Raw genomic sequence first — 576,716 nt, forward strand, 5'->3', positions numbered from 1 at the left:
CATGAAGCATATAAAACCATTGCTATGCAAAGGTGACATAATCAAAGACTGTGCAGAATCTCCAGCACCCTTCATCACAACCTTTATTAATATTAATGCCTCATTCACCACCGGCTCGGTACCCGCCTCCCTCAAGGAAGCCTGGGTCCGGACTCTGTTAAAAAATCCTACACTTGACCCAGACCTACCAAACATCTACAGACCCATCACCACGGTGCCTTTCCTACTGAAAATTCTTGATAAGGCAGCATACTTACAAATCCAGCCCTATCTAGAATTGCACAACACCCTGGGGAAAAGACAATCAGGTTTTCACCCCCGGCATGGTACTGAGTCAGCACTGCTAGACTTAAAAAAACAGCTACTAAAGAACATGGACTAGGGCAAGCCAGCACTTCTCCTGTTCCTCGACCTGTCAGCAGCCTTCGACTTGCTCGATCACATGATATTAGAGAAGCACCTCATAAACACTGCCCACTTCTCCCACAAAGCCACCACGTGGATAACTGTCATGCGGCGCATTCCTACCTGGCGTCTGTGGCCCCGATTCCGATTACACACTTCCTAATTCCTGTCACGTTTTCCGTGCTATGTCCACTTAGCGGTCCAGTCTTTTTCCACTCAAGTGAACGTAGCGTTACTTATCCACGCCCTATCCTCTGTTCTGTGCGTTGCAACCCTTCACGTTCAGCTGTGTTTTCCTTTGCTGCCGCGGTTTGCTATACGCTGTTATTCTGCTCCGCTGAGCTTTTCCTCTCTCTTTCTTCTTCCCCTCCTCGTTCCTCTCGGGTCCCATTTCCCGGGATCCCCCTTCTCTCTCTCTCTCTACTACTTTTCTTTTTCTTTTGTTTTACCGTCCTGTTTGCCTGCAGTTATCTGCTTACCTGGAGTAGGAGCTATTGTGTTTTCCTACTCTTCCTGTTTTTCTGTTATACCTTCTCCGCATCCCATTGCTGATATCTGCTAGTCCAACCTCCATCAGGATACCCACCTGCCTTTGTGATTCACTGTTGTTTTTTTGCCTATACTTGGCTTTTTTCCTCTTTCCGGTCCCTCCTGGGAGGGGGTCACGGTCAGGGTGTTTCTATCGCTCTCACTGTGGCTTCTTCTTGTGGGAGACATGCACAACAAAGAAAAAAAGAAAAGGACTACAGAGCACATCGAACTCTCAGCCCTATCGAAGAAGACTCTGATTCAACAGGTGAGGAGGTGGAGGAGGGAAGCGTGGATATTGATGCCCTATCAGTGGAGTTTGCTGACAATAACCTCTTTCCTGGAAGGCCGTGCCACGAGGGTATTCTCAGATCAGGCAGCAGCCAATCCATCACCCATTGGCTGCGGGGTTCCACAGGGCTCATGCACATCTCCCACCCTCTATAACATCTTCACGCTACCTCTATTTAATGACCTAGTGGAACTCAGCATAAAGTTCACAAATTATGCCGATGACACACAGATCTTGCTCCCTCTATCAGGGGATTATGAACAAGATCTGAAAACACTCTGAAAAACCTATGCAATCATCCAGGCTTGGATGGCAGCAAACTACCTATGTCTCAATGGGGACAAAACCGAAATCCTACTAATAGGCCCCAAGGAGACCTTGAATAAACTAGACAGCAGATACAGTAATTTCAACATAGAAAACACTGTGATCAAAGTCTCTGTAGTGCTAAAAACACTGGGAGTATACCTCGACTCTGCTCTGTCCATGGACAGACAAGTTAACTATATCTCAACATCAGCAGCACTCACAATGAAAATCATTAACGCTGTCAAACCTCACCTCTCCTTCAATAACTGCCTCAACATTGCGAGAGCTACTATACGCGCAAAACTGGACTACTGCAATGTCCTTCTCCTAGGTATGTCCTCTAAGAACATCAACAAACTACAAGTCACACAAAAGAATGCGCTTACAGCCACCCTCAGAATCCCCAGGAGAGAGAGCACATCTCCCAAGCCAGGAAGGACATACACTGGCTCCCAATCAGAGAAAGGATACTCTTCAAAACACTCACAATCACCCATAGATGTCTGTCCCAATCTGCTCCCACATACCTAGCAGAAAGTATACACCAAGTCCAATCCCACAGACCTGTTCGTGAAATATACTCACACCAATTCACAGTCCCTGCATTCAAGAGAGTCAAAGCTGGGGGGTCCAGTTTCAAAGTTCTAGCACCCACAGCATGAAACTCACTACCTCTCAGCCTAAGAAAAGAACCCTCCCGCATGGCCTTCAGAAAAGCATTGAAAACTAATCTGTTCAAGTAAACTGTGCGCCTGTTGTGGATACTTTGTAACAGACAAATACTTAAGCTGCAATCTTGTAATACTGTACCTAAGAATGTATACTGTGCCTAAGTGAATATTCTGTAACTGTGCCACGATGCACCAGGGCCGCTGTGCGTGTTATAAATGCAAATAAATAAATAATGATTTTGCTTATTAACAGGTGTCCCTCTTGCCAAAAATGAATTTGGTGGATCAATTTCTCTCAAAACCATTTTACGGACTCGCACACAGTGAAAAACTGGAGGTGAAAAGACCAGGGCCTGATCGGCCAGATTTAAAAATTGAACAGTCCGCAAAAGATAGAGCAAAGGCTTACACACACACATTTTCCATGGTTTGGTATGAAAAGAAGACATGGCTCACTGGTAGCATTGCTAAGCAATCTTTGTTCTGCTTCGCCTGCCTGCTGTTTGAAGGTGAAACAGCCTGGACAAAAACAGGAGTCACTAACTTAAAGCATTTGTCAGAAAAAAGCAAGAGACATGAATCGTGAAAATCTCATATTGAGAATATATTACAGCTGCGCATTTCGTGAAGTGTAAACATTGCAACACAGTTGGATAATGCCTATCGCCGGAGCGTGATGAAGCATAATGAGGATGTGGATAAAAACTGATACATCTTGTCAAAGTTAATCGACTGTGTGCGTTTTTGTGGTGCGTTTGAATTGACTTCACATGGCCATGATGAAACTGAAGATTCTTTGAATCCTGGTGTATTTAGAGTCCTGGTGGATTTTGTATCCAGCATAGACAGTGCAATGGAACTGCATTTAAAGAATACAACAGTATTCAAGGGCACTTCAAAAACAATTCAGAATGAGCTGCTGGACTGCATGCTCACGGTCACCAGGGAGATCACTGTAGAGCAGTTAAAACGCACAGATTATGTGGCTATTCAGGAAGACAATACAACTGATGTTTCCACTAAGACTCAGTCTGTGCTAGTCTATTGCTGAACGATACAGAATTGTTGAAAAGTTTTGGGGATTTACTCATCTGAAAGACTCTAGTCTGCAGACCATTGCTACTGCCATAATGAAAACATTGTACAAAGTATTCCCTGAAAATTGCCACAAAAAAAGGTAATTGCGCAAACATATGATGGTGCAAGTGTAATGAGGGGGGTGTCTGGTGGAGTCCAAAAGAAAGTAACTGAAGTGCATCCAAATGCCCATTATATACATTGTTATGCACACCAGCTTAAACTCATCATTGATCAAGCAGTTTCCAAAATCTCAGACGCTCGAATTTTCTTTACTGTTATCTCTGGCCTCTGTACATTTTTTTCTTGATCTCCAAAAAGAACCGAAGTTCTAGATGAGGTATCAGATAAAAGACTTCCAAGATCATCTCACACTCGCTGGAGCTACCATATCCGGGTAGTAGAAGCTATATATCAGCATAGGGAAGCACTCCATAGGTGCTTTGAGAATATTGAAAAACTGGAGGATTTTGAGGGGGTTACTGTGCATGGGGCCCGGGGATACATTCCAACTCTGAAAGAGAAGGAGTTCCTTTTCTTCCTTTTTGTGTTCAATGACATAATGCCCCATGTTGACATTCTATATAACCAGCTTCAGAAGCGAGACATTGACTCTGTGTATGTGCAGAAAGCTACTGCTACTTTTATCAAGTGCATTGGCAGAGTATGTGAAAGCACTCGCAATTTGGAAGCTAAACTTCCATCAGAGGCAACTTTTGCAAGTCGCTATATAAATATGACCACTTTGAATCGTTTGGCAAAAGAAGTATGTGATATCATAGTTATACAAGCCCAAGAACGCTTTGCATTTACTAAACACTTGGAGGGGTACAAATTGTTGCGGAGTAACTTATTTCCAATGCATGAACAGTCTTTTCCCAATGATGCACTGACTGCAACTGTCCAAGCATACCCCATGTTAAACAAGGAAAGACTGCGCACTGAGCTTTCAATTGTTTATGAGAGAGCGGAATTCTCTAGTGCGAGTGGGGCAATTTCTTTATTAAAATTGTTTGTTGACAACAATCTCGAAGAAGCTTTTTGTGAGACAATGCAGTTATTAAAGATTCTGATTACTACACCCATGACAACAGCGGAGTCTGACCGCTGTTTCTCCACCCTGAAGCGAGTGAAAACAATCTTGAGAGAAACACAATGACTGAGGATCGTCTGAAGGCTTTGGCCATGCTCTCGATGGAAAAATAACTCATTCAAGAGATACCTGAATTCAATACACAGACTATTGATAAATTTGCCTCTCTGAAAAAAGGACGTGCCCAATTTGTGTACAAACTTTCAAAATGATTAACCTTGTGTGACTGTTCTGTAACAAGCTATTTGCAGTTATTTTGTGGGTTAGCTTGAATTCTTTGTTTCAATGGCCTAATATGTTAGAATTTTGTGTAAGGTTGCAGTGATATTTTTGACAGAACAGTGACAAATGTGAAGTTTCTTTAATTGTTGATCAGATTATGATGTTATGGTTGTTGGTTGATAATAAAGCACTGAAAATGCTAAACTATTTCTGTCGCATTTTTCTCCATTAAATATGTATGTGCTATTTGTGTGACTTGTGCATTCCACGTGTTTCAACTTTGAGCAACTGAAGCAATGGCAACTCAGCGAGGCAGACATCCATTAGAGGTTAAAAATGAAAAAGTAATATTTTAGGTTAGTTTCTCCCCTTTCAGAAAATTCCCAAAATCCCACCTTGGTAAGAGGATGAAGACCTATGAATGCCAGTAACATTATGACAAACATATATGTTTCCATCATTACTGACTATATAATGAATTTCTTTATGCATACACCATAGTACTAGCTATTCTCAATACAAGCTGCTGTAAAATACACCGGCACAACTAACAATAATGTACCACCATTTGTATGTAAAACCTAATGCTTTTTGTCATATTTCGGTGGGTTTTTTGGACAGTAAATTGCACATTTTGGAGGCCATTTTTCAAAAAATAAATTGCAGCGGAAGAACCCCCCCACCTTTGGTGGTGTGGGCTTGCGTGCTGCGCGCGCTTGCTCAAACATTGCCCCGGGGAAATCTACGCCCCCCACAGGTTTCGAACTCACCAGCCGCAAATGCTCATAACTGCAACATTGGGAGCCGGTTGATGGAGGTGCTGGAGGTCATACTGATTTTCATACGCGTAATGCATGTGGCCCATGCATTTTAATTTCGTGGTGCTTCTGCGATTTCCGATATGCATCGTCCACATCATCCCAGTGGACTCACACCAGATGATTTATCATCACTGAAGTTCCCATGCTTTGTGATGGAACATTTGACGGTCCACATCTTAGTGTCTTCTTGCACAATGTGCATTGTACATCCTCATCTCATTTGTTAGAATAGTTTTCCTTCACCTTGAGATATCGCCAGCTGTCTGAAGTGGTCTTCATTCCAGTTGCTTTTTTCCCGAGGTGGCGATGGATTGGGGACCCAGATGACATCTTCATTTCTGCTTGTATCACTGTTAGACATGTTTAATGTTTACATGTTAAATGTCTAACTGGGGAGGAAAATATAAAACAACAAAATGACAAGACTAAAAGGGCCATGCCACAAAAAATGAAAATGTTTTTTAAAAAAAAGAAAAAAGTAAAACAAAAAAGAGACCAACTGAAAAACTCACAAGAGAAAAGAGGATTGGGTTAAAAGTGGGTAAAATGATGGAGAATTAAGGGTTAAGTTGCTAAAAGTTCTTGCAGTTACTTGGATAACTGTTTACCAACACGCACTGATAGCAATTATGAATATAAATTTTATTGTTGTGAGTGTGGTGACTATTCACAGCTTCGAAATGCTGTTCACCCTGATTGGTTACTTTCGCATGCACGTATCCCATCATACGGCATGGGCGTAGCCGCGTAAATAAATCAGTCCGTGTTATTGGGCCATTTGTTGATGCAGTTAGGAGTCATGTGTAGATGCATAACCACAGTAAATGATCCCATTGGCTGGTGCAACAGGCACAAAGATGCTTAGCCGCGTCAATGAAGCACGATTTCCGATTGGGTCATTTTGCATGCACAGATTTAATCATGCGGGATGGGCGTAACTCTGTTAATACATCACATTGTGCAATTGGTCAGTTTGTTGACATGGTTAGGAGTCATGTGTAGGCCCGTAACTGCAGCGGGTTGTCTGACTGGCTGGCACAACAGGCACAAAGATACATAGCCATGTCAATGAAGCATGATGTCCAATAGGGTCATTTTGTGTGCGCGGATTTCATCATACAGCGTGGGCAGAATCGTGTTAATACAATGAATTTTGTGATTGGTCCATTCGTTGATGCAGTTAGGAGCCATGAGTAGGGAGGTAACCGCAGTGCATGATCCGATTGGCTGGCGCAAGAGGTGTGAAGAAGTTTAGCCGTGTCAATGAAGCACAATGTCCATCTGGGTCAATTTGCATGCACAAATGTCATCATGAGGCATGGGCATAGCCATGTTAATACACTGCATCGTGCAATTGGTCCATTTATTGATGCAGTTAGGGGTAATGTGTAGGCCCATAACTGCAGGACCTGATCTGATTGGCTGGAGCAACAAGCGCAAAGAAGCATAGCCGCGTCAATGAAACTCCCAATGTTAGTGGGCCTTTTCTTGACATGGCTACAACCATGTGCAGGCGAGTCATCTCATTGAGCTGTACGATTGGTCAATAATTTAGGCGCAAACACGTCATTGCGCTTGGGTGCACCCGCGTGTATGGGAAACACATCCCAGTTGGTTATATCCCACAACCGCAGGTATAACCCAAGTATCTCTTTCTGGCTTTCTGTCATTGCTTTTTGTCTCTTGGTGGGTGAACTTGATTCTAAGCCTTCAGGAACTTTTAAAAAGCAGTATCTTTACTTATCCATTCATGTTTTACCTTTCTCATTCCTATACCCTTGTCCTTTGTCTTGTGCTTTGTAGTTTGCCATTTATTTTACTTTAGCTTGTTATTTATTTATGTATTGAAGTCCTTTGATATTAAGTGGCAGAGTCCTTTTTGTGTTGTGTTTTTTTTACACTTTTCATTATTCTTCCACTGTCTTACATTTTAAAATGTTTTGATCAGCAGTGAGGATGAGGTGGTGTGGGTGGCTTTAGCTTTAGCTCCACGGAAAAAGCAATGTATGCAGAAAACAATTGCTGAAAGTTGGCAATATTTTTGGATGAAGGACCAAAACAGCAAGAAGTAGATTGAGGAGGTGATGTGCAACTGCGGTGGAAAGGTTTTGCAGAGGGGATCTTCAAACAAGCCATCACAAAGTTTGGGAACCTCAACATTGATTCAACATCTTGTCCACATAAATTGGAATTAAGTCGATGAATCTTACAAGAAGGCTCATGTGCAACATGAATTCAAAGCACATGGTGCAAAATCAACACATCAGAATCTGTCATCTGCACCACAGTGTTCCAATACCATCACTACTTATTTTCCATCAACCAACACCCAACATGATTCCATCCTGCCTGCACCTGATCTGTCAAACTGTTCTGTAATGTGCAAAACCTATCACAACTGGATTGAGGTGGGAGATGCCACCCTAGGTGGTTTGGGAAAGGCTGTTTCAGAACACCAGGCCAATTGCCAATGCTAGGAATATTTTTAAGTGGCAATTTTTATTTATCCCATTCTTTAGAAGATGAAAAACACAAATACATTTACAAAATATAACCCTTTGTTATATGTATGAATCCTAATATTTTTCCCTTCCTAGTTCCTCTTTTTTCGCCATTCCCCAAAAACAGTCTTTTTCAAAAACACACACTTTATCAATTGATCAAAGACTAAAGGTCATTGACATTTGTGATGTCATCTTTGATGTCCTTGGTGTCAGTCTTAACAAAGCAGTACATAGTGGTGGTACAAGTTATAGATTCTTAGCTTACCATAACTGGTGAATTTCTAGGGGTTTGCGGTTATACTTGTAACCATAACATCCCTTTAACAAAGGTTTTTTACTGAATTTCATAGGTTTTTACCAGACCCCTCTTAATTTACTACAAGTTCATTCTATCATACCCCAACTAAAGTAGCAGCCGTAGAGTCCACGGACAGTACGACCATCAGCAGACAGCAGGTAGCATCAACAAAACCCAAAAGCACATGGGACAACAGAAAATGTTGTACCCTTCAACCAACAAAACATATAAACAAAACAACATTACTTATATTTACTACACTGAAATATACCTTTCTGTACAATTCATAATTTCCAAATGTAAAAATAATGTTTTCATTTAGCACACAATATAACAGAATGTACCAAGCACAAACCATAACAGTACACCTCTTATTATCAATTCAGTACAACTCTTCATACAGACTCAGATACAACAGGAGCTCATTACAAAACAAACTCTTACCAAATAGTAAGGACAATGTATTTATTTCTCTATTATTAACATTAATTATATAAACGGTTCTTGTAAGCAAATATCACAAAAAATGCATTTGAACAGAAATGGCACACACACTTGAGTGGTTAGAACAATTTTTTCCCAAAGAAGAAATGAGTGATGATGACATCTCAAATGGTAAACAATACATCCTTCATTATAAACAAATAATGTAATTTACACAGAGCACAATGAAATAATAATTTCTTCTTTTCTTAATGTACATAGTTTACATGAAGAAACTACACCACAAATTAATTATGGAGAATCCCAACAATCAGAAAGACAATCCCTATCCCCAACTGTACACAATGAAAACAGGATCTTCTCTTTAAAATTGGATGAACTTAGTAATGACTTTAAGGAACTTTTAAATTATGTTAAAAATCAAGTTATTGGCAATGTTAACTATCACTCTCCTTCTTGTTTCCCATTTGCCCCTAGCAATCACGCCCATCAAATTCAGAAAATTCAAATCAAAGACGGTTCAATGAATCTTCTCTCCCTCCCCGAATGATGATTTTATAGAAATTCCAAATCCTCCCATTTATGTTTCCCATTCTGATATTCCATGCCTTTCATAAATGCATTCATTATTTAAAAAACTTTTTTCGGGGTGCCCGTTTACACAAAGGGCTGTCTGCGGACATCGTGACATGTCTGGACATATCTGGACTCACATAACGCACTTTTAATTAGTTCACAAACAGCGCATCTAATTACGAACATTGATGCGCATGAGCCCTGCATCTCCCACTTGATGGGTGTCCACCGCCACCGTCGACGCCCCTTGATATCATCATGTGACTGCACCCATATGGCATAACCGCTTGTCCAAAGATAGTGTCCATCACTGCGTACAGTATTAAACTGCATTTTTAGCCAATCTATAATGTTTAAAAATGAATGTTTATCCTTGCAGAACTCCTAGAGCCATTCTTAGTTCATCTGTTAACTTTTTACAACTTTCTAAGGTCTATTTAAGACTCAAGACTCAGCAATCCACAGACAGTTGCTCGGTCCACGGATGGTTCCTCAGAAGGGACCCGCCCATTACTTTTAGTCATTCTCAATCTGGCTGTCCAGAAGAGGGCAACAAGAGAGCACTTGCTTTGCAGAACATTGATAACTTAATCCAATGGCCATCCCTCCTTCCCAGGGGCCACCACCAGCACAACCACCAATGCAAGGTCCCGGATAGGAGGACAGGTGCAGTGATGCAGAGGAGGATGACGAGGAACTGGAAAAGGAGCCCAGAGAGAGTCATGGGGTGGCAGTTCTTACCACTATTGGGGGTGTACCAAAAGCTTTTGGCTGCCAAGGTGAAATGCATTGAGTGCAGGATGATACTCTGTTGCAGGAAATCTGGGCAGTACTATTTTGGCACCACCTCCATGTACCGCCATACTAGATCCAACCATACAGGTGCTCTGAGAAAGGCTGTTTATTTATCAGGGACAGGCAGGTTAACATCCTCTACCTCATCTTCCTCAACCGCTCCTGCCACAACACAGGGTACTCCTCTGGGACAGAGGATCCCACCAGCTGAATAGCAGGCCATACAGGATGCTGTATATCCTTATTTTTCGAGGGTCACAGTTTCCTGTATGTACTGTGATACACCACTCTGCAGGGGTGAGCAGTTTTGGAGTGCTTTTGAGGATGCGGTCAAGGAGCACAAGAAACACTGCCCGCTGCCTTATATTAACAGCCCACCCAACATCTTCCCCTGTCCAACTGCCCCTCTGTTTCTGTGGTTGGTGCCCCTTCCCTCCCCCACCTTACATGGGGTAACAAAAAACATCCCAAAAAATAAAAAAAAGATAAAAAGACAAAGAAAAAGAAAAGGTTTTCCTTTAGGAGCCACCTTTCACAGTTAAAAAATAGAACTAAAATAAAATTCACAGGTCATTTTGCAGTCTGCATAGTCCACGGACAGCACTAAAGTCCACGGACACCTGGAAAATTCCAGGCCTGGGGTGGGGTAATTAAAATCAATTAACGTTAAAAAATGGTGGCTCTTAAAAGGACCTTATAAAAAAATGTTTTGGTTGTAGAGGTGTAGCTAAGTACCCATACACAAAGCTCCTCACCCATGTTGCCTATATGTTGGGAGCCGGAGTGTGAGACACGTGCAGTTCGAGTGAAACTACCTATACCGCAAAGGATCATGGAAGTAAGGTTCCCATTGAGAAAGCCATAGATGCACTCTCGAATATATGATGGCCATTTGAATGAAATTCCAAAGGAATTGGGAAAAACAAGCAAGTGAGCAGACTGGTGACGTCATATGGAAGCAAAGCTGATGCCCCCATACAAAGATTGAAGAACATAAGCATTCAATAGAATTAAAGGAGGAGGTGTTAAAGATGAGCAACATTTCAGGGTTGAGATGAAGATGCTCATGCTACAGAGAAAAGGAAGAAGATATTAAGTCACTTTACAATTGTACAGTTGCAGTACCGCAAGCAGACAAAGTATTTGTGAGGCTGGCTACGTAGTGAATTAGATTTCGGCGATGCGCCAATATATATGCATAGGAATGTATGGACTTCAGATATTCCATGACAGACTTTTATCAAAGTTGGGCTCAAAAGAACAGAAAGGTGTTTTCAATGTTGTACAGTTATGAAAATAAGCTAATAATGAAGGTGAATCGAAGAAAGGCTTGGTTGGCCCAGCACCAGAAACTCAAGGCCACCCCGAGCCTGGATGTTCTTACAGAACCTACAAACCGTGTGAAGGGAGAACACTCCTGACTGGGGTGAGATGCAAGAAAATTGAAGATGTCAGAGGTTCTTCATTTAATAGATTTAATACAGCAAAATGCTATGAAACATGGTCTCAAGTCAAGTGGCATGATGGAAATAGACACTGGGGTGAGCTACATCGAAACCAAAGGACAGAGTATGCCTACACTCCCTTTTCTTCTCAGGCTCAGAGAACATTTACAAGGCCAATCTTCAAAAGGCTGGCTGGTAGGTGGCAAGAGTGATGATAAATGGGAGGCTAATGAGGTAAGAAGCTATGGTTATGACCAGCCCACCAGCACCTGGGTGCCAGACTGCGTGCTGCTGGCGTAGATGGAATATTAGAGAGGGGTACGAGGGTGCCAACCAATTATTGTGGGCCACATAATAAAGAGCCCTATAGTTTGTATAACCAATGGGACATTGTGTATCTGATGATGTTCGTAGTGACCTGCACTAGAGGAGGGTTAAGTTTCCCACCAGATGTTAGAAGTCCACTCACTCTCCCTGACCAGTATAGAACGCATACCTTGATTTTCCCTGTAATCCTATTACACTCCCGAATAGGTTTTTGTAGTTTGCCACATAGGTTGAAGTCAATGATGATGAGATTTTAGTATGTAAGCTACATTTTTTATGAAATGAGTAAGAGGATCTGGCGTGTTCGTTGATGTTCATAGTACTCCCTGTTTTAGGTAATTGAGATTAAAACAGTTTACTTTGCCAACGTCCTGAGTCAGTCTGATTTTTGATGTTTGAGTATATTCTACATCCCCAACTATCACAAAGTATTGCTACCTCATCTTAAAGGGCTTGTGTTGGGTACAGTATTGCTACCTCATCTTAAAGGGCTTGTGTTGGGTACACAAGTTCACGTGGTAGCAGAGTGATGATGGTTCAGATACATCGACCTAGTAAGCTTTAGAGTCCCGGAAATATCGGACGTCCTCCGCCATTTAGCTGGAAGAACATAAAGCTCCCTTTGGATAGCGGCCGTTAGTGTAAAAATCTTCCAAGTACAGGTGGGACAGGTCCCTCGTTTTGAAGCAGAATTCCCTCCTGACTTCTACAGGAAGCTGTGCGAACCAAAGTCTGAAGTGGCTGGTTGAGGAGGAGATGATCCCAAGAGTCGAGAGCTGAAAACATGAATGGTGAGTAGATTGAGTGAGATGGCAAACGATGAATGAGCATTGAGTGGGGAGAGTGATAACAGGAAAAGTGTAACGGAGGGTTGGTTGTGGTATTTTATTTTTTAAAGTATATGAAGGAGGCACGATCCAAAAGATCAGCCCGTAAACTTCGCTGATAGGCGTCAAGAAGAAATAGTTTTAGAGTCCAAGTGGATGACTAGGATACAAATGATCAATGACCGTTAAGGAAAAAATGTAAACTCCATTCAGAGTCATTTAGGGGCAGAGAGAGTAGCAACAAGGAACGTAGGCTGCGATTTACGTTGAGGCTAGCCAAGTTTGTCCAAGTCTGTTTAAGTTTGTCTATTTGTATGTTATATGTTGTATGTTGTGAAGAAACTATGACATTTTGAAGAAACGAGAACCAATTGATTGTGATGAAATGCTAAAGAATTGATTATTTATTTATTTAATTGACTGATGTGTTCATTGAATAATTAGATTGAAGTAAAGTGAAATATAAAGGTTTGGAGCTGCGATGATTGGAGCACGCTCATATTGTATAATTTTTTTTAGAAGCATTTTATAAAAGCGCGAGAAAGAAATTAACAAATCAATTGTGACTAGTCATGATGGAGGATATTATTCTGCTTACACACTTGTGCAGACAGTTGCACAAACACGCACCCAAGCTTAAGAAATACAGTACGGAATGGGTTAAGGGTGCAGCAGACAAACTGTTAATGCCAATGCCACAAGGAACATTACTCTGTAAAGCAGTTCTGCAACACATGACGACATATTTGCAGACAGCATACACAGGAAAAAAGTTGGAAAAGAGGTTAGCGAGCTTATAGCTCGGGAAAATGTACCAGGAGGAAAGTGAAGACCCGCTTCCTGAAGACTGGATGCTTAACCAGTGTAAAGAGGTAAGTGTTGACCCTTTTGCTCCCCCTACCGCGCCTGAAGTCAATGGGAATAGTCCAAAAGATGAAGAAGTGTATCCATTAAGAGAGCTTAATGCAGCGACAGGGAAAAGCAATCCGATACATAATTTGCCTACATTTAGCTGTGATGAGAGTCCAGAAAAGAGTGCAGGAAGGGATGTCCTCCCCAAAATCCCAAGGGACAAAGAAAGGAACAACAAACCAGGTATGTCTGTGGACATAGAAAGAGAAATAAAGAGATGGAAAGGAGAAAAGGATAAAGCTGATGAGGTAGTGCTCATACAGAATGAATGGATGGGCGGTCAGATATTGCTCAAACTTGATGGAAAGAGCATCAAGGAAGTAAGGCAAAAAGAAGATCAGGACGAGCAAAATAAGAAAGACAGAGAACAAGAAAAACGATTGAAGGAATACAAAGCCAAAAGAAAGAATAGAAAAAAGCAAGAGCAACTGTATTAAGATGAACAGTTAAAACAAGCAAGAAAGAGCAGAAGAGCAAAGAAAATATGACAACAGGCAGAGAACAATCCAAGAGCGAGATAGGCTAGAAAAGAGAAACAAGAAAGAGGAAGAACAGCAATTAAGAGATAAAAGAATGCAAGGACAGAGGGACGAAGAAGTGCATAGGGCAAATGAAAGAAGAGAGTTTAAAAGACAGGAAGAGGAAAGGGTTAGAGAAGAGGCTAAGAATCGAACAGAATTCGATGAGGAAATGGAATGAAAGAGACAACGGAGGGAACGCGATCTTGATCGCATAGAGAAAGAATTAATGGAACCTAATCCAGTAGTGGCGTGGGAAGACAAAGAAGAATTCTTCCTGATACAAGAACCAATGCCAGGACCATCTAGGGTAGACCTGAAAGATCATTTTGATTTAGGAGCTATAGGAGACAGAATCGAGAAAACTTATCATGAGATGAGGACAAAATAATGAATCAAGAAATAAAGGAAAAAGATGATTGATTTCAAGGAACCCTGTCGCGAGGCAAGGCATGGGGTTCATTCAATTTAGAGCACAGAGCCTTGTTTTTGGACAGGCTAACGTTAAATAGAGACGCGAAGGATGGGAGCCACACTAGTTGGGGACAATAAATGTCAGACGAAGAAAGAGAACATTTCTGTGGGGAAGAGGGTAAAAGTGCATGGGGTATTCTCCAACAGATAAGTAAGTGAGATGGTCAGATCTAGACCTACCTAAACTGAGGACGCCAGAACCCCTGGCACGGCTAGATCGACCTAAAGGGCAATCCCAGAGTGTGAGGGGGGAATCGCCACTTTATGTATGCAGATTACGATCCCTTAAAGGAAGAAGGCAGTGTGGAACAATTGTCCCTGTTATGGACAGGCAGACGATGGGGGATGAGTGTAATTTTGGGACCTCACAGTTCCCATTATTAGAAAAGGGAGGGGCCAGACCACAGTATATCCTGTGGCCCCAAATGGATAAGGATCATTTAAGGTGTAAACTCCAGAGTCTGACATCGGGTGCTGGAAAATGGATCTATGAATAACAAAACACTAGCTATAGGAGACATTAAGGGTCTTCTAGCAGCTATACCTAAGGAGAGAGCTGATGACATTTGGTCAAGAGCAGGATATACAGGTGTCACTGCACAGAACACAGCAAATGATGGAGCACTGTTTAATTGTAGAGTTGCAGTTTCCAAAGCGCTTAGAGTACAGTATCCTGACACATCAAATATGGGAGCTACAATGGCACGAAAGATGCAGGAAGTGGAGGATCCACTTATTTACATTCAAAATTTCCAAGAGCAATGGAGCTTGGAAACACGGGAGCCATGGGGAAAATCTATTCTATTCTATCATATATTATGTCGGGGGTTATCAGACAATGTACAGAGGCAGCTCAAGAAGGCAGTGGGTATGGAAGCAAAACCCTGGCCATAAATAAAGCTGACCATCGCGCATCATTGCTGATTACTACAAGAGAAGAATCAAAAGAGAGACGATGCTAGGAAAATCAAGGAAGCTAAGTTAGTACAGAAGAAACTATCAAAGTATGCTATAGAAGGGGCAATGCTAACTAGTGGGGAAGGGTCAGGAACACAGCAAACAGCGAACATGCCACAGATGAATAACCAATGGCAGTTTGATCAACGAGGGAACAAATTTACACAGCAAGGTACGGGAAACTTCAGCGGAAAGGGAGGCTTCCAGAATAATCAGGTGGACTTCCAGAATAACCAAGGTGGGTTTCAGACTATGCAGAATGATAATCAAGGCATGCTGGTAGGGCAAATTAGAAGATTTCCTCCTGTATGTTGGACATGTGGAATGACAGGGCACATAAAACGAACATGTGTGAGCCAAGGGTATGTACAGAATGGACAGTTCTCAAGAGGAGGGACCGCCTTTCCTCCTGCATATGGCACACAAAGTAGGGAGGGGATTTCCCAAGATCAAACAGTATATCAGACACAAGTACCACGAATGCAACAGGCAACCACAGCAAGCACCATTGAATCCACCAAATGGGCACTCACAACATGCACCCATGCAGATACAGCAGAGTGCAAACACGGGACAGCTGTTGACTCCTAGAGTAGGGGGTGTGACCATGGAGGGTGGGAATCCTTTTACGGGCACAGGTATAAGCATGTACTCACAATAGGACAGCTCACTGGGTGACTTGATGTATTCAGTACTGTCTGTGAAGCATATCCTCTAGAGGAACCGAGGATTGACGTTACAATAGGAGGCAAATCATTTTTGCTCCAGTATACGAGAGGGAACATTTTTTATGTCAGGAAATTCCATGAATGCTCAGGGTTTCACAGGAGCTACAAGTAGAATTCCTTTCATTGAGAAATTGCCAGTCTCTATAGGAGAATTTGATATGTATGTTCCATTATTGTATTCAAAACAGACACCAGTTAATATACTAGGCCGAGATTTTATGATGAAGTTAAAGATGACGATTTTGTTCACTGATGAAGGCACATTGTGTTCTACACCAGGAATACATTATTTAAATGTAAATGAATTTATTAGGGCATTTACAGGGCAAATAGCCATACAAGGAGTACCGTTTGAACCAGAAGTGTTTCATTATGGAGTAGGCATTTTTTTAACATGGTTGCCTCGTTTAGTGGTTTATGAGGATACCCGATGAATTTCTCTTTAGACCAGAGATTCCCATGGACGAGGAGAGGGGACACATGTTTCCCTTAGAGTTGCAAGCAGCTGTAGTACGAGGGGAATTGGCCATGTTTATTGGATTTTACGATAATGGCAGATCATGGAACACAGTGATTGCTATTGGAGAATGTTATCGATTGACTGACGTCCGCGATGAAGACATATTTAGAGATGACCCATCAGATTACGAGGTAGTGTTTGAAATGAGCATTACATATTGGGTTAGAGCACAAAAAACATGAGGTTCCACTGAGGATAATGATAATGTGACATCGTTGTGATGCTGGAAATGCATCGGAGGGACAGGGCCTCCGTATCCTTGTCCTTTACTGCTTTTTATTGTGTGTTCTGTCCTATTTTCCACGCAGGAGTTCATGTGGGATTCCTGGCGGTGCAGCTCTCTCTTTTGGTTTGGTGAACAGACCCATGGGATACCCTTATGGAACCCATGGGTAGGGGTGCAACCCTGTGCCCCTAATGTATGTTTTTGGGCACCTGTGTGTGACCCACAGAGCAGGGTATGGGCTGGTGGCAGCTCCGTGCTGAAGTCACTGGTTCCCTGAGAGTCCTTCATTTTGGGATTCCCAGGCCCTGTCATTGGAATCGGTAGATTCCTGATGGAGACAAAATGGCCCCCATGGCCTCTTGCTTTCCATCGCCTGAAACCTTGATCTTCCCGAAGTCCCGGGAAGCCCTGCCTCTGTCCCTTCCCCCTGACTGGCTGTTGGGTGGAAGTTCCAAATATGGTAGTGTGGAGAAGTGCTGACCAGACTGGCTGGAGCCTTCTCAACAACCATATGTTGTGGGTACACCTGTGGGTGAGACCTGGGTGAATGGAGTGTGTGACAAATACGCCTTCTGTGTTGTGGGTGTCTAGTATCTAGTGGTTGACACATTTGACTGAGACAGCCCTGCCCGAAAACGGTATGAATGCAGTGTGGAGTATTGAATGGCTTAGTACTTGTCCCAATACACATAACTTGTTGTGAGTGTCTGGAGAGAAGTGAATGGCCTGAATGCATGGTGTGCCTGATTGGCTGCCTGCCTGCCTGAATGCCCTTAGTCGTGATTGGATGCTTGAGTGTGACCCAGCAGAATGAATGGGAGATCAACAGTATATCTGGGGACCTCTCACTGCTAGGAATCGTGTTCAGAAGCTGATTTCCACTACGACGAGTAACTGGAGTAACTGAAGCTTGACCTTGAAGCCCTGTTGGACGAGAAGAATTGCTGTTGCTCTGCTTCAAAATCTGAAAGCTGCTGTGCTTCCAAGGACTGACCCATAGAGGACCTGGTAAGGCGCCCTCTTCCCGAGCTATGAGGGACCATCGTGCACCAGCAGATCTTTGCCAAAGCTCCCTGGTAGACAGTCGACAGGCTGCCGACCCGAGATGGGGAACGCTGCGGAATCACAAAGAGAAGCGCCCAGGCTGTTGACCGCCACTGTCGACGAGCACCATCGCTGACTGGAGCCGCTATGCTCCCGTTTGCCTAATAACTTTCTAATCCATGGATGCTCGCATCCGCATCGTCGCTGCTGTATCCTGCTGGAGAAGGCCTGACTGTCGACACGCCGGGGAGCATCCGCCGGTGGGTTTCCGCCACCCAAGGACCACAGAGAAGCTGACGACTCGACGCCCTTGCTGGGCCACAGTTCTTCAAACGCTTTGCGGTCCAGAACTATCGACACTGAGGTGCCCCGCATGCCTCTTCCTTGCAGGACGTTTACGCTTCCCCGTCAACGAGCACCGCTAGGAACGAAGCTGCCACTTCACCGTCGTAGCTCGACCTGTTCTCCATCGGACGTTCGACAACCTGTGACTCCTGCGTTAAAGGGAGGGCACTCAAGAAGGGCCGTCGATTCCCCGACGAGGAAAGCTACAACGCCAGGTACTTTGGGGTTGCAGAACTATTGGAAATTCTAGTGTCAACAATATATGGACGGGGCTTGTGATACATCTTTGCTTTACAGGTTGCTCAGGTGGGGGGATCTCCACACAGAGCTGTGTTTAACGGTAGTGACCAGCATTCTGCCAATTGTTCAACCATCTTGCTTTCCTTCCTCTCTCTACTGCTGGTTTCCTCTTTATTGATCTGTGTGACATTTTGACCGTATTGTTGATGCACTTTAAAGATATCTAATAATAGTTGTGGTACCAGAATTTGAAAAATTGATAAGTTCAAGACTACCCTCTCACTTTTCAGGACAGGCTGCAGAATTAATGGTGTTGATTCTTGTGCTCGAGAACCGCACAAACCAGAAAGTAACAGTGTACAGTGACTTTGCCTATGTGACTTCAACAGTACATGCAGGACTAGCATGCCGGAAAAGGAGGGGTTACCTCCGAGCGGACGGCACTCCAGTGAAACATGGCGCCTTATTGGGAAGACTTATTAAAGCACTACAGCTCCCAGTAGCTATTGTGATAGTTAAGTGCGCAGCACAAACTAAGAGAGCAGACTTTATCTCATGGGGAAATCAGGCAGCAGACGAGGAAGCCAAAAGGGTTGCATATTCAAGTGATGTAAAGAGCTTTGAGACACCTGATGTGAATGAACGGATGGTGGTGATGATGATCATAAATGAAAGCTTTAATAATTTATCAAAGACACAATTGATGGAAATTCAAGGTGAAGCCCCACAGGATGTGAAAGATCTGTGGGCACAGAGGGGGTGTTCTTTATCCCCCACCGAAGCACTGTAGTGACAAGACAGCACTGGTAAAGCTACACTATCATGTGCATGTCACTAAAGAGAGTCTCGCTGCAACAACTGCAGAAGACTGGTTTGTATCGAATGTATTAGAACACATTGCTTTTTATGTAGTAAATTGCATTGTACGTCAAATGTTTACTACTGGGCACATGCTGTGAACAGTCAGAGGTGTTATCTCTCGACCTAATGGTCCATTTCAGCATTTACATATTGACTATTTTGATATGCTGCAGGTCTGTAATGGTTACAGATATATGATAGTGGTAGTGTGCCCCTTTTCTAGGTAGATCGAAGCTGGTTCATGCACACCTCCAGATGACACTTGTGCTGCAAAGATCCTAGTTCGAGATGTATTGCCTAGATGGGCAATATGTGAGGTATTGAGATCAGATGATGGCCCCATTTTGTAAATGAGGTATTCGAGCAAATCAGCTTATAGCTCAGTATAAAGCATACGTTTTCCTCTGCTTATCACCCACAAGCTAACGGGTAATCGGAGAGGCTCAACGATCTGGTCAAAGAGAGACTAGCCAAATTAAAGCTCACATTGAAAAAAGGATGGCTGTATTGCCTGCCTCTTGCATCATACGGATTGAGGATTCAACCAGCCTCTGACCATCACCTTACGCCCCATGAACTAGTAAAGGGGAGGCACATTAGAATGCCTCTCAATCCTCCATTGAGGACTAGAAGTAATGCCCAGACAACAGCAGAATTGTTAGGAGATGAGTTACGTGCCTAATTAACATGCATGACCGCAAGTATCTCTGTCATTTCAGACCGAGTCAACCGGATGGGGTGTCAGGCTCAGAACACAGATGAAGACCATACAGCAACCGGACTTGAAGAATTACGTCTTCCAAGAATGTTTCCAGGTGACAAGGTCCTAATGAAAAACTTCACATGAAAGTGGCACCAGCCTAGATTTAATGGGCATTTCATCGTAGAAGATGTCACTCCATCAACAGTAAATGTCATAGAGAGACGTGCTTGACTGCATCAAGGAGATTTGAAAGTCTACGCTGGAGAGACCCCTACACCCCCATCCCAGTCGGAAGCAAGCATCGGAGAAGAAGTTCAGCATGTGCAGACTAGATCGATGACGAGGAAGAAGGATGCAGAGACTGTCAAGTAGACAGATAGAGAAAACAAGCAAGTAGTGGGAAAAGCTATTGTTCTTGATCCACAGGAATTCAGCGACAGTAGACTGTGATTTATTGAGAAAGCGCTCTTTGTAACTGCTACAACAAAGAGTGAGAATGTTACTGTCCTAGAATCATAGAAGAGTGTTGATCATAGACTTTTACAATGAAACGAAGAATGCCAAAAGTGGATTTCCTTATCAACAAATGGAAAAGGGAGCAAAACTGGTTCCTTTTATACTTAGTCTCTCTTTGGAAGCACTCACGGTGGTGTCTGATGGCAACACTCAACGGCTTATTTTTGCTGTTTTCCTCTATATTATTCGTTCATATCCTGCACTGGTTGGGAGAACTAGCAACATTCACATGTTTATGCAAGATACTAAGAATGGTCCAATCATGGGGAAACTGCTCTAAGCCATCATTGAGCAAATCCTCCAGCTACCTAAGTACTGCATGGAAGGTACAGATGCCCCTGTCTGATGATGACACTCATAGATTAGTTGGAATGGTCTTTTATTTCTGGATTGAAGAGTGCCCACATCTTGTTGGAAGACAAACTGATGTTCGTTCACTCCTAAGAGATCCAAAGAATCAAGCTGCAATTAATCAATTACTATGTGATATAATTGAACAGGTTTGTCTAATATCTGCGACAACACATTGGGTATCTTGATGGTATTATCGCTTGGTAACATTCACAATTTATTGGTTTTGACTTTTTACTATTTGCTTGAAAACTAGCCTAATTTAGTCTGGCACAAAGATAATACATTTGTCTTCATCCGGAATCCTGTCAATCATCCTGCATTCAGCCAGCAGATTGTGGAGCTTGTGAAGCAAATCCAGCAGTTGCCAGTCGTATGCAGAGCCTGGGTCATAATTGGTCACCTCAAACCAACAGTTGACCAAGTAGAGAATGGATGCAAACCTTTATGGCCTAAATTTGCAAAACTGCTGACATAGGTCAGCGACTAAGGAGGTCTTCTGCAGATAGACAATGCAAAGTTGTGTTTTAGAAATAATAGTACAAGAAAACTTGGAGAAAATCAAAATTGTGGTTGAATATTTTGATATACCAGGAATGAGCATTGGGACAGCAGTGATACTAGATCACTGCTGGGCTTGTGGATCCAGAGTTTATGAAGCTGCCCAAAAATTGGGGAGGACTGTGTTCTATAGTGAACACCCATGTCCCGGCATTGGTAATTCCAAAGAGGGACATGAACATTGGTGAATTTCCAAAAGCAGATGCACATAAGAGGAAGAAGAGATCTGCTGATTTACTGTATCAAGTGAAGAGAGAGAAGTAGTTCTCAACAAAATCAATAGAAGCTTTTGATTAAATATCATATGAGCATAGGTTGTTCAGCCAGACATCATCGATATTCACGACAATCTTCATGCCCAGGATCCAGACTGCAGTCAACACCAAATGGTTACAGATAACAAGATGGGAGCTTCTCCAGACGATTAAACCTACCATAAAGGGAATCAATGCTATCAAGGAAGAGCTGAGAGCCATACAACTGATGACTCTCCATAACAGACACGTCCTTGACATGATCACAGCTATGGATGGAGGTGTTTGTGCCAAAATCGGAGAATCATGTTGCACATTTATACCTTCTCATGATGACGAGAGTGGTACCTTGACAGAGGCTATAACAATGCTGATGCAGCAACACGTTCAAATGATAGACAAAGTATAAGACATTGCTGATGACAGCTGGTTTGGATCAATGTTTTCATGGATCCCACAATGGATGGTAGACATTTGCGAATTCCTTGGAGCCCTGATAGTGATGGTTCTGCTTGTATGATTTTGTGTGATAAATAATAGTCTCACAATGCAAGAAGACTGCAAAGAAAGCTGTAGGAATGAAGATTATGATTGATGTTGAATCAGGATGGAAAACCAAGGAGTTGACAGATGAAGAAATCAGAGACTACCTGAAGGCCAGCATACATGCACCTGAAGGAACGAAGTTCCTGTATCCAAAGCACCACAATAAGTATGTGGGGAAATGGATCTACTGCAGGCAGAGCAGACAGCAGAGTGGACAATGTATGCTTATGACCTAGAATAAAGATGAGCATGTGACGTCAGCAGGATGCTAAAAAAGAATCATAAATATATGGGTCCCAAAGAAGCATTTCTTCACACAAGGATGTCTAGAAGTGAAGGTTGATGAGAGAGTGGTCGATGAATCGCCCAGATGGGAAGTGTAGAGGTGGAGCCAAGTACTCCCAGCCAAAGCTCCTCCCCCATGTTGCCTATATGTTGGGAGCCGGAGTGTGAGACACATGCAGTATGAGTGAAACTACTTATAGCGCAAAGGATCATGAAAGTAAGGTTCCCATTGAGGAAGCCATACATGCACTCTCAAAAGTATGAAGGCCATTTGAATGAAATCCCGAAGGAAGTGAGAAAACATGTGAGGGAGCAGACTGGTGATATCATATGAAAGCAAAGCTGATGCACCTGTACAAAGATTGAAGAACATAAGCATTCTATAGAATCAAAGGAGGAGGTGTTAAAGATGAGCAACATTTTGGGCTTTAGATGAAGATGCTCATGCTACAGAGATAAAGAAGAAGGTGTTAAGTCATGTTACAATTGTACAGTTGCAGTACCACAAGCAGACAAAGTTTTCTTGAGGCTGGCTACGTAGTGAATTAGATTGTGGTGATGCGCCAATGTATATGCACAGGAATGTATGGACTACAGATATTCCATGAGGCACTTTTAGCAGAGTTAGCCCCAGAAGAACAGAAAGGCATTTTCAGTGTGGCACAGTTTTGAAAATAAGCTAATAATGAAGGTGAATCAAAGAAAGGCTTGGTTGGCCCAGCACCAGAAACTCATGGCCACCCCGAGCCTGGATGTTCTTGCAGAAGCTACAAACCCTGTGAAGGGAGCGAACTCCTGACTGAGGTGAGATGCAAGAACATTGAAGTTATTCAGCATGGTCTCCAGTCACGGGGCATTATGGAAATAGACACTGGGATGAGCTACATCGAAACCAAAGTACAGAGTATGCCTATGCTCCTTTTTCTTCTCAGGCTCAGAGAACATTTACAAGGCCAATCTTCAAAGGGCTAATTGACTTGCAGACGGCAACAGTGATGATAGATGGGAGGCTATGGTCATTTCCAGACCAACAGCACCTGGGTGCCACCCTGCATGCTGCTGGCATAGGTGGAAAATTACAGAGGGGTACGAGGGTGCCAACTAATTATATAGAGACACATAATAGAGAACCCTATAGTTTGTATAACCAATGAGAAGTCATGTATTTGATGACGTTCGTAGTGACCTTCACTAGAGGAGGGCTTAGTTGCCCACCTGATATTAGAAGTCCAGTCACTCTCCCTGACCAGTATGGAACATATACCTAGATGTACATACTGCACATGGCAAAAAATAAGTGGTTTGTTTGAATGTAATGCCACTTCGGTTCTCCAAAATGTAGGTTACTAGCAAATCTAACACATACCTACTTAATGTTCCTTCAACCCAAGTTTATTCACTGAAGTATATATTAAAATAAACAGAATTCACCAACAGGTATCTAACTACATCCATAATACTTCAATAGTACTTGTAAAACCCAAAACAGTTAGAATACGCCAACGGGTATCTAACTACTTTAAAAATACCCTTTATAGTAATACACTTCAAATATGCCATCACAGTTCTCACCTTAATGTCCCTGCAGCTAAAGATTTTTCCTTGAATTTGAAAGGTTTTATTACAATGTATTGCTCACCTTAACGTCCCTGCAACTAAAGTTTTTTCCTTGAATTTCGAGGTTTTTGTTATTCCATAGATTCTATGGCCATGCCCACTGTGATTTTAGAAAACTACCAGACCACTCTATATTTCAAAACACGTGCAACCCATCGCCCAGAGACGTTCATCAATAACAAACTGATTTGACCTGTTTTGACAGTGGTAATGGCCCAAAATATCACCCTGATAATTGCGAGGGCCGAAATGCCCGACCTGTTTATTTTAACTCCCCCTTTACACCACATATATATGTGGGGGGTATGAGATATTATAGTAATATGGAGGGGTTGCGGGTGTTCTCTCCCCGCATATCTATGTGGTGTAAAGGGGGTTTAATTTTAAAAAAAAGTCACCATTTTCAGCTGTCGCAATTATGGGTGTTTGCAGTGATAAGATAGATCCATTTGGGAACTCACAATGTTTTTAGGCAATGCGCAGTGAGATTATATTATTTGCCAGGGATCAAAGACTTTGATAAAGCAGCATGCTACAAGCCCCTTTAATTATTTCCGGTCTCTTGGTGACTGTTGTGATACATTGAACGACCCCAAATAAACGCATTTAAGCAGCACGGAAAACCGAAAAAAATCACTTGCTGCAAGAATGACATATGGCCATGGAACTTGGAACATGGAACGGCATATATCTTAAAGGGAAATATACAAATGTAGTTCTGTTGACCTTCCCCTTAGAAAAAAGCACAAATGACAAAATAGCACTGGACTTTCAAAAAAAGTAATCAACATCGGAAAAATAACCTGAGAGAGGAAATATTCCATAAATATGCTGGCAACCGATAAAAGTTGCTCACCTTTTAAACCCAGCAATCTGCCATGAAATATTCCCTGGAAAACAAAATCCCAATACCAAACACGTGCTTGTGGTCTTGCGAGCAAGCGTCTGCATTGAGAACATGACAACCTGAGTAAACTCCTGGTAGCCAAATACTTGAGAAAGCTTGCCAACCTCAAACAAAACCAAGGGGTTGCATCCGCCCTCCTACAAAAAAAGTTACGCTGTTCACCCACATGTATCCTTTACTTGTGCCCTGGAAAGCAGCCAAAATCAGGGGCAAACAACTGCACCAGTGTCCAGGATTGCAATCTATCTTGCCACGTGGCAAATCCTTGCCCTCTCCTCATTTCCCCTCGTCATCCTCATTTCCGTCTTTCAACAATACTCTGCTTTATAAATATAACTTGAAAAGTACACATACCATAGTGTCACTCAAATATATAAATCCTTATAGAACTACGTTAGGCAAAAAGTGTACAATTGTTGCATTATTTTTCCTGTCTTGACTGGGAGGCTACAAATACCAGAATGCAAGTCAGCAAAAGGCAAAATAATGATCTCTGAGTGCAATACTGCCAAGGACTGAAAGTAGCACGGTTTCAAAGAAATAATGTGGGTGCTGTTTGTTTTATTAGTATCTTATGAGATATTTAAAACTAAAAAAACAGACAGTATCTGGTACTGTGGACTGTCTCCCATCCATGCAGTAACTGGGACCAACCTAGCTTAGCCTCAAAGTGAGGAAGGGACCGGCGCTCTCAGGCCATGTTGCTCTAAGTGGTATTGTAAGTCTAATTTATTAGACAACATGGCATGAGGGGGCTGGCCCCTTCCTCGCTTTGAAGCTAAGCAGCATCAGTTGAAATGACTGCATGGATGGGAGACCCAGATGCCCCGTGAATTTTTGCGCCCTGCAATCACTGTAACTGAAGAAATATCTGGTGTTTTGTGTACATTTCTTTTTCTATAGCTCTGGGTACAGAACTACAGATATCCTCGACTATCTATAGTCATATTATAGCTGTGAATATTGGAAAAACAGACCCAAAAATGCTTTTGTGCCCCCAGTCCCTCGCCAACTGTTCCCCTCCTCTATGCCTGCTCCTCACACTCCCATGATGGCCTCCTCGCCTCCCCAGCCCTCTCCCATTCCCCAAACAACACCTGCGGTTTCTGTGATGCAGTTTGCTTTCAAATGTCCGCTGTTAGCGGCTATTCTGTCCATAGCGGAGAATACAGAAACCTTTGTGTTGCAAACTCAGGCTCTAGACCCCATCCAACTCCCAAATTTCACTTGGTGACCTCTTGCCACCCCCACCTCTAGACTGATGATATTTGCATGTTTTTTACTTGAAACTGGCTTCTATCCTGCGTTTCATTTTCTGATAGCCTCGGCGATAGCCTCGCCTATAGCTGCAGCTATTTCTCGCATTAAGCAAAAACAAAGATGATGGCTGGTTAATTTCTAAAAACACCTGGTTTTGGCACTTTACCAAAGATATAGCTCTATTTTGGAGAAGGGGGCACTCCCATCTGTATCAAATATTTTAAAAATGACTTAACGGAATAACCCCAAACAGGTGTAGGTAGAAACCTGGTCCTTCTCCTTGATTGGACACGGGTATAATTTCACCATCTCCTAAATCCTTTGATCCAGACAAGCTGCTTTCACAGCATACCTAGGAGATGGAGTTTCAAAAAGCCAGGTTGGGCTGGCGGGCGGATCAGTGGATGGAAGATGTCCATATTGTAGCACTTCTGAATCATTTTTTAAGACCCTTTGGTCTGATATTGAATGTGCCCATTTATAGAAAAATGTCTTCATTTAAAATCCTAACTCACTTTCCAGGCTTGGGCCTAGTTAGGAATGCTGCGAGAGAGGGTCTTCGTTAACCAATCTGCTCACCAAAGCCCCTGCCCATTCCTGTGACTCTTGCAGGTTCCCTAGAGGATTGGAAGGTACTTGTATGTGAGGCTTCCATGTAGCATGTAGCTGGGGAGAATCTTGGTGGTGCAGGCAGGAATCAACAGCTTCCTATCATCTGCAGCTTATTTCCTGGAGTATGCCAATTGGGATACAAAGAGCTTCTGCTCTCTGAACGGCAACCTCAAGAAAGATGCTTTCTAGGAGGTGTCCTCCTTCAGATTTCATAGCCAATATTATTTTCTTGCTCCAAATGTGGAAGATGATGAGTAGGTTGTTGCATTTAGGGAGTGACATAAAATGTCTGAGAGGAACTGAACTTGCTTATACAATATTAGATGGTGGTCTATGCTTATGAGGCTGTCAATAGAACCCTGAAGTCCTCCAATAAAGACTGGATAATATATGCACTATAGGTTACTACATGTACCGTAAAATTGGCAGAAACATAGGCTCTCCTAAGTCAATTACAAATCAATTTCAGACTTCATTTCGGACTTGACCACATAGAAGCAATACAATATCAGTAATCATTATATTAGTGCAAAATACCTACACTGTGTGAAAAACACAGTTCATATAATCATATCATCATGGAAGACCATATGAAGTATCCAATCTCAATTGGAACAAATCTGAGTAAATTCATATATATATATATTTTTTTATTGACATTAGTTTTGTAAAAAAAAAAAAAAACTTTTTTGTCATACTTTCCAATGTTTACATAATGTAATCCTTATAAATGAAGTGACAGATTCAAAGTAAGATGAAGGTTCAAAGTAAGATGATAGGAACGAGCGGAGGGGTGTAAGCAGACAGACACACGACAAAATACTGATTTTAGCTCTTAATGGCTTATAACACGTCAAGGTTAGGAATAATTGAATCCATAAAGTTGATGGTGGCACAGGTTAGTTGGGTGTTTGTCCCTGAAATTAAATAACTCCACCATTCCTGCATATTTCCGTTTTTTGGTGCAAAACGTTCCAAATGCAAGGAGCGTTGAACAGCGATTGCTGGGCACCCCGTTATCAAATGTATGCTCGTTTCCACATCTTTCATACAAAACCGGCAGATATTACTCGGTGTAGACGGATCTTTTCTTTGCATCAGCACCTCACGAGTTTTATAGAGATTTAAACGTAATCTTAGAAATTGATTTCTATGGTATCTGGAGGGGAATTTCTCAAGATATCTTGGCAGATCTCCGAGCTTCTTTGATGAGACTCCCAGATCTAGTGATGAAGTAAGAGCATTTCGTTTATTCATGTTTGTTATCCAATTCCATTGATGAAATTTTTTTTTCGCTATCTGCGGAGTCGACAACAACAATTCTATGTTGATGTTAGCGTCGAGTAGGATTGACTTCAGTTTTGCTTCCCATTTGTTAAGTAGGGCTGCTGATGGATCGTTTGACTGTTCAGATAGGATCTCATATGCTTTTTCTGGTGCTGATAGACGCATTTTCCGCAGTGCTGAGAGCGACTTCCAGACCACTGAATTATATAGCGAATCGAGGCCCAATTCATATCTGATTGCAACCATTGAGAGACATCGGGGTAATTTCAAAACTTTTCCCCAAAAGAACCCCTCGATTTGAGTCCAAAATTCCGCTTTTATGTTCCATCCTGCCTCGCTTCCAAATGTTACTGCCGGAGATACCTTTTGCATGTAGAAGATTATTAATGGATGCAGAGTAAATTTTCCATACTTAGCATGCAGTTTTGATCCTTGTTGAGCGAGAATCTTAATTCGGGATAGAACATCAAGGGTCCAACTCTGTTCGCTAATAGAGGTGTTGAACAGCACTCCAAGGTAACAAATTGCAGCGTTTTTTTCTAGCGCTTCATTATTAACTTTCCAGGTGAAGACTGGCTTCTTGGCCTGCATATTTTGGCCGAAGACAATAATTTTTGATTTCATAACATTTATTGCCAGATGATTTTGATTTACATAGACTTGTAAGGATGTCAAAAGTCTTTGTAGGCCAATTTCGGTGGAATCAAGTAAGACTATGTCGTCGGCATAGAATAACCAGCTAAGCTGTTTGCCATTCGCCTTCGGTGGAAACGACCTTGTTTCGGACAAAGCAGCTGGAAGATCTGAGATGAACAATTTGAATAGTAATGCGGCTAACGGGCAGCCCTGTTTCACACCATTTGTTGTTACAATTTCGTCCGTTAAGACTCCCTCTGCATTTGTGCGCACACGGATGGTAGTGTTCGAATGAAGTGCCAATAAGGGCGACAGTAGTTGTGGTGGGCAGCCCCAGGCCTTGAGTTTTGACCATAACAGTTGTCGATTAATGGTGTCGAAGGCCTGTTTGAGGTCAACAAATGCAAGAAACAACCTTTTCTTGCGGTTCAGGGCGTCCAACTTGACCAGATTGAGAAGCAGTAGGTTTAATTCCACTCCCACTCCTTTTGTGAAGCCAGTTTGCCTTTCATCGATCAGATTTGCTTCGTCAGCCCATCTAGCGAGTTTTTTTTTGTAAGAATGTGGCAAATATTTTGCCCATAGTGTCAAGCAACGCGATAGGACGGTAGTTTGCTGGATCTTCGCGGTTGCCCATTGTTTGCTATTAGCTTTTAGCATTAGGTTTGATATGCCGTCTGGGCCCGATGCCCTTGAATTCTTGAGCTTTCTAATAGCGATTTCGATATCTTCTTCAGATTCAGTTGTATGCCAAGTGCGGCTTTCCGACAGCAATGGTCCAATTTCCACAGCGTCCAAAGATGTAAATACAGACGTGTAGTGTTTTACCCAACAGGATGCAGACACACCATTGGATAATGCAAACGTCTGTCTTAAATGGCCGTTGTTAATTAGTTCCCATATATTTTTGCTATCTTTTTGTGTTATTACACGCAGCATTTGTTCTGCTTGGTCTTGGTCACGAATGCAGTTAAATGATTTTAGCCAGTTTCAATAACGTGATCGTCTCTTCGCAATTTGTTCTTGTGCATTTCCATCTGCTAGTTTCTTCAACCGCCGAATGCCCTTTTTTAGCGACTTCTTGGCTTCAGATAGTTCTTCGCTGAAAGAATGTTTATTTTTTGTCACTTTGATGTTGTGCCTATTTGAACATGAAGAAAATTGCAACAGCAATGGCACGTAGTTATTCGCGTTGCCCTGCTTATTATCGTGACAAAAGTCAGCGGTCAGGATGTCAATCTGACGGCTGTTTATCTTTAGTCGGTTTTGCGCAGTATTTGTAGTTAGGGATGTTTTGTATCTTGGCTGGGTAGTTTTGTTATTCAGCTCCCAAAATACCCTCAAGACATCATGATCGCTCTTGTCCGATTTTATTATGGTCACATGGAAATATGTTGGTGTAGACTATCAGACACCAAGATGTAATCTAAGGTTTTTCTTAGTTGACCCCTATGCAAGGTGTCGGCTGCTGGAATGTCGCCTGTGGTACAGCCGTTCAGCATTGTGCAATGTCGCAAACTTAATTCATGTTCCCATTTATGACCGCGATCGGCAGGGTCAGATAGATTCTTGGACTGATTCCGAGAGATGTGTGTTTTGTCTTGGTTGAACCAAGAATAGTTAAGGTCTCCGCAGATCAGGACGAAAGGGTCGTCGAACTGCACAAAACTGGCATCAGTTTGCGCCATGATTGATGATAAGTACTCAAGTTCTGATATCATTGCGGGGTTCCAGTAAGTGTTTATTATCAGAAGATGTTTTTTCTTTATAAAGTGGGCTTCACATGTTGATTCTAGGGTTATGGCTTGCACGAACAAGTTTGGGTTTGAACTGTTGATCACAGCCCACTCAAATGTGTTTTTTAATAGCGTGAGTAGTCCTGAAAAAGGTCTGCCAAATTGATTTTTCCCCGCAGCATTTAGGGCCACGGAATATCCATCACAGACAGGCGAATCACGGAGCCAAGTTTCTTGCAGGCAAATTATTGGGCTTCTTAAATCTGCCGCTAGTCCGGGTTGAAACAAATGTGTGAATCCTCTTGTATTCCACGAGGTTAACAATGGGGTCATACAATTTGACCCGACGTTATCCTAGTCGTGCTTGTTCCGGTTGTATGTATTGGATGAGAGCGAAGGTTGTTCTCTGAGCTGTTTCCACAGATCGTCTCTTTTTGACCTGTTGTGGCCGGTGGATTTGGAAGAATTTGAGTTGACAGTGTTGGATGAAGGCTGCTCATTACATATCTTTAGATCGAATCCATAAGATAGTAGGTCATCTTTGGCATCGAGCAGTGGTTTTGCTACGTGTCTGGATTACATGTGAAGAATGACCCAGTCAGTTCTACGTTCTGATTTGTATTCTACGGTCGCTATGTCGTCAGATGATATAATACGTAGAGCTGGGATATAGTGCAGCAGCTTTATTATATTGGCACGATTCAGGTTTACATTGTTTTTTTCTTCAAGGATGTTTTCTAGTTCCAATTCCCACCATCGTGAATTAGATTGTCCAGTTACTCGATTATTTGAGTTGGTCTCGGGTTGACCGATTTTCGTCAAGTGAGCTGCAGTTTGCTTCGGATTAAGCTTTGAAGCAGGGGACTCAACTGCTTTTGATGTTGATTTTATTGAAGATTTCAGGTGCTGGGCCATCTTAGACGATGACGACGGTCTTTCTTTTTGTTTATCCTTAGGATTTGTGGATTCCTGAGGTTTGAACGACTGTTTAGATAAATTCTGCGCCGCTTGGATGCCATGAAAATCGCGACGTGGCCGCGGACATTCAACAGCCGAGCTGACGACAGTTGCTGAACAATCTTTGTCGTCAATTGAATAAGTAGAAAGGTCGCATAGATCGATTGAAGTGTTTGAAAACATTTCCTCTGAGAGGATAGACTCTTCACGTCTACGCTTAACGGATGGAATTGGTAAGCGATTTAAATCATTGGTGGATATACACTTATCTTGCGGTTTATCCAATCTGGATTTCAGGGCACTTGTTTTGGAAGCAACAGGGCGTGGAGGGGTTGTCAGATTTCTTATAAATTTCTTTGCGCCGTTAGAACGTGACCTTTTCAGGAGAGGTTTATTTCTGATAATATTCGTCTTTTTGCTAACATTTTGTGTTCCTTTTTGAGTAGAGTTCTTTGCTTCCTTGACTTGTATTGATTTGGCAGGACCAGAGAAGATTCCAAACGAGACATTTTGAATTGCAACTACTCCTTTTGCAGTTTGAGGTCTTAGAGGTATTGGATTATCCGCCTGATCAGCAATTGGTTTTAGAAGGTTATCGGTGATCTTTCCGTTCAAGGGTGATGGTTCAATAACTTCTTTTGTGGATTGTAATGACACCACTACTGAAATGTCGGCCACTACTGGAAGCTTGGTTGACGAATGCGATTTTATGTTCTTTAAGTTATTCAAATCCGTAGGGTGCAATAACGAATCCTTGTTCAAGGTGGCGACCTCTGGTGACACGTTGGTAGTTGTCAAGTGAGGCCCAGGACAGCACCATGGGGCACCAGAGTTTGAAACTTTACCATTGTCTGATGTGTGCCTCATCCATTTTACTGCGTCCAGTAGCCCGTCCATTAAAGAGTCATTTTGACAATGGTGACGTGCGGCGAGATCACTCAGCCGCTCTTGCCATCTTAACGTTTGTTTGGCCTCGTGAGTCAGTTGCGTCTGTAGGGATTCGTTGACTGCTTCAAATTTATCCATCTTGGTTTTTATATTTATAATGAGCTCAGTCTGATCTTTAAAGGACTCGTGAAGGGATTCGTACATTTTTAAAAAGGGAAGAAGGGCTGTTGAGGAAGCTGCTAAAACATTGTTGTAAATCTGCATGGCAGCGGCAGAGGAGAGACTAGGTTTAGATTTGACTCTTGAATTTTCTTCAACGGAAGAGCGTGTGTTATTTAATGTCTCTGATTGCAAGTCGCTACTTGAAGATGAGTTTTCTGGTGCAGCACAGATGTTCTCGTTTGATAAAGGTACTGGGTTCGTGCGAGCCGGTGGGGCTTTTGGTGTGCTGGCTTGTTTCTTTCCGGTGTGAGATACGTATGGCTTCGAACTCGGTGTTTGCAGCGTTGATACTGTAAGGTCGCACCCTGTTCTTTCAACGTAGAGCGTTGAGCGCGAGTTTGGTCTGTTTTTTGACAAAATGGAGAGGGTGTCATCTAGTTGCATCATGTTTCGTTGCATGTCATTTTTATTTATGATATTCTGCTGTTTTTTAAGTGTTTGCAACGAGGCTGATGGCTCTAGGTGACAGGTTGATATGCTCTGTGACCGGTGAACATTTGCAATTGGATGGTGCAAAGTACTTCTTTTCTCGTAATTTTTTGGAGGCTGGGTAGCGTTTGGATCTGTATACGTCGGAGTAGGAGTGGGTATGCACACCTGCCGCTTATCAAAAATAGCATCCAATTCTTTTTCAGTTTCAACTCCGATATTCGAAGAATTGTTTTGTGGCTCAGTGACCTCGTCACATTGGGAAGCTTCCATTAATTCGGCGTCAGTGAAGTCAAATGGAGAAAAAAATCCATCAACAGCCTCGGCGGTTAGTGATGACTGCTCTGTAAGTGTTTTTGTCAGAGGAGGAGATACAGTCGATGGTAAGCGGGAAATCGGAGGTAAGTCTTTTAAAGAAAGTAAACGCATTTGAGGTTGGAATTTTGTGCTGTGAGTGACTTCTAAGTGGACTGAAAGTTTAGAGACTTCCGCTGGCTCTTCTTGATGGCCAATCAGGTCATTGTCTATTGTAGATATCGCAACAGCGTCTAGTATTTCTCCTGACATTACAGGTAACTCAGCGGGAATGTCAGATGGAATAACTTGTGTGCAAAGCAGCGAAAGATTCATGTCCGCCAATCCGGACATGGCCGTCGTCACGGCTATTTGCTCGCGTACAGTTGGGGATAGTAGGATTAACTCGGTGCCAGAGATTGTAACTTCAGGAGTGTGGAGCAGTGCAAGATTGTTCATAGCAGCTAGTGGGGCTACTTGCGGATCGTTAAAGGCAGTAGGTGAAAGTAAGCAACTTGGTTCGCTTACCTTTGTTTTCTTGAGTGTAGAGGGCGAGCCGTCAGGCTTGAGGGCAGTCCAAGGATTTTGCATCCGGCGCTGCTGAATGGTCTTACGCCTTAGGACGGGTCCACCATGACTTGATTGAGCAGTCATTTCCTAATTGGTGTAAAGCAAGTTAGCAGTGTTCCTGCGGGCCCCACAGCGCCAAACAGCCGCACGACAGCCGACGCCCTTTACCCCGTCGGGCTTAACGCTGCAAGGGTGGGTTGTGCTCCTCTTTGAGCCGGCAGAAGAGACACGTGACCTGTCACATGAGCGCAAGGGCGCCCCGCGTCCTCCAGGAAGCGAGCGCGAGGTCTGGCGTGTAGAGGCTGGTATTACAACCAGCAGCGATGATCCAGTAAGCAGACAGCAGAGAGCAATATCTGTGGAGGAGAAATGCGCCACTCGGCTGGGTTGTGCTCCTCTTTGAGCCGGCAGAAGAGACACGTGACCTGTCACATGAGCGCAAGGGCGCTCTGCCTCCTCCAGGAAGCGAGCGCGAGGTCTGGCATGTAGAGGCTGGTATTACAACCAGCAGCGATGATCCAGTAGGCAGACAGCAGAGAGCAATATCTTATCGGAATCTTGCTGGGACATCATCTTTTTGGAGTTTTTTTAAGAATCCAGGTTAAAGCACAGAAACCTGGCCACAAGTAGGATGCACAGTGAGTGTTTGATTAGCTTTCACCTCCTTTCCGGATATCCACTGCCACTGCGCATGCACAAGACTCGTATATTAAATAAAAGAATTGCCAGTTTTTCATCCATTATAAATAACATGTTAAAATGTTGACTTCCAAGTTTAACAACATTTAAGATTATTTCAAAACAAGTTTACAAGACAGATGCTTCGCCCACTTTGCCCATACTAGATGTATGTATTTTAAAATGGCAAAGACAACAAAGGTACAGTAAGTGGATTGGCAAAGAAAAATCGCGTTCTTTAAATGGCAAATGGATAGCTTGTTTAATACTAGTTTTAGATTAAGTGCTTTCAGAGTATTGTAAAAAGGACAAAGGAAAAGATCATGTAAAATATCCTCGTTAGCGACTAAGCGTACGGAGCACATATCTGAATCCACCATGTGCCAGGCATGCGGAAGGACGGTAAGGGGTAAAGTGCCCAGGTGAAATCTCACATAAAGTGACGGTGTGTAAGGTGGAATCATCAACTCTATATCATTTTCATATCCGCTGGTATGTTTGCAGATCCAATATACAGCAATATATAGTGAATGAGCTGCAAAACATGCAGATCCTGTCATGGAGGGCGTTAGCATAGACCTGGTGTAAAAGTGCCTTAGAATTATTGTTGATTGCTTGAAGGTTGTGCCATAGGTGCACCATGGTACACTCAATCAACCACTTTGCGTTAACAAGTCCACCAACGCCTCCTATATTTTCCCAAAGGTGGCAAAGCCCCGTGGCGTACCCGGTAACGAAAAGGGGAAAATGATGTTACATCTGAGATATGTTTTTGATTGGTCTCAAGGTGCAAGGTCACATTCGGGGTGCTTTGAGAGGGCAGTTCAATGCCCTTTTCAAAAACTTATTTTCAACTACTTTCAGCCTCGCTGTTTTTACATGTCCCCACATTTCTGCGCCATAGACTGCTGGTACCCTTGCTTGCATGTTGTATATTAGCAAAGCCGGCGATAGACACCATTTCCATGTTTGTGAGCAAACTTCAACACTGCACTGCAGGTCCTTTACAATGTGAGTAAACATTTCTGTAGCTGGCCTAGGCAACTGCCTCTACTCATGAACCTTGAAACCAGGTAGTCAAAGCTGCCAACTTGTTCTATTGAGTGGCCTTCAATTTTTAGATGTAAGCTGTCACTAATATACTTAGGCCAATCGGGGCATCGTCTGCAAACAAAAGAATTTTAGATCTTGTCATGCCCCAGTTTAGGGGTGTCAGCTTGTAGCACCACTAATTTGGCAAGTAGCCGGTTTATAAAAATGCAAAATACGGAAGGCACAAGCACACAGCCCTGCTGTTCCCCCAATACTACAGTGAAGGAGGTTTTAGTGTCACCACCTAGGATCCAGGGGACTATGGCTGTATTGTTACAATAGAGGCTCTTCATGGATTGGAGCAATTGAGAAGGAATTTCTTTTTCTTGAATGACAGCCCAAAGTGTATTCCTCAGGACCCTGTCAAAAGCACATTATTAGGTCAATATAGATTCCTCCTTCTTAGAGAAACGTGTGTGTGTAGTAATAAGAACAACCTTAAAAGATTGAACATAGTGCTTAGGCCAGGCTGAAATCATGCCCGTAGATGACTGATGTTCCTGTTATCGTGTAACCAGTTCCCCAAATGGAAGAGCAGACGTTGTACATTGATCGATAGGTAGGTTCTCCCAAACAATGCTTTGACCGTTGTGTCCACGGAGTCAGAGAGGGATGCATCCCCTGATGCCACCAAAGTCTTCTTGGAAAATGAAGCTAATAAATATTACAACTTCAAGACTACTTGGGAGTCCTGCTGGAAAACCTGACGGGGATACAATCTAGCAAGGAACCTTGGACTCCCAGTCTTATCAGGGTCATTCAACTCTATCATTAAGATGTCACAGATATCTTGATTTACCAGAAACGCCACCATTACTGGGGTTTGGACTTGGAGCTGACCCACCCATAGTTGCCCTGAATTATATGCTGTCAGTGTCTGAAAAACCTAGATTGGAACACATGTATATCAATACTTTTACTAGGATTTCCATTTATATTCCACAATATGTGTCCTTGTATCTTTCATCTAACACTGGATCCTGGCAGAAGCCAGGGAGTACAGAATGTTTTCTCCAGAATGGATTCAATTGACTTCTTCAATAACTTCTCGAATTGCTTGCATGGCTAATCCTGCCTCAGGCACTGAAAGCAAGTAAGAAGGCTGTACTGGTAAAGGCAGGTCTGGGGTTGTTGGTAAGGCAGGCTGTTGGTACTGATGGAGGACAAAAAGCATGCCTCTGGGAGTGCTTCTACTTACGTTTGAAGCATGGAAAGTCCTAATCACACTCACCGCAACTAACTTGAGTCTTTTTTCATGTTCCAGAAGGCAACCAGGAGCCGTACTGCATCTTGTGTCCACAATCACAAGGATGGATAATGCCTCCCAAGTTTCAATACACACTTGCAAATGAGTGCCTGTCGTTTCAGGCAGCACGGCTTAGCATTCGTGTTCCTTGAAGCTGAATCTATAAAGTTGCACAGCCGGGATCCCCGATATACACTGAAGGCCTAATGGCAGACAAAGAAAAATGGAAGTGGTGCGACTATGGGCGGCTGCCATAGGGCCTGCCACAAAGGGAGGTGCTCAGAAGGAGCAAAATAAAATAGGGGAAAGCTTGTTTACGTGGGAGTCTGGCACAGGAGCGGTCTGCTTTCTTCTGGCTGATAGATTTTATCCATCAGCTGTGATTTTTGGATACCAAGGCTTGAGCCTCATTACACCATCTTCTTGAGTTGAATATGTATTCGTGGGTTAGGATTCTTCTTGGTCTGTGTGGACTTGTCACAGTAGGGCTGGTTTCACAGGGTCTTTGCTGTGGTGGGCGCAGGTAGTCTGACTCCTCACTCTTGTAGGACTGTTACAAGGAAGAGCGACACACAGGAAATGCAGTGCTGATTGAATGCTTGAGACTAACAAGCAGCCATCTTTTTAGAAAAAAATCCTCTGTGCAGCACAACATGAGTGTCACGAGTACACACACAAACACACGCTCTCACACACACACACAAACACACAGTAGTGATGTAAAAAACAGGACCACATACATTCATGGCAACCTGTGGCTCTCCAGATGTTTTGGACTACGACTCACTTGATCCCACACCATCGACTATGCTGCCAAGGGCTGATGGAAGATGTGGTCCAAAACATCTGGAGAGACAAAAGTTGCAGACCCTTGGTCTAGGCTCTCTTGCACGGCAAGAGGGGGAAGGAGGGAAATTAAAGTAGTAGAAAATGTACTGAAAAAAACTGCAGACTTCCACAGGGGGAGATTCTTAAAACATATTTTTAAGAAATGCTCCATGATATGACACATTCATGAATGGCCACAATTAGCTTGTGTTCATGTTGGTTGCTTGAATTATCTTGTTGCTCAGAGGAGCCTATACAACATGTAACTTTTGATGCACGCATTGCTGCTGTTCGCTGAAAAGTATATTAGGAGTGCCAGGTCTTGCAATAAAATCCATGTTTGTATCCAGGTGCTCGTTTGCTTAACACCTTTTTTTAAAGTCAATTCGAACATTGCTTTCTTCCTGTCACAGGGCAAAGATGCAAAGCAAAGCGTGCCTGGGAAGTGGGGAAGTTGGGATATGTCACAAAAAAAAGCAACGCTGGCATTTAAAGAGCAATTTATGCAACAGTAAATCGACACCTGGTTCACTAAGGAATCGGCCTCACGGAACCAGATTGTGTTTAGGAACATTGGAGTAATTTGCCCTTCTGTTTCCTTTTGTGAAGTGGGTGAATTTTACTCACGTGTAAATAAGACACCTGACGTGGTTGTAAGCATGGTGTTCCGACCGTGAATTTGCCTCTCAAAGCGAGCACAAACATAATTGGCCAGGATGCATTGCTTGGAATCCAGCATGAACAAATAAAATCAATGACGTGGCGAGGCAGCGTTTGCATTCTGCCTCGCGGGCACTGCCTCCGCTTCCATGGCAATCTTCCTTGCGTGCCAGCTGCGCGTTGCGCGCGCTAACCCTGTTCTGCTGGTGTCAGCAGAATATCCTTTGACTTTGGCTTGCGCAGCTGGACCACGGACGGGCTCTGCTCACGGCCTCCACGGCCGGCCGTTATCGGCCAAACCTTTGCTGCTGTGCTTCCTTTCATTGTATCGCCGCCGCTGACCGCTTCCTGGCCGTGTCCTTTCGCAGAGAGCCAGTGGAGAGAGCCAGGGTCAGCTGGTAACGCTGCAGCGTACTCACTCATGCCCTGGGAAGATAACCATTTTTGTTTTGAAATGCTTACAAAACACTGAGCAGTGGAAGACGTTTTTTTCCTACTCTCTATGAACTGAATATCGAATGATTTGACAGATATTTCCGAAACGAGGCACAGTAGCCTTCAGGATATGGGCTTTCAAGGTCCTTCAAAACGTGTGACCACTTGGCAAACCATAGTGTAAACAATGGTCGAGTTTACTTTACAATTTTGTGTATAAACACATGGTTGGCCTCAGCATTCACTTAACATCAGTGCTTAATTTGTAAAAAAATAAGTGCCAGTCCCCAAAAAATATTGGCCCCATAACACCAGCACGCCGCCCGCGCCAGTTCAGTGCTAGACCTAGATCGGCCCACCACCAGCCCATCACACTGCTGCTGCTCCATGTCACATGTTTGGCGCTGCACGAGCAACTGCTGGCACGGGCTAGTAGTGGGATGGATGGGGAAGGGCACACATGGGTTGAGAAAGTATAATGCTTTAAAGTTGGAAAACACTTGTTATGGTAGGGGGAAAAAGAGACCCCCCCAACTGACAATCAATGCTTACGCCCCCATCCCAGGCTGTGGCCTATGAGGCGCAGGGTGCCCATATTTAGGCCAGAGGTTGGGTGTCGGCAACATTTTACCCACTTTGTTCTCCTTCTCCTCCAATCGGACTAGTGAAGACCTGGGACAAACAGGTTTATATAGCCTGCAGATTGCTGTGCTACCCCCGGGTGTGCCAGCTTGCAGGGAACTGAATCCTGGAATGTTCCTGGTAGCAGAGATGAGCACCTGTAGGTCTTTATTCATTATAGATTGTTGGCTCCCAGCAAAGACCTATTCTACCCCACAGAGTTTTACAGTCTTATAGAATTGGGGAGGACAGAGGTTATTAGGTCCGACCGTCCTATATGTAGAGGGCACTTGCAGAATTCATACCAACTTTTAAATCCTCTGGGAATGGCAATATTTTATGAAATCAAACAAGGGTCAGGATATTAGTATATTACAAAGTGTGGGCTAAACAACTGATACATTTACAAACAGAAGTTAAAGGCATGGTCTAGTAAAACATTTTATTTAAAAAATAGATAGGCAACATAAAAAAAAATACTAGCATTCTCTTTTTTAAAACTTCCTATGTAAAATTTTGAGCTATTGAAGCTCAAAGTTTGCAAAAGCAAGCACATGGGCGCATCCATTTTGTGAAATGGATGCCCTCCTGTGCTGGCTTTTGCTTTTACGGCACTAATGAAGGAAAAGCCAGCCAGCTGTAGTAAACAAAAGCTACCGCTGGGTGGCTTTCCCTTCATTAGTGCTGTACGCGGAGGACGGGGACCGGAGACCAGAGCAGGAAAGCTGCAGCTGAATCTCGGTAAGTGCTATTTATTTTTTTTTAAAAATAAGCACTAGCTGCATTTTTTTTTCTAAGTTTTCCGGGCTGGAGGAGCCCGGAAAACTTAGAAATAAAACCGCAGCTTTAAAAACGTTGTATTTATGTTTGCGGTCGCTTTTGAAGCGACCGCAAACATAAATACAACGTTATTGTGTTGGAAAACGCTGCGGTTTTTCTTTCCTAGTTTCTCAGGCTCCTCCGGCTCGGAGGAGCCTGAGAAACTCGGAAAGAAAAACCGCAGCGTTTTCCAACACAACCGCGTTGTTTCTGCCTGAATCTGCTTTCCCATATGGGGCTCTCGGGCTCCGTGGGAGCCCGAGAGCCCCAAATGGGAAAGCAGATTCAGGCAGAAACAACGCGGCATTGCGGAAAACAACCGCATTGTTTCTGCCAAATCCTGCCCTACGGAGGGGGGCCGTGGGACGGGCACCTGGCACAGCCATTCCCACACACACAGGAGAAGCAGCATGACACGGCCAGCCGCATACATTCAAAGTTGAGGGGGGGCATGGGCGGCGCACTGCAGAGGGGAGCTTGAGTCAGCGGGACGGGTACACGGCCACCGGCCACCGTACTTCATTATTATGGCGCTGCCCACCGCCGTGGATAATTCTATACTATTCATTTCACGGCGGCGGCGGGCAGACGCAATAATAATTAATGTTATAAATATAATTATCCGGACGAGTACTTATCGCGTTCGAGTTGTTGAACGCCAGCGCCTGCCTGCCCAGAGGAACTTAAGCTGCCTGCAGGCTGCAGCAGCAAAACTAGGCCGCACACACCGAAGTTAGAACTACACGTGCAGTGCAGCAGGCTTTCACGAGTCACTCGCCACGCCTCAACAAGTCAAGTGTGCTCGTGAACTGCCTGCTGCCTCTGCAACAACACGTGACTCACTCCCCCTGCCCCCACACACGTCATCATGGAGTTGAACAGCCAATAAAAACTATACATTCTGTGTTACTATACAGACTGTATCAAAAGTGCATAGTAACAACAGAATGTTGGTTTTCATTGGCTGTTGTTGTTTTGCCGTGGGCCCAGCCAGCCAGCCCTGGCCTGCAACTGCAAGAAGAGAGCAGCAGAATGACTCATAATGATTTATGATCATGGAAGTTCAACAAACAAAGAAATTACACGTGTGCCCGATGTTCCGGTCCCCAAAAAAGACTGCCGGTGTTGGCCACCTGCAAATACCCCCACAAATTAAGCGCTAACATAGAGTTAGAGAACAATAGGCCTCTCGAGTCTGTAGAGCAGTGTTATTCAAAATTGTATGCTTGTCGCCCATTGGGTAAACATATTGTTGTCCAGTCCCCCCATGAGTAAAAGGTTTTGCTGGGCTCCCTCAAATGCTACATCTGTTTATATGTTCTATTGAAAGCAGTCACTGTACTCCCTCTTTGAAGAGCCTCACCCCCCCACCCCTGGCCCTTCCTTTGGACCCCCTAAGGGGGACAGCCCCACAGTTTGAAGACCATTGCTCTAGAGGCTATTTTCATGTCTGCTTAGAGCCCAAAGACCAACAGCTGTTAAGGAACTAGTTACTACACTAATATACCACAGACTCTCTTGGTATGGCATGGTAATGTTTATTTTTAAAGCACCTATACACAAGGCAAGTATTTCAAAGCGCTAAAGGAGGGAGGGAACAAGGGGAGAAAAAAACAACAGTCATTCAGAGCCCTTGAGTTTCTGAATGACACCAGTCTGCCCAGGCGGAGTAAGTGCATATAAAACAATTAACAGTGTAGATAACAGCAAATGGGTCTGGAGATGATTTTGCAGTTTTTCCACAAGCATAGAGGCGCCACCACGCAGGAGGGGAGACAGGGAGGAAAAGATAGACGATCTTCAGGCATGGTACGTTCAGATCATGCAAGTGCTAAGACAGTACAGGAGAGAGGGAAGGACAGGTGCAGGGGGGAATCCAGGTGTGCCCAGGAACTCGGTAAGTGCTGAGAGATCCCATTCTCAGTGGGACATTGACCAAGTACAGTAGCAATGAGGCAAGTGCAGGTCCTGAGGCAAGTGCTGGTGAACTGGCGAGGGTGCCGGGGATCTGTGAGCCTCTGAGGTATGCCCGGCATGCTGTGTGAAAAAGGAGGGAGAGAGGGATAGGGCGAAGAGAGAGGTTAACAGGGTAGAGGGAGAGAGAAGGAAGGGAAGAGGAAAGTCTTAAGGAGTTTCCAGAATTTAAGGAGATCAGGCTCAAGATGGAGGGCGGCAGGGAGGCTGTTCCAGAGGGAGGCCCCTGCTGAGGATAAAGATCTCCCTATGAATCTCTACTTAGAGAACCGGCACACTCGCAGAAGGTTGAAGGTAGAAAAGCACAGGGCTTAGTAGGAACAGTAGGAAGGCATTGGTGAAGATAGGTGGGTCCCAAGCCCCAGAAAGCCTTGTGGACAATGCAAAGGGTCTTGAACTTGATCCTTGCCAAAACGGGAAGCAATTGGAGGGATTTCAGGGCCCTGAGAGATGTGGTCCCTGGGCTTGAGGCCAAGGATAAGTCTTGCAGTACTGTTCTGGATGAGTTGCAGAGGGCGCAAAGCAGAGGCAGGGTGGTTGAGAAAGAGGCTGTTCCAGTAGTCCAGCCTTGAGAAAATCAGGGCGCTGGAGACAGTGAACCTCTGGAGAAGGTGAGAAAAAGAAGAGTACCTCTGAGGAGGTGCAGCTGGTACTTGGACCATTTAGAGATGTCCGAAATGTGAGTGGAGAAGGAGAGAGTTGAGTCAAAGATGACCCCAAGGTTTTTTGCCTCGCATGTGGGTGCGGGTGAAGGGCCAAGGGAGGCCGACCAGAATGAGAGTCCGAATGCGAACAATCTCAGTCTTATTTGCATTGAGGCAGAGGACGTTTGCAGCACAATATGACTGAATTGCAGACAGACAGTCAGATATGAGCGAGGTACAGGAGGTGGCCGAGAGTAGCCTGAAGGAGAGTTACGTGTCATTCGCATAACATTGGAAGTTAGAGGTGAAACTGGCAATCAGCCGTGCCAGGGCGGGCCTGTAGACATTGAAGAACCAAGTGGATAGGTTAGAATCATGGGGGATGCCACAGGTTGAAAGATTGATAGTAGCGTGAAAGGACACAAGTTCCACCTGGGATGGGCGGTTGGAAAGGAAGGAGGTTAATCATGCCAGAGCCTGACCTGTGATTCCCAGGGTGTCACAGAGACATGCAATCAGGTTGTTGTGGTTTACCCTGTCAAAGGCAGAGGATAGGTCAAGAAGAATGAGGACAGAGAGAGTGTTAGTGTCAAGATTTGAGAGAAGGTCTTTATGGGTGTTCAGAAGAGCAGTTTCTGTGCCTCTGAATGCTCTAGAGCCAGACTGATGGTCGTGGAGGCAACCAGCAGACTCAGTGTGGAGGGTGAGCTGAGAGATAGCCAGCTTCTCCAGGAGTTTGCCCAGGAAAGGGGTGATAGAGATGGGGTGGTAGTTTGCTGGAAGGGAGGGTTTGGCAGAGGGTTTCTCAAGTAGAGGGTGCACAAGGGAGTGATTAAGGGAAGTTGGGAAAACTCCAGTGGCAAAAGAGAGATTGCAGAGATCAGTCAAGGCTGGAGTGAGAGAGATAATGTTGTCCTTAATGTTTTTGGAGGGGCAGGGGTCCACTTGTTTGGAAGAGGCCTTCATTGACTGGACTTGTCTGGCAACCTCGTCAGGTGTGATGGGAGTGAGAGAAGAGAGGAGAAGTGGTGGAGGGGCAAAAGGAGGCTCCAGGGGTGTTGGTGTGTAATGTGGTGTGGAAGTGAGAGAGGAAAGGATGTCATGGGTGTTTGCAGTGAAGTCAGAAACCAGGAGTGAGCAAAGATCCTGGATGGCTGTGACAGAAGAGGAGGCTGCTGCAGGATTGGCCAGTTCCTTAAAGACTTTGAAAAGGTTGTCCATGTTGTTTGATGCCACAGAGATGCAGGCTTGAATAAATACTCTTTTCTTAGTGTGGATGCAGAGTCGATATTGCCTTTGAAGGAGGGGGCAGGCTAGTTTGTCAGAGAGTCCGCCTGATGCATTCCCTTTCTGCTCAGCTGCCCTACACTTGCGTTTAAGGGCAGCCAGATCAGAATCGTACCAAGAGCTGCACATTTTCGAAGGCTTCAGTCGGACCCTCATGACAGGGGCAAGAGTGTCAAGGGTTTTGGAAATAGAGAGATTGAAGTTAGCAAGGGCTGTGTCAGGGAGGGAGTCAGTCACAGGAGTAGGAGGCAGAGAGTAGGTGGAGGCAAAGGCAGCCGCTGTCACTGTTTTCATTGGTCTGGTGACTTTGAATCCGAGAGGCCATGCCGGATGTGCCGATGCAAGAGGAGAGGAGAGCTTCAAGTGTGAAGAGAGAAAAGAGTGGTCCATCCAAGAGAGAGAGGTAGTGAGAGGGATAGAGAGAGGGATGTCGGTAGGGATGGGAGGTTCCAAATGCGTGGCCCGCTGTGTGAATGGAGACAAAGGTAGGATAGAGAGGGAGAGGGAATCGCATAAGTTGCGGAAAGGTCCTGAGGAGTCAGGAGAGTAGAGATGATGTTTGTTACGCTCACCTGGTCTCTGCAGGTCCCTCGACTTGGCTCCCTTGGATAGACTCTCTCCCCGAGCTGTGCTGAGCCTGCTGTTCTGGACGCTGGTATTGCCCCTGAGAGAAGATGAGAGGCAATGAGAATGGCATGGTGGTGTTGTGAATTCCCTCGACCCTCTTGTGACAAAATGAATTGCGCAAGGGCTTTACCATGCAAGCTCACCTGTGGTTTTGTAATGCTGAGCTCTCCATCCTGCTTCTTTTACCAGGGGCAAGTAGAGTGGACCTAGTTGCTTCACTAGTCCGTGGAAGTGGTGATCCAGACCAGCTGCGACCAATCCCCTTAGAAGGTAAGTCTTTTGGTTATGATTAATGTTTGTTTTCTTATAATGTCTTTTGCCTTGATTATTAATAGTAATTCTTGCAATGTCTTATCTCTTTCCCAATGGGTGTGAAGATGGCCAATCGGAATCGTGGAGCGAGTCCGGGGATTCCCTTGAGGATGATGGAGCTCCCAAATAAGCTCGTAAATTGGCCTTTATAATGGAACTCTAGACTCAGGTACGGCGTGTCAAGCGTTCATTATTTATATGGTTTCTAACCTGTTGTGTTCTTTTTCTCTTGCAGGAGATAACTGGTGGCGTAGAGGATGAAGGTACCACAAAGGTGAAGAAAGGAGGTGGAGCTCTGTGTTGCTGGATGCCCGGATCAGATGAGGAAAGGCTCTGACTTCGATGGCGATGGGATGTAGGTAACCCAGCGATGGAGCAGCTGGAATCAGATGAGGAGCGCCTTCAGCGATGGAGTAGCTGGATTCAGGTAAGAGGCGCCTTCAGCAATGGAGTAGCTGGAATCAGGTAAGAGGCGCCTTCAGCGATGGGGTAGCTGGAATCAAGTAATATATGCCTTCAGCGATGGGGTAGCTGGAATCAGGTAATATATGCCTTCAGTGATGGGGTAGCTGGAATCAGGTAATATACGCCTTCAGCGATGGAGTAGCTGGATTCAGGTAAGAGGTGCCTTCAGCAATGGAGTAGCTGGAATCAGGTAAGATGGTCTTCAGCGATGGAGCAGCTGGAATCAAGTGGATGCACGATGAGATGGAGAACAGGTAAGGACAGTGGTAAGTGTTACGCTGCTGAAAGCAGAATAACGCAAAGTAGAGGCATGTTCATGGGTTGGCCTTAAATAGGCTGGCCCTGGCCCCCCCCTTTGGCCCCGCCTTGTGGCTCCACCTTGCCCCTCCCAGGGACTCTTGCACGTGCCTTCCAATGATAGTCTATGGCCACGCCCGGCCCTGATGCACATGCCCTAGGCACCGAGCATGCAAAGCACACTTTTCCATGAGCCTGGTGCCAGAGGATGAGAAAGGCTTGAACCCTTGTCCAATGGCCATGACAATGTTGAGGTCAACGAACAGAAAGAGTTGAGAGGATGAGGAGAGTAGAGATGAGGCCAGGTCAGCCCATTCTGAGAGGAAGAGAGTGGATAGTCCTGGTGGCCGATAAAAGGAGGCCATAAGGAGAGAAGATTTAGGAGGGAGTGTGAACCTGCAGACTAGGCATTCGAAAGAGGAGTAGCAATACTAGATTTAGCAATACTAGAACATGAGAAATAGGGATTAAACCAGTGTATAGAGAGACTGCCCCAAAGCAAAGAATTAGAGATGCATTTCTCAAGCGGGCCTATGTACCAGGTGAATTGGGCCTCCAGCCTAAACCTCTCATTGTCACTTTCTTCTACATCTTTTCAAATCATGAATATAATGTTATCTTCTACTAAAAAAAAAAGTAATGATCTACTGGTCCCAAATGAATTTGAGTGTTGAAAAATGTGTAATTAAATATGGGTGATTATGAAAGCAATTTAAAGACTATGTAAACACATTGAGCCCGATTTACAAAAGCACTTTTCAATGAGAAAGTCCCATTGAAAAACACTTTGTAAATCAGGCCCATTGTGTGCAAGGGATGAAAGAAAAACGTGCCCTAAACTCTCTCACTACTTTCCTTGTCCACTAAAACTAGGGGCACACTTTTGGAAGTCAAATAATTATATTTTTATTCGTATTGCTTCCAAATGTGTGACTTATGAAATTATTAAAAAACATGTGGGTCTGAGTAAGAAGCCGAACGGACACTCAGTGATACTACCGAACAAGATAACTAAGTACCCTTACGAAGTATAACTTACCCGTCGTAATTGCGATATTGACCCAACAGCAAGAACCTAACCATGGGAGTTATGGGGAACAAGAGAATTTTTCCTAAGGATCTCTGATGACACAGAGAATATATCATCCATACATATACAAGAGACTGATAGAGGGATTGAAAAAGAGAATTGAGACGTCCCACAATTCAACTAAGATGCCCTCCCCTAACAAGATAGATGGAGTGTGAGACAACAAATTAGAAGATTGTCTTTTTTAACTGTCTACTGTGACTACATCTGCCACAGCCCAAGTCCTGAATAAAAAGAGAAATTGATCCATTCCGCTGAGACCGGTTGACTAGTAGAGGGTTGGGCTGATTACCTGACTCCCTTGACTCAGTAAAATTGAAATTACGCTTGGCTGAATCATATTCAGATTTTAATGAGTAACGAAAAGTGAACACCAATAGATATATGGAGCGATCTAACTAGTCCATAAGTTGTACCTTCTGAGTGTTTATTTAAAGTTTTTTTAATAATTTGATAAGTCACATATTTGGAAGCAATATGAATAAAAATAGAAGGATTTGACTTCCAAAAGTGTGCCCCTATTTTTAGTGGACAAGGAAAGTAGTGAGAGAGGTTTTTCTTTCATCCTTTAACCTTGATAGGCGAAACATCAGTGCACTACCAAGGTTAGTTACACACACCTATGGATAGAAAGTGTTTTTTGTAGGGACATTTAGTAATCTACAGGGAACAAAGTTTGAAGAATAATGTGGTAAACAAATGATTCTGTCTGTGATGTGTTAAAACTGTAATGGGTTAAGACAGAATGTGATAACCCTCCGACTTCAATTGTGATTATTGATCCATTGTGCGCAAGCACGGAATGAACCAACCAAACATAAAAGAGAAAAACATGAAGGACAAAATACAAAATAGGTGAATGATCCCCATTCCATGTCCAGAATAAAAGTAATGAAGCACATACAGTATGAAGCCAGTAATATAGCTCGACCTCTTACATCAGTATCAGTGTTTAACGTACACTCAGAGGTTTGAAAACCAGCATGGCTGATTTCGCTTTAAATCGCTCTGAGATAGATAACTTGACTACCATTAAAGTTGATAATAATGGCAGCATTGTTTCTAGTGCTTAGCAGTGGAAGGGATCCAGAGCCCAACTTTCCATAACATTTTTATATTTGTGCCGCCCAGTGACAAAGCTATCCACACTGACAAAGTGCACATTCAGACAACTCCCGAAGTGGTTTCCTCACATTTTTCCATGTCAAGAATGCTCCAATTTTACACAGGGGCAAGCAACAAAAGCAGAGGAAAACCATGAGCACATAAAAAAAAAATAGCCACACCAGCAAACTTTGCCACAGTTCAAAGGAAAACGTGATTTAGGATGTTGAGAGAGGCAAAATCCAGCCAGATGAAGTACAAAGGGGAGCAAAGGTCTGTATGTGGTATGTCCCAGACTTGTACCACAACTTGCCCCCGTTCATATTTCAGTCATACAGGTTCAACAGACCTGTAGGCAGCAGGCTTTTCTCTCTACTTTTGGGGATTATCAAGAGAAGCTTCTACACAACCATAATTCCGTGTGTACCTAAATAAAGTAATGCACAGGCAAATTACTGTTAACATACACATTGTTCTTAAAACACAACAAATAAATAAACTCAAAACCCACACGTATAATAGGATATAGGTTAGATCCCTATATAAGCACAGTTGAGCGAGGGCAGACACTTGATTGTTTGATTTTTCTTTGCTGCGCTTTGTCTGCCAGTGTGCTCATTGAAACTATTGAAGTTTCATTGAAATTACTGTGTGCCAGTCAGCCTTAGGCTGATTCCTTTTTATTGTTGCTAATATTCTTAGGAACTTCCTCTCCCAGTGTGCTTTACACTGTATACCTTACCTAATCAGGCGTGTGAGTCCGTGCACAGGCATTCACAGGCGTCTGGTGTAGAGGGCTGGCTGCCGTGTGGTTTCACATAGCGGGGAGATCCCCACTGGCCACCCCCACCTCCTGTGGCCAGTGTGTTACAATAACATCATGAAATAACACCAAACAACTTTGTAAGGTTATTTGGAAGAAACAAGGTCACAGTATTATTTTTTGGAACAAATATAAAAGTGGGACGGTCCCAGCCACATTCTATACATTACATAAAAAGGGTGAACCATGTCATCCCTGTTTGCCAAAGGCACAAGCGGACTCCGCTTCAGGTTACTAACAGTCAGACACTTTCGGGCACTGACAAGAGGTTTTGTTAGCCTAAAGCCCTGGAAGGTGAGTCAGTGCCTGTCACTGGTTTTGGCTCGGACCCAGCCAATCCTGAGGGCCAACTGTCGATTGTGAGGCCTTCTTCTCAGCCCATGTTATGAATGAATGGCCGATCATCCATACTGCATCATCTGTTGGAATAAAAAGAGTGTCATAAATCAGCTTTACTACCCCCTCCTGCACCTTTTCTTTTGCAAACATGGCACTTTGATGGGTGCACCCACCTGCGGGCGTACATAAAGCTGGTAGTGGCCAGATTCCCATCAGCCCACCTTAATTATCGACCGGGGGGACATGCCTTGCTGGCAGGCTGTGGTAGCCGCTCCTATCCTGAAGCTGTGGGTGGACCACCCATCCCCATGTATACCCAGAACCCCAAGGGACGTGGACAACACCTTCCTGAATTGAAAAACTGAGAGGGGTGAAGTGTCAGCATGAATTAGCAGGGGGCCGGCCGCCAGGGCCCTGGTCGCCAGAAAGAGATTGAGGAGGTGAACAGGGCAGCTGTCTTTGAGATGAGACCGATGCAACTCTATACTAAAGCCCTTCCATTGCTGGTCAGTTTTGCTTTTTCTCAGCCTGATCCTGACCCCCTTACCCGTGCCCTCACTGAACAGAAAAACATCACCCAAGGCAATGGCCCTGCCCTATGTATCATTCTTGGATGCTGTGACCAACTCACTGATCCTGAATGCTCTGAAAAAAGCCCATGCAAATGCAAGCCTGGATAAGAATAATTCATATTTATCAAAACGTATGCCTGCCAAAGTGGACAGTTACCTTACCAATAAAACAAAGTCAATGGGCTTACACCCATCTTTTCTGCTGGGCTCCGACCGGGCCCAGCCTTTCAGGGCGGTGCGCACAAGGAATCCTTTCGTGGGATCTGTTTTACCTTCCAATTTGAAATGAAAAGCCACCGCTGCCAGGTGAGATGCAACCCAGCTTTTAGATTTACATTCCCTGCGCGCCCATGCACGTACCTATTCATTTGCAGTGCGCTCGATGCAGTTTAATGCCACATTCACACTCCTAAACTTACCATAGCTTTGCTGGTATCTAAACCTGACGCCTGGTGTGAGCGAACGCTCACCTAACTCACAGAGCGCCCTGTCCATGCTACCAGCTGCCACCAATTCTTCTGGAACTGCGCTCCATCGAGCCTGGCCACCGGGTGGGCCTTCCGAAACTTGGTCCACTGAAATCGAGAAAGAGTGTCAGCAACAATATTTACAGTGCCCGGCACGTGCCAGGCCCTAAATTCAGTTTTACTGTAAAGGCAAACCTCCACCAATTTCCTGTGCAAGCTTAGTACCACCAGACATGATGCCGACAGTAAATTAATTGCTTGCACAACTGGCTTGTTGTCAGACCAAAAACGCACTCTCTTGTTGCCCAATGCCTTGGGCCACAACATCAGTGCCACCACAATGGGAAACATTTCCAGAACCAAGATGTTTTTTGTCCTGCCCTTCTTGTGCCACTGTTCTGGCCATCGTTGGCACACCACTCTGGCCCCACGATCACACCAAATCCCTCACTCCCTGCAGCATCTGAATATAACTGTAGCTCAACACTTGTCTCTCATGGCGTCCTTCAAATCTGCACCCCATTGAAAGTTTCCAAGAACTTGAGCCACATCCTTAAATCTGCCTTTATGGCTGCACTGAGTCTGATGTGGTGTTGCTTTTGGACAACCCCAGCAGTCGCCCTGGCCAGCCTGCATGCAAAGACCCCGCCTGCCGGTATCACTTTGGCAGTGAAATTAAGTTTGCCCAGGTGTTGTTGCATTTTTTCCAGAGTGGTCCTTTCCTTCGGCAGATTGCTACAGATCTCTGCCACCAACTCTCTGACCTTATCCTTTGGCAACCAGCAAGTCCCTTCCACAGTGTCAATCTCAATGCACAGGAAAGTTAAAAACCTACATGGACCCTCTTTCTTCTCAGGAGCCAAAGGTACGCCCAACTCCTTCAACAACACCTGGAAGGAAGACAGAGCAAGGGCGCAGTCTGCAGAGCCATCCCTGCCTGAAAACAAAGTCATCAAGGTAATGGACGATGGCACCCCTTTGTTCCAATCTGCGTGCTGCCCACTACAAAAAGTTGCTAAATGTCTCAAACAATGCACATGACACCGAGCAACCCATGAGCATACATTTATCCACATAAAAACTACCCTCCCACTGGAATCCCAGTAGATGGAAGCTGTCTGGGTGCACTGGCAATAAGCGGAATGCAGATTCAATGTCAACCTTCGCCAGCAATGCCCCCCTGCCCATGCCTGCCACTAGCACCATGGCCTGATCAAAAGAAGCATAGTGCACGGAACACTGTTCCGGATTCAACAAGTCATTAACAGACTCGCCCGTGGGGTAGGATGAATGGTGTATAAATCGGGACTTGCCCAGAACTTTCTTGGGGACTATGCCCAGCGGTGATACGATGACGTTTTGGAGGGGGCATTGAAAAGGACCAGAAATTCACCGTAACTCCAGTTCCTTAACTATCTTTCTCTTAACTTCCCATGGCTGATCCATAGCCAAGGATTAATATTTTGCTAGCCGGATGGTCAATGGGCCCTTGTAAGGAATGTGGTCCTTTCTCCATTGATGCATTTGACCAGCGAGTGACCCCCACCACATTTCGCACATTCATGGGGGTACTTGTATTTGGGGCCCCATGTGCAGTTGCCCTTGTTAAAGAAACGGCATGTATTACAGCCTGGTTTCCGCCCCTCTTGTGCTCTATTTGTGTTTGAACTGCCAGCTCCCTGCTCGTGCTCCCCCCTTCCCTGGGAGGCATTGTGAAAGGGGCGGCCATTCTCTCTCTGGTCTTTCTTACCATACAAAGACCTCTTACCTCCTTTGTAAAAATCAGTCCAAACCACACTGACCCTTTGCTTGCCTCCCATAAAAGAGACCACCCGTCTATGTCTTTTTGGTCCCAGGTCATCTCAGGGACCTGGGCCATCATGTTCCTAAATCCTCTATCATACTTAATCCATCCCATTGTCCCATATTGCTTAGCCTCACCAACAATTGTCTCCCTATACGTAACCAATCCGGGCCCATGCTCAGGGAACTTTTCCATCCATATAACGGATAACAAAGCAAACGGTTTCTCCCCATTAGCAATATTCTCCTCAGTCTGATATTGTTTCTGCCTCTATTTGTCTTCTTCAGGGCTAGAAGCTAAATTAGGGCTGGCGTCATGTCAAAATGGTATCACGTAATAATATTGCCACATACATGGTCGCCGTAAATAACATCTCCGGGAAAATGTTGTGGCAATATTATTTGGGTGACCATATATATGGCGACAGGGGCAAAACATTTAAAAAAAAAAAGAAATGTGGGGGTTGCGGGGGTGTCCCCCGCATGTTCCATGCAATAATGTCGCCACAAAAAACGACCATTTTTCGGCGATATTTTTGTATGGCGATATTTTTGTGGCGACATTTTTACATGGAACCGTCAAAATACTCCCTTGAACATATAGGCTCTTTCATCTGCAGCGGGATGTGCCAAACTAATGAGGACCTGCCAGAAAGCAAGGGGGAGATGGTAACTGCAGCCTGAGCCGAACTTATGCATGTCGGGGGCAAATTAGGTGTGACCACCAATGCACTGCTGCTCTGGTTCAGCATGGTGACAATGGTGCTGAGTGCAGAAGCAGGTGACCGATCGATTGCTAAGCTTGGTAGGGGTCCAACTGGGCCCTCCCAGATGCTCCTTGCCACCTGAAAAGTGGCCGCCTTTGCAGGCATGCACCCAATTCCCTTGATCATCAACAACATTTCCTCCAAAGCCAAGCTAAACCTCTCAGTGGCCAGCATATTACCACCTGGAGGGACCTGGGCTGTGCCAGCAAGCGGAACTTGCACCAGTGTGGGTGCTGGAGCCATGGGTAGCACACCTCTACCTTGTAGCATGCCCGTCTCTGTGGCGGGCTGCACTGGTATTTCAACCATTACAGGTTGTGAGGGCTCGATCCCCACCAGTGGTGCCATCGGCACCTGACCATTCTCAAGTGCTTTCTTACCCTTAGTCTGGCGCTTCCTTTTGGCGGGTAAAGGCTTTGGGGGGATTTTGTTTGAAGGTGGGGTGTCCACCAAAGGGGGAGGACAAATCTGCGCCTGGACAACCAAGGTCTGGGTGGGCGGGAGCTGCTCGCCCCGCAATAGTTTCTTTGCCCAGCCCTTCCTTTCATTGTGCATTTTCTCTTGAAACAGGGCCCAAAGTGCTCCTTCGTCCTCATGCTCGCTTGAAACAGGGGTGTTGGGGACCTCCTCAATAGTGTGGAACAAGTCCTGTGATCCCTCCACAGACATATTGGCCTAAAAAGATGAGGGCACAAAACTGAATATTAGTATACCATGCGGGACCCTAGTGGGTGATATTGAGGCTGTTGGCCCTACAAGCCTTGCCCTGCATTACATGACCAGAGGACCTATTCGGGGAACAAAATTCTAGCCTGCACCTCTTAACACTTTCTTCTGTTCCGCAGGAAAGTCTAGACAATCTGTGTGTACCGCTTTGCTAACTATGATGACCTGTATTGTAATACAAAAAAACTCATTAGGAAATTGCAATCCTCTCACCACGTTGCACAATCCTGAAAAAACATGTAAATCCATGCACCTTTCCTTTAACCTGCTTGTAACTTCACAACTTGCAACAGAAGGCCCACTGGGACCCCTTGAAACTCCCTGAAATAGCTACCTAGTCCCTCCACAGTACCTGCTAAATTAATGGGTCCCCTGCTGGGGATCTGAGCCTATGCTCCGTGTTGCCAATCGTGAGTTAAATTAAATTTTGGTAAATCCCAGTGAAAGGTACACAGATGATGCAATAGCCATGAAACTCGTAACAATCCTGGTAAAACTGGGCAGGGGTTTCATTGACACAGTTGTGTATAAACGCGTTATAAATGACAATCCTTACATGTAAAAGCATAAAATTCCTAGTAAGTATCCGGGGAGATTAGGTTTACAATGCCTGCACCAGGGTCAATGTAAAAACGGTGGGGTGGTTGTGAGGCACGGCACGTCAAATAAATAGGCACTGTCGGTAGAGACACATGTTGCTTACAAATGTTAATTGCCGGTCAGTCTCAACGATCAATTCATACCGTGTTGATCAACTTCTAACTGCAAGCTAAACTTTCTACTGCACCACGTACCACGGCAACCCCACTGTTTGTGTCATGCTTTAAACTATTGTGAAACAAAGGAGTGCAAGCATTGAACAATGTATTCCCCACGCTGCTCATGGCGGCTGAATATTATGTAAAACTATATTTACGCACAACTCGTGTCTATCCAAGGAGCTTATGCACAAACCAACCTTAAAAAATTCTGACCCACTTCTGCACTGGACTTCAAAAAGAGTGTCCCCGAACAATTGCACCTCAAACTACTTTGGCTTGAAAATGGGGGCGGGCGGTCATCCGGGCGGTGTGTAATGGTGCGGCCATGCAGACCGCTTGGACCTGGTGGCCAACGACCAAAACGCGCCCACAACAGGCTGCTGCATGGGCCAAAAAGGCAGAATTTGAACGGCAACATCTCTGTCACACATACTTTATATGAAGTTTTAACAATCTGGTAACACACGGCTCAGAGGCCAGATCTGGGCTTATGGCACGGCGGCCAAGCAAAAGCACACCCTCTCTAACCTTTCATGGGATTTTGTGAATAATACATGCAGTGGCTGAGGCTGCATACAGGGCAACCCTCCTGCTCCAGGGCAAGGTGTTGCACACAAGCTCACTGGTCATTAGCCTAAAATAATCCCATCCGGCGCGGTGGCCAGCAAATCGAAAATTAACAAAATTAATGCAATACGTCGAACGAAAAAGCAACACAAGCAAGGCAGTTACAATTTCGACAAGACATTTTTATTTTTTATTTTATTTGTCCTTGATTCAAAAGTTGAATCTTTACAAACTATATTATAACACAATCAATTCACTTATTCTTAATCATTAAACATCAAAAAATATTAAAAATCAAGAACTCTTAAAACAAAAAAATCTTAAAACAAGAAAACCAATAGTTACAGATAGTTGCAAATAAATAAGACCTCATTGCCTACCATAGTGCATTAGATCATTTTCTATATGTTCGGAAAATCTAACTAGGGCATACATCAGAGGCCTATGATTCTCATACATCATTCTTGCCCACAGAGACTCAAGACAATCTTCATATTCTAAATTTACAAATTTCATCAGAATCTTGATTTTAAAATATGGGCAATATAAAATTAAATGTTTAAACAAGTCTACTGGCTCAAGACATAAATGAAAGCAACATTTTTCATCCATTATAACATCTTTTTGTTGGTTTCAATGTTTGGTCCTTTCACAAGTATGAAGTAAGTTGAATTTGAACCACATGAAGCTCTTTCTCACACGGTTACAAGGAAAGGACTCAATGTAATTATATCTTGGAATACGTTTTTTGGTGTAATTGAAGTATGCAGAATACATTTTATGTTTTTGGATATCAATGAGGGTTTTGCACCAATAATATGCATAGAGATTTTTCTTTGCATAGCCCAGTCTCATGCACAAATCCTCTATTGTAACATTTAGGTCAACCAAAGTGGCCTGCATTTCATGATGGAATTTGGTAATTGATGGAGTATTATTAACAGAAGATTTGTTTTTAAATCATTGGGCCTCATTACATGGTAGGCGGTGGACCAAGGTGCTATTAGCACCTTGGTCCATGCCGGTAAAATACTGGCACAGCCTTGGAGGAAAGGGGAATTACCGCCCTATTCCAAGGTTGGCGGGGCGGTAATTCCCCCTTCCCCCATTGCCCTTCCCCATTCCCATTTTTACCCCATAGGGCATAATGGGAATGGGGAAGGTTGCTAATTACGGTACCGCAAATTGCGGTACCGTAATTAGCAAACTGGTCCCTTTGCGGGTTGGCGTTAAAGTACCAACCCGCAAAGGGACCTCGTAGTAAGGCGGTAAGGGTTAACGGTCAACGGTACCATTACCGGTGACCGTTAACCCTTACCGCCTTCTGTGTAATGAGGCCCATTGTATAAAGAATTAGATGAAGGAGTAGACATTCTTGCATAATTAGTCAGTTGTCTCCATTTCCTTCGAGACGATAGTGAGATTAGACCCAATTCATGTCTTATAGCACAATTTGGCAAGGACAGTGAGAAATGCATTGCTGCTTTCAACATGGTACCTTGCAATCTATCCAAATAAATGTTCAAGTCCAAAAGACAGATGTCCAAAGAATGCAAGAGGGTACTTTCAATCTTAAGAGTAAAGAAATCTAGAAACGGCACCAAAGAGAATTTGCAATATTTTGCATAAATTATTTTTAGCTGGGAGAGCAATGGTCGACTTTTTAAATTTAACATTGAGACCCAAAATTTGATCGAGTTAGTCTCAGTGATCTGATAGCCCAAATAAATTGTATTTGTAATCAGCGGAATCGATGTATTCGCCAAATACCATTGGTAACGTTTGGTCTTATTTTTTTTATTTCCAAATCTCATTATGGCAGTTTTAGATGGGTTCGGAGACAAATTGTGACCTCTTGCAAATTCTTCAAATAGATGTAATTTGTTTTGCAGTCCAGCGAGAGTAGGATCAAAAATAGTAATATCATCTGCAAAGGCGAGCCATTGCAGACATAATGTGACAAGTTTAACCAAAAACAGATTTTTTTCACTCCAGACATGATCCAAATCTGACATATACAAATTGAAAAATGAGGCAGCAAGATTGCATCCTTGCTTAAGTCCCAAAGAAGTCCTAATGGGCTCAGTGGTTCTCCCGTCTGGAGAAATCATGATCCCATAAGAGGTGTCAGTATGCAATTTGACAAACCAATAAATTAGTTTGAGTGGAATTCCCATTTTTATCATTTTAGCCCAGAGAATACTACGCACAACACTATCAAAGGCTGCGGACATGTCAATTAGGGCGATATAAATAGGATATGAATTCTTAGCTTTCGCCCCAGTTAGCACATGTGCCATAATGGTGGCATTTAGGGAGGTGCTCATTGCTTTACGGAATCCTTTTCGGAATTTGGAATTTGGAATATAGGCCTAGTCTCTCAATACATTTTTCCAGCTCAAACAAAAGCGGGACTGCGAAAATGTTAGCCTTTGTGTTGATAAGCGAGATCGGCAGATAGTTTTCAGGTCGAGCAGGGTCACCTTTTTTGCAGATGGGGATTATGTTCGAGGTCACCCAAGAATGGGGAATAACCCCAGAGGATATAATATTATGAAATTTTGATTTAAAGATTGTGGACCACAGGTTTGGGTCAGTCTTATATACACATGAAGCAGCCTTCGAAAAGGATAATTTATTTATAGCCCATTTTATGTCATCATTCGACCATTGGTATTGGCCCATCTCATTGTAACACAATGACAGATTCGGGTCATTCTTGAATTCGTGCGGCATTTGGTATTTTGATGAAATATATTTACACCAAACCTTCTCGGAAATACAATTCGGCATAAGTAGTACTGTGCGATTATCAACCTTTTTTATGGTTTGCCATATAGTTCTAGTGTCATGTCTGCAAATCGCTTTAATCAAAGAGCAGTTAACATAGTTAGTGTCTCAGCTTATTTTTATATATCATCAATATACGTTTGCGCAAAATGTGATAGTTAGGAGAATGGAGTTCACCATTTCTAAGTCTCCTCAGGTCTTTGTTTTTTTCCCTTTTTAAGGTCTTACAAATTGGTCAAATTGGTGAAAGTAAGATTTGGTTTTGTACTTAGAGCACATAACCTCCATATCAAAAATGTATCCAATTTGGAGGAAGTTAATCTGTGATATTTGCATGGAGACAAATTCAACAAATTGTTTGCACAAGCCCTTATTCCATCGAACCGATAAAGGGGAGCGATGGACTTCCGGGAATACTATAGAGGGATCTAAGTCTAACATGGGGCAGTCAAACCTTAAGGAAATAGACAGCTGCGCATGGTCACCATATGGTATCCGACTAATTATTAGAGGAGTAGCAATCAGGGAAATATTGTGCGAAAGGAATATGGAATCTAGGGTCGAAAATTTTAGACCACGTTTCCATGTAAATTGGGAGCCTAACCATATTTTTTCAGCAACATCCATGTCCCAGTCTTGGAAGTCAGAATTCCATATTGCACCTCTCATTTGTGAAGAGCCTTTATAGTTGGTATCTGGCAAATTTGGCATTAACCGACAGTCAGAGTTGAAATCCCCTCCAATAATGATTTCACACTCTCCATTCTCAGTGACTGATGTTTCAAGACAATTGTCCAATTCATTTAACATATTGTCAATGAGGATATTTAAGGGGTTCCAATATATAGTTATTATTAATATCGATTTAAGTTTCTTATTCTTGAAAGTCAACAGGACACAGAGTAGGTTTTATGACTCCCATACAAGTTTTGTCTGAGTTCTCATTTTATTATTTACTGCAATTGCGAGTCCACCTGAAGGGCGTCCCAGAGATGTTCTCCTGGCTGGCAAGCAATATGTAGTATATCCATTGAGGATAAGAGTATTGAGTTTCACAGTTTCCTGAAGCAGTATAATAAATGGATGATTAAGGATAGTCAAGGTGCCAAACCATTTCATTAAATTTTGAAACCCACACGAATTCCATGACAGAATCTTTAGTTCGCCACTTGACATTGGCTATGTCCAACATGTGTCAGTTTTAGGATTAAAAATTGATTTTAGCATAGGTTCTAACCAAGGAATGTCCTTGTTTTTGCCTACAAGATTCAATAATTCTGCAATAGCCGTTTCTTATCCGTAGATCCGTTAATAGATTGTTGGATAGTTTCATCGTTATTAGCAGTAGAGTCAGCAAGACATTATAGCTCGGCGCAGCGGCTGACACACGACAAGGAACACAAAAAAGTACAAGTTCAAAGACATTATGGCTCAGCGCGGCGGCCGCAAACGACAAGGCATATGAAAAAGTACAGTTTGAATTGCTCAACAACAGCAGCCGGTGAAGTGGAAAGACCCATAATCTCAGGGACATGAACCCCCTCTCCCTGGCGATCCATGCCAGCAGTGCCCAAGGGGGGCCCCAATACTTACCAATCCTTGCTGGTGCATGATCTGGAACTATAGCACTCGAACAACACATGGCGTGGGCAGCTGCACAAGAGACTGACTCACAGAATCCCCTGCCTTATATGCGCCCCCAGGCACCCGCCACCGGAAATCAGGCCCTGGGGGACACCTCTTCCGCCTCCACTGGGGAGGAAGACTAGAGGCTGAAGATGGCGGCAAGAGGGGACAGCTCGCTATGTAGGCTGTCACTCTAGTTCCCCCTACAGGGGCTCGTCCACCTCAGAAACTCTTAGGTAATTTCTTGTTTCTTGCTTAGCTGATTATGGGCCTCATTACGACCCGGGCGGTAAGGGATTACCGGTACCGGTAAGGGCACCGGTACCAGTAATCCCTTACTGCACAATTCCGAGGTCCCTTTGCGGGTCCTCCCTTAATGGGACCCACAAAGGGACTTTGGAGGTAATTACGGCCTTCCCCATTCCCATTGAGCCCTATGGGGGCTCAAATGGGAATGGGGAAGGGTCATGGTGAATGGGGAATTACAGCCCCCCGCAAACCTTGGAATGGGGCGGTAATTCCACCATTCACCATGGCAGAATCAGTAGTTTACCAGTGGCAACCATGGCGCAATAACGCCATGGTTACCGCCCGGGTCGTAATGAGGCCCTATGTCTTTTTTTGCTAAAGACGACCCCATTGCCCTCATTAATCGCATACTAACAACACTGGAGTCTAAATCTGCGACACATTCTTCGAGACACCATGCCTTTAAATGCACTGTCAGTATCGGCAACCATTATTTATCTCTGTCATAATGCCAGAACTGTTGCGGTTAGTTGTTCAAATTCTTCACTTCAGTCGTGTCTAGATTCTGTTTCGGACATGGAGGTCATGACGATTGATGCCGGCTGTGCAACGGATAGCGTTGCTGTATCTAATGCTGATATTACTGGCCATCTTGCTTCTACCTACTGTATAAATAGTAGTGAAATTCTTGCTGCAGGTGTTGCTATATTTACAGTGAGTACTGATCTCCCTATGACTATTGAACATGTTCTGTCTTCCACTCCTGATTGTATTTAATTTATTTACAACCTCCTGTGCTCCTCTTCAGACCTACAGAATTGTCCTCTACTGTTGTTGATGGGGGAGTAGAGATGTCTGCTATTGCAGATGTAGCGGTAGTCTGTCCAGTTGTTTCTGGTCTTAGTGGTATTCCACACAAACAATATAAAAATGGACTCAATTTGATCGTTCTGTCTGCTTACTCACTTTGCTGTGCCTGACTAAATACTCGGCCATTGGTGACATATCCAACGGACGTAGCTGACTATGTTACCTTTGTAAATCATCTTGATCTTCTTGCCATCACTGAATCCTGTCTACACTCGGCTGCCTCTCATGCTGCTGCATTGGCTAGACCTCGAGGGTAAAAAATAAAGCCTTCCCCGAGTCCCCGGTGTGGGGCGAAGGCAGCCTCTCAGCCGCAGGGAGGCTCAGAGCGGGGATGGCCCCGCTTCCAGCCTCCTCATTGGTTAAGGGGCTGCCACGCCCCTCGCCGAGGACAAGGCGACCGGGAAAGGACCCGGCGAGAACCAATCAGAATGTGTGTTGCATTCTGCTTGACTCTCGCCGGGTACTCATATTTATTGCAACCATCTTGATATTCATATAACTCAGTCACTCTCTTTGGATTCTTGGGAGACTCTACACATTAAACTTCTGATTAATGCCAACTCAATACCCTGAATATCAATTTGCTGTACCGTCTACTACAACTTATGTCTTGTTTTGTAACACAGCTTTCTGCACCATTGGCTTCCTGTATGAGAGGAGACTCTAATTATTGGGCCAATATTAATGCTGATAAGGATGCTACTGCTTTGACTCTAGACTTGCTGACTTAACATTCAACATGTTAATTCACCCACAAATAAAGAGGGGAACACTCTTGACTGGATTGTTTCTAATACTATCTCTATCAGCCAAGTCACTACTTTTTCCCATGTTCTGATCATTTCTTTGTTCACTTTTCTTTGGATTTACCTAGCAGCTTGGTGAAAGTAAAAATTGAATCTCGGAAGCTTAGGGGAGTGTATCCTACCTTCTTTAGGGCAACTATATTGCCTAAAATCCAATTGTTAGAGGATATTTCTAAAGTTGGGGAACTCACAATACTCCATCAAACTGGGATTTACGGACAGAATGGCACGCAAATCCCTGTTTTACATGCAAATAATTCCATGAATCAGAGCCTATAACTCTTCCGTTATGGCTGCCATTGATACCCTTGCTCCAATAAAAACTACATTGATTAAAATTGGGGTTGAGAAGGGCATCAGGTTTACTGATGCTATGATCCGGCTCAGCAATCAAATGAGGCTATTGGAGAGAAGGTGGCGTAATTGCCAATCTGATGAAAATAACACTCCTTATACTGATACTGACTCTAAATATAAAAAAGCCATTATAGCCAGTGCTTAATTTGTAAAAAAAATAACTGCCAGTGCCCAAGAAATCTTGGCCCCATAATGCCGACCCCAGAGACAGCGGGCGACACCTGCAGCGTGCGCGGCCCGGATCATTTCAGTGGGATAGAAATTTGCCAGATACTGCCATAATGGTGGTACCTGGCCATAAAATGACAATTGCTGGGTAATGGTGTGAGTACCTGTGTTGGTACTCATTTATCGACCTCAGAAGGATGAAAGGCTGAGATGGCCTTGCTGGGGATTCGAAACTGCAACCTGCAGATCACACACACATAGCAGAAGCGAGCGCTCAACGACTGAGCTATCATATAGGCTATAGTAAAATGAGTAATTATTCTGTAGTGGATACCATTAAACTACTAACTGAGATTTAACAGCAGACCAGTTAAGTACATCTAGGTCTGCTGCAAAGTTGGCGCATGCCAAGCCTGCATGACTACTTTCAGGCTTCAGAGGTTGGCAAAATAGGGAAAGCATCACACTCACAGGACATCCCATACTCTGAGCACTACCTCATACATGCAAACAAACATCCTGCTCCAATCCACTAACCATGCTTGCCACGGCTAGTCCGTGTACCTGGTCTTCTTGATGTGATCAGGGATGAGCAGGTGCTGCAGGTCTCTTTTCTGGATCCTGGGCACCTCGGGCAGCCCCAGCTTGTGCAGCAGGGTGTCCCTGACCTCCTCTGGGGTGAAGGTACTGGCCAAGCAGAGGGCGCAGAGCAGGACCAGCATGCACGCTGCGGCTGCCATGGTGCTGCTGTCAGGCGTGGGGTGTGAGCATGGGGGCCGGAACAGCTCTGTCTTCCTCTGTCACCGGGGCGTCAAGCTGTCTGCACTGCCCCCGGCTTATAAAATGGCCGCCCCTCACTGGCAGGAGCCGGAGGGGAGGCCAGGGCACATCAGAGAGTGCTGCCTGAAAGGTGACAGCCCAGGGACATGAAAGGCAGGCCGCCTCACACCTCCCGCCCCTTGAGCCCCAGATGTGCCGGCGCTCAACGGCTCTCTTGGACTTACACATTGAAGTCCAGTCCTTTGCACACACCTCACTTTCTTCCGCACACTGGGCCGCTTCCTGTGTCTGAAGCACCATGTGCTGCCGTTCCTCCATCCCGAGTCATCCCGGACATTGGCCCTCATTACAACCCAGACGTTAAGGGTTTACCGGCGCCGTCGGCGCCGTTAACCCTTAACGCCTGATTCCCATTTTAGCGCCTGCTTTTAGCAGGCGTTAAAATGCAAGGCGCTAAGCCGCTTTGGTGCTAATTACGGCACCGTAATTTACGGTGCCGTAATTAGCGCCTTCCCCACTCCCATTATGCCCTGTGGGGCAAAAATGGGAATGGGGAAGGGGCCATGGTGAATGGGGATTTACCGCCCGCCAAGCTTGGAATAGGGCGGTAAATCCGCCTTCCACTATGGCTTTAATGTAAATTACGCCTTGATGGTAAAGTTGAAAAATTACCGCCAAGGTTGTAATGAGGGCCATTTTTTATGGAGGGAGCGGAGTGCGACTGCTTCTCTTAGGTACATGGTGCAGCAGGCAAGACCTTGGGGGGGGGCGGTGGGGTGCGCTGGAGGTTGAAGGTGCGAGTTACAGCGCCTCGACAGCAAATTAAAGTGTTTCAAGCCGCTAGCGTTAAGTGGCAGTTCTCTAGCACATGCCAACTGGGATGTGCTCTGCACTTATTAACATCTCGACTGAACAAAATGCTTCTGCTTAAATCGCTTAGCATTCTAAGCAACTCACAAAGCACTGTAAAGCTGTTTATTAATATTAGTGGCAGTGCAAGAAAATGCGCGCGTGAAGACCCAAAGGGCTTGACTACCTACAGACAGAGAGTGAGTTTTAAGTTCCCTGCTAACTAAGACCGGTACACTCAGATGAACTGTGCTGCCCCGCCCCTCGTCCAAGCCCACTCCTCAACCCCTGCATACTGATAGCTCTTTGTGTTATGTCTGGCCCACGGACAGCCCCCTACCCTGGTCTCGCCCTCACCAAGTTGTTTTCGGAAGAGAAAAGACTCATGACCCCCTCTCTCCGTCCATGAGTTGTTAAGGCATTTGTTAACCCCTTCCTAATGTAATCAGTGGGTTGTTATTACAGATACCCCGCACCCACGGACCACACACAAGCGCAACCCGGGCTGAGGGCACCGACCCAGACTCATGCATTCAGTCCGGGTGCACTGATAGTAAATTCTAGCTCCTGGAAGCAATAACACCTAAGCAGTCTGCCTCCCAGTACCAAGTCACGGCACAGGTGTTAAACTGTGCGTACATAGCCACTGTCATCCGAGAACAAAACAGCCTAATTCTTTCAAGTTAAAAAAAAAAAAAGTGGGCCCCTTGCTTGATTTATCCTCGCGTCCCCGCTCCCCATCCCCAAACCTCCTAGCCTGGAGACTCCTACAAAGACAGCCCGATTGAGTTCAACATTTACCAGCCCCGCCGCATGTTATTGTAAAAAGGTTTGGAACCGTAACGAAGTGAAGCCTCAGGTGCATCTTTCAGCTTAACTATAAAGCAACTCATCTTTTCTTCCGAGACCTACAAGTAGAAAGGAGATGGGACTGGATGAGTTTGGGGGGGTGGTGGGGTATTGGAGGCTTGTTGGTCAAATCATTTTCCTTTTGAGGGGAGGGGAGATGAGAGTGGGTGCATTGTGTCTTTGGAGTCCCATCCCAAGATTGTGGAACACACGTATACAAGTGTGACTGAAATTGTATTTACAAATGTGCCCATTTGCTCTAGGTGCTGTCATAGATTTTTTGGAACCTACTGACCTGCTTTGGAGAATGCTTCCGTTTATAATGTTTGCTCCTTGGAACTCGTTGCTTGTGGAGCTCACGCAGCTTCTGCTGTGAGACAGACACAAATCACTGGGAGGGAGCAGGCCAGGCTGAGGCAGCCCCGCCCAGCCCTGTCACTCCCTCCCAGTGTTTTGTAACACAGACTGTAGGCGCCATGGTGTCGCGGCCTGCCACATTCATCAAAGAAAGGTAACACTGAGATGCAACGTAGGTGTCGTGCATCAAGTGAGGCCCTGGGGGCCAGTTCCTGAAGCCCACGCCTGGGCTTCAGGAACCAGCCCACAGGGCCTCATCATGATTTCGGCCCGGCCACTAGTGTTTCGGTGCCCAAAAAAGAGTGCCGGGGATCACAAACACTGGCACAAATTAAGCACTGATTATAGCTGCTAAAAAGCTGATTTCGATGCTCGTATTAACAACTCTAAATCTTACACTAGGAAACTGTTTTGCATTCTGAAAAGAAGTTGAGGGAAAATTTCTATACATACAGAGGTTGAGAACAATGATATCTGGTGTCAATCCATTCTAGATGCCACAATGGCTAAATGTTGCTTCATCGTCAGTACATTGACATTAACAAACAACAAGCAATAGCAATTCCTCTCTCTAATCAAAATTTTAGGGACAATTAAAGGGGTCCTTTAATTTTTCTTCAATCATGTGTCTGAGGATTTTGTCCTCAAGGTTTTAAAGTCTATTAAACACACCTTTTGTATTGGTGATGTTTGACCTGCTGCCATGATTAAGTATTGTGCTGATTCTGTTGTGCCTATTATTATGAAAATTGCTAATGCCGCCTTTGATGCCTCTTTTGTTCCTGGCAACCTTATGGAAGCTTGGTTTACACCCTTACTTAAGAAGGAGTCTACTGACCCCAGCATTGCTGGGAATTATCGTCCCATTACATTTCCTATCTTGGATTGGATTGCTTATCTTTAGGTACAACATAATCTTGAAAAATATGGGCTGCTCAGCGGAAGGCAGTCGGGTTTCCATGCACAGCATGGCACTAAGACTGCCCTGCTTGATCTTACATCTAACATCTTTAGATATCTGTAATGGTAGTCATAATGCCCTGCTAATGCTCTTGGATCTCTCATGCAGCATTTGACCTGGTTGACCACTCTATCTTGGTCGACCCTCTCATGTAGGTGGCCAATTTTGGTCGACCCTCTCATGTAGGTGGCCAATTTTTCTTCTCAGTCCTCCTCATGGGTCAACTGTTTTCTTACTGACAGATCAGTCAGTGTTTTTGCAGGGATTTATTCTGCTTTTCCAACCACTCTGACCTGTGGTGTGCCTCAGGGCTCCTGTTTGACCCCCACCTTGTACCATATTTATACTAGCCCTCTTTTAGATCTATTGGATAATCTTGGTGTCAAATATACAAACTATGATGATGACACTCTTATACACTCGGATACTTCTCCATCTGACAGGTGTTTATGAAGAAGACTGTAGGGCCATTAATTTCATCTATTCGGTAATACAGGTGTGGATGGCACAGAATACCTTGGTGCTTAATAATACTATGACTGAGTTATTGATCCTGGGTACTGAGATTCCTCTCAGGAAGTTGGCTGATGACTATACATCTTTTACCATATCAGATTGTGGGCCTCATTAGGACCCAGGCGGTAAGGGGTTTACGGCGGCGTAAACAGCGCCGACCCTTACTGCCTGATTCCGAGGTCCCTTAGCGCCATGGAGGATTTAACACCTGCTTTTAGCAGGTGTTAAAATCCATGGCGCTAAGGGACCTTGTTGTTAATTACGCCACCGTAATTTACGGTGGCGTAATTAACGCCTTCCCCACTCCCATTATGCCCTATGGGGCAAAAATGGGAATGGGGAAGGGTAAATGGGGATTGGGGACTTACCGCCCCGCCAACCTCGGAATGGGGCGGTAAGTCCGTCAACCACCATGGCGTAAACGTAGTTTACGCCATGGTGGTAAAGGTACGACCCAGGCGGTAACTTACCGCCTGGGTCGTAATGAGGCCCTGTGTCATTTCTTTGGCATCTAAGGTTAAAACTCTGGGAGTCCTTTTGGATGCAGAATTGATGACGAATCAGCACGTTGGCTATCTCAGATCATCTTGTGCTTACTTTCTTAAAATCACTAGGAAGATTCAGCCTTATTTATTGGACCATAACTGTGCTATTCTAGTCCGTGCTATCATTGGGTCCAAGATCGATTACTGTAATGGCCTACTTGCTGGTAATTCACAGTCCAATCTGTCAAAGCTTCAGGGTATTCATAATGATGCTGTGTGAGCTGTTGTTGGTCTCTCGCCTGTGGTCACATTACACAGGCTAGACACCTGCTGCATTGTTTGCCTGTTAAGGCATGCATCTACATGACCTTGGCCCCTGCTATCTTTCTCGCTGCATTACATGTGGGACTCGTCACCGTACTCTGCATTGTAATGATGATGATCGCTTTGAGTTTTGCCGCTTCAAACGACAGCAGATCTGTAAAACCGGGTGAGTTGCACTCTATGAGAAATGAATCAATAATGATCTCCTCCAAACTCTTAACAACTATCGTCCCGACTTTGCTCCTTCCTTTGTGTATTTTTCTTTGCATGTGGTAGTAAAGGAGGCTTAAAGATAGGTTTCAGTAATTTTTAGGGGACTCTTGAAACCACTGGCTCCAGTGCTTTCTCCTTAACATTGGAGTAAGACAGGTCAAAATCTCAGCTGGACCACTTCCATTGAAATAGACATTGCAGAGATAAATTGGATGATACAATTGCTATTTGTGGTCTTGTATCCACACATGTTACTGTGTTTCTGATGGGTTTCATTTAATTGACTATGACAACCTAATTAATTTTCAACCACAAATAGTCTGTTTTATTGTAGTGAATCCTTTTATTTTGTTCTCAGTATATCATATGCCCAACAGTGTATTATTTATTATTTGTTTGGCGCCTTGTGCTTTTGGACATACCAGCATGCAATGTATGTTCTTTGAAACCATATCTTGATTTTTTTTAATAGTAGATGGTGTTTGGGTTTAGAGTGGTGGTATTTGTGTTTGGTTGTTTCTGTAGATAATTCTGTAAGCACCCCAGTAAATCCCTTACTTCCCTTTTTCCCACCATCATGCACATGCAACCCTTTTTTGGTGTGCTGCAAATATTTATGCATTAAGCAACATCAACTTCATTTTATTTTTTTCAATGTTGGGTGTGGTGTTTGAGGGTGCTTTCAGTGTTGGCTGGTATAAAGTTAATCCTCTTTGCCCTTCTTGGTTTTATGATCATGTGTACCATTGTGTGTGTGCACAGATTTTTCTTTGTGTTTGCAGTATGAACTTTGTTCTGTTTTCCCCCACACATACTGTGCCCATTTAAAAGTATCAATCAATGTTTTAGTTGAGTTTGGCTGACACAATTATCGAAGTATTTGTGGCATGCACCACATCAGTGAACGACCAGTGTTTGTGCCAAAAATCAAATTGGATAATTTTGAGATATTGGGGGTCATTAAGACCCTGGCGGTAGGGGGTTAACTGCACCGGTAAGGATGCCGGTGCCGTTAACCTCCTACCGCAACATTCCGAGGTCCCTTAGAGGGTCCCACCAGGAACGGCTGGTCTTACCAGCCGCCCTTAGCGGGACCCGTTAAGGGACCATGGAGCTAATAACGGGCCCCCTATTTGCGGGACCCTTATTAGCTCCTTCCCCATTCCCATTGAGCCCTAATGGGGCTCAATGGGAATGGGGATTGGTTTACGAAATGGGGACTTACCGGGTCTGCATAGGTTGGAATGTCCCGGTAAGTCCCAATTCCGTCTACCCGGACCCGGGTTTTGAGACAGCCATGGTGCTAATAGCACCATGGCTACTTCCAAACTCGGAATGATCCCTATTGTTGGCTAAATAGTGCATTTTGCATTCTTTTTGTAAAGAAACATGCAAAAAACAGTTTTTTTAAAGCAATCTTTTTTGGCATGCAATCATAGATGAAACTTTTCCAAATATGACATCGGTGTTTGCATCTGGCCACGACAGTGACCTGCCAAATTTGATGAACCTTCATGGATGGGAGCAAAGGTTACAGAGGAAAGAATATAGTAGCATGGCAGCATAATCTATGTATACATTTGGCAAAGATCGAGACCGGGGGCTGAAGTAGCGCAGGCCACAAAAATGGCCAAAGTCGCAAAAGTCACACTCCGTATGTATTCACTTTTTAAGTCCGAAAAAGTATTGATATTGTAAAATATGCAGTAGGCCTGTAGGAAAAAATGGAATGAAAAAAAAGAACAACTACAATAAGATCTTCATCCGACAACCCACAGTCACACATACTCAATTCATTGAGGGTTAGGAGACCTGGAACAAATATATCATGTAAAATAACAAATATTCTTCATAACGCACATGTCAATCTACAACACCTGATGCGGACCAGAGCCACCATACATAAATAGTAGAGTTGGAGAGACCAAACAAAATGAATCCTTTTCAGAGTAATGAAAAATATTCAGCAAAACACACACAAATATCTACAGTCCACAATACACACACCACCCAAAGACATACCACACACAACAAAGTGAAAAATATATAGAAAAATGCACAAGATGAGCCTCCACACCCAAAACACAGTAACACCACTGTACATGCGCAGTAGTGGTATGACAAGTGGTACAAGACAGAAAAACCCATACTTTGAATTTGAATTGGGAAAAATTCCATGAAATGCACAAGGTGATCTTCCACATGTGAGGCACAGTATGGATGCAGTACACGTGTAGTAAGGTTGGAGTGATACACTGAATGGAAAAAATTCCTTGAAATGAAAGATTTTCAACAAACACACACACACCTTATTCAGTTATGTGCACTAGGGTTGAAGGGTTAAAACAAAATTAAACACCATGAAATTAAAATCTTCCACGAAATACACAAGATGATCTGACACCCACACATCATGAAATAAGGTTTCTATACATGTGCACTGGGGTGAGACAAACAACCCAAAATTAAAAATATTCAGTGATGAAGAATATTAAGAATATTCAGCAAAATACCGAACATGACTGACCACACTGAAAACGTAGTAGATTGGATGGGAAAAAATGTAAACCATGCAAAATGAAAGGTTTTCTGCAAAATGTCCAAGATGATCTGCTGCACTGCTACACCAAACATGCAGTAGGGCTACTGTACATGTGCAGGTTGGCTGGAGGGACAAAACGAAATGAAAAACATCCAACTATTTGAAAAATATTCTGGGAAATGCACCAGCTGATCGGCAGCACTCAGCGCAAAACAAGGTTGCCATATATGCTCAGTATGGGTGATGGGAATAAACAAAAAGAAAAACACATTCTGTGGAATGGAAAATATTCCACAAAACAAAAACAAAAAAACACAGCCCCTAGCACGCACGCGCGTACACAAACACACATGTCAGAGGGACAAAATTAAATGAAAAATATCAGCAACAGGCACCTGATGATCTAATGCCCCCAATACAGAGTAGGGCTCCTCTGCATGCACTGCACCGTCTGGGGGACAAAACCAACGGTAATCCCCCCCGTTTCGAGCAGCCTCACAGATGGAGGCCACCATCTTACCCCACTGGGGAATGAGGTAAGTGGTGTCCCATTTCCCCTCTTCCCTCCCTCCTCCCCCATCCACAGAATTCCCTCCCTGCCCACCATCCCCACGTATCTTCGTTGAAGTCCATTTTGGGAGTGGAAGCACTGGGAACAATTCTGTCCCCAGCACGTTCGCACCCGATCGGCGACAGGCCGCCATGGAAAGGATGTAGTCCCTTCCCTCCTTTCCATCGCGGCCATTTTTTCAAAAAACTTTTTTAATGGGTGCCATGAAAAGAGAGAAGGGACTACATGTAGTCCCTTCTCCTGTTTCCATGACAGCCATGTTTTTTGTTTTTCTTTTTTCCTATTTTCCTATTTTTTTTTTCAATGGCTGGCATGGTAACGTGAAAACAGACTTTGTTTTCCCTTCCATGGCGACCATTTTGTTAACATTTATTTTTCTGTTCCGAAACGCAAGAGTACCCCGGTCTTATGGGCTAGGGTACTAATAGCAATGGGCACCTCATAGGGGGGGCATTACCACTTCAGGTTATGCCCCCGGGTGTTCAATAACAATGGGCCTCGGGTCATTACCTGAAGTTACCACTTCAGGTCATGCCCCACCTGCTCAGGGCCTATGGCTTATTTAGAATTATGCTAAAACTGAGCACTTTCATAATTGTTTTACTATTAACAATCTGAAAATAAGGCTGCATGGATTTGTGAGTGCATGTTTTCTGTAAATGTAGGTTTGTGTGTGAGAGAATTTATTTTAAAAGTTTGTCATTGTGGGAGTGGGTGACAGTGTGTGTGTGTTTCATGGTTCAAGGCAGGCCCTGTGTCGTTTGTGTTCCAGAAGTGTATTCTGTGTGCACGTTCTGAATACTCACAGGGCATAGTAGGCTCGTCCTGTTTCCTTTTTCCTCCCACTGCTCTTGAATATTGTGTTTTGTAATGTGTTTAATTCCCTTGTACCTTCCTTCACCCAGTATTTTACTTGCTGTATAAGCACCTAACCAGCAAACATTAAATAAATAAATAAATAAGAGGGCCCTGTCTTTCACCATGGAAAGTTGTTTTTTCAGTGTAATACGGCTTTATTGGGCAAAGGTAAGACATGTATGTCCTTACAGTGACTAGCTCTGAAATGCTATCAGTACTGGCTTTGTATTCAATGGGCAAAGCCATCATGGGTGTATTCTTACAATCATAGTGCTGACATTGTTTGTCAGAGCCAAATAAAGTATGTCCTTGCATTGGCTAGCACCAAAGGCTGGCACCCTTGTGTTGCTTGGGCAAAGCCATCATAGGTGTGTTCTTACAAATACTCTTCTGGCACTATTTGGGCAAAGCCTAGACAAGTATGCCCTTACAGTGGCTGGAACTGCAAGGATAGCAATACTTGCCTTGGCCTCAAAGTGCAATGCATCATGGGCTATAAAGTCACAGTACTGGCATTAGCAAAACCAAGTCAAATATATGCATACACGATCTGGCTCTACTGCATTGTTAGGAAAAAGCCAATATGGGTGTGCACTTACATTAACAGTACAGGCTTTGCTAAGTAAAGCCAAGACAAGTTTGTTCTTGCAATGGCTGGTACTGCCAGGCTGTCAGTAAAGGCCATTGCATTATTGGTCACAATAGCCATGGGTGTGTTCTTACAGTGCTGGCATTAGTAGGCACAGCAAAGACAAGTGTGTTCTTACAGTGGCTGGTACTATCAGGCTGGCAGTGCAGCCCTTTAAGGTATTGGGCAAAACAGTCATGAGTGAGTTCTTATAGTTGCAGTGAAGATATTATTGAGAACACCAAAAAAATGTGTTCTTACAGTGGTTGTTAGTACTTAATTGCTGGACATGGCCATAATGACTTTGTTCATATAGTTACAGTGCTGCATTTTTAGGCCAAACCAAGACAGGCGTCATCTTACAGTGTCTAACAATACTGCCTTTCTGGGCAAAGTCATTATGGGTGTGTTCTTCTTACAGTGGAAACGCTGGCCTATTTTGTGTGCACTGGCATCCTGTAAGTATGTTTGAAAATGCTCCTATGTACTGTTCATCTGGCATCTGTTGGGTTATTTTTCACCTTGCATAAGTGTAGCAATTGTGTGACATAATCAAATATTTCCTGTTCAAGTGACCTGGAAATGCTCCATTGCAACCATTGATTTAAAATAAAATTGTTGTGGGTGAAACCCAAGAGTGGTTTGCACTCCCTCATTTCGCTTGGTCACTGGCTCTCATTATTGGGACATTTTTACGCGCCCCCATTTTAAAAATCCACCTGCGGTTACTGATTGGTTCATGCCTGAAAATGTCTGGTGTTGAGGTTCAGACATTCCAGGAGACATGGATGGTGTTCTCTTAGAACTTTGGTGGTGCCTTGATGTGATGTCTCTTAGTCCTTATGGTTTCCTGAGCGCCCTTCATTTTGTTACGGGCAGTAGCCAATACAGCATTCCCTTAAGTTGTGTCCGCGCGTAAAAGTCAAGAGAATTGAAAGTATGAGGGAGATGATGTAAAGTGCTCTATGTGTGAAGGAGAGGTAGGATATAATCTGCTGGATAGAGCAGAGATGGTAGATGCACTTTCTGACTATTGCATTGACTTCGCATTGCCGCGTAAGTAGGTTTTCCATTAGCTTGGTTCGGTTCTTGATAACTTTAGATGGTGTAGCGCATTTACCAATTTCTAAAGGGTATGGTAGTGGTGTTTCAGGTGTGGCATGACGTGAGACTATTATTATTTCCATTGTGTCTGGAGTGAGGTTTAGATAGTGTTGGAGTGCTGGAGGTTTGGTTATCAATTATTGTGTGTATAAGTTTTGTTTTATCCACATAGTTATAACAGGTGAGGCCATAAGATGTTATGATCTTCATGAAAACTGTCCTTTAGATGTTGAAGAGGAGTGGCAAGAGACCTCACTGGAGAGCTCTACAAGTAATGGGTTGTGGGTTTGAACTGATGGGGGTATCCAGGTGATTTCGATTTTGTCCATGGCATGAGTGATTTAATAGATGGCTTTAAAGAGATGGAGGTATCTATGTCTTTTGCCAATGAATTAGTCCTTCCGCTTAGTCTCTTTTTATTTGTAAGGGATGGAGAAAGATAAGGGTAATAAAGAATGAGACTGTATGCAGTGTCTTCCATTGATGTAGGCAGCTACTGCCTTTGTCTTTCTCTTCTGGGCATGAAGGGTGGGGCAGGGCTGTGCATTAATATATGGTAGGATTGCTGCTGTTGTGCCTTTGATAATCATAAGAGAGATACTGGGGAGGGCCTTGATTTTGGCCTAAGTGGGGAAAGTGACATACAGTTGAGAAGGGTGGGAAGCGCTATCTTTGGGCTAGGAAGCTTGGGGCATGTTCACAGATACTGGGTTGTGAACGGTGGCGTCCCCAGCAGTTATTGTTATTAAGGTGGAGGGGTAACAGATTGGAGGTAAGCAACATGGTGGTTGTGGCAAAGGCTGAGAAGTGTAATTTCATTTCAGAGTTTTGGGGATGGCTCGGGTTGGGGGTCAAGGGATTAGGAAGCGGTCAAAGATATTCTTGGTCTGGAAAAAGGAATTGTGAGTTGCATGGCAGTGAGAGTCATACCAGGGTTTGGACGAGCGAAAGTGTGCCAAGGGTATCCATGGTTGATGGTGTTATGATGGAGAGGGACATGAGGAGGACGCTTGCACGTCTCGGCAGCATCGACTCTTGCTGTTGCTCTTTTCTTTTCTGCCAAGTGCATATTTCGGTATTTTAGTCATTGATCCTTTTGAAGGTTCACTATTTGTATGCATAGGATTAAGTCCAACTGGCAAGAGTTTAAATAAGGCTGCGTCAGAAAAGAAACACAATCTGGTAGTTATGACATGCACGGGAGGCCAATAATGTCGTCAGGAACGACTATCAGGATCAGAAATTCCAGCGATGACCGGGTTGTCTTGGACGCCATTTTTGAAAGACTTCAAGGAGATTTTAGTGATGACATGAGTCCCTTAGCATCAAATGAAAATGCCCTTTTGCTGAAATATCTTGTATCAAAACTGGGTTCTGTGGAAAACAATTGAGAGTCACTGCCAGTCGAGAGAGGACATACTATCCAACTACAGGGTCAGAACGTGAACAAATTAAAAACCTTCAACCAACTGGCTAAGGAGGCTTTTCTTGGACAGGTAAATTAAGAGGAGCCACATATATAATGTGCTAAAAGTGCCTGGCGCAGCCAATGTGTTCAGGTTCACTCCTAATTCACAAATGTTAAGGTCAAATATCTAGAGAAAGTTTAGTATTTTAGAGAGTGTATTATGTGGTATTCTAGACCATACTAGTATATTCAATATACCCGATCATTCATTGGTATATGTACACATAATGAATCGTGATGAACAAACACATGGTTCTATTGTAAGATTTATGAAATGAGGCCTACAAAATACCTTAAATGCAAGGGGATATATAACAAAAATGGGCACTGGCATATATACAAGATTATTTTAAAATCTCGCGCGGGACTAAAAAGGAGCTACAATCTTTAAACATTTGCTACAGCTGTGCGCTCCTTATGAAAAGCAAAAAAAACAAGGAAAGTGGATGCTAAATAATTTGTGCCATTTTTTGCTGCTCAGATTTTCTCTTTAAGAAACACAAAAAAGTGGAGGTGTCTAAAGTTCTCAAGCAGCATTTATCGGATGAAGAGGCCTACAGGTTCACACAGCTCGATAGTGGGTTATATTTCTAATTTAGGAATTACAAGTTCTGTGAGGTCATTGTCATCCATGCAACACTCTCATTGTACCTTTAAATAAGACAATGATGTATCTTAGATATAACTCCATAGCAAACTGGAGATTTGGAGATTTAGAGAACTGCAGCCCAGTGTATGTTTATGGTCTGCAATTGGATTCTGTCATAATTAGACCGTCCGATTGCGATTCAACCAGGAAGGTCCCAGCCTTAATCCAGGGCCCCCGGTAATGCACAGCAAAAGATATACCCTTGGGGTCTTCTTTCCTGTGCCCTAGAATGAGATTTCCTGAAAACCGCCATGTGCCAGGCATGAACAAGGTTTACACGCCCGTATCTGAGATCAGGCACAAGGACTTGGAAATTAGTTATGAGTTGCTTTATGTGGTCTGATTTGCTGGAAATCCCTCTCATGGTGTAATAATTTACCTCCCCTGGCTTTGCTGGGGATTGCCACGGTCTATTCTGAATACAAGGTCATCTTTACCCAAAAACCCATTACAAAGAGTAGCTTTCAAGGGTTCCGGTTGTCAGAAGCAGGCTACTATGTACCTATGTACTTGGTGTGACACAAACTGGCTTGGCATCGGATACCTGAAGGAGGTCTGGCCAGTGCTGAAGGTCGATGGAACCTTAACAATTGGTGGTTTGTAAGAGTCAGTTCTGTTAACAAACAACAGAGGATTTTGCGTGGCAGAAGGGACACCGTCATTGCTGGAGCCAGGAAAAATTGAGGGGTTCTCAGCATCTGTGATGCAATAGCACTTCCTTGTACCCTTGCTGGTGCTGACAGAAGGGCAATTAAACATTGGTTGATGACTTCTAGTGAACAACGGGGTCCTAGTGAATGGGTGAAGGAAAGGGGAGGGCAAGATGTGTAGTTGAATTAAGATGGAACCAATGGGAGATATGTGAAGGTCTCAGGCAGTAAACCTGTTGGTTCAGGACAGGAAGGTAGAGTGATGAGCATAGTTCTGCTCATCATAAATACAAAGTAAATGTTGTGAACTTAGACAGCAGCAGAGTTTCCAAGCAGGTTAAGTGGATGTCAATGCTTGGGAGGGAAACACGGTCCTGTTGGACTGAAGAAGTAAGGAGGAGTGTGAATCGAAAAAGGTGTAGAGGGCTAAAAGAAGAGGTATGCTGGGTGATCGAAGAGCAACTCGGAGGTAGGCGTCTATCATGGATCATAGGGGGAAGATAAATAAGTTAATTTGATTAGATGTGGTAATCGCTCTCATCATAAGTTCATAAAGGAACTTTCTCTTTCAAGGTTTAAGGGTGGAGGTGCCCAAGACTACAAACCATGCAAACATAGCTGAGATGGGTATGGGGGGATGGTGGGGGTGAAACGTTCTGGTGGAAAATGAGAGGCAGAAGATAAAATCAGATTATGTGTATGTGGAAGCCCAATGATGAGGGTCATTACAAGGGGGAAGGTGGAGGGAAGGCGAGGTGATGTAGAGCAGCACTATGGATAGAAGAGCAGGTCGCTCTGGAATCTAGCAAGGAGACTGGAAAGGGAGATTAAAAAAGATAATGGAGAGTTTGGTACATTCTGCAGTGGGTGCCAGAAATGTTTTTGTGAAGTAGCGGTGCAAGGTAATAAAATGGCTAGTGTTTCGGGTGCCAACCTAATTGGGGATCAAAAAGGTATGCCGCTAGCAAAACAAGTAAAAGGCTTAAAGGGTAGAGACTAAAATGAGTTGCCAAGTTGGACCCGCATAGCTAGTTAGATACTAATCAGGTGGAATGAAAGCCAAGAGTAGTGATCGAAGTGAGCAGGAACAGTCGGCAGCGGTGTTCCATTAATTTTATTTGTTTCTGTTTACCATTCCTCTACTTTTTCCAACCATATTCACCATTCTATACACAGATTGTGTCCATTCATGGCTGTGTGTAAGTGTACAGTTTTAATAGGAGCCTTGGTTACTACTCACTTAGACTATTACAATGCCCGGACGCAACACCTTGTCAGATGTTGCACCTACCCTCTCCCCTGCCGAGACCACCGTTCCACTACTTTTTTCAGTACACTTTTACCACTGGCTAAGAATCAATTTTAGCAGTGCAAACGTAAACAACTCATGCAGGGGTGCCGACCCTCTCTGAACACAATAACCCTGCAAAGCCCCCAACCTTCCACAGGCACAGCCAGTACGCAGTACCTACAGTGAAAAATGACAAGGGAACAGCAAATAAGAGGAGGCCAAATTTGAAAGGTATAGGAACGTTACTGACAGATTTCCAAGCAAAGAAAATGTGTGATGATGTTAAGTCAAGGTACACGACATCTTAACACAAGGAACAATAAGGGAGTAAGGTCTTACACTGGCACTTCCACACTACGAGATTCCAGGTGAGCCGACACTTCCTGTGACCCCTTTTCTTACTTTCAGTTTGAAAAGGCCGAAATAGGCTGAAAAAAACAGTTGAACTCATTTTCTTAAACTTACACGAAGTCTGTTCAAAAGACAAATCGAGCGAAGGAATGAAAAGTTCTTTGTAAAAATCAAATCTTTTTTTTATTCATACAAATAAATAAAAATAAAAAATAAGGGAAGAAAAGAAAGACATTGTAACCCAAGAAAGAACGAAGTGAGCAAAGTAAACTTTGCACACACAGGGAAACATCAGAAATCATTCTACATGGTGGTTCTGTGCTCTCAAGTTTTAACCAAATGGCTCACACGAAAAGGGGTCTGGGCACAACCTCTAGGGCACAATGTCTGTGCTGATTCGTGGGCACGTTTGTGCTGGCTCATCAAGAGACAATTCAATTTATTTGTGAACTAGGGCAGTGGCGGTGTCGGGGTGGGGGTCAGGGAGGGCGGCCACCCCTCCACCCCGCACCTCGCTCCCTCCTGAAGCAGAGTGGGCCCCCCAGCCTCCCGCTTGCACCTTATTATCCGCCCCCGCCCCCACTTTGGCACCAAAAGTTGCCTCCGCTACTGAATCAGGCCAAGCAATTGGAACAGCTGTGATTAGTAATTTGGGATTTGCTATATCTGTGGTAACACTTTCATAGATGCTTGAATAGCCTTAATAGTGAGGAATACGTTTGAGAGCCAAAGGCGTCGATATAGGAGTATCACTGATAGAATCGTGAATCATCATTATCTTTGCTATTCGACATATTCTGTGCATGTGTTATCTGTGAAGTGAGTGGTAATTGTGGTAGAGCATTAGAGCGCATGGACATAGCCCAAGCACACTTCATAAAAGGAGCGACACAGATGGAAGTTATCCCCTCGGGATGAGAAAACCGAGGCTTGGCTCCGTGCTGACTTGTTCCCAGTTGCAATAAATCTGCGGGAGGACCTTGGCGTCAGCCTTTAGGATTAAGTGAAGCCTGGAATATGTGCACAATTAGCCTTTCAAACGGTGATATTCACAGCTCTATTTACTCTCACCTCGTTAATTCCAGCAACTGCTTTCAGAGGGCAATTGAAAACACATTTCAGAAAATCCATTCAGGAAAAATGATTTTCTTTTTGGTGCAAAATAAAAGGGCTGTGCAGGGGAAACACCGCGGCAACTGGCAATGGAGCAATTGTCACCATAACTGAAAAAAGATAACAATCAGAATGATCCTAATTTCCTTTTGTGTTACTAACCATAAACATCAATTCAAAGTATAGTGTCGCGTGCCAGATAGGTGTGCCTTGATTTGGTATCATTAATAATAGTGATAATAACAATAATGAAGGCGGAGGAGGGGGAGGTGTGCGCGTGCGTGCGTGTGCGTGTGCGTGTTTTCTCTAGGATCAATATATACGATGCCGTGACAAAGCTTTCTCTAGCTGTGCCTACTCATTATTATATCAATTTTACATCAAACCTTGCTTGTTTTGAAGCCTGTTTACCCAAAATAAAAGTTCAAGGTTTGTGTAAAACAAAGTGCTAGTCCTAACCTGCAGACCTGTGACCCATACCTTCCTGTGTGCGATCATGCACATTAAACATAGACAAATATATATTTTCATGGGATGTTGACTTTCTAAAAATCCATGTCATCATTTCATTATCAGAATGATCAGTCCTTTTATTAGGAAAATGCCGGATGCGCAGCAAGTGACTGAGTACTTTGCAAACCTCTAATCATCACACTAAGAACCATCCTGGCAGGATTTGGTCGGCTCACGTTTCATAGTTTATATTGTCAGTCTCTCCTTTGTGTTTCTTCTGGACACTCTCAACATCAGAAATGTTAAATGAATGCAAAATAAATATGCAAAAGAACTGCAAACAGGCAAGAAACTGCGAATACCTGCCCCCATCCATTAATCATTAAGCGTGGGCAACTGGGATCGCCTAAAATAATTGTTTATATATTGCTTAGATGTGAACAAACAACTGTGGACACCATCTCTCGAAAATGTTTAACACATAAATTACATGTCCTACCAGGAATATATTATCTCGGTGCATACTAGGTTTGTAATTCTGAGCCAAGTGTAACAAGTAGTGGCTTCTAGGTCTGGTGAGAAAGAGATTTGGCTCTCAGTCAGAGCTCTTGGAGGATGTTTTAAGGGATCCAAATGCCAGTAAAATGCTCCCAAGGAGCATTTCAGATTTTGTCTTTGTGATCCCAGCTCACCCCCCTTCCAGGTCACTGTGGGTATTGTTTGACCATGTATTTGTGTCCTGATATGACACGTTTGAGTGTCAGGCATGTAGCTGATGTGTAAGGCAGTGACATGGAACTGGCTCTTGTATAGTGTGACTTCTGCCATGATAGCATCCATTTGTGGCTAGTTTATGTAAGAGAGAGACAAGTAATTGGGTAGAGAAGAAAAGACAAACCTGATGTCGTTGATGAAATCAGACTGGATACAATTGTTCTCTGTGTGCTAGTAAGAGTCTGGGTGAGTTAAGGCACTTAGGGTCGTTGTTGGCACAGGGGAGACCAACTTGTTTTTAAGCTGATTGATTGCTTGCTAAGGGGTCCTTCACTGGGAGCATCAGTGTTTGTGTGGAGGACTGCATCATGAAGGGCTGGTCGGTCTGCTAGAGACAGAAATTGCTGTGTGTGAGTTTTGGATGAGGTAGGGCCGGGATTAGCTTTGGTGCACTATTTTCAATAATATTTGTCTCTGCTGTTATTTGCTGTCCCTTCCCTTCCCTTTATGAAATACTTTAGGTTCTCATTTGCCCTTATTTTGCCATTTAGATGTTTAGATTCTACTTCTTAGTCCCCCCTCCTTGTGCTATTTTTAAGTAAACTGAGAAATTGCCCGAATGGGGGTTTTTCATAAAGAGATTTTGGGTTGTATGCGTCATCTAAGTAAAGAATTGTACTAAGTGGGTTTTCTAAATAGGTTCACATACAGTATTTACATACAGTATTCCTTTGTTGTGAGTTATAGTTATATGCACACACTTAAAAGATCTTTGTTTACTACCATGCATGAAAATGTGTTGTTTTGGCCATTGAAAGTGTATCTCTCTGCAAGGGTAATATGCTAGATTCAGGTAAGGGGTGCACAAGGTCATTCAAATGCATTAGAAAAATAACACCTTGATAGGGTACTTCATTAAGAATACATCTGAGACGTAAGTCTAACTTTTATAACAGAGTAACTGTATTTTCTGCTGTTTTGAGATTTGCAATACAGCGAAAAGTGATAATATAATTTCTAAAACAAGCCTAAAAGAGATTACTTTGAATTAATAAAAGAGGTTTGTCATGGCTGAGATCCCTTCCTCAAATCTCATCCAGACATGCGGAAAAATATAGTCTCCTTCATTATATGTGTAAGGATAAATACCACTGCCACCACAGCCACCACCACGCACGCCCTTGGATTGTATCTCTGTTTATCGACTCTTTCCCATAAGGAGAACAACAAAGTACCTCCACCACCACTACTACCAACAGCACCTCACGTGGTTATGCAACAAACTGTTTAAAAGATTCTTTTTTAGCCCTTTCTCAGACACATATCATGCCCCTTGCATCCCTCTCCCCTGAGCTAAGAATGAGCCAAGAACCAGGCCATTGTGTGGAAAATATGTTGGTATTCATTTAAATAAAAAGTAATAGAAATTAGCATGAAAATGTAAAAAACCACTTTATCCGTGGCACAACACAATCAACTTCTCTCCGTATAAATAAATCACAAAGGTGAGTTAAAAAGAACACCATCACAATTCTTCACTTTCTGCAAATTTCACTTCACAAAATATTTACACTGATCAGTCACAAAGGCAGTTATCATGTGATGTTGTGTGATTTTGATTTTCCTTCCAGCTTAAAAGGCTTGCAATAGGATTTCAAGATTGGTTCAAAAACATATGGTAAGTATGATTTCACCCACACTTTTGTTTTAAAGTAAACCCAGGGTTATTTAGTGGTTTATTTTCAGACCCCCCTTGCTTTGGTCTATGTTGGGAATCCAGACAGAAAAATGTGAATGATTTGGGGAATTTTGGATTTCAAACGCCCCATACTGAAAGACCTGTGTTGGGGAAGCTGGATAAAAAGGTTGGACTGATTTAAGAACAAAGACACTCTTCTTCTATAAAGAAGTCTGGATCAGCTGGACAACAAGGGTTACCCAATTAAATGATAGGCTACAGTTTTCAGCACACACTGAGAAGTGAGCTTTGTTAATTTCAGATTTTAACAAAATTTACCCCGTAGTGTTCTGCCAAATGGGAATTAATTAAAACAATATTTTTGGTTAACTAGGCTAAGGATCTACACAATGTTGCCCTCAAACCCACTATAAAGGGAAAGGATTCAAGCCAAGCAGACTTCCCCACCTTTTGGTTTCCCAGGGCTCATAGCAAGCCTCTATTAAGGTTCAGGAAAGCCAGCTAAATCTCAAGACACTCTGAAAAGATAGGTCAGGGGTCTGGTCACACCACTGTCAGAGATAGCCTCCCCCGCCCCTCCCCCGCTCCACCATAGGACCCAGTCAGCTTTGAGACCTTCCTAGAAATAGACAGCTCCACCAGATGCACTCCCAGCAATCTCCTCTGGTGTCTCCTTACAGCTGTCAGATGGTAAGTTTCAGCAGCCTTCCTGATGATCGGTGTCTTCTCTCTCTGTTCCCGTCTTTCTCCTTTTTCTGTCCTCTCATTTTTTGTGTGTGCCCCCTGTCATAGTGCAGTCCCCCTTATGTAGCAGCTATGACACCACCAATTTTACAATCTCAGCTCCAAGTCAGGAAATCTCAGCTCCAAGTCAGGATTGGTTTAGGGGTCTGGAGCAACATATGGCAATTCCCATTTGTAATCACCATGTTGTTCTCCTTTCAACTTTTTGGCAAATACTAGTTATGTATCATAACTTCATAATTTTACTAGCAACTGCCATACTAAACATATTTTCTGCTAATCATGGGGAATTAGATAAGCCGACGACCAAATACATATCATGTAGTGCATTCATGTGGCACCCTTCCACCATTTCCATAAAAAGAACAACAGTTGTGAATATTTCAGTTATTCAGCATATCCCTAATTTCATTTTCCACCCGCTCACCAACTCTCATATTTGGAACATGTTCAGATCAGCCATAAACACATCTTAGATAGCCATTACAGTTGCATGAGTCGCACATGGATGAATTTTATATCCCGAAAATTGCCTGGAAATTACATAAACAATGGTACATAGATGGAATCCAGCTGCCTTATGATGGCTGGGAAAAAGTCCTAAATGATAATATTCCTTTTAAATTAATTATGAATCTTCATGTGGGACAAATGGCCCTGACTCCTGCCTTCCGGGCATTTGTTATCACCGTGTCAGCCTGTGCCTACAGTTTTTTTAATCAATCTCCTTTGTGTTGAAAGCTTTCTCTTTGAAGTGAGTGCCCCCATTTTCACACATATTAGTCGTGCTCCAGCCAAGGGTGACTTTTTCTTGAAGTCAATGCTTTCAGAGCCAGCAGGTTTTGAGAACACTGAATTTCGACACCTTTAGCAGGACATTTTATTGTGGTTGGCCATTAGATGGGAGATGTGACATTAGGGCTGAGAGTGGGAGTTTTCCTTGTGAAGTTTGGCCAACAGCCAGCAAAAGGGTCTGCCTTGGGCTGACATTTTCCATGAAGGCAAAGTGGCTCTCCAAATGTCATTGGAGTTTGGTAGGTGAAACTTAATATACATTGCTTTTGGTAAACCCAAACATCATGTTTTGTTTCCGGATATTTTTCTGTGAATAGTGATATTTTTTTTCCCTTTTACTTTTTAGAACCATTTTTATTTGCACACACATGTGCAGGCTGTTTTTGTTTTCAATGTTTAAAAATACTGTTTTCCATGTGACAGGGATTTTTGATTCCTGCTTCTTTTGTAAATTACAATTCTGCTAATCCATTGATAATGACAGCTAGGTCCCTTTCCACATGGCTCTTTAATTTTACTGAAAATAAAAACAAAGTCCAGGCTGTTTTTTGTTTCAGTGTTTGAAATTCTGCCATTCATGTGAAATGGACTTCTGTTTGGGTCCTTTAAATGCACCCCACATAAAGCATAATGGTGGTGCCAGGAATGCGTAAAGCAAAAACATTTAAAAGGAGAGTTGGGGAGAGACAGGGAATGAACATGAATGTGCATTAGGAGCCGGGTAAGGGACCTGGAAGGGGGGTGAGCTGGGATCACAAAGGCGGTGTGTGGGGTCATATTCTGTGGAAGTGTTTCACGGAAACAATACCCCAATCCTCAACACACCTTGCACACTGTTGGGTGAATGCAACTTCTGACATGACCCCTCATGGTAGTATCACCTTCAAATCCACATACTTGAAACAAGTACCATTATAAGTCACCAGTGCAGCTGGGTCAATTACAGCATTCCTGCCAGCAATGCCCTTGTGGGCTCAGTTAGTCCATATATGCAGATTTAGTCATAGCACACTGCAGTTGGCATGATGATGTTTCCATCGAGCCACCCCACTTTAAGCAATGATTCACCACCAGTTATGCTGGTGCACAGTGAGGATCCAGTTAAGCAAAAAATCTTGCCCAGCAAAATGAATGGCCACAGAGCAGCAGTCTGACACAAAGGGTTTCTAGAGACAGCCAAATGCCCTTACCTTTAGCAGGCCACTGGTGCGTGAGTCACACAGCAGAAGGTGCATGATGTCTTTGAGGCAAAGAAATGTACGAAGTCACTAATATACAACTTCTACAACATTTAAATAAGGCATGTACAATTTGAGTGAAATTCAGCAAAACTATGTCAAAATCCAATCTAGACGATAAATCAGATAGATAATGGAAAATCATCAAAGAACTGTACAACAAAATGATGAAGGTAGCATGAATAAAATACCATGAAAACCAGATGAAGGTAGGCAAAAGAATGGGGAAATGATAAACAGTGTCTAGAAAGGCTGTGTTCAGAGTGTATCAAAGATACATTGGAGCCAAAATAGTGTTGAATGCCCTGTGACCTGCACAGTTGCTGAGCTGGAATTGTTGTAATGGTCCCTCGGGGCACCATTCGAGAACAATGAGAGCACAAAGCCCAATTTAACCAAAACTGACTGCGACCCACACGAAGCGGCAGCAAGAGCACTGCTGCACAGTGCATGCTAGGGGAAAGGTGGCCAGCAGGACAGGCACAGAAGTAGTGGGGACACAGCAGATGCTGGCTCCCCCTTGCCCCCATGAAGGTGCTGCAAAAGGGATAAAGGGGTAAAGAGGGATAAAGCACAGGCACGGCCAGGATTCTGGGAGAGCAAACACAATTGACCAGCTCCTTATAATACGATCCCAGCTACGAGGAGCACAACAGTAGCACTGGAAACTGGGCAGTGTCCAGTCGAAGTCCCTACGCAGTATGGGGGAGTCGGTGATGCACCCACCCCAGAATTGAGGGTGAGACGAAAGCAGCGTAGCAAACCAAACAGAAGAGAGGGTGGCCAACACACAAGCTATTAAAGAAGTGGGGGTGCACTGTGTGCGCAAACCTCCTCCTCCCAGGTACCAGAGGGGGAGCTAAGGAAGAACTGGATGAGGGCGGAATCTGAGGGATGGTGACAAAACTAAAACAATTTAGTGGGGGACCACAATCATAGGCTGCCAACCCACCCCACAGCAAAGAGATATGAGACCCGAGGAACAGTTGATGGGGTGTCCTGAGGACAGAGAACCACGGACTGGTTCTGCACCCATGCCGCCACCCCAAAAAACACCCAGGATCAACCTAGACAGCTGTATCTGGTTATCTGGGGCGACAAACTGGAATAAAGGTGTTAAGTAGAAAACAGCAGTGTGCCAGATAAGCAACATGGGGAAAGGGTAAACAGACCAGCATGGAGTCCTATGACCGCAGGAATGAAAACAGTCTGCACTCCTCTGGCATGAAGAGATTGGATCAGCTGGCAGGGTGCCATAAAATGGACCCATTCTAGAGGCGATAGCTGCAATGAAGACAGCACTCGAGCAAAAGATGGACGCAGTAATTGTAGACGTGGGCCTGCTACGTCAGGACGTTATGGCCTTGGTGGATTGAATCGGCACAGCAGAACAGCAATTGCAGGAAAACACAAATGGCATCACAAACACCCAATTCCAAATCACAAGCATGCTAGGAAGGATACAAACCCTGGAGCACAGAGTTGAGGACATGGAAAGAAGGGCCCGAAGAAACAATATCCGCACTGTTGACCTACCTGAGGGAGAGGAGGGTAAAGACCCTACGAACTATATAGAAAATCTATTGCTGCAAGAGGTGGGTGCGGGTCATGCTATCGAAGGTCTTGACAGTAGAAAGAGCCCACAGATCCCTAGTCAAGAAGCCCCCCCCACCCCCTGGGAGTCGCACTGAGGCCCATGATAGCCAACATCATGAGCTCCAAGGACCGAGAAAAGATCCTTACTATTTCGAGAGAAGGTGGTGCGATTACTAAGGAACTCCTCAAAGCTCGCAATCTACCCGGAATACACTGTGCTGGTACAAAAGCAGAGGGCACAGTTTGTGCCAACAAAAGAGAGACTCAGAAGAGCAAACCTATGATACATGTTGCTATGCCCTGCCAAACTAAAAGTGCTACATAGTGGACAATCCTATTTCTTTGGGAGCACAGATGAGGCCTAGGCCTGGATGGATCAGCAAGGCATACCCCAATTAGAAGCCAGGAACCGCAACAACAATGACAACGTACCAGTTAGATAGCTCAGCGGGTTAAGCGGTCACTGCTGAGATCTGAGCATGATCTGCAGGTCGCAGGTTCGAATCCTGGCAAGGCCAACTCAGCCTTTCATCCTTCCGAGGTCGATGAATGAGTACCAATTTCGGTTGGGTGATATTGTATGTAAGTAAGTGCTCTGTAAAGCACTTTGGATTAAGGCGCTATATAAATAACACATCATTATCATTATCATTATTACCACATAATAAAACAGGTATAAAGGGACGTGAGAGGAAACAAAAGCTAGCATATTTAAGGACACTGAGAAAATGAAACCAAGACCAGAATGATGAGGAAGCGGGAGACTGAGAATGGGTAACCCTGAGGCTGCCCCGACAGTTGCCACAACGAGCAATCCCAAGACGCTGAAAAGGTTTACGATGTCAGATAAAAGACATTGAGCTGCGGAGTGCCACTCCCAGGAAACTGGGACTGGGCTAGAGAAGCAGTGGAGCCTCACCAGGGGGAAGGAGGCTGGGCTTTTATTTGAAGTTCAAGTTTTGTGGTTTAAAAGTTGAAAGGAAGGCGGGAGAACACACCACTATCAAGGAGCGATCCAAAAGAGCATAGAACAAACAAGCACACACATCACGGAGAGTCAAATCACATGAGAAGTCTGTGGATCAACAGAAATCACATAGGACCTACACACTGAGAAGCCGATGAGGCCATGGAAGAGAAGCCTGGAGCAATGGACACAAATGTGAGGACCAGAGCACGGACAGGCATGATTGAGCACACCTGAAACAGATGGGCTCATGGGAAATGACAGGCCACATGAAGAACTTCCATGGCAAGCCTTGTAGAGATTAGCATAGCCACATGGAATGTACAGGTACTAAATAACTATGTCAAAAGGCTAAAAGTGCACGAATGGCTACACAGATCGAAAGTGAAAGTGTCAATGCTACAAGAAACACACCTGACAGATGGAAATCTGTCCAAGATAGCAAGTAAGTGGGGAGGAAAGAATTCGGATCAAACTACTCCACCTACGCTAGAGGCTTAGTGACCTGGATAGCGGTGTGCGGTTAAAGGTTAGAATAAAAAAGGTTCAAATGCAATATGGTTGAGTCAATAGGATGGAAAAAAATAAAAAAAATAAAATGTGAACCTTTTGTTTTCGGTCCTTTTGATTCGACCCTATTGTATTTCGAACCTTTTGATTCAAACCTTTGACCTATAACCCTGGATAGCCCCCAATGTCCCCTTTCAGCTTATAACTGTTGACAAAGATAAGGAAGGCAGGCTTGTAATAGTACACAGGCTACTAGAAAATAAAGAAGTGTGCTTCATAAACACATATGCACCAAACTACAACGCAACATGGTTCTTTAGAACACTAGCTCCCCAGCTCTCCCCATACAGAGGAGCAGCATACATCTGGGGTGGAGACTTCAACTGCACACTTAATCCATTGATAGCCAGGCCAGACACCAAATTTAGGAAACCAGCGCCGCCAGCGAAAGCCCTGCTGACACTCCTAAGCCAACTGAGGTTGGTGGACATCTGGAGAGAGGCACACAATGGAACCCGCGGATACTCTCACTACAGTGCCCCACACGGCATGCACATACGGATAGACTACGTTTTCACTGGAACGGAAACCCTGGGAGAATTCACAAACACAGAATTTAAGGCACAGCCCCTTTCAGACCATGCTCCATTGGTGATGACATAGAGGTGCACAAGCACGAGGGCCCCCACACCAACATGGCGGTTGAGAGCTGAAGCATTATCGGACAGTGAATTCCAAGAATACATGCAGGAGGCCATTGAAGAATACTTGAAGCACAACACTGGCAGTGTAGATAAGTTTGGAACTCTCTGGGACGCTTTTAAGGTGGTGGTCAGAGGAGCGGCGATTGTCAGAAATTGTCAGGTTTGTAAATTGTCAGAACTCAAGAGGACATTATTCAGGTGTTCTCACATTTCCATGAGGAATTGCACTCCTTGAATCAGGGAGTAGAGACCTGGGAAATACAGGAGGCCCTGACCCAAATTGAATTACCAAAAATCATAGAAGAACAGGCAGTGGTCCTAGATGCCCCACTAACAATATAAGAACTCAAAACAGTAATTGAGGGCCTCCCAACGGCTAAGAACCCCAGGCCGGATGGACTACTGGGGGAGTTCTATAAGAAATACAAAGGAATTTTAGCACCTAAACTGCTAGAGGCATATGGAGAGGTGTACGCACAGGGCCAGTTACCAGATAGCATGCTAGAGTTGCTAATAATATCCATCCTGAAACCAGAGAAATCGCTACTATACTGTGGATCATATAGACCACTCCCTATAATTAACCAGTATTGCAAGATCCTTACTGTAATCCTAGCAAATAGGCTGAAAAAGGTCATACATACGTTGGTGCATCCAGATCAGACGGGATACGTCCCAGGATGTAATACCACATGGAACCTGAGAAGATTGTATCACATCATAGACCAGACCAATCATAGATAGGAAGAAAGTGTGGTTGCCTCCCTAGACGCGGTCAAAGCTTTTGACTCAGTGAATTGGGACTGGCTCCTGCATGTACTCGAATGCTTTGGGAAGGGTACGAGCTTCCTGCGGTAGAACAGGTTGATATAAACGGAAAAACACAGAGCTATGTTCAAAACAGGCAGGCATGTCTCAGCAGCATGGAGGATACATAGAGCTACAAAACAGGGCTGCCCGCTGTCACCAATGCTCTACATATCTTGAACCACTGGCATAGTTCCTTAGGAAAGAATATGACAATGCGGGTATAAGAATATGTAACACCACCACCTAATCTCGTTATATGCCGATGAAATGCTTCTATACGTTAACAAGCCGGAAGATAACTTGCCACACTTACTAGATGTAGTAACAGCATTCGCCAAGCTATCGGGCATATGTATTAACAAACATAAATCCTCTTTGTTCCCATTAGCAACACTTAGGCAAAAAAAAGGTAGACCAGCTGCCTAGCCTGGGCCTGCAATGGGCCCCTACCTCCTTCCTTAGGGATAGAAATACATCATGACCCAGGGGCGTCACACCAAGCTAACACATTAACATCATTCCGTCCATGGCATTTTGGAAGATGCTGCCTCTGGGGATGCCGGGCAGGGCAGCCCTGTTAAAGATGGTTGTGCTTCCCCGCCTCTTGTACCATTTCACTAACGTACCTTACAATATATCGGGAAAATTCTTTAAGCAACTGAACACAGTCATAAGAGAATTTCTGTAGGGAGTGGGCAGAAAAAGATTGGCATTAAGTACACTAGAGAGAGACCATGGCTCAGGCGGGTTTAAAATATCGAAATTATGAACTATACTACCTGGCAGGACAGCTGCAGTTTGTAGTGCACTGGCTGGGAGACGAGACCTCCATAGACACACTTCTCCTACAACCTGCTTTATAACACGGTTTATGACGTTTTTCCCGCATCTAAAGGTTTGCATGAACCAAAAGTTCTAAAAATGCTACCACCAAAGGTTCAAACACCAAAAGTTCGAACCTTTGGTGGTAGCATTGAAAAAAAACAGGGGCTGCGGGGGTGTCCACCGCATCGCCCCGCTCACTATACTTTAAAGTATAGTGAGCGGGGGCTCGGGGGACTCCCCCGCAGCCTTCCATTAAAAAAATTAAATAATGGGGGCTGCGGGGGTGTCCCCCGCATCGCCGCGCTCACTATACTTTATGGTATAGTGAGCAGGGGCTGTGGGGGGCACCCCCACAGCCTTCCGTTACAAAAAAAATAGAAAAGAAAAGGACCCTGCAGTGCCAGTTCCCGATCACAGAAGTGAAAGGGAACTGGCGATGCAGGAACCAGCGTGAAGATGAAGGTAAGTGGGGTTTGTTTATGCTGGGGGTGTGGGTGTACTGAGGGTGTGGGTGGGGGTGTGTAATGGGTGTGTTATGGGTGTGTTGTGTGTATGTGGGTGTAAGAATGTATGTGTGTTCGCATGAGAAAGGTGCAAACATTTGGTAGTTTGCACCTTTCGCATGCGAATGATTTGCCCACGGTACTTTCAGCCACGGGCAAATCACTTGGATTCTTGCAACACTGTTACCTGAAAGAGATCATATGGATGAAACAGCAAAAGCACCAGGGACTCCCCTTGCTAATTAAGCTGGGCCTCTCCCTGTGGCGGAGAGTATGGAATATCTTGAAAAGCCTGGATCCCTGTTCAGCACATGTCCCTCTAGCGGGATTGGTGAACACCCAACCAGCTGCGCTCAAAGCATATCGATGACACTGGGAGGCCAAAGGAATAGCCCAAATAGGAGAACTATGGCAAGAGGGGCAGTGGGTGGAGTTCCAAACCCTAATGGAAGAAAACAACACACAGAGAGGCCAATTTATGTTTCATAAAAGTATGGTGATGGCAATGAACAGAAGGTGGCCAGGCCTAAGCGCCAGAGAAGGGATGGATGAAGCGCTAAACGCATGGTACGCCGTGGCAGAAGGAGGGCACACTGTGTCCAGACTATACAAATTACTCTGGCACAATCAAAACACCACTGAACTGCCAGCACGTGGGAAATGGGAATCAAAACTGCAGAGAACTCTTACAGACGAAGAATGGGCAAGGGCCCTCAAGTATATAAAGAAAGTCTCTAGAAACCCGAGATTCCAACAAACACAATTATACGTCACGCAGAGAGCATACCTCACGCCCAGCAGAATATCCAGAATGGGATGCAAAACAAAACAGGCCTGCCCCAGGTGCTAAACGAAAGATGCAGATATGCTGCACATGTTCTGGACCTGCCCAATAATAGCGAAATTCTGGGACCAAATAAAGCCAAAGGCTGCCACACGGGGAATACAAATGCATGCCTGGACACCAGAATCCTACTTTCTGGGACTTTTTCCGAGAGGAGGCAGGCAGTGAGCGCATCTGGCAAAAATGAAAGACTTAATTAGTATTTTGGCAAAACGCTGGATAGCAATAGCCTGGAAGTCCAGTACAGGCCTGGCAGTCTAAGCATTGTGGGCAGACCTGAAGCTGTGGTCACTGGAAGAGTTATCAGTATGGACCATGGTACTACAGAGGGGAGCACACGAAAGCAGTGAAAAAATAATGGCATGGAACACAATAGTGCAGGAACTATTTGCACCCAATGCTGAGAATAATACTGAAAGTTCAGGAAAATAAGTAAAATACAATCAGACACCTGAACCCAGAGGGAGGGCACAACACCAACTGGGGCAAGCTGTAAGCCTGAAGAGGGCAAGCCGTAACAAATAAAGCCCTCCCAGGGAGGTAAACCGAATATCCACAAGAGTCAATGGGATACCAAGACACAGCAATACCTGTGCACCAAAAATAGACAGTTTGATGCTCCCGCCGACGCGTGTTGTATTGTGTAAACATTTTTTGTTGTTTGTTGGTTAGAATGTTGTAGGCAGAAAACCAATAAAAAGGTTAAAACAATCCTCTCACCTCCCTGCCTCCAGCCCACTTACTGCACTGCTCTGCCCCTCACTGGCAGCAGGAACCAATATCTGCGGTACAGCCGTCATTGCTTATCAACTTAATTGGGGCTTTGACTAAATGACTTCTCTCCTGCAGGAGTAGAAGGATGAGTATTCGGTAAACCGCCTACCCAGTCCTCACACTTGTACAACACAACAGTGATACCAATCATAAAGGCAAAAAAGGCAAAGCTAAGAGAAACACCTCCTTTGCATTTTATGGTAACATGGGACGAGAGAAGGGAGTGAATATGAACAAATAGCCTTCCAAACACTAAAGTATATCAGTCCAAAATTAAGGAATGTCCAATTAAGAGTCTATACAAATTAATATACTTTAATTAAACACACCACGTTCAATAATAACTAAATAGAAAAACACTACAAAACCCCAACCCCATGGAAAGAACACAGAACATGCATGAGTAATGAAAAAAGGGTAAAAGACAAACAAAAATGACAATGCTCAAAAAAGGATGTGTTCATGTTCGAAAAAGGGATTAACGCTGACCTATGGCCAAAAGATGAACCAAAGGGGCAGTTAGCAGTCAATAATATCTTTCCACTGTTTTTGGTGCTTTGACATCATCAAACCAGGTTTCTTGGCGCTGTGGAAGTTGTTCTGATCTGTTTTGGATGCAACAAGTCGTAGTGATCAAGATGGGGTGCAAGTGTTGAGTTGGGTTTAAAGTGAGGCTTTTGGCAGTTTGATTGGTGTTCTAATGAAGTGGGTCCACCAGGGTCAGTGTTATATTTAATCATGGGTTGTAGGCAAAGATCGTTGGGGCTTGAGGCACTTGGTTGAGACACAATAGTTCAAATTCTTCTGCAATGACCAGTTTATTGGTTCGAGCTGAGGCAAAACATGCTCAGACGGCACGGTGCAGCTGCAAATTGGTTTGAGGACACAGCAAATGTGATCTTAACAGTTTGAAGAAGTGCCAAAGGCAGCACCAAAGGATTGTTTGTTATGAATGAATTTGAAGGTAGTCAAAATGCAGGAGGCCAGCTGCTTGGCTTCTTCATTTTCTGTGAGACCCAGTCCAGGTGGTCAGGGACAAGATACGTCCTTGTTCTCATTCTCACAAACAAGGGGGAGTCTAGCATACGCCTGTAGGGGTTCTTGACCTCCAGTGAGGTCCTGAGTACCGGTGTAGCAGGCATAAAGGCAGGCCTTACTCCAGCAGCAAGTCACTTCCAATGTGACCTGGGGAGGGTTAGGGTGCAGAGCCTGCCTTCATCTCACTGGACGCATTTTCGAAAGGACTGCTCTCCAAAGAGGGTGCAGCAAATTTGTCTTCAACGGTTGAAGTCCAAAGATATGGCATTTGTAACACGCTTATACACAAGTGTTCCAAGGCGCGATGAGGCAAGGGAGGGGGAACAGAGGGAAGATGGACAGTGATCCTACTAGGCCAAGTGTCATTCAGACCGTGCAAGTGCATCAGAGGGGAAAGTGGGGAAGTGCGGGGGAGGGTACATGAAGTCCTTGGGATAAATAAATAACAATAAGTAAATAAGTACTGCCAGCAGGTGACAGGTGCAAGTAGAAGTGCAGACAACGGGTGTCGAGTGCTGGTAGCAGGACTAGTAGGGATAGAGAAACAGTCCCAAAGTGTGGGGGTTGCCAGGAAGGCAGTGCAGGTGTGCAACTGGCTGGAGAGGGGACCTGGGCCATACATCAGAAGGTGGCCAGGTAACCAGTGCAGTCTCAGATTCAGTCAGGAAGTTAGCAGGGGAGGGAATGAGAAAAGGCAGAAGCAAAGAGAAAGGTTTTGAGGTGTCTCCGGAACCGAACACCTTATAGGCAAACTCCCACAGGTAAATAGACAAAAGCAAGCCCACCTTAAGGGGTCCAATCCCTGTCCTTAAAACCTGTTCTTTGCCTTCTGACTTAATATCCAAAGTGGTTTGTGCTACAGGAAATCGATGGGGCAGAAAGGAAACAGAGGTACAGAGAGAAACAAGATGGTGGAACGCTCCTACAGCAACGCTGAGCTCCCTCTGTCTACTCCAACCCTGCCCCTTCTTAGACCCACAGCATCAAATGCCCTTTGGCATGCAACACCCTGGTGTGAGGCTCGTCCATTTGTGAAGGTTGCACCCATTGATTCTAGGGGGCTGTCTCCCTGTGGAGAGGTGTTACCCGACCTCATTAAGGATCGAAGGACAGGCCCAGCCAATCAGTCTCTTGCCCTACTAGTGGCAGGACCAAGCTGTCTGAACAGAATACACGCAATCATTCCACAGATGGCCAGGCTCACAGTGCTAGTACATATATGAGATTAATCCGATGTGGCTTCTTAAAGTTTTGTGAATTACTGTCCATTATACTCTAAACTCAGGTATGTCTTTATGTTTAAAGATTAAACTGCCACCAAAATTTTAATTACTCATAACTATGTAGTTTTGGAACAGAGTTGCAGATTACAAATGCATCCTTTGCACTGCAGTGTCTTTGCTGTTAAAGCAGCTAATGAAAGGACACCTGTGACCTTTGAACCGGACGTGTTCCACTGGAGAGCCAGCACTGCAGATCAGGGTACATGGCACTATTTTTTTTGGATGGAGCTAATGAGAGGGGCATCTGGTTAGCAAAGCACCCTCTCCCAGAATTACCAGCACCATTTTATTAATTAATACAAAGGGCTTCTTCACCCTTGCCAGATGGCAATTCCTCACAGACGCCTATTGGCAATTTGAACTTGGTAGACAGAAATCATCCAAATAAAATGGTGCAAACATTATGCACGTGGCACAAGGTGGTATCCGGCTCTGCAGGGGGTTGACATAATCAGTAGGAATGTAACTAGGCATTTGTGTACATTTCAATAAACAGTTACAATAGAATATTAAGCATTGTCATGTTAGAAGCAAGTCATGATGGACTAGCTGTGACCTCAACCCAAAATTCAAAGGAAAGAAATGTAAAAAGGTGACCCAAAACATGAGTGCCCTTTAAATATAATTCTGCAAGAAAATTAAAAAGTGGCACTGTTCACAGAGATGGAATTAGAAAAAGTGTTGGATATCTTGGGGTTCCAAACCTGTGCTTGTTAATTTGCGCACAGATTATTTCAAATGATCAAGCATCATTGCACAGGCTGCTGCCTTTTATCTCGGCCACCAAGTCATCAGGCTTATTGTTGCCCCATGTGTACATATTTGTTAATGCTATATTGACAACAACATTATGAATTCAGGCAGTTCAACTGATAGTGCTCCTGGACCCATGCCTTTCAGGGCTGCTAATCATCTGCTTTTTTGGTTCTAGATCTTGCTATCATGGCAATGATTCTGGCATTTTTCTCGTCATTCCATTACAGATAATGCACTGGAATTGCTTCCTTGACAGCGACAGGTTTTGACCCTCCATCTAAACTCTACGATAGACAGTTTGCTTCAGCTGAGGCCATTAAATCCCCTGACTAACTTGGGAGTATGAATCTGGTCCTTATGCACCCAGTGTCATCAGCCAGCAGTGATACTCGCAGCTCACTGGGTCTTTGCTCCTGTTTATGAACACATGATCCAAAAACATTGCAGTGTTAGCAGGAACCTGAGCCTGCATGGGAGACCGAGTACATTTCCCACATTTCGATGTTAGGGTGCATTCGGCCAACAGCCCCTACCCTAGTGGCATTTCATCATCTAGGTTGCCCACACTGAATATTTCCTCTTCCTCCATGAGGGTAGAACTAACTACAACCTGCTTAGGTCTGCCCTTGCAAGCTGGATATCCTCCCCTATGTGTTGTGTGGCCACATATAAAGCAGCGATGGGGAGCTGTAGAGGTGGGTGCCCCAGTGGGGTGCTCTCACTCCTTCTTTCTGCGGGTGCTGATGAAACATGTGTCGGGGATGTCCCTTTATGCTTTTGGTGTCCCATTCTTGGCAGGGGGGTGTTGGCCTGTGTTCTTTGCCTCACAATATTTTCTTTGTTAATTGACTTGTCATTTGGTTTAGATGTAGTTGCCTGAGCCTTCTTCTGGACGCGAGTGTTCACATACATGTCAGCAGCCTTTTCAAGCTCCCTTGGGTTTGCGATTTTCTTGTCAACTAGATGCTGGTGTTCACACATGCAATCAGATTGAACATGCCCTCACATGTGTGAACTGTGTTACCTGTAACCTATCCATTCGGATATTTCAAAGATTGATGAGCAAACGCCTCCAAGGTTTGTCCGTCTTTCTTGATGAACTCTCTAAAGATCCTGAGGTACTGTTCGGGGGTCTTGTTGAACTTCTTGAGGATGGCGACCTTATTTTCTTCTTTAAGCAGGCCTCTCCTCTCGAGCCAATTGAATGATAACATCAGTATTAGCCATCGGTAGACCACTCATTAGTACTGCACCCCACAACACTATCTTGCATGTAGAAGGTGAGCCCCAGTTACTCAGACCAATTATGTACTTCCCCCATCTCATAAGGAGGGGCTAAGTCCTTGGGGATGTGTCGCTGAGTCTTCCCTTGAGTGCCACCACTAGAGGTACTCCCTTCCCACTGGAAGATCTATTTTGGTTCTGTAGTTCCATTATGTGAAATAGCTCAAAATCTCTTTGTTTCTTTCTCTCATACCCCTGTATCTGTTCCTCTAAGGCGACTACCTACTTTCTAGGAGGTGCCTCTTTTCTTCTAGGTAGGATCGAAGGTGGTTCCCCTAGGACCTAGCAGAAGTGTGTGACCTTACAGAATAATGGGGCATGACTGAGACCTGGGATCTTTGGGACCTCTGAGAGATTACACTAGCTTCCCTCTGGGCAGAATGGTGGAAAGCAATACTGCTGTCTCTCTCCCCATCTACTACTAAGCCCCCCAGGGAAATGGGATCTTGAGCTGAAGAAAAGCCTAGAGGTTTTTCAACAGTTCAGCTTTCTTGTCCTTACTGTTGTAGGGGAGTGCCCCTGCTTGACAGTGCTGTGGCAGTTCACAGACTGAGAAAGCGGCTGTAGAGATCATGTAAAGGTCCATCATCACTTAAACATATGCCTTGGCAGTGAAACTAAAGTTAAATGTGCACTCTTACTTTGGCTGATTAGGCTGTAGTCACAGTCCGTTCCAAATCCCAACTGCTGCCCACCAATGTGAAGAATTGACATCTGCCCGGCAGGAGCACAAGGGTGTGAGAGGCTGAAATACCAAGTCAGCCCTCACACTTCTACAAACCAAGAACCAACAAAATGATAACGGTACAACAGGCACAGATAAGAGTTAAACCTCATTTGCCCTTTGTGAAATGTGGGCTGAGGGAAGGCTATACTCTTAAAGGTGAGTGAATGTGCTTTGGTAGCAACCAAAACAGAAAAGTATAACAGTCCAAAATAAAGTAATGTCTAATCAAGGTTCTATAAAAAAAATACATACTTCTAATCAAACACACCATGTACAATAATAACTAAATAGAATACACTGTAAACCCCCATCCCTGTAGAAACAACACAGAATATGCAAAGGTAGAATAGATGCAGCACTGTGGGTAATGAGACAAGTGGAGTAAAGGCAATGAGAGACCACAATGTTCAAAGCATATGTTCTTGAGGTTGCAAAGGGATTACATTGACCTAGCCAGCCTCTAGGACCCAAAGATGCACCACGGGTGCAGGTGTTAATCAATAATGCCTTTGCAAAGGTTTTGGTGGAGCGACAATTTGGGCCAGGCTTCTCAGTGTCGATCATGGGTTCTTTACAGTTCAAAGACGGGGCACACACCATGGTCCAGCAGCAAGCTGGCATTGAGTCGGGGCCGTACGGAAGGTGGCTGTAGTGTCGAGTCCTACTCATGCTGTGCAGATCAGGCAGCCACCTTGTTCAGTTGGCATTCATGGTTCAAATGCAGTGAGTTGGTACCAGGATGAGCAGGTGAGTTGATTCTATGCAGAGGCTTGAAGGTCACTGTTCAGGAGACACAAGGTTGGGTTGATTGACTTACAGACAGAGCAGTAATGAGGCTGGAGCTTCGGACGGAGAATCAAGCAATGTATGGCAGTGGTGCTTCGTTGGTTCCAGCTGAGGCAGCAACACGCTTCAGCTGGGGTGGTGCAACTGCAAATGGAGTAAAATAGGCAAATGGTGGTTTGAAGAACAACGAACACCAAAGGCAGCGTTAATAGGTCCTGATAGTTCACTCGGTATCGAACATGCTGGAGTCACAGCTCACAGTAGGTTAACGTTCAAAACAGACATCTCAGCTGTTCTTGCTTCCATGTGGTGTGACCCCAACTCCAGAATCTCAAGAGGCAAGGTTAGTCCTCTGTCAAGTTCCCAAACACAGGGGAGGCTGGCACACCTTCAGGGTTCCTGCAACACAGTCAGGTTCCAAGCAACAGAGTGGCTGGCAGAGATGCTGTTTTAGTCCAGTAGCAGAGGTCACCCCAAATGGTCCCTGAGGATGGTTAGGGGAAAGGGTTCTCCTTTGTCTTGGATCACCTGCCTTCACCTCACCACTGGAGAACTCTGGAAAGACCTGCTCTCCCAGCAGGGTCCAACAAAACCTTCTTTCAGGATTGGAGCCTAACAGATGATTCAAATAAGTGGTGTGAAACCCCTTCTTTTAAAGGCAAAAGTCCACAAGTGATTGCACTGAAGCTAGCCTGCTTTAGGGGTCCTATCACTGCTCTGAAATTAGTGGACATTACCCAACTGACATCACTCCCAAAGTGCCTTATGCTACAGGAAGTGGAGGGGACATGAAAGAGAAAGAGATGCAGAGGGAATCAAAATGTCAGAACCCCCCCGAAACTGTACGGCTCACTTTCTGGTACACTAACCCCGCCCCCTTCCCTTCTTAATGGAATCAAAGGCCATTAGATATGCATCATCCTGCTGTGAGGCCTAGCACTTGGTAAATGGGTGTGCCCTTTGATGCCTGTTCTCAGGCCAGCCTCCTGTGTAGTAGCTCTGGGGAAAAGGTGTTACCTGACTTCACAATGGAACATAAAGAGGCAACCCCCCAAAGCTATAGTCCTGGCAGTGGGCAAGGTGGAGCCTTGTCTGTAATGAATTCACATAACCACATAACCAAAGCTGAACTGGGCCCGCAGGACTGACACATGTGTGAAATCAATTTAATGTAGCAGGGTAACTATGGGAGATGCTGGCAACCATACCCTAACTCGGGTATGCCTTATATTTACAGTTTACTGTGCCACCATGCCAGGAAACCCAGAGTTATGCTGTTTTTGGAACAGGGTGCAAATCGTAAATGCAGTCCCTGCACAGCATAGACTTGGCTGTCACTGCCGCTGTTAAGAGGGCACCGGTGACCGCTGGACCTGCTCTGTGCCACTGGTAGAGCAGGTGCTGCATATCAGGATCCTGATGCAGAAGGGTACAAGTACACACTATTCTTTTGGCATGGAACTTATGAAAGGAGAATCTGGAAATTACTCAAGAATCACACTTTATTTCCCTTTATAATGTCGTTTCTGTTGCTTAAAGGAAAAAAGAAAAAAAGAAAACAATATTAGGTTGATCTCACTTCCTCAGAGTCATTTGACATCACACAGGGTTTGGGCCTGCGGCCTGGTCCTCGGTGATTTCACTGAACTGCTCAGCAGCTGTATATGAGCTCTTATTTTACATTGGCAGGCAATCTTTATTTAGGAACTTCTTATATAACAACACTCACATGAATTATGGAAGTGCATATAATGATCACTCAATTCGCAAATTTTACAGGCCATTATCAAGGGTCATTTTAAATGAAAAGGTAATTGCATTCATGGGACCACCAACATTTGAACTAACACGCTGTTGCAATTTTAAACATTTGCAAGGCGCAGTGGAGAATGAACGAGTAAAAGAAATGCAAACTTGCTGCTATTCTTTCATTTTCCACTCCATCTTGCAAAAGTGTAAACACCACCTGCAAATACGCTTTGCAGCCAGTGATTACTAATGGATTCCTCTGGAATCTGCCTGGACTTGCCCAGGTTCAAAACCAAGCGGAATTCCGTAGGAATCCATTAAAATCATGCCTTCATAAAAAGTCCCATACGCATGGAATGATATCCACTGACAAGATGGAGGAGGAATTTAGGGCGAACATCTTATCTCCGCTCTGTGCCTCTCCACCGCCTTGTCACTGAATCAAAATGGGGCAGAGAGTTAAATTCAGTGGTCGAAGTGAGCGGGAGCAGTTGGGAGCGGTGCTCCTCTAAGTTGTACTGTTCTTATACTTTTATTTCGTTTTAAAATACAATTGTAGGAAGAAGTGGAAACCTGTACTTTCAGTCCATTGCACTGAACGTTCCCTTAAACAGCAGGTGCCTGTGTTTGGGGGTTTGTATTGGTCATGTGAGGGTACATGGTGATGGGGTTTATAGGGAGCAGGGGCTGGCAAGTAGGGAACATAGTTAATTACTTCTTTTAGTACACTTCCACCACTGGGCAACTCAAGGTGTAAAAGCAATACACCTTGCTTTTAGGTGCTGATTTGCCACTCCACCTCATTTAAAATGAGGCTTATATATATATATATATATATATATATATATATATATATATATATATATATATATATATATATATATATATATATATATGTTTTTTTTTTTTTTTTTTTTGCATTTCATGTGATTTGGACAGGGCTGCTTTGTTTTGCCACTATTCTCGAGTTAGGGATTGCTAAATGATGCAGTTAAAAATCTGATGTCTTTGTGTGCTTCTAGTACATTACGGGTCTATAGTACACTGTACTTTCTTCATGGCAAAGTGTCACACAGATGGGGAGGTGTGGAATGTTGTGCGTATGGGGTGGGTAGTGGGTGAGTAGCTACCAGGGAAGGGGCTTTCCTAGGGTTGGGGCCAGGGACATCAAACATCTGATGCATAGGAGGAGGAATCAGTGCCACAGCAGGAGATCGAGGTAAGTAGGGGTGACCATTGGAATATGGGGTGGAACCCCCCTTTGTTGGTACTTGATACGGGGTCAGGGTGAAACTGGGGGACCCCCTTCTAGGAATAGAGTCTGGGCAGAACATTGTATTTTCTGCACAGGAAAGACTCAGTCAATACATTTGAAGTGAAGGCATGGATCCGTTATGTCCTCGCTAGAGCTGACCATAAAGCCTGTCAGACATTATACTAGGATTTGCATAGGAGAGAGCACAGGCGAATGAGGAACTGCATGACGTGATTGTTCTTGTTGTTACAGCAATGGAGGCACAAATGTTTTCCCTGTCAGTATTGGCACTACCTACAGAGCGCTCTCTGGCATTGCTTTGTTCCGCTTCTTATTTAGTTACAGTTTGATATGATACAACCTTGTTACATAGACAGCTTCTACATTTGCTTTATGTTTGTAATTGTGGTTCTTACTAAAGGTTCCACATTTAGGTCACAGTCTACAAGTGTCTAGCGAGCAGCTTTAGGCAGAGCAGTAGCATATTACTTTTTGAAGCCATGATGTTGTAGTAAAGTAGACATGGCCATCTCTTCTGGACTACCAGACACTGAGGGTTTCAAAGAGAGCTAAAAGTGAAGCAATTATTAGAAAGGCAAATAGTGGTAGCAAAATAATAAAGTGAGAGCAGAACAATGAGATATTAAGAACTAGTACCGGGCGAGGGTCAATCAGTTTGGAGCATTCAATCTGATTGGCCCTCGCCGGGGCTGTACCCGACCAGGAACCCCTCTCCTGATGTTCCTTTCCTTTGTCTTTGGCGGGTGGGGGGTGGCAACCCTTTAGCCAATGAGGATGCTCAGAATGGGGTAATCCCGCATTCGAGCCACCACACGGCTGGATGCTGCCATCTTCCCTCACCGGGGATTCAGGTAAGTGTTTTCCCTCCCCTGCATCCTCCAATCCAAACAATCACCTCCCCACCCTCCCAACCCCATTCCGGGAGTGGACACACTGGGAAAACTTCTGTCCCCAGCGCGTCCGCTCCCGATACGCGACATGCCATCATGGAAAGGAAGAAGGGACTACACGTAGTCCCTTCTTCCGTTCCAAGGCAGCCATTTTTTGTGTGCATTTTTCCTATTTTTTGAATGGCCGCATTGGAAAGGGAGAAGGGACTACTTGTAGTCCCTTCTCCCTTTCCATGGCGGCCATTTTATTTGTTTACCTTTTTTGATTCATTTTGAATGGCCGCCATGGAAAAGGAAAATGGACTCTGTTTTCTCTTCCCCGGTGGGCATTTCTTTAAATTTTTTCTGTTCTGAAACACCCGAGCGTTCTGGAACAGAAAAACAATGTTCTCAGTACCCCAGTCTTGCAGGTCAGGGTACTAATAGCAATCAGCCCCTCAATGAGGGGGCATGACCGAGTCAGGTAAAGTGTCGGGGCCTTCATTAAGGCCCTTGCTTCGCTCGGTAATGTCCCCGCATCTCGGGGCTTATTACTTAAACATGACACATGGATTTAATGAAGGAATGTGCAAGTAAAATATTGGGGCCATTGAAAACCCAGCAGAGGAGCAAAATATGGATACAGGGTTCTTCAGACAATACAAAATATAGGGATCCCTTATGCAATAAGCTGAAAGTTTAGGACATCTTCTCAAGTCAGTCTATTGAGTCAGATGAAGATTTGTGTGAAAGGGTCAATGGAAAGCATCATGCATAACTGCCATCAAATATCAAGCTATTTTACATCAGCAATGAGGCGTTACCTTAAATGCTCCAGTTTTGTAAGGAGTTGCTCCTCTGCCTAAGGATAAAGGGCCTCATCACGAGTTTGGCGGTAACTCTTAAATCCGGCGGTAGCGCTGTTACCGCCGGATTTAAGGGTCTGCCAAATAAGGGCTTCGGCTGATTTCCCCCCAGCTTTAGCTGGGGGGAAATCTGCCGTAATTCCGAGCTCATACCGTTGGCGGGAAATACGACGGTGGTAAGAGCGCAAAATTTCCCCATTGAGCCCAATGGGGAATGGGGCATTCCCGAATGGGCTCAATGGGGAATGGGGATTTCCAATTCCGCCAAACCTGTGATCCGGCGATAATATCGCCGGTGGGTTTGGCGGTAGGGCAGATAACGCCAGCGCTATTAGCGCCGGCGTTACCGCCCAACTCGTGATGAGGCCCAAAGTATATTTAATGATAGCGTAGGGGTTTGAAGTCTCCAACAAAAGCCCTATGATGGAGATGCAGTCAGTAACATCTCTGTGAGGTTAAAGGAAGAAGGGCAACATGATGAAGAAATAAAAACAGTACTGTTGTCAATCCAGCTCCAAAGTCGTAGATTATTTCAAAGAATCATGATATACAACTGTCGAGTGCTTGCAAAGATACAGTGGCAGGCAAACAGCCTCATTCTGATTCAGGTGGATGCAAGGAATCACTTGTAAAAGTGTTTCTGCTGGTTTCCCTCCTGCTTGGAGAAGGAACTCCCTGCCCCCATTAAGTCTCTGACCTAGAGTTTCTCAGTGTGTTTTTCCATTGCACATGGGAAATCTGAAGCCCATCGGAGAGATCAGTTTTCTGATCCCTGTGGATAGCCTTCTTTCATAAGGACTGCACTGGCAGTTTTGCCACCTCAGATCAAGTGCAGTCCATAGTGAGAAGTAGCAATGACTCATGGTATCAGTTATTACAGATCCCTGCAAGCGAACATGCATGTGCTCAGGAAGTGGAACCATTCCGACTTCCTGAGTGGGGTGCAAGCAGGCATGGACCTCTGGAGTATACAAGTATACATACACACCCGTGCCTGACACTGCTTCATGCAGCTGATCCAGGGCCATGTGGCGGCTGAAAGGCCCTGGACATGTAAGGTCAATGGGTTCTCCTCCTGAAAGAGAAACATCTCCCGAGTAGACTCCTTTTTGTAAAATTGGACAAGCAAATGGGTGAATTTCATATAAATGTGCAGTGATTAACTACAATCATATACTTTCCAGGTATCACTTTTAAAATGTTCTGGAAAAAATGCCATTTGGGACTTTTCTGTTTTAGAAAACTAGAGCTGCATGTTGGCAATTTAAAATCGTTTAAGAATCATGTACCATTTTTTGGGTCACCCCTCGTGAGAGAATAAATGTTTAAGTCTGTGAATCAATGGTTATCTTGAACTAGCTTTTAGCTTTGTTTATGCCACTAGAGGTTGCTATTCTTTATCTGTCAACATTGTCTTTTTCAGTATCACCGCCCTACGGTGCATTTGCGTCCCATGACGATGTTTACATATTGCCTGCCAAGGTTTTCCAATGGGTCAACTCTCTGTGGAAAATACAGTTACTCCGTGCATGAATTTACTGTGGGAATAGAACGTATACATGTCCTTGGCACCAAGGCATGGTTGCAGCACATTGCAGGCTTGCTGTTGGACCGCACATACATGATTATCAGGAGATGTGCGGCAGTCAGAACACAGGTCTGTGTCCATGTATTGGGAGGGGACTGAACACATGGGTGCACATCATCAGACACGAGGGAGGGGGGTAAGGAATAGTGGGCCATTAGACACTTGAGTTGAAGGGGTTGAGGGAAGTGAGGGGGTATAGCTGGTAAAGCAGTGATTTTGTAAAGTGTGATTGTTCAGACCACCCAGATAATAGAGATGTTGCATATCAAACAAAAAACATAAACTAAGCATTTTCAAATGTTCTCAAAATGGTTGAAATGCCACTAAAAAGGTAGTAATTAGTCTGAAAGAAAAATCAATGTTGATTTCTGACGCCTTATTCCCACAGCGCCACTGTTACCAAGACTTGTATAGCATTTAAATTAGGACACTCTCTCTGTAAAAGCATTTTTTTTAAAAAAAATTGCAATTGCAGGGAAGGGAGGGGCGGAATAAGGATGTCAGCAATGGAATTGGTCCATGCCTTTACTGGAAAACTATTATTGTGTGCATTTACAATAAATATCGTAGCATCTAAAAATGTTGTGCTGCAACCAACCTTTTTGTTGCAAGATGAATATTTATTAAAGCCAATGTCCAACCTGGGAAGTCTGATTGTTTTTGTCGGGGACAGTGCAGACAGGCGACCATCAAAACGACCGCAAAAGAAGACTCTCAAAAGGAATGTTGATTTCATTGACAAACATTTTCATTACAATTATTCCTATATCACCAGCAAATCACACAAAGTACAGAGCTGAAAGCATCAAAACAAGAATTCAAACAATTAAAGCAAGAGTATGTACGTGCCCCCGCTTCCTTTGTCTTGAAGGGGCATGCATTTCAGGAAGAGACTCGCTTGGAATGTAATGGACATGTATTTGTTTGGGCTTCACCTCTGCCATTTGGACTCCACTATCTTGGTACACGCTTCTGGTTCCCAGAATGGTGCCAACATGAAGTGCTAATCCAAAATCATGGTTCAGAAGCAGTGCCCCAGGGCCAGAAATATATATTTCCAATGGGTATTCAAATTCCACCTGGCCTGAGGCCAAAGGTGTCTAGGCTAGGATTAAACCAATGATCTCACAGGGTGCCACATGCTGAGCTCTTGACATGCCAAATCTGAGGTGTTTGTTTTAAACATGACTGTGTCACCGAAGGTCATCAATTTCTCTGCTGGAACAGCAAATGAATGTGTACTTATACATCCAAATGCAGGCAGTTTTCTTTAATTTAGATTCCCTATTTATTTTACTTCAAACTGTCACACTGGATTTGTGGTGCACCTTACAGCATGTTTTATTTGAGTTTGGTGAATTATTTTAGTCGATGCGCTCTCTCCCCTTGTTTGTTTTCATCATTTGTTTCGGTTTCTGATTAGTCCAAGCTATGTGGAAGTCAATGGATGCATGGCTACATAGAGACAAGTATTCAGCGACCGGTCTATAGGTTTATTTAGTTGAAGGTTAAAATTCTATGGTTAAAACACACGCATGTGCCTCCTAGCAGAGTTATGTTGGCACCACTCAAGGCAAAACCTATGACCTCGGCTGAAAACTGTTATAAAATCTGTGAATACATACACTGAAACAAATGAATTAAACCGATAAGTTTTATTCACTAATAAGTGTCCATTGAAAATTATTGGAGAAAGAAATTTGAGAAAACTGTTTATATTAAAGCACACAGGCTAACATAGAATTTTAACCTTCACCTTACAGCAAGACTGATGTGTACGTGAGGGGATGGAGTACGGGAAGGGCATACAGATCAGAAAGGTGCTTAAACCAGAGCAACAGTTCACTATGTCATGACAGATACTGTATGCCACTGAGAGCTAATGGTGTGTTAAAAAATAACTGTGCTACCTGAGTCAGCATGCAACTGTTTCTATTATTTCTGATTTCGAATCTCGTGCAATACATTATGTCATGGCAACAAGAAGACAATTTTCAGTTAACAAAATAAAATCTTAATTCGTGGAATGTTTAGCACGGAGCAAAATCACTTTGCACTGCCAACAAACACGTTCCACCGGGCCTAATTCACAGAGCAGTACAAAGTTTATTTCACTTACACCCATTTAGCTCAGTGCAAAGACTACTTTTGCAGTGCAAAGTGACTTTGCTCCGCAGAAATAGCCTTTGCACTGCTCTGTGAATTAGGCCCGGTGCTACATGGTTGTTGGCAGTGCAAAGTCACTTTGCGCCACGCTAGACGTTCCATGAATTAGGGCCTTAGTATTACACCAGCCATTATGGGACTAATCACGAGTTGAGTGGTAGTCATTAAATGCGGCGGTAACGCTATTACGGCTGCATTCAAGGGCAGGCCCTATTATGAGTTGGGCAGAAATGCAGTTTCCGCCAGTTTTCTGACGTTTTCGGTGCTATTACAGCCGGCGCTAACTGCGTTGGTGCTAATAGCGACATGAAACCTCATCGGGTCCAACTGACCCAATGGGGAATGGGAAATAACCGTTAGCCCGCTACTCGTGATCCAACGCTAATGTCCCCGGACCAAGTAGCAGTAACGCTATTTGGTTCTGGCGATATCCTGGCGGTACTACCACCGGGATACCGCCAGACTCGTGATGAGGCCCTATGTATGAATAGCTGTATTTAGATGGAGAAATTGGGTACTTGCCACTCCTTTGCATCCTTGCATGCTTCACTTTATGAGTATGGATTTTCCTACGCCAAAGGGCAGCTATACATCCATGGCTGTATTGTAGTGGCGGTTCGGTTTCTTTTTTGTTTAAAAAGTAGTGGAATCACAACGACCGACTCCGCACCCTCTGAATCCCACCCACCAAATCCCTCTCCCGCTTTCCTGCGCCTCGAATACCCTAGCCTCGAATCCCCTGTCCTCCTCACCCGTTGGCCTTGCTAATGGGGGGTGCACTCCCTCACCTCCTCCAACTCCTCCCCCCGTTTGTGTACTAAATGGATGGCTGATACCCCATGCCCCTTGCCCTGAGACCCCATGACTGCACTTCCCCACACCAACCACAAGGCCCACAAACTCAGCACAATGCCCCGCAAACCCCCCTCTCTCATATCTGCTTCTTGTCACAGCTGCAATCTGCTCCCATTCCTGGATCTGCACGGTGAGCACTGGCTATAGAAAGTGGACTGCGCTTTCATGCATCCAGTGTTTTCGTATTGTAGCCCAGTCGGTGGCACGTGGATGTGATTACAGATATTTAGGAGGTGGGTAGATCTATGTATTCTTTTTGCCCCACCCATCAGCACATCCTTACCTCTCCATCTTACACGAAAAATAAAAACGTAATTGCAAGAAATAAATCGTTGGACGATCTTGCATCGTTAGGAATAAACTATGATTATGATCCTATCAAAAATGGTCTGCTTATCATACAGTTTTCATTATGTAATGACAAAATACATTGCTGTATAAAGAACGGAAGGCACATGTAACAGACGACACACGTAGGATGATGGTCAGTGCCTTAAATATGGGCAGCTAGAACATAATAGAAGTCACTGGGCATCTGAAACCACAACCTGGTGAAATATCTGGACAAAAGGAGCTGAAGAACAGATCAGTCCTTTCTGCATAACCTAGCAGAATATCAGTAAAGTAAAGTGTATGGGGAACAATACTATGAAATAAATCTATGACTCACATTTATTTTTTATTTTTATTTATTTATTCGCATTTGTTGAGCGCGCAGCAGCCCAGGGGCATCGTGGCGCTAGTTACAGACATTTTTTTATTAGTTACAGAGATTGTTCATGGTTAAACAGTTACGATAGTTCTTATCACTGGTTACAGACTATTTTTCATAATTATAGATAATACTACTTGGTTACAGTTACATTGACTCTTGCATGTGCTAGTGTGGAATTAAATGAAGAGGGTCGTTTTTAGTTTTTTTCTGAAGGCGAGGCAGGAGTTTTCAGCTCTGATGTTGGCAGGAAGAGAGTTCCAGGACTTGGCAGCTATGTAGGGGAAGCTTAACCCTCCAGCTCATGTGGGGGGCTGTCACTTTGGTTGGTGTAGCTACTCCTGACTGGTCATGTGGAGGAGGATTTGGTTATGGTGTCCGATAGATATGAGGGTGCAGATCAGGTGAGGCATTTGTGTTGCACGACGTCAAGGTTCTAGGGCTGTTACCCTGAGGAAGGTGAAAGTTACGGGTAAGCTGGATGACATGGGGTTGCTACAATAAAGCTCCTTCCTCATCATATGTGTGCCTTGATATCTTTACATTAGCCACGAGTGGGAGATGACAGTGTTTAAGAGCTTCCAGAGGCGTCAGGAGGTCTCTGTCAATGCAGGTCCAACAGCGGGCACCCAATGGTCGGTGGAGGACAGAAAACGGCAAGTGCCTGTGGAGAGCAGGCAAACCAGAAAAGCTCCAAGTAGGCCGGCAAAGAGGAGTGTCCGGGAAGGGTGGCCCAAAACCCTGGGCGATCGCCCGATCCATTTGGGAGCACGAGCATGCTATCCCAGCATTGTAGTGCTTGGGAGACCAGTGCAGGCCTAGTGTGTGAGTTACTGCAAGGGCAGTGATGCATACACTCTGAGTCCAGGCAAAAGCACGCAACCGACGAGGGACAAGGACTAAGTCAGGCAGGCACACCACGTGCTGACATGGAAAAAATATTGAAATCATAAGATGCAACGTCTACACGCTGAGTGCACGCAATGGCACGAGCATAGGCGTGGGACAAGGCTAAGCTAGGCAGGAAAAGGCAGCCAGGCAGCGCTACTTGCTGACATGACAAAAAAAAGGGAAAAGTCCTAGTCCAAACACCAAACTTAGATCTCAACCTAAGGAAACATGAATAGGAATAACAGTGCTAAACTTCCACCGTGTTTTCTGGCTACCCTGGGTGACACACCCATAGCATGGGAATTACAGACAGACCGCTTCAAGGTGTACCTTTGCACTGCATAGGGGGCAACATTTACAGATGACCAGAAGAGGGCAGCACTGCTCAATTGCATAGACACCAAAGGACTGTACGTATTTCAGCAGCTGCTTGGAGAGAACATAATGGTGCCACCTGGAGAGGGTGGTGGGGAGGCAATACTGAGTCAATACGACACAGCTTTATCTAAAATTGAGGGCTGCTTCAGAAAAAGCCCAATGTGGTACTAGAACAATACCATTTCTACTCTCGTGCACAAAGACTTGGGCACACAATTGACTCAGCTAAACTGCTGAGGACTTAAATTGCCACATGGAAATGTATAGGTCTTCAGGACGATTTTATTGAGACTAGGAGATGATGAAGACATCTGATGTAATGGTAAGGGAGTGCCTATTGATTGACAGGGACCCCACATTGGAAAAGTCTTTGGAGAATGCCAGAGCTATTGAGGAAACGGCCAAGAGTGTTCAAGAAGTAGCCAGTGAGGAAGCACATGCAACAGTCAATGAGGTACAAGTCATACAAGCCAGCAAACGGCTGGAGAACAGTCGATTGCGAGCTAAAGGTGATGTGAACTTGGCATCTCGCTACAAGCAGAGGGATGTACAAACAAGAACCCCAAAGGAACAAATATGCTTTGTAATAAGTGCAGTTGGTATAGCCACAATACAGCTGAGAAGGACTGACCTGCATCGAATGCGGATTGCAGGCATTGTGGTCAAAGAGGACATTCTCAAGGCAATGCAGACCCTGGTGAGACCCACCAGACTTAAGGAGAACTGCTCTTTGAGCCATTCCACGCTGTGCTGCAACCTTGCGGGGCTGCAATACCGCAGTACCATGGGACCTTAAGCAATTGGGCGGTGCACAGTTTTCTGAATTCCAAATCTCACTATCATGAGAATTTCAGGTAGCCTCTGTGGTTTCTGCAGTCATTTCTTTTTTGACATGAGTGATTTGCATCCCGCGATGGCTTGTGACTTTATGGTGTCTCCATTTGAGTATAAATGAAAATTACAGTGCTTCACTCATGTTCGCAGGCGGCTGACAGAAGTGTCCATTGTTTCTCCTTTTGTCTGAGTGGTGGAGTGGAACAAGTGCCTTTCATAATCTACATTCTTGCATATGGGAAAATGTTCACTTGTTAGGTAAGGCTTTCATATTAATGATAAATCTTCCTGACCTGTGTCAACCGAAGAACATTTTGATTTTACTGGTTATACCTCTGTGAGTGTGAACCTTTTCCCACACTCACAAAATATTTTACTCTTTTTTAAAGGTGCCATTTTCTATACTCTCCATAGTGTCTTTTAAAAGTTATCCTCTTTGACAACTTTTTGGCAATAAGTGCCTATTGGTGCTGGGTCACTCTAGGGGCTCCCCTTTTTACTTTCTCTGGCTAAACTTGAGAGCACTAAATTTCCCACGGGTAGAAGGGATCTTTGGATCCCTTTTACATGTTATTTGGTGAAACCAGCACAACCCACCTTATGTGGAGTGCTGGGAAGATACATCGTATCCCCTTTCACACTAACACTGTAACTATTATGTTACAGGGACAAACTTTCCTTCAATGGCTGGTGGCAGTGATACCTTTTATTAATTTGGCTGCCCCTCTACTGCAGGCTGTTTGCACAGCCCACATTTTACCAAACTGGCCCCAGTCTTGTTGTTTTGCCATTTTAGTGTTCCTTTTCCTTTCTTGTTACTTCCCCTGACATCCAGGGTGGGAAATTTCTTTCTGTGATTGTATCTTCGGCAGGAGTCTTGTGGACTCCCCGCACAGGCTCAAGAGTGTCTGTGAAGGCAGGAAGTGAGGGAGGAGTCCACAACTCTGCAGCCCTTTGTCTTCCAGCCTGAGTGAGATATTTCAGTTCAAACTGGAAGGCTGGCTATCCTGGAAGGATTGCCTACCCCCAAGTTTGAATGTTGCAAGGATGTTTGATTGGCTGGGTCCCTGCATTAAAGTCAGAACCTGGAAGCTGAAGAGGTAGTCGACTACTGGAACCAAAACCGAAGAGGAATATGAAGAATTTACAGCTGAAACAAAATCCAGCAACTGGAGAGCCTGCTGTTTAGCCAGAGCCTGCTGTAACCGTTCCAACCAATCAACCTGGGGACTCTGAAAATGATGGCTCCAACCCAGAGCCTGCTGAAATCCACTAGACTCAAGGAGCCCTGCTCTTTGAGCCATCCCACGCTGTGCTGCAACCTTGCGGGGCTGCAATACCCCAATACCATGGGACTGTTAGGCAGAATTGCAGGCAGTACCCTCTGGGACCACTACACACAATTGGGACCACAGGTGTTAGCCAAACCAACCTTTGGTATAAGTCTGTACCACACAGTCAGTTTTTGGTAGCGAGCTGAGCAGCCAGGCTTATCTCAAGAGTGAATGTGAGCAGTACAAGTAGTTACACAAAGGACTTTCAATCACAGTGGTTCAAGTAAACACTTATACTCAAGGTTTCTTGATAAAACACTTATTAATTTATTACACACTCATTTAGAAAACATTTCACTAGGAGAAGGTAACTTAATATTATAAACCAATACAAAATTCTACGGTTTTGAGACAGTTTGAGCTCCCCTGAAATAGGAGCCAAATAGCAGTTCAGTACTTAGAAAGGAGCAAAAGGCACAAGGTAAGTAAAATAGATCATATATACTTTTAAGACAGTGCAAATAGTTTCAGTTCACCAGAAGAGTTCAATTCAAGTCAATAGGCCAGGCCAAAGTCAAGTCTCAGTCGTGGGGACAAGAGGAAGGACGTGGGGGGACTCCTGTACTGCACCGGATCGTTGAAGAAAGCAAACAAAATGGAGTCACTTCTTTTTTTTTTGGTAGTAAAAATTAATTTACACCTTTACAAAAAATTTAAATACAACTTCTAAATACATATAACATCACAGAATATCAACAAATATATACATTTAGTTCAGGTTTTTTTTTAAAATAAGGGAATTATAAGGAAAAAGGTAAAACGCCGAAAGTTACATAATCGAGCATTAAATCTCCATCATCATGTTTCTTCGCCAAGATCCTTAATGTACCATATAAAACAAATAATAATCAAAGCAAAGTTGTAATCAAAGCAGAGTTGTACCTTCTTTTTACAATTCTAGTCACATTATACATCATAACGTTATTTCATGGGATGCAACCCTGAAAGGGTCTTGGATCCAAGTAGACCTTTAAACACATCAGCCTTTTGGACAGAACATAACATAAATCAACTTCATAGTTGTGGTAGAGATGGTAAAAGCCACAATAGAGAGGGTTGCGAGAGATATTAAACAGGCACGTCACAAGAGGGCCCTTTTGGTGGATACATAATACCATTTAAGCATACAAGATCGTCGTCAATAATATTTACCAGTCGTACTGTTACCAACATAATTGCGTTAGACTGGCCCCACATACAACGCAGCCAAATAAAATTCCGTTCAAGCTGAGAGTTAGACTCCAAGAATTTACCTAAACAGAGGAGCCTTTTTTGCTCAAAATTGAGTCACTTCAGTTCCAGTAGCTGTAGATTCAAGAATCCTAACCAGCCTTGGGAATGGTATCCAGGTCCTATGAGTTGATTGGTCCCACCAATTCAAAGGAAGAAGATGTCCTTGAAGGAACTTCTCTGTCGAATGGAGTTTGGCAATTGGGATTTGCAGCAGGGCTTCACCAGGCAAACCAACAGTCCAGGAGTTGCAGCAGCCGTCCTCTTTCAGCTTGTCTTCGGTTCTTTAGTTCCAGTGGTTGACTCTGCCTTCCAGTCCTAGAGACTCACCTTTTAAACAGTTTTCTCCCATTCATTCCAGCCTAGCTGTCACTCACCCAGCAGCGTGGCTGTCCTTGCCGGACAGTCAGCTAGCCAATCATGCCAGAGTGCATTCGGGTCTCCTAGGAGACTAAGCACAGGTTGTTTCGGGCACCTCCCTCACTTCCTGCCTACCCCAGACACTCAGACGCCAGAGGCGGTCTTGGGTCCTGAAGCCCGCCAAAGGCACATGAACAAAGGGACCAAACCTGGTTTGGCGCGCAGAGACATACTCTTGAAGGACCTTTCCAAAAAGAAACTGCAAAAAAAGAAGACCGGGACCTGTTTAAACGAAGGGGCTGCTACCAGCCTTTTCAATAGGAAAGATGGTGTGTGCTGGGTCTAAGAATTTGGAAAGACTAGTAAAGTCAATTTCACTTTACATTCTCTGGGAAACAGTAGTTTATCCCAGAGAAGGTATTTAAACATTTGAGAAGCCTAAAAAGAAATCCCTGTGCAACTGCACTGAGGGTGCTGTGTAACACACATGAAAATATTCCTATATAGTTATCTTAAAACTCCAAAGTCAAAGAACAGAAATGTAAAACACACATCAAAATACATGAAAGGGTGGGGAAAAAGGCTCACACTCTTTCCAGGTAAGAAAATCAAGTCCTCAAAATCCAGCAAATTTGCTGGGGGTCTCGAAGGTGAAGGGAATTAGCACATTTATGAGAATTCTCCCTAACAGGGACCTTGAGCCATTGTGTAGTGCACAATTTTTCCGAATTCCGAATCTCGCTGAAACTTCATGGACATCCTGCTGGATCTCAAGAGGCACGATTCCAGTCTGAAAGGAGTCCTCACCAGAGTGCTGGATCTTTCAAACAATAAGAATCTAACCTGCAATATTCTGTCTTCTTCTGTACTCCTGAAAAAGGCCCCAAATCCACAGTACTACATCCAGCCATGAGGAAAACCTTGCTTAGAGCCTTCCCCATGATCCTTGCTGCAAAAGTCCTTCCATTGCCATGCTTTCTGTCTTCTTAATGTAGGAATTCAACAAACAGGTTGTTTGTCCTCCTGCTGCAAAATCTTCTTCTGTGCTGCAGTGCTCTGCTTTGTTGTGTAGTCTCTTGTGATTCCTGTGTAGTTCTCTTTTTCTCTCTGTGATTGGGAGGCATCATGCCCAGTTCACCCAGGCCCACTGCTGGAATCCTCCTAGGGTGTCTTCTGTGAAACCCCTGAACCCGCAACTAACTCTAAAGTAAAGTACTTACATGTTTGAACAGTCTTCCTTAGGGACTCTGACTTTTGCTACTTAAGAACCTATCCTGACACTGCCTGTTGGACACTAGACCCTAGTGACCCCCCTTCTGCCACTGAGAACACTCATGCTCCAAGAATAAGGGAAAGACTTTTAAAGGATTGGGCCTTTTGCCTAGAAAAGAGAAGTGTTTAAAAGCTACTTCCTTGCAAAAGAAGTTGGTTGGTAACTGTAACTCTGAGAGTGAACACTTACAAAAGTTATTATTTACCTTAGAAATGTTCTGCCATACTGTAAAGTATATATAAGGTTGGTTTACCTACCTTAGAAATGTTCTGCCAATCTGAAAGGTAGATATAAGGTTATTCTACTCACCTGTGATTTGATTGTGCCTCTTCACCAACAGTAATGCTGTTGGCTTCACTTAACTGTTTCTTTCCGAAGATGAGTGTTTACATTTCCCAACTGGGTCTTGCATCCCCTGACTTGCTGTTACCCTGTCCAGAATAAGTCTGCATTAGGTTTTACCTACTTAGAATAACTTTGAGTCATTCATACAGTGTAACCCTGGGTTTTGCTTTCCCTGGTTTGTTGTAGACAGACACAAACAGAGTATTAGTTTAGGTTTATACCTGCATTTAAGTTGCTGGTAGCTCCATTAAAAAATATATAGGATTTACTTCCCTTGAATATAACTGTGTAATCCTAAAATAAGTTAGCGTTATTGCTTCCCTTAGTCTGTGAACTGAAGAGCAACTGTAATTGAATATTACATCCCAAGGTCCAGCTCCCCTAGAATAACTGTGTTATCCTGAATCAGAGTTATAGTTTTATACTGTTCCTAGAATCTGTGTTTCACTAGATCAGAAAAGTACATTGTCCAGTTGCTATTACTATGCTATAGGCTCACCTGTTCTCAAAAGAGCACCACTGATGTTGCAGTACAAGTAGAGATGATAAAAGATAGCCCGTTGAGTGATCCTTAAACATTCTCCTCCACTTCTAATCGACACTCTAGAGAAAAGGGCTATAGAAAGCATACCCATTCAAAACTGCAAAAAAGAAGAATTTCCCAAGCAGTGATGTATGGAACTTAAACTTGTCCTATAGCTACTAACGGATGTGTTGTACACCTAGATTCTAGTGTGTCGACAGATAGTGCAGAGGCGAGACCTGCAGGAGTGTCAACCACCTAAGTAATGCACAGTAAAACTAAAGAGAGCAATGAGGTACCGTTTCTGCAACTTGCAGCCATGTAGTTGTGGTAAATCAACCGATGATTGCACCCGACAGCCTAGGAAGAAAAAGTAAGAATGGTGTCAATGACATTCGGAAATATTTGCGTGATCCGAGTGCTGACACCGAGAAAGTAAGTGAAGCCCCAAAACACCTTACCAAAGCTCAAAAAAGAGGGAAAGCAAAGAAAGCGAAAGCAAAGAAAAATGTTGGCATTTGCGATAATGTTCTAGAAGCAGTGAAATGTATTTTTGTGGATGACTGTGAAAACAAAGTGTCGAGTGGCCTCTTAGTCAATTCGATGCAGGCTCCTCAAGGTAACAGAGTCAGTATCAAATCGCCTGAAAAAAGTCACACATGTCCACTAAATGAAGTGAAACTGAAATCTGCAATAGAAATATCTGATAGCACAGATTCAATTCGAGCACTTCAGATGAAAAATGTATTTGGGATAGAGCATCACCCCCCCAACCAAGCAGCAGTGTTACAGATTCTACAATGTCACGTCGTATGTATGGTGCCGAACAAAGGCTATCTGAGATTATATTCTATGCTTTGAGAATAAACTCTTTAAACTCGGATATTGTTATTCAGAGGTGTTGATGCAAATTGTTAAATATTGTGCTAAACCTTCTAACACTGAGTTATGGCATAAGGAGTGGACCTCTGTGACCCAGAGAGGGAGCACCATAGCACTAATGATTACACCAAAAGAAACAGTGGCAGACAGGACGAGGGTAAGCGACTACACAGTCAGTCATGAATGTGTGGTCTATGAGAACAAAGGGTACTGGCAATGGTTACCGAAAGCATTTAAGGCCCATTTTGCCAACACCTCTCGATGACACCAGTGTTATTTGCTCATGGAACACCCGAGGTTTTAATCACAATGCTGCTGAAGGAGGTATTCTAGCTTATATTGATTTGTGCTGTATTGTGGCTCTTCATGAGTCCTGGATGGTTGACCAGTTTGACATTGATGGTCATAGCACATTGCAAGTTAAAGCACTGTTACCATCAGAGCTTAACAAGAGGATGTTTTGGTGGAGGTTACCATCAGAGAGTGTAAAGCCATCCAAATTTAATGACAGAGAAACAGCTGGATAATTTGATAGAGAGATCAAAGGAGAGTTCAGGAAAAGAGAAGAAGATTTAGGTGTTGCCCGTGAAGAGTTGGTACAGGAACCCAAAGGAGGAGTACCCGAAGAGCAGAGGTGTAGAGTGCAAAAAGGAGAGGACCGAAAACAGAGCCTTGTGGTACACCAACAGTTGGAGGAGTGAGTTTGGAGATGTTGTTCCAGGACACAGAGAATTTGTGAGGTTCCAGGTAGTACATAGGTATATTTGCGGCCTTTGTGCTAAAAAAACAGTGACATAATTTGAAGGCATGGAATTCTGAAAGCTTCTTCCTGTGTATTTTCCATGTTTAAGTCTGAAAGAAGTGGTGTAAATGGCTACCCCATTCAAGCTGTCCCAACAGATCTGTAGCTACTGTCAGGAAAAACAATATCCATGCAACAAATGTGCACAGTCAACAAGAGACAGGGTTGGTTTATTACATTGCAGTGAAATATAGTAAGCTGCAGCCAGGTTTGGACCATCCATAATGGGCGGAGTGGCACTGATCCACCACCCATTATGGAGGAACAACCAAAAAATGGGAAACATGGTTTTCCTTCACTTGTATGAGTGTGCATGTGAATGTGCATGTAGTATTTATGTTCTGGGTGTGGGTGTGAATGATTGTGAGAGAAGCTGTATGTCAATATCTGTGTATTGTCAATATCTATGAGTGTGCGTGTACATGTGGAGCTGGAGGCATTGGTGCAGGCAGCATGGACACTTTCTGAGAGTGGCATGGCATGCTTTACTAATATATTTGGGCAGAACCAACTTGATGAGTGCTATCACGCATAGCAGATATTAATGGGCAAGAGGATACTACATTGAGGCAGGCAGGCTTTCTTACATTGGAATGGCATTCTTTACTTGCATTAAGGGCCAAGTCAGCATGATGAATATTCTCACATGATGGGTGTGTGGTGCGGAGGAATTTGTGCAGCCAACAAGGACATGTTTTTTTTTTACTGTGTGCAGGTGTTAAAGGCAAATTCAACGTTACTGTTGTGTTACCATTTTTACTGGTGTTAATGGCAAAGCATAGATGATGGGTGGTCCTACACAGGGGTATATTTCTACATCCAGAAAGGCCATGTTTTCCTACTTTTCCGTGGCATCTTTTTCTGGCATTATGGGCAAAGCTAGCATGATGAGTGTTGTTGCATGAGGGCGGGCATTTGTGCAGCCAGCAAGGACATGTTTTATTTTTACTGTGGCATAGCATTTTGTAATGACATTAAGGGCAACAGTAGAATCTTCCTACATGTGTACACTGGCATAAACTAGTGGTGTCAACCTGGGGCTTGCATTATGGGAACAGAAAATGCGAGTATGGTCTTACGTGGAAATACTGCATATTTTGGTGCAGCCAGCATGGACATATATGTGCATAGTCAGTATTAAAATGACTTGAATTACTGGTTTATTGTGGGTTGAGGCTTCATGAAAATGTGATGGAAAATCAAACACATTTTTTCATGTCTTACCCTACAACAACCGATTGCATGCTGCGTACCTTTTCACCCAATTTTCACTGACACTTTGCTGTAAAATGTTCCATTTTAATCCATTATTTAAAAAAGTGTCTCAGACCATAAATCCCTTACCCCCCTGAATCCTCCTTTGTTGGTTTGTGCTCCCTTGCTACATTGGGTCTCTTTTTAATTTTGCAGGAAATGTTTATGCTCCTCCTGTTAACAAAATCACCAGCCACCACTGGCCACAGCCTGACCCTGTCTCACTTAAAAGTGAACCAGAGTCCTTCTTAGGATGTTTGCTGGTGCTAATAGTGTTTTATAAAATAGCTCTTTGGCCTTGCAAATGGGATACAGTCCTGTGAAAATTCATTTTTGTGCCTCATGGAATGCATACCACTTGTCTGTTATCAATGTCGATTGCAACTGGTGCTTGTCTCTGGTTCAAATCCACAGTCATGCTGCATACCCCTCAGGCCAAGCCAACTCCAGCACTGCCATCCACCTTCTCGGTCATCTGACCCATGAAGTGTGTGTCAGTTGAGGCTTTCGCCACCACTTTCTCACCCCCCTCTCCCTTTGGATGACTCACACCGTGCCACGGCCCTTTGCATGCTTCACTCTGCTATATCTGATGTTCTTGCCCCTGTCATGAGGATCCACTTGAAGCCCAAAGCCAAATACAATTCCCGGTACGACTCCGACCATGTCACCCTCAAAGGCAAGTGCAGGTGGCTGAGAGGAAATGGTGTGCTTCTGGTACATCCTCTGACAAACTGGCCTGCCGCCTGCTCTGCCTGCTCCAAAGGCATTACCGGCTCTCTGTCCTCACCAATAAGAGAGCTCACATCCAAGCCTGTGTCTCTGCGGCATCTAACAACTTGGCTGAACTCTTTAAAATCTGAAAGGAACTGGCGAATCCTGCTGCAGTCTCTACCTCTCCTATCCCTTCCCAGGCCCTCTGCTTGTCACTGGCATCACATTTCATCTCTAAAACTCAGGACATCCTGTCCTCTCTCTCCTCCCCTACGCTTCCTCCCTCTCCTCCCTGCTCTTCCTCTGGCCCTTCTTCAGCCACCTCTCCTCCCTCTTCTCTGCCTTTCCCCTGTTCTCCCCAGATGACGTTTTAGACAAGTCCAATCTATGAAAGTCTTGTCAAAACAGGTTCATCCCTGTTCCTACAAAACCATCAAGTACCACATTGACTCCCTGGCTCCTGCTCTGGCTGACTTCTGAAACCACTCCTTCGCAACTCTGGTGTCTTCCCATCCTCTCTGAAGCACTCCCTTGTGCACCCTCTTCTTAAGAAACCCTCGGCCGACCCGTCCTGCCCGGCTAATTATCACCCAATATCCATCACTCCTTTCCTGGGCAAACTCCTGGAAAGACTGGCCATCTCCCAGTTCAATCTTCACACAGAATCTGTTGGTTGTCTCCATGATCATCAGTCTGGCTTCAGAGCTGCCAGAAGCACAGAAACTGCTCTCCTAAACATTCATGAGGACCTGATCTCATAACCTTGATTCCACCGCCCCCTGTGTCCTCATCTTACTTGATCTCTCTTTTGCCTTTGACACAGTGAACCATGACATCCTGTTAAACCATCTCTGTGATAACCTGGGCATCACCAGTCAGGCCCTGACGTGGCTGACCTCTTTCCTCTCTGATCGAGCCTCCCAGGTTCAACTTGGGTGCTTCCTCTCCTCTATGTCTATCTCTACCTGTGGTGTTCTCCAGGGGTCTAACCTCTCTCGCTGGCTGTTCAACCAATACCTGGCACTCCTTGCCCACGGCATTGCCGCGCTCTGCCCCAACTTCCAGTGCTATGTGGATGACACTCAGCTCATTTTCAGGCTACCTTCAGCCACCTCTTCTCCCTCTCTCATCCCTGACTTTCTGTCCGCCATCCAGGCGTGGTGTGCTGCCAATGATCTCTGCCTTAATGCCAGTAAGACTGAGATTCTCCTCACACCCGCTCCCTCCTTTCCTGTCACTCTCTGGCCGGCCTCTCTTGGCCCTCTTCCTGCTTCCACCTGTGAGGCTAAAATCCTCGGGGTCATCTTCAACTCTACGCTCTCCTTCTCTCCTCAAATCCCTGACGTATCTAAGAAGTCACACTACCAGATGCACCTCTTCAGAGGTATTCTACCGTTCCTCTCCTTACCCCAGAAGCTCACTGTCTCCACAGCACTGGTTCTCTCTAGGCTGGACAATTGCAACAGCCTCTTTCTAAATCTGCCTGCTTCTACTCTCCGCCCTCTGCAACTCATCCAGAACAGGACTGCAAGACTTGTCCTTGGCCTCAAGCCCAGGGATCATATCTCTCCAGGACTGAAATTCCTGCACTGGCTACCAGTGGCTGCTATGATTAAGTTCAAAACCCTCTGCATTGTCCACAAGGCTTTCTGGGGCCTCAATACCTTCAACTCTCTGTTCCTAAATATCTTCCTTGTCGAGCTCTCTGCTCCACTGCCTTCAACTCCCTCAGGGTCAGTCATTTCTCCAAGCAACGAGTTGGCAGTAGATCTCTTTCTTTGGTTGGGGCGACCCTCTGGAACAGCCTCCCTGCCTCCCTAAAACTTGAGGAGAATCATCTCCAGTTCCGGAAGCACCTCTAAACTTTTCTCTTTGCTTCTGCTTTCTCTCCTCCTCTCCTCTGCTGATTTTCCTGCTGTAACTGAAACTGTACTGGTTACCTGGCCACTCCCTGATCTCAGGTCCAGGTCCCCTCCCCCGCCAGTCGCACACCCATACTACCTTCCCGGCAACCTTGGGGACTGTTTTCTGTATCCCTACAGTCCAACTACCATCACCTGACTCCTGATGTCTGCACACACCCTTGCATTTGCCACAAGCTGGCCGTAATTTTACTTATCGTTTATTTATCCTATGTATCCCATGTACTGCACTGTCCCCTGCCCCTTTCCCCCCTGCACTTTACCCTCTCCCCCTTCTCATGCACTTGCACAATCTGAATGACACCTAGCATAGTAGGATCATTATCTCGTCTTCCCTCTGTTCCCCCTCCCATGCCTCGTCACGCCTTGAAACACTTGTGTATAGGCTAGTTATAAGTGCCATATCATATCATATCATATCATATCATATCATTATCCCATCTCTGAGACAACCTTGAAGAGCTAACTGAAGCTTTTTCAGTCATAAAGCATGTTGGGTTGTACCATTTACAAATGCAAATCCCACATCTGTCCAGCCTATTATTGCCAGTGTCCACCCTGCACTGTTTACTGATGCCAGGGTTCATCTAGTACTGCTTACTGATGGAAGCACCCACTTCATAGTACCAGCAACCAGGGCAGCTGTGGACTCATTGTGATATGTTGTGGTAATGGAATTTTCTATTTCTACTATTCATTGTTCATTCAAGAGTGCTATAATGAAAAAGAAAATATGTCATGTCCCCTCTAAAACTTTTAAAGAGGTTTGTATTACTTCTCAGAAGCTCCAGACACGAATGCACAAAATGTTGTCCAAAAACGTGATGTATCTTCAATATCTCAAATTAATTTTAAATGGTGTCTCTTATTTGAAATGTGCCTGTGGGATACACCCTTCAGTCACAAGATGACTTAACAGCGTGCTGTGGCAGGGTGTCCCGCCACAAAGAAACACGCTGACGCAAATAGCGAATTTTAGGGTGTTTATTCAAATACAAAGGGTCAAGATGGCTTCCATTTTCATGGTTCTTCAAGCCCTGCCAGGTTCACTTGGGAGATTTGGCACTAGGGCCATCCCTCTCTGTCTCAACTTTCCTGGCCTTATCCCCACCTCCCTATACCCAGGTGTCCCTAATGGGGGTGTTAGTAGCTGTTGATCTGTGCCACCTATGATCTTCTCTGACTGGGAATTCAGAAGTTTTCCCTAAAACTATGGCTAGCTGTCTCACTAGGAATCTTCTAGGCCTTGTGTACCTGACCCTTCCGCCTTTCCACCTCCACTCTTCAATCTTCTCTTTTTACTCCAGTTTATACTATTGCTCGCCCTTCCAACTATTATTCTACCCGTTATCATTTTTTCCCTCCTTCCTCTTACTCCACTTCCCCGCTTCCTAGTGTTCTTCTAGTTTCTGCTTCACTCTATGCCAATAGCTACTCCTCCTCTCCCACTCATTGTAGCTCTCCCATTCCCATTCTCCCTCTAATACTGTTCCTATCCTGCTACTACCACCATCCCATTACTACATTTACTTCTCCAAAGCACTCAAGACACTCAGCGAGATATGCCCTGCTCATCCCTCTACTACCAACTAACACTCTACCACTTATTTCCTTCACTCGCTACTCCCGCCACCTACTATATTTACTCCCAACTACTACTAGCTCCACCACTACTACTATCCCAATCCACTACTACTATTCCTACTCTACCTCTACTACTCACACTCTCCCCTCTCTCACACAAACACTCCACAGATCCCCTCCTTATAATAGCCTCCACACTCCTTTCGTTCTCGCCTCCACTGGCCTCCACTGGTCTCTAGGATGTCCTCCACTGCTTTCTGGCCTCACCCAACTAATCCACATTTGTACACTCAGACACACTTCCTTAAATACCCCACACACTCCCAGGATTGGATACTTAACCTGTCCAATCACTTACCTGACTCAAGGGAGTGTGACAGGGAGTGCCAGAGGGATAAAAATGGCTGGTAAACCCCACCCCTTTTCCAACTTGGAACCTGCTGGGCTCCAGGCACTCTGGATTACTCAAGGCCTGCAGGGCCTTTTAAAATAATAATTACATCCCTGGTGGCATAGCAGAGGAAAATACCTTCTGGGTCCTTTATGTATTAAAAATAATCCCTGGTGGTTTAGGGGGAGTCCCTGTGGATGCAGGCTCCAGCAGACACAGTCTGTTGGAGCCTGCCAGTGTTGTGATTACCCAGGTACCCCTTGGTGCCGTGCCTATCCTTGCCACGTCCTGCGGCTGGTTTTGTGGTGATTTCATGTTGCCCTGTGACTGGGATGCCACGGCAGTCTCCAGCTTCTCTCTGGATGCGGCGGGGCTCTCGCTGGCCCCGCCAGCGGCATCCTCTTAATCATGGGGTGACTGCCCCACTCCAGCCTTCCTCTCTACAATTAAGGATGGGTGGTGAGGGGACCTGTCTGCAATCAGGCACTGGTGTTGGGCTGGAGCTGGCCCTGTCACAGTGTATAAGTATAAGCAACCTTTCCTTTTCACAAGTACATCAAAAGTGTACCACCTTAGGCTTTACTTTATGGAAATCAGTGGCTCAAGCCAATCCAAACTCGAGCAGCAGACACAGTGAGAGCAGTTTACGTGACCTCGCTCTTACTGTCTTCTCACTGCCATCCGCTGATTACCAAGCCCAACTCGGGGTTCATTTTAGGGAGATAAGCAGAAAAAGCTGAACCCGGCTTCTGCAGCAGACGTGGCGAGGTAAGGTCATGTGACTTTGCTCTTCCAGCCTTCTGCCGCCTTCCACTTATGCCGATGACCAACACAGGCATCATTTATGCAGTCTCCCATAGGTGTCCTCATTTCCTGATTCCTCAAAATTCACAAAGATCAGGATACTGCCTGTTTGTACATTTAAAGGCATGGCAGTGGAAAGGGCCATACCCTCTGCACCTCGCCAGTAGAAAGACTTAACAATGTGTTTCTCACAACCTCAGCTAACCCCAACACTCTCTTTGGACCACTTAGGCAAATGCACTCATCCACACTGCACATTTAACCCCATCAACATTTTCCAGATCACCCTTGTTACTGCTACCTCTTGCCCCCACATTGTTACATGCTCTTTAATGTTGTTTAATGCACCCTCAGCCGCCAGGCATGCAGCAGACATTTCAAGCTTGATCAATGCCAGTCAACTCAATGCTATCTTCATTGTCGAACTTGGCTCACACCAACCTCCTCAATTGTTTTTGATATCTTTGTCCCACCTAAATACACAATCCAGCATGTTGACCGTTTGGGGAAACACAGAGGGAGAGGTGGCATTCATCCACAAAATTGACTGGCTTTGTACAGTACACAATCAATGATTATTTAATTAAATGGAAACTTGCCAGTTCCCTCCATCAAACAATGACTCAACCACTTTTCACCTCATGTACAGACCACCTCAAAGCTGTGCTCCCTTCCCTGATCAGATTACATATTTACTTTTGACAGCTACAGTCTCTCACATGACCAACATCTTCTTTGGATACTTCAACCTCCCCACATCCCGAGTAACTGAGAACACCAGAGATGCTTTTTGTCCCTGGCAGAATCACTGGCCATTACTGAACATATACTGAGCCACAGACACTTTGGGAAAATACCCTAGACCTTATCTCTACTGTTCACCCTCCTAAGATGTACAGACCCTACTGCGCCGACTGGACAGACCATGTAGGCATTCCATTATTGTCATCATACTGCCTGACAACCCACAAGTGTCAGGATGAATGCCCCATGGTGACACGACACACCATAAAAAGCTTTCCAGTGGAAGCACTGGATAAAGGTTTCTCCAACTTCCCCACCTCTGCTAATGTCACATCACTGTTAGAAATCTTCATTCATAAAAGTTGGTCTTCACCAGAACCAATCCGTGTGCCTGTGGTATAATCAAGAGCTCTCTATCAACAATGTGTAGAAGAGCAACTGTTACATCTGCAGGTGATACCACCCCTTACCTCCTCTGTATTGGAGACATCAGACCGTGCCTTTCCTGACACCAGCTATCGTACCAATACTGCAGCGAGTATTCAGAAGAAGATACCCATTGAGACAACCCTATCGAATATACCCCTGAATTGATGACAATCTGCAGGAGAAACTTCCTGAAGGAGTATGAGGAAGAGCTAAGTAAATGAACTGATGACATCATCAGAAGGTGTGCAGGACGTCCCGAGTTACTAAATGAAGACAATGTATGGATCCTAAAGGACAAATGACGAAACAAAAGATTGAGTAAGCTAATCAATGTGGATCGGTAGAAGATTACACGTTAACAAAATGCTGCAAAAAACAGAAGTTCAATATATATACAGACTCTGAAACGCAAGGTAGATCAAGATATCATAGAGGCTAGCTAAGAGTAGTAAATAGAATGCAGGCAAAGCCACAATTGTACAGAAACTGGACATTGGTATAATGAAATAAATAAGCCAGAAGCCATGAAAGGAGAATGGAAAGCTGTGTCGTAGCCGAATAGCAGGCGAGTGGAGCTAGCTAAGAGAAGTAAATAGAATGCAAGCAAAGCCACAATTGTACAGCAACTGGACATTGGTATCATGAAATAAATAAGCCAGAAGCCATGAAAGGAGAATGGAAAGCTGTGTCGTAGCCGAATAGCAGGCGAGTGGAGCTAGCTAAGAGAAGTAAATAGAATGCAAGCAAAGCCACAATTGTACAGCAACTGGACATTGGTATCATGAAATAAATAAGCCAGAAGCCATGAAAGGAGAATGGAAAGCTGTGTCGCAGCCGAATAGCAGGCGAGTGGAGCTGCGTGGCGAGGCTGTCTTGCTTGAAGTCAAGATCCTAGAAATCGAGGTCAGCTATCCACTCTGAAGAGAACGAGTGTGCAGAGGATGAATCTTCTCAAGTTAAGGTGCAAGAAACAACACAAAGGATGGAAGGCTTTAATTCATTTAGAGCATTTAAAGCCTGCAAAATGGACCAGATCCTGGTCTCCTGTCACGTGAGCCAAGGATGGAAATAGTGCTTGAACTTGGAGTTCCAGACACGATAGCAAGTGCCCTCACTCCCGTGCATTCCCAAAGATGAGAATACTCTACAAGGCCAAGTACAAGGACAATTTCATGGCAGAAGGCATGGGTGATGAGAGATGCTAGGCTAATTAGGTGGTGAGGTAGCTTCACATCCTATCTCCCTGCACCTGGGTCTGGGCTTACGTGCTGCTAAATGAACTGAAAGTTCCAGACATGGCACAGGCATGCCAACCAATTTTATTAGTCCATATAACGAAGGACATTATAGCTTGAAAGACCAATGAAGAACTGTGTATCTAATGTTTCTGAAATAACATGTTTTAAGAGGTACGCACAAGTGGTTCTCCTGATAAAGGACGCCAATAACAATCCTAGCTCCTATACAAGTGTATATCTTTATGTTTCCCTTAACCAATCCTGGCCCTTGATAGGTTTTTCACTATAGCCACATAGTATTACATGCCTCTGATGCATAATTGACTTTAAGAATTGTATTTTTTGTGGAGATCATTGTGAGCGTCCGTCAGTTGATGTTCATTGTAACCTCCGTTTTAGATCATTGTTAATAAAACAGTACTTGCCATCTTTGAGGTTGTACTGTTATTTGGACTCAGAATTATTCTGGTGTAATTCCATCCATTACATATTCACGCTCCTAAGGGCCATAAGCTCAAATTGATCCGTTAGAGGTCTTGAAAAAGAAAATGCTGGCACAAAGCCTACCAACATGAGGACTTTCTATCCCTCAAATCCTTACATTCCAAATGGTGGGCACTGATGTCCAAAGCCAACCTATTATACTATCACCATTACTGATGCTTCTTAAAGGACTAAAGACCTTTTCACAGCAGTCAAACACTGTATAAACCTCACACCAGACCCGAAGTACCAGAATCATGGGAGACGTGTGAGGTTGTCAATAAGTAATTTATCAACAAGATTGATACCATGAGGCTCCATATCGGGAATCCAAATCTCCTCCTCCCCTACATCCACCCATAGGCCATTCAACCATGGACTGACTTCTCTCGCCTTTTTGCCTGAGGACCTCTTGTGCATGCTTGCATCCTTAAAACCTACCTCTTACACTGATGACACCATACCAGCAACCATTCTTAAAAACCTGGATGGTCCTGCCCTTGCTACCCTACTTGGTATAGTCAGTGCCCCCCTCAGTGAGGGTACATTCCCTGAAATACTAAACAAAACACTCTTATATGCCGTCTCATGTCTCATGAAAAAATCCACCCTCTACCTAGAAGACCCTGCAAACTACCAGCCGATCACGAGCCTTCCGCTTATTGGCAAAGTCATGAAGAAGGTAGTTCCACTCCAAATGAAGCAATGAAACAGCCACCATCCAAGTGGTTGGCAACAGCGTTCAGAGGATCTACAAGGTGTTGTATACCTTCTAGTCCTGCTGGGCCTATAAGCTGCAGTTGACACGGTTCACCATCACATTCTACTCCCCCTCCTTCACACAGGATGGACTTCTCTGTCTCTGTTCTGAAATGTTTCACATCCTACATATCTGGTAAATACCCGGCTGACTACATTGGCTCTCGCCAGTCCAAGCAACATCCTGTCAGCTGTGGATTCCCTCAGGGTACCATTTAACCTCTATATAAAACCAATGGACTCATATTTAGACAACCCTCAACAACAATGTACACTAGTGTGCAGTTAATAGTGTGCAGATAATGCACAGTTGTACCTAATGGTCAAGAGCCCAGAAGATATTGCTCACTTTCACTGATGCCGTTAAACCTTTGAAAAGTGCATGACAAGGGAGTACTTAATGTTTAACCCCCACCAAGATCCAATTTGGACTCTTCACACACCCCTCCAAGCAGAAATGCATTCAAGGGAGGCTGGACAAAATGCACTTGGAGGTTTTGAACCTTCACCTCACATATTCAGCAAAATCCCATGGCTTCATTCTGGATAGCAATCTAACCTTTCAGCAACATATTGTGAACAATGTGTAAATGGTTTGATATCAAATCTCTCGACTCAGCAAGGTCAAGCCCTTCCTTCTGCCCCAGGACTTTCAAATGGTGGTGTAGACCCTAGTAATCTTGTATATTGACAGGGTCAAATGGCTCAACTGTCCTCTTCAAAGCTGCCCATCACGCTGCAGCTCACCTCATCACAGGCTCTAGGAAATGTGCCCACATCACCCCCATCTTGAAAGAATGGCACTGGCTCACCACCCCTGCTAGGATCTGGTTAATAAATGGGTGCCTCACCTACAAGGCAACCACTGCCGATACTCTGTTTTACCTGTTACCAAACTAAATACATCAGGAGGCATGTGATGGTCAATCACCAGACTGGAAACTGTGCTGGGTCACAAGGAGAAAACTAGGACACACTCCTTCTCATGCTGTGCTCTGGTCCTTAGGAACTCAATCCTGGTGGAAATCTGTACTGCTCCAAGTCTACTTCAGTTTAGGAAAGACCTAAAGATGACCCGTTTCCAACAGCACCTTGGTGTAACCTAGATTCCAGTTATCTTTTGAACACCGCCCTCTGTATATAGAACTGTGATAATTAATACTAACGTTTACTTTAGGACTTGTTAAATTCTTGTTACCAATATTTTGTTCTATGAGCTGTTCTATGGGGAGATTGATTCGAAATCTGAGCACCATAATCCGTTAAAATGTTTCCACCAGCAACATTTGGTTTGTATATAGGGACTGAGAGGATATGTGCTGCGGTGGCGATAGCGCCCTGAAAATAAGGTTTGGCCAATGATGTCAGAGGCCCTGACACGAGCGCTAAGGAGTTAGGTAAGCAATTGATGAATACCAATGAACTCAGATCAATCATCTTCTGTACAGATTAGGAATATCAGTATGGATAGGCTTGCCACCTTGAACATGTTCAGCATGTGTGGGCACACCGTGAACAGCAGAACATTCGAGATACTTCTAGATATGGTGGAAACCCACAGCTGATGATACCACTGTCTATAGTTGCTAGTGAAATGATAGTGGCTGTGTTCTGAATGCAATAATGTCCTGGGGAAGCGGGCACCACCTAAGATTCAAAGCATTAACAATCCAGTCCAGTCATTCCATTAAAGTATTAGGAACACGACAGCCCACCACATCCACAGTTTGTGGACAAAAGAGAATTATGCAAACACATGACCAGGGAAATCTTCCCCTAGTGATGTGTATCCCTTGGTGACCATCTTGCTGCTCTGTTAGTTAACTATATAGTAAAGTATTGTTCACTAAGATAGAATTTCCATAACAAAAAACACAGGTGTATTACGTGTGGACATATTAAAATACATTTTAATGTGGCGACAAATCAAACGAAAAAGTTCAATGCATTTCGGGCTATGAGAAGTCCTTCAGTGACATGATCTGCAACAAAACATAAAAAAACATAAGAAAATCAAAATACAAACCAATAACCAATAATCTAACCTAAGAACATACATTATATGTAGTCATTTCGAATAAATTATGTAGATTCTACTTTGCCCGTCTCTATTTTATCATGCATACGAAATTCAACTCAGTTCAGAATAAATCACTGTTAAAAAAACACAAACACCTACGAATTTAAAAGCCCTGACCTTACAAAATCCAACAGAATTTCATGAACAAACATATACTGGATCATTCTGACAGAGAACACAGCTGTTAAAAAAAAAAAAAAACTTCCTTATTCTGTAGCCAATTCGCATAAATATCTTACCGTGTTCTGAATGCAGCCCTTGGCTTCTGGGAACTACCTATTCGTAGCAGGCAAGGCATTTTCTATCAATATTGCACCCAGGGTGAAATACCAGAAGGCACCCCCATACTGCAAACCCTGCATTGCGACCCCTGCCTCAACTTAATAAAATCATTGCACTACAAAGGAAAGCTGACTTTATTAACTTGTAATTAAAGAGTGGAAGTTTAATAAGTAGAGACCGCAAAATACACAATATTACAAAAAAGTATCCACTTTAATTGTTTCATGTATACTGTTATTGTGTAATGCATACTGCTATATTTTGGTATTAAAAAAACGTTTTTGTTTTTTGCTGCTGCATAATTATTTTTTTTCAATCAGTTTCCTCTTAGATGAATTGGGCTTAAAGTCATACTTCGAGACAATTGACCCTCTTCACCCATTAAAGAATATTTATGTTTTTTATAATTTTTATTTAATCGATCCAGAGATAGACCCACACTTTTTGAAACAACAAACATTTCTTGTTATGATGAATATATTGTAACAAAGGAATACTTTTCGTTATCCATAAGCCATAATTGTTGGCTTGGTTAATGCTACACTGCAGACCAGTAAAACACAAATGGGACTTTTTTAAAAATGTTATATAATGCAAACAGAGTTACTTCTTCTGACTCCCAATGTTGGCTGTTAATGCACATTGAGAATACATGAGTTGCCCATAATTGCACACTTTGGTGAAGCTGGGATTTGAGCCCATTTCCCAATGTAGGCACTTATCCCCATATCTACCCAAAGATTCCCTCCTGCTCACTGCCATTCAGCATGGTTTGTTGGTACAGCTATGTATCAATGTTTGGTTTCCAGAGCAAAAATAATATTTTGCTTTTTAAAGATGATTAAAAAGAAAACACTTAACAAACTCATCTGACAATATATAAATCAATCAATTTCATTTTATATTGGATTTCATATAATTCATAAAACATCATAATGAAAATTGCAATACATATGATTTGACATAGTGAGTCCATGCAGAAAAACCATCAAATACATGAAAATGAATAAAATTACAATTCATACAACAAAGACATGAAAAGCAATACAAACGGTATCACCAGCAAGTTACATTGCACATATCAGGACTCTAAAGTACCCTTGACAATAATTTTGGTCTTCGTTGCCAAGCTATTTTCAAATGACAGGTGATGCAAAGCCAACCCTGGCATGAGAGAGAGCCAACAACAACATTGTGTCTCCTGTGTCATAAGCCATTTCCCCTTAGAAAACACAGTCTGTATTGATTCCGAACATCGCTATTCATTTGGCAGACTTGCACAAGGTGGGGCAAAGTTTCTCTCTCACCACCCACATAACAAGCATCACCTGGATTCCGATAACCAGACGATTTGTAGGTTATGGCTTTTAAAGGGAAAACAATTAGGCGGGTATTAGTCAGAAGAGTCTGATGATATATACTAGTAACCAGGGTGAGATACCTGAGCACCCATGCCAGCAGAAAAGGGAATGTAAAGCCTGAAACAGGATTGCTGAAGATTTAGAGTCTCTCCGTTGTTTTCCCAAGGGGTCAATAACTTCTGTTTGAAGGACTGTATTGGAACTCTGGCAAAGGTTTTGGGGTTATCAAAACATGATCCCAGATCCACTTTATTAGTACCTGGCAGGAGTTATGTGTCGGTGTCCCAGCCAATCAAGAGGCTCAGAACAGAGGGCTTTACCTTATACTAAAGCACCCCTTATGAACTTCTTGGGAGCAGGAGGCCACCATCTTCCACCGTCGGGACCGAGGTAAGTCCTCCCCCACGCTCCCCTGCACCCCCTCCCCTCCACACCCCAACACCCACCTCCCTTTTCCACATATCCAATCTTCCTCCACCAAGCCTCACTTACCCGGTGCTCCCTTGTCCTTCACCGGCTCTAGGAACACTAGTGTTTCCGGCGCTTCCTCGTCACAGCAATAGCAGCCATGGAAAGGGAAAAGTCACTACGTGGTTCCCTTCTCCCTCTTCCGTGGTGGCCAGCTTGGATTGTAGCATTATCAAAGTTGATTAAAAGCAAGCACGCTGTTTCTCAACTTGCAAAAAAAACCAATTAATATTCCGGTACAACATGCCGGGTTAGTAATAGCAATGCACCCCTCGCTGTGTGGGGTGCATTACTGGTCAGGTAATGTCCTGGGGCTAACTTACACCCAAAGGCTTAACATGACTGGTACTGCCCCCTACTTGCGATGTATTGCTTAAATAAACACCAACCTACCTATTTTGTGGTCGATTTCCCAAGGAGAGCAAATTATTTACTGACATTTTGGTTTTGGTTAATTTCCCATCTTCACGTAACCGCACATATAGCACAATACAATCAGCCACAGTGAAAATAGATGTGTGAGATAAGCAAACCCAATGTCCAAATAAGTAACAAAAATAGAGGTGGAGGAAAAGCTACCAAAGAGGCATGAGAGAAAAGGATTCACCACTCTGTAGAGTAGCTAAGATCCCAACATCCCACAGTTCACTCCCATAAGACCCTGTTGCTATGCGCTCACCTCTGTAGATTGTCAAACTGTGTCAATAGACGCTTTTGTAAGCTAATAGCAAATCTTAAGAGGCTACCTGTAGCTTGGTTCATCTTTATTCTCTGTTCATTTATCATTTCCTTTCATTTGAGCCATTGGTTAAATGTTATTCCTAGATAGTCAACGTTTTCACAAGTTGTGAGCCTGTGGCCACTCAGGGATATGCAAAGAGAGGTATTTTATTTATAAACCTTTTCATTTATCTTACAGTAAGCATAATAGATATAAAAAGCATTTAGGTTTTTCAGTGAGACTGAAGTTCAAGGATGTTTTGAAGAAACAGGGCAATTTTTAGATGTATTTGTCATTTCGCCCATTCAATAAAGTGGTCCATCTTTCATCAGGGTCCATTTGTCGGGATGAAAGATCGAAAAAAGGTACCAAATCATTCTCTTTGGTTTGAGAGTAGAGTGCATTCCATGACGAGATGCTATAAAGTTTCCGATTTATCTTTGTCTTTGCAGAATCGACAGTACTGTTCGGTTGAAGGTATCAATCTCGCAGTGGCGAGATTATCTCTTGTTGGAATTGTGTTTAGTCGTATATTTAAGAAGATTGTTCTGATGTTGATATCAGGAAAGGTTCTCAAATAAATGGGTAGTTCATGAATTGCTTGGATATCTGTGATGCAATCAGGATTCTGTCGATAGTTTTTTTTAGTTTGATCGTCTTTAGCCAATCGTTGCGCATTAGTTTGATTTTGGCGTGCTGCGGGTGCAGAGTTAAGAGTTCCTCAGAGATGTCTTGTTTGACCATTTATTGTAGAAGTTTGAGTTTCCAGTCTTGCAAAACAGCATTGTTAAATGTGTCTGTATGGGCCCTCAGGTTTTGTATGACCAGAGTTCTATTATCTGTTACGATTTTACGAAATATGTCCAATCGCTTCCACAGTACAATTGACTCCAGTGATTGTGTAGCCATCTCATGGCTTATTCTCGGCATAGGGCATGATGGGGCAGATATAGAATTTTGCGCTAAAATATCACCTTGTACTTTGTCCAGTTTACGGTTGCTACATTGATCATTGCCTCTATTCCATAGGTAATGATGGGTATGAATTTGTGTCTGTATTAGTCTATGATAGGTTTGAAAGAGAATTTTCCATATTTTTGATGGAGTACACAGCCTTATTTGTCAACCATTAGAACCCAGGGTGGGATACAACAACTAATCAGGGTACTTGGATCGCGGCTGAATCCCACGATCTCAGCCCACATTACGAGCAGCCTAATGGCTGCTTCCCCTACTCTGCCATCTTGCCCCCACTCTCCCCTCCCCTCTGGTTTTCTAATCCCTTCCCACCCCCCTCCACCTACTTACCCGATTCCTTTGGAGGCAGTGCCCAACCACCACAGCTGCTCCATGTCCTCAACGGCCGCCCAGCTCCACGGTGGCCATCTTAGGTAAGTATTTTGTTTGAATGAATGGTATGTCGTGAGGCGTCCTATACATTCAAACAACATACAATGCTGTTAGCACCCCAGGTTTTTTTATTGAAAACCTGGGGTGCTAATAGCAATAAGCACTCGTTCTGGGGACTTCACCAGCTGGTAATGGTGCTGGGGCCCAGCGTTAAGGCCCTTGTGTTACCACCCATCAAATCCCTCAGAACGGGTGCTTATTGCTATAATAATTGTGAGGATGTGGGGTTCTAGCAAGAAATACAGCATCATATGCGTAACTTAAGATCAGACGCCTTTTTCCACGTCAATGGGGTACATCGACACTTGAAACCCTAGCTAGGATGAAAGGGAGTAAACATAGAAGTTAAACAGGAGGGATGCGAGCATGCACCCCTGCCTGACACCTTTCCCCATTTCAATGTTATTACGTAACTCTCCCCCTTTATCAAATCAAACACAAAACTGTGAGTTAGCATGAAGGGCCTCTAGCATCTGAATCAGACGTTTCGAGACTTTCAGCTCCTCAAGGGCCCTCCAAAGGAGCCTCTATGTGATCAAAGGCAGAAATTAGGTGCATAAAAGCCACATTACATGGAAGGCGGTAAGGGTTAACGGTCACCGGTAATGGTACCGGTGACCGTTAACCCTTACCGCCTTACTACGAGGTCCCTTTGCGGGTAGGTACTTTAACACCTGCTGTTTAGCAGGCATTAAAAACCAACCTGCAAAGGGACCAGTGTGCTAATTACTCTACCGCAATTTGCGGCACCGTAATTAGCGCCTTCCCCATTCCCATAGAGCCCTATGGGGCAAAAATGGGAATGGGGAAGGGCAATGGGGGAAGGGGGAATTACCGCCCCGCCAACCTTGGAATAGGGTGGTAATTCCCCTTTCCACCAAGGCGGTGCCGGTATTTTACCGGCATGGATCAAGGTGCTAATAGCACCTTGGTCCTCCGCCTACCGTGTAATGAGGCCCATAGACAGAGGAGCCCCGAAGGAAGGCGTATTTCGCCAAAATCAAGCATAGGTTTAAGCACTGATTTACAGTGCCCATAACTACCTTGAAGGCCGACTGAGTATGTGACATGATATCTTGTTCTGTCACCCATTCCTCCAATGTCTTCATGAAAATACATGAGAACATTGCTCTCTATACCTATGATATGCTTGATAATGTATTGCTTTAAGCGAAAAACGATTCTCCCGTATTGTCAACATACCAGTAATAAATAAAGTTAAAATCAAAAAAATACATGAGAACATCTCTGAAGTACTGTCCAGCAAGGTCATTTTGCAATAAGATGATGCAAGGGATGTATGAAATAATACCGGTTTTCCAGCTGTCTGGAATTTGACCAGTGTGGATATTCACATTAAACACCTAGGTTAAAAAAGGAGTCCATAGCTCAATGTGGGCACAGAATAAGTTGTTTGGCACCCCAGCAGTACCAGGGGTTTTAAGTGATGCCTGCATCCTTATCACAAACTCCAGATCCTTCACGTTAGAGGGAGATCACTTCCCATCATCCACAGATCACACCAGTATTGGCACTAGAGCTACACAAGGTGCAAATGTGCTTGATTCAATCTTTCTCTGGCATGTGGTCTTCTGGCGCTTGTGAGAAACCCAGATCAAGGCCATTAGAAGTCCTTGCTATGATCTTCCAAAACGGTTTTGCATCGGAGGAGTTAGCAGTCATGCATGCACTGAGCATCCGAATGCTCCCTAGCAATCTCGGCCCTTCCCTTAACCATCTAAGTTCGCTTATCCTGCTGCCTTTGCATAACATCAGGGATATTGCGAGATGCTGCTATGAGGGCTACAGGAAGAGCTCTCTTTTCACTTCGCAGCTAGCTTATTGGCCCAGATTTATGCCCAGCATTACGATTATTCAAGTCATCAAAATGTCAGTATTTGTAACGACCACGTTATTTAACATCCTAAACTCCCTGTCAGCTCTCCACGGCAGCACTCTTCTATCTGCTCCCGTTAGCAAAGGTTGTGAAGACGTTCAGCCAGTATCAATCACCCCTCTGCCTCCCCAGGCCCATACAAGTGCGAGTGGATTGTGGTCACTCTCAGGGATCTCGAAGTCGTGACTACAGCAATTTACTATTTAAATCTGCGATATTCCACACCAGGAGTTTTAGGCCGTCTTGGAGATATTATTACCACTCTCCTTGTGGCCCACTATAGGGTTTCCCCATTCAACGTCCCAGCCCTCACTTTTCCATTTGTTTCTTGATTTTACACATTTGAAGGCACCAGCGCAAAAAATGTCCTGCCTTGAACCTTTTGTCAATCAATCTCCGCCAGGCCGCCCAAGCAGTCAAACTCTTGAAAATTACAAGATCTGTTACATAATTCACTGGCCCCAAAGCACTGAACTGTGAGCTTCCCATCCTTAATGGAGCTTGTTTAGAGGCAACGGATGGTGAAAAAGACCCTGCTTATTTCTCTCTTCCCTTACACCCTCGTCTATAAAAGAAAGGGAAGAAAACAGGTATCAGACATAGCTTGACAGCTATCTGTTCCCTGCCACAGGAAGTCAAGTAGCTTTATCGGATGATTTAGTTTTATAGGTACACAATCTCCATGGGTACTCCTTTCCCCACGTCCTTCCCCTGCAGAACTCATTTTGCTCCTAAACTATTCTGACGGGGAGCTGTTATGTTAGCACTGCAATATAAACGGCTTCCTGTCGCCAAATTTTGGGAATTTGCATGGCAGAGTGTGCCGCCTTTTGCCAGGCACTTTTGCACTCAGCCATGCAAAATTGGTAAATGCTGCACGGCATGCTCGCATAGGAAGCCTTTACTTTAATTGTCAGTGTCACTTGCCATACGATCATGTCGGGCAGGGTTTGATTTCGATTGTGAACACTGCTTCGCATGCGCGCATGGTAAGCAGCATTTACAATTACAATTAAACCCTGTCTGACATGCAAGGGTTTTATTGTGATTGTACACACTGCCTGCCATGCGAGCATGGCAGCCAGCATGTGCAATGGATCCCTGTGGGGTCTGCCTGATTTATGCTTGTGCATAAAGCAAGCGCACCCCATAGGGATTGTCACCATTTGCGCCGGCATGAAAATCCAGTGCCAGTGCAAATTAATGAAAATGGGGGGGTAACTTTATTGGAAGGTGCAAAAGCAACGTTACACCCCCATACAAAATTAGCTCCACAGAGTCTTCTTCAAAAGAGGGATTTACAATTGGGACATTTGGCAATACAACCAGCAGAGGGGAATCCTGGGGGATAGATCCGAGCTAAAATTATTTATTTCTCCCATAGAGGCCCTATTAGGCCTAAGGTCTTTCTCCCAGGAGCTGTGCCATGTTCCTACCTTTTTCATGGACTCAGCTCTACTCTGCCACTATATTGGTAAGATCCATCTCTGGAATTGCAGTGAATTGAACATAGTGTGAAGAATGGAGGGGGGTTATCTGTACTCCTGCTCTCTATATGGCAGAGTCGAAGCACAGAGCACCTCAGTCAAGATTCTCTATTGTTGGTAGCAATGGAATAGCAATCAAGGCTTAGCTCTCAGGAGGTGATGCAGGCTGGTTCTTAAGTACATTGTAGTCCCCAAACACCCACAAAGGAATGTCCACACACTATGTTAGTGAATACACAGTCGTTATATAAATAGGCTCAAGTCATGTACATAATCACAATAACACACTTTGTGCTCAAGTTAATCTAAAATGGTAAATATATACAGTTTCTATGTGGTACCACAATTACTCTTTGATTACATTAAAATGCATCAACTGTACTCAGTTCAAATCTCATACAAATCAGTTAATAAGGTGAACCAACAATTGACATAGGAGGAAAGCAGGTTAGTTAAAACAATAGGCAGAATGCTGGCCCCGTTACCTAGGCACAGTTCTGTGTGAGGATCTCCCCACTTGGGCAACCTGTAAATAAAGATATAATACAAGCCCAGTCCATATGTTGTTCATATGAGTCTTATTTCCCCCTAGAAAGGTTCTACCACCCCAATGTACCTGGAATAGCAGAGATCGACGTTGGGTCCTCGACAGATCCTTCTTGAGCGGCTGCCTTTAAGGCAGGAGCCACGGATCATCCAGATCCCACGAGGAAATGGTGAACAAAGGCGATGAGGCAGCAGCTTCGGTCCTGGCGGTGCTCGTCGATGATCAGTCGTGGACGTCCTGCGAAGATGTGGCATGCGGTGCACCTCAACGACGATAGTTGCCGCATCGAGTTACTGAAGAACTTTGGCCCAGCAAAGGTGTTGAGTTGTCAGCATCTCTGTGGTCTACGGGTGGCGGGAAACCCACTGGCAGATTCTCCTCAGTCACCAACAACCTTGACTTTCTCCAGCAGGGCGAAAGCGGTCGACAGTGATGAGCAAAGGAGTCCTTGTTTCAAAGTGTTTTCAGGCAAAGGAGCACTGCGGCTCTGTTCGGCGATGGCGGTCATCGACAGTGATGTACTTCAATATCCGGCCGTTTCGCTTCTTGATTCGGCGGCGGTCCCCGTCTCCGGTCAGCAGCCTTTCGCAGACTGACTTCCAGGGCGCTTCGGTGAAGGTCAGCTGGTGCACGATGTTCCCTCGTAGCTCGGGGAGAGGTCTCCTAGCCAGGTCCTCACTTGGATCAGTTCCTTGAAGGCACAGCAGCTATCAGATTGGCAAAGGACAGCAGCAGCAATTCTTATTCTTCCAGTGGGCTTCAAGGTTAAGCATCATGTATCAAGGGCATTCATGCAGGTAGGTAGTCAATCAGGCTCACAGTGCATTCAGGCCATTGTCCTCCATTCAGACAATCACAACAAGGAATGTGTATTGGGACAAGTACCCAGCCATTCAGCACTCCACACTGCATTCATGCCAGTTTCGGGCAGGGGTGTCTAAGTCTTTGAGTCACAAACCAGAAACCAGACACCCATAACATGAAGTGCATATTGGTCACACACTCCATTCACCCAGGTCCCACCCCAAGGGCGTATCCACAACATACAATCACTGGGAAGGCTCCAGCCAGTCTGGCCTGGACTTCCCCACAATACCATATATGGAACTTCCACCCAACAGCCAATCAGAGGGAAGGGAGGGAGTCAGGGCTTCCCTGGACTTTGGGAAAACAAGGAAACAGGCAATCGAAAGCAAGAGGCCACGGGCCATCTTGTCTCCTATCAGGAATCAATGGCAGGCCCTGGGTATACCAAAATGGAGGATACTCAGAGCACCTGTCAAATTCAGTATGGAGCTGCCACCAGCCGATACCCTGCTCTGTGGACCACACACAGGTGCCCAAAAACATACACTAAGGGTACAGGGTTGTACCCCCACCCATGGGTGCCATAAGGGTAGCTAAAGGGTCTGTACACCAAAGCAAAAAGCTGAAGAGCTGCACTGCCAGGAGTCCTGGGCAGAAAACAATACAGAACATACATGAAAAGGGACTACAGAACAAGGACAGGGAGGCCCTGTACCTCCAATGCATTTCCAACTTCACACATAGAATGCTCCTGAGAGGTCTTTTACCCAAATGGCCTGTGAGATGCCTTGTCATTTCTTAATGGCCCTAGTGCCCTGATGCACAGACCTGTATCAGCTGTGTTAACATTCTTGGCATCTTCACATCTTTTTTTAACAACATCAAGGGGTTCTTTGACTTTGGCAGTATCAACAATTGCCAGCCTGGGTGCCCCCTCAATATGGAGAGTCTAGACAGTGCATCCTAGGGACCTTTGTTCAGCTTATTTAACTTTTTAGGGTTTTCTCCAATTAGTTTCCCTGTTATAGTTATATCCCTGTGGCCATATCCAGTTTGTTTTCCAATCTTAATAGAACCTTGTGGATATTCAGGATCCAGTTTTGTATAATTGTCAACAACCTTTCCAAAGGTAGATTCAGGGTAGATCCCTTTCTGGTTTGATAATTCAGAACAATGTGTATTAGAGCTACTGTCCGCTTGTAGATTTGTCATAATGTGATCACCTAAAGCAGCTATGTCCTTAATATTCCTACTGCATGTTTTCTGGAATTACTGAGGTGTTACTCATTTTGTTTTCTTCCTGGCAGAGTATGTCTTTCAAATAGAAAGGAATTCATTCAAAACTATCCTTGCTGCTCATAGCTCTTAGCTAGTATACATATTTCATTTAATACCCATACAGCCTTCTTTAAAAATAGTTCCAGAGTACCTGACCCATTTGCTAATTTCTTGCTATTTTTCTTTGCCACATTTACACCCCAGCTTGAGCCACCATTTGATGCCCATTAAAATGTTTGGTCATTTTAGGTCCCTTTTTAGCTGGTAGTCCTGATTCAGTAACAGTGAAGGAAAAGACTAAGTATGGCCAACTTAGTCACACAGCCGCTCTCCGTTATACCCAAAACAATGGGTTATGAAGTTAAAAAGACTTTCTTCAAAATATTCCTGTATATAGGTGAACGTGCTTGTATCCAATTTCAAAAATGATAGTCAAAAACAATCCAAGTCAGAAATAAATTCAATAATAATTTATCAAAAGATCATTGATAAGAGCACAACACTAATGGAATCTTAGTGAGGCTGCAGCTACACATCACATGTTAGGTATGGACTTAATATGCCAATGCATTTCGGAGTATACAAACTCCTTCATCAGGGCAAGTCTGTATTGAAATAATGTGAACACACAACATAAAAACACATGCATAAATCAATAAAGAAAATTTAAACACATACCAGAATGTAGAATGTTCATATGAGCATTGGAATATATGTTTGGAAATAAACAACAAAATAAATGCAGTAAGGAACAAGTAAATCAACAACATAATAAGGCTAAAGGAGTGAAAAACAAATAACAAATGGTACCTCTATACTGGTGTGTAGCCAGTGTAGCTTTTTTTTAGGAGTGTCAGGCTGTCAGTAACACCCGTGGTCCAATAAAGGACAGCGGTCACAACGGCTTTCTAAAAGCATGAAAGTTAGAGTAATCAGAGGGCTACATGTGTTTAAGTGAAGCAGTTTATCTATTACAATCTAAAATGCAAAGATACCTGTAAACGCAGCACGGCCGTGAGACAAGCCGTCTGAACGCTGCAGTGCATCGCCGTATTGTGGTGTTGCTAGGAAACGGGTTATTTACATAACCACGTGACCGCATCGCGTCTATAAGACGGCCCGATGCGTGTGACTTTCAAATAGCTATGCTATCTCGATTTGTAAGTCCCCAAGGTGTAAACTAAGTAATTATATAGTCTAATGGTGGTCAAGTACTAATTCTAGGGTGCATAATGTCTAAAATAAAATTATAGAATCAGCATAGAAATGAAATAAATACTCAGTGAAAACAGCTATGTTGTTTACATACAAAATGGCAAATATAAACAGAATCAACAAAAATAAATAAAATCTGCCGCTAATGATGGCATTGAAAACAATGCCACCTTGGGTCCCAGACTGGACATCCGGGAGGCACGGCAGCAAAGTGTATACATCTATGTAAATATAAATCAACCAATTTAGCAGATTTAGAGCGACATGAAAATTTCTCAATCAGGGAAACAAACATAAATATTATATGTCACCTGGAAGCCCAGGCATCAAATACAGAAAAAAACAACTTCTAAAGCAGATGAAATAGCACAAGACAGTGGAATACTGTCATACGTAAAGCATGATGTCCAGGTACAACAAATCTGAGGTTCAAGGGAAAGTCTATAGAGTATACTGAACCTTCAATATTGGTTGCCACTGAATCACTATGTCATAGTTAAATGTAGCAATGATAGTTAATCTCTTCATTGAGTCCATGAGGAGATAAACTACCAAGTTTATCTATCCAAAAGGTTTCTCTCCTATTAAGCCGCAGTCCAAGGTCCTCATGTGGATTTTTCTTGCTCAATACCTCTAAGATCAAAAACTTAATTTGGGTTAGGTTATGTCTATTTTCGATCCAGTGGCGGGCCACCGCTGAATTCGAATTGCAGTTCCGGATACAAGAACGATGTTCATTCCAACGTACTTTCGCTGCTCTTGTGGACTGACCTACATAGTACTTCCCGCAGTGACACTTGATACCATATATATTGTTCGTGCTATCGCAAGTTCCAAATGTTCTCAACAGGATTTTTTGACCTGTACGGGGATGGTGTATTGCGTTCCCTTTCAATATTAAATTACAGTTGGCACAATGAAGACAAGGATATGTCCCCGTGCGTTGGGTAACAGGTTCTTTCAATTTCAGGCGTGTATGTACCAGTTCATCTCGCAAATTTCTGCTCCTTTGCTATGCAAAAACCGGAAGTTGGTCAAACAGATTCTGTACTCTTGTGTCATTTCTGAGGATGTTCCAATGTTTCTTAATTGCATTTTTAATTTTATTGCTCTGTACAGAAAATTTTGAGACGTATACTGGTGATTTCAATTCCCTTGGCAATTTAACAGTGTCTGATAACAAAGTGCTGCGATCACATGCATTCACTCTCTGGTTCAGTACCCAGCTGGTCACTGGCTTTACATTTAGCCATCCCCAGATAAGGAATATTGGCAAAACAGCCAGGCTCTGAGCTTCATCAAATATGCAAGTGTGATAGGCGCCAATAGCTAGGATCTGTTACATAGAAAAAGTGCACGGCGCAAAAGACCTAGTCTGCTAACTACTAACTAAAGAATTCTTTATATAGCGCACACATGCCCAAAGGCCTCAGGGTCAGATGTATAGCAATGCTGAAGCGCCAGGTGCAATGAGATTAAAAATACGCAAAAATACTAGATACTGATATACATAATTAGCATTACCTTTTCACAAAAGGAAGGAAATAAATATAGAGTGGGAGAGGTTAAAAATCTAAACAGTCTAAATCCTTAAAAAGAGTAGTGCAGGAAGGGGCAGGCCCAACTGGCTTGAAAGTCTTGTCTTACTTCTGCATCCTCCTCTCCTTTCTGTGACCAAGTCTGTGAAAGGAACCACCAAAAAAAAAAGAACAGCCGGGTAGTGGAATCAGTAAAGGACTCCAAATCTACTCCCCCTCTTAGAAAACGTTTCCAGGCCTTCCACAATTCCACAGTTACTGAAAGAAAGGCAGAAAAATGGTCACTGTTCTTTCAGTTTGTTAATTCAGAAAAAGTGATACACGCCTGACTGGCTTCAGAGGATTAGCTTGAGTCTGTCTCCCCCCTTTCCGTGACCAAGTCTGTTGAAGGAACCACAAAGAAAATCAGGAGAAATCAGCAAAGGGTTCCATCTCTACTCCCCCTCCTAGAAAACATGTCCAGGCATTCCCTGCTCTTCCACAATTCAACAGTTCCACAGTTTCTGAAAGAAAGGTGGATAAACCATCACCTTTGCTTCAGTTTGTTAAATCAGAAAAAGTAATACCCACCCGACTGGCTACAGAGGCTTAGCTCGAGACTGTCTCCTCCCTTTCTGTAGGCACTTCTATGATGAAAACCAAAGACAACCAGCTGGGTAGGGGAGTTCGCAGTAAAGACCTGCCTCTAACTCCACTCCTCCTCTTAAACGTATCAAAACCAGGCTTCCTTTCAAAGGTTCCCTCACAGCTCCATAAATCCTAGGCAGGGCACAAAAACCTGTCCCCCTCCATCCACCACTGAAGGAAACAGACTACTCCAGTAGAGGGTTAGGAGGCTAAAGGGCTAGGAGGCTAAATAAACAAATAGTCTATCAAGTACCTCCAAACAGCCTCAAACAGCAGTGTCCTTGGCTGCGGCAGGCTTCACTGTAAGGGCGGCCTGTCCCAGTTCTTATAGGGTCCTCCTCGGTGAGGTGGGGGGGAAGGCAGCGCCAAACAGAACTCTGGCATAAGAAAACAAAACAACGGCACCTTGACCACAGCATGCTTATAGAAGAATTTTGAGCAAATGTTGTAAATGTATTTTCCCAGTTGCAAATAGTCCTAAAGAGTCATAGCAAATGAAAATACATGAAAAGATCACCTGCTTATGGTCATTGGAACTTATTACTCATCTCTTCCATTTCCAATTACACATTATTCTCATTCTTAAGGGATATACTGCTAACAATAGTGACTCCCAGTTTCACACTCCACGCTTTTCATGCACCTCTATAATGGGAAACACCGTTTTTGAAAGCTGTGCAAAGCAAAAAGACACAGATGAATAGGAACACCATCATCACAGTTCTTTCTGGGAAGAGTTTATCCTCCACACTCAAATCACCTGCTTCTCAGCCAGCTGCCCATGTGGCTTGCCTTAAGAAACAATCCAAGTAGCAGAACATTGTATAGGGGTGCCAAACCACTCCCCTCTCAATTGATTACAGATAACATGATAGGCAGATTAATGGTTCCATTATTACAGAAATCAGGATTATATTGCCTTTATTTTAAGGTAAAAAGTGCACATGGTGCAGCGCATATTTGGTTTAAAATGACCTAGGAATTGAAGGGTGTTTTAAATAGCACACACATATCATGAGTATATAAAAATATAATGAATAAGAGATACAAAGTGAGAAATGCTTAAATAAATATTAAATGGCTCCCGGAAGGATTAAATACAGTAGGTAGACTGAGAGATATTTCAAAATGGATCCCTCAAGCACAAAATAGTGGCTATTGTTAAGGACAGGTTTGGAAATCCTGATTCATGATGATAAGCAACAGAGACTGACACATGAAATGGTCTTTGACAGAAAAGAGATACATATATATATTAGATTAGGAGAATACAATATGGTTGAGGACATTGTTGATTCTTTAGGCGTGTCTTTTATGACACCTCCCATGTCGAGAGAGAGCATTACATTGAGGGGGTGATTGAGTTAGGGATGCATAGGTACACTGTTTATGGGGGATAATGGACACTGGGTGTAGTGGTCGAGTATTAAACAGTGGTCGAATACCGACCAGAGGGGTGTGTATATAGGGGTTTATTTTAAGGTACAAAGTGTACATTGCCCGGTGCATATTTGGCTTAAAATGACCCAGGAAGTCTAGAGTGCTTTAAATATCACACACATATCATGAGTATATAAAAATATATACGGATACAAAGTGAGAAATGCTTAAATAAATAATGAATGGCTCCCTGAGGGAATAAATACAGTAGGCAGACTGAGAGATATTTCAAAATGGATACCTCAAGCACAAAATGGTGGCTAGTGTTAAGGACAGGTGTGGAAATCCTGACTCATGGTAATAAGCAACGGACACCGACACATGAAATGGTCTTTGGCAGCATCTTGCATTGAGATAATTGAGTCTGGGAGGTTACATTTGGAACTTGGCAGGAAAAGCAGACAAGATTGATGATGAAGTTAGACAAAGGCAATGGAAACTACCAATTTGAACAGCTGCATTACTTGGCATCATATAATTGAGCTTATTTATTTCTCCACGGTATAAAGGCTAACTAAACTTGGCAAGGCCTCGAGAAGCAGAAAAAGGATTGACACTGATTTGATAAAACAATTTTTGGCAGGAATTGAATAATGTCATAAATGTGTCTAGCTGGGTCTAAAATAGGTTTATCAGTTTCATGTGTCAAAGGAAAAATAGTGAATGCCAACTATGCTAATGTGGCTTGGTGTGCATCAGTTAAATCATCCAATCATAGGGAAGGGAGGGTTTTTCTCTGCCTAAAATGACCTATTAGATACATGCTCAACAAAGTAGTCATTTGCATGAGGGTGTTGCATCATCCAAAATAGCCTACATAAGCAGGTTGAAGGCAAAATGTTGCTGTGTGCTTTTCCAGAAGTGTATTGTAAACTCATCTAAAAAAGACTGCTGTGAAAACCACCCGGGTGCATGTTCTTTTGCTCCTGTCTTTGCCTCAAGATGTATTCACAGATGTCAGAAAGCTTGATGTTAAGAAGACCCCATGTTCAACATGATAAATGTTGAACATTTATCAGAACATTTATCAGAACTTAAATACATTTACACTTTTGACTTAAGATTGGAAGGTATTAAGATTCCATCTGCTGTTAGTAAAGCATGGTCAAACCATCAGGCCGATCTTTGAAACCTACAACAAAATGGTGCTAATCTTCGCCTCCCTCTGCACAGTAAGTACTTCCTGTTTAGCACTGATTTGCACTATATAAAGGGTAATCACTAGTTAATCACCAGTCATATCACTCCTCATCAACAGTTAACGTTTTCCCTTTCTCTGGTTCAACAGTCTCCTGTACCTTCTGCCACAGTCGTTGACCTCTTCTGCATAAATATGGACCACCTCTACCACTGTGTCACACAATTAAATAAAGTTTTTGGGTTTTCCCGCTTGAGTCGCTAACAGTGCTCTCATGGGTGCAAATCTATTCCACTGCAGTGTTTCCCTAATTTATGAATGCCTTTTTTTTACACATGTTGATCTTGTAAATAGTATGGCAAATATGTGATTTGCTGAATGTAGTTGCCTTTTTTCCGCTTTTCACGGTCTGTCAGTGCAAGCTGTGTCTTTGTTATAGGGATTTATTGTCCAGTTATAGTACTGCCAACATCATGAGATGTGACATGATAATGTGTAGTTTTCTGGCACAGAGTGTATACTAGTGTGACTGGTCCTCTAGGTACCTTCGATGAGGATCTCCACAATCTACTCACCAACAACCTCAAGCCATGTTCTCAATTACTTCTATTAGGGGACCTCAACATAGGTTTTCAAGACCCCACGGATAATAATGCCTCAGTGGTAGCTAATTTGATCAATGCGCTAGGCCTCACCCAAAAAGTTAACAAACCTACTCACTTGAAGGGGAGAACGCTAGACTGGATAGCAGACTACAACTGCTCAGCCATTATCTCCTCCATAACGCCCTTACCTTGGACAGACCATTCACTGGTGTCCTTCAACCTAGCCACCTCTAGACCTACTCCCACGGCCCCTTTACTAGCGCCACCATACTTAACTAGAAATAAAAAGTGCATTACTGTAGAGAAAGTTATCCCAGCTATCCTACCCACCCTCAACGTACTGCCAGAAAATCTAGATCCTAGTACTCTAGTGCACGAATTCAATAATATCATGCTCTCTACTCTAGACAAACTGGCACCTTTTAAACTTAGATCGAGCAAACCCAAAGCTCATCTAAACAAATGGTTTACACCACAGCTAAGAGACCTACGTATCCTGAAACGAAAAAGTGAAACCACTTGGAGGCTCTGCCCTTCAAACGATAATAAGGCTAAATTAACCTCTCTCTCCTCGCTTTACAAAAGAGAAGTTTGCCAGGCGAAACGCAACTCATATGACGATTGCATAGCGAAATCTAATTCCAGTATGAAAGAGCTCTTCCCCATTCTTAAAGAACTTGAGTCACCAATAGCCATACCGGACACCTGTACCAAGGTCAAGTCTTGGTGCACAGATATCCAATATGCTCTAGCTAACAAAATTAATACACTCCAAAACAAAATTCTGCTAAAAAAAGAAACTCTGAAAATTCAGGATCTGCTTAAAACCCCTCTGACCAACAATCCTCCTCTGGCGCACAGAAACACTTTTCACTTCACCAAAATGTCGACCTTGGAAGTAGAAAAAATTATCCTTTCGCTTAAACCCTCCAACTGTAAAGGTGACATCTGTCCTGCACAACTAATAAAAGATGCTGCCAGAAAACTGTCTCCCTGTATCACTAAATTGATTAATGCCTCCTTTGCCTCAGGCACCATCCCTGCCAACCTTAAACAGTCATGGGTGCTCCCTCTCCTCAAGAAGCAGACTTTAGATCCTCTCATCCCCACCAATTACCGTCCCATCACTACGGTACCTTTTCTACTCAAGATACTGGACAAAGCTGCGTACAACCAGATTCAAAAACATCTCGAACTACACAAACTCCTAGGTGAGAGACAATCTGGCTTCCGCTCTTTACATGGAACAGAAACTGCCATAATTGATTTGAAATCCCAAATTGACAAGCTGAGGGATAAAGGGAGGACAGTACTTCTGCTACTTCTTGATCTCTCAGCGGCCTTTGATTTAGTCGATCACAAAGTCCTTTGCAGACGTTTGGACTCTGCCGCTCACTTCTCCCCTGAGGCCATCAGATGGATTGAGTCATTCCTGAGCGAAAGAACTATGAGAGTCTTCTCTCCATCAGCAGCTGCAGATCCCACCCCTATCTCGTGTGGTGTCCCCCAAGGCTCCTGTGTCTCCCCAACTCTATATAACATCTTCACCAAGCCCTTGTTCGATGATCTGGACCATCTAGGTATCACCTACACTAATTATGCAGATGATACACAGATCCTCCTCCCGCTTTCTGGGGATCATAGCAAGGACACGGAATTGGTGAACAAGGTATATCTTATCATTCAGGCATGGATGGCCACTCATGGCCTCTGCCTGAACGATGACAAGACTGAGTTGATAATTCTGGGCACTCACACTAACATCAAAAAACTAGGCCAGGAATGCTCTTCTTTTAACATAGATGGGAATATCATCCAAGTTTTCAAGGAAGTAAAAACCCTTGGATTCTACCTTGATTCCACCTTATCACTTGACAAACAGGTAAAATCCTTGGCCTCTACCATGGCTTACACTTGCAAGCTGATAAGAGCCAGTAAGCCATTCCTCTCCAATTACAGTTGTTTAATCCTGGCCAGAGCTTTAGTGCTCTCAAGAATAGACTACTGTAATGCACTATACTCTGGAGCCAATAAAACAACCATTCAGAGACTACAAACACTACAAAATAATGCTTTGAGAGCAGCACTTGGCATAAATAAAAGAACCCATATCTCCTCCATCAGATGCCAAAACAAATGGCTATCTACCAATAGCAAAATACAGTTAAGGATGCTCTCTCTGACCCATAAAGCTCTCAATAACTCCGTCCCTAGTTACCTGATAGACAAACTTCACAGGAGAATCTCCCTCAGACCCACCAGAGTTGGAAAGTCTAACTGCCTGATAATAGCTAGTTACAGACTCACTACGATCGGTGGAAATAGCTTCCCAGTTAAGGCCGCTAAAATCTGGAACCTACTGCCACAAGACTTGAGAGCAGACCTACCCTACCTACACTTCAGGAAAAATGTAATTCAACACCTCACTTCCACTGACCCTAGTTGACCACTGGCTGTAACTACTTAGCACCATATCTCGTAAATCATACCTTGTATATTGTATAGTCTGTAACTATGCATGATGTAACTACTGAGCGCTATATCTGGTAAGTTACACCTTTGTATATTGTATATTCTGTAACTATGTGGGATGTAACTACTTAGCATTATATCTGGTAAATTATACCTTGTAGATTGTATATTTTGTAATTATGAGTGACTTTTAGATGTCTCTTGTATATTGCATATCATCCTATGTTGTAACTATGTAAGCCTTGTATCCTCTTGTTGCTGCGCCCTGCTACCCACGGGTCTGGTGCGCATAAAAAAAGAATAAAACAAACAAACAAACAAACAGTATTTGCTTTACTCTGCCAGTATGGAAACTGACATGAAAATTAGGCATCATTACAAAGTTGCTGGTAGTTTGGTGACGAATCCCTGAATTACCGTCAAACGCGATTATCGTTAGCAACACTTGGCTCACAGACTTACAGCAGTATTATAAGTGGTGTTAGGGCGGTGTTCATTCCCATTTTCGCAGTCCGTAGTACTCCATGAGGATTTTCGGCGTAATTACTGCCATTGGTAATTCCGCTGGTTTTGCTATTTTCTGGCAGTAAGAGCTGGAGGAAAATCCTCCACCAAACTTGTACTACAGTGGTGAGGTAATGCAGCAGTAATCATGCAGTAACGGAATAACTGTTGTCACATTTAGATTCAAATTTACATGCTACTTTTACCTACATTGACGTACTTGTAATGAGGCCCATGTCTGTTAGGGAAAGGGGTGCACTTTCTGTGCATTCATAGTATGCACCAGAGGTAGGACTCTTGAGTAGACGCACAGTGCAGTAACTCCTGTGGCTTACTCAGCAGTAAATCTGACACATCGATTACTGCTGCGATATATGTGCATGCCTGGTAGGATGATATAATGAGCATCATTTCATTAGAAGTCATGTTACAGTCATGGGTATTATATAGTGCTCTGCTGTCACTTTCTTGCTTATCTCTATAACATGTAGGCACATTGGTTGAGCTTGATTAGCAGGAACAGAGGGATCTGTGCCAAATTGCTTTGCTCTTGTATTGTTGTGCTAAACAGAAAGAATCCTGCTCACATGCAGGGTTAGCTTCTATGTGTTTTTTTTAAGCTTAGTCCATTTGGATGTGGCTTGAGTGTATCCTGGGCTGGATATGCACGCTTTACACCATTCCATAGTCTGTTATGGTACATGCAAGCACTCTGTTGTGTGGGCTGTTCGCTGGGTTTGTGTCTTTGCTTTAGCCTAATGAAATCTAAGAGGGGGCCACTGTGATAACTACAAATTTGATGTGACTGTTCAGTCTGATTTAGAGACTACAAGCAAGAACACATTATCATGAATCTTGCCTCAGTAAAAGCAACAACCTTAAACAAACCGTTAATTAATGGCAGCTAAAAGACAATGTGATATAATTGCCAGGAAATTGGGTATTATTTACATTTTCTACCCTTCATGAAAAGTGAAAAGTCTTTAAAACAGCTGTAAACTTTGAAAAATTAAACCAAGCTTCACTTAACATAACATGGGGTTGGAAAAATGCGTTAGGAATGTTACAGAATTTTCATAAGGAATGCCGTTCGTTACATGACAGACGTTGCCCTGGGAGGCAAAGTCCCAATGGGAACCCCCTGAGCAAGCCACAGTGAGGTGTGAAACCGCCAACCAACATCAAAGGAAGGTGGAATAAGCGTCTTTGGTTTCCATTTCTCAGGATGCTCTTTTTCTGAAGCAAACACGTACGCTTAGCGCTTTTGCTAAGGTTAATGAGTGTATTCCTTAGTCTGCCAATTCCCTGATCCTTGATGTGAATGTGTACAATGCATCAATCTGTGAGACTGAACATGATAGAGTGAAAGAGAGCCACTGAAAGAGAGAGTGAGAGAAAGAGCGAGAGAGAGAGGATTTGACAGTAGCAAAGTGAAATAGGATTTTTTAGGGGAGTAATTGCAAGTATCTCAGCATTGCAAGAATGGAGGGGCACGTCACGAAGAAACTCCTGCTACCCCCAAATGCACCTTGCTAAATGAATGCTAAACTGACACACAACCGTTCCTGCCCACCATATGATGACTTGACTCGGTACCCTCTCCCTACAACATTCGGACAAGAGTTGGAAATGAAGCAGTGTGCTCCTGCTCTGCATCTGGCGTGGAGTGGAACAAAGAGCGTGTTCCTGCTATGCCCCCCATTGTGCAGAGCAGGAGCATACGGGCACACTGATGTCCATGTTCTGCTACAGACCATTGTTCTATAGGCAGCCAGGCCGAGCAGGAGCACACAGTAACACTGCTGAAAAAAGAAATCATGCAACAGTAAGAAAGGGCCAGACTGGCTACCCCAAAATGCCAGCGCAGCCAAATAATAACACATACCATACTAGATTGATTGTGGAAGCCCAGAATAAATGTCATGCCACAGTAAGAAAGGACTAAACTGGGTTCCCCAAAATGCCAGTCTAGCCAAGTAATAACACATACCATACTAGATTGATTGTGGAAGCCCAGAATAAATGTCACGCCAAAGTACGAAAGGACTAAACTGGGTGCCCCAAAATGCCAGTCTAGCCAAGTAATAATGCATACCATACTTGGCTTTATACCAAGTATAAAAAGCCTTATTACTTGGCTAGAGTGGCATTTGGGGGAGCCTTTCTTATCGTGGTATGATGTCTTTTTCTGGGCATCTTTTTTGTGTGATATTGGTTGCTCATACTTTACCTTACACAAAGCAAAACAATTGCAACATGTATATCATTCATTTAAAGAGAAAAAAAAAGAAAATACAAAAACATTTAAAAATCCTTGAACTTAGCAAAAAAAACACATTTTATCAACGTAATATAAAAAGAATAAAAAAGAAACACTGGCTATAATCCAGATTACCACTTAATACGCACCAAACCTGCGTGATGAAAGATTTTTACCACAGAAATGGTCAGAGCAGTTTCTTCATGACATGATGTGATATGATAGGTTATTTACAACGTGCTTAATACCCAGAGGTTTCTAAGCGCAGACTCGGGGAGAACAAGTTGCCCCTGAGCTATCCTCCTGAGACAACTCAAAACACGTCTAAAATAAATGCCACAAATCTAAATAGGCTGGATTATGTAGAAACTGACCCAGCCACATCGTTTGATGAACTTGTAAAAAAGGGCAATCCACCAGGATGTGCTCTCTGGTCTGCATCACATCCTTATTCTTACAGAGAGCACAGCCTTTACGGTGTCTATCAGGAGATGATATAATGAAAACTCATTCCTCCAGTGGGAATCAAATCCAATCTTTTTCTTAAAAATGGAAGGCTCCAATGCCCATTCGGACATTTTTTCAGGTATTTAAGAACAGCCCACATAGGCCTATCATACTAGGAAAAAACCTCATGCCACATTCAGACAGGAATAGATTGGCTCAACCCAAATGCCAGTCTAGTCAAGTGATAACACAAATCATACTTGGTTTTCAAATACTGTGATATATCTTACTTATCTGATCTGGGGGATCTGCGGCAGGACAGCACTTAATTGGGTCTTCAAATCTTGGCAAAATTAATAGGGCTGAAGTCCTAAAAAAAAAGTGGGAGTGTGGAGAGCTCCATAATATATGCATTGACGGTGAATACATGGGGGCAGAGAGTGTAGTTTCACCAATTCTCCTTGCCATGCTCATCTAAATCACTGGTTGTGGTTGGGTTTATACTCTCCTCTTTTGCTCGGTTCATGCTTGGTGACATGATGACATGATAGCAATCATCTTGCAAAATTAGTGCTCACTTTGAAATGGGAAGGGAGCCTGATTAATGCACCACCTGACCTTTTATTGCAGGGTATGGGCAAGTCAAATCTGCTTTGTGGGTGCGGGAGTAGCAGGGATCCATTAGCAGAATGCTGCATAGACAACTCAGCAGGTTAGTTGACTGTTGCTGAGATGTTATTAGACATCCTGTAAATCAAATGGCGTGTTTCCTATTCCTGCTGCAAAACCTACTGTAAAATGTGTTGTTCGAACCTGGGGATGGGTACAGCTCCATCCTGTCACTCAGTCTGGAAATCTCTGACCTTGTAGCAAAAATCAAAAGTGGCCACCCATTAATATATGATCAGTAAGTGAACATATATTTAAGTGAAATATACAAATTTAGGTAAAGTGTTCTTTCAGTTTAGAAGAACGTTTACAAGACAAATGATTATTTTCCTTTAAAAAAAAATCATCAAGTAGGAAAAACAATTTTCCAATTTCTATGCTGTCTGGGGTACATTTGAGGCCCTTGCAGATCTCCCCTACAACCAAGAACTACATTTAAACAAAGCCACAACGACAGCTGTGCTTTTGTCCTTGGCACATGTGTGGCAAGCATTGAGTACTGCTACCCAAAGAATAGTTCTGAAAATGTTTTCCCTGCAATTTGAATCGTGAAGAAAATGCCTTTGAATCATGAAGAAAATGCCATTTGAATCATGAAGGAAATGACCCAGAGTCAGAAAGTATTTACCTTGACTGTTCTGGCATCTGAAAACCAAAGTTGCACACTGCAGGCAAGACGGCCTGAAATTTGTTTTTCCTTTCATCTAAAACACTACAAAGTATGCACTGCCCTGAAAAATAGCCTTCTGTTCCTTATCCCATCTGAAATACCAAAGAAAGTCAGGCACTCCATCATAAAAACAGCCCAGGCTGACTGCTCATTCAATTAAGGAGCAAGAATCTTACAGTGTTACTGACACGGATTGTGTTTTCTTTTTCTATAAACCATCAGGCACAAATTGCTGTAAATGAAAAAAATAACACAGTGTTTCTTTTTCTCATGTCAATTTCAAAGAAGTGCTTGGCTGTATATCTCTCTGTGTCCAGAAACTGACCATATCTGTAAAAGCACTCCAGAAGGTTAATTAATAAGGAACTGTGTGCTACATAAACTGCATTGGCAACTCAAAATGAGCTGAAATAAACACACGTGTGAATTTGCTCTTCTGAAAAGCAGGAAAAATGCTGTTTAAAAGTAACATGACAAATGACAGTTTTGCTTGCATAGAAACAGTATTTTATATGTGGGTGGAGGGGCTGCAAAACTATGTATATTATGCCCTTTCCCCTCCAAAAAAAACACTTAAATCTGGCTGAGGTCCAGGAATTCCTGTCAAACCAGTTTGGCAGAAAGGCTAATTTCACACTTACCAGTGAACTGATGCTGCAAGGACATGTGCTGGAAATAACAGTGTGATAATTACTGGTTCTGCCAGATTGCCAGGAAGAACTTCTCCAATGGACAAAGGGAGTGAAGCCCTGTGTTTTGACCCAGAGGTGTGATTTCCTCTACATTCATTACCAGCACCCACTGGATGACTTCAAAGGGGAGTCATGGAAACCCTTTGTTCAGGCTGACAATTTGGTTGGGGGGAGTGGAAGGACCGCCCATACAAATGAGTAATCGGGCTCATTGATTTTAAAAACTCTTGTACATTAAGACATTTTGCCCAGCACCCTAAATAAGCAAGAATTCAATATTATGCTTGTATTTTGTGGGATTTTTGGACTACCACAATGAGAACATGTGCATCTTTCTGGCATGTGGTGAACTGGAATGGCAGGAAAATGCATTTCTGGGTGAAGTATAAATGGCACAGACATCAAACTTGATGAAAATATGCGGAACAGTACTGGGCATATGTGTAGCCATTCGCAGAATTTTTAATATTATGTCTCTCATTAAAATGGTGAAATTGTGCCAAAGGGAGATGCAACATTGCGCAGAATTGGCATTCAAACTGGCTGATTCCTTGTGAAAAATGGGACCTGCATATCTGTTTTTTATGATGGTGACTAGTGGAAATTTGAAGTTTTGTTCCATAACTCATTTTCATTAAAAAAAATAGGCTTGTGAGACAAAGGGAGTCATAAAATGCACACACATAAAATGAGGTCACTTCCCCTGAACCAATTAGCCCAGAGGGACGAGGGGGCACCAGTAGCCTGGCATATCCCATTCGAGGGGTAAGTCCACAGTACATCCCCCAGATTGTAGAATTCTATGAATTCACTCTTGCTATATAAGCAGGACACAGAGAGACACAAGGGATATTAAAAATTCAAGATTCCAGATTCAAAGAATCAAAAACCAGATCCCGAGGCAGCTGATCCCATCCTGGCAGGAACATCCTGATCCGGGCATACCCAATAATCCCCAGAGAAAGCAGTAAAGGCTGCTGATCCCCTTTAGGAAAATCCAGTGAACAGGCCCTTTGCCCAGATGACCCATCCTGCTGTCCACAGTGACCAGTCCTTGCCCAGCTGTTCCCATCCAGGAGAGCCCAGCTGTCCCAGTGACCAGATCTCTTGAGCCCACTATCCCACTGACCAGATCCTTGGCCCGCTGTCCAGAGACCTTGCTGGCTATCTAAATTACCAAACTCAAGCATACTTTGTAAGTATCACATCACCCAGTATCCATAAACTGCATATCCTGCTCTTTTACCTTTGAATTCTATAAAAATCCCATTAAAATCCAACTCATATCCCAAATTGCCAGTATCCTCTGTTTACCCTTTCCTTAGAAGAATCTGTGTTAGTCCATATCTGTTAATGTATTTCCTTTCTATTTCTTTCAGTTATCTGTGTAAGTCCATAGTAACATTTGAAATAATACATTAATTCCCCTATAAAGAGATTCACGGTGAGCTGGTTGCAATTTGGACCCAACCACCTCATGTCAAGTGCCTTTCTTTAAATAATTATAGTGCTTAAAATAAAGTCTCAGTAGAACTAGTCATTGTGCTAACAAAACCGAATGTCAGTGTATTTTGCTTTTCTTTAAAAATCTGATTAGCATTTCCCATAGAAAAAACCCATACCATTACCCTTTAAAGAGTCTTCCCTTCCCTCAGTATCCTATCTGTTCTGTGCCTTTGTTTCTCATCCCAAAAAACGATTTCTGATTTTCATTGCTAAGCCTCTTTTCTTAGCTGTTTGTCATTTTAAAGCCTGTGTAAAAGAAGAAATTGCAATTCTGCTGCATGTGTTTTCCTGTGCATTGTTTTCCACCCCAAAATCAATTTTGTCACATGTGTTCATGTTGCTTTGGTGCCCTGCTCAGCAGTCTGTAAACTTCCTTGTCTCTTTAGCGCAGCACCACACTTTTCTGTCCTAGCCATCCTACCACAAGTGTAAATTGCTCTATAAGTAACAGGTAAAATCTGAGTATGCCATTTTGTTCATTTTGATGGTTTTCATTTTCGTTTCTGGCCTCCCACTCTGGGTTGGTGGGTTGAATTTAAAACTGCTTTACATCCACACAGAATTTAGCCAGCAGGTGTTTGCAGGGAGAGTGCTTAACCTATGTGCCATCTGTGCTTGTGAAGAAAAGTGATTTTGTTTCCATTCTATTAAAGGTGTATTTATCTTGTGTTAGAAGGTGAATTAATTGAGTTATAAGGTTTTGCATTTGTATTGCCACACCATTGTGGCTGCTCCCTAATTTTGTTTTGCTCAGATATTTCATTGAATTCTAAAAATAAATAAACATTTCATTATTACACATTGACCTGATTCATGGTCCATTGTGACATAGGGTATTTGTCAAGGTGGGTGTGAGACGGGTTGGGTGCCTTCTCAAAGTAGAACCCGAGAATCAATAAAGGTAAAAAAGCGTTTTTAGTGTACGCCGAGTCCGTGGCTGGAGTGTGCCGTGTTCTAAAATCGGTTGCAGCTGGCAAAGTATAAAGGTTCCCACCTTTTAAACCCAACATTTTACAATTAAATATTCCAAGGAAAACAAAATCCAAACAGGAGACTTGTGACTTCATGTCAATTTGATGTGGTCTTGTGGGTAAACATGTGCACTGGTGCACTGGAAACATAATAACCTGGGGTCAAATCCTAGTAGCCAAACACTTGAGTAAGCAAACTTTTTTTAATGCTGGCTTCAAAAACACTAAACAGGGGTTGCGTGTTCCCCCTGAAAATAGGGGGTGGGTGCTGTTCATCCATATGTATCCTCGATGTGTGCCTTGAAAATCAACACAGGGACACAATCAGTGAAAATAACCTCTCCAGTCTGCAGGATTTCAACCTCTCTTGCCACATTCTGGGCAAATAGTCAATACTCACTTGTTCTCTCATCCTTTCCTCTTTCACGCCCACATTTGGCTTTCATCAATACTCTATTTTATAAAGATAACTTGAAAAGTTATCAAGGCATGGTAAAGAACTCACACAAATAAACCCTTATAGAAATAGGCGAGGCCAAAGGTTTTCAATTTTGGCATTATCCTCCCCCACCTTGAATGAAAGACTACAAATACCAGAATGCAATTCAGCAGTAGGCAAAAAAATGGCCTCTTGATTTTTAAAATGTACTTTCAATACTTAAAGACTCATAACAAAATGTAACCTTTTATTACCTGTTTGTGTTTCAATGTTTGACAAAGGCATGCTACATATATAATATGAGGCAAATCTCACATTCTACCTAAAATGAACGCTTGGAGGTGTGTTAAATATGAACATGTGAAAATAAGGCTGATAGTTTAAACTGGTTTTGTGATATATATTTTATTGTCCTGGAGAAGGGCACAGATTTTAGGCAGATGGTGCTTTGCATGTGATTTCAAAATAGAAATGTCCCTTTCTTGTTCTTTACTCATAAACGTTAAGAACTTCTCGCCCAAAACAATGGTCTTTTTAATGAGCCATATCTTGTAACTCACTCACTCTTTAAATGCTCTGCTTGAAGAAAGAAGTGATAATCAGTGCTTACTAGGCCTGCAGCATCTAGTGGGCCCCTGGGAGAGGATTATTTTTCTCGAGAGTGTCAGAGCAGGAGGTTGAGAGCTGACACATTGCCTCACTAGAAGAAACAAAAAGGGAGCCAATCATTGTGCATGGAAGTAGGAATGGGGGAACAGAGGGGACAAATCCCCCCCACAATTTTAAAAGGGCGGATATATTGGCAATTATCCCCCGACAATCTTTTGCTCAGACTAAGCATTTCGGACATTAAATAATTAACATCAAGTTGCTTTGCTTGCATTCATTTTTTCTGTGTTTCACTCAGCATGCCTTTGTGACAAAAATCACATTGCTGCCTACAGCGCTACTACTTAAAGTTTTACTGAGACAAAAATCCTCGGCTGGTCACATCAGAGGTGTGATTCATGACTGCTTCTGTGTGAATGAGATTTGCCACCATGTGCGCATCTGCAGGCTTGCTGGCTAGAACTATTACAAGATGCCATTGATGCCAGTTCTTCCTGTGCACGATCTGCCTGCGCATTATACTTGGGGCTGCCCAGGGAGCAAGCTGCATGTGCCCTACTCGCATCATCATGTGCAGTTTACTGTTGCACAGCCCGGTGACCATTGCATCATGAGTCTGCTGCTGCTGACTGACTTGTCCTCTCGACAAGGTAGCGAGCAGGCAGTAATGCATGCTAGACTGTAGCTGTCACCAGGTGTTGTGCACGGTTGGCACCCACCGTATCTGCATAAGGCCGGGCCCTGCTGCAACCTCAATCAACCTGTCACAACTATTGCATCCATTACACAGGTACGCTTGGAATAAAATGCTTACTTTAAATGTAATGGCCCTCTCCATATCTGTGGTCTCCTTGTAAATTACAGTGGCGCTGCAGCTCTGCCAATGCATCCATGCTCAGCGGCCCACCCGGGGCTGATGTTCAATCTCAGCCAACCCCCAGGGGAACCAAACCGGATGGTTCCCACCTCAGATGTACATCGGGGAAAGCACGTGCGACACACTGATGTTTGTTTACAGCTAAACCTAAATGACAGAAAGAAATGCCCAGTTTATGAACAGCGCTTCTTATACTTTCGCTCTGGCGAAGACAAAAACACAACTCTCAGACACAGGGCTTACTTGCCATGATACACTCTCTTTTCAGAAGTGACAACATCGTCATATAGATAGACCGATGCCCCTGTTTCTAGGGCCAAGCTCTACAGACCGGACAATATTTTAGCGACCTGCATCCTCAGCCCTTGAACCTTCTTATAAGGGTAAAAAAGAAATGGATTGCAAGTTTCCATGGTCACCTGCTGCTTATCATTTGCATCGGTTTGTCTACCTGTGCCACCAATCACCCAACGTGCCCTAAATAGTGACATATACTGATGGCAGGACACTGGCTGAAGATGTGTCGGGGCTCGTGGGCTGTGCTCAGAGTCGGGATGGATCGTTTTGTTTGTCTTGATTTAGCGAGACTCGAGCTGCAAGGCGAGCTAAAGGTTAGTATGGAATTGGGGAAACAAAACGATAGACCGTTCCCTTCTCTTGGTATCCAAAGTGACCCAGATTGAGGGCAGCAACAACGCATGCAAACAGAACCTATGGGCAGTTTTCATATAATAGCAAGCAGGAGTGTGAAAATCCATGGCATTACTCCCCTGAGCTGGTTGGGATCAGGGGAGAAACTCTCGCCGGACAGGGCTATATATTTGACACAGTGATTCAGTGTAAAATGTTACCAACCCTAGACAATTCCTGCCTACTGCATTGGTCTCTCAGATTGCAATTTACCTACAGCCTCTCATTGTACTTCATATCCTATGCCTCACTGTCTTTTCTGCTCCTGATCCTGCCATTAAGCACCACTAGTGCGCAGCAGCACTCCTGGCCCACAACTGACACTCTCCATTCCCGCCCACATTATTCACCAGCCCAATCCACCATGACTACCCCAAACCCATATTTGAACAACCCAGCACTCTGGATCAGTCACTTTGCCACTAAACCCTTACCGAATCATCCTTGCACAACAAGCATCAGAAACTCGAGACTTGGCTCTAGACACTGTCGTGCCCTTACCATCCTATCCCTGTCTTTAGCTAGTTTAGTCACAACACCGACTCAGCCCATCCCCACACTTGCCCGCAACCTGAGACTGGCCAGAAAATGACACCTCCCACCTTCACACACCTTTCCTCACGCTAGCAGCTCCTCCAGTCCATGTCATGTTTTTAGCCAATCGTCTCTGACCCAGACTGCACTCGCGTGCACTCACGTGAGTCAACCATAAACCAGACTCGCAAGAAACCAGAGACGAGCATCTAGACTCCCTCTGGGATCATGCCACTAGTGCCTTTACCCCAATAACAAACCAGCTACTGACCACTCTCCAATGCACATCCCTACCCCAGCACCAGACACAAACTTAAACCTCTCACCACCACGGGCCCCAGACCTTGCCAACTCATTGGTGCCCTGATCTATGCCCGATCCCTCTCGGCACATGCCCTTGATATTGCTGACATGATTACCTCTGGTAATCTTGACTTCCTGGCTATCACCAAAACTTGGTTGCATATGGCATCTGGCCCTGCACTTTTCCTTGCCGTCCCATATAATTATTCCATTATTAGACAAGACAGGGACTCCAATCAATCTAAGGGTGGAAGAATAGCCGTCATCTTCAAAAGCTCACTTGAACTTAGAATGATGCCTATCAGCCACATTCCATCTGCTGAACTTCTATCCTTCAAGATACCCTTCTCCCCAAACCAAACTATTACCGCGCATCTCATATATAGGCCCCTAGGCCCTATCACATAATTTATTGATGACTTATCCTGCATCCTTGCCTCTAGCACCAAGCCCAACTCACAGATCATTCTACTTGGTGACTTTAATTTAGGCTACCTGATGTGAATGATCCCAAAGCTACTGACCTCCTAAACACTCTAAATGATTTTGGTCTCACCCAACACATCAAGGAGCCCACGCACATCAAAGGTTGCACGCTCAAACGGGGGGCTGAACTAAACTGCAAGCTTAACTTGATCTCTGTGAGCCCTTGCTTGTGGTCAGATCACTACAAAATAACCTTTGCTATTAATTCCAGCCCGCAATACTCCAAACCTAATCTAGCCCCGGCCATTCAAACACACAATAAAAAGGATATCATGACTGAGAAACTCCTTCCCATCATCCTTCCTCTTCTAAATACCTCTTTGACTACCAACTCAGACCCGACAGTCTTAGTGTGCATTTACAACCAGGGCATGCTATCACACCACTCAAATTGCGTAAACAGAAACATCGTTCTCATCTGAACTCCTGGTTCACTCCAAATCTTAGAGACTTACGCATTGGAAAAAGAAAGGCTGAGTCCCTTTGGAAAAATATAGCCTCTCTTGTCAACAAAAACAACCTTACCCTGGCATTGTAAGAAGATTCAATTCAACACTACAGCTAAGTCAATGCCTAGTCTGGGATACTGAATGGAAACCCTTATTGATATATCTTTATGTCCAGTTCATGAGTTCTGGATGACTACCCCTATATAGCACCCCTCTCTTAGAATCCCCCTGACCTCACTGAGCCAAAAAGTAGTTCTGTTTTGCAAGTTTAAAAGGTTTATTTGAGAAATAAGACAAAATATAGATACCACGCTTTTATAATAAATTAATAATCGATATCTCCCTTATAAATATAATGTTAATCAACAATGGGTAATCTGACACTAGCACACTTCTTTATAATCAATGAGGAGTTAGTATAGGATGGATCAAGTAGCAAAAATACTTTTATGATTTCAAGGGAAAAGCAATGAGGAATAAAAGTCAGTACAGAAATACTTGAGATGATTTTAGCAAAAGATAGTATAATCACTTTTTCTCTGGCAATTCACCCCCCTCCCCTATGCAATGTAAGACATGGAAGTAGATGGAAAGAGGAGCACACAGTTCGCAGGAATGCAATCAAATAGAATACGGAATTCAGTTCCCTCCCAGCAAGCGTATAGAAAACCGGTATGAGTTTTAAAACACAGGCCCAAGTGCTTTGAATGTGGTGGCAATGAAGTGAGAAATATGCTGAAAATGCTTTTAATTCCCTTTAGGAGGTTCAGGGTGAGTGAGAGATACTTGGGATGAGTTCAGGCTCACTTTAGCAATGATTCAGAGATGGTGATTAAGAGGCAAATTAATTTTTAGCAAGGAAAGAAATGACTGCTGATGGTTACACGAGGCTGGATTTTTAACCAAATCGCAAATCACGTTAAAATTTACGAGTGCGTGAATCGTGATTGGTTTTGTAGCCCAAACGGTCCAGAGATATGAACGATTTTGTAAAGGTCGTTTTTCGGATTTAAAGTAAACTCCAAACGACAGATGACAGTTATGAGGCAGTTCAACTTAGGTTAAATAGATTGAATTATATTACTTTAAACTAAGAGATTTGGTTTTGCCCCGTCCTAGCTGTACTCACAATATATTTGGAAGGTCTGGGTCGTGCCACGGATCTGTCAGGTTTTGGACTTCGGTTCTGGTCTCGCCACGGACGGTCTCTGCGCACAGCGTCTGGTCTCTGCTCTGCTGGTCTGGTCTGGCACGGGTCTGGTCTGTCCGGATACAGCGGTCTCTGCATGGCTCCTGGATCTCTGCACTGGTCCTAGCAAAAGTTCTTGGCAAGGGATTCAAGCAGCTCGCCCGGCTGTGAGTAGCTTGCAATGATTTGAGGCCTGCTGCAGAGAACTCAGCTTGTGGTTTTAGGCCTCTGATTTAGGTTCTAAAGTATAAGTTCTAGGTTCTGGAGTATGTAGCTGGAGTCAGTCTGGAACTGGTATCTTCTGGATGTTGTGTGGTCCGGCAAAACGCTCCGCAGCAACTGGATTTGACTGTCTCTACCTGTCCCAGCAGTCTCTTTTTATGTGTTTTGAAAATGGGTGTGTGCCTGGGCCTAGCTAAGCCTGCCCCTCTCTACTTGTCATTGGCCCAATTCTCCCCTCTCTCATGATTGGGGGAAGGAAATGTGAGTCAGAATGATTCTGTAGGTTTTATGGTCAGAGGAACCTCCCTGGTCAGTTTGCCCACAAATCTATATTTGATTCAAATACATCCTTCCCAGATATACAATTTGTTGAAATTACATGTGCACATTATATATTCCTTATGGTCCATGCTTGTCCAACTCTGATCTTCCTGGGGGCTTGCATTCAAAAATGACAACATTTTGCGCTTTTTAACTGGTTTTGCAATATCGGACATTTACCCAAATTTACACACATGTGCGCAAGGAGTATGGACATGAATTGATGAAGTGTCAGATTTTTAACATGCAGACATTTGGAGTGAGACCCTATTTTCCGCTAGCAACCCCCCAGAATACACCACAGGGTCCTAACGCATCTCAAAATGTTCACAGAAAAATCACAAAAATAATGATATTACTTATATAATTCTGACAAGTCCGCACTATGAGTTATCTATCTTTTTAAAATTATGCTCTGGCCCAGATGGGTGTGGTTTAGGTTCCAAAGCACATGGGGGAAGCTTCTGCCTGTCCCTGCCTCCAGCTCGGGTGGCTCCCAGAGGCACTTCTCCTCCCACTTCTCCCAAGAGGAAGCCACTTTTACGACGCCCCCAATATAACATTTGCCTGAGTCCAGGACAGGCCTTTGTTCACCTCCCTGTAGTCCCCAGCTGCTCCACCCCTAATCTAATCAGAGAGGTGACAACTCCTTTTGGCAAGGGGAAGAGTTGCTGAGCAGGTTTTAACTCCTGTGGGGGTAGATGTCAGGCAGAAATCAGTTTCATTAAGTCAGGTTTCAGCTAAAATGTCACTTTTTGTTCCCCAGTTTAAGTCAATACAATTTTTACATATGCAGCTAGAATGCTAATTCTAAGTTCAAAACTATGATATTTTAACAGTTACAAACTATGTGACACTCAAAGGTAGGTCACTCAGTTAATTTAAACATTTCGATTTTGGTGGTTTTAATCCAGTTTCAGTTAGGCTGCTGACATGCATAGCTCAGCCAGTTTTGTTATGAACATTGTTTTGGGCTCTTCATCTTCCCAGATTTTGTATGCACACATACTGCATTCTGCCAGATGTCCGCTGGTGTTCAGTGAGATTTTTGGATGTGTTGCAATGTTTGAAAATAGGCATTTTGAGCTGGCATTCAGAGAAACCAAAGGTCATTTTAAAGCATTTTTGAGCTAACAGGCGCTGCTGTTTTACCTTTGGCACCCATTCCACTCATGGCACCCTGGCCCATCATGCTCGCACTGGTGGGTGGCAAGTTAGGCAGCCATTTTGGTGTACGCACAAACTGCGTTGTTCTCCTGGATTCTGGCGCACATGTGGGCTTTTTGGCCATCTTGGATTTTCTAAGCCCACAGAACCAAATGTTGCAGCATGATAGCTCAAACGTGGGTTAGGACACCCAACAAGGCCCCCCCACGCGACTGCACTTTGAATTTGAGTCGATGGGGAGTCGGGTGCAGAGAAGGTTTTGACCCACGCACTGGTATGTCCGCATAATCTTCTTCCAATTCTGCAAATGGCACAGTTCAGCATCTTTTCCTCCATCCGGTACTGATCGATCGGTTCTCCTCACCGGTCCTGATGGGAATATTGGGCGGTACACCGGGCCCCTTGGGTCTCTGCTCCCGGTCTCCGGATCGTCCTCCTTGGCCAGTCTCCAGGTTTTCTTTCTCCTAGGACGACAAAAGAAAAGCGGCAATACCTATTCATGGACATTTCTCCCCCACCATTGATATATTGGGGTGGCATATATATTTTAGAACTCAACAGATATGAACATGCACATTTTTTTAAATTAAGCGGCAGGAACACATAAACTTGAGAAACACAGAATTTGATAGGCTATATGTAGGATATTTTAGGGTTGGAACTGAATTGCTCTGGAGCGGCCACCTCTGGTATTGCAGAGGACTCCTCCAGTTGCTGCAAAGTGTGCCTGGGATGGCAACACTTTAGCTGATTTATATGTATCCACTTGTCTTCCCCCTCTGCCAAACTGCCTTTGGGGATGCGGATCTTGTAGGCCACAGGGGAGATCTTGTCTATAATTTCAAACGGTCCCTTCCATGTAGGCAAAAATTTTCTCTGTTTGGCCTGGTTTCTTTTGAAATTGTATAGATAGACCCGATCACCCACCTTATATTCCTTTCGGGTAGTTTTTAAATCATAGTGGGTCTTCATGCTCTCGGCTGATCTTTCTAGATTCCGCTGAGCATAGGCAAAAGCATGCTGAAGGTGTTTCCTTAAATTCTCCACATACTCATGAGTTGTGGAGGCATTTATCAATGTTTGCTCTTGGGTTCTGTAGAGTAAATGCTGGGGAAGCACCATCTTGCGTCGAGTTATCAACTCAAATGGCGACATTTTGGTTGCAGATGAAGGGGTAGATCTGATGGCCATTAGGACCAGAGGTAATCGGATATCCCAACTTGGCCCAGAATCTGCCACAAACTTTTTTAAGATGCTCACAATGGTTCGGTTATATCTCTCTACTGCTCCAGAAGAAGCTGGCCGGTAAGCAATATGTAGCTTTCTTTTGACCCCCAGTATCTCCCACATCTTTGTCATTACTTCACTGGAGAAGTGGCTACCCCTGTCTGACACAATCCTTTGAGGTAGACTAAAACGGTCAGGGCAGCTGCTGTTTCTGCCTTGCAGTTTGGGGCTGGGAGACATTCCACCCACTTGGTAAACAAGCATGTAACGGTCAACATGTACTTGTTTCCTCTAGACGAGCGAATCATAGGGCCTACAAAGTCGATTTGCAAATCTGACCATGGCAGTGTCATCCCCCTCTTTTGGAGAGGTGCACGGTGTGTGAGGGATGATGGCCGAAATTGTGCACACACAAGACACCCCTTCAAGTATTGGTCGAGGTCCTGCCCCATGTGTGGCCAGTATGCAACCTCTCTTAAGATTTCCAGTGTTGTATGAAACCCCCTATGACCGGCGGTGGCCGCATCATGGGCGTGACTTAACATCAGGCTTCGGAATGAGGTAGGAACCACCCACTGATCATGGCCAGCTTGGGATTTCCTTACCAACAAACCGTCTTGGATTCGGAACATTTTTGGACATTTCATCAACACTCTTAGGTCCTCTTTCCCAATGTAATCGGTATCCGTCAGGGGAAAGTTCTCATGGTCCTCAAGGTATTGGTAAAACTTACCAATAATTGGATCCCCCTTCTGAGCTGTAATTAAATCAGCATCAGGGGTCTCCTTACTCCATTGTGCAGTTGAAAGATCATTGTGAGCACTTGTCTGGGACCTAGTGATAGCGGTGACCTGGATTTCCCCCAACAGGGACTCTATTTCGATTAGATCCCCTTGGATGGCCCCGGTTTTGGCCAGCTGATCAGATAAGTCATTTCCAGTTTTGTCTGGTCCCTCTACTTTGGAATGACCCTGGATCTTCTTCCAGTAGATGGTCATCCCATTCAAGGTGACCAGATCATCAATGTTTTGGATTAACTTCCCATGTTTCAGGGGTTTGTTATTAGCGCATAACATGCCTCTGGTTTTCCGGTTGACCAGGTGCTCCACGAACGCGTTCCGTACATAATCCGAATCTGTGATTATAACCAGTTCGTGGAGTTGATGCTGGACAGCAGTGAGGATGGCCTGATGCACAGCCATCAATTCTGCCACCTGACTACTTCGGGGACCAATTTTGTATCCAGCGGAGGGTTCTGGGAACTCCTTCACCCATGCATTCCATACGCCAGCCACCAGTTCTTTCTCCCCGTCGTTGTCAACATGTTAAGAGCATCCATCCACATAGACAGTGGCCATTCCCTCACACTTGTCTTCTTCAAAGACTTTGTGTGGGGAATTAAGGTATGCCTCCATGTTGTCCTTGATTTTTAGACTTTCGTCCTCGAGACAGCTTTCTCCAGCACAATCATGCAAGTCAGCCAGACCTTGCGTGAGGGGACTCTTCTTGTTTTGGCCAGTTCTGACCTCCACAGGAAAGCCTTGCATTGACAGAATCCAGGAAGTAATTCGAGAATTACTCACATTTCCGGCCCGGATTCTGTCACTTTGGAGATATTGCAGAGGCTGGTGTGGAGTCTCCACTATGATGTGTTCCCCCTGGATAAACGGGCGATAATTCTTCAATGCCCACATCATTGCCAGGAGTGCCTTCTCACAATCGTTGAATTTTTCCTCCACAGAGGATAAAGTTTTGCTCGCATAGGAGATTACTTTATTGACCTTGTCATGCTTTTGGTATAATACTGCCGTCAAGCAAGTATTAGAGAACCCCGTCTCCAGGAAGAACTCCTTGTTTCTGACAGGGTAAGCTAGGCAAGGCGCTTGTGAGAGGCTTCTTTTGAGTTGTCTTACTGCCTCGGATTGTTCTGGACCCCATTCCCACTTGACCCCCCCCTTCAAGAGATGAATCAGGGGTCTAGTGATCTCTGCGTAGCCTTCAATGAACTTTCTGCTGTAATTAGTCAGTCCAAGGAGGCTCCTTAGTTCCCGCAGAGTTGTGGGGTCTTTCAGTTTCTGAAGTGCTTCCACTTTCTTTTCCTGGGGACAGAGACCCTGAGGAGTAATCTCATGCCCCAAGAAATTAACACGGGTTCTACACCACTGTGCTTTCTGGAAGGAAAGTTTTGCTCCGGCGGCCCTCAACTGCGTCAGAACATAACGGATCTCCGCCATGTGTTCCTCCACAGATGAACTTTTGATGAGGACATCATCTACATAAGCCAGGTTACCCCTCGCACCCAGGTCGGGCATGGCCTTATGTAGGAAAATGTTGAATTTGTTGCCGGAGTTGAGGTATCCGAAGGGAGTCTGGGTCCATGTGTACTGCTGGCCCCCAAAGGTAAAAGCCAGTTTGTATTGGTCCTCCCTACTGACAGGCACGGTCCAGTATCCATTGGTCAGGTCTATTGCTGTGAATACCTGTGACCCCTGAATCTGGGCCAGCCCTTGGTCAATGTAGGGCAGAGGCCATCGGGAAGTATGGACCCGTTTGTTGAGCTCCCTAAGGTCGGCGCAGAGTCTCCACTGGCCGTTTGGCTTCAATATTCCCAGCACCGGGTTATTGAAGGTGCTGTGAACTGGACGGATTATTCCCCGGGACTCCAGGTTCTTAATTATTTCAGTAAGCGACTCCATTGATGCGAGAGGCAAGCGATATTGCTTCACAAACACTGGAGTCATTACAGGGTCCGTGGGAATTGTTGTGTGGATGTCGGTGCGGCCACAGTCATATGAGTCTACCGCAAAGAGATCTTGGAAATCCAAGAAAACTTGTTTCAACTTTTGCTTTTGTTCCAGAGTCACACAGGCATCAGCTAGGTTGACTCTATCTTCCACCATCTGCCTGAAGCCTGGAAAGACTTCTGGTTTGGCTATCTGAGCGGCCTCCTCCAGCTGGGTGGAGTGCTGATTTGGACTGGAGGCTTCAGGTGGGAAAGGCAGTCCTCATGGACCTGGAAAATCACCTCATCCCTCCTGAAGTCACAAGTTACATCTTCCTTACCATAAGGGCAAGAAGTGTACACCAGGAAGTTCCCCCCATGCCGGGTAAAAATCCTGTCTGGTGTTGTATTGTCCTCACTGTCACTGTCAAAACAGTCCTTGGGGATTGGTCCTAACAGTTCATTTGCTAAATCAATGGAGAAATGTCGGTCATCAATCGCCATTCCAATAATGGTGCCTGCGGCTAGAGTAATACTCTTTAAGTCGCTGTTATCCACCTCTATTGGAATGGTGTCATGTTCTATGTTGACTAATGGTGTTGGTTTTACCCCTAACCCTTGCTGTTGGAGAGAAGCATTTAGATGAATATAAGCATCAGGGTTTTGCAATTTTTGTCCTCTTTTAACTTTCACTTCCAGGGAGAATTGTCGGGTCCTTTCTGGGGTGGTGACTTCCTCTTTGATCTGAATTTCAACTGCATAAGGTAGCTTTTTCTGGATCATCAAAGCCCATGGGATTATCCGCTAATCGGGACCAAGCTTTGAAGTTTATTAGGTCCAAACTAATGGCAAAGCGATTGAGAATGTCACTGCCTAAGTAAAAGGCGGCAGTGACGTCTCACACGACCCAACAATTATGGACTATGCTCTTGTTGCCAATGGAGATTCTGAGCATACACCTGCTTGGCAGGAGATGTTTGGAATTGGGTGCTTTCAGGTCCATTTCCCATTTGTCTATCAGTTTGAATGTGGGAATGGCTGGATCTTTTTGGATTTGGCGGAACATGGCTTCGCTGATGAAGCTCTTACCATTTTTCACACACACTCGGGCGAGAGCAGAGTCCTACCCATCATTTAACTGAACAGGGAGGAACAACTGCTCTCCAATTTGCTGAATATCAGCCAGGCTCTGAGCTGATTTCACATCTTTCTGGACTATAGGAGTGGGAGTTTCTGATTGTGGATTAGTAAAGAATTTCAGGGTGTTTCCTTCAAGTGTGGAATACCACCTTACACTGGAAGGAAGGTTGATTTTCAGAAATAGAGAGGACCCCCCATCACCAGTCTGTTGTCCTACTGCTATTACTGTCACGTCTGGAGTTTGGTTGTTCTGGAAGTGAAATTCTACTTGGTCAGATTTCTGTTCAACCATGTGGCAGGTGCCGTTTAAACTAACATGGTTGACACTCTGTTTTAATTTTATTGGTCGGCTAGTCTGGGTCCAGAGGACCTTGTTTACACAATCTATTAGGGGTGACAACCGTCTCAGGAGGTCATTCCCTAGTAAACAAGGGGTGCCCTCTGGAGTCACTACTATGACCGGATGTTTCACCTTGTGTCGCCCAATTTTGATGTCCAAATCTACAGTCCCCTCGACAGGAATCTCCTTCCCATCAAAGTTCTGCAGTTGTCCAGGAAGAGAGGTGAGAGGATTATGGTAATTCTCCCCCCTTCCTGCATTTAGTTCCTCAAAGGCCCTTTTGGACAGAAGGGTAGCTTGGGATCCAGTGTCCACCAGCGCCAAAATTGTACCCTGCCCCTGTACTTGTACCGGGGCATAGTATCTTCCCTCCTTCTCCTCAAGGGGGCACAGATAATGCACATTTTTGGACAACTGGTGGGCTAACTTTCTGGTTTTGGACATTGCTAGCGAAGAGATTTGGGCAGGATTCTGTGGAGAGCCTTGGGAATCTGAAAGAAAAAGTTGGCAACTGGAGATCAGAGCCATTGTGGGTTCCCCTGGTTCCGGTTCTGGGCCGCCCCCCCCCCTTTTTGGAGGCAGTCACCAGGATGGGTTTGAACCAGGGGATTTCGGTATTGTCGGTTCTGGGATGAGATGATGGGCGGCGGTAGCTCAGTCTCCACATCTCCCCAGTCTGGATTGAAATCCCTTGGGACCCATTTTTCCTTGGGAGGAGTTCCCCCATCTCTGAAGGAGAAGATCCTTTTGCCCGGATCCTCTGAGGATCCCACTCCCTCAAATTGGAAGATCTGTACCTCCTCCACAAACTGGGCCTGTTTGGGTCCTTTGTTTCTCCTACCCCCCCTCTGCTCCTTGGGAGGCAGGCTTTCAGGGTCAGGAGATTTTGTTTCCGGTTCCTGGTTTTCCAGGGGCTGTTTACAAGTTGGGAAGGAAGCTTCCTCCAAGGCTTTACACCCCCCTTCCCCTTGTGCCTCCTCCCTGGGAACCGGTACGTTATCGGGGTTCTGCCCCCGTCATTGTTATGGGGCACCAAGTCCCGAGTTTGGGGCATTCTGCAGTGGCATGCTCATCTGAGGGTTCTGTTGAGCCCTCAGTATGTGACCCAGATCTTGTGCCATGTTTTGGACCTGGTGCTCAAGTTGTGAAACCCGCTCAGGCTGATACGGGGCTCTATTTCCTCCCCTGGACTGATCCCGGGAAGGGTAGCTATCCCTTCTCTGGTAGTACCCCTGTTTGGGAAGATTTTGGTACCCCTCCACCCTTGGTCTCCCCTCTCCCAGATTAGGTTGTCTGGGCTCAGGGAATTGGGGAAAGAAGGATTGATGATTTTGGGGCTGGAAATTGGGCGGATACCTGGGGAAAAAGTTCTGCCCAGGATTTGGAGAATTTCTGCCCTCCTGGGGGAAGTTAGGAGGGAAGTTCCCCAGGTCAGGTGCTTGGCTGGATACCCCCCCTTGGGCTGGAGGAGTCCACACATAACCCAGGATTGGTCGGTTTCCCTTGTAGCGGAGACTTACATAGTCAGGGGAGCGAGGGACCCCATTTGTGGGACTACCTCCTCGACTCCCTGTCTGTGACTGGCCCGAGGGCCTTCTGGGCTGTGAATTATTTGGTGCAGGCAGGTTTTTAGCCCCCCCCATCTCCAAATCTAAAACGGGGGCAACCTTTACCTCTGCCACCTTGGCAGCAGCCGGGGTGCTGTTGGTTTTGGGGTTTTTCAGCACATTATTTTTATTTTTCGATAGGCTTCTGCACCTCATAGATCCGGGTAGCCTGTTCAATGACCCAGTCTAAAGATCTTTTCTCATGAAAATCTCTCACGAGCTGGGTCATTATGTATATGGGTAAGGCATGGAAAAACGTATTGATAAATTCTCTGCTATCCGTGCGCACCCTTCTGGTGGTCTGCGCAAAAGCACGTTTTAATTCTTGCACAAAATCTTGTGGGGCCTGATCCTCCCCACATTGTAAATTGTAGGCTGCCTTGCGAACCTCTTGAGGATTCCTGTGAACAGAAAAATGTTTCAAGATGGCCGCCTTATAGGTGGACCATCTTAAATGATTTTGGTCCTCCAGCCCCGCAAAGAAACTGGAGTATTCTGGGGAGAATGTCCATTTGACGTACTGGATGCAGCTACTGCTGTCCATCAAATGGAAAGTCTCCATCATTTGCTCATAGAGCTCCAAGTGTTCCCAAACGGAATACTTGGCGTTCTTATGATAAGGCGTGATGACACTCCTTATTGCCTTTATTTGCTTCAATGGGTCCTTAAGCAAGGCCCTTTTTGCCTTATTGGCCTTTTTGGTTCGGGTAACCCTGGCCCATTCATCCTCTGACTCAGAGGCTCTGCTCCCAGAGGTTCCTGTCTGATCTTCCAGGTTTTCCTGGATTCTGCAAGCCTGGGAATGGCTGGCAGAATGTGGGGACCTGGTGACCTGGTCTCCTGTGTCCTGCGCCGTTCAGAGGAGTCTTCAGATTCCTCCTTGCTGCCAGGATTTGATGGGTACCCCCCCCCCCACTGACCTAACTGGGCAGAAGTTTTCAGATGCCCTTAATGGGCCTACTCTCCTGGGGTTCCCCACTAAATTGCACTGTGCTTGGGTGCCCATACCCGGATGCCCGCCCATCCATTCCTGGGAGGTACTGGCCTATGAGCCCCATACTTCTAGCTGGATAGCAATCTGCCATCCCCGTGGCCCTGGGCTCATGTGCGCGAGGGGACATGGGGGTGGCAGAGTCCAGGGGCTGGGAGAGATGAAGGCCTCTGGTACTAGGGCTCCTGAGGTTATGCTCAGGAGTTTCTCTTTCCCAGCGAACCTCATCTCTATCCGCCCCTGCTTCCTGTTTCAAAGCAAGAGCCTGCGCTTTCAGTTCCTCAGTTAAGGCCTTACACGACTCTATCAGTCTCTCCTGCATCGCTACCTGTTGCTGGAGCCTATCATTGTGCTGACAGAGAGCCTCATTTTCTCTCTGTGCCTCCTGGTCCTGGAGTACTGGGCCAGTCTCTGCTGCAGGATTGTTACCTCCTGAGCTGTGTCCCTATTGGCCTGCTCCTTTCTTGCCAGAGCATCCTCCACCCTCCTGGTGTGCTCTAACAAGTTCTGGTGTTCTTTTTGGAGGTCACCCAGTCCCTGGAGGGCCAGGTGATTTTCTTCCATTTTCCTTTTTAAGTGGCAGACTTCCTGGCCTAAGGTGTCCCTTTCCTGACTAGGAGCCTGCATCTGTGCCGCCAGGTCGTCCCTTTGCCTTTGGAAGGCACCAGCTTTCTGGTGCTCCTGATCAAACTCTGCCTGGGTATCCAGGTCTTTCAGAATCAATGTATTGCTTTCCTCTTTCTCTCTGTCTAATCGAATTTGCAGGGTGGCTACCTGTTCTGTGCATGCCCTGTTGAAGTCCAGTTGTTGCTCCAGCTTTTTCTGGCTCTGCAACAGCATCCTCCACCTACAAAGCTGATATTCTTGCAGCCAAAAAAGATGTCTACAACAAACACATCACACAGCCCAATCAAACATGAAGGAACTCTTTAAAATCCTCAAGGAACTAGAGTCTCCTGTTGCCCCCTTGGTTACCTGCTCCCCTGACGCTGCCTGGTGTTCAAATATTAAAAAGGCACTGTTAGATAAAATTGCCCTACTGCAAACGAAAATGAATGCCAAAAAGAACACCCTAACTTATTTTTCACTGAACACACCTCTGCCTGACCTCCCAGCCCCCACACGCCCTCTAAAACCTTTTTAGTTTCTCTCCGCTATCCATTATGGAAGTGGAAAATATTATCAAAAAGCTTAAACCTTCAAATTGTCAAGGCGACACTTGCCCAGCACCTATCATCAAGGAAGCTACACATGACCTTGCACCATTCATCACTACTTTTATAAATGCCTCCTTTAGATCAGGCATTGTCCCAGCTAACCTCAAGGATGCTTGGGTTATCCCATTAATCAAAAAACCCTCCCTTGACACAAGCAACTCGTCCAACTACAGGCCGATCACTACGGTACCATACCTTCTAAAGATTCTGGACCACGCGGCGTACCTGCAAATTCAGGATTATCTTGAATCAAACCAATTACTTTTGTCTTCGTCAATCTGGCTTCCGTCCTAGACACGGCACAGAAACCACCTTGATCGACTTAAAAACTCAAATTGACGATCTAAAAGACAAGGGTAAGTTGGCACTCCTCCTCTTGCTCGATCTGTCAGCAGCATTCGACCTAGTTGATCATACAATTCTCTGCCATCATCTCAAAATTGCTGCGCACTTTTCGGACTCAGCATCTTCCTGGATCAGTTCCTTCTTAGCAAACAGAACCATGAGGGTATTCTACCCTCTAGCCTCAGCTGAACCTGCACCTGTCCTTTGCGGAGTCCCCCAAGGATCCTGCGTCTCTCCCACATTATACAATGTGTTTACCAAGCCTCTCTTTGATATACTTGACTATCTAGGTGTCTCATACACCAACTATGCTGATGACACCCAGATACTCATCCGTATCTCTGGTGACTTTGCTCTTGACGCAAAGGCTCTTAATGATCCCTACCTTATCATCCAGGCTTGGATGGCTCATCACAGGCTTTGCCTCAATGATGAGAAAACGGAGCTACGCATCCTTAGATCGCACACTAAACTAGCTAAACTCGACCCAGCATACAAATCATTCTCCATAGACGGCAACATCATTAAAGTGTCGAATGTTGCCAAAACTCTAGGTATTTATCTCGATGCAACACTATTGCTAACCAGACAAACCAACGCAGAAGCATCTGCCTCAGCCTATACCTGTAAACTCATCACAGCCTGCAGACCCTTCCTGAACACTGAGAATTGCATCATTTCAGCTAGAACATTAATCATGGGAAAAATAGACTACTGTAACGCCATCTACCTAGGGACTAGCCAAAGAAAATGGACAAGTTACAGGTTACACAAAGCAATGCCATCAGGGCTGCCCTCAATGTCCCTAGAAGATCCCACATTTCAGACATCAGACGCAACCTCCACTGGCTACCTGTCACGCAGCGAATTTCGCTCAAGACCTTAGCCTTAACTTACAAGGCCCAGAATAACCTGGCACCAGCTTACCTGACCAGCAGGTTCTCACAGCATTTTGCGCACAGACCTCTGAGATCAGCCTATGTCAACAAACTATCTATTCCCAGATTTAAGCTACAGTCTGCTGGGGGATCTAGCTTCCCAGTCCTCGCAGCCAAACTCTGGAACACCACCCCCTCCACACTCAGGTCAGAACCTAGGTTCCTCTCCTTCAAAACTAACACCAAACGCTGGCTTCACAAGCTTGATGAGTCTACCTCAACATCATCATAGGTGACACCACAGCATTCTATCACCTCTTCCCTGGCCTAACTCTTTATGTTCTCTCTTTCTCTCTCTATCATTTTCAGCCCTACCTTAGCTCTAGGCTCTGCTACACACTGGAGTAACTTTTTGTAAATTGCTCTGATATGTCACTAGTTGTATCACTGTAAGTTACATTGCTTGTTCTGTAAGACTGCTCCCCGAGAGGAACATGATATGCCTGCCTGTAAACGCCTTCTTGTAACTATGCGCCCAGAAGCCTCAGGGCAGGGATGTGCTTTACAAATAAAATAAATACAAATACAAATACAAATACAAATACAAATACAAATATCGCATGAGGAGTCCCTGGGAAGCCAAGAGGGTCTTAATAGCTTCATGTACAATGCACTCCACAGAAACCCACTTGTTTTTCATTTTTTGTTTTATTTATGTCATGCAGAGTAAGCGAGAATTCCTTGCAGCTCACAATCTTTTCTCCTCCAATCGCACTGCTTTGAATGCGTCACGTTTTATGAAATTACACTAGTGTGCCATTTTGTTCTCAAAGGAAGGCCCCTCTCGCGCTCGCACAGCTATTTTATGAATTAATTTCATTATAAGGACTGTTAAAAATCAGTTTGCAATCAGTTCAAAGAAAGCATGTAAAATAAAGGCACACATTCACAAGATAAGGGCCAGAACAGACATACTGCCATCCAGTCCATCCAGCATTTTTAATGTATCAGAAAGCGTCTAATCGCTACATAATCTCAAACTATGAAAGGACGACAGTACAACTACTTTACATCATAAGATTAATGTTTAAAATCTCATCACCATCATACCACTGACTGTATAACAGATAAATTGTTCTTGGACTGGCATTTAAAAAAGCATTATTGCAACCTAAAGTGCAACCCATGACTGCCTCAGCAGCCCCAAGAGCAGGCACTGGACTGATCGCCATTAAAGCATCTGCTCAAGGCAGGCCATGCTTGATCGTTCCTTTTTTGACCAAATAGAGACAGGATGAGGGCGCTGTTGTAGAGTTTCACATGTATGGTTTATAGGTTGAGCATCACCTGTTGGCAGAAGAATAGAACTGTATTTTAGTCTTACGCAATTCAGCAAAAGGTGCACACCATGGAACAGCACCATTTTTGTGGTGATGCTTGTATCCATACCGTATCTCAGTTCACTGTAGCCTAGTGTGACATGGCACGATCATATGCAGCGCCAGATGACTCTTGTATTGATCATGCATGCAATAGTGCGTTATCAGGTATATTGTAATGCATCTGTTGGGGGAATTCTTGCAGATCTTGTCACAGTCTAACTCAAGAGGAAGCAAGCAGTGATAATGTCACATGTAGACTCGAACAACTTTTACATGTAATTGCATTACACTTGGTAGATTTGTTTGTCTTAGTATTGGTTATCCACAGTGCTAAGCTATGATTTACATAGACCGGAATGTCACCTACTGGGAAGGGATCACACCTTCTGGCATATGTTAAAGGTGATAAACCAGAGGTACGTTAATCTCATTGCCAGAAGATTAGATTGCCTAAAAGATTAGATTGCCTAAAAGGGAGACAGTTGAGGGAGTAAAAGAGAGAACTGTTAGCTTAACACAAAGAAAGTGGCTCCAAGAAAATTACAAGATAGCCGAAGGGTAGGAAGAGCCATTTTTCATCATCAACATTATGTATAGCGCCATTCATCATTGGTATTGTCTCAATGCGCTGTAGGTTGAAAGCCCTCGATGGACTGGAGTCCAGGTATGGAAACATTTGTCAGAGGAATTTAAAATGCATGTGTGCATTTTAGCCAAAGTGAAGTTGGGTAGGGGCGGCCAGGGCCCAAATAGCTATCCATGTCAAAACAAATCTGAGGCCCTTGCCACACGGGGCAGGGATTTATCCACACTTCTAAATTATTATTATTATGCCATAAAATATAACCAATGTGGACACTCTCCTTGAGGATGAGGCTCTGGGTAATTCCATATGCAGGGCATCTCTTACAGCAGGCCACAAATGGGCGATGGACAACCCCTCCCCCACCCACATGGTAGCCGCTGTGGTTTGTGTCTGTAGCAAAGTCCCCAAGGTGTCCCCTATCCCCCACAGATATTATGGGTCTCCTACACCCATGAAAGTAGGGTAGCCCCTTTTGAAAAAAAAACATTTCTTTATATGCCGAAGCAGGCAGCCGGTGCCTGTGTGGTCCTGTTCAGCCGCACAGACTGCCCATGCCTCGTGGCCGGCCCTAGCTGCCAGAACAATGAGGTTGCAGAGCACCATGTTCCTCATTGTCCTGCCAGCTGGACACCTTTCCCTTTCAGCACCTTCATTGTCAATGAGGGTGCCGAAAGGGAACGATAGAGATGTCCTGCTGCGAAATGTCCCAGTCTGACTCTGAAAAGAGCCGTTGAGGGTGGCGGGTGCAAGCTGCCCCCTCCGGTTTGGTACGCCACTGGGATTTCTTTGTAGACATCAGTGGTTTTGACTTGTTGAGCCTTTTAATGCTTAGCTATGTGAATTCTAATGCTTTGTTATGTCTTTCATGATTTTGCATGTGTTTACGATGCCTTGCTATGTCATGTTATTCACTTTTGTATGTGGTTTGATTGTTTACACCCCTCACTGACCTGCTCCCCATTCTACTTTCTACCATACACTATGCATCTACTAAGTGTTCTTGTGTAATTCTGACCACTGGTATTTGCTCCTGTGTGTCACACTGCAATTTCACTAATGGGTTTCCTCCTCTAATTTTTCACTGAGGTAGTTTTGCTTGTGGGTGTCACTTTGTAAATGTACGATTTGGGCTTGTGCTCCTACCCCTCTCATGGTAATGATGCCTCAATGAGATTTTGTTCACAGCTGTCCCATTGCAATTGTGTTCCTTACCTTCTCGAAGGTGCTTTCCCTGGAGTTATTTCACTTCACTGTTTACTTGTTACCCAATGCTGGCTGTGCTGGTATGTGATACTCAAATGTGATTCAGATCCAAGGGATTCATGCTGGCCACATCTAGGAATATCCACCCATTCCAGGATTATTTAGGACTTTTCCTTACAGGTTCCCTCCTGTTTTCGGCTATGAGATTTAAAGCTGAGCAGGGGGGCAGTGTGTGTAGTATCCCCTCGACCAACTGTAGGTGCTCTATATTATTAATGTTACCACTAAAAGCCGGCACCAATTGGAGACTAGGAGACCCATCTAAAACCTGTAGTGTGGGCTAAAAGTAAGGGAGCATCTTAAGCATTTTTTGCTCATATGTAGGGGGTACCTAGATTTGCAAATAGATCTGCTAAGGCCCTTCTTCTTGGAAAATCATATAAGGCACCATAACGCAGCACTGTATTTCATTTGGAACTGTCCGGATCTTGATTTTCCTTTTCATTTGGTTCTTATCTGAACAAGTCTCTGATAAGACGATCAAAGAAAGTTTTAGATTGAAATTGTAGTGGGGTGAATTTTCTTTTTAACATTGTTTTTTAATTGATTTAAAATTTTGTATAACTTTTTTTGCTATGATGTATTTAATGATGTATGTTAATGGCGACATCCAATCAATAACATTTACTCACTGCAGGTTCCCTCTCTGTGGTGCACCCCTCCCAGGATTCTGGCATGGTCACACTGGATGGATGCCCAAATGTACATCAATGTCTCCACTGTCTGCTCAAATATTATGTTCCAACACACAATACACATTACAACTAAACTGCTGGCAGATGGCAGTTGAACATCCCTCTCATTAGACATATGAAAATCATAATGTTTTACCCCTAGAGCCAACTTATATATTACTTTCCCTACCAACACAGCATCTCACTGCAAGCATGAGGCTACCGTCTGGAAATAGGGGCCTCAAGTGCCCGCAAAACAGAGCACCTAGAAACAAGGCTATATGCTGAGTTTATGGTCCATCCAGTCAGCACACAACACATCAGCTAAGCTATCTTGCATTTTCCCTCACTACCCACTTACATTACACTAGTAAAATCCAGTAATATTTCATAGCATACCATAACATACCACAACATTCACAGTAAGTTACGTGTTCAGTAACCACACCTCCGCCCCCTACCCGAACGTATACTTATCTACATGACTTTTAACCTTTCGTCCAACACCAGGGACTCCAGCTCACTAAATTATACATATGCATCCATCAATACGTGGATGACACGTAATTATACCTTAGTGTATAATTTGTTGTTGTCATCCATGAACTTAGACCTTGACTTAAACTACCAACAAAAGGACAGAAATCATTGTATCCTCCTAAATAGAAACTCACCACATCAACAGACCAAGACCACTCTTAACAACACAGCGCTGGAAATATTCCCCCCCCTTACTCAATGTGCAAGATCTGTGGTCTTTCTTTCTTTCTTGCCTTCATTTCTTTCTTTTTTACATGCATTTCTTTAATTTATTTCTTTATGCGTGTCTTTCTCTCCTTCTTTCTTTCTTTTTGTTTCTCCTTTCTTTCTCTCCTTTTTATTAGTATTATGGTATTTATTGAGCACTGACCTTCAAGAAGCAATGGAGCGCTTTACAGAGGTATACAACAATCCAGATACATAATGGAGAGCTTTACAGAGGTATACAACAGTACAGATGCATAACAGAGTGCTTTTCGAGGTACCAACAGAACAGATATTCAGCGGGGTTGGGATACCGAGGTACACAGAAGGGGGAACAGATGTACAAGGTGGCAGAAAGGAGATGGGTGAGCGGCTTCTATCGATCATGGTCATGCTAGGGGCGATGTGATGGCCTAGGTGTTGAGGCAGATAGATTCCTTGAAGAGGTGGGTTTTGAGTTCTTTTCTGAATTGTAGGAGCGTGGGGCGAGTCTGATGCTGATGGGGAGGAGGTTCCATAGTCTTTGGAGGTAGGCAGAGAAGGCTTGTTTTCTGGTAATTTCCTTTTTGAAGCAGCCAATTCCAAGTCTGCACGTGTCCTGGCTTCTGGCGGTGCACTGTTCGCCGGAGGTGCTGAGTTTCTCTGCAAGGTAGCTGGGTGACTTGAGGACGACTGCCTTACAGCTGATGCAGCAAGACTTGAAGGATATTTGTACATGCAGTTTGAGCCAGTGAACGTCTATGAGGGCCACGGTAATGTGGTCATATCTGCGTAGACCCTGGATGAGGTGTGCAGCCGCGTGTAGGACTCTTCTCAGGTGCACAGGGGAGGACAAGGGGGTGCCTTTAAAGAGTACATTGCCCCCATCCAGGTGGGATAGGAATTCAGTCTTGGAGGGGTTGAGCTTCAAATATGCACTGGGCATCCAAGATTGGATCAGCAAGAGGCAGGTTTTCAGCCTATGGATGTCTTCAGGCATAGCTGTGTGTCATCGGCATATTGGTGGATGTGAATGTTGTGTGTGGCTAGGAGGGCTCTCAGTGGCTCCATGTATATATTGAACGTCACTCGAGAGAGGATGGAACCCTGCTGGACTCCACAGGTGACGAATAGCATCGCGATCTAGAGGAGTTCATCTGAAAAGACTGCTGGCAGTTGGCGAGGTAGGACTTGAATCAGCGTAGGACAAGGTTGCTGATTCCCATGCACTAATATAGGGTGTCCATAAGCGCCTTGTGGTCTACAGTGTCAAAAGCAGCAGAGAGGTTGAGTAGAGCCAGGAAGCAGAGGTGGCCATCATCAAGGATGTTGAGGGCGTTGTCGACCACTTGTATGGTTGCTGTCTCTGTGCTGCATCTGGGTCTAAAGTCGGATTGTTAGGTTTGGAGGAGACTGTTGATGGCGATGTGTTGCTGCAGTTGTGTGGCTACCACTTTACCACTTTCTCAATGATCTTACCTAGGAAGGGAGGATAGGTGATGGGCTATAGTTACCTATGTTGTTGGGATCCATAGTGGGTTTCTTTAGTAGAGGGAGGATTTGTCCTGTTTTTAGAGTCGATGGGAAGGTGCCTTGAGTTAGGGAGCTGTTCCACAGGTAGGAAAGGAGATGATCCCCAGGTAGGGAAGGAGAGCTTCTGCAGGGAGGGTCATGAGGATGGATGCAGGGAAGATGTTGTCTGTATACAATGTGGCTTTGAGGGTGGCCAGGGTTTTTACCAGGTCCTCTGTCAAGAGTGTCTTGAATGTTGTCCAGGGTGTGGCGATTTCATCAGGAGGGACATGAGGTGGGTCTGTGGATGCAGAGCTAATGTCTATGTGCTAACGGATCTTGCTGATTTTGATGGTGGTGGTTTTTTGGATGGAGTGTGGTATGGGAGGTGCTGGTAGTGGGTTGACGCAGTGCTTGACCGCTTTGAAGAAAGCTCTACTTTTGTTGTTGGCTTCTGCTGTGGTGTTCTGATAGTAGGAGGCTTTGGCTGTGTTGATGAGTTGTCGGCAGGTTGCTCGGAGCTCCTTAAGGAGCACCAGGTTGGATGCAGTCCTGGAGGAGTGACAGATTTTCTCTTGTTTCCTGATGACTCTTGCTGAGGTTGAGTTTTTGCGTGTATGAGGGTCCTGATGCTTTCAGCTTCTTTCTTTGGTATTTATATAGTGCCTTTATACAAAGCATTTCACAAGAAATCTCAGATAGTCTGCTTTCAAATGAGCATTAGATAAAAATCAAACTATGCCTGTCACCCTCCTACCTTTCACTACACCATAGTCGGTCTACTACCTTACAGCATGAATTGGTGGACACACCTTTCCCACAAGCCTACCTGATCCAACGTGGCTGAACTTCACCAGTTGTGGCAGTACCGGCTTATTTCCATATGACTGGTTGACTTCTGCAAGTGTCCAGACTGGGTAAAAAGTGTAGTGTGGAGTGCTGTCCAGCGCACTGCTAGTAGTCAATACCAATTAATAACCTTCCACCCATCACATTTTGTGGCTAAAATTTGTTTTCCTATGTGTGAGACGGTATGCCTAGACGTGGGTCTCTTGCATGCTGCGGCGTTGGGACCCAAGTTGAACCTCACCAATGAGGCCCAACAAGCCTGAAACATGTAGGAGCCAATCAGCCTGGAACTGGAAGCAGCCTCTTCTGGACTACTTCCAGTTCCAGGCTGATTGGCATAGGGCTGGTCTCCTCCTACAAAGGCATAGATGGGTTAACACATGGTGATCTGGAAGGTTTCAAGAAGCGCTGCCAGCAGATACGTTTAACTCATGACTCTCCACCCATCACGTTCCTTGGCTATAGCTATAGTTTGTCTAAATAACCCACCCTTGTAGCAGTAAAGTTCATGCTTAAGCACCACTGATCATTGGGCATAACATATACAAGCATGTCACTCGGACACTAAAAACAACTCTGGTTTTCCTAACCAGGTTGATCAAAGTTAATGGACTCTGCATCATGTTAAAGCCTTCTCCACCTACTAAAACCAACAGTCCCCGACCAGCCAAATCACGTTTCGAGCTCCTCTAGAATTACAAAAGGCCAACAAAAAGGAAAAAAAGACAGTTTTAGCCCGTGCTCCTAGACTCTGAAGAGACCTCTGATTACAACGGATACTCCTCCCATACCTCCTAACAGTTAGAACATATTCATAAAAAAGACATGTTGTTCTATGAACCCACCCATGACATTTGAGCTGACTGCCATAGCTCCGATCTCCACTTGATGTAACCAATGTAAATTGCTGGCATTTGAAACGCGATGCATATGGTTCCGTGAACGTTTCAACTAATGACCAATTGCATCTACCACCCTCACCCAATTACAGGGTCTTTTGGGATCAGAAATCCCATGTTCTCTGAATGGGAAGGAGAAGAAGAGCAAGTAGGAGCATGTGCAGAGGAAAATAAAAGGAATGTGCAATGAAAAAGAAATAATCTGCATGGTGTGGATTCAGCATACCCGCAGCATTTGTATGTTCCAGAAAGAGCAACCATGCAGCATTACTGCAAGGTCAAAGGGCAGAGTGACAATAGAGCATGGGACTTCTCCTACTCCATGAATTCAAAGAACGTGCTGATATCATAGTCGAATGCTCCTGATAATAAGCTAAATCTAGATCCCAAAATTAAAACAATGTGCAAGTTTGTTCTCAGAACTAACTTCTATTTTTGAGGAATACATTTGGAGAAGGAAGAACATGTGGAGATATAAGCTTTAGTCTTAACTTTTTTTTTTGCCACAACCCAGACTTCTTTGTTAGATTGAGTGTTGGTTAGCCCAACTGGTAGTGGTCCAGCAATCTTAGTTCATAGGCCTCAGCGGATCATGGCCCTTCAACAAAAGCTCCGCCATGCTTATCGGGCAGGAAGGTTTTGCCCACCTGGTGATTTTCATCATTAGCACGCCAACCAAAACGTATGCATGATGGAGTGCTTCTCTTTTGAAGCCGACCTGTATGTGCCAGACACAACATACCTAGAGCAGCACCATTGCTACAAATGTGACTAGAAATGGACACCCCTTTACCTGTACATTTCATTATTGCTAAGGGGGAACTTTTGGAGAGCGGATGGAGTGGCAGATGACAGCTAACACAAGCAGACATAACATACAGGGATATTCTTTAAAAATGCCACTGCTTACTCTGTGTTCGAATTATTCTACGGGCCATTATTTCAGAGAAATTATTAGAGAACAAGAGGGCAAAGAGAAACACTACCCCACCTCTCTCTCTCAGGACAAAGGATAGGGTTCTTCTGTGTCCTTCTGTTCTCCATTAATTTCCGTAAATAAGGACCTTCAGAATAATTATATCATACAATAATCAGTGTTCTAGTGAATATCCTATTCCAACATGTGTGTTTTTGTTGCACATGTGGTCTCGTCAGAAGGTATGTGACCTAACAGTTCGGGCTGGACTGCCCCTTTGGTTGTGGGATCACGCCTGATTTGCATATGGTCTTTCCTCTTTCTGTAATGGCTTGGCAGGTGAAGAACGATGGTCAGGAGGGTTGCCAGAGCAATTACCAGAGGTTTAAGATTAATTCTGAACCTTCCAGCCATCACTTCTCTGTTTTGTACGTTTTACATAGACCATGTTTGGGATCCTGGTACCCGCATTCTTGAACAGTATAGTGAATCACAGGAGTTATACATCCTTCAGTTTAGTCCCACGCCCGTTATGGGAGACAAAGATGTAATTTTTGTATCCCGCGGTGATACGAGCGTATACGCCATGATGTCACCATCACGGATGACGTCATTTGCGGACGCTCCCCACTTTCGCAGGTTTTTCCATTTAAATAAACCATGCCATTGATGCACAGGTAAGTATCTGCATCCTGATTTGCATGGATATTATATAGAAGGGAACATATAAGGTAGGAAACCCTGTTGTGTTCCTTTGCATGATACTGATCTTTTCATATTTATTTTTACTAAGCCCTCTAGGACTTCCTAGACATATTTACCCCACAGTTGGATTTTGAGAGTTACTCCACATTTACACATTGTTTTTCTAGGACCATAATTCACCTCTATCTCTCAGTTTTTACCATCAGAGGTCAGTGTTTCTTTACTTTTCGGTCTAAGGTCTATTATTGTATTTCCATCTAGCACAAACGACGCTTCAAGGTGCTAGAGTTTAGCATTGTATCATTTGTATAGCTCCTTTCACCACTGCTATGGTCCCAAAGCGTTATAGGTTGTACGCCCTTGGGGTACCGAAGTCCATGTATGAGAACATTTGAGAAGTGCTATTAAAGCTATGAAGGGGAGGTCAAGTCCCTGCTTGCTACCCCTGTCGAGCCAACATGTGGATGGGTGGTGAGAGGCAGTCTAGGGAAGGTATGTGAAAGCGGGATAGTTATTGAGTGTGCAGCTATATATATCATTGTTGTCATGAGGAATAGCTGCCTTCTTATGGCAGAGGTGTTGTGGAAAGTGCTTTTCAGTGGTGTATGATGGCAGATGCGTGCGGGTCTGTGACCATGCCTTCGGCTAAAGTTCCATAAGCATAGAATGCAACAGGTTTAAAAGCATTTGCTATAACTTAATGAGTGCCCCACTGCTCTAGCTACTTTCAACGTTCACCTCAAATCTTTGCACAAGCACCATTCTACCCTCACCTAGATACCATGCACTAGATGGATTGTATATTAATCAAGCTTAATGCACTGGCTATGTTCTACTTTGTTCTTCTAAGTGTGATACATGTTCTAACCTTCATGTTTCTACTGAGTGCGATACAGCTTTCTGCACATTTCTTCTACGTGCAATACATGAGCTAACCTATTCTGAGTAGGCATGATAGTTGAGTCTTGCTAGTAGATGGTGGACCATTGTATCCAGCACAGCTAAGTTTGACACAATGGTTACTCTCCACAGTTCTCCAAGTGCCCGGCAATTGCCCACCCCAAAATGCATCCAAGCGCAACACCTTGCCCACCCCGAAATACATACTGGAGCTGCAAAATACCTTTGTGGTGTGGTAGGAACAAAGCTTAGCACAAGTAACAGAACCCATTAAGGGCTTGTCATGCTTGAGATTTCCCTCACACTGCCTGCCATTTATTACCACTTAAGTGGGAAATATCAGTCACAGAAAATGATAATTAAGCATCATGATGAGTAAGTGTTGAAAACGTGAGTATGCTATGGAAACAAAATTACGACTATATTATATACAGTACATTCATTTTGATATTTAACTTTACTACATGTAATTGCCAGTAGCAGACATTCAGTGTAAGTAGTCCTGCTGTATAAATATATGTGTAAGAACTTGTGAGTGCCCCTTATAGAACTCTATACACCTGGTCAACATTTATATAAGGTGTCCCAGAAATGTATGAAAGTATGGCAATCTTAGGATGCAGTTATGTACATTAACATTCCTTTGTCCTACCTTTCATTTTATGAATTTGTACACGACCGTAGGGGAGCTATTGCAATAAGTTGAAAGGAAGACATTTTGGCTAATAAAAGCAATCTTGCACCATGACCACCAGATCAATGTTGGGATAGGTGTAATCTACTCTGCTCGTCATGCTCTGGAAGACTGCAAAGTAAGGCATTGTAATGCACTCCAAAGTAGTTTATCCTGCACAACCACTCTAACTCACCCAACATATCTACTCTATCTAGCTAAACTCTACCTCGCCTACCTCTATCTTCAGTAGATGGATGCAGAATAACTCTTACACCAAATAACAAACCAACTCAGGAAGAAGGCAAAGTCTTATTGCTGTTTATTATCAATGATCTAAAACAGGGAGTTACAACGGACATCAACAGGCGCCGCACAGCATTATCTTTCTCCGTTTCACTCGACATAGTCTGTAAAAAAACATTCTTTAATATGAAAAACTCATCATACGTGACATCATATTACGTGGCAAACAAAAAGAACTTACAAGGGATTGTGATACATTCAAAGGGAACATCTAAGCATACTTTCTGCATGGGGATCGGGTTGTGATTGGGTCTCTACAGACAGGTGGACAAGTTATGCCCACCCCTAGCGCAAGTCATCTTCACCAGTTATTAGACACACAGTATATCATTGTATATCAAACTATAAGGCCCTTCATTATACAGCCCTCTACAATTGGTTGGCACGCTCTTCTACAACATTCGGCTCATTAGCAGCACGTAATGCTCTACCCCAGGTGCCAGTGGGTGAACGTGACCATGTCTCCCCACCCAATTAGCCCAACACCTCTTATCACACGTGCCTTCTGCCATGCAGATTGCCTTTGAACTTGGCCTGGCAATGTATCCATGCCTCTGAGACTATAAGGGAGTGTTAGCATGCTTCTGGAAATCCTATTTCCATCCTTGGCTCACGTGACAGGAGACCATGATTCTGCTCAATTTACAGTATTTAATTGTCTGAAATGAATAAACTTGGCAGGCATGGTGTTCTTTCTTCGCACCTTGACAAGATATGATTTGGTTTCTTTCATTCACTGTCTATGGAAACAGATAACCAGTCCTTGGCTGCTTTAGCCCTGACATCAGGCCAGCCAGCCTTTCCATAGTCTTCCATGGTCTCAGCTGCTTTCTTGCTGTGACACAGTTTTCAGCCATCTTCTCCATGGGCTTTGAGCTCACTAAAATTGTGACACTGATGACCAGATTCTATGTAATGGCGGCACCGCCTGAAGTCTATTCACTACATATAGCTAGCTTCTATGATCACTTAGTCTACATGCGTTGCTGCATCTGTAAGATTATTAAACGACTTGCATTTCTGCAGTGGTCTTCACACATGCAATCCTCGTTCCGCATATGAAAATTTACTCTAGTCTTTACTTCATTGTCAGATTCCATATGCCTCTACATCCTCTTCTCAACCACTCTTCTCAGTGCGTCACGCTCATCTCTTGTGACGTCACCACTTCTCTTACTCTCATCTTCATATTCCTTCGGTGATTTCTTCCAAAAGATTGGCATCTCTATGGGGATACTTCAGATAGGGTTTTCTCAAAGTGTTAAACGGGAAATCATATTATGCCTCCTTTTGATTTATATTGGCCTAAGCCTAGTCGCTCTGTGAAGAAAACCGTGTTACAAAGTTCTGATTTTGGATCGACTTTGCTGCCATTTTAGAATCACCTGCCATTTTGATTTCTGTTCGTATGATTCTCTGTTCTAAAATGGTGGACTGTGTTTCTAACTTGCAACCAAGACTCCCGACCTTTGAGTTCTGTTAATGGTTAGACTGTCCGAGGGCTGACTGTTTAGACTAGGTAATGAAACCTTGTACTGTGTATGAACTGTTGTCCCAGGATTGTCTGCACTAACAAGCCTCATCCACAAATATTCATCGGCGACAATGAAATGCAAACGCCAAGCGTAGACACAGGCTGAACTACATTGTGCTGAGATATAGACTAAGGCTTACTGTGGGATCCGAGAATATACATCGCCATTGTAACCTGATGGAAATGCAAACTCATGTAATCCTTCTGCATATTATTGTATAAGCTGTATGTGAACTTGCCACAAACTCTAGACGGCAGATTATTAACATGTAGAGGGGCTGGACAATTGTAGAAAATGTATAAAAACAGGAATGTTTAGATGTCCAGCACTCTCTCTCCTCTCTCTGACGGGCTGGTACTCATTGCGGGGTGTTGAGTGCCAGATAGCTATCTGTTTCTATGTTTCTTTGTAAACTGTACAGTAGAATTAAAGATCTGTGAATCTTTATAGCTTGTGTTTGGTGTATTTCCTTTTGTGGTACTCTGCCTCGATATTTCCTTGTTTTTACAGATGGCGCCCGAATAGAGACCCTCAAGATTGATGCCATCTCGTTGAAGTGTTGATGCGGCTATCGGACTGGGATCGGATGGTGAGAAAGGGGGCCCCTTCTTGGATGAGATGCGATACCTCAACAGTACTGCATGACCCGATCCCTGGACGGTGAGCACACGGTCCGAGACGGCATCTTGACGAGGGTCCATATATCGAGGCGGGCAGTTTTGCCGAAATCACCAACCATGAGGGTCCTTTGTTGTCGTTAGTAATCCGATCGGACCTCCTTTAGTTCTTTGATCAGGTGAGTCATGCCCCGATTCCTAAGTATCCTGATATTTGATTCGGCGCATTGTCCTTGTGAGTACAATTATTGACCAGGTAACACCAGAAATCTGATATGCCTGAGAAATTATCTGCCTGTTTCAGGGCATTATGCCGCAGAGACAGACAATCTTTGGAATTTGGCCGTCCGGCACCACAGGAGGGGTCGCCGGCATGTACTATGTACTGTAAGTATGGCATTGGTAGTAAAGTGTTTAATGATATTTGGCACAGACAAACTAGACATGCTTCCGAACTTCAGTGGCCAATCAATGCGAGCTTTGAGATTTTTCATAAAGAATATTTAGAATCTATATTGTTAAAGAAAAAAGCTAGACCTGCAGCTTTTGATATATTGCAAAATTGGAAAAAATAAGCTATGCAGCAGCTTAAAAGTAGAGAAAAACATGCGCACCGACATATGTCAAACGCTGAGAAAGCGTTATTGTATAATCAACAAAAACAGTCTGAGTCAGTTAGAAATGTGGACAGGGCTTTTCAACTTAGCATTCAGAAAATATATCCATCTAAAGATGTTCATGCGTCAGATGAATTAATTCACAAGCTTCTAAATGAATGAAGGCCTGGTGCCACTGCGCCACCTCCGTATGTAACTATTCCTGTTGCTTTACCTCTCCTCTGTAGCAATTCCTGCTCCTCCTATTGTTCCTCCTATTGCTCCTCCTCCTATTGTTGCTCCTCCACCTGTACCTCCGCCTTTGCCTGCTGCCATAGGTTTGGTAGATTTGTCTCTTCCACTAGTGTTAAGCATCTTCGTTACCTATTGTACAAGATTTGTCTACTCTTTCTCTTCCAAGTGGTTCTGTTCCACTTGTAGTTGATAAGGGAGCAGGATCAAAGATTGTAACTCGTAATACAGTTTCTAAAGAAAGAAAGCGAGATCTGAATGCCTGGGCTAGACAGTGCATGGAGAAAGGTGAACAATCTAATGTTTTTGCTACACTCTCTAATTTAGAAAGTTTTCCTGAGAAAAATGTTTTTTATTGAAGGACTGGGAATTCCTTTATCTGTAATGTGGAACAGACTGAATGATGTAGATCTCCCACAAGGGTTGAGGGATCTGAATGTTTTAGCATATTCAAGAGATACTGCAGAGAAAGTATATGAGCACGTCGAGAGGGTATTTGAGTATAGAAGGGAGTTAGAAAAGTTACGGAATGAAGAAATAGATGGTGATAATTTGGACGCTATTTTTGTACAGAAACGGTTCCTTCCTCTTAGTAAGTCGATGAGTGAAGAAACACGCATTTGAATAAGAGATGCACTTAGATGGATTTCAGACATGTCGATATCTCCCGTAGAAGTATATGACACGTATAGTCAGTATACGCCAGAAATGCAGAGGAAAGTGATACAGGTTATGGTAGAATACCTTCAGAATGAATGTATAAAAAGAAAGATTTGTTGTTCCGCAGAATTATTGAATATCTATAAGAGAGCTTTTTCATCTGACACTCCTTCGGTTGCTTTAGCACTCGATTTAGCTCTGTTGCTCAGTAAGCGTTCAGAGTTGCCTACTTCTCAATTGCCTATGAGAGAGGTTCCTCCGACATTTGTCCCTAAAGTTGAGGTTCCGGCTAATGCCGCAACGGGTGTTGCCGCCTATGACATTGATGCACATTATATATTGCAGTTTGTTCACGTCCCGTTCTCAAGATAGGAAGTGAATACCATCAGACAATCCATCCCAGATATTAGAAAGAATCCGACAGGGTTCTACAAAGAGATAGAATCTGTCTTGCAGTCGTCAGTATTTACTCTGGGCGATAGAGATTTGTTATTTCCTGTGCTCCTACCTGCCGATTTGTGGAAACAGATTAGGACAGTAGACAACGTACCAGGTTTAGGGGGCACATGGGATAATTTTGCTAGGCAAGATAGAGAAAGGAAAGCTGGTGAGAGACCACTGCAGGTAATACTGACTTTGCCTGATAGAATAATGACGAAATTGAAAGCCTTAATTCCTGAGAGAAGGATTGTTTGGGACAAATTTACTGCTTGTGTCCAAGGAAAGTCTGAGGGTGCTACCGAATTCTTTAATCAGTTTGAACAAGTGTTTTCAGATTTCAGTGGACAAGATTTAAGCGCAGAGTCTGAAAAACGATTATTTGCAGACAAATTGGTGCGTGGATTGTTACCTGACATCCAGTTGCAAATTATGACTTCTGAGAGCGTTTGGCAAGCTAAGTCTCAGTCTGAAGTGTTGCATATGGCTCAGTATTATGAAAACCAGTCAATAATGAGAAGGAAAGGATTGAAAAGAAAAAGGGAGGCTTGAAAACTAAGGTTTTGTTGCAACAGATTGTTAGAGGACCTAGAGGGGGTAGTACACTTTTTAGGGGACATTATGTTCCACAAGGTAATGTGCCGTTGGGTCCTGTACACACGAACCAATGTGCTTATTGCAGACAAGATGGTCATTGGCGAGAACAATCCCCGATCCTCCAGCAGAGGTCAAATAACGCATTTGCTATCATGGGTAGACGATCCAGAGGCTGCCCTGGGGCAGGGGGTCCTGGTAGAAGCCATTTTTCTCAGAACTCACAGTTTTTTTTGCAAGAAAATCAGTCACTGAGTATGGATAATAGAAACATTTTTGATCTTCCTTCTACTTCTTATCTCTCTGAAGACCTTCCCTTTGATGATATTTTATTTAGCTAGGATTGCCCGAAGTAGGGTTTGGAACCGACGCCTATTCCCGTTAATCAGAAAGGTCCCTACATTGAAATGATAGTGGGAAATAGGAAACATCTATTTTTGATAGATACAGGAGCACAGAAGTGTTCCATTGACCATTCACGGGTTCCAGACATTCCACTGTCAGGGCAAACTAATGTTTCTGCAGGGTTTTCTGGTACACCGGTGGTTAGTCCGGTTTCTTCACCGGTACCGATTTCACTGGGTCCATTCATGGATCCCTGTCTGTTTCTTTTGACATCAAACTGTGGTGAGAATTTGTTGGGGTTGAATCTGTTCAAGGAATTAAATGCAGTAATTCATTGTTCTTCGGATTGGGGTGCATTTGACGATTTCACCACAGCAATTTTCTACCTCACAGTTTCTGACTAGACCTTTGCCGCCAGAGTTTAGTGATGTTCCGAAGTGTTTATGGGTGATAAATGACAATGATGGCAGTGTGTTACAGATTGAGCCTGTTAAAATAATTTTGAAACCAGGAGTAAAGTTGCCACGTATTCCTCAGTATAAGATTTCGATTGATGGTGAGCAAGCTTTGAAGTGTATAGTTTCCGATTTTGTACACCGTGGGGTAATTGAAGAAATTCCAGGTAGTTTGTGCATTAGTCCGATTTTACTGGTGTATAAGAAAGGGGATAATGCAATTCCTTTCAGTTTCATTATCGATTTGCGCGCTATCAACAAGATTGTTGCTCCACAATTTCCTATTGTGCCTGATGTAACGACAATTTTAACAATGATTCCAGCTTCTGCTACTCATTTTAGTGTTGTAAATCTTAAGAATGCCTTCTTTAGCATTCCTATACATGAAGATAGCAGATGCTTGTTCGCGTTCACCCTAGGGGGACGCTTGTTTACATTCATCCATGCACCGCAAGGGTACACGGAAAGTCTGAGCATTTACAGTAGGGCTTTGAAAGAAGAGCTTGATACACTCGAGTTGCCTACTACTTGTACATTGCTTCAGTATGTTGATGACCTTCTTTTAGCTGCAGATTCAGAAAGTGTCTGCAAGGAGGGCACCGTGTTGTTGCTTATTCACCTAGCAAAGCATGGACATAAAGCTTCACTGAAAAAGTTTCAATATTGTCGATAGGAGGTCACCTATTTAGGCTATCTCCTGTCAAAGGAGGGAAGAAGATTGACGCCTGAACGGATTAAAATAATTTCTAGCATGTCTGTGTCAAATATGCAGAAGGAAGTCAGAGCCGTGATAGGAATGGCTTCTTAATGTAGGCAGTGGATCCCAAACTTTTCACTAGTGATCAAACCAATGTTGGCTTTGACAAAGAAGGGCATTTCTTTGCCATTGCCATGGAACTTGGAACACCAGAAAGCTTTTGATCTGCTCAAGACTGCACTGTGTTCAGCACCAGTTTTGGGCACACCAAATTATGAAAATGCCATTGAGTTGTATGTGCATGAACATGATGGATGTGCTTGGGCTGTATTAACGCAGGAACATGGTGGAAAGAATAGGCTGTGTGGTTACTTTTCTTCCACCCTTGATCCTGTCGCATGCACTTTGCCGAGATGTCTGAGAACTGTTGCTGCCTCTGCTGCTTCTGTAAAGTAGAGCAAGGGTATTGTCCTAGGTCATGCTTTAACCTTGTTGGTACCTCACTCTGTAGACGTTCTATTAAATAGAATGCAACACAACACCTCACTTCCGCACGACTAACAAGACATGAATTGATCTTGTTTGCACCGCATATAAAAATTAAGAGGTGTTGTGTATTGAATCCCGCTGAATTATTACCTCTCCCGCAAAGTACTGCTTGCAGTGACGAAATGTCACATGACTGCCTTTATGCCACAGAACAAGAAACTAAAGGCAGGATTGATTTGAAAGATACACCTTTGAACGATCCACAAGGGGAGCTGTTTTGCGATGGCTCCTGTTTCAAACTTCCGGATGGTACATCCACTGCTGTTGACTGAGCACGATTGTGGAAACCAAAAGAATTTTGCATAACTCCGCGCAGGCCGCAGAGATTATTGCATTGACTCGAGCTTGTGAACTTTCCAAAGGGCTTAAAGTAAACATATATACTGATAGTCAGTATGCTTTTGGGGTGGTTCACAACTTCGATAGACTTTGGGAAGAACAACATTTCTTGACCTCACATGGAACGAAGATTCAATATGTCACCTTGATAGTTCGGCTACTCTCAGCGCTTGCACTTCCCACTCAGTTAGCAATTATGAAATGCGCAGCGCATCAGAAAATCATAAATGATGTAGGAAAAGGGAACGCTTTCGCTGACCAGATAGCCAAAAAGACTGCTACTGATCTCTATTCAGATATGTACACTACAAGGGAACCCACAAATGTCTGTGGTATAGATGAAGGAATTGAGTCTACAAAGAATATCCAAGCCGATGCCACTCTAGAAGAAACTAAGCAGTGGGCTGAGGGCTTGGCGAGGTTGGATGATGATGGGTGTTGGGTGGATAACCTAGAGGGAAAATGGATGCTGCTAAATGCGTACATCACTATGATGGTTTCAATGGCTCATGGTCCCACTCACATATGCGCTAGGAAAATTTGCAAAATGTTAGAAAATGTCTGGGTAAATGTTAACATCCCGAAAACTGCTGAGCATTTTGTGCAGGGCTGCATGGTCTGTCTACAGCACAATATGGGGAAAGGTACATCGACACCAAGGGGTAGTTTTGGTCCACCTTCTGTGCCTTTCGAAGTAATTCACTTTGACTTTATTGAAATGGAGCGTTGTGATAATTTCAAGTTTGTTTTGGTTGTTATTTGCACTTTTAGTAAATGGGTTGAAGCCTTTCCTGTAAAAGATGCCACAGCAATGACAACTGCGAAAACCATGCTTAAGGAATATTTTCCTAGGTTTGCTTTTCCAAGGGTCATCTGGTCAGACAATGGTCCACTTTTTATTGCTGCTGTAATTCTACAGATATGTGAGGGATTACAGATCGATAAACGGTTCCATTCGGCCAGACATGCTCAGAGTGCTGGATTGGTAGAGAGACACAATGGAATCTTGAAGAACAAGCTCGCTACGACGTGTGCCGGCACTAATTTGAAATGGCCAGACGCCTTACCAATAGTGTTACTCTCGATGTGCACCACCCCACAGAGTAGGACTAGGCTCTCCCCATATGAGGTGGTCATAGGTAGTCCAGCTAACATTTGGAATCTTCCAAAACCTAAAACCTTGAGGGATATTGAGCATGTACTTCTTTCTGAGTATTGCGAACGGTTAACTAAAAATCTGTATTTGATTCATCAACAGGTGCGAGAAGCCCTCCCTGCTAAATAGGAGGTGCCAGGTCATAGCATCTGACCTGGAGAGTGGATACTCACCAAAGCGTTTGAGAGAGCATCCTGTCTCACACCGAGGTGGAGAGGGCCCTACTAGGTCCTCCTGGCCACACAGATTGCAGTACGAGTAGCCAGAAAGAAACACTGGATCCACGCTTCGCATGTCAAGAGGATACCTTTCCCTTTGCCACGCGACGGAGAAGATAAGGAGAAACTGACTTGCTCTGCTCCCAGCGATCATCCAGCATTGAGCAGTACTGAGAGTGCCTCGGAGACACTCCCTGAGCCCGGGGGGCCTGGGGAAACAGCTGCTTCATCTCCACACTCTCCTGCACATCCTTTTCCATCCTTGTTTGGTTCTGCTGCAAATTCACCACTTCCATCAGGAAGCAACGACGCACTGTTCGCAGATCACACTGTACCAGGAGTCACAAGGTACAATCTGCGTCCACGGAGCTAGAATTAGTGCACGGTTCGGCTGTGCCAACAAGGAAAATTACCATAGGGCTTGTCACTCACCCCATCTTTTGCATCTGAAGGAAAGTAGGTGGCTGGGGATAGGGAAAGACTAAGAAAACGCGTGATCAGGAGATCACCAGCAACCAGACTACAGAGTTTTCGTTTCAAAGGAACAATGCCTGTTATCGCCCCTTCTGGTACGAAACAAACAAGTGACTGTGTGACCAACAATGACAATGGACGATCAAATGCATGGTCTTTGAAGATGTGTTATTTTCTCGTAACTATGTTAACCGGTTTCACAATATTAGCTGCCTTAGGATTTTGGTATATGGAAGAAGTACGTCTGCTCGAAACATTCTTGCCTACTGAGAATCTTCCCACTGTATCTACACCTTTCGTGCACCTGCACACTCTATCTCCTGGAGACTCTCAACATAGACATAGCTATCACAATAATACCTTACTGCTTATAATGAACGCAACTCACGCAATTTTGAATAAGACAGACTGCTGGGTTTTCTCTCATTTACCGCAACATGGGGAAAAAGGGTTGGACTGGTATATTCATCCTTTACCTTTAACTACTGCATGTTATGCTTCTCTACGGGCACTATTCTTTGGCCGATGGAATGATAGCATCTCGGGGAACTTTGATGGAACGAATTTGAACGAGTTTGAAAGGCGAGGTCTAACGCCTCTGGGATGCTCACTCTTCGCAAATAGAAGCAAGCTTAATGTTGCTTCTATTAGGCCTTCTGATAGACTGTCCCAGCCTTTTCAATTGTTGATCTCTTTCAAGATGGCTCCTATAGGCAATAGGGATGCCACGCCACCTTCTTATACTGTTAACCATGACCCCAACTCAGTTTCCTTCTGCATACAAAGGAATGGTACTCAGTCAATGGGTAATTTCAAGCGTTGCACCAATGTTGCAAACTTGACTATTGAGGACAGACCTTTGTATGTAGGCGAACATGTCTACTTCGTTTGCGGTAATGGAGCTTTTCCATGGCTACCTAGGGATTGGCAGGGAGCCTGTTATTTAGGAATTATGTTGCCTGGGGTATTTATAGCTAGTACCACAGAAATCTCTAGGGCTCGTCCAGGGCGGGACGAGAATGGTGATACTCCTCCACAAATTCTGGGCGATGTAGCAAAATCTTTCGTACTATTTTGGGGGCAGATTATGAATTCCGAGGATATCAGGAGACTAGCGAGAGTACTGGAGAAAACTATCAACCAGACCACTGACATACTCTATAACATGACTCTAGTGCAAAAAGCAATCAGATTAGTTGCGCTACAAAACTGGATGGTATTAGACGTCATCCTTGCTGAGGGTGGTGGAGTATGCAAATTAGTGGGGTCCGCTTGTTGCATTTTCATACCAGATTCCTCCCCAACCATCTTTAAGGCTATGCAAAATCAGCACGTCCTAAATTCAGAAGTGCATGTTCCCGAGGGAAATTGGCATCTTAGTGCTTGGTTCTGGGACTTCTTACGATCTTGTGGATGGAAGCTCCTCTCAGTCTTATTGATTATTCTAGGTATTCTGTTGTTTTGTTGTTGCTGTGTACAATGTCTTCCTGCCATATGTTCAATGTTAGAGCGATGTTGTGCACAGACAATGGTTGCGTTAGGACCAAAGGTACGCGCACCGGAAAGAATGACCAAGGAATTTGTGTTGAAGGAAATTTCTTCTGCAAATCTTATGGCGATTGATATATCTGATGAATGAGATTCAGGTTGCATGGATATTGAGACGTGGAGTTACTCGTAAGGCGACTAGTTTTAGTTTAGCACTTGGCTTAGGCCAAACAAAGGGTTTGTTAAACGGGAAATCATATTATGCCTCCTTTTGATTTATATTGGCCTAAGCCTAGTCGCTCTGCGAAGAAAACCACGTTGCAAAGTTCCGATTTTGGATCGACTTCGCCACCATTTTAGAATCATCCGCTATTTTGATTTTTGTTTGTATGATTCTCTGTTCTAAAATGGTGGACTGTGTTTCTAACTTGCAACCAAGCCTCCCGACCTTTGAGTTCTGTTAATGGTTAGACTGTCCGAGTGCCGACTGTTTAGACTAGGTAATGAGACCTTGTACTGTGTATGAACTGTTGTCCCAGGATTGTCTGCGCTAACAAGCCTCATCCACGAATATACATCGGCGACAATGAAATGCAAACACCAAGCGTGGACACAGGCTGAACTACATTGTGTTGGGATATAGACTAAGGCTTACTGTGGGATCCGAGAATATACATCGCCATTGTAAGCTGATGGAAATGCAAACTCATGTAATCCTTCTGCATATTATTGTATAAACTGCATGTGAACTTGGCACAAACTCTAGACCGCAGATTATTAACATGTAGAGGGGCTGGACAATATTGTAGAAAATGTATAAGAACAGGAATGTCTAGATGTCCAGCACTCTCTCTCCTCTCTCTGATGGGCTGGTACCCATTGCGGGGTGTTGAGAGCTAGATAGCTATCTGTTTCTTTGTTTCTTTGTAAACTGTACAGTAGAATTAAAGATCTGTGAATCTTTATAGCTTGTGTTTGGTGTATTTCCTTTTGTGGTACTCAGCCTCGATATTTCCTTGTTTTTACAAAAGGATACCTCTTTTCAAAGACTCTCCATGGAATAGGCACGGCCACTGGTGCCGTGCATGGTGCGACTTCTGGCTTACAACATATATGTGTGAGGGGGTGGTACTTCCTGCAGAGGCATTTGGCTGCTCCTCTACACAATGTTAAGGTCCTGTTAAGTGAAAATTACACCACTAGCATTGTTTTCTGAATGTATGCCATTTTGAAATGGCCCATGCAACTGGAATCATATAAATCTGGTCTTTGCTTATTCAGAACTGGGTTTTCAAGGCAGAAGAAGGTGCATAGGTCGGCTTTAGTGTAAAACAGGCCCACCATTAACCAGTAATTATCAATTAGCTGAGCTGAACAGACACAGCTTTGGGTATTCAGAAATGATATCCTGGACTTAAAAATACATGACATTCAAACAATTACATTGGAAAAGTTGTGTTTTCATGGAGCTTCACAGTTTATGGGAAAAAAACAGGCTAAATAATCATAGGCCTGTTCCTTTTAGCAAGGTTTCCTGAAAGGACCAGATCCCTGCATAAACCCTTATTGACCTGAGGTAGACCAATTACCTTTTATGTGTCTGCATCATGGTCTAGGGCCTCAGAATATGTGTTCAGAATTTTCTTTGTGCATAATGAACTATAATAAACCTGCAATGCAAAGCTTGGAAAACAAAGCACATGGGTCCATTTTGAACTCCCAGAAACAAAGTAAATGTGTTAATTTAAAAAGCACTAAATAATGAAAGCATATTATTTGCTAAAACATTTAAGTAATTTCCTGGATTTAAAATGCAAAACTACATTTCAGTTCACCAAACTGCTCTACATCATCTGACTAAAAACACAATGGCCCTCATTACGACCCTGGCGGAAAGTGACTGACCGGACCGCCACAGCGTAAATAGCGTTTCCGCCATTGCAAGAAGGAGCAAAGTGCGGTCCATTCCGACCCATCGGGCACGAGCACCACGGCATGGCGGAAGTGCAAAGTCCGCGATGGCGGAAATGAACCCAAAACGGCCCACACCGCCGCCGTACGGCGCCCTAGGTGCAATACCGCCACCCATCACAGCGGACACCGCAGTGTGCGCCTACCGTAAAGTACGGTGACCGGAAATATACGTAAACGGAAGTTAAAACACGGGCCCGGAACGGGAAACAACCCGCCGTACACCTATAAAACCACTAAAACCACACAACCACTAAAATCACTACCCTGAGACACAACCCAACCCGTCATCCACCCTAGCGAAACCAAGAAAAATGGGAAAAGCAGCGAAGAAAGCGTGCGACCGCAAGCGGCAGGTCCACTTCTCCCGTGAGGAACTCACCGTGCTAACAGAGACCCTCCAGGAGAATGCTGCCGTCGTCTTCTCCACGCAAATGACCAGGACGGCACTCGCAAACAAGAAGGCCATATGGGCTCTGGTGGCACAGCGGGTAAGTGCGGTGGGGACCGCACCCCGCACCCCACAGCAATGCCGTAAGCGATGGGACGACCTGCGGATACGCGTCCGCAGCATACTCTCTGCCAACCGCAACATTGCCACAGCCACCGGGGGAGGGTCGGAATCACCCATCAAGCTGACCCCCTGGGAAGAAATCTGTGCCTCCACCATCGGAATGGAGAGCATAGAGGGAGTCGGAGGGATGGAGAAAGGAGTGCAGACATCCGAAGAATCAGGTAGGTGGGCCTAATGAAACAATGCCAAAACCACAAAGTCCATCCATGTGAAGCACCATGTGTCCCCATAGTGCAACAGAAACACATGTCCAGGAGAACGTCCACACACATCGTCCTGATAGCGCACGTTAAAACCCACAATAAATACATAAATAATTAAAAACCCCTAAAACACGCACTACACGTGCAGCAGGCACACCCTAACTGCAGGCTGCCAAACAACTGCACCCTCACTCCACACACGAATGGAAGCACCTCCAAGGCCCCGACCCAAATCACCCTCAGGTACCACCCCAATGCATGTGATACAATGCCATTCCAATTCCCACAGACCCACCAATAACCCTCGCCCTCCTTTACTCCACCACAGGGTCCGATCCAAACGACGAGCTGCAGGACACCCCTACCAGCACACCTGCAAAGAGGGCCAAGACCAACGGCCAAAGACCCTCCACCTCAGCTGCACGCATCAAGACACGGCAGCAGCACAAATCAGGTGGCAGCACACAGGAGGGAACATCAACAGGCACCCCAGCAGCCAGCATGCCCACAACACCACCACCACAGGTCCCCCCAACGGATGCCACAGAAGGCACTGCCTCCGGTGGCAGCAGCACCATAGGTGACACCCCATTGATGGCAGCATGCTCCGACACAGAAGACGGGGATGTCGAAGTCAGATCCATCCATGACCTGTCCCAATCCCCCTGTCTGTTCCATCCCGTACTACATGAGGATACCACGCAGGGGCACCCACAAGACGACGACTGGCCATCCCCCACAAGCCCTGTGGCAGGGCAACATGAGGACAACAGCCCCTCTGTGACACCCCCGCAAATGGCCATGGCCCAGCAGAGGCAACAGTCCCTCGACCAGTTAATAGTGCAACAGCAGCAACTGGCCACGCTCCTCAAGGACCATGCCGATGAATGTGGGGGCACTAAGGCAGACATAGAAACATCAACTGAGACACTTAGGGCAGAAATGGAGAGAGGTACAGAGACACTAAGGGCACAAATGGAGAGTAGCACCGAGAGCCTGAGAGTCCAAATGGAGAGTAGCACCGAGAGCCTGAGAGTCCAAATGGAGAGTAGCACCGAGAGCCTGAGAGTCCAAATGGAGAGAAGCACCGAGAGCCTGAGGGGGGAACTGCATGCGACGTCCAAAGACGTATGTGGTGAACTTGCCGCAGTGCGCCGTGTGCTCACTGAGCTCTCGCAAACCCTTAGGGACATGCATGGACGTGAGCAGGCAGAGACATCATCCGTTGCAAGTTCCGTCCAGGGCAGCCCCCAACGTAGATCTGGGAGGAACCTGCGCTCCACAGGCAGGGGTGCCCCTGATACCCGCAGAGGGGGCTTGCAATAGCGACTGCCCACTGACGATGAGCATCTTTGGTGTTCGGGGGGGAGGTGGGAGGGTGGAGGGGGTGTGTTGGGCTCACTTGGGTGGCGGGTCGATAGGGTGTACAACATGATATCACATATGCCATAAAAAGTGCACGATCAACCAATGAGATGTGTGGACATTGATCTTTGTGTACTAGGCCATCATAGGCGTACAGTCCATATTGTGCATGTCCCAGACACACACAGTGCCACGAGTCCCGTGTCCATGTATCAGCCACCAGGCGTGAGTGCTAGAAGCATACATCAATGAGATGCTGACGAATGTCACGGGCCTCCGGTGCCTCGCAGACTCCTTGAGGTGCTGCCACATCCCCACCCTCATCATGACTATCTTCAGGTGCTTGCAGTTCTGCGTCAGGGGGCATGGGCACATTTCTACGTACGCACATGTTGTGGAGCATGACACATGCCATCACCATCTTTGCAACCTTCTCATGGCGGTACAGGAGTGCCCCGCCAAACCTGCTGAGGCAGCGGAAACGACCCTTCAGTAGGCCGAATGCCTGTTCAATGACTACACGGGTACGTGAGTGGGCATGGTTGTAGTCCTCCTCATGCTGGTCCCGTGGGTTCCGGACTGGTGTGAGGAGCCATCTCTTCAGTGGATATCCAGCATCACCTGTATGTGGACGATAAACGTATGATGTGGAATGCCATTGCTACGTACGCACACCCCCCCCGCCCCCTTCCTGCCAGGTCATTGCCGAATCACATACCCCACATCATCATGCATGAAATGAGACTCACCGAGTAGCCAGGATCTGTTCCCTGCGTGTCGCTCCATGTAGCGTGGTATTGTAGAGTTCCTCAAGACCATAGAATCATGGGTTGATCCAGGGAATCGGGCACAACAATGTGTAATGATCCTGTTGGAGTCACACACCATTTGTACATTCAGAGAATGAAATTGTTTTCGGTTGCGGTACTGGGCCTCCATGGCATGTGGGACGACCAATTCCACATGGGTGCAGTCGATGGCACCAATGCAACCCGGTATGCCGGCAAGTGCATGGAATCCCACTTTTGTGTTGGTAATTTCCAGCTCCGAGCGTGGTAGGGAGATGTAGTCGTCTGCGTGCTTCAGGAGGGCATCGAGCACTTGCAATAGTGTCCGTGAGAACAGTGGCTGAGAAATGCCATGCAACTGTCCGACTGTGTGCTGGTAGGTGCCTGTGGCCAGGAAGTGGAGTACAGACACCACCTTCAGTAGGGGTGGGATGGCGGTTGGGCTATCTATCATGCTGACAAGGTCAGCCTGTGTCATGTCCACAATGGCGGTTATGGTGTCCCGGTCCAGACGGTAGAGGGTGTGGATCTGCTCATCAGTGAGGTTGAACGGATGTGCTCGGAGGCGTGGGATTGCGGGCTGCCTGCGTGGTGGTAGTGGCTGTGCTGGCGGCCCTTGCTGGCCCTGCCTTGGCCTCCTCCTCCTCCTGCGTCTCCTCCGTGCGGCCGGTTGTAGTTGGTGTTCGTCTTCTTCTTGGAGTTGGAGTACTTGCAGTGCTATCAGGTCCCCCAGGGCCAACATCGCGAGTCCTGCCGGTAGCATTTCGGTGTGGTTGTGGGAGGAGACTGGCTGTGCAATTTATGTGTTTCCAGGCTGAATGGCCTCCACCTGTGGTGATTCATTCCACCTGTGCAAACTGCTCTCCCCTTTGGCCGAGCACGTCCCGCGCACAACGCTGCAATTCGTGGAATGGCATCTTGCTATTGCAATCTTGTATTTGTACCCGATGGCCGTGTAACATTGGTTGATATGTTCATTCTGCTGTGGTCCCATTGTTTCACATACTATCTGTGCAGTCGCGAACAGAGTTGTAAAGGGTCAGTGGAACGTAGTACTCGAGTAACGGTGGGCCCTCATTCATCACTGTACCGAGTTGCAACGACGGGCGGGGCGTCCCATTCGTGGGTGAAGGCAGTTGCCATTTTCACACACAGCCGCACTAGATGGATTAATTAGTGTTTTCAAACGGCCACAGATGCCTCTTCGACGTGATGTTGCAAATGAGGAATTCGAAGGGCGGCGCTTTCGGTTTTCAGCTAGCGGCGAGGAGATGCCCACAGGTCTGACTGCAAATATAACGTTCTATTGTTCAATGTCCTTGGGACAGGGGCCATGGCGAGAGTGCTATGATTGATATGAATAGTATGGGATGCGCAATTGCGTAGTGGACGATAAGGCAGGACGTTCCCAAATACATGTTACTTCACTAGACTGGAATTACGTGCTGGGGCACTGTGGATTTTGCAGGCTGCATAACGCACAGACTCAATGGATATTTCTAATGTTATGTGAGTAAATATTCAGGCGTTTTCATTACGGGATGAGGGAATGATGAATGGATGCATGGGCAGGTGATTTGATACAGAGTTTGCCATGTACAGGGCTTCTTGGGATCTGTCCGCCCCCCCTGCGCTATGTGATGCAGGGCTGCCATAGTGGGACCATCGTCTATCTGGCCTTGTTGAGCCCTCCCTGTCTCGATGCGCCTTCAGACACTTGTGTCCATGCACGTTACCAATCCCATCTGAAGGATTCTGTTTTCACAGACGCATGCACAGGTACACTCGTTTGTGATGGTGTTTTCACCTCGACATAGATAGTTATGATTCGCAAGTGGTTTTGGGGTGGTGATGATCCTTTGGAGTGGGCTTGCATGCATATGGCTGTGGATCTAGTGTGATCATTGAAGTGAGTTGTTCGAATGTAGTTCTGATGGCCATTCTATTCTGTTTCTTTTCTTTTGGTTGACAGGTATCTCCTCCCCTTTTGCCACTGCCATCTGTATGCCACTCCTGCAGATGGGTTTTACTCCCGACACCTGCTGCTTCGTGTTAATCAGTGGAGCAGCATTACGATCTTATGGGACGATCGCCAATGGGCCACATGCCCTTACGCAGTACTGGTGGCTCGGAGCAACATTTCGTCCTTTCAGCTGGACTAGTGCCTCCCCATTGGGACGGCCCTGCGGTTCTGTGCGCTTCCATGTTGCCTTTTCGTACGTGAATGTGGCTCTGTGTACCATGAGGGAACAGGGCGTCACACAAGTAGTGGCTGGTCATTTCTTGCGGATGCAGCCCACAATGGTGAAATGTGTTTTGGAGTTCATGGCCTGATGGCTGTATGGGCTTGGTGATATTGATGTGCATTAAAATTCTATTCTGATATGGGCCGTGTAGCGTTCTTCTTTGCAAGTGATGTGGCATATTCCTATTTGGGGAGCGATGTATTGTGAGGGGATCTGCATTGGGTTCCAGCTTCGGAGTTTTGTTGCGTGGTCCTGTACTGGGCGCGTTTGCCTGCGAAGCCCGTGAGGTCAGGGATGGGGGCTGCCAATATGACAGTTTGAATGTTGTCATGCTCAGGGGCGGGGGATTGGGTTTTGTGTGACAGATGCCGGTCAGCCAGGTGGACTGGTAGAATGTTGTGATTTTCTGTATATTGCTGGTCACAGGTGCCTGTGTTTGCGTGCGTTTCTTGGTGGGGGACTGTGGTCATGTCCATTGGGATGGCTTCTGTATTCGTGCCATCTGTGCCCTGCAGCTCCCATTGGCCCCTCTTGAGGTTCATTTGTTCGTTGGCATGCATGGGTGACTTGTGCATTTCACTGGTTGCATTGTGGCTTCGTTGCACCTACGGGGAGTTGTATTTTGTGGGCAGGGAGCGGTGTACGGGCAGTCAGTGGGGCCGTTTACGGTTGATTCGCGATGCCGTACTTCTCACCATGGCGGAATGGTGCATTCCGCCATGCTTGATGGCGTTAGGTACATGTCCGCTGGGGTCGGAATTGGCGTACCGTTGCGCCATGGTGGTGTTTACGGTTTGGCATGGCGCGCGCGCGCGTGCTTGGTGCAGTTAGCGTTGGCGTTCACTACGGTGTCGCTAATGGCATCGTACTTTGCGGTGACGGGTCATAGTCGCACCGAGCGCTATTCGATGGCGGTATTGCATTTCCGACATCGTTTTCCGAATTCCGCCAGGGTCGTAATGAGGGCCAATATGTTAATATGTGAAAATGTATTAATACATGTACATATTTTAAAACCTCTCTCATATTTCCAGCTACTGGAACATGAAGGAAGCCCATGAATTCAGAATGCTGTTGCAATTTCACATACAGGGGCCTCAATAATGGTACAGGTCCATATAATATATGATAAGGAAAGCATATTGTTAAATCCAATTTTATCCTAATTCTGGAGGGGAGGAGGGAAAGACCTCTGCTTGTCACATGACAAAATAATTTGGACCAATCACAATAAAGGGCAGGATTTTTGGGAGTGTCAGTATCTGAAGAGAACCTTTCCTAGGCCCTGTCCAATCCATAATTGATGCATCAAACAATGCTGCATGGGTGGGGCTTGACGAGTATTTTAGGTGAAACCCACTTGATGTTGGAGGAGTTCTTGGGAACTCTGGGGTGAAGAGAGCTTGTCAGACAGGAAAAATGCAGGATTTTCATTCCACCTGGATTTAGGTGATGGAAATCCTCCTTAAGAAGGCATTTTCCAGAGGGAGCCACATGCAGAAGCATTTCCCAAGACAGAACCAGATTGCCTGAGAGGGACTTTGGAAACATAGGACAGATAGGGAGCAGGACTTACCTTGGCAGATCTGCCTGGGGCTATAGATGTTCCTACTGGAACTGCACCTTTATGAATACAAACCAAAATGTAGTACAACAACTCCTGTACATTTAGATATATGCCCCAAGAATGTGCTAAACCTCTGATAAGCAACTGAAACCCTTTTGGGGGAATATTTTACAAGCTATAACACTAAATGCAGACTGGTTCTGAAGGGAAACCTTATGGAAATATAATTCAAATACAATTCCCTAGATGTTAGGATTGTGCAGGGCACATTATTCTCCGGCACTAGACAAATATTAATTAATTCCCACGTTTTCACAGGGACAATTTATTTCTGGATTTTGACATTGGGCTGTGCAGCGTTGCAAGCAAAATGTGGTGGTAATTCCATTTCTGTCCCTTTTTGCCAGTGATGGAATTACCACTGCATTTACCGTACCACTGAATTATTATTTTGGTCTTGAAGTGGAGGACTTACTTCCAGCATGATGCTGGGTGTGATTCCTCCACTTTAATGCCAAAACCGGGCAGATTTACCATGGCAAAATTACTGCTCTCAGTAAATCTACCACAGAGTACAAAATATGGACTAACACTGCCATGCAACCACTCAGAATACTGTGGTGAATCCACTGGAACTAGTGGCATTAATGGGAACTGATTTTTGTTGTAATTTGCCAAATGGTCTGCCAAATTACTGCCAAACTCATGATTAGGCCAATTGTGTACAATGTGAATCACAGATTTGCAGGAATGGAAAGACTTCTTGACCTGTGAAAAACATAAAAGGAGAATTGATAATTATGTTTTATTTATGCAGCAAATATTTTCCAAAGCACTTTACAGAGAACACATTTACATATAAAATCACCCAACCGAAGGTGGTACAACTTTATCAACCTCAGAAGGATGAAAGACTGAGTTTTCCTAAAGTTTTATACCCCTTGAAGTGAAATAGATAGGAGGCTTTTGTATTCCCTTCCTTCCCAAAACTATAATGTTAATTGAAATAATCCAAGTTATTTTTCTAAATAGCATTGCACAGAAATCTCAGATGTATACTATAATGTTTGTGTGACACTTAAAATGAATCTAGATTTTGTGATTTCCAAAGTAAACGATTGTATCCTAAACACAAATCTGTAGACAAAGCATCTATACACACCGTTTCCAATATTCTAGTAGCTATATCTAAGTTAGTAACCAACAATGTCCAACACTTAGATAAGAATCATCCCTAGACAAAGGAAAGGACTATGTGAATCCAATGTTTTTCTTTGATGCCAACACTTTTCGATGGTGTCAAAGAAAATTAAGCAAATAATGCATGTTAAAATATATCTTTCAAAATGTTTTGTGCTTTCTTTGACAGTTGATGCTGACAAGTCGTGAGAAGTTGAATTTTTATATTGCAATAGATTACATATTTTGCCTAGAATAGTTTTTCGGATTTCCTTTTATATTAATGGATGTGCACTGTGAATGTAAAATAGCAGCAACATAATTGCAAACATGCTGTGTTTCTTTTCTGTAGACAAAGGTATTTGTGTGGTATATTGTGGGTGACCTCCCCTGAATTTAAAGTTAGAGGACTACATTTAATTTTAATTTCTTACTTTAAATAAAATAAAATATTCCAATTAATGCTAGCCTGTCTCTTGTCCCATAATTTTAGGGTGGGATTGGGGTGGGGGAGAGGGGAGGGAGGTTTCAATCAGGTGAACTCTCTCTGTAAAATTAATCTTCAAAACTGAGATACATTCGATAGATGTCATTACAGCTTGTGTTGAGGGCCACAGGGTGCATATCTTGGTGGAGTACAAGTACAAGGGGGAATGTTAATAGCTGCCACTGGTCTGTGCGAGTAAAGGCGAGAGTAGTGGGTCAAGAGAAGAAAGGTACAATAAGGCCATAGCTTTTTGTTACAAATCTGGGTGTAGCCACCCTCTGATGTTGAGAGTCTTCAGAGAACAGGGATGCCTTCTTTGTTGTCCGGTCCATCAAAGTTCTCTCTCTTGCACCACTTACCATACTGCTAAAAAGTGACAAAATGTTTGAACAGTATGCATGGAATATTGTCCGGCAGTGCTTAATGGTATTAATGATGAGTTGTTAAGCATCATCTGCTGGTTTGTAAAGCATAATCTGTCAATGAGGGAAGATCCTCCTTCTTTCTCTGAACCACAGAGTGAGACTGGAGGGCGCATGGAACACAGGGCATTGCATGGGAAAGAGGAGTGGTTTCTTAGGGGTCAGTGGGACCTGTATGGGCGTGGGTGAGAAGAACGTGGGGTGCAGGTTGAGGTGTGGGTGTGTACAATACTAGTGTGCATGGGTGAGAGTGGATGAGAAGGCAGGTAGGTCAAGGGAGGAAACGACAAGAGATGCAAGGATGGTTATGGGTGATGAGAAGTTGGGGTGCAAGGGATGGGTGTTAGGAGAAGGCAGGTGATTCAAAGTGAGTGGAAGGCTTGATTTGCAAGTGTGGATGTGGGGGAGAGGATGTCAGGAAGCGCAGGGGTGGGGATAGGCGGGGAGAAGGCCAGAAATTCAAGGGTGGATGTGGGATAGGAGAAGTCAAGGAGTTCAAGGGTGGGGTGTAAGCAGTGACGGCAGAGTGTACAAGTGATGCAGTTCAACATCACCCTTGTGATGCTGCTCTGCAATTTCTAGATCAGAGTTGGCAGCTGACACCCCACCTTGATCTTCACAACCTTGACCAAATTGTCACTTTGTCAGTGCACTCCATGGCAAGATGTTGCACATTTCTCCTGTGAACGTCCAGCTCTGGGAAAATCCCCACATAGTTGGTGATGCATCTTGGGAGCCTGGGAAGTAAAATCAAGTATTTGGTACAAATGGTAGTCTGGAAGGGTGGTCCTCCCACTCTATGGTGCAGTCCAGTGCCTCATTATTGGTGTCCTTCTCCCACTTAGTGGGTGGGGTTCTCTGTTCAGATAAATCACATTATTATATTGTATTAGAACATTTGAGTACATCACCACATAGCGGAACATATAGACAGACACAGTTAATTAAGGGGGAAAGAGAGTGAGAGAGCGAGACACAGATAGAAATCATTGAACATGGAAAAAACATTGCTTTACTGGTAAGTGACAGAAGTGGGAGGGTGGCATACACTAGAGTGAGATATAGAGAGAGAGAGAGAGAGAGAGAGAGAGAGAGAAATAGCAGGTGGGAGAGGAACATCAGAAGACAGTGATAAGGGAAGTAAGAGAGAGAAGGACACATCCAGTTCAGGTGAGAGAGAGACGGAAAGAGAGAGAGATAACGAGAGAGAGAGACCATTCGTTTGGCATTGTCGGGTGTGCATACACGTTGCAGTGACATACAGTACTATGACATAATGAATTCAGGTTGTACAAAAGAAAGCCTTGCATTACTGTAAGTGACCGAAGTGAGAGAGATGCATACTAAAGAGAAGGTAACACACCTGAGTAGCATATTATACAGTAAAGGTACATAGGGAACGCTGGATGTACTGCATTATTTGCAGTGCTTACTAGCTGGATGGTGCTCTGAACATAACAGAGTGAGCTGAAAAGCAATGAAAGGCAGACAGTACACAGTACAACTTGCACTCTGGTAAAGAGAGAGAGATAGCTTACTCGGTGCAGTTTACTACCAGGTGAACAGCAGAGTGCTTTAGTACTGAGCTCCATGTTGTTAGTAGTGTTGGGGACTGGCTTGCACTTCGATGTCAGGGTACATTGCAGGAGGAAGTGACCTGCCACACTCTGGGAGATCAGAGTGGACTTTGAGTGGCAAGGGGGGAGACTTATGGAAGTACATCCATAGGTAGGGTCCAAGACCAATGACAACAAAGGTGCATTATAATATTGCCTGGGCTCTTCAACACAACCAGATCTTTTTGTGGGCCACATGGACATTTTTATGCTTAATGAAGCATTACCAGCACATGGGCACAGCTGAAAACTAGGAATTCTTGTCCAGTGCTCCTTCATGTTGCTTTGGTTTGGATGGGAAAGTGCATGCAGTATCTTTCTGTTCTACAGAATCTTTTACAATATGTCTAATGAAATGGTGGGGAGTGATTGCCTTGCATTGTCCTGTGGCCTTCTCACATAATGAAAAAGCAATGCACCACACACGATCTTGCAGCTGGCATGGACCTGTGACCTTCAGCAATCATTATTATATATAAATACACAAATTACATTTTATGAAATATATCCCCTAGGACCGAGATCAGGGATTCAAGCCCTGCACTTCGTGTATGGACCATTCAATAAGCACATATCATAGTGCTAAAAAGTGAGGTCTGCAACCTGCATCTCTCTTGATGTTTTGGACTACATCTACCGTGATCCCTCACCATTGACCTTGCTGGCTTGGATAGATGTGAGCTGCAGTAACAAACATCTGGAGAGGCATGATTAGTGCAGTGACATGAATGTCCCTCAATAACAATAAGGTATGTTTTTGAGGATTTTTGATATGTTCTTCCATTGTGTTAATGCTGCAGCCTTATGACACAGAGTAAGTGAATATTCAATCAGGCAACAATCATAAATCTGTTAAGGAAAGATACCATGCTGGTCATGGCTGGTCATGGCTTTCCAACCAACCGCTGCTGTCTGCCCCAGAGCGCAGCCCACTATATTCACTGACACTGTGGGTTTCAACGTTTAATGTTCTTTGTTCGTACACTACAAATAAAATGAATAATACATACAAATTAGGAACAAAAATAAAGTCCAAGAAAAGTCCCCAAAAAAACCAGTGAAGGAATATGCTGTAGTCAATTATTGTTACATGTGGTATGTAGTATTGAACAAGCAGTACATGGAAATGGCTTAGCTGCCAACCAGCTACCAACTGCATACCCACAGGTGCTGGCTGGGAGCAGCTGCCAATTGCGCATTAGGGAGTTCGATATAAATTGCAGCAACTTCGAAATACTTGTGGGTAGAGTGCAGCAATGCTACTGATCCATTTCCTGGGACACCAACCAGCACAAGAGTGGAGGGAAAAGGCGTATGGTGCCTGTCACACTAAGTAGGGTCTGCTTAAAGCCATTATCAAAATCGATAGCAGGGAGAGGCTTATGGTCAGTTGTAAATGCACCACATTTGCTGCAAGGGTAGTCAGAGGAGAAATGGTGAGATATTTCAAGTGTGTGATGCACTGGCTCAAGGGGTTGGGGTGGGAAGCCAAGAGAAAGAGACAAGAAGTCGGTGCCCCCACCCCACCAGTCATGCCATAATGACGATTATTTCTAGCCTGTGATGAGAGTCGGGATTCTATTAATAGCACAGAGGCGAGTATTATGCACCAAACTCCTTTATTTGTCCACAGCAGTAAGAAAAATGAAAATGAAAAGAACAAATAGAGGACTACTATTCCCATAATCCCCCTTATGACATCATCATCTCAGACATTGGTCTAAAGTCCCCCCCCACACGCAGTCTATCCTCTTTTCGCCACTGTGACTCATTAGCCAACCGATGAAGCTCGCTGTGTAACAAATGAAAGTAGAACCAACACCATGAGGATCCATCCTGGCCAACGACCACCAACAGAGCCCGGGTCAGTAGAATGATTGTCCTGAGAAGAAGCCATCTGCAAAACACAAACATAACCATATTAGAGAGGGGAAACCAAGGGACGAATAATACTCACGTCCGTGCTAGTAATAGAATCCCAACTGATTGATGGTTTGGAATCCAATTTTCACCCCTGGACCACTGGTGCCCCCTGGAAGTTGATTCATCACACTAAGAGTAAATAACAATCTATGGTATGGTATTAGGGCTTACTAGTATGCATGTTTAAAGTCCCTCCAGGACAAATTTCGAAGCATGCACAAAAGGCTTGCAATAAAACTGGTAAAATGTACTGGAATTGGTCCAGTCCGCTGAGTTGAGAATGTCCTCCAGTTGAGCCCCAGACCAATAGGCTGCAGATACCATTGCTCCACGGGAAGAATGACCACCGAATAGGTAGTCATCCACCTCCGCATCTCCCTTACCCAACAGAACTAACAGGCCAGCGTAGGAGAGGAAACAGGGTGGAAGGTTTCCAAAAAGACAAGAGAGTTGGTCCAAAGAACTGCATACTGCAAATGTTCTGGACTCATACTCACGCAAAGAGAGGAACACACAAACCTGACGAAAGTCAGAAAAGAACAGGAAGGTAACAACCTTGGACCCCGACTTAGTTAGCTGGTGAACCTGAAACCATACCGCTTCTGCAAAGAAAATCCATCTGGAAAGATCCAAAGTCCTGACGTCCCAAAGTCACCTGACGGAGGTGTGGCACATCAACATAACCAACTTGGCTGAGAGCTCCTGCAAAGATAATTAACTATTCTCTGGACAATCCTGAAACATAGACAATACCAAATTAACATCCCACAAACAGGAATACCTGTACACTAACAGAGGCCTTGACAACCTCACCCCATTCAACAGTCTGCAAACCAATGGATACTCCCCCACTGGGCAGCGGTCCACCAAAACATGGCGAGAGGAAATAGCTTAATGTTAAGGATTGGCAGTGTGATGAGACATGGAGGTAGACAAACCTGCCAGGAAATTCACCTCCTGAATGACCCCTGTATGAAAGGGATCCGGATGCCATGAATTGCACCAATGCACCGAGACTTTTATGCCCGACATAGTACCTAAGGGTTCCCCGTAGTCCAAGATCCCCAAATATGTCTTTGAGCTGACTGTGTCCCCCGAGCCTGAAGCCACCAACCAGAGAGACCCCTGCAGGTCCAGAGAATGGGATGGAGCCACAGATCCAGAAGGAGGTCCTGAGACATCAGAAGATGGAGTGGTGAGGCCATGGATAAGTGCAGGATAAGAGGAAACCAATGTTGGCCCTATAAAGAGGGGTGACCATTACCACAACTGTATCTGTAACTGTGCTTGTAAAGGGTCAGCATGATCATGCAGCATGGAGTGAAAGGGTAATATCTCCCCTGTCCTCACTGCTGGAAAAATGCACCAACAGATCCCTGGGAGCTGAACATTTAGTCGGTGGTCAAATAGATCCAAACCAAATGGACCCAAGAGATCCTGTAAGACCAGAAAAATGCAACCTCCACTTGCTTCAGTACACCCAGCATTGGGAGCATCAGTCAGCCGCCAGATTGAGCCTGCTTGGGAGGTATTTGGCTTCCACTTTGATCTGATTCCTGAGGCAAAATTCCCCAAATATGTTTGCCAGATATGTAAGAGAGTGCGATTGTGTGCTCCAACTTGTTGATTTACCACATTGCTGCTGCGTTCTCCATAAGCAGACAGACCATGCAATGGAGACCTTACTGCAAAGTGGCGGATCACAAAAGAACCAGCAAGTAGCTCTAAACATTTAATGTGATAGAATAACTCCATCCGTGATCATCGTCCCCCAATCAAGGTTGTTCCGCACCGCACACCCCAGCCTCTTAGGCTTGCATCGGATTCTAATTGTAGATTGGGGGAAGAAGGGAATCTCACACTGCTGTTCCATGTATCTAGGTATCTTACCCACCAAAGTAACACATCGGTTGCTTCTGTGGTAAATGGACCCAAGCTGGAATAGCCTTACTCTTGGTGAAGGGCCTGAATCTTCAATCGCTGAAGGGCCCTGTAATGAAGAGGGCCCAAAAGGACAGCCTGAATCGACAAGGACAGCAGCCTTGTAATATGGTGGTGTAGATGCCTGACTGAGCCAACCGCTCTGGAAAAAGCCCTCCGAAGCACCCTCTTCAGGCTGCACAGACAGCTTTTTGGTAGGCTGAGGGTGGACGTCCCTGCATCCACTATGACGCCCCTGGAATTGCTCATGCTGCGATGGGACAAGTTCCAATTTCTGGAAATTGAGAACAAACCCCAAAAATGAAGTCACACTGTCACCATGATCAGAATATCATCTAAAGAGATTAGCAAAACACAAAAGGTGATGGCTGGAAGGTTTAAAATGAATCTTAACCTCTGCCATTTCTCTGGGCAACCCTCCAGATCATCATTCTTTGCAGAACAGAAGGGGAAAGACCATGTGCAAATCAGGCTTGGTCCCAACCCAAAAGGGACAGTGCATACCCGAACTGCTAGGTCACATCCCTTAAACCTTCTGCAACTCTATTACATGATCCTGGAACAATATAACCTATCTACGTACACGTGTAATCCATTTCTCTGGGCCCATTACTGAGACATTGCAAGTGATGAGATGCACAAGTACATTTCCCCACTTGTGCAAAAAAAGATGTGCCCAGTTCTCTAAGTGTTAAATGGGAAATCATATCATGCCTCCTTACTTGTATATATTGGCCTAAGCCCAGTCGCTCTGTGAAGAAAACCGTGTTGCAGAGTTCCGATTCTAGATCGATTTCCATTTCAAAGTAACTATGTGTTCTAAAATGGTGGACAGTGTTTCCCGCTTGTAACTAAGCCGTCCTGCACTTTGTACCTTAGTTAATGTGTAAACTGTCCGTTGGCCGAATGTTTGGGTTGAGTAAAGAGACCTTGTCCCATGCCTGACTTGTAGACAGAGGATTGTCTGCGCCAATGAGTCTGATCCACGGACATACATCGACCACATTGTAGAACAAATACTGAACGTGGACACTGGCTGGGCTGCATTGTAAAGGATATGGGTTAAGGCTTATTGTTAAACCCAAGAATACACTGGTGCCATTGTAACTTGTTTTTATGTAAACCGAGGATGATCCATGTGCATATTGTCATACAAACCATAAGTGAAATCGGCACGAACTCTAGATCATGGATTATTAACTTGCAGAGGGGCTGGACATTATGATCACAAATGTATAAAATGCACAACTGTTTAGACGTCCAGTACCTCTCACTTCTCAAACCGAAAGGGCTGGTATTCGCTGTGATGTACTGAGGGCCAGATAGCTATCTGTATCTGATTTTGTTTCTTTGTAACTGTACAGTTTTAGAATAAAGATCTGTGAATCTTTATAAGCCCATGTTTGGTGTATTTCCTTTTGGGGTACTCAGCCTCAATATTTCCTTTTGCTTTTACAGATGGCGCCCAAATAGGGACCCTCAAGATTGATTCCATCTCGTTGAAGGTTGACGCGGCTATCGGACCGGGATCGGACGGTGAAAAAGGGGGTCCCTTTCTTGGATGAGACGCGATACCTCAACAGTACTGCACGTTCCGATCCCTGGACGTTGAGCATGTGGTTCGAGACAGCATCTTGACGAGGGTCCATATATCGAGGCGGGCAGATTTGCCGAAATCACAAACCACATGGGTCCTTTGATAGTTCTTTGAAATCTGATCGGTCCTCCTTAGAATTTGATCAGGTGAGTCGTGACCCGATTCTTAAGTATCCTGATAATTTGTTTAGGCGCATTGCACTCGCGAGTACAATTATTGACCAGGTAACACCAGTATTCTGATATGACTGGGAAATTGTCTGCCTGCTTCAGTGTCATGATCTCTGCTTCCAAAAGGTCAGGACTTACCCAACTCCCTTGGAAGCAGACCCATAACCCAGGTTCCGAGTGCCAATCAGTCCCAATTGGGACCTTTTGGACCCTGTCCTGGCGCCAGTGGCACCAGGCTCATAAATATGCCCAGTTCCAGCGCTGGAAGCGCCGGGCTCATAATGCTTGGGTGGACTTACCTGCAGCAGACCATGCTGCTTACTTACCTGCCAGTTGAGCCTCTGTTCCTCTTCTGTTTGGGACTACTTTTCCTGTTGGGTGGGGCAGGAGCCACTCCCTAGGTTCAGAACACTGGAACTCTTCTGGAAAGCAGGAACTCTTTTTCTTCTAGGCGAGGCTGTGGAAGGAGACACCTAAGCACTACAGGAGGCTATTTAAACCACACCCGATGGATGAATCTTGCTTTGCGTTATTCTGCATCCTCTGCAGCAGAACGCTCATCGTGTCTTCTGCATCTGATCCTGGGCCTAAGGGAAAAAGGCTTACATTCCTGAAACCAGTCTTCAGCAACACCTATAAAGACAAGAAAGAACAGGTTAGCACTACGGTCTTCAGTGACAGCGCATCTCTTACCTGGTCCATTGGCTGTCACCAACGCCTCGCGCTGCATTCCGGCATCTGAAAGACAAAGGCTTATCTACTCTTCGCGTGCTCCGGAGGTCTTCGCACTGCATTCCGGCATCTGAAAGACAAAAGCTTACCAACTCTTTGCACGCTCCGGAGGCCTTCGGCGCTGCATCCCGCATCTGAAAGACAAAAGAAGGTGCGTTTAAAGACATTGGGTAACTTTAATACTCACGTGCCATTACTCCTTCCCACGCCGAAACCAGTGGGTATTCCGGCACCCTTCAGCAGCTCCGAACTTGTACCTGCAAGATAAAAGGACAGTTAGTGCGCATCGTGAAGCAGGCAACAAGCGCTTACTTACGTGCTTCCAGGCGCTTCTATTCCTCACACGGGTTCCATCCTCAACTCACTTCGGCCCGTCATCCGCCATCGCCGGAACCCAGCAAACCAAGAGACATCATTACAAAAGTCTTTTAAAGACATTTGAAATGCTCAGAACTTACCGTTCGTGCAGTAAACGACGGACAGCAGTCCTCTGAAGTCAAGAGGCCTGCACCCTTATCCAGTGAAGAAACTGGTTACGGCACCCTGCCCCGAGGCAGATGGAGAGCACGGCGTTCACTTACCTAAGGTGAGAGCGTTAACCTGGGGTTCTACAAGAGAAGAGAAAGGGAAGAAGAGAGAGACACCCAATAACCCAGTTCATTAATCCCATATTTTCTATCTGCAGACATCTTACTCTTCGAGTCAGACATACAGTGCACAGAGGTCCAGCCCAAAGAGCCAACCGTGTGTTACACATCACCTTTGAAGATACGGTATTCGCCCAGTCAAGACCGGCGCCTCTGCGGGAATCAGGTGAGCGTTACAGAACGCAAAGACTACCGCAAAACTCCCGCCCAGGCGCTATGGAAACCTCGGATACCGACCAGCTAGCCCAGTTACTTGGGGAACTAAGTGCAGAAGTGCATGCAGCCCGTCAGGAAACGAACGCTCTAAGAAGGGAACTGATTATTTCCAAGGAGCGAACAGACGATCTCGCTAGACAATTGCTACAGTCACAAGCCGGACAGACCCCGTTACCCGCATCAGGGGCAAATCTTCCTTCAACATCCTCTATGAATCCAGTGCAGATCAACCTACCTGGGAATGTACCTCTGGCTCCGCCCGAACGATTTTCTGGTGACCCAAAGAGGTTTGCAGTATTTATTAATCAGTGCCGGTTGCATTTCTTATGCCGGCCAGCAGCCTTTCCAACTGATCAAGCTAAAGTAGCTTTCGTGCTTTCGTACCTTAGTGGCAATGCGGCAGACTGGTCGATCCCTCTAGTTAATAAAGATGATTTGGTTCTCCATGATTTTCAAGCTTTTCAGCTCAGTATGGAAAAACTATTCGCAAGACATTCACAGGGGCAGGCCTTGGACAATGAGCTTCTTTCGTTGCGACAGGGTAATCAAGACTTTTTGGCTTATATTGCGTCTTTCAACAGACTGATAGTGGAAACTCAATGGCCTGAGGACAAAAGGATTACGCTGTTTTATAGAGGTCTACGTGGAGAGCTCAAAGATGTGTTAGCCCAAGTAGTGAATCCCCCGCAAGACTGTTCGGACTATATAGACTTAGTCGTTCAAATAGATCACAGACTGCAGAACAGGAAGGCCGATCGTTCCAAGTTTGATGCTCGAGTATTTTCCAAACCACCAACTCCTTCCAAAGGAGTAGACTCCGGGGAACCCATGCAAATAGGGGGCCTGAAAGGACCACTAACACAAAAGGAGCGGGAAAGGAGAAAACAGTTGCAATTATGCCTCTATTGCGGAAACTCAGGGCACTTTCTTCGAGACTGTCCGGTGAAACCAGCCAAGAAGGCAGTAGGAGCTGCAGTTACCAAGGTCACAAACTCTGAGCAGGGAAACGACCTCGCCCGACAAGAATAGAGGTCCTCTTGCCGAGCGTTAAAACCAGTTCCGTGACCTCGCATTTCGTGATACCTATGGTCCTCATTAGCCCTGATCATCCGGATCGATTACATGCGATTGAAGCTTACGTCGACAGCGGTGCCATCGGTAATTATGTGGATCATGAAATGGTTTTGAGGATGAATCTAACTCTTTGTCCCAGGGCTGTAAAGGACGTCATTACTACGGTGGATGGTACGGAGATAGCGTCCGGACCAGTAACGCATACCACTCAAGAAGTGACGCTAGTAAGTCAAGATGGACACCATGAGAAGATCGTGTTCGATGTGATCAAGGCCCCTCAGTTCCAGATTATTCTAGGAATACCTTGGTTAGAGAAACACAATCCTCAGATCGATTGGCGAGCAAGAACGGTTCAGTTTCCAGAATGTGTCTCTACTTGTCACCCTCCATCTGGTGTTGCACTGGCAGCAATTTCTTCGGAGACTCCCCAGTTACCTCCCGAATACCTAGAATTCCAAGATGTTTTCCGGAAGGATCAGGCTAACTCTCTACCTCCTCATAGGTCTTATGACTGCCAGATAGACCTGATACCTGGATCTACTCCTCCTTGTAGTAGAATTCATGCCATCACCGAGCCTGAGAACCTTCACCTCCGACAATACCTGGATCAATACCTAGCGAATGGGTTTATTCGTCCTTCCAAGTCCCCTGCTTCTTCAGCTTTGTTCTTCGTTCCAAAAAAAGAAGGAGACCTTAGAACTTGTACAGATTATCGCGCCCTGAACCAGATCACCGTTAAGAAAAGATATCCGTTACCTTTGATCCCTGAACTCCTGGACCAAGTCAGAAAAGCATGCATATATACAAAGCTGGATCTTAGAGGAGCCTACCACTTGGTACGAGTAAAAGAGGGCGATGAATGGAATACGGCCTTCCGCACCAAGTATGGGCTATTTGAATATCAGGTCATGCCCTTCGGACTTTGCAATGCCCCCGCCGCCTTTCAATATTTTATGAACGATGTCCTCAGAGAGCTCATAGATGTGTGTGTTGTTGTTTACATTGACGACATCCTCGTTTATTCTTCATCGGAATCTGAACATCGGAAACACGTGAAAATGGTCCTCGAGAGATTGCGTCAACACAAACTTTTCGCTAAATTGGAAAAATGTGTTTTCAACGTAACTGAAGTTGAATTCTTAGGATTCATATTATCACCTAGCGGAGTGCGTATGGATTCAAAGAAGGTCGATGCAATTCTCAAATGGCCATCACCATCCTCCGTGAAAGGTGTTCAAAGAATGTTAGGCTTCGCTAACTTTTACCGCAGGTTTATCCCCGAATTCTCCCGAATAGTCCAGCCCATCACCGCCTTGTTAAAGAAAAACAAACATTTTGAATGGTCTACCGAGGCGGAACAAGCTTTCCAGAATTTGAAGACTAAATTTATCTCTGCACCAATTTTAAAACACCCTCGCCCCGAACTCCCCTACATCGTTGAAACTGATGCTTCGAGCCTTGCCATGGGGGCAGTTCTATCACAAAAGGACCCAGTAACCAATCAGTTGCATCCCGTGGCATTTTGGTCCCGCAAATTCTCGCCTCCTGAAATCAATTACACGATTATTGATAAGGAACTTCTGGCTATCAAGTCTGCCTTTAAGGCTTGGCGGCATTATCTTCTGGGGGCCCGACACACCGTTACTGTGATTACGGATCACCGAAACCTGCAATATTTGAAAACCGCAAAAGCCCAATCCTCTAGACAACTCCGTTGGGCACTATTCTTTGCCGAGTTTGACTTCATAATTACCTATGGACCTGGTACAAAAAACAGTAAAGCTGATGCCCTTTCTCGGATGGGAGTGGAAGAACACTTGATCAACCCTAAACCTGTACCTATCATTCCCGAACAAAGAATTCTGGGTGTAATCGCCACACAATCCATAGAGGAAGTTAAGGATAAAGCCAGGCAACTTGTAACTCCAGCAGACATACAGAATTGGCATCTGCACGGAAAGGACTTTGCAGTGAAGGACAACTTATTGTATTTCCAAGAACAATTATACCTGCCCAGCACAGATTTACAGAAAAAGGTAATCTCTTGTTATCACGATTCTTTAATGGAAGGACATCCCGGTATGGCCAAAACCTCAGAAAAGATCAAGCGCTACTTCTGGTGGCCGTCTTGGAAAAAAGATATCAGAGACTTTATAATGTCCTGTGGAGTATGTGCCCAAAACAAGAGTCAAAGGGAAAAACCAGCCGGCCTCTTACGCCCTATTGACATCCCACCTCGCCCTTGGCATACGCTTTCTATGGACTTCATCACCGATCTACCTCCATGCTCCGGATACAATACGATCCTAGTAATCGTGGACTTATTCTCCAAGATGGCGCATTTCATTCCACTCAAAGGCTTGCCAACAGCAGCAACTCTGGCCTGAGAATTTCTCGAAAACATCGTCCGACTGCACGGTTTTCCTTCAGTTCTAATTTCGGATCGAGGTAGTCAATTTATTTCTCATTTTTGGCGAAGTTGCTGTCGGTCGGCTCAAATTGATGTGAGACTATCGACCAGTCACCACCCTCAAACCGACGGACAAACCGAGAGGACCAATCAAACTCTGGAACAGTATTTACGCTGCATGCTGCAACAAACTGAAAAAACTTGGAAAGATATCCTTTGGATAGCCGAATATGCCTACAATAACTCTGTCCACTCAGGAACTGGGAAAACCCCGTTTTTTCTTTTATACGGCAGTCACCCTCGAACCTCGGAGTTGGATCCACTCCAAGATCTTGGAACACCAGCAGTAGACTACCTGCATTCTACAATCACCCAAGCCTTTAAGGAAGCCGTTTCTCACCTTCAAAGGGCTAAGGAACAATACAAGAAAGAAGCAGGTCAACATCGGAAGGAAGCCCCCCAATATCAAGTAGGAGATCAAGTCTGGTTATCCACCAAATATCTACCTCTAAAAGGACCACGCACATTCAACCCAAGGTACCTTGGTCCCTATTCCATCACTACCATAGTAAACCCAGTAGCGGTCAAGTTGGACTTGCCCCCTCACATGAAGATACATCGGTCTTCCACGTCTCTCTATTAAAACCCGTGCAACCTCAAACCCGACTAACTAAATCTCCAAAACCTATCCTAGTCGATGGAGAACTCGAGTTTGAAGTCAAAAGCATTCTGGACTCCAAGATCTCCAAATCTAAACTATTTTACCTAATTGACTGGAAAGGCTACGGCCCCCAAGAAAGATCCTGGGAACCTGCAGAATATGTCCACGCTCCTCGTCTAATCAAAAGATTTCACCGAAAATTTCCTGACAAGCCCAAACCCCCGGAGAAGCCCGGTTTGGGAGGGGCCTTGAGGGGGGGTGCTGTCATGATCTCTGCTTCCAAAAGGTCAGGACTTACCCAACTCCCTTGGAAGCAGACCCATAACCCAGGTTCCGAGTGCCAATCAGTCCCAATTGGGACCTTTTGGACCCTGTCCTGGCGCCAGTGGCACCAGGCTCATGAATATGCCCAGTCCCAGCATTGGAAGCGCCGGGCTCATAATGCTTGGGTGGACTTACCTGCAGTAGACCATGCTGCTTACTTACCTGCCAGTTGAGCCTCTGATCCTCTTCTGTTTGGGACTACTTTTCCTGTTGGGTGGGGCAGGAGCCACTCCCTAGGTTCAGAACACTGGAACTCTTCTGGAAAGCAGGAACTCTTTTTCTTCTAGGCGAGGCTGTGGAAGGAGACACCTAAGCACTACAGGAGGCTATTTAAACCACACCCGATGGATGAATCTTGCTTTGCGTTATTCTGCATCCTCTGCAGCAGAACGCTCATCGTGTCTTCTGCATCGGATCCTGGGCCTAAGGGAAAAAGGCTTACCATCCTGAATCCAGTCTTCAGCAACACCTATAAAGACAAGAAAGAACAGGTTAGCACTACGGTCTTCAGTGACAGCGCATCTCTTACCTGGTCCATTGGCTGTCACCAACGCCTCGCGCTGCATTCCGGCATCTGAAAGACAAAGGCTTACCTACTCTTCGCGTGCTCCGGAGGTCTTCGCACTGCATTCCGGCATCTGAAAGACAAAAGTTTACCAACTCTTTGCACGCTCCGGAGGCCTTCGGCGCTGCATCCCGCATCTGAAAGACAAAAGAAGGTGCGTTTAAAGACATTGGGTAACTTTAATACTCACGTGCCATTACTCCTTCCCACGCCGAACCCAGTGGGTATTCCGGCACCCTTCAGCAGCTCCGAACTTGTACCTGCAAGATAAAAGGACAGTTAGTGCGCATCGTGAAGCAGGCAACAAGCGCTTACTTACGTGCTTCCAGGCGCTTCTATTCCTCACACGGGTTCCATCCTCAACTCACTTCGGCCCGTCATCCGCCATCGCCGGAACCCAGCAAAACAAGAGACATCATTACAAAAGACTTTTAAAGACATTTGAAATGCTCGGAACTTACCGTTCGTGCAGTAAACGACGGACAGCAGTCCTCTGAAGTCAAGAGGCCTGCACCCTTATCCAGTGAAGAAACTGGTTACGGCACCCTGCCCCGAGGCAGATGGAGAGCACGGCGTTCACTTACCTAAGGTGAGAGCGTTAACCTTTGGGGTTCTACAGGAGAAGAGAAAGGGAAGAAGAGAGAGACACCCAATAACCCAGTTCATTAATCCCATATTTTCTATCTGCAGACATCTTACTCTTCGAGTCAGACATACAGTGCACAGAGGTCCAGCCCAAAGAGCCAACCGTGTGTTACACATCACCTTTGAAGATACGGTATTCGCCCAGTCAAGACCGGCGCCTCTGAGGGAATCAGGTGAGCGTTACATTCAGGGCGTTATTCCGCAGTGACAGAAATTGTTTGGAATTTGGCTGACCGGCACCAATTGAGGGGTCGCCGGCATGTACTATGTACTGTAAGCACGGCATTGGTAGTATAGTGTTTAATGATATTTGGCACAGACAAACTAGACATGCTTCTGAACTTCAGTGGCCAATCAATGGTAGTTTTGAAATTCCTCGCAAAAAATACTTAGAATCTATATTATTAAAGAAAAAGGATAGACCTGCAGCATTTGATTTATTACAGAATTGGAAGAAAGAAGCTTTGCAGCAACTTAAGAGTAGGGAAAAACATGCGCGCCGTCATATGACGAACGCCGAAAAAGCATTGTTATATGATCAAAATAAACAGTCGGAGTATGGATAGGGATTTTTCACATGGTATCCAGAAAATATATCCTTCTAAAGACATTCATGTATCTGATGAGCTAATTGACAAACTTCTAAATGAACGAAGGCCTGGTGCCACTGCGACACCTCTGTATGTTCCTCTTCCTGCTGTTTTGCCTCTTCCTGCTGTTATTCCTCCTCCCGTTGCTCCCCCTGCTCCCATTATTGCTCCTCTTGTTGTTCCTCTTCCTCCGCTGTTTCTTCCTCCTCTTGTTGTTGCTCCTCCACCTGCTTCTCCGCCTTTGCCTGCTGTTACGGGTTTGGTGGGTTTGCCTGCTGCACCAGTGACAGCACCTTTTTTTGCCGAATGTACAAAGTTTTCCTACTCTTCCAAGTGGTCCTGTACCGCTTGTAGTCGATCAGTGAGCGGGATCGAGGGTCGTAACTCGTAATACTGTGTCTCTAGAGAGAAAGCATGAATTGACTGCATGGGCTAGACATTGCATGGAGAAGGGTGAACAAGCTGATGTTTTTGCCACACTCTCCAACTTGGACAATTTTCCTGAGAAACACGTTTTTATTGAAGGGTTGGGAATTCATTTACGTATAATGTGGAACAGATTGAATGATATAGATATCCCCCAAGGGTTGAGGGATCTGAATATATTTTAGCACATTCAAGAGATACTGCAGAGAAAGTACATGAACACGTTGAGAGGGTTTTTGAGTATGGAAGGGAGTTGGAAAGGTTGCAGAATGAAGATATTGATGGTGATAGTTTGGATGCTAGGTTAGTGCAGAAACGGTTCTTTCCTTGTCATAAATCGATAAATGAGGAAACACAAATTTGTACAAAAGATGCAATTAAGTGGATTTCAGACATGTCGATAACTCCTGTAGAAGTATATGACACGCATAGTCAGTATACGCCAGAAATGCAGAGGAAAGTGATACAGGTAATGGTAGAATACCTGCAGGATGAATGTATAAAAGAAAGATGTGTTGTCCCGCAGAATTATTAAATATTTATAAGAGAGCTTTTTTGTTTGACACTTCTTCAGCTGCTTTAGCGCTCGATTTAGCTCTGTGCTCAGTAAGCGTTCGGAGTTGCCTACTTCTCAGTTGCCTATGAGAGAGGTTCCTCCGAAATTTGTCCCCAAAAGTTGAGATCCCTGCAAATGTCGCAGCAGGTACACCTGCACAGGATATCCCTGCACATTATGTGTCGCAGTTTGTTCACGTCCCGTTCTCGAGACAGGAAGTGAACACCATTAAACAATCTATTACCGATATTAAGAAGAATCCAACAGGGATCTTCAAAGAGATAGAGTCTGTCTTGCATTCATCAGTATTCACCTTGAGTGATATTGATTTGTTATTTCCCGTACTCCTACCTGTTGATTTGTGGAAACAGATTAGGACTGTAGACGATGTACCAGGGTTAGGAGATACATGGAATAATATGGTTAGACTAGATAGAGAAAGGGCAGCTGACGAGAGACCGCCACAGGTAATACTAACATTGCCTGATAAAATAGTTTCAAAATTGAAAGCAATAATCCCTGAAAGAAGGATTATTTGGGACAAACTTACTGCTTGTGTCCAAGGGAAATCTAAGGGTGCTACCGAGTTCTTTAAACGGTTCAAACAATTATTTTCAGATTTCAGTGGACAAGATTTGAGCACAGAGTCTGGGAAACGACTATTTGTGGACAAATGTGTGTGTGGATTGCTGCCTGACATCCAGTCGCAAATTATGTCTTCAGAGAGTGCTTGGCAAGCTAAGTCTCAGTCAGAGGTATTGCATATGGCTCAGTACTATGAGAATCGCATCAATAACGAAAAAGAAAGAGTAGAGAAAAGAAAAGGAAGACTTAAAAACAAAAGTTCTATTACAGCAAATTGTTAGAGGCCCTAGAGGGGGTAATTCGCAATTTAGGGGTCAGTATGCTCCTCAGGGAAATGCGCCATTGGGACTTGTAAACATAAACCAGTGTGCTTATTGCAGACAAGAGGGTCATTGACATGCACAATGCCCGATCCTCCAGCAGAGGTCGAATAATGCATTTGGTAACATGGGTAGATGATCCAGAGGCCGGCCTGAGGCAGGGGGTCCTGGTAGAAGTTAGTTTTCGCAGGACTAGCAACAACCTTTTTCGCAGGATAGTCAGGCGCGGAATGTGGATAATAGAAACATTTTTGATCATCCTTCTGCTGCTTACCTCTCTGAAGAACTTCCTTTTGACAACATTCTGTTTCGTTAGGATTGCCCGAAGCAGGGTTTGGAACCAACGCCTATTCATGTTAATCATAAAGGTCCCTACGTTGAGATGATAGTGGGAAATAGGAAACATCTATTCTTGATAGGTACAGGGGCACAGAAGTGTTCCATTGACCATTCACGGGTTCCAAACATTCCACTGTCAGGGCAAACCAATGTTTCTGTAGGGTTTTCTGGCACACCAATAGTTTGTCCGGTTTCTTCACCGGTACCGATTACCTTGGGTCCATTTACGGACCACTGTCCATTCCTTTTGACTACAAACTGTGGAGAGAATTTGTTGGGGTTGAATCTGTTGAAGTAATTAAGGGGGAAATTCATGGAACAAATGTGCGCCGAAAATCTCAGCGCAAGCTGGCGCAAGCTGGCACCAGCGTGAAAAAGCAAGCGCACGCGTGCTATTCAAGGAAGGGCCTGTGTGTGTTTGCCCGAGGATGTGCGTCAAATCCGTGCGTGGCGCACACTGGCGCACAGGTCATTGCAACATCCCGAACGCTGTGCGCGACGTGCACAGGGAAAGCGCACAACATCCACGCACACACCAAAAAGGGGGCGGGACACGGGGCGTAACACGCGGAATGGGGAACAACACGTGAAAAAGAAGGCGTAACTGGGGAAGTACTGCAGGGAAATACATGGAACGCCCACGCGCTCGCAAACAACACGTATTCATGGAATCGAATACGGGAAACCTGCGCATGCCAAAAGACGTGCATAGGCGTCAACACATCCACCACACGAAGGCAGGCGGAAGCGTCCCTGCGCACAGTATAAAAGTGCGCGCAAACAACAAACACGTATATACAGCTACGATTAATGCCCCATTTGTCGCAGCACTGATCGTGGGACATCGCAGGAGGAGGAGAATAGCCAGGGCCCGCATTTTTTTCCCCGGACTAGCCTTTTTGGGATGCCTGACGACCAGGTCTATGGCAGGTATAGGTTTCCACCCCGTATCATCCTAGACATGGTCAGGGAGTCACCCACCCTGTGCTCCCAAGCATTGAGCCCCTTGGAGAAGGAGCTCAATGCCCTGCATTTTTTGGCCACTTGGTCATTTCAGCAGACAACTGCCATAGTGGGGGGGTCTCACAGGCCATGCAGTCACGCTGCCTACACCAGGTGTTGGCAATCATCACTGTGCACCCATCAGTCCGCAGGCACATAAACATGCCCAGAACACCCGCAGAAAGGCAGGCCGTGGTCCAGAACTTTTGCAGGGTGGCACAATTCCCCAAAGTGCTCGGTGCTATAGATTGCACCCATGTGGCCCTACGTCCACCTAGGGCCACTGAGCACATCTATTGAAACCGCAAGCACTGGCATTCCATCAACGTGCAGGTCGTATGCGATGCAAAGGGAATCATCACCTCTGTCTATGCAAACTACCCTGGCTCTACCCATGACAGTTTCATATACAGAATGTCCGCCCTGAGCCGGGCCCTGGAAGCTGGGCAGCATGGCGACACATGGCCCCTAGGTGAGTACAAATGCCTGTGCACATGCATGCATGTCACACACAGCCAAATATACAAACCCCAATAATCACAACCATTATCACCTCCCCAGGGGACAGTGCCTACCCTCTGAGCAACCACATGATGACACCAATCCGGAACCCCACCACACCACCACAGGTAAGATACAACGCTGCCCATATTGCAACCAGGGGCATATAGTGTAGCGCACATTCGGAGTGCTCAAGTCACGCTTCCGCTCCATTGACTGCTCTGGTGGCCAGCTACTAAATGCACCCCCAGTAGTGTGCAGAATCATTGTGGCAGCATGTGTCCAGTACAATGTTGCAAAACGGCGGGACGTACCGGTGGATATAGTGGTGCCCCCACTTCCCCAACCACAGGCACAGGCGCTGCCCATGGGAGGGGAAAGGGCATGTGTCGAGGCAGCCCAGACCCAGCTTGTGGCCACATTTTTCACCTAAACTCCCACCCCTGCGAAGTGCACACAGGCCTGGCACATACCAGGTGACAATCAATGATGACAACGAGATCTGTCACAACCTTACCACCCTGAGAATGTTTCCATGGAAGTGCTACATTGTGTGCATCCCTAGCTACTTAAACATAACCAATCCTGTGTGACCAAAAGGAACACATGCAAGGTGTGTATCACACCCCCTCGCAAAACAGGCCATCACAATCCCTGGTAGTTACCCAAACCCTCCCAACCCACATCACCCTTGTCTGCCACACTAGGACATGGCATACAATAGCAAAAGCCCAACACATGACCAATAAGATACAAAGTGACATTTCATGAATGAAAACTGGCACGAGACAATGATGCCTGACATGGAATCAGATGAAATGACTGACCAACAACCTCCCACACATACAAAGTCAGACACAAATGCTTTCCACCAGTCGAAGCATGTACACAACACTGAATCCCTGTTCTCATGCACATTGGGCATGGCAAAATCCCTACTCCCGAAACCGTGTGCTGTATGTGTCTCCTGCCACACACTTATCAGGACACAGCACATTGAGCAGCCATTGTGTTGCAGATACACCTTGAGCAATAACCAAATGACGCATGTACAGGATACCCAAATGGTAATAGATCATGTGCTGCATGGACACAGCGAGAATGCAATCTGTGTGCACCTGTGGTCATGGAAGGGCGGTTGTACATGTGGTGGATCATTGTGCAACTGTGTGTGTCATTAGGGGTATGCACTCAATATGTGCATGTGAAATAAAGTGACCCTCAGTGTCCAGTACACATCACATGTGAACATTGCCCATGGCATGAACAAATCACCCCCTCCGTGGTCTGGGCGCCTGCAAGGTCAAACTTACACAGGCCTCTGAGACCCCGGCGGGGAAGGAGGGTCAGGCATATGTTATTTGGACAGGCATTGGTATGCAGGATAACCGGAAAGAGGGGCAGGAGAGGGGATTCGGATTGGCAAGCAAAAGTAGTCAAAATACAAAAAACTACTATTCACAATAACACATACTCAATCTGAGAAAACATGTTCATCATGCACATTGTACCAAATGAGTCAAAGGCAAGCCAAAGAGAGACTAATCTCTGGGGTGAGTGCTGGCCTCCTGCCTGCGCACTCTCAGGTCTAGTAACAGGAGCAATTCAATGCTGCAAAGAGAGTGTGAGTTACTAATCTGAATGTGTGTTAACAACACACACACACACACAACACCATCCATGCCCCAAAGAAAGTGACTCCTCCACAAACAAACACTCCTGTGCTGCTTTGTACCCATACGTTAGCTTGGCCCCCTCATGGTTCATACGCTGTCAATGCAGTAAGGCAGGCGCATGTGGGCGCGCGGCAAATGGAACACCAATGCGTCAAGAATCACATATTATACAATGGTCCCTGGGTGAGCTGCTACACGCGTATAGCGAGTTGCAACTTCAGTACAAGTTGTGTTCTGGCAGCCGCGGATTTCAATAGGTAATGCAGGTGGCAATTTGCACATACAAATGATATGCACTGCACACAAGTCTGTGCCTCGTAGGGTGTCCCTGTGCGCTGTATCAGTTTCTGGCTAGGAACGCTACTGCCCTAATAACTCTGCTTCAATGGAGCAGGGGGTACTTGAGGATATGTTCGATGGCCCCTGCGTGTGCCCCTGACAACTTGTAAAGCCACTTTGCATTTGGCCCTCAACGCATGTCAGCTGTACTGTGCGCTTCTCCAACAATGCCTGGCAAAGCTCCCCAGCACTGCTGCTACTTAGCATGCATGTGCAAGTGGCCTGGTGGAAGGTTGGTTGCGGTGTGGGCCCTTGTGCTGCTCACCTTGCCTGGAGCTCCTGGAAACACGTCTGCTTCTGTCGGACATTTGAGCACAAGCCCTGTGCTTTTGCTTTCGCACACATGCACACGTCTGCACCACCGAACGTGGCCTGTAATCCGGATTACTCGTCCCTGTGTCTGCTGGCAAAGGTAGCAAACCACCACACCGTCACATGAATGCACAATAGACAAACAATATTAAACTATATTAACTAATTAAACTAACAATGAACTACCTACATAACCTAATTAAAATAACTATCAAATAGTCAATATTAACTCACTAAACTAAAATCAAAAATCAAAAATGGCCACATACGACCCAGGGGGCGGGGGGCACCCAGGAGGGGGGAGGTACAGGTTGCACCTCAACACCCACATGCGATGATGTTGAGACAAAAAAAAAACCTCCATGGGCTCAACGCCTGCACAGCCCGACGTGTGGGAGATATCTCGTCATCCGAGTCTGGCTCATCCTGATAAGGAGGACGTGGCACAGGATCCTGACCATGGCTAGCCGCAGCTTGCCCCTCATCGGCAGCAAGTCTGCCGGACAGGTGAGCCTGGTTCTGTGTGGCGATGACACGTAGGTCTGCATGCAGAACCTCCTGTGATACGCGTGCTTCCTCTTGCAAGGTAACACGTGTAACACAGAGTTCTTCCTGCAAGGACTGGCTGGACAACTGATGCACTTCCCGGCAAGCACGTAGCTCAGCCGAGATGGTACACTCAAGCTGCGCAAACCTCTCTTCTGCCCGCTCCCTCTGGGTCATCATGAGCACACACAGACTGGATCTGAGGGAAGCATACTCAACCTCCATGGCCTCCATGTGTGTCTCTGCGTGAGCAGCAATTGCTTGACGCAAAGACACCATTTCAGCCTGGCATGCCCTGTCTGAGGCCACCATGCCCAGCCTGAGCAAGCGGGCCATGGACCGTGCCGCCTGCTGCTGGAGAAGCACTTGCCTAGCAGGGGGGGAGCACGGATTGGGCCACACGTTCCATGCTCACAGCGATGTTGTCAAGTGCTGCCCCCTGCCATTCTGAATTGGCAGCCATGTCTTGCTCCCACTCAGTATACCTTGGTGGCGCGCGGCCACCGCGTTGCTGGGCTTGACACCTGCGGGACCCAAGGACCGGCCGTCCTCATTGGTTTGGCACCGCCCGTAGCTGTACAACTACATGCCCCCGTCGAGGTGATGGCCAGGCACATCAGCGACTGGTGTGGAGGGTGACCATGCGTCCCGATCAACCACAGGCAGAGGTCCCACCACTGTCTGGTCCCTCAGTGCAGGTGTCGCGGACAGAGGAGTGTCCACATCAGAATCACTCACCCCTGACGTATGGACCTGATGCACATCCAACTCGACATGGACGTCAGAGTGGTCATCTGGGCTAGACTCATTGCCAGCCAAAGACAAGATGGTCTGTAGCACATGTGGGTTCTCGTGGTCTACCACCCCACGACCCCCACTTGTGCCGGGTTGCTTTTGTGATAACAACCCTGTGCCTGGCATGACAACACCATCCTCTGGCTCCATTGCGTCATCATCTGAAAAGTGGATCGAAAAAAACATTAGAACACATGTTAGAAGCACATAACACACACACACATAGACATCACACAGACAGCCAACACATGAAGCAGACATGTTGTAACGCTCACCTGATTCCCGTACAGGCGCCGGTCTTGACTGGGCGTATACCGTATCTTGAAAGGTGATGTGTAACACACGGCTGGCTCTTTGGGCTGGACCTCTGTGCACTGTATGTCTGACTCGAAGGGTAAGATGTCTGCAGATAGAAAATATGGGATTAATGAACTGGGTTATTGAATGTCTCTCTCTTCTTCCCTTTCTCTTCTCCTGTAGAACCCCAGAGGTTAACGCTCTCACCTTAGGTAAGTGAACGCCATGCTCTCCATCTGCCTCGGGGCAGGGTGCTGTAACCAGTTTCTTCACTGGATAAGGGGAGCAGGCCTCTTGACTTCAGAGGACTGCTGTCCGTCGTTTACTGCACGAACGGTAAGTTTCGAGTAATTCTAATGTCTTTAAAGTCTTTAGTAATGATGTCTCTTGTTTTGCAGGGTTCCGGCGATGGCGGATGACGGGCTGAAGTGAGTTGAAGATGGAGCCCGTGTGATGAATAGAAGCGCCTGGAAGCACGTAAGTAAGTGCTTGTTGCCTGCTTCACGTTGCGCTCTAACTGTCTTTTTATTTTGCAGGTACAAGTTCGGAGCGGCTGCAGGGTGCCGGAATACCCACTGGGTTAGATGTGGAAAGGAGTAATGGCACATGAGTATAAAAGTTCCCCAATGTCTTTAAACGCACCTTGTTTTGTCTTTCAGATGCGGGATGCAGCGCCGAAGGCCTCCGGAGCGTGCGAAGAGTTGGTAAGCTTTTGTCTTTTAGATGCCGGAATGCAGTGTGAAGACCTCCGGAGCGCACGAAGAGTAGGCAAGCCTTTGTCTTTCAGATGCCGGAATGCAGCGCGAGGCGTTGGTGACAGCCGATGGACCAGGTAAGTGAAGAGCTGTCACTGAAGACCGTAATGCTAACCTGTTCTTTCTTGTCTTTATAGGTGTTGCTGAAGACTGGATTCAGGATGGTAAGCCTTTTTCCTTAGGCCCAGGATCAGATGCAGAAGACACGATGAGCGTTCTGCTGCAGAGGATGCAGAATAACGCAAAGCAAGATTCATCCATCGGGTGTGGTTTAAATAGCCTCCTGTAGTGCTTAGGTGTCTCCTTCCACAGCCACGCCTAGGTAAGAAAAGAGTTCCTGCTTTCCAGAAGAGTTCCAGTGTTCTGAATCTAGGGAGTGGCTCCTGCCCCACCCAACAGGAAAAGTAGTTCCAAACAGAAGAGGATCAGAGGCTCAACTGGCAGGCAAGTAAGCAGCATGGTCTGCTGCAGGTAAGTCCACCCAAGCATTATGAGCTCGGCGCTTCCAGCGCTGGGACTGGGCATATCTATGAGCCTGGTGCCACTGGCACCAGGACTAGGTCCAAAAGGTCCCAATTGGGACTGGTTGGCACTCGGAACCTGGGTTATGGATCTGCTTCCAAGGAAGTTGGGAAAACCCTGACCTTTTGGAAGCAGAGATCATGACAGTACCCCCCCTCAAGGCCCCTCCCAAACCGGGCTTCTCCGGGGGTTTTGGCTTGTCAGGAAATGTTTGGTGAAATCTTTTGATTAGGCGAGGAGCGTGGACATATTCAGCAGGTTCCCAGGATCTCTCTTGGGGGCCGTAGCCTTTCCAGTCAATTAGGTAAAATAGTTTAGATTTGGAGATCTTGGAGACCAGAATGCTTTTGACTTCAAACTCGAGTTCTCCATCAACTAGGATAGGTTTTGGAGATTTAGTTAGTCGGGTTTGAGGTTGCACGGGTTTTAATAGAGAGACGTGGAAGACCGGATGTATCTTCATGTGCGGGGGCAAGTCCAACTTGACCGCTACTGGGTTTACTATGGTAGTGATGGAATAGGGACCAAGGTATCTTGGGTTGAATGTGCGTGGCCCTTTTAGAGGTAGATATTTGGTGGATAACCAGACTTGATCCCCTACTTGATATAGGGGGGCTTCCTTCCAATGTTGATCTGCTCCTTTCTTGTATTGTTCTTTAGCCCTTTGAAGGTGAGAAACAGCTTCCTTAAAGGCTTGGGTGATTGTAGAATGCAGGTAGTCTACTGCTGGTTTTTCAAGATCTTGGAGGGGATCCAACTCCGAGGTTCGAGGGTGACTGCCGTACAAAAGAAAAAACGTTGTTTTCCCCATGTCCTTCCAAGTTTTTTCAGTTTGTTGCAGCATGCAGCGTAAATACTGTTCCAGAGTTTGATTGGTCCTCTCGGTTTGTCCGTCGGTCTGAGGGTGGTGACTGGTCGATAGTCTCACATCAATTTGAGCCGACCGACAGCAACTTCGCCAAAAATGAGAAATAAATTGACTACCTCGATCCGAAATTAGAACCGAAGGAAAACCGTGCAGTCGGACGATGTTTTCGAGAAATTCTCGGGCCAGAGTTGCTGCTGTTGGCAAGCCTTTTAGCGGAATGAAATGCGCCATCTTGGAGAATAAGTCCACGATTACTAGAATCGTATTGTATCCGGAGCATGGAGGTAGATCGGTGATGAAGTCCATACAAAGCGTATGCCAAGGGCGAGGTGGGATGTCAATAGGGCGCTAGAGGCCTGCTGGTCTTTCCTTTTGACTCTTGTTTTGGGCGCATACTCCACAGGACATTATAAAGTCTCTGATATCTTTTTTCCAAGACGGCCACCAGAAGTAGCGCTTGATCTTTTCTGAGGTCTTGGCCATACCGGGATGTCCTTCCATTAAAGAATCGTGATAACAAGAGATTACTTTTTTCTGTAAATCTGTGCTGGGTAGGTATAATCGTTCTTGGAAATACAATAAGTTGTCCTTTACTGCAAAGTCCTTTCCCTGCAGATGCCAATTCTGTATGTCTGCTGGAGTTACAAGTTGCCTGGCTTTATCCTTAACTTCCTCTATGGATTCTGTGGCGATTACACCCAGAATTCTTTGTTCGGGAATGATTGGTACAGGTTTAGGGTTGATCAAGTGTTCTTCCACTCTCATCCGAGAAAGGGCATCAGCTTTACCGTTTTTTGTACCAGGTCGATAGGTAATTATGAAGTCAAACTCGGCAAAGAATAATGCCCAACGGAGTTGTCTAGAGGATTGGGCTTTTGCGGTTTTCAAATATTGCAGGTTTCGGTGATCCGTTATCACAGTAACGGTGTGTCGGGCCCCCAGCAGATAATGCCGCCAAGCCTTAAAGGCAGACTTGATAGCCAGAAGTTCCTTGTCAGTAATCGTGTAATTGATTTCAGGAGGTGAGAATTTGCGGGACCAAAATGCCACGGGATGCAACTGATTGGTTATCGGGTCCTTTTGTGATAGAACTGCCCCCATGGAAAGGCTTGAAGCATCAGTTTCCACGATGTAGGGGAGTTCGGGGCGAGGGTGTTTTAAGATTGGTGCAGAGATAAATTTAGTCTTCAAATCCTGGAAAGCTTGTTCCGCCTCGGTAGACCATTCAAAACGTTTGTTTTTCTTTAACAAGGCAGTGATGGGCTGGACTATTCGAGAGAATTCGGGGATAAACCTGCGGTAAAAGTTAGCGAAGCCTAACATGCTTTGCACACCTTTTACGGAGGATGGTGATGGCCATTTGAGAACTGCATCGACCTTCTTTTAATCCATACGCACTCCGCCAGGTGATAATATGAATCCCAAGAATTCAACTTCAGTCACGTTGAAAACACATTTTTCCAACTTAGCGAAAAGTTTGTGTTGACGCAATCTTTCGAGGACCATTTTCACGTGTTTCCGATGTTCAGATTCCGATGAAGAATAAACGAGGATGTCGTCAATGTAAACAACAACACACACATCTATGAGCTCTCTGAGGACATCGTTCATAAAATATTGAAAGGCGGCCGGGGCATTGCAAAGTCCGAAGGGCATGACCTGATATTCAAATAGCCCATACTTGGTGCGGAAGGCCGTCTTCCATTCATCGCCCTCTTTTACACGTACCAAGTGGTAAGCTCATCTAAGATCCAGCTTTGTATATATGCATGCTTTTGTGACTTGGTCCAGGAGTTTAGGGATCAAAGGTAACGGATATCTATTCTTAACGGTGATCTGGTTCAGGGAGCGATAATCTATACAAGTTCTAAGGTCTCCTTCCTTTTTTGGAACGAAGAACAAAGCTGAAGAAGCAGGGGACTTGGAAGGACGAATAAACCCATTTGCCAGGTATTGATCCAGGTATTATCGAAGGTGAAGGTTCTCAGGCTCGGTGAGGGCATAAATTCTACTACAAGGAGGAGTAGATCCAGGTATCAGGTCTATCTGGCAGTCATAAGACCTATGAGGAGGTTGAGAGTTAGCCTGATCCTTCCGGAAAACATCTTGGTATTCTAGGTATTCGGGAGGTAACTGGGGAGTCTCTGAAGAAATTGCTGCCAGTGCAACACCAGGTGGAGGGTGACAAGTAGAGACACATTCTGGAAACTGGACCGTTCTTGCTCGCCAATCGATCAGAGGATTGTGTTTCTCTAACCAAGGTATTCCTAGAATAATCTGAAACTGAGGGGCCTTGATCACATCGAACACGATCTTCTCATGGTGTCCATCTTGACTTACTAGCGTCACTTCTTGAGTGGTATGCGTTACTGGCCCGGAGGCTATCTCCGTACCATCCACCGTAGTAATGACGTCCTTTACAGCCTTGGGACAAAGAGTTAGATTCATCCTCAAAACCATTTCATGATCCACATAATTGCCGATGGCACCGCTGTCGACGTAAGCTTCAATTGCATGTAATCGATCCGGATTATCAGGGCTAATGAGGACCATAGGTATCACGAAATGCGAGGTCACGGAACTGGTTTTCACGCTCGGCAAGAGGCCCTCTATTCTTGTCGGGCGAGGTCGTTTCCCTGCTCAGAGTTTGTAACTTTGGTAACTGCCGCTCCTACTGCCTTCTTGGCAGGTTTCACCGGACAGTCTCGAAGAAAGTGCCCTGAGTTTCCGCAATAGAGGCATAATTGCAACTGTTTTCTCCTTTCCTGCTCCTTTTGTGTTAGAGGACCTTTCAGACCCCCTATTTGCATGGGTTCCTCGGAGTCTACTCCTTTGGAAGGAGTTGGCGGTTTGGAAAATACTCAAGCATCAAACTTGGAACGATCGGCCTTCCTGTTCTGCAGTCTGTGATCTATTTGAACGACTAAGTCTATATAGTCCGAACAATCTTGCGGGGGATTCACTACTTGGGCTAACACATCTTTGAGCTCTCCACGTAGACCTCTATAAAACAGCGTAATCCTTTTGTCCTCAGGCCATTGAGTTTCCACTATCAGTCTGTTGAAAGACGCAATATAAGCCAAAAGGTCTTGATTACCTTGTCGCAACGAAAGAAGCTCATTGTCCAAGGCCTGCCCCTGTGAATGTCTTGCGAATAGTTTTTCCATACTGAGCTGAAAAGCTTGAAAATCATGGAGGACCGGATCATCTTGATTTACTAGAGGGATCGACCAGTCTGCCGCATTGCCACTAAGGTACGAAAGCACGAAAGCTACTTTAGCTTGATCAGTTGGAAAGGCTGCTGGCCGGCATAAGAAATGCAACCGGCACTGATTGATAAATACTGCAAACCTCTTTGGGTCACCAGAAAATCGTTCGGGCGGAGCCAGAGGTACATTCCCAGGTAGGTTGATCTGCACTTGATTCATAGAGGACGTAGAAGGAAGATTTCCCCCAGATGCGGGTAACAGGGTCTGTCCGGCTTGTGACTGTAGCAATTGTCTAGCGAGATCATCTGTTCGCTCCTTGGAAATAATCAGTTCCCTTCTTAGAGTGTTCGTTTCCTGACGGGCTGCATGCACTTCTGCCCTTAGTTCCCGAAGTAACTGGGCTAGCTGGTCGGTATCCGAGGTTTCCATAGCGCCTGGACGGGAGTTTTGTGGTAGGCTTTGCGTTCTGTAACGCTCACCTGATTCCCGTAGAGGCGCCGGTCTTGACTGGGCGTATACCGTATCTTCAAAGGTGATGTGTAACACACGGCTGGCTCTTTGGGCTGGACCTCTGTGCACTGTATGTCTGACTCGAAGGGTAAGATGTCTGCAGATAGAAAATATGGGATTAATGAACTGGGTTATTGAATGTCTCTCTCTTCTTCCCTTTCTCTTCTCCTGTAGAACCCCAAAGGTTAACGCTCTCACCTTAGGTAAGTGAACGCCACGCTCTCCATCTGCCTCGGGGCAGGGTGCTGTAACCAGTTTCTTCACTGGATAAGGGGAGCAGGCCTCTTGACTTCAGAGGACTGCTGTCCGTCGTTTACTGCACGAACGGTAAGTTTCGAGTAATTCTAATGTCTTCAAAGTCTTTAGTAATGATGTCTCTTGTTTTGCAGGGTTCCGGCGATGGCGGATGACGGGCTGAAGTGAGTTGAAGATGGAGCCCGTGTGATGAATAGAAGCGCCTGGAAGCACGTAAGTAAGCGCTTGTTGCCTGCTTCACGGTGCGCTCTAACTGTCTTTTTATTTTGCAGGTACAAGTTCGGAGCGGCTGCAGGGTGCCGGAATACCCACTGGGTTAGATGTGGAAAGGAGTAATGGCACGTGAGTATTAAAGTTCCCCAATGTCTTTAAACGCACCTTGTTTTGTCTTTCAGATGCGGGATGTAGCGCCGAAGGCCTCCGGAGCGTGCAAAGAGTTGGTAAGCTTTTGTCTTTTAGATGCCGGAATGCAGTGTGAAGACCTCCGGAGCGCACGAAGAGTAGGTAAGCCTTTGTCTTTCAGATGCCGGAATGCAGCGCGAGGCGTTGGTGACAGCCGATGGACCAGGTAAGTGAAGAGCTGTCACTGAAGACCGTAATGCTAACCTGTTCTTTCTTGTCTTTATAGGTGTTGCTGAAGACTGGATTCAGGATGGCAAGCCTTTTTCCTTAGGCCCAGGATCAGATGCAGAAGACACGATGAGCGTTCTGCTGCAGAGGATGCAGAATAACGCAAAGCAAGATTCATCCATCGGGTGTGGTTTAAATAGCCTCCTGTAGTGCTTAGGTGTCTCCTTCCACAGCCACGCCTAGGTAAGAAAAGAGTTCCTGCTTTCCAGAAGAGTTCCAGTGTTCTGAATCTAGGGAGTGGCTCCTGCCCCACCCAACAGGAAAAGTAGTTCCAAACAGAAGAGGATCAGAGGCTCAACTGGCAGGCAAGTAAGCAGCATGGTCTGCTGCAGGTAAGTCCACCCAAGCATTATGAGCTCGGCGCTTCCAGCGCTGGGACTGGGCATATCTATGAGCCTGGTGCCACTGGCGCCAGGACTGGGTCCAAAAGGTCCCAATTGGGACTGGTTGGCACTCGGAACCTGGGTTATGGATCTGCTTCCAAGGGAGTTGGGAAAACCCTGACCTTTTGGAAGCAGAGATCATGACACATGTCACACACAAAAGAGAACCTGCCATGCATGCCAGGTCAATTTGACATTGTATCAGTGAGTAGGCATGTAGAAGGGTGTTACCCGACTCACAAGTGGGTCGATGCAGTGCAGAACATGTGAAAGTTACTCACTATCTACATGTACAAGCACTTCATGATGTGTATCAAAAAACGTGAAGGCAGTGCAAGGGCACGTTCAGGCATCACGTGCATGCAATGGGTTGCATGGCTACAAGCAACCCCCCCCCCTTAGTGAAAATGCAGGGATGCCTTGCATGGTAGCAAAAGGGTGACCAGAGACCTGTGTATTGGCAGACAGTGTTGACTAGCATCAATTGCATCATCTGAGTCAACTGGCAACACAGCAGATGATGATGAGACAGTAAGCAGGACCATTCATGAACCCTCAGTAGTACACCCATGTGTGCAGAAGCCACTACACCAGTTGGACAGACTCAGTGGGCCTGAAACAGGGGGAGGACTGTGCCCCACACAGACTGTGACACCCTAAACATGTGTGTGATGCAGGACTGAGCCAGAGTGGGCATGGGATGGCTGAAGAAATGCCATGAAATGTAGCTCATCCTGGACAGGTACTACAATGATCATCCATTCAAGGACACATAGGGGCATGCATGGAATGCACATGGAGCATGAATGGGCACTCATGTTCCTGCGGAGCATCTGCCATCTGCACAGTCCAAGTGAGACACCCTGCATGAAGGGCAGAGGAGGTACTCCACTGCATGTGTCTGGCAGGTTTCCTGGTGGAAGTTAGCATGTGCACAGGAGGCTTGAACAGGCCATTGCAGTACACCAAAATGATGCACACCAGTGCAATGGTGAAATTGGGGTTCAGGGGGGGTGGAGGGGCAAGGGGGCATGCCTATGTGGAGTACCCACATGCAGGCAGAGGACACATGCACGTCAGTCATGCAATGACATAGTCCCAGTGCAGAGAGGAAAGACACCCCTAGCTACATGCAGAAGGGCCAGTGAGCTGGAACATGGACCGGAGGGGCATCTGGGTGACTAGCATGTGAGTGGGGTACAAGTGTGGTGATGAGGACAGTCCCCATCTGCTCTACATGTCCACCATCCTGCAGAGCATGCACGCATCAGTGAAGCATTGCATGACTAGCACATGAGAACCATGTACACATAGCATGTAGTGGCAGTCAAGCACAGCACATCATACAGGCAAACCACACATGGGCTGCACATACACACAACAACACTCACATGACAGGGCATCAAAGTCCTTCATCTCTCCCACTCCTTCGACCGATTCTGCTGGTATGAACTCTGCAACGAGTGACTCATGCGGATTGAGGTCATCCTCCTCACGTGGTGGCCCACTGCCAGTCACCAGAGTCATGCTGTAATTAGAGGCACGCTTGGCCTTAGCACTGCGTTGGAGGTCATCCCAATGCTTCTTGCACTCAGCAGCTGTGCGCACCTCATGGCCGAATGCACTCACATTATCTGCGACATGCTTCCAGTGGGTATTCCGATGGGCAGCCGTAGTTTGACAATTCGGCCCCACTAGAATGTCACGGTTGTGTTCCCGCACGCAGTCCACAAGGGAGTCCAGTTCCTGCACACAGAAAGGCTTCTTCCTTGACATGCAGGAGGCCGTGGCTTTGTCTGAGGTCCTAGCCTGTGTTGCAGGTGCAACCTTCCTCCTCTTGGGTGGTGGTGCGGACCCTGACTGGCGAATGCTGCCCTAATCAGTATGGCCAGTGGCACCGGTGGATTGAACCAAGGGAGTGGCAGGTGGAAAGACGACCGAAGGCCTGACTTGCGTCAGTGGCTGCTGGGTGCCCTGAAATGGACCCTGCGCAGCAACATCCACTGTGCCAGGGTCATTGACCGCGACTGTCCTGGTTGGTAGACTCACAACCGGGGTGTTGTTGGCTGCATCTGCCCCTGCACTTTCCAACACACGGCTGGTCAGGGCAGAAGATGACATTACTGCCCCAGGGACACGTGCCTCGGTCACGGTAGCCATGCGTGCACCTACAGTGTTACTCCTGACCTGCTGGAAATCTTCCATGGACTCTTCAATTGCCAACGCAGCCTCCGCTGGCAGACCCTGAGCCTGGGTGGTGGTGTCCACAGCTGATCCTGCAGCTACCACTACCCTTGGGCCCATGGCAGTCGATGAAACGGACTGGCAGGTCACATGGGCCCCAGTGCCAGATGCAAGAACTGCATCTCCCGGAGCCGCAGAGGGTGGTGGCATGACTGCACCAACACGTAGCAAAACATTGTCCCGAGCTTCGGCACCCCTGCCTCTTCCCCCTCTGCAGCCACCCTGGACACCCTGGAGTCCCCCTACTCCCTGGTCACCCCGGCCACGTCCCTGACTACACCCGCCACGAGGAGTACGCCCAGCTGAGGCGGCCCTCACCTTTCGTGGCCTCCCAACCATGGCACAGATGGAGTAGTGCTGGCACAGATGGAGTAGTGCCAATGGGAGGTGTACACGACAATTGTCCTAGGCAATTGAGGTGAAGGTGGTGGGATACAAGATGTTAAAAGAACCCCTGCACCTGCAAGGCTGTATGTGACCCCGGTGATGAAGTGACGGGTCACGCAACACTCAGGCACCCCAAAACTGCAGTAAAACCGTGCATACAACCCCTGGTAGCCCACGAGTGTGGAATTTACCTCCCACAGTATGCGGTGGCACCCAGGGACCCGAAAAACACATACGCATGAGACACGCAGGCTACTATGACCTCGAAAACGAGTATGCGATACACAGGGGTACCCACAGTGGGAAAAATAGCATGCACGATTCACCGTCAGACTAGCGTGATAATGAAAAACACGTGTAGCCAATACCTCCACCAAAAGAAGAGATACGTCCTTGATCCGCTGTAAAGTTGTGATGGTGCGCGAAACAACACGAAGTAGCAACACACACGTCGGTCTCCACAAAAGGCACGTACAGTGAACTGCTGGCCCCGCTCACCTTTAACCTGTGCTGAGGGAAATGCCTGCGCGCGTCACGTCACTTGCGCGCTTAGGCCCTTTCCTCGGATTACATGCATTAACACGCGGACATGCTGTTTTTTCACATGCTGAATCACTATGCACCCATCACGAGGGAAACGTCCGTGCACGTAACGTCACAGACGCGCTTACACGCTAAGGGCCTTTCCTCGAATTACACGCTGACGTGCAGTTTTTTCATGTGCCAAATCACTATGTATCAAGCTGGCCACGCTACAACACATGGAAGACCACGCTCCTGCCCAGAAGGCCATTTTCCTGCCCCCCAGAGCCCCGAGCATGCTCCCACCTGCCATCTGCTGCTGCCTGCCTGCTGCCCATGTGCCCTGATATTTGGTGCCTGCACGTCAGCCAGCTGCAGGGGTCCAGTTGCTGTGTCCACCCCAGCTGGAACAGAAGACTCCCGACTGCTATACCATTGCTCCACAGCCCAGCCCCAGGACCCAGTTGCCCACCCACACCTGCCTCAGGGGTCGCCATGTCAGGGCAAACACCATCAGAGACCACTCGCGACCCCCAGCCAGAGAGGCAGAGGGCTACCAGCTTCAGCGATAAGGAAGTTGGTATCCTGGTGGAGCAAGTTCTGGGGCATTATGATGCCCTCTTCACACCATCGCGCGCCGATAAGGAAGGACGGAGGAGGATCTTGACGGACATAGTGGGTGCCATCAACGTGGAGGGGGTGGCTCCCCGAGACCTGAGACCTGAGACACGTCCAGAAGCGCTGGGAGGACTACAAGTACAGGACCCTCAAGAAGGCCCCGCGCCTTTTATAGGCAGAGGATGCAGTGGGGCGCCGGGGCCATCTTACCAACCAGCAGATGAGGGTCCTGGAGCGCATTCGCCCAGTGCTTCACCACCAGATCCTCAGGATGCAGGCACGTCTGGAATTGAGCGGTAAGTGGCCATGCATTGCTGTGTGAAACAGGGCATGTTGCAGCGTGCGGGTAGTCAGCTACTTGCCTGTATGCGTGACATAGGCCATATATGGATGTGTGTGTGCAGGGACTTCATGGTGCTGCATGTGAGACCATTCATGCATGAACCACATGGATGGTGCATGTGTTACAATGCAACATGGGGAGCAGCATGCGGAATGCACACATGAATGCATGCCTGTCTCTGTTCTTGGACATGGATGGGGTGTGAGAGTTGGGTGCTGCTGTCATGGACATGTATGGTGTACATGTCTGTGTGTCTGAGTAGCGTGTTTGTGACTTTGAAACGCCATGGATGCCTGACACATGTCCGTGATGATGTGTTGATTCACTGATGCAGTCTAGTCATCCTTGTATCCACTGTGTCTGTGGTGTACGAGGCCAGATGCATGAGCATCCGGTGATGTGTGTGCATGGGATCAGTATGACCCATGATGAATGTGAGTATGAAGACAACATTTATGTCAATAGTGGCCCTTGTACATGGATGCTAATGTTGATTGCATGCACCGTGCCTGTTTCTGCATGTGTGTTGCCTGCATTGACCCATGTGTTGTGGAGGGACAGGATGGAAGTGACGTTTGACAGTGCCAATCATATTGCTTCCTGTGTAGTGGACTATTGTACAGTACCCTGATGCTTGTGTTCTATGTCTCCCTCTACACAGCGTTGAGTGAAGAAGAGGGTGGAGACGGCGCTGTGGAGCAAAGCAGCGGGGATGCCTCCACCGGCCAGCGATGCAAGGCCCAGCCAACCTGTCAGGAATTACCATCATCCGGGAGCGAAGAGACTGGTGCCGCGTCTGCCACTATGGCTGCAGTGGAAGGACCGGTTGAGCCCCCACAGGGGCTTGCGATGACGGAAGAAGGTGTGGAGCCATCCAGGTTGGTGGTCTACACAGAGGAGGAGGAGGCCGCTACTGAGCCGCACATGGGGCCTGGTGGGGGTGGTACCACTGGTGCAAGTGGTGCAGTCCAGGGCCAGGGGCAGGAGTCAGCACAGGTCGCCGCGGAGGGGCCTGTGCATGTCACTGTCCCTGACCCTGTGACTGCACCACCATGCACCAGCAGGGATGCCCCATCCCAGGCCCATCCGCAGGTAGGGGGGAGGCCCATGTCATCTGGCACTCCACTACCTGCAGATGAGGAGACCCATGACCGTATGGGGTCCGTCCTGATTGGTGTTGCATTGCGCACATGTGACATTCGTGATGATGTGTGTGCTTCCTGGGGGGACCACGCACGCCATCACGAAGAGCTGCGTGGCAACGTGGCTCAGTTGGGAGGGGCCTTGGTCGGAGGGTTCCTACATGTGTCGAGCACTCTGGCGGCCCTTTCCTCCTCTGTGGAGACTCTGCGCCAGTAGTTCTCCCTGCCGTCTTCCGCCCAGATTCCACCAGGGCCCCCTGTGGACCTGACCCGACCAACGCTGCCAGCTGGGTGGAGATCACATCCCTGCCACAGTCGGGAGTTGGAGGTCCAGCAGGGGTGGACATCCCTTCAACTGGAGACCAGCAGATGGAGGATGTGCCGGCATCATCGGGTGGGGCACATGGACAGCAGCAGCAGGCTCTAGGTGGGAGCGATGATGGCTCGGGGCCATCAACATCAGAGGGGCAGGCATCGGCCGGAGGGCAGGAGGACCCTGGAGTGGCAGTGGTTGGGACAGCGGATAGATGCGAAGCAGCACCAGGCAGAAGAGGCACAGCTCACCATGGTCAGGGCAGAGTTCTCCATGCGCAGAGCATTGAGGTGGGCTGAGCGCCTCGAGGCAACTCGCAGGGAGTTGGAACAGGCCATGACTGCATCCCTGCGAGACCTCGGGGGCAGGGGAGAGGCCCACCTCTGGGACATCGACATGGAGTTCGATGATGCCCTGGCCCGGGACATCACAGAGTGAGCCGTAGGACTTGCCCGCCGCCATTGTATATAGTTAATTAGTGTTAGGGTTCTGTTCTGTTTTTATTTCTTTTGGGGCGCTTGGACAATGCCCCACCTTTTTGTATATAGTTGTTCATTAGGTAGGGTTTTTTGTAGGTTTCTTTTCAATGGTTGGGCTCATGGACCTTGGATTTGTACTTTGTATATAGTTCAACACTGGATTTCACTTCTTTTTTTGTTTTGTTACATGGATCAATGGTTTTGTCTTTTTTTTTCGCTTTGTATTTGTTTTGACGGACAGACACTTTGGACCCATGTGCTTTTGGATTGATTTGGATTCTGCTTTCACACATATTTATTTTATATTTTGGACATGCAGCTTTTTCCTAATTATTTCCATTATTGTGTGTTTCATTCCCTTGCTTTTGTGTTTAATACATTTTTATTTCATACTTCAATGTGTGGTATTCTCTCTTTGGTTTCATGCATGTCATGATGTGTGTTTTCTCAATCACATGCACCCATTGTGTTTGTGTGATGGAAATATGTTGATGTCCACACTTGCCATTTGGGATGTGTCATGTGATGGGGATTTCAATGTGGGGTGGATGTAATACTTGGCCCATGATTGTGGATCGTGATGACGTGTTGGTGGGGGACATGAGTCGGGGCCTGCTGCCAGGTGCCTGTCACTGCTGGGTGGGTTGGGGTGCAGGGACATGAGTCAGGGCGTGCTGGCAGGTGCCTGTCACTGCTGGGTGGGTGGGGGTGCAGGGGGACATGTGTTGGTGCTCACTTGTGCATGGTGACATGTGGGCTGGCTGGGGGGCATGACCAGGGTGGATGGGCTGCCTGCGGGGCATGGCCAGGGGTGCATGGTAGTCCCCTGTGTTGTGGGCTGCCTGCAGGACCTGGGGGGGTACACCTGGGAGGACACACGCTGCCAATTCGCGTTGGGGCACCCTTCAGAATACACGTACCCTGCTCGGACAAGGCCTATCACGTGTAAAACGTCCTGTGCACCCCCAGAATACACGTACACCTCCCACGGCAGCGAAAACGCATATAAAACTCCCTGCGCACCCCTAAGAATACAGGCACCCCGCTCGGCCAAGGCCTATTGCGTGTAAAACATCCTGCGCACCCCTCAGAATACACGTACCCCGCTCGGGCAAGGCTTATCGCGTGTAAAACATCCCGTGCACCCCCAGAATACATGTACCCCTCAAGCGGCAGTGAACATGCGTGTAAAACTCCCCGCGCACCCCTCAGAATATATGTACCCCGCTCGGCCAAGGCCTATCGCATGGAAAACGTCCCGCGCACCCGTCAGAATACACGTACCCCGCTCGGCCAAGGCCTATCGCGTGTAAACCTCCCCCCGCTTCCTTCAGAATCCACGTACCCCGCTCGGCCAATGCCTATCGCGTGTAAAACATCCCGTGCACCGCCAGAATACATGTACCCCTCCCGTGGCAGCGAAAACGTGTGTAAATGTAACGCTCACCTGATTCCCACGGAGGCGCTGACCCAAACTGGACTGCTTCAGTTGCTTCTATGACTATGATGAGGCGTAGAACTCGGAAGACGCTCTGGGCAGGACCTCCGAATATTGACTGTCTGGCTTGTAAGGTGAGTTTTCTGCAGGTGGAAGAAAAAGGGGTAATTACAAGCTGGTTGGATAAGTTCTCCCACCAATCTTCTGCTTTTCCCACTTCTTGGTTCTCGACTGGTCTCCACGAACTCTCACCTTTGGTTTAGTAAAGCCGAGCTCTCCATCCTGCTTCTGGTGCAGGGGCGCGTGGAATCCAGTTACGTCACTGGATGATTTCAGTGTTTAGGCTCAGTGTCCTTTTGTGGCTTGTAATAGTCCTTCAGGTGCCGAGGAGCTGTTGGCGACACCACCACTGCTGTGCAAGAAGAGGCTCGTGAGTATACAAGATCTGAGGCCGCTTCTGAAGGAGCACCCTTTTATAATGTCCTTTTCTGTCTTTCAGGTGCCGAGATGCTGTGGGCGATGCCGCCGCTGTTGCACGTGCGGTGGCACGTAAGTATAACTGAATTGTGGCCGTTTCCAAATGGGCGCCTCTGATAATGTCTTTTGTCTTCCAGGTGCTGGGATGCTGCCAAAGCGAAGGCCACAGTGAACTCCGGTGTGATCACGGATGGATAAGGTAAGCGAGCGCAGCTGCGAGCGTGTTGCCCATTTTCTAACCTTATGTCTTTATTTGCAGGTTGTCGGAGACTGGACTCTTGTGGCTGAATTCTGGTGAGTAGATGTTCCTGTGCCTTTTCTTCATCCACAGGTTGCTGCTCGAGAAGCTGAGGGTGTGTCTGGACCTGGAATGCCAGAGCCGACTCGGTGAGCGTCCTGCTGCTGTTGCAGAATAACGCGAAGCACGTGAATTCTATCGGCCGTGGTTTAAATAGTGGAGAAGTGCTTTGGTGCGTATTCTTCCTCCAGCCTCACCCAGGTATGAAAAGAGTTCCAGTGTCAGAGGATTAGCATCAGCCCCACCCAGGTAAGAAAAGAGTTCCTGTAACAGAGGATTGGTCCCTCCCAGCTAGTGGCTGGGACTTCACCCAGCTTGGATTGTTCTAGGTGAGTATTCAGCATGGTCTGCCACAGATAAGTCCACCCAATCACTACTGCACACCTTAAGAATATGAGCCCGGCGCCCATGGCGCCGGGACTGTGGTTCCTTATGAGCCTGGCGCCAGAGGCGCCAGGACATGGTCCAAAGGGCCCCTGTAGGGGTCTGCTGGAACCGGGGGTGTGGATGATGAGCCTGTGTCCGGGGACGCTGGGCCAGTCTTGGCTCCTCGGGAGTAGCGCTCATGACAGCACCCCCTCTCAAGGCCCCTCCCAAACTTGTCCTCCCCGGGGGTTTTGGTTTATCGAGAAAGGTTCGGTGGAATTTCCTGACTAGACGAGGAGCATGGACGTAGTCATAGGGTTCCCAGGATCTTTCCTGGGGTCCGTAGCCTTTCCAGTCGATTAGGTAGAATAGTTTTGATTTGATGATCTTGGAGTCCAAAATGTTTTTAACTTCAAATTCGGGCTCTCCATTCACCTGAATGGGTTCTGGAGGTCTGGTCAGTCTGGTTCCAGGTTGCATGGGTTTCAAAAGAGATACGTGAAACACAGGATGTATTCTCATATGGGTTGGCAAATCTAATTTAACGGCCACTGGATTAATTATGGCCGTAATTGAATATGGTCCGAGGTATTTGGGGTTGAAGGTGCAAGGTCCTTTTAGCGATAAATGTTTGGTGGACAACCAGACTTGATCCCCAACCTGGTATTGAGGGGCATCGCTTCGGTGTTGGACTGCTCCTTTTTTGTACCTTTCTTTAACTTGTTGTAGATGTGCAGTCGCTTCCTTGAAAGCTTGGGTAATAACAGAGTGCAACTGATCTACGGCGGGTGTTCCAAGATCTTGAGATGGGTCGAGGTTGGAGGTTCGAGGATGAATTCCATACAAGATGTAGAAGGGACTCTTCCCGGTTCCCGAATGAACTGAATTGTTGTATGCATATTCAGCTATCCAAAGAATGTCCTTCCAGTTGCTTTCAGACTGTTGTAACATGCATCATAAATATTGTTCGAGAGTCTGGTTTGTTCTCTCGGTTTACCCGTCGGTCTGGGGGTGATGGCTGGTTGAAATTCTTACATCTATTTGAGCTGACCGACAACAACTACGCCAAAAGTGAGAAATAAACTGGCTTCCTCTATCAGAGATTAGTACCGACGGGAAGCCGTGCAACCGGACAATGTTTTCAAGGAATTCTCTGGCTAGTACTGAAGCTGAAGGTAAGCCTTTTAGCGGAATGAAGTGGGCCATTTTAGAAAACACATCCACAATAACGAGAATAGTGTTGTACCCGGAACAAGAGGGTAAGTCTGTGATGAAGTCCATGGAAAGGGTATGCCAGGGACACGGTGGAATGTCTAATGGTTGCAGAAGACCAGCCGGCCTTTTCTTTTGACCCTTGTTTTGAGCGCACACACCACAGGACATCTCAAATTCTTTTATGTCTTTTCTCCATGAAGGCCACCAGAAGTGTCTCTTCACTTTTTCTGTGGTTTTGGCGATGCCAGGGTGACCCTCCATTAATGAATCATGATAACAGGTGATTACCTGTTTTTGTAAATCGGCGTGTGGTAGGAATAATCGTCCTTGGAAATAAGGCAAGTCATTGTTTACGGTGAAGTTCTCTCCCCTTTGGAACCAGCTCTGTAAGTCTGATGGGGTCACAAGTTGTTTAGTTTTTGCCTCAATATCCACGATGGATTGCGAAGAAATCAGACCCAAGATCCTTTGTTCAGGAATTATTGGTACGGGTTCGGGATTGACCGCGTTATCTCCCATTCCAATTCGGGAAAGAGCATCCGCTTTGCCGTTCTTGTTGCCCGGGCGGTAAGTGATCAAAAAGTCAAATTCAGCAAAGAATAGAGCCCAGCAAAGCTGTCTGGAGGATTGAGCTGTGGCGGTTTTCAGATACTGTAGATTTCGATGATCGGTGATCACCGTAACGGTGTGCTTGGCCCTGAAGAGATAATGCCGCCAGGCCTTAAAGGCGGATTTAATAGCTAAAAGCTCTTTGTCCGTGATGGTGTAATTAATCTCAGGCGCCGAGAACTTTCGAGATCAAAACGCCACAGGATGCAGTTGGTTAGTCTCTGGATCCCTTTGTGATAGAACTGCTCCCATTGCTTAGCTGGAGGCGTCGGTTTCAACGATGTAAGGGAGATCCGGGCGTGGGTGTTTCAGTATTGGCGCCGAGGTGAACTTGGCCTTTAGCTCTTGGAAGGCTTGTTCAGCTTCTGCAGACCATTCAAAGCGCTTATTTTTTATTAAGAGGGATGTGATGGGTTGTACCACTCGTGAAAACTCTGGAATAAATCTGTGGTAAAAATTGGCAAAGCCTAGCATGCTTTGAACGCCTTTCACGGAAGTAGGAGATGGCCATTTGAGGATTACTTCAACTTTTCTCAAGTCCGTGTGGACTCCTTTGGGTGTCAGAATAAATCCCAGAAATTGGACCTCGGTGACATGAAAGGCACATTTCTCGAGCTTGGCAAAGAGTTTATGTTGGCGAAGTTTTTCAAGGACCGCCCTAACATGATTTCGATGATCAGCTTCCGAAGATGAGTACACAAGAATGTCGTCTATGTAGACGACAACATAGACATCAATGAGCTCTCTGAGGATGTCATTCATGAAATATTGGAAGGCGGCCGGCGCATTGCATAGTCCGAAGGGCATCACTTGGTATTCAAATAGCCCATACTTAGTGCGAAATGCCGTCTTCCATTCATCACCTTCCTTGATCCGTACCAAATGATAAGCTCCCCGGAGATCAAGCTTGGTATAAATACAGGCGTTTTTCACCTGGTCGAGGAGTTCCGGGATCAGAGGTAAGGGGTATCTGTTTTTTACTGTTATCTGATTCAGAGCGTGGTAATCAATACAGGTTCTGAGGTCACCTTCTTTTTTTGGTACGAAGAACAAAGCCGAGGATGCAGGAGACTTTGACGGACGGATAAAGCCATTGGCCAGATAATGGTCTAAATACTGTCGCAGATGAAGGTTCTCAGGCTCGGTGAGGGCATAAATCCTACTGAAAGGGGGAGATGCACTGGGTAGCAGATCTATCTGACAATCGTATGATCTGTGAGGTGGCAAGGTGTTAGCCTGTTCCTTTTGAAAAACATCTTGGAACTCTCGATACTCTTGAGGTAATTGTGGACCGTCAGTCGTTGCTGACGCTAGGCCAATGCTGGGTCGTGGATAGCAGGATGGTGCACACTCAGGGAACATTATCGTCTTTGCTTGCCAATCAATCTGAGGGTTGTGTTTCTCCAACCAAGGGATTCCTAGGATTACTTGGAATTGAGGAGCCTTGATCACGTCGAACACAATTACCTCCCGATGCCTGTCTTGGCCTAGTAACGTCACTTCAGCAGTGGTATGGGTTACCGGTCCGGAGGCGATTTCGGTCCCATCCACCATGGTAATGACGTCTTTAACCGCCTTTGGACAAAGAGGTAGGTTCATCCTGGAAGCCAATTCGCGGTCCACGTAATTTCCTATTGCTCCACTATCAATGTATGCCTTAATAGCATGCAAACGTTCTGGTTGCTTTGGGTTTACGAGGACCATAGGCATTATGAAGTGCGAGGTCAAAGAACTGGTTTTTAAGCTCGGCAAGTGGACCTCTACACTTGTCGAGCGAGGTCGTTTCCCGGCTCAGGCTTTTCAGAGTTCTTGTCAGAAGCTCCTACTGTCTTCTTAGGTGGTTTTACCGGGCAATCTTGAAGAAAATGTCCAGAGTTTCCACAATAGAGGCACACTTGCATTTGTCGTCTTCTGTCACGCTCTTTCTGGGTTAAGGGACCCTTTACGGCTACAATCTGCATAGGTTCAACGGTGTCGACCCCTTTGGCGTTGCTTTGTGTTTTCGTGAATACTCGGGTTTCAAACCTGGATCGGTCCACCTTTCTGTTTTGGAGCCTATGATCCAATTGGACCACCAAATCAATATATTCCGAACAGTCCTGAGGAGGATTCACGACCTGGGCAAGGACGTCTTTAAGTTCACCACGCAGACTTCTGTGAAATAGCGTGATCCTTTTATCCTCGGCCCATCTAGTTTCCACGATTAACCTATTAAAAGATGCAATGTAGGCTAAGAGGTCCTGGTTGCCCTGTCGCAGGGAGAGGAGTTCGTTGTCCAGGGCCTGCCCTTGGGAATGTCTTGCAAAAAGTCTCTCCATACTCGCCTGGAAGGCTGAGAAGTTCCGAAGAATTGGGTCATCCTGTGTAACCAGAGGGATCGACCAATCAGCTGCGCTGCCGCTAAGATACGAAAGTACAAAGGCTACCTTGGTCTGGTCAGTTGGAAAGGCTGCGGGTCTACAAAGAAAGTGCAGTCGGCATTGATTTATAAACACTGCAAATCTTTTAGGGTCACCAGAAAAGCGTTCAGGTGGTGCCAATGGCACATTTCCAGGTAGGTTGATTTGAACGGGATTGGTTGAAGTAACTGGGGTATAATTCCCCCCTGAGTTAGGTAGAGGAGTTTGCCCCGCTTGAGTCTGTAATAACTGTCTGGCGAGATTGTCAGTTCGTTCTTTTGACATTATCAATTCCCTCTTAAGGGCGTTCGTTTCCTGGCGAGCAGCATGGACTTCAGCTCTTAATTCCCCCAACAACTGGGCCAATTGGTCTGTGTCGGAAGTTTCCATAGCTCCTGGGTAGGAGATTATGGACGTTCTTCGCGTTCTGTAATGCTCACCTGATTCCCACGGAGGCGCTGACCCAAACTGGACTGCTACAGTTGCTTCTATGACTATGATGAGGCGTAGAACTCGGAAGACGCTCTGGGCAGGACCTCCGAATATTGACTGTCTGGCTTGTAAGGTGAGTTTTCTGCAGGTGGAAGAAAAAGGGGTAATTACAAGCTGGTTGGATAAGTTCTCCCACCAATCTTCCGCTTTTCCCACTTCTTGGTTCTCGACTGGTCTCCACGAACTCTCACCTATGGTTTAGTAAAGCCGAGCTCTCCATCCTGCTTCTGGTGCAGGGGCGCGTGGAATCCAGTTACGTCACTGGATGATTTCAGTGTTTAGGCTCAGTGTCCTTTTGTGGCTTGTAATAGTCCTTGGCGACACCACCACTGCTGTGCAAGAAGAGGCTCGTGAGTATAGAAGATCTGAGGCCGCTTCTGAAGGAGCACCCATTTATAATGTCCTTTTCTATCTTTCAGGTGCCGAGATGCTGTGGACGATGCCGCCACTGTTGCACGTGCGGTGGCACGTAAGTATAACTGAATTGCGGCCGTTTCCAAATGGGCGCCTCTGATAATGTCTTTTCCTTCCTTTCAGGTGCCGAAATGCTCAGGGCGATGCTGCCGCTGCTGCGCGTGAAGAAGCGCGTAAGAATTACTGAATTGTGGCCACTTCAAAATGGGCACCTCTAATAATGTCTTTTGTCTTCCAGGTGCTGGGATGCTGCCGAAGCGAAGGCCGTGGTGAACTCCGGTGTGATCACGGATGGATAAGGTAAACGAGCGCAGCTGCGAGCGTGTTGCCCGTTTTCTAACCTTATGTCTTTATTTGCAGGTTGTCGGAGACTGGACTCTTGTGGCTGAATTCTGGTGAGTAGATGTTCCTGTGCCTTTTCTTCATCCACAGGTTGCGGCTCGAGAAGCTGAGGGTGTGTCTGGACCTGGAATGCCGGAGCCGACTCGGTGAGCATCCTGCTGCTGTTGCAGAATAACGCGAAGCACGTGAATTCTATCGGGCGTGGTTTAAATAGTGGAGAAGTGCTTTGGTGCGTATTCTTCCTCCAGCCTCACCCAGGTAAGAAAAGAGTTCCAGTGTCAGAGGATTAGCATCAGCCCCACCCAGGTAAGAAAAGAGTTCCTGTAACAGAGGATTGGTCCCTCCCAGCCAGTGGCTGGGACTTCACCCAGCTTGGATTGTTCTAGGTGAGTATGCAGCATGGTCTGCCAAAGGTAAGTCCACCCAATCACTACTGCACACTTTAAGAATATGAGCCCGGCGCCCATGGCACCGGGACTGTGGTTCCTTATGAGCCTGGCGCCAGAGGCGCCAGGACATGGTCCAAAGGGAACCTGTAGGGGTCTGCTGGAACCGGGGGTGTGGATGATGAGCCTGCTTCCGGGGAGGCTGGGCTAGTCTTGGCTCCTCGGGAGTAGCGCTCATGACAGTAAAACTCCCCACGCACCCCTCAGAATACACGTACCCCACTCGGCCAAGGCCTATCGCATGTAAAACGTCCTGCGCACCCCTCAGAATACACGTACCCCGCTCGGCCAAGGCCTATCATGTGTAAGACATCCCACGCACCCCCAGAATACACGTACCCCTCCCGCAGAAGCGTAAACACATGTAAAACTCCCCGCGCACCCCTCAGAATACACGTACCCTGATCGGCCAAGGCCTATCATGTGTCTGACATCGCTTTGCAGCCCCAGAATACATTTACCTCTCCCGCGGCAGCGAAAACACATGTAAAACTCCCTATGCACCCCTCAGAATACATGCACCCCGCTCGGCCAAGGCCTATCACGTGTAAAACATCCCACGCACCCCTCAGAATACACGTACCCCGCTCGGCCAAGGCCTATCACGTGTAAAACATGCCGTGCACCCCCAAAATACACGTACCCTGCTCGGCCAAGGCCTATCGAGTGTAAAACTCCCCACGCGTCCCTCTGAATACACGTACACCGCTCGCACAAGACCGATCGTGTGTAAAATGTCCCGCGCACCCCCAGAATACACGTACCCTGCTCTCACAAGGCCTATCGTGTGTGATACTTCACGCACACCCCCAAATACACGCAGGCACACCATCCACCCTGGGCATGCCCCACAGGCAGCCCACGCCACAGTGGGGGTGCTTTTTATACGCTATTTACCTGGCGTGAGCGCGGTGCGTGTATTCAGAGGGATGGGTGGGGAGTTTTACATGCGTTTTCGCTGCCACAGGAGGGGTATGTGTATTCTGGTGGTGCGCGGGACGTTTTACACACGATAGGCCTTGTGCGAGCGGGGTACGTGTATTCAGAGGGGTGTGCAGGGAGTTTTATGCGCATTTTCACTGCCACGGGAGGGGTACGTGTATTCTGGGGCGTGAGCGGGAATTTCTACATTTGTTTTCGTGGTTGGGGGGCTGTATAATGGTTCATTGGCCTTTGCACCATGTACTGGATTTGTGTGCTGGTCATGGTGCACGGGGCGGAGTTGTGGGCTTAACTGGCGCTGCTGCAGGGTCGCTGCGCCACTCTCGCACCACGGCTGGTTATGGATGTGAAATCCATGAATACGCTGTGCGCTGAAATGGGTTTTGCGCACGCGGCTGGTGCAGACTGCTGCACGCGCACATTGTGTGCCAGCCGCGTGCGCCACTTATGCACCAAATTCTATGAATTACCCTGTAAATGCGGTAATCATTGTTCTTCTGATGGAGTGCGTTTGACGATTTCACCACAGCAACTTTCGGTCTCTCGGAGTGTTTGTGGGCAATTGATGATAATGATGTCGGTGTATTACAAATTGAACCTGTTAAGATTGTTTTGAAACATGGAATAAAGTTGCCACGTATTCCCCAGTATAAGATTTCGGTTGATGGTGAGCAAGCTTTGAAATGCATAGTCTCCGATTTTGTGCATGGTGGGGTAATTGAGGAAATTGCTGGCAGTTTTTGCAATAGTTTGATTTTGCCCGTGTGCAAAAAAGGCGATAATGCAATTCATTTTCATTTCATTATTGATTTACGTGCCATCAATAAGATTGTTGCTCCACAATTTCCTATTGTGCCTGATGTGACGACAATATTAACTATGATTCCGGCTTCTGCTACTTACTTCAGTGTTGTGGATTTTATGAACGCTTTCTTTAGTATTCCTATACACAAAGATAGCAGATACTTGTTCGCGTTCACCTTAGAGGGACGCCTGTTTACCTTCACCCATGCGTCGTAAGGTTACACAGAGAGTCCTAGCATCTACAGTAGGGCTTTGAAAGAGCAGCTCAACACACTTGAGTTGCCCACCACTTGTACACTGCTTCAGTATGTAGACGATCTACTCTTAGCTGCTGACTCACAGAGTGCCTGTAAGGAGGGCACTGTGTTGTTGCTTCTTCATCTAGCGCAACATGGACACAAATCTTCACTTAAAAAGTTTCAGTATTGTCGACAGGAGGTCACCTATTTCGGCTATCTCTTGTCAAAGGAGGGAAGAAGGTTGACGCCTGAGCGGATAAAAATAATTTCTAGCATGTCTGTCCCAAATACGCAGAAGGAAGTTAGAGCCTTGATAGGAATGGCTTCTTACTGTAGGCAGTGGATCCCCAATTTTTCGTTAACGATTAAACCAATGTTGGCTTTGACGAAGAAGGGCATTTCTTTGCCATTGCCGTGGAACTTGGAACACCAGTAAGCGTTTGATTTTCTCAAGACTGCACTGTGCTCTGGACCAGTTTTGGGCACACCAAATTATGAAAAGGCCTCCGTGTTGTATGTGCATGAACGTGATGGATGTGCTTTGGCTGTATTAATGCAGGAACATGGATGGAAGAATAGGCCGTGCGTCTACTTTTCTTCCGCTCTTGATCCTGTTGCATGCGCTTTGCCAAGATGTTTGAGAGCTGTCACTGCTGCTGCTGTGTCCGTGAAACAGAGTGAGGGAATGGTCCTAGGCCATGCTTTAACCCTGATGGTACCTCACTCTGTAGATGTTCTATTAAACAGAACACAAACGTAACACCTCACTTCCGCAACGATTAACGAGATATGAATTGTTCTTGTTTGCACCGCACATCAAAATTCAGAGGTGTTGTGTTCTTAATTTGGCTGAACTTTTACCTTTCCCGCAAGGTACTGCTTGCAGTGACGAAGAGTCACATGGCAAAAGGCAGAATCGATTTAAAAGATACTCCTTTGAACAATCCACAAGGGGAGCTGTTTTGTGATGGCTCCTGTTTCAAACTCTGGATGGCACATCCATGGCTGCTTATGCAATCACCACATTGAGCACGGTTGTGGAGACCAAAAGAATCACGCATAACTCCGCGCAGGCCGCAGAGATTATAGCATTAACCTGAGCTTGTGAACTTTCCGAAGGGCTTACAGTAAATATATATACTGACAGTCAGTATGCGTTTGGGGTGGTTCACAACTTTGGCATACTTTGGGCAGAAAGAGGTTTCTTGACCTCACTTGGCACTAAAATCCAGTACGGCTCCTTGATAGTATGGTTACTCTCAGCACTTGCACTCCCTACTCAGTTAGCAATTATGAAATGCACAGCGCATCAGAAGATTATAGATAATGTGGGAAAAGGGAACGCTTTTGATGACCAGATAGCCATACAGACTGCCATTGATCTCTCATCAGAAATGTATACTTCAAGGGAAGCCACAAATGCCTGTACTTTGGATGAGGGTATCGAATCTGTGAAAGACATTCAAGCTGATGCCACTTTAGAGGAATCTAAGAAATGGGCTGAGGGTTTGGCAAAATTGGACGATGACGAGTGTTGGGTGGACAAGGTAGAAGGGAAATGGTTACTGACAGATGCATACATTACAATGATGGTCGCTATGGCTCATGGTCCCACCCATATCTGTGCGTGAAAAGTTACCAAAATGTTGCAAAATATGTGGGTGAATAATAAAATCTCCAAAGTAGCCAAGCGCTTTGTCCAAAGCTGTATGATTTGCTTGCAGCATAATGTGGGAAAGGGCACATCGACTCCTAGGGGTAGCTTTGGTCCACCTTCTGTCCCCTTCGAGGTGATACATTTTGACTTTATTGAAATGGAGCATTGCAACAACTACAAATACGTGCTAGTGGTTGTCTACGCTTTTAGTAAATGGGTTTAAGCCTTTCCTGTCAAAGATGCCACAGGTATGACAACGGCGAAGACCATGCTGAAGGAATATTTTCCTAGGTTTGGTTTGCCAAGAATCATCTGGTCGGACAATATTCCACATTTTATCACTGCTGTAATTCTGCAGATATGCGCGGGATTACAGATCGATAAATGGTTCCATTCGGCTAGACACAATGGCATCATCAAGAACAAGCTTGCTAAGACGTGTGCCGGTACCAAACTAAAATGGCCGGACGCCTTACCAATCGTGTTATTGTCTATGAGAACAACCCCTCAAACTAAGACTGGGCTCTCTCTATTTGAGGTGGTCATGGGTAGGCCAGCTAACATTTGGAACCTGCCTAAGCCACGCTCACTACGTGATATTGAACATGTACTTCTTTCTGATTATTGTGGACAGTTAACTAAAAATCTGTATTTGATTTACCAACAGGTGCGAGAAGCTCTACCTGTTAGGTACGAGGGCCCATGCCACAACATACGGCCGTGGAGCTGGTTCTTCATTAAAGCATTTGAGAGATCTTCTTGCCTCGCACCTCGTTGGAGGGGCCCACACCAAGTTCTCCTGGTCACACAGACCGCTGTGCGAGTGGAGGGCCGGAAGCACTGGATACACGCATCCCACATCAAGAGGATTCCCTTCCCTTTGCCACACGATACAGAAGACACAGAAACCCTTACCAGTACCGTAACCAACGATCACGAAGCATCAAACAGTATCAAGAGTGCGTCAGAGATTCTCCCAGAGCCCGTGGGGCCTGGGGAAACAGCCACTTCATCTCCACACTCTCCAACAGATCCTTTTGCCCCATCGTCAAATTCTGTGTTAAATCCTGCTTTGAAGTCACCGCTTCCATCAAGAAGTAACGACACGTTGTTTTCAGATCCCTCGGTACCAGGGATCACAAGGTACGATCTGTGTCTGAGGAGTTAGAGTTACTGCACGGTTCGGCTGTGCCATCGGGAAAAATATCATCAAAGGGCTTGTCTTTTTGGCCGGATCTTTTGCACGTAAGGGGATTCTGTTGGCTAGGGTTTGGGAAAGGACGAAGAAAACGCTTGATCGCCAGCAAACTGACTTTGGTATATTCGTTTGAAGGAACAATGCCTGCAACCACTCCCACTCGTACGGAACAGATAAGAGACTGTGTGACCGCCCGTAATAATGAACAATCAAACACGTGGGCCCTGAAAACGTATTGTTGTCTTTTGATTATGTTAACTGTTTTCACAATAGTCATTGCCTTAGGATTTTGGTATTTGGAAGAAGTACATCCGCTTGAAATTCTGTTAGCCACTGAAAATGTACCCACTGTTTCTACACCTTTCGTGCATCTGCACACTCTATCTCTTAGAGACTCTCAGCACAGACAGAGTTACCATAACAATACTCTATTACTTATCATGAATGCCACACATGACATCTTTAACAAGTCCAATTGCTGGGTCTGCTCACATTTACCGCAACATGGGGATAAGGGGCTGGGTTGGTATATTCACCCTTTACCTTTAACTACTGCATGCTATGCTTCTTTAAGGGCACTATTCTTTGGCTGATGGAACAATAGCATCTCAGGGAACTTTGATGGAACTAATTTGAATGACTTTGAGAAACGTGTTCTAACGCCCCTGGGATGCTCACTCTTTGCAAATAGGAGCAAGCCTAATGTTGCTTCTATGATCTCTTTCAAGATGGCTCCCATAGGCAATAGGGATGCCACGCCACCTTCTTATACTGTTAACCGCAGCCCGATTCAGTTTCTTTCTGCATACAGAGGAATGGTACTCAGTCAATGGGAGATTTCAAAGAGTGCGCCAACGTTGCAAACTAGACTAGTGAGGACAGACCTTTGTTTGCGGTGATGTAACTTTTCCATGGTTACCCAGAGATTGGCAGGGAACTTGTTATTTAGGGATTCTGTTACCCGGGGTATTCATTGCTAGCACTGTAGAAATTTCAAAAGCTTGTCCCAGACGGAACGAGAATGGCGATACTTCAGCACAAGTTCTAGGTGACGTAGCTAAATCCTTTGTACCATTTTGGGGGCAAATATTGAACTAAGAGGATATCAGAAGACTAGCGAGAGTACTGGAGAGGACCATCAACGTGACCACTGACATACTCTATAACATGACTTTAGAACAAAAAGCAATAAGGTTAGTCGCACTTCAGAACCGGATGGCATTTGACGTCATCCTGGTTGAGCGTGGAGGGGTATGTAAATTAGTGGGTGCCGCTTGCTGCGTTTTCATGCCAGATTCCTCCCCAACGATTTTTAAGGCAATACAAAATCTGCACGTCCTTAGTTCAGAAGTGCATGTTCCCGAGGGGAACTGGGATCTTAGAGCTTGGTTCTGGGACTTCTTGCGATCTTGGGGATGGAAGTTACTTTCGGTCTTGCTGATTATTTTAGGTATTCTGTTGTTTTTCTGTTGTTGTATGCAATGTCTTCCTGGTATATGTTCGATGATAGGAGGATGTTGTGCACAAGCGATGAGTACATTAGGGCACAAGGTATACGCCCCAGAGAAAATGTCTAATGTATTTGTGCTGAAAGAAATCTCAGTATCTGACCTCATGGCGATCGATATCTCCGATAGTGATTCAGGATGTATGGACATTGGGACGTGGAGTTACTAGTAAAGTGGCTAGAAGTTGTTTGGTGCTTGGCTTATGCCAAAAGGAGGGGTTGTTAAACGGGATATCATATTGTGCCTCTTTTCTTGTATATATTGGCCTAAGCCCAGTCGCTCTGGGTAGAAAACCGCGTTGCAAAGTTCTGATTTTAGATCGACTTTGCCACCATTTTAGGTCTATCCGCCATTTTGATTTCCATTTCAAAGTAACTCTGTGTTCTAAAATGGTGGACAGTGTTTCCCGCTTGTAACTAAGCTGTCCTGCACTTTGTACGTTAGTTAATGTGTAAACTGTCCGCTGGCCGAATATTTGGGTTGAGTAAATAGACCTTGTCCCATGCCGGACTTGTAGACAGAGGATTGTCTGCGCCAATGAGTCTGATCCACAGACATGCATCGACCACAATGTAGAACAAATACTGAACGTGGACACTGGCTGAACTGCATTGTAAAGGATATGTGTTGAGGCTTATTGTTAAACCCAAGAACACACTGTTGCCATTGTAACTTGATTATATGTAAACCGAGGATTATCCATGTGCATATTGTCATACAAACCATAAGTGAACTCGGCACGAACTCTAGACCATGGATTATTAACTTGCAGAGGGGATGGACATTATGATCACAAATGTATAAAATGCACAACTGTTTAGACGTCCAGTACCTCTCACTTCTCACACCGAAAGGGCTGGTATTTGCTGTGATGTACTGAGGGCCAGATAGCTATATGTATCTGATTTTGTTTCTTGGTAACTGTACAGTTTTCGAATAAAGATCTATGAATCTTTATAAACCCGTGTTTGGTGTATTTCCTTTTGGGGTACTCAGCCTCGATATGTCCTTTTCCTTTTACAGAAGAACATTTGAATGTGTGCATCTTCAAGGGTCATCAATGCACATTTTTAAAAGTGAATCCTATTTTCACAAGTGGGTTGGGCTTTAAAATGAGCACAGATCAAAGATATACCCCTGCCCCTTCCTGGAACAGGCGCAAGAGGATGCACATTGCATGACTGGGTCATTACTGATCCCATCATGCATTTTTTTGTTTTAGTTTTGTGGAGCACCAGCAGTGTGAACCACTCCTGTGGCACTGGATAGAAATGCTTTGTTTTGCAATGCATTTCACAGTGACAGGGCGTTTAAGTGGGCGTTATGGGCTATCCCTATAAACTTCTCAACCAGCCCCCAGCCTGATATATGTTAATGTATGCAAGGGGCCTGTCAACCCGAACTTTTGTACTGTCTCACAGCCTCACTGAAATGCACAGGAATAAGGTAAGATGTGCATTCTGAAACTAGCACAAATTTGAAGAAAAGCACATCCTCCATGCATTTTTGATTTCTGCTGTTTTTTCAAAATCAGGCCCATTGTTTCTAAGAGTTTGTCTGCAGAGTGGGGACATGTTCTGATACTGATGTGCCCCCTTGCAGTCTTTTCTGCAGAGCAATACTTGAGTTCCAGTATCCCAGCATAGAACTGCCCGTCCCATCCAGGGAGATGCTTTCTATTCACTCAAAAATGAATCATGCTGCCACAGAAGCAATGGGTAGCACAGAGTCACGGGGTTCCGGAAGTGATGTAGAGAATTTGTCCAGGTATTTACAGTCCTTCACAGCGGGGACACTAGCATTACCCTTTAGATTACAGGGAAATGCATGAAGAATTCCAGAATCCTTATGCCAGCCTAGACACCTCTGTCCTCCCTCAGATAACATGGCGGCAGCAGAAGGTTGTTTGTGGCCTATGATGTTCCACACTTTAAACCAATGCCATCATGGCGTGGAACACTCGGGCTCCTGTGTTGATGAAGCACCTTTTGTTTTATTCAAGGGGGTCAGAGTTTCACTGGCTTAGGTGGCATAACTCAGAGGTTTAGCAGAAACAGACATTAATGTCTGTTGATATATGGTTCCTATCTCTGAGGGCACCATTGATGATACAGAAGGTATTTCTTTAAGAATATTACAGCATCATAATGCAATTCCCAGCATAGTCACACTAGTCCTCTATAACATCTGGCAGGGTGTCATGCAAATGAATGAGGTAGCAGCATGCACAGCACACATAGAAGAGAACAATGGAAATCTGATATGTCAGCTCCTGAGTGGTGTGCAGCGCATAACACATTTTGGAGCTTTGCCTGTGTGTGTGTTGTTTTCAATCCTCAGTATTTACCACACATACTGGCTCACCAGGTAGGGTCGGTGTACACTGGGAAGTAACCCTGCAAGGCAAACTGGAGCTACTGATTCAGAAACCCCTGAGTGTGCTGATTGAAACAACACAATGTGCACAATATGCATGACACCTCTGTCTTACAAAAAATATAGAGAGAACTACTAAAGATCCATTTTTCAAATAGACAATAACACAACAAATGCATGATGTTTATGGCAATATGGAAGTTGGCGTTTCCTATAGCCAGAGTTACTTGACTTCCAAAGTCGGATTCGTTTCAGATATATTTAATTTGTACAGAAGTTAAGATGAGCCATGATCAATATCCATAGATGTGATGCAACGCGTTTTTTTCGGAAGATTTTCCTTCAAAGGAAGTTGGTGAAGCACTTTTCTGGTGGCGGTGATGTGAGCAAACATCCTCACACATGAAATAAATCAAGCGACATGAAACACGTTGATGCTTACTAACGGTGTTCTCTATAGGTCGTTTATCCTTGCATTCCAGAATACATGCTGGACAGCTATGGAGCATATATCCCCATTTCAAATCCTGCTATAGCATGGAATTATTTAATATTATGTATCATAAATATGTAAGATTTGTAGCTGATGAGCGCAATCACCCTCCGCCCCCTCCTGAGGTCGTTTGGTGCATTATGCATATATTATTATCAAACTCATTGGTACTCATTCATCTAACCTCAGAAGGATTAGAGAGGGACTGGGTTTATCGGGATTCGAACCTGTGACCTTCATGTTACACATGAACTTTCTTACCGGACATAATTGTAATACTTTTTTTTGGCATCCAAGGCTCAAGTACCAATCCAAAGTAAAATTTCATAAAGAAGGATGTACATACATTTCTGAGGTCAGTTTTGAGTTCTCAGTTCAAAGATTATTATTATTAGTATTCATATTATTATTGTTATTATTATTATTGTTATTATTATTTGTATTATTAGGGTATTTATTCAGTGAAGATCTAGCTTTGGGAAGCCACAGAGCAGTTTACAGTCATAGGGGGAAGAACATGTTTAGAGAGCAGAGGGACAAGGGAGTGGGGAGCTAACCACACGGAAGGGCGAGCATTTTGTCAGCAATGGATCTACAAGCAACCTGGAGATCTGCCTAAAGCAAGAGTAACTATGTGCTCGAACAATTGAGCCCAAAGTGGCACCAGTATGTCCAGTCTTGGAAGTGCCCCAACCAGAATCTGGGCTGCCTGATTGCAGTTGCCTTTACATACAATGGCGGTTCATCCCCATATTGTTATGCCCTGTTTACTAATTGGTAAGTCTACTTTTCAAGTTACATGCACATTTAACACTGGCGAAATACTGAACCTCGTGGCGCAACAAAATATCTAGGATAGGGCGAGATTAGACTACATTTGCTGCAAAAAAATGTGTCTTGAGAAGTAAAACGATTAGAAATAGATTAATTTTGGAAGTATGGTAATTGCTGAAAAACCATTGCTTCAAACACAGTGTACATGGAAAACAGCTGAATCATAGCAGTGTGCACCAGCACTTACCACCACATAAAACCAGGCGATAAATTACTGGGGCACCCACTTTCAAATATCACTTGGAAAACAAATGACACAAGATTGTTTGTTTAGATAGGGTCAATTAAAAACCACCCAAGTAGGTAGACTATGGACAGGCTTATCCATTGGGGGAATGTCAGCATTAATCTATAACTAGAGAAACATGTACCTGCAGATGGGGAATGCCGAGTAGTTGATTGAATCTACTCGAAACAGAGAACATGGGCATTTATATTGAGGGAACGAAGCTCAATAAGGACTATGCACGAGGCGATTATTAAATTGATCGGTTGTTAAGACACGTTTGTAGCTAGTGTGTGAGGCTGGGAATATTATATTAAGAATTCATGAGTGTAGTGACTGTTGTTAGGTCCCCAACGGTGCAGTGCAAGTATGAGATTTCATAACTAATTGTAACCAAATTATTTGAATGAGGAATATTACATAATATATGTACATAAAACAACATGCATGTCATAAAATAATTGTAAACACATCAATGTAGAATCATCAACGAGGGAACAGCAAAACGTAGATGGGAACAACGATTTATGTATGTTAATGTCCCCAAATTGTGGCAAGCAAAAGTTATTGTGATTTGCATCGTGTTATGTCTTGCAGGTCTACCCCTTATTACCCACTTATGGAATACTCATAAGGCAGAGGCTTACAAAAAAAATCAATGAGCTAAATAAGAAGCATCACCCTCATTAATGTGCCCTGATGCTCATGCAGATACACTAGGGTCAGAATTATTAGGATTCTGCCAAACTGGGCAATTTCTTTCTCATTATTTTCATGAAATTTGGGATTGAACTTTGCCATTCAAGAAATTAGCAATATAAAACAAATGCAATGAGTACATTTATTTTATGTAAAATCCCAAGGTTATTATTTCACATTCTAAAAAAAACTTCAACACAACTGTATCTGATGTTTTATTCTCAGCAAAGTAACGTTTTATTCTCAGCAAAGTAACTGGAAAACATAAGTACATGGTTGAGAGGTTTTTTAGGAATTTTTGTTTCTCTTTGCTGGATAAAAACTGGAGATAAATATTTGGTGCAAATGTTTTCAGCAAACGAAGTGAAGTAGAGCTTTGCCATTATTTTGCTGATAATTGATCACGCAAATTAATTTTTGTGGTATTCGCTTTAAGTACTTACATAAGAGGCACAATTGGAAAATAGACTTATCATTTCACAATTTAGTTAAACGAAAAATTCAGAACTTCGCTCAATTAGTCAGCATAATTTCAAATGTGTACACTGGTAACAATGATTTCCCCCTTAAGCAGAAACACTGAACTCATTTGTTCAAGTTGCTCGAGAATGAAAGACCAATTACGGTAAATGCCCATGGGACTCTGGCACTGGGAAGCGACCTGACACTGGAGACATTCATGCATAATCTAAACAAGATGCCAACTGACATGGTTTTGGTGTAATACTGTATTTTCTTTTAAACATGCACTTAAGACAAACCCTGGCACTCGAACAAGAATCACAATATCCTAAAAAGTCAGTTAATAGCAGCATTTACAGAATTATAGTCTTTCAAAATAGCTTTATTTAAATATATGCATATGGTGAAAGGTTGTGAGCTTAACACCACTTGTTGAAACAAGTTGTGTTTCCTCTATTATCGTCAAAAAAGTCATCAATTAAAAATACATGGATTTTGCAGCCTATTAAAGTCATAAAACAAGCAAAAACTATATTGTTTGATTAAATATTGGATTGGGTAAAAGCATTTTAATGTGCTGTTTTGTCTTACTTCAAATTGCATACATCTGCATGCAATTGCCCCCTGAACAAAAGAATACAATCTCGATGTACATACATGGCTTCTCATTTCATCTCTAAAACCCTGGACATCCTGTTCACTCTCTCGTCCTCTCCTCCTCCTTCCTCTTCTCTCTAATCTACCTTATGCCCCCCTGTGGCCACCTCTCCTCCCTCTCTCTTCCTTTCCTCTGTTCTCCCCTGACAAGGTTTCTAGACAAGTCTGATCTATGAAAGTCTCACCAAAATAGGTTCTTCCCTGTTCTTCCAAAACTATCAAGGACCACATTGACACCCTTGCTCCTACCCTGGCTGACTTTGGCAACAACTCCTTTGCCAGTGGAACCTTTACTTCCCCCCAAAAGCACTCTCTTGTGCACCCTCTTCTCAAGAAGCCCTCAGCTGACCCTTCTGCCCGGCTATCGCCCGATATCCATCACTGCTTTCCTGGGCAAACACCTGGAAAAGCTGGCCATCTCCCAGCTTAATCTTCACACTGAATATGTTGGTTGTCTACATGACCATCAGTCTGGCTTTAGAGCAGCCCGAAGCACAGAAACTGCTCTCCTGAACATCCGTGAAGACCTGCTCTCTAACCTTGATTATAATCTCCCCATCTTACTTGTTCTCTCTTCTGCCTTTAACACGGTCAACCATGCCATCCTGCTCAATCGTCTCCGTGATAACCTGGGTATCACCGATCAGGCCCTGGCCTGGCTGACCTTGTTCCTCTCTGATTGACCCTCCCAGGTCCAACGTGGGTCCTTCCTTTCCTCTATCTCACTCTCTACATGTGGTGTTCCCCAGGGATCTAACCTCTCTGCCTGGCTGTTCAACCAATACCTGGCACTTCGCACCCACTGCATTGTCGCTTTCTGCTCCAGCTTTCAGTGTTTTGCAGATGACTCTTAGCTCATTTTCAGGCTCCCCTCTGCCACCTTATCTCATTCTCTCATCTCTGACTGTCTGTCTGCCATCCAGGAGTGGTGTGCCGCCAACGATCTCTGCCTTATTGCCAGTAAGACAGAGATTCTCCTCATCGGCACACCTGCACCCTTCTTTCCTGTGACTCTCTGGCAGGCCTCCCTTGACCTTCTCCTGCTCCCACCTGTGAGGCTAAGAACCTATGGGTCATCTTCAACTCCACACTCTCCTTTTTTCCTCACATCTCCAATAAGTCAAACTACCAACTCCACCTCCTCAGAGGCATTCTTCCTTTCCTCTCCTTCCCCCAGAAGCTCACTGTCTCTAGAGCTACGGTTCTCTCTAGGCTGGACTACTGCAACAGCCTCTTTCTAAATCTGCCTGTTTCTACTCTCCACATTCTGCAACTGATACAGAACAGGACTACAAGACTTGTCCGTGGCCTCAAACCCAGGGATAGTATCTCTCCAGCACTGAAATCTCTGCATTGGCTCCCAGTGGCTTCAAGGATTTAGTTCGAGACCCTCTGCATTGTCCACAAGCCATTCTTGGGCTTGGGTCCTCAATACCTCCAACTCTCTCTTTGCAAATACCTTCCTGCTCGAGCTCTTCGCTCCTCCACCTTCAACTCTCTCAGGGTCAGTTGCTTTTCCAAGCAACAAGTTGGTGGTAGATATTTTTCTTCTGCTGGGGCCTTCCTCTGGAACAGCCTCCCTGCCTCTCTGAAACTTGAGGAGAACCATCTCCATTTCCAGAAGCACCTCAAGACCTCCCTCTTTTCTTCTGCCTTCTCTCTTCCTCTCTCCTGCTGATTTCCTGTCTGATACTGAACTAGTCACCTGGCTACCCTCTGATTCGGGACCAGGTCCCTGCCGCCCAGTGGCACACCCGCACTGCCTCCCGGAAACCTTTGCACTTGGGTCTGTATCTGTAACCCTACAGTCCAACTACATGCACTTTTGGACACCTGCTGTCTGTACGTACCCTTGCACCTGCCACCTGCTGGAAGCACTTCTTGTTATTGTTTTGATGCCAGGTACTGCACTGCCTGCCTCCCCTTTCCCCTGGCCCTCCCACCCCCCTGCTCTTGTGCAATGTCACTTGGCCTAGTAAGATCGTTGTCTCTGTCCTCCCTCTATTCCCCCTTCTTTGCCTCGTTGCGCCTTGAAACACTTGTGTATAGGTGCATTACAAATGCCATATCATATCAGGTTTGTAATACATTGCGCAATTATTTCATGTTGTTTGTTCATATCTATGAGCTTAGATGGCTGTTTCTGTCCATTAGAGACTTCTACGTATACACTAACATACGAACAATTCAAGATTTAGTCCCTGTGTATTCTGGGGCATGTGGTCTCTTCACATACAATGCATAAATGTGAGCGGGAGACACTTTGGCTCGATGGTAATAACACACGGTGTTGTGAGCATGTGGATCATTCATCAAACAGAAAGGTTCTAGATATAGATGCACCATGTGCTTCTGGCATGGTCTCGCCAACCCCTTTACATTCTCTTTGTGTGTTCACCAAGCATTTTCATAGGTCATTTTGGCTGCAAAACCAAGATCCAAGTGTACCAACCCCTGTGGGTGTTCATGTATGCAAGCAGGGTGCTGTTTCAAAGTATCGTGAGTGAAACAAGGGAAACAGGCATAGCAGTGGCTAACACTGAGGTCGGATTAGCATGTCAATTGTATTGTTTCTTATCACACAATACGTGCTCGAATGCCTGGGGTACCACCAAAGCCACGTGTGTGCAGTCCGAAGCCATTGTTGCATGAGGGGAGTGCTCAATGGCCCAGGATCTCGCCGTTTTGCCACACGCTTCTGCAGGGGTGGTGGGAAGGGAGATCAGATGTTGCACATGTTTCAAGGGTGCATCATACACGTGTCTCAGCACTTTTTAAAGTGTTGGCTGAGACATGCATCAAGCAGACAGTGTGCTGCTATATGCCCATGGGAAACAAGTTGAGGACAGATGCCAGGATGAACAGTGTTGGTATGGCCACTCTGATGTTAATCCCGCTTTCATTGTCTGGCTGTATGTGGGTTAGGATGTCTGCTATGGTCTGCCTGTTTAGACAATACCGTGTCAGCATCTGGCAATCCCTCAGTTCCTAGGGAGATGGTCTAACTCTGGGAATTCATTGCTTGGCCTTCTAAACATGTGTCTCCGCCAACTTTGCCCTGCGAGTTCCTTTGTTGCTGCTGCACATTCGGCTGTAGGTCAATATAGAGTAGGAGGTACTGTATGTGCAACTTACAGGAGCTGCATGATGCTCAAAAGGGTATTTTAGGAAGGTGTGACCTTTACACAGTAGGTGGGAGTCTATTGGGAGCACATGTGAGTTCGTTCTCATAACCTGAAAGCATTTACTGCCAATTTGTGGGTGTAGGTAAAGGCAACCATTTTGTTGAGGAATCACCACCAATTCTGTCAGCATGTTGGTGTCATTCTAGCTTGTAATTTGGTGTTGTTTCCTTTTTAGTTGTGTTGCCATTTCAACCAGTGGGATTACTGTTGCTTTGTGGTGGTAATTCCTCTGTCAGTAATGCCTCTGGAGGAATTAGGACCGGAAGTATCACTGCCAGATTTCTGGGAACCCAAGCTGGGAGCACAGTATGAATTGTGGTATTTATGTTTCCGCCACTGTTTACCTTTATCACTGTATTCATTATGTGCTCATGTTCTCTTCATAAGTACCTTGTTACTGTAAGAAAGAAACATATTTTCAACATCACACACGTTTAGTGTTTCAGTATTCAAACAGATGCGTGTATACTTATTCATTTGTTCTGACCAGGCTAAATTTACATTTTCATGTTAGCAATTTTGCAAACCTCTATCTAAAAATATGTATTTATAGTTACCCAGTTGTTAAATCTATCTTCAATGTGTTTATTGTGGGTCTTTGGCAGTTCCTTCTGTGCTATCGTGCCTGCAGATGGGCTAGAATAATACTGTGGACAGAATGGGCAGAGGATATGCATTAGCTAGTGAATAAGGACATGATATTTCTTAGTGTGCTTTTGAGACTGCAAAGTGGTGTTGGTTGCTACTTTGCTTGAGAGCAGCACTTGAATATGTTGTTCTTTTTTCATCCAGAAATAACTGTTTCATTGATGCATATCACCACTATTTTGACGCCAAAATATCCCAGTGGTGTGTCCGATATAACTGTGAGTGTTTTCTAGTTAGGTAATATATTGTATGTTTGATTAAAGTATATATACTTTTATAGAACCTTGATTGGACATTCCTTTATTTTGGTCTGTTATACTTCGCTGTGTGGCCTCACATCTTGGGCCTTGCCAAATAGACACAATTTTAACTCCACCTCTCAGAGGTATCCTTCCTTTCCTCACTTTTCCCCAGAAGCTCAACATCTCCAGAGCTCTGGTACTCTCTAGTCTTGACTATTGCAACAGCCTCTTCCCTTCCTTAGTCTACCCTCTTGCTCTCTCCGCTCCCTCCAGCTTGTCCAGAATAGGGCTGCAAGACTTATCATTGGCCTTAAGCCCAGAGACTGTATCTCTCCAGCCCTAAAATCCCTCCATTGGCTCCCAGTTGCTGCAAGGATCAAATTCAAATCCCTCTGCATCATCCACAAGGCTGTCTGGAGCCGAGGACCAATCTATCTTCAACTTGGTGTCACCAAGAACTGTCCCTCCAGATCCTTACGCTCCTCCAGCTCCAACTCTCTGCATGTCAGGTGCTTTTCTAAGCAGCAAGCTGGTGGCAGATCTCTCTTTGTGGCTCGCTCACTCCTCTGGGACAACCTACCCCTCCTCTCCATCTTGTGCCGGATCCCCTCAAATTCCAGAAGCTCGTCAAGACTTTCCTCTTCACCTCCTCCTTCCCCCTCTCACTTCCGTGCTTATAACCCACAGTCGCTGAGATTGGTGGCCTGGGACCTTATGTGTCCTTCTATGTCCCAGCTTTCCTCCCAATCGCCTTCAGCCTACTGCCCCAGCACTTGCCTTCAGGCACCCACTCACTTGTGTTCTCACAGGCCTGCACTTATTAATGCAGGTGATCACTTTGTACCAATCAATCTCTACCAGACACTTACTTACTGTTGCACACAACTGGCTCCTTGGCACTTCCCTCTGTGGAACTCCTAGCACTGGCCCCCTTCCCTGTCCCTCGCTCTCTCTCTGCACTTGCACGTTCTGAATGTTCACAAGGCCTATTAGGAATGCCCCTTTCCTGTTCATCTGTGTTTATTCGTATTGCCTTTTTGTTCCCATATTTCCTACCCTCTGCCTTTTGGGCGCTTTGAAACACAATTTGTGATGTATAAGCACCTTGCAAATGTGCTATGAATAAATAAATGAATACATAAATATTAGTGTGAGTGTTATGGTTTCCTTTACCACTGGGAACACTCTTGAGTTATTCATTGTGGAGTCTTTGGGCTTATAATTGTCCTGCACCTGCCTTACAAAGATTGGTTGTTCTTTTGGTTAATCTTAGAATATATGGTTTGTGTCTTGGGAATCGTTATCTCATGCTTTCACTGCAACGTTCTTATCCTCCCTTTTTTATGGTAACCTTGGCTCTGATTACCAGCTACTGCCTGGGCAAAGCACTGCTCTGTATTTTGTTATTTCAGCATTTTTGAGCACACGTGAAGTCTTGAGGCATTTCATTTACTTAGAAGCGTGTTGCGGCTTTCATTTTATTAAAGATGGCTGACCGTTACTTTTGCGTTTCTATATTACTGAGTTATATTTTCATCCATTCATGTTGCATGTAGTTTATACATTGCTTATGCTGGTATTCTTCATGTCTTATGGATGCCATGTTAATATTCTTCATGTATAAATGCATGTATTACCTAGTGTTCGCATTCTTCATGTTGTGTGCACCTTTGCTTCATGTCTAATGCATGCACATATATTGTTTCTATGGCAGTCTGTTTATTCTTGCCATCTTTAGCTTAGATCGTGTCCATCTCCTGTTGTACCTTCCTGGGATATAGGCAGTACAGGTGTCTTAGTGAGTAACGTTTCACACCGTAGTGCTCATTACAATGGCCACCACCTCTTCCTGTTATTTGGTTGCCTAGCAACCCCACACGAACCGCATTGGTCCGTGACCAGCTCTTCACCAAGGGAGCTCGGCCGGAAGGCGTTAGCTGGGCCCACGCCTCCAATGGCACTTGCTTAAAGGCACCTGCCTGTCTGTGCCTGTGCCCAGTCACTCTCTCCTTCCACGGGTGGGCAGGAGCCCAGCCCAACATCCCAGCTACAGGACATCTGCCCCCAGCCCAGCCGCAGTGTCTGATGCCTGGAATCCCCGGCCTTCACAGGGTTAATTGATCGAGGCTGCACTACGCCCAACACCACTACGATGAACTGCTTCCCGCTTCCCCTGCTGCTGCCATGAAGCTTTGTTCCCTTCTTTTGCTAAATTCGTCCGTGCTGCGCCATTACACATGTGGTATTACACGTAGGGCTCATTACAATGGCCGCCACCTCTTCCTGTTATTTGGTTGCCTAGCAACCCCACACACGAACCACATTGGTCCGTGACCAACTCTTCACCAAGGGAGGTCAGCCGGAAGGCGTAGCCGGGCCCACACCTCCAAAGGCACTCGCTTAAAGGCACCTGCCTGTCTGTGCCTGTGCGTGTCTGCCGTGCCGCCAGACCGCATACCGACAGAAACTTCTATGGCATCCTGTAAGTACTCTTCATTGCTCACCTGCATATAAGCGCAAGGCAGCCACCACCATAACTTAACTAAATCACTAAACACATCCGTGAACTTTCTGTACCTTCTGCGCCAGACACCCTCTTGCAACCTTGCTTCTGCTTACGTTGTGATTACTGTTTTATATCCCATCCCCATCCTACAATCACATGACTCGCTATGCCACCTACAATACTTTAATCTAGCTATTACACACTGCTATATGAATGTAATTCTGCTGCAATGTTAATATTATTCTAACTGTATGAAAATCTGCTGCAATGTTATTGTAATTGTACTGCTTGACATTGTCTCGCCCTTTAAAAATATTACCTGCTGTTCCCACTCTGATGCCTGCAACATTGCTTACCTGCTACTCTCTCAAACAACCCCGCTCCTACTAACCACATAACCCTCCCTCCTCCATATCTAACCACCCTGCACACAGATTCACCCCGCACTCCCCCTCTTACCCTCACCCACCCTTTAGCCAGACTCCTTGCCCCTTCTGCACGCACCCTCTCCCCCACACTACACACCCCTGCACTGAACTCCTAGCAGCACCACTCACACATGCCCCACACCCACTCAGACACCACGCTCATGCCCCCTTCATTCACCATGCAACACCCCCAATCAACCAACAGACCAGCTGCCCTCCACTCCTTCCCCTCCAGCATTCCACCTACCTATTTCCTACCCTCTTTTTTCACTAAAAGCAACATCACAGCTACTTGTCCTACACCCACCATAACCTCACACACCAGACCCACCAACATAAGGAACCAACTCCTGGGGCTCCGAACAAGATACCCTAGCACCACCTACCAAGCCCCACCAAACTCATCCAAGACCACAGACACGCCTACCAACTCAGCTAAATCAGCCTCATCGACACTAATCCTGACACACCCCAACCCTGCCACACCTGCCCCACTTAACTCCACCCCCCTGTCATCTCAGACCTCACACACTCTACAATGTGCCGTTATCAATGCCAGGTCCATCCCTGCACATGCCACCGAAATTCATGAACTCTTAATCAACCTGGACCTCGATATCCTAGCCATCACTGAGACCAGGCGCCATAGCGCTGCAGGTCCAGCCCTCAACCTTGCCATCCCACAGGGCTACTCCATCATTAGGCAAGATCGCCTTTCCTCTGTAGGAGGTGGGGTAGTACTCATCCTGATAGACCACCTTGAGGCAAGACAAATCACATCTAACTTGGGTGATAACACAGACTCCCTTGCTGTAAAAATCACCATCTCCCCCAACTCCACCATCACCATCAATCTGGTTTACCACCCACCTTGCCCACTGTTAGACTTCCATGAGAACCTCCTACACAGCCTAACAGAAAACCTAAAAATCACCTCCAAAAGCATCCTCTTACGTGATCTCAACCTCAGCTTCAACGACAAAAAGGACAAACCAGCCAAATCTCTCACACTAGCCCTAAAGGAACTAGGCTTTGACCAAAAAATAAGCGCTCCCACACATAACAAAGGCTGCATCCTTGACTGGATAGCCGACCACAATTGCCAGGTTGACATTAGCTCCATCACCCCTACTCCCTGGTCAGACCAACACATCATTCACTTCTTTATCCCTGCTGCTTCCAAGGCCAAAAGACCCAACCCTTCTCCACCAGCCTTGGCTAGATGCACCAAAAATCTTACCAAAGAAAAGATCACACCACACGTCAGTGCCCTCACAACTGATCTCAAGTCCTCCGACCCATCAGTGCTAGCAGATATCTACAAACATACCATAAGCACTGCTATAGATACCATTGCCCCTCTACAGAACAAAAAAGCAAAAACAGTGAAACATGCTAAGACGTGGTTCTCCTCAGAACTCAAAGAGCTCCGCTCTCAGAAAAGGAAAGTGCTGAACACTTGGCAAAAACTACCCTCCCCGGCCACTCTATCATCCTCAAAAATATCACCTCTCATACAAAAAAGCGATAATTACAGCCAAGTCAGCCTCTTACAATGAAAGAATCACAAATGCAAACTCTGAATCCAAAGAACTCTTCACTATCTTTAAAGAACTCACCACACCATCTACCAAATCTCTAGATATTGTTAAAGATCAATCCTGGTGTAAGGCTATACAATCTGCCCTATTGAATAAGATTGAACTCCTACAATAAAAAATTAAGGAGCACCACAAGAACCTGTCACAGCAGATCAAATCCTCCTCTAGCACTGACAACCTGCCCAGCCCTAGCCCAGTGCCCACATCAGCCAAAGCACCCATAACGCCGTTCAATTTTAGGTAAGTAACAGAACAAGAAGTCATTGAGATAATGAACAAGATCAAACCATCCAATTGCAAAGGAGACCCCTGCCCAGCCAGTCTCATCAAAGAATGCACTGACACACTCGCCCCATTCCTCAAATCCTTCATCAACGCCTCCTTCAAGGCCAATACAGTCCCAGACAGTCTAAAAGAAGCCTGGGTACGCCCCATTCGAAAGAAAAACCTACTCTCGACCCAGAAATTGCTAATAACTATAGGCCCATCACCACTGTGCCATTCTTGCTCAAGATCCTGGACAAAGTTGCCTACACACAAATCCAGGACTATTTTGAAGCCAACCACATCCTAGGCAAAAGACAGTCAGGCTTCCGACCAGGTCATGGGACAGAGTCAGCCCTACTCGACCTAAAAATACAACTTGGGGACATCATGGACAAAGGCAAACCGGCACTTCTTCTCCTACTGGATCTGTCCGCCGCCTTTGACCTGGTCAACCATGACATTTTGGGCATGCACCTAAAAAATAAAGCCCACTTCTACCCAGAAGCCATCGTCTGGGTGGCCTCAATTCTAAATGGTATACTCATGAAGGTCTTCTCTGACACAGCCTCAGCATCTCCTACTATCATCCACTGCGGCATTCCCCACGGATCCTGCACAGCGCCCACACTCTACAATATATATACCCTTCCTCTCTTCAATTATCTTGACAGTCGCAACATAGCGTACACCAACTACGCTGATGACAGGCAGGTACTACTCCCACTAACTGGGACATATGAAGAAGATGCCACAGCCCTAACCAAAATCTACACTGCTATCCAAACGTGAATGGCTACAAATGGCCTATGCCTATACGGGGACAAAAAAGATATCCTCATAGTAGGCACCAGCAAAACACTTAATAAACTACCCCTGCAATAGAAAAACTTCAACATTGATAATTCCATCATCACAGTCTCCAAGACTGTAAAAACCTTACTTGTCCACTTAGACGCCTCATTATCCATGTCCGGCCAGGTCAACGCCATAGCCTCCTCCGCAGCACCCACCACCAAGGTGATCAACGCAGTCAAGACCTTTCTTTCCACCAAAAACTGCCTATCCATCGCCAGAGCCACAGTAGGTACTAAACTGGACTACTGTAATGCCCTATTCCTAGGCACCTCTGTCAATAAATCCAAAAAAACTCCAAATCACACAGAACAACGCGCTTCGGGCAGCGCTGATCATACCCAGAAGGGAACACATCTCACAAGCAAGGAAAGATGCCCATTGGCTACCGATAAAGGTACACACAGAAGTCATTCTTTAGATGCTCCTCCCTACCTCTCTGAAAGATTCAACCTCAACTCCTCCAACAGACTCACCAGAGCCCACCGCACCAACCAAATTTTTGTACCTAGATTCAAAAGAACTAAAGCCGGAGGATCTAGCTTCCAGCACCTTGCACCCAAAAATTGGAATGCCCTGCCAACCTCACTAAGAAATGAAAAATCATGCACCACCTTCCGCAAAACCTTAAAAACTCTACTGTTCTGCTAAAGTTTATAATCCAGCTTGCACAGTTATGCCATTGCACTGTAACCAAAGCAAAGCATAATATTTGACCCGCGCTGCTTCCTACAACCTGCCATTCCTGTCTTGCAATACTGCATTCAAAGTATGTAACCATGTTATTTTTATTGCAACCTAATCATCCTACCCATGTTAAGTATAAATTTAAGCCTGCTGTAACAGCGCCACGATGCCTCTGGGCAGCTTTGTGCCCTTTATAAATGCAAATAAATAAATAAATAAATATATGGCATTGGGCCGGGGGAGGGGCAGTAGCTATGGGTGACGTAACCATCTGACTCCCAACACACACACCCCAACTTTCCACATAAAGCACATTAAACACTTGTGTACGAGCGCAATACAAATAAAATATCATATCATGTCATACAAATGGAAACTCTCCATCCAAACATCCATCCTTATATCCATCAATGCATCCATCTACCCATTCACTCATCTATATACACACAAGCACATACACACACAAACTTGCATACACACACCTATACCAGACATCCAAACTTGCACTCAAACATCCATTAACTCAACCCATTGATTTGTTTACCAGCTCACTCACCCACTCATCTATTCACTCACAGTCGTAATGAACACATGACCAAGTAACAAACAGATGTACATGGCTAAATGCCCCCACTTCTGTACAAACTTCAAATTGAATGTTGAAAATCTAAACAAAATGTAAAAAATACTAAGTGCATCAACACCAACATCAACATTTAGCACATGTACAGCCTTGCAAATAATCGAGGGGCAACTGAAACAGCATTTATAAACACACTCCAAAATTTGTATTTTGGCGGTTTGTATCAACAGAGTGAGCGAAAAGTGTGGTGTTGTGTAGGTAGCAAGACTCTTGCTCGAATAAAACACAAAACCGAGAATTTTGAATCCAGCAATGTTCTAAATCCACCACATCATGAGATTCCCACGCTTAAAGTTCATCAAGCTGTTATACTAGCACCTAAAATGGCAGGCATGCAGTTATCCCAACCGCATTTTCCTCTCTACTCAGCGACATGCAATATTGAATCTAAATGCTTCAAGTGAAATGAACACTACTTTCAGCTGTTAAAATGTTAGGGATTTTAACGATTGGTAGTCTAAAAAATGTGTGTGTCCTATGCCTTAAGCTTCTCTTTGTTTTGGAGCCAGACTTTTAAGTAGCAACACAAGTTCTCTAAGAGACTTAAAAATTATATTTCTAATGACTGTAACCACACTAGGAATGCGTGTAACATTGTTTAGTCACCAGATTTAGCTTGCAAGATGCGGGTAGAAGAGGTTTCCATTTGTTCAGAGAAAACGTCAATTCACTTAGTTTGGTTTCGATGGTGCCACAACTCCGATCGTTGCTGTGCATATAGCATTTATGGTTCCGTGCAGCAACTGACTCATATGTTGTGCCGGTTAAAAGAAAGTTTGTTGGATCGTGTGCTCCTCACTTTCTGTAAATAAATGCATTGCACCAAAAATATTTCCCGAGTGTGCCAAGACTGTGGCTGTGTTGAGTATGTCTGTGTGCATGTGAGGCTTGCAGGTTGATGTGAACATGGGGAGGGCACAAATCCATTCTTATGCAAACGGATTGTGGCAAGGAATCTGCCAAGTGCAGTACTGGAGAATGTCAAGATCCTGATTCAACAAACATATATTTGCGGGTAATGTGTGGCAAGTCGCGCACACAGAGGAATGGACATGGCGCGAGTCGACCCAAAGGGGCTGCGGGCGCCAAGGCATAACATGGCAAAGGGGACCAGCCCCCAACCCCGCCTTCTGCCTAAGAGAGAAGGCACAGGAAGGGGAATTGGGGCAATAAAAAATGGCCCCTACATTGAGTACCTGCGCAGGGGGAGTGGTCTCTTTACACGCTCGCTGCCCCTGCAGCAGGTTCAGCTTAAGAAAGGTGCTACTGATCATCTGGGGTTGTTGAAAGCTATTAAATATATTAATGTTTGGGTTGAAGTGATAGTGCGAAATGTTTAAGAGTAAACTGCGGCCTTGTTGTGCCACAATAAGAAGAGCTGGTCTGGCCTGAGTTATTTAGCTAAGATGGGCTACAGTGGGATGGTACATACTTTGACGGGTGGGGGGCGAACAGTACCCAACTGCCTATGTTAGAGGAGAAAGTTAAGCTGAGTGAGCAGACTCTCAAAGCAGCAATTCTGAGGTAATCCCTCTGTAAATAGCATTGTGCGTTAAATAAGCGTACTTAAATTAAACGCTATGTTGTCTACGAAATGAGATGGGATGATCGAAGAAAGAGAGAGTGGAAGTAATTCCCATAAACATAAAAATAGTGGGAAGGGAATGGCACAATGTGTTCAGTTCATCTGACTCTGTACACATTAGAGCTTACAGTCCTGTAAAAGATGGCCGACTTGTCTGGAAGGAGAGGTGGGTTGGCCGTAACACTTTGTAATATAGAAAACCAAACCAACAGAACGTGGTGGCAATAAACAGGTACTTCTGGGTGAGCCGGTGTAAGTTTTAGATAGCAGACTCTACTCCATGGGGCCTGAGATTCGCAAATGTGGGTTCTGGTGGTAAACAGAAGACTCAGAGTAACGCATATGGGACCCTTGTGTTGATTATACATATTAAGCCATGATTTTAAAGGGGTATCGGACCCTGCTGTAGGTAGAACATATTTAGGCACGCAAGGGTATTTGGACTGAGAAATATAATTACCCGGTGCCTGCCTCTGTTTTATGATGCTAAGAAGCCAGGGAACCAAGCAGGCCGCCACCATGGATTCAGATCACAGTATTTCTGTAGTTGGGGGAACCATATATGGCAAACATCTTTAGATGTTGAATCCCAATCAGCTTTTCAGTCAATGGGCCTCACTAAAAGGTTGGCGGAACGGGTTTACCGGCACGGGTAAAGGTGCCGGTGCCGGTAAACCCGTTCTGCCCTACTACGAGGTCTCTTCGCGGGACCCGCAATGGGCGCCTGCAAAAACCAGGCGTCCTTACCGGGTCCCGCGAGGGGACCTGGGAGCTAACAACGGGCACGTCATTAACGGGCCCGTTGTTAGCTCCATCCCCATTCCCATTGAGCCCTATGGGGGCTCGAATGGGGATGGACCGGGTCCGGGTTCCTCGGACGGGGAATTAACGGGTCTGCCAAGGTTGCGATGGCCCGGTAATTCCTCATTCGAGGAAACCGGGCCCGGATTGCGGTATGGAGGCAGCCATGGCGTTAATAGCACCATGGCTACCTCCATACTCGTAATGAGGCCCAATGACTGCAAACAAGCGTGGCAAGATGGAGAATGCTGCAAACACATTGGCTGATGTTACAGTAGCCACAACCTCCAGTTCCGGGCCTGTGAAAGAGGACTAAGAGTAAGACAAGATTTTGTGATCTTGGATCTGTCATCCCTAAATGGAAATACTCTGGGTGATACTCCCCCCTGTTTTACTTGGCACAATAATTGGGGCAAATCAACTTTGTGCTATATTTTTATATCACCCGATCTTTTGCTTAGGTGGGGTGGTTTTATGGTTGCTCCATCAGATTGAAGTGATCACTGTATGCTGCAGTATACTATCCCGCTAACCAAGATTGTGGTCCGATCCATGGAAAATGTAATTGTAATCATCCGGCCCATAGACCACAAAGTAGTATGGCGTCCTAAGGTGGCCTCTGTATTTAACGAGAAATAATGCTATATGAGCAGAAGAGACCACTTTTTTGTTAGGGGCTTGTGGGATGTGGCCTGTAGTACATGGGCAAAAGAAGAAGTCCCCAAAGCAAGCTACCTATTGATGTCAACATAAAGGTTTGGAGATTTAGACTGATATGGGGCAACTGTAAGTGAAGATCTTGTGTGGAAACATATATCACAAGATATGCTCAGGAACCAGTGTTACAAAAAATATAATCAATTTTATTTTTGGTGCATACTAAAAAAACAAGGACGTCAATGGTCCATTTATAAAAAAGGGCCAACGTGTAACAACATATAACAACAGTGAATCAAACACTGTATTCAAAAAACATACAAATGTATCTCTAGACAACTGTTAAATCTCAACAAAGCCCATTGCTAGCTTTTGGTGATGTTAGTAGAACAAGGTGACTTCCAATCATAAGCATTTATCATTGATGTTTGAAAGGAACCCTCGTACAGAATGTGTCGACAGAAGTGACTCTGTTTCCAGCCTTAGAATATACAACCACAAGGTGATTTGTGTCCACTGTTGTAACCTGGACGCCTAATAGTCCAGCTAAGGCTTTCATCAGGACACAGAGAAGTACACCTGGTGTTTAGATGTCCTTTCAGAGAGGATGCTTTGTGTTAAACAGTGTATCTAAACAAAAACACAACATAATCCAACAGTTAAAAACTGGTTCAGTGACAGATTGTAATTACAATGTTGCCTCATTTTTTCTAATATTTCCAAACATTCGAATAGTTTCAAAAATGTGCATCAAGGGTATATCATTGTTCAATCATTTATATACCATTTATTTAAACATCTGGATATCACTGATTGATCCTTGTGCGTCTTACTTATTGCACTAGCCAATAAATGGTTCACTGGTTGTATTCAAAAACCCTTTTGAATATGCTCAGAGGGAAACTAAAGAAAGGACAGTGAAAAGCGAATGCATGTTTACTCCATTTTGCATGCTATCCACAATCATACCTTAATAATTTCTTTGGGCAAAGGCTTGCAAAGGTACAGACGATGTATGTCATCAGTGTAATCGATACGCTCATGTAGGTGAGTAAGTGCGTCGTGGTCCCACTTGTATATTTAGGACGATATGGCACTGCATTGGAAACAATGTTAGAAGGAGCTGGTAAGTGCATGGTTAACCTTTAACAATCATTATTCTAATTTTAACAAGGCCATGTTTTTGTACCTTTTGATTTATTCGGAACCCCTTTAGCTATGTTTGCCCCAAAGTATTATCGTGTCGACATGCTTCTCTTAGTAGAAACACCTTGGACAAACAGCTTGGCCGGGTGCTCGTATTATTTGAGTACTCTATGATCATTAACGAATAAGTAGTACGTTAGAGCGGTGAGTTTTAAAAGCATCTCTCTCTACGTGTCACCAACGATTGTTGTGTAAAGGGAGCTCTTACTTGTATGTCAGCGCGGCTGCGGCGTATCAGGATCCGTATGCGAGCGCAGATAGTTGCTGCTTGGTCACGTGATGTAACCAACGTGTGGCACCGTGACGTCATCGCGTAATGGTCTTTGCAACGGCTCCGTCAGAGACCAAAGAGGTGGCCATTTTGAAGTGTCACAAAGGCCCATGTGTGGATATGGATCATATTGTGTATTAGTCTATAAATTCTAAGATCGAGTATCCTAAATTTCACGTGTCAATGTGAAATGGTTCTTATGAATTTGTGTATCACCATCTGTGTGTTCAAAGATACAGTGAGATGGATAACACAGATGAAAGAAAAACAGCATATGTTTCATTATTGTATCGATTTTCTACGTTGGATGAATACTATATAGCTGAAAAGTATAGAAGACATCTTCCCATAAGTCTGGAGTCGGTCTTGGAGTGAGACTGAATGGGGAGGTACATAGATCTGACCGTCATTACTTTCCAGTACTGTAGGTGGATCCTAGATAACGCTCATTTATGGATAAATAAACTCCACTCGATGTACAGGTTTAAACCACACTTGACAGAGTCAAGTTTATGGATCCATTTTTGTTAGAGCTTGCGCAGTTTGAGATCCCTATCTCCCCCACGGGGGTGTGCATCCACAGTTTGTAACACACACCATGATATATCATTGTAAGAATGTTTCATTTTTTGATAATGTTCAACTAGTGACTTATCTTTGGTACCATTTTTTATGCAAGAGCGGTGTTCTCCTATTCTGGTCCGAACTGATCTTTTGGTTTTGCCAATGTAGACCAGCCCCTTGATGCACATTTTTGAAACTATTCGAATGTTTGGAAATATTAGAAAAAATTAGGCAACATTGTAATTACAATCTGTCACTGAACCGGTTTTTAACTGTTGGATTGTGTTGTGTTTTTGTTTAGATACACTGTTTAACACAAAGCATCCTCTCTGAAAGTACGACATCTAAACATCAGGTGTCCTTCTGTGTGTCCTGACGAAAGCCTTAGCTGGACTATTAGGCGTCCAGGTTACAACAGTGGACACGAATCACCTTGTGGTTGTATATTCTAAGGCTGGTAACAGAGTCACTTCTGTCGACGCATTGTGTACGAGGGTTCCTTTCAAAAATCAATGATAAATGCTTATGATTGGAACTCACCTTGTTCTACTAACACCACCAAAAGCTAGCAATGGGCTTTGTTGAGATTTAATAGTTGTCTAGAGATACATTTGTATGTTTTTTGAATACAGTGTTTGATTCACTATTGTTATATGTTGTTACACGTTGGCCCTTTTTTATAAATGGACCATTGACGTCCTTGTTTTTTAGTATGCACCAAAAATAAAATTGATTATATTTTTTGTAACACTGGTTCCTGCGCATATCTTGTGATATATGTTTCCACACAAGATCTTCACTTACAGTTGCCTCATATCAGTCTAAATCTCAAAACCTATATGTTGACATCAATAGGTAGCTTGCTTTGGGGACTTCTTCTTTTGCCCTCTGTATTTAACGGCCTGGTAATGCTCAGTTAGAGTTCAACAGTGAGCAATTATGTAATCCTTCTGATTTCGAGCCAACTATCCAGCAGCTACTGGGAGTACAGAGTTCAGATAAGGCCAGAGTTGAAGGAGGAGGTGCTCTCCATCATAGACATGTTTCTGACAGGGATGTCCAAGAACGCAACTTGTGGGTGAACCTAAAATTCCTGGAAAAAAATAGGCCTCTCCCGGTTTCCACAATATGTAAGCTAAAAACATCCTTTAAAAACTAGATAAGAGGCCACACATTTTTGATGTATATCAGAGACGCGGAAAGGATGCTTTAATGCCTAACCAGTAGAGACACAAATTATTTTTGGCACCTGATTAAACCAGGTGGTAATGAGTCCTCTCTTCAGTCCCAAACTTTATCTGAAGATATATGGTTAGCTCATTTTAGTAAGCTTTACATAAAAGAGTCAGTGCAGAGTGTGATAATACATGATGCTATTACGTGGGTTGAGGCAATCTATCTGGGCCTAGATCAAATTTCTATCTTTATAAGGAGTAGTAATCTACTGCCCTGGGTCCAGATGCACTGTCCAATCTCACCCTTAAATGTGATGTGAACCTATGGTCCAAGGTGTTAATGTGATTATTCTATAAGATAATAACAACCCAAGTAATACTAGCGTCCTCAAAAGCAGCAGAGTTGATATTGGTCTTTAAGGTGGGGGGACAGATTACTGCTAACAAACTATAGACCAACCTCACGTCTGGAATCTACAAATAAGATTTTTGCAAATGTACCTTTAACAGAATTACAGTGTTGGGTGGCCAAATCGGGCTGTCTTGATATGTATCAGTCCACATTTAAGAAAATGTGGGGATGGCCCTGAATAACTGTACGATCATGCTATTGGAGAGGTGCTCAAGAGCCAAGGGTAGATCCATCTATCTTGCGTTACTTGACATACCTAAAGCCTTCGATTGTGTTAACCAAGCATAATGATGGGAACAAATAATATGCTATGACTGCCCCCTAACACTGGTTAGTTATTTAATAGTCCTTCATCATCAGACCAGAATAAAGATATGGTTAAATAGCCTGGGGTCTGTACAAGCTGGGTTAGCACTAACTGTGGCCTCAGTCAGGGTTGCATCTTTGCACCTTTCTTATTTAGTCTTTATATTTGTGATATGGGCCTCTGTTGAGAGAAGGTGAGGACTAATCCTCCATCTATTGTTCAAACCAAGATGCACTATCTAAGCTACACAGACGACATAATTATCTGCAATCTGACTCCTGTGGGGTACATGCACAGCCCAGCAGAACTCCCTTGCATCACCAAACTGCATTTTCAGCAATTACAAGAAGAATGGCTGTGCTGGCTCTGCTGAGCACATATTCCCTGCATCACAAACACTGTGTTTTAGCAGTTGCAAAAGTAATGGCTGCGCTGTCTCTGCTGAACGCATATGGGCGAGATGAAACATATAACACCCCGAGAATGGATGCAGTGTTTTCTTCATGTGCACCAAAAAGAAGAAGTAATAGTGTTGGAGGTGCCACTCCTAGAAAATCCTCACTCTGAACCTCTTGATGTCTGCATAAGTCCTCACATATCAAAAAGTAAAATCAATGTTGAATCGAAAAAACATCTAAACTGTAATTTCATCACAGAACAGGGATTCTTCATGCTCCCCGACACAAGTAGATCCGGAGGATCTTTTGAAATGTGCAGACAATAATTTTGTTTCTGATGTACCAATCTTAGCTCCATTAATATCTAGTGAGCTGGGAGCGTACTCGGTTATCACTGGGTCGGTTTACCCCACATACACGTCTTCCTCCTATAATTAACAAAGTGTTTTTGTAAAATGAGACTAATGTTTTGTCTAACTGCTTGGAAGTGCCTGCAAACAGCAATTCAATGAATCACTCCTTAAACTTTGCTTCTAATATGGTCCATCCAAAAGATGACTTGATTCCTATAATTAGATCACCTTTTACCAAGAGATTAGAGAGTGACCTATATCAAAGGGAGTTTATTTCCATCCCTATAAGTGAAAATATGCAAACACAAATTCACTCACCAATTGATATCTGCTCATTATCTGTGCTCAATAGAATTTTGAACCTATTCGATAGAGGGCAACTCAACTGTAGCTTCGTGAAGACTTCCAACTGAAAGAGAAAATGTTCTGTGTTTAAAATGATTTTGCAGTGGTGCAATTTCCATCTTTTCAACATTACACAGTTTGGTTCCAGTAAAACACATTCATGCCTATCTATCTTCAGGATGAACACCATCAAAGGAGGGCCATTCCTCCCTGAAAGGCATTGTGTGTCAAGTAAAATGTGTGAAAGAGCAGAGAAATTTATTTCCGGCCGTACGGCAAGCGTTTACTCTTGCAACTAAGTAACACTGGCAAAACTCTTCACAAGAAGCTCTCTCTCTCCCTTTGCTTATGTTAGTGTCAAAGAACCCTTGTTTTGAACAGATTCCTTTGTATTAGAAATTGACCAGAGTTATGCAAATGTTCAGAATAAAGATGCAAAGAGAATCACATTTGTAAATGACCAGGGAAAGTAAAATGAACCTGTGTTGAAATGCTCTGCAAAGCAGTGGGTTGATATTGTACAAGTTCAATGGAAATAATACTGTAACGCCCTGAAACAAAACTATATATGTCGGGAAGAAAAGCTGCCAAAATATAAGTAAATTGTACTCTGTGTAGTTTATTTTTCCCCACAAAAAGAACTTCAACATCATGGCTAAGCCCAGAAATTGCTGTCAAACCAGTCTTTGCAAAGGCAGGCACTTCTTATGTGACAGCCCCATGGGAAAGGAAGTTCCTTTACCACATGAAAGGCCCAGAGGTGTGGGAAGTGGTGACTTTGTCAGACTGAGCGGCATTGCTGCATCATGGGACAATGGACAGCTCTGTCACTGAAGTGTGAATTCCTTTGACACCTCTCCTCAGCTTCAACTGCCTAGACTCAAATGGGAGTCATAGCAACCTCTGCGCATAGCTGACCAGAGCATGACATTTGGCTGGGGGATTGAAAGGACTGTCCACTTTTGGAAACAAATCCGGCCCATATGATTGAAAATACTTTTCATATAAAGACATTTATTTCAGTAATCTAAAGAAGCAGTAATGTCCCATTTTGACAGCTTGAATGTAATTTCTGTGCCATGAAAATAAAATTGTCAGATGAGGACAAAGGCAGTGAATATGGCAAAGGAAATGTGCACAAGATCACACAGTGAATAGCTTTAAGTCAAGCAACATGCACACAGGAACTAAGACTCATGTATACTAAAACCCAGGAGAGCAAATAGAGTATGACAACCATACAAATATATGAAAAAGGATGTGGGGTATGCAATTTGAAGTTCCTTATGATTACAAGAAGAGTCAGCAAGCTCCTTACCCACAATTGCTGTTACAGGTATTGACAGCGCTAAGCCCACGTAGAGGGCAAGCAACGACAGAATCTGTGAGCTAACACTCTTGATGATATTGAATAAGGGAACTTAAAAACAGTACTCACGAGGACGAGAAATACCACTTGAATGTCAGCAAAGCCCACAAACCCTGTTGATCAAACAGGGTCCCAGAAAGGCTATTACAGCAATGGGAGGATAACTAAATACATAGGACTCAAGACAAGGGGCACGGAGGAATAGTGATTACAAAATAGTGAGGAAAACATAGGCATTCACACAGGAGCTAGCTACAACAGCACACCACACCTAATAATCAATGGGAAATACATGCAGAAGTGCAAGGGAAATCCTGGAATGGATTCCAAGAGAAAGTAAAGGAACAGGAGCAGAGAAAACGAAATTGCAAAGGCAAACCTCCCCCACCCATCCAAGGAAAAAGTCAGGAAGCTAAATCTATAAAGAGGAAAGACTAAGGTCTTAAGGTTTACAGCAGCAAAGGGCAAATATAGAACACAGGCAAACTGGGCTGCACCAAAAAGGAAAGCACTGACAAATGCTGCCTACAAACAGAGGAAGACAGAAAAGGAATCTAGGAAGCAGAAATCACAATTTAGCACATTAAATTCGAAATCCAGGGATAAGGAACAAGAAATAGAAACTAGGAACTAGGCACAAACCTAAGAACAAGGGACCAGTCACAAACAGGAACACTGCATCAATGACCAGCGCTGGACTGAAGCAAACTGAGGCTTTTAAAGCTGCTTAACGAGCACACGCCTCAGGTGTGCTGCTTGCTGCACCTGAAGCCACAGGTGTTACCTATCCTCCACCCAACCTTGTCCTGCAAGGGTGGAGATGAAGCAGTGGGTTAGGCATTCTGGGAAGCATAGTCATTTGATTAAAGTAGCAGGCTGGCTGCCAAAACCCTGGAATGGATCCGGAAGGAAAGTAGCTTGGAAAATAAGGATTTAGCGCTCCCAATTCATCACATTACTGTAGCATAAGGGTCGGAAGGAAAGTCCAGTAGGGAATAAACTCCAAATCATGCCCCTAAGTGGTGGGAATGGGAGCGAAGGGAGAAAATCGTGGCAGTCGTCTTCTGGTGCCCACCACCCGCACAAGGCATCTTCTCTCCATAATCGGAGTGCTTTTTCTTTGGAGGTGGCACTGATGGAAATGGTGGCCTCCGGGCAGATGAACTGGAATGCATAGAATCAGGCTGCAGTCTAGAAGAGTCATAGGCTGGCTTCTGGTGAGGAAGATACTCATGGGTTGAAGAAAGACATGAAGGACTTGCACGATCTGAAGCAGAGTAGGAAGGGCCAGGAAACTCAGTCACTGGGAGCAGACACTTATAAGTCCTTGAGGAGGAAGGCAGGCTAGTGCAACAAGCATTAGATAATGGTAGATGCTCTGTTAGCGTTTCTGCCGAGACCAGACATGTGGGAGGTGAGGAAATTGCAGGCATGCTGGCAAAAGTCTCAAACTCTGATGCTGCATATTCAGGAGGTTCTGATGCTAAAGTCAAGCAGTTCATCTTGTGTAAAAGGCAGGCATTCTGGTGATCCCACTGAAGCATAAGAAGGGCAGGCTGGATGTTCATCGGCGGTAAATGGTTGGGATTCAGGAGGAATGTCTGGAGCAGAAGAAAATGCAGCAGGATCTGATGGTGTAGACAGACATACCTCTGATATTGGCAGCGAGGCTAAGCAGGACACAGGTTTCTGATGAACTGAAGCCAAACTAGCAGTAGGCTCTGGGACTGAAGACATGCACTTAGGATGGACTGCCGAAGGCTCTATGACTGAAGAAAATCTGCTGGATGAGTCACTGTAGCTGAGGACAGGCATACCAGAGGAAACTTTGAGGCTGAAGGCAGGCAAGGTGGAGCAATCTTGGTAGCTGAAGACAAACATGCCAAGGTCTTGGACTGACCACGTGTATGGTGGAGGCTCTTGAGCAAATGGCAGACATGGCAGCGGTTTATTGATTGAAGACTCGTCTGCCAAAGATGACTGCAGAGCTGTGGACTGGATCATAGAAAAGTCAATGGTTGTAGGAGGACAGACTGAAGTCTCAGAAGTCGACAGACACATTTGTGGCTCAGGAATGGAAGGCACCTTTTGGATAGTAGACTCCTTGGCACCAGTATCCAAAGACTGAGCTGTACCTTTGCAGTCCCTTTCCTTAGTGCATGACACAGAGTCTCTTTCTTTGTAGAAGTCAAAATCAACCAGAGGAATCACCATAGTAAAGTCTCTGTTAATCAGGATTTGGTCAATTGTCTATTCATCTGTCTTAGCTTCTGAAAGTGGCAGATTAACAATCAACAGTTCAGGAATCACCTGCCGGGTGTCTGGTTCTGTATACTGTGGAATGAGTCCATCAGAACATGACATCTGTACTGTCTCTGACTGTTTGTTGTGACCAAAATTGGCAGAAGGAAGAGTGAACACAGAGGTAGCATCATTTTCCACATCAGCTGGAACATCTACTTCAGTCTCAGCAGCTGGATCAAGAGCAGAGCCTAAGCCTAGTGTAGCAACTGAATCTATGTAGGCGACGCTTGGGTATTGTGTTTGGAAATCAAAAGCTTGCATGTGTGCTAGCTCAGGTTTATGATGAGCTGCTACACTGGAAATCTTAGGTAAAGGAGTGGCTAGTAAATCTTCAGCTAGCTGCAATCCCTGACAAACAGCAGGACAATTGTCAGAAACTGTGCCCTGATTAAGCGCTGTGCTAGAAGAAAGATTTTCACTCCCATTAGTTTTTACATATTGGCAAATATCATGGTTTACTAAAGTCTCTGCACTCAGGGACTGAACAGTGTTCACTTCATAAACATTAGCGGATAAAGTCTGAGGTGTATTCAGTAAAAACTGTAAGGTTTTATTCTCCTCTTGCAAAGATATTAATTCTTGTTTTAACTCCGCAAGCTTAGCTTTTAGCATGCCCTGCATTAACTGTACATCCCTATCAGTAGGCACAGTGGGAGGCATGGTGGCCTCAGGGCTGGATCCTGCACTAGCAATAAGGATGTGCACCGATTGTACATTGTCATTTACTGCTTACAGGTTCTGTGATTTATTCTCTCTCTCTTACCAACTTGGTCTGTGTTTCCCTTAAGAAAACTATTGACATCAGACCTCTTGGCATTAGGGACTACAGTATGTACTTGTGCAGAGGAGTATGCTATAGAGTGAGGGTAGAAAACAGACGTTATGCAAGGAACCCCTCCAATCTTTATGTTTGGATCATGAAACTGTTTAATCTGAGGTGAAGCACAACTGGAATCATGGGGTTCAACAACAGAGGTACTCTTGTGTAATAAGCCTACCAGTGTGTTGTTTTCTGCTTCTAAGGCTTATGCTGACATAGAATCTGGATCAGAATAAAAGACAGAACTAGGATCAGGCAATTTAAGATGGGCCATCCTGTGGGAAAAATACTCTGCATGTAAATGCCCATTTGTGACGAGGAGTTCATTTATTTAGATCAGGACTAGTGATTTGATTGTCACAGATAAATGTAGGGGAAACTTTCTGTACAAACTTGTTAGAGGGTTTGCTGCATTTCTTTCTTAAATTTGCCCTATTCAATGGGAATAGTGTGCTGGTCATTCTGTCACGTGAGGACAAAGGCAGTGAATATGGCAAGGGAAATGTGAACAAGATCACACAGTGAATAGCTTTAAGTCAAACAACATGCACACAGGAACCAAGACTCAGGTGTACTAAAACCCAGGAGTGCAAATAGAGTGTGACAACCATACAAATATATGAAAAGGGATGTGGGGTATGCACGTAGAAGCACCTTATGATTACAAGGAATGTCGGCAAGCTCCTTACCCACAATTGCTGTTACAGGTACTGACAGCACTAAGCCCACGTAGAAGGCAAGCAATGACAGGATCTGTGAGCTAACGCTCTTGATGGTATTGAATAAAGGAACTTAAAAACTTACTCACGAGGACGAGAAATACCACTTGAATGTCAGCAAAGCCCACGAACCCTGTTGATCAAACAGGGACCCAGAAAGCTATAACAGCAATGAGAGGATAACTAAATACATAAGACTCAAGACAAGGGGCAAGGAGGAATAGTGATTACAGAATAGTTAGGAAAACATAGGCATTAACACAGGAGCTAGCTACAACAGCACACCACACCTAATAATCAATGGGAAATAAATGCAGAAGAGCAAGGGAAAACCTGGAATGGATTCCAAGATAAAGTAAAGGAACAGGATCAGAGAAAACAAAATTACAAAGGGAAACCTCCCCCATCCATCCAAGGATAAAGGCAGGAAGCTAAATCTATAAAGAGGAAAGACTAAAGCATTAAGGTTTACAGCAGCAAAGGGCAAATTCAGGTGTGCTGCTTGCTGCACCTGCAGCCATGGGTGTTGCCTATCCTCCACCCAACCTTGTCCTGCAAGGGTGGAGGTGAAGCAGTGGGCCAGGTATTCTGGGAAGCATAGTCATTTGATCAAAGCAGCAGGCTAGCTTCCAAAAACCTGGTATGGATCCGGAAGGGAAGCAGCTTGGAAATTAAGAATTTAGCACTCCCAATTCATCACAGTACTGTAGCATAAGGTTCGGAAGGAAAGTCCAGTAGGGAATAAACCCCAAATCATGCCCCCAAGTGGTGGGAACAGGAGCGAAAGGGAGCGAATCATGAAAAAGACAATGTGGAACTTCCTAGCATGTGGGGGATGCGAACAGCATTAAAGTGGCATTGCCAGGGGAAGCATACATGGTACAGTTATGAAACTTAAATACAAACATTTACAACATTGATAACCTCTAGTATACCCATTTTGTGGATTTTTAGGGGAAATATTTGCCATAGAAATTGCAAAGGATTGCCAGAAGGACTAAACTGCATCGCACAAATTAGGGGTTAGGAATAATATGTTCAGTGTGAAATATGTTTTTTTGCCTATCTCATTTTTATATGGGTGATGTTTATAAATATGAGTGTTTTGTTTCATAACTGATTTCGGCAAAAGTAACTGTGGTATAACAAAGCACCTAATAAAAACACACACACTAAAACTGAGTCACTTCCTTCAGTCCAATCTGCTGACAGGGAGGCGGCGACCTCCTCAGGCTGACCTATCCGATCTTAGAGGTATGTCCAACTTAGTTCTGCCCACATAACAAAAATCCTCTGATGTCATCCGGCCTATATAAGGAGGAGACATTCAAAATTCAGGACATTAAAAAAATCCACCATTCAAAAATCCAACCTGCAACATCCAGAGATCCAGACATTCCACATTCACCCTGCAAGATTCCAGATTCCAGTGCCAGGCCATGGGTAGCTGATCCAGATCCATGCAGTACCTCTTATCCAGGCAGAACCACCATCCAGAACTAAAGCCTACAAAAAATCCCAATAATTCAGAGAGAAAGGCGGAAAGGCTGCTGAACCCTTTTTGGGATTATCCATTGACCATACCTGCTTTGCCCAGCTACCTGCCTCGCCCAGATGATGAACCCCGCTGTCCACTGAGACCAGGCCCTGGTTGTCTCGCAGTGTCCCGAGAGGAGAGCTGCTGCTGCGCAGTGACCATACTCCTGTCCCGTTGGCCAGTGGCCCAGCTGGCTGTCAAAACTATCCATTCAAGTGCTTTTTGTAAGTATTACCCTTCCCCAGTAACCAACAAGCTGCATCTATTGCTTTGTTACCTTATATTATGTCCAATCTCATAGAAATCCTTTAAATACGCTAGTAAAATCTTAAATTGTTAGAATTCTCTGTGTATCCTGTCCTTAGGAAAATCTGTGTTAATCACCATGTGTTAGCGCAATTCTTTCCAAATCATTTCAATCCGTTATATAAGTCCTTAGTACTACTTGGAATAAATTAATTATTTCCCATATAAAGAGGCACACTGCGTGAATGGGTTAACATTGCAAATTAACCTTTTCACAGGCAGTGTCTTTCTTTAATAATCTAGCCACTAAAAAATAGTTTCAGTAGAACCTGTCATTTTCCTCTTAATACCGATTTCGCCCATGAAACTGCTTTCATTAGAAAATCCCATTTAATTTTCCTACAAAGAACCCCATCCTGTCACCATCAAGAGTCACTGTTATGTGCCTGTGTTCTTCATCCGCAAAAAACGATTTCCGATTTTGATTGTTTAGCTCATTTCTGAAGTTGTTTGCCTATTTTAAACCCGTGAAATGAAGAAATTGCAATATTGCCACGTGTGATTCTTGCTGCAATGTTTCTTTTCTTCCAAAGTCGATTTTCTAAACTGTACGCCCGTTATTAGTACATTGCCTTGTAGCTTGTGAGTTTTCTTGCCTCGTTAGTACAGCCACGCACATTCTTGCCTTAGCCATTCAAGTGCACATGTAAAATAACTATTTAGTCATTCTGAGCGCCATTTTGCTCCCTTTTCATACCTGACTCCTTGCTAGTCCTCTCCACCCACACACAATTTGGTTAACAAGGGTTTGGGGGAGTGTTGCAGGGGAATGCCTAACTGTGGTGCTATTTGAAAATACTACCCGAAAAGTAATCTTGCTATCATTCATTTGTACATTGTGTATCTGATATTAGAAGGTTAAACTAAGTGTATTCTATCATTTTACTGTGTATTTATCACCACAATGGTGATTGCTGCCCTATATTGAATGTGTTTGAATTTTATAAAAAAATAAATAAATAAAACTGTCATTATTACACACCAGCCTGGTTCATGGTACATTGAGACACGGGGTGTATTTTAAGGGAGGTGTGAGACGGGTTGGCTGCTTTCTCAAAAATGTAATCTGTATGTAATAAACTTAAAAACATTTTAATTGTGTGCTGCATCCCTGGCCAGTAGAAAGAGTCCTGGTCTGCAGTGTGCTGCATCTTTAAAATCCTTAAGACTCCAATTAGTTTGCAGACGTCTGTTGAAAATCTAAATTCACATTTCTTGAACCTGGACCTCAACCCGGACTTGCATTCAAATATCCTAAAGTCGAAGGTTTTAATACTGAATGTAGAAAAGTCCAAAAGGAAACATCTTAATTGGAAAATAGAGGAACAAAACCTGGAAGTGGTTGAGCGTTTGAAGTATCTTGGAAACTATATCTACACAAGAAAAGCAGTATTGTAAAAAACACTTTAAGTTTTTAGCAGCTGCCATTCAGCTATGACAATTTGATTTAAAAATTGGTCGATTTTCTGCTTCACATGTTTTTAAATTCTATAAGCAGAAAATACTTCCACGTCTGACCTTTGGAGCTGAAACCTGTGCCAAAGGTATAGACTGGAGCAAATTGGAAGCCATGGTTTGGAGGAAAATCCGCTGTTTGCCCAATTAGGTCCCTGTGGCAGGCATGAGCCATGAATTGGGCTTGGTCTCCCTTCAAGCAGAGGTTGACTGCAAGGTCTTGTAGATATATGAGCGCATGTCATCCCCTTGCACGTGTCTCTATATATTGAACTGAATGACGTATTGATGAAGAAAGCAAGCACAGTCCTTGTAGCCTGGAGGGAGAACTGTGAGGAATTACTGCTGAAGATGAATTACTTGTCTCACGAGCTGGCCTCTAATCCAAGAAAAACGAGACAAAAACTTTTTGAAAGAGATTGGATTTTAAATAGGGAGGTTTTCTTAGGGTATGCATGGCTTAATTATCATTCATTTTTACTGGTTGTTTAAAGGTTTTAAGGTTTTGAAGCGCCCATTGCAAAGGCAGGAATTCTGTTCTCAGAATGAAACTGAATCTTTGTCCAACTGGTGATGTCCGGGGGGACAGAGCCAAAACCCGAAATAAAATAGACTGGGCAGCTTTTGTAATGAGACTCTTGAGCCTCTTAAACATCCGTGTATTGATGCAGCTTTTGTAATGAGACTCTTGAGCCTCTTAAACATCCGTGTACTGAATGCCCTGCTTTAACAGCAGTTTGTCATGAGATATTTGCACGATTTGTTCACAGCAGGGAGGGGACCTTGTCATCCTGGCTGGGTGGGCATACGCATTTTAAATACTAAAGAAATATCATTAACTATGGCAGTAATTGACTATTTTAACATGATTTTAGAAGTGTAATTCTAATGTTATGTGTCATACTGTATAGATGATCTTTTTAGATTACCGTTATTATTTGATGGTGCTTTGTGCTCATTTTGGATTGTAATATGAAGTATGCAGTACGTTCTTAAATTGTTTTATGTGTGAAATGTTTTAATGTTAAAATGAAATTGCACAATAAATAAATAAAAGAAGAAGTACTTCTACGGCAGCAAGAATCAAGGAGAAACTCACAGTTTAATAAAGAGCATGAACTTAATGCATTTTTAGAATAACCACTAATTAAGCAATAAGCCGCGAGCAGGGGGGCATTACCACTTCAGGTAATGCCCCCGGGCCCACAGTTACAGGCCCGAGCAAAGCCCCTGCGAGGGTTTTACAGCTGTTAGTACCTAGGCCAGTGTGACCGTGGAAAAGCATTTTTTCTAGTAGCAAAACTCTCTGGCCTTTCGTAACTGGAAAAAGAAATGGCTGCCAACAAAGGGGAAAGGTAGTCCGGTCTCCCTTTCCATGGTGGCCTTTGAAAATATTAGAAAAAAAGTACACAAATAAAATGGCCGCCATGGAATGGGAGAAGGGACTACATGTAGTCCCTTAATGGCCACCATGGAAAGAAGAGAAGGGAATATGTGTAGTCCCTTCTTCCTTTCCCTGGTGGCCAGTCACAGGTCGGGATCGGACGCACTTGGGACAGAAGTGTTCCCAGCGTGCCGTTCCAGAAATGGATAGAAAAGAAGGTAAGTGAGGCTGGGGGCTTGGGATGGAAATCTGTGGATGGGGGACAAGAGGGGAGGGGACCACTTACCTTGTTCCCCATCAGGGAAGATGGTGGACTCCAGCCGAGAGGACGCTGAGGGCGAGCAGGACTACCGTCTGATAATCCCCCTGTTCCAAGCTTCCTCATTGGCTAGGTGGCTGCCACCTCCTCCCCCTGCCGGGTACTAATTACTAATAATCAGTGAATGGAACCATGTTTTTGCTTTTATAATGTACAAGCACTAAGGTTGGAGTACATCTCAGTACTTGTAAACATAGTATTAACCATCGTGAAAACTGTCTACTATTGATGTTTTCCTTATTACAAATGCAGACAACAGGCATACTGCAGTTGACTAAGCTACCTCATGTTAACATAATTTGGTACAGATCATATGGCCGCATACTATGTGTATATTATCCTACAACAGCTATCATGAGATTATTCATGGAATTTAAAATGAAAATATTATATCTCACTACCTTTTTTATTTGTAATCTGAGCAAGTGTGTCTTATTAAGCATTTAATTCAATGGAAGGGTCAGAAGATAATAATTACAATATTGAATAAAAGGTTCACATCGATTTATTTTCACACCCATTACTGATTTACTGTATTCAGATACACATACATGGGTGCATTATTTTTAATTGTACCAAAATTAAAATATAGTGCATAGGTTAGGTACATTTCTAACATAGTCTAAAAAGGCCACTGCCATGGCAATTAGTTAGTCCTCGCCTTATTTTGATAATATCCATATTCATACGCAGTAACAAAGGTCATTCATACTGTCTGATTCACAGTTTGTAACTCAATAATATTAATATATTTAAATCACTTTCACATGTTACTAGGCATGGAAACTAATAATAGGCTTTTATAAAAAACATTTCAATATGGATCCGACCATACACAACAGTTAGTCCCTCCTTAATTTCCATTAATAGGTCAATGCTCAACTTCCACAAACAAAGAGGTGATGGCTGGGAGGTTTAGAATTAAACGTCCCCAGACATGTTTGAGCCTTGTTGGGTCTCATCAGTGAGGAGTAGCTTAGGTATCTAGGCCCAGCAGGCACGGCCCGGGACCCAAATCTGGGTATACCTGTTCCACTCAGGGTGACAAAGCAAAACCAAAGAGGTGATGGCTGGAAGGTTTAGAATGAATCTTAATCTCTGGCATCGCTCTGAGCAACCCTCTGGAACATCGTTCTTCGACCTGCCAAGCCATTACAGAAGAGGAAGGACCATATGCAAATCAGACTTGGTCCCTACCCAAAAGGGGCAGTCCAGACGAACTACTAGGTCACATCTCTTCTGCATGACACCACAAACGTCCCCAGACATGTTTCAGCCTTGTTGGGCCTCATCAGTGAGGAGTAGCTTGGATATCTAGGCCCAGCAGGCACGGCACAGGACCCAAATCTGGGCATACCTGTTCTACTCAGGGTGACAAAGCAAAACCAAAGGGGTGATGGCTGGACGGTTTAGAATGAATCTTAACCTCTGGCATTACTCTGTGCAACCCTCCAGACCATTTCGCCTGCCAAGCCATTACAGAAGTGGAAAGACCATATGCAAGTCAGGCTTGGACACACTGTGCAACTTCCTGAAGACATCTGACATCTGCAAGTCTCACGGCTGTTTTCTCCTAGTACTGGATATAGGAAAACTGTTCCCTCTTAAACAATTGCGTTACTTGTTTGGATTTAGGAATAGTGGTAATAGCATCTGGTTCTAACTAAATGTAACTATAAGTAATCTTGGTGAGGATCGTATACATATATGTTGTCCTCTGTATTTATCTATGGATAAACCTGTTAATAGTGAAATGTGTTAGACATACCACTGGTGCACTGGTACTATTTAACATGGGATAGAAAACAATGAATACACTGGAAGATAAAGACGAACATACCAGGCCTTGTGAGCATTCAGAGTGTGTAAGTGCAGAGAGAGGAGAGGGGAAGAGGGAGAGAGGAGTAAGTGCTGGAGTGCCCATGCTCGTGGGTGAGCAGCAGGTGCAAGTTCCCATAGTAGGAAGTGCTAGGGAACATTCATCTGTAAAAAGAAAAAAGAAAATGGGTAAATATAGGCTTACAGTGGCGAAGGCCAGTAAGTTTCAAGGAAAGTGCTGTGTGTAAATGAAGGCTGGAGGCAAATGGGTGTGGGAGGCCAGTGCCCCGAAGGACACATAAGGGCCCTGGTCAACAATCACAGCGACTGTGATATTAGCAAAGGTGAAAGAAGGGAGAGAGGGGGTGAAAAGGAAAATCTTGAGGAGTGTCTGGAATTTGAGGAGGTCTGGCTTAAGATGAAGAGGAAGAGGGAGGCTGTTCCATTAGAGTGAGCCAGCTGAGGAAAGAGATCGGCCTTCGGCCCTCTGTTTAGAGAAACACTTGACACACAGAGAGTTGGTCCCAAAGGAATGTAGCGGTCTAGAGGGAGAGTATTTAGTAAGAGTAAGTTGCAGATAGTGTGGTTCCTGGCCCCAGACAGCCTTATGGATGATGCAGAGGGATTTGAACTTGACCCTTGCAGTAACTGGGAGTCAGTGAAAAGATTTTAGTGTAGGTGAGATGCAGTCCCAGGGCTTGAGGCCAATGAAAAGTCTTGCTGCCTTATTCTGGAATAGCCGGAGCGGTTGTAGAGTGGAAAAGGGTAGATTCAATAGAAGGCTATTGCAGTAGTCTAGCCTAGAGAGTACCAGAGCTCTGGTATCATTGAGCTTCTGGGGGAAAGTGAGAAAAGGGAGAATTCCTTTGAGAAGAAAGAGTTGAAAGTTGGACTTCTTGGCAATGTCCTGAATGTGAGAGAGGAAGGAAAGGAAAGAGAGTAGTCGAAGATGACTCTAAGGTTTCTGGCTTCAGATAAAGTAGAAGGCGGAGAGCCCATAGTGGAGGGTCAGAGTGAGGGGAAGAAAGAGGGAGCAGGGGACCCAATCGAAGGATCTCAGTCTTGCTGGAATTGAGGGAGAGATTGTTGTAAGTTTACTAAGACTGGATGGCAGATAGGCAGTCCGGGATGATGCAAGATGCAAGAGGGTCTGCAGGAAGTTTGAAAAAGAATTGTGTGTAATCTGCATAAAACACTGGACGTTGGGGGAGAAGACGGAAATGAGGAGTGCCAGCTGAGCAAGATAGGTGTTAAAGAGCCAGGGGGAGAGGTTGGAGCCATGGGGGACCGTACAGGTAGAGAAAGATGTAGGTGAGGAGAAGGTGCCCAGAAAAACCTGGGAAGAACCGTAAGTTAGGATGGAGGCCAGTCAATCCAGTGCCCTCTCCGAGATTCCCAGGGTATCATGAAGCCGTTTTAGGAGTGATTGACCGTGTCAAAGGCAGAGGAGAGATTGAGTAGAATAAGGACAGCTGGAGAGTTAGAGTCCAGAGATGCGAGCAGTTCTTCATGGGTGTTCAGAAGAGCAGTTTCTGTGCCTCTGGATGCTCAGAATACAGATTGTTGTTCATGGAGACCAGAAACAAGTTCAGTGTGTGAAGTAAGTTGGGGGAAGGACAACTTCTCCAGGAGTTTCCCAAGGAAGGGATTGATAGAAATAGGGAAGTAGTTGGCTGGACAGTTACGGTCTGCTGAAGGTTTTTTTCAGGAGGGGAGGCACAAGCGAGTGGTTGAGGGAGGAGGGGAAAGAACCAGTAGAAAAAGAGTTGTTGCAGAAATCAGCGAGTGCAGGAGAAAGAGAGCCAATCCTGTCCTTGATAGTTCTGGAAGAGCAAGGGAAATCCTGTTTGGATGAGATCTTCATAGAGCGGATGACTCTGGTCACCTCATCTGGTGTAACAGGGGAGAAGTAGGAGAGAGAGGCAGTAGGAGGGTTGGTGGCCATTGGAGGCAAGGGAGTGTGGGAGGGGTTGGGGGAGAGGGTAGCAAGGGTGCTCAGGATGTCCAGTGTTTTAGTCAGTGTTTTAGTGGTGAAGTGTGTGGCCAGTGCATTGCAGAGGACGTGGGACTGAAGAGGGGAGGAGGAGACTGCTGAAGGGTTGGCTAGTTCCCTGCAGATTTTAAAGAGTTCAGCCATGGTGTTGGATGCACCTGATACCCGTGCCTGGATGTTGGCCCTTTTCTTGGCATGGATGGAGAGTCTGTATTGCCTTTGGACTAGGTGGCAAGCCAGTTTGTCAGAGGGTGAGCCTGAGGTTTGCCACTTCCATTCCGCAGCTTTGCACTTGCGTTTCAGGGCTGCAAGTTCAGAGTCGTAAAAGGTATTACGCTTGGAGGCAGGTTTCAGGTGGATCCTCAAAACTGGGGCAAGAATATCCAGAGTGTTAGTAATGGCCAGATGGAGGTTGTTGAGAGCAGAGTCCGAGGTGGGGGAGAGAGGGGTAAAGGATGATGTGAAGGCAGCAGCTGACACTCGTTTCATCGGATGGATGTTCTGGAATGAGATTGGCAGGGCTAGAGAATGTGCGGTCAGAGGGCTGAGGGGTCCCATGTAAGAGGAGAGAGTGGTCTGACCAGGAGAGAGGTGTGATCAGTGGGGGAGAGAGTGAAAGATCAAAGTGGATGAAGGCATCAAGAGTATATTCTTCCATGTGAGTAGGACCAGAAGGGAGGATGGAGAGGGAGAGCGAGATACAGAGGTGAAGGAAGAGAGTGGATGCTGTCATAGCAGAGTCCAAGTTGATGTTGAAGTCGCCCAATAGAAGAAGTTTAGAGGAGTTTGAGAGTAGAGAGGAGCATAAATCAGCCCATTCAGAGATGAACAGTGTGGTAGCAGAGGGGGTAGACAGTTCCAGGCCTTGGCAGCAGTGACAGGAAAACTTACCCCTCCAGCTCTTTTCCATTTGAAGTCAGGGATGTGCAATTGATGAGAGTATTTAGAGCGGGTAGATCTGGAGGATTGTGTTTTTGCAAATTGTTGATAAAGATAACTTGGGGCTGAGTTTGTGAGACATTTGTGAGTGATGGCCAAGGATAAAGGTGATACGTTCACAGATGTGTAGCCAGTGAACTTTGATTCTTGCAGCAGAGATGTGGTCCCTTTTGTGGATATTGAGGGCCGTTCTAAGGGCATTGATTTCAATGATCTGGAGTTTGCTGATGTTCCGTGCCAATGTTCCAGCGAAGAGGGCATTGCAATAGTCAAGCCTGGAGCCTATGAGAGCTCTCGCAATGGTGACAGAGCTTTCTGCGGACAGGAAGGGGCAGCAGGCATTGGTTAATGTAGAGGTGTGTGCGGAAGACAAGGTGATGGCATTGACTTGTCTGGATAGTGAGAGGATTGCATCAAGGTAGACACCCAGAGTCTTGACGTTGCTGGAGGTTGGGAGAGTGGTCCCAACTATGATAAAGTATTTGTAAGATTGCTCAAGTTTATTGAGTGAGGCCTGTATTACCACTAGAAGTATCTCTGTCTTTTCATCATTGAGACATAGGTAGGGGGTGGCCATCCAGGTTTGCACTATATGAGCCAGTCAAGTGTTCTACCTTTAGCATGGGTCAGTTCGGTGATGGCCTATAGAAAGCCGAGGGCATGCAGTCTGTCATTCAGGGACTGTGCATTGGTACATGTTAGGTTATTCAGTCCTAGATTATGGTACCCTAGTAGGATAGTTTTGGAGGAGATCTTGGAGCTGGAGAGAAGGTGGGTGATGTCTTCCTCAAACATGCCAGTAGGGCCTGGTTCACGGTAAAGAAAGTACAGAGTGACAGTGGAGGTGTGTGATAAAGATAGCTTAGTGGTGAGTATCTCTGTATATGAGAGCGTAGGTTTGCAGATTTTTCTAAAAGGGGTGGAGAAAGCAACTCCCCCACCTCTGGTTTTAGTTCTATCTTGGTGATAGATGGTGTAATTGTCTGGTATGGCTAAGGATAGGGAGGAGCACGCTGCGTTGTGCAGCCAGGTTTCCTTTATTGCTAGTAGGTCTAAATTGTTCAGCAAAATGAGGTTGACTATGTCCAGTTGGTGACCGATGAGGGATCTAGCGTTTATTAATGCGCAAGTAAGCAGTGGCATAGTTGGTTCAACAGTGGCCGCGCTGGCCTTGCTGTGGTTGTTGGAGGAGGGGCTGTTGGTCTGAGTATACAGAGATGCAGTAGGGTTATCACTCTGTGTGGCATATGGTAGTGTGCAGGAGGCATCAGATTGTGTGAGCAGGCAAGCTTCGGGCACTATTTTCAGCGGTGTTGGGAAGAACTATGGCTGTGGGTTTAGTAACAACCATGTGTGTCACCATGATAGGCATGCTGGGATTGTGGAGCACGCTGGGAGTGTGCATAGTAGGTGCGTTTTTTCTAGGTGAGGTAGGCATGGGGTCGCCAGATGGCTTGGAAATTTCTGTGGAGCCAGGTTAGGTTTGGCATTGGGTCTAGTGGGCCATTCATGAAGGCAAGATGTTCTGGCTATGAGGTGCAGGAATCATGCGTGTCCCTTGCATAGGTACCATGTGATGTGACTTTGGCTAGCATAGTTACATGCTATTTACTTGGTTTTGGACAGGCATTTGCTAAGGCAGGTGGGGCGGGTACACATACTCAGACACTGCAATCTGTGGTGACCCAGGCAGGGTAGTACCAGGCGCAGTGGACAGTAGTGTTGTGTGAAAGATGTGGTGTGGGACCTGGGTATGCTGGAGGGGATGTACTCCAGGAAATGGATTTGTATTTTAGTGTATGTGAGTTGGTAGTCTGGATTGTGTGATATGGCCTCCTGGGATGCCTAGGAATGGTGTAAGGTGATGGCACAGGTTTAGGGGCTATATTATGATTGGCACAGGACTGGGATGTTGGCAGGGGGTGGATGAGTGAGGCAGCTTTGGTCTGGAGCACAATGGAATGAGGCAAGGGTGGCACGTCGTTCAGGGACAGTGCATGCTTGTATTCATTCACATATGCTAGCAGTTGTAGGAGGTACGTGGGTGTGATGTTCACATGGTTGGGCAGGGTGTGTGCTTCGTATAGGTTAATAGAGCAGATAAGCAATAGCGTTGCAGAGTAACTTGTTGATGATGGGTTCTGGCTGCCTTCCGTTGCCGGACTGGGCAAGACGAGAATCTCAGAGGGCCTTAAGTGCGGGCCTTTGGTGGGGTCCGGCATTGCCTGCTGGCTCCCAGGAAAATGTGATGAATAAGGCTCTTCCAGCCTATAGGAGCCCAGCAGAGGCAGGCATGAATCTGGTCTCAGGGGTGCATGGTTAAGAAAAACCACAGCGATGGCCATCTTAGAGTACATGCAGTTCTTAAATGTAATAAGCCCGACAGGGCTTACCTGTTCATGAAGTGGGTTCTGCCTTTGCATCCGGCCTTGAAGACACTCTGGTGCCTCACTGCTTACACAGGGCCAGCCAGGGATCTCAGAGGGCCTTGAGTGTGGGCCTTTGGTGGGGGCCAGCATTGCCTACCAGCTACCAGGAGGATGTGATGAATAAGGCTCTTTCAGCCTATAGGAGCCCAGCAGAGGTGGGCATGAATCTGGTCTTGGGGGTGCACTGTTGCACAAAGCCGCAGAGGAGACCATTTTAGAGGCACACAGTTCTTAAATGTAATAAGCCCGACAGGGCTTATCTGTTCTTGAAGTGGTTACTGCCTTTGCAACCGTCTTTGCAGGCACTCCGGTGCCTCACTGCTTACACAGGGCCAGTCGGGGATCTCAGAGGGCCTTAAGTGCAAGCCTTTGTTGCGAGCATGTGTTGCTTGTCAGCTCCCAGGAGGATGTGATGAATAAGGCTCTTTCAGCCTATTGGAGCCCAGCGGAAGTGGGCACTAATCTTGTCTTGAGAGTGCACTGTTACCCAAAACCGCAATGGCGCCATTTTAGAGTGCACACAGTTATTAAATGTTATAAACCCAACGTGGCTCACCTGTTCTTGAAGTGGGTTCTGCCTTTTCATCTGGCCTTGCAGGCACTCAGTAGCCTCACTGCTTAAAATGGGAATGGTGCAACACGATGGAAGCAGAGAACCACAGAACAATAGCTTAGCTGATATTAAAGGGCGGTTTTACAATTTGCTGATGTACTGGAATATCAAAGGATGTGGGATAAGTATGCACCATTACTTAGAACTGTGGGAATCAGAGGTAACAACAATGATATTGTGAACATTCAATACAACAAACCTGATTATGTCCTCATGTGCAAAAAACATTTGGACACCATAAACATTCAGATAAGAGACGATCAAGAGTAGCGTGTATCATTTAAATATGGAAAAATCTGGCTTGGGTTGCAATTCAACCTCTGTGGCTCAAAGACTAATAAAACAGTGTTACAATGGCCGTGATGGAGAACTATGTGGACTGCAGGGCCTATATGGAATATTATAGGGCCTAGGCCGGCTGGGGCCATCAGCCATACTTTAGTGGGGGGCCTATAATGTATGGAGCGGGGCGTCTCCGGTATCTTCAGAAGCCTCTTTAAATGTGAAATTCCCTTCCTATACCGCATCTTTGAATGAACTAAGCCACATGTGAAAATGGCTGCCACCAGTATTGCAAAAGTCATCATGGGGAGTGTGAGAGTATACGTTGACAATCGTCTCGCCAAACAGAAAAAAGGAGCAGGATGGGTCAGGCTTAATTTATGGTCCTCGTGGGAATGTTAAGAGGGAGAGGTCCACATCACATCTACGTGGCCCTCCAAAACCTGTCAAGTAAAGGAGCTCAAGGGCCCGACACAGACAACAAACTAAGAAGAAGAAGCGTGTTAGCCCTAAAACACACAGACGCGCATTATCTTCTAAAGAACAATGGCCTTCTTACAATGTTCCTATGGGGAGTGTGGCAAATCGGAGTTTGATCTCTTCAGCGTACCACCGACCCAAACCAGGATCGAGAACAGTTTTTCATGAAGGTGTCACACCTGGTAGCGCTATTGCTGCTAGCCCCCATAGAATTCTTTGTATCAGGGTCGACCGACATGTATTTGGATTTGAATGACACATTGCTGCATCTAACTTGTAAAATAACAAATGCAGACAGCACAAATATTGGGGCTGGTGCCCAAGTGGCTACGATCACATTCCCCATAGGCACAATGTTCAACCAGGTGCAGGTAATACTGGGCGACCAAATGATAACACAGAGTGATAATATGTATGCGTAAAGGGCCTATATAGAAGAGTAAATTAAATGATGGCCCTGATGCCTTGGAAAACCATCTCTTGACCAGTCTCTTTCATCGAGACACTGTGGGGATGTTCAGCACCACTGCTCTGGATGGTGACAAAAAAGGGGTTGTAAAGAGACCCTGCTATGCCATGCTCAGTAAAAGATTTGATTTATTATGACATGTACATTCAGATCTTTTCTTCCAGGATAAACTGTTGATAGACAGGGTTGGCCTTAAAGTGAAACTATCCTGAAACAAGAATGCTTTCTCTCTCATCAGCGGGGATGCCGAAATACACAAGCTAGTCATCATATTGGCTACTTTGTTCATTAAAATCAATATTGCTGTGTCAATTCCATTCCAGCGGTGCACTCGTCGGAGTAGGGCAGGAGCCCTCTCCCTCCAGCACCAACACTCTGCTATGAAACAGCCCGACATCCTGTGTGTCGAAGAGGAGGCCCGTCCCGCTTCCTGCGCTCAACAGGTGAAGCACGTTTGGCCTGCTTGTGTGCGTGTATCTTGCAGCCTTTTACAGCCATTTGCCCATTTGTCCCTATTTCACAGTCATCTCTGAAGGACCTACGAAGAGCCGACCTACGAGGAGCCGATTTATGAATCGGTTGCTAGGCAACCCTGTAGCTGATCACAGACCTGATTGGCCCATTCGACCTTCTTACCGGCAACGGCCCATCGGAAGGCGAGAGCCGGTATCAGGAAGGCCCGCATAGGAAGGGTCAGGCCTGTCTGCGCTGACCCCATTCCAGCACTGCACTCGTCGGAGTAGGGCAGGAGCCCTCTCCCTCCACACAACTAATGAACGACCCGAACCATGCCAAAGGGCGTATATTAGACAGGATTGTGGACCACAACTATGCGGCCGACATCAGCTCTAACACCCCTTGCCCATAGACTGACCACCATCTACTGGACTTCTTCATACCCTTGAAAACAGGAGGGAACCCAAACGTACCCGCACCAGCTGCCATAGCAAGATCCAAAAAATGACTCATTGCAGACAGGATACTCCCCCTCCTCGAAACCTCTGCACTGGCCCATCCCACTTGTAACGACCCTACAACACTAGTCAAGATTTACAACTCCACTCTTAAAAGTGTATTAGATGTTGTAGCTCCACTAGAAAAGAAAAAACTTCAAACTTACACTCCATGCGAACTCTTGGTTCACACAAGAACTCCAAGTTACCCGAACTGCTAAACGTGCAGCATTAACCTCTTGGCAAACTAATCCCTATACCACCACAAGAGACACCTACCTTACAGTTGGTAAGCAATATAAAAAGGCCATTGCAAAGGCCAAACCTGCCACATACAACTCCAGAATTGAGAAAGCTAATTCACAATCCAAAGGGATATTCACCATCTACGATGAGCTAACAATCCCCCCCACCTCCACACAACCCACTGGGAAAAACAAAACAAGGTGTGACAACATCCAACATGCCATGTTAGACAAAATCAAAACACTCCAGAACAAAATCAAAACTATATTCAACAAACTGCCTAAAACCAACTCACCACCCTCTAAACCCCCAGTCAACCTGCTAGCTGAAAACACTCCTCACAACAAAAACGCACCCACACCCTTTGCAGATAGGGATGTAACAATTCCTGAAGTCCTTCTGATCATTAAGCGCACCAAACCTTCATTATGCAAAGGAGACATCTGCCCAGCCAATCTAGTCAAAGACTGTGTGACAGCCCTGACCCCATTTGTCACCACCTTCATCAATGCCTCCTTCGCCACCAGCACCGTCCCACTCACCCTTAAGGAAGCTTGGGTTCGGCCTCTACTAAAAAAATCTACCCTTTTCCCCGACTCCCCAAACAAATCACCACCGTGCATTCTTATTGTAAATTCTGGACAAGGCTGAATATCTACAGATTCAGGCCTACCTAGAAGCGCACAACATCATTGGAAAAAGGCAATCTGGCTTCCGCCGTCAGCATGACACAGAGCCAGCCCTACTTGACCTCAAGAACCAACAACTCTAAGCCATGGACAAAGGCAAGTCCTCGCTCCTCCTACTCTTAGATCTCTCGGCAGCCTTTGACTTGGTTGACCACAAGATTCTATGCAAACATCTTATGGACACAGCCCATTTCTCCCAAGAAGCCACCGCTTGGATCACTTCCTTCCTGGATGGTCGAGCTATGAGAGTGTTCTCGGACCAGTCATCTGCCTCTCCATCACCCATCGGTTGTGGAGTCCCACAGGGCTCGTGCACCTCCCCCCCCCTCTATAACCTGTTCACTCTCCCCCTATTCAGCGACCTAGAAGATTTCGGCATAGCCTTTACTAACTATGCCGATGACACACAAATTATTCTCCCTCTAATAGGTAACTGTGAGCAAGACCTCAACACCCTCCCAGACACATACTCACGCATCCAGGCCTGGATGGCAGCCAATGGCTTATGTCTAAATGGGGAAAAAGCAGAAATAAAACTTGTAGGCCCCAAAGAATCCCTAAAAGAACTGGACAACAAATACAGCTCCTTCTGCATTGAAAACACTGTCATCACTATTTCTGCTGCAGTGAAAACCCTTGGTGTCTACTTAGACTCCACCCTATCAGTGGATAGGCAAGTCAGCACCATTTCATCATCAGCAGCACTCACTTCAAAAAATTATAAATACTGTGAAACCCTACCTATCACCAAAGAACTGCCTCAACATCGCGAGAGCCACAAATGGCGCACAACTGGATTACTGCAACATCCTACTCCTAGGCACCTCCGCAAACAACATCAACAAACTGCAAACTGCACAGAACAATGCCCTTAGCGCTGCACTCAGCATCCCCAGGAGAGAGCACATCTCACAGGCAAGAAAAGATGCACACTGGCTACTGTGAAAGAGCGCATAACATTCAAGGCCCTCACAATCACACACAGATGCCTTGCCCAACCCGCCCCAGCCTACATTGCTGAAAGAATACACCAGGCTCCTGCCCATAGGCCAAAACGTAACGCAATATTGACACCAACTCTCAGTCCCAGCATTCAACAGAGCTAAAGTGAGCGGAACTAGCTTTGATGTATTAGCCCCAAAAGCTTGGAACTTGCTTCTGCTCAGTCTAAGAAATGAAGAATCACTCACAATGTTCAGAAAAGTGCTAAAAACAAAGCTATTCAATTAAACCATGACCATACTGCACTGCCTCCATCATTGTTCCTCTGTAACCTCAGAACAATTCTCAACACTGTTATGAATGTCTATAATTGCTTTTGTAACAAATGTCATAACATGCCTCAAGTGAATATTCTGTAACAGTGCCACAATGCCTCTGGGCTGCTGGGCGCTTTATAAATCCAAATAAATAAATAAATAAGTCAATAAATAAATAAATACTGCACCACCCCGTGGCCACCATTGACTGCCCTCCTCCCCACCTGTGCAGCCTCCTGAATCTCACTTCCCTTCCCTCGGTACAGCATGAGCAGTCCGGGCCAACCAAACCCCGTCTGTAAACCCTCCTGCATACCTCAATGCCCCTCAAGCACCTCAAAAACCACTCTGACCATGCTGATCTCAACCCAGCAGCCTCACATTGCTCCCCCGCCCAGATCGCCACCAGTATGCAGATCCTACTGTTTACAACCTTCGTCACCCACCCTCAACTCTGTCCTAGCACTTTTCTTGTCTCCCCAAAAAACCTTGCCTGACCTTTACTCCCTAACCCCTGACCATCTGAACTTCCTACCACACAACCAGACCACTAGACCCCCCAACCTCCACTGCACAACCTCCTGCCCCTCCCAATGCCTACAACAGAGCTTAACCCTATTTGATCATGCATGCTCATCAAAGCCAGATCGGTCGCTAAAAATAAACACAACATTTTTGACCTCATCTTAACCGAAAACACTTACTTCCTGTCCATCATTGAGACCTGATTCTTCAATGATTTCCACTCCACTGTAGAGGAGGTCCCAAGCACGATTCACTCTCCTAAAGCCCATTTTGAAGTACCAGGAACGTTCACGACGCAATATTTGATGCATGATGAGCAGATAAACCAGCAGAGAGCCGCAGTGGGGCTCTATCCAGTACCTATCAGACTGACAGCACCTATTGAAGTACCAACACCTAAGAAAACTTGGACAGTGAGGTACCTATTGAGAAAACCATTTAGAAAAATGAGACAGAATGATGATTGCCAAAATGCAATACCTGAAGAAGCGAAAAAGGTACTAAAAGAAGACGAACGGTGACTTCATAAGAACCCGGACTGACTCACATATAGAAGATACAACGCCCTGAGAATGATGAAAAGAGATGAAACACCATGGTTAAGTGACATCCTGAGTTTAAAGTGAAACAATTGATGTCAAATGTAAGAAACATGCCATGGGCGTGATGAAGATATTCAGCCAGTTTGTACGTGTACATTTGCAAGGAAACGCAAGAAGCTAAGAAAATCGTGAGGCTTGCTAAGCTTAGTAGTAAGATAGATTGCGGCAAGCGCCACCTATACATATCTACCTCAATAAAGCACTTTATATATGTATACTTCCACTATGCACAAGAGCAGAACCAACCAAAGGTTACTTTAGGTCTCAAGAGGAGAGCTTTGCAGTGAACAAATTGAGAATTAAAGACAGAGAGAAACTCAGATGAAGGCAAGTCACTCCAAGAAGCCAAGGTTGTATCAGCTGAAATAGCCAAACAGTGGATACAATTAATGAAAAGAAGAACAGAGTATCCTATTCTGAAAGTTCAAGATAACTGACAGAAGGCAAATGGCTGGCAAAATTAAATGAAATATACGAATTACATGGAGAATAAGACAATTTCACGGTATCGAAATCACGTGACCGAGCAAGCAGAAGGGTTGAAACTTTCACACCTACGCATGGATTTCTGCCATGCCCAGACGACTTAACTTTTCCAGACCAAGAAGCAGTCTCGAGGCCAAAATACAAAGAAATAATTGACACATGACCACTGAAGTGATGATTGATTGTTGCAATAATTGGAGGGAGGCTGGGGGTGCAGACGAACTCCCTGCACCTGGCCAGCTATTCTGCATGCTGCTAGGCTAGTGGAAAAGTGTGAGTGGGGTTGATGCCAACCCAATCATAGTGGACCAAGTAAAATCTAGAGTCCTATAGTTAGTAGAACCAATGAGACGTCATACTTTTAGTGACGTCTACAGTAGCCATTTTTAAGAAAGGACTTAGATGTCCGATCTGACACTGTTTATCCAATCCCCTCCCTTCGTTACCATTTACAGATATAGCACCTATATTAAAATTACCTTCCTAGAACCAATAGAATTGCATGCCAGATTTTAAGCGTTACACGTCATTGATGACAATTTTTTAGTATAAATGATGTGTTTTTTTATGAAATTAGTTGGAGTTGAAGCGAGAAGAAAGATCGAGCGATTGCTGCTGTTCGTTAACTCCCTGTTTTTTGTATTTGCCATCAAACGGACTCCCTTTGCCAAACCATTGAGTTGTCATTATTGATTTGATGCAAGAGTTTTAATCTGCATCCCCATCCATCTCATGGGTGCTGCTGCCTCATCTTAAAGTGCTATTGGGTAACCCCAGCTCTATGGGCTGGTTGGGGTCCTAGTGCACACTTGGTAGCAGAGATAGGATGGTTTATTGACTATCGATTAGATAAGACACCCGTTGACTGTCGACATAAGTAACTCTAGGTCCTAGGCAATATCATGAGTCCTTTGCCATCCGGCTAAGTAGACTGAGAGGCTTCCCATAGATAGTGGTTAGATTAAAAAGTAAAACCTGCAGGTTGAGGTCTGAAGGCACCTGTGTTTTCTCCCACAAACCCCTTCCCACTTCCACGAGCAGCTAATCGAGCGAAAATCAAGAAGAGGCGGTAACAAAGGTGGAGATCCTGAGCATCCAGAGAGGAAAAAATGTGAACGGTGAGTAAAAAAAGACTGAATATTTTGGCAAACAATTGCATGTTTTAGAACAAGTAAGGGAAAGTAACGGAGGGAGGTGGGGCAAAAATAACGTTAGAGTAAGAGTAGAATGTATACATATATAAGGGGAAAGAAATATTGACTTGAGGGTGACCGAGCAATAGATAAAGGTACCAGGAGGATACCGGAGCATAGAGAATACCAGGAGGTTACCCGAACATAGAGAGAGGATGCCAGGAGGATACCTGAGCAGAGAGATTATACGCCCAAATACCTACGTTTTAATATAGCAGTTAGAAGAAGCCTGCATTCAAAGTCCTGAAAAGATAGGGTGCAGTAGAAAACCAGAATCGATGAAAGAGGCTTAAATTCCATGTCGGGATAATAATAGGGGCATGAGATTTGTGTCGCCGGCCGGAGTCTGTCTAGTCTGTTAGTCTGTCTTATGTTTTTGTTTTCTCTGATGTCATGAAGTAAGACATTTTTTGGGGGCAAACAGCATGAAGATTACACGATTGCATAGCTAGGATGTTGTATGTCATGAATTGATGGTTGTTATTTGAAAAAGAAAAAAGAAATGTTTGTGAAAAAACGGGATTGGAGCTTGTGACGATTGGTGGTCGCTCCTATTGTTGATTTTGTTTAAGAAACGTAAAGCATAACAAAGTGTTGTATAAGGAGAAGATAAATAATTTTAAGCATGCAAGGCATTACACCGTTAGTACATTTGCCCGAACAGTTGCCAAAACATGCACCTAAGATGAAGAAGTACAGTGCTGAATGGGTTAAAGGAACCTCCCACAAAATGTTTTTGCCATGGCCCCAGGGTGGATCGCTATCTAAAACAGTCCTGCAGCACATGACGACATATTTGCACTCCACATATACTGGCAAAAAGTTAGACAAACGCCTAGCTAGTTTAGAGCTTTGGAAGATGTACCAAGACGATAAGGAGGAGGAGCCGCCATTAGATTGGATACTTAACATATGCACAGATGGGGTGAAACACCTTCCGCGCCACCCGCCCCATCTGAAACAAAGAGCGAAGCCAGTAAAGACGAATGATTATACCCCTGACGGCACTTAAAGCAGCCACGGGATATACCAACCCGGCCTCTGAGTCACCTATGCAAAGTAGTGACGTAAACCCAGACAAAAACAGAGATAGAGATGTCACCTCCAAAGTCCTGAGGAACAAGGAGAGGAGCGAGATAGAAAAAGGGGATCAAACACAAGCAAGTACATCTCCAGATATGAATAGAGAGTGAAAGAGATGGAAAGGAGATGAGGACATAACTGATGAGATGGCATTCACACAGAACGAATGGATGGGAGGTCAGATTCTATTGAAACTCGGTGGTAAAGGCATTGAGGATGTGAGACAAAAGGGAGAGTCAGACGATTCAAAGTGAAAAGAGAAGGAAAAGGAAAAAGGATTGAGAGATGAAAAGATTAGGAAAAAAGATAAACAGAGACAAGAACAGTTGAATCGCGAAGAGCAAGAAAGGAAACGTGATCATAAGCCAAGAGCAGCTAATGATCAGGACAGGCAGGAACAACGAAGAATAGAGGAAGAAGAACAAAAGATACGGGAGAAGAGAATAAAAAGACTAAGGGATGCGGAAATATAAATGGCAAATGAATATAGAGATAAGAAGAAACAGGAAGAAGTTAGGATCAGAGAGGAAGCGAGGAAGTGCAGGGAGTTCAATGACGACATAGAACGCAAGCGAAGACAGAGGGCACGGGATCTTGAATATCTGGAATGAGAGGTTAAAAAACCCGATCCAGTAGTAGACTGGGATGACATAGAACAATTCTTTCCTGGGTATGATTCAGTACCAGGCACGGCTAGGGCAAATATCGAAGATGACTTCGACACCAGAAGCATTGGGGAAACGATTGATAGAATATATGATGAAATGGGGCTAGAACAGGTACCCCAAGGGAAAGGAGAGGACGAGCATTTTGAGAGCACTTAGTTGTATGACACTGAGGACGCCTCTAGAAGTAGCAGAATTAGAGAGCTGTCCCTAGATAGGTTGGCACTAAATCGGAATGAGGAAGATGAGAGGAGTTACACGAGTTGGGCACAGACAATATCAGACGCAGAAAGAGAGGAATATGAAGAAAAGGAAGACGAGAGGAGATGCGAATAAAGCTTCTCTGGAGGAAAAGGAATAAGATGGTCAGATTTTAATGAATCTGCACCTAAGGCATCAGAGTCAGCCACACAATCAGATCGACACGAAGGAGTATCTTACAGTCAGAGGGGGGTGTCTCAACTGCCCTATGTGAGCCGACTAAGGACATTACCAGGTAGACTGCGCTGCAGGACAATTACCCCTGCAGTGGACAGAAAAATGGGAGGAAAAGGCGCCAGGCTCATAGTAATTACTTACCTCAGGCAGACCATGCTGCAAATGACTCCAATCCAACATGAAGCCTGAAATGGACTATTTTTCTACAGGGACTATTTTTTTACTCGGGTGTGGTTCTAGGGACTTCTTACCTGGGACTACTTTTGAGGCTATTGAAACCACACCCGACCAGCAACACACGCTTCGCGTTATTCTGCATCCAGCAGCGTAACGCTCACCGTGCCTGCAGCCTGCATCCAGTCTTCTGCCACGCCCGCCTCGAATCCGGAGCTCCTAAAACAAAGAGGAAAGAAAGGGACAAGGTTAGAAAACAAACTTATTTCTATTCCACACCTGATTCTGGATCCATCTCGTCTCCGGACCTGTAAAGAACATTATTTCTGCACGCGCCGCACCTCCAGCTGCAGCGCCGCACCATACTCACCAGTCTTCACCGCATCCTTCGGGCCGGTGCTGCCTCCATCATTTCTTCGCCGAACTTCGTCACCTAGGAGACAAAAGAAAACCACAAGGTGAGCCGAGGGAACCAACAAATATAATTCTTACCACCATAGACTTACCTGATTTACCACCGGAGGCATCCTTTTGTGACTCTCCATATTTTCATGTGCCGCATCTGTAAAGAGAGACAAAACAACACGTTTTCCACGTGCAACATTTACCGGACAACGCCGGGTAATACAGACTCTTACCTGAGCGCCACCAGCTGCCACAAGAGCATCTTTTCACGAGCCAGCTGCAAGACAAGAAAGGAAGGGGGGAACAAGTGTGAACATTGGACATATTGAACTCTATGAACTTAATACTTACTGGTCCTCACCAGGAACCTCAGAGTCAATACTCTCCGGAACTTTCCCGAGCCTTCAAACCAGTGAAGTAACTGGAATCGACACGCCCCTGCAAATCCACGCAGGATGGAGAGCTCATTTTTCAAGAATATAAGGTGAGATTGCTATAAGGGCATTTCAGAGGTGATTAGTTGGGGAGGACTGTGGGGTGCCATCACTTGAATCCACAAGTGGCTGAATCCATCTCTCCACTTGCAGGAGAATATTTCTACAGGTTAAGCAGACAAGGTTAGGAGGGCAGATCCAGTCAGTCATCGCTGCACTACGCATCACGTGGGTGGAGACCGACCAACGCCCCTGTGGGAGCCAGGTGAGTGTAACAGTTTACAAAGCACACAGAATGGCAATCCAGATATGTCAAATGGGCAGATATTCAGACCACCGCCTAAATGTTGGATGTGTGGGATGACAGGGCATCTAGCACACACATGCAGAAGTCAAGGCATGGTGCAAACCGACCAAGGAACAAGAGTAGGGATGGTGAATCCACCTGTACTTTTACAGGTGGGTGAAAATTGAGTTGCACAAAATCACACGGTGCATCAGCAAGTGCCAAGAGCACAGCAAAGCTTGCAACCTCAGAACTTGATACATTTTCTACAAGGACAGTCTCAACAGTCGCCGATGCAACTGTAACAGACAACAAGTGCAGGACAGGCATTAAACTCTGGAATGAGAACCAACATTGAAGATGGAGGAAGTCCATTCATGCAGCGTGGGAAATAGTTATATATGGATTAGGACAGCTCACTAGGAAACCTGATGTGTTCTATCCTATCCGTGACAGCAGACCCTCATGAGGAACCAAAGGTAGATGTCTGTATAGGGGATAAAGATTATTCCATCTTAGTTGACACGAGTGCAACACACTCATGTATACGTGAAGGCAAGTTTTCCTTGTCCGGCGATGCCATAAATACTCAGGGCTTCACAGGAGCAACCAGTTGTATTCCTTTTACAAAAGAACTTCCAATCTCTATAGGAGAATGTGACATGAATGTGCCACTGCTATATTCAAGGCAGACTCCAGTAAATATATTGGTACGAGACCTGATGACAAAGTTAAACATGACAATCTTGTTCATGGAGAAGGGCATAGTATGTTCAACTCCAGGAATGCATTATTTGAATGTATGCAAAATGATAGAGCATACGCAGGACAATCGGCTATGAGAGCTATTCCATTGGAACCAGAAATATTTGTGTATGGAATGCATATGCTAATGGCAGGGCTACCAGGCCTTGCAAACAAAACCTGAGAACCCCATATGAGTTTTTATTTAGGCCAAGAATACCTATGCACGAGGAAAACTGACAAGTATTTCCCCAGGCAATACACACAGTCATAGTGCGAGGGAAAATGGCTTTGATTGATGGTTGTGATGACGAAGGCAGACAATGGTGCACAATAATCGCCATTGAGGAAGGGTACAGATTGACTGACGTCACTGATGATGACCTGTTTGACGAACCAACAGGTGTAAATGAAACATCATTTGAGGTGAATCTCGTTTTCACAAGAGAAGTCCCCCAGAGAATGATGCTGGAAAAAAAAAACCTGAATATTTTGATGACGACATGGCCCAGGTGCCTGTCTCAGTGTGGACCACAGGCCCCTATGACGTAGGTGTGTTAAAAGGAATAGGAGAAGTAAAGATTAAATTGAAACCAGAAGCAATTTTTCCAAGAGAGACGACATCCTATGTTTTGGTAAGCAGGTGAAGAGATTTTTAAGACAATTTCTGGTAAGATGGAGCAGGGCATCTTAGTGACGTCAGAGTGGTCAGGCAATACAGCGTTTTACGCTATCAAAGGGTCTTGGCGTTTAATCCAGGACCTTAGGCCAATAAATTATATTATAGAGGCTGAGTTCCCTCTAGTACCTAACCCGTCCACGATCCTATGTAATATACCTGTTGAAGCACAATGTTTCAAGGTGACTGACATGAAAAATGCATTTTTCTCAATCCCTTTGCACAAAGACTCACAAGATTTGACGTAATTCACGTTCAGACAGATGCGTCTGAAAAGCACAAGGTTGCCCAAGGGTTACAGTGAGTTTCCTTCAATTTTCCACAGAGTCCTGCAGATGGACCTAAGCAATATTGCCTTAGAAAGTGTTGTCTTGCAATATGTGGATGACATCTTAAATTGCAGCACAACAGAAGAAACGTGCAGACACGATTCTATCCAGCTATTGACTATATTGGCTGAAAAAGGATATAAAGTTGACCAAGAGAAGTTAGACTATTGTCAGCAAGAAGTGCTGTAAAAAGGCCAGCTAATCTCACATGAGGGGAAGGGCTGAAGCCACATTGAACACAGCCAAGCCACACACGATAAAGCATGGGTCTTTGACTACAGTTCATATACCAAGCCCTTGTTACAAGCCCCAAAGAAGGCACAGGGGACGAAAGAAAAAATTGAATGGACTGACACCATGGAAGAAGGATTTCTTGAACTAAAAAGAGCCATTTGCATGGCACCAGTTTTAGGAATTCCCAATTATGCAGAGGAATTCTACCTTTTTTCACACACGAATGGCAGTGTCATGACAGCAGTACTCCCACAGAAAACCATGTTGGGGTACAAGCCCCTGGCCTACTACAGTGGAAATCTAGACCCAGTGATGAGAGGTAATTTCCCTTGTGAACAAAGTTTAGCTGCCGCAGCGTTCGCCGTGTAGACGGCTACAACCATTGTGATGGGATGCTTAATGACATTATTCGTCAAGCACGCACTATTTGCCATTCTAGAGAAACCAAAAGGCACATTGACATCTCAGAGAGCTTCTGCATATGTGCCATGGCCACAGGGCCCAGAACACAAAAACCACACCATCTAGTGATCGGGCAATGGGTCACCTGGCTCACTTATATCCCTTTGGGACCCATAAACACAGGGTCCTAGCTGGACTTAGTCCTGGCTCCTTTGGCTCCAGGCTCATATAGAGATGTGAGCAGGAACACTTTATTTTAGTGCAGGAGGGCTTTTACTTTATTTCAGTGCAGGAGTGCTTTTATTTTACAAGAAATTTCCAGGAGCTGAAGGCCTTTATTCCAGAGAACATCCTCATGTGCTGACTCATCGAGTGTGGCTCCGTAGGCCTGGTCTTCATGTGCTGACTCATCGGGTGTGGCAGTGGCAGGCAGGCTGAACCTGCTAGGCGTGGCTTCAGAAGCTCAGCTATATAAGTTGCTCCATCCTTAAGGCCGTGCTTGCTTCACGTTACTGTGCACTCGCGTGCACCGTGACGCTCACCGCTGCTTGGACCAGTTTACTTACCTTTGAAAAAAGGCATTCTCCTGCATACTCACCTCCAGGAACACGGTGCTTCATCGCTTCATCTGCAGACTCATCTCCTGACATCCAGTGATCTTGATCCTGACGCCGCAGCACTGCGCTCTGCATCCACGAACTCGGACCATGCAGAGAAGAAGAAAGACAAGGTTAGAACATCCGTCCTAGGGCCGTACCGCATTTGAACCCTGCATGCCCCCTTGTTAATAACTTACCAGCTACTGTACCGCTGTAGCTTTGTTCCTCGTTCTCTCCGGCTGCCGCCTCGAGCTCTACAGCTTCTGTCAGGCTGGCAACATCACCTGCAAGTGAAAAAAGCAAAAGAGCTAACATCAAAAGTGGAACGGACAGCAATACAAGACAACAAACTTTACAATACAACAAAAACAGACGCAGAAAGACAAAGGCAAACAGGAACACTTACCTGAAGTATAGTGGCTTAGTCGCAGAAGGACTGGACTACCATGTGCAAGGGACCTGTGAAGGAACTTGGTCCAGGTTATACAAGCACCCCTGCCAGAAGCAGCAGGACAGAGTGCTTGCCAAAACTAATCAACAGGTGAGCTTTCCAGGGACAGCGCATCCCACAGGTACCACGATTTGGGAGAAGCGGTCTGGAAGGGGATCAGACGCACAAGCTGGCATGCTCACGCCACCTATTCTCCATGCAGGAGCACTTACGAGCAGCATCACCTATTACCACCAGTCACCACATAAGCACAGAGGGTGAAGTCGGATCCGTGCCACCTCAAACATGCCCCAATGCCTCCACAGAGACCAGGTGAGCGTAAGAATATGAAGTGATTGGAATCTTTCAATTAAGATAATTCGATGTAAGATAGTGAACCCATCTATGTTCATAGCAGAGCCAGTCACTGAAGCAGAGCCGATTCATGACTGAGCGAATTATGAAGAATTCTATGATGAGATTCCCTAAGTGAAAGAAAATGCATTGGCAGAAGGAGAAATTGTCTTCGTTGTCGGTTCTTCGGGAATCGATCAGAATGATGGGCAAAGATATACAGTCACCGCTGTGATGAAGCACACGGCAAATGGAGAATTTTGAGTACTCATTAGTCCACGATTACCATCGCATTACTCAGCACAGGCTGCAGAATTATTGGGGTTGATACTCGCACTAGAGAATCACGCAGACCAGGAAGTAACGGTGTACAGCGACTCTGCCTATGTGATGTCGACAGTGCACGCAAGCTTAGCGCACTGGAAAAGGAGGGGCTACCTCTGAGTGGACGGCACACCATTGCAGCACACAGCCCTATTGGACAGACTGATTAAGGCTCTACAGCTCCCAGTGGGCATAGCAGTCGTGAAATGCGCCACCCCCACCAAAGGGACAGATTTTATCTCACAAGGAAATCAAGCAGCAGAGATAGAAGCCAAGCATGTGTCAAGCAAAGACAAAGTCATAATGGATGTAGAAATGACCAATGTGCATGAGAGAATGATTGTTGCACGAAGTAAACCAGACAGTTATAGAAACATGGAGAAAACCCAATTAGTGGAACTCCAAGGGGAGGCACTACAGGAGGAAAAGAATCTCTGGAGGAAGCAGTAAGGGTGTTCTTTAAACCCCTCCGAGAGCTTGTGGTGACAAGACAGCACTGGTAAACCGGTGATGCCTATAGACCTAATGAAGATAGCAATGGAACAGTTGCATTATCCAGCGCACATGTCAAAGGAGAATTTAGCAGCAACGATCGCTGAAGACTGGTTTCTACCGAACTTAGCAGAGCACGTTGCATTTTTTATGGTCAACTGTATAATCCAACAGTTCATGTCTAGGCATACACTAAGAGCAATTAGAGGAATCATCTGAAGGCCTAATGGACCTTTTCAGCACTTGCATGTCGATTATGTCAATATGATTCAAGTATGTAACTGGTACAGGTAACTAATTGTAGTGGTGTGTCCATTATCTAGATGGATAGAAACAGGTCCATGTATACACCCAGTCTCTACCTGTGTGGCCACATTTTTGGTAAGAGAGGTTTTTCCCAGATGGGGAGTGTGTGAGGTCATGAGATCAGATAATGGGCCTCACTTTGTGAATGCAGTCTTTGAACAGATTAGCTTGTTGCTAGGTATATCATCCTCAAGGTAACGGATTATGTGAGAAGCTCAATGGCTTGTTAAAGGAAAGGATAGCCAAGTTGAAGGTTACTCTAAAGAAGGGATGGCTACACTGCCTTCCACTGGCACTGCATACACTCAGAAACCAGCCTGGTTCTGACCATCACCTTATGCCGCACGTGATCATAACAGGCAGAAGGATGCGCACGCCACTGATACCCCGAGATAGAGCTAGATGTGATTCTCAGCCAACAGGAGAAGTTTTAGGGTCTGAAATGCAAAATTACTTGAATTGCATGACATCTTGTCTTACTGTAATTTTAGGACAGCTGCAGCGACAACAAAAAGGGTGCAGGGCAGCACAGAACACAAAAGGAGATACTACAACAGACCCAATTCAAGGTTTACGCCTACCACCAGTTTTCCCTGGGGACACGGTCCTGGTGAGAAACCACACGAGAAAGAAATGGGACGAGCCAAGGTTCAACGGTCCATTCAGAGTGGAGAACGTTACTCCCTCTGCAGTCAAGCTAGAAGGAAGAAGAGCTTGGTTGTTTCTGGGTGATATCAAGCCATACATCAGAGAAGGCTCCCTGCCCGCACCCCAACAAGTAGAGATTACAGACGACGGGGAAGAACCACAGTACATGCAGACGAGATCCATGATGAGGAAGAAGTACGCATGACCAGCAAAACAGAGATAAAGAACTTTTGAGCAAGTTGTGGCTTAAAATTGGACATTTCCTCTTAGCAAAAAAGGGGATAGAGACATAAAACAGGGACACTCTTTGCATCCTAGTTTCAGGGTAAAGAAGAGAATTGCACATATAAGCCACATTGTATCCTGTTGACTTTGAACTTTGGACTGAGGCATGCTGGAGACTTGATAAGAAAAGGATATGCCAAATTTTTATCGAGGACACACAAAGAGGATATAAATACAGTATCCAGACTCATTCCAAACAGGCGCATTGTTTGGACTCACAGCAGCAACATCACTACAGAAATTCTAATTTACTTTGAGCCAGTGTCGAGATCGTATCCGTCGTTAGTGGGAAGGCTCACTAACATCACTGAATTTCTTCAAGACCCTGAAAACGAAAAGACAATAAGAAGGCTGCTCATTGTGATCTCTGAGCAGTTCCTCCTGCTTCCGGAATACAGGGGGGACAAGACAAATGTCCCAACCAGAGGAAGCAGCAAATAGGCTTGTCTTCATGATATTTGTTTGCTTAATTGAAAAAAGTCCAGATCTTGTTGGGAGACGCAATGGCATTGTGACATTTCTCCAAAATCTGGCAAATACAGAACTTTGAGGATAATCCTGAATGGAATCATAATTCAGGTTGCTCTTCAAGCTCATCAAAATCACAGAAGCTGCTCACATTGAGTACCGAGCAGTTCCAGAATTCAACAAGGACTTGACAAATGTTTCTGTCACCAGAAGATAGCAGATTGGCAAGCAAAGTCTTCTTTCACCTAATTGAGGACTTTGCAGAACTTGTGGGAAGGCCTCCCAGTGTTGACGTCCTCACCTTTATCAGAGACCCAGCAAACTCTACACAGATGCGCATGCTCCTGCATGGTATTGTGATGCAGGTTGAACTTTCTAATCATCATCAGAATTTCCTGAGGAGACTATAAACTTTCCGCCGAGGGGCAGATCGAGGAAGTGTTAACAAGAATACACTTTTGCTGACAGAGAAGAAACATGTCTTCTGGAGTGAGACAGATCAGAGGCATTGATTGGTAACTTGTTTATTTTGAACATGCAAACTAAGAGACTTGCTGAAATTATTAACTTATTTTGACATTCTAGTGGACAGACAAAAAGAACTGTGTACATTGACAATAAACAATCTAGTCGACAGGCAAAGAAGGACAATCGTTCCAGTTCCTGAAACCTACAAGCAGAATCCAGAGATAATATTACCTTGAATGTATTAAAAGTTAGTTTTCTTTCCTTAAATGATAGAGATGGACAACTTAAACAGTAACGTTGTCATACCTCAAGAGGAGAGGCGCTCATACTGCTCCAGAATTGACCTACAGAGGAATCATGTACTTATGCATTGAAGAACTGAGGTCAAATGCAAATTTGGGGAACAGAGCTTTCACCAAACGGATGGGAGAAAGGAGTAGTGATCTGCAGAACATGGATGGTCTTCGGTCACTACGAGCCCACCATCAACATAGTGTGAAATGGATGCAAGCCATTATGGTAAAAACTTGCTATGACATAGGTCAAAGACAGAGGAGGACCCTTACAGATAGTGCCATTAGAGAATCCGAATTTCTGCTTCTGGAATAATGGTACAAGAAAAATGGGAGAGAATCAGAATTGTGGCCGAGTCTTTGACGCTCCAGGAATGGTACACGGTACTGCAATTATCACGGATCATTATTGGGCATGTGGATCCAAAGCATATATCAGGCTGCCAAAGAATTGGGGAGGTATATAAAAAATAGCGAATGCCCATGTTCCAGCACTGGTGATTGCAAAAAGTTATCTGAATATTGACAGTTTCCCGAAAGCAGATGCTCACCTGAGGAAGAAGAGATGTGTGGAATGGATGAGTCGAATGAAGCGAGAAAAATACGTCTGCCAAATTCATAGAACTTTTGATGCGATCCCATATAAACATAGACTGTTCAGTCAGACTTCTTCCGTGTTCACGACAATATTTATTCCAAGAATTCAGGTTGGAGCAAATACTAAATGGTTGCAGATAACCAGATGGGAGTTACTGCAGACCATCAACACGACCATAAAAGGATTTAATGCAATCAGGGAAGAACTCAGGGTAATTCGACTAATGACTCTAAAGAACAGATATGTCCTTGACATGATTACAGCTATGGATGGAGGTGTTTCTGCAAAAATTGGAGAATCATGTTGCACATTTATACCATCTCACGATGAAGAAAATGGAACTTTAGCAGAGGCCATAGATATGCTGACGAAGTAACAGACTCAGATGATCGATTTAGCTGACGAAGTAGATGATGACAGCTGGTTTGGATCACTATTTGCATGGATGGCAGATGCATTCAAATTCCTAGGAGCCCTGCTAGTGATGATCTTGCTCGGATTCTATGTTATCAAGATAATAATCTCTCATTCCAAACAGGCGCATTGTTTCAGTGCCAGAAAACTGCGGAAAAGGCCATAGGGATGAAGATCATGATTGATGTTGATCCAGGATGGTAACCGAAGGACCTGACTGATGAAGAAATAAGAGACTTTGTGAAAGCTAGCATTCATGCACCAGAAGGAACAAAGTTTTGGTATCCAAGGAAACACAGAAACTATGTGGGAAGATGGATCTATTGCAGCCCAAGTGGACAGTGTCAACTTATGACATGGAATAAAGACGAAAACATGAGAATGATATGATATGATATGGCATTTATAACACGCCTGTACACAAGTGTTTCAAGGCACAATGAGGCAAGGGAGGGGGAACAGAGGGAAGACAGACAACGATCCTACTAGGCCAGGTGTCATTCAGATTGTGCAAGTGCATGGGAAGGGGAAGGAGGAGAAGTGCGGGGACAGGAGGAGTGGACAGTGCAGTACATGGGATAAGACAGTAAATAAACAATAAGTAAAAGTACGGCCAGCAGGTGGCAAGTGAGAGGGTAAGTGCAGACGTCTGGTGTCAAGTGCTGGAAGTGAGACCGTAGGGATACAGAAACAGTCACCAAGTGTGGGGGTTGCCAGGAAGGCAGTGCAGGAGTGTGACTGGCGGGGGAGTGGACCTGGGCCCGAGATCAGAGGGTGACCAGATAACCAGTGCAGTTTCAGTGTCAGCCAGGAAATCAGCAAGGGAGAGGAGGAGAAAAAGCAGATGGAAAGAGAAAGGTTTTGAGGTGTTTACGGTACTGAAGATGACTCTCCTCAAGTTTCAGGGAGTTAAGGAGGCTGGTCCAGAGGGAGGCCCCAGCCGAAGAAACGGATCTACCACCAACTTTTTGCTAGGAGAAGCGACTGACCCTGAGAGAATTGGAGGCAGACGAGCAAAGAGCTTGCGAAGGAAGGTATTTAGGAAGAGAGAGTTGAAGGTATTGAGGGCCCAGGACCCAGAAGGCCTTGTGGATGATGCAGAGGGTTTTGAACTTAATCCTCTCAGACACTGGGAGCCAGTGCAGAGATTTCAGTCCTGGAGAGATACGATCCCTGGGCTTGAGGCCAAGGACAAGTTTTGCAGTCCTGTTCGGGATAAGTTGCAGACGGCGGAGAGTAGAGGCAGGCAGATTTACAAAGAGGCTGTTGCAATAGTCCAGTCTGGAGAGATCCAGAGCTCTGGAGACAGTGAGCTTCTGGGGAAAGGAGAGGAAAGGAAGAATACCTCTGAGGAGGTGCAGCTGGTAGTGTGACTTCTTAGAGATGTCAGAGATGTGAGGAGAGAAGGAGAGTGTAGAGTCAAAGATGACCCCGAGATTTTTAGCCTTGTAGGTGGGAGCATGAAGGGGGCCAAGAGAGGCCGCCCAGAGAGGTACAGTAAAGGAGAGAGTGGGTGTGCCGATGAGGAGAATCTCAGACTTACTGGCATTAAGGCAGAGGTCATTGGCGGCTCAACACTCCTGGATAGCAGACAGACAGTCAGAAATGAGGGAAGTAGAGGAGGAGGCTGAGGGAAACTTGAAGGGAGTCATAAAAATATGGACTCCGAAGAGACACTTCTTCAGACATCAATGTATGGAACCATAGGAAGAAAGAACAATGGACCCAGGAGATTAAGAAAAAATTGATCCAAAAGATAAAGAGAAGGTGGATACAAAAGAAGAAGTGAAAGTGGTCGATGAATCGCCCAGAGGAGGGATTGTAGAGGAGGTCCCAAGAACGATTCACACTCCTACCACCCATTTTGAAGTACCAGGAATGTTCACGCCTAAATATGTGATGTATGATGAGCAAATAAACCAGCAGAGAGCCGCAGTGGGGCTCTGTCCAGTACCTATCAGACTGACAGCACCTATTGAAGTACCAACACCTAAGAAAATTTGGGCAGTGAAGTACCCATTGCGAAAACCATATCGACAAATGAAAGAGAATGATGATTGTCAAAATGCAATACCTGAAGAAGCCAAAAAGGTACTAAAAGAAGACGAATGGTGACATCATAAGAACCGGGACTGACTAACATATAGAAGATACAATGACCTGAGAATGATGAAAAGAGATGAAACACCATGGATAAGTGACATCCTGAGTTTAAAGTGAAACAATTGATGTCAAATGTAAGAAACTTATGCCATGAACGTTCTGAAGATATTCAGCCAGTTTACACGTGTACATTTGCAAGGAACCACAAGAAGCTAAGAAAATCCTGAGGCTTGCTAAGCTTAGTAGTAAGATAGATTTCAGCAAGTGCCACCTATACATATCTTCCTCAAGAAAGCACTTTATATAAGTATATGTCCATTATGCACAAGAGCAGAACCGACCAAAGGTTACTTACTTAAGTTCTCAAGAGGAGAACTTTGCAGCGAACAAATCGAGAATTAAAGACAGAGAGAAATTCAGACGAAGACAAGTCATGCCAAGAAGCCAAGGTCGTACCAGCTGAAATAGCCCAACAGTGGATACAATTAATGAAGAGAAGAACAGAGTATCCTATTCTGAAAGGTCAAGATAAGCCACAGAAGGCAGATGGCTGGCAAAATTAAATCAAATATATCACTTAGATGGAGAATAAGACAATTTCACGGTGTCGAAATCACGTGACCGAGCAAGCAGAAGGGTTGAAACTTTCACTCCTACGCATGGATTTGTGCTATGCCCAAAGGACTTAACTTTACCAGACCAAGAAGCAGTCTCGAGGCCAAAATACAAAGAAATAATTGACACATGACCACTGAAGTGATGATTGATTGTTGCAATAATTGGAGGGAGGCTGGGGGTGCAGATGAACTCCCTGAACCTGGCCGGCTATTCTGCACATTGATAGGCTAGTGGAAAAGTATGAGTGGGGTTGATGCCAACCCAATCATAGTAGACCAAGTAATCTAGGGTCCTATAGTTAGTAGAACCAATGAGAAGTCGTACTTTTAGTGAAGTCTACAGTAGCCATTTCTAAGAAAGGGCTTAGATGCCCCACCTGACACTGTTTATCCAACCCCCTCACTTTGTTACCATATACAGATATAGCACCTATATTAAAGTTACCTTCCTAGAACCAATAGAATTGCATGACAGATTTTAAGCATTATACGTCAGTGATGACCAATTGAAGCGAGAATTAATATTGAGCGATTGCTGATGTTCATTAACTCCTCGTTTTTTGTACTTGTCATTAAACGGACACCCTTTGACAAACGATTGAGTTGTCATTATTGATTTAATGTGATAGTATTAATCTGTATCCCCATCCATCTCACAGGTGCTGTTGCCTCATCTTAAAGTGCTACTGGGTAACCCCCAGCTCTATGGGCCGGTTGGGGTCCTAGTGCACACTACTGCACACAAAGCCTGTCCACTGGGCAACTCCCTGCGCGTGTACAACCGGCCCAGCAGAGTGGAGGCCCAGCCACACTACACAAACCTCATCTGACAGTGATATCCATAGAGAATCTTCCTGGTGATCCCAAATGCAAATCCTTCCTAGCTAAGCCATTCAGTAACCCCCAGTTTCCATCTCCTATATAGACTTCCCGGCTACGTTAATCATTTTGCCAATTCACTCAGTGATTCGTTCTCCCTACACTGATCCAGCATCCTGCTCTCACTATGATAGGAGATTTCAACATGTGCTTTGATGTTGTTGTCAACCCCATGACTCGCTCCATCACTGACAATGTGGAAGCCCTCAACCTGTCACAAATGATCTCACACTGACCCACATCACATGTCACACCCTTGACGCAACTTCTGCACATATTTACTATGTTTCCCACTCATGCTTCACCCTCTGAACTGGTCTGATCACTACACTATCCTTTTCACAATTCATTTTCTTTCCCACCTCCCCCAATCAATCCCTCATCCACTGTCCTTCTATGGAATAAAATCATCATTATTGCAGACCTGGTCGAATCCCTCCTCCTTACTCTCCCTGAACTCTCCTGCGAGGAAGGATACCCATCCATCAATCTCTTTGACCATTGGCTCTGCAAAACTATGTCCCCCTCACACCTTCCTATCACCCCTCACAACAATTCACCACACACCAAAAGTGGTAGACCCCCACATTATAGCGCTCCAATCCTTCAAGCATCACCCAGAATGAGCGTGGAGGGTAACCCCCATCACCCGTAATAAAATGGTGCTTGCAAGATTGAACAGGGCCTACTTGTATGAAATCAAGAAAGCTAAAAAAACATTACGGGAACAGAATCTCCAAAAACCCATGCAGGAAACTCCACAAAATCCTAGGGGAATTCAGTTACCCCAGATGTCTAATCTCCCGCTCCCCGAACTCACAAGCTCTCTGCGATGAGCTCTTAAACTACTATCATAATGTAGTGCTTGAAAGGCACCACAGCATAACCTCAAAACTAGCTCTGGCTGTCATGGCCACTGGCCCAGAAACACAGACCCCACACCATCAGGGGACAAGGGCAAGGGGTAACATAACTTTTGATTGTCACTTTGGACTCAATCCTGGCGCCTTTGTCACCAGGCTCATGAACAGATATAAACTGACACACTTGGTTTGGTGCAAGGTGCTTTATTTTACATGCAGGAATATCCACGTGCATTTGTTCGGGCGTGGCTGCTGGGGAAAGCTCATTGCACGTGCAGCATCCTTAGGAGTGGCAGGGTGGGGCCGGTGAGCCAGGGCTAATGGGCGTGGCCAGAGCTAAGCTATATAAGCCCGCACAGCCTTCATGCAAGCGCTTCGCGTTATTCTGCACTGATGGCAGCGTAATGCTCACTGCCGCCTGAGCACATCTTACCTTTGTGTTCCAGCTACAGCATCAGCATTTTACCTTTGTGTTCCAGTTACCAGCATCAGTATCTTACCTTTGTTTCCAGCAACCAGCATCAGCATCTTAACTTTGTTTCCAGCCTCAACACATACCTTGGAACCTGTTTTCGTCGGCATGTGTCATCGTGGACTCTGGCATTCTTCAGTCATCTCCAGACCTCCGGAAGGCAGCACTCAAACCCCAACATTGCGGCACGGTGGGCAACCTGCGAGGGAAAAGATAAAGACAAATTTAGAACTCACAAAGACATTGGGCCTCATTACGATTTTGGAGGTAGCCATGCCGTTTTTACCAGCATGGCTACTCCCAAACTCGGGTCCGGGTCCCGGAAAATGGGAATTACCGGGCCATTCCGACCTTTGCGGGCCCAGTAATTCTCATTCGCAGAACCCAGACCCGGTAGGTTCCCATTCCCATTTGATCCCCCATAGGGCTCAATGAGAAAGGAGAGGATGCTAACAACGGTCCCATTAATAATGGGACCGTTGTTAGCATCCTTTTCTGCTAGCGGGTGCCGCTCTGCATGTCTGGTCTGACCAGGCGTACAGGGCGCCCCCTTGAGCAGAACTCGTAATGTGGCAGTAGAGTGATAACGGCGCCGGCAGCATTACCAGCAATGTTATCACTCTACCGCCAGGGTCATAATGAGTCCCATTCCGTTTAAGGTCGCACTTTGACAAATCTTCGCGCTCAACCTTAAACCAACACTCACCTGCTGTCGGAGCTTTGTGGGCTCCATTCTCTTCCTTTTTGGCCTTGCTTCATGCACTGCAACTACCGCACGGCCGCAACTTAACCTGTGGGCAGAAAGCAGAAGAAAGACATCATTAAAAGGCACGGACAATAATCAGGATTCATAGTGAGAAACAAACCAGTTTTATTCCTTACAGATAAGGAATACACTACAAACTTTAGTTACATAGCTACTAAATGTAGCAGGGACCTCATGGTCCTTACTATCTCTACAGCTCAAAGAATTGCTTCAGAGATCCAAAAGACACTAGATATTGAGGAAATAAAATTCAAACTAACAAGTTGCAAAAAGATATTAAAGAATTTAAAACCGAAGTGGTGTATCCTTACACTTCGGATGATTACATCAACTCCATTAATAAACCTGGGACACAGTCGAACCCACGGACGGGAGGCAGGAAAAAGTGGTTATCTTTCTCAGGCTCCAGTAGTAGCTCATCTGGGAGCGGCTCAGGTCAAAATTACCAGCAAGGGATATACAATCAATTTGGACAACCCTTTGTGCCTCTGTCTTTTCCTCCTTTTTTAGGCAGAGGCGGACAAGTAGGCGGGTGGGCCCTACCACCATGGCAAATGCCACCCTTCGGTTACCAGCGCCGAACAGGATGCTGTCGCCGTTAACACCGGTGACTAACCCGGATGAACATCTCACAATTTTTAATCTTGAACACATAGAGTTAACACCAGCCCAAATCTCAATTCTGAGCAAAGGATAGACCTTTGTACCGACCACAGGTACTGATTGGTACCAAACTGAGATAGAGATTAGACGCTTTCTTTGCACTGTGCGACTACAAACCTTTTTCCAGGAGAGAGAACCACTGGAACAGGAGGCAGACACAGGTTTACATCCCAAATCTACTTTTTGCCCCACAGAGAATCAGGTGCCGAGTGACCTGATCACATTTGAGAAATGCATACTTAAGGAATTAAAAAAACTAGCTCTGAGACATAATAACAACAAAATGCAAATTAGACATAACTGCACCAAACTCGAGAGAGAGGATCTTTCCCAACTAGCAAGCAACAACAACATTGTGATTAAACCAGCAGATAAAGGTGGGGGCATTGTCATCATGTCATCTGAACAATACAAAAGTATGGTTATGACTTTGTTGACTGACAGAGAAAGCTATCGCCCCATGCGAAAAGATCCCACCAAGGACTTGAAGACTGAAATCTCCGAGATTTTTGCCTTAGAAAGAGGATGGATCACGGAGAAGGAGTCCACCTATCTGATTACTTGCTGTGTGGAAGGAGGCATGTAGGGTTGGTAAACTTCCCCTCTATCTTAGAGAGGCGATCATCTCAGTATTACTTGAGCCTGGCAAGCCGGCTACACAATGCAGGTCCGACCGACCACTCCCTCTCATCAATTGCGACGTAAAAATATTTGCCAAGGTACTGGCCCCCCGGGTGGCACCGTACATGTCATTTGCAGTCCACCCAGACCAATCGGGTTTCATTCTGGGGCGCTCCACCTCTCTTAATCTACGCCGGCTGTTTAACATTCTTGCCCGAATTGACCCTGATGCACAGGCTGTGGCAGCCACATTAGACATGCAAAAGCATTTGACTCAGTCTCTTGGAGGTTTCGATGATTGGTGCAGCAATTTCGGCCGCCATTTCACATCCTGGGTAAAACTGTTATGTGCCCCCCCTATGGCCAGGGACTGTACCGAAGACCGGTGTTCCGCCCCATTTTGAGATAGCTAGAGGTACCATACAGGGTTGCCCCTTCTAACCGCTAATATTTGCGTTGGCTATTGAACCCCTGGCGGACTGGATCTGGCAGCGATACACTCATAGGGGTATAAGAATGCTTGGTGTTCCCGAGATCATCTCTATCTACGCGGACAATGCTTAACTTTAAATCCGCTGTGCCAAGGACAATCTGACCCTATACTAGACAACGTCATTCTTTTTGGTGAGCTGTCGTGCCTAAAGGTTAATTGTACTAAATCCATACTGTTCTCGTTGACCGATACCACTGATCCCCCCAGAGATCTTCAAGGGTTTACATGGTCCCAAACAGAAATCACCTATCGTGGGGTAGTAGTCACACGTCACCGGATCCCTCTATATGATCTGAATTTTGGGAGATACCTCACCTCTCTTACCCGAAAGACAGCCGATTGGGGCAAATTGGCGATTACACTAGCCGGGAGGGTAGCCATTCTCAAAATGATAGTATTACCACAACTCCTGTATAAATTCTAAAATGTACCACTCTGGCAAGGTCATGAGTTCTTCAAGTCACTGACCAGGACCGTTAACTCCTTCCCGTGGCACTCCGGGGCTGTTTGCCTGAAATTTGAAACATTAGCTACCCCAGCTGCGCAGGCGGGTTTGGTGCCCCTAACTTTAAGGGATACTGGATTGCTGCGCAAGCCCACTTTGCAGCATTCTGGTTTGATTCCAACGGATTCCCCCCACCACGTTAAACTCGACTGCATGGCAGCTGGCGAGTTGGATGTCCGCTCTTTGGTTCTCCCTCCCCTTAGTCTCAAACTAGACCCTATGGACCCCACTGGATCCACGATGATTGCATGGAACCAACTCTGGAAAAGGACAGGCACCCCAAGCCCATTTCATGGTAACTTTCCCCTGTGGAACTATCTCCCTGACTCCCCACGTGTGGACGCCACAACGGTTCGCCACTGGGTTACTGAGGGCTTTGCCACTGTATGGGATACGTTCCCCTTGGGGATCTTCATTGAATGGTCAGACCTGCCTGAATCCTTGCGAGGACGGCCTTCCTGCTGGCTGCAATATGCGGGGCTTTGCCAGTCTCTCAAGAGCAGATGGGCTGTATTCCCCTCGATTCCCCATGACGATTCCCTACTAGCTGAGATCATGATGGGTAGTGCCTCCAGGGGGAGGGTCTCCAGACTGTATGGCCTCCTTCAGGGCAGAATGGACCACTTGTGGGAGGGGTTCACAGAGACGTGGAGTAAGGATATATGCATTAAAAAAACAGATCAACGATGGGAGCCTTTGTGTGCCCTCACCCGAGAAGTCACCTTCAACTCTAGATTTAAATTAATCCAATTTAAAATACTACACAGCTACCACTATACCCCTGCTAGACTGCACCGCATGTCAGTGGATGGTACCTCTGAATGCCCCAGGTGTAGATTAGACAATGCAGATTACAAACATATGCTCTGGTCCTGCCCAAATCTTTTCCCATTCTGGAGGGAGGTGTGTGCAACCATATCTCAAATACTCGAGTGCACTATCACGGCATCCCCATTGGCCTGCTTCTTTTATGAGTTTCCCTGTATGAGTCGCGATTTCAAGAAACTGGCTGGATTGTGCATGTTGCTTGCGACCCGCTGTATTCTGCTACTCTGGTTGCACCTTAGAGCTCCCACTTTCAACCAATGGCTTCAGGCTGTCAACTGGGCTTCTGATACTGAGGAGCACTGGGCAAGCTTGCAACTGGTAGTAAGTAGGCCTAGAAACATCTGGACACCCCCGCTGGTCATATTTGCTCTCCTCTTCCAGCGAAGGCGAAGTTGATACTGATGACCCCTTGTCCCCTGCACATGACCTCACTTGTGTTGGCTGTCTGATTCTTGGGTGCCTACCTCATCTGATGTAAAGCTCATAAGTTCTGTGTGCATGGTCCTGCGAGGCCACAGTACCAGACTATATACCTTTCTTGCAAAATGGTGATGGCTCATGTGTTGCTCGCTGTTCTCTGTTGTACTGTCAAGCAAATTAAATAAAGTAAAAAAAAAAAGAAATCAACAACTGGATGACTAACAACCACCTAATCCTCAATCCGAGCAAATCAGAATTCATCATATGTGGCAAAACCGCTCTGATCTCACAACCTCTACCATGGGTGCCAGCCATGGGAGCCCCACCTGTCCCATCCACTGATGTCAAAAATCTCGGGTGCACCATGGGCACAGACCTTTCCCTCGCTAAGCACATCAACTCAGTGTCCAGAACATGCCACTTCCACCTACACATCCTAAAGCAAATCTTTCTGTACCTCACAGATCCTCAAAATGTCTCCGCTATACTGGCCATGAACATCTCCCACCTGGACTACGCAAACTCCCTCTACCTCAGCATCCCAGCAGGCCAGCTATACAACTTCAACGTATCTAAAACGTGGCCACCAAACTGCTCCTCACCCTTTCGTCCAGAGAACAGATCACCCTTGCATTCAGAATCCTGCACTGGCTCCCAGTTAGCCTAAAATCAACCTTCAAAGCCATGTGCACTGCACACCGAGCTCTCCATCACTTGGGACCTGAGTAAATTCAGAAAGAAATCACCCACTGCCAACCCCCCAGAAACCTCAGATCGGGCTCAGCCGACCCCTCCTTCAAAAAAGCCCTCAAAAGCTGTTTCTTTGCCGCTCTGTCCTGAAAACCCAATTAACCCAAAGTATATAAACTGTCTCCCCAGGTCGGGGCCGACTGCGTTCGTGGTGTCTCTGACCTTTTTTGCTCTAAAAAGCTAACAGTGCCAACTGTGTTTGCAGCAGCCTGGATCACACACACTCTGATACACCTATCACGACCCTGTCTTCCCTCAAAGCACCACTAGCTGATTCACAGCATTCTCACATGTAAAATCAAAGAATAATTCAAGAACAACTGCACTTGGCGAATGGACAAAAATGGGTTGATCACAACAATAGTACTAGAGGCACACTGGTTGAGATAGAACCTCCTCCACTGCATTTGAACACCTAGCCCACATAGAAGAATCTGACTTCCTGTGGCAATTCGTTGGAATATAGACTGTTGTTTGAAGCCATGTGTTTCTTTTACAGCCCCAAGAACCAACAGAAGGAGTCAAATACTTGAGCGAGTGCCCTAACATCAAAGCGTCTCCAATTAGAGGCAATGGTATGTATAATACACCACACACATCAGTATACAGCAAGGACTATGACTACAAATGTGGCCGTGCTGATCGCATACATTCTCCGCCTACCTACACCCGACTATGCCTCAACACTTCTTGACAGCAGAATGCGGCGAAGTTCTATGATAATTTTCAGACATGCTGAACACAAAGCGAGTCACTAGCACTGATGCCACCACATTCTTCTCTGCACCTATCCACATGCCTGATGGCATGGGTTATTTTTATACCGGAGCCTGGCCAGCCCTGCTAAGCCTTTTCAGCTAATTGCACACATTCCGCAAGACCTCCAATACTCTGGCATTCAGTCCTCTGAGAGTGTTCCCACTAACAGTGAAACTATAACAATGGCAAAATTGGTGCTATACAAATGACAAGTACAATACAATACAATACAATGTGAGCATCTCCCCAACCGTTAGACTAGCACATGCAGAGGCATTGCAAATATTCAACGTGAAGTATCCGGTTGAGCGGGTAGCCCTTAAAGTTTTCAACATTCCGACTGCTAGCTTGGGTACTAGTCGAGACAACCTGTTTCTAGGGCAACTCCCAAAAATAATCATCATGGGGATTGTTGAAACAGTGTTGCTCACAGTCACATACGCTCGAAACCCCTTCAACTTCAAACACTGTAATATGAACTATGCTGCGTTGCATAAGGAATGTGTCTTGATCCCAGCCAAAGCAAACTCACCTAACTTTGTACTTCCAAACATAATCAGGGATTACATGGGGCTGGAGTCTTTTATGGGGAAGCATATGCATGATGCAGCAGTTGCATTCTTATGCAATGAATAGGCCCACGTCTACACGCTACTGGCCTTCGATCTAAGACCTGACAACACATCATCAGGACATTTCAAACTATTGATCAGTGGGAAGCTATGAACTATTAGAAAGTTTGAAGGAAACCTAGCAGCTACATACTGGCTTCTACTGCGGAATGTTTTTGATAGCGTTCTCAAGATCAATGTGTAGATAGTCTACAGATTAAAGGATTCCTGAGTAACAACAGACACGCCAGGAAAACATTTTTACAGTGTGTATGCCAGCGATACATGCCCAATGCGACTACCGCTCAGTTGCCCTGTTAGTCAGATAGTGAACACTGAACCACAAACCCGGTATGTAGCACATTGTATACCTTTGTGGCTGGTGCCAGATACACTAACGGTGTTTAATAGCTTGGTACACTTTACACAACACCCCATATTTGCCAGTGTTTTAATGGATTACGTGAAAAGCATTGCAAAGTCATTACGCTATACCACCATGTCGGTCCGAGACTCTTATCGGTCAGATGTTGGAATGGCGATCACAGTCAGCTGTTTTGAAAATGTACTTGCACAATCACAAGCAAGACAATCAAATGGTGACGACTTTCATTACACATGATAAAAGATTACACAGCGTGTTTATATCTTGCAGACTTTTACACTGTGTCAGAAATGCAGATGTAAGTGTTCTATTTAGTATAATCGTGTATGAATAAAATTATTGTTTTTTAAAAATCAACCAGTGTCATGTGTTATTATACATAGATATGTCAATGTAACAAAAAACAGTATGTTGTATTACTTGTAAAAATATGTATTTATAAAAGACATATTTAATACAGAAAGGTGAAAAGCCATCAGTTATACTTAAACAGTTAACATTTAATACAGAAAGGAGAAAAGGCATCAGTTATACTTGGACAGCTATATTTAATACAGCTAAACAACAGTTGTTCGCATTAATCAGACAAACTAGGCATTTCAGAGGTATAGATGGCACGTTCTTCATAATATCATGTGTTGGTTGGTAAAGAGTCTTTAAAGCCCAAGTTATGCCACCTCGTTTCAGCACTGGGCGATCGGGATCTGTTTATAGGAGTGGTTGGCCTGGATGTATTTACAGGACTGTATTGTTGTGGGGTAGTGGGGTCAACAGTGTTCAACCTCTCCAGAATGCATTGTTGGATAACATGGTCTACAATGGATATCAAGATATTTAAATCAGCAACCACCTGCATGAACTTGTTCCAGCTGCTGGGGGCATTTTGTATAGAAGTTGGCTGTCGACTTGTAATACTCTGAACCAGATCATGCAGGTTTGAGCCCCTTAGAACCCTACCTCTGTAACTAAATTCTTCCCCATCGGTCCATGCCGCCACATCCTTTTTAAGCTCCATTTTATGTAGCAGTAGTTCCACATTAGATCTATGGCACCGGTTTAGTGTATTCACCACATTTGCCACAACCAGGCCTACTGCCTTTGAAAGATTCATGCTGTTAGATTCACCGTGTGGCATGTTAAATGTTAATTTGTTCTGTTTCTGCTTCTCTGTGCTTAGCGTGATTTAAGTATTTGTGCAGAATATTTGCGTATAAAGCTGCTTTAGCACGAGCCGTTAAATCAGGCCTTTTTAAAACATCCTTCATTTCAGAGACGAGCCGCATGGTTGTGACCTTCTGCAAATCAAATTCCAAGTGTTCTGAGCAATCACAGAAACAGCAGCCACCAGATTGTTAGAGGCCGTAGTTAGAATGGCCTTGCTTTGCAGGGTGATGGCGTACAAAAGCATTTTGAGCAGAACCATGTTTCTCTGTATGCGTGCGGACATGTTGAAAGCTCTAACAGCTACTGACGTGGTACTGTAGCTAAGGGTGTTTTCTAGATATATTAAATTCCTTTTTAGGGGTGTAGACAGCTGGTATACCGAATGGGAATACCTCAGTGCGCAATCTATAATCCTCTCCATTGGTTGTTTTTAAATCAACAAGCAGATGTCTGTGGGGTTTACTGGTAGTGCGATCACAGCTAACTGTTGTTTGTCACGGGGGGGTTAAATAACACTATATAACTACAGTTTAGTGTTATAGGTCTGTTGCTCCTACCCTTGTTGAACAAGTCCTGCATGATATAGCAAATGCTTAGAATGGGCATGCATAATGTGTATCCTGAATAAAGGCTTTTTCTAGTTCAGCTCTCTGACCAGCGTTTGTCATCACATCATCGATGATGGCCATATTCACCATGCTCGGTGGTAGTAGGTGATCATAGTTTGTTTTTTTTTAAACTTTATTTATTTGACTTGACAACACACGGTCAAGCTGAGCTGCTCCCAGAGTTACAACATTACATGGCTTTACACAATGCATACATTACAGAACAGTGCTGGGATTTCATAATCGTTGAGGTGGGTAGGGGACCGAGTGGGGCAACAGATAAAGCAGACAGGTGTCAGTATTTAAGGGGTGGCACCAGGGGGAGAATGGGCAGAGATAGAGGAAGCAGTGTCTGAATTTGAGTTCATGGTGGCCATATAGCTGCAGAATTTCTGCCAAATGTCTCTCGGTCTCGATTGCGGATGCTGCAGTACACCCCAGGCCTCCTCTGTATCATGCCCCCATGTGACTGTCCTGAGCCACTGTGCATATGTGGAAAGAAAGAAGTTTTTCTCCTGCCTATCTTGCTTCAGTAGTTGAAATAATCCTTCTAACACTTTAGTTAGTGCGATACAGGATTCGCTTTTATTAGTGATAGTGTTGAATTGGTTCTTCATATTACATCAGATAAGCGTTAGGTACACTTAGGGGCAGTAGTGCGCCTTGTTTGTCAGCCGACACGTGTTTCGACCCGTGGGTCTTTATCAAGGCTATTGTCAATAGGTCTTGAACCCCCTGTGGGGTCCTGGTCCTGATATGGGTGCTGTCCTGTTGACAGTCGTGGCTCCTGTTGGGCCCTGTTAGCAGCTGTGTCCTAGGTCCGTGCGGCACAGGAGCCGCACGGACCTAGGACACAGCTCCCGATCGCCCAGTCCTGTATCGCACTAACTAAAGTGTTAGAAGGATTATTTCAACTACTGAAGCAAGACAGCCAGGAGAAAAACTTATTTCTTTCTACTCAACAAATTGGGGTATTGGCTTAACCCCAACAGCTCCTGTGATCTTGCAAACGCCAGAATAACCCACTATTCTCAGACAACAGGGGAGCCTAGCACAGGCTGTTTCCATACCTAGAGCCAACCCAGATTTCACTGTGCATATGCGGGTGCTCTAGGCTGAAGCCAAGTCATCAAGATGCAGCGAACAGCTAGTAGCATGCAGAGTCCAGCTAGTTTTTGGAGTCGCGCCCCAACTGGGGAAGGTCGTGGAAAAGGCATCGCATAGGGGAGGGATCTATAGCATAGTCCAATATCACAGATAGTGTGGAACATATTTCGGACCAGAATTGCTATAGGTGAGGGCAGAACCAGATCATGTGGATGTAAGGAGCTTGGTCGGCTCCACATCTGGGGCAGCTGGAGGGCAGATCACTGAACATATGGTGTAGTCTGTCCGGAGTGTGATGGTATCTATGTAACACCTTAAATTGCATCAACTTAAATCGGGAGTTGTAGGATACGTTGTGGGTGCGAGCACACATTTGGGACCAGCGTTCATCAGTGATCTCCACCCCCAGATCCTCCTCCCATCTGCATCTCAGTCTAGTGAAGGAAGGGCAGCTCTAGTCTGGAGCAGTGTGTAAAGCCTTGATACCTTCCCTCTAAAGGAATTGAAAGAGCATAGTTCAGCAATTATGGGTTCGTCTAGTGGTAATGTGGGGAAGTTGGGGTATCTGGCCTTGAGATTCCTCCGGAGGGAGGAGTATTGCAGCCACGCAAATGGCCTGCATTAGAGTGGGAGTGGGAGGTCTGCCCATTCAATAAAGTTGCCCTGGTCAAAGATATCTCGGAGTGCCAAAAAGCCCATGTCAGCCCATCGGGATACAAATGATTGTGAGATGTGTGGGACATCCGGGAAGAAGTTCCAGAGGGGGAGGTCTCCGTGGAAGGGGCAATGCGTGTCCACCAACCTCCAGATTTTAGAGAGAGCCAGGGATGTACTATTGACAGGGTCTGACGAGTCCGGATCAGTCATGATGGGTTTGAGAATATGGGAGACAATGATTCGATCGCTAACCGTCAAATTCTCAAGCCGGACATGCGGTGGGGGTCTACAGTGTTAAACCAGTAGGAAGCAAATTGGGATTGGGCAACCTGCCAATACCTGGTGAAGTTGGGGGCGCTACACCCGCTACATTCCATAGATGTTGTCAATGTTGTTAATTTAAGGCGGACTGTGCCGGAGTGCCAGAGGAAGGTGTTGGTTATGTTGCGGAATGTCCGGAAATAATCATCGCCTGCAGAGGCTTTGCTAGGGGGGGCTAAGGGGGCTATAGCCCCTGGTCTTTTGGTTGTAGCCCCGGATAGAATCTCAGGAGCTACAGCCTAAAGACTAGCTAGCCCCCAGTCCCAATAGTTCTAACATCAGCATAGCCTGGGTCTTTTCCAGACCTAGCAACATCTCTGGTTGCCTGGCCAAATGGGGAGATTGGTGAAACGATAAAGCAACTGGGGCAGTACAACCATTTTAAGTATTCTTATCCAGCCTGCTAAGGAAATAGGTAGTTTAGCCCAGCTGGTCGTTTTAGTAGCGCAAATTTGTGAGGTAATTCTGGTAGTTGTCCTCTCGCAACTTCGCAGTGCGATGGGATACCACCACCACAAGGTAAGTGAAGCTGGATTGGGACCATGTAAAACCCCCTAGGTCAGAATGGGGTTGCGCGCATTCTGTAAGCGGGAATAGGATGGATTTAGAGCAGTTTATCTTTAGCCTGGATACATAACCAAACCGGATCATATCCTCTAGAATCGCAGCAAGGTTGGTTTCTGAGGAGCAGATATAGAGGAGGGCATCGTCAGCATATAGGGAGACAATGTCGGACTGGTTTGTGGTGCACAACCTTCTAAGAGCATGGAACTGGCGCATCATGTCAGCGAAGGGTTCCATAGCTATTGCAAAAATCAGGGGGGAGAATGGGCAGCCCTGTCGTGTTCCTCTGGCTATCTGGAAGGGGTGGAGCACCTATCCTCTGTGCGGACCCTAGCCACTGGGCCAGTGTAGAGCAGCTTAACCCAGGATCGAAAGTTGGGGCCAAATCTACATTTCTCCAGAACTCGCCATTGCTGTTAATTAGCGAGAGGGGGCGGTATGAGTCACATTGGGTGGGGGATTTGCCATGTTTGAGAAGGACCGTTATCATTGCCTCTCGGAGTGATGGGGGAGAATGCCTACTTCGCATGCCTCCTCCTAAAGGGTCAGAGGATGTGGGGCCAGGAGAGACTTAAACGTTTATAGAAGTCGATGGGAAGGCCATCCGGGCCAGGGGCTCTTCCTGATGCTAGCGATTCAATGGCTTCTGTGAGTTCCTCAAGAGTGAACAGTCTCTCAAGAAGAACACTGGTGTCAGTGGAGAGGGTCGAGAGGGGGAGGTTATCCAAATAAGAGTTAATCTGAGATAGTTGAGCGCCGTCAACTTTCGAATATAGTGAGGTATAGAATGGTAGAAATTCAGCCTTAATGTCTTGTGGTCATGTGGCTAGTGTTCCATCGGGTCTCTCTATTGCCGGTATGTTGGGAGCTCCGAATCCTCGGCGCATCAACCTGGAAAACAGTCGGCCTGGTCGTTCCCCCTCACCATATTTCCTGACTAAATGTGGGCCATCCAGGGATTTAACCTCTCGTTTGGCCAGACTGCGGAATGTATCTAGCTCTGACCCCAATAGCAGTAGTGTTTCAGAGGATTGGTCTAGGGCATATTGGGACTCAAGGGTAGTTAGGGTTGATCTGCTTCTAGAAATATCTGAGCGAATGCCTTTCAGGATGCCACTAGATTTGGAGATGGCCATACCTCTAATATATGTATTGAAGGACACCCAGAGGGTGGCTAGTGATGATACCGAATTAGTATTCAGCACGTGGGTGATCATTGTTGGTACTGTCCGGCATGTCTCCTACAAATTGGAGGTGTTTAAACTGGTGTTGTAAATTATATAGAGAGGCTGCCAACAGCTATACAGCCATAAAACATGCTGTGTTAATTGTGACATGGCTGCGTGTACGTTTTCTAGTTGTTTTAGGACAAAATAACTCTTGCCACATTTGGAATGTCCAGCCAGCACACACATAAATGGATGCTGTAGTCTAGTATCCATGACACCTGGTAATCAATAGCCGTAACGATGTGTCAAGCCTCCTGGTGCCAACGTCCTTTTATCAAACACGACGCTGAGAGTCGACTGTAGAGTACTGGTGCTAATTTCCCATTGCTTTTGCACACAATACACAGCTTTGTAAAGGTAATATCCCTAGGGTTGTTACATGCATCTCCCTGTGTATACAACTGTAATAGATCCTTAAAACTGCCAACATTTACCTCAGCTGCATTGTTAACGTTTGGCATCATGCATTTCACTTTATACTGGCAGTGCGTAGAGATGTGCAATGGGCATATATTTTAGGCCCTGCAGATGCAAACTCCACATTGTACTTACCAGGGACTAGCTCTGAAGATAGATTGCCTAGGATATTGCTAGTGCCTGGATTGGCCTCCCCAAGGGCTCTGACAAAGATAACAGATAGAAATAAAGATATCAGTAACCTCTCTTGCAATTGCTCCATCATACCATACAGCTTCAAGCACACATGAGCTGTTGTGCATGCAACTATCAATATATGGGTATTGTCAGAAGTTGTTTGATATTCCTCTGCGTATCGCCAGCACAAACAAGCTGTTTCTATCCACAGCCTTCGAACTGGTCGATCACGCTTTGCTTATCACCAGGTTGAAGGAAGTGGCTGCTTTTTTGGGTGCAGCCAAAGTCTGGGTTGGATCATTTTGTTGAAGCAGACTGTGTAGGGTCTGTAGTGATATAGCTGAAGCAGAACCAACAGTGTTGCAGTTTGGAGTCCGCCAGGAGCCTGTTTATCGCCCTCCCTCTACAACGTTTTTTCTGTCCCACTTTTCACTCTTCTGGAAGAAAATAATATTGGATTTACAAATTATGCTGATTACACACAATGTGTCATCCCACTCTCTGGTGATTATGAGCAGGACACGAAAAGTTTAAATCAAGTCTAATATTATTCATATCTGGTTGATGGAGAATCGTCTTGCTTTGAATAAGGAAAAGACCGAATTGATGGTGGTAGGAAAAGCACAAACATTTTAGAAGCTTGGAGCTGATTATAGGATGTTTCACGTGGCGGGGTGTGACCTAGAAACTAAAAAGAAAGTTAAAACAGTGGGAACTCATTTGGACCAAAATCAAAATATGAACACCCAAGGTCTCCATTTCAGCATATTTTATCAAGCTGTTAGCACAAATGTGCCCCTACATTTCCAAGGAAAACTGTGAGACAATAGCAAGAGCTCTTGTATTGTCCAAGATGGACTATTGTAGTAGCCTATTAGTTGGTATTAAAAAAACAAAGTGTGCCAGACTTCAGGTAATACAAAATAGTGCTGTGAGAGTGATTACTTGCCTTGGACAGATAGACCATGCTTCTAAAATAAGAAGAGAAACACATTGGTTGCCAATTGAGGCTAGGGTTGAGTTTAAATCTCCTTGTAATCTCGTATAAATAAATGCCTAGTGGGCTCAAGTCCTGCTCATTTGTGTGCGGCATTGTAAACTAAAGTGAATGCCAGAACTCTTAGATCAAATAACACACATCTGATGAAGGTGCCTAGATGTAAGCTCTCACAAGTTACTACGTGTACCTTCTTTGCGGCAGCTCCCAATTCAATCCCAGCAGATCTAAGAGAGGTGAAATTTACTGACATTTTTAAGAAGAAATTGAAGACTCTGCTCTTGATATAGTTTAGCACTTTTATAGTATGCTGCTAAGACCCTCTTTCCTCTTACTGGTTTTCCCTAGGCTGTGTTTGTTTGTCTTGCACCCATAAGCCATAGGTGCGCGGTATACATTTATAAAGTAAAGTTTCAACATCTATGAACACGCAGCTGCTCACATCGTATGGATTATCGAATAAATGAGCATGAAGCTCATCGGGGTCTTTGATGATGACTGTGTTTGATAAATGTACTCTTTGTGCACACTTGCAGCTACAACCAGGTAAGGTGGTATGTGTGGAGAGCACAGCCATCACTGTGGTCTGGTAAATACCTGCCATTCCTACATAAATACCACCTGCTCTTAACATTGTGTTGAACCTCACACGCTCTCTAGTTTTCCATTGCACTCAGTAGAATTGTGAAAGTTAGCCTATGTGCCCGACTTAGAAGAATTGTGAAGGTTAGCCAATGTATTGCACTCAGAACAATTGTGAAGGTTAGCCTATGTACCACACTTAGAAGAATTGTGAAGGTTAGCCAATGTACTACACTTAGAAGAATTGTGAAGGTTAGCCTATATAGCACACTAAGACAAATTGTGAAGTTTAGCCAATGTAGAGGAGCAGGTGGACAAATTTTCCTAACTCCTACCCCCACAGCACTGTCATATTGGAATAGTTCCAGAAAACAGACCTATACGGGACTCCATGTGTTGTCCCTATGCCGCATTATGTGTATGAGAGACGATAAGCACTCAGACAACTGTATCAAATGTATCCTCGCGCTGAAAGAGTGTAAGGATAACGCGTGGAAGGATGTCAGCACGCACCATTGAACATCATGTAGCATTGAGTGAAATCTGAGGAGGGCAGAGTAATGTTGTGAAGAAGATGTGCAAAGACATAATGAAACGATATGAAAATACTTAAGAGTGAAGATGTAACTGAAAACAACAAGAGAAACATGTAAATGTAATCATGTATACAAAAGAAGATAAAGTAAATTACTGACCAATTGGTGCAAATATGCAGTAACACAAGGTAGATGAGACATATAGAATCTTGTTAAGGAGGAATATATAACCTGTCTAGGGCTGCCATAATTGGAAGATGGATGCTGGCTCATACTAAGACTCAATCAAGGCACCTCAGAGACAGACAAGGATTGTAGAGTCAGGAGGCGCTGGAAAATCGATTTGTTTGCAAAACGAAGAGAAGTCTATGTTGACCTTGGATCATAGCTGCAAGGCAAAAAGGGAGGCAGAAGGGGGCAGACGGACACACCATGTGCATGAGACATATTTCTCTTAGATTAAAGAAGAAGAACATTTTTGCAAGAGCCAAGTATTGGGCAATAAACGTGCATACAGTCTATACAAGATATAGTGAGCAATTCTCTAGCGGCCAAGAGGAGCAATGACACCAAGCATAACTGAATCACATAACAGTAAATAAGAGGTCAAAATGGACACATGTGTGGTCTTTTCACATGTGACTCAGAAGTCAAAAACAAGGGCTATTCATTAGGCTGTGGCTGAAGATAGTGATGTGCTTACACTCCATTGAATGTCGCAGAACAGAGAGCAGGCTACAATTTCAACCGTAGATGGGAAACTTTGGCTCATGGTTGGACTCATGAGAGATGATGGACTAGTTGGGAAAGTTTGGAGTAATCTGACGTGACTCAAGCAACTGGGTTTCGTTTCACTTATGTGCTGCTAAAGTCCAAGGTTGGGTGGGAATGCCAATCAATCAGTGGGTCCTTGGGGTAACCTGCTTTACAATGTTGCATAGACCAATCTGCTGCCATCTTATCTGCTATGATCAGTATTATATGTATTAAGAGGTAGTTTGAGGCGTGCCTTACAGATAAGAGGCAGCCACTTTTGTACTAACCCCTATTTATTATATAAGTAGATATGTTCCCCTAACCAATCCATCCTGTCAATAGGTTTTAGTTTGCCACATAGAATGACATCATAGATGACGCATAATGGGGTAGAAAACATCTGTGTAATCAAGTTTGTGTGTGAGTGTGCAAGTATCAGTCCAATTTCTGCCTATTTGCCCTGCTTTATTAAATTGAGAATAAACTAGTACTTTGCCCTATTCTTTGAGTCTGTCAGGTTATTTGGTCTGAGATCTTTATTGGTAATCCCATCTAGCACAAGAGACACTTCAAGGTGCTCAAGCACATTTTGGTAGCAGTGAGGAGAGTTCAGGTCTGATAGATGTAGGCCCAGATCCAGACCTCCAGGCGCTTGAATGCTCCCGCCATTAGCCAGAAGACTGTAGAGCTTCCTGTGGACAATGGCATGCAGAAACATGTAAGAAGATACGGTTGACAGGTCCCCCTTTGATGAAATTCCTGTCTGGTCCCTGCAGGTGGCCCGTGGATGAAAGGCGAACTGGTCGTTTGAGGGAGGGTTGATGATGAGGGACTCGAGCTGAGCCACGGATGTCAGTAGATCATTGAAAGTTGCAAAAATATGGGGAGGGCCTGTGTTGTAAACAATATATATATATATTTTATTAACATTGTTACAAGCAAAAGCGTTCATGTTTGCACAAACGTTTTCTTGGAAGGTAGACAATACGGTGGTCGAATTAATGCGATATCAATTGGTAGAGCACTTTGCACCTTTTGAATATTATTGCATGTTAAAATACCCCTTTGTATACATGATTTTATGATAACATATAATATCTTAGCCCAGAATATTCTGTTACCAACTGTATGATATATTAATTTCATTATGACTTTTGTCTTGATCTCGCAAGCACTATGCACCTTATTAACGCCATTAGATGGTGAAAATGAATGTATGTCAATCCAAACTAGTTTTCGCGTTGATCGCAAAAGATAAAAATATGAGCACCATGCACTTTAACAAAAATTCAATATTGAGAAAATGAACAATATGTGAACCCAAACTTCTTGGCGCCAATTGCAAAAAATATACCAACATCGATATGGCATTGCTTTTATATTGCGAGCACTATGCACTTTACCAAAGCACTATGCACTTTAGTAACATAAATGTTATATAACTATACTTTTTACGCATTTAAAGTTTGGGAAAACATGTGACATAAGGCACGCATTTACAAAAAGAGAGGATCAGTAGAGATGTTCAATATGCCTGTTTCAACTCCAAATGGGTGTGCAATGTAAAGATAGAGGAACAATATTAATCACAAAAGACACTTCCAACATGACACCAAAGTAAATAAAGGAATGGTTTCAAATATACAACTCAATAGAAAGTAAAGAAGGACAACTTCACTTGCAAAATGTTAAAAAAGAGAAACCTGTTTTCTATGTTCACAATCTAACAAAGCCCGGAAGGGTGAAACGCGTAATTGTTTGTCTTCTCCTGAACTGCTTGCCCACCGTGTTTTGAAAAATAAAGGACGTTTGACTGAGATCCTTTTTTTCACCTGGCTGACTTTTACTTACGAGGAGAGTGCCGCCCGAAAGCTTTAACCAGCTTTTCTTGTCTTCCTTTTCAATATATATATATATAAGTAAAGGCATTTTTGGGGATTATAAAGAAGAGAAGGATACCTCAATGCCTGGTTCCAATAGGGGTGGACGTGTACACACTAAAAATACTCCAAATAGGGCTGTTAAGGATTCCTGTGGCAAGGCCAATGAGAAGAGTGTGTATCAAACTCCAATATGGAGCAAAAATGAGATGAGATACATTTACTAAAGATAGTCCAGGAAGGCGTACGCAGAGAAATTTAAAAGTGCACATGTGTGGGGTTATAAATATGTCAGTGTAAAGCTTTTGTTGTGTTTAAACTAATAGATATAAAACGATAGTTAAAAATTAAGGTGATTATCAGATTTTTTAATCAAGACATTGATGTAAATAAGGAGGGTAACAATCAAAGGAAACTAATACACAGAGATTCTTAAAATGTCAATAATAAAGCAATAAGATACTAAAAATTGATAGAAAGTGTAAACCATTAAGAATACTGATGAGTTTTTGTTTGTTCAGATCAGAAATCCATATGGATGAGGAAGAAGGGCAGATTATCCCCTCGGAGTTAAAAGCTGCCGTGGTCTGAGAGGAAAGGGTGGTTCTTCATGGGACAGACGATGGTGGAAGAGGATGGAGAACAGTGATAGCCCTCAGTGAGGGGCACAGGCTGATAGATATGACAGATGAGAAGCTGTTTAAGGATGAGTACTCAAGCACTCCAGCCAACGAGAACGTCATGGCTGCTCTCACCACTTCTGACTTCCACTGCGCAATCTCTGCACAACATACTTTCTGGAGTGAAGCGATCTTCACTCGCGCTTCCTGCTGCGCAACCCCTGCAAGGGGGATAACGAGAGGTACAAACACTTCCTGCTTCTCCGGCCCCACCTCAAACCGCAATGGTTCGTCCAGCTTACACTGCTGCTTCTGCTTCTCTGACTTCGCTACAGTTTGCAAATGAGGGGGCCATTTCAGCCTCTCAGTCTCCCACAGGTGAGGAGAATTTTGTTTAATTAACTGACTACTACAGTTTTGCTCCTCTGCATCCCTCTTCCTCATCTCAGTACTGAGGGAATTCTGGGACTTGATGTCCCGAATAACAAAATCAGGCTTTCTAACTCTTTTGGCTTTGCAATAAGCCATCAACAGACTTAGGTTTTGGGGGGAGTTGAACAGGGGGCATTCACCTTCCTCCTGACCTGTCTCCTCTCCCATGTGATCCTCCTGCAGGAAACCACCCCCAGGGTCAGGATCAGGAAGCGTCTGCACTCCCCTGGCCACATGAGGAAGGCCCCAGGCCGAGGTTTTGTGTGGAATCATTACTAATGAATCCCACACCCCTGTATAGGTGTTTCCTGATGGGTCGTTTGAATGATCCCATCCCTGAATAAATGACATGTATGTCTTAAAATGTTGACATCTTCTTTAATTCCTGGCAAAAGTCAAACACGCTATGCTCATTTGCCTTATACCACATCATGAATGGGTCTTTCTCGCTATACATCATATGCTCAACACAGTATTGATAGAATCAGGCCTACATGGCTTTGATTAGCAGCTGTGTTGAAAAGATGTGGAAAAAAGCCCTTTGAACCAGGAAAACTAAAAGCTTTTGGGAGTTTAAGGAGTTTCATGGGTAGGAAATTCAAGGAGTCATTAAAATGCATTCTCAATGTTACCACAAGCATTTACATTGAGTTTAGCACCCGGCATGATAAGTTAAATTTAATTTGCTCCTTCACCAATTGCTGGAGTATAAAGTAGCAATCATACCCTTTGGCATTAAGATCTAAAAAGGTGTAGCATCTGAATGTAGTTGTTACAAAGGTGTGAACAAAATCACTCAAACATGAATCACCCTCAAATTCTCAACAGCTACCTCCTGTTAGGTGTCTGGCATAAATGTAGTTTGGCTGTGTTAAGTGACTTCAATTCAGCACTCCAACTAAGTCAATGCCTAGTCTGGGATGCCCAAGGGAAGCACTTATTTATATATTTTTATGACCAGTTCATAGATCTGGATGATAAACCCTTGTATAACGCCCCTCTCTTTGAATCCCCCTGACCTCACTGAGCCAAGAAGTAGGTTTGTTTTGCAAATTAAAAGATTTATTTTAAATATTAAACAATATATATATATCACACCTTTTATGAATAAATTAATATTTGATAGCACACTTATGAATATAATGTTGATCAACAATGGGTAATGTTACAATTGCACACTCTTTTCAATCAGTGAGGAGTTAGTATAGAAAGGATAAGGTAGCAGAGAATACTTTTATGGTTTCAAGGAAAAGCAATGATGGAAAGAATGCAGCACAGAAATAAACTGATATGGTTTCCACAAGATAGTATATGATCACTTTTTCTTTTGACAATTCACTCCCCCCTATGCAATATAAGGAGATGGAAGGAGAGCACACAGTTTTCAGGAATACCATCTAATGCAAAACAAATTCCAGTTCCCCCTTAGCAAGCTTAAAGCAACCGGTATGCTTTAAAACAGGCAGAAATACTTTTAAATGTAATTTACAATGAAGTGAAAAATATGCTAAAAATGATTTTAATTCCCTATAGGAGATTCAGGGTAGGTGACAGCTACTTTGAATTAGTTCAGGTCAACACTAGCAATTAATCAAGAATGATTATCACATTGAAAACGAATGTCAGCAGTTGCAAGCAAAAGACAGCTATTTTTGACAGGTGGAGAAATTGAGTCAAATTGCAATTCGTTGCACTTTTTCCGAGTGCGTCGATCGCAATTACGGAAAAAATATATAAAGTCGGACAATTTAGTGGAGGTAGATTCTCAGAAATAAGTAAGATTCAAATGACAAATGACACTTTCACAGGTTTGAAATCACAGAATGGACACACGATTTCTATGCAGTTCTAAATAGGTTGAAATGGATGGGATGAGATTATTTTAGACTAAGAGATTGGCTCTGCACAGTTCTTGCTGGATACTCACACTACAAATTTGAAATAGGCCGTCAAGATCTGGTCAACAGGTTTAGACTGGACTTCTAGCGGGTGGTTCTGAAGTCCCAGCTATCTGGGTCAGCTCTGCTCTGCTGGTCTGGGTCTCTGGTTCTTGCAAAAGTTCTTGGCACTGCATAGCGGTCTGGTCTGGTCTGGATACAGCTCTGCTTTCTGGGTCTGGTTCTGGTTCTAGCAAAGGTTCTTGGCTAGAATCAAACAGCACAGCCCGGCTGTTTTATTCTGATGTGCCCCTTGGAAGTCTAGGGTAAATCAGTTTGCAAAATTGTAAGGCCAGCTGAGAATACATTTAGCTTGCAGTAGGCCTTCTGCTTCAAAGTTCTGGAATCTGGAGTCTGGTTTTCTAAGTTCTGGTCTCTGGATATTGCCTGAATTTGAAGTCGTCCATCAAAGTGCTTCACAAGAAAGTGGAAAGAGCAGTCCCCACCTAGGTCTCAGTGGCTCTTTTTAAGTCTTTTGAAAATGGGTGGGAAGGCTAACTTTCTAAGCCCAACCCACTGAGGATTCTGATAGATTAGAGTATTTTCTGTCCTCTGACTGGAGAACGGAGTTGTGAGTCATCCTGTTGTCATCAGGCATCATTTTTATGGCATACAGAAAGAACACTCCCCTTGTTACTTTGCAACTTTGCACACAAATCTATTTTTGACTTAAATGCATATTTATCTATGTACAATTTTTCTAATATTTTATGTCCAGTTAACATATTTTCTCTAGCGCCAAACCATCCGATCCCTGTCTTTGTAAGATGTTGTGTTCACTTATGACAGAATTCTGCCCTTTTCATCCAGAACACAATCTCTAAACCTTTCCAGAATTTACACAAATGTCCGCAAGGAATATGGGCATCAGATAATGAAGTGTCAGATTTTTAACATACAGACATTTGGAGCAATGCCCTATTTTCCACTACTACCCCCCAGAACATACCACAGAGTTGAGCTTAGTCTCAAATTGTAGGTACATTTTTCATAGTAAGAATCTCCAAATTGTACATTTCTGTATAGGAGATACAATATTTTATAAGCAATTTAATAAAACATACATTTGCCTCCAATGGAATTCACATCTGAGTCTGGTCCGCCCCCAGGAGCTTGGCTTGACTCAGAGATCAAATGTCTTGCCTTCCCCCAGAGCAACTGTTGACAATTAGACCTCAAATCAGCATATCCTATTCAGTAGAAAGAGTCTATTGTGTTGACTGAGGTCAGCAGACCAGGGTGCCACTCTGCATCTGGTTAACACGACCATGTGATCTCCTGTGCTGTTGCTGATAAGGGCAGGTGTGAATGTTTCCCATGGACAGAGGCCTCTTGAACTTTTAATTAAATCAGACTGCCTTCTAGTATAGGGCCTGGGTAGGTAGGTGTTAAGAATTCTCATTAACCAGCAAGGCTTTGAAGTCCCAGCTGGCTTAGGTTCCTTTTCAGCTCCTGAAATACCGGTCTCCTGTCAGAGTTTAGATCGCTAGCGCCGGTTAATGTCAAGTGCCGGTACTGCACCCATTTTTTTGGCAGCTGTCTTGAATTAATGCATTTCCAAAAAGGGGATTTTACTTGATGGCATACGATCCTTGCTAACATTGTATTGATGTGGATTTTGCAGTAAAATAATTTTGTGCCCATAATTTTAGCAATTTCTGACATTAATTAAAACGGATTTGAACAGCACCATATTCCTTTGCACTGATTTTGCTTTGTGTGCAGCCAAAGGATAGGATCTGGCAATGGTCTCCTGTATTAACTGTCTTGCAATGTTTGAAATATGCATTTTGAGCTTGCATTCAGAGAAACAAAGGAGATTTCAAAGCGCTTTTTGAGCTAACAGGCACAGCTGTTTTTCCTTTGGGTACCACGTTTCACTCATGGCGCTTCTGGCCCACCATGCTCGCACTGGTGGGTGGCAGGTCAGGCGACCATTTTGGTGTGCGCAACAACTGTGCGGTTCTCCTGGATTCTGGCGCAAATGTGGGCTTTTCGGACATCTTGGATTTTCTAAGCCCACAGCACCAAATATTGCAGTATAATAACTCAAACGGGGTCAATACACCCAGCAGCTGGTGCATTATATCCTCCTGCCTAGCTTCCATGTTATACACAATATAATCCTCACTTTTCTTTTGAGGTCTACCAAGTGTCACAAAACACAGGTGCTTAGTCACGTTGACAACAGTCACTTTACGTATTGGGCAAATGAACCTGTTACATTTAATACTCTCTGGGGTACATTTCCTGCATGTGGGACAGTCTCATACATGACAACTGTCATGATGCCTACCTCCAAGGAGCCAGGTCTGACCCAGCAACCCCAGAGGCAGGCATCATTCCCCCCAGGGAAGTGCCAGGCTCATGTTGGACCCCTGTCCTGGCACCTTCGGCACCAGGCTCATAAAGCTAGACATGTGTTCAAGTGTTTTAATGTGCACTTACCTGATGCAGACCATGCTGCTACATCCAGGCCCTCTTGAGGCCTGAATGGAACTACTTTACCAGTGGGACTACTTTCCACCTGGGTGTGGTCGGGGAAGGATACATACCTGATCGGTGGAAGGATACATACCTGGAACTTCTTCCAAAGCTATTTAAACCATGCCCGATCAGCAACTCACGCTTCGCGTTGTTCTGCTCCTCGCAGCTGGACGCTCACCGTGTCAGCTCCTGCATCTGGACTTCAGCCACGCCTGTCAGCATCCTGGGTCGCCTGCAAAGGGAGATAAGAGAGAATTGGAGAGAAAGAAGACCTTACCTGCTAAAGCTGCATCACGGAGACATCACACCGACGATCCTGAAAGGGAAGACATCATTTTAAAAGCATTTCGCTTAGATCGCTGCAGCGCTGCATTTCACTCACCTTTCCTGGGCGCCTCCATCTTCAGCAGCGATCATCCGGATCCGCACCCACTTCCCAGAGCCTAGAGAGAAAGACAGGAAAACAAGGTGAGAGAAGGAAGGGAAATAGGAAAAGCTCAGTTTCCTTCTAAGACTTACCTGTTGGGTCATTCCCATTTCATTTCGGGTCCTGCCGCTTCTGGCATTCCGGACCCCAGCCCCTATGGGGAAAAAAGACAAAGACATTGAATGAGCGAAAGCAAAGACATTACCTGAACGCTCATCCAGAACTTACCTGTCATTTACTGGAACTGCACGTTTCACTTCGGGTCGGCGCCATATCTCCAGCATTCCGAACCCCGGCCCCTAAGGGGAAAAAGACATAAGCATTAGCGCTTGCTGCAATAAGACAATGAACATTATTATTAAGCTTGAACTTTTGAACTTGCAACAGAACTCTTACAGCGCCCCACCTGAATAATCAAGCTTATTTTGAACTCCCATCAAACCTCAATCCAGTGAAGTAACTGGGTTTCAAAGCGCCCCTGCATCAGAAGCAGGATGGAGAACTCATCCTTCCAGACCCTAAGGTGAGACTTCACGGGGAATCGTGGAAGGGTATCGTGGAGGGGTGGAAGGGAGTGGGAGGCTTGAGCATTATTCCGTCAGTAGGTAATACTCCCTTTTCACGCAAAGGGGAATATTCCTGCGAGCCAGAAAAGCCAGAGTAGAGGGGCCCTTCCTGTCCATCTTCAGAGTCCTGCGCTTCACCATTGAAGAAGCATCAGCACTCGAAGCCAGACCTGCGCCTCCGTGGGAATCAGGTGAGAGTGACAGAACGTGAAGCCTACCCACAATTTCCCACCCGGGCGCTATGGAGACTTCCGAGACAGATCAGCTGGCCCAGCTTTTGGGGGAATTACGGGCAGAAGTGCACTCAGCCCGCCAGGAGACTAACGCTCTCAAAAGAGAACTGATCATATCCAAGGAAAGAACAGATGACCTGGCCAAAAGGATATTGCAGGCCCAGGCAGGGCACACTCCTTTACCTAATTCCGGAGGTACTTCCACATCAATGGGTATGAATAACCCGGTACAAATCAATCTACCTGGACACATGCATTTGGCCCCGCCTGAACGTTTTGTTGGGGATCCCAAGAAATATGCCGTCTTTATGAACCAATGTCGTTTACACTTTCTATGCAGACCCGGGGCCTTCCCTAACGACCAGACCAAGGTAGCCTTTATACTATCTTACCTCAGTGGCAGTGCTGCCGATTGGTCTATTCCATTGGTAAATCAGGATGATCCCATTCTCCAAGATTTTCAGGGCTTCCAGGTCAGCATGCAAAGATTGTTGGCTCGACACTCTCAAGGACAGGCCCTTGATAACGAACTGCTATCCTTACGACAAGGTAATCAGGTTCTCATGTCCTACGTTGCCACCTTTAATAGACTGGTTGTGGAAACTGGATGGCCAGAAAACAAAAGGATCACATTGTTTCATCGAGGCCTGCGCGGAGAGCTTAAGGATGTTCTAGCTCAGATAGTAAATCTACCCCAGGTCTGCGCAGACTTCATAGACTTGGTGGTTCAACTTGATTACAGACTTCAAAATAGAAAAGCAGATCGGTTCAAGTACGAAACCCGAGTACCGATCAAAACCCACGCTAACTCCAAGAGTACCGACGTATCCGAACCTATGCAAATCGGCGGTGTTAAAGGACCATTAACGCAGAAGGAACGAGAGAGAAGGCGGCAAATGCAACTTTGTCTGTATTGCGGGACTTCCGGTCGATTTCTTCGAAATTGTCCAGTTAAACCACCTAAGAAGGTGGTCGGAGCCACTGATAGCGATTTATTGACACCTGATCCGGGAAACGACTTAGCCCGACAAGCGTAGGGGTCCGCTTGCCGAGCTTGAAAACAAACTCTTTGACCTCGCTTTTGTCAAGCCAATGGTGCTCGTGGACCCAAAACAGCCTCAGCAGTTGCATGCTATAAAAGCATACATCGACAGCGGAGCTATTGGAAATTACATAGACCGTGAATTGGCTTCCAGGATTAAGCTCCCTCTCCGCCCAAAAGTAACCCAAGATGTCATTACTACAGTAGATGGAACCGAAATAGCCTCAGGGCCTGTAACGCATTCCACTATTGAAGTGACACTGGTGGGTCAGGATGGACATCGGGAAGCAATTGTGTTTGATGTGATCAAGGCCCAACAATTTCAAGTAATTCTTGGAATTCCTTGGTTAGAAACACATAATCCCAGAATTGACTGGCGAGCAAAGAAGATAAGTTTTCCTGATTGTGAACCAACTTGTTATCCAAGAAATCCAGCTATGGGTCTAGCCTCAGCAACTTCCCCCCCTGTACAGCTACCGTCAGAATACCAAGAATTCCAAGACGTTTTTCAGAAGGAACAGGCTAACACGTTACCTCCCCATCGGTCTTATGATTGCCAAATCGATCTGGTACCCAATGCTCAACTACCTTGTAGTAGAATTTATGCTCTTACGGAACCTGAGAACCTGCATTTGCGTCAGTATTTAGATCAGTACCTAGCCAATGGTTTTATTCGCCCGTCCAAGTCTCCTGTCTCCTCAGCTCTGTTCTTCGTGCCGAAAAAAGAGGGCGAACTTAGAACCTGTATAGACTATCGCGCCCTAAATCAAATAACGATTAAGAATCGTTATCCTCTGCCCCTGATCCCTGAGCTTATCGACCAGGTGAAAGACGCTTGTGTGTACACCAAGTTAGATCTCCGAGGAGCTTATCACCTGGTGCGTATAAAAGAAGGCGACGAATGGAAGACTGCATTCCGCACCAAATTTCGGCTCTTCGAATATCAGGTGATGCCCTTCGGGTTGTGCAATGCACCTGCCGCCTTTCAGTACTTTATGAATGATGTTCTTCGGGAACTTATTGATGTCTGTGTCATTGTTTATATTGATGACATCCTGGTGTACTCTTCTTCAGAATCCGATCACAGAAAACATGTTAGGGCAGTTCTTGAGAAATTGCGCCAGCACAGACTATTTGCAAAGCTCGAAAAATGCATTTTTCATACCACAGAAGTTGAGTTTCTCGGATTCATCCTGACACCTCAAGGAGTCCGAATGGACTCGCGAAAGGTGGATGCCATCCTCAAATTGCCATCTCCTAGCTCGGTGAAGGGAGTTCAGAGCATGCTCGGCTTCGCCAATTTCTATCGAAGATTCATCCCGGAATTTTCCCGAACAGTCCAACCCATCACAGCTCTCCTAAAGAAAAACAAACGCTTTGAATGGACTCTTGAGGCCGAACAAGCCTTTCAGGACCTGAAAACCAAATTCACCTCTGCACCTGTATTGAAGCACCCGCACCCAGATCTCCCTTACATTGTGGAAACCGATGCATCCAGTTCGGCCATGGGAGCTGTCCTGTCGCAAAGAGACCCAGAAACTAACCAACTACACCCTGTGGCCTTTTGGTCCAGGAAATTTTCTCCTCCTGAAATCAACTACGCAATTACCAACAAAGAGTTACTGGCTATTAAATCTGCTTTCAAGGCTTGGCGTCACTACCTTCTCGGGGCAAGACACACCATCACCGTAATTACGGACCACAGAAATTTACAGTATTTAAAGACGGCCAAAGCTCAATCTTCACAACAACTCCGATGGGCTCTATTCTTTGCGAAATTTGATTTTGTAATTACCTATCGCCCTGGCTGCAAGAATGGTAAAGCGGACACCTTATCCCGGATTGGCATGGAAGAACCCAATTCGAGTTTAGAACCTGTGCCAATCATACCTGAACAAAGAATCTTAGGCCTAACTTCATTGCAAACTATTGAGGACATCCAAACGCAAGTAAAACAACTTCTAGACTTTTCAGCCTTACTGGAATGGAGTCAAAAGGGTCCTCATTACACCGTTAAAGATGATTTACCCTACTTCCAGGAGCGGTTGGTTCTGCCAAGTAAAGAATTGCAAGAACTTGTTATTGCCCATCATCATGAATCATTAATGGAAGGACACCCTGGTATCGCTAAAACGGAGGAAAAAATCAAACGCCACTTCTGGTGGCCTTCTTGGAGAAAAGACATAAAGTCTTTTGTATTGTCTTGCAGAATTTGCGCCCAAAACAAGGGTCAAAAGAAAAGGCCAGCTGGCCTACTTCAACCCTTGGATATTCCACCGGCACCATGGCACACCTTGTCAATGGACTTTATAACTGACCTGCCTCCTTGTGCTGGTTACAACACTATTCTTGTAATTGTGGATCTATTCTCCAAAATGGCCCACTTTATCCCTTTAAAAGGTTTGCCTTCAGCTTCCACCTTGGCCAAGGAATTTCTGGAGAATATAGTTCGCATACATGGTTTCCCTTCCATATTAGTCTCGGATCGTGGAAGTCAATTTATCTCCCATTTTTGGAAGAAGTGTTGCCAACTAGCACAAATAGATGTGCGGTTATCCACCAGCCACCACCCCCAGACCGACGGACAAACCGAGAGAACCAATCAGACTCTCGAGCAATATCTTCGGTGCATGTTACACCAATCCGAGTTAAATTGGAAAGACATCCTTTGGATCGCAGAATATGCATACAACAATTCAGTGCATTCTGGAACCGGACAAACTCCTTTTTATACTTTGTATGGTCACCATCCTCGGACCTCTGACCTAGATCCACCTCTGACCCTGGAAATGCCCGCAGTAAATCATCTGCATTCCACAATAACCCAAGCCTTCAAAGAAGCTGCAACTCATTTACAGCAAGCCAAGAAAAAGTATAAAGAAAACGCTGATTTGCACCAAAGTAAAACTCCTCCTTACCAAATAGGAGACCAGGTATGGCTAGCAACGAAACATTTACCCCTCAAGGGCCCACAAACCTTCAATCCCAGATTCATAGGACCTTATCCCATCAAGGCTATAATCAATCCTGTGGCCTTTAAACTGGATTTACCGTCCAACATGCATATTCATCCAGTTTTTCATGCATCACTTTTGAAGCCAGTACAACCAGGGACCCGACTGTCCAAGCCTCCAGACCCAGTTCAAATTGAAGGGGAATTAGAATTCGAAGTTAAAGACATTTTAGACTCCAAGGTGTTAAAGTCAAAACTCTTCTATCTTGTTGACTGGAAGGGATATGGACCTCAGGAGAGATCGTGGGAGCCTAGTAACCATGTTCACGCACCTCGATTAATACAAAGGTTCCACCGGAGATTTCCGAACAACCCAAAACCCCCGGAGGGAAAAACCTTGGGAGGGGCCTTGAGGGGGGGTACTGTCATGATGCCTACCTCCAAGGAGCCAGGTCTGACCCAGCAACCCCAGAGGCAGGCATCATTCCCCCCAGGGAAGTGCCAGCGGGCCCAAGCTGGGGCCCTTTGGACACAGTCCTGGCGCCTTAGGCACCAGGCTCATGTTGGACCCCTGTCCTGGCGCCTTAGGCGCCAGGCTCATAAAGCTAGACATGTGTTCAAGTGTTTTAATGTGCACTTACCTGATGCAGACCATGCTGCTACATCCAGGCCCTCTTGAGGCCTGAATGGAACTACTTTACCTGTGGGACTACTTTCCACATGGGTGTGGTCGGAGAAGGATACATACCTGACCGGTGGAAGGATACATACCTGGAACTTCTGCCAAAGCTATTTAAACAACGCCCGATCAGCAACTCACGCTTCGCGTTGTTCTGCTCCTCGCAGCTGGACGCTCACCGTGTCAGCTCCTGCATCTGGACTTCAGCCACGCCTGTCAGCATCCTGGGTCGCCTGCAAAGGGAGATAAGAGAGAATTGGAGAGAAAGAAGACCTTACCTGCTAAAGCTGCATCACGGAGACATCACACCGACGATCCTGAAAGGGAAGACATCATTTTAAAAGCATTTTGCTTCGATCGCTGCAGCGCTGCATTTCACTCACCTTTCCTGGGCGACTCCATCTTCAGCAGCGATCATCCGGATCCGCACCCACTTCCCAGAGCCTAGAGAGAAAGACAGGAAAACAAGGTGAGAGAAGGAAGGGAAATAGGAAAAGCTCAGTTTCCTTCTAAGACTTACCTGTTGGATCATTCCCATTTTATTTCGGGTCCTGCCGCTTCCTGGCATTCCGGACCCCGGCCTCTATGGGGAAAAAAGACAAAGACATTGAATGAGCGAAAGCAAAGACATTACCTGAACGCTCATCCAGAACTTACCTGTCATTTACTGGAACTGCACGTTTCACTTCGGGTCGGCGCCATATCTCCGGCATTCCGAACCCCGGCCCCTAAGGGGAAAAATACATAAGCATTAGCGCTTGCTGCAATAAGACAATGAACATTATTATTAAGCTTGAACTTTTGAACTTGCAACAGAACTCTTACAGCGCCTCACCTGAATAGTCAAGCTTATTTTGAACTCCCATCAAACCTCAATGCAGTGAAGTAACTGGGTTTCAACGCGCCCCTGCATCAGAAGCAGAATGGAGAACTCATCCTTCCAGACCCTAAGGTGAGACTTCACGGGGAATCGTGGAAGGGTATCGTGGAGGGTTGGAAGGGAGTGGGAGGCTTGAGCATTATTCCGTCAGTAGGTAATACTCCCTTTTCACGCACAGGGGAATATTCCTGCGAGCCAGAAAAGCCAGAGTAGAGGGGCCCTTCCTGTCCATCTTCAGAGTCCTGCGCTTCACCATTGAAGAAGCATCAGCACTCGAAGCCAGACCTGCGCCTCCGTGGGAATCAGGTGAGCGTGACCCATGTCCGCTTTCTCAATGTGAATGTTTAGGCAAACATGCAACCTCACAAATTTGTGACATTGTGGACATTTTGAAGGTCTCACCTTAAGCGCTTTGTACTCAGCTCTTAAGTACAAGCGACAATGAAACTGACTGCTGTGTTTATTTTTGTTGTTGAAAACATAGTGACAATGCTTAGAAGTTTTTAGCAGCTAGCTTTGTTATACCATAGAAAACAGTCATCAAGTTGTAAAATATATGTGTTTTTTGCAATTTTAGCTGTTAGTAGGAAGTATCACCATACACGACTGTTGACGTACAGTATTCCATCTGGGCCTATTGGTCAAATGGCCTATGTCTATCCACTCTGGACTATTTTTGAGTCAGTGTAAAACTATATCCCCTGACAATTGACATGCACGTTTCCTTCAATGAATTTAGCGATCATGCAATATTGGACCTCGGATTTGCCTGTGCAAATAATAAGCCATTGGTCTTTGTTAAGGCTGGTGCACTGATGGTGACCAATAGTGGAAATAGACTTGGTTGGTCCAATAGAAATCTGGATAAAGCCAGAAATTGTTTTAGGGGTATGAGTGGCTAATATAGGGACATATCCACTGCTGTTGAGATTGTCACTTGGCTATTCACATGTATGTATGGTTTCATGCCCATGGGTACATTCTTTTCTTTCAACCAGGGATCTAAAGCAGGGAGACCTTTTGATAAAACTATATGTGCAAAAAGGTTCTCCCCCAATTCTGGTCCAGCTATAAAAGGGTCACCAGTAATGGACAGGGTGAGCTGATTTGTAATATTGACGAGAGAACTTGGGAAAATGATCTCACTGATACATTTTCTGGTGATGTGATACCCCTGGAAAAAAAATATTTTGAACCTTAAGATAGACTGTGATGACCTAGTATATGTTATTAAGAAACTAAAACCATCTAGGGCCCCTGGCCGTGATGGTCTGTGCAATCTAATTATCAGAGATAATCCAGAATTCTGGTCTGACATATTTGTGGTACTTTTTGAAAAGATAATAAACACGGTTGTAATACTAAAAAATTGGAGAACCTCACATATTATACCTGTCTCCAAGAAAGGGTCCCGAGAATTACCTGAACATTATTGTCTTTTGGCATTTACTGATGTTGCCAACAAACATTTTTGTACCCTAATATCGAAGGAGATTCATGCATGGATGGCTAGGGATAAAATCCTTCATAGGATCCAGATGGGGTTTAGAAAGGGATGTGCTACTGGCACTAATATTTTTATTTTGAATACTCTTCTTGAACAAACTAAGTGTGGAGGTGAGCTGCCATTATATTTATTATTTGTGGACTTTTCGTCCGCATTTGATATGGTTGACATATCTAAATTGAGAAGATGGGTATGCCAGAACACCTATTATATGCATGCAAGATGATCTATGAAAACAATACTGCCAGAGTCAGGCTCAGCAATCTAGGACAGATGTCTGGACACATCCCTATGAGAAAGGGAGTAAGACAGGGATGTGCCCCTGCACCCATATTATTTATTCTGTTCCTAGCGGATTTTGGCAGCATATTTGTTGAAAAGTTGAATGCATTTCCCAAAATAGGGATTAATAAATTGGGATGGATTGGTTATGCAGATACCTGATTTTCCTTGATAACACATGTATTGGTATTTGCCATAGTGCCCAGGCGGTAGTTAAATATGTCAAACTAATTGGGATGAAAATACATTTGGAAAAAACACAATTTATGGAAGTAGGTTGGAAGAGTTCTAATAAGGTCCTTGTACATAGCCAACTACGGCAACCTTGTATAAATATCTGGGGTAAGAACTAACATCTAAATTAAAGAAAAACAATATTGTGATGCAAAATAAAAGAAGAAAAATACTATCAATTATGGCTGCTGTAATGTCGTTCTCTAAGAGGACTGCAGGTTATAGTCTGCTTGGCATATTGAACATATCCAAGCAGAACGTTTCTGCAGCCTTCTTATATGCCCTGGAAACATCATATGAAGACATGTCTAATTGGTCAGATCATATGGAGGGGCTAATTTGGAGAAGGATCATGGGGGATACTAACTACACCCCTAATGAAGCCATAAGACTAGAGTTGGGGCTGATATCCTTGTCTACCCTTATCGATATGAATTGAGGCACATTATATATAAAGATCATGTGTGCTGAATCTAATTCTCTTCTGTTTATCCTGAAATCTGCCATAGAAATAAATAACTATGATATCCTTCAGAAGTTCAAAATAAAAACCGAGCTGTTCTTTGGTAAGATTGGATGGAATCCATGCTGGGAATATGGAGAAGGTGCTGCTCTAAAGGCTCTCAAAAACTATGTAGAAAAATGGGATTGGGTGATGAGTCATGAAAAAAATGCCAGAATGAAGTCCCTCAGCACATTTTCTAGGATGTTCTTTGCTTATAAACAGCCCCAAGCTTGCATTAGGCTCCTACCCTTCCCGCCTTCACCGAGAATATTTATGAATATACATCTAAATAGACTGAATATATAAGAGGTGAGAGGAGCCTGGATGGGCCTACCGATTGAAAAGAGAACTTTTAGAATCTGTAATGACACACAAGTCATTGAATCAGCTAGGCACGTTCTTACCTCCTGTCCTATCATGAGGCCTATCTATGAGTGTTATCTGAGCAACTATGTGGAGAATTTCTAAGCGATTTCTAGTGAATTATTTCGTCTTAGATGCGTCTCAGGTTATAGCCGTGGATTAATTATTGCAATCTCACAGGTATGGAAAAGTGTAAGCAAACATCTGCTGAAATTTGAAGAGAATGTAAAACTTGTGTCAAATCTTTTATCTTTAATCTGTGTTTAGTTAGCTGGCAGTAACGATGACATATGTGCCTATCACTCACCTTCATGCAGCTTTTCTTCTTGACCCCCCATGTTTGTATATTTTCCTATTTTTTTTCTCTTCCTTTCTTTTCTGTATATATGTTTTGATGAGCCATATTTCATCTATTTTTTTTAAACTTTTATTTTAACTACACAGGTACATCTTCACATATTTTCGATATCTACATTTCATGCATCATTATTGTTTTCTGTCACATTTATTTGATACAATTGGAGCATACAATGATGTTGTATCAGAGCCGGTTTCTTCAGTGTTAATATCAGCCAGATATTGCCTAAATCTGCCCCATATGTCTTTGGTGCGACAGTGAGTGGGTAACAGTCCTGCATACGTTTCCTCACAATCGCTTGCCCACAGCATGTCTTTCTCCAAGTCATTTTTTGTGGGTAGCTTCACAATTTGCCACTTCATCAGTATCGCTCGTTTTGCTAGTAGTAGACCAAGATTGAGAAGTTTACGCCATGTAGGATTCATTTTCCCCACCTCCCCCAGCAGGTACACACATGGGGCTTCACTCTATCGGGAGATCCGCCATGACATCTAATGCGTGACATACCTCGGCCCAGTATCCGGATAGCCGATTACAAGCCCACAACATGTGGAGCGTATGAACACTTTCCCTTCCGCATCTGGGACACTTACCATCCATAGAGGGGAATACTCTCTTCAGTTTCGCCGATGCATAATGGGTTCTGTGTACTATTTTGTAATGTATTAACCGATATCGAGAGTTATATGAGATGTTTTTTGTCAGTGCACAAATCTGTGTCCATCGTACGTCAGTGATGGTATAGCCCAAATCCTGCTCCCATTTCTTTTTTGTTCCCTGGGCCACTGGGCCTCTGGTTGTCATCACAATTTTATATAGTGTAGAAACCAATGTTTTGGTATGTTCTGCAGTGAATATGTACTCCAGGCCCGAGTGTATTGTGGGTTCATCCGGGAATGCCCCCCAAACTTTCGCCAATGCAGATCTCATGCGCAGGTAGTGTAGTCTTTGTAGTGGAGTGTCTCCTACTATCTTCTTGACGTCTTCCCAGGCTATAAATAGCTTATCTGGGAAGAGATCCCAAAGTAGTGGATACCCCTGCTTTTCCAGTGGGTGGCATGTGTTCGGTGTAGGGGGAATCTAGGGTGCCTCCATAATGGCATGTTTGGATGTTATAAAAACCTTTTGACCAGCCCTAACAGCTATTTTGGCCCATGCAGTGCACATAACTAGTGAGGGATTAGTAGTCTGATCTTGTTGATGATGTGCTGCTACTGCTTTATGTAAAAGTTTCACGGGGCTTCTCTTTTGTGTATCAAGGATAGAGTATTGTGCGTGTGTTCCTGCCGTGGCTCATTGTGTTGCGTAGTGAGCCTGCACTGCCAGGTAATTTAATTCTAGGTCTGGTTCAGTGAGGCCCGCGTATGAATATGGAGTGGAAGGTTTCCGCCACCCTACCCTTGAATGGTCATGCCACACACATGCTGCCTGGATTTTTGACAAAAAAGGATCTTCCAGCCACATGGGTACCGTACTGAATAGATAGAATAACTTGGGTAGAGTGATCATCTTGGTCAATGCAAGCCTGCCCATGAGAGAAATCGGTAGAGATCGCCAATGCTCTAACTTCCTGCAAAGTGCTACCTCGAGTGTCTCTTTAGGGCGTGGCTGAGTCATACTGTCCTCGCCACTTGGTCCATAGGGTTGCGGGTTCCATGATAGCCTCTGTCAGAGGGAATATCTCAGACTTGCCTGTATTTAATATAAGACCTGAGTATTCCTCAAATTCTTTAACAGCCCTCAATGATTTCCCCATGTTACGTTCAGGGTTCCTCAAATATAACATTATATCATCAGCATAAAATGTGAAATCTCAGTCTTGTCCATAAACTAGATCCCAACCTTACTAAATCTGGACCGCAGTAGATCCTCTAATGGTTCTATAACTAAGGCAAACAGGAGGGGGGGATAAGGGACAGCCCTGTCCTGTACCTGCCGCCGGTTCTATTATCCCTGATGGCTTCCCATTAACACACACCTTTGTGTATGGTTTTGTATACAACACTTTCACCCATTTTATGAAGTTCGGGACAAACCCGTAGTTGTGCAACACTCTGAATAAGAAGGACCAGTAGACGGTATAGAAGGCCTTCTGCATGTCCAATGCCAGTGCTACCCCTTGCATGTTTTCGGGAACAGAGGTCATTATATCAAAGCAACGGTGGATGTTAGTCGCTGTGGACCTACCTGGAATAAAAGCTGCTTGGTCTTTGTGGACCATATGTGGCATCAGGGGGGTCAGCCGTGTGGCAAAGATTTTTGCAAAGATTTTCGCATCCGTATTGATCAATGAAAGTGGTCGATGCGAGCCGCAGTCCTCGGGACTCTTCCCCAGTTTAAGTAATAACATTATAATCGCCTCACGGGTGGTCTCGGGTAGCTCGCCTGTGTCTAGGGCTTCGGTCCAGACGTCATGGAGTCTGGGGACCAGGGCTTCGGAGAAGTCTTTATAAAACTCGGCCCCAAGGCCACCTGAGCCTGGTGCTTTACCGTTGGGCAGGAATCTAATGGCTTCTGCGATCTCTACTTGAGTAATCAGTGCCTCAAATGCTACCTTCGTCCCTGCAGACAGAAGTGTGGTGGGTATGTTTGATAAGTAGTTATCAATCTCCTCCTTCATGGCCGTGCTCTGGGGGGAATATAGCCCGGAGTAGAAGTCGTAAAACACCTTCTCTATCTGCTCCTGGTCCGTCACTACCACACCGTTGGGTCGGGTTACACAGGGAATAAAAGTACTACCCCTCCCCCCTTAACCATATACGCTAGGAGCCGTACTGTACATTCCTGTTCTCTATATCGTCTTGCGGCAGCCGGTTTGTCGAAGTAGCGGACCGTACGGTCCGCTGCGGCCATGTACTCTTCAAATTGGATCTTAATGCCTAGTTTAATTTGTGGGCTGGGGTCTGGAACATACTTTTCTTGTAATTGAGTAATCGCCTCCTCCCGCCTTTACAGTTCATTCCGGATATTTTTGAGCACTCCAAATTCCGTGGACATGGCTATGCCTCTTATATACACTTTGAAGGCCTGCCACAGAGTTTCCTGCGTCTTTACCGTGCCTTCATTGTGTTCAAAGTATTCATTGATGTGTTGGGTTAGGTTGCTCTTGTATACTTGATCTGTCAATGCTGTGGCTTTGAACCTCCATGGGGCCTCTGCGGTGTAGCTTTAGGGATTTGCATTCGTAACAGGATCAGGGAGTGGTCCGACATCGTTCTTGGAAGTATACTGGCCTTGGATACCCATACCAGAGCCCTCTGTGAAATTAGCCAGATGTCTATTCTTGAATGCATATCATGCACAGTCGAGTAATATGTGTAGGCCCTTTGTGCACCATTCACAGAGCGCCTCACATCTCAGAGCCCCAAGTCTGTTATGTGAGTGTGTATCATGTGGGCAGCATTGGTAAGCGTTCTTGGGGCATTGGAAGTGCGGCTAAATGAGTGTCCAAAATTGTATTGAAATCACCCCCTGAGATCAGTTGGGCCGTGGGGTAGTTGGCGCATTTCTCATACAATTCTGAGAAAAACCTTGGATCGTCTATATGTGGGCCATATAAATTCAACAGTGAAACCTCTTCTTCAGTAAGTTTCCCATGCACCAATACATAGCGTCCCTCCGGGTCACTTTCTGTATTGTAAAGGGTGAGCGGCAGTTCCCTGTGTATCAATGTCAGTACCCTACGTGCTCTGCTAGAAAACGAGGTGTAAAAGCGATGTTTACCCCAGCCACGTGCTATCTTTTCTGCCTAATACCCTAGTAGGTGGGTCTCTTGGAGAAACACAATTTGGGCCCCCAGTCTATTAATATATGCCATAATTTTCCTCTTTTTCACTGGTATTCATAGACTTTGTACATTCCAGCTTAGCAGTGTGATCCCATTCACGTCATTTTTAGCCATTCGCAACAGCGCTAACTAATAGGCAGACACTACAGTAATGTCCTAGATATTCCATGTATGATATGGTGGTCCGTACCTGTGCATTTCTAACTGTAACACCCCTCCAAACATCCCATCCCCCCTTCCCACCCTCATAGTTTCCCAAAGTTGAACTATGCCTATTTCCTCCTCCCCCCTCTTCCGTGTTAGTCCGTCCTGTCAGTTCACTCGCATTGGGGAGCATCGCTGCGGCGGCCGGGGCCAAGGACCATTGTCTGTCTGTCCGGTCAGGTCTTCAAACTTGTTTGTTGCTTGGTCTCATAATTGAAATAGAGGCGGCCAGTGTCCTATGTATTTCGTAGTTGGTCTCTCGGGTTCCGGACATATCCTCTCGCATATTGGTCTCATCAATACTGCCGGTGATATTGCATCGTCACTCCTGCCTGTGTGTCGGGGATTTACTCCTGCTGTTGTCTGAGACGTTCGAGGTTGGTTTTGCGATCCTTGGAATATGTGCTTCACCAAAGCTGGTGGCTTCCTCCAGAAAGGTGAAAGAGTATGTCTAATTATTGTGATGTATGCGGAGCCTCGCTGGATACAACATCGCGTAAGGAACCTTGCGTTCCCGAAGCATTTTCTTGACACCTGTGAAAGAGCGTCTCTCCTGTTGCACTGCCAATGTGTAGTCCGGGAATATTCGGATCACATTTGAGCCCAGTTTCAATTCTTGCTTGTCTCTAGTGGCCCGTAGCACTAGGTCACAATCTCTGTAATTCATTATTCTGACAATGACAGGTCTTGGATAGGCACCAGGCTTGGGGCGCGGTGCCTGGGATCAGTGCGCCCGCTCCACTACAAACATGAAGGACCAGCCTGGGACCCCAAGCACATTTTTGAGTAACTCCTCCACCGCGAGCTCCATCAGAGCTTTGAGTGCCTCATCTGGGACCCCCACTATGCTAATATTATTTCAGTGTGACCTGGCCTCCAAGTCTTCACACTTAAGTTTCACTGATCCTAGGTCTTGCGCCATTTCCGTCACTGTGTTGTGTAATGCCTCTTGTGTGTCCTCTGTCATGCTGATACATGCTTCCGCTTCTGTGATGCGGCCGGTGGCCTTCTCTAATTGGTTCCTGATGGAAGTTATATTCATATTGATCCCGTCAAGTTTATCGTTCAGGGCAGCAAATCCCTGCTGCATAGATGTGAATACTGCTTGAGGGTCCATGGTGGCAGCTAGCGGGGTGGGGATGGTCTGGGGGTCTGTACATCATTGGGATCTGGCATGATGTCTGGTCTGATGACTGTTGTTGTGAATTTGTCTTTGGTGCTCTTTCCCTTTTTGGGGCCTATCCCCTTGGGTATTGTTTTCAGAAGTGCCTCTGACTCCTACTCCAATCCCGCTTTTCTTAGGAAAGCAGACGGATGAGCTGCATGGACTCCAGACTTTTCCTGTTGTTGTTCTCCTTGTCGGACGGTGGGAACACTGCAGGGTATGAGATTGTGGATGCCTTGTTTCATTGGGGTACAGGATCATGGTTCTGCAACGATTTGCCAATCCAGAACAGACCCAGTATTGTGCCTTCAGTTTTATGGGGCCCTGAGCCTAACTGCGGTTGCCTGTAGACCGTATGCCTGTGGACCACACTAATAATGTAACTAAGGTCCCGCAGAGGATTTGGGTGTGTGGAATCCGATGTGGTGCCCTGCAGCTCACTGTGCAACGCTAGGTATAATGTTACAGTTTTTGCCACTTAAATCTTCTCTTGGGCTCTGGTGCCGGTGGTCAGACCTCGCCTCTCTGTCAAGAGATCTGGGTTTATCATAGCAAACAGGGGCGCTGCTAGGGGGGGCTAAGGGTGCTATAGCCCCTGATCTTTTAGTTGTAGCCCCAAATAGAATCTCAGGAGCTACAGCAAAAAAGACTAGCTAGCCCCGAGTCCCAACAGTTCTGACATCAGCTTAGCCTCGGGTCTTTTCCAACTCCATGATAGCAACCTTCTTGCCAGGACTCGCTGTGTTAAGGCGGTGATATGGGCTTAGGCAGGAGTCAAGACTCTTTTATGTGCAATACTTTGTCCGTGTGCACGTGGAACCCACGTGGAACCCAGGTCGCAATCAGGGCAGCGTCGCTCCGTTTAGTTAGAGGTGTCCAGACCAGCCTCTGGTGTTGAGTTATCTGCGAGCCATGGGGGCCATCGATGTGCAGTGCAATGGGGAGCTGCAGTTACAAATGTACGTGTTTCGTGGAGCATGGGTCCCATATCCAGGGGGAGGGGAGAGTCTCGAGGCATCACTGATATCTTTGTGAAAGTGATTTATTGTATATGTTCTTGAGAGTGGCCTCATTCGGTATATTTGTCGACCTCAATCGCACTCACCAGGGCCCCCATTGTTTCACCGATGATGTGCAGAGGTTGAAAGCCAGGATCGTGTGGCCAGCACCTGTCCTGGCAGCTGCGATGGAGGGGCGTGTCCTCTGAAGCGCTGAGCATGCCCGACTCATCCAGGGCAAACCCTCCCTCAGTGGGGCTGCACCGTGCACATGCAGCAGTTTATTAATGATGTGGACGGGTGTCTGCAGTTGGTGTAGGGATACCAGCTGGGGCAAACCACGCAGCGCGTGCCTTACCCGGTACCTGCATGTGGCACCACCCATTCTCATAGATTTCAGCTGGTTCGTCCACCAGCACTCAACGGGTCCACCCCGGAGCTCCAGCAGTGTCTTGTGGACGTTGAATCTAGGATCTTTGCACAGCTTTCGTGCTCTGGTAGCGGCCAGCGATTGACACGCAGCAAGTAAAAGGGCCACCGCTGGAGGTGCACCCAGCACCCCAGACCGCCCCTTGTTGTCTTCAGCGTGTTTCCCAGGGCCCGGGCTGTGCCCCATGCAGGTCTCCTCCTCTCACACGGTGCAGCTAAGGATCCCGGTCACCAATCACACCAGTTTTTCACTGACATGTAGCTGGAAACTTCGGATGCCTCTGAATTCATTTTCACATAAAACCGGGCGATAATCAGCATGTTTTACTGCCTTTGGCCCCAGCTCCCCACAGAGCTTACACACGCTGCTGCATGCTGCAGTGGGCGCAACAGCGCCCCCTTCATATTTCATCTATTTAATGCTTTGTTGAAATGTTATCTGAATTTTTACTTGAAGCTCCTTTTTATCTTGTTCACCTGTTTCATTTTTAAAGAATGTTTATACTGTAGTTCTGATTTTGTATTCTGTAATATGTGTAAAAGTTTGACTTAGCTATATACACAATAAAAAAGAAAAAAGAATTACAGTATTTTGATCGATTCTAGCGAAATATCGCTCAAAGAGAGACAACTGTGCAACACTCGGTGTGTCTGTTAGAATACCCAGCTCTTAATGTCCTTTCAAGGCTTTGTTGCATATATCGGCATCTGTACAGCTCTGCGGTTCCGTTAAAGCCTATGCACCAGACAAAGATTTAATGGCCTGTGATTGAAATGTAATAGCCATCTGCTTTTAGATTTCATAATATGACTGTGAATGAGTTTGTCCAAAGATTGTAATTACCAACAGCGCTGGACCTGACAAATGTCAGTGATTTCACAAAATCCACTTCACCTAAAGCACAAATAGTCAAATATAATTTTTCTTCGAAATTCTTTTTTTACTATACGGGGGAAGACCCCTTGCCCCCCCAGACTCCCCTCACAGCCCCTATGCCCCCTGCCCCCGCACCCCCACCTTACCCTATCCCCTTACCCCACCCACATCTATGTTTTAAAATGTACCTACTTACCTAACCAATTCGAAGACAAAAAAAGAAGATTTCTGAGTAGGTGAATTTGGATTCGGTGAAATCTACGGTATCGGGACCTGACAATCACTGTAATGATTCTTAATGGTGCAAAACACATAATTTCGGTCTTACTCTGCAGGAGCCTCCTCAGATATTCCAGAAATTGTAAAACACTGAAGACATTGTGCATGAATCACCTTGTAAAGAAGGAATTTGCTAAACCATCAGCATCTATGCATATCTGTATGAAATTGTTTGGTACAACAGTTTCTAATATACACCTGACCAGTGTGTCTATGGCTTATGTTATAACATCTAGCTTGTGTCCCAAGGACAATAACTGATCCAAGTTTTCAATCAGACTGTGAATGTTTTATATGCGCGTTGATATGTCTGCACCCTTTTTAAGTACACTGGAGCATCAGGCTGTGGGGTTTGGGGTTGTGACATATGAGGACGATCACGTCTGGCTATAACCAGCCTGGCCTTTCTGAAGATTTTAAATAACTGATGCCGCTGGGCTCTGGGTATCCACCCCCACAATGTAGCAATGTACCAACTGTGACAGTGATTGTATTTTCAACTTCACAAGCCGGAATCACTTGTGTTACATTGGGCATTGGGTAAATGTGCATCTGCTCTAGCAGTTCGCTGGTTGTTTAAAAGACGTGCCTGTTTTGTAATGGCCCATTTCATTTTCAGGTGTGAGCAATTGACTAGTCACAAGGGTTTGATTTCGTTAGACCCTGTTACATTTGATGACTTTGATGCACCTTTAGCGGGTTTTGGTGGAGTAGCAACTGTGCTAGTGCTAGGTTTCCCTATACCATAATTTTCAGTGGGTATCAGTGGCGTAGTAGATGTGTTATGATTTTCAAACCGACCGGGGCTCTCGACCACTAGCATGCCATGTTCCCCATTTTGAGCATTGCATGTTGCACTATTAGGATTGTTGAGCTGACTTACCATGGATGCCCCACAGCGCCCGCTGCTGAGGCTGTAGTGCTATCATCCAGCCCTTTTATTAATGTAGAAATGTAAGAACTACCTGCTTCAAATATTGAACAGAACCCCTGATATCGGGATCCCCCAATTTACTTTTAAACAGGGCTTCAAAGTTTTCATGACAGCATGCATTTTGTATATCTCTGTTTTAAGCTGGGGCTGTCTACATGTTTTTTTCTCTTATTATTTGCTGGAGTTGGGGGGTTTCACACACTAATGGGTCCTGCACATATGAAGGATGTTTATCTGCATACATCAGCTGTGTCATCTATATGGTTTGGGTATGTTTGACCATCTGCAAATTGCCTGTGGCAATTTGACTTGCAAACAATTTCACGTGAGAACCAATTGAAACGTATATGCGTTTTACTTTGGGGGGATTGTCCCCTGCCTCCAATATTAAGGAAGAGGGGGACACACCTGCAATCCCGGCTCTCCGGGGTTGCTATTTATCAATATATGTGATCAAATTGGCTCGAAAACCAAATCACCCGAATCAAATTCAACCAAATTGGTCCTTCGGTCATTTAATTTTGGTCAAATAGGCTAATACCATCTATATTGATGATACTAACATTAAGACTGTTTAGAATGCTAGCAGGGTTCACCTGGCGATTATCACACACCCGCTCAGTGACATTAACACTGCTCTTCTGGGTTTCAACAGCATGATCAATGGATGCGTTTGTGTCATTTACAGTGGTGACAATGACTTTCCCACCATCTTGAATGTCAGTGGGGCCAGAAAGAGGGTTATCACACACATAATCTGAATCACTGACACGGTTCTTTTGAATTTCAACATCATGATCATTATGCGTGCTTGTGTGTTTAGTGCTTTGACTTGGCTAATCGACAAATGTTCCAGAGGTCATTTGAAAGAGATTGTAAGCCATTTCACAAACATCATAAGTGGACATAGTGATACAAGGTTGTAACTCATCAGCCCTCAGAGCACCCATCACTGCATCTATACAATCAAACTGCACTCCGTCATTAACAGGCCTATCACAAGCTCCCGAAAATACATCCTCATACTCCCACGAGCTAATGTTTTCATACGGAGGGAGATCAGGCTCATACTGGTAAATAGATCCTATATGTGCTGTCGAACGATCGCCCTGGGGTCTGTTGGTGTTATTTGATGGTTTTGTTTGGGCATTGACAACAGTATTTGCAATAATTTGATATATACAGTTACCTATATTATTATCTAATTCACAACCAATACCAGTTATACTTTGCCCATTTGTTAACAGTGTAGACTGTGTTTTAGCAATGAGGGTGTTACATGCGATCACAGTGGTCTAGGGAGATTTATCAGTTTTTTGCATTATCCCCTCTCCTAGTGAGACCACCAGCACTTTTTGCTGGACTTCTAGACCTTTTTCTTGTTCTCCTGAATGAGCAGAGCCTTTTTCCCCTCATTCATTCTTCATTTCTCTAATCATGGGAACCCTGTTATGTCTGTTTTACTTTTTTTTATGGAGTCATGCTTTGCTCGATACCTTTGTAAAGGCATCTGAGTGTCACTTTTTCAGCACACAGCACCCTATGTGCAGTGTTGCTGTGTGCCCCTTGGGCTCACCTTTTTATATTCTTTTATCGTCTTTGAGAACTACTGTTCTCCAGGTTAGAGGGATACTTAATATCCATCTTAGCTTTTCCTTTGGAGAGATCAGCACACACCAGCCGATGTGGAGAGCTGAGGGGTTACCTAGTATCCCCATTTTATCTTTGCTCCTGTAACTTTTTGGTCACAGTAATAACCCTATAGTTATGGCTCGTGGCAGTGGACATGTTCTACCGAGTTTTGTGCCATTTTCCACCGCAGGCTGCATTTACAGCTGCGGCAATGCACAGAAGGGTCACCTACATTCCAACATGGTGGCTTCTTTCTTTTTTTGCCATTTCTTGTGTGGTTGTTCTTTCTGGATCCTTTTACCATCCTGGGAGTTGGAGGTCCTGATATGAATTTTGTCTTTGGCGGGACCCCTTTGTGTATCCCACTGAGGCTCCAGTGTGTCTACGAGGACAGGAAGCATGAGAGGATACAGAAACTCTACTATACTTTGTTGGCTGATTTGCCTGAAAGGAACCAGTTCCCACTGGGGGGCTGACTGTTCTGATTGGACAGCCACCCGCCCTTTCTGTAATCTGCAGGGAGAATTTGCAGAGGGTGAGTGTGAAATCCTAATAAAATGTGAGGTTCCTGAGGCAGAAGTCAAGTCGACATCTGGAACAGAAGTTCTGACGAAGATGACGACCGGAGGCACCTGTAGCTTCTTCCAGTAACCGCAAAGAGATCACTGGTGTCCAGACACCATTTTTGAATCGAGAGAGGGGCTCTGAAGAGGACAACACCTTCCCTTTGACTGTTGGGAACAACTATCCAAAAGACAACCTTTAGAACAAGTCATCCTGGGACATTCCAAGGCTGCAAACGCATACCAGATGACCCAACTGCAGTGCATTGTCTTGCAATGAACAAATCCTCCAAGAACTTTGGTCAGCTCCAGTATCTTCAGAGACAAGATCCCCCTCCTTAAAGTCCCCTCACCAGAGTACAGGACCGAAGAATCGAGGCAGATTGACCAGGCATAAAACGTTCATCCTTGGAGCTTGTAAAAAGGCATCAAAACTGCAGACCAACATGGGAGTGTGAAGAATTCCTTGCTGAGTGTCCTCTCTCTCAACTTTTGCTGCAACATCCCTCCCAGAGTCCCTCCTTTTGTCACCACGAGCAAGGAACAGGAGACCAGGTCAACTGCTGTTGCACCGTGAAGGAATCCAGCTGCATTTTCTTCAAAGCTATGCAAGGGGTCATGGTATCACATGTACGACACTGACACAAAAGGTACAATTTGTAAAACCTTTATTTAATTCTCTGGGTTTGGAAGAACTCCTACTATGCCCTATAGCTGCGATGGGAGTCGTCTATAGCATCAAATAATAAAGAAAACCCAGTCCTAGTCAGTCTGTCAAATCAAAATGGCCTATACTACAAAATCTAATGCCTGCCCTATCTCTTATACAAAAAGTGTGTAAAGGGAAATATGTGTGAAAAGAATAAAAGTGGATGAGTCAGCTCCCATTCACACGTTGGAAGCATGGAGTAAAGCAGTCCCCGTAGACAGGATGACACACCCTCAGGTTCTCAAAATGAAGCACAAGTCGTGGATCGAGGCACGACTGGCCTTCCACATTAAAGTCGCTTGTCTATCGTTAACACAGCAGTTCAAAACGTGGATCGAGGCTCACCTGGCCTTCCACGTTAAAGTCACTTTTCCAGCATTAACAAAAGTACTTTCACAGTTCAACAAAAGGGTTCACAGTTCAATAAAAAAGTTCAAGTAGGCCTCCCTCCATCGGGCTCGGACCTTTCAAAGTAAACGGTTCACGTGGGCCTCCATATGTCGGGTTCGGACCTCGCCATATACTCCCAGCACTTGCGGGGGTTTCCCTACCCAAAGCTTTAGTCACCTTTGTTAGAGTTCACTTCCTCTTACTTATCACGCTTCACTTTTGGTCTCCCTCAGTCGGGCTCAGACCTTTTCCTGATGTCGAAGACTTTCGAATGTGCAAGGATTTTACTATAGACCTCCACTGGACCATTTTGACTCTCCCTTCAATTCGCACTCTGGTGTTATTTGCAGCAGTGTTTCTTGGTCTATGGAGTTCAATCTCATAAGCACAAGAGTTCAATATTCACTCTTTACTTACCCTTTTGCAGGTGACACTCTTGATCATCAGACTCTTTCACGTTTTTATTTGAAGTTCATTCACTTGGTTGCTTTTTGATAAAGCAGTTCATCTATCGCAGAGACTTTCAAGTGGGCTGGTTCCTTTTGCCAGACAACTCCACCACTCTGTATCACTGGCTTCTCAGTTATCAGTAATTTGGAGTTCACCACAGGTTTCTTCTTTGCTTCTCATCCTCACGCGTGCAGCCTTTAATTGTGCAATGTACTTTTGCAACTTCAATCTTCCCATAATACACAAAGGTCTTTCATGTCACTTGCCAACTCACCGGCTGTGTGCATTCCTTTCTTGTATTTGCCTTTTTAATTCACAAGTCAAGGTTAATACCATAGGATTGGCCTTGCCTCCCAAACTCTGTTGTTCACCCAAGAGGGTTGCAGGCAACTTTGAAACTCAACGCAGTTTTCTTGTCTGGAATTTGGCCTTCTCCACATATCTCTTACGATTTGTTGGAGGCAACGACTTCCTGCAGGGAACTCCTGGGTTCCTTCAGCCCTGGCTTTGTCCCTCGATCCGCTGCACTGCTCCAGTAGGTTTGCCTTCACCCCAGAAGTTCTGCTGCTTCTTGTGTTCCACCTGCTCAGATTGTGTTTCTATGTTCTGCCTTTTATCTGTGTGGGGAAAGCTAATTGTATCAGATGTAGGTGGCTAAAGTCAAGTGCCTGACTTTGCCTGACCCGATTAGCGGGACATGTCCAATGGGATGTGTTATGGTTAGTCTTGTTACTCTCAGTCGCCCTCTTCCTCGGCCCAGTATTTATGTGGGAATGGAGGGGAGTTGGGACATCAGAGAATCCTATGAAATAGGAGGGGTCATGGGTACGGGAAAGGAGGAATACCGCGTCTCACCATCGGTCACCTCACAACCACTCCCTGAAGACCCCTGACCCAGGTCATCCTCCTGCACTGGTCCATCCCCAGGGTCTGGATCCAAAGGCGATGGCTGTGTCCTGGCCACCTGAGAGAGAGATCCACGGGGACTAGTAGGTGAGACACCATTTGGGTTCTCAAAGCTCCTAAGGTACTGTGGGGCTCTGGGTAGAACTTACCTCAAGCCATTTTGTCACGCCTGTGTTAATGGAGAGTGTTACCTTCTCTGCTGCTGTGTATGATCTGCATTCCCTCCAAACAGACTCTGAAGAAATCACAACTAGTTAGGGATGGGCTGCTACAGCCTTGTGGCATATGAAAAGTATTATAAGTCTATGGAAGTAGTGAATTGCTATGGCTGGTGCTAAATAACACTTTTTATTCCCACAATGAAACATTTTCTGAGTGACTAGTGGTTTACTGACCTGAAGTATTGCTGATGTTTTTTATTGTGTTGAATAAGTTAAAATAGTACTTACACACATGAATACAACTTCTCCTTGCACAGATAAAATAAATGTCTATTTTACTACAACTACAAGTATGTGAGAGTTACTTTGGGCCTATGTATTTACTGAGTTTGTTCTACTTACATACAGCTCACATCCTCCTCCTAAAATAAGGCTGGCTACTCTGCCATTCTACCAAACCTTTGGGTAGTACAGTCTTATACGAAGAGATGGGACCTGTGTGCCAAAGGGATAGTTTTATAGAGTCTCACCTGCTGGTAGACTTTGGGGAAACTCCTCTAACAGAGCATCATCATCGTTGATGATTATCACAGCTTGAGCTGTGTCATCGATCTGTTGAACTTGTGTATGTGCCACCCGGCTTTTGCAGTTGTCTGTTGTTGCTATAAGCTGAAGACCAGGTGCATCGGCATAGGCCATGTCATTTCTGTTTGCCAGCATAACACCCCCTGTCCCACTGTTACGTGCATGTTTATTTCTTTTACGGCTCAAGTGTGTCCCTTACTTCAAAAACATGTTCATTTGTAACATTGTTCTGTACTGGGGCTTAAGGCTTTTGTCTTTTGTGAGAGAGAGTAGTGAAAACAGCTTGTTCTTCATCTTCAGTCTCATCTGAGGTTGCATACAAAGTTTGAATCCCACTGCTAGAGACTAATACAACAAGGCACGACCTCTGGCTTTATTTTCATCACTGTGCAACGCTGAGTATGAAATCCTTTGTAACTTTAAAAAGAGTATTAAAGAGTATGGATTTAAAACATACTCTCAACATGCCTATAATACTGCTGTTGGTCAGTCAAGTTGTGCAGTGTTGTCCTGTATAGGGGCTGTTTTATCTCCACATGTGCTCCAACACAGGGTTGTGTCCTGAGCGCTGATAAGGAATTGTTCTTCAAAGTGCCCATCTCATTGTGATCACCATGGGCCAGTTCAACTGCTGTCTGTGTGCCAACCCACGATCCAAATTCGACTTTTAAAGGTTATGTTAATGTCCTGTTAAGGTTTATCAGATTGAGCCCACATGGCTTACAAGGGTGGGGGTCGCAATTCTGCTGTCTCGTGCGACCCTCTGATGACTCTCTACTGGAGCTTGAGCTGTTTATTTTTTTAAGTGACCCATACCCTGTAAAACCCAAAGACTATATCTTCTGATGTTTATAGTAACATATAAAATACACGTATAATTATTCTAAATACTGGTAGACAAGCAGATTTATTAACAGCTATCATCAATAACAATAGTTAGACAAGTTATGTGTCAGTTTACAGATTATTGATGTTTTGTGAAATACATAAATGCAGCTGTGTGTGGTTCTATACAGTCTGGACAAATATGTATGACATACTGAACGTGGTGGCCGGTGACCAAATAGCTAAATATTACTGTGAAATGTGTCAGATTATAGCAATAGTATGCCTGTCATGTGTTTTTTATTGCTTTTTTATTTTATAGTTCAATAGCAAACCTATAGGGTCTCTCTCAAAGTTGTATGTTTATATCAAACTCATTGTGGTTCTTATCAAATGTATATTAAATTTATATAAAAAGCGTGGGCTAATCACATTTATTGGGGTTCAATCAAATGTATATACAAAATGTGGGGGTCATCAAATTTAATGGGGTTCTATCAAATTTATATGAAAAATGTTTGGGGTCATCAAATGTATTGGGGTCAATTAAATTTATATCGGATTTGTATAAGCATGGGGGTCATCAAATGCAATGGGGTTCAATTAAATGTATATGGGTCCAGTTAAATCTATATCTAGTTTGTATATCAAATTAATTGGAATTCTTATCAAATTAATATAAAATTCATATAAAATGTTTAGGGGTCATCAAATGTATTGATATTCAATTGAATGTATTGTATAGCTCATGGCCACTCGTGCAGTGGGAGGGGAAAGCGATGAGATGTGACTGCATGGACGAGGGTGCACGAGGGCCCCCGGTGCAGTTTGGTAAACATGGCAAAATGGGCGTAAGGTGCGGGAGGATTGGTCAAGTGAGAACAGAAGGGGGAATAGGTGGGCAGCGGGAGGAGGTCGAAGTTGGGTAAGGCTCATTATTTAATTAGGGGGAAAGATGCTTGAATGTGATGCGGACCATGCGGGAAAGGGCTGTTGGTGCTTCTCTAGGGGGAGTAAGGGGTTTTGCACGGTGAGGGTGGGTTGGCATGGGGGGGCTTATGGAGGGTAAAGACGGGTGGTCCGGCAGAGTGGGGCATCTCAAGTGTTGGGGGTTAGGAGGAGGGCTTTGGTCCCTGGGGGAGAGGAGGTTTTGGAAATAATGCTTCCAGGAGGTTGGGGGCAGCAGGTAGCAGGATGGGACTATCAGAGAGGGATGAAAGGGGGGGGCGTTGAGTTTAAAAAAAAAAGTACAGGGGTAATATCAGAGAGTTCTGGGGAGGGTGGCCGATTAGGAACGAGGGTGAAGGCAGGGTGCAGGAGTGGGGTGTTGTGGCAGTGGCGAAGAGAATCTCATATCAATTTTCTTTTCCAGATGGGGGCTTGGAGGAGTAGTGAGTTGTGGCGGATATCGGATGGGGCCATCAAATTGTTAACGTGGTGGGGAACGAGCGGAGAACAGCAGATTGTTGGGGCTCAAATGGGATGCAGTTCTAACAGTGCTTTAGGGAGATAAGGGGATTAGGTGAGACTAATTGCTGCCCATGTCAGCGGGTGGAAGGGAGCGTTGCGGGTTTCCAGGGGGATTATAGTACACGCGGGGGAATGGCCCAGTACATGAAATGGGGGTAGCATTGTTCAAGGTAAGTAGGGGACCTAGATGGGGTCTGTAGATATGACTCAGGGTAAGGTGGTCTGGACAAACTTGCCTTTGAGGAGGGTTTGGAGGGGGGCGGTGAATGAAAGGGCAGGGGGAAGGGATAGGTAGTAGTTTAATAGGTAGAAGGGGTAGTTTGGAGTACGGTGAGGGTGGAGGTGCTTGAGCCCAGGAAGAGAAATTTTGAGGATTTTCGGTTTCGAGAGTATGGAGGGCAATTATTTTGGTATTTGGAAACAGTTATTAAGGTGTGGATGGGACGTTGGCAGTGCAGGGCATAATAAAAATGGGACATGGAGTGGAGGTTAGTTTAGGTGGGGCAGAAAGAACGCCTCAGGGGAGGGTTTTTCTGGTGCCGGGGACATGGCCCTTTGGAGGAGGTGTGGGGGAAGCACAATAGGGTACTAGCGCGGTAAAGGAATGGGGTGGTGCTTTTTGCAGGAACGGGCTACTCCACGGGGTACAAAGAGGGGGAACAGGTATTGAAGGAGGAGGGGCGTGGCCTCGGGGAGAAAGCGGCAATGAAAGTTGAGAGGATTTTAAGGGGATGGAACAGAGCAATAGATAGGAAGGGATGAATTTGAAATGCTTTCATTATTTAATTATGGGGGAATGCAAATTGGTTATTTATTTAATTATTTGCCAATTGTTAAATGTTATTTAGTCTGTAAGGCCAGGGAGCCAAGGTAGTGTTTCTTTGTGAGCTGTGGCCTGTCACATTAAAGCGACCTTTTCCACTTAAAAGCGAGTCTCTGGGTTTTGTGCAGTAAGCCCAAAGGTTGAGCGTTATGAACAAGGAGTAGGACCATTTATTTTGAAGGATGAAAAAACAAAATTGAAAAGTACAGAATGAGAGCAGGGTTTGAGGTGGAATTTAACGCCACTGAATGGGAAAGGGAGGAGGCTTTAGTATATATATCCATCGATCATTACATGTGTCTGACATGTCCGCAAGTGACCAGCTCGCTTTTCCAGTTCCCTGGCATGCCAAGAAGGTCTCATTTCATATCAAGCAATGCTCTCCCAATTTTGTGTGCTGGCAAACACAGGTGATGAAATGCAAAGATGCGATAATGTGGATGTGCTATTGCGATGCGTTGCAAAAAGATGCAGAGAACTACACAAAAACACAATGTCAAGCTGAAGAGCAAACTGGGAGCGCATTGAGCAGTTCAGCTGAACTCACTGGTTAAGTAAAGGGTGGAGCCGTGGGCCCAGGCATGCATATGCTTTATTTGCACAGGCTGATTACTGTTGTTTGCCGATGTATAATACTTGGGATTGAAAACCCTCTCGTAATTACAGAGTTGCTTTAATCTTTGTTTTCAACCCATAGACAATTGCAGCTTTTATCAAATGTAGCTAATGGTGTCACTTAATCTGCAATTTTCATTCCCCCCGGCATCTGACTTCACCTTGGCTCTGCTGGCAAATGTTTTGCTTGGTGCACTCGCACCACAACTACCCTGCCTTTGACTCTGTTGTTCTTCTGCAACTGGTCGTTTAAGCGCAGCATACAATCAATTACACTCCAGCATTGATGACATAAGCTGTGCTGAGGGACCATTATGTAGCAAAGGGCATCTATTTACAAAGCCTCGCCTCGCGGTTGCACAGTCACCTCCCCCGACTGTCCTGTGATTAATGGCTGCGGTTTGGTGCCCTTAAAGCAATCAGGAGCTTGTTTGGGGAAGAACGCTCACATACATATACTGTCCAATCATCCCTCTTTTCTAATTACATCCCGGTTAAGAGGATAAATGAAAAATAAACAAGCTTGTAAATCAATCGCTGTGCACGATTTCTCCACCAGTAGATATGGGTAATCTATTCAGTGGTCTAGCTGATGGATGCCAGATAGCGAAGACTGTCCAATCAGGGATCAGCCCAGGAAGTGACTGACGCTGCTGCGGCCAACCGCTCGCTCTCGCTAGGGGTCGCGGTGTGTCAAAAAATCAATCCGGAAGGTAAAGGGCAAACGCGCAAAGGCTGACGGATAAAAGGTGTAAGAAACGCCCAAAAACGAACACAAATCAGAAATGGCTCGCAGAGCATATCTTTCATGCTAGAAATATCTTTACAAGTCAATTTAAATGGCACAGTTGCGCGTTCATTCTAAAAAAAATGCTGTGAAGACATTGATAAGAAAAATGGTTTTATTTTTTACACCTGACAAAGCTAATGCCTTACCAATTCAACGGTGCCATGATAATAATTCCCCTTAACATTGTGGCCCATGTGTTTTCCTTCATTAAACTGTCTGTTGAAAGTACGGATTTACATATTGTTACAATGCACCATGTAAATCTGCCTTTGACATGAATGCCAACCCTCCCCATTTAGGCGGGGAACTCCCAATTTTTCAATTAAAAATAATGTTATTCTTAACCGTCTCCCGTCTAAAATCATTATAACCCCAATGCAGTCTTATTGGAAAACTGCATTCTCCCGATTTCTGTTGTGAATTCTCCCTCTCAGGGGCTCCACAATGTCCATAGCTCTCAACTCACACGCTTTTGGTGGGTGTCACCTGCCTTGTAAAGAGCTGAGTCACCCGCCAAGCCTCCTGCACGTCCATTCATTTCAATGTGCTCTCACCCGCCAAAAACGAAATAGGGTATTTTCACCCGCCTTTGCAACGCAAATGGTTGAGAGCTATGCATGTCTGCTTCAAGCGAACGCCTTACTGCATTTCCCACCATTTGGCAAAAGATCGATGCTACCAACTGATCTACTCATGTGGCAAATCCTAGTAATACAAATCAGCATATTCCCTTTCATAGAATTATGCTCTTTTTTTCCAGCTTGTACAAGGCAGGGGCTATGCTGTTATTGCTATGATTACTTTGTTGTAATCTTCATTACTTCCTAGATCTGTTGGAAGAAGGAAAGGCATAGAGGAGAGGCGGCAGCCACACCAGAATCAGGGCTCCACCACACAGACACCCACCAACGGAAACCAGGAGCAGAAAAGGGGCACCTTCGTCGAGGCTGGCGAGGCAAAGAGATTCAGAATCGGACACCCTAACTTGCAGCAGATCTTTGCAAAAACACTTTCCGAGAGGACCAGATCCAGGAAGGAGGGGAAAACCCCTGCTGAGGCGATGCACCTGAAAGTTGACCACCCCCCTGATGTGCCCGGCTTCCAGAGACCCAAGGTGTTTCTGCCCGAAGCAGCGATCAGTCAGGCCAGGGCATTCAAGCAGCAACTCAAGCCCCCTTGACGATTTACATAGGCCAGGGCTGTCAAGTTGTCCATCCTGACCACCAACGCCTGACCCATCAGGGACTCTCTGAAAAACAACAGGGCACAGTGAATGGCACACAACTCCTTCCAACGAATCTCTTCCGGCTCTCAGAGGCCCTGCACCAAACGGGCACCCGCAGTGGCCCCCTGCCCACTGTCATTGGTAGTAAGAGTGGTCAGCACAGGACATGCCAGGTCACCTTCACCCGGAGATTATGGGCCCGCAAATCCACCTTCAGAGCCTGAGAGATCGGGACAGAGGCTTTAGATGCCTGAGAGGCTGAGAATCAGTGGGCTAGAAGGTAGGAGACCAGGGGGCGCAGATGGAGGCAGGCCCACAGGACCAGAAAAACACAGTGCCCCTGCAGAGCAAGCAACAGGCGAGCCAGGGCCCACATCTGCCAGAGAACACTGAGCAGAACAGAATGAGGATGCCAGACCCACTCCAGCAGCAAGAAGACCTTCCCCACTGTGGTGCAAATCTGGGCCTCAATGAAAACCAGATCCTGGGAGGGACACAGGTGGGACTTGGGCAAGCTGATCAGAAACCCCCAGTCCCACGGTACCAGGCAGACTAGATGGGGATACACAGGACTGTCTCCTGTCAGGCCGCCTTGACAAGCAGGTCGTCCAGATAGGGGAAGAGTTGAACGCACTGTAGGTGGAGATGAGCCACTGTTAGGGAGAATTCTAATTTCTGTGCTAATTCCCTTCAACCTTAGAGAACCCGAGCACTTTTGCTGGATTTAAGGACTTGTTAATTTTCACCCTGGAGTGAGTGAGCCCCTTTTCTCATTCACTCATGGGTTTTCATCTGATTTTGATTTTATATTTCCTTTTTTTTTGGAGCCTGACGAACTCGATAGGCAGCAACTTCGTGTATGGTGACACACAGCACCTTCAGTGCAGTGTCACAGAGAAATCCTTTAGATTTCTCTTAAGGTTTAAGTACCTTTTCTTGGGTGAATTGCAGTTTCCAAGAATAGTAAAGTGAAATTGACTTTACTTACCTTTTCTCTTTGTGGGTCCAGCACACCCCATTTTATGTGGAGTACTGGGCGGTTACTTAGTAGCTCCTTTCCCTACTTAGTCATGTAAACATGTTTATGTTACCCACACAAATTTAAATGGCTGGTGGCAGTGGTGTAATTTTCCTACCATTGTGCTTTTCTACGGCAGGCAGAATCTTCACCAGCAGTATAGCACCCATGGGTGACCATTTTGTTAAAATTGCCCCGGTCTTCTTTTTTAGCCATTTCTTGTTTGTGAGGTCTTTCTTGGGTTTTACTCTGCGTGCTAAACCAGGGTTAAGCCCTTTTGTTTGTTTTGCCTTTGGCTGGCTTCAGTGCTGAAATCCGCCTCTGGCTCTAGTGTGTCTGGAAGGGCAGGCAGTCAGGGAGGTGCCCGAAACTCCTCTATCATTTGTCTCCTTGGTTACATGAATGCACCCAGTTTTAATTGGTTGGCTGTCCTTGCAGGACAGCCACCCTGCTGTGTGAGTGACAGCTAGGCTGTGCATAAATGGGAGAAACCTGCATAAAAGGCGAAGACAGAGTCGTTCACTGGAAGAAACATCCGATGAAAGAATCGTGAAGAGAAGCTTGCTGCATCCTCCTAGACGGCTGAACTGCCAGGTGAAGCCCTGCTGCTGTGCTGAAACTGCTTTTCCTTTTCGACAAAAGAAGCTCCAGAAAGGACGACTTCTTCCCTTGGGTTAGTCGGACCAACTAACCCTGAAACGAACTTTGCTGGAAGAACTTCCCCAACTGGCTGTACTTCTTTGCTGCTGCTGGAACTGAGTGCCATGGGTCGAGAAATCCGTAGTCGAGTGCAACATCTGTAAGCTTGCCAAAGCTCCAGGAAGATGCTGAGGACCCTACCGAAGCAGGACGATTCAAGCTCGAGCCATCTCACCAGAGTGCTGGACTCAGGAAGTGAAGGAAGCCCAACTGGTGTCCAAGAACTGCAGTGGTGCTGTTGATCAAGTGCTGAAACCGCAAAGTGCCGCTGATCTGAAAAGAGCCTGCTGCTGCCGCCGACCTTCGAACTGCTGTGCAGGTGTCCTCCAGACATCCTCCCTCTTGTCCCCAAGACTGGGGCCCAGGAACACAGAATCTACAACACTGCAACCAGGACAAAAGCCAGCTGGATCCTCTTCTTGTAATCTAAGGTACTGTTCTGACTAAGGGGTACTTACTTCTTTGTCTGTTGCTTGCTTTTCTCAGTTGAGACTTAAAGTACCTGCATTTTCTAGAGTTGGTTCTAACTCTAACTTTCACAAGTGTAACAGCTTGTGGCCCAACAGTGATTGTCTACAACAAACTCTCTAACTTTGTGCAAGACTTTTTGCTATCTAAGAAGTGCCTCAGCTCCATAAACTTTGTTGCAAATTGACTTTGGCTGTCCTGACTCCCTGAGGACTCCTCTAACCAATTGACTTTGATTCTTACTGTCCCTCATAGGTGATACATTGGTTTTTAACTAATATTTGCTGGGAAAGGTTTTTATCTAGACTTCATTGGGGGATTTAAAAGTGCTCACATGCTCCGAGAACACTTTTTACTTCCATTAACCTTGCCTTTTTGCCAACATCAGAAGTTAACCAAGTAAAAAAGTGATATATAAATGCCAATACTGTCCTAGTTAGTGAAGTCACCTGAAGGTGTAGGAAGTGTGTATGAAGCATCTCTATAGAGCATCTACTTGCTTTGACTTGATTCTGAGAACCTATTTTGAAGTCTATGTGTATTGTTGCGCATGGCCCTTTTTAAAGAACGCTTATTTAAAACTGATGGTTAAATAAATAAATAATTATTTTACTAGAAAACTTTGAGTGTAAGTGTTATTTGGATACTTGTATTTGTGGCTTTCAATGCTACAGCTCTACAGCTCACATTTACCCCTCCTGAGATAAGTCTGGCTGCTCATTCACGCTGCCAACTTGTTGGTACAGTACAGACCTATACCGGTAGGTGGGTTACCTAATACCTAGACGACAAGACTGGTGTAGTCTCCCACAGGGTTACTGCACCAAATCTTCCCTAACAGCCACCAAGGGAGACACCAACTTGGTGAAAACCCGGAGGGCCGAATTCAACCGAAAGGGGAGGACCGGGAACTGAAAGTGTTGATGTCCCACTGCAAAATGGGAGAACTTGACCTGGGAGGGGAGTAGAGAAACATGGTAATAAGCATCCTGGAGGTCCAGGGATGCCCACCAAGCCCCTTTCTGAACGTGAGGGAGAATGTGTTGCAGGGTCTCTATCTTAAACCTCTCCCTCCTCATTAAACCGGTCAGGCACTTGAGATCGAGGATGAGGTAGAATTTCCCAGAAGGTTTTGGAGCCAGACAAATCCTGGAGTAAAATCCCTGACCACACCCGGCCAGAGGGAATGGCACAATGGCATTCTTCAACAATCACTCTGACAGGGCTGTAGACATCTCCGACTGTTTGGGCTGCTTGCGAGGAAGAGACATTCTGACCAAGATGGGCTGAACTGGGGGAGACAGGAAGTCCACCTGATACCCATCCCTGACTGTCTGAAGAGCACCGGTGTCGGAACACCACCGGGTCCACATCAGAAAAAACAGCCAGAGACAACTGCCCACCAGGCCCCCAGAACCGTCATGACTTCTGCACAGGGCACGAAGGCCTACGAAAGCATTTGGTTCTGGATCCTGAAATAGCAGGGCCCGTCCTGGCAGAGGACTTCTTGGCGGCCGAGATAGACTTCCTACGCAACTTGACTGCAGGTTTGTCTGCACAGAACTCTTTGTGAACCTTGTCCTCCAATGAATCACCAAAATGTTTAGCACCCTCAAAAGGAAATTTTAGAGCCACCATCTTCTGCAAACCTTCGGACTTCCAATACCGAAGATGGACATGACTCTGAGCCAAAATCCCAGCACACATTGCCGTGGCCGATCCACACACACCATCATAGGCTAGGTCCGAAAACAACTCTACCTGATGCTGCATGTCAGAGAGAAGAGGAATACAGTCGGAATCCATCCTCCACAGCCCAACAAAGCTTCTTAAAACCCCCAAGTACAGTCTCCTCCGTGTATGAGCCATAGACATTAGCCTAAATTCCCACATAAGCACCTGAGTGCACCTTTTTAAGGCCTGAGTTGACCTTGTGATCCCCCTTTCCCAGGCTGCCTCCTCCTCCTCAGCCAACATGGAAGGCCAGTTCACCAGACTGGCAAGAATATCATCCACCTCTATGGAGTCCCAGAGCAACGTGTCCCCACCTAGAAATGGATAGAACTTCACCATAAACCGCTGCATGGCAATCTGTTCTGGGTCCTTCCACTCCCGAATGATCTTCCTGTGAATGTCTGCATTAAGGGGTAAGCCCGTCCTAGGCATACAGTTGTATTGCCTAATGGAAGGATCCGAACAGTTGACCTGGACCAAGGGCCCCCAAAAACCCCATACAGTCCCACACCTCTGTCAAGACAGCAGTGACAGCTTCCCTATCCAGGTACTTATACTCAGCATCCGCCTCCGAAGAAAGGGCATCTGAGGAGGAGGCTTCCGTCCCGAGATGAAGATGAGGAAGAGGAAGGAGAGAGATTTCTGCGCTTGCCCCGACTCTCATGTTTGCGAGCAGCCAGCTGTAGCAAATTCTTAAAGTCCTTCTGGGATAAGGATAAACACTCAGGCCTTTTGCCCTTAGCAGCATGCCTCCACCGAGGCATGTCAAGGGAGTCACAAGGGAGTCACAAGAAGAGGCTGAGGGCTCCAGGTGACGGCCCTTCAGAGAGTGAAGGAGAGAAAGACGGGCAAGAAAGAGAGACAGAAGAAGAGTGAGACAGAGAGAGACCCAGAGAGACAGGGAGTCCTGTTCTTCCTTGTCAGAGTACTTATTCTCTGAGGCCTCTGTCTTCATCATCAGGACACTTTTTGTATTTCACTTTACTTGTTTTGCCCCTTGCTTATGCCGTGCGATTCCCCTTCCGCCACTCCACGCCACACATTAGTAGTCCGCCACACTGTACGCAGCTTCAAAGGTACATTAGGCCCTCCGCGAAAACCAGTTGTGCACCCCTGGCTTAGACGTTATAAACGTTCAGAGTTTGAATGTTTTACCCATGTTGTCTTCGCATTCATTATATTTCTCATAATGTTTAAAGTTCTGCCTTATACTTCTGTCTTCACATGTAGTATAAGGCGGCAACCATTTCTTCAGAGCTGCTTCACACACGAATAGATGACCAGACCAGCTATATGTCACCTGACTCACCTCAACCTTTCATCGCTGGGAAAAGCTCTCCTTCCACCACTCCTCTGCCTCGGCTACCTGTCGCGTTCATCTCATTTTGAGAAGGCTGCAGCTCATGGGCCAAGACCAGCGCCTGAGCATTGTTAGAACGGCACGTGTGGCCAACTGCTCCAAAACAATGCGCAGGTGCTGACATAACCACACCATGTCCAGGGCAAGCGATTTTATGCAGGCCTGAATAAGCATAAGAAGAGAGTCAGTGAGGATGTGGGCTGGGAAAGTCAAGGTCGTTCGTTGAATGTTTACTATTCAATTAGGCAACACGAGCAACAACAAAACATTTTTTTTTTATTACAGAATGCGAGCAAAGCCAACCACAGCTAATTCATGTATCCTTCTCCACAAAAAAATGAGTCCCCATGTCAAGAGGCCTAGCCCCAAGCAAGCCCAGCCCTGATTTTACTTAAGGTAGAACGCTGCCCTGCTTCACTGGGAAAAATAAAACCCCTGCTTTACGCTCGCTTTGGAGTGTGGAAAGATTGGGGTGGGGATAAATTACATTATAATCCCCCCCTGCTTGAAATTGTGGCGGGAATTTGTCCCTCCTGTCCACCCCATTTCCTACGGCCATGGGGCGTACTGTGAACGTGACTAGCTTGAACAGAGCAACACGTCGGTAAGCAAACAAGGCGACTACGATGAGTTACTTGGCTTCCCTTCGCTGCAATTGGCTTGTGAAGGAAAGAGTGGATAGCTGATGAAGCGCAGATCATTGACCAGCCCTGTCCCAAGCAACCTCTCTTGCAGGCGTTTCTTCAATAACCGCATCCTCCAATTTCATTGCTCGTCTCCCGCTTTTAGGTCATCCTATGACTGAGTCAAAACTGGAGACGCAGGGAGGGGAGAGAAGAGACAGTGCCCGCAGCAGAAATAACTACAGCCGAAATTCGTTAAATACCAGTATCTCGTTTCCAAAACTCGTTTTTTGTACTATACCATAGTAGACCCCTGGTGTACCTACTCCCTGACCTCCCAAATCCTTGTAGAGAGGAGGGAATGCACTGCTAGGATAGGACATGGTTCCACCCTATACTTTGTCACGTGATGAACACCTGTTTTCACGGCCAGGCCGTGCTGTCAGGTGCACTTCAAAACCACAATCATTCTTTCCATAAAACTGAAGAGAGGGGTTTCATGCTGCAATGCCTTCACGGAGGCGTCCCCTCCCTGTGCTAGCAACTTCATCCTGTACCTCTTTCGTGGATGAATAAAGATTTGATACGCTCTCGCGTGTTGTTCCCTTCTGAAATTGGCTGCAGCATTTTGTTCTGGCACTTCCTGCTTGTCTTATAAAATGAATCAAACACCTGTGGGTCGAGCCGCTCTGACGCATGAACCCGTCGAGCACAACCTCGTGTAATCGCGCAAGGTTCGTCTTGACACATAACTCACATTCCATTCTGGGCACACATTTCCTCCATTCCCATGTTTTGTATTTTACTGGAATGCTTAGCACTCCTCTAATTGTCCACGCTGCTCTAATGCGAAAGGCACTCCAGCCATATAATTTGGCTCGAGACTAAAAAAAACAAGCATTGGAAATGCCAACGGTTTGGGCTTTTGTGAAGGCATGGGAAAGGCACTTGATAAGTCCTTCCCTAGTGGTAGTAACTGCCATTGATGGTAGCAGGTACAAAAATAGTGCGAGTACTTGGGCATCTAATAGCAGTGCCTGGAAAATGTCATATACTTTCACATAATGTTAATGTTAAAGGAAATTTGTACCACGCACTATCACCACCGGAGTGGTCCCGTGGTGCTCTGGCGGCTCTGAAAAAGGGAAGGGGGGGGGTGAGTTAGTGGGAATAAGCTGGAAAAGTGCAGGAGAGCAGTAATGTGCTGTTGGCAGCCTCAGTCCGGTGGGTCCGTTGACTGGGTTTGGGTTTTTTTTTACTGTCGGTAGTCGTCGTGTGCTGTTGTGCGAGTCTATGTGTGGTTTGTTTTGTTGTTGCAGTGTAGTGAAGTTTGTGTGGATTGCTGTGTTGTAGGCTTGTGGTTGTGTTTGGTTAGAGTTTGAGAGGTGTATGCAGAGGGGTGAATTTGTTAGTGGATCGGTTAATTGGCATTGCTGTCCTTGCAGTTATGTCTAGGTCACTATTCCATCTGAGTGTGGCTCTTGGTAACATTCACATTTCTATCTAGATGCAATGCAGGTTAAATTTAAGAATTCCATTTAAGTGTGGCACATGCTAACATTCACAATCCTATCTAGATGTGATGCAGGGCAATCTTCACAGTTCTCTCTAGGTTGGCTTTTCAAATGTTTTTTTTTAACAGTGAAGGACACACATAGGCCCTCATTACAAGTCAGGCGGTGGACCATGGTGCTATTAGCACCATGGTCCATGCCGGATTACGGCATGGTGGATGGCGGAATTACCGCCCCCATCACAAGGTTGGCGGGGGCGGTAATTCCCCATTTGCCCTTCCCCATTCCCATTTTGCTGCTTAGGGCATAATGGGAGTGGGGAAGGCGCTAATTACGGCACCGTAAATTACGGTTGCCGTAATTAGCTCCAAAGTCCCTTTGCGGGTTGGATTTTTAACGCCTGATAAAAGCAGGTGTTAAACACCAACCCGCAAAGGCACACTTGTAATCAGGCGTTAATTTACAGCGCCATTAACCCCTTAACGCCTGACTTGTAATGATGGACATAGTGTTTTAAATCGAGTGGCTGAAGGCAGACCTGGTTAATACATTTTATTTTACAACAGCAGCAGTTTTACAGCTCCAATTGAGCCATTAACTCTGGAAGACTGATTTGAAAAAACACTGGCAGGCACTTGACGCTTGATTAAAGTGAGCTCAAAGAGGTCCCATGAGGAGGTGTTTTGGGAGGGGAGTGGCAGGGACTGGCCAAAGAGATTAGCATGGCCATGGGCAGTCGCTGGGTGGGCAAATAACGAAAACACAGCTATAAACTGTGTCCCTCCTCATGTGCCATTTCTCCCTAACTGTACTCTAATGCAAGTTTTCGGTTGGTGGAAGCACCACCGAAAACCAAGAAACATTGGACTGTAACTTGGACATGTGTCTTGTAGTGGCTAAGGGACCCAATAGCAGGGGCATGCCAGTGTGTGTTTCTGCTGTGCTGCCCTGAGCGAAGGTTCCCATTGCACAACTGTAGCAGCTGGGCACTCCCTCCTCAGGGGGGCTGGAGTGTGTGTGACATGACCACACCTCACTGAAGGCACTCTGAAGGAGGCTTGTCAGGCATTCAGCACTTCACTACACAGCACTTGCACGATCCGGTGCCAGGTGTGAATACCTCATCCACTATTCCCTGTGACCCTCTGTGCACTTGCTTGATCCGTAAGCACCGCGCCTGAAGATCGTCAGTTCTCCCTTTTCTTCACCCCCTAATTTCACTGTTAAAACTGCAGAATCGCCGTCAGCCCCATTTGCTGTCTCCCAAACTGTTAAATAGATTTTTTTACGCACTTAATCTGCCTGTGGAGACTATTATCCTCTCAGAATGTCAAGAGTTCTGAGAGACTGTTTGCTTTTTCCCCATGTTTCCCCCCTCCTTGAGCGCTTTGAAACACTTGCCCGTGTATAGGCGCTATATAAATAAACAATACCATACCATACCACGTGTAATGGAAATGCCATTGACAGTTATCGCAAGGTTGTCTTAGTGGTTGCTAGAGACTCCCAGTGTGCATGACACCTCATTGGGGTTTATACTCCCTGGCACTTCCCATCTTGTGGTGAAATCTGAATGTCAAAGTGCAGAAAACTGCAGAGCCCTAAATCTGCAACAGAGTGTGTGGAAACTTGCGCTCCAAGTGTTATTACCATGACAATCCACAGATTCAATTGGCAAGAAGCGGAAATTGCACTCACTCTCCCACTTGCATCAGAACAACCTCCTAACGGAGCTTCCGGCCACTTTACTTATAATGCTGACAAAATTTCGTATGAGCCACATGGGATCCTGTGATCGGCCGCTCTGAAGTAAAAAAAAAAAAAAAAAAAATGTCAAGATCCAGGTCAGAAAAGACCAGAATGTGAGACCTCACCACATAGACCCAAAGGCCATGTATGGCTTGTTGGTCTTCCGGTGCAGCGTCACTTAGCAAGGATATTGTAAAGCTTGAAAAAAGGATAACTGTCCACTGAGTCTCAGGGCTGAAAACCCTGTTCTTCGTCCCACTTGCTCTCTGGCGGTCCTAGTCTATCCCGAATCCGGAGCAATCTGGCCCTGGCACCAAACTAAAGAGCAGGGAATCCATATGTTCCCGACATTTCTCTAATGTCCCATACGCATGAGGTGGGAACCATTACAGGGTAAAGCAGCATAAAGGGTGAGTTTAATAAAGGAATATTTAACTTTACCCAATACACATGTGGCTTTTAGGCAACAAATTCCATCCTGTTTTTAGAAATACTCTGGTTTTTACCTAAAAATCCTTATTGATTAATTAAGTTACAATTGTATAGTGAACGTTATATCCACAACAACTCTTATGGGATGCTAGGTCAGCACTACCAAAAGGTGAGCCAAGAGTGTTGGGTTTTCACCAGTCACTCTGAGGAGCTTGACAGGGTAGTTCAACTAGAGGGTTAGAGAGGAAGGAAAGCATCTACAACTCTTCCAGCTTCCTCAATGCAGGTATCTTAAATATATATATATATATATATATGTATATATATATATATATATATATTCAGTGAAAACACTTTGTTAAAGGGACGTTATGGTTCCAAGTAAAACCGAAAAACCCTTGAAATTCACCAGTTATGGTAAGCTAAGCAACCATAACTTGCGCCACCACCGTGCACTGCTAAGACTAACACCCACGACATCAAAGATGACATCACAAATGTCATTGATGACATCACTGATGACATCACATGTCTGGCTCACTCTTTTTTCTTTTGCTGACATATCTAGGCCACATGGTTTTCTTCAGTAACAGTCAGAAATTAAAAATTGTATTTTATTTGTAGACGTGTCCTACAAGTAGGTTCTTATAGTAATTCCCTTAGAGTCCAGTCACATCATATGAAACATATACATAGGGGGAGACACAAGCTTTAAAGACAGCAATCCTTTTTGTGCATAAAGATAATCAATAGACTTATCAGCACTTTCTGATAGTTCTGTTGTTTTTTTATGGCGTACTTTCCCTGTATATGGTCATATTTGTATACATTGTACTCACACTACTTTCCTTAGGGTCCAATCACATCAAGTGATACATATACATAGGGTAAATAGCAGCTTTGAAACAGAGCAATCATTTATTTGCATGAAATTAATCAGTTAGGTTATGAATTGTTTGTGCTACTACTTGTGCTTTTTTGCTAACTTCACTTTCCCTGTATATGCCCATATTGGTATGTGTTCTTGTCTCTTTGTGTTTTGTCTATAGTAATGCAATTATGTAATATATGGGTTTTATTAGCTACTTATTACATATTTCACAGTACACAAAAATCTATTAAGAAAACTATTATCATTTCATTATTCAAAGTATTAACATTACAAATATTATACCTTCATCTTGTACGCTGCACACAATACTATGTTTCTGCATTAGTAGCTTAGTATACTAGATAGAACCCCATAATAGAATGCTATTTATATCAATGCATCGTTCAATGCATTAATTAGGGTATGATATTTATTGCAATGATCCTTGACACTTTTTTCGCAACGTTATAATAAGAATCCCTTGTACACATATTTCATGAAAAGTACATACACATGTGATGTCATCAGTGATGTCATCAATGACATGTGTGATGTCATCTTTGATGTCGTTGGTGTTAATCTTAGCAGTGCACGGCGGTGGCGCGAGTTATGGTTGCTTAGCTACCCATAACTGGCGAATTTCAAGGGTTTTTCGGTTTTACTTGGAACCATAACGTCCCTTTAACAAAGTTTTTTCACTGAATTTCATAGGTTTTTAGTAGCGCAACTTAACCATAACGTCCCTTTAACAAAGTTTTTTCACTGAATTTCATAGGTTTTTAGTAGCGCAACTTAACCATAACGTCCCTGTAAAACAAAGTTTTTTTCACTGAATTTCATAGGTTTTTAGTACCTCTGACTTTATGTACATGTAATATGGAACATACTGAACCACTTCTACTGAATGTAATGTCCGCGAACATTTTTGATGTCCGCTGACATATTCGGACAACAGTACCACGACCTAAAAAGTCAGGGGGGGCATGTTTCATTGTTATATCACAACATGATAACATTTAAAAAAATTCACAAAGTAGTACACATACATATTATATGTAGTAATACATAAGAAACGTAACCCATATATGTACCACACTAACCATTCATTTAAATACAACATATTCTAAAATGGAATATACCAAGAGAAGATAAATAAGCTTCCAACATAATTACCTGACAGTCACTCCACAACTAAGACCAAGACCAGACCTACAGACTACTCAGAACATATCTTACCTGAAATAGTAAGTGTACATCATTTTACTCATATCTTTATAAACTTTCTGTATTGGAGGTGTCCTAATAAAGAGCACTATACCTGTCCGTACTGTTCGCTACCAAGTTGAAACTGTTCTAAGAACCCAATTGGTGTCCTGAAATGTTCGTAATTAAATGAAAATGGAGGTGTCCTAATAAAGAACACTATACCTGTCCGTACTGTTCGCCAGCAAGTTCAAACTGTTCTAAGAACCCAATTGGTGTCCTGAAATGTTCGTAATTAAACTAAAATTGAGGTGTCCTAAAGAACACTATACCTGTCCGTAATGTTCGCTAGCAAGTTAAATGTTCTAAGAACATAATTGATGTCCTAAAAAGTTCATAATCAAACGAAAATGGAAGTGTCCTAAAGGACAATATATCTGTCTGTAGTGTTCGCTAGCAAGTTTAAACTGTTCTAGAACATATGCGATGTCCAGAATTGTTTGTTTGATGTGTGACACACTTTTAATTAATTCAGGACCCGAACACTGTCTGTAGAACATCAACGCGCATGCGCAAACCAATGTCTGTGCATTTGGTGTCCTGCATACAGGAGCTTCCTTCGCGGAGCTGTTCGCGAAGGGATCATGTGACCGTGCCCATGCTGATCGCGTGTTCTGAATGCGGACATTGTTTGTGTCCCCGAACAACTTAAAAGTACATTTTCGAGTAATCCATAATATTTTTCCATAAAAAGTCATCATGGCACAAGTCCCACATTTCTACATATCTTTGAAACTTTTTGAACCCTTTTTTGTGCTCGATCTGTCCGCGGACAGCGCGCATGTCCACGAACCGCGTACAAGCACCCCTATAAAAGACCACGCCCTAGAGCTTATTCTCATTGTGTTTCTGGCTATTCTTCAGAGCACAGCTATTTCTCCAGCAACTTGCTGATTCCACCATCGAGATGGCATCCCTGGCTGCAGAACTGCCAGCTGGTGCTGCACCTGCTTCAGCACCACCCCCACCCCCTCCACCACCACCACCTTCCCAAGGGCCTGAAGAGGGGAACAGGAGTGAGGATGCAGAGGAGGAAGAAGAGGATGACGAGAATGAGGTAGAGGAAATCCCTACTACCCGCACTAGACATGAGTCTTGGGTGTGGTGGTTATTTTCCATTTGTGGGAATGATCCTAAGGCTCGTGCGAACCGTGTTATCTGCAATGAGTACAAAATGATACTCAGTCGAGGGAAGCACTGTTTGTACAGCTTTGGGACCACGACCATGAAGCGACACCTGAGGTCATTTCACTCTGGGGCTATTCGCAAGGTTGTACCTTGCGAAGAACGTAGTAGGCTGATTTCCTCTACTTCATCCTCTGTTTCTGATCCTGTCACCACAAAGACCACCTCTGTGGGACAGCGTCTTCCTCAAGCTGCCTCACAGGCCATACAGAATTCTGATGACCCTTACCTTTCGAGGGTCACAGTTGTATGTATGTACTGTGACACAGTACTCTGCAGGGGGGAGCGACTTCAGAGTGCTTTTGAGACTATAGACTCAGAGCACGAGAAGACATGCTCACTACCCAAATAAAAACCACTCTACATCTTCCTCTCTCAGCTAGCCCTTTCTTATCCCTGTGGTTGGTGTCCCCCCCTACCCTCCTTTCCCCTCCTCTCCTAGTGTGTCGTGTCTAAATAAACAAAAAAAATATAAAATTACAAATCAAAAAAATAAGGCTCTTTTCAGAGCCGCCTTTCACAGTTAAAAAATAGAAGTGAAGATATATAAAGCAGGGCCCTTTGTATTTCTTAAAAGTCCGCGGACAGTTCGCGAGCATTAAAAGAATTGGGGTGCTACCCTATTGTTACCATTGCATTTTTCTCTGGGAGGAAGTGGTGGCTCTGAAAAGAGCCTTTGGGAGGTGTTTGTATGTCAAAAAGTATAAATACTTAACACCTACTTCAAAATGGATGCTGTATTTCTAAAAAAGGTCGCAATGCATTTTGTACATTTCTCAGAAAAATCTGATTGCCAGCATAAGTAAAATGGACTCCATCTCTGCGAAAAATGTATGCACTACGAAACTAAATATTTTCATTTTGAAAAGAGGACATGCCAAAATCTTTTAGAAATGCACAAATAGCCTTATAAACATTGCGCCTTGCTTTTTCCATTTGTGGACCAAATAAAGAAGAACAAAGCCACATTTGTCTCTGCGCAATCCGTGAAAATATTACTTCAGAATTAGGAAACATGTCCATGACTTTCCCAAGTCCTTCTTTCATAGCAAATTGCAAAGAAATTCCAGACACATGTTCTAAACTGTTCCCTCCACAATGAAATATAATTATGTCTGGATGTTGCTTTGTTTCCAAAGTAGCACAGAGAGGTAGCAAGTCCAACCACTTCATTCCACGTACTCCATGCCAGTGTACTTCCACATGTGGAAATCCAAGATCTACAGCTACTTGTGCCTGCACCTTCAACCAATGTATCCACGAATCTCCCAAAATCCAAACCATCTGTTTTCTGAAACACACAGCCATAGCTATCTGTTGTTCTCTCAGCAAAAAGTGTATCTGAGAAGCTCTTTCCTGGCACAACACACCCACTAAACCTTCCTGACCAATTCCTTCCACTGCTCATTCTCATTTGCATGAATTCTGAACCCAAAAATCCCCGGATGTAACTCCTGATGTCCGCGAACTACCGCCAGGTCCGCGAACATATCGTAACATGAACAGCCCTTCTACCATTTCCACTTCACTCTCTGTGCCATTCCCTCATTGGATATAGCTAAGAAATCACATGACCATGCACCAATCACATTCAAGACCTCTACATCTAACTGCATCATCATAGATCAGCACTGCAAATGTACTGTGAATCTCTCTGAGTACACGTGTCATATCATTGGCAAGCACAATCTACAAGAAGTACTGTACAAGTCTCCAAGATTTCTACTTGGAGCTCCATGCATATCCATATGCATGAACACAAACTACAGGTATGCATATTTTCTGTACAGTACATGAACACATTTTCAAACTGACTTTTAGCTTGTGTAATCTGTAAAATGAATCTACTGTCTTTTTTCCAATTTCCTAAAATCAACTATCACTTATAAACCTTTATACTATTTACTTTTTTAATACACACACTATCAAATCATGTTAAACTAACATTTTTGAAATGAAATTTATAGACTACATATATTGAAACAAAATTGCATGCATGCACACTCTATGTTCCGCTCTCAAAAAATAATACTTATACAATTATATTTATTTATTTATTTATTTATTTGATTACTTTAATTTAAGCATGACATTAAGGCACTATTACCTAAAACAGCTTAGTTACAGAAATGGTGGCATTCGGTTGTACATTATGAATTTCACAAGACATACTAAAGGTATGTTGTTCTTTACAGTTACTCATTGCAACACAATTTGTTCATTAAGAACACATCATATGCATTGAACTGGTGCGACGTATCTTATGTGATTAAGATAGTTTTAATGGTTTTAAGGAAGGCGCTGAGGATTTCAATTAAAAAAATCAATATCTAAATTAAAAACAATGCTATATACAAACAAAATTACTAATTTGTCTCTCTTACAATTGCAGTGAAGACCATTCTCCTGAAAAGAAGCAGCCGAATTTCAAGAACAAAGAAGAACTAAGAATGAAACTGCTCTTTTTAGAAAAAGAGTAAGTAGAATATCACCATAATATTTGTATTATTACTCAAACATACTGTAAAGTTAATTCATGCTATTTCTGTGTCTAAAAATAGAGATGGTGCACCATTCTGTCCAAAAATCCCCATGTCTTAAACAGCGATTTACAGCCAGAATGGCGCACAAATTCCTACTTTTGGAAACACAAATTACCCAACTCAACCGCTAGAATTTTCATATTATAGAACAAACAACTGTTTTTATTGTATACATTAGATTTACTATTTGTACTTCTCCACACCACTAGCTTATTTTTTTCTGTCATCTAAACCTGAGTTTAGTAACATATTCATTGAAGAATACACATCCCTACTAGTTGTAGTTCCCAATGCACAATCAGACACCATTACATACATCATCTTACTCAAACACTCATGCACACAGCACACATTCATTGCAGAACACCCCAACGCATACCTTCTTTATTTTTTCAACAGACCCTAAAGAATGCCTACCAAAAGTCAAGTCTGTAGAAAGCAACGCAGAAGTAGAGCAAATGAAAATAAAAGTGTCAAACATAACCATCCATCTCTAGCAGAATTTGTAAAAAAAAGTTCAAACAAAACAGCTAATACAGTAATTTAGTGAAACACAAGAACTTTCAAGTACAAAAACTTTGCCTTCTCTATCAAAATGTAAAACAAACCAAAAAACAATTAACAGAAAATCAGCTATCACTACAGATAAAACTACTTCTTTACATTTTAATATAGTGCAAAGTAAGCATACGAAGAAAAGTATTTTAGCCAAAATGTTCTGTCACAAAGTCCTTCAAAATCTTATAAAAACAGGAGATAAATCAGGTTCAATACTTAAAACCTACCGTAGGAAATTAAATTTAGAAGCGTTGATAGATAGTGCAATTCTTCTCAAAAGAAAGTTATTTATTTTAGTGTTAAACAAAATGAAACCACTAACAAAACTAATAACTAAATTACAAAAAAGACTTCTCAATAAACGAAATGTCAACAGAAAGAACTTCTTAAGCATCTGCGGAGGTGAATGGAGTCACACTACGAGCACAGAACCGTACTTTAATGAAGAAGCGTACAAACGAAAACAAACAAATACAATTGCCATACATAGCAGTGGTCGAGGTTATGAAAAAGTTAATCATACCATAATGGAACAAGAAGTACTCCTTACAAAAATATGCCCTGAAAACTTAGAATTACGCCTCCATTCAACTGAATCAGAATGTCTAGTGTACAAATGGCCATGCACGTCAATATGTAACATTCCTAAACAATTTCTCAAGTCTTTACGCCAATTCCTCAATCAATATGTAAAAAGCAAAGACAAAATCAAAATTAAACTACTGCAAAATATGGATACCTGTCCAGTGCGCAAATACACAGGACTACAAGGACATTCATGGGGTGCATTACAGGACCTACTTGTAAAACCACCTTCCAAGATATCAAAAGAATATCAACACATCAATCAACTATAAGAAATCTAGTCTATAAACTGTACTATGCTAAAAGTCCTGCTTTAGCACTAGCAAATTTAAATAACATTCTTCTACATGGTACAGCAAAAGACCTACTTGAAGAAATTGACTATATCCAGAAAAAGTATTTTGGAAGTGAAAGCCATTTACAGAATGAAATAGCTTTAAACCAAATTAGCAACAATTCTACACGTGGCAACCTTTTGCTAAACACATACAAAAAAGAAATGCTAAAATTTAAAAGTACATCAGCTGAAGTACCAAACCATATATGTGTATGTTGCCGCAGAAACTTTTATAAATGTAACACGAAAACTGTAGACCTATCATATAATATAGAAGACAATGAAGATTCTAAATGGTTTGAATTAGCTCTCTACCTAGTAGCAGAAAACAAATACGAAATAAGTGACCCCTTAATACTTTGTAGTTACTGCACTACAAAACTTGACAACAATCAAACTCCTTCACGTGCTATCACAAATAATTTGGAATCATACCCACTACCAAAACCCCTACAACAACTTAATTTATATGAGAGCATCATAATTCAAACAGTACACCCATTTCAAGCAATAATATGCCTTCAACCAAAAACAGTAAAATTACCTCCCTCTGAATTGGTAAAAGGCATTCGTGGAAAATTAGTTTATTTACCATTAGATCTAAAAGAAAATGTGCATACTCTAGGAGTGCAACGTCCAATGCAGCAATCTTTAATTATCTTAGTAAATGGAGTACCTACAAAAGACAAAAAAATATGGCAACAGCTTGTAGATTTACATAACATTAGACAAGCCTTACAATATCTTAAAGAGAATAAAGAATATTACAAAGAAATTAATATTGAAGAAAACTTGAAAGATACAACTGAAATAATTCAAGAAACACAAGAAGCTGGTCAATTTGAGCTACTAAATCCTGCTACAATATCAAATACTTTAGACCATTATACAATTCATCCTTTGCACTCTAATGACACCATAGAAGATGCACTGGAAACATACCAAATGCGTCAAACAAAAGTATCACCAATCAGCATATGGGAAAAAAGTATAGAAGCACGTGCTTTTCCTCTACTCTTTCCTACTGGCAAAGGAGGAAGGTATGATGATAGACCTATTCAAATATCAGCTTCAGAATACCGCTCATTACGGATGTTCTCTGAAGATCCCAGATTTAGACAAAATGTGGAATACATATTCCACCTACTCTTTGAAAGTGAACTAGCAACTTTATGTTACAGAGTTGCACACATATTAAAATCAGGATCCCACTTTCAAAATATGACAGCTACACAATTATTACAAAAAGTGCAACAAAAGGATTTGGTTTTACAATCAAATATTACAAATCTATTAGCAAATATGCGTGGTACTAAAGAGTACTGGTTTCAACGTCACAGAGATGTATGTTGTATGATCAGAAACCTTGGCCCACCCACTTGGTTTGTTACATTAAGTTGTGCAGAATATGCATGGGAAGATTTACATGATTTCCTACGCATATCAAATAAAAACAAAACAAACGTAGATATACTAACACCAGGAGAACTTTGTTCTTTGGATCCTGTTAATGTTTCAAGATATTTTCACCATCGCTTCATTGCTATGCTACATTTTATTTGTAATAAAACTGTTCCTCCCCTTGGAGAAGTGCAACACTTCTTTTGGAGAAAAGAATACCAAGCCAGAGGAGCAACACATATGCACATGCTTTTATGGATTAAATATGCTCCTAAATTTGGTCAAGACAGTGATGCCACTGTTTTACAGTTTATTGAAAAATATGTCACTTGTGAAATTCCATCAGAATCCACAAATAGTGATCTTCATGCAGAAATTTTACAATTTCAAAGACATAAATGTGGCAAATATTGTCGTCGCAAATACAAAAACAAAGGGAAATAGTACACCAAATGCCGATTTGGTTTCCCTAGACCAGTTACAATTATAGGTCAAGTGAACAACCTCATGTCTTCAGTTAGACATAGTGTTAAAGGTAAGTCACCTAAAAATACATATTACATAAAAAGAAAAGAAGAAGAAAAATATATCAATGATTATAATGCAATCATTGCCCACTTATGGAATGCAAACATAGATGTGCAGTACAATGCAGACAATTCTACTGCAGTTGCACGATATGTCACGCATACTTAACCAAATCAGAAAAGACAGAGCTCCAAGACCTCTGGAATGACATGTCATCAGATAAAACAGTGTCTCAGAAATTATACAGCTTGGGCATAAAAATGCTCTCCCATAGAGAATGTGCATCATATGAAGCAGCTGGTTGTTTAACTGGTACTGCATTGTATGGTAAATCTGAAAATATAGTATGGCTAAGTCTTGGTCCAGCTAAATCTAGAAAAAGAGTTCTAAAAACATACGAAGATAAAGAAGCAATAGCCAAACATGATCCCAACAGCCAAGACATTTTAAAAAACTATTTATTGGACACATACTACCCAAACAGAAGTAATACTTTGGAAACCATGTGTCTATACCACATAGCCCAAAACTACACATACAAAAATAATATAAAACCTGATGAAAAAAAGGTAAATACAGAGTCACAAACTGTGAAGGCAGCTTAGTTAAACTCACTAAACCAAATTTAATTAATCATATAAAATTGTCATTAAAGACTCCTCAACATAAAGAAATATATTACATGTCCCTGCTACAACTCTTTAAACCATGGAGAAAAGAAGAAGAAATACTAGAAAACTGTGACTCATATGAAGATGCTTTCAAAGCAAATGAAAGCACTATAACTGATGTAAACTTTACACAATACAAAACAATGTTGCACAATGAACAGCAACACGAAGAAGAACTCCAGGCCCAACTAGATAAAGACACTCCTGACAGTAGTCAACCTTCTGTAACAGAAAGCCAAGAACCACTTGGAGAACTACTAATAATAAATGAGGCAGAATTAGCTATGATAGAAGTAGAAAACACCATGTGTCAGTATGAAGATAAAGAAGACTTAACTATACTACAATCAAAACTAAACAACAAACAACGTAACATTTTTGAAGAAGTAACAAACCAAATTGCACATGATGTACAACATGAAAATAAAGAATGTTCCTGCCATAATTATAAACCTATTCTACTGTACGTCAGTGGTGAAGCTGGTTCTGGCAAAACATTCCTAATCAAAATCATCAGTAAATTCCTTCAACAATTGACAAACAACATAGGTGGTGTCACTTTACACTGATTAGTACTATTGCCAGTAGAACACCAGAACAAATTAGACTATTACAAACGTTCTGCAGAAGCTGCAATGGAACTACGCAGAGTATTGAAACAAACTAAAATGCTACTAATAGATGAAGTGAGCATGGTCCCCAACCTAATGTTGGCTTTGATTCACCTCAGATTACAAGAAGTACTGAAAACAAACTATGAAAAGCTCTTTGCAGGAAAACACATTATTGTTTTCAGAGATCTTCTTCAATTGACACCAGTAAAAGGTGAGCCTATTTTTAAAACATTAGGACACAAACTCTGCCGTAAAACTGTTGGCAGCATTGGAAATGTCAACCTTTGGCAACATTTCCAATACAGAGAATTAACAGAAAACATCGGCAATCTGCAGATCTCACTCATGCCAACATCTTAAAAAGTATCAGAGTTGGTATACTCTCTAAAGTAGCAGAAACAATATTGAAAACCCGGCAAATTAATGCACTTTATGGCGATAATGCATGTGCTAGAGATGTTATGGAACAATGAACCCACAAAAATGTCAATTGAATGGCCTTAATGCCAACTCTTGCAAGCTGTTTCAAATTCAATGAAATAATGTTAAGTAAAGAAATGCCACCAATAATGGAAATTAGCGCCACAGACAAACTAGATGTACATGGTATGACACTAGTTATATGTGACCAAGCCACAACAAGACTAAATAGTTTAGAAAAATCAATCTCAAACACAGCAGGCTTAGAAAAGATATTAAAATTATCCTTAAATTGCAGAGTAATGCTTAAACGTAACCTTGATGTGGACCAAGGACTAGTTAATGGAGCACTGCGTACAGTTGTTGGCTTTCAAACATACCCACGTGACAACAAAATTCAGTTTGTCAATATACTCTTTGACAAACTTTCAGAAGTTAAAAGGATAGGACGCTCAACAGCTCGATTCCTTCTCTTCAAAGACATGTATGTACGCAGAGAACAATTTTCTCTAACTCTTGCATACGCAGTCACGATTCATAAATCACAAGGTCTTAACCTAGACAAAGCAATGATAGATATTGGTAACACAGTCTTTAAAGAAGGCATGAGCTATGTAGTACTATCACGCTTACGTACACTTGACAATCTATTTCTAATCAACTTTGATGCAAGTAAAATAAACGCTGATATTCCTTTCATTTTAGAATACAATAGACTTCGCTCACTATACACTCCCCATCTAAACACATATTCTGTTCCACAAAAAGTAAAACATTATAAAAGAAAAATAAATCAAACAGAAAAGCAACAGGATGTCACTGCAAATCCTCCAAAGAGAGTAAAAGAAAGTAATACTTCATCAAGTGCCACAAGCAAAAAAGAATCAATTAGGGAAAGAAAACCAGGTACTTCTTCAAAGAAGGAAGACAAACTCCAAAAAAAGCAGTCAGATACAGAACTACCTGGTCCATTTAAACTCTCAAATATAGTTGGTGTAAATTGCTACGCAAATGTACAATGAATATTCTATTTCAATTACCACCAATTGTTGAAAACATTTACTTACACAGTACAGACCCATTGTGTTCGCAAAAGTTAGTACTTCACAGAAATGCAGCAAACAATCCTGACAACACGTATAGGGGGTCATTACAACCCAGGCGGTAAGTACGCCAACTTTACCACCATGGTGTAAACTATGTTTACACCATGGTGGATGGCGGATTTACCGCCCCATTCCAAGGTGAGTGGGGCGGTAAATCCACATTTCCCATTTTACCCTTCCCCATTCCCATTTTTGCCCCATAGGGTATAATGGGAGTGGGGAAGGCGCTAATTACACCACCGTAGATTACGGTGGCGTAATTAGCACCAAGGCGGTTTAGCGCCATGGATTTTAACGGTTGCTAGAATCAGCCGTTAAAATCGGAATCAGGCGTTAAGGGTTAACAACGGCGTTAACCCTTAACACCTGAGTTGTAATGAGGCCCATAGTGTTTATGGAATAAGACAACAATTGGACTATTGTGCTGGAATGGTGAAATTCACTATAAACTCACAGGAAGATCCACAAGAATTTCCATTGTACTTACTACAAGTACTGGAAAACAAAAACATACCTATAAATGAAATATTCTAGATTTCATACATGTGGAAACATACATGCACTCTATGCAGCAATGTGACACAAGAAGAAATCCCCAATGAACACTTTGTATATATATCAACACCTAAATGTGAATCCATTCCATTTCAGCAACTTGTACAAAATGCAAACCATGGTAGATTATGTTCTACCTGCAATTCAGATAATCGCTCCACGTTAGTAATACAACACATAGTAAATACGTAATACTAATTCTTCTACGTTAAAATGCAGATGGTACCAAAAACAAATGCAAGCTGACTGGATTCACACATGGTCAAATATCACTTGGTAAGAAAACCTTCACAACAATAGGTATCATCTACCACGCAGGAGCCACAACCAATTCAGGGCACTACACTGCATATTTAAAAAAGAAATGTGGATGGTTTCAATGTAATGATAGTACCATTACTCTAAAGCAGAGATTACCAGCAAATCTTGCAAACGCTTATTTAATGTTCTTAAAACTAAATTTGATAACTAAACTGTACTTAGAACACTTTCAACTTGACAATGAACAATACGGACAGCGACCTCAGAACACCCCCATTTTGTTTATTTGCGAACATTTCAGAACACTGTGAGTGTTCTTAGAGCGTCTTCAGAACACTCCCTACAAACATTTCAGGACACTGCAAGAGTTCTTAGAACACTTCAGGACAACGCGTGTGTTCTTAGAACACACCCCCATTTTGTTTATGTACGAACATTTCAGGACAACGCGAGAGTTCTTAGAACGCTTTCAACTTGACAACGAACAATACGGACAGCGTTCTCAGAACACCCCCATTTTGTTTATTTGCGAACATTTCAGGACACCTCGAGTGTTCTTAGAACACTTTCAACTTGCCATCGAACAATACGGACAGCTTCTTCAGGACACCCCCTGCGAACATTTCAGGACACCGCGAGAGTTCGTAGAACACTTCAGGATAACGCGTGTGTTCTTAGAACACACCCTCATTTTCTTTATGTGCGAACATTTCTGGACAACGCGAGAGTTCTTAGAACACTTTCAACTTGACAACGAACAATACGGACAGCGACCTCAGAGCACCCCATTTTGTTTACTTGCGAACATTTCAGGACACCTCGAGTGTTCTTAGAACACTTTCAACTTGCCATTGAACAAAATGGACAGCGTCTTCAGGACACTCCCTGCGAACATTTCAGGGCAACGCAAGAGTTCTTAGAACACTTTCAACTTGACAACGAACAATACGGACAGCGTTCTCAGAACACCCCCATTTTGTTTATTTGCGTACATTTCAGGACGCCCCGTTGGATTCGAAGGATTTGTCCTTGAGAGTTGAGGTGATGTTAAAGATCTTGCGTCGCACTAGGTTTAGCTACTACGGAGACTTAGAGCCCCTCCACTCCGTTTGTGACAATATGTATTGGTTGTGTTGAGCTATACCTTGACAGTGCGCCGAAAAATAATGGAATAGGAGAGTAGTTATGATCAGAGTTATAAATTCCTTTTATTTTTGTGATAATAGAGCCTTTATGGATGACACGCGTTTCGGCAGAGCTGCCTTTTTCAAATCCAGGCTTGTTAAATGAAAAGAAAATGAAAAGAGAATAACATAAGGGAATTGAAAACACACAAAAGGAAAAATGGATATGTATTTGTATAATCATCAAGCTGTGATATACTACATGCAGAGATATTTAAAGTGCAAAAGTGTAAAGCATTTCTGAATTTGTTAGAAAAACACTGACTTAAAAGGTGGTATAATCACCATTGCACCATTTGTAAAACAAAGAAAAGAAGAAATTGAGAAAAGAAAAATTAGGGGAGGCGGTGAGTCTTGTGATACATTGTGCATAGAGTTCAGAGTTCAGAGCGGGAAAAGAGGGAGTTCGAAGACAGATGGTTGCAGTAGAAGACAGAAGTCTACCTCTATGTATGAGAGGAATAATCAGGTTTAGAAAATATATATAGATACACATGGCAGCTATTTAGTGAAAATATGGGCACTTGTTCTTACCTATATAGTTAGCTCATAGATCACTGCATATTGCATAAGGATGCTGAAATTCACAGGGATGAATCCCTCCTAAGTGTAAATCAAAAGAAAAAGTGGTCAGAATAGATTCCCGGGATGTGTTGACAACTTGTTTTTAACAAGTGTTTTAAGTTTAAATAGAAAAACCCACTATGTAAAACGATTTATAAACGTAAAACTAGGTCAATCATATGTCATGTTTCAACAGTATAGTTACTATCTAACTGGTAATTCGTAAAAGCAACCCGTGGTGATATAAATCATAACGGCTTCAAAATTATAGCCAGACCTCTTGATTGATTCATTAGTAGTTAGGAAGAACTAGCTAGTTAGCTGGAAGGTAATATAGTTTCACTTTTAAACGTGAAGCTGCAAAAACGAAAATACATAGTTCTAATACACGTGCGTGTTGGTAAAGCGCACATGTGAGTTTATGGAAAGCATCAAGTCCCGGAGGAAGCCCCTGTGCTTGCACGCGCAGAGAAAAAGGGTCCTACCTGATACAAAGAAGTCCTCCGTATGTTCGAGTGTCCTGTGCTTACCGCGTTGGATGCAATGAATAAAAGTAGAAAGTACTATGTCTGTTCCAATTACTGGTGGCCATATTTTGGGAATGGGTAGCGTGCTTGGGCTGTGCATAGTGGTATGTATCCCGTTCCATGATGGGATTTCCACATTTCCAATTTGGAAACACATACTAATTCGAAGCCTGAGTATGGGTTTGAGCACAGATTATCTGGCCGATTCTTGGAATTAATGTGCGCCGAAAATTCCTGCACAGAGGTGCCAAAACGTGCGATTTGCAGTAAAAGTGCAAAAATCGCAGTGCAACTGCGAAAATCGCAGGGAAACCAGCGCACATCGATTCATGGAAGTCCGTGCGCGAGAAAAACATTGGATGTGCGCTGAAAAAGTGCGCGGCGCATGCCGGCGCACAGGTCATCCAACGGCGTGCGCCACGGCCACTGCGAAATCGCACATAGCGCGGCGCACATCACAAAAGTAGGCGGAACACGGGGCGTAACACTCGGAATGGGGAACAACGTGTGAAAATCTGGGCGTCATGGGGGAAGTACAGGAGGCAAGTGCACGGAACGCCCACACGCTCGCCTACAACTCGTATTCATGAAATCGAATAGGGCAAAGCAGCGCACGGTGAAAGACGCGCACAGGGCCAAACAAGTACGCCACAAGAAAGCTGCGCCTGAAATAAATGTGCGCCAAAATGTGCACTAACAAAAAGCACCCATATATAGCTATGATGAATGGTCCATACAGTGGCCCTCTAGGACAAATGAGGTGCAAAGGGGTACCGACAAACATGGACACGCGCTGTGTGAAAAATAGCGTGTGCGTGTATTACGGTGTTCGTGGGAAGTTCCACACACGATTGGCATGGGCACGTGTATTCCGGGGTGCACGTGAAGTTTCCCACGCAAATTAGCAGGGTACGTGTATTTCGGTGTGCGGGGGAAGTTGCACACGCGAATTAGCAGGGTACATGTATTTCGGTGTGCGGGGGAAGTTCCACATGCAATTTCGGCAGGGTACGTGTACTCTGGGTGCGCGGCAAATTCCACACGCGAATCCAGCAGCCTACGTGTATTTCGGGGGTGCCGGGGAGTCCCACACGTGAATTGGCCTCCCAGCTGTTCCCTCTACACCCTCCATGGCCCCTGCAGGTGGCCCACACCACAGGGGACTACCCTGCACCCCTGCACATGTCCCGCAGGCAGCCCATCCACCATGGCCATACCCCCCAGCCAACCCACATGTCACCTTGCACTACTGCCCACCAACGCATGTCTCCCAGCACCCCCACCCCCCACCAGTCAGGGCCACCCTCCATCAGGCCCCCACTCATGTCTCCCAGCACCCCCACCAGTCAGGGGCACCCTCCACCAGGCCCCCACTCATGTCCCCCTGCACCCCCACCCCCCTGCATCCAGGGGCACCCTCCAACAGGCCCCCACCCATGTCTCCCTGCATCCCCACCCCCCAGCACTGTGGGGCACCCTCCACCAGGCCCCCACGCATGTCTCCCAGCACCCACACACCCCTCCAGTCAGGGGCACCCTCCACCAGGCCCTCACTCATGTCCCCCTGCACCCCCACCCCCAGCACTGTGGGGCACCCTCCACCAGGCCCCCACTCATGTCTCCCTGCACCCCCACCCCCCACCAGTCAGGGGCACCCTCCACCAGGCCCCCACTCATGTCCCCCTGCACCCCCACACCCCTGCATCCAGGGGCACCCTCCACCAGGCCCCCACTCATGTCTCCCTACATCCCCACCCCCCACCAGTCAGGGGCACCCTCCACCAGGCCCCCACTCATGTCTCCCTGGACCCCCACCCCCCTGCATCCAGAGGCACCCTCCACCAGGCCCCCACTCATGTCTCCCTGCATCCCCACCCCCCAGCACTGTGGGGCACCCTCCACCAGGCCCCCACTCATGTCTCCCAACGCCCCCACCCCCCACCAGTCAGGGGCACCCTCCACCAGGCCCCCAACCATGTCCCCCTGCACCCTCATCCCCCTGCATCCAGGGGCACCCTCCAACAGGCCCCCACTCATGTCTCCCTGCATCCCCACCCCTCACCAGTCAGGGGCACCCTCCACCAGGCCCCCATTCATGTCCCCCTGCACCCCCACCCCCATGCATCCAGGGGCACCCTCCACCAGGCCCCCACTCATGTCTCCCTGCATCCCCACCCCCCAGACACTGTGGGGTACCCTCCACCAGGCCCCCACTCATGTCTCCCAGCACCCCCACCCCCCACCAGTCAGTGGCACCCTCCACCAGGCCCCCACTCATGTCCCCCTGCACCCCCACCCCCCGCATCCAGGGGCACCCACCACCAGGCCCCCACTCATGTCTCCCTGCATCCCCACCCCCCAGCACTTGTGGGTACCCTCCACCAGGCCCCCACTCATGTCCCCCTGCACCCCCACCCCCCACCAGTCAGGGGCACCCTCCACCAGGCCCCCACTCATGTCTCCCAGCACCCCCACCCTCCAGCCGTGCGATTTGCCTGGGTACGTGTACTCCAGGGGTGCACGGGTAGTCTCACACGCGATTCTATCAGGGTACGTGTGTCATGGGTCCGCGTGAACTTCCACACGCAATACCAGCAGGGTACGTGTATTTCGGGGTGCGCGGGAAGTTTCACACGTGAATTTGCAGGGTACGTGTATTTCGGTGTGTGCGCGTGAAGTTCCACATGCGACTGTGCCTGTGAGAGTGGGGTACGTGTATTCCAGGGGTGGGCGGGATTATGTACTCGTGACTGGGCCTGGGAGAGCGTGTTACGTGTATTCCTGGGGTGGGCGGTAAAATTTACACGGTCGCCTACAATGCGCCAAAAAATAAAACGACCAATCCTGAAACATGTAAGCCAGCATGTAGCAGGCGCATGACCCGCGCAGCATAAAAGAGTACGCAAACAACAAACAAGCTCAGACGCCAGGATGAATATACCTTCCCTAGCAGCAGTGGCCGTGGGATACCGCAGGAGGAGGAGAAGGATAGTCAGGGCCAGAATCTTCACACCGAGAACCAGCCTATTTGGTATGCCTGATGACCAGGTGTATGGGAGGTAAAGGTTTCCACCACACATAATACTCGACCTGGTCAGTGAGTGGGAGGATGACCTCACATCACCCACCCTGTGCTCACAAGCACTCAGCCCCCTGGAGAAGGTCCTCAATGTACTGCACTTCTTGGCTACCGGATCATTTCAGCGGACAAGTGCCATAGTGGGGGGTGGTGTCACAGGCCCCGCAGTCACGGTGCCTACACCAGGTTTTGGCCATCATCACTGCACGCCCATCAGTCCGCAGGCACATATACCTGCCCATAACACCTGCAGAAAGGCAGGCTGTCAGCCAGGATTTCTACAGGGTGGCACAATTCGCCAAAGTGCTAGGTGCCATTGATTGCACCAATGTGGCTCTATGTCCCCCCAGGGCATCTGAGCACATCTATAGAAACCGCAAGGACTGGCATTCCATCAACGTCCAGGTAGTATGTGATGCCAAGGGAATCATCACCTCAGTATATGCCAACTATCCAGGGTCCACCCACGACAGCTTCATTTACAGGATGTCAGCCCTAAACCGGGACATGGAAGGTGGGCGGCATGGCGATGCATGGCTGCTTGGTGAGTAGAAATGCCACAGCACACGCATGCATGACAGATAGAGAGTAATGCCAATACCCCACTAATGATCCCCATCAACACCTCCACAGGGGACAGTGCCTACCCTCTGACCACACACATGATGACGCCAATTTGGAACCCCATCACGCCTCCCGAGGTAAGATACAGCACAGCCCATATTGCAACACTGGGCATAGTGGAGCACACATTCGGAGTGCTCAAGTCACGCTTTCACTCCCTTGACCGTTCTGGCGGGCAGCTGTTATATGCTCCCCCAGTAGTGTGCAGGATCATAGTGGCAGCATGTGTCCTGCACAATGTTGCAACATGCCGGGGCCTGGCTGTGGACATGGTGGTGCCCCCACATCCCCAACCACATGCACGCCTGCTGCGCATGGGAGGGGAAAGGGCACGGGGTGAGGCAGCCCATACGCAACTGGTGGCTAATTACTTCACATAGAAATCACACCCCTGTGGAGTGCACACAGCCCTGCCACATACCATCTGACCATCAATGATGACTCAATCTGACAATTATGATGAACAAAGGGACAGTCAACTGTCAGAACCATAGCAGCCTGAGATTGTTCATCTGGAAGTGTCACAATGTGTGCATCCCTACCTACACAAACACCAACAATGCATTGTCATCAAAAGACACACTTCCATGCTGCAAAAATGAATACCCACTTGCAAAATACAACATGAGAACAGTGGCATGTCACCCAACCCCTCCCCGGCACGGCCACACAACACACCATGGAATGTCATGCAATGTGAGAGCAAACAAATTAATCCCCACAACATGCCCCAAGTGTCACCAAATACAGTGTCCCTAATGGAAACTGGCCACACATGAAATGCTCACAGGAATGCAAGACCAACAACACACATTACCAAATACTTACCAAGAATACCAATCAACTACACAACCTCTAACCTACCATAAACATGACAGTACGGACTTAAAAAATTGGTAGCCTCACTACCTGATAATGGCAGCACTTCGAACACTTCCAAGTATACAGTGTTAGCACCACACAAGAGTGTAGGTGCACTGCTTACAACATGGACTCCAGTCCCAAAGTAGACCGCCTTGTGAAGACATGAGAAATGGACCTGCAAATTAGGAGGATGAGATGGATGCAGAGACACATATCAATACACCATGCAGTGTACAATACAACAACAATATGCACTAGGAATGTATACACAGTATTGACTACAGACTGCCCACACATCAAATGGGAGTCCAACGTCACCGTGTAAGTCAATGTCACTTGGGCACACCCTTTGCAAGCCCATGGAAACGGGAAGCAGGAGGGGTGTGTGTCACACAAACCCAAGCATCTGACCCAAATTCAGGTCAAGCCTGCATGTGCCCAGCCACAATACAGCGTATGCCCACGGGAGCCACACAAAGCAACACACTGTCCCAAAAATCAAAAAAAAAAAATACAAATCAAAAATGGCCATTAATGGGCCTAGGGGGGTGGGGGAGGCCACCCAGGAGGTCCGAGGACAGGGTGCACACCAAAACCCACCTGTGTGGATCTTGCGGAAAAAAAACACCCCCATATGCTCATGGCCTGCACGGCTACCCTATTGTGGGAGAATCGCTGCTGTCGCTCTCCTCACCCTCTGCAGCTGCCTCAGGAGGTGGTGGCACTATGGGAGGCAGCCCACGCAAAGCCCTAGTCTGGTCCTCCATGACAGCAAGCATGCAGGTGTGGAAGATCTGGTTCTGGAGGATAATTGTGTATAGGTCCCCATGCAACAACTCACGGGATGCCCGGACCTCCGCCCTAGTTGCCTGCATCTCAGCTGAGAGCGTACGTGTGAGCCGCTCCAGCTGCTGTTCTGTCCTCGTGTTAGCTGAAGCCTCAAGCTCAACCAGAGTTGCCCTGAGCTGACGGAGTTCCACCCTCAGGGCTTCCCTGTGGTCCTGGGACTCAATGGAAATGGCTTCCCGCAGAGTCTCCAGTGCCGCCCGCTTGTCCCTGTTGGACGCCAACATGTCCTCCCTGTGTGACTGGCTAATGGAGTCTGTTGCCTGCTGTAGTTGTTCAATTAGCCTTTCTTGGGGGACAAAGGAAGTGGCCACCCTATCCATGGCCTGAGCCATCATCTCAGTTGATGCTGCCTGTTGGTTTGCCATACCGTATATGGATAGCTCCCATGCGGTATTGCCAGGTGGCGTACGGCCACCGCGTCGGCGGGCACCACACCTGTCTGGGGCAAGCCGAACTGCGCCTTGCTGTGCCGGCACTGCCTGAGGCTGCAGGACTGCATTCCCCCTCTGATCTGCTGGCCCAGGAACAGGATCAGATGTAGCGGAGTGTGACCCTGCATCCATAACCACCAAAGGCTGACCTACCAACACTGACATCCCCATTGAGGGTTCTACCCTTGGTGCAGGTGGGTTGGACAGTACAGAATCCCTCCCAGAGACACTTACCTGCGACGCAACATAGGTCTCATCATCCGAATCGACACCTGAATAGAGCTTGGGGGAGGTGCACCCAGAGACACCCCTTGAGATGACGGCCTGCAGCAAGTGTGGGTTCTCACCCACCACCACACCACGTCCCTCACTGGTGCCCGGTCGGGCCTGAGACCCCTCCTGGGTCTGCACCATCTCCACAACCCCAGCAGTATCAAGTGCGTCATCCCCTGCAAAGACATGAAAGAAAAGAAATGGGAACAGGCATTAGCAACATGGAACACAATCAGGGCTGAGAAGCAACAGAAACAGTACTTCATTGACACATGAACCACATGACTATAACCCTCCCATGCATGCACTGTCACTGCGTATGAAGGGGAGGCAAATGGCACACATTGATGACACCAAGATGGAAGACCAACAAATTTGCTGCATGCTGCCTAGCAGTGCCATCACACATTGGCCTGTGATTGGCATGTCCAATACACATACATGACACATGCCATCACACATGTGACAATAGGACTGAGAAATGCCTAGTGAAAGTGGTGGAATGCAGACAATCAGCTTGAATGAACACAGAATAATATGCAACTATGTTGTGGCAAGATGGCAATTCAAGGGCAACTGGCGTGAGGTTGGGCTGAATGTCTACTGTTGCCAGAAGGGATACTGCAACACCCAAATCCTGGTGCGCAGAATGTATTGGATGAAGCACATGGGTGACCCAAACCACTCAGGCACACACCCCTTCACCTGGCACTCAATCAGAAGCACTCACACACATGCCATGCACATGGATGACACACACATGTATGTGCACTCAACGGACAATGCCTCGTAATCTGGCAGGTCTCCCACACCTTGGATCTGTTCCTCCGTGACGTAGGTCCCAGCAACATACTTATGTGGAGTGAGTTCTATGTCCTCTGCCGGAGACCCACCTCCAGTCACTAAAGTTGCAACATGACTTGAGGCCAGCTTTTTCTTTGCCCTGCGCTTAAGGTCATTCCAGCGCTTGTAGCAATCATTAGCTGTGCCCCTCATGAATCCAAGGGCACTTATGAGTTCCGCAGTGCTCTGCCAGTGTGCCTGACGTTGTGCAGGTGTGGTCTTGCATCCTGCAGTAATCACCATTTCACTGTCATGTGCGGACACATAATCCACAAGTGCATCAAGTTCGACCCGATTGAAGCTGGGCTTCCTTGGTGGGCCGGACTGTGTAGCCATGTCTGGGGCATCAGCCTGTACTGGACGAGCACTCTTCCTATTCCGCTTGGAAGGTGGTGGTGATACTGAGTGTCCTACGCTGCTCTGGACACTAGGGGCAGGCGCCCCGGTGGACTGTGGACTAGGAGTGTGGGAATGAACACTCACCATGGGACTTGGTGCAGGCATTAGCTGAAGTGTGTAGTCAGGGGGAACGTCAGCAGGATGGACTAGGGCTGACACTGTCCTGGCTGGGACACTCAGAGCTGGGGTGGATGGAGCCGCAGATGCCCCTGCAGCCTCCCCACCCTGCCTACTCGGGGCAGCAGATGACATAGCTGCCCCTGATCCATGTGGGCTGGTCACACCAAAGTGCACCGCCACACGTGGCCTAGACCTGCTGACCTGGAAGTCAGCCATGGAATCACCCAGTGCCAGATCTGGTGCCACAATGGGCTGGTCCAACAAGGGCTGAGCAGGGATGGTGTCAGCCACGTAACCCTCAATCAGGGGGGGGGGTGGAGCATGGGTGTCCCTGACTGGTCACCCACACATGGGGGGCTAGGGGAACCCTGCAAGTCCTGGCCACGTCCCCTACCATATCCACCATGGCCACCTCTTGTGGCTCGCCCACCTTTGCCACCCTTACCGCGTGCTCGCCTCCCAACCATGGCACTGATGTAGTTGTGCGTATGGGAGTTGCAGTAAACTATTGTCCTGGGCAATTGGGGGTCAGAGGGGTAGGGTACTAGATGGAATTCGTACCCTAGTGCTCTAGCAAGGCTGTATGTGACCCCTGGGGGAAGATGACGGGTCACTCAACGCACAGGCACCCCGAAAAAGGGAGATAATGTGCACGCAACCCCTCCTAGACCACTGCACTACGCTGTGGCACCCAGAAACACAAAAATGAACTTATGCGTGTCACACTCAGCCTAGACTGACCTCTGAAGGGGTAGGCAACACACGGGGCAAGCACAGATGTGAAATACGTGTGCGACTCACCGTCTGCCAGGAAAAATCGCGTGTGAAATACGCGCCTGTGCGCATTGGCAACACCCCGCCAAAAGAAGAATTGTACGCTGTCTGAGGAGATAGGACAACAGGAGAAGTGAACGCTGTTTGAGGAAACAGGCCCAGGAAAAAGACAAGAAGAGAAAAAGCTGTCAGAGGTAACAGGGAGTACGAACTTGGAACGCTGTGAAGTAAATCGCGTGTGAACTGACAAGAAGTACAGAGTTCACCCACTCGCTCTCCACGAAAAGCACGTACAAGGAAATGGCGTTCTACACGTACCTTTTAAACATGCCCACACTGCCAGCATCACTTCCGTGTGTACGCGCTAAGGCCCCATCCTCCAATTACACGCGCTGACACTCTGATGTGCAGTCATTGGACGTGTAACATGCACCCGTGTACAGGGAAACGCCTGCGCACGCACGTCACAGACGCGCATACGCACTGTTGGCCTTTGGGCCAATGAATTCGCGTACGTGTGCTGACACGCTTACGCGCTAAGGCCCTTTCCTCGAATTACACGCAGACGTGCTGGATTTTCACGTGCCAAATCACTCCGTATCAAGCTGGCTACGTGTAAGCACACAGAAGACCACGCTCCTGCCCAGAAGGCCGAATTACTGCCCCCCCAGATCCCAGAGCACGCTCCCACCTACCATCTGCTGCTGCCTGATTGCCTGCTGCCCACGTGCCCTGCCGTTTGCTGCCTGCACATCAGCCAGGGGTGCTGTTGCTGTGACCACCCCTGCTGGAACCGAAGACTCCACAGCCCAGCTCCAGGACCCAGTTGCCCACCCACTCCTGCCTCTGGGGTTGTCATGTCGGGCACTGCAACATCTGGCACCACTGACAACCCCCGGCCAGAGAGGCAGAGGGGCACCAGCTTCACTGCCACCGAAGTTGGTGTCCTGGTGGAGCAAGTCCTGGTGCAGTATGATGCCCTCTTCGGATGTTTGTGCGCCGACAAGGAAGGACGGACTCGAATCTGGACAGACATCGTGACTGCCATCAACGCAGAGGGGGTGGAAGTCCGCGACTTCCAACATGTCAAGAAGCGCTGGGAGTACTTCAGGTCCAGGACCCTCAACAAGGCCTGGCGCCTCTTGAAGGCAGCGGATGCTAAGGGGCACCGGGGCCACTTGTCGGACGATCAGATGAGGGTCCTGGAATGCATATCCCCAGCGCTCCACGTCCAGGTCCTTGAGAGGCAGACCCGTCTGGAGTCGAGCGGTAAGTGTACATGCATCATGATTGTAAAATGTGCGTGTGGTGATGTGCCAGTAGTGTGCAGGTTGCACATGTGTTTGTATGGGGCCGAGTATGGGTGGGGGTGTACAGGGCCGTGAGGCTAACACATGCGAGGGCTGTCATGTGTGAGACATGGATGGTGCTTGTGTGTGTAGGCTTGCATGCCAAATGCAGTTGAGTGGGCACACATGTTTGGATGAATGTGTATGTAAGTAGGCATGTTCGTGATGTCACACATGGATGTTGTTTTCAGCTGCATGTATCAGCACTGTGTACATGTGCATGTGTGTGCATTTGACAAGGGTGAAACAGTGATGCAACATGGATGCATGTGACAGCGGGATGTGGCAGCCTGATTGGCAGATGTGACATGGATGCACATCTGAACACTGCGACAGTTGGCAGAGGTGTACACATGCATGCAAGTGTGGTGGTGTGTGTGCATGTGTAGTGCACTCCCTGTGTTGCATGTGATGTCTGGCTCACCTTTGCCTGCTCATGCTGTTGTATGTGTATGGATGGTGCTGGCAGTTGCGATATGGCTGTGGTATGGCTCATGTGTGCAAGTTGAAATGACATGTGTGTTGGCGATTGTGATGCCATGTCTGAGGTTTGCCAATGCCACTCATGTACAACTGTCATGTGTGTATGTGTCCATTGTACAGTGCCCTGATGCCTGTGTTTTATTTCTCCCTGTCTGCAGCGTCAACTGATGAAGAGGGCGGAGAAGGTGCTATGGAGCACAGCGGCGGGGATCGCACCGCCAGCCGGAGACGCAAGGCCCGGCTCCCCTCCCAGGTTGTGATCTCGTTGGGGAGTGAGGAGTCCGGTGCCGCGTCCCAGGCCGCAGCTGCCGGGGGGAGGTCCAAGAGGCGGAGGTCGGAGTTGGACTCCTCTGCAGCAGAAGGGGCAGCTGGGACCCCACAGGGTCCAACGGGGGAAGATGGCACGGAGTCATCCAGGTTGGTGGGGGGTTTGGTGGAGGAGGAGGCCATGCAAGCAACAGAGACGGGGTCTAGAGGTGGGGATTCCACTGGTGCTAGAGATGCAGTGCAGGACCAGGGACAGGAGGCAGCACAGGCCGCCAGGGAGGTGCCTGTGTGCAATCCTGTCTCTGATCCTGTCACTGCATCATCTTGCACCAGCAGGGATGCCTACGTCCAGACCCGTTTTCAGGCAGGTGATGAGCTCACAACAACTGGCCTTCCTCTGCCTGCAGACGTGGCTATCCGGGTCCGGGTTGAGCCTGTCCTGACTGGTGTGGCGTTGCGTCAACGGGCCATGCGAGGTGACCTGCAGTCTTTTCATGAGGAGATTGCACGTCATCTCGAATGGCTCGTTGACCGCGTCGGCCTACTGGGACAGGTCACCCAGGCCGGATTCCTCCATTTGATGGGGCTTGCTCAGACCCCCCCCTCAACTGAACCCCCTATGCGCCATTCGTCCTCCGTGCCATCTTCCCACCCATTAGTCACCTGGGTGCCCTGTGGAGCTGCCTCTGACGGTGCGGCCAGGCTGGTGGAGGAGGCATCCCTGCCACAGTCGGGAGTCCGACGTCCAGCAGGGGTGGCCACATCAACGACTGCACCCCAGCCGGTGGAGGATGTGCAGGCAGCAGGAGGCAGGGCATGGGCAGAGGCACAGCAGCAGCAGCAATGAGGTGGGAGCCATGATGGCTCGGGGCCTTCGACATCGGAGGGGCAGGCATCGGCCGGAGGGCAGGAAGACCCAGGACGGGAAGTGTCTTCCGTTTGGCAGCGGTTGGGCCACGCCATAGATGCGGAGCGGCAGTGGGTGGAAGAGGAACGGCTCACGATGGTCAGGGTGGAGAACTCCATGCGGAGGCCCCTGAGGCGGGCCGAGTGCCTCGAGGCAATCCGCAGGGAGTTGGAGGTGAACATGTCGACGGCCCTGCGGACCGTCGGGGCCATGGAGGAGGACCGCCTCCGGGACATTGAGCAGGAGTTCGATGATGCCCTGGCCCGGAACATCCCGAAGTGAGCTGTCGGACTAGTCCGCTGCCATTGTAAATAGTTCTGTAGTTAGTGTTAGGTTTCCTTTGGTTTTGCATTTTTTTTGGACCTTTTGGAAAATGGGCCACATTTTTGTATATATTTTTTTTTATTAGGCAGTGTTATTAGATAGGTTTCATTTCTTCTGTTGGGATCATGGACCCTGGATTGTTTATCTGTATATAGTTGACTGTTGGATTTTAATTTTTTTTTTTATGATTTACCCATGGAGCAATGGTTTTCGATTTTAATTTTCCATTGGATTTAATTTTGTGAACTGTGACTTTGGACACCTTTCCTTTGGATTATGATTTGTGGTTTTACATTATTTCACGGACATGCTGCTTTTCTTTTTGATTCAATCTATGTTGCTTTTAATACATATTTTTTCTTCAAACTTCAATGTGTAGTATCATCTCATTGGTTTCATGCATATCATGATATGGGTTTTGACATTCACTGACACCCATTGTGTGTATGTGAGGGACATGTGTTCATTTACAAACTTGCAATTGGGGTTCTATCATGTAATTTCCATTTCTAAGTGGGTGGATGCAATACTCGGGTGGGTGTTTGGCATTTGGAGGCTGACCATAAGGGCCATGGATCTAGATTGTGATGACATGTTGGGTGGGGGACATGTGTGGGGGCCCGGTGGAGGGTGCACCATAGTGCTGGGAGGTGGGGGTGCAGGGAGACATGAGTTGGACATGAGTGGGGGCCTGGTGGAGGGTGGCCCTGACTTGTGGGGGGTGGGGGTGCAGGGAGACATGAGTGGGGGCCTGGTGGAGGGTTCCCCTGGATGCAGGGGGGTGGGAGTGCAGGGAGACATGAGTGGGGGCCTGGTGGAGGGTGCCCACAGTGCTGGGAGGTGGGGGTGCAGGGAGACATGAGTGGGGGCCTGGTGGAGGGTACCCCTGGATGCTGGGGGGTGGGGGTGCAGGGAGACATGAGTTGGACATGAGTGGGGGCCTGGTGGAGGGTGGCCCTGACTGGTGGGGGCTGAGGGTGCAGGGAGACATGAGTGGGGGCCTGGTGGAGGGTGGCCCTGGATGCAGGGGGGTGGGGGTGCAGGGGGACATGAGTGGGGGCCTGGTGGAGGGTGCCCCTGACTGGTGAGGGGTGGGGGTGCTGGGTGACATGCGTTGGTGGGCAGTAGTGCAAGGACACATGTGGGTTGGCTGGGGGGCATGGGCATGGTGGATGGGCTGCCTGCGGGACATGTGCAGGGTAGTCCCCCGTGGTGTGGGCCGCCTGCAGGGGCCGTGGAGGGTGTCGAGTGAGCAACTGGGAGGACCCACACGGTGGATTCATGTGTAGGACTGCCCGGTACCCCCATAATCCACGTAGGCTGCTGGATTCGCGTGTGGAATTTCACTTGCACCTTGCAATACACGTGCCCTGCTGAAATTGCGTGTGGAACTTCCCACGCACCTTGGAATACACATACCCTGCTGAAATCGCATGTGGAACTTCCCGCACACCTTGGAATACACGTACCCTGCTGAAATTGCATGTGGAACTTCCCGCGCACCCCGAAATACATGTACCCAGGACAATTGCGTGTGGAACTTCCCGCGAACCCCGTAATACACGTACCCTGCTGATATCGCGTGTCAGACTATACGCGCAACCCTGATATACACGTACACAGGCGAATCGCACTGCTGGGGGGTTGGGGGTGGTAGGAAGGAGTGGGGGCCTGGTGCACTTTTCCTCTTCCGCTTGGAAGGTGGTGGTGATACTGAGTGTCCTACGCTGCTCTGGACACTAGGGGCAGGCGCCCCGGTGGACTGTGGACTAGGAGTGTGGGAATGAACACTCACCATGGGACTTGGTGCAGGCATTAGCTGAAGTGTGATGTAGTCAGGGGGAACGTCAGCAGGATGGACTAGGACGGACACTGTCCTGGCTGGGACACTCAGAGCTGGGGTGGATGGAGCCGCAGATGCCCCTGCAGCCTCCCCACCCTGCCTACTCGGGGCAGCAGATGACATAGCTACCCCTGATCCACGTGGGCTGGTGACACCAACGTGCACCGCCACACGTGGTCTAGACCTGCTGACCTGGAAATCAGCCATGGAATCACCCAGTGCCAGCTCTGGTGCCACAATGGGCTGGTCCAACAAGGGCTGAGCAGGGATGGTGTCAGCCACGTTACCCTCAACCAGAGGGGGGTGGGGCATGGGTGTCCCTGACTGGTCACCCACACATGGGGGGCTAGGGGAACCCTGCAAGTCCTGGCCACGTCCCCTACCATATCCACCATGGCCACCTCTTGTGGCTCGCCCACCTTTGCCACCCTTACCGCGTGCTCGCCTCCCAACCATGGCACTGATGTAGTTGTGCGTATGGGAGTTGCAGTAAACTATTGTCCTGGGCAATTGGGGGTCAAAGGGGTAGGGTACTAGATGGAATTCGTACCCTAGTGCTCTAGCAAGGCTGTATGTGACCCCTGGGGGAAAATGACGGGTCACTCAACGCACAGGAACCCCGAAAAAGGGAGATAATGTGCACGCAACCCCTCCTAGACCACTGCACTACGCTGTGGCACCCAGAAACACAAAAATGAACTTATGCGTGTCACACTCAGCCTAGACTGACCTCTGAAGAGGTAGGCAACACACGGGGCAAGCACAGATGTGAAATACGTGTGCGACTCACCGTCTGCCAGGAAAAATCGCGTGTGAAATACGCGCCTGTGCGCATTGGCAACACCCCGCCAAAAGAAGAATTGTACGCTGTCTGAGGAGATAGGACAACAGGAGAAGTGAACGCTGTTTGAGGAAACAGGCCCAGGAAAAAGACAAGAAGAGAAAAAGCTGTCAGAGGTAACAGGGAGTACGAACTTGGAACGCTGTGAAGTAAATCGCGTGTGAACTGACAAGAAGTACAGAGTTCACCCACTCGCTCTCCACGAAAAGCACGTACAAGGAAATGGCGTTCTACACGTACCTTTTAAACATGCCCACACTGCCAGCATCACTTCCGTGTGTACGCGCTAAGGCCCCATCCTCCAATTACACGCGCTGACACTCTGATGTGCAGTCATTGGACGTGTAACATGCACCCGTGTACAGGGAAACGCCTGCGCACGCACGTCACAGACGCGCATACGCACTGTTGGCCTTTGGGCCAATGAATTCGCGTACGTGTGCTGACACGCTTACGCGCTAAGGCCCTTTCCTCGAATTACACGCAGACGTGCTGGATTTTCACGTGCCAAATCACTCCGTATCAAGCTGGCTACGTGTAAGCACACAGAAGACCACGCTCCTGCCCAGAAGGCCGAATTACTGCCCCCCCAGATCCCAGAGCACGCTCCCACCTACCATCTGCTGCTGCCTGATTGCCTGCTGCCCACGTGCCCTGCCGTTTGCTGCCTGCACATCAGCCAGGGGTGCTGTTGCTGTGACCACCCCTGCTGGAACCGAAGACTCCACAGCCCAGCTCCAGGACCCAGTTGCCCACCCACTCCTGCCTCTGGGGTTGTCATGTCGGCACTGCAACATCTGGCACCACTGACAACCCCCGGCCAGAGAGGCAGAGGGGCACCAGCTTCACTGCCACCGAAGTTGGTGTCCTGGTGGAGCAAGTCCTGGGGCAGTATGATACCCTCTTCGGAAGTTTACGCGCCGACAACAAGGAAGGACGGACTCGGATCTGGACAGACATCGTGACTGCCATCAACGCAGAGGGGGTGGAAGTCCACGACTTCCAACATGTCAAGAAGCGCTGGGAGGACTTCAGGTCCAGGACCCTCAACAAGGCCCGGCGCCTCTTGAAGGCAGCGGATGCTAAGGGGCACCGGGGCTACTTGTCGGACGATCAGATGAGGGTCCTGGAACGCATATCCCCAGCGCTCCACGTCCAGGTCCTTCAGAGGCAGACCCGTCTGGAGTCGAGCGGTAAGTGTACATGCATCATGATTGTAAAATGTGCGTGTGGTGATGTGCCAGTAGTGTGCAGGTTGCACGTGTGTTTGTATGGGGCCGAGTATGGGTGCGGGTGTAAAGGGCCTTGAGGCTAACACATGCGAGGGCTGTCATGTGTGAGACATGGATGGTGCTTGTGTGTGTAGGCTTGCATGCCAAATGCAGTTGTGTGGGCACACATGTTTGGATGAATGTGTATGTAAGTAGGCATGTTCGTGATGTCACACATGGATGTTGTTTTCAGCTGCATGTATCAGCACTGTGTACATGTGCATGTGTGTGCATTTGACAAGGGTGAAACAGTGATGCAACATGGATGCATGTGACAGCGGGATGTGGAAGCCTGATTGGCAGATGTGACATGGATGCACATCTGAACACTGCGACAGTTGGCAGAGGTGTACACATGCATGCAAGTGTGGTGGTGTGTGTGCATGTGTAGTGCACTCCCTGTGTTGCATGTGATGTCTGGCTCACCTTTGCCTGCTCATGCTGTTGTATGTGTATGGATGGTGCTGGCAGTTGCGATATGGCTGTGGTATGGCTCATGTGTGCAAGTTGAAATGACATGTGTGTTGGCGATTGTGATGCCATGTCTGAGGTTTGCCAATGCCACTCATGTACAACTGTCATGTGTGTATGTGTCCATTGTACAGTGTCCTGATGCCTGTGTTTTATTTCTCCCTGTCTGCAGCGTCAACTGATGAAGAGGGCGGAGAAGGTGCTGTAGAGCACAGCGGCGGGGATCGCACCGCCAGCCGGAGACGCAAGGCCCGGCTCCCCTCCCAGGTTGTGATCCCGTCGGGGAGTGAGGAGTCCGGTGCCGCGTCCCAGGCCGCAGCTGCCGGGGGGAGGTCCAAGAGGCGGAGGTCGGAGTTGGACTCCTCTGCAGCAGAAGGGGCAGCTGGGACCCCACAGGGTCCAACGGGGGAAGATGGCACAGAGTCATCCAGGTTGGTGGGGGGTTTGGTGGAGGAGGAGGCCGTGCAAGCAACAGAGACGGGGTCTAGAGGTGGGGATTCCACTGGTGCTAGAGGTGCAGTGCAGGACCAGGGACAGGAGGCAGCACAGGCTGGCAGGGAGGTGCCTGTTTGCAATCCTGTCCCTGATCCTGTCACTGCATCATCTTGCACCAGCAGGGATGCCTACGTCCAGACCCGTTTTCAGGCAGGTGATGAGCTCACAACAATTGGCCTTCCTCTGCCTGCAGACGTGGCTATCCGTGTCCGGGTTGAGCAAGTCCTGACTGGTGTGGCATTGCGTCAACGGGCCATGCGAGGTGACCTGCAGTATTTTCATGAGGAGATTGCACGTCATCTCGAATGGCTTGTTGACCGCGTCGGCCTACTGGGACAGGTCACCCAGGCCGAATTCCTCCATTTGATGGGGCTTGCTCAGACCCCCTCCTCAACTGAACCCCCTATGCGCCAGTCGTCCTCCGTGCCATCTTCCCACCCATTAGTCACCTGAGTGCCCTGTGGAGCTGCCTCTGACGGTGCGGCCAGGCTGGTGGAGGAGGCATCCCTGCCACAGTCGGGAGTCAGACGTCCAGCAGGGGTGGCCACATCAACGACTGCACCCCAGCCGGTGGAGGATGTGCAGGCAGCAGGAGGCAGGGCACAGGCAGAGGCACAGCAGCAACGAGGTGGGAGCCATGATGGCTCGGGGCCTTTGACATCGGAGGGGCAGGCATCGGCCGGAGGGCAGGAAGACCCAGGACGGGAAGTGTCTTCCGTGTGGCAGCGGTTGGGCCACGCCATAGATGCGGAGCGGCAGTGGGCAGAAGAGGCACGGCTCACGATGGTCAGGGTGGAGAACTCCATGCGGAGGGCCCTTTGGCGGGCCGAGTGCCTCGAGGCAATCCGCAGGGAGTTGGAGGTGAACATGTCGACGGCCCTGCGGACCCTCCGGGCCATGGAGGAGGACCGCCTCCGGGACATTGAGCAGGAGTTCGATGATGCCCTGGCCCGGAACATCCCGAAGTGAGCCGTCGGACTAGTCCGCTGCCATTGTAAATAGTTCTGCAGTTAGTGTTAGTTAGGTAGTGTTATTAGATAGGTTTCATTTCTTCTGTTGGGATCATGGACCCTGGATTGTTTATCTGTATATAGTTGACTGTTGGATTTTAATTTTTTTTTTATGATTTACCCATGGAGCAATGGTTTTCGATTTTAATTTTCCATTGGATTTAATTTTGTGAACTGTGACTTTGGACACCTTTCCTTTGGATTATGATTTGTGGTTTTACATTATTTCACGGACATGCTGCTTTTCTTTTTGATTCAATTTATGTTGCTTTTAATACATATTTTTTCTTCAAACTTCAATGTGTAGTATCATCTCATTGGTTTCATGCATATCATGATATGGGTTTTGACATTCACTGACACCCATTGTGTGTATGTGAGGGACATGTGTTCATTTACAAACTTGCAATTGGGGTTCTATCATGTAATTGCCATTTCTAAGTGGGTGGATGCAATACTCGGGTGGGTGTTTGGCATTTGGAGGCTGACCATAAGGGCCATGGATCTAGATTGTGATGACATGTTGGCTGGGGGACATGTGTAGGGGCCTGGTGGAGGGTGCACCACAGTGCTGGGGGGTGGGGGTGCAGGGAGACATGAGTTGGACATGAGTGGGGGGCTGGTGGAGGGTGGCCCTGACTTGTGGGGGGTGGGGTGCAGGGAGACATGAGTGGGGGCCTGGTGGAGGGTTTCCCTGGATGCAGGGGGGTGGGAGTGCAGGGAGACATGAGTGGGGGCCTGGTGGAGGGTGCCCACAGTGCTGGGAGGTGGGGGTGCAGGGAGACATGAGTGGGGGCCTGGTGGAGGGTACCCCTGGATGCTGGGGGGTGGGGGTGCAGGGAGACATGAGTTGGACATGAGTGGGGGCCTGGTGGAGGGTGGCCCTGACTGGTGGGGGGTGAGGGTGCAGGGAGACATGAGTGGGGGCCTGGTGGAGGGTGGCCCTGGATGCAGGGGGGTGGGGGTGCAGGGAGACATGAGTGGGGGCCTGGTGGAGGGTGCACCACAGTGCTGGAGCATGGGGGTGCAGGGAGACATGAGTGGGGGCCTGGTGGAGGGTGCCCTACAGTGCTGCGGGGTGGGGGTGCTGGGAGACATGAGTTGGACATGAGTGGGGGCCTGGTGGAGGGTGCCCCTGGATGCAGGGGGGTGGGGGTGTGAGGGGGACATGAGTGGGGGCCTGGTGGAGGGTGCCCCTGACTGGTGGGGGGTGGGGGTGCTGGGTGACATGCGTTGGTGGGCAGTAGTGCAAGGTCACATGTGGATTGGCTGGGGGGCATGGGCATGGTGGATGGGCTGCCTGCGGGACATGTGCAGGGTAGTCCCCCGTGGTGTGGGCCGCCTGCAGGGGCCGTGGAGGGTGTCGAGTGAGCAGCTGGGAGGACCCACACAGTGGATTCACGTGTAGGACTGCCCGGCACCCCCATAATCCACGTAGGCTGCTGGATTCGTGTGTGGAATTTCACTTGCACCTTGGAATACACGTATCCTGCTGAAATCACGTGTGGAACTTCCCGCGCACCTTGGAATACACGTACCCTGCTGAAATCGCTTGTGGAACTTCCCGCGCATCTTGGAATACACGTACCCTGCTGAAATTGCATGTGGAACTTCCCGCGCACCCCGAAATACATGTACCCAGGGCAATCGCGTGTGGAACTTCCCGCGAACCCCGTAATACACATACCCTGCTGATATCGCTTGTTCGACTACACGCGCAACCCTGATATACACGTACACAGGCGAATCGCACTGCTGGGGGGTTGGGGGGTGGTTGGGGGGTGGTAGGAAGGAGTGGGGGCCTGGTGGAGGGTGCCCCTGGATGCAGGGGGGTGGAGGTGCAGGGGGACATGAGTGGGTGCCTCGTGGAGAGTGCCCTACAATGCTAGGGGGTGGGGGTGCTGGGAGACATGCATTGGTGGGCAGTAGTGCAAGGTGACATGTGGGTTGGCTGGGGGGCATGGGCATGGTGGATGGGCTGACTGCGGGACATGTGCAGGGTAGTCCCCTGTGGTGTGGGCCGCCTGCAGGGGCCGTGGAGGGTGTCGAGTGAACAGCTGGGAGGACCCACACAGCTGATTCACGTGTAGGACTGCCCGGCACCCCCGGAATCCACGTAGGCTGCTGGATTTGCGTGTGGAATTTCACTTGCACCTTGGAATACACGTACCCTGCTGAAATCGTGTGTGGAACTTCCTGCGCACCCCGAAATACACGTACCCAGGGATATCGCATGTGGAACTTCCCGCGAACTCCGTAATACACGTACCCTGCTGATATCGCGTGTCAGACTACACGCGCAACCCTGTTATACACGTACATAGGTGAATCGCACTGCTGGGGGGTGGTGGGGGTGGTAGGAAGGAGTGGGGGCCTGGTGGAGGGTGCCCCTGGATGCAGGGGGCTGGGGGTGCAGGGACACATGAGTGGGGGCCTGGTGGAGGGTGCACCACAGTGCTGGGGGGTGGGGGTGCAGGGAGACATGAGTGGGGGCCTGGTGGAGGGTGTCCCTGGATGCAGGGGGTGGGGGTGCTGGGAGACATGAGTGGGGGCCTGGTGGAGGATGCCCCTGGATGCAGGGGGGTGGGGGTGCTGGGAGACATGAGTGGGGGCCTGGTGGAGGGTGCCCCTGACTCGTGGGGGGTGGGGGTGCTGGGAGACATGAGTGGGGGCCTGGTGGAGGGTGCCCCTGGATGCAGGGGGGTGAGGGTGCTGGAAGACATGAGTGGGGGCCTAGTGGAGGTTGCCCCTGACTGGTGGGGGGTGGGGGTGCAGGGAGACATGAGTGGGGGCCTGGTGGAGGGTGCACCACAGTGCTGGGGGGTGGGGGTGCAGCGAGACATGAGTTGGACATGAGTGGGGGCCTGGTGGAGGGTGGCCCTGACTGGTGGGGGTGGGGGTGCAGGGAGACATGAGTGGGGGCCTGGTGGAGGGTGGCCCTGACTGGTGGGTGGTGGGGGTGCAGGGAGACATGATTGGGGGCCTGGTGGAGGGTGCACCAAAGTGCTGGGAGGTGGGGGTGCAGGGAGACATGAGTGGGGACCTGGTGGAGGGTGCCCCTGGATGCAGGGGGGTGGGGGTGCAGGGAGACATGAGTGGGGGCCTGGTGGAGTGTGCCCCTCGATGCTGAGGGATGGGGGTGCAGGGAGACATGAGTTGGACATGAGTGGGGGCCTGGTGGTGGGTGCACCACAGTGCTGGGGGGTGGGGGTGCAGGGAGACATGAGTTGGACATGAGTGGGGGCCTGGTGGAGGGTGGCACTCACTGGTGGGGGATGGGGTGCAGGGAGACATGAGTGGGGGCCTGGTGGAGGGTGCCCCTGGATGCTGGGGGGTTGGGGTGCAGGAGGACATGAGTGGGGGCCTGGTGGAGGGTGCCCTACAGTGCTGGGGGTGAGGGTGCTGGGAGACATGAGTTGGACATGAGTGGGGGCCTGGTGGAGGGTGCCCCTGGATGCAGGGGGGTGGGGGTGCTGGGAGATATGAGTGGGGGCCTGGTGGAGGGTGCCCCTGACTGGTGGGGGTTGGGGGTGCAGGGAGACATGAGTGGGGTCTGGTGGAGGGTGCCCCTGGATGCTGGGGGCTGGGGGTGCAGGGAGACATGGGTTGGACATGAGTGGGGGCCTGGTGGAGGGTGCACCACAGTGCTGGGGGGTGGGGGTGCAGGGAGACATGAGTTGGACATGAGTGGGGGCCTGGTGGAGGGTGGCCCTGACTGGTGAGGGGTGGGGGTGCTGGGAGACATGAGTGGGGGCCTGGTGGAGGGTGCACCACAGTGCTGGGGGGGTGAGGGTGCTGGGAGACATGCGTTGTTGATCAGTAGTGCAAGGTGACATGTGGCTTGGCTGGGGGCCATGGCCATGGTGGATTGGCTGCCTGCGGGACATGGGCAGGGGTGCAGGGTGGTCCCCTCTGGTGTGGTCTGGCTGCAGGGGCCGTGGAGGGTGAAGAGGGAACACCTGGGAGGACCCACACGGCCAATTTACGTGTAGTGCTCCCCGCGCACCCCTGAAATACACGTGCCCTGATGGAATCGTGTGTGATACTTCCTGCGCACCCCTGAAATACACGTAATATGATGGAATTGCGTGTGATACTTCCCGCGCACCCCTGAAATACACGTACCCTGCTGATTTTGCATGTGATACTTCCCACGCACCCCTGGAATACACGTGCCCTGATGGAATCGCATGTGATACTTCCCGCGCACCCCTGGAATACATGTGCCCTGATGGAATTGCGTGAGATTCTTCCCGCGCACCCCTGGAATACATGTACCCTGATGGAATCGCGTGTGATACTTCCTGCGCACCCCTGAAATATACGTACCCTGATGGAATCGCGTGTGCCACTTCACGCGCACCCCTGATGTACACGTACCCAGGACAATCGCGTGTGATACTTCCTGCGAACCACTGAAATACACGTTCCCCGTTTGGCGTTTGATGTTTGGCAGCCCTGTGAACTGGTCCAGGGTTAGCGCAGCCCTTTTCGATGAATTGGGAATTTTGAGGGCTTTTCCTTGTGCGAGGGCTTTCTTGGGGGTGTAACAAGCGATGCTGCAGGGTCGCTGTGCCACTCTGCGCCACGGCTGGTTTTGGCGGCTGGAATCCATGAATACGCTGTGCGATGAAATGGATTTTATCGCACGCGGCTGGTGCAGTGTATCGCACGGGGACACTGTGTGCCAGCCGCGTGTGCCACTTTTGTGCGAAATTCTATGAATTACCCTGTAAAAGGAATAACGTCCTATAGTTGCCCGTATTAGTGTTGAAGTTTGAGAATTAAATAAAGAACACGAATTTGGTCCGTGCACAATTCATTGAATATAGCATGATGAGGCAAATTCGTGGCTGGTCAAATGAAATAAAATATTATGGGAAACGTAGTGTGCAACTATTGTTGGTGTTTCCTGCTTCAGGAAAGGGGGATTATGGGAAATGTAGTCAATCTCCAATGTTTAAGTTAAAGGATGGTGGGAGAAAGAAAGGCAGTTTTAGCAAGAGTGTTAGGAAAGAAATAAAAGACGTATCAAATTACATGATTAGCATAACATAGGTATAGAAGCCAAGAAAATATAATTGGCAATGAATCATGTTAGGAACCGAAGAGCCAACAAGTAAATTACATATTGTGGTATGTCAGAAAAAATATAATAGTGCATTGAACAAATATAACAAGTTGCGTAATTTTAGGGAAAATTGATATTTTCATTGTCGGAGTTTAGACCCCACTCCACTGCCTGATGGTGCCAAATCAGTCTTGCTTCGGCTCTTCTGAGAAAAAGTTGCTGATTGTCACCTCTTGTGGTAGTCTTTATTTTTTGTAGGCCAAATAACTGGATGTCCAATTTATTGTCCATTTGGTGCTTTAATTGCCAGTGTTGTGATAATGGCAAATTGCTGTCTTGACTTCCGATTACTGAAAGATGTTAGGTTAGTTAGGTTGTGTGCACCTTTTGTCCACTTTGTACGGTAGGATTTGTTGAAACTGTGATATAAGTCTTGGGTTACAGCTTTGTAGAAGGCATCTATCATATTGTCTGGTCCAAACTGTGGCAAGAATTTAGATTTTGATTTGAATTATTTGGTTGTTACTTCAACTGGATGAATCTCTAATTCTTGCATAGTTGCATGTATTGGAAAATCAGGTCTTTCTTCAAGCGATCTTAGCAGATGGATATTTCCTAGTTCCTCTATCGTAATATCACTAATTGTAGGTCTAGTATTCAGTTTTTTACGTTGTTCCACTTGGGTAGCAAAGAATTTTTTCAACTTAAGTTTTCGAATGAATTTGAATAGATCTACATGAAGTTGAAATGGTTCACAGAATGCAGTAGGGGCAAAAGACAGGCCTCTATTGAGGAGTGTGATTTCATCTTTAGTAAGAATATGATCTGATAGATTCATGACGAGGTTGTTCACTTTGGTTTCTTGGCGGCTTCCCTTGCTGCTGCCCTCGTTAGTCGTCGGTATGCGTCTAGATTGTCTGGGTTTTCTTGATCCTCCTGATCCCCGTCTCCCTCTTTTCCGACTGAAAGTTGGGAAGTATCTGGTACTTTCGGTAATTGAAAACGGACCTGTTTCACAGGCATGTTTCTGTTGCCTTTTTTATAGCGTCTAATCTGATTAAGGAAAACATGTCCTTGTTTCTTAGTAGTGTTTGAAGTACTTGGTTCATTAGGTTCAGCCTCTTCTTCAGCGTCTGAACTAGCTGAGGAAGTATTGGGAGTTGTCTCCTTGGAAATTGGTTTCGTGAATTTTTTATATTTCTCCTGGAAAGTGTACACTCTATCTTCACTATAATCCCAATCGTCCCTATAAAATGTTCTTAATTTCCGTAATTTTATATCATCCTGATATTCTTTTAGTATTTCATACATTTTTAGAACGTTTTTTTTTCCTTTGTGACTTCAAGAGCCTTTGCTTCATGTATTTCTTTCTTGATAGAATCAATTTGAGCCATGGATCTCGCTTGTTCTCTTTCAGCATGTTCAATAAGCATCTGGCGCATTTGTTTGGAGCAATGATTAAGATTAGTTTCCCAGTTAGTTTCCCAGTTGTTGGCTAGGTCATGGTCTTCATCTTTATTGAAATCAGGAAAAATAAGAATACGTAAACCTCTTGGTATTTGATCTTTTGAAAGATAGTTTTTTAACATATTTTCATTAAATAGCTGCCATGTGTATCTACATATATTTTCTAAACCTGATTATTCCTCTCATACATAGATGTAGACTTCTGTCTTCTACTGCCACCATCTGACTTCGAACTCCCTCTTTTCCCGCTCTGAACTCTATGCACAATGTATCACAAGACTCACTGCCTCCCCTAATTTTTCTTTTCTCAATTTCTTCTTTTCTTTGTTTTACAAATGGTGCAAAGGTGATTATACCACCTTTTAAGTCAGTGTTTTTCTAACAAATTCAGAAATGCTTTACACTTTTGCACTTTAAATATCTCTGCATGTAGTATATCTCAGCTTGATGATTATACAAATACATATATATTTTTCCTTTTGTGTGTTTTCAATTCCCTTATGTTATTCTCTTTTCATTTTCTTTTCATTTAACAAGCCTGGATTTGAAAAAGGCAGCTCTGCCGAAACACGTGTCATCCATAAAGGCTCTATTATCACAAAAATAAAAGGAATTTATAACTCTGATCATAACTACTCGCCTATTCCATTATTTTTCGGCGCACTATCAAGGTATAGCTCAACACAACCTATACACATTGGAAATGAGGGGAAGAGGATTGTTTTAATACAACCTGCTTTATTGCACCTTTTGTTTTACAGAGCATTTGGAAATAGGCCAGATGAAACAGAAAAAGACACATACCCACCGTAAAGCGAAAATATAGCTGAAGTGCTGAAATGCACATCACAGATCCATAATTCACAACAGCAGCGTTTGTATTGAGGAAATAAGAGTTTACACAACCACAAAATACCCCAATAGCATTGCATGTCCCATGTACCGGAGCTGCTGAGATCTACCATACAGGCCCAACACTAAACAGAATCAGAACAACAGCACTAGAGCTAGCATACCCCCCAGCCCAGAGGTAGAGACGTTTGGTGCCAGTAGCCACAGAGAGACTGGAAGGGATGGTGAGTACTGAACAGGCATGTCGGGTGCCAGTCCTGCACATACTTCAGATGGGATATGGTTGCTAAGCAACCATGACTTCATCGCTCGAGAGAGTACTGCGGACACAGACATTGGCACCCGCGCACAGGCATGCATAATGATGCTTGTGCTTTTAAAAAAAATATAGTGTTGATTTCATAAACTTTTTAAATGTGCAGCAAGTTATTGATGCATTTTATATTTGAATTTAGCACAATTATTGTAATAACAAAGAGGTAGATATAGACGCATAGAGGAGCATGTCTACTATAGCTATTTTAAACAATATATCATTTTATTTGAAAGATGCATGGTATATTTCCCATTAGAGACAGTCATCCAAGATGGCTGCCTCCATGGAAGAGCTAAAAAAACTCAAAGAGTTCTGATATGGCCAGGAATGGGTGGGATTAGCCATAGGGATTACATTGGCTAGGTGCAGGGAATGGGAGGGATTACAGCTGTGTTACCTCCTCAAATATATCTCCTTTGGAAAAGCATTACAGACCCTCATTCAAAGTCCATATTTGAAGCTCTTATGTTAATGACAATAATTTCGGCTTTAAAGATAGCGCTTTCAGTGCTGCTTAATAGACCAAACTAAAAAAATGCTACAAGAGAGCAGCTGTTTTTAGTTGGGAGTAAGCATTTTTTAATCATGCTTGCAAGATAAATGTAATTTAATTCAGCTTTTGTTTTACGTAGTCACATATTACAATAAATGAAAAATAAAAATTCAGTAACAAACATAATTTAAATAGCTCTTTAAAACAAGCTGTCATTTGTATTTTTACAGTGTGCGCTAGGCGAGTCAGACATGTATAAAGAAACTAGACACAACTTGATACCCTAAAGCTGATTTTATTAAGTAATTCAACCAAAGTAACTAAGGGAAGGAAAGCCAACTCAAAACTTCACACAGTCTTGGGTTTTGAGGGTTTCCCACATTATTCATCAAACACTCAGGTGCCAATCCAATATCTTATGTAAATGGTCTTTGAAGGGTTCCCGCACCACCTTGGTCCCAGGTCACTCATGACCTCACAAGGCAGTGCAGCAAGGCCATCATGCCTTACATAGGAGAGGCAAAACAATGGCTTTCACCCTCCACCCATCAAGGGGAAAATTTGTGCTATGGAGGGAGTTGTTTCCAGTCACCTGCCAGTAAAATCCAGTGCGAAAAATACAAGTACCAGAATCCTCAGAGGTAATTAACTTGTCACACCTGGAACAGAAATGCAGACCCGCCTGAAAAAACAAAGAAACTCGACCTCCCTGAAGATTGATGAAGTCATGGAAACGTGCGTTAGGAGGAGAAGCTAAAGACTGGTAACAGATCGCCTGCCTTCACATCTTTAAACACTCTTCATGACCTCACCAGGTGCCACTCCTGTTTTTCTATCTATCAACCTCTGCATCTCCCCTGTCTCGGCCAGGGGTGTGAGTTGTAATTTCATGTTCAGGCTCACATTGTACTAGCAGAATTCAGCTCTGTCAAGTGGAGAGACAGCAGGAGAGGTTGTATCCCCTCTCTGCCACCAAACCTCTCTCTGTTGCACCAATTCTCTAATAAACTGGCCTTTTACATTTATGGTAGGAACACCCTTGGGAAGCAAAGTCCAGGCATGGGAAGGTTCTATGAGGAGGCTTAAGATGGATGTGTGCATTTTGGCCAGGATCCGGACGTAGGAGGGATAGCTAGGCTCCAGTAAGCTACCCAAGAGATCAATCAGGCATTTGGAAGGGTGCTGAGGGGGGGTCCTGACAGAGCGCTATTGCAGGAGATTCTATATGTTACCAGCTAGACAGAAATTAAATGCATCTTCCTCCTCCTTCTCCTGATCATCCTCCTCCCCCTTCTACAATTCTCTGCCAACCTCCTTTTGAATTCCACATCCTCCTTATTCTGCTATTCTCCCAGGCCCTTCCTCTGCTATTCTTCACCACTCTCCTTCACCCTCCTGTCTCCAACCACACCCTTGCTCTTCCAACCTCTCCCCGTTGGCTTATTTTTCTGTTCTCCACAAGTCTCCTCTTATTCCTCACCCTCCTACTCCTTCTGATCTTCTCGCACGTCCTCCTTCTGCTGTTCTCCAAACCTCCTTTACCCTCTCCAGTCTCCAACCTGCTTCTCCTTGCTTCCTCCAAACTCTGCCCATCACCTCCCATAACAACCTGAATCATGCTCTACCACCCTACCACCAGCTCCTTCAGATGACCCCTCTTCTGGGGCCAGGTCTCTCACAAGAGCTTACACAAGGGAGGTTGACTCCCTTAGCGTCCCGCCAGAAAGTATGCCTTAAATTCGAGATTTGAGAATGAGAGAAAACTTTCTTTAAAGGAAAGTGTGAGAAAACCTGGGCACATGCAATGCAGATGTACTAACCATTGTTGGTATTGTCATGAACCTAAACAGCAAGCACAGAGGTTTCATTACACTCAGGCCGTGCTACGTGTGTCCTTGGTATCACCTGCATTCGCATGCCATTGTTGAGCTTGGCCGTGAACTGACTGAACCATGGGGCACAATATTTTGCCTTATTATTATTATTAGTAAATTATTATTATGAGTAATATTATTATTATTATTATTATTATTATTATTATTATGGTATTTATTGAACAGAGTCCTAGCTTCAAGAAACATTGGAGCGCATTACAGAGGTATACACCAATACAGATGCATAACTGAGCACTCTACAGAAGTGTACAACATTACAGATACATAATGGAGTGCTTTTCAGAGGTAACAGAACAGATATCCAGTGGGGTAAGGGGGGGTAGAATAACAAGGGGCACAGAGAGGAGGGGTACCAGGATGATGGGGAGGAGTGAGGTGGGTAGTGTCTAGCAGGTCAGGTGGCACAAGGGGCGATGTGATGGCCTAGGCGTTGAGGAGAAGAGACTCCTTGAAGAGGTTTGTCTTGGGTTCTTTTCGTAATTGTAGGAGTGTGGAGGCGAGTCTGATGCCGATGGGGAGAAGGTTCCATATTAATCCTCTGTTCTCTCCGGGTGTATTTGGCAGGCGAGGAAGAATGCACTGAATAGCGTTTTGGTCTAATAAAAACCTTGTGGGCTGTGAGATTCTCACAGAGTCCCGTAGATGAGCTCTGGGAGGCCAATCATGTCTAAAGAACGAAATGAGGCCCATATTGCCATGGCCCCATAAAGGGACACATGTTTCTCGATGCTGGTATATTGCAGCCTTTTCTAAAGTTGGCAAAGGATTTCCTAAAGAGGCAGGTGTCACTATTTGCCCAATGTGAGAATCCATTGTCACATTTCAGGGACTCTGTGGGTGAGAACAGGGGAACCTCCCCATACCACTCCAGGGTGCATCATCAAATAGCTCAGGGAAGTACCCAACACCCTGAAGAACCCCACTAGACATTCCTGGAGCTAGGTAAGGAATTTCCTCACAACAATATTCCATAGGAATCAAAAATCTAAAATGTGTTCATTTTTTTTAGTTTATTATAAACTTTAAAAAAAACAAGAACAGAAAAAACACATAATTATTTACATGCTTAGCTCTTCACCTCATGTCATATTTTTTTTCTTTCCTTCTCACACATCATTTCATTACATTAGATTCCCACTTTTTCAGATAGCAAACTGTTCATTTTCTCCAAGTAAACCATCAGAGCATAAGACCGTTTTTTTGCTTGGGTTTGCAAAAGTCTCCCACCACTCATCGCTGCATAGTGAGGGGCTCATGTTTATATGAGTTTCTAGATGCCGAGTTCTTAACATCTTGAGAGTTGGACAATATAGAGTCAACTGCTCTAAGGATTCATCTAGCAGAATGTACATTTGCGATCTAGTGTCATTTCTCTATATCTCAACCATAAACTCTCCTTCGTATCAAACTGGTTAAGGTGAAATTTCATGTGTGTGACTCTATGTTTTATACTTGGGGTAAAGTGTTCCGAGCTATTCTTTCGTGAGCGGCGTCCTACATAAGGCTAGGTTGATTCCGTAACTCGACTGTGTTCACCCAGTCTAGATCCCACATCTTTTTTTTTACTAGATTTGGGTTGTTTTTCAGTGTTATGTAGTCTGTGTTCAGATCTGAAAGAAGTTTCACGCAGATTAACGCCCTTTGTCTAGAGATAGATTCTTTGTTTCCATTTCTCAAATCAGCAAGGATGTCGAATTGTGGTGCATGGTTTTTGACAATGATCTTTCTATAACGTATTCCATGCCACTCTTGCGATGATTGATACAAGCCCTAATTCATATTGTATGCAAGCAGTTGGTGTGCCTCTTCAAAGTTTTAGAACTCTCCGCCAAAACATATTCTCAAGCAGGGGGCATAATATATGAGATGATTCTAATGCGCACTCAGTGCCATATGTCAGCCCATCTTCTGGTTGTAATATGCAACAACCGCTTTTAGAGAAAACTTTCCATATTTCATATTTATGATTGATCCTTGGCAGGCAAGTTGTTTACATTTCTCTTGTGTGTGTTGCGTCCAAGGTTCATCATTAAGGCTACTGTTTACCTACATGCCAAGATATTTAGTTTTTCTCACACAATTCAGTGGCTCATTTTCTAGACACCACACAAAGTACTTTTTGGTGGACCTAGTCTTCCTTGTTAGATCTTGCAGTATGAGAATTTCTGATTTTGCCAGATTTATTTTGAGCTCATTGGTAGAGACATATTTTTCTAGTGCGATAAACATTTGTTTTAACCCAATGGGTGTCAGATCTAACTACACCAGGTTGTCCGCATAGAGAATCCAACTTATCTCATGTCCGTTAATTTTTGTAGAGAATGATTTTACATCTCCTAACATTTCCCCAATATCAAAAAGAAACAGACAGAACAATATCGCTGCAAATGGGCAACCCTGTTTAACTCCTCGTTGAGTCTTAATTGGTACTAACAGGGTTCCGACACAGTCTAGTTGGATCTTTATTTCAGTTTTTTGGTCAAGTTCGCTTATCGCACCAAGTAAGCTTGCAGGATAATTCGATTTAACTAATTTGGTCCACAACAATTCTTGGTTCACACTGTCAAAGTCGTGGGAAAGATCGACTAATGCCAGATAATTTTTGTTTCTTTTGACAAATAGCCTCCATCTTCAGTAGGTTGATTATTAGAAGTTTCAGGCTACATCCCACGCCTTTAACAAAACCAGACTGCCTTGGATCGTATCTACCGACAAAATCAATTAATTTTGTTAAGTGGAGCTGGAGTTGTACGGCAAAGATTTTTCCAACCACATCAAGGAGTGCAATCGGACAATAGTTCTTGGGTTCTGAACGTTTACCTTTTTTAAAAATCGGTACAACGATTGCGCTCTTCCATGACTCATGTATCTTGCAGTCACATAATATCAATCCAAATAGCAAATGACAGAATTCCGGAAACTTCTTAGGATTTTGTTTGAGGATGTAATTTGTTAACCCATCGGGCCAGGGGCTCTGGATGAGCTAATTCTTTTGATGTTTAGCAAGATGTCTTCTTTTTCAGTGTAGATTGTCCATTGGCTCAATTTGGGTAACTCAGGAGCTTTTGTTCTCTCATTCTTCAAGAACACTGATGTATAATAGTCTGTCCATTGTTTCTCAGAAACCATGTTGCTGATCAATGCAACTTGCGGGGCTGTTGTGTTGTTTATTAAAAGCCAAAAGGCTCTTGTATTTCTATTAGCAAGAGTGGACATCATTGACTCAGCATTACGTTGTTGTAGGATGTTTTTATGAAATATCAGCCAGTTCTTATAGCTCAGTTTTGCTTTTTTAATTTCAGTTACTCAGTGTGTTAGGTGGTTCTTTATATATTTTCTGATTGTTTTACGCAGTTCTCTTTTTCTCAAGATCAGCTCGGGGCCCCACATGTGGTGTTTTTTTAAACTAACTTTACCTCTAAGCACTACATCCTCTTTATATTGGTCCAACAGAGCACAGTAATTGATACGATCAATGGTTTGTTCTTGTTGTATTGCACTTATTAGCTTGTTCACTTTGTCAACATCTACCTTTCGTCGATTACGACCAGGGGCAACAGTAATGCTAGAAGGCTCTTTTTTTATTTCTGAATTTTTGTGTACTTTGCCCAACTCAATTTTGATAAAATTATGGTCACTTTGTTTCATCTGGATAACAACCAAACTAGTAATTTGTTTGGTAATTTTCTCAGATGTAAAGAAGTAGTGAATTGTAGACACCTGTTGATTTCTATGCCACGTTGGTTTAGGCGGAACATCTCCCGTTACGTTGCCATTCAGCATGGATAAGTCCCACACTTCCATTTATTTTAACCAGAGTTCTCCTGCTCGAATATTGGATTTTTTGTTCTTTTTGAATGTCCTTTCTGACCATTCGCTTCCAGGCAGTATATATTCAGGTCGTCATTGATCAAGATGTTCGTAGTCAGTTCTTTGCATTTGATGTTATTTATGATTTGATTAATAAATTGCATGAGGCCTATAGCTGCATGTTGCCAATAGATGTTTATCATGTGCATCTCGTCTCTTTGTTGCGGGGTTAATAGCTATCTCATACCCCCCAATAATAGGCACTTCCACAAGCCATGTTTCTTGGAGGTTCAGTATATCGATATTTTTTAATTCCACTGATTCAGTGTTAAATAAATGAGTGTGTCCTCTTGTATTGGAGGAACCAATGTAAAAACCATCTCATTTTGAGTGCTCTGACATTAGCTATAGTTGGTTTTGTTTATGGCAGTTGCGATCCATTTCTATATTTCATGTTCGTCTACATCATTTAGTGTTTTCTCTTTTATAGTTTTTTTAACTTCAGTTGATTTGTTTTGAGTAAATGTGATTCTTACCAAGTCATCTTTTGATGTCATATGTTGTTGGGTTCCGAATTGCGTGCTAACGTCAGATTCGCTATATTTCATAACATTACTGGCTACTCTGTTATCTTGTGGCTGGTCTTTGGATCAGGCAGCCTGAAAGCATCTTTTTTGCCGTATCAGATCATCACATCTGTCATTTGGCAGTGCTTCATATTTCTGTTCTTCGTACATTATATATGAAATGTCAAAACACAACGGATTCAACAGAGTGCTAGCATTTATTATCATATCTCTTATCAAAGTTGATTTTATATGAAGTATCACACAATCATGCCTTGCCTCGTCCAGAAATTCAACTGTCTTAATATCATCTGAGACCAAAGTCTGTAAATGTGGAATGTGATGCAATAATCGTACCACGTTCTTCCTGGTTATAATCAAACCATCTTTCACACTAAGAAGACGTTCTATGCGAAGGGAGAAATCATCATTAGATTTTGTTTTTTTAAACTGTTTCTCTGTGTTATTACACTTATTGCTCCGATTCTTTCTTCTCGCCCCTTCGGGACTTGCATGATTAGGCATATCAAATCTCACACCATCTTGTCGCTGTTTGATGTTCATTTGAGGCTCATTTAGTGGTTTTTGGTTCATATTTGCAGTGTTGGATCTCGCAGGGAGCCAATCTTATTCAGCGGTCATGTTTTTAAAGAGGTTCTGTACCTCCATTTTTGCTCTTTTGTCATCCAGATTCTAAAAAGTCTTGCAAGCTGCATTACTCGAGATTACTTCCTTTTCACTTACGTCAATTGAATCTTTTGTCTGCACAATTTTGCAGATTCTAACTATTTTCTCATTTTTGCATTTATCGGGGGAACCAACCCCACCTACGGGGCTTTTATCTTTGGCGTTATTGCAGTTGTCTTCCATATTCTGAGGATGATGCTCTTCGGTCATGTCTTCCTCGTCTGTTTCGTAAGTAGATAAATTCAGCAGTTCTATTATTGCGGCCTCTTCTGAGAATGTCTGGTCATCTTCATCAGTCTTTTCCAACTTTTTCTCAGAATTATTTGTAGTCTGTTCATCCGTTGTGTTTTTGGATTTCTTTGTTGTCTTCACTGGATATACTGTGATGTTCAGAGATTTGATATTTCGTAAGAATTTTCTCAAGTTGCTATCATGGGATGCTTGTCCTCTTTGCTGATTTTTGGTTTTTCTGCCAGTAGGCACCCCTTGTGTTAAACTTTTACTTCTCATTTTTCCGTGTATTGAAAACTGAGTAGGCTATGGTTTCTTCAGTTGCCGCTTTTTGATCTGGGTTAATAGTGGATTTCGTGTTATCAATCAAATTGATCATTGAGGGCACAATGTTGGATTGAGCTGATTGGTTCCTCGAATCAACCTCTGGATTGCCAATTAAACCCTCAGTGCTTGCTGAGGTTGAGGGAATGGATGGCAGATCAAAGGAGTTCCTTGTTGGGAGCTCTACAGGTCTGGCTCCCACTTTAGGGATCACACTTATTGTGCTAACTGGTTGTTTGCTCGAATTGAGGTTATTACCTCTCGAGGAATTGCCAGTTGCAACAACTGCGGCCAGGTCAGCTGATGTTATGTTTGTAAGTGTTCATCTGTGACTGACGCTTTTTGCAGCAACTTCGTTGGGTTTACTTTGATCACATTCAGTTTCCCTTGGTGCGATTGGCATATTATCAGTAAAATTCATTTCTTGTGGCAGATCATCATGCTTTCGTCGTTTTAGTAACCGGAGATCTTCACAGGCTGCTTCGACTAAGAGTCTCTTTTCTTCAGCACAATTATTTTTTCTTCCATCAGTATTTTTGTGCTGGAATCAACTCTGGCACTTTCAATGGTAAATATTGTTTTACTAGTTGAATGTTCTTGTTCCACATTCATCAGTTTGGAGTTTATTAGGGTGATTAAGGTGTTTTGGCCTTTTAGGTTCTCATTAAATTGTTCATATAGCTTTATATATGGTGTGTCGGGTACATTAATCCATCCAGCAGAACTCCACTAGATCACCAAACTACATCTCAGCAGTCCCAAGCAGAATGGCTGCACTGGCTCTGTTGAGAACTATTGCCTTTCATTAAAACTGCGCTTTGCAGTCACCAAAATAATGTTTGCGCTGTTTTACCAGCCACACATGGGGCAAGATGAAACACAGAACACCCCAAGAATTGCTGCCAGTATTTACTTTGTTTGCGCCAAAGAAAAGAATCCAAAAAGGCAGTGCTGCTATGCTGCCAGCGGTAAACCTTTGACTGAAAAAGAACATATTCTGCCTTTTAAAATGACTGTACCCTGATGCTCCTTTTCATCTGTTCAACAGGACACAGTTCTGATCCAGTGAGACCCAGATATGTCCATCCATATTGAGGTTGTGCTCCAGCAAAAAGGAGGCATTTCCCATTGATGACTGGTTTTGCCAGGCAAGGTCTTTGAAATAACAAAGAACTTCACTTCAGCCCTATGCAAAAACGCTTTACTTTTGCAACAAAATATCACAGCTAAACTCTTCACAAAAAGCCCTCTCCTAGCTCATGTCAGTTTCAAAGGATCTTTTATTTGAACAGATGCCTGTGCATTAGAAACATGACTGGGGCATTGGAAAGGTTCAGAAATTGGATGAGAGGAAGGCCGCATTGTAAACTGACAGCCAAGGAAAATTAACCACGTGTAAAATGGTGCTTTTTACAAACAGGAAAATATCTGTTTGAATTAAAGTTGAATTAAGGCCCTGTCCTTGCATAGAAAAGTGATGGGTTTTTGTTTTAAAACATCTGTAGGACAATTAATTCCAACAGTCCTGCTTTGTGGTTCAGAAAAAAAGAAATACATTTGCTGTGATGAATTTCTGTGCCTTCAAAACAAGACATTGTGGCTTTCCCTAGCATGTAGGTGACAGAACACCGCAGGAAAATATAATTCATGGGTAAAGTATACTTGGTGCAACTTTGAAATTTAATGCAAATATGCTCCATGATAACATGTACACATATAGACAATTGTAGAATTTTAGGTGAAATATTTCCCACTAGAAATTGGGAAAGATTATTAGAATGATTAAAGAACATAGTATAAACTTTGGAACTGGAATGACAGGTTCAGTTAAAAATATGGAATCTGCCTATGTGATTTTCAAAAGTGCCACAACTGTAAAAATGTGCAATTTATGTCATAATCTGATTTTGGCAAAAATAACTGTGGGAGGACCATGGGCATTTTAAGCATACACCATAAAACTGATGTCATGTCCCTGACGTAGAACCGGCTGACAGGAAGGCGGCGACTGCCACCCCTGACCAACCTAATTGTTAGAGGCATGCCAAGCCAAAGGTCTCCCCCCATAGTAAATCCTGTGATGTCATCGAACTTATATAAGGTAGAGTTTCAGAGAGACAAAGGACTGACTGACTGACTGACTGACTATCCTGATGGACTCTTCTGACTTCCTACATCAACATCTCCAGAGATCCAGACATTACTACTCACCCTGCAGATTCCACTGCCAGGAAAGGGATGGCTGAGCCAGGCCCTCCTATCCAAGCAGAACCACCCTTCAGAATTAAAACCCACAACTACCAATATCCACAACCATCCCACTAATTCAGGGAGAAAGGGGTAAGGTGGCTGAATTCTCATTGGGATTCTCCAGTGCTACTTGCTTGCCCATTTATCTGCTTTATCCAGCTGATTCTCCTCGCTATCTATTGAGACCAGACCCCAGTTACCAGCTGTCCCCTTCTAGGAGAGCCCGCTGCTGTGCCGTGACCAGATCATTGTCCCTCTGTCCAGACGACGGGTTGGCTGTCCCAAATTTCAAATTCAAGTGCTGATTGTAAGTATCACCCCATCCCATAGCAAAATGTAGCTACCCCATTTTGATACCTTGCCTTTGTTCCACCCTATAAGTAATCCCATCAATACCCTGATAACCTGTTAAAATAGTCAGAATCCTATAGTCAGAATCCTCTCGGCATCCTGTTTTTGATCTCCATGTGTTAGCGCTATTCTATCCTTTCCTTTGAGTCTATTGCATAAATCCTTAGTCATATTTTAAATAACTTAATTAATTCCCATATAGAGCTGAACGTGGCGTAAACATGTTATTTTTGCAAATTAACCTTTGAGCAGACTGTGTCGTTCTTTAACAATCTAGTCAATAAAATATAGTTTAAGTGAAACTTGTCATTTACTTTCCAAACCGATTTTCCTAGTTTACTGGTTTCATTTTTAAAACCAAATTTCATTTCCTGTTAAGAATCTCATCCAGTCATTCATTTGGAGTCAACCGTTCACTTTCATATTATCCCTGTGATGTGCATTTGTCTCTCAGCATAAAAACTGCATTCCGATTTTGTCTGTTACACCAGTTTTTAAAGCTGTTTTGACATTTAAACCCGTGAAGATTAGCAAATGTAATTTCTCCATGTGTGATTCTGCTGCACTGTGTGTTCCTTCCAAAGTAGATTTTTTGTTTATCATGTGTCCATTGCTAGTACATTGCATTGTAGTTTACAAGTGTTCTGGCTCCTCTGACCCCGCCATACTCATTTCTACCTTATTCATTCAACCGCACATGTAAAACAAATATTTACTAATTCCGAGTGCTATTTTGTGTAATTGCAAAGGTCTTTAAATCTCCTATTTCGTGGGGGAAGGTTGGATTTTAATTTTGTTTGCTGCCTATTATACCTGGCTCCTTGCTACTCCTTCATATCCACCCACAATTCAGTTAATAAAGGTTTGAGGGATTGTTGCAGGGGAAATAATTATTGTGGTGCTATCTGCCACTAAAGTAATATTGCTCCCATTCGAGTTCTAGAATGGCTGGCGGTGGAGTAGCAGCTTAACTTAACTGCTCTGGACCTCTCCCTGTAGCTATTTATATTGAAATTATAATGAGCTCCAAGAAAAAGATTGGGGAAGCAGAAAGCCCAGCCTCCAAGAAATCTAAACAAATTCCTGAGATGGAAGAAACCCCTAGCCTTGGAGATGTCTACAAAACCATTCTTCAGGTGGCCCAGGATGTCAGTGATATTAAACTGACAATGGCTGAACTCAATCTGAAAACCGGTCAGCTGGATGGCAGAGTCACAGAACTGGAAAAATCCTCTTCAACTATGAGCACTGAGATTGCTGGCAGCTTCCAAGCATACAAGAACCTACAATCTGACTTGAAGACTGAAAGGGAACAACGCTTGGATTTGGAGATGAGAATCAGAGCAAGAAACATCAGACTGGTTGGTGTAGAGGAATCTGAAGGAGATGAGGAGGCCTGCCATCCCTAGTCTTACAGATTTTTAAAAACAGTTTCCAGTGCTCTGCAATCAGGAATGAAGACATAGATAATATCTTTCGGATTGGTAAACATCTGGGGAACAGAGCTCGGCATATTATGGTCACTTTTTTACATATAAGATCAAAGGAATGTTTGATGAAAGCTGCCAGACAGGCTGGGAAAGCCTTATTCAAAGGTAGATCTGTTTATGTCTATCCTGATTATCCTAAAGAGATCCTACTTAGAAGAAGATCTTTCCGGAGTGCAAAAGAATTGGCTAATCAACTAACTTTAAAAGCCTTTCTTAGTAGAAATAACGTTCTTACTGTTGTGTTTCCTGATGGGGACAGAAACACATCTGATCCGGCTTTGGCTTTAGATTGGTTGGAAACATACAAGAGGGGCCTTCCAGCGCCTCCCATGAACAGTGAGTGACATTGTTGGTGTCCCCCCGCCCCACCATGTTTGTATATTTTTATTTTTATTTTATTTTCAACAATGTTCTTTTAATATTCGCCTTTTAAAATGGTGCCGCCGGATTTTGGCAGTTCGTATTATTTGAAATTATCGTGGAACCCCCACTGTACCATTCGATGGAATTGCACGTCTATCCCGGCTCGCAGTGATTTTAGATGTAAGGAAAGGACCATTCAATTTGGCGTGAGACATGTGTGTGTGTGTACGTCATCACGGCCATTGAATGCGGAAATGTGGAACCAGCCACAGACGTCAAGAGTGGATGTGTGCACGGCCGGGCTCCGACAGTGCCCTTCTTGCCTCGATTTCTCACGGTAGGTGCTGGAAAGATTCTCCCGATTCCCTTGGATGGCCGTGTCCGGACTCTCCAGTGGCGCTTGCGCCCGGGCGTGGCCGAGAACACGGAGAGCAGCATCGTCGCCTTCAGCTCAAGGTATGTGCTGTCCAAGTGGGGTTCAGTGTTGTCGGGACTGTCTCCTTCATGTCGGAAGCTATGGATGTCCTGGGAGCACTCTGGGCTGCACAGGTTCCCTTGCGGCTCTGTGCCACGGGGGCACATGGTATTCACAAGCCATCGATGTCAAACTGGCCCTTTTCGGAAGGGGGGACTGTTTGACTGCTACATTGCCGATCGGCCTTCCTTCAGTACAGTCATCTTACAAGCATACCGACATCCGCTCCTCAATTGGTATGTGTTGAGATATTGTATTTCATGGCTGAGACTATGGCGGCGCCCGGGATGCAGTTCTCCTTTTACTCCGCTGCGGTCACTTTGGCACGCCTTCACTGATTACTGATTGGAAAAGTTAAAATGTTAGTTTTATTTCAATTTCGGCAATCTTCACTCCATCGCGAGCCTTGTGGCCACAAAGGATCTGGTCTCCCAAGGGAACTATGGGACAGACTTATGGTCGAAATTAGCTGATTTTAGTACAGGTGCTCAATTACTTTGGCTAGATTAACCATCAGAAGGCACTCTCTTTTCTGTGCTATCCTTCACATAGTGTATGTGATATCCAAATGTTCCTTTACCCTTTTCCTTTTAACTTCTATTGAGAAGTTGCAATTTAATCGAGGTTTTGGACCATAGTGATGGAGTAGTCTGATGTACGGATATTGATGTTGCATGTTACTGTTTAGATATTCATGAATGGTATGATCTCAGTGCTCTTACATAGTATATATATTTATACATTTGCAGTTACCTTTTCTAACCTTACTGGTTTTTGCACGGTTCTTTCGATGTTAGTGGATAGGTGCAATTTGGTGTGGGGTGGGGTGGGGTCTGACAGTATGTTTTTTAAGTAGTGTTTGTTTGCTATAACTTTTTGTGTTTTTCAATGTGACTCTTGATGGTGGGGTTTCTTCTTGGGGGGATGACTGGGGTTCGGGTTGTTCATTCATTACCAAATATTGTTTTTCTTTATTGGCAGGGTTTTCTGACCACATAGTTATCTTTTATCGCATCATAGGGAGGGGTCCTGGGGATGGTTCTCAATGTTTTTCAATTTTCTTTTTGGGCTGAATAGACTTCATTGCCTTGTCCGTTCTTTTTGTTTTCTGCTTATTGTTTGTCATTTTTTTTGTGTTCCTTTTCATTTTGATTTTTTTGATATTTGTAGTGTAATGATGACTTCCCACTCAGGTGGGACTTCGGATGACCTACGTATTATCTCCTGGAATGTGAATGGGATCAATAACCTGCTCAAGAAAAAGAAAGTGTTTCAAATGATGCAGGACATGCATGCAGACATCTGTTTTTTACAGGAGACTCATATATTGGAGGATGAAATATCTGGGTTGGAGAGGGAATGGGTTGGTTTAGCTGTTGGCTCTTCCTTTACTTCCAGATCAAGGGGGGTGGTCATTTTGTTTCGAAAGAAATTACCTATAAAAGTTATACGCAAAATTGCAGATCAAGAAGGTCGAATGATTGCGTTGTTGATCGAGATCCAGGGGGAATTATTAACTCTCTGCAATGTGTATGCTCCTACTGTGGATGATGGATCCTTTTTCAGAATGGTGGCACAGACTATTTTTTAGAGTTGAATAATACTAATGTTCTGCTTGGTGGTGATTTTAATACTGTGATTGATCCAAAAATGGATAAGAGTCAGAGCGGCCGTGTTCTTCGTTGTGATTATCATCACTGGGCACTTAGGTTGCTTTTAGAGGAACATAGTTTGAAAGACATATGGCGTCTTGAGCATCTGGACAAGAGGCAATACAGTTTTTATTCCTGTGCACATGCGGTGTTTTCTAGACTGGACATGTTTTTCACTGGTGGGACAGTTTTAGACAGTTGGGTCTCTTCCGATATTGGTAACATTGTACTGAGTGATCATGCCCCTGTTGTGTTGCAATTGAGACTTAAATTTCAGTGTAAAAGAAGCTTCTCATGGAAAATGAATACCTCTATTCTATTAGATGATGATATTTTAGATCGGATAGTTACTGAAGCTGATTATTTTGTTAAGGAGAATCGCTCAGAAGAGATCAGTGTGGCAAATACATGGGAAGCCTTTAAATGCTGTATGCGTGGTGTGTGTTTGGGGCTGTCTAGTGGTAAACGGAAGAGAGAAGAAGGTAAGAGGCGTGAGCTTGACTTACGTATTGGTGAAATTTCTCGGGATCTGATGTTCGCTCCAACAGATTCATTGAAACTTGCTGAATTGAAAAAGCTCAAAAAAGAAATGGAAGATTTTTTGACAATGAGGTCCGAGCGTAGTTTGTTCTACTCTAGGTGTACATATTTTGAGAAAGGGGAGCGTTGTGACAGATGGCTGGCATACCGGCTGCGAAAAAGGATCTCAGAGTCGGCTATTGCTTCCATGATTGACAAGGAGGGTAGGATCACTTTTGATCCAATTAGAATTAACTCAATCTTCCGCAATTTTTATGAGAATCTGTATGGCGATGAGGCTGGTATTACAGGTAGGGGTGAGAGCTTTTTTGGTAATTTGAATTTGCCCAGGATCCAGAATGCTGAGCGTGATAGGCTTGGTGAAATGATAACTATTGAGGAGATTAAAGGCGCAATTTCCGGGCTGAATGTAGGTAAATCTCCGGGGCCGGATGGCCTTCCATGTGAATTTTATAGGGTCCTTCCGAACTCGGCTTTGGAACTCCTGAGAGATATGTTTGTGTCAAGTAGAATTGTTGGGTTGTTACCTAAGAGTACCAATCATGCGTCGATTTCGGTCTTTTTAAAAAAGGATAAGGATTGCAATCAACCAGCAACTTATCGTCCTATCAGCCTTATCAATACAGATAACAAGATCTTGGCCAAGGTTCTTGCTATTCGCTTAGGACAGTTCATGCCGGTCTTGATAGGGGAAGAACAATCTGGTTTCATGAAGAGTCGGCGTACGTCCAGCAATATCAGGAAATTGTTATTAACCATGGAAATGGCGGACAGACTGGTAGGTGATGCAGCCATCCTGTCCTTAGATGCTGAAAAAGCTTTTGACAGAGTTAATTGGAATTATTTATACTCGGTATTGAGGGAAATGAATCTGGGGGAGGATTTTATTTCCTGGGTTGCTCTTTTATATGCCAGTCCAACGGCTGACGTTAAGACTAATGGAGTGGTGTCGGAATCGTTTTGTTTGAAGCGGGGCACGAGGCAGGGTTGCCCTTTTTCTCCTCTGTTATTTATTTTGGCGATTGAACCCCTAGCTATTTACATAAAGAATGAACCGAATTTACAGGGCATTGAATGTTGGGGTATGGTGCAAAAGGCATGGCTTTATGCTGATGACCTCTTGTTGGTGTTGCAGAGTTTGGACATATCCCTGCCATGTCTGATGAGGATTTTGTCGAATTTTCATGATTGTTCTGGATAAAAGGTTAACCGCCAGAAGTCAGAAGTGTTGCCTCTGTCCAATAGATGTGATAAATCCCTGGTTGAGGGTCTGGGGTTAACTTGGTGTGATAGGCGCTTACGCTACCTAGGGGTATGGTTGACAGTTCCAGTCTCCCGTATGGTTGATGAAAACATGAGTGTGGTAGTACGAGATTGCAAATTGGTTTTGGAAAGGTGGTCTTTACTTAAACTTTCACTATGGGGTAAAGTCAATGCCTTGAAAATGAATTTGGCTCCCAAGATTAACTTTATAACCAGCATTCTTCCACTGAGAATAAAGTGTAGTTATTGGAAAGATCTAGACCGCCTTATGCAAGAATTTTTATGGGACAGGAAGCCGCCCAAACTTAGTCTATGGAAATTGCAGCGTCCAATTTATTTGGGTGGTCTAGGAGTTCCGAACTTTAAGGCCTACCATTTAGCATTTTCTGCTCATTCTTTTGTTCCGTTTTTAGATGGTAAACTGGACAGATGGGCGGTGGCGGAGTCGAATGCATATGGGCCATTGGGCCCGGAAGCACTGTTGACCACTAACACAAAGATCACGGGGGGAAGTCTGTTAACCACGTCCTTTTTGCGCAACTCTTGGATTGGGGTCTTGACTTTGATAGGGAGGGACGCTTTTAAGTGTAAGAATGCCTCTATATGGCTGAATCCTAGGATTAGAGATAACTCCAGGACAATTTTTTGGCCCGATTGGTTCCTAATGAATGTTAAAAAGGTCTCCGACTTGGGGAACGATGATCGGTGGCTGACTGTAGCTGAGCTGAGAGAGAGATGGAGTTTTGAGGACTTGTCGGACTCGGCTTATAGACGACTCAAGAGGTCTATCGGTGAGGTGGACTGGTCTGACTCCTTTGACTTGACTATTTTTCTGACGGATTCTAATGGACAGGGAGGTGGTTTAGCCAGTAGGTTATACAAACTTTTCATGTCGTATTTTCGGAACAATGACAATTTACGGGATGTCTGGAGTGAGAGAATTGGGTCTGATATTGATCTTGAGGCCTGGCAGAAAATATGCGGAAATGTCTCATTATGTTCACTGAATCTGGGCGAAAGGTCTAGACAAATTAAGATCCTGAACCGTGTGTATTGGTGTCCGGAAACGTTACATAAAAGGGGCATGACTGACAATGCTGATTGTTGGGGTTGTGCTCAGGAAGTGGGAACATTGGAACACATGCTGTGGGCCTGCGAGAGGGTCAGGGCTTTCTGGATAGACATTTGTGATGTGTGTGTCAGAATTTTGGGTGAAGGGTGTGTCCTGGACTTTAAGACAATGATCCTAGGGGAGGATTCCGAGCTGGCTGAAGTCAACTCTTCCCTTAAGAAATGGCTTTTCAGAGCAACCATTGTTGCTAAAAGGTTGATCCTTCGAGGATGGAAAGGTCAGGTCCGTCCGTCATTTGAGGAGTGGGTTCAAGAAATGCATAGCCTGTCTAGTACAGAAAAAATGATCTACAGATTGAAATGTAAGTTGTCCACATATGAAAAGATTTGGAACATGTTCAATGATTTTATTTGATCCGTTTTTTCTATATTCCTTGTTGTTCCTCTGTACTTTGGTATTATTTTTGTATATACTTGTAAATAAATAAATAAATAAAAACAAAAAAATATATTGCTCCCATTCATTTGTGCTTTTTATATGTTATATTAGAAGGTTAAACCAAGTGTATTCTATCATTTTACAGTGTTATTATCACCCCACTGGTGATTGCTGCCCAATATTAAACGTGTGTGATTTCATTTGGATTTTCAAAATAAATAAATATTGTATTACTATCCACAGACCTGGTTCGTGGTCCATTGTGGCCCGGGGTATTTGTAAAAATGGGTGTGAGACGGGTTGGGTGCCATCTCAAGCTGAATCCTTAGTAAAATAAAGTAAAAGTATTTTAATTGTGCGCTGCAGCCTCGGCCAGTATCAAGAGTCCTGGTCTGGTGTGTGACGCCCCATTAGAATCCTTAACAGGTGCAACCGATATTGTAAGTGTTGATATTATAATGGGATTTAAATCCTTAATCACTTTTTCTGCAGTAACTTGGCTGATGTTAACATTTGGTTGTGGATTTTTCCGTTCCTCATCTTTTTTTACATGCAGCGTCTTACTTTTGGGTGATCTCTAGCAACAAACGAAGATTCCAAAGAGGAATCATCAGTTAGATCAGAGGAATAATTTCTACCTCGTACATGTGTTGTCTTCATCCTTGTTTTTCCTATATTTGCTTCTGTTGACCGCAGAAATTATCATCGTTTTTGTGAACAGGTAACTGTGGACTCACTACTAGACGCACCTATTCCTTGATGGATGCCATCGGTTGCTGTAAGTCTCGGAATCATGTTGTGACAAGAGCTGTTGCGCATCACTGTTCTTTACATGCACATTATTTGGGGCCTCACTTTCTACTGCTTTTAATTTTTTGTTACTCAAGTTGTTAATCATGATTACCAAATCACGCAGCACTTTGTCGGCCACTACAATAGAGTTGCATCTCGTCCCTTTTTCAATGAATTGTTGTCCTTCCATACTTGAGTACTCAGAGAAATGACCGGGTGACTCCACCGAAGCCTCTCCCTCCGCCTCCACCTTTTTCATTCTCAGATGCAATGTTGCATCTGTCTTTAACATCTGTACATTCAGGGACTGAATTAGTAGGCATGTTATCACTTCAGTTGTACTCATAGGTATCACTGTCAGTTGCAGCCTTTTCAGCGTTTTTGGCCGTATGCCATCTTTCTTTCAGTGGAACAAGGTCAGCAGTTTTTGCGGCTTTGGCTGTTGATGCAGCATACATGTGAGTTGTTCTAGGGTTAGAACGTGTATGGGCACCTGTCAGTGATTCTCCTACAATTTGATCTTCACTTTGCTTATTACATGGTTCTCTTATATCGTGAGTACCCCTTTCTTCAAGCAGAGCTGTTTTTGCGTCTACTACACCTCTAGTCATCATTTCATTTACATTAAGCTCAGCGTTTTCAACTACGCGCCGAGCAAGAGCGTGCAGGAAGGGAATTGGAGGTCCAGAGTGCCGATGAGGCCTCACATATGTTTTCTCTTTTAACTTTAGTTGCGCACATGCTTTTTGATTTTGATTTTCCACATTTTCCACGGGTAAGCAGTTAGTACGTTTAAAAATGCTTTTGGTGCTTTTGACAAACACATCATCATCACACATCGTGTTTGTGTTAATTGTACGATTACTGCAGCAGTTTATCACACTAGTCTGGTCACTTACTGAAAGCAGCTGAGAGACAGGAGCCTGTTCCTTCGGTCGAACGGTTTTGCAGCGTCGCTGTTGGAGGTGTGTAACGGGATGGGACCAGTGCATTTCTCCAGACCCCAAATGTTTACACGTCTTTGCCAAGACAGGCACGCTGCTGGCTTTCTTCATCGAAGAAGTCAGAAGTTAGGGATCCACTCCGGCGTCCAACGCAGGTATGTTATAAAAGCTATAAATTCAATTAGGCACCTCCTCTACTGAAACTGGAGTGTGCAGGGTGCATGGGGCGGGGGCGCAGAAGTCCGTCTCCGTCAGCACTCCCACTGTGCTAACACTCACCAACACTCCCTAGGAGGTGGATGGGCAGGGTGCACGTCATCTCACGGCTATCTTGGATTGTGAGGCCTGTTGCTGCTATGGCAACCTTCCTGTGTAGAATCAGAAGGAGGTAGTGGTAAGGGGGTAGTGGTAAAAAAACTTTCTGCTGATTATACATCTTTTAAAATTGCGGATTGTGTTATTCATACCCAAAAAAAGGTAGAGACTCTTGGTGTGTTCTTGGACCACGAATTGGACATGAAAAGTCAGGTCAATTTCCTTGTGTTCAGTACATGTTATCACCTTAAACTGTTAGCACAGTTACAGCCCTTTCTATCTTGAAAAAACTGTGCTATAGTGCCTCGCGCCATTATAGGTGCCAAGATTGACTATTGTTCTAGTGGTATCTCCAAGTAGGATATGACCTGGTTGCAGGTGATCCAAAATAAGGCTTCCGCATTGTGGCAGGATTTCAGAGGAGAGGCCATTTCTCATCAGCTAGGAGAGCTCTACATTGGCTCCCTATTCTTAGCCGGATCATCTATCGTATGATGTGTATCATGCACAACTGTCTCTTGGGGCAAACACCCAAGTATCTGGCTAGTCGTATCTCGCGCCTGTCATTGCGTAGAGTATTAAGGTCTAACTCTAGTAGCCTTTTGGAAACACCAAGAGCACAATTGGCTTACGTGGAGCGTAGATCTTTTCCACATGCAGCTCCATGGCTGTGGAACATGCTTCCACTGAATGTAAGGTCATGTACCAATCTTCAACTTTACAAGGGCAGATTGAAAACACATCTCTCTGAATAAATGTCAACCATTATCTGACTCTGCTCTCCTCCTCTGACCTCACCCTTCTTCTGTCTGTTGCTGAGCAGTTATTTTCTTTGCTTCTACATGTCTGTTTATTTATGTGGTGTGCTATTATGCCTGCAGGCTTGTCTGCCAGCGCGGTACAAATAAAATAAATAAATAAAAGGGAGGTTGACCACGTGTAGCCCTGGCCTGGTCCTCAGTGGCAGCAGCCAAGCGGGACAATGATGAATGCATCTGCAACATGAAGCCTCAGAGGTCGTCATGCAACACCTCACGGAATGCACTGATTTCCTCCGTGATGCTCTGCCTCAATAGTTGCATCTCCTGTTGGTACTGCGTACTGCGGACTGCCTCTCGCACTTCCATTGAAGCTCTGAGATCCAGTAACTCTTGCCTCAGGGCTTCCCTGTGGGCCCGACCCTCTGCAAGCAGGGATGCCTGCGGAGACCTCAGATCGGCCCGTCGGCTCCTGCTGCTGGCCTCCATGTGCAGCCTGTGTGAGCGGCATGTGGACCGCAATGCCTGCAGCTGGTGCTCTACCTGTGTATCTGGGGGGCTCATGGAATTGGCCACCCTATCCATGCCCTGAGCCAACAGCTCATAGGAAGCAGCCTGTTGTTGTGCAAAACTATACATTGACTGCTCCCACACTGTCTCCCCAGCCTCCACACATCCACCATGTGTGCAGGCCCCATGCCCGCCTGACCCAGGCGCCCATGGCCCTTAATGTGATGCCGCTGTCTGTGGCTGCAGGACTGCATCCCTCCCTTGGTCATCCGTCCAAGGACCAGAGACCTATACCATGGAGTGTGACCCTGCAGTGGAAACCACCACAGACAGACGTGACAACACTGACTGGCCCTGTGAGGCGATGTGACCCCCGGCAGATGCACGGGCTACAGCAGCTCCAACACTTAATGCACTCACCTCCAACAACATAGAGGAATGGACTTCCGGTTAACCACCAGACCTAGTGTTGTCATTGGTGTCGGATTCATACTGAGCAGTAGCCCGAATGGCCTGTAACACCAGTGATTTTCATAGGTTGCCACAACATGTCCTCTGCTGGTGCTCTGTTCCTGCTCAGGCTCCCGTTCCTCCTTTTCCTCCTCCACTGCATCTAGTGGCTCATCACCTGCTCATGGACAAATAAGGACATGAAGAATCATGTTAATTGCATCAACTACATGCATTGTTATCACAATGCTGTCCTGCAACACATTGTCATGCATGTTACCATGCCAGAATTTGCATACACACACTATGTATAAAAAGTTCTGAGATCATGGCGTAAGCAGACTTGCCACTAGATCCTATGTCCCTGACCATATAAGGACTGCACACATTGCCAACAGACATATATCTGTCGAAGCACATTCTGTCCCATGGCACAGCATGTAGTAGACTAAAACATGCCAATTGTAACTCATCAAGTGGATATGCAAGATGCCGTACATGTGAACATGTGCACACATCATCACTGCCAAGTTCACTACAATTACATGTAAGACCACTTTACCACTGACACAGGGAGTGCTCACAATGTGGAAATGCCCAGAGTGTGGAGTCCCACGTGTGTGACGTGGAGAGAGTAATGAAAAGCACTGGCAGATAGGAAGAGGGGACAGTGACACACAAGAGGTAAATGACCATGCACCTATGGAGTGTTTGTTGAGTGTGGCAGGTCAACATGGATGACTCCTGACAAATATTTAACAAGGGGTTCAGTGGCATAGCTGCGGCTGGGATTTGCACAGTGTAGTAAAATGCTATGTCACTCATGGCAAAATATCACGCCCGCTGCCAGTGTTCATGGAAGGTATGGTTAGCATGAAACCACCTATGGACATGTGTGGACAGACTTTCCTCAACATGCTGTGCATGATGTGTAGCACGTACTTCTGAAACAAGCACTTGACTGGTAGAGCTGAGTCACTAACATCACTGATGGAAATACCCAGATACCACGCTGTGTTGGCATGCCAGAAATGTCTTTTTTGTATCTGACGGTTGGTGATGACTACTATCCCAAAGCCATGTTCAACGGATGTGCAGCACATGGGTTGTATGCACTCTGCAGTACACTAAGCACAAGTCAGTACACCATGACATGGTTCACCCATGGCAGTCATACAAATGCAGGGAGAAGTGCTACACAATCATACTAATTGTTTTATCTACATACACATATTCAGGATGCACAAGCTTCATCACTCACCGGAAGTGTCCTCGTAATCTGGCAGGCCTCCCACGCATTGCAGCTGATCCACATGAATGAACTCGCTCATGGCCTCTTCATGCTGGGTGAGCTCCTGCTCCTGTGGTGTCCCCCCTCCAGTCACCAGAGCAGTGGCGAGGTTGGCACCCAGCTTGTGTTTGGTTTGATGGTGGAGGTCATTCCACTGCTTCATGACCCCACAAGCGGTGCGCCTCTCATTCCCCAAGGCGTTGATGCCATCCGTGACTCGCTGCCAGTGGACCATATGCTGAGCAAGCATATGTGTGGTCCCTGGCTGCGTGCACATGTCACGGTGGTGTTCGCACACCTAGTCCAAGAGGATATGGAGTCCATCATCATTGAAGCTCCTCTTCCTCGACGTGCCAGTGTCCTGTGCCGTGCATTGGGAATGAGCCTCTTCCTGGTGTGCACACCTTTGCTTCTTGGAATGTGGTGCAGACCCTGTGTGGCTGGGACCACTCAGGGCACCAGATGCTGGACCACTAGTGGCCTGGACCATGTCATCACCCACAGTTGCTGGGACAGTAGTTGCTCCTGCAGGTGCCCGTACCTGGGTGCTGGGGCCAGGTCCTTTAGCTGTACGTCCCTTCACCTTAGACGCACGGACCTCAGCTGCCCCTGCGTGTATGTGTACCTGGGGGGAAGACACAGCTACTGCTGTAGCTCCCTGACCCTGGTTGTTGGTGACAGCAGCTGCATCTGCAGGGGCCTGAACCTGGGTGCTGGGGCCAGGCCCTTTAGCTGTACGTCCCTTCCTCTTGGACATACGGACATCAGCTGCCCCTGTGTGTACGTACACCTAGGGGGGAGGACAACAGCTATTGCTGTAACTCCCTGATCCTGGTTGTTGGAGATATCAGCTGCATCAGAAGGCACCTGAACCTGGGTGCTTGGGAGAGCAGATGACCCTGCAGCTCCCTGACCCTGGGTGCTGGGGACATGTGTTTTGCATGGACGTTCCTTCTCCTTGGACGCACGGACATGAGCTGCCCCTACGTGTACGTTTAAATGGGGGCTGTTAGGGAAGATTCTCCAGAATGGCTAATTTCCCTTATCCGAAGAGTCCCTCAGCAGCTTTGCTGGATTTCTAGGATTTATTTTTTTCACCTGATGAGTGTGAGCCTTTTTTCCCACTCTTACATGTGTGTTGTACATTTTTGTGTTCGTGTATATGGAGTCTCACCAACTCCATAGGCATCATCTTTTTACTGTGTGTCACACATCACCTTTAGTGCAGTGACACAGGGGTCTTTTTCAGACTTCGAACTTTAAACTCCATTTTCTGGGACTGACTTCTGTCTCCCACAACATGTAAAGTTGCCAATGACTTTACTAGTCTTTTTAAATTTACAGACCCAGTACACCCTATCTTCCAATAGAATACTGGAGGGGTTAATAGTTATCCCCTTTTGTCTGATTCTCATGGAACATTAGTTTGTTCCCCTTTCTCTAGGATTTGGCTGGTGGCAGTGGTATCTACCCTTTTTATTCTACCGCGAGCTATGAAAATAGCCTCGGTACTGGTGAAGGCTATGATGGTAGCCTCAAACTCTAACCCGCTGGACCCCTTTTATTTTTATTTGATTCTGGTGGGGTTTATTCGCCATTTCTTTTTGTAAAGGTCTTTCTTGTGTTTACTCTGCACGCCAAACTAGGTTTGATTCCTTTTGTTCGCCGTCCTTTGTGGGCTTCTGCACAGAAGCCCTCCTTAGGCGCCTGAGTGTCTGGGTGGGCTGTATCTGAGGGAGGGGTCTTAGGCTCCCTGCACAGGGTCTCCTTGGAGACCCAAGTCACACTCTAGTTTGATTGGCTAGGTGGCTGTCCTGCTAGGACAGCCACCCAGCTGTGTGATTCACAGCCAGTCTGTATGAATGGGGGATTTGGTGCATAAAAAGCCGATCTCTGGGACGGGAAGGCAGAGTCGCCACTGGATCGACCGAACCAACGAGAAGCTGAAGTAAGACGACTGATGCAACTACTGGACACCCGGTGAAGCCCTGCTGCAGGTCCAAATCACCTGAAACTTCGACGACAGAGGAGATCTACAAAGAGTCTTCTCCCATTGAGCTTGGTGGGACCAACCAGCTCGCCAAACACCAAACGCCGGCCTCCCTCTCCTGGTCAAATTTGCTGTGCATCGCTGCAGTGAACCAGATAGCCAGGGGGAATGTGACCTGTTTGGGTTTAAAGGAGCGCACCTTTTATTCGACATTTTTCTCCGCTGCTGGCTTCTTCCCTGGGCAGTGCAGGACCCTCCAGACGTCCTTCTTCTCGCCACCTTGTCTGAAGCTTCAGGAACCGTGAGCCTGCAGGAACTGCCAGGTGTTAGGGAGAATTCTCCTATAAGGCTAATTTCCCAAACCTAGTGAGTCCCCCAGCAGCTTTGCTGGATTTTTGCGGTTTGTTTTTTACTCCTGCTAAGAGTGAGACTCTTTTCCTCCCACTCTTAGGCATGATTTGAGGTATGTCTTTGACTTATTGTGTGCGTATGGGCTATGGTGACCCCCAAACATAGACTCCATACCCTGGGACTGACTACTGTCTCCCAGGGCATGTAAAGTTCCCATTGGCTTTACTAGTCCAAATTTGCGAACAGAACCAGTACAAACCATCAAATTGTGGAAGTACTGGAAGGGGTTAATTCGATTGCCCCTGGGTCTGTTTCCAAGGGGGCACTGTCCAGTCCCCCATTGTCGAGTTTCTGGCTGGTGGCAGTGGTTACCACACGAAATATTCCACCAGAATATTTCCTATGGGATTTTCCCATTGATTTTAAACGCACCACTTTTTGGTGCAATGTTAAAGATACCGCCGGTTTATTTATTTAATATAAAATCACCGGTTGGGTCTTTTCACTAGAACTCTTTTCCAAAATGGCGTTTGTGTCCGTCTCTGTAACTCCAACCAAGGTCGGGCCCTTAGTTTCACTTTTTGGCGGGCTTCTCCACAGAAGCCCTTCAACTGGTGCCACTCTGTCTGGGTTCCACAGGATGTGTGGGTGGGGGAATGGGCACCCTGGACTGCGTTGCCTTAGCAACCCAAGTCGCACTCTGTTCTGATTGGCCCAGTGGTGATCCGCCCGGTTCACCACTTAGCATGTATGAGTGACAGCTAGGCTGTTGAATGGGGGTGTTTCTGCATAAAATCAGGGATTTGGGGACTGGAACTTCAGAAGACGTCACAGGACCTAAGAAATCCGAAGAGGGGAGAAGCTGAGCCATTTGCAACGACGACACCACCGGTGGAGCCCTGCTGCAACGACCTCACCACTTTCCCGATGACAAGAGAAGATCTTCTGCTGTAAGAGTCTTTTCCCTCTGAGCTGGTGGGGACAACCAGTTCGCCATTCACCTTCCAGGACATCTCTTGGTCGAATCGCCAGTGCCAAGCACCCCGGCGGCCGGATAGCCAAGCTTCACCACTGTGACCGCGAATAAAAGGAACCCACCTTTTTAACCGAACGAACACCGCGGCTGGTCTCTTCCCTGGGCAGTGCAACGACTCCAAGTTTCCTCCTCAACGAGATCTTCTCTTCCCCTGGTCGAAACCATGAACTGCACCCACTGCCAGGAACAACTGCTACCGCTGGAGCTTCCTCACTTTTTAAGGTACTTTGTTCCGCCTGGCCTCCCTTTCTGCGGATTGCTAAAGGTGACCCTTAAATCCATGGCTTTCCAAATGGGTTGGCCCCCAGACCTTATAACTTTATCTTTTGCATCAAACCAACCTCCTTTGAACATTTCTGCAAAGACTTGAGTGCTTTTTAAACTGTGTGATCTTGGGCACATTTCGCCTTGCTCCATTTAAAGTGGGCCTGGCCTATGAACTTCGGCTCTACAGTAGACTCTGCCTTCACTAACTTGCTGTGGTCTTATGAAAGTGTTGGGAACTGTTTTATTTTTATGACCTGCCTTTTTCTCTCCCTTTAACTTAATTATTGGAGTGCCATCTAAGTTACACGCTCACATCTGTTTTCACAAATAGTGTTTTTTTTACTTAGACTTGTCTAATAATTATTAAGGGAGGTGTGTATACTTTTTCTGATTGTGTTTGAACTTGCTTTGACTTATAGTGCTTAGTGTATTTCCTAAAGTGTGTTTTAAATAAATAATTATATACTTTTGATACCAAGCTCTGGTCAGTGTTTGCTTGCTCTACTGTGTTTTTATCCCTATTGCGTATCCTCTGCATATTGCCCTACTCATCTTTAGAGAAGTCTTTTTTTTTTAATTTTATTGGTTTGTACAAACCTTTAAAATAAGCACCACATGTGAACACACATGTTCACATGTCATATAACAGACCCCAACAGACCTTCCATTTCCATAGCTTCCTCATCAAGCGTCAATGTACACTATTTCACCCAATGTTACTTTTTACAGGAATTGTTCCTTCCGTTGATGTCAAACAGTTTTCAATTATTTCCAATAACATCGTTAAAGGAAGTATTAGTTTTAAATCAGTTCCCTGAAACATCAGCCTCCACCAGTAGTCTGCACATAAAGATGGATGGTTTAGGCTCCAAGGACCCAAATTGAAAATCCTCTCAGATCTTAATTTAGTACAAAATAGCACTAAGTGTTTAAGTGATTCATTTGCGCATGAACACAACCTACATTCAGGTATCAGGTGCCCATAACCCTTCCATAGGCGAAGCCATCAACAGTTTTAAACATGTTCAGTCGGAATAATATAAACAGTCTCCGTGCCTGCGGGTTTGGAAACAATGCCACATAGCTCTGAAGAGTGTTGAAAGCACGTGCCTCTAATGGCACGTCACTCATTCGACTAGCGGCTGATCTTTCTACACAAATTTCATCCCAATCTGCACGCCAGATTTTAAGTTTGGCTGAGTCCGGGTTCTCATGAAGCAAATCAATATTGATGTCATATTTTTTTAGGATTTCCTCACATCTGTTTGTCCACATATAAGCCATTTTGGAGTTAGTAGTTAAGACATCGTGAAAGATATCGAATTGTGGAACCTGCGCACGAATGTTGGTCTTTCGATACAGATTCAACAGGCTCCAACATATTCTAGCATGCAGTGATATCAACGCAAGTTCATACCTTATACACGATGTCTTCACTCCCCTAGGGAGGTTTAGTACTTTAGTCCAAAAACAATTTTCTAAGGAGGCCCAGGTCTCGTTGGAGCAGCCAAGGGCGTATTCTGGCCCATATATCACAAACGGAATGACCTTCTGTTGATAGAAAGACAAGACCGGTCGTAATGAAAATTTACCAAATCTCTTATGAATGATCAATGCCTGATTTGCTAGTTTACATTTCCGTTTAGCTTCCGCAAGCCAGGGCCCATCGTTTATGGCAGAGCTTATTGTCATCCCCAGATACTTAACACTCTTAGAGATCTGAAGCGTTTCTTGACCTAGGGACCATTTTATGTTTTTTCTGTTGGACCCTTCCGCCGCCATTCAGGTTCTGCAGGACCAATATTTTGCATTTCTTGGTGTTGATCGCTAGGTTGTTGGATGTGACGTATCGTTGCACGGCATTTCGTTTTCTTTGCAACCCGATAGGCGTCACATCCATGACGATCAGGTCATCTGCATAAAGCAACCACCTTAGATGTGTGTTGGCGACTTTTGGCGGAAAAGACTTAACCTCGTTAATTGAATCGCCTATATCCGAGATAAAGAGGCTAAAGATTGCTACGGACAACTCTGTTTTACTCCTTTAAAGGTGTCGATGGAGGCGGATAGAGAACCAGATTGGTCCAGATGAACTCGAATAGATGTCTTTGTATGGAGTTCTCTGATGGCTGCAATTAAATCCGACGGGTACCCCCATCTCTTCAATTTGGCCCACAAGAGCGCTCTGTCAATGGTGTCGAATGCGTACGAGAAGTCTGTCTGCTCAGCCACAGCTACAAGGTAACTCTGGGTGGTGCAGGCTGCTACCAATTGGGTTTAGTGCTTACTCCTGTAGTCTTAATCTTCTTGCAGTGTTCCCCAAGGGAACTGCACAGGATTCTGCCTAACACCAGGAACAACTGCCTCAACTACAGCATTTTTCTCCATTTAAGGTACTGTGCAAATCCGGTTGTTTGTTCCGTCCAACCATAGTGAAAGTGCTTGAAATCTTTCGCGGCCCACCAAAGGATTGTCCTTCTCTTCTCCATTGAACAACTTTTCCTCCGACTAACTTCGTTTTTGAACTCTTGGCAAAGACTTAACCGCAAACTATTCTGAACTGTGTGATCCTCTGCAAAGACTTTGAACCATTTACATTGGTCTAGGCCTATTGACTTGAATCCTCATTGTAGCAGCCTTTTCCAGATTGCCCTGCCTATAATTTGTTGGTGTTGTTGCTTTTGAATAACCTTGTCTTTCCGCCCCCTTTTTAAATTGCTGGAGTGCCATTTTGCTCACACTTCATATTTGAGCTTAACTTTTCCAGAACTAATTGGCTTTTTTATAACTGATGGTGTAAATAAATGTCTATTCTTTTACTCTAAAACCTTGACTCAGTGTTTGTTTGAACCATAGTAATGGTTGTCCTTTGTGTAACTTCTTGTACTGCTCACTTTACTCTTGAGATGAGTCTGGCTGCTCAGCCATCGCTACCCTTTACTGTGTAGTACAGGCTTGCACCAAAGGTGAAATTGTACTGACACTTGTAGACATAATAGTGTGTGCTGTTCCCAAAGGGTACTGCATATGATTCTGCCTAACACTGGTGAACAGCAGTGAGGATAAAGTATAGTGATTACACTTAGGTTGCTGCTATTACCTTGTGTCAACTAACCACCAGGCTAAACACCACTAAAAGATATTTTAATCATGTCTGATATGGAAAGCTACAGTCAGAAGACCCTCCTTACTTACACTGTTGATCATTTGAAAAATCTGTGTTGAGATAGGAACTCTCTGTAAAAGGCAAAAAGTCAGAATTAATTGAAAAGTTGTTGGAGAAACAAAGTCTGGGGAGTGGGTCTGAAATGCCTCCCCCTACAGCAAATGTGGAAAGGGATGAGGAAGATAATGTTTCTAATGTTATAGATGAGTCAGATGAGGAAGATGAGTCTCACAATGTAGGCACTCTTGCTCCTCTACCTGCTCAGAAACCTCAATCCTTGTCCACTGGGACCCCATCAGGTCCTACACTCAGTCCTGAATGCATTGCTCTACAAAAGATGAGACTTGATTTGGAATTCAAACGTATTAATGCTCAAACTGAACAAAAGCATCAAGAACTTAAGCTCAGAGAAATGGAGTTGAATTATGCACTAGAAATGAAAAAATGGTCTATTGAGAATGCTTCTCTCCCAGAGTTTTCTAGGTCTTCCAGTCCTAAGAGACCCTGTATGCCTAAAGTAATTGTTGGTATGTATGTTGGATTGGTTTGCAATGTTTGAATATAACCATAGGATTCAAGACATTAAGGGAATCAGTTGCGTCTTTGACTCTTCTCTAGGCTACCCACTCTTGCATCTGATGTTGTGATGGAGTTGGGGGGAGGTGGGTAGGATGGAATCTGAGTGTTTGATGCTAGCTTTAATTGCTACATTTGGGAAAACCACTACCCAGTACCTTAAGAGGTTTAGGACCCCCAAAAAGCATGATGGTACCCCTTGGGCTACCTGGGTGCGTGAATGTTTGTAGAACTTAGATGGTTGGATTAAGGGTTACCGAGTTAACACTTATGAAGGTATGAGAAATCTTGTTATGTTGGAGTCAATATATGATGCCTGCTCTCCTGAGCACAGGCAGCACTTGGTTGAGTCCAAAGAGATAGATCCAAAGAAGTTAGCTAAGGCTGCTGACTTGTGGGTTGCAAACAGGGCTACTCACAAGGATTCTGGGGCCACTCAGAAGAAGGATGAGGGAAAGCAGCCAAAGAAAGATAATAAGGAGAATTTGAATACCTCCAATCTAGGTGAGGCCCCCAAACATAACCAGGGTAAGCCACATGGGAAACCAAATTGTGAAAGGGGCCCCTAGGGGTCCCTCGTGCTATGGAAACAAGACATAAGCATACACGAAAAGATGCGCCAGACACGAGGTTCAAATTCCCAATGCTAGCGTTTATTGCAAGCAAAAATAGTATCAATTGGCCAATTCTGATCTCACGCCCCGCAACGTGAGTTTCCTAGACCTCGAGGGACGCAAGAGAGCGAATTACGTACATCAGTTACATATATACAAAATGCATATCATACAATCAGCAGTGTCATGTTTAACACCCCTCTTTGTTAAGTTCCTTTGAACTCGGGATGACGATGGACATATCCGACGAGTATAACGATTATGACACTTTCGATTTCTATTCTAGTAACAATGTGCAATTAGAAAGTGCGGAGGCATCTTTTAGTTGTTGAACAGAACACGGTGGTTCTGTTCTTGGAAGCAAGCTGCACACGGGGGAAGAGCCACATTCCAAGCTTTGCTATCTATGAGGTACTATTCGTGTCCTGGGAGCCGACACGTTCTAAAGGGTTTTGTGAGGGGGGGCCGTAGGAAGAGCATAATTCAAGCATTTAGCTGTTTTTATTCTAACATATTCTACCATCGTACGAGACTGGCTGCCATCTGTGAAGTGATTAAATGCCCTGCATCTCTCTCCCAAGGCTACAGAGAGGGGGCGTGGGCATTCCTCTCTGGGCTACTCATGAGGAGTTTCAGCGAACTCTTCAGTCCCGTGACCTTGTCCTTTCATATTCAGACAACAATGTTAACAGTTGAGCAGACTAAGCAGAATTCACATGAATTGCAAGCTGCAAAGCAGTTTTAGACAGAAAGCAATGAGCAATGGTTAACAAGCAAAATGGCGGTTCTTGCTACGTTTAAAATGGCCGCTTGTTGGTCAAGCATAGCAGTCTATATTTCTATAATTTGGTGCATAAAACGGTTGGCCTACGGCCATCAAGTTACGTCTGTCATTCAAATGAAGGGTATTCATTTTTCCAGATTGACAAACCCCCCTTTTGGCCGTATGCCAAAAGTCTTATTCATTCATTGTATCCTCCTCCAATGAGGATAAGTCTGGGGTATCTATGTCTGAACCATCTTCATCATTAATGTCTATCGCCAGGAATTGTTTTACTGTTTTTGTTTCCTCAGTGTCTCTGTTATTTCGGCCATGCGTTTGTTTTCCTCTCGATACCACGTGCATACATCCCTTAGTACATCCATCAGTTATTTCAGTGCAAACTATTGGTAAGCATTGTATGCAACAGCAACATGCTATGAATATCCCAAGTACCATCATTAGTATCGAAATTAACTTCCATCCCCAAGACCGCAATAATCCTCAAAACCAGGATCCTATCCCCCAACCCCCTTCTTCATTAGAGAGTGTGGAACTTATGACATGTAATTTCCGGATCGCTTTAAATATCGTAGGGGAGTAATCATCTATATACACGCAGCATGCAGTTTTTACGAGTTTGCAAACTCCCCCACGATCAACTAATATTATATCGAGAGCCATCCTGTTTTGAAGTCCCATTAGTCTTATCCCTTTTTCTTCTAACGTCATATTCAATAAAATATCCGTTGTTGAATCTATTGTTTTTTGTAATATTCCAGACAGTTTTCTTATATTGTAAGAATTCTCTATTTGGGACAAGAATGGTATAAATGATTTGGCTATATCCATTGCTATCATTCCATCCTCGCTACTCCTTTGAGTTCTACCTTTTGTTCGTCTGGCTACTTCTGCTGTCTCCAAGAGGAAAACTCCTGGGAACAGTAGACCTAGGTAGCATGTACCTCCCCATTTCCTAGGTAACCATGGATATGCTTTTTCTCCACATATATAGTAAACAGGGTCCCCTACGTACAGGTTCTATTTCGTGTTTTAAAACCACTGTATTTAGGCAGTTGCTAAACGTTCCTACTTTATAGGAACCCTTTTTCTGTAGACATAGGGGAGCAGTTTTAGGGCTGTGATCCACTGTATAGGCAGGGGGCACAGCATCTTTGTTCCATTCATCCCTCATTCGGAATGTCATTACTGATGTTTTTTCTGCTGGCGGGGGTGGTCTATTTTGCCTATGCAATCTATCTAGTCTTGTTATCTTTCGTGTATTCTTTCTCATGGGTTCTAGTGCAAACACGCAAGCTTTTTGGAATATGGAACAACCCACAGGTCTCATGATCACTTCCTCAAATTCATTCATATTGGTCTCATCTAGCTGACCCGTATTACTCTTGTTCCATTTCCCAAAGAACATTGCACTTAATGTTGCCTCACATGAATAAATCAATGGCAACGGTTGTACATACCAGCCTATCCCTTTCCCACCCTGCTGTCGTAAATGGGCGCAAACCCAGCAATCTTTTTTCTTTAAAACCGCATGGGTCATGTTCATGATGAGCAACAATGTATTGTTGCTGTATCCTTCTCTATGTCTCTCTTCCATTGGGGGCAAAGTACCAGTGATTACATGAACCGGGCTTTCAGTAGCTGCTTTTGGCAAAAGTGTTTCTAATGGGTGTACATACTCCAGGAGCCATAGTGTAATAGCTGTTATTGTTGGTACTATCAAACTTAAGAAACACAGGACCAATGCCCAAATCAGTACCATATTCCTTTTACCATGCTTTTTCCCTAAATTTACAGTCTCTAAATCTATTATCTTTTCAACAGGGGTGCAGGAGGAGGCTGAAACCGGTCTTGACTTGTTCTTCATCGTCCTTCTTCTTGCTGGCAAAGTTTGTCGCAAATATCTTTCGTTCTTGATACCAGAAAAGTTCAACAAAAAATGTCACAGTTCAATTCTGCCAGCCTTTTCACAGCCTATCCACTCCGAGCAAGATTAGTTGTTCTTTCTCCCACTGCTCAGACGATTTCTGAACAGTTCTTTATTGATAGAGTACTATGTGCATCCAGCTTGTCCCGCTCTGGCTTAGGACGCATGTACTCTATCAGCCTTAGTACTTATGTGCATCCAGCTTGTCCTGCTCTGGCTCCTGACACATGTACTTTTATAAGCGCACCGAGGAGCCGTGAGTCTTGAATTGTCCGACTTGCACAATTCTCACACTTCTCTCCTCTACGCCCCTGGCTCCTACTCCGTCCGTGAGTGGAACCAAAGGCAAAAGAAAAGCACCAAAGATCTGTGGATCACTTTGCCTGTCGAGGCCGCAAATTATACCGATTCACTCCTGGTATTGTATGATCCGTGAATAGTGCCGTTGCATTTCCAGTATCAGGCTCAGTGTCAGCCTGTGGCACAATGATGGATAGCGATGAGCGCCGTGGCAATGATGTAGTTTCTTTCTCTGGCTTTGGTGCATTTGCAGATTGTGGTGGGCGCCAAAGGGGTACACGCGTTGTTTCTGCTCGTGTTTGCCATGCAGGGTTTGTGTCGCTCGGCAGTGATGGTGTTTCTGTTGAGCACCGTTGGGGCTCTTTTCGCCCTCTCCCCATATTGACAGCCTCCTCAGGCTCTGTTTTGAGTTTCACTTCTCGCTTGCACTTTGTTTCAACTTTCACTTCTCGCTCAGGCTGATGCTGTGGCATTGGACTGGCACCAGTTTCTTTCGTTTCCGAGACCGTTTCCTATCTCTGGTCGTCGGAAGTTGTCAGGAGTCCTGGGAATGTTTTTGCATGTGTTGCATGGATCCATGCCTTCCGTCAGTCTACTCGGATGGCCGTTTGCGTCGCCAAAAGTACTTGGTAGGGGCCGCGCCACCTGGGTGCTAATGCTGTCTTCCGTTCAAAGTTTTTAATTAGGACCCAGCTTCCAGGCTCCAGCGAGTGCCCCAGTCCGGTATATCGCACTGGTAACACCTCCTGCAATTGCTGATGAATCAAACGCAACTTCTGCATTAAAAGCCCACAATACGTGCTTAACATAGGATGCTCGACCTCACATAATCTTTTGGGCTGTGGTGCGCACCATACATTTGCTGATCTCCCCACTATAATCTCATAGGGGGAGAGCCCAGTCTTAGCCTGCACAGACGTGCGCATACACAACAGCGCTAGGGGTAATGCATCCACCCAACTCAACTTGCTCCCAGCGCAGATTTTTGCTATCTTTGACTTCAAGATTCTGTTATGTCTCTCCACAAGCCCGGCAGAACTGGGATGCCTGGAACTGTGGAATCTCTTCTCTATCTGCAGACCTGCACAGATCTGTAGCACTACTGCGCCCACAAAGTGGGGGCTGTTGTCTGACCACAGGACACGGGGCAACCCAAACCGGGAGAAATACTCTTTTAACATTACTTTTGCTGTGGACATGGCAGTACAGTCTTTTAAGGGATATGCCTCCACCCACTTGCTGAATGCACAAATTACCACTAACACATATTTGTAGTTCTGGCACCTTTCCATTTCTATCAAATCAAAATGGACCACCTCAAATGGCATAGAGGGTGGCCCGAAGCTACCTGCTGGAGTCACGGTTCCCTTCCCTACATTGTGTTGCAGGCACGTAATACAATTCTGCACTAGTCTTTCTGCATTTTTTTTTATGTGCTCGTTTTTCAATACCGTGGATAAATGCTGTATCATCTTCTTCGCACAAATGTGGGTAGGGCTATGCGCCATTATAACCATTGCAGTCATGTAAAAATTTGGCAACATCCAGTTTTTTGTTTCCTTGTCCACCCAACATCCTTCCAAATCTACCTCAGCAGAGCCCTCAGCCCACCCCTGAATCTCTTCGGTCGTGGCCTCAGCCTGCATTTCTTTGACTGTGGCAACTCCATTCTCTATCATACAAGGTACTTCCTCAGTCTGTACTGTCATCATTTTATTCCCCAAATCTGTGGCTGTTTGCTTCGCAATCCTGTCTGCAAACGCGTTTCCCTCTCCCACTCTACATGTTACTTTCTTATGCGCCTCGCACTTCATTATAGCTAGGCGCTTTGGAAACGTGAGCGCAGACAACAATCGCACAATCAAAGGGCCATGCTGAATCCTGGCCCCATGTGATGTCAAGAAACCCCTCTCAGCCCAAAGTCGGCCAAAGTTGTGAACCAAGCCAAAGGCGTACTGGCTGTCAGTATAAATATTCACGTTCAAATTCTCAGAGAGTTCACAGGCTCGGGTCAGTGCTATTATTTCTGCGGCTTGCGCCGAATTGTAGGGGATTCTTCTGCTTTCTACAACACTCTTTAGGGTCGTAATTGCATATGCGGCCATTGATGTGCCATCAGGTAATTTAAAACAAGAGCCATCACAAAATTACTCCCCATCTGGCTCTTTCTGTGGGATATCGCTCAAATCAATCCTTCCCTTTGTTTCTTCTTCAGTGATCATTAAACAATCATGGGGTGGTGATTCGTTGTCACCAATTTCTGCTATGGGCAGTGGCATTAATTCTGCAGGATTCAATGCGCTACACCTCATAATTTGGATGTGGGGTGCAAACAAGATGAGCTCATATCTTGTCAGTCTAGCTGAGGTGAGGTGCTGCGTCTGTGTCCTATTTAATAGAACGTCTATAGCATGTGGCACAATCAGAATTAAAGTGTGCCCCAATACCATCCCTTCTGTTTGTTTCACTGATGCAGCAGCCGCTGCGACAGATCGCAAACATCGTGGTAGTGCGCGCGCTACAGGGTCCAACGCGCCAGAAAAATAGCTGCACGGCCTATTTCTTCCACCTTGTTCCTGTGTCAAAACCGCCAATGCACATCCTTCACTCTCACTCGCAAATAGTCTAAAGATCTTTTTATAGTTCGGAGTGCCTAAAACTGGTGCAGCATACAATGCAGCTTTCAATTGTTCAAACGCTTTCTGACATTCCTCATCCCACTGTAAAGGCATCTCTGCATCCTTTTTAGTCAACCTTATCATCGGCCTCACAATCAACGCAAAATTACTGATCCACTGCCGACAATAAGAGGCCATGCCTATTACAGCTCTCACTCCTTTTTGAGTTTTTGGAATAGGCATACTAGAAATAACTTTCTATGCGTTCTGGTGTTAATCTTCTCCCTTCTTTCGAAAGTAGGTAACCCAAATAAGACACCTCCTTCTGATTATACTGGAATTTCTTCAAACTTGCCTTGTGACCATGGGTCGCTAAGTGTGTCAATAGTAATATAGTACTTTCTTTACAGATCTCTTTTGTGTCAGCAGCTAGTAACAAGTCATCTATGTACTGCAAGAGTACGCAACCTTCGGGTAATTCTAGCATGTCTAGCTGCTCTTTTAGCGCTCTGCTGTAAATGCTCGGGCTTTCTGTGTATCCTTGTGGAATGCGTGTGAATGTGAATGATCAACCTCCTAGAGTGAACGCGAACAGATATCTACTGCTTTTATCCACTGGAATGCTAAAGAATGCGTTCTTCAAATCAACTACACTAAAGTATTCTGCAGTGGCCGGTATCATTGTCAGTATTGTTGTGATGTCTGGGACCAAAGGGAATTGTGGGTCTACCACTTTGTTTAATGCGCGCAGATCAATTATGAAACGATAGGGTACCTCATTGCCTCCTTTCTTGTAAACTGGAAGAATCGGACTGTTGCACGTGCTACCTGCAATTTCCTCAACCACCCCCAATCTCACCAGGTCAGTAACAATGCTTTTCAATCCCTATTCACCTTCAACAGAAATTTTATACTGGGGAATTCGTGGTAGTGTGACACCTTCTTTCAAGGTTATTTTTGCTGGCTCTATTTTCAAGCATCCTACATCGTTATCATGCATTGCCCACAGACAGGTTGGTACTCTACTTAGCTCTTCTGGCAACTCTTTTGACATAAATTCCGTCACCGGTGCATCGTGAGGCTACATCGCGAAGAACACCCCGTCTGCCGTACAATGTATGACTGCCCCCAATTTTCTCAACAAATTTAATCCTAGCAAGTTCTCTCCACAATTTTCTGTCAAAAGAAATGGACACTGTTCCGTAAATGGTCCTATTGTAATTGGGACAGCTTCGGACATGGGGTTAATTACTGGTGTACCTACGAACCCTACAGAAACATTCTTCTGCCCCGACAGTGGTATCTCCAGAACCAAGTGGTGGTCTATCGAGCACTTCTGTGCCCCTGTATCTACAAGGAAACGGTGCTCTTTATTCCTGACTCTCATTTCTACGTAGGGTCCTCTCTGATTCACGGGAATAGACACTGGTTCTGACCCCTGCCGTGGGCTGTCCTATCGCGAAAATAACACATCGTCCGATGTGTAGTCATCGCTACTGCTATAATACGTGTTTGGTTGTGTATCAAAAATATTCCCATTTCCTCCTCGATGTCCTCCACTCTGATCATTTTTCTGTTGGCCCTGCCCGCCCTGATTTTGGTTCGAAACACTTTGGTTCAATGCCTGGTTCTGTTGCGCTTGGTTTTGACCATAGGATTGGGTTTGAGTACCTCCATTGGTATATCCCAGCTGCTGCTGCATGTTATTTCTGCTTGGGCCGTTTGACCCCTGATGTCCTCTATGAGGCCTTCTCTGACCAAACCCACCTCTATTCTGTAGGTGCGGGCATTGCGCTCGCCAGTGTCCTTCCTCCTTACAATACGCACATTGATTTAATCCCAATGACACCCCATTCATATTATTCAAATTTCCTCTGCCTTGTGCATTTACTCTACCTCCATTATATCCAATGACCTGCTGCAGTAACACCCCTACTATCATTTGCATCGCTTCTTTTCTCATCTCCAATGGGTACCCATTACATATCTCACTTACTTCCTTTACTGACTTTCTTTTGTTCGACATCCATCGCATTGTTTCCCCTACCCATACCTGCAATCTTTGTTTATCACCTATTTGTCCCGGTACCGGCAAATGCTTTGTACCACCTGGAAAAACTCTCGGCCATGATTTTTTCATATTCAACCTTGACGCCTCCTTCCTGCCTTTCCTAATATACTCTTTACTATACTCAGGTGTAGCATGCATCTCAGCATATCTGTCTTCCATTTCATTTTTTACTTCAATGAGTTTGTGCACATGTTTTCTTACATCCTCATCTCTTTGCTCACTGCGTGCTAACTTATTCAAATCTAACAATCGCTGTGGCGGTAAATTCCCGAGTGTCTTTTTCCATTCTCCCACCAAAATTTCCCCCATGCATTCCAACTCTACCTGTCTCTCGTCGCTTCTTCGGTACCCATACAATGAGGCTAATGCTGCCGTCTCATCATTCCCTTCTATGTACATTTCTGCCTCTTGCCGTAATTCAATCTTTCTTTCTTTGCTGATCGCGCTTCGAGTTACCCGTCCAAATCCTGTTCCTTCAGCCCCGCCTCTCACCTCCCCGGTCTCAATTTCAACTTCGGGAGGGGCGGATGGTGCTGAATCTGTCTCTGGAGCGGGAGGTGCGGATGGGACAAGTGATACAGGCGGCATCTGTGAAGGGCCTTCCTGGATGCTGGGAAATTGTGTGTCCGCGGTCTGCACTTGTGGGAGTGCTCACGCTGTGGGTGGGGCTTGGGTTAATGCTTGCGTGAGGGGAAGTGCTTGGGCTACGGGAGGGGGTATGAGAGCTACTGGTTGGGCCTGCGCAGTCACTGCTGGCGTGTTTGGTTTCGATTCTGGTTTTGGGCCTCGACCCGTGTTAGTTAACAAATGTTCCATTAATTCGTCTGCTATGTGTAGTTCCCGCTGCGGGTATATTCTTTCTATGTTCATCTGGTCACGTCTCCCTTCCCGTCTTAGACTTGCCATCCACTCCTCCTCTTCCTTCTCTTCTGCTACCTCAAGCTTCGTTTTGTGCCTACGCGCATGCTTCTCTCCACTCCTAAGGCGGAGCATTGCTTCCCTTCTCCAATCTTTGACAGTCTCAAAAGCTGCAGGTCGCGCTTTCTTTCTAATTAGTACCCTTTCTAGGTTATCTATCCTCCCAATCTCAAAACTACCATTAATCGGCCACTGATGGTCGGGTTGCTTTCTGGTTTACCTATGCCAAATTTCACAAAATATTATCGCACCCACACCATATTTTGCACACATATCATAAGCCGGCGTTCCCCCAGGCGGTGCACTTTGGCCATATTCCAAGGACTGTCTACCGCAGCTGAAAAGCCCTGCTAAAGTGGACAGTACTCCAGGCATGTTTCTTTAACCTTCCCCTTTGGTTAGCTAATTTTTACCTGGACGTTTGAATTTGCAAAATCAACACTCTACCAAAAATCAGGTTTCTCTTTGAATCGGGGAATGACTCACCTGATAAAACAAGTCGCCTGTTCTAATGCAACCTCTCCCAACGTTGTGTCTGCGCTTCTCTGGCTTCTGCCTCGTCTCGGGACCCTCGCCTCCTTTGCCCTCTGGCCCGGTATGTCGATCAGGGATCAGATGTGTGCAGATCTGCGGAAGGACGCCCTGTACACTTCTTGATCCCGGCTCGACCGTCCCGTCCTCGCCGTTCCTCCGCCTTTACTCCGTTACAACGTATACGATGGGGCAAGTGGGGGAGGGTCCCTATTCGGGCGCCATCTTGAAAGGGGCCCCTAGGGGTCCCTCGTGCTATGGAAACAAGGCAATAACCATACACGAAAAGATGCGCCAGACACGAGGTTCAAATTCCCAATGCTAGGGGTTATTCCAAGCAAAAATAGTATCAATTGGCCAATTCTGATCTCACGCCCCGCGACGTGAGTTTCCTAGACCTCGAGGGACGCAAGAGAGCGAATTACGTACATCAGTTATATATATACAAAATGCATATCATACAATCAGCAGTGTCATGTTTAACACCCCTCTTTGTTAAGTTCCTTTGAACTCGGGATGACGATGGACATATCCGACGAGTATGACAATTATGACACTTTCGATGTCTATTCTAGTAACAATGTGCAATTAGAAAGTGCGGAGGCATCTTTTAGTTGTTGAACAGAACACAGTGGTTCTGTTCTTGGAAGCAAGCTGCACACGGGGGAAGAGCCACATTCCAAGCTTTGCTATCTATGAGGTACTATTCGTGTCCTGGGAGCCGACACGTTCTAAAGGGTTTTGCGAGGGGGGGCCGTAGCAAGAGCATAATTCAAGCCTTTAGCTGTTTTTATTCTAACATATTCTACCATCGTACGAGACTGGCTGCCAGCTGTGAAGTGATTAAATGCCCTGCAGCTCTCTCTCAAGGCTACAGAGAGGGAGCGTGGGCATTCCTCTCTGGGCTACTCATGAGGAGTTTCAGCGAACTCTTCAGTCCCGCGACCTTGTCCTTTCATATTCAGACAACAATGTTAACAGTTGAGCAGACTAAGCAGAATTCACATGAATTGTAAGCTGCAAAGCAGTTTCAGACAGAAAGCAATGAGCAATGGTTAACAAGCAAAATGGCGATTCTTGCTACATTTAAAATGGCCGCTCGTTGGTCAAGCATAGCAGGCTATATTTCTATAATTTGGTGCATAAGACGGTTGGCCTATGGCCATCAAGTTACGTCTGTCATTCAAATGAAGGGTATTCATTTTTCCAGATTGACAATAGGGCTAGTGAATCCTCTGGTGCCCAACTAGAGGGAGGTCAGCAGAAACCCCCATTCCAGAGAGCATTTGGTAAATGCTTTGTTTGTGGGCTGACTGACCATGTGAAAGGAGATCCCAGGTGCAAGGGTAAACCTGCAGGGATCAGCACTGCCTCATTAGCCTTCTCCCCAGAGGAAGAAGTACAAATGGCTAGTGCCCACTTTCAACTATTTGCTAGAGCACCCTTGGGTCTTCAAGCTACTGTATCCTTGGAGTCCATGTGTCTGGGTAAGAAACAGAATATGGATGTGTACAACTCCATTCCAGAAAACTCTAGAGGGTATTATATAGACAGTGTTCTTGTCAATGGCCAGGATACTCCTGCCAGGAGAGACACTGGGGACAATAGAACAGTAGTGGATGAAAGCTTTTCCAAGCCTGAGGATGTTGCTAAGGCACCCAAAGGGCCCACTAAATTTTCTGGAGGCCCTGTCCAGTTGGTTTCAATTCTGCCAGCTCCCATTCAGTGTAATAATATGACAGTGAGGATTCCTGTCGGTGTCCAGAGTGAGGTGCCTGAGAAAGTCCTGTTGAGGAGTGATTTAAATGCTCTAGGGGTAGTATCCAGTACCCCCAGGCCTCCCAGTGAGAGAAAACAGAACCAAACCAAATTTGCTAGAGAGGCAACCTTAAAAGACCGCTCTGAGCCTAAGGGAACCTCTACATAGAACCCCACTACAGACCCTGGCGTTAGTAAGTTGACCTCTAACCCAGGCAAATCTGAGGCTAGTATATTAGAGAAATGGGAGCCCCAACCAAGCTCTATCATTTCCCATCCAATTGTAAAGTCTTTGACCCCCCCCTCACCTGCTTCTGAGGAAGAGGTGGATAGACAAAGTGGACCCCTCTCTAGGCCTGTGAGAACTGGTAATTCTCAAAGCTGGTGGGAAACCAAGAAAAAAAGGTCTAAGGCTAAGCACCTTAATACTGTTGGAGCTTCTAATGAAGACTCCAATATAAATCCTAATAATAGGAGGGAAACTTCTAAAATAGGTAAGGTCAGATCTCAGAAGAAGTGGCAGCATGTACCTTGCTTGGCCACAGCCCCTCCAACCAAGATACCTGAGACCCAACCTACTATTGTCAGAGAGGTGGTGAGGAACCATGGAAGCCCCTCTAGATCTAAGGGTTCCCTTTCCAAGGACCCCTTAAAAAAGCCTAGTGCAGGTTCAGAGGTTGTTACAACTTCTGAGGGACTGTTAGATCAGATCCCCTATACATTAAAAAAGAGAAATGTACCACAACAGGTTTATTGGTCATATAGTCTACAAATGACAACCACTGGTAGAAAGTCCCATAGCAAGGGTAACCAAAGGTTGCTGATGTACTCAGCAGGCCATTCAACCAAATTGCAACAGGAGATCCATCCTGGTGGGGATTAAATCCTCCTGTCCCTTGGTCTGGGGGGTGAGTGTTAGGGAGAATTTTCCAGAGTGGCTAATTTTCCTTACCTGATGAGTCCCTCAGAAGCTTTGCTGGATTTCTAGGATTTCTTTATTTTCACCTGGTAAGCGTGTGAGCCTTTTTTCCCACTCTTACATGTGTTTTGCTGTGTGTTGTACATTTTTGTGTTTGTGGATATGGAGTCTTACCAACTCCATAGGCATCATCTTTTTACTGTGTGACACACAGCACCTTTAGTGCAGTGACACAGGGTTGTCTTTTTCAGACTTCCCACTTTAAACTCCATTTTCTGGGACTGACTACTGTCTCTCAGAACATGTAAAGTTGCCATTGACGTTACTAGTCTTTTTAAATTTACAGACCCAGTACACCCTATCTTCCAATAGAGTACTGGAGGGGTTAATAGTTATCCCCTTTTGTCTGATTCTCATGGAACATTAGTTTGTTCCCCTTTCTCTAAGATTTGGCTGGTGGCAGTGGTATCTACCTTTTTTATTCTACCGCGAGCTATGAAAATAGCCTCAGTACTGTTAGAGGCTGTGATGGTAGCCTCAAACTCTAACCCGCTGGACCCCTTTTATTTTTATCTGGTTCTGGTGGGGTTTATTCACCATTTCTTTTTGTAAAGGTCTTTGTCGTGTTTTACTCTGCGTGCCAAACCAGGTTTGGTTCCTTTGTTCGCCGTCCTTTGGCAGGCTTCTGCCCGAAGTCCTCCTTAGGCACGGCTGAGTGTCTGGGTTGGCTGAATGTGATGGAGGGTTTTAAGGCCTCCTACACAGGGTCTCCTTGACGACCCAAGTCGCACTCTAGTCTGATTGGCTAGGTGGCTGTCCTGTCAGGAAAGCCACCCTGCTGTGTGATTGACAGCCAAGCTGTGTGAATGGGGGATTTGGTGCATAAAAAGCTTGTCTCCGGCACTGGAAGGCAGAGTTGCCACTGGATTGAGAGAACCAACGAAAAGCTGAAGGAAGACGACTGCTGCAACTACTGGACACCCGGTGAAGCCCTGCTGCAGGTCCGAATCGCCTGAAACTTCGACGGCAGAGGAGATCTGCAAAGAGTCTTCTCCCCTTGAACTTGGCGGGACCAACCAGCTCGCCAAACACCAAACGCCGGCCTCCCTCTCCTGGTCAAATTTGCTGTGCATCGCTGCAGTGAACCGGATAGCAAGGGGGAATGGGACCTGTTTGGGTTTTAAGGAGCGCACTTTTTATTTGACATTTTGCTCTGCTGCTGGCTTCTTCTCTGGGCAGTGCAGGACCCTCCAGACATCCTCCTTCTCGTCACCTTGTCTGAAGCTTCAGGATGCGTGAGCCTTCAGGAACTGCTAGGAACAACTGCCTCAGCTACAGCATTCTTCTCCATTTAAGGAACTGTGCAAATCTGGTCCTTCATTCCGTCCGTCCGCGGTGAAAGTGCTTGAAATCCTTCACCACCCCAAAGGCTTGTCCTTCTCTTCTCCTCTGAATAACTTTTTCTCCGACCAACTTCGTTTTTGAACTCTTGGCAAAGACTTAGCCTCGAACTACTCTGAACTGTGTGATCCTCTGCAAAGACTCTGAACCATTAACATTGGCCTGGGCCTATTGACTTGAATCCTCATTGTAGCAGCCTTTTCTAGATTGCCCTGCCTATAACTCATTGGTGTCTCTGCTTTTAAATAACCTTGTCTTTCCTCCCGCTTTTTAAATTGCTGGAGTGCCATTTTGATCACACTTCATTTTTTAGCTTAACTTGTCCAGAATTGATTGGGTGTTGTTGGATTGTATTAAGATTGTGATGTTCTGCTGCTTTATAATAGTGAACAGTTTTATAACTGATGGTGTAAATAAATATATATTCCTTTACTCAGAAACCTTGACCCAGTGTTTGTTTCAACCACAGTAATGGTTGTCCTTTGTGTAACTTCTTGTACTGCTCACTTTACTCTTGATATAAGTCTGGATGCTCAGCCATCGCTACCACTGTACTGTGTAGTACAGACTTGTACCAAAGGTGAAATTGTACTGACACTTGCAGTCTTAATTGTGTGTGGGGTTCCCAAAGGGTACCTGATATGATTCTGCCTAACATGGGGGAGGACAACAGCTACTTCTGTAGCTCCCTGACCCTGTTTGTTGGGGACAGCAGCATCACCTGCAGCTCCCTGACCCTGTTGAGGTGGGACACAGCTCTTGTAACGCTCACCTGATTCCCACGGAGGCGCAGGTCTGGCTTCGAGTGCTGGTGCTTCTTCAATGGTGAAGCGCAGGACCCTGAAGATGGACAAGGAGGGCCCCTCTACTCTGGCTTCTCTGGCTTGCAGGAATATTCCCCTGTGCGTGAAAAGGGAGTATTACCTACTGACTGAGTTATGCTCAAGCCTCCCACTCTCCTCCAGCCCTCCACGATACCCTTCCACGATTCCCCGTGAAGTCTCTCCTTAGGGTCAAGAAGGATGTGCTCTCCATCCTGCTTCTGATGCAGGGGCGCGTTGAAACCCAGTTACTTCACTGGATTGAGGATTGATGGGAGTTCAGGTAAGCTTGATATTCAGGTAAGGCGCTGTAAAAGTTCTGCTGCAAGTTCTAAAGTCCAAGCTTAAAAATAATGTTCATTGTCTTGTTGCAGAATGCCGGAGATATGGCGCCGACCCGAAGTGAAACATGCAGTTCCAGTAAATGACAGGTAAGTTCCGGATGAGCGCTCGGGTAATGTCTTTGCATTCGCTCATTCAATGTCTTTGTCTTTTTTCCCCATAGGGGCCGGGGTCCGGAAAATGCCTGGAAGCGCCAAGACCCAAAATGAAATGGGAATGACCCAACAGGTAAGTCTTAGAAGGAAACTGAGCTTTTCCTATTCCTTTCCTTCTCTCACCTTGTTCTTGTCTTTTTCTCTCTAGGCTCTGAGAAGTGGCTGTGGATACGGATGATCGCTGCTGAAGATGGAGGAGTCCAGGATAGGTGAGTGAAATGCAGCGCTGCAGCGATCGTAGCGAAATGCTTTTAAAATGATGTCTTCCTTTTCAGGATCGTCGGTGTGATGTCTCTGTGGTGCTGATTTAGCAGGTAAGGTCTTTTGTCTCCCTTTGCAGGTGACCCAGGATACTGACAGGCGTGGCTGAGGTCCAGATGCAGGAGCTGACACGGTGAGCGTCCAGCTGCGAGGAGCAGAACAACGCGAAGCGTGAGTTGCTGATCGGGTGTGGTTTAAATAGCTTTGGAAGAAGTTCCCAGTGTGTATCCTTCCACCGATCAGGTATGTATCCTTCCCCGACCACACCCGGGTGGAAAGTAGTCCCACAGGTAAAGTAGTTCCATTCAGGCCTCAAGAGGGCCTGGATGTAGCAGCATGGTCTGCATCAGGTAAGTGCACATTAAAACACTTGAACACATGTCTAGCTTTATGAGCCTGGCGCCTAAGGCGCTAGGACAGGGGTCCAACATGAGCCTGGCGCCTAAGGCGCCAGGACTGCGTCCAAAGGGCCCCAGCTTGGGCCCGCTGGCACTCCCCTGGGGGAAATGATGCCTGCCTCTGGGGTTGCTGGGTCGGACCTGGCTCTTTGGAGGTAGGCATCATGACAGTACCCCCCCTCAAGGCCCCTCCCAAGGTTCTTTGCTCCGGGGGTTTTGGCTTGTTCGGAAATCTCTGGTGAAACCTTTGTACTAATCGAGGTGCGTGGACATGGTTACTAGGCTCCCACGATCTCTCCTGAGGTCCATATCCCTTCCAGTCAACAAAATAGAAGAGTTTTGACTTTACCACCTTGGAGTCTAAAATGTCTTTAACTTCGAATTCTAATTCCCCTTCAATTTGAACTGGATCTGGAGGCTTGGACAATCGGGTTCCTGGTTGTACTGGCTTCAAAAGTGACGCATGAAAAACTGGATGAATACGCATGTTGGACGGTAGATCCAGTTTAAAGGCCACTGGGTTGATTATAGCCTTGATGGGGTAAGGTCCTATGAATCTGGGATTGAAGGTTCGCTGGCCCTTGAGGGGTAAATGTTTAGTTGCTAGCCATACCTGGTCTCCTACTTGGTAAGGAGGAGTTTTACTTCGGTGCAAATCAGCGTTTTCTTTATACTTTTTCTTGGCTTGCTGTAAATGACTTGCAGCTTCTTTGAAGGCTCGGGTTATTGTGGAATGCAGATGATTTACTGTGGGCATTTCCAGGGTCAGAGGTGGATCTAGGTCAGAGGTCCGAGGATGGTGGCCATACAAAGTATAAAAAGGGGTTTGTCCGGTTCCAGAATGCACTGAGTTGTTGTATGCATATTCTGCGATCCAAAGAATGTCTTTCCAATTCAACTCAAATTGGTGTAACATGCACCGAAGATATTGCTTGAGAGTCTGATTGGTTCTCTCGGTTTGTCCGTCGGTCTGGGGGTGGTGGCTGGTGGATAACCGCACATCTATTTGTGCTAATCGGCAACACTTCTTCCAAAAATGGGAGATAAATTGACTTCCACGATCCGAGACTAATACGGAAGGGAAACCATGTATGCGAACTATATTCTCCAGGAATTCCTTGGCCAAGGTGGAAGCTGAAGGCAGACCTTTTAAAGGGATAAAGTGGGCCATTTTGGAGAATAGGTCCACAATTACAAGGATTGTGTTGTAACCAGCACAAGGAGGCAGGTCGGTTATAAAGTCCATTGACAGGGTGTGCCATGGTGCCGGTGAAATATCCAAGGGTTGAAGTAGGCCGGCTGGCCTTTTCTTTTGAGCTTTGTTTTGGGCGCAAATTCCGCAAGACAGAACAAAAGACTTTATGTCTTTTCTTCAAGAAGGCCACCAGAAGTGGCGTTTGATTTTTTCCTCCGTTTTAGTGATACCAGGGTGTCCTTCCATTAAAGATTCATGATGATGGGCAATAACAAGTTCTTGCAATTCTTTACTTGGCAGAAACAACCGCTCCTGGAAGTAGGGTAAGTCATCCTTAACGGTATAATGAGCACCCTTTTGACTCCATTCCAGTAAGGTTGAAGAGTCTAGAAGTTGTTTCACTTGCGTTTGGATGTCCTCAATAGTTTGCAATGAAGTTAAGCCTAAGATGCTTTGCTCAGGTATGATGGGCACAGGTTCTAAGCTCGAATTAGGTTCTTCCATGCCAATCCGGGATAAGGCGTCCGCTTTTCCATTCTTGCAGCCAGGACGATAGGTAATTACAAAATCAAATTCCGCGAAGAATAGAGCCCATCGGAGTTGTCGTGAAGATTGAGCTTTGGCCGTCTTTAAATACTGTAAGTTTCTGTGGTCCGTAATTACAGTGATGGTGTGTCTTGCCCCGAGAAGGTAGTGACGCCAAGCCTTGAAAGCAGATTTGATGGCCAGTAACTCTTTATCGGTAATTGCGTAGTTGATTTCAGGAGGAGAAAATTTTCTGGACCAAAAGGCCACTGGGTGTAGTTGGTTAGTTTTTGGGTCTCTTTGCGACAGAACAGCTCCCATGGCCGAACTGGATGCGTCGGTTTCCACAATGTACGGGAGATCTGGGTGCGGTTGCTTCAACACAGGTGCAGAAGTGAATTTGGTTTTCAGGTCCTGAAAGGCTTGTTCGGCCTCAAGAGTCCATTCGAAGCGTTTGTTTTTCTTTAGGAGAGCTGTGATGGGTTGGACTGTTCGGGAAAATTCCAGGATGAATCTTTGATAGAAATTGGCAAAGCCGAGCAAACTCTGAACTCCCTTCACCGAACTAGGAGATGGCTATTTGAGGATGGCGTCCACCTTTCGCGAGTCCATTCGGACTCCTTGAGGTGTCAGGATGAATCCGAGAAACTCAACTTCAGTGGTATGAAAAACGCATTTTTCGAGTTTTGCAAATAGTCTGTGCTGGCGCAATTTCTCAAGAACTGCCCTAACATGTTTTCTGTGATCCGATTCTGAAGAAGAGTACACCAGGATGTCGTCATCCTGGTGTACCAGGATGTTGTCAATGTAAACAATGACACAGACATCGATAAGTTCCCGAAGAACATCATTCATAAAGTACTGAAAGGCGGCAGGTGCATTGCACAAACCGAAGGGCATCACCTGATATTCAAAGAGCCCAAACTTGGTGCGGAATGCAGTCTTCCATTCGTCGCCTTCTTTTATACGCACCAGGTGATAAGCTCCTCGGAGATCTAACTTGGTGTACACACAAGCATCTTTCACTTGGTCGATAAGCTCAGGGATCAAGGGCAGAGGATAACGATTCTTAACCATTATTAGATTTAGGGCGCGATAGTCTATACACGTTCTAAGGTCGCCCTCTTTTTTCGGCACGAAGAACAGAGCTGAAGAGACAGGAGACTTGGACGGGCGAATAAAACCATTGGCTAGGTATTGATCTAAATACTGATGCAAATGCAGGTTCTCAGGTTCCGTAAGAGCATAAATCCTACTACAAGGTAGTTGAGCATTGGGTACCAGATCGATTTGGCAATCATAAGACCGATGGGGAGGTAACGTGTTAGCCTGTTCTTTCTGAAAAACGTCTTGGAATTCTTGGTATTCTGACGGTAACTGTACAGGGGTGGAAGTTGCTGAGGCTAGACCCATAGCTGGATTTCTTGGATAACAAGTTGGTTCACAATCAGGAAAACTTTATCTTCTTTGCTCGCCAGTCAATTCTGGGATTATGTGTTTCTAACCAAGGAATTCCAAGAATTACTTGAAATTGTGGGGCCTTGATCACATCAAACACGATTGCTTCCCGATGACCGTCCTGACCCACCAGTGTCACTTCAACAGTGGAATGCATTACAGGCCCTGAGGCTATTTCGGTTCCATCTACTGTAGTAATGACATCTTGGGTTACTTTCGGGCGGAGAGGAAGCTTAATCCTGGAAGCCAATTCACGGTCTATGTAATTTCCAATAGCTCCACTGTCAATGTATGCTTTTATAGCATGCAACTGCTGAGGCTGTTTGGGTCCACGAGCACCATTGGCATGACAAAATGCGAGCTCAAAGAGTTTGTTTTCAAGCTCGGCAAGCGGACCCCTACGCTTGTCGGGCTAGGTCGTTTCCCGAATCAGGTGTCAATAGTTCGTTATCAGTAGCTCCAACCACCTTCTTAGGTGGATTAACTGGACAATTTCGAAGAAAGTGACCGGAAGTCCCACAATACAGACAAAGTTGCATTTGCCGCCTTCTCTCTCGTTCTTTCTGCGTTAATGGTCCTTTAACACCACCGATTTGCATAGGTTCGGATAAGTTGGTAATCTTGGAGTTAGCGTGGGTTTTGATCGGTATTCGGGTTTCGTGCTTGAACCGATCTGCTTTTCTGTTTTGAAGTCTGTGATCAAGTTGAACCACCAAGTCAATGTAGTCAGTGCAGACCTGGGGTGGGTTTACTATCTGAGCTAGAACATCCTTAAGCTCTCCGCGCAGGCCTCGATGAAACAATGTGATCCTTTTGTTTTCTGGCCATCCAGTTTCCACAACTAGTCTGTTAAAGGTGGCAATGTAGGACAGAAGATCCTGATTACCTTGTCGTAAGGATAGCAGTTCGTTATCAAGGGCCTGTCCTTGAAAGTGTCGAGCGAACAATCTTTCCATGCTGGCCTGGAAGCCCTGAAAATTCTGGAGAATGGGATCATCTTGATTTACCAATGGAATAGACCAATCGGCAGCACTGCCACTGAGGTAAGATAGTATAAAGGCTACCTTGGTCTGGTCGTTAGGGAAGGCTCCGGGTCTGCATAGAAAGTGTGAACGACATTGGTTCATAAAGACGGCATATTTCTTGGGATCCCCCGCAAAACGTTCAGGCGGGGCCAAAGGCATGTGTCCAGGTAGATTGATTTGTACCGGGTTATTCAAACCCATTGATGTGGAAATGTCTCCGGAATTAGGTAAAGGAGTGTGCCCTGCCTGGGCCTGTAATAACCTTTTGGCTAGGTCATCTGTTCTTTCCTTGGATAGGATCAGTTCTCTTTTGAGAGCGTTAGTCTCCTGGCGGGCTGAGTGCACCTCTGCCCGCAATTCCCCCAAAAGCTGGGCCAGCTGGTCAGTCTCGGAAGTCTCCATAGCGCCCGGGTGGGAAATTGTGGGTAGATTTCGCGTTCTGTAACGCTCACCTGATTTCCACTGAGGCGCAGGTCTGGCTTCGAGTGCTGGTGCTTCTTCAATGGTGAAGTGCCGGTCCCTGAAGATGGACAGGAAGGGCCCCTCTACTCTGGCTTCTCTGGCTTGCAGGAATATTCCCCTGTGCGTGAAAAGGGAGTATTACCTACTGACCGAGTTATGCTCAAGCCTCCCACTCTCCTCCAGCCCTCCACGATACCCTTCCACGATTCCCTGTGAAGTCTCACCTTAGGGTCAAGAAGGATGTGCTCTCCATCCTGCTTCTGATGCAGGGGCGCGTTGAAACCCAGTTACTTCACTGGATTGAGGATTGATGGGAGTTCAGGTAAGCTTGACTATTCAGGTAAGGCGCTGTAAAAGTTCTGCTGCAAGTTCTAAAGTCCAAGCTTAAAAATAATGTTCATTGTCTTGTTGCAGAATGCCGGAGATATGGCGCCGACCCGAAGTGAAACATGCAGTTCCAGTAAATGACAGGTAAGTTCCGGATGAGCGCTCGGGTAATGTTTTTGCATTCGCTCATTCAATGTCTTTGTCTTTTTTCCCCATAGGGGCCGGGGTCCGGAAAATGCCTGGAAGCGCCAAGACCCGAAATGAAATGGGAATGACCCAACAGGTAAGTCTTAGAAGGAAACTGAGCTTTTCCTATTCCTTTCCTTCTCTCACCTTGTTCTTGTCTTTTTCTCTCTAGGCTCTGGGAAGTGGCTGTGGATCCGGATGATCGCTGCTGAAGATGGAGGAGTCCAGGATAGGTGAGTGAAATGCAGCGCTGCAGCGATCGTAGCGAAATGCTTTTAAAATGATGTCTTCCTTTTCAGGATCGTCGGTGTGATGTCTCTGTGGTGCTGATTTAGCAGGTAAGGTCTTTTGTCTCCCTTTGCAGGTGACCCAGGATACTGACAGGCGTGGCTGAGGTCCAGATGCAGGAGCTGACACGGTGAGCGTCCAGCTGCGAGGAGCAGAACAACGCGAAGCGTGAGTTGCTGATCGGGTGTGGTTTAAATAGCTTTGGAAGAAGTTCCCAGTGTGTATCCTTCCACCGATCAGGTATGTATCCTTCCCCGACCACACCCGGGTGGAAAGTAGTCCCACAGGTAAAGTAGTTCCATTCAGGCCTCAAGAGGGCCTGGATGTAGCAGCATGGTCTGCATCAGGTAAGTGCACATTAAAACACTTGAACACATGTCTAGCTTTATGAGCCTGGCGCCTAAGGCGCCAGGACAGGGGTCCAACATGAGCCTGGCGCCTAAGGCGCCAGGACTGCGTCCAAAGGGCCCCAGCTTGGGCCCGCCGGCACTCCCCTGGGGGAAATGATGCCTGCCTCTGGGGTTGCTGGGTCGGACCTGGCTCCTTGGAGGTAGGCATCATGACAGCTCTCTGCACGAGCCCGACCCCGGCCACCTCTGCCACCTCTCCTGCTTGTGGCCTCCCCACTCATGGTACAGATGGATTTGTACAATGGGAGGTACACAAGGCAATTGTCCTGGGCAATCAGAGTTAGGCGGCAGGGTACGTGATGTAAAACATACTAGTGTGGTCCAGCAAGGCTCAATATTACCCCTGAAAATATGAATGGGACGCACAATGTACAGGCACCCCAAATATCAAAAATGCATGGACGCGATACGCTGTGGCACCCAGCAACACAAAAAATGTGTATGCAAAGCCCAGGAAAGCTACTGTAATGTTATTAATGGGGACACAGGGGCACCCAGAGTATGAATAATGCGTACGTGACTCACCATTAGCCTCAGAAAAAAAGAAAAGGACAAACGCGTGTGTGCAGAGGCAAATCCACCACCAAAATAAGAAGTTTGCGCTGTCACAGTAGTGAACAAATTGCGTTGCACCCAAAAATCTCCAAGTCCGCTGATCCGTCCACTCCAATTCACATGGGCGGTTTAATTCTCTCTTACGCACTCCTTTATCCCCAATCTGAACACCAATGCCCAGCGCGTGTCCCGTAACTTACGCGATGGGGCCCTTGCCTTTGATTTCACGTGTATGCACTGTTTTCAAACACACACAGTAACATTCACTCTGTTTCCGGCTGCCCACACAAGACACACGGAAGACCCATGCTCCTGCCTACAAGCCTTTTTACCTGCATCCCAGTGCTCTGAGCTGCCTCCTACGAGCCATCTGCTGCTGCCTGCCCACTCTGTGTACCTGTTGCCCACCTTCCCTGCAATTTGAGTGCCTGCTTTCTAGCCATTGTCAGTGCTCCTGTCCTTGGCCCTGTGACCACATCAGCTGATTCCGAAGACTCCCAATGTGCCATTCCATCACCACCGCTCCACAGCCCAGCCCCAGGACCATCCTGCCCACCCACACCTGCCTCGAGAGTTGTCATGTCTCAACCAACATCATTTGAGGTGAGTAGCAAACCCCACGGCAGCGAGGCAGAGCTGTCAACTTCACTGACAGGGAAGTTGACATCCTGGTGGAGCATGTCCTGGGGCATTATGATGCCCCCTTCAACACCCCAACGCAAGTTGGCAAGGAAGGACAGAAGCGGATCTGGGAACGGATTTTGAATGCCATCAACGTGGAGGCATTGGCATCCCATGACTACCACCACATGCACAAGTGCTGGGAGGACCTGAAATCCAGGACCCACAGCAAGGCCCGGTTCTTCCTCTATACTGGTGCCAACCAAGGGGGGCACAGGGACCAGGTGAACACCACTGACATGCGGGTTCTGGAGAAGTTCTACCCAGCGCTGCACACCCATGTCAAAGATTTGCTGCAACGTCTGTAGTCAGCAGGTGAGTGTCCATGTGTTGCTGGCCTCCACCGTGCAAGAGCATATCAATGTATGGTGGGAGTGTGCACCTTGGGCTTACAGCAAGTATGCCTCTTGTACGGATGTCTGTTTGCATGTCCCAGACAGTGCTCTACATGTGTTGAGGGAACCATGTGTGATTTCAATGACCTTACTTTTGCATTGTGTGTTGTACTGCTGCATTGCACAACATGCACATGGTTTGTTGCGTTTATCTGAGTCGTGCCCATGTGAGAAGTGTGACAGATGAGGTGGTGTTGTCAACCTTATGTGAATGCATGGTGTTCATGTAAATAAATGTGTCTAGGATGTGAATGTGTGACTGGCCATCACTCCTGGATGGGTGTAACAGGTGCATTTCAATGTGTGACCTAGTCATGTTACGTGATTGTTGTTATGGGGACTCTGTTGTGATTGCTCTGTGCACTGCTTGAGGACTCTCAGGTGATGTGTGTGCATGACATGTGTATGAGCACATGATGCATGTGTGTGTAGCGTGTGCAATTGATAGATTGTGACAATGCCATGTCCCCGGATGTGATTGTCTACTGTGAAGGACAGACATGTATGTGTATGTATTTACATTGCATGTACCTGTGTGGTGTGGAGGGTGATGATGGTTGTACCCTTTAGCAGTGTACTGCATGCAAAGATATTTGGTGCCAAGCACACATCAGTGCAGTACCCTGATGTTTGTGTTCTATGTCCCCTTATTTGCAGTTGCGTTGGAAGAAGAGGGCGGAGACGGTGCCGTGGAGCAAGGCAGCAGGGATGCCACCACCAGGCATCAGCGCAAGACCCAGCCACGCTCCCTGGAGTCAACATTATTGGTGAGCGAGAAGGCTGAGCCGCCATGGACCACCGGCCAAAACTGCTGAGGGGAAGTCCAAGAGGGCGAAGGTGGACATGGACTCCTCGGCAGCAGGGGGGACAGGTGAGCAAACACAGGGGCCATCCACTGTGGAAGACGCTCGTGAGGCATCCAGGTCAGCGGGGAGGAGGAGCAAGAGGGGGCCGTAGTAACCCAGTCCATGGGGTCAGGCGGGGGTGTTAAGGTGGGTGTGACTGCATAAGTACTGACCCAGGGGCATGAGGCTGTGCAGGTCACGTGGAGAAGCCTGTGCTAAATCCTGTCCTTGGGACGGCGCCTGCGGCAGTATGCACCTGCCGGCATGCCCCAGGTAGGACCCATCCACAGGTGCCGAATGTTACAACCAAGACCGACACCCAATGCCTACGGATGTTGCCATTCGGGACAGAGTGGTACCCCTGGTAGTCGGTATTGGGAAGCATACCAGAGTCATTTGTGATGATGTGCAGGTTTGCACTCACCTGCTAGCACATCATCACAATGATGTCTGGCATCTCCTGAACTGGCTAGCAGCATTCCTGGTCTCGACTGTGCTACGTTGGCTGGCCACTATTGCAACCAGCTCCTCGTCTTCCTCCTCTGTGTGCCAGTCGTACTCCACGGCGCCTTCCGGCCCAGATACCACCTGGGCCCTCTGTGCACCAGTCCTACCCATGTTGGCCTGTTTGGTGGACAGAATATCCCTGCATGAGTTGGGAGTCGACAGTGGATCAGCTGAGGTGGTCACCATGCGAACCAGGCTACAACAGGAGGAATGGCAATGGAGTGAGAGCAGGCACCCTCGGCTAATGTCATCAGCCCAGAGGGTGTCTACACAAAGCAGGCACCTGGCTCTTTGGCAGCAGCATGCTCTGAGGAGGAGGCTTCTGTACTCAGGGCATACCATCCCACGGGGTCAGGTATCCGGCATCAGGCAGGAAGCAAATGTGGACCTCAGATCGAGGGTGTCTTCTGTGTTCATGCAATACGGGCAGCAAATTGGGGCAGAGAGGCAGCGGGTTCTGGAGGCGAGAGTCACCATGGCCAGGGCAGAGATTTCCATGCGTCGGGCAATGAGGCGGGCTGCCATCCTCAAGGATACTTTCAGGGAGTGGGAGGGGATGGAGAGGTCCATGCTGGTGGCCCTGAAAGCCCTCAAAGAGACAACAGAGAAGTGGGGGAAGTGGACGCCGTGATCGATGATCCCCTGGCCCAGACATTGAGTGAGATTGGTGACAAGTAGGACAAGCACGCTGCCTGTGTACATAGTGTTTTAGTTGTAAGTTTCCGTTGATTTTATGTATTATTTGGAGCTTTGGTTTTGGACATTACTCCATTTATTTGTACATATTTATGTGCAGGTTTCCTTTTATTTATGTTTTATTTGGAGTGGACTCTGGACTATCCACGTTGTTTATTTTGTACATAGTTTTTTAGTGTGTGTTTTAGGGATCTGTTCACCATGTGGTAATGGAATTTTAATTGTATTGTATTGTACATATTTTTTATACACATGAAAATTTTTATATTCCTAATTTTTACATGGACATATTTGGAAATTTGATTTACAGTCTGTATGCAGGTAATACAACTGTTAAATATATTTATTTGTTTCTCTCACGCTCATTGTTTGTCCAGTTATTTTTGCAGTGTGCCGGTTTGGGAGTCCATTTAGTAGCCCTGATTCTGACCATTGTTAGTCATGTGTGTAGTTCCTTACATGCATGTGTAATGTTTGGGGTTTATTTGCGGGGTGAGTATACACATGTGGCTGACCGGTGGTGGTGGGTGAAGTGGGACTTTGGGTGTGCACGGTCAAATGGCATTTACTTTCACATGTGCAGCATCGCCGTGTATTAGCCCTGTGTATGTGAGGGAGGTAGGTGGGGTAACTGTGGGAGTGTTACATGTTCAGGATATTGGCACATGACTTGCTTGATGCTGTGTAACACACATGTACTGCTTTCCCCCTTACCATCATGTGTTTGAACAGTTATCATTACCTCTGGTGTTCGTCACTGGCACTGGGATACAATATTGGCATTTCTTTGTATTTACACATCGGCTGACCAATGCATCTCTTTCATTGCCATGTCCTTCACACATGGGCGAAACAGTGATGTGTTTATTAGGAAATCTCTTCTAGAAATAGCAGCTCATTGAGGCTCAGGCTGTGAGACACCTGGTAAGTGTTTGTTCATGTGGCACACATTGAGGGTGGTTTTTATTCCGTCATTGTAGTACTATTTGTCCCTGGTGATTGATAACATGACATTGTCACATGGGCCTCACTTTAACATTAACTTGTGGCATGTGTATGTTGGGAGATGGTTGCGGACAGCAAGTATGTTTGAGCAGCTGCCACACTCATGGATGTTGCCCAGGTGAATGCGTTCATTTTGTTTTGCAGGATACATGTTCCGGTGGATAATCTGGGTGGTGTCACAACACGGCAGTCAAGGTGCACGACACACAAACGATGGACTGGTGATGTGTCACTATGTCAGGGTACAGCATGCAGGTGATGTCCCATCTGGAGGGGGCTGCCTGCAGGGTGGGGTCACGGGTGATGGGGTGGGGGTATCCCATTTGGAGGGGGCTGCCTGCAGGTTTGGGTCACAGGTGATGGGGGCTGTGGTATACCATGTGGAGGGAGCTGGCTGCAGATTGGGGTCACGGGTGATGGGGTGGGTGTATCCCATGTGGACAGGGCTGCCTGCAAGGTGGGGTCACGGGTGATGGGAGCTGTAGTATCCCATGTGGAGGGGAGTGCCTGCAGTGTGGGGTCAAGGGTGATGGGGGCTGGGGTGTCCCATGTGGAGGGGGCTGCCTGCAGGGTGGGGTCACAAATGATGGGGGCTGGGATATCCCATGTGGAGGGAGCTGCCTGCAGGGTTTAGTCACGTGTGATGGGGCTAGGGTATCCCATGTGGAGGGGGATGCCTGCAGGGTGGCGTTATGGGTGATGAGGGCTGGGGAATTCCATGTGGAGGGGGATGCCTGCAGGGTGGGGTCACGGGTGATGGGGCTGGGGTATCCCATGTGGAGGGGGCTGCCTGCAGGGTGGGGTCATGGGCGATGGGTGCTGAGGGGTCCCATGTGGAGGGGACTGCCTGCAGGGAGGGGTCACAGGTGATGAGGGCTGGGGTATCCCATGTGCAGGGAGCTGCTTGCAGGGTGGGGGTCACAGGTGATGGGGGCTGGGGTATCCCCTGTGGAGGGGGATGTCTGCAGGGTGGGGTAACGGGTGATGGGGGCTGGGGTATCCCATGTGGAGGAGGATGTCTGCAGGGTAGGGTCACGGGTGATGTGGTGGGGGTATCCCATGTGAAGGGGGCTGCCTGCAGGGTGGGGTCATGGACGATGGGGTCTGGGGTGTCCCATGTGGAGGGGGCTGCCTGCAGGGAGGGGTCACAGATGATAAGGGCTGGGGTATCCCATGTGGAGAGAGCTGCCTGCAGGGTGGGGTCACGGGTGATGGGGCTGTGCTATCCCATTTAGAGGGGGCTGTTTGCAGGGTGGGGTCACGGGTGATGGGGCTGGGGTATCCCATGTGGAGGGGGATGCCTGCAGGGTGGGGTCATGGGTGATGGGGGCTGGGGTATCCCATGTGGAGGGGGATGCCTGCTGGGTGGGGTCACGGGTGATAGGGTGGGGGTATCCCATGTGGAGGGGGCTGCCTGCAGGGTGGGATCATGGGCAATGGGGGCTGGGGTGTCCCATGTGGAGGGGGCTGCCTGCAGGGAGGGGTGACAGGTGATGAGGGCTGGGGTATCCCATGTGGAAGGAGCTGCCTGCAGGGTGGGGTCACGGGTGATGGGGGCTGTGCTATCCCATTTAGAGGGGGCTGTCTGCAGGGTGGGGTCATGGGTGATGGGGGTTGGGGTTTCCCATGTGGAGGGAGCTGCCTGCAGGATGGGGTCACGGGTGATGGGGGCTGGGGTATCCCATGTGGAGTTGGATGCCTGCAATGGTGGGTTCACGGGTGATGGGGTCTGGGGTATCCCATGTGGAGGGGGATGCCTGCAAGATGGGGTCATGGGTGATAGGGGCCGGGCTGTCCCATGTGGAGGGGGCTACCTGCAGGGTGGGTTCACAGGTGATGGGGGCTGGGCATCCAATTTAGAGGGGGCTGCCTGCAGGGTGGGGTCACGGGTGATAGGGCTGGGGTATCCCATGTGGAGGGGGATGCCTGCAGGGTGGGGTCACGGGTGATGGGGACTGGGGTATCCCATGTGGAATGGGATGCCTGCAGGTTGGGGTCATGGGTGATGGGGGCTGGGGCATCCCATGTGGAGGAGGATGTCTGCAGGTTGGGGTCACGGGTGATGGGGGCTGGGGTATCCCATGTGGACGGTGCTGCCTGCAGGGTGGGGTCACTGGTGATGGGGGCTGGGGTATCCCATGTGGAGTGGGCTGCTTGCAGGGTGCTGTCATGGGTTATGGGGGCTGGGGTATCCCATGTGGAGGGGGATGCCTGCAGGGAGGGGCACGGGTGATGGGGGCTAGGGTATCTCATGTGGAGGGGGATGCCTGCAGGGTGGGTTCACAGGTGATGGGGGCTGGGGTATCCCATGTGGAGGGGGATGCCCGCAGTCTGGGGTCATGGGTGATGCGGGCTGGGGTGTCCCATGTGGAGGGGGATGCCTGCAGGGTGGGGTCACAGGTGATGGAGGCTGGTGTATCTCATGTGGAAGGGGAAGATTGCAGGGAGGTGTCATGGGTGATGGGGGCTGGGGTGGGGATATCCCATGTGGATGGGGCGACCTGCAGGGTGGGGTCACGGGTGATGGGGGCTGGGGTGGGGGTAACCCATGTGGAGGGGGCTGCCTGCAGGGTGGGGTCACGGGTGATGGGGTCATGTGGAAGCGGCAGCCTGCAGGGTTAGGGCACAGGTGATGGTGGCTGGGGTATCCCATGTGGAGGGCGATGCCTGCAGGGGGGGTCATGGGTGATGGGGGCTGGGGTGGGGGTATCCCATGTGGAGGGGGCTGTCTGCAGGGTGGGCTATGGGTGATGGGGGCTGGGGTATCCCATTTGGATGGGGATGCCTGCAGGGTGGGGTCACGGGTGATGGGGCTGGGGTATCCCATGTGGAGGGAGCTGCCTGCAGGATGGGGTCACGGGTGATGGGGGCTGGGGTATCTCATGGAGAGGGGGATGCCTGCAGGGTGGGTTCACAGGTGATGGGGGCTGGGGTATCCCATGTGGAGGGGGATGCCTGCAGTCTTGGGTTATGGGTGATGTGGGCTGGGGTGTCCCATGTGGAGGGGGCTGCCTGCAGGGTGGGGTCACAGGTGATGGAGGCTGATGTATCTCATGTGGAGGGAGATGCCTGCAGGGTGGTGTCATGGGTGATGGGGCTGGGGTATCCCATGTGGATGGGGCGGCCTGCAGGGTGGGGTCACGGGTGATGGGGCTGGGGTAACCCATGTTGTATTGGGATGCCTGCAGGGTGGGGTCACGGGTGACGGGGTGGGGGTATCCCATGTGGAGGGCGATTCCTCCAGGGTGGGGTCACGGGTGATGGGGCTGGGGTATCCCATGTGGAGGGAGCTGCCTGCAGGATGGGGTCACGGGTGATGGGGGCTGGGCTATCCCATGTGGAGTTGGATGCCTGCAATGATGGGTTCACGGATGATGGGGCTGGGGTATTCCATGTGGAGGGGGATGCCTGCAGGGGGGGTCACGGGTGATGGGGGCTGGGGTATCCCATGTGGAGGGAGCTGCCTGCACGATGGGGTCACGGGTGATGGGGGCTGGGGTATCCCATGTGGAGGGGGATGCCTGCAGGGTGGGGTCACGGGTGATGGGGTGGGGGTATCCCATGTGGAGGGGGATGCCTTCAGGGTGGGGTCATGGGCGATGGGGGCTGGGGTGTCCCATGTGGAGGGGGCTGCCTGCAGGGAGGGGTCACAGGTGATGACGGCTGGGTTATTCAATGTGGAGGGAGCTGCCAGCAGGGTGGGGTCACGGGTGATGCGGCTGTGCTATCCCATTTAGAGGGGGCTGTCTGCAGGGTGGGGTCACGGGTGATGGGGCAGGGGTATCCCATGTGGAGGGGTATGCCTGCAGGGTGGTGACATGGGTGATGGGGGTTGGGGTATCCCATGTGGAGGGCAATGCCTGCAAGGTGGGTTCATGGGTGATGGGGGCTGGGGTATCCCATGTGGAAGGGGCTGCTTGCAGGGTTAGGTCACGGGTGATGGGGCCTGGGGTCAGGGTATCCCATGTGAAGGGGTTGTCTGCAGTGTGGGCTCACGGGTGATGGGGGCTGGGGTATCCCATGTGGAGGGGGATGCCTGCAGGGTGGGGTCACGGGTGATGGGACTGGGGTATCCCATGTGGATGGAGCTGCCTGCAGGATGGGGTCACAGGTTTTGGGGGCTGAGGTATCATATGTGGAGGGAGCTGCCTGCAGGGTGGGGTCATGGTTGATGGGGGCTGGGGTATCCCATGTGGAGGGAGATGCCTGCAGGGTGGAGTCACGGGTGATGCGGCTGGGGTATCCCATGTGGAGGGAGCTTCCTGCAGGTTGGGGTCATGGGTGATAGGGGCCGGGGTGTACCATGTGGAGGGGGCTGCCTGCAGGGTGGGGTCATGGGTGATGGGGGCTGGGGCATCCCATTTAGAGGGGGCTAACTGCAGGTTGCGGTCACGGGTGATGGGGGCTGGGTATCCCATGTGGAGTGGGATGCCTGCAGGGTGGGGTCACGGGTGATAGGACAGGGGTATCCCATGTGGATGGAGCTGCCTGCAGGATGGGGTCACGGGTGATGGGGGCTGGGGTCAGGGTATCCCATGTGAAGGGGCTGTCTGCTGGGTGGGGTCACGGATGATGGGGGATGGGGCATCCCATGTGGAGGGGGATGCCTGCAGGGTGGGGTCACAGGTGATGGGACTGGGGTATCCCATGTGGATGGAGCTGCCTGCAGGATGGGGTCACGGGTGATGGGGGCTGGGGTATCCCATGTGGAGGGGGAAGCCTACAAGATGGGGTCATGGGTGATAGGGGCCGGGCTGTTCCATGTGGAGGGGGCTGCCTGCAGGGTGGGGTCATGGGTGATGGGGGCTGGGGTATCCCATGTGGAGGGGGCTACCTGCAGGGTGGGGTCACAGGTGATGGGGGCTGTGCATCCCATTTAGAGGGGGCTGCCTGCACGGTGTGATCATGGGTGATAGGGTTGGGTATCCCATGTGGAGGGGGATGCCTGCAGGGTGGGGTCACGGGTGATGGGGGCTGAGATATCCCATGTGGAGGGGGATGCCTGCAGGTTGGGGTCATGGATGATGGGGGCTGGGGTAATCCATGTGGAGGAGGATGCCTGCAGGTTGGGGTCACGGGTGATGGGGGCTGGGGTATCCCATATGGAGGGTGCTGCCTGCAGGGTGGGGTCACTGGTGATGGGGGCTGGGGTATCCCATGTGGAGTGGGCTGCTTGCAGGGTGGTGTCATGGGGGCTGGGGTATCCCATGTGGAGGGGGATGCCTGCAGGGTGGGGTCACAGGTGATGGGGGCTGGGGTATCTCATGTGGAGGGGGATGCCTGCAGGGTGGGGTCACAGGTGATGGGGGCTGGGATATCCCATGTGGAGGGGGATGCCTGCAGTCTGGGGTTATGGGTGATGCGGGCTGGGGTGTCCCATGTGGAGGGTGCTGCCTGCAGGGTGGGGTCACAGGTGATGGAGGCTGGTGTATCTCATGTGGAGGGGGATGCCTGCAGGGTGGTGTCATGTGTGATGGGGCTGGGTTATCCCATGTGGATGGGGCGGCCTGCAGGGTGGGGTCACGGGTTATGGGGGCTGAGGTGGGGGTATCCCATGTGGAGGGGGCTGCCTGCAGGGTGGGGTCACGGGTGATGGGGCTGGGGTAAACCATGTGGAGGGGGATGCCTGCAGGGTGGGGTCACGGGTGACGGGGTGGGGGTATCCCATGTGGAGGGGGATGCCTGCAGGGTGGCGTCACGGGTGATGGGGGCTGGGTTATCCCATGTGGAGGGGGATGCCTGCAGGTTGGGGTCATGGATGATGGGGGCTGGGGTATCCCATGTGGAGGGTGCTGCCTGCAGGGTGGGTTCACGGGTGATGGGGGCTGGGGTAATCCATGTGGAGGAGGATGCCTGCAGGTTGGGGTCACGGGTGATGGGGGCTGGGGTATCCCATATGGAGGGTGCTGCCTGCAGGGTGGGGTCACTGGTGATGGGGGCTGGGGTATCCCATGTGGAGTGGGCTGCTTGCAGTGTGGTGTCATGGGTTATGGGGGCTAGGGTATCCCATTTGGGTGGGGATGCCTGCAGGGTGGGGTCACAGGTGATGGGGGCTGGGGTATCTCATGTGGAGAGGGATGCCTGCAGGGTGGGGTCACAGGTGATGGGGGCTGGGATATCCCATGTGGAGGGGGATGCCTGCAGTCTGGGGTTATGAGTGATGCGGGCTGGGGTGTCCCATGTGGAGTGTGCTGCCTGCAGGGTGGGGTCACAGGTGATGGAGGCTGGTGTATCTCTTATGGAGGGGGATGCCTGCAGGGTGATGTCATGGGTGATGGGGCTGGGTTATCCCATGTGGATGGGGCGGCCTGCAGGGTGGGGTCACGGGTTATGGGGGCTGAGGTGGGGGTATCCCATGTGGAGAGAGCTGCCTGCAGGGTGAGGTCACGGGTAATGGGGCTAGGGTGACCCATGTGGAGGGGGATGCCTGCAGGGTGGTGTCACGGGTGACGGGGTGGGGGTATCACATGTGGAGGGTGTTGCCTGCAGGGTGGGGTCACGGGGGATGGGGCTGAGGTATCCCATGTGGAGGGAGCTGCCTGCAGGATGGGGTCACGGATGATGGGGGATGGGGTATTCCATGTGGAGGGGGATGCCTGCAGGATGGGGTCACGGGTGATGGGGGCTGGTGTATCTCATGTGGAGGGGGAGGCCTGCAGGGTGGGTTCTGGGGTATCCCATGTGGAGGGAGCTGCCTGCAGGATGGGGTCATGGGTGATGGGGGCTGGGGTATACCATGTGGATGGGGCGCCCTGCAGTGTGGGGTCACGGGTGATGGGGGCTGGGGGGAGGGTATCCCAAATGGAGGGGGATGCCTGCAGGCTGGGGTCACGGGTCATGGGGCTGGGGTATCCCATGTGGAGGGGGATGCCTGCAGGGTGGGGCCACGGGTGATGGGGGCTGGGGGGAGGGTATCCCAAATGGAGGGGGATGCCTGCAGGCTGGGGTCACGGGTCATGGGGCTGGGGTATCCCATGTGGAGGGAGCTGCCTGCAGGGTGGGGTCATGGTTGATGGGGGCTGTGGTATCCCATGTGGAGGGAGATGCCTGCAGGGTGGAGTCATGGGTGATGCGGCTGGGGTATCCCATGTGGAGGGAGCTTCCTGCAGGGTGGGGTCACATGTGATGGGGCCTGGGGTCAGGGTATCCCATGTGAAGGGGTTGTCTGCAGTGTGGGCTCACGGGTGATGGGGTCTGGGGTATCCCATGTGGAGGGGGATGCCTGCAGGGTGGGGTCACGGGTGATGGGACTGGGGTATCCCATGTGGATGCAGCTGCCTGCAGGATGGGGTCACAGGTTTTGGGGGCTGAGGTATCATATGTGGAGGGAGCTGCCTGCAGGGTGGGGTCATGGTTGATGGGGGCTGGGGTATCCCATGTGGAGGGAGATGCCTGCAGGGTGGAGTCACGGGTGATGCGGCTGGGGTATCCCATGTGGAGGGAGCTTCCTGCAGGTTGGGGTCATGGGTGATAGGGGCCGGGGTGTACCATGTGGAGGGGGCTGCCTGCAGGGTGGGGTCATGGGTGATGGGGGCTGGGGCATCCCATTTAGAGGGGGCTAACTGCAGGTTGCGGTCACGGGTGATGGGGGCTGGGTATCCCATGTGGAGTGGGATGCCTGCAGGGTGGGGTCACGGGTGATAGGACAGGGGTATCCCATGTGGATGGAGCTGCCTGCAGGATGGGGTCACGGGTGATGGGGGCTGGGGTCAGGGTATCCCATGTGAAGGGGCTGTCTGCTGGGTGGGGTCACGGATGATGGGGGATGGGGCATCCCATGTGGAGGGGGATGCCTGCAGGGTGGGGTCACAGGTGATGGGACTGGGGTATCCCATGTGGATGGAGCTGCCTGCAGGATGGGGTCACGGGTGATGGGGGCTGGGGTATCCCATGTGGAGGGGGAAGCCTACAAGATGGGGTCATGGGTGATAGGGGCCGGGCTGTTCCATGTGGAGGGGGCTGCCTGCAGGGTGGGGTCATGGGTGATGGGGGCTGGGGTATCCCATGTGGAGGGGGCTACCTGCAGGGTGGGGTCACAGGTGATGGGGGCTGTGCATCCCATTTAGAGGGGGCTGCCTGCACGGTGTGATCATGGGTGATAGGGTTGGGTATCCCATGTGGAGGGGGATGCCTGCAGGGTGGGGTCACGGGTGATGGGGGCTGAGATATCCCATGTGGAGGGGGATGCCTGCAGGTTGGGGTCATGGATGATGGGGGCTGGGGTAATCCATGTGGAGGAGGATGCCTGCAGGTTGGGGTCACGGGTGATGGGGGCTGGGGTATCCCATATGGAGGGTGCTGCCTGCAGGGTGGGGTCACTGGTGATGGGGGCTGGGGTATCCCATGTGGAGTGGGCTGCTTGCAGGGTGGTGTCATGGGGGCTGGGGTATCCCATGTGGAGGGGGATGCCTGCAGGGTGGGGTCACAGGTGATGGGGGCTGGGGTATCTCATGTGGAGGGGGATGCCTGCAGGGTGGGGTCACAGGTGATGGGGGCTGGGATATCCCATGTGGAGGGGGATGCCTGCAGTCTGGGGTTATGGGTGATGCGGGCTGGGGTGTCCCATGTGGAGGGTGCTGCCTGCAGGGTGGGGTCACAGGTGATGGAGGCTGGTGTATCTCATGTGGAGGGGGATGCCTGCAGGGTGGTGTCATGTGTGATGGGGCTGGGTTATCCCATGTGGATGGGGCGGCCTGCAGGGTGGGGTCACGGGTTATGGGGGCTGAGGTGGGGGTATCCCATGTGGAGGGGGCTGCCTGCAGGGTGGGGTCACGGGTGATGGGGCTGGGGTAAACCATGTGGAGGGGGATGCCTGCAGGGTGGGGTCACGGGTGACGGGGTGGGGGTATCCCATGTGGAGGGGGATGCCTGCAGGGTGGCGTCACAGGTGATGGGGGCTGGGTTATCCCATGTGGAGGGGGATGCCTGCAGGTTGGGGTCATGGATGATGGGGGCTGGGGTATCCCATGTGGAGGGTGCTGCCTGCAGGGTGGGTTCACGGGTGATGGGGGCTGGGGTAATCCATGTGGAGGAGGATGCCTGCAGGTTGGGGTCACGGGTGATGGGGGCTGGGGTATCCCATATGGAGGGTGCTGCCTGCAGGGTGGGGTCACTGGTGATGGGGGCTGGGGTATCCCATGTGGAGTGGGCTGCTTGCAGGGTGGTGTCATGGGTTATGGGGGCTAGGGTATCCCATTTGGGTGGGGATGCCTGCAGGGTGGGGTCACAGGTGATGGGGGCTGGGGTATCTCATGTGGAGAGGGATGCCTGCAGGGTGGGGTCACAGGTGATGGGGGCTGGGATATCCCATGTGGAGGGGGATGCCTGCAGTCTGGGGTTATGAGTGATGCGGGCTGGGGTGTCCCATGTGGAGTGTGCTGCCTGCAGGGTGGGGTCACAGGTGATGGAGGCTGGTGTATCTCTTATGGAGGGGGATGCCTGCAGGGTGATGTCATGGGTGATGGGGCTGGGTTATCCCATGTGGATGGGGCGGCCTGCAGGGTGGGGTCACGGGTTATGGGGGCTGAGGTGGGGGTATCCCATGTGGAGAGAGCTGCCTGCAGGGTGAGGTCACGGGTAATGGGGCTAGGGTGACCCATGTGGAGGGGGATGCCTGCAGGGTGGTGTCACGGGTGACGGGGTGGGGGTATCACATGTGGAGGGTGTTGCCTGCAGGGTGGGGTCACGGGGGATGGGGCTGAGGTATCCCATGTGGAGGGAGCTGCCTGCAGGATGGGGTCACGGATGATGGGGGATGGGGTATTCCATGTGGAGGGGGATGCCTGCAGGATGGGGTCAAGGGTGATGGGGGCTGGTGTATCTCATGTGGAGGGGGAGGCCTGCAGGGTGGGTTCTGGGGTATCCCATGTGGAGGGAGCTGCCTGCAGGATGGGGTCATGGGTGATGGGGGCTGGGGTATACCATGTGGATGGGGCGCCCTGCAGTGTGGGGTCACGGGTGATGGGGGCTGGGGGGAGGGTATCCCAAATGGAGGGGGATGCCTGCAGGCTGGGGTCACGGGTCATGGGGCTGGGGTATCCCATGTGGAGGGGGATGCCTGCAGGGTGGGGCCACGGATGATGGGGGCTGGGGTATCCCATGTGGAGTTGGATGCCTGCAATGGTGGGTTCACGGATGATGGGGGCTGGGGTATTCCATGTGGATTTGGATGCCTGCAGGGGGGGTCACGGGTGATGGGGGCTGGGGTATCCCATGTGGAGGGAGCTGCCTGCAGGATGGGGTCACGGGTGATGGGGGCTGGTGTATCCCATGTGGAGTTGGATGCCTGCAATGGTGGGTTCACGGATGATGGGGGCTGGGGTATCCCATATGGAGGGGGATGCCTGCAGGCTGGGGTCACGGGTGATGGGGCTGGGGTATCCCATGTGGAGGGGGATGCCGGCAGGGTGGGGCCACGGGTGATGGGGTGGGGGTTTCCCATGTGGAGGGGGATGCCTGCAGGGTGGGGTCACAGGTGATGGACGCTGGGATATCCCATGTGGAGGGGGATGCCTGCAGTCTGGGGTTATGGGTGATGCGGGCTGGGGTGTCCCATGTGGAGGGTGCTGCCTGCAGGGTGGGGTCACAGGTGATGGAGCCTGGTGTATCTCATGTGGAGGGGGATGCCTGCAGGGTGGGGTCACGGGTGATGGAGCTGAGGTATCCCATGTGGAGGGAGCTGCCTGCAGGATGGGGTCACGGGTGATGGGGGCTGGGGTATCCCATGTGGAGTTGGATGCCTGCAATGATGGGTTCACGGATGATGGGGATGGGGTATTCCATGTGGAGGGGGATGCTTGCAGGATGGGGTCACAGGTGATGGGGGCTGGTGTATCTCATGTGGAGGGGGAGGCCTGCAGGATGGGTTCTGGGGTATCCCATGTGGAGGGAGATCCCTACAGGGTGGTGTCATGGGTGATGGGGGCTGGGGTATACCATGTGGATGGGGCGCCCTGCAGGGTGGGTTCACGGGAGATGGGGGCTGGGGTATCCCATGTGGAAGGGTCTGCCTGCAGGTTGGGGTCACGGGTGATGGGGGCTGGGGTATCCCGTCTGGAGGGCGATGCCTGCAGGGTGGGGCCATGGGGGTTGTGGTGGGGGTAACCCATGTGGAGGGGGATGCCTGCAGGTTGGGTTCACGGGTGATGGGGGCTGGGGTATCCCATGTGGAGGGGGATGCCTGTAGGGTGGGGTCACGGGTGATGGGGGCTGGGGTATCCCATGTGGAGGGGGATGCCTGCAGGGTGGGGTTATGTGTGATGCGGGCTGGAGTGTCCCATGTGGAGGGGGCTGCCTGCAGGTTGGGGTCACGGGTGATGGGGGCTGGGGTATCCCGTCTGGAGGGCGATGCCTGCAGGGTGGGGCCATGGGGGTTGTGGTGGGGGTAACCCATGTGGAGGGGGATGCCTGCAGGTTGGGTTCACGGGTGATGGGGGCTGGGGTATCCCATGTGGAGGGGGATGCCTGTAGGGTGGTGTCATGGGTGATGGGGGCTGGGGTATACCATATGGATGGGGCGGCCTGCACGGTGGGGTCACGGGTGATGGGGCTTGTGGGATGTTTTTACCCATGCATCCAAGCCCTACTATAAAACTGTGCAGTACTGGCATGGAAAACATCATGATGGCCAGAACTCCCCAAAGAGTGCACAGGGAAAACATGAAGAATAGGCTGCCACCCATGTTTGCCTATGTTGTGAGCACAGAAGGGCACTGCCTAAAACCACCATTGGGCTACACACACAGTAGCCTGAAACCATTGGGAATGGCAATGCTGTTTGCCAAAAAGCAACTCAGAACTGTGGCGAATTAATTTTCTTAATCCCAAAAATTGTTGCAATACCGGTACTCACCACTATCAGAAAGCCGGCGTTTTAAAACCACCAGACTTTTGTGTAAAACTGAACAAATGAAACAAAACCAGGCCAAGGAAAGACTTGCTAAGAGGTGGATACAATGTAAAACTATATTCTGAAATGACTTGAAGGAAGTAATTATTTAATGTATATGTAAATATTTTAAGTTTGATTTAAACTGGGAACAAAAAGTGACATTTAGCTGAAACCTGGCTTAATGAAACTGGATTCTGCCTGACAACTACCCCCGACAGGAGTTGAAACCTGCTCAGCCACTCTTCCCAGGCCTAGCTGCATCCTGCTGCCCCTTGCCAAAAGGAGTTCACACCTCTCTGATTGAATTAAGGGAGGGGACCTGGGGACTGCAGAAAGTGAACAAAGGCCTGTCCTGGACTCAGACAAATGTTATATTGGGGGGCCGTAAAGTGGCTTCCTCTTAGGGGAAACTGGGAGGGGCAGTGCCTCTGCAAGCCAGCTGAGCTTGGGGGAAGTGGATACACCAGTTATTCCACCATGTGATGTGGGAAGCCACACCCCTTTTTGACCAGGGCATACTTTTAAAAAGATGGATAATTCATAGTACGGACCTGTCAAAATTATATAAATAATATCATTATTCTTGTGATTTTTCTGTGCACATTTTAAGAGGTGTTAGGACCCTGTGGTATGTTCCTGGGGATAGTAGCGGAAAAAAGGTTGTTACTCCAAATGTATGCATGTTAAAAATCTGACACTTTATCATCTGTAACCCATATCCCTGGTGCACATTTGTGTAAAATCTGGAAAGCTTTAGAGGTCGTTATCTGGATGAAAAGGGGAGAATTTTGTCATCAGTGGACACGACATCGTACAAAGACAGGGATCGTATGGTTTGGTGCTACAGAAAATATGTTAACTGGAACTATAATATTAGAAAAATGGTACATAGATAAATATGTATTTGGGTCAGAAATAGATTTGTGTGCAAATTGACCAGGGGAGGATCCTCTGACCCATAAACAGACCTCATCATGATGACAATCCATTTCCTTCCCCCAATCATGGGAGAGGGGAGAATTGGGCCAATGACAAGTAGAGAGGGGCAGGCTTAGCTAGGCCCAGGCACACACTCATTTTCAAAACACATAAAAAGAGACTGCTGGGACAGGTAGAGACATTCAATTCCATTTGCTGCGGAGCATGCTGACAGACAACTTCACATCCAGAGATCCAGACTTCAAATCCATCAATCTCCAGAACCTGTAGCAGAAATTAACTCCAGAATTTGTAGCAGAGAGGCCTGAATCCACCAGCTGAATCCTCTTCAGCAGGCCTCAAAACCAACCAAACTATTCAACAGCCGGGCAAGCTGTTTGAATTTTTGCCAAGAATTTTTGCAAGAACCTGTAGCAGTATCCAGAAAGCAGTGCTGTATCCGGAACCCGAGAGAACCACAAACCAGACCGTTGTGAGCAGATCCGGTGCTTGACAGACCCAGAGAGCAGAGCTGACCCAGATAGCCGGGACTTCAGAACCACGCGCCGGAAGTCCCGTCCAACCTGACCAGACCGTGACGAGGCCTATTTCAAATTGATATTGTGAGTACCTAGCAGAACTGTGTAGAACCAATCTCTTAGTTAAAATAATCTAATCCAAACTATTTTAACCTAATTAGAACAGCCTCCTAGAAATCGTGTCATCTGTCATTTTTAAAGCTGCACAACTGTCACCTGTCAATTCTGCAGCTGCAAGCTGTCACCTGTCATTTTGAGTTTACTTTAAATCCGAAAAACAACCTTTATTTAATCGTCCGTATCTCTGGAACCGTTTGGGCTAGGAACGAAATTTAACTTTCATTTTAAAGCTGTGATTCTAGGCTTTCCAACAACCGACTTCCTGCTCCCTATACTTTTTCCGTAATCGCGAGACACGCACTCGCGAAATTTACCGCGATTTGCGATTTGGCCCGATTTCTTCATCTGTAGAAATCAGCAGCTTTTTTTGCTTCTCTTTGCTAAAATTCGTTTGCAATCTGCTAATCATTCATAGAGTATTGTTAAAGTGAGCCTGAACTAATATAAAGTAGCCATCACCTACCCTGAACCTCTAGAGGGAATTAAAAGCAATTTTAGCACCTTTTCACTTCCTTGCAAACCACATTAAAGTAATTCGCCTGTGTTTAAAACTCATCCCTGTTTTCTCTAAGCCTGCTGGGGGAACTGGAACTGTGTATTGCATTATAAAGTGTGATTTGTCGGGATTCTTGAAGACTGTGTGCTCTACTTCCATTTCTTGTATTGCATAGGGGGGGAGTGAATTGTCAAAAGAAAAAGTGATCATGTTACCTTTTGCTAAAATCATAGCAAGTTATTTCTGTACTGCATTTCATTCCACCTTGCATTTCCTTGAAACCATCAAGCATTTTCAGCTACCTCATCCTCTACCCTACTCCTAAGTAACCAAATCAGTGTACCCCTGTAACATTATCCATTGTTGATCACGGTCATATTCTGAAGTGTGATATCAGTTATCAATTTATTTATCAAGTGTGATAGATATATATTGTTGAATTGTCCAAATAAACCTTTTAAATTTGCAAAACAAACCTACTTCTTGGCTCAGTGGGGTCAGGGGGATTCTAAGAGGGGGGTGTTATACATGGGTTGTCATCCAGAGTACTGAACTGGACATAAAAATACATCAATAAGGGTTTTCCTCAGCATCCCAGACTAGGCATTGACTTAGCTGTAGTGTTGATTGAATATCGCTTACAGAAGTGGGGGCTCGTCCGGGATATTCTGGGTTAGATTTACCACTTGTGCAGATTAATACAGTGTGCCAACTGACCAGATACACATATCCGGTTAGATCACCACGCTGTTTTACACTGTGAAAGCATCCCTCAAAGGAATGCTCTAAGGAAACGGTCTGTTTTGCAAAATAAAATTCAAACTTCTGTAAGTCAGGAAGGAACTCAAATTTCAGAATGACGACCTTGGTAGATATGAAAATAGCCAGAGAGCACTTCTTACATAAGCTATTTGTGAGAGGTGAGTGGACTCATCAGGACCAAACGGTCTGGTTGCAGGCAATCGCGCAACAGGTCACTGAAACAGGGTCAGATAAATGGAGAGATCAGGGTCCATTACATGTGGCCCTGAGTGAATTATACATGGCTCCTAAAGTTGAAGATGAACACGACAAGATGGTTAGGATAGCGGCATATTTGTATCTATATATGGGAACCATGCAGGACAAATGTGCTGAAGGCCAAGATCTGGCAAATAGGCAACAGATGGCGTTAGAAAAGGCCCAATCTGACCTGGTCTCTTCTGAGCAGAGGCTGCAGAGGAGCCAGGAGTCAGAAAATGATAGTACGCAGTATATCATTAAAATAAAAGAGGACATGGATATGCTGCAACAGGAAAAGACAGACCAGGATACCAGAATTCTGGCTTTGCAGAAGGAGCACCAAGACAGTTTGGACTCCTTACTGCAGAGCCAGAAAAAGCTGGAGAAACAGATCAATTTCAACAGGGCATGCACAGAGCAGGTAGCAACCCTGCAAATCCAACTAGACAGAGAGAAAGAGGAAAGCAATAAATTGATTTTGAAAGACCTGGATACCCAGGCAGAGTTTGATGAAGAACGCCAGAAAGCTGGTGCCTTTCAAAGGCAGAGGGACGACCTGGCGTCACAAATGCAGGCTCTTGGTCAGGAAAGGGATACCTTATGCCAGGAAGTCTGCCACTTAAAAAGAAAAATTGAAGAAAATCACGTGGCCCTCCAGGGACTGGGTGACCTCCAAAAAGAGCATCAGGGCTTGCTAGATCACACCAGGAGGGTGGAGGAGTCTCTGGCAAGAAAGGAACAAGCCAGTAGGGATGGGACTGAGGAGGTAACCCTCCTGCAGCAGAGACTGGCCCAGTACTCCAGGACCAATCAGGAGGCACAGAGAGAAAATGAGGCTCTATGTCAGCACAATGAGAGGCTCCAGCAACAGGTAGCCATGCAGGAGAGACTGATAGAGTCTAGTAAGGCCTTAACTGAGGAACTGAAAGCGCAGGCTCTTGCATTGCAACAGGAAGCAGGGGCAGATAGAGATGAGGTAAGCTGGGAAAGAGAAACTATTGAGCATAACCTCAGGAGCCCTAGTACCAGAGGCCTTCATCTCTCCCAGTCCCTGGACTCTGCCACCCCCATGTCCCCTTGCGCACATGAGCCCAGGACCACGGGGATGGCAGATTACTATCCAGCTAGAAGTATGGGGCTCATAGGCCAGTACCTCCCAGGAATGGATGGGCGGGAATCCGGGTATGGGCACCCAAGCACAGTGCAATTTAGTGGGGAACCCCAGGAGAGTAGGCCCACTAAGGGCATCCTGAAAACCTCTGCCCAGTTAGGTCAGTGGGGGGGATACCCAGCAAATCCTGGTAGCAAGGAGGGATCTGAAGACTCCTCTGAGCGTCACAGGACACAGGAGACCAGGTCCCCACATTCTGCCAGCCATTCCCAGGCTCGCAGAATCTGGGAAAACCTGGAAGATCAGACGGGCACCTCTGAGAGCAGCGCTTCTGAGTCAGAGGATGAATGGACCAGGGTTACCCGAACCAAAAAGGCCAATAAGGGAAAAAGGGCCTTGCTTAAGGACCCATTGAAACAAATAAAGGCAATAAGGAGTGTCATCACGCCTTATCATAAGAACGCCAAGTATTCTGTTTGGGAACACTTGGAGCTCTATGAGCAAATGATGGAGACTTTCCATTTGAAGGACAGCCAAAGCTGTATTCAATATGTAAAGTGGACCTTCTTACCAGAATACTCCAGTTTCTTTGCGGGGCTGGAGGATCAAAACCATTCAAGGTGGTCCACATACAGGGCGGCCATATTGAAACATTTTTCTGTGCACAGAAATCCTCAGGAGGCTCGCAAGGCAGCCTACAATTTGCAATGTGGGGAGGATCAGGCCCCACAAGAGTTTGTGCAAGAATTAAAGCGTGCTTTTGCGCAGACCACCAGAAGGGTGCGCACGGATAGCAGAGAATTTATCAATACGTTTTTCCATGCCTTACCCAAATACATAATGACCCAGCTCGTGAGAGATTTTCATGAGAAAAGATCTTTAGACTGGGTCATTGAACAGGCTACCTGGATCTATGAGGTGCAGAAGCCCATCGAAAATAAAAATAACCCGCAGAAAAACCCCAAAACCAACAGCACCCCTGCTGCTGCCAAGGTGGCAGAGGTAAAGGTTGCCCCCGTTTTAGATTTGGAGATGGGGGGCCTAAAAACCTGCCTGCACCAAATAATTCAGAGCCCAGAAGGCCCCCGGGCCAGTCACAGACAGGGAGTCGAGGAGGTAGTCCCACAAATGGGGTCCCCCGCTCCCCTGACTATGTAAATCCCCGCTACAAGGGAAACGGACCAATCCTGGGTTATGTGTGGACTCCTCCAGCCCAAGGGGGGGCGTCCAGCCAAGCACCTAACCCAGGGAACTTCCCTCCCAACTTCCCACAGGAGGGCAGAAATTCTCCAAATCCTGGGCAGAACTTTTTCCCCAGGTATCCACCCAATTTCCAGCCACAAAATCATCCATCCTTCTTTCCCCAATTCCCTGAGCCCAGACAACCTAATCCTTGAGAGGGGAGGCCAAGGGTGGAGGGGTACCAAAATCTTCCCAACCAGGGGTACTACCAGAGAAGGGATAGCTACCCTTCCCGGTATCAGCCCAGGGGAGAAAATAGAGCCCCGTATCAGCCTGAGCGGGTTTCACAACTTGAGCGCCAGGTCCAAAATATGGCACGGGATCTGGGTCACATACTGAGGGCTCAACAGAACCCTCAGATGAGCATGCCACTGCAGAATGCCCCAAACTCTGGACCTGGTGCTCCAGAACAATGACGGGGGCAGCATCCCGATAACCCACCGGTTCCCAGGGAGGAGGCACAAGGGGAAGGGGGGTGTAAAGCCTTGGAGGAAGCTTCCTTCCCAACTTGTAAACAGCCCCTGGAAAACCAGGAACCGGAAACAAAATCTCCTGCCCCTGAAAGCCTGCCTCCCAAGGAGCAGAGGGGGGGTAGGAGAAACATAGGACCCAAACAGACCCACTTTGTGGAGGAGGTACAGGTCTTCCAATTTGAGGCAGAGGGATCCTCAGAAGATCCTGGGAAAAGGATCTTCTCATTCAGAGATGGGGAACTCCTCCCAAGGAAAAATGGGTCCCAAGGGATTCCAATCCAGACTGGGGAGATATGGAGACTGAGCTACCGCCGCCCGTCATCTCATCCCAGAACCCACAATACCGAAATCCCCTGGTTCAAACCCATCCTGTTGACTGCCTCCAAAAAGTGGGGGGCGGCCCAGAACCGGAACCAGGGGAACCCACAATGGCTCTGATCTCCAGTTGCCAACTTTTTCTTTCAGATTCCCAAGGCTCTCAACAGAATTCTGCCCAAATCTCTTCTCTTGAAATGTCCAAAACCAGAAAATTGGCCCACCAGTTGTCCAAAAATGTGCTTTATCTGTGCCCCCTTGAGGAGAAGGAGGGAAGATATTATGCCCCGGTACAAGTACAGGGGCAGGGTACAATTTCAGCGCTGGTGGACACTGGATCTCAAGCTACCCTTCTGTCCAAAAGGGCCTTTGATGAACTAAATGCAGGAAGGGGGGAGAATCACCGTATTCCTCTCACCTCTCTTCCTGGACAACTGCAGAACTTTGACGGGAAGGAAATTCCTGTCGAGGGGACTGCAGATTTGGACATCAAAATTGGGCGACACAAGGTGAAACACCCGGTCATAGTAGTGACTCCAGAGGGCACCCCTTGTTTACTAGGGAATGACCTCCTGAGAAGGTTGTCACCCCTAATAGATTGCGTAAACAAGGTCTTCTGGACCCAGACTAGCCGACCAATAAAATTAAGACAGAGTGTCAACCATGTTAGTTTAAATGGCACCTGCCACATGGTTGAACAAAAATCTGACCAAGTAGAATTTCACTTCCAGAACAACCAAATTCCAGACGTGACAGTAATAGCAGTTGGACAACAGACTGGTGATGGGGGGTCCTCTATATTTCTGAAAATCAACCTTCCTTCCAGTTTAAGGTGGTATTCCACACTGGAAGGAAACACCATGAAATTCTTTACTAATCCACAATCAGAAACTCCCACTCCTATAGTCCAGAAAGATGTGAAATCAGCTCAGAGCCTGGCTGATATTCAGCAAATTGGAGAGCAGTTGTTCATCCCTGTTCAGTTAAATGATGGGAAGGACTCTGTTCTCGCTCGAGTGTGTGTGAACAATGGTAAGAGCTTCATCAGCAAAGCCATGTTCCGCCAACTCCCAAAAGATCCAGCCATTCCCACATTTAAACTGATAGACAAATGGGAAATGGACCTGGAAGCACCTAAGTCCAAACATCTCCTGCCAAGCAGGTGTATGCTCAAAATCTCCATTGGCAACAAGAGCATAGTCCATAATTGTTGGATCATGCGAGACGTCACTGCCGCCTTTTACTTAGGCAGTGACATTCTCAATCGCTTCGCCATTAGTTTGGACCTAATAAACTTCAAAGCTTGGTCCCGATTAGCGGATAATCCCATGGGCTTTGGTGATTCAGAAAAAAGCATTTAGGTCAGCTCAATTGCTACCTTATGCAGTTGAAATTCAGATTAAAGAGGAAGTCACCATCCCAGAAAGGACCCGACAATTCTCCCTGGAAGTGAAAGTTAAAAGAGGACAAAAATTGAAAAACCCTGATGCTTATATTCATCTAAATGCTTCTCTCCAACAGCAAGGGTTAGGGGTAAACCCAACACCATTAGTCAACATAGAACATGACACCATTCTTATAGAGGTGGATAACAGCGACTTAAAGAGTATTACTCTAGCCGCAGGCACCATTATTGGAATGGCGGTTGATGACCGACATTTTTCCATTGATCTAGAAAATGAACTGTTAGGACCAATCCCCAAGGACTGTTTTGACAGTGACAGTGATGACAATACAACACCAGACAGGATTTTCACCCAGCATGGGGGGAACTTCCTGGTGTACATTTCTTGCCCTTATGTGAAGGAAGATGTGACTTGTGACTTCAGGAGGGATGAGGTGATTTTCCAGGTCCATGAGGGCTGCATTTCCCACCTGAAGCCTCCAGTCCAAATCAGCACTCTGACCAGGGACTTCTCCACCCAGCTGGAGGAGGCCGCTGAGATAGCTAAACCAGAAGTCTTTCCCAGCTTCAGGCAGATGGTGTAAGAGAGGGTCAACCTAGCTGATGCCTGCGTGACTCTGGAACAGAAGCAAAAGTTGAAACAAGTTTTCTTGGATTTCCAAGATCTCTTTGCGGTAGACTCATATGACTGTGGTCGTACCGACATCCACACCACAACAATTCCCACGGACCCTGGAATGACTCCAGTGTTTGTGAAGCAATATCGCTTGCCTCTCGCATCCATGGAGTCCCTTACTGAAATAATTAAGAACCTTGAGTCCCGGGGAATAATCCGTCCAGTCCACAGCACTTTCAATAATCCGGTGCTGGGAATATTGAAGCCAAACGGCCAGTGGAGACTCTGCGCCGACCTTAGGGAGCTCAACAACGGGTCCATACTTCCCGATGGCCTCTGCCCTACATTGACCAAGGGCGGGCCCAGATTCAGGGGTCACAGGTATTCACAGCAATAGACCTGACCAATTGATACTGGACCGTGCCTGTCAGTAGGGAGGACCAATACAAACTGGCTTTTACCTTTGGGGGCCAGCAGTACACATGGACCCGGACTCCCTTCGGAAACCTCAACTCCGGCAATGAATTCAACATTTTCCTACATAAGGCCATGCCCGACCTGGGTGCGAAGGGTAACCTGGCTTATGTAGATGATGTCCTCATCAAAAGTTCATCTGTGGAAGAACACATAGCGGAGATCCGTTATGTTCTGACGCAGTTGAGGGCCGCCGGAGCAAAACTTTCTTTCCAGAAAGCACATGGGTGTAGAACCTGTGTTAATTTCTTGGGGCATGAGATTACTCCTCAGGGTCTCTGTCCCCAGGAAAAGAAAGTGGAAGCACTTCAGAAACTGAAAGACCCCACAACTCTGCAGGAACTAAGGTGCCTCCTTGGACTGACTAATTACAGCAGAAAGTTCATTGAAGGCTACGCAGAGATCACTAGACCCCGATTCATCTCTTGAAGGGGGGGGTCAAGTGGGAATGGGGTCCAGAACAATCCGAGGCAGTAAGACAACTCAAAAGAAGCCTCTCACAAGCGCCTTGCCTAGCTTACCCTGTCAGAAACAAGGAGTTCTTCCTGGAGAGAGGGTTCTCTAATACGTGCTTGACGGCAGTATTATACCAAAAGCATGACAAGGTCAATAAAGTAATCTCCTATGCGAGCAAAACTTTATCCTCTGTGGAGGAAAAATTCAACGATTGTGAGAAGGCACTCCTGGCAACGGTGTGGGCATTGAAGAATTACCGCCCGTTTATCCAGGGGGAACACATCATAGTGGAGACTCCACACCAGCCTCTGCAATATCTCCAAAGTGACAGAATCCGGGCCGGAAATGTGAGTAATTCCCGAATTACTTCCTGGATTCTGTCAATGGAAGGCTTTCCTGTGGAGGTCAGATATGGCCAAAACAAGAAGAGTCCCCTCGCGCAAGGTCTGGCTGACTTGCATGATTGTGCCAGAGAAAACTGTCTCGAGGACGAAAGTCTAAAAACCAAGGACAACATGGAGGCATACCTTAATTCCCCACACAAAGTCTTTGAAGAAGACAAGTGTGAGGGAATGCCCACTGTCTATGTGGATGAATGCTCTTACCATGTTGACAACAACGGGGAAAAAGAACTGGTGGCCGGCGTAGGGAATGCATCGGTGAAGGAGTTTCCCGAACCCTCCGCTGGGTACAAAATTGGTCCCCGAAGTAGTCAGGTGGCAGAATTGATGGCTGTGCATCAGGCCATCCTCACTGCTGTCCAACATCAACTCCACAAACTGGTCATAATCACAGATTCAGATTATGTACGGAACGGGTTTGTGGAGCACCTGGTTAATTGGAAAACCAGAGGCATGTTATGTGCTAATAACAAACCCTTGAAACATGGGAAGTTAATCCAAAATATTGATGATCTGGTCACATCGAATGGGATGACCATCTACTGGAAAACGATCAAGGGTCATTCCAAAGTAGAGGGACCAGACAAAATTGGAAATGACTTAGCTGATCAGTTGGCCAAAATTGGGGCCATCCAAGGGGATCTAATCGAAATAGAGTCCCTGTTGGGGGAAATCCAGGTAACTGCTATCACTAGGTCCCAGACAAATGCTCACACTGATCTTTCAACTGCACAATGGAGTAAGGAGACCCCTGATGCTGATTTGATTACAGCTCAGAAGGGGGATCCAATTATTGGTAAGTTTTACCAACACCTTGAGGACCCTGAGAACTTCCCCCTGACAGATACCGATTACATTGGGAAAGAGGACCTAAGAGTGTTGATGAAATGTCCAAAAATGTTCCGAATCCAAGACGGTTTGCTGGTAAGGAAATCCAAAGCTGGCCACCATCAGTGGGTGGTTCCTACCTCATTCTGAATCCTGATGTTAAGTCACGCCCATGATGCGGCCACCGCCGGTCATAGGGGGTTTCACACAACACTGGAAATCTTAAGAGAGGTTGCATACTGGCCACACATGGGGCAGGACCTCGACTAATACTTGAAGGGGTGTCTTGTGTGTGTACAATTTCAGCCATCATCCCTCACACACCGTGCGCCTCTCCAAAAGAGGGGGATGACACTGCCATGGTCAGATTTGCAAATCGACTTTGTAGGCCCTGTAATCCGCTTGTCTATAGGAAACAAGTACATGTTGACCGTTACATGCTTGTTTACCAAGTGGGTGGAATGTCTCCCAGCCCCAAACTGCAAGGCAGAAACAGCAGCTGCCCTGATGATTAACCACATCTTTTCCCGTTTTGGTCTACCTCAAAGGATTGAGTCAGACAGAGGTAGCCACTTCACCAGTGAAGTAATGACAAAGATGTGGGAGATACTGGGGGTTAAAAGGAAGCTATACATTGCTTACAGGCCAGCTTCTTCTGGAGCAGTAGAGAGATATAACCGAACCATTGTGAGCATCTTAAAAAAGTTTGTGGCAGATTCTGGGCCAAGTTGGGATATCCGATTACCTCTGTTCCTAACGGCCATCAGATCTACCCCTTCATCTGCAACTAAAATGTCACCATTTGAGTTGATGACTGGATGCAAGATGGTACTTCCCCAGCATTTGCTCTACAGGACTCAAGAGCAGACACTGATAAATGCCTCCACAACTCATGAGTATGTGGAGAATTTAAGGAAACACCTTCAGCATGCTTTTGCCTATGCTCAGCGGAATCTAGAAAGATCAGCTGATAGCATGAAGACCACCAGGAAGGAATATACTGTGGGGGACCGGGTCTATCTATACAATTTCCAAAGGAACCAGGCCAAACAGCGAAAATGTTTGCCTACATGGAAGGGACCGTTTGAAAATATAGACAAAATCTCCCTTGTGGCCTACAAGATCCGCATCCCCAAAGGCAGTTTGGTGGAAGGGGAAGATAAGTGGGTCCACATTAATCAGCTGAAGTGTTGCCATCCCAGGCACACTCTGCAACAACTGGAGGAATCCAAGGAAATCCCAGAGGGGGCCGCTCCAGAGTAATTCAGTTCCAACCCTAAAATATTCCACATATAGCATATACAATTCTGTGATTCTTGTATATATATATATATATATGTTCTTGTCTCCTAATTTAAAAAAGAAAATGTATATGTTCATATCTTCTGACTTATAAAATATATATGTTCGCCACACCATTAATAGTGGTGGAAAAATGTCTAGGAATGTGTATTGCCGCTTTGCTTTATTATCCTAGGAGAGATGAAACCATGGAGACTGACCACAGAAGGCGACCTGGGGACCCGGAGCGAAGATCCGAGGGGCCCGGGGTACCGCCCAATCCTCCCATCAGGACCAGCAAGGAGAACTGATTGATCGACTTGAGGGAGGAAAAGATGATGAACTGCGCCATCAACGGAATTGGAAGAAGAGGAGGCGAACATCCCAGATCTTGCGAGTTCCATCAGTGAAAGGACAGAATGGCCATCGCAAGAGGGGGGGCTTGTGGGATGTTTTTACCCATGCATCCAAGCCCTACCATAAAACTGTGCAGCACTGGCATGGAAAACATCATGATGGCCAGAACTCCCCAAAGAGTGCACAGGGAAAACATGAAGAATAGGCTGCCACCCATGTTTGCCTATGTTGTGAGCACAGGAGGGCACTGCCTAAAACCACCATTGGGCTACACACACAGTAGCCTGACACCATTGGGAATGACAATGCTGATTGCCAAAAAGCAACTCAGAACTGTGGGGTATTAATTTTCTTAATCCCAAAAATGGTTGCAATACCGGTACTCACCACTATCAGAAAGCCGGCATTTTAAAACCACCAGACTTTTGTGTAAAACTGAACAAATGAAACAAAACCAGGCCAAGGAAAGACTTGCGAAGAGGTGGATAGAATGTAAAACTATATTCTGAAATGACTTGAAGGAAGTAATTATTTAATGTATATGTAAAAATTGTAAGTTTGATTTAAACTGGGAACAAAAAGTGACATTTAGCTGAAACCTGGCTTAATGAAACTGGATTCTGCCTGACAACTACCCCCGACAGGAGTTGAAACCTGCTCAGCCACTCTTCCCAGGCCTAGCTGCATCCTGCTGCCCCTTGCCAAAAGGAGTTGACACCTCTCTGATTGAATTAAGGGAGGGGACCTGGGGACTGCAGAAAGTGAACAAAGGCCTGTCCAGGACTCAGGCAAATGTTATATTGGGGGGGCCGTAAAGTGGCTTCCTCTTAGGGGAAACTGGGAGGGGCAGTGCCTCTGCAAGCCAGCTGAGCTTGGGGGAAGTGGATACACCAGTTATTCCACCATGTGATGTGGGAAGCCACACCCCTTTTTGACCAGGGCATACTTTTAAAAAGATGGATAATTCATAGTACGGACCTGTCAAAATTATATAAATAATATCATTATTCTTGTGATTTTTCTGTGCCCATTTTAAGAGGTGTTAGGACGCTGTGGTATGTTCCTTGGGATAGTAGCGGAAAAAAGGTTGTTACTCCAAATGTATGCATGTTAAAAATCTGACACTTTATCATCTGTAACCCATATCCCTGGTGCACATTTGTGTAAAATCTGGAAAGCTTTAGAGGTCGTTATCTGGATGAAAAGGGGAGAATTCTGTCATAAGTGGACAGGACATCGTACAAAGACAGGGATCGGATGGTTTGGTGCTACAGAAAATATGTTAACTGGACCTATAATATTAGAAAAATGATACATAGATAAATATGTATTTGGGTCAGAAATAGATTTGTGTGCAAATTGACCAGGGGAGGATCCTCTGACCCATAAACAGACCTCATCATGATGACAATCCATTTCCTTCCCCCAATCATGGGAGAGGGGAGAATTGGGCCAATGACAAGTCGAGAGGGGCAGGCTTAGCTAGGCCCAGGCACACACCATTTTCAAAACACATAAAAAGAGACTGCTGGGACAGGTAGAGACATTCAATTCCATTTGCTGCGGAGCATGCTGACCGACGACTTCACATCCAGAGATCCAGACTTCAAATCCATCAATCTCCAGAACCTGCAGCAGAAATTAACTCCAGAATTTGTAGCAGAGAGGCCTGAATCCACCAGCTGAATCCTCTTCAGCAGGCCTCAAAACCAACCAAACTATTCAACAGCGAGGCGAGCTGTTTGAATTTTTGCCAAGAATTTTTGCAAGAACCTGTAGCAGTATCCAGAAAGCAGTGCTGTATCCGGAACCCGAGAGAACCACAAACCAGACCGTTGTGAGCAGATCCGGTGCTTGACAGACCCAGAGAGCAGAGCTGACCCAGATAGCCGGGACTTCAGAACCACGTGCCGGAATTCCCGTCCAACCTGACCAGACCGTGACGAGGCCTATTTCAAATTGATATTGTGAGTACCTAGCAGAACTGTGTAGAACCAATCTCTTAGTTAAAATAATCTAATCCAAACTGTTTTAACCTAATTAGAACAGCCTCCTAGAAATCGTGTCATCTGTCATTTTTAAAGCTGCACAACTGTCACCTGTCAATTCTGCAGCTGCAAGCTGTCACCTGTCATTTTGAGTTTACTTTAAATCCGAAAAACAACCTTTATTTAATCGTCCGTATCTCTGGAACCATTTGGGCTAGGAACGAAATTTAATTTTAAAGCTGTGATTCTAGGCTTTCCAACGAACCTAGAACCGACTTCCTACTCCCTATACTTTTTCCGTAATCGCGAGACACGCACTCGCGAAATTTACCGCGATTTGCGATTTGGCCCGATTTCTTGATCTGTAGAAATCAGCAGCTTTTTTGCTTCTCTTTGCTAAAATTTATTTGCAATCTGCTAATCATTCATAGAGTATTGTTAAAGTGAGCCTGAACTAATATCAAGTAGCCATCACCTACCCTGAACCTCTAGAGGGAATTAAAAGCAATTTTAGCACCTTTTCACTTCCTTGCAAACCACATTAAAGTAATTTGCCTGTGTTTAAAACTCATCCCTGTTTTCTCTAAGCTTGCTGGGGGAACTGGAACTGTGTATTGCATTATAAAGTGTGATTTGTTGTGATTCTTGAAGACTGTGTGCTCTCCTTCCATTTCTTGTATTGCATAGGGGGGGAGTGAATTCAACCTTGCATTTCCTTGAAACCATCAAGCATTTTTAGCTACCTCATCCTCTACCCTACTCCTAAGTAACCAAATCAGTGTACCCCTGTAACATTATCCATTGTTGATCACAGTCAACCTTTTAAATTTGCAAAACAAACCTACTTCTTGGCTCAGTGGGGTCAGGGGGATTCTAAGAGGGGGTGTTATACATGGGTTGTCATCCAGAGTACTGAACTGGACATAAAAATACATCAATAAGGGTTTTCCTCAGCATCCCAGACTAGGCATTGACTTAGCTGTAGTGTTGATTGAATATCGCTTACAGGCTGGGGTATCCCATGTGGAGGGGGATTGTCATGATGCTTCCTCTTGAGGCCTGAATGGAACTACTTTACCTGTGGACCTACTTTCCCCTGGGTGTGGTCGGGGAAGGATACATACCTGATCGGTGGAAGGATACATACCTGGAACTTCTTCCAAAGCTATTTAAACCACGCCCGATCAGCAACTCACGCTTCGCGTTGTTCTGCTCCTCGCAGCTGGATGCTCACCGTGTCAGCTCCTGCATCTGGACTTCAGCCACGCCTGTCAGCATCCTGGGTCACCTGCTAAGAGAGAATTGGAGAGAAAGAAGACCTTACCTGCTAAAGCTGCATCACGGAGACTTCACACCGACGATCCTGAAAGGGAAGACATCATTTTAAAAGCATTTCGCTTCTATCGCTGCAGCGCTGCATTTCACTCACTTTTCCTGGGCACCTCCATCTTCAGCAGCGATCATCCGGATCCGCAGCCACTTCCCAGAGCCTAGAGAGAAAAAGACAAGAACACAAGGTGAGAGAAGGAAGGGAATAGGAAAAGCTCAGTTTCCTTCTAAGACTTACCTGTTGGGTCATTCCCATTTCATTTCGGGTCCTGCCGCTTCCTGGCATTCCGGACCCCGGCCCCTATGGGGAAAAAAGACAAAGACATAGAATGAGCGAATGCAAAGACATTACCCGAACGCTCATCCAGAACTTACCTGTCATTTACTGGAACTGCACGTTTCACTTCGGGTCGGCGCCATATCTTCGGCATTCCGAACCCCGGCCCCTAAGGGGAAAAAAGACATAAGCGATTAGCGCTTGCTGCAATAAGACAATGAACATTATTATAAGGCTTGAACTTTTGAACTTGCTACAGAACTCTTACAGCGCCTTACCTGAATAGTCAAGCTTATTTGAACTCCCATCAAACCTCAATCCAGTGAAGTAACTGGGTTTCAACGCGCCCCTGCATCAGAAGCAGGATGGAGAACTCATCCTTCCAGACCCTAAGGTGAGACTTCACAGGGAATCGAGGAAGGGTATCGTGGAGGGCTGGAAGGGAGTGGGAGGCTTGAGCATTATTCCGTCAGTAGGTAATACTCCCTTTTCACGCACAGGGGAATATTCTTGCGAGCCAGTGAGTCGATCTTCAGAGTCCTGCGCTTCACCATAGAAGAAGCATCAGCACTCGAAGCCAGACCTGCGCCTCCGTGGGAATCAGGTGAGCGTAACAGGGATGCCTGCAGGGTGGGGTCACGGGTGATGTGGTGGGGGTATACCATGTGGAGGGGACTGCCTGCAGGAAGGGGTCACAGGTGATGAGGGCTGGGGTATCCCATGTGGAGGGAGCTGCTTGCAGGATGGGGTCACAGGTGATGAGGGCTGGGGTATCCCCTGTGGAGGGTGATGTCTGCACGTTGGGGTCACGGGTAATGGGGCTGGGGTATCCCATGTAGAGGGGGATGTATGCAGGGTGGGGTCACGGGTGATGGGGTGGGGGTATCCCATGTGGAAGGGACTGCCTGCAGGGTGGGGTCATGGGCGATGGGGTCTGGGGTGTCTGGAGGGGGCTGCCTGCAGGGAGGGGTCACAGATGATGAGGGCTGGGGTATCCAAAGTGGAGGGAGCTGCCTGCAGGGTGGGGTCATGGGTGATGCGGGCTATGCTATCCCATTTAGAGGGGGCTGTCTGCACGGTGGGGTCATGGGTGAGGGGGGCTGGGGTATCCCATGTGGAAGCGCCGCCTGCAGGGTTAGGTCACAGGTGATGGGGGCTGGGGTATCCCATGTGGAGGGCGATGCCTGCAGGGTGGGGTCACGGGTATGGGGGGTGGGGTGGGGGTATCCCATGTGGAGAGGGCTGTCTGCAGGGTGGGGTCATGGGTGATGGGGGCTGGGGTATCCCATGTGGAGGGGGATGCCTGCAGGGTGGGGTCACGGGTGATGGGGCTGGGGAATCCCATGTGGAGGGAGCTGCCTGCAGGATGGGGTCACGGGTGATGGGGGCTGGGGTATCCCATGTGGAGGCAGCTGCCTGCAGGGTGGGGTCACGGGTGATGGGGCTGGGATATCCCATGTGGAGGGAGCTGGCTGCAGGATGGGGTCACGGGTGATGGGGTCTGGGGTATCCCATGTAGAGGGGGAAGCCTGCAAGATGGGGTCATGGGTGATAGGGGCCGGGCTGTCTCATGTGGAGAGGGCTGCCTGCAGGGTGGGGTCATGGGTGATGGGGGCTGGGGTATCCCATGTGGAGGGGGCTACCTGCAGGGTGGGGTCACAGGTGATGGGGGCTGTGCATCCCATTTAGAGGGGGCTGCCTGCAGGGTGGGGTCACGGGTGATAGGGCTTGGGTATCCCATGTGGAGGGGGATGCCTGCAGGTTGGGGTCATGGGTGATGGGGGCTGGGGTATCCCATGTGGAGGGGGATGCCTGCAGTTTGGGGTCATGGATGATGGGGGCTGGGGTATCCCATGTGGAGGGTGCTGCCTGCAGGGTGGGTTCACGGGTGATGGGGGCTGTGGTAATCCATGTGGAGGAGGATGCCTGCAGGTTGGGGTCACGGGTGATGGGGGCTGGGGTATCCCATGTGGAGGGTGCTGCCTGCAGGGTGGGGTCACTGGTGATGGGGGCTGGGGTATCCCATGTGGAGTGGGCTGCTTGCAGGGTGGTGTCATGGGTTATGGGGGCTGGGGTATCCCATGTGTACGGGGATGCCTGCAGGGTGGGGTCACGGGTGATGGGGGCTGGGGTATCCCATGTGGAGGGGGATGCCTGCAGTCTTGGGTTATGGGTGATGTGGGCTGATGTGTCCCAGGTGGAGGGGGCTGCCTGCAGTGTGGGGTCACAGGTGATGGAGGCTGATGTATCTCATGTGGAGGGAGATGCCTGCAGGGTGGTGTCATGGGTGATGGGGCTGGGGTTTCCCATGTGGATGGGGCGGCCTGCAGGGTGGGGTCATGGGTGATGGGGCTGGGGTAGCCCATGTGGAGGGGGATGCCTGCAGGGTGGGGTCACAGGTGATGGGGTGGGGGTATCCCATGTGGACGAGGATGCCTGCAGGGTGTGGTCTCGGGTGATGGGGCTGGGGTATCCCATGTGGAGGGAGCTGCCTGCAGGATGGGGTCACGGGTGATGGGGGCTGCGGTACCTCATGTGGAGTTGGATGCCTGCAATGATGGGTTCATGGATGATTAGGGCTGGGGCATTCCATGTGGAGGGGGAAGCCTGCAGGTTGGGGTCACGGGTGATGGGGGCTGGGGTATCCCATGTGGAGGGTGCTGCCTGCAGGGTGGGGTCACTGGTGATGGGGGCTGGGGTATCCCATGTGGAGTGGGCTGCTTGCAGGGTGGTGTCATGGGTTATGGGGGCTGGGGTATCCCATGTGTACGGGAATGCCTGCAGGGTGGGGTCACGGGTGATGGGGGCTGGGGTATCTCATGTGGAGGGGGATGCTTGCAGGGTGGGTTCACAGGTGATGGGGGCTGGGGTATCCCATGTGGAGGGGGATGCCTGCAGTCTTGGGTTATGGGTGATGTGGGCTGATGTGTCCCAGGTGGAGGGGGCTGCCTGCAGTGTGGGGTCACAGGTGATGGAGGCTGATGTATCTCATGTGGAGGGAGATGCCTGCAGGGTGGTGTCATGGGGCTGGGGTTTCCCATGTGGATGGGGCGGCCTGCAGGGTGGGGTCATGGGTGATGGGGCTGGGGTAGCCCATGTGGAGGGGGATGCCTGCAGGGTGGGGTCACAGGTGACGGGGTGGGGGTATCCCATGTGGACGAGGATGCCTGCAGGGTGTGGTCTCGGGTGATGGGGCTGGGGTATCCCATGTGGAGGGAGCTGCCTGCAGGATGGGGTCACAGGTGATGGGGGCTGGGGTATCATATGTGGAGGGAGCTGCCTGCAGGATGGGGTCATGGGTGATGGGGGCTGGGGCATTCCATGTGGAGGGGGAAGCCTGCAGTGGGGGTCATGGGTGATGGGGGCTGGGGTATCCCATGTGGAGGGAGCAGCCTGCACGATGGGGTCACGGGTGATGGGGGCTGGGGTATCCCATGTGGAGGGGGATGCCTGCAGGGTGTGGTCACGGGTGATGGGGTGGGGGTATCCCATGTGGAGGGGGATGCCTTCAGTGTGGGGTCATGGGCGATGGGGGCTGGGGTGTCCCATGTGGAGGCGGCTGCCTGCAAAGAGAGGTCACAGGTGATGACGGCTGGGTTATCCAATGTGGAGGGAGCTGCCAGCAGGGTGGGGTCACGGGTGATGGGGGCTGTGCTATCCCATTTAGAGGGGGCTGTCTGCAGAGTGGGGTCACGGGTGATGGGGCTGGGGTATCCCATGTCGAGGGGTATGCCTGCAGGGTGGGGTCATGGGTGATGGGGGCTGGGGTATCCCATGTGGAGGGCAATGCCTGCAAGGTGGGTTCATGGGTGATGGGGGCTGGGGTATCCCATGTGGAAGGGGCTGCCTGCAGGGTTAGGTCACGGGTGATGGGGGCTGGGGTATCCCATGTGGAGGGCGATGCCTGCAGGGTGGGGTCATGGGTGATGGGGGCTGGGGTCAGGGTATCCCATGTGAAGGGGCTGTCTGCAGGGTGGGGTCACGGGTGATGGGGGCTGGGGTATCCCATGTGGAGGGGGATGCCTGCAGGGTGGGGTCACGGGTGATGGGACTGGGATATCCCATGTGGATGGAGCTGCCTACAGGATGGGGTCACGGGTTTTGGGGGCTGAGGTATCATATGTGGAGGGAGCTGCCTGCAGGGTGGGGTCATGGTTGATGGGGGCTGGGGTATCCCATGTGGAGGGAGATGCCTGCAGGGTGGAGTCACGGGTGATGCGGCAGGGGTATCCCATGTGGAGGGATCTGCCTGCAGGTTGGGGTCACGGGTGATTGGTGCTGAGGTATCCCATTTGGAGGGCGATGCCTGCAAGATGGGGTCATGGGTGATAGGGGCCAGGGTGTCCCATGTGGAGGGTGATGCCTGGAAGGTGGGTTCACGGGTGAAGGGGGCTGGGGTATCCCATGTGGAAGGGTCTGCCTGCGGGGTGGGGTCATGGGTGATGGGGGCTGGGGCATCCCATTTAGAGGGGGCTACCTGCAGGATGGAGTCACAGGTGATGGGGGCTGGGGTCGGGGTATCCCATGTGAAGGGGCTGTCTGCAGGGTGGGGTCACGGGTGATGGGGGCTGGGGTATCCCATGTGGAGGGGGATGCCTGCAGGGTGGGGTCACAGGTGATGGGACTGGGGTATCCCATGTGGATGGAGCTGCCTGCAGGATGGGGTCACGGGTGATGGGGGCTGGGGTATCATATGTGGAGGGAGCTGCCTGCAGGATGGGGTCATGGGTGATGGGGGCTGGGGTATCCCATGTGCAGGGGGAAGCCTTCAAGATGGGGTCATGGGTGATAGGGGCTGGGCTGTCCCATGTGGAGGGGGCTGCCTGCAGGGTGGGGTCATGGGTGATGGGGGTTGGGGTATCCCATATGGAGGGGGCTACCTGCAGGGTGGGGTCGCAGGTGATGGGGGCTGTGCATCCCATTTAGAGGGGGTTGTCTGCAGGGTGTGATCATGGGTGATAGGGTTGGGTATCCCATGTGGAGGGGGATGCCTGCAGGGTGGGGTCACGGGTGATGCGGGCTGGGGTATCCCATGTGGAGGGGGATGCCTGCAGGGTGGGGTCACTGGTGATGGGGACAGGGGTATCCCATGTGGAGTGGGCTGCTTGCAGGGTGGTGTCATGGGTTATGGGGGCTGGGGTATCCCATGTGGAGGGGGATGCCTGCAGGGTGGGGTCACAGGTGATGGGTGCTGGGGTATCCCATGTAGAGGGTGCTGCCTGCAGGGTGGGGTCACTGGTGATGGGGACTGGGGTATCCCATGTGGAGTGGGCTGCTTGCAGGGTGGTGTCATGGGTTATGGGGGCTGGGGTATCCCATGTGGAGGGGGATGCCTGCAGGGTGGGGTCACAGGTGATGGGGGCTGGGGTATCTCATGTGGAGGGGGATGCCTGCAGGGTGGGTTCACAGGTGATGGGGGTTGGGGTATCCCATGTGGAGGGGGATGCCTGCAGTCTGGGGTTTATTTGTGATGCGGGCTGGGGTGTCCCATGTGGAGGGTGCTGCCTGCAGGGTGGGGTCACAGGTGATGGAGGCTGGTGTGTCTCATGTGGAGGGGGATGCCTGCAGGGTGGTGTCATGGGTGATGGGGCTGGGGTATCCCATGTGGATGGGGCGGCCTGCAGGGTGGGGTCACGGGTGATGGGGGCTGAGGTGGGGGTATCCCATGTGGAGGGGGCTGCCTGCAGGGTGGGGTCACGGGTGATGGGGCTGGGGTAACCCATGTGGAGGGGGATGCCTGCACGGTGGGGTCACGGGTGAAGGGGTGGGGGTATCCCATGTGGAGGGGGATGCCTGCAGGGTGGGGTCACGGGTGATGGGGCTGAGGTATCCCATGTGGAGGGAGCTGCCTGCAGGATGGGGTCACGGGTGATGGGGGCTGGAGTATCCCATGTGGAGTTGGACGGCAATGATGGGTTCACGGATGATGGGGGCTGCGGTATTCCATGTGGAGGGGGATGCCTGCAGGGGGGGTAACGGGTGATGGGGGCTGGGGTATCCCATGTGGAGGGAGTTGCCTGCAGGATGGGGTCACGGGTGATGGGGGCTGGTGTATCTCATGTGGAGGGGGAGGCCTGCAGTGTGGGTTCTGGGGTATCCCATGTGGAGGGGGATGCCTACAGGGTGGTTTCATGGGTGATGGGGGCTGGGGTATACCATGTGGATGGGGCACCCTGCAGGGTGGGGTCACGGGTGATGGGGGCTAGGGTGAGGGTATCCCATGTGGAGGGGGATGCCTGCAGGCTGGGGTCACGGGTGATGGGGCTGGGGTATCCCATGTGGAGGGGGATGCCTGTAGGGTGGGGCCATGGGGGTTGTGGTGGGGGGATCCCTCATGTGGAGGGGGATTCCTGCAGGTTGGGTTCACGGGTGATGGGGGCTGGGGTATCCCATGTGGAGGGGGATGCCTGCAGGGTGGGGTCACGGGTGATGGGGTGGGGGTATCCCATGTGGAGGAGGATGCCTCCAGGGTGGGGTCATGGGCGATGGGGGCTGGGGTGTCCCATGTGGAGGGGGCTGCCTGCAGGGAGGGGTCACAGGTGATGAGGGCTGGGGTATCCTATGTGGAGGTAGCTGCCAGCGGGGTGGGGTCACGAGTGATGGGGGCTGTGCTATCCCATTTAGAGGGGGCTGTCTGCAGGGTGGGGTCACGGGTGATGGGGCTGGGGTATCCCATGTGGAGGGGGATGTCTGCAGGGTGGGGTCACAGGTGATGGGGCTGGGGTATCCCATGTGGAGGGCGATGCCTGCAAGGTGGGTTCATGGGTGATGGGGGCTGGGGTATCCCGTGTGAAAGGGGCTGCCTGCAGGGTTAGGTCACGGGTGATGGGGGCTGGGGTATCCCATGTGGAGGGCGATGCCTGCAGGGTGGGGTCACGAGTGATGGGGGCTGGGGTCAGGGTATCCCATGTGAAGGGGCTGTCTGCAGGGTGGGGTCACGGGTGATGGGGGCTGGGGTATCATACGTGGAGGGAGCTGCCCGCAGGGTGGGGTCATGGTTGATGGTGGCTGGGGTATCCCATGTGGAGGGAGATGCCTGCAGGGTGGTGTCACGGGTGATGGGGGCTGGTGTATCCCATGTGGTGGGCGATGCCTGCAAGGTGGGTTCATAGGTGATGGGAGCTGGGGTATCCCATGTGGAAGGGGCTGCCTGCAGGGTTAGGTCATGTGTGATGGGGGATGGGGTATCCCATCTGAAGGGGGATGCCTGCAGGGTGGGGTCACGGGTGATGGGGGCTGGCGTATCATATGTGGAGGAAGCTGCCTGCAGGGTGGGGTCATGGTTGATGGGGGCTGGGGTATCCCATGTGGAGGGAGATGCCTGCAGCGTGGAGTCACAGGTGATGCTGCTGGGGTATCCCATGTGGAGGGAGATGCCTGCAGGGTGGTGTCACGGGTGATGGGGGCTGGTGTATCCCATGTGGAGGGCGATGCCTGCAAGGTGGGTTCATGGGTGATGGGGGCTGGGGTATCCCATGTGGAAGGGGCTGCCTGCAGGGTTAGGTCACAGGTGATGGGGGCTGGGGTATCCCATGTGGAGGGGATGCCTGCAGGGTGGGGTCACGGGTGATGGGACTGGGGTATCCCATGTGGATTGAGCTGCCTGCAGGATGGGGTCATGGGTGATGGGGGCTGGGGTATCATATGTGGAGGAAGCTGCCTGCAGGATGGGGTCACGGGTGATGGGGGCTGGGGTATCCCATGTGGAGGGGGATACCTGCAAGATGGGGTCATGGGTGATAGGGGCCGGGGTGTCCCATGTGGAGGGGGATGCCTGCAGGCTGGGGTTATGGGTGATCCGGGCTGGGATGTCCCATGTGTAGGGGGATGCCTGCAGGCTGGGGTTATGGGTGATGCGAGCTGGGGTGTCCCATGTGGAGGGGGATGCCTGCAGGGGGGGGTCACGGGTGATGGGGGCTGGGGTATCCCATGTGTAGGGGATGCCTGCAGGCTGGGGTTATGGGTGATGCGAGCTGGGGTGTCCCATGTGGAGGGGGCTGCCTGCAGGGTGGGGTCACGGGTGATGGAGGCTGGTGTATCTCATGTGGAGGGGGATGCCTGCAGGGTGGGTTCACAGGTGATGGGGCTGGGGTATCCCATGTGGAGGGAGCTGCCTGCAGAATGGGGTCGCGGGTGATGGGGGCTTGGGTATCCCATGTGGAGGGGGATGCCTGCAGGGCGGGTTCATGGATGATTGGGGCTGGGGTATTCCATGTAGAGGGGGATGCCTGCGGGGGGGGTCACGGGTGATGGGGCTGGGGTATCCAATGTGGAAGGGGATGCCTGCAGGCTGGGGTTATGGGTGATCCAGGCTGGGATGTCCCATCTGGAGGGGGCTGCCTGCAGGGTGGGGTCACGGGTGATGGAGGCTGGTGTATCTCATGTGGAGGGGGATGCCTGCAGGGTGTGTTCACAGGTGATGGGGGATGGGGTATCCCATGTGGAGGCGGATGCCTGCAGGGTGGTGTCATGTGTGATGGGGGCTGGGGTATCCCATGTGGATGGGGCTGCCCGCAGGGTGGGGTCACGGGTGATGGGGGCTGGAGTGGGGGTATCCCATGTGGAGGGGTTTTCTGCAGGGTGTGGTCACGGGTGATGGGGCCTGGTGTATCCCATGTCGAGGGGGATGCCCCCAGGGTGGGGTCAAGGGTGATGGGGTGGGGGTATCCCATGTGGAAGGGGATGCCTCAGAGTGGGGTCACGGGTGATGGGGCTGGGGTATCCCATGTGGAGGGGGCTACCTGCAGAGTGGGGTCATGGGTGATGGGGGCTGGGGTATCCCATGTGGAGGGGGCTGCCTGCAGGGTGGGGTTATGTGTGATGGGGGCTGGGGTATCCCATGTGGAGGGGGGTGCCTGCAGGGTGGGGACACGGGTGATGGTGGCTGGGGTATCCCATGTGCATGCCTGCAAGGTGGGGTAAAGGATGATGGGGGCTGGGGTATCCCATGTGAAGGGGAATGTCTGCATGGTGGTGTCACAGGTGATGGGGCTGGGGTATCCCATGTGGAGGGTGAAGCCTGCAGGGTGGGTTCATGGATGATGGGGGCTGGGGTATTCCATGTGGAGGGGGATGCCTGCAGGTTGGGGTCACGGGTGATGGGGGCTGGGGTATCCCATGTGGAGGGGGAAGCCTGCAGGGTGGGTTCACGGATGATGGGGGCTGGGGTATTCCATGTGGAGTGGGATGCCTGCAGGGTGGGTTCACAGGTGATGGGGGCTGGGGTATCCCATGTGGAGGGCGATGCCTGCAGGGTGGGGTCATGGGGGTTGTGGTGGGGGTATCCCATCTGGAGGGGGATGCCTGCAGTTTGGGGTCATGCGTGATGGGGGCTGGGGTATCCCATGTGGAGGGGGATGCCTGCAGTGTGGGTTCACAGATGATGGGGGTTGGGGTATTCCATGTGGAGGGGGATGCCTGCAGGGGGGGTCAAGGGTGATGGGGTTTGGGGTATCCCATATGGAGGGGGATGCCTGCAGGGGGGGGTCACGGGTGATGGGGGCTGGGGTATCCCATGTGTAGGGGGATGCCTGCAGGCTGGGGTTATGGATGATGCGAGCTGGGGTGTCCCATGTGGAGGGGGCTGCCTGCAGGGTGGGGTCACGGGTGATGGAGGCTGGTGTATCTCATGTGGAGGGGGATGCCTGCATGGTGGGTTCACAGGTGATGGGGGCTGGGGTATCCCATGTGGAGGGGGATGCCTGCAGGGTGGTGTCATGGGTGATGGGGGCTGGAGTGGGGGTATCCCATGTGGAGGGGTTGTCTGCAGGGTGTGGTCACGGGTGATGGGGCCTGGTGTATCCCATGTGGAGGGGGATGCCTGCAGGGTGGGGTCAAGGGTGATGGGGTGGGGGTATCCCATGTGGAAGGGGATGCCTCAGGGTGGGGTCACAGGTGATGGGGCAGGGGTATCCCATGTGGAGGGGGATGCCTGCAAGGTGGGGTCATCAGTGACAGGGGCTGGGGTGTCCCATGTGGAGGGGGCTGCCTGCAGGGTGGGGTCATGGGTGATGGGGGCTGTGGTATCCCATGTGGAAGGGGCTGCCTGAAGAGTGGGGTCACAGGTGATCAAGGCTGGGGTATCCCATGTGGAGGGGGATGCCTGCAGGGTGGGGTCACGGGTGATGGGGCTGGGGTATCCCATGTGGAGGGAGCTGCCTGCAGGGTGGGGTCATATGTGATGGGGCTGGGGTATCCCATGTGAAGGGGGCTACCTGCAGGGTGGGGTCACAAGTGATGGGGGCTGTGCTATCCCATTAAGATGGGGCTGCCGGCAGGGTGGGGTCACGGGTGATAGGGCTGGGGTATCCCATGTGGAGGGGGATGCCTGCAGGGTGGGGTCATGGGTGATGGGGGCTGGGGTATCCCATGTGGAGGGGGATGCCTGCAGGGTGGGGTCACGGGTGATGGGGCTGGGGTATCCCATGTGGAGGGAGCTGCCTGCAGGTTGGGGTCATGGGTGATGGGGCTGGGGTATCCCATGTGGAGGGGGCTACCTGCAGGGTGGGGTCACAAGTGATGGGGGCTGTGCTATCCCATTAAGACGGGGCTGCCTGCAGGGTGGGGTCACGGGTGATAGGGCTGGGGTATCCCATGTGGAGGGGGATTCCTGCAGGGTGGGGTCACGGGTGATAGGGCTGGGGTATCCCATGTGGAGGGGGGATGCCTGCAGGGTGGGGTCACGGATGATGGTGTGGGGGTATGCCATGTGCTGGGTGCTGCCTGCAGGGTGGGGTCAATGGTGATGGGGGCTGGGGTATCCCATGTGGAGTGGCTGCCTGTAGGGTGGTGTCGTGGTTTATGGGGGGTGGGGTATCTCATGTGGAGGGGGATGCCTGCAGGGTGGGGTCACGGGTTATGGGTGCTGGGGTATCCCATGTGGAGGGGGATGCCTGCAGGCTGGGGTTATGGGTGATGCGGGCTGGGGTGTCCCATGTGGAGGGGAATGCCTGCAGTTTGGGGTCACGGGTGATGGGGGCTGAAGTATCCCATGTGGAGGGGGATGCCTGGATGCTGGGGTTATGTTTGATGCTGGCTGGGGTGTCCCATGTGGAGGGGGCTGCCTGCAGTGTGGGGACACGGGTGATGGAGGATGGTGTATCTCATGTGGAGGGGGATGCCTGCAGGGTGGGTTCACAGGTGATGGGGGCTGGGGTATCCCATGTGGAGGGGGATGCCTGCAGGGGGGTGTCATGGCCGATGGGGGCTGGGGTATCCCATGTGGATGGGGCTGCCTGCAGGGTGGGGTCACGGGTGATGGGGGCTGGAGTGGGGGTATCCCATGTGGAGGGGGCTGTCTGCAGGGTGGGGTCACGGGTGATGGGGCTGGGGTATCCCATGTGGAGGGGGAAGCCTGCCAGGTGAAATCACGGGTGATGGGGTGGGGGTATCCCATGTGGAGGGAGCTGTCTGCAGGGTGAGGTCATGGGTGATGGGGGCTGGGGTATCCCATGTGGAGGGTGCTGCCTGCAGGGTGGGGTCACTGGTGATGGGGGCTGGGGTATCCCATGTGTACGGGGATGCCTGCAGGGTGGGGTCACGGGTGATGGGGGCTGGGGTAATCCATGTGGAGGAGGATGCATGCAGGTTGGGGTCACGGGTGATGGGGGCTGGGGTATCCCATGTGGAGGGTGCTGCCTGCAGGGTGGGGTCACTGGTGATGGGGGCTGGGGTATCCCATGTGGAGTGGGCTGCTTGCACGGTGGTGTCATGGGTTATGGGGGCTGGGGTATTCCATGTGTACGGGGATGCCTGCAGGGTGGGGTCACGGGTGATGGGGGCTGGGGAATTTCATGTGGAGGGGGATGCCTGCAGGGTGGGTTCACAGGTGATGGGGGCTGGGGTATCCCATGTGGAGGGGGATGCCTGCAGTCTTGGGTTATGGGTGATGTGGGCTGATGTGTCCCATGTGGAGGGGGCTGCCTGCAGGGTGGGGTCACAGGTGATGGAGGCTGATGTATCTCATGTGGAGGTAGATGCCTGCAGGGTGGTGTCATGGGTGATGGGGCTGGGGTTTCCCATGTGGATGGGGCGGCCTGCAGGGTGGGGTCATGGGTGATGGGGCTGGGGTAACCCATGTGGAGGTGGATGCCTGCAGGGTGGGGTCACAGGTGACGGGGTGGGGGTGTCCCATGTGGACGGGGATGCCTGCAGGGTGGGGTCTCGGGGAATGGGGCTGGGGTATCCCATGTGGAGGGAGCTGCCTGCAGGATGGGGTCACGGGTGATGGGGGCTGCGGTATCTCATGTGGAGTTGGATGCCTGCAATGATGTGTTCATGGATGATGGGGGCTGGGGTATTCCATTGTGGAGGGGGAAGCCTGCAGTGGGGGTCATGGGTGATGGGGGCTGGGGTATCCCATGTGGAGGAAGCTGCCTGCACGATGGGGTCACGGGTGATGGGGGCTGGGGTATCCCATGTGGAGGGGGATGTCTGCAGGGTCGGGTCAGGGGTGATGGGGTGGGTGTATCCCATTTGGAGGGGGATGCCTTCAGTGTGGGGTCATGGGCGATGGGGGCTGGGTTATCCAATGTGGAGGGAGCTGCCAGCAGGGTGGGGTCACGGGTGATGGGGGCTGTGCTATCCCATATAGAGGGGGCTGTCTGCAGGGTGGGGTCACGGGTGATGGGGCTGGGGTATCCCAAGGGGTATGCCTGCAGGGTGGGGTCATGGGTGATGGGGGCTGGGGTATCCCATGTGGAGGGCAATGCCTGCAAGGTGGGTGCATGGGTGATGGGGGCTGGGGTATCCCATGTGGAAGGGGCTGCCTGCAGGGTTAGGTCTCGGGTGATGGGGGCTGGGGTATCCCATGTGGAGGGCGATGCCTGCAGGGTGGGGTCACGGGTGATGGGGGCTGGGGTCAGGGTATCCCATGTGAAGGGGCTGTCTGCAGGGTGGGGTCACGGGTGATGGGGGCTGGGGTATCCCATGTGGAGGGGGATGCCTGCAGGGTGGGGTCACGGGTGATGGGACTGGGATATCCCATGTGGATGGAGCTGCCTACAGTTTGGGGTCACGGGTTTTGGGGGCTGAGGTATCATATGTGGAGGGAGCTGCCTGCAGGGTGGGGTCATGGTTGATGGGGGCTGGGGTATCCCATGTGGAGGGAGATGCCTGCAGGGTGGAGTCACGGGTGATGCGGCAGGGGTATCCCATGTGGAGGGAGCTGCCTGCAGGTTGGGGTCACGGGTGATGGGGGCTGGGGTATCCCATGTGGAGGGCGATGCCTGCAAGATGGGGTCATGGGTGATAGGGGACGGGGTGTCCCATGTGGAGGGTGATGCCTGCAAGGTGGGTTCACGGGTGATGGGGGCTGGGGTATCCCATGTGGAAGGGGCTGCCTGCAGGGTGGGGTGATGGGGGCTGGGGCATCCCATTTAGAGGGGGCTACCTGCAGGGTGGGGTCACGGGTGATAGGACTAGGGTATCCCATGTGGAGGGGGATGCCTGCAGGGTGGGGTCACGGGTGATGGGGGCTGGGGTATTCCATGTGGAGGGTGATGCCTGCAAGGTGGGTTCACGGGTGATGGGGGCTGGGGTATCCCATGTGGAAGGGGCTGCCTGCAGGTTGGAGTCAAGGGTGATGGGGGCTGGGGTATCCCTTGTGGAAGGGGATGCCTGCAGGGTGGGGTCACGGGTGATGGGACTGGTGTATCCCATGTGGATGGAGCTGCCTGCAGGATAGGGTCACAGGTGATGGGGGCTGGGGTCAGGTTATCCCATGTGAAGGGGCTGTCTGCAGGGTGGGGTCACGGGTGATGGGGGCTGGGGTATCCCATGTGGAGGGGGATGCCTGCAGGGTGGGGTCACAGGTGATGGGACTGGGGTATCCCATGTGGATGGAGCTGCCTGCAGGATGGGGTCACGGGTGATGGGGGCTGGGGTATCATATGTGGAGGGAGCTGCCTGCAGGATGGGGTCATGGGTGATGGGGGGTGGGGTATCCCATGTGGAGGGGGAAGCCTTCAAGATGGGGTCATGGGTGATAGGGGCTGGGCTGTCCCATGTGGAGGGGGCTGCCTGCAGGGTGGGTTCATGGGTGATGGGGGATGGGGTATCCCATGTTTAGGGGGCTACCTGCAGGGTGGGGTCACAGGTGATGGGGGCTGTGCATCCCATTTGGAGGGGGCTGCCTGCACGGTGTGATCATGGGTGATAGGGTTGGGTATCCCATGTGGACTGGGATGCCTGCAGGGTGGGGTCACGGGTGATGGGGGCTGGGGTATCCCATGTGGAGGGGGATGCCTGCAGGGTGGGGTCACTGGTGATGGGGACTGGGGTATCCCATGTGGAGTGGGCTGCTTGCAGGGTGGTGTCATGGGTTATGGGGGCTGGGGTATCCCATGTGGAGGGGAATGCCTGCAGGGTGGGGTCACAGGTGATGGGGGCTGGGGTATCCCATGTGGAGGGTGCTGCCTGCAGGGTGGGGTCACTGGTGATGGGGACTGGGGTATTCCATGTGGAGTGGGCTGCTTGCAGGGTGGTGTCATGGGTTATGGGGGCTGGGGTATTCCATGTGGAGGGGGATGCCTGCAGGGTGGGGTCACAGGTGATGGGGGCCTGGGTATCTCATGTGGAGGAGGATGCCTGCAGGGTGGGTTCACAGGTGATGGGGGTTGGGGTATCCCATGTGGAGGGGGATGCCTGCAGTCTGGGGTTATGGGTGATGCGGGCTGGGGTGTCCCATGTGGAGGGTGCTGCCTGCAGGGTGGGGTCACAGGTGATGGAGGCTGATGTATCTCATGTGGAGGGGGATGCCTGCAGGGTGGTGTCATGGGTCATGGGGCTGGGGTATCCCATGTGGATGGGGCGGCCTGCAGGGTGGGGTCACGGGTGATGGGGGCTGAGGTGGGGGTATCCCATGTGGAGGGGGCTGCCTGCAGGGTGGGGTCACGGGTGATGGGGCTGGGGTAACCCATGTGGAGGGGGATGCCTGCAGGGTGGGGTCATGGGTGAAGGGGTGGGGGTATCCCATGTGGAGGGGGATGCCTGCAGGGTGGGGTCACGGGTGATGGGGCTGAGGTATCCCATGTGGAGGGAGCTGCCTGTAGGATGGGGTCACGGGTGATGGGGGCTGGGGTATCCCATGTGGAGTTGGATGCCGGCAATGATGGGTTCACGGATGATGGGGGCTGGGGTATTCCATGTGGAGGGGGATGCCTGCAGGGGGGGTAACGGGTGATGGGGGCTGGGGTATCCCATGTGGAGGGAGCTTCCTGCAGGATGGAGTCACGGGTGATGGGGGCTGGTGTATCTCATGTGGAGGGGGAGGCCTGCAGGGTGGGTTCTGGGGTATCCCATGTGGAGGGGGATGCCTACAGGGTGGTGTCATGGGTGATGGGGGCTGGGGTATACCCTGTGGATGGGGCGCCCTGCAGGGTGGGGTCACGGCTGATGGGGGCTGGGGTGAGGGTATCCCATGTGGAAGGGGATGCCTGCAGGCTGGGGTCACGGGTGATGGGGCTGGGGTATCCCATGTGGAGTGGGATGCCTGCATGGTGGGTTCACAGGTGATGGGGGCTGGGGTATCCCATGTGGAGAGGAATGCCTGCAGGGTGGTGTCATGGGTGATGGGGGCTGGAGTGGGGTTGTCTGCAGGGTGTGGTCACGGGTGATGGGGCCTGGTGTATCCCATGTGGAGGGGGATGCCTGCAGGGTGGGGTCAAGGGTGATGGGGTGGGGGTATCCCATGTGGAAGGGGATGCCTCAGGGTGGGGTCACAGGTGATGGGGCAGGGGTATCCCATGTGGAGGGGGATGCCTGCAAGGTGGGGTCATCCGTGATAGGGGCTGGGGTGTCCCATGTGGAGGGGGCTGCCTGCAGGGTGGGGTCATGGGTGATGGGGGCTGTGGTATCCCATGTGGAAGGGGCTGCCTGAAGAGTGGGGTCACGGGTGATGGGGGCTGGGGTATCCCATGTGGAGGGGGATGCCTGCAGGGTGGGGTCATGGGTGATGGGGCTGGGGTATCTCATGTGGAGGGAGCTGCCTGCAGGATGGGGTCACGTGTGATGGGGCTGGGGTATCCCATGTGGAAGGGGATGCCTGCAAGATGGGGTCATGGGTGATAGGGGCTGGGGTGTCCCATGAGGAGGGGGCTGCCTGCAGGGTGGGGTCATGGGTGATGGGGCTGGGGTATCCCATGTGGAGGGGGCTACCTGCAGGGTGGGGTCACAAGTGATGGGGGCTGTGCTATCCCATTTAGACGGGGCTGCCTGCAGGGTGGGGTCACGGGTGATAGGGCTGGGGTATCCCATGTGGAGGGGGATGCCTGCAGGGTGGGGTCATGGGTGATGGAGGCTGGGGAGTCCCATGTGGAGGGCGATGCCTGCAGGGTGGGGTCATGGGGGTTGTGGTGGGGGTATCCCATGTGGAGGGGGATTCATGCAGGTTGGGGTGACGGGTGATGGGGGATGGGGTATCCCATGTGGAGGGGGGATGCCTGCAGGGTGGGGTCACTGGTGATGGGGGCTGGGGTATCCCATGTGGAGTGACTGCCTGTAGGGTGGTGTCGTGGTTTATGGGGGGTGGGGTATCTCATGTGGAGGGGGATGCCTGCAGGGTGGGGTCACGGGTTATGGGTGCTGGGGTATCCCATGTGGAGGGGGATGCCTGCAGGCTGGGGTTATGGGTGATGCGGGCTGGGGTGTCCCATGTGGAGGGGAATGCCTGCAGTTTGGGGTCACGGGTGATGGGGGCTGAAGTATCCCATGTGGAGGGGGATGCCTGGATGCTGAGGTTATGTTTGATGCTGGCTGGGGTGTCCCATGTGGAGGGGGCTGCCTGCAGTGTGGGGACACGGGTGATGGAGGATGGTGTATCTCATGTGGAGGGGGATGCCTGCAGGATGGGTTCACATGTGATGGGGGCTGGGGTATCCCATGTGGAGGGGGATGCCTGCAGGGTGGTGTCATGGGTGATGGGGGCTGGGGTATCCCATGTGGATGGGGCTGCCTGCAGGGTGGGGTCACGGGTGATGGGGGCTGGAGTGGGGGTATCCCATGTGGAGGGGGCTGTCTGTAGGGTGGGGTCACGGGTGATGGGGCTGGGGTATCCCATGTGGAGGGGGAAGCCTGCCGGGTGAAATCACAGGTGATGGGGTCGGGGTATCCCATGTGGAGGGAGCTGTCTGCAGGGTGAGGTCATGGGTGATGGGGGCTGGGGTATCCCATGTGGAGGGGGATGCCTGCAAGGTGGGGTCATGGGTGATAGGGGCTGTGGTATCCCATGTGGAGGGGGCTGCCTGCAGAGTGGGGTCACGGATGATGGGGGCTGGGGTATCCCATGTGGAGGGGGGTATCTGCAGGGTGGGGACATGGGTGATGGTGGCTGGGGTATCCCATGTGCAGGGGGATGCCTGCAGGGTGGGGTCAAAGATGATGGGGCCTGGTGTATCCCATGTGGAGGGGGGTGCCTGCAGGGTGGGGTCAAGGGTGATGGGGTGGGGGTATCCCATGTGGAAGGGGATGCCTCAGAGTGGGGTCACGGGTGATGGGGCTGGGGTATCTCATGTGGAGGGGGCTACCTGCAGAGTGGGGTCATGGGTGATGGGGGCTGGGGTATCCCATGTGGAGGGGGGTGTCTGCAGTGTGGGGACATGGGTGATGGTGGCTGGGGTGTCCCATGTGGAGGGGACTGCCTGCAGGGTGGGGTCATGGGTGATGGTGGGGTCATGGGGGTTGTGGTGGGGGTATCCCATGTGGAGGGGGATGCCTGCAGGTTGGGGTCATGCGTGATGGGGGCTGAGGTATCCCATGTGGAGGGGGATGCCTGCAGTGTGGGTTCACAGATGATGGGGGCTGGGGTATTCCATGTGGAGGGGGATGCCTGCAGGGGGGGTCAAGGGTGATGGGGGTTGGGGTATCCCATATGGAGGGGGATGCCTGCAGGGGGGGTCACGGGTGATGGGGGCTGGGGTATCCCATGTGTAGGGGGATGCCTGCAGGCTGGGGTTATGGGTGATGCGAGCTGGGGTGTCCCATGTGGAGGGGGCTGCCTGCAGGGTGGGGTCACGGGTGATGGGGGCTGGTGTATCTCATGTGGAGTGGGATGCCTGCATGGTGGGTTCACAGGTGATGGGGGCTGGGGTATCCCATGTGGAGGGGGATGCCTGCAGGGTGGTGTCATGGGTGATGGGGGCTGGAGTGGGGGTATCCCATGTGGAGGGGTTGTCTGCAGGGTGTGGTCACGGGTGATGGGGCCTGGTGTATCCCATGTCGAGGGGGATGCCTGCAGGCTGGGGTCAAGGGTGATGGGGTGGGGGTATCCCATGTGGAAGGGGATGCCTCAGGGTGCGGTCACAGGTGATGGGGCAGGGGTATCCCATGTGGAGGGGGATGCCTGCAAGGTGGGGTCATCGGTGATAGGGGCTGGGGTTTCCCATGTGGAGGGGGCTGCCTGCAGGGTGGGGTCATGGGTGATGGGTTCTGTGGTATCCCATATGGAAGGGGCTGCCTGAAGAGTGGGGTCACGGGTGATGGGGGCTGGGGTATCCCATGTGGAGGGGGATGCCTGCAGGGTGGGGTCACGGGTGATGGGGCTGGGGTATCCCATGTGGAGGGAGCTGCCTGCAGGATGGGGTCAAGTGTGATGGGGCTGGGGTATCCCATGTGGAAGGGGATGCCTGCAAGATGGGGTCATGGGTGATAGGGGCTGGGGTGTCCCATGAGGAGGGGGCTGCCTGCAGGGTAGGGTCATGGGTGATGGGGCTGGGGTATCCCATGTGGAGGGGGCTACCTGCAGGGTGGGGTCACAAGTGATGGGGGCTGTGCTATCCCATTTAGACGGGGCTGCCTGCAGGGTGGGGTCACGGGTGATAGGGCTGGGGTGTCCCATGTGGAGGGGGATGCCTGCAGGGTGGGGTCATGGGTGATGGGGCTGGGGTATCCAATGTGGAAGGGGCTGCCTGCAGGGTGGGGCCATGGCTGATGGGGGCTGGGGTATCCCATGTGGAGGGCGATGCCTGCAGGGTGGGGTCATGGGGGTTGTGGTGGGGGTATCCCATGTGGAGGGGGATTCCTGCAGGTTGGGGTCACGGGTGATGGGGGATGGGGTATCCCATGTGGAGGGGGGATGCCTGCAGGGTGGGGTCACGGGTGATGGGGGCTGGGGTATCCCATGTGGAGTGGCTGCCTGTAGGGTGGTGTCGTGGTTTATGGGGGGTGGGGTATCTCATGTGGAGGGGGATGCCTGCAGGGTGGGGTCACGGGTTATGGGTGCTGGGGTATTCCATGTGGAGTGGGATGCCAGCAGGCTGGGGTTATGGGTGATGCGAGCTGGGGTGTCCCATGTGGAGGGGAATGCCTGCAGTTTGGGGTCACGGGTGATGGGGGCTGAAGTATCCCATGTGGACGGGGATGCCTGGATGCTGGGGTTATGTTTGATGCTGGCTGGGGTGTCCCATGTGGAGGGGGCTGTGGCAGGGTGGGGACACGGGTGATGGAGGATGGTGTATCTCATGTGGAGGGGGATGCCTGCAGGATGGGTTCACAGGTGATGGGGGCTGGGGTATCCCATGTGGAGGGGGATGCCTGCAGGGTGGTGTCATGGGTGATGGGGGCTGGGGTATCCCATGTGGATGGGGCTGCCTGTAGGGTGGGGTCACGGGTGATGGGGGCTGGAGTGGGGGTATCCCATGTGGAGGGGGCTGTCTGCAGGGTGGGGTCACGGGTGATGGGGCTGGGGTATCCCATGTGGAGGGGGAAGCCTGCCGGGTGAAATCACAGGTGATGGGGTGGGGGTATCCCATGTGGAGGGAGCTGTCTGCAGGGTGAGGTCATGGGTGATGGGGGCTGGGGTATCCCATGTGGAGGGGGATGCCTGCAAGGTGGGGTCATGGGTAATAGGGGCTGTGGTATCCCATGTGGAGGGGGCTGCCTGCAGAGTGGGGTCACGGATGATGGGGGCTGGGGTATCCCATGTGGAGGGGGTTATCTGCAGGGTGGGGACACGGGTGATGGCGGCTGGGGTATCCCATGTGCAGGGGGATGCCTGCAGGGTGGGGTCAAAGATGATGGGGGCTGGGGTATCCCATGTGGAGGGGGATGCCTGCATGGTGGGGTCATGGGTGATGGGGCTGGGGTATCCCATGTGGAGGGAGCTGCCTGCAGGATGGGCTCACGGGTGATGGGGGCTGGGGTATCCCATGTGGATGGAGCTGCATGCACGGTGGGGTCACCGGTGATGGTGGCTGGGGTATCCCATGTGGATGGGGATGCCTGCAGGGTGGGGGCACAGGTGATGGGGGCTGGGGTATCCCATGTTGAGGGGGATGCCTGCAGGCTGGGGTTATGGGTGATGCGGGCTGGGGTGTCCCATGTGGAGGGGGCTGCCTGCATGGTGGGGTCACGGGTGATGGAGGCTGGTGTATCTCATGTGGAAGGGGATGCCTGCAGGGTGGGTTTACAGGCGATGGAGGCTGGGGTATCCCATGTGGAGGGGGATGCCTGCAGGGTGGTGTCATGGGTGATGGGGGCTGGGGTATCCCATGTGGATGGAGCTGGCTTCAGGGTGGGGTCACGGGTGATGGGGGTTGGAGTGGGGGTATCCCATGTGGAGGGGGCTGCCTGCAGGGTGGGGTCATGGATGATGGGGGCTGGCGTATCCCATGTGGAGGGGGATGAGGGGGATGCCTGCAGGGTGGGTTCACGGGTGATGGGTTGGGGGTATCCCATGTGGAGGGGGATGCCTGCAGGGTGGGGCCTCGGGTGATAGGGCTGGGGTATCCCATGTGGAGGGAGCCGCCTACAGGATGGGGTCATGGGTGATGGGGGCTGGAGTTGGGGTATCCCATGTGGAGGGGTTTTCTGCAGGGTGTGGTCACGGGTGATGGGGCCTGGTGTATCCCATGTGGAGGGGGATGCCTGCAGGGTGGGGTCAAGGGTGATGGGGTGGGGGTATCCCATGTGGAAGGGGATGCCTCAGAGTGGGGTCACGGGTGATGGGGCTGGGGTATCTCATGTGAAGGGGGCTACCTGCAGAGTGGGGTCATGGGTGATGGGGCTGGGGTATCCCATGTGGAGGGGGGTGTCTGCAGGGTGGGGACATGGGTGATGGTGGCTGGGTTGTCCCATGTGGAGGGGGCTGCCTGCAGGGTGGAGTCATGGGTGATGGGGGCTGGGGTATCCCATGTGGAGGGGGGAGCCTGCAGGGTGGGGACACGGGTGATGGTGGCTGGGGTATCCCATGTGCATGCCTGCAGGGTGGGGTAAAGGATGATGGGGGCTGGGTTATCCCATGTGGAGGGGAATGTCTGCATGGTGGTGTCACAGGTGATGGGGCTGGGGTATCCCATGTGGAGGGGGATGCCTGCAGGGTGGGTTCACGGATGATGGGGGCTGGGGTATTTCATGTGGAGGGGGATGCCTGCAGGTTGGGGTCACGGGTAATGGGGGCTGGGGTATCCCATGTGGAGGGGGAAGCCTGCAGGGTGGGTTCACGGATGATGGGGGCTGGGGTATTCCATGTGGAGTGGGATGCCTGCAGGGTGGGTTCACGGGTGATGGGGGCTGGGGTATCCCATGTGGAGGGCAATGCCTGCAGGGTGGGGTCATGGGGGTTCTGGTGGGGGTATCCCATGTGGAGGGGGATGCCTGCAGGTTGGGGTCATGCGTGATGGGGGCTGAGGTATCCCATGTGGAGGGGGATGCCTGCAGTGTGGGTTCACAGATGATGGGGGCTGGGGTATTCCATGTGGAGGGGGATGCCTGCAGGGGGGGTCAAGGGTGATGGGGGTTGGGGTATCCCATATGGAGGGGGATGCCTGCTGGGGGGGTCACGGGTGATGGGGGCTGCGGTATCCCATGTGTAGGGGGATGCCTGCAGGCTGGGGTTATGGGTGATGCGAGCTGGGGTGTCCCATGTGGAGGGGGCTGCCTGCAGGGTGGGGTCACGGGTGATGGAGGCTGGTGTATCTCATGTGGAGTGGGATGCCTGCATGGTGGGTTCACAGGTGATGGGGGCTGGGGTATCCCATGTGGAGAGGAATGCCTGCAGGGTGGTGTCATGGGTGATGGGGGCTGGAGTGGGGGTATCCCATGTGGAGGGGTTGTCTGCAGGGTGTGGTCACGGGTGATGGGGCCTGGTGTATCCCATGTAGAGGGGGATGCCTGCAGGGTGGGGTCAAGGGTGATGGGGTGGGGGTATCCCATGTGGAAGGGGATGCCTCAGGGTGGGGTCACAGGTGATGGGGCAGGGGTATCCCATGTGGAGGGGGATGCCTGCAAGGTGGGGCCATCCGTGATAGGGGCTGGGGTGTCCCATGTGGAGGGGGCTGCCTGCAGGGTGGGGTCATGGTTGATGGGGGCTGTGGTATCCCATGTGGAAGGGGCTGCCTGAAGAGTGGGGACACGGGTGATGGGGGCTGGGGTATCCCATGTGGAGGGGGATGCCTGCAGGGTGGGGTCACGGGTGATGGGGCTGGGGTATCTCATGTGGAGGGAGCTGCCTGCAGGATGGGGTCACGTGTGATGGGGCTGGGGTATCCCATGTGGAAGGGGATGCCTGCAAGATGGGGTCATGGGTGATAGGGGCTGGTGTGTCCCATGAGGAGGGGGCTGCCTGCAGGGTGGGGTCATGGGTGATGGGGCTGGGGTATCCCATGTGGAGGGGGCTACCTGCAAGGTGGGGTCACAAGTGATGGGGGCTGTGCTATCCCATTTAGACGGGGCTGCCTGCAGGGTGGGGTCACGGGTGATAGGGCTGGGGTATCCCATGTGGAGGGGGATGCCTGCAGGGTGGGGTCACGGGTGATGGGGGCTGGGGTATCCAATGTGGAGGGGGATGCCTGCAGGGTGGGGTCACAGGTGATGGGGCTGGGGTATCCAATGTGGAAGGGGCTGCCTGCAGGGTGGGGCCACGGCTGATGGGGGCTGGGGTATCCCATGTGGAGGGCGATGCCTGCAGGGTGGGGTCATGGGGGTTGTGGTGGGGGTATCCCATGTGGAGGGGGATTCCTGCAGGTTGGGGTCACGGGTGATGGGGGATGGAGTATCCCATGTGGAGGGGGGATGCCTGCAGGGTGGGGTCATGGGTGATGGGGTGGGGGTATGCCATGTGCTGGGTGCTGCCTGCAGGGTGGGGTCACTGGTGATGGGGGCTGGGGTATCCCATGTGGAGTGGCTGCCTGTAGGGTGGTGTCGTGGTTTATGGGGGGTGGGGTATCTCATGTGGAGGGGGATGCCTGCAGGGTGGGGTCACGGGTTATGGGTGCTGGGGTATCCCATGTGGAGGGGGATGCCAGCAGGCTGGGGTTATGGGTGAAGCGGGCTGGGGTGTCCCATGTGGAGGGGAATGCCTGAAGTTTGGGGTCACGGGTGATGGGGGCTGAAGTATCCCATGTGGAGGGGGATGCCTGGATGCTGGGGTTATGTTTGATGCTGGCTGGGGTGTCCCATGTGGAGGGGGCTGCCTGCAGTGTGGGGACACGGGTGATGGAGGATGGTGTATCTCATGTGGAGGGGGATGTCTGCAGGGTGGGTTCACAGGTGATGGGGGCTGGGGTATCCCATGTGGAGGGGGATGCCTGCAGGGTGGTGTCATGGGTGATGGGGGCTGGGGTATCCCATGTGGATGGGGCTGCCTGCAGGGTGGGGTCACGGGTGATGGGGGCTGGAGTGGGGGTATCCCATGTGGAGGGGGCTGTCTGCAGGGTGGGGTCACGGGTGATGGGGCTGGGGTATCCCATGTGGAGGGGGAAGCCTGCCGGGTGAAATCACGGGTGATGGGGTGGGGGTATCCCATGTGGAGGGAGCTGTCTGCAGGGTGAGGTCATGGGTGATGGGGGCTGGGGTATCCCATGTGGAGGGGGATGCCTGCAAGGTGGGGTCATGGGTGATAGGGGCTATGGTATCCCATGTGGAGGGGGCTGCCTGCAGAGTGGGGTCACGGATGATGGTGGCTGGGGTATCCCATGTGCAGGGGGATGCCTGCAGGGTGGGGTCAATGATGATGGGGGCTGGGGTATCCCATGTGGAGGGGGATGCCTGCATGGTGGGGTCATGGGTGATGGGGCTGGGGTATCCCATGTGGAGGGAGCTGCCTGCAGGATGGGCTCATGGGTGATGGTGGCTGGGGTATCCCATGTGGATGGAGCTGCATGCACGGTGGGGTCACCGGTGATGGGGGCTGGGGTATCCCATGTGGAGGGGTATGCCTGCAGGGTGGGGTCACAGGTGATGGGGCTGGGGTATCCCATGTGGAGGGAGCTGCCTGCAGGATGGGGTCATGGGTGATGGGGGCTTGGGTATCCCACGTGGAAGGGGATGCCTGCAAGATGGGGTCATGGGTGATAGGGGCTGGGGTGTCCCATGTGGAGGGGGATGCCTGCAGTGTGGGTTCACAGGTGATGGGGGCTGGGGTATCCCATGTGGAGGGGGATGCCTGCAGGGTGGTGTCATGGGTGATGGGGGCTGGGGTATCCCATGTGGATGGGGCGGCCTGCAAGGTGGGGTCATGGGTTATGGGGATGGGGTATCCCATGTGGAGGGGGATGCCTGCAGGGTGGGGTCACGGGTGATGGGGCTGCGGTATCCCATGTGGAGGTAGCTGCCTGCAGGATGGGGTCATGGATGATGGGGCCTGGGGTATCCCATGTGGAGGGGGATGCCTGCAGGGTGGGTTCACGGATGATGGGGGCTGGGGTATTCCACGTGGAGGGGGATGCCTGCAGGGTGGGGGCACGGGTGATGGGGGCTGGGGTATCCCATGTTGAGGGGGATGCCTGCAGGCTGGGTTTATGGGTGATGCGGGCTGGGGTGTCCCATGTGGAGGGGGCTGCCTGCATGGTGGGGTCACGGGTGATGGAGGCTGGTGTATCTCATGTGGAAGGGGATGCCTGCAGGGTGGGTTTACAGGCGATGGAGGCTGGGGTATCCCATGTGGAGGGGGCTGCCTGCAGGGTGGGGTCATGGATGATGGGGGCTGGCGTATCCCATGTGGAGGGGGAAGCCTGCCGGGTGAAATCACGGGTGATGGGGTGGGGGTATCCCATGTGGAGGGAGCTGTCTGCAGGGTGAGGTCATGGGTGATGGGGGCTGGGGTATCCCATGTGGAGGGGGATGCCTGCAAGGTGGGGTCATGGGTGATAGGGGCTATGGTATCCCATGTGGAGGGGGCTGCCTGCAGAGTGGGGTCACGGATGATGGTGGCTGGGGTATCCCATGTGCAGGGGGATGCCTGCAGGGTGGGGTCAACGATGATGGGGGCTGGGTTATCCCATGTGGAGGGGGATGCCTGCATGGTGGGGTCATGGGTGATGGGGCTGGGGTATCCCATGTGGAGGGAGCTGCCTGCAGGATGGGCTCATGGGTGATGGGGTTTGGGGTATCCCATGTGGATGGAGCTGCATGCACGGTGGGGTCACCGGTGATGGGGGCTGGGGTATCCCATGTGGAGGGGTATGCCTGCAGGGTGGGGTCACAGGTGATGGGGCTGGGGTATCCCATGTGGAGGGAGCTGCCTGCAGGATGGGGTCATGGGTGATGGGGGCTTGGTTATCCCACGTGGAAGGGGATGCCTGCAAGATGGGGTCATGGGTGATAGGGGCTGGGGTGTCCCATGTGGAGGGGGATGCCTGCAGTGTGGGTTCACAGGTGATGGGGGCTGGGGTATCCCATGTGGAGGGGGATGCCTGCAGGGTGGTGTCATGGGTGATGGGGGCTGGGGTATCCCATGTGGATGGGGCGGCCTGCAAGGTGGGGTCATGGGTGATGGGGATGGGGTATCCCATGTGGAGGGGGATGCCTGCAGGGTGGGGTCATGGGTGATGGGGTGGGGGTATCCCATGTGGAGGGGGATGCCTGCAGGGTGGGGTCACGGGTGATGGGGCTGCGGTATCCCATGTGGAGGTAGCTGCCTGCAGGATGGGGTCATGGATGATGGGGCCTGGGGTCCCATGTGGAGGGGGATGCCTGCAGGGTGGGTTCACGGATGATGGGGGCTGGGGTATTCCACGTGGAGGGGGATTCCTGCAGGGTGGGGGCACGGGTGATGGGGGCTGGGGTATCCCATGTTGAGGGGGATGCCTGCAGGCTGGGTTTATGGGTGATGCGGGCTGGGGTGTCCCATGTGGAGGGGGCTGCCTGCATGGTGGGGTCATGGGTGTTGGAGGCTGGTGTATCTCATGTGGAAGGGGATGCCTGCAGGGTGGGTTTACAGGCGATGGAGGCTGGGGTATCCCATGTGGAGGGGGCTGCCTGCAGGGTGGGGTCATGGATGATGGGGGCTGGCGTATCCCATGTGGAGGGGGATGCCTGCAGGGTGGGTTCACGGGTGATGGGGTGGGGGTATCCCATGTGGAGGGGGATGCCTGCAGGGTGGGGCCTCGGGTGATAGGGCTGGGGTATCCCATGTGGAGGGAGCCGCCTGCAGGATGGGGTCATGGGTGATGGGGGCTGGGGTATCCCATGTGGAGGGGGATGCCTGCAAGGTGGGGTCATGGGTGATAGGGGCAGGGGTGTCCCATGTGGAGGGGGCTGCCTGCAGGGTGGGGTCATGGGTGATGGGGGCTGTGGTATCCCATGTGGAGGGGGCTGCCTGCAGAGTGGGGTCACAGGTGATGGGGGCTGGGGTATCCCATGTGGAGGGGGTGTCTGCAGGGTGGGGTCACAGGTGATTGTGGCTGGGGTATCCCATGTTCAGGGGGATGCCTGCAGGGTGGGGTCAAGGATGATGTGGTGGTGGTATCCCATGTGGAGGGGGCTGGCTGCCTGCAAGGTGGGGTCATCGATGATGGGGGCTGGGGTGTCCCATGTGGAGGTGGATGCCTGCAGGGTGGGGTCACGGGTGATGGGGTTTGGGTATCCCATGTGGAGGGGGATACCTGCAGGGTGGGATCATGTGTGATGGGGCTAGGGTGGGGGTTTCCCATGTGGAGGGGGCTGCCTGCAGGGTGGGGTCACCAGAGACGGGGGCTGGGGTATCCCATGTGAAGGGGCTGCCTGCAGGGTGGTGTCATGGTTGATGGGTTATGGTCTGTGGGTGTCCCGTCTGGAGGGGGCGGCATGCTGCGGATTGTGAGGTGCAGATGCACAATTTGGCTGGGGTTCGGCCGGGGATTGCAAGGTGTTTGAGCTGTAGTGGCTGGCCTTGCATGGGAGGGCATGCCCGGGGATCACGGGGTGTTTTTGCGCGATTTCGCTGGGGGGGGGGGGGCTGTATGCTGTCCCAGGATTGCGTGGAGGCTTGCTCCGTGTTAGGCATTTAACTTGCTTTTTACTGTGCATGGGGCCGTGTCGGGGGCGTTACTCGCGAAGCTTGCTGTTACTTGCGCCACGGCTACTGATGCCTGTGGGAATCCATGAATATGCGTGCTGCACAAAGATTTATCTGCGCTGTTAGGAAAGATTTCATATGTGTATGCAATTTTCCCTCCATGTGTCAACCCCCAAACTTACTGCTGTTGTTTAAACATACCTCACTGACTTTGCCAGAGAAGCACAGCCTTTAGCTGTACTCCTCTGGGCTTTCGCTAATTTTTTATGGGGAAACTGACATGCCCTTAAGACAGTCAGTACTGGGAGACTTTGTTTCCCTAAGTCCTTTTTCTCATGTTGCAACTTTTGTGCAACATGTAGCAAGTGTGCAATGTATCTTACTATACAGCACACTTGGGTCTATAGTCATTTCCAAAGACTCTAGATACTCTTTCTGGACTTTTTATGAACTGTGCAGATGTGTCATGGACAGGACTGGTGGCAGCTATCGTTTCACATTATTTTGAACCCTTTCCTGCCATGTTAACCGCGTTTGGCACGAATAGGTGGCCTGGCCCCAAAATGGCCATGCCACGAGGTTCTTTGTCCTGTCCTTTGGCCATCTTCCCCGGGCCAGTCCTTATTTGGTCAGGTATTTTCCCATGAATCCCAATGCTTTTGCGGGCTTCTGCATCCCTTGTGTGTGTACCTCCAGGATGTGGGCTGGGATGTCTGGTTCCAATACACATCCTATCCTGGGTGCCAGAGAGTCTGGAGTGTCCTGAATGCCCAAGACCACCGTGGTCTGTGATTGGTCCACGTATGGAGTGAGTGTGTGTGAGCAGATCTCCAATTGGGTCCTCTCCGTTTTGCCACAAAGGCAACTTTGGATAAGAGGAGGCTGGAAACACTACTACCAGGTCGATCTCCTGAGTTCTCACTGAACAAAGGATAGGATCCAAGTATCCTGCAACTAAGAGTCGAGGATCCCCTGGTGACCCGCTGGAAGGTTTGGCACCCTGCACCCGCTGTCGTCCCGTGGGACCACTCTGCATCTGGTCATCCTAGAAGGTCTGCGAAGATGCTCCGACCCATTGGAAAAGTGGGACCAACTATTCTCGGCACCTTCACCAAAACCTGCAAGTCAGCTTCCTAGGAAGTGTCCCTGGGCCAACCAGTGGGCTGACCAGCTTATGCAGGACTTTTGCTCTTTCTCTGCAGTTGTTTCGAGGAGGCCCTTGGTATACTGCTAGCTCTCTGTCAACAGCACCCTTGCACCGAATTTTGTACACTTGGCATTCCCAGGTTTGAAATGAGACGAGTGTTCCCAGACCGGAGTAAACGCAGTCACCGTGTTGCCCTGCTGTGGCAACGTCCTTTGCAAGTTTGCTGCATTTGTGACCCTCTTGCCCCTGAAGCCTGCTGCAGTGAAACTGGGGCAATTCATCCACCCGGAGTGGAGAAATCGCCACTGTCCCATTTGGGAATCCTCGCTGGAACTCACGAACTAAAAGGTGCCGAGAGGTCCTTTTTGCTGCTATCAAACCTGCAACCTTGCCTCAGGGACCAGTGAGTAATCTTTACCCCAACTGGTGGCCCCTAGCACCAGAGCCCAACTTTATGCATTAGTGGCCCCTGGGGGCCCCTCTGCTGTCCACTGCTACTGTGAAATCGCGACTCCATCCCGAACTCTCGAAATGCCTCTGCCTTCAAGTGGAGGTCCTTCTTGAATAGTGGGAACTTATTCTTCATCGCCTTATGCACCTTCCCAAGTTGTTAGAGACCCCTAAAGAGACAAGAGACCCTGCTTTGTCCATTGGAACAACCGCGTGCATTGGCACACATGTACCATTGAGCACAAGCCTCCACTCTTCTTAGGGCTTGGACTTCCTCTGAGTTAGGTGAATAACTGATGTTGAATTGGGACTAAAGATTAACTGCACTGCCTGTTTCCTTCCCCTCTAGGTTGTTAACATATTTTGTGTAGTCATCCCTTTGGACCCCCCTGGTCTTGTATATATATATTGTATTGAGTGTGATGTATTGGTTTACTTAGTGTTACTGCGATTCTTTGCTATGGTCTATGTTACAAAGGCCTTGTAAAAATGTGTCTATATTTTTAATATAACACCTTTCTGGAGTAATTTGTAAGTGTCCTTGCTCTGTGTGCTCATTGAGGTCCTTCAGTCACCCTCACCCCTCCTGAGACTTGGTCTTGACCGCCTGCCATAGCTACCCTGATTGGTCTGGCTTGTCCCAAGGTTACCCTGTTCCAAGAACCTAGGTTGGCCTTCTGAACCTCTACCTCTCCTGGACAGAGTTCAGAAATCCTTCTTAACATGGTGCAGACTCCTTCTCGGCGCGTGGCCCTTGTGCCTTTTATGCGCCCGATTCTATGAATCGGGCCCTAAGGTTTTTGCCATTTTAAGATGACGCCCACACAACAAAATGAACAGATGAGAAGGCAGCATAATATGAACTAGCTTTGGTGAAGCCAATAGGTCTGGCTTTTGTTTTTATAACTGTTAGTGTTTCTTTATAGATGCATTGAATGATCAGTTTGATTGCATGAATTGAGAATAGATGGATGGCTTGACAGAGCTGGATTTGATTGTGTAATTGGGTGGATGTGTCAGTGTATTCGTGGGGTTGGCCAATACAAATAAATACGGATGGATGGGTGTGATTGTTGAATGGGTGAAAATGTGTGTACTCAGGGAAAAAAAGGTTGTTTAGAGTGATTGGACGGATGCACGCGATTAAATAGGCATACTTATCCGGAATTGATGCATTGGTGTGAATGTGTAGTCAATGCATGGGATTGTGCTGATTGGGGATGGGTGAAAAATGATGGATGGGTACAGTTGGAAGTATGGGTGCTATTGGGTGAATTAAATCTCTCTCATGTCACATACAATTCAAAACATGCTCTCCATGCAATCTTTGTTGGGCTTCGTGTTACACTGGAAGTAGGCACTGGCCCGTAGAATACTCTTCCCTCCAGCAGGGGCTACTTTCACCAGGTCTTCCTCCATATGCTGGCAATTGTCCCTGGTAGGGGCAGGGGCATGCCTTGTGCATCCCATAAGCTGGCTTTCGAGCGGGCTTTATCAACAGAATGAAGTTTAAAACTGACACCCAGGATCAATGGGGCTAATGTGCTTTGGGTTCATATGTAAACCTGGGAAGTGGGACTTGGTGAACCAATGATCCATGCAAGTAACAGCTCGGCACACAAGCTTGTATAAAAAAAAGTGTGTATCTGGGACGGGATGTGATGCACTCCCCACTCAAAGGTAGATGTTCCACACATGAATAACTGCTACAGTTTGCATTGCTGCAGAAACACATATGAGTACTTTGGTCAAATACTTTGCATTTGAGGCAGATCAATGTCGGTGTCAACTGCATTCTACTCTCTTTGGAACTACAAAATGTCACTGCTTGATTCGTAATTGAGGGTCGTGACAAAAATGAGAGGTTGTCATACCCTAAAAGTTAGTTTTTAGCATTTTTACATTTTTTATGAAATGCTTAACTGAAAATGTGTTACTATGCCATAATTAATTTTAATGTTGTTTCTATACTTGTTATATATTTCATAATTTGTTTAATTCAGTTTGCAAAGTTTACGTTGTATAAACAAAATCAAACTTGACTAAAAAATGCTTTTGTTAAAAAAATAAGGCACGAAATCATCAATCGTAAGAGACCTTAGGAATTGTACATGTTTGTTAAAATATACAGTTACCCTCCTGCAGCTCCCCCATATCGGGTCTGCTCTTGCCAGGTGTTCTGGTTGCGGTAGGCTTGCATGGTCACAGTTATATAAATCATGGATTGGTAACTTGAATGGTAACTTTCTTTGTGGGTAGCTGGACCACCTGATCAGAGCAGCAGTACGCAACAATAATAATAATACACACACAATACAATGCACCATAAAAGTGGAAAAACAACAGGGCACTAAGCAGCATGAAACATAATATGCTTTTAAAAGTATGATTCACAAAGCTCTCCCTAATTTACACAGTTACACTCATTACTAAAAAAAAGGCCACCATTGTGACAGATCTTTCAGCAGAATAAACTAATCATGGATCACAGAACAGCTGAGGTCCCTCTAAATATGCATCTGCAAAGGTTCTGGAAGACAGCTCTCTCTCTCTAGCAAGACAAAATTGCTTGTTCCAAATAGCACTTTAAGGGCCTGATTCATGGAAAAGTGTGCATTGATCCCACAAAGTCTGCGTGCCGAGGACGACTCTGCGTGGCCCTAAGCACAAAGATTCCAATACACGCTCCGTGTATTCATGGATTCAAATGAGCATTTCAACTAGACCCGCAACGGAAGCTGAGCTGCGCGAGGAATGCCTACAACACACCCCAATGCAAACCAAAAACATAGTCATAGACCAACCTTTTCTGCAAACCTCCACGTCCACCTCTGACCCAACATCCGGCACCTCAGCCACTCTGCGCGAGGTCCCCTGTAAGTAAAGGCTGCACCCCAGCTTAACTGTGCAAGGCCCCATGTAAGTAAAGGCTGCACCCTAGATACTCTGCGTGAGGTCCCACATAAATAAAGGCTGGCACCCAGCTAAACTGCGTGAGGCCCCATGTCAGTAAAGGCTGCACCTCAGCTACGGTGCACAAGGTCCCGCGTAAGCAAAGGCTGCACCCCAGATAAACTGCGTAAGGTACCACATAAGAAACTGATGCATCCCTCCGAACCTGCAAACTGTCCCCCCTACTCCCCATGCACCCAAACTGCTGGCACATACCCCAACTGCACAGGAACCCCTACAAGCCCAGACACCACCCACCAGCTTCCCGCACCTCTGATACTATCACCAGACAGCCCAGATAGCCCCTCAGGTCCCCACACCACCCACCAGCACCCCTCCCCTTTGACATTACCCCCAGGCATCCCTTCAGGTCCCCACACCACCCACCAGCCCCTCCCACATCTGCGACTACCCGCAGGATGTCCACACACCACCAACCAACCTCCCTCACCTCTGATACTACCCCCAGGCAGCCCCTCAGGTCTCCACACCACCCACCAGCACCCCTCCCCTCTGACATTACCCCCAGGCATCCCTTCAGGTCCCCACACCAACCACCAGCCCCTCCCACATCTGAGACTACCCGCAGGATGTCCACACACCACACACCAACCTCCCTCACCTCAAACACTACCCCAGGCAGCCCCTCAGGTCCCCAGTCCACCCACTAGTCTCCCATACCTCCAACACTACCCCCAGGAAATCCATACACCACCCACCAACCCCCTCACCTCAAACACTACCCCAGGCAGCCCATCAGGTCACCACACTGCCCGCCAGCCCCCCTCATCTCTGACACTACCACAAGGCTGTCCACACACAACCCACCAGCCCCCTCACCTCCAACACTTCCCCCCAGGCAGCCCCACAGGTCTCCACACCACCCACCAGCCCCCTCACTTCTGACACTACCTCCAGGCAGCCCCTCAGGTCGCCACACCAGCCACAAGCCTCCCCCTTACCTACAACGTTACCCCCAGGCAGTCCACACACCACCCATCAGCCCCTCAGGTCCCCACACCATCCACCAGCACCCTCACCTCCAACACTACCCCCACGCAGTCCACACAACACCCACTAGCCCCCTCACCTCCGACATGACCCCCAGGCAGCCCCTCAGGTCCCCACCCCACCCACACACCCCCCTCATGTCCGACACTACCCTCATACAGTCCACACACCACCCACCAGCCCCCTTCTCCTCCCACACTACTCCCAAGCAGCCCTTCAGGTCCCCACACCGCCCACCAGCCCCCCTCACCTCTGACATCCCCTCAGGGAGCCCTTCAGGTCTGGATACCACCCACCAGCCCCCCTCACCTCTGACACTACACCCAGGCTGTCCACACACCACACACTGGCCCCCTCACCTCCAAAACTACCCCAAGTAGCCCCTCAGGTCTTGACATCACCCACCAGCCCCCCTCACCTCTGACACTACCCCCAGGCAGTCCACACACCACCCACCAGCCCCCCTCACCTACAACACTACCCCCAGAGAGCCCCTCAGGTCTCAACACATATCAGCCCCCCTCGCCACCAACACTAGCCCCAGGCAACCCCTCAGGTCCTGACAACACCCACCAGCTCCACTCAGCTCTGACAACACCCCAGCCTGTCCCTGCCACATTACAACCCTACCAGTCTAATGTTGACCAACCTAGCTGAACTCCACTGGCCAGCCTCCAACATGAAACACACCAGCCACATATTCTCCCCTAGCCTCAGCAACTGGGGGGAACTGCTGCAGAAAACATGTCCGTAGCTCATCCCTGGACACCCTGGTACATCACACTCATGTGCACAGCAATAGGACATAGGAATGTAGCACCAGCTACACTGTGAATGTGACATAGTAAAGCAATGTCATGCAACGTTACATATAATTTTCCACATGAGCCATTGCAATGGCCTCAAAGCGCTGTAGGTTAATGACCTAGGATGACACATGTCCTAGACATCAGTGATCGGACAGAGTCACGTGCAATGTGTGTGCACAGTAGCATGTAAACATCAATGAATAAATGGAGTCAGGAAGAAGGCATATCTGTAAAAACCCCTGCAACAAACACAAGTTGAACTGGCATGTGTTTGTGTGTTGTGTGAGTGTGTTGGAGCTAATGATAACATGTACAACCATACACACAAAACTCACATGCAAAGATGTACCATGTTAGTGGCAGATGTGCAGCATGACATGAGAGCATCTACTGGTTGATAGTTGATGTGCGCAGGTGGGTGACCATGCATTGAGAGGGACACCCCTACCGAATAACAACTGCACAAGTGATGAGTGCATCCCACACATTCACAGTGAAGCCCCCAAACCACGTGGCAGTCACAGAACAAATGCAATCCAAAACCACAGTACCAAATTCTACAAACGAACAAAGCAACAGAAACAACTGTGTGATCAAGAAACTCACATCTGTATTATAAATATTTACACTACAAAAAATATCTATGTGGAAGGGAGAAATGTTCAAGAATTAAAAATAGAACAAAAGATTTTTTTTAAATTCACACAAAAAACTATATACATTGGCAGCAGGCTCAAATGTCATCTATCTATCTATCTATCTATCTATCTATCTATCTATCTATCTATCTATCTATCTATCTATCTATCTATCTATCTATCTATCTATCTAGTTTTTTCTGTTTCACCACTAACCCAAAGGCCTCAGGGTGCTTACAGGAGAATCACATAGAAGACAGTTGAAAGGAGGGCCATTGGATAAAACCCTAAACAGCAAGCCACATATTGGAGAAACAAAGTATATGAGAAAGGCTTAACAGGGAATAAATGAATGGGATGAAGTCAATCAACCACATTCAGCATCAAACAAGAACGTTTTCAGGTGCTTCTTAAAGAGCACCGTTGAGTCACTGTCAGGTAAGTTTTTGGGGAGGGCATTCCATAAGGAGGTTGCCCAGGAATTGAAACATCCTCCAGGGCAGAGTCGCATTCCATGTCCTCCTCATTGAGGCGGGCAACCGTTCTATCTTGAATGGCTTGCAGACCTCCGGCATCCTCCTCTCCTCCTCCTCCACATCCATGCAAGCCTCCTCCAGGATGGCAACCCTCCTCACACTCTGTCTCTCCACCACCTCTGCCCTGGCCCTGGTAATCCTTACCTCCCTAGCCTGCTGCCTCTCTGCCATCAGCTACCTTTGGAAATCCTTCAGATGCACATTATGTTGCAGAGACTCCTCCATTCCTCCTGCCAGGTGTTTGGACTGTCATGCCTCACTTGCTTCCTTGATGGAATTTGCCCCTGTGAGGATTGCCTCTTGGCACTCCTCATCAGCTGCTATCTGGCTGAGCGTAGGCTCCGCAGGTAAACCCGCCGTGTGGATAGTGCACATTGGGCGGGTACAGAGCTAGCACTGTCCTGAGCTCCCTGTCCCTGTATTGGTGCATGGTCAGGCACAGTGACCACCCCTTCTGTAGTTGTTCGGACTTCAACTGGAGGCAGGGACGTGCTCACCAGCAGACTGGGCGGTGTGGGTGGTATTGGCATGCAGGGGGCCTTGATGGGAATTGGCAAGGAAGGCCCCCCAGAGGACAACTGGGACACAGAGGCGGAAGTGGAGGAGGGGGGCAGGTGAATGTGCCAGTGCACAGAGACCACCCAAGAGTAGAGCACGTGCTAGCTGGGCCCGGTAGAGGGCCATCGATTTCCGATGCTAAGACAACTCTGCACAAGTAGCTCTCACATCATCACAAATCGTGGCCACCCGCCTTGCAAGACCAGCCAGCAGGGAAAGCAACATCTCAGGGGTGATCACCTTGGAGCCAAGGGGGGGATCAGTCTGAGTGGAGGAATCTAAGACAGTGGCCATTGCTGCATCAGATGGACCAGGGACTGGAGGTTGGGCAGATCCCTCCATGGTGCACTGCATATCCCCCTGTCCCTGGCCCACGTGTGCAGCCTGAACACCCTCCTGCATTCCCTCACCAGACCTTCACTTGCCTCCTCCTCCCCCACCACCTCCAACTCCCTGGATGACTCCCGAGGGCCTTCCTGATGGAGATGACTGTTGCCTGATTAGAAGAATTCAACCTGTATCTTTCGATGGGTATATATGACTAGGTGCAAAGGAATGTATATTACCAAAAAACTGCAGTTTTTCAGTTAAAACCTATTTTTACTTGCTTTGGAATAACTCTCATTGTGAATTGGACTTACATTTGTACTGCCTATAAAATCTTTTTATTCCCAACTTTAATAATTACAGAGTAAAATACTCCCACTATCTCATCAGGAGCACTGATTGGGCATTTTCTTTTAGGTCTAATGGACACACACAATTTGCCTGACCCAGAACACACATTCTCAAGGTGTTGTTATGAGCTCGGAGGATAGGCCCCAATTCGTCATTGAATGGCACTTGGTATGTGGCCTCACTGTGTGTGCTCCACAGGGGCAGGTTTTTAGGTGACATATGTTTGCACCAGCTGTGTGCGTGCATCCTATCCACATGCCCTTTGTCCAGCCAAGGGCAAGGGTGGTGCCTGTGGCTGAGGGCGATGTCCCATCTGCATTTCCACTGGTACGCCATGCCATTTGGCGACATTGTACAGTACACATGCTGCTACTCACTGTGATTTTACAGACTACTGGTGGGGCATATATCAAAACCCCGCCACAGCGGTCAAGGGAGCAGAAAAGTAACTTAAGCCCCTGAATGCACTCTTCACTGTGGCCCGCTGCTCTATTGTATCTTACTTCAACTGGTGTGGCAGGATTCCAGTATGGCATCATCATGAACGGTGATAGCGGGTAGGCACAGTCCCCTGACAATTTTACATGGTTGTTATTGGCATTTATTGTCATGGTCTGTTGTTCAGTTTGTCACGTGCATGCATATGCATGACAGATCATACTCACCGATGAGCCAGGTGTTGCCATATTTTACAGATGCCAGGGCCTAGTGGAGTGGTGAGTGGCAGTAGATGTAGCTATTATTCATGCTGCCAGGGAAATTGGCATACACTATCATGATAACTCCATTAGCATCACAGACTACCTGCACATTAAGGAATGCCAGTGCTTGTGATTGCAGTATATGTACTCTGTCAATCGGGGCAATAGCGCAACATGTGTACAGTCAATTGCACCTAGTACATGTGGAAAGTTTGCTACTGTGCAGAATTCCTAGCACACTTTCTGCCTTTCCTCCAGTGTACTGAGCATATATATGTGCCTGCACACACATGCACATGCTATTATGCAGGCCAATACCTAGCAGAGACAACGCAATTGTGTGGCCTGCGATATCCCACCAACTATGGCCGTGGCATGCTGGAAGGAGCCAGAGGCCAAGAAATGTAGTGCAGTCAGCACGTTTCCAAGGAGGGTAAGGGCCTGGGAGCAGAGGGTGGGTGATGTTAGGCCCTGCTCCCACTCCCTGACAAAGTCTAGGATAACATGTGTGGGGAAACGTTACCTAACATACACCTGGTCATCAGGCATCTGAAACAGCATGGTGCGTTGTGCAGAAATCCATGCATGATCTTCAATCGGTGTCCATGTACGATAGCTCCTGCTATTGTGGGGTTCATCGCAGCTGTCTGATGTTAGTTTGTTGTCCATTGTGTGCTTTATACGCATTGGATGCTTTGCATGTTCACCTTTACGCTTGATATCATGTGACGGATGGATCACAGGGTTTATTTTTGACTTTACCCGACGCGAGGTTGTGCACTGAAATCCATGAATTCGGTTGGGTTTGAGGTGGACTGGGCAGGCAATGGCTTAGGCGTAGATCATCCCTCAACCCATCCACATTTTTACTTGTTCCCCCTCATTTTGCATGTTCCACCCCATATTTGGGTCTCTGTGTATGCCCGGCCAAGACTCTGTGAGGTGTCTAGTGCACTGCGCTCAACTGCCCGCAGAGACATATCGAGCCTGCGTGAAGTCCCAGCGAAGCCTGGAAAAGTCCTGCAAAGTCAAATCCCTGAATTGATGACGATGGCTGTTTTGCGTGCATAATGGCATGAAAGGTCCCAATTCTTCATGCAATAAATTCCATGAATCGGGCCTGCCTGTTTCTATGTGTGCAAATGAACAACGAGTTTATGATTAAATGAAGGAAGAAATGCTTGTATGCACAAATGTGTGCATTCGCTTGTGTAAATACATATAAACAAACACTACCCGTATTCTATTCTTCTGTGTTCCATATCTCTCTGAAGCATGACCAAGAGTACCTAAGGCAATCACTTGTATTTTAAAAGTGAAAATGCCTTCTTCCATTTTCATGGATAGTTAGAGATGTTTTTCTCTATTGGTAAACTGGGTATGTATTCCACAGTTAATTTCTGAACATGCTGAAAGCCTGCCTATTGGATTCATGATTATGCGCTAACGCAAGTGTTACACTTCTCATGATATAACTTTTGGAATTGTAGAACCCATGCAGCCACACATTGTAAGGGCAGAATCAGTCCAGCACCTTGCAGGCAGGCAGCACTGGAGGGACGGAGACCAGCAGCCCACCACCAATGGAGACTAAAGGCAGCAAAGAATCGTCCTGGACCTAATCGCTGAGGCCATCGTCTCTGGACCTACTTTCTGGTACTCACTGCTGCTGCTACACTGCACAGGATAAGGGTTGCCTCCTGAGGCCACCAGATAATGGCATCTGCCCCCGGGCACACCCCTGAACCCTCCCACCCAGGACTACATCTGTGGTCTCCCGTGAGAGATCATGTGTTGTATCCTGCCAACTTTTTTCCACTACTGTTGGCGGCCCTACCTTGGGTGTCCCAATCAAAGGGCAACCCTTTCTGGGCACTGTCTTTCCCTGTTTGGCCCTGGTTGCACTTAGTCATGCCCCATATCCATCAGTTACTTACTTTATTGGATATCAGCCGCAAGATTCGACAGAGGAAGCCACTACCTGATCGGGCACACATACAACAAATCACCACCAAATCTGCTAGGTACATATAACGCACCACTCCGGTGGATACTAGCTGCAGGCATGGCTACCCGCACTCATCAGAATACAGCAATGACTATGACAAATGCGGTTGTGATGGTCAAATGATTTTCCACCTACTTACACCATACTACACCTCAACACCTCTGACATCAGTATGCAGTGAAGACCTCTGAAAAATGTGGGCACGCTGAACACATAGCGAGTCTCTAACACTCATGCCATTTCCTGACTCCTTTCACCACCCATCCACATGCCTGACCTAATAGGTTGCTCTCTACCGCAGCCTGGTCAGCCCTGCTAATCCTTACTTGGCCAAATGCATACACACATTCAAATCTTACTCCGTGACCTCCAACACTCTTGACTTCGATCCCACAGGGCGTTCTCACCACCAGCTCATTGAGGCTGTAATAATTGTAAAAGTTTTGTATGTAAATGACAAATAAGAAACAAGCTAACCTATTTCCTTCCTTTTCTACCCTCGACTTTCCCCTTGTTTCTTTCCCCCTCAAACCGTACCCCTAACATTTCAAATCTCTTCTACACCTTAGTTCTCTCTGACAGTTCACTTCTATTAACCTTAGTCTTCTTAATAATTGTTATGTTTGCAATAAGTTCCATTCTGTTATTGACCTCTTTTTTGTCTTAAACCTCAATTTCCTCTGTGTTACTGAGACTTGGATCACTCCAGGAAAAAACTCCACTCCTGCTACTTTGGTTACTTTCTCTACAAACATTTCCCACACCCCTCGTTTCTCTGCTTGTGGTGGTGGTGCAATTATTCTCTATAATTCCTCTTGGACTCTGATCCTCCCTCCTTCTGATCTTCCTACTTTCTCATCTTGGCCACGCCAGAGGCCCCAACAAACCGACCGACCTTACTAACCCATCATCCCTTTCTGCTCCTCCTACATAACTGTCACACCACACTGTGATCCTGGAAATGTATTGGAGGGACAGGGCCTCCCTGTCCTTATCATTTACTCCATTATCATGTGTGTTCTGTGTTGGTATCTGCACAGGAGTCCAGTTGGGACTCCTGGCAGTGCAGCTCTTCTCTTTTTGGTCATGGTGAACAGAGGCCCTTGCGATACCCTTATGGCACCCATGGGTGGGGGTACAACCATGTACCCCTAGTGTATGTTTTTGGGCCCCTGTGTGTTGCCCACAGTGCAGGGCATGGGCTGGTGGCAGCTCCATGCTGAATAAGACAGGTGCTCTGAGTATCCTCCATTTTGGGATAGCTAGGCCCTGCCATAGGAATCAGTGGATTCCTGATAGAAGGCAAGATGGCCACTGTGGTCTCTTGGTTTATATTGCCTGTTACCTTGTTTTCCCAAAGTCACGGGAAGCCCTGACTCTGTCCATTTCCCTGATTGGCTGTTGGGTGGAAGTTCCATATATGGTATTGTGGGAAAGTCCAGGCCAGACTGGGTGGAGCCTTCCCAGTGACTGTTTGTTGTCACTGGCTCAGCCAAAGTGAATGAAGGACAGATGTGTATATCTGGGGACCTCTCACTTCCCAATTTTTTCAGAAGCTGAAGTTGAAACTTGAAACTGCTTATCTTTGAAGCCCAGCTGGAATAAGAATTGCTGCTGCTTTCCCTCGACAAAATCTAAAAGCTGTCGAGTCTGTCGAGGACTGATCCGAGAGAGGACCTGGCTATGTGACCTCTAGAGCTACGAGGGAACAATTTGCAAAAGCTGATCTTCATCGATGTACCTTGGAAGCTAGTCCTGAAAGGCTGTCGAGTGGAGAAGGGGTCTGCTGAGAATGTTGAAGTAAAGCACCAGGACATCAAGGCCATCAAAGTCCATAGGCCATCGACTGGGGTTTGCAGGATTTCATTAACTGCTGGAAGCTAGTCGAGTCGTGTTGCTCAGAAGCAGGGACAGCTTGACGCCATGCTGGGTGGCGCCTTCCCAGTGATTGTTTGCTGTGGGTACACCCTTGGGATGGGACCTAGGTGAATAGAGTGTGTGACCAATATGCATTCTATGTTATGGGTGTGTGGTTTCTGTGTGTATGACACAACGAATGAGACAGCCGTGCCTGAAACTGACATGAATGCAGTGTGGTGTGCTGAAAGGCTGGGTGCTTGCCCCAATCCATATTCCTTGTTATGGTCCCTTGGTGGAAGTGAATAGCCTGAATGCGTGTGAGACTGATTGGCTGCCTGCCTGCATGAATGCCCTTCTGTGTGATTGCCTGACTGGGCCTGGCTCAGCCAGAGTGAATGAAGGAGAGATGTGTATATCTGGGGACCTCTCACTTCCCAATTTGTTCAGAAGCTGAAGTTGAAACTTGAAGCTGCTTATCTTTGAAGCCCAGCTGGAAGAAGAATTGCTGCTGCTTTCCCCCGACAAAATCTAAAAGCTGTTGAGTCTGTCGAGGACTGATCCGAGAAAGGAACTGGCTATAAGACCTCTCGAGCTACGAGGGAACATTGTGCAAAAGCTGATCTTCATCGATGTACCTTGGAAGCTAGTACTGAAAGGCTGTTGAGTGGAGAAGGGGTCTGCTGAGAATGTTGAAGTAAAGCACCAGGACATCGAGCCCATCAAAGTCCATTGCCATCGACTGGGGTTTGCAGGATTTCGTTAACTGCTGGATCTAGTCGAGTCGTGATGCTCAGAAGCAGGGACAGCTTGACGCCATGCTGCTCGAAGGCTGGGGCTACAACGCTTTACCTTGCCAAAGAACATTGAATGAAGGGCTCCCTTGCCATCACCATAAATCGCTTTGTCCCACCGAGAAAGTCGAGGTCCTCAGCTACTGAGAAAAGTCAGCAGTTGGGATTCTTGCCACCAGAAGCCAACAAAGACTTCCTGAGGACACTGACAAAGTGAAAATCCAAAGTCCAGCCTGTGGTCGAGTTCCGATCGTCAAAGCTATCCTTAGGTACGTGCTATGGCTGCAGCACCGACAGGCCAGAGGACTGCCAAAGCATTCTCCCGACACCCGCTTACAACCATCATGGAGTCTTCTTTGTGGCACCAAATTCTTTGCACCAAGGTGGACTGCACGCCTCATCTTCACAGGACTTCCCTCATTGATCATCGAAGAGCACCGCGAAGGTCGAAGCTGCAGTCTCAACGCAAGTGTTCTTCGAGGAATCTCGACGCCCTGTGGCTCCTGCTTTAAAGTGAGTCCACTCTTGAGGTATCATCGACGAACCATTGAAGAAACTCTTTTATCTCAGGTACAATGGGGTGGTTGAACATGTTGACCAGGAAACATGACTATTTAAACATTAATGGACTGGGCTTGTTAGTACTCTTTATTGCATGTTGCGCAGGTGGGGGGATCCTGATGCAGAATTGCATCTTGGTAGCAAAAGAAGCATCCTGCCATTGTTTAGCCCAATTTGCCTTCCATCCTATAATCTATGCTGTTACACATTGCTGCATGATTTGTATGCCATTATAACAGTCAGCAGTTGATGCATTTTAGAGGAGTCAATAGCTAAGTGTGGTACCACATAGACATTGTATATATTTGCCATATTAGAATTGCCAGAGTACAAAGTGTGTTATTAATTGATATATAAATCTTGAACCTTATTTTTATATAAAGAACTGTGTTAGCACATAACATAGTGTGTGGACATTCCTTTGTGGGGGCTTGGGGACTACACTGTACTTAAGAACCAGCCTGCATCACCTCCTGAGATCTTAAGTCTTTGTTGCTCGTCCATTGCTACCACAATAGGGAACCTTGGCTGGTGTGCTCTGTGACTCTGCTCTGCCATGTAGAGGGCAGAAGTACAGATGGCACCCTCCAACCTTGGACTAGCCATGCTCCACAAAAGCAAACATAGAACCATTACTATGTCCACACCTGGAGTGTACCACTCACATAGGCCATACAAACCATCAACTATGCAGCTATACACCAAGATGCTGGACTATCTTACAGCTACAACCACCTGTGACTCTGGATCCCTTATGGACACTATATAACCAGGGCACACGACTAACCATCATAACACAAAACAATACCACACACAGAGGCTCAGAATCTTACCCATATGGTTACAAGGCACAAAACTTCTCACAAACTACCACATGCAAAACAACACTCACAGACACCAATTCCTCCTGGTTCCGAATCTATCCTCTCACCTTATCCCCACTAACCCCCACCCGCCCTCCCTTGCAGAGCCACGCGAGTGCATGGAGACTGCCCCCAGCCGGTAGCGGTGCATGGTACAAATCAACAAAACATAACATAACATCTTTAGAGTTTCATCTCTTTCTTTTTCCAAAACCTTTCCTGTTTCCTTTCTTATGATTTATCGGCCTCATGGTTCTTCTACTGAATTTGCTGACCATCTTGACTCTCTGCTTTCCTTTCTTCCTTCCCCTTCTCCCTTTTTTCTTCTTGGTGACTTTATTCTTCCTCTTCTTACTGTTTGTACCCATATTCCTCTTCTCTCATTTATTGATTCCTAAATTGTAAATCTTCTGCCTCCCCACACCCCCACTCATCGATCTCGGTCTTGTCTCAACCTCATCTTCTCTTAACTGCCTTCCCCTGAAGCTATTACTGCCTATCCTATTCATTCATCTGATCACTTTTTTACTTCCCCTTTCTCTTCCCTTCCCTTCTCCAACCTCCTCCTCGTTTCCTTCCCCTACTTTCAGTCATCAGAATCTTTGTTCCTTCAACTCTTCTACTTTTTTATCTTCTCTCTATTGTTCTTTCCCTCTATTCATATTTTTCATCTCGCTCTCCAAATGATTCTACAAGCTCCCTTCACTCTTCCCTCTCATCTACTCTTGATTCTAGTTATCACTCTTGCCCCTTCTCCCCGTCTCACTGACCACCCCAGCCTTGGCTTACTCCTGCTCTCAGCTCTCTCTGCTCTAGTCTCTGCATGGCTAAACAGTGTTGGAAAAGGTCCCAGTCCTTCTCTGCTCTCTCTTCTCTGCACTCCTCATATGACCAAGCTTTGCACATTGCTAAAAAAGAGTATTTCTCTGAACTCACACTCTCACTTTCCCACCTCCCCGCCATCTCTTCTAGCTCCTGCACTCAATCCTATCCACTCAACCTTCTCACCCTGTTCTTCTCTCATCTCTCGCGTCCTCTGATTTTGCCAATTACTTTAAGTTGTCGTTCTTTGCTCCTCCTTCCCGCCTACTGTAATCCCTCCCCATTCTTCTCCCTCCACTTTGCCTCTGCACTCATTATCTCCTTTCACCCCTCGTTCTGACCTTGATACCTCTGCCCTTCTTGCACGTGCCCATCCAACTGCTTCACCTTCTGACCCTCTGCACTCATTCCATAAATCTATCTTCATCTTGTCCCTTCTCTCACTGCGCTTATCAACTCTTCTCTTCATTATTCTTGCTTTCCGTGCCTTTTCAAACATGCATTCATTCTTTCCATCTTGAAAAAACCCTCCCATAATCTAATTTACTGTCCAATTTCTGCCCTATTCCTCTTCTTCCTTTTCTGTCCAAACTCCTAGAACATGCTGAATACTCAAAGGTCTCTCCATATTCTAATTTTCACTCACTTCTGCCTCCACTTCAATCTGGTTTCTGTCCCTCGCACTGCACCTAGACTGTCTTTCTACATGTTTCTAACTCTCTTCTTGCTACTCAGCACTCTAAGCTTTCCTCTATTCTCATTCCTCTTGGTCTTTCTGCAGCATTTGACCCCATTGATCACTCACTTCTCCTTTCCACCTTCTCTTCTCTGAGCTTTTCTGGATCTGTTATCAAGTGATTTTACTCCAATCAGTCAAACCGCTCTTACGTTTTGTTATCTGGGTTGGCCAATCCTCTGCATCTTGCCCCGCAACCCCCTCTTCAGGGTCCCTCAATAGTCTTTCCTAGGTCCTCTACTTTTCCTTCTCTACAAAATCCTGCATACTGCTCTCATTTCTTCTTGTAATCTCTTTCCATCTTTATTCTGACGGCACCCAAATCATCTTCTCCTTTTCTTCTTTCACTAATACATTACACTCTACTGTCTAACGATCTGTCTGCAGTCAAATCTTGGATGTTGTCCCATTTCCTAAATCTTAATCCCTCAAAAACAGAGGTTCTTTTCTTCCCTGCTACCTTTATTCCTCCCCTCTCCTTCCTCCCTATCTTTCCTTTCCTTCCTCCCTGCTCCCTTTTCCCCCATCTGCTGTAAACTTGGTGTCATTTCTGACCCCTCCCTCTCGTTTTCCCTTCACATTTCTTCTACGACTGCTCCCTGTTGCTGCTATGCCCTCTTCACCACCTGACATGCTCGTCCTTACCTCTCCTTTCATACTACTGAGCTTCTTCTTTTCTGTTTGGTATTTTCTTGAATTGACTACTGATCTGCTCTTCTTCTTGGCCTCCCTGCTTCTCAATGTGCTACTCTTAATTTGTTAATAACTCATCTGTTAGTCTTCTTTTTTCCCCTTTCACCTCGTTCTTCTATCTCTTTCTCTCTACTTTCCTTGTCTCTTCTTCCAATTAAATCTCAACTTTTCTTCCCCTCTCTCTATTGTTTTCAAGCATATGCATGATCTCCCCATCCCTGTCTTAATGTATTGCTCTCTACTCCACTGCCCGTGATTTACACTCCCAGTACCAATTCATCCTTTCTGTCCCAAACCCCACTGAGCTTCTTCACATTCGTAGCACTGCTTGCCCCTAAGCATTGGAACTCCCTCCCTCTATCCATGTGTTCCTCTGCCTATATCTGTGTCTTCCAATCTAATCTGAAGACATACCACCTATCCCACCTTCCCAAATAACTGCTGTACCATTTCTTCCTGGAATGTGTTACTCATTTCTTTGATATACCGTTTTATTTTTAATTCTGTTCACCGTTTTGGTGTTAAACGCTATACAAACACATACATACAAATACATTCTTGTTGTCTCTGTCCCTGTGTAAATAACACATTTGTGAAATCAACACAGTTAAAACATAAAATAGAAAAAAAAATCATAGTGTATTATTAAATTCCTGTTTGCATAAATTCGACTTTGCTGCTATACTCTGAAAGTTAAAATAGCTTTGACAGTTCATTGTATGCTGTTGGTTTCCAAAATCAATTAATATGTTGGTGTGACAAATGAACTTCCGGGGAACCAGTGATCCAGGGATGAGTATCAGTTTCTAAACCATCAATAAGTCCCACACCTCTAGTACAGCAGAAGGGATCTGAACAGATTGCAAATTATAAACCTCCTTGTCCAATTTTGGTAATGTGGATGGAACGGCAGGCTTACCACTGAAAGGTTGTAAAGGTTGTAAATCATTGGTTAGTTGCAACACAGCAAAAATACAATTAATACCCAATGATAAAAGGGACTGTCCAGTCAAGGTTGTATGAAAATATCTACTTTATTATGAGCAAAATACAGACATTTCTATCAGCACTGCAAAATAGAACCCACACTGTAAAGGAATACGGAAGACAGAAAGTTTCAAAGAAGGAAAAGGGATGCACTAGGGATAGTGACAAGAGTGTAGTTGGTATGGTACGGGTGGTCGGTATGGGTCTTAAAATGTCTCTAGTGGCCTTCTGGTAAGGACCATGGAGATGGAACCACAATATACCTTGTGCTGTATGTGCTCTTAGTGCTCGACGAGGTCGAGTTGGCTTCAGAGCACTTTGCAGGCTTCTGTGACAGAGTTCAAGATATCAGCTCTGGGTATCAGGCGGCAAGACGGTACACTGCGGCTAGGGGTCAGGAATCTTTGTCTCAGTGTGGATCAGCATTTCTGCAGATCTGGTCGAGAAGTCTCAGATGTCTATAAGCGACTGAGGCTTGACAGCGGTCAGCGTTGCAGTCAGTTGCAGCTCGAGGAACTCAACTGGCTTGAAAATGTCCTTTAAGGCAGACGATGGTAGATGCTTGTCCAGGCACATCTCCCAGCTCCTTCAATGGGCTTGTGTCTTCCTTTAAGGCGGATGGCCAAAAGCTGACAAGTGTATTGCAGTCTACTGCCTTGTCCTTGGTTTCGGGTTCAGAGACCTTCTGGAACTTCCTACCTAGGAACCTTGCTGCAGTGCCTAGCTGGGCACAGTGTGTGTTGGCTGGGTACTGGTTCTGGAGTGGCTAGAGAGTCCTCTGGATTCAGTATCTCCCTCTGTTCCCTGGGAGATGTTTAGGGATGGGCTTTTGCTTCCCTCTTTGAAGGTAATGGCCTTCCTTCACTGGTGGAAGATGTAAGGCAGATTGAACCTTCAGCCAGGGTCCGATGATGAGTTTTCTTTGCTATTCCTTGCAAAGGCTTCAGATGATCTGCCAAAAGCATGGCTCAGCCCTCTTTTAAAGCCAAATGGGCCACAGTGATTGGTGTGGTCTAAGCCTACCTTAATGAACCAATTCTGGGGTCCTTACCAGCAATCTTCTGTATGCGTGAGATCATAAGCAGAGCGTTTTGCAACAGGAAAGGTAAAGAGGTGAAACCTTGTGATTGTAAGTGCCATTCATTTACCTGTCTGTTGTGGACCAAAGATTCTCTCTGGTTAATTGATCTCGCTATGGTGTTTCAATTTAAAGTGGCATTTCTCCCTTGAAGCTGCAGTGAGACCAGACTATCTGGCTCCTGCAAACCACATTCTCATACCTTATGAATGTGTTCCCCCTGCAGGGATGACTACTGTAAACAAGCATTCCCAGATATGACAGTTCACTGTCTCTCTACTGAGGGTGGGAGCTGACTTCAGGCTGAAACAGTTGCACATGAAAGGTTATAGGGGTTTCCTGTCTCCTTTGTTAACCTTGCAGCCAGCCCCATGTGGGCCTGTTTAAATTACCTTCTAATTTGTATGCAAATGGCTGCCACCAACTGCAGGACGCAACAAAAGAGCAGGGCAGATCCATGGAGTATTTGTTAGTTAATCAGGCTGGCCGTGGCAGAGGGAAGGTTTGGTCCTCCCCTTCTGGGGATGCATTGTGTATGCCTGCTGTAATTTTCCAACTAAATATGACAGGGCGTACTGTGCCTGTAGGCTGTGCCCACGCAGAGTCCACAGGTCTATGCGTTTGTCATGCTGTGAGCATAGGAAAATGTGTGTGGATTAGCCCCATACATTTTCTTGAGGTTGGTCTACCATCATTCTATTTAATACAATTTTTTTTTAAAAAGGCCCAGGCGAGCGCATCCCCACAGTGCCGGTGGTCGAATTTCTCATAATTGCTGCTGCTTCAAAACATAGCAACAATTTTAAATGCATGCATTTATTTCCTCAAATAGACATCTGGTAGTATATGGTTTCACTTAAACTAGGGATGTGAAAATGAATGTCAGTTTGGGAATAGTTTCCAGTAACTGAATTGCAATTTATTTTACGTAATTAAGACCGTTCATGCAGTATATCATGCAATCTCATTTTGCTGTTATATTGAATAGAGTTTACACACAGAGGGGCGTCGTTGTGCGTTTCAATCTCATTTCAAATCCCTTAAAAGTCCAGGGGCTGAGGCATTTTGTCTGTACAGCTCCCAATGAAGCTTTACAAGCCCCAAGAAGAACTGAACTGATGACCTATGCAGACCCGTCCGGCAAAGACAACCTTCAAAATGAATAGAGGATTGAAAACAACATTTGTTTTGTCTGACGGATGTGCAGAAAGTCTTAATTACTGGAATTAAATAGCATGAAGTGCCATTAGAGCACATCCCACTCCATTGTTTACAAGCACATGCTCTAATTGCATAGGTTTACCGTGCTGTACACATTCAGGGCCAGATTCTAAAATATATTTTGGGTGGCGCAAGTGATGAGCTGCACAAGCACATTTCCTCATTTGCACCAAAAGAAGCAGCTGCCGAATTCACAAAGGGCATATGAATTGGCGCAGCTCAGATGCATCAATTCAGTTACCCTTTTTTTACGCTCTTGCACATTTGTGCGTATCAGGAGGTATTTCTGGGCATTTAAAAGTGCTTGCAGAATTCACAAACGGTATAAACTTTTAAATGCACAAAAGTATTTTGTCACACTTCCATTTCTGGCCCCCCACCTCCAAACAGGGATGAACATTCCTTTTTTGACCTGCGCATTTCTGCAATGAGTGTAAATGAAAAAAGCACATACTCTGCACTTGTTTCCGTTGAGATCCTTTTTGCGAATCTGGCCTTGTTTAACTTCGCTCGTTCTTCGTGATATTTAAACATGTTAGATCATCTGGATGTCTGCCTTTGCTTACAATTCTGAAAACAGTAATTTGCAGTTTTGGAGATTTAGTATTGTGAGACCAATAAAATTCATGGATGTGATTTTTCAGTATTTATGTGTAGTGCAAAGTCCTGAGAAAAAGCTCTTTCTTTAACAAATAACTGCACAATTATTTCGCACAGCTGCATTTATTTCAATGGGTCTGAAACCTTTGGCGCTGCAGATGTTTGGCTTCAACTCCCATCAGTCCTAACCATCATGCACAATGGTGAGGCATCCTGTAAATTGTAGTTCAAAACACCGGGAGAGCCAAATGTTGCAGAACCCTACTAAACATCAAGGATTCCTTTACCGTGCAGACTGAGGCTAGCGATTCTTCGGTGTGTTCTTTATCATAACGACATCTGAAATATCGCGATGGTGCTTCACAGCCTTCTGTTATGCACTGATGGATGCTGTCCATGAATACTTTACACTGCCCTCCAATGAAAGCAGGAGCGACTGCCCCCCATGTAACGAAAGTTCAAAGGAGCAGATGTGCACCAGTCTTGGTCACTCTTAAAATACAAAACCGATGTGTTACTGGCAAATACTGTTTCAGAATTTCCAGCTGATTGATTAAGTGCCAGGCTATTATGCAAGTCTGTGCAAAAAATATGAGCATACTCGTCCTTGGCACTTAAGTGGTTAAATACAATTCTATCTGAGTTTCTTGACAGGATTTTAATGTCTGGATCCTTATTTGCTGTAAAAGGCAAGGGATCACTCGGGATTCCTCTCCAAGCATTGCAAGGATGCTTTTCTGGCATGCGGACAGACGCCTGCTGTGCAAAGCCTTGCTTGCTTGGTTTTTCCCTTCAAGAAAGTCGTTTTGGCTGTGCATGAGTTCTGTGTCTCTGACAGCAGACATGGCCAGGATTCTGAAGAAAACATAAAACGTACCTAACGTTGTCACACTATTGCTGCTGCTCTGGCATTTAATAAGCTTGCATTCTCACAGCTAAACCAATAATGGGCTACAGAATTTGCACGGGCACAGTGTCTCTTATGGATCGGAAACTATGTTTGCATGTAGTCTGGCCGCGTGATCAGATGCAGTCATATGAACAATTTTGATAATAACACAGGAAAATGAAATTCAACACTAGAGTGGAAAACATATCAATGTAAGTAGCGGGTCAACAAAGAATACTTTGAAAAGCATCATTCACAAATTTCTCTCCATTGTATACAGCTGCACTCACTCCTAAATAACAGACACCGCTGCAACAGAGCTCTCAGCAGGATGTACTGGTAATGCATCATGGAACAACTGCAACTGGAGTCCCTCTAAATGTGTATCCGCATAAGCTCTGGCAGAGAGAAAGTTCACTCTAGCCAGACCTAATGAGGGCATTTGCCTTCGATAGCAGTACCTGTATTTGGGCTCCTAGTAAAGTGTCGGAGTCTGTAAGGGCTGTACATACATGTGTAACCACATATGTGGTAAATAATCAGTGTTTTCAAAGTTAACACCTGTGCATTCATAGGTGGCTCTTTCATTTCATTGGGGTGTTCCAAAATGAAATGAGGGAATGCTCTTGGAACTTGCATGCACTATCATTTTGATGTACACAGAATAAGAATGAGACACATTTTTGGGACCTCATAATTTACTAGACAGGCGATGGCCAGGCAGTAAAACCATATAAAAACATTCAACAAACTCACTATCCCTCTATTTATTCATTTTTTTTAAATCTTCGTTTTCATTTTCAGCAAAGAGAAACAAAAACAGTAACAAATAACATTTTCAAAAAAAGGCCGAACATCAGTATCAACAATTTACCGGTTTATCAAGAATTAAATTAACAATTACTAAAGAACTAGAAATGTCTATCGAGTCTTTTAACAAAATATCAACAACCAAATATCAGTAACCATCAGGCACAATCATTTCACTTGTATATGAATTAAGATCCAAAAACCAAAGAAATAAGAAGACGGGACAAAGACAACATAGAGACCACCATACAACATAAAGCACACAGACCGGAAAAACATCCAAACCTGTATAAACGGGTAAACATCAACACTAATCAGGACAGCATTCACCAAACTCATTATCATGAAGCATATAACTCATTATAGGGTGATCAGAGATCCAGATGAACACGCTCTTGCTCTTGATTTCTCCTATAGTACATATATTTTCCAAAATCTGACAACAGTTGTATAGCATTGACCCAATTTTCTATTTGTGGCTTTTTCCTGGTTTTACACACTTTTAAAATGTGTTTTACCGACCACCAGCCTTATCAATACAACATCTGTATCTTTTAGCAGTTCCACATCGTCCTTTGCAGGTAGGAGAATTAGCGAAATCGGTGTTCTTGGAAGACTTAAAGACCTTACTGTGTCCAACCTACCGAATACATCCCCCCAGAAGCTATTAAATTTAGAGATTTAGAACAATTCCGTAACATATGAACAATAGCCCCTCTCTCACTCCCGCATCCCCAACGTAGTTAATTGTCAAGGAGGCCAAAGCTATGCATACACACAGGTGTCCAATACAAAAAAACCAAATTCTTTTGGTAAATAAGACTCAGATTCAGATCCAATTTGCTCCTATAACCAGCCTGCAGAACCCTACCCCACTCTCCCTCCGAAATGACAATGGCATCAGATTCATATATGTAGCTGCAGAACGTGGGGATGACTCAAGCAGTGCGCATCCCGCCGTTTTTGTTTCTAGTAGGTTTGATTGCAAGCTCATTCTTTGTTGGATAAGCGTACTTATTTCCTTAAACGTATTCAACTCCCTATTTCCCAAACCAAATTTCCTCTGAAGTTCCAAAAAGGAAACCACATGACCCTCTTCTACCAAATCCCCTATTCTCAGGATACCCTTCAGGACCCAAATACGCCAATATAGCATTTTATTTGCCAACTGGATCCTGGGATTACCCCAATGAGAAGCATTATAATGTAAATATATATTCTGGCCACTATGAGTCAGCCATTTAATTAGAGTCATACGTGTCACATCTATAGTAGGTAATCTCTTCCGCTTTGAAGGAGCTCTTCCTATTGAGTAAATATTATCTAAATCTAATGGATGAAACACCTCCCTTTCAATTGTTAACCAATTCGGCTCATATTTATCAACGGACACCATATAATGAGCAACCTTCTTCAAAATAAAGCTCCTATGGTATTTAAATAAGTCCGGATAACCAAGTCCTCCCTCTTGAACTTTACGCAGCATAATGTATCTAGGAATGTTCACTTTCCCTTTCTCACCCCATCAAAATCTTTGAAATACACTTTCAACCCTTTTAAACTGCATTTTTGTAAAAGCTAAAGGAATTGACTGGATCAAGTGCAATACTTTAGGTAGTAGAGTCATTTTATGTCACGATCCTACTCACCTGCCACCCAGCACCGCTACATGCGCCTCTGCCTTTATTTCCTTGTTTTGCCCCTGCAGTTTTTGAATAATCTAATTACCTGTTCCATTCCGGCTTTTGGGTTAAACCAGCAGATGCATTCTGGGACATGTATGCTGTCCAAAAGGCAGAGGGCTGGAGGAGGCATACTAACTACATTTGTTTGCAGCAAGCTACTAATAGCTGCAGAGGGCCTGATTGCATTCACCTGTTCCAAGCTACTGCAGGCTAGGCTGCAGCGAGCTGGAGAGCACTTGATTAGAAACCACTGCTTATACTGCTGCAGGCTACTGAAGCGGGGGCTGGGCTTAATTGAACACAGCTGCCAGAGTCTGCAATCAGCTCTACCCTGCTGGCCTGATGGCTGGGAGGGCCTTTATAAGCTCACTTTGAACAGAAGCAGTTGTCAGTCAACTGCTTCCACTGGGAGTTCGTGCTGGTGCTCCTGTTACCAGTTTTTGACCTTTCCTGGAAATCCTCTTTTGGCCTTTGATTCCTGTCGCTCCCTCTCCAGTCTGCTGCAGCCTTCTGCCCTGCTCCTCTGGGCTCCCACCTGGTGGCTCTGCCACACTCCGCTGCCTTCCGCCCTGCTCATCTGGGCTCCCACTTGACAGCTCTGCCGCACTCAGCTACATTCCGCCCTGCTCCTCTGGGCTCCCACCTGGCGGCTCTGCCACACTCCGCTGACTTCCGCCCTGCTCCACTGGGCTCCCAACTCTACCTTCTGCCCTGCTCCTCTGGGCTCCAGCCTTACAGCTCTGCCGCACTCTGCTGCCTTCCGCCCTGCTCCTCTGGGCTTCCGCCTGAAGGCTGGCAGACTTACCACACTCCTCTGCCTTCTGCCCTGTTCCTCTGGGCTCCTTGTCTTGCAACCTGCCTGTTCTAGCTTCTGATATTGTATCCTGTCCTGTACCTGGTTATTTCTTTCAACACTGCTTTCTACTTGTATACATCTTGCTCTACTGTGGTGCCTCCACTTGAATCCATTTTACAGTATGACCCTGGGTTGGTCTCCGTTCAGATCAGATAAGGGAAGACTTCTGTTGCCGTCACCTAGTCTGTTGAAGTTGTACCTGCCTCAGTATATGGTGTTTCAGTTTTACACTTGCACTGAGTACAACAGTTTCCTCGGCACGCCTAAGTCATGAAGTTGCTGTATGACTGTTGTTGGGAGTAATCTGCTGGTACCTATCCCAAGGGCTTTCCTTAATCCCTGGAGACCCTTTATCATATTCCAGTACACCCTTATTTCTGATCAATCCATGTTGCCCAGTGTACTTGCGTGTCTTTGCCTTTTCTCTGTCTCTTTGTTTACAGCCTGCTCCTGCAGTTCCTGTGAATATCTGTTTCAACTAACAGCTTGGTATATACCTTTAATCTGTTATATGCTAGCATTGTCTCTGGAATCTCCCTTAACCTACTTGCATACAGTGAGAGATAGCCTCTGACCTGTGCTCTCCGCCTAGACTTGTGACATTTTAATGGCATTAACCTTAGCCCAAATTCCCAAATTCAGATGTTCACATTTCCGAACGTACTTAAGCAGATCGACAATCAAGATCTCCACATTCTTCTCAACAATCCTCCTGAGGTCTCTTACCAAATATATTCCTAGATATTTAACCTGCAAATCCGACCATTTAGAATTCCACTCCACAAATTCACCTTTGCTGCATCTCCCCGAAAGTGGAAAAACCTCAGATTCGTCCCAGTTTATTTTAAGTGCAGAGAGTTTACTCACCCTTTCAAATGCCTTCTTCAATACATTACTCCCTTCCCCAGGATTCAACAAGATAAACACCATGTCATCTGCATACAAAAGAACTTTGATTTCAGTGTCTCCAAATTTGAGACCCTTAATATCAATTTCTCTCTGTAAAAATGCCATAAAGCAGCAGTATTCAAACCGTGAGGCGTGGTGGGGGGCCGCGGACGCATCCCTGGGAGGCTGTGTGAGCCCAGCATGAAATGGTAAAAAAAAAAAACATTTTTTTTTTAGATTGGAACAAATGGGCAGGGGCGGCTCACATAGTCGGGCTGAAGCATAACACTGGGCCTCATTACAACTATGGGGGTAAGGTAACAATGGTGCCGGTAGCGCTACCAGCACCATTGCTACCATACCGCCATACTACGAGCTGTGGTAACGGGTGACTATCAGCCCGCCAGGTCTGACCTGGCAGGCAGAGCGGCACCTGCGAGCACAGCATGCCTGTAGCACTGGCACCGTTATGAATGGTGCCGGTGCTGGCTCAATGGGAATGGGGAAACCCTATTTCCCTTTGACAGTTCAGTTCATTACCCAGCCGCACATGCTCACTGAGCCATGCAAGGCTGGGGCGTTTTGCTTCACCAGCATTGCATAGCTCTTTGTAAATCATGGCTGGGGCACTGCATGTCTGTATGTGCTAGGGGGAGCTCCTGCGCCTCCTCGCATAGACGAACAGAGCAGCCTGTAACAGGGCGTTTCAGCACCCACATGCAGGCCAATGCAGAAGGTATGTTTTTGTTCATTTATTTTATTGAAACGTGTATGGATGCGTGAATGCCAAATTCAGCTCTCCTTCTGAGGTGCTCTGGAGCCCAGTGGACAGGGATGGTATTTTTTTACTGGATTTCTATCATAGATGTCCAGTCAAAAATACCATGCTTTCCCCTTGGCATCCCAGCGCCTTGCATACACACATAACCATGTTGATTGTGTTAGCCTTGTGGGGCCCTGGGGACAGGGATGGTATATTTTTGCTGGACATCTATCATGGATGGCCAGTAAAACATGTCATGCCTGCCCCGTTGCCCCGCCCCCTCAGCAGCCATTACAAACTGTTTGGATATTTACCCATTTTTTTAAAAAAAAGAATGCTGTACAATGCAACATTTTAACCCATTATGTTATAAAAAAAATTCACGGGGGGAAACCCCCTGACCCCCTTTGATTGATTCGGACTCCCTCACTGCGCTCGGTCACTATGGCATTTTTGGGGGAAATAGTTATGCCCCTCCACTTAAAAAATTCACCAGCCGCCACTTTCTCTCGGACTATGTTGGGAACGGGATGGGGGAGCACAGGGACTGTGGTGGGAGCAGGATGCGCGGGAACCATGGGATAGTGGTGGGGGCAGGGTGGGGAGAGTCCAGGGTGTGATGGGTTGGGGCGAGCCCAGGGACTGGGTAGGAGTGGGATGAGGGAGCCCAGCCACTGTGATGGGAGCAGGTGGGGGAGCCCAGGGACTATACTGGGAGTAGGGTGCAGTGACGGTGCGCAATACATACTGACCATTTGGCATTTTTTGGGGGCCTGCCCTGCCCACATTTTCCTCAGGGGGGGCCCAGGCCAAAACATTTTTAAGATCACTGGCCTAGTGGATTTACAATGTGAGGCAACTTCCTTGATTGGCATGCTCATCAGAGTCTCATCAATATAATCCAGTGTGCTTGTGTATGGACATCACACATTTCACAGGTATCTCTATAAAAAAAATAACACCAACACAGAGGGGCGGGGCAGGAGGGCCCCGAACAATTTATTGTTTGCTCAGGGGGGCCTTGGCATAAAATGTTTGAAGACCACTGCCATAAAGGGTTCCAAAGCCAAAATAAATAAAAACAGCAATAACGGGCATTCTTGCCTTGTGCTTCTTCCCGGGGTTAATGACGCATAAGCATCATTATTGACCCAAATCTTTGCTGTGGCCTCATTATGCAGACATCTTACTGCCTAAAGAAAACAAAATCCAAAACACAGTTTCTGCTCGTGTAGTCCAAAAATGTCCAACTCACCCTGTCAAAAGCCTTCTCGGCATCTATAAAGATTAATCCTACTTCTTGAATCACATCCTCATGGAGTGCCAATATGTCAATAATAGTCCTAATGTTGTATCTGAATCTGTTACTCATGAAACCCATTTGTGATTTATTTATTAGTCCTCCAATATATTTATCCAGTCTATTGGCTAGTACTTTAGAAAATATTTTGACATTTACATTAAGTAACGAGATGGGTCTATAATTACCACAATTCCTGTGGTCTTTACCAGGCATTCGGAATCAGTGTTATAAAAGCTTCCCTCATTGATTAACACATGACCCCTCTACAAATAAAATCATTAAATAATTCACACAGGAATGGAGCCAATATAGTCCCAAATGCCCTATAGAATTCTGATGGTAAACAATCCAATCCCGCCAATTTGCCAACACCAACCTCCTCAATGTGCTTCATGATCTCTCCTAATCCAAATTCTACATCTAATATATCCCTATCCTCATTTTTCAGTTAGGGTAGGTCTAATTTATCAAAGAAACTCTCCAACTCTGATACCAATGGGAAAGTATCATCCATATATATAGCTTCATAATAGGAGCGCAAACAATGACAAATCTCTTTATTCTTAATAACTATATCCCCTTGCACATTCTGAATACTTTGAACAAAAGAGGATTCCATCATCCCTTTTAACCTATTAGCCAGTAACCTACCGCTGTTTTGTCTCATAAAGCAAATACCTTTATCTGCCATTGTATCCGTTTTATGTTTCAGATCTTCCTGTGCAAGAGACATCTTGAAACAGTCTTCTACACTTTTTGTTTGTGCATACATCCTTTGTATACCAGCTAGCACCCCTTCTAACTTGTGTATTTCCTGCATCCCAGTTTTCCAAGCATATGCTGTTCTATTAATTAATCCACCCCTTAAAGTGGCCTTAAAACTATCCCAAACCACTTGGACATCTGCAGATCCTACGTTTAATTTGAAAAACATCTCCATAAATTTCTCAAGATGAGTTCTTTCATGTTACTCCCTCAATATGCCTACCTTCAATTGCCATCTTTGAAAACCAGGCCTCTCCCCACCTATTGTTAGTCAAAGATCTACTAAAGCGTGGTCTGATATCTCATGTTCCCTTATATTTGAGCTTAATGTTTTACTAATCAACCTTTCTGAAGTTAGTATGTAATCAATCCTGGAAAAAGAATCATGCATTGGCGAATAGAAAGAGTATTCCTTCTCCAATGGGTGCATAATTCTCCATGTGTCCGATAAACTGAACCTACCAAGGAAGAGACTGAATTATTTACTTATCCCAAAATGTGTGTATCTACATGTTGCTGAGCGGTCAACCGCATGATCAAGAATACAATTAAAGTCCCAACCAACTATAATAGTATCACCCTGCATGTCACGTGAAAGCTGTTTAACCGTCCCAAAGAATGATTTACTTGGAGAACACGGACCATATAAGCTACCAATATTTATCACCTTATTAACATAACATATATCCACTAGGTGTGTACTACCCTACCCATCCGTAGCCACCTTCTGAATTTTAAAATTAAACCCTTTTCTAAATAGGACACTAACTCCTCTCGATTTTTAAATATAACAATTCAATATTTCATGTGGATACTTGAAATTCGTTAAGTATTTCCTATTTTCATCCATTAAATGGGTTTCCTGTAAAAACACCACATCAGCTTTAGTTCTACATATTCTGGCCATCATTGTTTTCCTTTTTTTTGGGACAGTTTAAACCTTTAACATTCCAGGACACAATTATTAGATCACTCATGTACTATAGGTATCATATGTGTCCCCAAATTAAAACCCCCAAAAGAAAAGCCCCACTGTCTATACACTCTGTTCATTCCATAATCCCAATCTGCTAAAAAAGAAAAAGATTTCTTCATGCTTACCCTAATTTCCCTTTTCTTTGGAGAACATCTCCCTGCTTTGTCACACACATTCAACCACATAAAACACATAAAGACAACACAACACAGAAACGACACAAACAAGATTGAAATAAGTCTGATACATGTCAGTCCCGTCCAGACTGAAGCATTCCAAACACATTTTTCAGAATTGTCAAAACCATGTTCTGAACCTTAAACCCACGACAAGCGATGTCCATTTTTAAAATAACTCAAACAAATCCCTTCTCCTACATTGTCTCTATCTGTCATACTAGTGTAGTTAAATTTGATAAAATGTATTCACTCTCAATCAAAGAAATATTTTTCCTTTAAATCTCACCTTTTCATTCCTAATATTATGGTTCATACTAGCAGCACAGTAAGACTATGAATCAATCAAACCTCCACTCAGGCAATATACTATACTTGTATCCTCTCTTAATACATGTGTACCATGCCCTTGCAAAAAGATAAGAAAAAAGAGACCATTAAGTAACAAACACTAATTTTTTGTGAAGCTATGCATACTGATCTGCATAGTCTATATCAGCCAGATACCATGCATCCAGTCGATGTATATATACTATACACTATGACACATCAAAACAATAAGGCTAGCAATCAAATAATATAAAACCATGCTAATTTAAGAAGATAACCACCAAGATATATATTCAAAGTATTACTCCAGCGAGAGGGAAAATGTAAGCATAGTCTTTCCAATGCAGCTTACACTTTACCCAAATAATCATCATACTTTCTCTCTTACTTCTGCAAAGTAGTAATTTCCCCCCTCCTGTGTAGCTATTCCGCGTGTTTTTTTAATACAAAATGCTATGTAGCCAGCTATGGACTAATCAATAATATGTTATATGGTGTCTGAAGCCATGGCCAAGCTTACATCAAGTCCTCAGGACTCTACCATTTCGCAGTGTAAAGCATCTTACATCTTGGCCACAGATGTTTTCCCCAGCCACACATTCTCACACCTAGTGAGATGCAGAATTCATCTTAACATCCGTATCGAATGTATATTCTCCTCTCACACATACGTATATTCCCTTTCTCGCTGATTCCATTTCCTTTCTTTCTAATTCTCTTTTGGCATCCTCTCCTTTACTTCCTCCTTTTTCTGTTTTGCCTTTTTCTCTGAATGGCACTCTCCATAGTCCTTATTTCTGTCGCAACTGCCTTTGTAATACCTCTTACTCTCCTACGACTCTGTACTCCCTCTCCTCAAAGTGTAATGATGCTGATTGAATGCACGCTTTTAACTGCATTTGTGTTGTTTCCTTCACCCTGTAACCAGCTGAGGCGAGCAAAAGTGCTCATAGTCTTGCCTAGGTTACCAGGGGGAGGGTTCTAGGAGCAGCTGGTTATGTGTCAGGCAGCAGAGACCATGGGAATCACTGATGCAGGGTTTAGTGTCTATATATGTGTCTATATCCTCTGTATTAAGGCACTAAGCTATAACATAAGACTTACATGGAAGCTGTTTACAAGATTCATCGGGCATGCAACAACATTTGTTGATCCCATCTAAGGTTTATACGAGCCTTGACTGCATCCGCACCATTTTTCACATTCAGGTCTGTTATCCCCCCTTGACGTACAGTTTTATTGAGAGATGCCAGAGGTAAAGCGAGGCTCGTTTAGTGGAGCATTGAAGGAGGATCTACATATGAAGAAGACTGCAGCAAGGTGTATTAAGCGATGCATTCAGATGATTGCAAGGAAAGCGTTACTAGAGCGAACCGCAGCATCTGTCACACGCATGCACCGAATGCTGATGCTTTAATCGACCAATACACATGAATGTCACTGAAAATTCAGCCTGTAAACGACAGTACATTTTAATCCTGCCTTTTGGGGGTGGATAGTTGTTAGAAATACACCAAGATTCGAATTTACAAAAGCACAGATACGCAATACAAGATGGTGATGTTAGAGCAGTTCAAAACCCACCAGGATTCACATTTACCAAAACGCGAAGAAAGGGAGCATTTAAGCTATATTTTGGGTCTTTTGAACTTTCCAATACATTTGGCTCCTCCCCAGTAGTTTACAGGCTAGTTTTTGACTGATGACTCTTTGAATGCATTTTGAGCATAAAGTTGTATTTGGACCTGGTTTGTTCTTTCGTGGAAACTTCCAATACATTTTGAGCCTGCCTTGTGTTTAGAGGCTGGATTCTGAAAGATGAAATTTTCAATGCATTTTGAGCATGTATGTGTGTTTCGGAGCTAGTTTCTTAATCTCTTGAAACCTTTCAATACATTTTGATCCTCCCTTGCATGTACAAGCTAGTTTTTGACTAATGATTCCTTGAATGCATTTTGAACGTTACATAGTGTTTAGGTTATGGCCCCCTCCCTCGCTGAATCTCTCAACACATCCCAAGCACGCCCCGTGTTAAGAGGCTGGACCCCGAATGACGACACGTGCGCCTCGGAGCTAGTTTCTCAATCTCTTTTGATTGATGAATTTTGAATGCATCGTTAGCATTACGGCGCCCTTCCGATGGTTGTTTCCTTCCGTTTCACTAACCGCATCATATTAGCACACACCGTGCACCAGGTTAGCAACCCGCTTCCATATGGTGAAATCAACGAAATTAGATGAACCCTCGTACCGTGCCATATGCAGTTCACAATATCTCTCCCCTGAGTAATCCGAATGCTTCCACACCTACATTTCAAATTTCTTCTTCCTGGAATACATGCTCACGATGACTCTTTTCCAGGGTCCTTTCCTTTAAAGTCTTTACTCACAATCTTCGAACCAAAACAAACATGTTTTGCCGTTAATAATGAATTTCTCTTATCTTTACAATGAAGCTAAGTAAAAAACATTTCCCGTGCGGGAAACTAGACAAAAAATGTGCAGCAATTATGCCTTAAATTGCCTACAAGCAAATTAACAGCAATTACAAATACAACATTGTTGTATTTATGATTGTGGTGGCTTCAGCTTTGAGTCCCTCCCGGGTCCGGGGAGCCCAGGAGACTCAAAGTGGTAGCCGCTGCAGATGTAAATACAACACAGTTGTATTTCCAAATACTGCGGTTTTCTTTTCTAAGTTTCCCGGGCTCCTCCGGCTTGGAGGAGCCCGGGAAACCTATAAAGAAAACCACAGCATTTTAAATGCAACAACGTTGTATTTATGTTTGTGGTGGCTTCAGCTTTGAGACACTGCAAACATAAATACAACGTTAAAAATGGTGATGTTTTCTTTCTAGGTTTCCCGGGCTCCTCCAGCTCGGGGGAGTCTGGGAAACTTAGAAAGAAAACCGCACCATTTATGAATACAACAAGGTTGTATTTATATTTGCAGTACTTGGTTAAGAAAAAAGAAATTACCTACATGCAGCCTTCCTGCCTGCATTCTCTGGTCTGCGGCAATAATGAAGCAAAAGCCACCCAGTGGTGGCTTTTGTTTATTACAGATGGTTGGCTTTTGCTTCATTAGTACTGCAAGGGCAGAGCTTAACAGAAGCACAGGAGGCTCATTCATTTCACAAAATGGATGCCTCCTAGTGCTTGAAATGTATGAGGTTGAGCCTCATTTGCTCAAAACTTTACATAGGGACTTTGTTTAAAAATATTTTTTATATATATTTTTGATTATGGCCCATCTTTTTAGCCAATAATATTTTAGAGTGAACTATTCCTTTAAGAGATGTCTGTGTGTTCTTTTCCCCCAAGGATATGAAAAACAGATATTGGTCCCCTAGGCAAAACAATCATCCATGATTTAATGGCCAAGTACCCTGCAATGATTGTATGGCAGGAATCCTAAGTAAAAACGAGGAAGGTAGATGGATATTATTTAGTAGTTTCCTATTGTGCACCAACAATAATTGTGTTTTTCAATTCCTGTTATGAGTACCTCTGCTAGATATCACATCATGTCATGTGCCACCCAATGTTTAACACGTTCAAGATGGGCACAGAATGGATATAGTCACAGTAATCATGAATAGACAAGTCACAGCTGCAGTTTTTTTAATCTAATAAAATATACTTAGGGTGAGCGGAAGGTGATAGTGAGCTTGGAAGTGTGCATGGGAATCTTGCGTGTGAGTGTGGGAAATTGTGAGTGGGGGAATGTGAATGAGTGTGTGAATATGTGAGTGGCTGTGAGTGTGTAATAGTGACAGTGTACATTGCAATCTCTAAGTTGGCATGCATTCGTTTGATAACTGGGCAGAATGTAGTCTGGACATAATTTGAAAACTGGGCATATCATAAGCACGATGTTCTAAATAGGGTTGCTGGAAACCTGCATAATGGGGCTAACTAGCATAATGAGAATGGGTGCTGACGAGCTGTATGAGGCTGGTGGTGATGCGCATAGATTAAAAAATGGACTGAATAATCTGTATTCATCAAAATCTATTATGCCTTAAAGTGTTGTTACCTTTGATTGAGAATCTAGAAATATAAACAGTTGCAAAATAATAAAATTCATGTTGTATGTCACACATATCTTCAATTTCGAGATACCTGGCAGTCTTTTTTTAATTTCACATTACTATATAAAATCAAAAGAAGTGTCTCAGTTTAATAAAAATGTACACCCCTCTGCCATAGGAGAATGTTTTTATTCATAGATTGATAGCAGGAAGAGACCAAAGGAAAAGAAGAGGGGAGGGTAGCACACTGGCAAATAGGGATATATATTTTTACGACAAAGTATTGCAGCCAATAGAATTCATATCACATGCAATAATTAGAAGAGAATTGTACATGAGAACTGGGTGACAATCATGAGTATAACAACATAAAATCAGGTCAAAGCACCATGACATATTTTCAATTTCTTTTAGACTACATAGCATCTGTGAAAATCTTATGTATGTAGCGCAATGGTGAATATTAAGGGCAGTGTGTCAATATATTTGCACATGTGAAAAACCCTGTTGAACATGTACAATCATATAGCAAATCCACACATGCTGCTTGCACATGAGCAGTCAGATTACAGCCAGTGAAACAACTGTATTTGCAACGATTCTAATCTGTTTGCACATGTTAAATGTTAAAGGTATTTGTACCGCGCACCCCACAAACGGAATTGGTCCCCAGGTGCTCAGGCGTATCTGCAAACGAAAAGGTGGGGGGGTTAGTAGGGTGAAGAGGGAGTAGGATAGTGAGAGAAGTGGTGTCCTGTTGGCAGCTTCAGTTCAGTTTACACTGTGCGCTGAGCTTTGGTGTAAGTATCGGATCGATGTCAGTCCTCGTGTGCTGTTGGTGCGGTTTATGTGTTGTTTGCTGTTGCAGTGTGGTGAAGTACGTGCGGCTTGCTGTGCGAGAGGTGGTTGTGTGAGATTTTGTGTGAGGTAAGTATGCAGGCATTTTGAGCTTTTTGGTTAGTGGGTTATATGTCTTACAGCTAGCCTTCGCAGTATGGCTAAATGCCTAGATTTGAGAGTCCTGTGTGGTGGGTGCGACGCTGGCTAATGTTCATAGTTCTAACTAAATGAGGCATTTACTGTCATTTACATATCTATCTAGATGCGACGTAAGGCAACATTTACAATCTTGTCTAGATGCGACACAGGCTAGTGTTCAAGATTCTATTTAAATGTGGCCATTGTTATCATTCACAGTTCTATCTAAGTGTGGCATTTGCTAACATTCACAATTCTAAGTCTGGCATTTGCTAACATTTACAATCCTGTCTGGATGCGACGCAGGATAATATTCACAATTCCATCTAAGTGTGGCACTTGCTAACATTCACAATTCTATCTAAGTGTGGCATTTGCTCACATTTACAATCCTGTCTAGATGCAACGGAGGTTAAGTTCACAATTCTAATTAAGTGTGGCACTTGCTAACATTCACAATTCTATCTAAGTGTGGCATTTGCTAACATTTACAATCCTGTCTGATGCGACGCAGGTTAATGTTCACAATTCCATCTCGGTGGGGCACTTGCTAACATTCACAATTCTATCTAAGTGTGGCATTTGCTAACATTTACAATCCTGTCTGGATGCGACGCAGTTTAAGGTTCCCAATTCTATCCAAGTGTGGCACTTGCTAACGTTCACAATTCCATCTAGGTGTGGCACTTGCTAACATTCTGTCATGAGTACCAGGTATATAGTTGGGGCAAACTGGGTGAAAGCTTGGCAGGCCTGGCATAGACACACAAACACCCACAGTGTGTAGAGTCAGGCTGGATTGTACACGCACACACACCCCTAATAGATAACTTCCTCTAGTTAAGTGAGCATAGCTACTTCCTGTTATTTTAGTCACTTCCTGTTCATTGTTACCACTTCCTGTTGACAAAAAGGAAGTGTATGGGAATTCATGTGATCTCTAGTGTTTGGGCATGGCTGGCTATATAAGCCACCCCTCTAGATTCTTCCAGTGCTTTCTGTTGTTTTCTGTAAGCGGCATCAGCAACATAATCACTGTGCTCCTGATCCGACCTCGTGCTTCAGCTTCTGCTTACCTGCTCCGGATCTTCCACCGCGCACTCGTCGAGCAGCAATCTTCGTCCAGACACGGGGTTACACCTGCATCGGCATCTGCAAAGAAAGGAAGAACATTACTCGGTGAGCACAAATCAGCAATGCTGCGCATACTCACCGGACCATCAAGGTTCACCCCGCTGCGCTTGCATCCCGGCTCGTAGCGTGAGCACCCAGCAGTCTACTCCTGCAAAAGAAAGGAAGAACATTACTCGGTGTGCATAAACCAGTAACGCCACGCACACTCTCCAGACCTGCTATTCAGCAATGACGCGCATACACAACGGGCCTTGAAGGTTCATTCCGCTGCTCATACTTACCCAAGGTACCTTTGGTATTTCTACGCTTGGCAGCATCTGAAAGACAAATAAGAACAGTATCATAACCAGAGCTATTCCGAAATCTCAGCGCTACATCACTTGCGAGGTTCACTTACCAGAGTCCGTTTGGAAACTCCCTGCTAGTGAAGTAACTGGCACTAGAACAATACATTACTCGCTGTGAAGTCAGAACAGCAAGGCATCTGAACATTGGCAAAACAGACATTGGCCATCACACCTACGTGAGTAGGTCTACGAATTCCTCCCAATAGAACCGCGCCCCTGCGGAGAGCAGGATGGAGTGTGCATCTTACTAAGAACTAAGATGAGCCTTTTGGGGAACATCTCAGCACATTCCTTGGGAGGAGTGAGCCCGAGGGGTCATGTTAACCCAGAACTTAGTGTTTATCTCTTTGTTTGACAGGCACCTCCTCCAGGTTGGAACAAGGGAAGTGTGTACTCGGGGTCAAGGGGGTATTCCATTGATCCTGCAGAGACACAGGTGAGTGTGACACATTCACAATTGCATCAATGTGAATGAGTGTGGCATTTGCTAAGATTTACAATCCTGTCTGGATGCGACACAGGCTAATGTTTAGTGGTATATTAACCATATATAAGGATGGAGGCTATGCCTAGATTGAGAGTACTGTATAGTGGGGGAAAGGCACAAGGTGCACAATAAGTGAGTTTCAGAATATAATGCAGTAGGTTTAGTTTTATAGCAGACACAGATGGTTGGATATACCTATATTGAGAGTGAATTTATAATGGGCGATTGCTAGTGTTGAGTATTCCTAAGAGTGATGTAGGTGATTTTTGACTGCCACGCTATGTTCTTAGTTAAGGTAATGTAGAGTGGCTGGGCTTTCTGGAGTAGACTGATAGCTCTACTCCCCACCCATGCCACACTTACTTTTTCAGTTGCTGCTGG

Source organism: Ambystoma mexicanum, chromosome 6q (genome assembly GCF_040938575.1).
Source record: "Ambystoma mexicanum isolate Mex_15411 chromosome 6q, UKY_AmexF1_1, whole genome shotgun sequence".
NCBI lineage: Eukaryota > Metazoa > Chordata > Amphibia > Caudata > Ambystomatidae > Ambystoma > Ambystoma mexicanum.